Genomic DNA, 501,939 nt, shown 5'->3' on the forward strand with positions numbered 1-501,939 from the left:
ATTAAAACTTTTTATTTTGAATTGTTATTTCTGGTCTAAAATATGAATCTAATTTTAAAGCAATATGGTTTGTCACACTTATTTCTAATTATTTGTAATTTCTGGGAGATGGCACGGTTGTTCAGTGGGTAGCACTGTCACCTCACAGCAAAAAGGTCCTGGGTTTGATCCCCAGGTTTCCTCCCACAGCCAAAGACATGCAAGTGAGGTGAATTGGAGATACAAAATTGTCCATGACTGTGGCTGACACTGAAGACTTGAACTGTTCTGTCATGAATGTAACCAAAGTGTGTAAAATATGACAGTAAAATCCTAATAAATAAATCAATAAATACATTTGTAATTACTGATTTTTGGTTTAAAACTATAAGCAGCTATGTGCAATATTTTTGTTTAAAAAAGGATGTGTGATCATGGAAACCACAAACTCTGTAATATCAGTATTATTTACTTTTCTTTGTTCATTTACATTTTATCCACTAGAGAATATTTTATATAAGAGCTGTTTTACATCTTCAATATAATCTTGAAAAAAAATCAGATGATTATTTATTGTTTGGGTTGACACTAATAAATGCATTTAAATACATAGTAGCATCATGTTCATTGCACATTCATTTGATTTATGTTTATCTTACAAATTATTTCTAAATGATTAAAAAATCTTTGATAGCAAATTTTTTGTATCAAGATTGTTTCTGTGTCAAGTGCTTTCTAACATGATTAAAGCAAAGGCTTGGCCAGTCAGTAAGTTATATGCTAAGATTTCCTTTATAAAATCATATTAATTTTATATTTTTGCTATTATTAAATAAATCAGAACCCGATATAGTGTTGCAAATTAATATATAAATACTGGCATCCCACTTGATCAGTGTCGGCGAGTTGTTTGGCACTCTTAGCAACCTCTCAGCTGGCTAAATGGTCAGCCTGCTGTTGCCTTCAAAAAGTTGTTATAATAGTTAAATAAGTTGTTATAATAGCATTTTCAAACTGTACCTGGTTTAATTATAAAGATATTGCTATTGGTTGGGAAGATGCAATGCAACACAATTTTCATGATTAGTAAAGGTTACAAGGAGTTGTAGAGGTTTCAAAGAGTTTAAGGTTTCTGTCAGGACTATTGGTTCGATTGTGAACTCAGAAGTCACTCTCCTTAGAAGGCTTCTCAGAAGACTTTGAAGTGTGTATGGAAATTTGGGCCCTTTCAGTCAAACAAACATTTGTATGGCTGGGCACTAATGTTGGTCAAAAAAGCCTCAATTGATGTCCCAGTTCATTCCAAGGTGTTCAGTGGGGCTGAAGTCAGGACAGAAAACATTTTTAAAGTGGTTTTAATATCAAGATATTGCTATTGGTTGGAAAGATGCAATGCAACACAATATTCATGGTTGTTAAAAGTTACAGAGTTTTTTAAAGTTTAGGGTTTCTGTCAGGACTATTGGTTTGATGGTGAACCAATAGTGGAGAGTTTATGGATCCACAATTTGTCTCCAGATAGTTGTTTCACATAAGATTTACATTAATTACAGTCTACATGTTTATTACACTCCATGCAATACTCGGCCACAAAAGACAACACGCATTAAGACAAATTAGAACAATGGTCAAATGACACAAACATTGGCAATAATTGAGCTGCTCATGTTTGAAGAAAGAAGCATTGTGTGTATGATCCTGATAGCACTATGCCTATAGTAAAAAATGTAGGTAGATTTAGACCTAGCATTGTGATAGGACCCTATCTATGCAACAGTACTGAAGCCTTTTCCTGTGACATATTAGAGGAGAATTTAATCAGCCCAGTTTAAACAAGACAAAAACCTCAAACATAAAGCCAAAAAAAGATTTTACAGTTACGAGTCCATCAGAAGGACCTTGTAAAATAAAAAGAAAACAGTTTTCCAAGAGAAATGGGTCAAAATTAAAACACTGTGAAACACTAATTGTTTCTTACAGATGTTTCATATTTGTATTTGCCATCAACAACTTTTCAACAAAGTACAAATGTTATTAATTTGAGGAGTTTGAATACATTTTTTAAAACCATATATTTCTTTATGCATATAAATACATATTTGTTGTATTATATACATACCTACTTTATATTTAACAGTTGAAAAAGATTATAATGGTAAATTTAATGTGCACTGAAAATCTATTTGAAAACCCAGAAGTGGCTGAAAGCTTGTTTCCCCCCACTGTAAGTCCCAGTGTCATTAACATTGTTTACTCACGACTTTCCAGAACTGACCCAGTAAGTTTAGAGAATTCCAGTGTGTAACAAACAATGTTTTAATGCAATCCAAATGAATTGTGAATACAGACAATGACTAACAACATTTGGTGAATGAAAACAAAGAGCTCAACACTCGCGTGACTGTAGGAGTGGACAAAACGCAGGCTTTTCATTCACTGTGAGTGGAACAGGTCTGGCATTTTCTCTCACAAGAGGTGGGCAGCAGTATAGTGTCAGATGAATGACCGACACTGAAATGAATGCTCGTATGTGACGTGCTACAATGGAAATTACAACCACCTCCTCTAATCTGAAAACTAGTGAATCATCTTTTACACATTGTGCTGTCTTATAAAAAATGTTTTAACCAGTCATTTTAACAGCAAGTAAGCAGATTTTTTGATGAATAAAAAATAAAAGAGTTCTAGGCTCTTTGTGGTGTGATCTTTGTGTAGTCAGGAGATATAGGTATGCACATACACTGAAATATCTTGTTAATGTAACAATATATTGTACATGTGTTTATACATGTAGTAGCTGGTGCAATAATAGATGTGTTTGTCTGACTTCAATCTCTGGTCTCTTTGTTTACTGCATCCTGTCATGGCACAGTTTTTTCTATTTTACACAAACGTTTCCTTCAATTGTTTTCTGCTCCTGAGAGGATGGTAGTTAATGCTGGCACGGCATTATTTTGCTTATGTTTAGGTATGCGCATGCTCAGAATTACTGTACACTCTTTAAATATACATCCTGCAGAAACATACAAAATATTGACCAATTATATGAAGTTGTTTGTTATTTTTTAGGAACGTAATTTCATAACAAAACTGAACTCAACAATGGTGAAATCCTTCCATAAGTATTTATTATGGGTGGCACGCTGGCTCAGTAGGTAGCACTGTCGCCTCACAGCAAGAGGGTTCTGGGTTCGATTCCCCTTTCTGTGTGGAGTTTGCATGTTCTCCCCGTGTCTGTGTGGGTTTTCTCTAGGGACAGTGGTAGTTTAATGGGCAGGCCTTTGAGCTATCAACTAAAAGGTTGAGAGTTCGAATCCCAGCTCTGCCTTGCAGCCACTGTTGGGCCCTTGAGCAAGGCCCTTAACCCGCTCTGCTCCAGGGGCACCGTACAATGGCTGACCCTGCGCTCTGATCCCAGCTTTCAAACAAGCTGAGATATGTGAAGAAAGAATTTCGACAAATAAAGGCATTCTATATTCTATAATATATAAGAAAATGTGTTTCAAGAGGGTGTTGTTCATGTCTGATAATAAATATCATTAATGCAATAAAGATGAAGTATGTGGTGATTTTGCACATACTATATGTAGCTCTGTGGTTTGTAGAAATATTGCATGTACATGTATAAGATAGTACTTGTACAAACAAAACCTGGGCAAACAGATATTTCACTAAGATTTAGATTCAGATTAAACACTGTACACTCCGTGCACCTTTCAGGAAACTCCAGAGCTGGCTAGCTTTGTTACCTTTAAAAAATAAGTTGTTATTTTGGGACTGGATACTTCAACATATTAATGCTGTTTTATAAATTGCTAAAAGTTGTTGTAAAATTGATACTCGGATACTAAAATCACACCCCTGATTAAGATAACTAGTTGCTATTGCCAAAGGATGTGGATTATGTTCAATCCAAATAAATTACTACTATTTTCAGTTTTAACTAAATAACACTAAACAGCAACACTTGCTGGAAAATATGTAACAGCATTTCATCACATGAAGAACCCTTTCTCACTTATGCATTCTGCACAGGCACCTCTATCTGCTAATCAGGGTCCTTACACAGTGTTTGAGGACCCCACCCACATAGTCCGGTCATCCCGCCCTAGCAGAAACGTGTCTGCTGCAGGCACTGCCAATTATGCCCACTAGATGGCACCCAGCCGACTGGTGGCACGCCGAGTTTCGAACGGAGGAGTTCAGAATCTCGGCACTGGTGTGCTAGCGGAATATCCCGCTGCGCCACCTGGGCGCCCTATTTCCTTTTTTTACACAGAACACAAGCATTCTTGTTGGTTTAACTGTTGGCATTACCAATAATTTTAATATTTTTCCTATTTTAATAGTTGTGCCTTTATTTACCTATTACTATTATTATTGTTGTTTTATTAACATCTCTGGTGTGTTCATGTCCATTTCATCCTGGTCAGGGTCACGGTGGATTTAATGCCATCCTTGTAACAAGGTAGGAAGGTGTGAATACACCCAATGGGAGGGCAGCACGCACTTACTCACTTAATCACTAATGGGTAGTTTCAGGTAGCCAATGTACAATCTGTATGCTTTTGAGATGTAAGAAAAAAACACAGTATTTTGTAGAGCATAGAGCATGCAGGCATGGGGAAAGCATAATGAGCAAAGAAACAAACCTAGAATTCACATCCATCACTACACACCAGTCACTGTCATCTTTGTTATGTTATTGTATATTGGTTGCACTTTTTATGTTATTATTTTGATAATCAGTTAACATTAGTGTTATTTTTCCCAGATTATCCCATTCTTTAGTGCTAATACCTCAGTGATGACAACTAATTCCATCCTCTCTACATCATGTAAACATAAAACTATGTAAACTATGCAGTTTATATACGGCAGTATTGCCATGAATTTCACAAGGTGTTGATAACATTTCTTTAAGGATTTGGTCCATGTTGACCTTTTGCTAAATGTAACTTCTGCAATAGTATCAACTGCACATGAATGCTGTGATTCATCTACTCTTCTACCACATCACAAAGATCACAGGGGTCAGGGTCATTGTTGTTGCACATTTCTGTGTTACTGTTTTTGCATTTTTTTTGTCAAGTCAGTTAAGATTTGGTAATAATCTACATTAGTCCAATTACATTAGTTTAGTGGTCATTGTTAGGTGGTTGATTTCACTCTTTAATGATAATACCTCAGTGATGACAACTAATCCCATTCTCCTCTACATCATGTAAACATAAAATGATGTAAACTATGCAGTTAATAGTATTGCCATGAATTCCACAAGGCGTTGAAGACATTTCTTTAAGGTTTTGGTCCATGCTGACCTTTTGCAAAATTTATCAACTGCACATGAATGCTGTGATTCATCTATTGCTATTACATGCTATTGTTTTGGCAATATTTTGTGCGTTAAGATAATAATCGGTAATAATCTACATTAGTCTAATTTTAACAGTATGTTTAGTGGTAATTGTTAGGTGGCTAATTCCACTCTTTAATGATAATACCTTGCTGATGACAACCAATCTCATTCTTCTGTACATTACAGGGTTCACGGCCATTGTTGTTGCACATGTCTATGCTATTGTTTTGGCAACATTTTGTCAGTTAAGAATTGGTGATTATCTACATTAGTCCTATTTTAACAGTTTATTTAGTGGTAGTTGTTGGTTGATTCCACTTTTTAATGATAATACCTCAGTGATGACAACCAATCTCATTCTTCTCTACCTCACAGGGTTGACGGTCATTGTTGTAGCACATTTATCTGTTATTGTTTTTGCAATATTTTGTCAGTTAAGATAATAATCTACATTAGTCTTATTTTAACAGTATGTTTAGTGGTAATTGCTAGGTGATTGATTCCACTCTTTAATGATACCTCAGTGATGACAACCAATCTCATTCTTCTGTACATCATGTATAACATAAAACTATGTAAACTATGATATAATTTACTTCAGATTAGAGTATTATAGCGGTTGTATTTTAAAATTTATCCAAACGTACTTGGTCTGTTTTCTTATACAGTAAAGTACAAGACTTACTGACAGGCATATCTCAGGGAACCTATTGATAGCCTGTGAATCCGCTGGGGCGCTGTTTTTTTCTCACCCATATTGCGGCAAACCCCTCCTCCTGTGTTGGATCACTGACTGAACGCTGGTAAATCCAGTGGTTGTTGATGATGAAATCCTAGACGATCCGAGAGGAAAAATGATACAACCTGACACCCTGCTGAACAGCGTAGCTCAGGAGGTGGGATTAGACGGAGAACGGGTGGGGAACGGGTGATGGTGACGTGATCACAGACGGAGTGGGGGGGGACCAGCCTGGTGGTGTTGGATCCTCTACCAGGATGACAGCTGATCCCAGCGCAACGCAGATGCCAAGTAGACTGGGATCACCTACAGCTTGTGTACAGCCTGCGCTGGTATATTTAATGGAGTGGCAGTGTAGATCTGTGCTGGGAGAAGTCAGCATGGTAAAAGTGGAGTAAAATGAATGGCGGGACGGCGGACATACTTTTAACTGGGGAATAAACATCAAGACTATTTACAAGACTTCCACTGAGGAATCTGGCCATCTTAGAGGTCCTGATCACACAGGTTAGTGAAAACCAACTAGTCTATTCCAGATTAAACTGGGTACTGAGTGATATATGTTAGAGTTACTAACTATAACTAGGTCTGTGAAGCACAGAGGATTCCGTTAGTCTTGTATCACCAGATGAGTTTATACAGTTAGAATGTTTTCACACCTAGTTTGGGTTTGGAAGTGTGCAGTTGTGGAACTGGAACCAGAGGGGCGTAGTGACAACTATACTGGAGAGCCAAAACAAACCAGAACACTTAGAGAAAAGACTTTACTAAATAGATTTTTACTTATATAACAAGTAACATATTCAGAATACCTTACACACATACACTAATACCTAGCAAGACCCCTTATTGCTTTCAGAACAGCCTTATTTTTATATGGCATGGATTCCACAAGGTGTTAAAACCTTCCTTTAAAATTTTGGTCCATGTTGATATGTTTGCAAAAATTCATTTCTGCAGAATTATCAGATGTACATTCATGCTGTGATTTGTCAGCAGTTCTACCACATCCCAAATATACTTGATAAGATTTTGAGCTGGTGACTGGGGAGGCCACTGTCCTGCCCCTCGTGACTTGGCACATTATTGTGTTGGAGATACCATTACTTGTTGGTATAAAGGGATGCACATGGTTAGCAACAGTCCTGAGCTAGGCTGTAATATTTAAATGATTGTTAAAGGGTGTACAATGGGTGACAAAAACATTCTACTGTTTACGCCAAATGATGACCCTTAAATCTGCATGCCACACCAAAACTGAGATACATTGAACAACTAGAAGTTGGTGAGCCTGTGCCCACTGTAGCCTTGGATTCAAACTTTATATGCTGCCATTAGGCCAAATGCTACAGGCTAACAACATTGATCACCATAGTTATGCAGATGACACACAGATATATCTGGCTCTCTCACCAGATGATTACAGCCCAATAGATTCACTGTGTCAGTGTCTGGAGGACATCAATAACTGGATGAGCCAGAATTTTTTACAGTTAAATAAGGACAAAACAGAGATTGTTGTGTTTGGCAGCAAACAAAAGAGGTCTAATGTCAGTGAACACCTCAGTTCCCGGGCTCTAAAAACCAAAGACCAAGTCCGAAATCTTGGCGTTCTAATAGACTCAGATCTCACATTCACCAGCCATATTAAAACCATCACCAAAACAGCCTTCTACCATCTTATAAATATAGCCAAAATCAAGGGTCTAGTGTGCCAACAAGACCTAGAGAAGCTGATCCATGCTTTTATCTCCAGTAGGGTGGACTATTGTAATGGTCTCTTAACTGGACTTCCCAAAAAGACCATTAAACAGTTACAGCGCATTTAGCTGTTGGGCTGCATATAACTGGAACAGACTGCCAGGAGATATTAAATGTTCCTCAAATGTAAAAATGTTTAAATCCAGGTTAAAAACCTTTCTTTTTTCTTGTGCCTATGATTGAGTTCAAATTTTTTTTGCTATTACCCTTATTTTACTATATTTCTTTTAGAATGTTTTAATTTCATATTCTCTAAATTTTAGGGTATATTTTACTATATTTTCTTTTAGTTTTCATGTTTTTAATTGCTTATCTCTCTTGTTTTAATTTCATATTCCCTAAATTGTAGGGTATATTTTACTATATTTTCTTTTAGTTTTTCATGTTCTTAATTTTTATCTCTCTTGTTTGAATTTCATGTCTTAATTGTAACTAAATGTTTGCAAGAAGTCTTTCTGAGGTTCTAGATCTCACGAATGTTTTAATGCTTTTAATTAATGTTTTTCCTTATGTAAAGCACTTTGAATTGCCAATGTGTATGAAAGGTGCTATACAAATAAACTTGCCTTGCCTTGCCTTGCCTTGCCTCTCTCATCACCAAGCGTTTTTGCCATTTTATGATTGTTAACAGCCACATGGAAAAAATGCTTAGTCAGTTCTAAATTAAAGCGTCAGAACTTTGTTCAGTTGGAGCCAGCCTACAAGATTCATACCTGCAAATTTTCTCAAAGGTTTTTATGAAGTTGGCACAATATCTATGTTGATACCAACATAAATGTGACATATTTGCAACAACCTGGATCGAAACACAGTCACAATTTAAGTACAATGGAGTGCTAGTCATTTTTTATATTTGTTATATAAATGTTTAAATACTTGAACTGTATTTTTCTAAAAAAAACACCAATTCAAATTTTATGACTGAAGTTTGACTGAAGACCACTATATTTAATGGCTGCCCAACTTGCTCACTTCTATAAATTGGCCATGCTTTCTGATTGCATTGGGGATTACCGGAAGAATATATTTGTCTTTTTGGTAGTAGACAGATCTCCTAATCTTTTTACTTAATATGAACAATAAAAGTGTGTAGTTGTGGAGCTGGAATCAGACGGGCGTAGTGACAACTATATAGAAGAGCCAAAACAAACCAGCAGCCTTAAAGCAGAATACTGAGAAAATTGTTTATTTATTTAATATGAACAATTATTCTTTTCCAAAATGTCATTTTTAGTTCATTGCGTCTTAGTTGTGCAAGGCAAAAGAAATGTGTTGGAGCATGTCTCCTGTAAACAGCCTACAGCCATCTTTCTTTTTTAAAAATGTAACAGAACAATTGCTAATAGTGTGTCTTTTCATGTCTCTAAATCTTTGTCCTTGGGCACATTTTTATAGTCTAAACACAAACAAGAGATGATGAGCTGCTCTTGTAACTAGCAGTGGATTCCTTGCTTTCAGTAATAGCTACACAGTGTGCATTTCAATCAGTACTGAGTTCTGTTTATCACTGGATTGAAATTAGATGCATCTTCATTCAACTGAATTTGACCATTTTAAAAGGTTATTTAATAGTTCTTGTTTTCATCGTCTGTGCAAGCATTACAGGGAGTTAAAAAAATGTGTGAGATGTGGTCGGTGGTCACCTGTCACATGGCAGTTGGTTACAGTTGCTTTACCACCTGATGTCTTTACCGAGAGTACCATGGCTTTACTGTGTGGAGGGAATACAATCACAACCAGGGTCATGCAGTGTTTTTAATGTGTTTATTTATTGATAGAGCATTCACTAAGTCTATCACTATGGCTACCACACAATATTGCTAAATTTTACATTTTCAAATCCTCTCCCACTGTTAACATTAAAAATTAAATACACATTAAAAATTAACATTAAAAGTGCAGGGCTTTCCAGCATTTGTTTTTAGCTGCTCTCAAACACAAAGCATAAAGAAGCATATATAAATACTCTGGCATTCAGGTGTACGCTGGCCCACTACTGTTGGGATACAGGGTTTGAATCCCTAGTGGTGCTGCTGGCCAGTTGTACTTTATCCTCTGCAGGATTACCTCAACTGCACTAAACAAGATATATGGTGGGGTCAGTGTTTTTTTAATCGGAACATTTGTTGTAGTAGTGAAAGCTGGAAAAGTGCTTTACAAAATTCATCAATTGTCATTGAAATCTGGTTGCTTTGGTTCCCCAAGGCTCTCTAAATCAGGGTCGGTTCTGTTAGCTTTTTTCTCTTGCACTCACTACAGCCTAGCTTAATCAGATTTCCATCATAATTGCTGATTATACCTTTAATAAAGTCTTTAATTACTGGAATGCTGGAGCGTTCAGAGATTTTTTTTAGAAATTAGATCCATATCTATTGCAGGTGCATACAGTTCAGTATACAACAGTGTAATTTCTAGACAAATATTAGCAGTTGAATAAAACATACTGTCATTCAACATGGCACTCTCATACAATGCCATCCAACCAACCAGTCAGTTCATAGTTCATTATTGTGATACAAGCACAAAGACTGCAACATTTATAAGAGTGGCATAAAAAATCTGTCCTGAGCGCTCAGGTGGCACAGGGGTAAAAACACGCTAGCACACCAGAGCTGACATCTCGAACTCATCGGTTCGAATCTAGGAGGCTGAGCGCCTACACAAACACCATGTGGCTTGTTGTTCAAGGGCAGGGTGCCCGAGGGGATTCCTCATAACTGATGCAATGATGACCTCTGCTGGCTGATTGATGGCGCCTGTACAGAGACGAGGGATAATGTGATCAGGGTGTGTCTCTCCATACACAAAGCTGATCTACATATGAACTCGCCTCATGCAGGTAAAAATATGCAGCCGGCTACTGCACACGTGTTGGAGAGGGCCCTCAGTCAGAGTGGAGATCAACATCAGTAGAGAGGAAGTGGAATGCAAATGGGTAGTTGGTTCTGACTAGATTGGGAGAAAATTGGGGTGAAAATGCAAAAAAAAAGTCTGTCCTTGGTTTCAACACCCACTGCTGAGTTCTAAGCTTAGAGCAGTGACTGAAGGTTGGTAGCCAAGAGCTTTACTTGAATTAACACTAGTTAACTGGTTATTAATTGGTTATTGTTTGTTGCTGATGAAAGTGGATGCAAGACTGTCAAAACATCAATAGGGAGATATTTTTTACCATGGCACAGAGTTTAGCCTCCTTATAATTTGTAGTTATTGTTACATTGCAGAAATGAAGTAGTGGACAGTGTTGTAGTACAGTGGTGTGGTACGGTTGCTTCATATGCTTGCCACAGCTGAATCAAAGACAGCCCGATCTTGTGATACACGAGTCTTCTGTATTTACACTGGAAGGTTGTCCACGTTGTTATGAACTGCATCAAAATTGCTCTGACTCATTTAAAATCTATTTCGGTCTCCATAGTAACTTGTCCGTCTGTGTAGCGTTCTTCACTTCTGAGTGTTGGCCTTGGGAAATTACTCCACCCCAACGCTTTTGCTTATACACTGTGGATTTCCCTAAAAACACTGCCAAGAACCAGACTGCTTTTGCCTTTTACATGATGTAGGCTCATAGATTATTTTTAGGATGACCTGTAAAATAAGAAAGTATATAGGTTTAAAGGTTGACTTACAGAAAGAATGAAACTGGTGCTTCCTTAAAAGCAGCTGTGTTTTTAATAAGAGTAAAAGAATGCATAACAGATAAACGAGAAGTGAAAAATATGGTCGAGTATATGTATAGCATACTCAGAAGTATATCGTATCTTTTGACGTAGACTTGAGTAGACATCCACCACTTTGTACATACTAAAATACCACACTAACTTATCTTTTTTATTAAATAGTCTAAAATTTGTAGGCATTTACCTAAATTATCACTAAACTGCTCATTTACTAGGCATTATTTGTAATTTGTTTTAAATTCAAGATTCAAGAGTTTTATTGTCATGTGCACAGAAAAACCAGCAGTTACACTGTACGAACAAAGTAAGAATTTCATTGTACAGTGTAACTGCTGGTTTTTCTGTGCACATGACAATAAAACTCTTGAATCTTGAATCTTGAATTTAAAACAAATTACAAATAATGCCTAGTTCACACTACACGATCTTTGCCCTGATTTTTGCTCGCCGACTGGTCGGCGCTAGATTTGCCGGCTCGGCGATCAAAACTCGGCTCTCAGTCGCTCTGTGTGAACTACTCAACAACTCTATCTGAGCAACCGAAGAGAGATTTCTAGCATGTCAGATATCTGGATCTGAGTTGCCCAACTGGCACATCAGCGCACAAACTTTGATTGGTTGCTTCTTGTTTTTGGACGTGGTATCATTTAACCCCTCGTCACTTCTCGCGTTTGATTTCTTGACAAAACGTAGCTTGGGAGACCAGAGAAGCTCGTCTGTGATTCCTGTTGGTGATAGATTGTGTAGTGTGAAACCCCTTATTGCCGATTAGTCGTGTAGTGTGAAATACACACTGACTTGAAAGACTCCCGATTACAAGAGATCCAGTTGTGTAGTGTGAACTGTACAGCGACCTGACGACTTCGTCGTGTAGTGTGAACTTGGCATACTACGTATAATGTGAAAACTATTACTGATTAATTTTTGCTAATTCTTGCAATGAAATTAAATCTAAAGATGACACGGTAAACACAAAATGCAGCTTTCAAATAATTGTTTCATTTACTAAGGATAAAGATTTATTTCATATGAATATCAGCCATGTTAAAAAAAGTGATTGCCCCCTAAACCTAATTACTGATTGTGCCATTCTTGGCAGCAACACTTGCAATTGAATGTTTGTGATAACAACCACACTGCTGTGGAGTAATTTTTGAGTATTTAAGCATGAACTGCCCCAGCGTCTCAATGGTATTCAAGTCAGGACTTTGACTCGGGCACTTCAAAACCTTTCAGCTTTAGGTTATGAACTGATGGGCAGATATTTTCCTTCAGGATTTTCTGACAGAGAGCGAAAATATAAGTTTTATCAATTATAACAAGTTCCCAGCCCTACAGAAACAGTTTAAGAAGGGTCCTTTCCTGTTTCAGTAAGACTGTGCCCCTGTGCGACAAGAAGGGTCTATAAAGACATGAATAAAAGTTTTGTTTAAAGAAACTCCAGTGTCCTGCACAGAGTGAATGAACTGGAGCATTGATTGAGACTATCCTGACCAACATCAGTGGCCAGCCATACAAATGACTGAATGGGGACAGATTCCCATGACATACCTTAAAGTCTTGTAAAAAGCCTTCTCAAAGTGACTGTTGTTATAGCTAAACAGGTCACTTATAGGTCACTGTGTTTTAATACCATTTGTTTTTGAATATGCATGACCAATATGGTCTTATGGTCAGGTGTCCAAATACTTTTGGCCACATTGTGTATAACTGTAACAATTGTGAAAAAATGGAAGGGGCATATACTTTTTTCACAGTACTGTTTGTGTATGTTTGATTAGAGTAAAGCATAAAAATGTACAATGAAAAACAACAGTATACAGTGGGGGAAATAAGTATTTGATCCCCTGCTGAAGTTTACCCCCTTACAAAGACTTGAACAGTCTATAATTTTTATGGAAGGTTTATTTTAACAGAGAGAGACAGAATATCAACAAAAAATCCAGAAAAAAAATTAAATAAAAGTTATAAATTAATTTGTATTTAATTAAGGGAAATAAGTATTTGATCCCCTACCAACCAGCAAGAATTCTGACCCCCACAGACCGGTTATGTGCCCATGAGGCACACAAATTAGTCCTGTCCCTGTAGAAAAGACTCCTGTCACAGAATCAGTTTCTTCCGTTCAAATCTCTCAACCACCATGGGCAAGACCAAAGAGCTATCAAAGGACGTCAGGGACAAGATTGTAGACCTGCACAAGGCTGGAATGGGCTACAAGACCATCAGCAAGAAGCTTGGTGAGAAAGAGACCACTGTTGGTGCGATCATTCGAAGGGAGGGGATCATGCTCTGTTTCAGAATGTCACAGTACATGTTGGAATTCATGTTTCCCTCAATGAACCGCAGCTCCCCAGTGCCAGCAACACTCATGCAGCCCAAGACCATGATGCTACCACCACCATGCTTGACTGTAGGCAAGATACAGTTGTCTTGGTACTTCTCACCAGGGCGCCGCCACACATGCTGGACACCATCTGAGCCAAACAAGTTTATCTTGGTCTCGTCAGACCACAGGGCATTCCAGTAATCCATGTTCTTGGACTGCTTGTCTTCAGCAAACTGTTTGCGGGCTTTCTTGTGCGTCAGCTTCCTTCTGGGATGACGACCATGCAGATCGAGTTGATGCAGTGTGCGGTGTATGGTCTGAGCACTGACAGGCTGACCTCCCACGTCTTCAACCTCTGCAGCAATGCTGGCAGCACTCATGTGTCTATTTTTTAAAGCCAACCTCTGGATATGACGCCGAACACGTGGACTCAACTTCTTTGGTCGACCCTGGCGAAGCCTGTTCCGAGTGGAACCTGTCCTGGAAAACCGCTGTATGACCTTGGCCACCATGCTGTAGCTCAGTTTCAGGGTGTTAGCAATCTTCTTATAGCACAGGCCATCTTTGTGGAGAGCAACAATTCTATTTCTCACATCCTCAGAGAGTTCTTTGCCATGAGGTGCCATGTTGAATATCCAGTGGCCAGTATGAGAGAATTGTACCCAAAACACCAAATTTAACAGCCCTGCTCCCCATTTACACCTGGGACCTTGACACATGACACCAGGGAGGGACAACGACACATTTGGGCACAATTTGGACATGTTCACTGTGGGGTGTACTCACTTATGTTGCCAGCTATTTAGACATTAATGGCTGTGTGTTGAGTTATTTTCAGAAGACAGTAAATCTACACTGCTATACAAGTTGTACACTGACTACTCCAAGTTATATCCAAGTTTCATGTCTATAGTTTTGTCCCATGAAAGGATATAATGAAATATTTGCAGAAATGTGAGGGGTGTACTCACTTTTGTGATACACTGTATGTGTAGACTGTTGGCTAATATCTAAAGAGCCGTCTAGCTGGTTAAAAATAAATCTGATACCACGTTACATTATGTAATAAGATTTTCACCCCAATCTGGTCCAATAATTACCATTATATTACCAGTAATACTATTGTAACTGTGTAACTTTGTGCATTAAGTACCTGAAAGACCATTTATTAGTGTTATGAAGCCAAATTTGTCCAATTTCTCTCTTGTTTGAATCTGATATTGAAACATTTATTTGGCGTATAGTATGCTGTTGTCTCTCAGCATAAGATCAATGTCTCAAAGTCTCAAAGATCCTGGTCTTGTATGGCTGGAAATGTCTGATTAATGGCCTTAGAAGGATGGCATCCAAGTGTAAAGACCTATATATAAGCCGTTTGCTGATTGCATTTTGCTAAGCTCACATTGATCATGAGTAGAGTGTCCAGAAACCTTGTGATCCTTTAATAACGTGAATTTCAGGACTATTTTGGCCATATGTAAGGATTGAATTATTTAAAAAAGCAATGTCATGGGTTGGTTATTCATCAACATTCAAGTAAGAGTCCAAACCCTTGTTGCTGCTATCAAATATCAGCTTGTTGTTTGTTTCTGTTCAAACTCTACTCATCAGCCTTAGTGTTCATCCATCCACCATAACAGTTGTGCAGAAAAGTAAAAGAGAAGCTTGTCCTTTCATCTGGAATGATCCACCATTCCACCTGTTAGGACCTGTGTTTTAAAATGAATGCTTTTACATGGCGGCAGCGTTTTTAGGCATGACACTGTGTGAACAAACAATGCCTGTACAGTACCCATGAAAAATCGACAGTAATGAAAAACAATATGGAAACATCCAGCACTAAATCCAAGCTAGGTGCAAACTGTAGTGAAAGAGGTGCAACAAGCGGGTCCTGTATTGTGGCATGCCATCAGTCTCGTTCAATAAATAAAAGCAGGCAGTCAGCGGATCGTGTTTCAGGCCTGTGCTTTCGTTCTCCTGTCTGTTTAACACAGAGGCAGCAATGCTGGATACAGGGAAAAGAAGCATGAAATAGATTCGAGAAGGATGACATGAAAACAACAATATATGCTTAGATATTGTCAATCTATCCATCTAGTTGGTTAAAAATAAATATGATACCAGTTATGTAGTTAAATATTTTCTCCCCAATCTGGTCCAAAAATTATTATTATATTACCAGTAATACTATTGTAACTGTGTAAAATGGTGGATCATTCTCAGCACTGCAGTGACACTGACATGGTGGTGGTGTGTTAGTGTGTGTTGTGCTGGTATGAGTGGATCAGACACAGCAATGCTAATGGAGTTTTTAAACACCTCACTGTTACTGCTGGACTGAGAATAGTCCACTAACCAAAAATATCCATCCAAATATCCAGCGCCCTGTGGGCAGCATCCTGTGACCACTGATGAAGGTCTAGAGGATGACCAACTCAAACAGCAGCAATAGATGAGCAGTCATCTCTGACTTTACATCTACAAGTGGGACCAACTAGGTAGGAGTGTCTAATAGAGTGGACAGTGAGTGGACACGGTCCACCACCACCATGTCAGTGTCACTGCAGTGCTGAGAATGATCCACCACCCAAATAATACCTGCTCTGTGGTGGTCCTGTGGGGGTCCTGACCATTGACGAACAGCATGAAAGGGGGCTAACAAAGCATGCAGAGAAACAGATGGACTACAGTCAGTAATTGTAGAACTACAAAGTGCTTCTATATGGTAAAAGAAGCTGATAAAATGGACAGTAAGTGTAGACACAAGGAGGTGGTTTTAATGTTATGGCTAATCAGTGTATATGTGCTGCTGTCTTCAGATGGTTCACTCCAGGTCACTGACATTCAAACAGCATTAATGTGCAACTATGCATTCTTTCATTAACTGCTTTATCCTGGTGGGTCTGGTTCCACTGGGCAACAATGGGTGCAAGGCAGAAATACCCTGTAGAGACCATCAATCCATCGCAGGGCTTGGGCCTCCTTTTAATTTAATTTACATAAATTTACTTGGAATTACTACCTGTATTGAATTTGTAGAATGTATCATATTGAGACAACCATATCATATTGGCCAATTCCTGAACATCTGAGACAATGTTTTGCTTGTTTATAAATACAGTCCAAAACTTACATTTACCATTTGAACAGAGACTTACAAGATTTAGCAAGGGGTGTCCAAACTCACCAAAAAGCATGACATGTAATGAATGTTTGGACACCCCTTGTTTAGTAGAAGATGGGTTAGAGAAACGTTTGCGGTAAACTGCAAATTTTTTGGCCAGCATTTACTAATGACTTTTGAAAAGATGTCATCCAGATGTTCTGATAATGAGATCAATTTTGGCTTCACGAGACTACAAATGAAGTACTATCAGTACCCCTGCATGCACTGATATTACATCACACCAGTTCTCGATGACTGAAGCGTTACTGAGCACACAGCTGTTTCTTTGTCTTTGTGTGTGTGTGTTTGTGTACTGATAATAGACACATTGGAGAAGAGAATGTGAGACTGCTGTTTATAAAGCTGTCTGTCATTTCACTGCCACTTTCACCCCAGCAACAAGTACCAGATACAAAACCACCACAGTTTCTCTCCCTGCTAAAGATGCCATTTATTCATTTTTATTATACCTTTATTTAAGCCCTTGAGTATGCATACTCAGTACTGATCTGAGTATTGACTCTGAGTACTCGAGTATGTTCTTTTCTTAGGGGTTGCAAGATGTGCAAAACAACACAGACATGCAAGCAATTTGTCATATTTAAAGGTACATAGCATATAATTTTGTGATTGCAAGTTTATATATTATAATAATAGTATATTTTATATTTAGACTTATTTTCCCGCAAGCATATACAGGCACATGGTATAATATTTTATGTCCCTTGTCTCTCAGTGGGACAATATGGCCCACACTGACCACATGTCACTAGTTCAATGTTTCAATGAACAGGAGAGGATAACGTATTTATAACTTAATAATTTATAGGCTCCTGATTATCTGAGATTTTTTTTTTAACAAGCCTGTTTAGAACTCCCATAAACATGAACATGTGGTATAAAAACAGGGCAGTATAATGCACCAGTATGTGCACATTTTTATTATTTATGCAGGAGCCCAAATTTCACTTGATCTGAAGCTAGACATAGTACATGCCCAAAATCAATTCCTTTTAAGTGTGCACCGATTAGCCACCCAGTTTTTTCCTATATATTTTTTGAACATTCAGTTGATCTGATCAGTTGTTGATCAATGACTAGTTGGCCTGTGTCTAGAATAGCTGTATGCAGCTTCTTGAGTAAATTTTTCTGGTCTGTTTAGACTATGGCATTATATACTGGATGTAGTTGATGCTTCTAGAGGTGCCAGTTTCTTTCTGATTGGAGCTCTCATCACTGCTTGTTTAATGAGATTAAGGGTTATTTTTTACTATTACATATTGACACTGAGCTTTATAAAATCAATATCTGTAATTACTCAATTACCCAAATAATTACCCAGTTATTTTTTGATTAATAAAGAATGCCAAAATCCATAATCACATGATAAAATTGTGCATCCCTAATTCATTATGTCACTATATTCCTTAACCAACTTTTAAATTCAAATTCATAAATAAAATAAAAGTGCTGGCTTTGATTTCTCATAGTTCTAGGGTTTGGTTCATTCTATGCCAGCTGCTTTCTGCTTAAACATGCCTGAGAGTGTGTTCCATGCTTTAAAAACTCAGGGTGTACTCCAGGTAAATTCCAAAATATGCGGAGGACTAGCAGACGATATGACTGTGTCGTGTTCAGACATGATGCTGTACGATAGTAAAGAACCGAAAGTGAACTAAAGTTGCTGATGAACTGTACAACATTAGGTTTTTGTATGAATGCAACTGCATCTGTTATGTGACCTAGGATCTCAGTTAGAAACATGTCCACTTTTTATTTCCACACATTCTGTATTTTTTATAGTAATTAAAACTTTTGACAGCTTTTTATATACTGGAAGATATCATACTCAAAATTCTGTTATGGATGGCATAGTTTTCTAACTATCTTTATTGGCAGTGTTTTCTAACCATCCTGTTTGAATGTGTATATGGACTCTTGAACATATGTGCTTCTTAAACGTATCATTAATACTGAGTGGGTGGCATGGTGGCATAGTGGGCATCGCTGTCACATCAAACACCCTAGCTGGGTGGCCAGGGTCCTCTCTGTGTGGAGTTTGCATGTTCTTTCTATTCAAAGAGATGCGGTCAGGTCAACTGGTGATACTAAAATTGCCCTGAGCATGTGTGAGAATGTGTGTGATTGCTCTCTGATGAACTGGCAACCTGTCCGGGGTGTTTCCTGCATTTCGACCAATGAATCGGACCCACTGTGACTTTTTCCAGGAGGATAAAACAGACAGTAAATAAATGAATGAATGAATGAATACAGAATTGTTCCACCTTACTGTTAAAACACTACAAAAAACTCAAATTTCTGGCAAAGCGAGCCTCTACATTTTGGTATACAATTGAGGAAATTTATTTCACTTCAACCACAAGAGAATTGTGGACAGGTGTGGCACTGAAGTTATTTTTCCAATTCATTTTAAAGGTGGTTGGCTGTGTACAGATTTTACTCTTTACAACAAGATCATTTGTTACTGAAGGCCTAGAAACTTGAAAGCAGCACTGGTCATGAAGGTAGACATACTGGGTGTCATTTAAAAGCAAAAAACATGGGCAGCCAGAATTGCTGGCTCATAAATGGTGGTGCCTGACCTTACAAATGCTATTTTTACTCAATGGGCACATGGGCTACCGTCCAATATCTTGTTGTAAGCCTTCACAGAAGACTGTTAGAGGTGCAAAGGGGCGAGGAAAGCTTTATATTGATGCCCCTGCTTTTGTAATGTGTTGCCCAACATGCTCATCATGCTTAGGGATCCACATACTTTTGACCAAACATGTAGTAGTCTAGACCAGAAAATAGCTGTCAGTAGATTGGGAGCCATTATCAGGTGAACTGATAAACTGGTCAGATATGGTGAATAAATAAAGTCCTCAAGCGCTGTGTTGATGTCTGTAAGGTGCATGACGACAGTGAATACAGTTCCAAGTGAGACACTGGCCACGTTTCCTATTTTGTTGAAATACTTTACACTAAAACAGGAACTTTAACAGGAACTGGTTACTAAAGTGACTCACTTCGAATGAAAAAGTTCATTTTAGTGCATTCTCCTCTTAAAGAAAACTAAACAAATTAGGACTTAAAGCAAGACGTAGAATACAGAGCTGATGTAGATCTAGAAATATAAGTGTAATATGACCACTGTAGGTTTAAAGGAACAGAGAAATACTTGTTAAATACTAGTTGTCGCAGGAAATCTTTATTCATGAATACCACAAACATCATTGAGGATCATTTAGGTTTCCTTTTTATTGGAAACAAAATAAACTTGAATATAAAATGGAATAGGAACAGTTTAGTCAGCACTGAATGTTGTGTGGTTGTGAAATATTTCTTGTTTCAGCTAATGTCCTTTAAGGAGGAACCTCTCACAGTAAGAGTACATGTATTAGTACCTGATCAGGTGGTGTGGTTGATAAGAATTAGATTTGGTTCATCACCCACAGCCTGTTGTGGCACATTTTCACAGTAAGAGACCAAACGTTATTAAATGGTGCACTTAAATGTGGTTATTTGAAACATTTAGGAAGAAGAAGAGTTGAAAAGGGGTTTGCTTTACTGAAAAGTTACACAGGGTTGAATTATAACTATAATTGGTTACAAATAAACTACAGCAGCAAATTATGTATAACCTTTGTATGCAGGGATGGACTGGCCATCGGGAGGGTCAGGAGTTTTCCCGGTGGGCCGCTCTGTATGTGGGCCGCTGAGAGAGAAATTCTGTTTTAAATATTCCTTAATAATCCTGAAGTGTGCATTGGCCCGCCACAGTATCCTCACTGCATGTCCATTGGTCAATCACAGAAATGTCCCTCCCCCAGGATAAAAATATTTATTATAAAAAGATAAGTTCGGTCGTAAAATCTGATTGGCTGAGCTGCGTTCGAATTCGTTGTAAAATCCCAGATATACGCACACCTATGACCACCTCACATTATTCCATATTAATATGCCACTGTCAGTGCAGAAACTTTCTGATGCAGGGTTGGAGGCGAGGGGAATTATGGCTGTAACTGGCCACCCAAGTGAATCTTCACTGCAGTCGTACTGGCACCCTAACTTCAGAGAGCTGCAAGCAGATGCAGAAAAGTGCAGGAAACTGGACAACCTGTTTGGCAGTGAGGAACTACAGCATAGCCAAAGAGCAGAAAAGGTATACAGTAGTTAGAGTCCAGCGCCTCTGCTTCATTAGTAATGCCGTTTAAGAAGAAACTGTGGGCCCATCTCAAATGTCGCTTATGCCCTACTTAGGGTACTTTCTAAAAGTACAAAACATTTCTTTTAAGTCACTGAATGATTAATAAGTAGTTATCTAAGCTACTGTTGGATACCGGGGACTTTAAACCAGCCGTTTTAAGGACTATTTTTGTGAAAGTTGTATTATGTCATGTCCAACATAGTGCACTACATAGGGCAGTGATATGTGTGGAGCGATGTGCTTGTAGTGGGCTGGCCAAGAAAAAAGTCCAGGGCTGAATTTTGTTCCCAGTCCAGCCCTGTTTGTATGTATAATAACATCACATGCTGGCACAATTAATTTTGGGGCAAAAGATTTAGTCAAGTGCTCTTGGGGCATCTATAAGTAACACATGGAATGTAACACAATTCTGACACCATCACAAGGAATGTAAATGTCAACAATGTTAAAATCCAGCATGGCTCTGTGTTTTTCTTTCTCCACATATTTTATGATTTCTTATACTTGTTTTTAATATATTGTGGTAGGGCTGGGCGGTATGACCAAAGATTTGTATCACAGTATTCTTTAAGATAAATGTTTGTATGACTGGGACTTTTTATATGTCTGTGGCTTGTTCTATTGTCATAGATACATACAATATTAAAAGTTTTAATTTCACCATGTAGATAATGAAGGTTTTGAGTGCTATAAGATTTGCTTGTCTCTACAAAATGACACAATCTATGATGGAATCAGAACACATGAAACAGGTGCAATATATAAGATTTTTATTATTAATATACTATTTAAGTATTTTACAATTACCAATAGCTCTCCCTTTAACAAATAAACCGACGTTTGTAGTCTCCCAGTCACCACTGATGAAGTGCACAGTTATATCGTTATACTGAGGTATGACTCCTCTGATTGTACAACTTGATCACAGGTCTGTTATAGAAAAGTGAATGACTTAATATATCTACACTTCCAGCTTGCTTCTGTGTTGTTGGTATAACGTTGGTATTGCTATTAAACTGAAGTATTTTTGCCCCGGTAGTAACGTTGCTTAACCGTTTGCATTTTTGCAACTACTGTGCCCCGACAAACTGTACAGTATATAGTGTTAGAACAAAAAAAACCTTCAAACTGCCAACACAGCTCATTTTTTTGCTGTTTTTTTTTTTGTTTTGTTTCTCCATATCAAGAAAAGCTCTTTCATCTGTTAACATTGTTATGCTAACGCTACCTGGTTAACAAGTAAGCTGTATCTAATACAGCGCGCCAAAGCGCTTTTAGCAGTGAACAATATTATATGATTTGCTGCCTATTGAAGCCTACAGCAGTTGTATTGACTGTGCTACATTATGGCTGTATATGAAAAATCCATACCGTATAAGGAATCAAAGCCAGTATACCGAATGTACCGTCATACCGCCCAGCTCTATATCGTGGTGTTCTCCAAATATTCCACTTCATTTGAACTAGGGATGTCACAGATCGGGATCGGGGCCGATCAAGGCATTTTTAACTGTTCGGAAATCGGCTTTACTAATGCCGATCATAACCCGATCTTTTGTTTTACGTCAGCATGTCCGCTGTGTGGAAATACTTTAAATTGGAAAGTGAAACGAGTCCAACAGCGGTGTAATGTCTGTACTGCGAGCGTTTCACGAGGCGGTGGGAGCAGAGCTGCGTTCATTACTGTAGAATTTTACTATTTATATGGTGTGTCGAGGATCACTCCGGTTTACAAAACAATAACTTTTAATCCGAGTATGAAAACTTCAGGACCATAACATACAGCTTTTACGTGTTACAAGACTGAACGACATCTCAGTATCAAGCACTCTGATTGGCTTAGTTATGTAACCGAGCGTCGTAGTGATGCACTCGCTTAATAAAGAAATAAATACACGGTATATTCACAAATTGTCGGGAGCAAAACACTTTATTAACTTCTTCTGTTCCGAATAGCGGACAGCTAGAGCCGAGCACGCTATCCCATGCACTATGGAAGCTCCAAAGGGTCAAAACACACTCACTTTGCGTAGACCCGTCCATCAAACCATTGTCACAATACAAGCACTTTAAGAACTGGCTTTCCTTCATAACAAAAGAGTGACTTTCCATTTTATTTTGGTATTCAGGTTTTACTGTAATGCTGTTAAGTAAGTTATTTGTTTTTTTATATTCAAGTTAAGCTGCTACACCACTTGTGAGTGGAGATTTTTGTTCATTTTTAGTGTATCACTGCATTAAACAGAATTATGTTCTTTGAATATAAAGTTCAAAGTGAAACTGTAATTATCTCACTTCATTTTTACTACAATGCTGCACTAGGTTTGTTTACTTTTATTTTGTAAAAGAACATTAAGCAATAGCTTAGATGCAGGCAATTTTTTTCCTACAGCACTGCAGAGCTATTCAGTTGTTAAACATTTACATTGGATTAATTTGAATAACTGTAATGTACTTGAAGTGTGCACTGTGTAAACAATGTTATCTAGTTCTTATCTAGACAATATCTAGAAAATACAAGTATCGGTTTGAGAATCGGTATTGGCTCGGGATCAAAATTAAAGATCGGGATCGGGAACAAAAAAACGTGATCGGGACATCCCTAATTTGAACTTGAATTGTTAAAGTTAGGGTGACTTTTCTTGAAATATCTTTACAGGTTACCCATTTTTTATTACATATTTGTAGTGTGTGCTAAATACACTGGCTTTAACTAACAGTAACCAATTGTAACTTCTGTCTTCTTTCACATTTACAGTAGAAAATGACACACTGGCTACAGATCGAGCAGTTAAGTTAGTTAAACACAAGGAAGCATGATGATTGCAGCAGCTTGCGTACATTATTTAGTTATATCCATTATTTATTATGGGTTTTTAACGCTAACATTGCAGGACAGCTGAGTAATTTGCTAACTGTGTACAAAAGTATCTTCAAAATTTCTTTAATCTAACTAATAAGAATTAGGGAATTATTTTAAGTGACTGAATTTGGCCTTCCAGCCACTAATTAAATGGATCTAGTTCAAGTAGACCCGGCTGTGACCCTCAGTATAGGATCACCTGTCACCCACTGACCAGATGACTGTGTTTTTCTCAGACACACACACACACACACACACACCAGACAGAGAGGTCTTTGAGTCTGTTAAACATGTGCTGTCCCTTCTCTTCTTTCCTTCTTTATCTTACCCTAATCTCACCCACTTTACACACTCCTCCACTATCATATTCATTTATTCTGAGTTCAGCTTACACAGGGTTTTTTTAGAGTAAGAATCTGCTTGTTTTTCAGTAAAGGGGAAAACCAGTGATGTAAATTCCACTTAGTCACATTAACACAGACCAGAAAAATTAGGTTGTGCTGACCAGGACGGACCTCCATAAACATTCTTAGACACAGAGACAAATGTGCATTGGATCACATGTTCACTCTCACTCTCCCACTCACACAAACACTTGCAGCCCAGGTTCCATAACTCGTGACGGCAGTTTTTTCCACTCAGATGAGGTTGATCTAAATTATAAAATACATTTTATGAACTTTTATATATTTAATTTTCGTGACTTCCCAAAAATAGTAGATGAAATAAATAAAATAGACTTTTTTTCATGTTGTAAGCATTTGTTTAGCACCTTTTGCTTACTTTTAACAGCTGGCCTCACTTGTGACTGTAAAGAAACAAACCGTTTGCCAGCATGGGACATCTAGTGGTTAAATGTGTCAGTGCTGCAGTCCTTATCTAAAAATGTGCTTTGTTTTGCATTTCTCTTTCAGGAATTAAATGAAGATGGAGGCAGGCTCTGTGGTGCGGGCCGTGTTCGAATTCATGCCCAGCGTCTCAGAGGAACTTCCACTCTTTGTTGGTGATATTGTTGAAGTCTGTAGCGTAGTGGATGATTTCTGGTTGCTTGGAATTAAGGACGGAGTCACAGGTGCTGTTTCATATCCTAAACCATAAAGTAATATTAGTGTTTTTCCTCAATGTATTTACATTTATTAAGTATGTTTTGTTAAAATACGTCTTCAAGTTGGACACTTGACACATCAGTTCAACAGTGAGAACCCTTCATAGATGTGCAATCTATTAATTGTCCTCCATAGAAGTGCATAGATGTCAGTAAAAAGGACATTTAATATATTAAACTACAGCAAAAATAGGAATAACACACAATGAAATGTGATGTTGACTAACATTTTAAAAAATGTGCAAAACACGACTTGGTGGTGCTATCACTCAGTCAGACAGACATGATTGTCTATGTCTTGGTTGTTGGTCTCAACAAACAGCAAAAGAAATTATAGGTTAGAAACATATTTATTTAAAATACATACATTTCACAAGAGTTTCAAAATAGAGAAAACTGGGTACCAATGGAAGTCAGCCTACCAAAATATCTCCATGAGTACCCTGATGACTTATCTAGCAAGTTCACTTTCGAATGGCTCAAAAGAAATAAAATAAAGATTTTGTCTGGAGTGTGTTTCTGCATTGTAGCCAGTAATTACAGAGAAGCCAGACCAGTTCAGACATCATGACCCTGACCAGGAAATCACAGTTGTAAAACATAGAGATAAAATGTAATCAATTTGTACATAATACAGATTCTTTTGCATAGTACTGTGTTTACAGATTTTCATATCCTCCTAAGGAATGTACTAGTGTGCTCATAACTAAATGTACAACGAGTGATATGTGTTGTGTGTAGATCAGGAGTTTTTTTCTCTTTTCTCTGATGTTTCTCAGGTCAGTTTCCGAGCACCTTTGTGGAATCGGTCACTATCCCCACCACTAGAGCAGGAGAACAACTCTATGTGTGTATCAATGACTTCAGCTCTTCAGAACATGGCTGCTTATCACTGAAAATAGGTACATTTTTTACCAAGAACAAAATGTCCGACAGCAAATTTTTAATTCTTGTCGCCTGCATCTTGTCATCGAATCACTAATGTCTAATTGTGGGAGTCTGGCTAGTATCTACAAAGCATGTAAAAAAAAAAATCCAATTTGATCACAAATCAAGGCTAGAGGTATTGTATAATTTAGCAGGTTTCAACCTTTCTTCTCTTAGACCCCACTGTGTTGGAAAAAAATTCTGGAACCCCCTTGATACAGATTATAATATTAGTATTCTTACACTTTAGGCGAGGATGGCAAAAGGTTTTGTTTTTTTGCTCATGGGAAATTTGATGAACCCATGATGAGGTGTTTTCTGATTTTGGTTGATTTTGGGTTTACTTCTGGTGGTAGGAGCTTCCTCACCTTGGTGTACTTCAGCTTGATCTGCATCTAAATCTGAATCTTCCTTAGTTGCCATGCGTTGACCTTTGCACTATTGTGTTGGGCAAATCAAGTATGTGTCTATTCTCAAAGACCCAACAACCTAGGTTATATGTAGCATAAAATAGATCTATATATGTATAAAATGATCTATGTAATATATATATATATATGCATGTACATTAATAAGGTTTATTACTGTTAGCAGTGCTGTTGATCTCTGTTGATCATTTGTTTTTATAATTTTTTGCCATTTATACATATTGTAGAATGTAGCTGTGTTGGGTTTCATGGTTTACCTGTTGTTTGTAAGTTTGGAAAAATCATGTCCCTGCCTCTGCTCGTCTGTGTGGAATCTCTAATTCCTGTAGTTGTTTTTCACTGATAGTGATGGATGAGTTACAGTTCCTGTAAATGACCCATGAGTGTTTTAGACTGTGAGCTGGACACAATGGAAGGTGGAGTTTGCTCTATGGAATTTGACCTTTGTGACCCTAACAGACATTCTGACATCTATCTGGTTTCTCAGACCTTTCCAAAACTCCCTGTGATGGAGTGGCAACCCGTCCAGGGTGTTTCCGACCTTTTGCCTGGTAAATTTCTCCCACTTCGACCCTGACCAGAACAAAACTGTGGTAAAACAGACAATGAATAAATTATTTTGAAAGACAAATGACAGATGAGCAAGGAGTGTTTTATTTTTATGAGGTGAAAAAGTGTGCAATTCATTTGTAGAACATTATTGAAAAGCCACAATTATATAAAGCCACATTGTTGTAGTGCATGCACAATAAGGCCTGGCATTGTCTTACTGAAATAACCATGTACGTTGTGGGAGAAAAAACATCACTTGAGGGCAGCACATGTCTCTCTAAAATCCCAGCATACACCTACATGTCAATGGAACCTTCAGAATGATAAATTATCATATGCTAGGGATGTAACGATGCACCACAAGAAAAACGATTGTGTAACGATTCAAATCGGTTTACATGTATAATGGGTCAATATTCACTTTAAACAGCAGAGGGCACTGGTGCTATTCACGTCGCCTGGTTGACGTCACGGGTTGCCAGGTTCGGAATTTTCCAGCCAAATTTATTTATGTGAGGATACTTTCTTTATTTGTATTATTCATTTATTTATGTGATGTGGGATTTATTTTATTTCAGTTCACTTCAATTTAATTTTGTTTAAAAAATTGGGGGAAAATCGTATCGTGAATCGCATCGCATCGTGGGTAAATTGTATCATTACATCCCTATTATATACGTACATTTTATATAACTACAAATTTTACAGTTTAGTCCTACTACTTGTACTAAAAGCTAAGTGCATAACTTAAGGAGAGCCTGAGATTGGAAGTCTCAATAGATTGCTGGACCATTTAGTATTTTTAGTACACAGTGATGTAGGAAGTACATAATTGTAATTCTTAAATACTGACTCTAATACTAATTTCAGGCATCGTTTTCTTTGTGCATTTTGTGTTGTTTTTTCTTGCTACAGGAGATGTGGTAGCAGGTGAAAGCTGTGACAATGCAGGTTGGCTGAGAGGTCGCGATGCTTGGGGCTCACTGGGACTTTTCCCCCTCTCCTGTATAAAAGAACTGCAGCTTTCAGGTCGCTCCAGGCAGCTCAGCGAGCGCAGCGCGGCCGCTAAGGATTCCGAGCTGCCCCCATATGCTTTGGGCCACGCTTGTGCCCTCATGAGCCTGCATGCCCAGCTGGATGAGGAGCTAGACTTCAGAGAAGGTGACATCATCACCATAGTGGGCATTCCTGAACCGGGCTGGTTCCAGGGTGAGCTGGATGGCCGAAGAGGGGTCTTTCCTGAGGGCTTTGTGGAGTTGCTTGCACCTTTGAGGTCACTCCAGACTTCTGAACCTGTCAGTCTGGGACAGAGTCAGCGTTACATTTGCAGTCTGGATGAAGAGGATGAAGAAGAGATTAAAGAGGAGGAAAATGAAGAAGAGAAAAAGAGTTTAGAGGGCAGTGTAGACATTGCACAGCAGCATCAGGAAAGTGATGAAGAGGAAGGTGTGTATGGTATTGCACTGTATGAGTTCCGAGCCATGGAACCGGGTGAGCTGGACTTTAATGCTGGGGACAAGATACAAATACTTAAGACGCTTGAAGATGGCTGGCTAGAGGGACGACTACATGGCAGAACAGGGATTTTTCCTCACAGATTCGTTAAGCTGGAAGAACATTTATGGGCACAAGTGCCAGCTGTGATGGGTGAAACCAATGATTCTGAGAAAGAGGAAGAGGACAATTACTTTTCTGAGTACACATCTGATCAACAAGATCCTAACAGCTTCGCATATTCTCAGGACTCTATCTGCAATGCAATCTATGAGGACCACACAGTGTGGGACCTGGACTATTTTGAGAAAAGGGAAAAAAGCAAAGAGGACAGTTTAAGGGTCACACAATCACAAGCCAGCTTTCAGGATGAAGGAATAGTTCGGAGCATGTCACCAAATCAGCCAGGGCTCAAAAGACAAGAAAGGCCTCCACCACCATTCATTCAGTCCAACAGGACAGGCAACTTGGCCCCTAAGCCACTCCAGAGAACTAACTCTAGTAGTCCGACTCCACCCCGACCAAAGCTGCCTCCACGTCCCAGCCTCCATTCCCTTAGCAACCGACAGAACAGTACCAGCACTGGCAGCAGCATGCCTAAACCTCCTCCTGTTCCCAACACCAGGAGTCAGAGCCTTAAACACTCCAACAGACGTTCTTCAGGCCATCAAAGCAACACCTCTCATGACAGCAGGAACCCCTTAACCAGCAGAAGTTTTGCTGAGAAGAACAAGCAGAAGAAGTTGACCCGACATGCAAGCGCCAACGATGCCGATCTTGGGCGTACTGACCGCTCTGTTTGGCCTCAAGGGCAAGGCTCCAATGGGCAGCCAACCTCTCATACACTGGCTTCTTTAACTGGTGACTTGGAAAACAAGTTGGCCCAGCAGCTGGTAGAGTTTGAGAGGAGTCTTCCGGTCACAGAAAGTGAAGAACAGGCCAGCAGAGACCTTTTTACAAACGGCTCTGGAAAAGTGTGTTCCCGCCACTTCTCCATCCTCGACTACAACAGTGAGACTGACATTATCAGGGGCTCATCCCAATCCTCATCAGACTACCCTCCCTTCTATAGCTCTTCTTCCTCGTTGGAGAGAAAAAAGACACTGCGACCCCCTCCGCCCCGTCCTAAGATTCTCAGACCTCCAGCTCCTAGCTGTCATACCCCTCTTACCAATGGACAACAGATTTACAAGCCAACACGACAGGCTCCCCGGCCACCTCCAGCTTGCCGCCGTCAAACCACACAGACACCCAACCTCTCTGCCTCAACTATAAAGGACACAGTGCTTCAGGAGGAAGAGGTGGATGAGTGTGAAGATGTTCTACAGAGGGAAAGAGAGTTGGAGCAAGAAAGAGTGAGGGACCAGGAACAGTACATTCGTCTTCTGAGACTGGAGGAAGTGGAGAGAGACATTGAGATGTACTCAAACACAGCCCAGGAGTTGCGCGCCATGCTGGATGAAGAGGGAGAAGAGGATGAGATATTTGTCCAGCAGACCCTGGAAAACCTTGAGTTCTGCACCTATACACTGGAGACCCTAACGCTGGAGCAGCAGCGGTTACAAGGTAAGCAACAAATACTTTATTATTTAATAATACAGTAAATCATTTACTGGGACTACCTTTAAATTCAGAAGGTGGTCTCAAGTTCAGTTTATACCAGATGACGTGAAATTGTTTAGACTAAAAGCAAAGGCTTGTTTTTGCACACATTTTGCTACATTTCTTTGTGTACTATGCACTATTCGGTGGAGGAGATAATGTGTGTTCCGCTCTGCTCAATTCTCAATTCTTATTGGTAATCGCGACATCACTTCACTAATAATTTGCATAAAGTTTAACTTTGCTTACATTTTGTGCTTTACTGACTTCGCCCACTTTGTCGCCAACATTGTTATTGTAAACAAAGATTTTTTGACTTCTTCTAAAGCCACTCTACAGTGCAACATGAAGGTTTTAGCTGCTTGCTATTTTAAATTTGGAGTTGTACAAATTACACAATCAATCCTTTATAGAGTATCCACTCAAAAAAAAGACGGGCTAGGGCACGTGTCAAACTCAAGGCCCGCAGGCCAAATCCAGTTTAAAAGACGTATGGTTGTCTTAAAATATACTGTAAATACATCATACATAAACTGCGTCTCTCACAATGCATGCCGATTTTGTGACCCGCAAAGTGACCGCATCCCGCCACTAGATGGCAGTGCGGTTTTCCAACAATGATGTTGAGAAATATTTACAAATAATCCCAGAATGTACAAGAAAATTCAAGGAGGGAAATTCAATGAAAGATGGGAAAGTGAATACAAGTTTGTACTTGTGTCTGTGGTAAAGGAGTACAATAGAAATGTAGATATACATTATAAATATACAGTATAAATCTGGCATTTTTACACAGAATTTAGCCTCCAAGAAAAACAACAAATTGTCCAAGCCTTAAAAGGCAGACTGCAATCGCAGCAGGATACATTACAATCGGCTCTTTGAGGGCCACCATAATGCAGATGTGGCCCTCTGTGAAAATGAGTTTGACACCCCTGGGCTAGGGAGATGTATGGGGCAAAGAGGACCTGTGATTTACTGTATTTACACTTATCGAAATCTTCAAATTAATGTATCAAGATTCTTTTACTAGGCTGCACATACAGTGCCTTGCAAAAGTATTCAGCCCCCTTGAACTTTTCAACCTTTTGCCACATTTCAGGCTTCAAACATAACGATATGAAATTGTAATTTTTTGTGAAGAATCATCAACAAGTGGGACACAATCGTGAAGTGGAACGAAATTTATTGGATATTTTAAACTTTTTTTAGAAATAAAAAACTGAAAAGTGGGGCGTGCAATATTATTCAGCCCCCTTGCGTTAATACTTTGTAGCGCCACCTTTTGCTGCGATTACAGCTGCAAGTCGCTTGGGGTATGTCTCTATCAGTTTTGCACATCGAGAGACAGAAATTTTTGCCCATTCTTCCTTGCAAAACAGCTTGAGCTCAGTGAGGTTGGATGGAGAGCGTTTGTGAACAGCAGTTTTCAGCTCTTTCCACAGATTCTCGATGGGATTCAGGTCTGGACTTTGACTTGGCCATTCTAACACCTGGATACGTTTATTTGTGAACCATTCCATTGTAGATTTTGCTTTATGTTTTGGATCATTGTCTTGTTGGAAGATAAATCTCCGTCCCAGTCTCAGGTCTTTTGCAGACTGCAACAGGTTTTCTTCCAGAATGGTCCTGTATTTGGCTCCATCCATCTTCCCATCAATTTTAACCATCTTCCCTGTCCCTGCTGAAGAAAAGCAGGCCCAAACCATGATGCTGCCACCACCATGTTTGACAGTGGGGATGGTGTGTTCAGGGTGATGAGCTGTGTTGCTTTTACGCCAAACATAACGTTTTGCATTGTGGCCAAAAAGTTCGATTTTGGTTTCATCTGACCAGAGCACCTTCTTCCACATGTTTGGTGTGTCTCCCAGGTGACTTTTTATAGATATCTTTGAGTAATGGCTTTCTTCTTGCCACTCTTCCATAAAGGCCAGATTTGTGCAGTGTACGACTGATTGTGTCCTATGGACAGAGTCTCCCACCTCAGCTGTAGATCTCTGCAGTTCATTCAGAGTGATCATGGGCCTCTTGGCTGCATCTCTGATCAGTCTTCTCCTTGTTTGAGCTGAAAGTTTAGAGGGACGGCCGGGTCTTGGTAGATTTGCAGTGGTCTGATACTCCTTCCATTTCAATATGATTGCTTGCACAGTGCTCCTTGAGATGTTTAAAGCTTGGGAAATCTTTTTGTATCCAAATCCGGCTTTAAACTTCTCCACAACAGTATCTCGGACCTGCCTGGTGTGTTCCTTGGTCTTCATGATGCTCTCTGCGCTTTAAACAGAACTCTGAGACTGTCACAGAGCAGGTGCATTTATACGGAGACTTGATTACACACAGGTGGATTCTATTTATCACCATCAGTCATTTAGGTCAACATTGGATCATTCAGAGATCCTCACTGAACTTCTGGAGTGAGTTTGCTGCACTGAAAGTAAAGGGGCTGAATAATATTGCACGCCCCACTTTTTAGTTTTTTATTTCTAAAAAAAGTTTAAAATATCCAATAAATTTCGTTCCACTTCACGATTGTGTCCCACTTGTTGTTGATTCTTCACAAAAAATTACAATTTCATATCGTTATGTTTGAAGCCTGAAATGTGGCAAAAGGTTGAAAAGTTCAAGGGGGCTGAATACTTTTGCAAGGCACTGTAGAATTGAGCAAAGCTGCTGCCTTTGACCCGTAAGGCTGTGTTAAACCAACATCTTTTTATTGTACAGTTTATTCACAGTAGTAACCTTAAGCGTTAGTAAGTAATTTAGCAAAATTTTGAATAGATAGCGCTGTATTTGGGACACAGAAGCAACACCTGCAGCCGAATATAGTATTGTATTTGATACAATGTTCACATTTTTTTATAGTTTACTCTTATTTTTCAGTTTTATTGACTGTTTCCAGTCAACTGGTTGCAGAATAGTCCCCAATGCATGACTAATTACTGAGAATTTTAAGCAGGAATTTTTCAGAGATTTAGTGACTGGTCACTAACAGGAAAATATGGCTGAAAACATGAACTTGAACATGAAAAGCATGAACGTAGTTCCTGCAGGGATAAAGGTGTGAAACTTAACTGATGTGGTCCTTTGATGTGGTAGACACCTACAGTCTATGGTAGATACTTGTAATCTTGATTCGTAGTTTTAAAAGCTATTTTGCTTTTCGCGGAATACTAGATAATGACACAGCAATGTGTCTAGTGTCACCAGTATAAGAGCACACAATAAAAGTTCCCATGCTCACCATTAGGGTGCAGTCAGGCTATTCAGAGCAAGTATGTGGACATCTGACTATGAGCTTGTTAGTCGTCCCATTCCAAAAGTTTTTCTGCTCTCGTTTTCAGCTCTAACAGCATTTAATCTGCTAGGAAGGTTTTGTCATAAGACTGGAAATTTACGAGGTCAGGCACTAATGCTGGAAGAGATGATCTGGCTTACAATCAAGGCCTTAAATCACCAGTGAGGTTGAGGTTATGGCTACGTGCAGACCACAGTTGGTCTTTTGCACCAAACCATGTCTTAATGGACCTTGCTTTTTCCACAGTGGTACTTTCCTTCAAAAATAGTTCCCTGTAAGCTGTTGCCACAAGATTGGAGGCATATTTATTTAATATATCTGATTTTCTTACACCTGTTAGCACTGGGTTTGTCTGAAACACCTGAATAATTTAGTAGAGTGTCCACATACTTTTGGCCATGTACTGTATTTTGTATTAGTACATGTTTTATACTTTGGTTATATTCATGACAGGACAGGTAGTTACAGGTTACAGATGATTCATCGGTTCAAGGACCTCACCACTTAGGTGTATGAAGTTGATTATGTAAAATAAGAATTTGACTGCACTTGACTGTTAAGGCCCTAACTTTAACTACATTAAAAAGCTGTAGGATGAATTGGAATGTCAGTAGTGCCTGACCTCATAAAAGGTGTTTTATGACAAAACTTAATATTGTATATTTTATTATATACAAAATAATTGTATATTGCTAAGGTTGTAGTGTTTCCCTATATATTTAATATATTACATAATATTTGACTTTTTGGGCCACTTTTTTATTATTATTAATTATTATTATGTAATTTTGTTTTACCTAATAGTTTGCTAATAGCCATATGAGCTTCATGTGAACGGTATGTCCTTTAATGATATTGTATGAATGATGGTGTTTACTTTAAATACGTGTGCGTACAAGTATCTGTTTTTCCGTCGATGTCGTGGCAGGGTGTGTTTCTAAGCTGTGAAGGAGGAACAATAATAACTGCTTATTGTTGGACTGCATGGAGTCAGGTGGGAGTGTTCACAGAAACTAGTTCAAAGGTTTTAATAAAAATATGGAGGAAGGAGCTTCGAGTAGCTTAGCGAATAAATGAGAAAAGACAGAAGCAAAAAACTGCGAAACAGCAGCATTGAAATGAGAAAGATTAGTGGTTATGAAAAATATGAAGATGAAGCATTAATAGAGCGTTAAGAAGTTTTTTTGTGAGGATTTTCTGGGTAAATCTTGGCAGCTCACAGATTCTTGTAATCGAATCTGATGGAGTTTAAGAGGATCTGCCATGAAAAACAGATAAACCGCCCTATTCCAGATGTGCATTTCAATGAGGGCTTGCTGCTTGATTGGCTGAATGTGTTTAAATATTTCATTTTTATTATGATTTTATCCAGGTAATGTTAGCATACCCCTAACCGGCTAGTAGGTATCTGGGCAGCTGATTAAATTCTAAAAGCTTTTTAAGCTTTAATGTACTGTTTTCTTAAACATATACACTTAACTACAACTACTATACCCTTTGCTTTTTTATTTATGAATCTTTTAATTTTTTCTCCCAATTTTAGCCTAGTCAATTAGTCTTCTGCTGTTGGGGACGCCTATCGCGTCCGAGCAAGGTATATTTGTCTGACACACACTCCTTCTGCTGTGTGCACATTCCACTGACCCCTTCTTGTTTGTCCATACTTTGGTGGGTTCACATAAGAGGCCAGTTTCGCGCCGCAGACACTGCGTCAATGACCCCACCATCTTATTAATCCGGTCTTTTACCACCCAGCAGACTAGTGGCCATCTGGATTTGGGCAGATTACTTCATTTGTCATGTCTGATCCTCTTAAACTCCATCAGATTTGTTTACAAGAGTCTGTGAGCTGCCAGCTTGAGGTCTCCCGCAAATGTTCGATGGGGAAGTCAGGGTATATTTGAATGACACACTCCCTTTGATGTGTGCACAGTCCACTGACTCCTTCTTATTTGCCCATACTTTGGTGGGTTCACGTGTGAGGTTAGTTTCGCCCCACAGACACAGATTCAAATATGGAAAGTTGAAAGAATCCCAGCGCTGGTGTGCCACACGCTTTTTTTAAATTTATGCTTACATGTTATACAACATAAGTCACTACAAATATAAACTTAGAACACAAGTTGGAACGCATACATAGATTCAAACCTGGATCTCAACAGTAGTGGACTGAAGTAATGGATTAATATAATGTTAGCATAAACAGTTAATAGACCTTGAAATTATCATTGTGTGAGTTTACGGGTGCTAAAGGCGGCTGCCTTCTTATTAATGCTTTCAACTGGGAACCAGTTATATTCCAAAGAAAATGCAAATGCGTGTCTTTATGTTGACACCTAGCTCCAAGTTCTTCTGTGCCTGACTGGCAGATGAAGGCCCATTCATCCTAAGAGAGGGTTTTTAAATAGAGCTGAGACTTTCTCATACCATTGAGAGTGATCTGGAGGAGGTACAGGTGAAAAGAATGAATTAATGACATCTGTTTTATCCGCTGTATTTCTGAATGAATGTGCTGAAGCTGTTTGGGCTCTGTTGTGTTCTAATAAAAGCCTGCTTAAATAATAAAGCCTGAGCAAGGCAGGATTAAGGAATATTTGCATTAGAGATGTGTCTTATGTATAGTTCAATACTTGAAGACGCTTGAAGATGGCTGGCTAGAGGGACGACTACATGGCAGAACAGGGATTTTTCCTCACAGATTCGTTAAGCTGGAAGAACATTTATGGGCACAAGTGCCAGCTGTGATGGGTGAAACCAATGATTCTGAGAAAGAGGAAGAGGACAATTACTTTTCTGAGTACACATCTGATCAACAAGATCCTAACAGCTTCGCATATTCTCAGGACTCTATCTGCAATGCAATCTATGAGGACCACACAGTGTGGGACCTGGACTATTTTGAGAAAAGGGAAAAAAGCAAAGAGGACAGTTTAAGGGTCACACAATCACAAGCCAGCTTTCAGGATGAAGGAATAGTTCGGAGCATGTCACCAAATCAGCCAGGGCTCAAAAGACAAGAAAGGCCTCCACCACCATTCATTCAAAGAAAATAATTTCATTGTACTGTACACACACACACACACACACACACATACAGGGGTTGGACAATGAAACTGAAACACCTGGTGGAGGAAAACGTTTCCTGACTCGCTTCTCCAAAACACCCCAAAGTGGCTCAATAATATTTAGATCTGGTGACTGTGCAGGCCATGGGAGATGTTCAACTTCACTTTCATGTTCATCAAACCAATCTTTCACCAGTCTTGCTGTGTGTATTGGTGCATTGTCATCCTGATACACGGCACCGCCTTCAGGATACAATGTTTGAACCATTGGATGCACATGGTCCTCCAGAATGGTTCGGTAGTCCTTGGCAGTGACGCGCCCATCTAGCACAAGTATTGGGCCAAGGGAATGCCATGATATGGCAGCCCAAACCATCACTGATCCACCCCCATGCTTCACTCTGGGCATGCAACAGTCTGGGTGGTACGCTTCTTTGGGGCTTCTCCACACCGTAACTCTCCCGGATGTGGGGAAAACAGTAAAGGTGGACTCATCAGAGAACAATACATGTTTCACATTGTCCACAGCCCAAGATTTGCGCTCCTTGCACCATTGAAACCGACATTTGGCATTGGCACGAGTGACCGAAGGTTTGGCTATAGCAGCCCGGCCGTGTATATTGACCCTGTGGAGCTCCCGACGGACAGTTCTGGTGGAAACAGGAGAGTTGAGGTGTACATTTATTTCTGCCGTGATTTGGGCAGCCGTGGTTTTATGTTTTTTGGATACAATCCGGGTTAGCACCCGAACATCCCTTTCAGACAGCTTCCTCTTGCGTCCACAGTTAATCCTGTTGGATGTGGTTTGTCCTTCTTGGTGGTATGCTGACATTACCCTGGATACCGTGGCTCTTGATACATCACAAAGACTTGCTGTCTTGGTCACAGATGCGCCAGCAAGACGTGCACCAACAATTTGTCCTCTTTTGAACTCTGGTATGTCACCCATAATGTTGTGTGCATTGCAATATTTTAAGCAAAACTGTGCTCTTACCCTTCACACTCTGCTCTTACTGGTGCAATGTGCAATTAATGAAGATTGGCCACCAGACTGGTCCAATTTAGCCATGAAACCTCCCACACTAAAATGTTTCATTGTCCAACCCCTGTATATATATATATATATATATATATATATATATGATAAATAAAGGCATTCTATAGGACGAGTTAATTATGGGAAAATACATGCGTGGATTCATGTATCCCAAATTTACATACACAGTAAAATACAAGTATACAAAACGTCTATATTACCTTCTGTATAATTTTTTAAGTTATGTAATTGTTAGTTTCTGACTAAACAAATAGGATGTATTCTGTTTAAAAGAATGTTAGTTTCAGTGAGCCATGGATATGTAAATAGAAGGATTTCCACCTGTTCATTTCACAACAGGAATGCTTCACCTGACCTCCCAGGATTCAGTTTCAGGGAAGTGTTTTGTAAGGTAGCGCAAGATCTTTCACGCTGATTATTAGACCTCTCGAACAATGTGTACATAAAACAAAACATTTTTCATTCGCTTTGACTACGTGCTGTACGTTTATTTAAAATAATAACTATTAATTATTAGTATTATTGATTCTGGTTTTCTTTTTTCCCCAAGTTTCTATGCTGTAGAACAGGAGCTCTGAAATTGTGTGTCTGATAATTACTGCTTTGGTTTAAGAGCTGGGGACATACTATACTGGAGCACATGAATAGCTCTACACCCCTCCCTCACACACACACACACACACACACACACACACACACACACACTCTACAACATGCAGTAGCCTGAGAGCCCAGGACAGTCCTGAACAATAGCTCTTTGTGAAGTGTACAGAAACTTTCTCTCACACTGTAGTCTTTAAACTAATCGCCCTCTGTCCAACTTTCCCAGTTCATCCCACGGACATAAAAGGATTCTTATTAAAACATGACAATCATGGAAATGTGGGTCAAACCATGAACTCAATGCTGCTTACACTCCGCTGAGCACCTTGTAAAAGGGTATGCTAATCAAGCTGAAGCCACAGATTATGGGATCTCACTTAAAATGAAAGATGTTTAGTCTCCTATTTCTTTAGCGTAGTCTTATTAAGTTTGCTAAATAGTGATATTACTTGTTATGTTCTAAAAGTACACACAAGATCACAATCTTAAGAAGTGGTTAAAAGTTTTTCTAGTCCTTATCAAAGACTAGTTTCTTCAGAAAAGGAAAAGTGTGTCTTCTTTTAAGGCATTTCAGTGAACACCAGCCTTTGTTTTTGTCCAAACAGAGACACACAGCCAATCTTTGCAATCTCATAATCCGCCACTCATGTGGCTTCACTGAATAATTACCCGGAGTTCCTCCCTCTACCCCCACCTTCTCCTCCTGCATCCTTCCTATTGGCTTGATAACAGGAGGGAGTGAAGGGTTGAGTTTCTGATGTCTGAATCAGACAATTCAGCTCTAGCAGCTGTCGAAGCAGGAGAGTTTGGAAACACAAGAGTTTTCCAGAGGCCATGTCTGACAGGCGAATTCCTGTGACTATGGATTTCAAATTTAAATGCTGGAGGAGCTAACACAGCTGCTTTTTTAGAAGCTGTGATCGTTTCTGACGAAATGCAGGCACAGGTTGCAATGGGACACCCCATGATGTATGCCCCAGTTGCCGTGGATGCCAGCAAGGCTCCTCCTCGGAGGGGTAAGAGTGTGGAGGACCTGGTGAGTGACAGGTGGGAGAAAGATAGATACCTCCAAATGCAGATGCACTATCAGCAACCGCAGCAGCTACAGCAGCAAACCGTGTACCCAGAGGACTTCAGGCCTTCACCAGGATATTTGGAAAACCAAGGCTTTTTTGGGCAAGCCGGTGGCATGCGTCAGACCAGCTGGGAATATGAGGACTGGGACAGGAGCCCATACAGAGAGGGCTTTACACCGCAGAGCAGCCCTTACTTCTACCACTCACCTGAACCAAGAATGCCACCTGAAAGGACTGGCAAGCACTGCTTTTATGAGCCTAGCGAAGCTATGAAAGACAACTTTCCTGACCACAGAGATCAAAGGGACTATGTTTGGAGCTCCCAAGCACAGGATTATTCAAACCGTACTAACCGAGACAGGTACGACTACTGGGACATGGATGAGTATTATGATGAGAGGAGACCTAACAGCAGTCAGGATCGATATGCTTACTCCAGTGATGGAGACAAGAGGGATTCTTATGATAAAGCACGTTACAGGGATCGTTATGAGGACCACAGAGGCTATGATTCCTATGAACAAAAAAAAGTGGACCTCAAAGACAGCAAACGAAAGGATTACTACGACACTAGGCAAAGGCATAAATATGAGTACAGGGATACAGACCACTATGAAGGCAGAGAAGCTGACTGCTACGATCGCGGAGAGAGGGACCATTACCAAAGAGAGCGAGATAACAACTCTAGGAAAACAGATCGATATGCCTACAAAGAGAAAGAAAGCCGGGATTATAGAGAAAACGACAGGTATGATAGAAAGGATAAAGAAGACGACTACAGAAAAGCAGACCACTACACCTACAGAGAAAACTCTGATAGAAGAAGAAATGACCGGTATGAAAGAAAGGGTGATAAATACAACAAGACAGCAGAGCACTGTGTCTCCAGCGAGAAAGACTACGATTATAGACAAGAAAATGACCGGTATCATAGAAGAGGTGATGAGGATTATAAAAAACCAGATCACTATTCCAACAGAAAGAAGGATAGCTCTGATCGAATAGAAAATGACCGGAATGATAGAGAGGGCAATCGGGGACATAGGAAAGCAGATCGCTATGCCTACAGAGAGATGGATAAGTCAGATAGAAGAGATATTAGCCAGTTTGATAAAGAGGACGATAAAGACTCCAGAAGATTACATCGCTATGCCAGCAGAGAGAAAGACAGCAGTGATCGAAAAGAAGTTGACCGGTACAGTAGAAGAGGAGGTCAAGATCATAGGAAAGCAGATCGTTATGACCACAGAGAAAAAGACAGTAGTGACAGTGGTGATCCAAGAGAAGTGGACCGGTACAGTAGACAGAGTGATAAAGATTGTAAACAAGCAGATCGTTACGCCCACAGAGAGAAAGACAGTAGTGATAGAAGAGAAGTGGACCGGTACAGTAAACAGAGTGATCAAGCTGATAAACAAGCAGATCGTTACGCCTACAGAGAGGAAGACAGTAGTGATCGAAGAGAAGTGGACCGGTACAGTAAACAGAGTGATCAAGCTGATAAACAAGCAGATCGTTACGCCTACAGAGAGGAAGACAGTAGTGATCGAAGAGAAGTGGACCGGTACAGTAAACAGAGTGATCAAGCTGATAAACAAGCAGATCGTTACGCCTACAGAGAGGAAGACAGTAGTGATCGAAGAGAAAATGACCAGTACGACAGAGAGGGGGGTCAAGACCATAGGAAAGCTGATCGCCAGGCCTACAAAGAAAAGGATAGCTTAGATCGGAGAAAAATTGACCCTTATGAGCAAAGGAAGGACAGTCTCATTAAATGTAGCGAAAAGGATATTGATGATCGTAGAAAAGTGGAGCACTATAAACACAGAGACAATCCAGATGTTGAGCATCATGACAAAAAAGAGTCTGTTTCTAGTACTGATCCAAGGGGCCAGGATACTAAGTCTCAGAAAACAGACCAGAATAAGAGTGAAAACAAGGCTCACTACGAACCTCTGGAGCAGGATTTTGGTGATCAAATCCAAACAGACCAAGGAAGTAATGAGGACCACAACCAGCTCAAAGATGCTGATAGTTATGTTAATAGAGACATGGACAGCAGAGAACTTTGGTCAGATGACTGTTACGATAGTGAAGTAAAAGACACTTTTAGAGATGATGAATGTGAACACAAAAGCAGGGACCACTACAAAGTATCCAAGGACTATAAACAAGAGGGGTACAGCAGTGACACTGGAAGTTGGAAGCACAGTAAGGAGTGGGAAAAGAATATTTACTACACACAAAAACACAAAGTAAGGGCCATGAGGAGCTACGAGGATCACCCCTCAAACACAGAGGACCCCAAAAATGGGTCAAACAATTACCCAGACTCAGGAAAACTGTATACAGAAAAACTAGGCTGTACTCAAAAAGCACTTTATGCAGGATCACTGGACAGGAACAGTTTCTACAGAAGAACAGCACCTAGTTCAATAAGGACCTCAGAGTTTGTCATCAACCGGAAGCAGAAACAAGGTAAACAAACAAGCAGTACCATGACGCTTAATTCCGAGACTGGCAAGACCAGAAATCACAGTTCATTGATGTGATGAAAGAAATGTTAGTGAGTAAACCTGACAAAACATTGTAGCAAAGTCTACATGGGCAACACCTTCATTTATAGGCAGACTTTGACCTTCAGTATAGTTTCTGCTTGCACATTATCTGATCAATTCAGGAAATGCCAGAAGTGCTGATGATGCTGTCACCAGAGTAGTTAGCCAGCACTGTGTATGTGTCTGTGACTAGGCTGTCTGGCTCCTTTTATGGAAGCTGAAAGAGTTTCAGTGATTTTTGTAGAAAGGTGATCTTAAAGGCATGTTGGGTGGGGAAACTAGTTCAACAGGTTTTGTGGCATTACGTATTCGCTGGCACTTTCTTTCTCACACTTTGTGATTTTCTTTATGCCAGCAAGTATCTTGTATTGCTCTGTCTAAACATGTATAAAATCTGCTTGGAGAAAATATGTCATGTGCAGGATGACTTGTTTTAGCTTGCAAGAACAAACATTTTTACTTTTAATTAGTGTGTTAGATCTTTAAAATCTTTTACAGGTATAAGACTTAAAAATACAGCAATAACATCTAAATCTAAATAAAGTAAAAAAAATTAAAAATAAATAACTAAATAAATAAAGTTTATCTGTATAAAACATGTAAATGGTCTAAATTAGTAGTTTAGCCTTTTTGCTACCCCATCTGAATTGATCAAACCAACTGTAATGTTACTCTGAAAGTGTAACTTCTGTGATTCCTCAGCCTTTGACCTCCTGCTTAAATGTGTGTCATGTTTGTTTTTAGTGTCTGAACAGTCATAGACAGCAGTGTGGGGTAACTTAAAGGGAGATTCATTTGGACTGCATTGTGTCTGAAATAGAGCAAGTGGCATGTGGAGATTAGGGTAATCCCCTGTAGTCCAAGGTTGTGGTTAGCACCTGTTGGGGGAGGGGAGAAGCAGTTCGAGATGTGCCTGGTACCAAAGACCCTCCTCCATACTATCAAAACATAATAGAAGTATAGGGGCCTGCTGAGAGGAGTCATACTTGCTTACTTTGTTGACCTACAGCCTTGAGGTCAAATCTTTTTTAGTTTTGTGAACACATAAATTTGGCCAGATTAATAATAACAAACAGTAAATCTAGGTAGAAATACGTCTAATGTGTGGAAAGCCAAATATAAGCTCACTTACGTCCAGATCTAATTGGATTACTTAGTTCAGGTCTTTATTTGAATCAAAAACTGTTTTGGCATTTTAAGCAGGGTCCAAAATTCACTGGTGCTGCCTAGTAAAACATTCAAGTGTTCTGGGAGTATCAGAGGTCATTTAATAGCAAATCTTGACCAGCTGGTAGTTAATGCTGTATGTGTATGTCTGTAATCCCTGTGCAAGCTGCCCATGTGGAAGGTTTACAGTGGGATTACAGAGAAATCTTCAGGAAATGTTCACACCATGTTTTTTTCCTGGGAGATGAAAGTTTACCTAAAATAGGTCAAATACTTTGATGCACTTATATACTTGCATAGAAATTAAGGGGATTGGTTAGAATTGTGCACAGTTCTTTAGTTTTTATTGCTTGTAAACATCCTCACACCATAAAATATAAAAATAGAATAAAAACACATTTGAATCCTCAGTAGTAGCACATAAACTTCCTGTTGTGGTTTAGGAAACAATAGAAAACAAAATTCCACAGTGGACCAAGTGATTTTGGAATAGCCACCTTCGACAACCTGAATTGCTTTTTTTTTTACTTTTTAGTTTTTAGTCTTTCAACCTTATAGTTTGGTTTAAATATACCTCCTTTTATAATACAGTGGTACCTTGTAACTCAACAACCCCTAAACTCAAAATCTTTGAAACGCAACGCCCTTTGCCAAACTCAATGTTTACCTTAAACTCAACATGATCAGCTTTTAAAAAAATTAATGTATTAAATTTTAAATTAACAAATGAACAGTCCCTTTTTCAGCACTTCGCCCGTCATCAAAGTGTGAATATAAGAACAATTTCCACTCTGAAAACTCCACATGTATTTGTGTTTAGCTAGATTTTTCTCATGTTTCACTTTTAAACTAAAACTTAAACTTTAAACTTAAAGTTGTGAGGATCAGCTTTTTTTGAGAGTCTAAAACACTTATTGTTAAAAAAATCTTGACTTAATGTAATAAAATTATGACATAGAAACACTAAACTCATAAGTTCTCTCCACTAATGAAATTCCTCGCTTGTTTTAGTATGTCACGTTAAGCTTTGTGGAACAGTTATTTATTTTTAACTGTTTTTAATTGTATTTCAGTGATTTTTATATTATATTTGTGTTATTTTCAGTGTATAAGTGTAAAAAAACCCATTATATTACATTAGCCTTATGGGAGAAATACCTTGAAACTCAACACCTTTAAAACTACTTCAGGGTACCACTGTAAAGGCTTTGGACAGTCTCTCAACAGCTTTATGTTGTAAAATAAACAATCTCTACAGCTTAATAATATCACTAATACAGCGAATAATACCATGTCATGTCATCTTACTGGGTTAGCAATTAAATTTCTTTGAATACATTATAGGATTTACCAGCCAGCAATTAATTTAATGCTTTGTGACCATTATTATGCAAAGAACTTGCATAGAATGTGCTAATTAATAACACAAGCTAATTGTAATTTAACATAGACAGCACAATAAAGCACAGTCTGGCGCAGAACTTGGCTGTGATTTTACTGACATCTCCCATGTGACTTGTATTTAAATAAAACCACTAAAATAACACACTACAGTTGGTTTAACATCCTTGACTTAAAAACAAAGGAGACACTTTTCAGCCACTACTAAAAGATGTTATATGTCTTTGCTTCTACAGCTGTTTCTTATATTTTTATATGGACACAAACTTCTGTCTTAAGTGATTCTTTCTACACAAATAAGAGTGATTACAATGTATACATCCACAGTGGATTAGACCTTTTTATCTATATGGCTTTAATTATTTTGTTAAAGTGCTCTTGCTGTTTTAAGGGGTTATCAGTCAGCATGCATCTGTCCAGTTTCATGGTGATAGGCTTTACAAATGCCAGTAATAAGTCTCTTCTAAGTTTGAATGTGGACCTTTTAGCTACAGACTATGTTTCTCTTTTGTCCTCTGACATCTTGTGTTGTCCAACTGGGACCCTAGATTAATGGTAATCTGGCAGTCTTCAATGGGCTGATTAGACTTAAATGACACAGAATTATTCTGGATTTTGAACTAAGTACAGGTTAATTTGGCTTGAAGTCTTCTGGTTAAAAGTGTTTTAAACACAAGTGTGTGCTTTCAGTAGTATTCAAAGGGCATAAATACAAACTTTGATTAACCAAACAGTGATATTTGCTTGTTTGTTTGTTTATTAGGATTTTAAGGTCATGTTTTACACTTTGGTTACACTCATGACAGAAACGGTAATTACTCATTACACAAGGTTCATCAGTTCACGCAAAGTTGTATCGAACTCAGTCATGGACAATTTAGTATTTCCAATTTACCTCACTCGCATGTTTTTGGACTGTGGGAGGAAACCGGAGCACCCGGAGTAAACCCACGCAGACACGGAGAGAACATGCAAACTCCACACAGAAAGGACCCGGACCGCCCCACCTGGGGTTCAAACCCAAGACCTTCTTGCTGTGAGGTGACAGTGCTACCCACTTAGCCACCGTGCCGACTAACAGTGATATTTACTGTCATTTTTTTTGCAGAAAATAATTTTTTGCCTTTTTTAATAAAGCATTACTGGCAAACTGGTGACTTTTGAAAGATTATTCCTAGTCCAAACAGTTTTGGTTGTGGGAGGAAGACTTGTTGGTAATTTACAAAGAAAACCCCATGACAAAAGACTCAGTTACCAGTGATGCTGTCAGAACAGAACATGCTAGTTTCATGTTGAAGTGTATTAAAACTAATGCATAGTGTTGTTTTTTGGGACCATTGTTTTATTGGGATTGTGTTTGCAAAAATGTGATGCATTTTTTGTATCATAAACATGCTGGCAGGTATCAGGATACGATTTGTTTTGTAATATTACCCACACCTTGGCAGCACTGGTTGCATTCTTAAGCTTAAACTGGATATACAGTGTAATAGAATTAGATAGAATACACTTTACCTAAAACTCAGACAGGTGATTTGGTTCTGGGCTATTTTGTGGCTTTTGCCTCTAAACAGCTCACACTGAAGCTGTTCAGTTCATTATGAATTCATTGCCATTGCAGTTTTGCTATCCACGATGCATGATATATGGACACTAGTTGAAAGCAGGACTCGCAAACCAGTTTCCTGTGATTGTGGAATAGTTTTACGAATGCTCTTACGCACTTCGGGCTCGGCTGTATAACAGTGCAGGTTTGTCAGCCCACGCAACTATTTGATGAGTTTGACTGGGTCCAGAGGAAGAGCTGGAATGTGACCCCACTGGCTTTTAAACAAAAGCAACCCAGAAGTATGCCTGACGCCTCTGAAAGCACTGTTTATTAAGAAAATATGTCTGGTGTGCTTAATGAGAATGTATTTGTTCTAAGATTCACGATTTCTAGTATCACCATCAAGATCCATGATCTTTTTTTCATTAAAGATTACATCTCATTATCAATATTTTTTTTGGATTACTGCAATGTTTACCTCAAGCTTTCCAGGTTACATTGTTGTAAATCTTTTAAAGCATGGATGTGCCTTTATTGCTTTATTTAGCTTTGTAGTGAAAGTGCGAGTAGAACTTGTTTGTAGAGTTTCTCCCCCACATACTTTCAGTCTGGGCATAATGAGAGAGGTCTACCAGTGCAGGTATCCATAGCAACTGGGCATTCTTGTGTGAACTTTGCGCTCGGTGCTGATAGCGTGTGATTTTAGACCGTACCGTGATACTCAAACAACTCAGAGGACAAGCTCACAGTTCAAGCCCATAAACCACACAGGAGTTTTACATTCCAAACTCAACCGCCTTTTCACCTACTACAATCAGTTCTCTAGCTGCATTGTTTAGTGTTTTTTCTTTTATATTTCAATGTTTTTGTTTGGCATATAACAATAATTATTGTAGTATTTTCCCATCTAAGCTATATTTATTGCATTTGTAGCATACTGACAGTTAACCCAGACAATAAACGTAAACACTGTACTAAAAAAATTGGTAAATCTACTTTTCCACTACTTAAATATTATCTATATATTAAACCTTCGATAAGAATGTACTTCGGAGCAATGTCATATAGAAACTTTTATAGAAAAGTTTTGGTGTATTAAAAACTCCAGTGAGCTCATTTCAAGGGCTCAACATTTCCACAGTGTACCCGCAACCAACTCTGCACCTTACTAGCTTCTATTTTAAGGCTTTACTGTGAAGAGAAACATGCCACGTAATTTTCCTGTTTGAATAATCTTAACATATCTCTTTTATTACTACTGCTCGCATATGCAGATCATCATCATTGAACAGTCATATCACGGAAGATTGCTCCAGGTTTCTTATTTTACAAATGTAATTGTGTGCTTAGATAAATACGTGATTCCTCCGTATTGCCTTTGGCTAATTAGAAAAGGCTTAACAAAATAGACAATTAATTTTAAACAAACCGCAAACGATCCTTGAACATGGGTACCAGCAGCAACCGGAAAACTTCAACATGGAACAAATGTTGTCATGACAGAGACAGGAGCTCTAAAATAATTACCCTGAACAAATAAATGTATGAAATGCTAAATAGTTTCAGTTGTAGTGAACTGATTTATATGCCTGTTTGTACAAATCTCATCTGTTTTTATCAGGCAACCCCACATGGATTCCCAGACCGAGGCTTAAGAATCGCTCTTCTAATTATACTTTACAGCTTTACATTTTAGCTTTTAGCTTTATTAAGTGTCATTTTCTCTGTAAAATGCAGAGCTACTGAGTAAACCGCTGATATGTAGACACTCACCTAAAAATCTGCCACAGCAATTGATTTTTTAAGGTTTAGTGTTGTGGTGTAGTTGTTGTGGACTAGTTGTGGTGGTCTAGTTCATGTGGACTAGTTGTTATGGTCAGTCCATGTTAGGTTATTATGGTTGAGGCTTAAGAACCACTTTTCTAATGATACTTTACAGCTTTACATTATACATTTTAGCTTTATTAAGTGTCATTTTCTCTGTAAAATGCAGAGCTACTGAGTAAACCGCTAATACAGTGTATCACAAAAGTGAGTACACCCCTCACATTTCTGCAAATATTTCATTATATCTTTTCATGGGACAACACTATAGAACTAAAACTTGGATATAACTTAGAGTAGTCAGTGTACAACTTGTATAGCAGTGTAGATTTACTGTCTTCTGAAAATAACTCAACACACAGCCATTAATGTCTAAATGGCTGGCAACATAAGTGAGTACACCCCACAGTGAACATGTCCAAATTGTGCCCAAAGTGTCAATATTTTGTGTGACCACCATTATTATCCAGCACTGCCTTAACCCTCCTGGGCATGGAATTCACCAGAGCTGCACAGGTTGCTACTGGAATCCTCTTCCACTCCTCCATGATGACATCACGGAGCTGGTGGATGTTAGACACCTTGAACTCCTCCACCTTCCACTTGAGGATGCGCCACAGGTGCTCAATTGGGTTTAGTCCATCACCTTTACCTTCAGCTTCCTCAGCAAGGCAGTTGTCATCTTGGAGGTTGTGTTTGGGGTCGTTATCCTGTTGGAAAACTGCCATGAGGCCCAGTTTTCGAAGGGAGGGGATCATGCTCTGTTTCAGAATGTCACAGTACATGTTGGAATTCATGTTTCCCTCAATGAACTGCAGCTCCCCAGTGCCAGCAACACTCATGCAGCCCAAGACCATGATGCTACCACCACCATGCTTGACTGTAGGCAAGATACAGTTGTCTTGGTACTTCTCACCAGGGCGCCGCCACACATGCTGGACACCATCTGAGCCAAACAAGTTTATCTTGGTCTCGTCAGACCACAGGGCATTCCAGTAATCCATGTTCTTGGACTGCTTGTCTTCAGCAAACTGTTTGCGGGCTTTCTTGTGCGTCAGCTTCCTTCTGGGATGACGACCATGCAGACCGAGTTGATGCAGTGTGCGGCGTATGGTCTGAGCACTGACAGGCTGACCTCCCACGTCTTCAACCTCTGCAGCAATGCTGGCAGCACTCATGTGTCTATTTTTTAAGCCAACCTCTGGATATGACGCCGAACACGTGGACTCAACTTCTTTGGTCGACCCTGGCGAAGCCTGTTCCGAGTGGAACCTGTCCTGGAAAACCGCTGTATGACCTTGGCCACCATGCTGTAGCTCAGTTTCAGGGTGTTAGCAATCTTCTTATAGCCCAGGCCATCTTTGTGGAGAGCAACAATTCTATTTCTCACATCCTCAGAGAGTTCTTTGCCATGAGGTGCCATGTTGAATATCCAGTGGCCAGTATGAGAGAATTGTACCCAAAACACCAAATTTAACAGCCCTGCTCCCCATTTACACCTGGGACCTTGACACATGACACCAGGGAGGGACAACGACACATTTGGGCACAATTTGGACATGTTCACTGTGGGGTGTACTCACTTATGTTGCCAGCTATTTAGACATTAATGGCTGTGTGTTGAGTTATTTTCAGAAGACAGTAAATCTACACTGCTATACAAGTTGTACACTGACTACTCTAAGTTATATCCAAGTTTCATGTCTATAGTGTTGTCCCATGAAAAGATATAATGAAATATTTGCAGAAATGTGAGGGGTGTACTCACTTTTGTGATACACTGTATGTAGACACTCCTAAAAGCTGACACAGCAATTGATTTTTTAAGGTTTAGTGTTGTGCTCTAGATGTTGTGGACTAGTTGTGGTGGTCTAGTTCATGTGGACTAGTTGTTGTGGTCAGTCCATGTTAGGTTATTATTGTTGAGACTTAAGAACTGCTCTTCTAATGATACTTTACAGCTTTACATTTTAGCTTTTAGCTTTATTAAGTGTCATTTTCTCTGTAAAATGCAGAGCTACTGAGTAAACCGCTGATATGTAGACACTCCTAAAATCTGACACAGCAATTTATTTTTTAAGGTTTAGTGTTGTGGTGTAGTTGTTGTGCTCTAGTTGTGGCGGTCTAGTTCATGTGGACTAGTTGTTGTGGTCAGTCCATGTTAGGTTATTATGGTTGAGGCTTAAGAACTAATGACACTTTACAGGACTTTTAAATAGTTTCTTCATGGACACCTAAATTATTACTTCAAAAACAGCCCAGTTTTTTAGGTTCTAACTAGGTAGCTAACCCAGTAAGCTTAGTAACTTGATGGCTAAAAGTAAGCCATTTATGTTCATCTTTGGTTTACTAAAAACATTTAATTCCCCACAAATTCATAAAATGATAATAAAATAAGACAATTCAGTATGAAGATCCACAGTGATGCCATGCACATTAGTGTGTGTTTTAATACTTTGAATCAGTTTATTCATGCTATATAAACAATCTGCTATTAAAATACGTGTACACATTTATTTTTATATTATGAATTTAATTATTTCCTTTTTCATTCACAACCTACTATGTCTATGTAGTGATAAATGTTAATACATCTAAACCAAATGCCAAAGAGCACTCATCAGAAGAGGCCTTGTATTGAGCTTGGTATGGAATGATAATGAGGTGGGTGTTGAAAGGATTGGCCAGTGCAAAAGCATGGACCAGAACTTGTAAAATCACTTGGCGTTGGAGTTGACCCGATGTATATAGCTCTGTGTATGTAAGGATCAAGACTCCCGCTCCAGCCTTTTGTGTTTCTGTGCAGCAGTGACTGTGCTCACTCGGATGTGTGTAACACTGGTGGGTTCCCATGCATTCATATGGTAATAATGGCCCAAAATAGTGCCTGTGTTCCAATAAAAGAACTCTTCAAGAGACTTCAGAGGGACAGAGCAAGTTTTCTCGAACTTGGAGGAATGCTCTACACATGATTTTGCCACCTGAGTGTTTGTGTGTGGTTGCCAGGCGGAAAGAATTGTTTACAAGGTGACTACAGGTGGATGGATGCAGAAATGATAAGTCAGATTACAAGAGTAATAGAGGGCCGGGCGTATGACTGTATGGTATTTAAATTCAAATGTTTAAGTCAAATGTATCTCATAATAACTTATTCTTTTGTTGTTTTATGTTCATTATTGTAGCTGTGTTTTGTGTTTTTTGTATGTTTCAGCTTTATTAAATGCCATTTACTCTGTAAAATGCAGAGCTACTGATTACGCTGCTGATATGTAGACGCTTAAATACCTTTGCTGCTGCAGCAAAGACTAGTTGCTGTAGACTTGTTGTGGTCTAGTTGCTGTGGTCTAGTTGTTGTGGACTACTTGTTGTAGACTACTTGTTGTGGACTAGTCGCTGTGGTGTAGTTGTTGTGGATTTCTTGTTGTGGACTAGTTGTGGTCTAGTTGTTGTAGACTACTTGTTGTGGACTACTTATGGACTAATTGTTGTGTACTAGTTGCTGTGATCTAGTCACTGGATTGGTTGCTGTGGACTAGTTGTTGTCTAGTTGTAGACTAGTTGTTGTGGTCTAATTGTTGTGTACTAGTTGTTGTGGACTAGTTATTGTTTACTAGTTGCTGTGGGCTAGTTGCTGTAGACTAGTTGTTGTGTTCTAGTTGCTGTGGACTAGTTGTTGTGTACTAGTTGGTGTGGACTAGTCGTGGTCTAATTGCTGTAGTCTAGTTGTGTTCTAGTTGCTGTAGACTAGTTGTTGTGGTCTACTTGTGTTCTAGTTGCTGTGGGCTAGTTGCTGTAGACTAGTTGTTGTGTTCTAGTTGCTGTGGACTAGTTGTTGTGGTCTAATTGCTGTAGTCTACTTGTGGACTAGTTGTGTTCTAGTTGCTGTAGACTAGTTGTTGTGGACTAGTTGTTGTGGTCTAATTGCTGTAGTCTACTTGTTGTGGACTAGTTGCTGTGGACTAGTTGCTGTGGACTTGTTGCTGTGGACTAGTTGTTGTGTTCTAGTTGCTGTAGACTAGTTGTTGTGGTCTAGTTGCTGTGAACTAGTTATGGACTAGTTGTTGTGGTCTAGTTGTGGAGTAGTTGTTGTGCACTTGTTGCTGTGGTCTAGTTGTTGTGGACTAGTTGTTGTAAACTAGTCGCTGTGATCTAGTCAATGTGGATTAGTCGCTGTGGACTACTTGTTGTGGACTAGTTCTTGTGGTCTAGTTGTTGTTGACTGCTAGTTGTAGACTAGTTCTTGTGGTCTTGTGCCTTTGGAAGCCACCTATTTATTATAAATGCTATTTCATCTGCTTTAAAACCAAAAGCTAACTGCAGCGGTAATGTTTGCTTTGAGACAAATCCTTAATCAACATTTGCCTATGCAACAATGTAGTTGTTTTTGAAGAAGTGTGGATTAAACATATAAATCGTCTTGGCATTTGTTCTGAACCGACACTTCTGGGAACGAATCTCAGCGCTCCTATCGACTGGCAGGGCGCCTACACAGACATCATTGAGGATATTTGGATAGTGGTTTGGCTTCCCTATATTACATAGTAAATAACAGAAACTTTAGAGATTTATTCTGAGATTTATTGCCTGGGAAACTGTCCAGATGCAGCAGACCTATTGGTTTTAAAATTATTAAAGTATTTTCTGAAGTAGTTGGCTTACTGTGTGTTAAGTTTTCATTTAGCATTTCAAAGAAACACAAGATGAACTGGATTAAGGGCATATTGCGATTCCCACTGGTATGCATGTACTTAATTAAATTAAATACCATTTGGTTAGGATAATCCTTTGCTGATTTTCCAGTGAAGCAGCAGCAGCATGGAAGATTTAACTCAGAATGATGTCAGGATGAGTCAGTAGATTAAATCCAGCCAGCATTGAACAATTTCAGGGGTTGTTGACTTTTGCATAAAACAGGCTCTGTCAGTTTAAGTCCTAAAAGTACGCTTCTGCCCCAACCCTAGACTCTTGGTTATTTTAATACTACTAATGTGTTGCAGTGTTCTATTCCTACTGAAGTGTGTATCTGGCAGGGTGGAGCCTCCTGCTTTTAAATATGAGAGCAAGCAAAAAGATATGTGAAGAAATTGTGTAAAAGCCATTTATAATCATATACATTTAATTATAAATGTAAACACATAAAATCACAACAGAAATACCACATAAAATATTGTTTTTATTATTTATTAATAATTAAGATAATTTACATTGATACATCACACACATGCATCAGGCATCAAGGACATTCCACCAAAGCTCATAAGTGACACATTCTTGTATGTCACAGTAACTGGTACACATGGCACAGCAAGGATTTGTGTGGGAACTCCAGGGACCTGGGGATCTGGGTTTCATTCTGGCCGCAGTCAGTGCCTGTGATGACGTTTGATGTTCTTGATGTGTCCTTTAGGTAGGGTTTTCTTCAGGTACTCTGATTTCAATAAAAGATAAAAGTGCTTTGGTGACTTACTAGGAGTAAATAAGGATAAGTAAGTTTGTAGATGAGTAAGTGAGTAATGCCTTGTGATGAATTAATGTTCAACGAAGCATCAGCTAGATTCCAGGCCCACCATGACCAGAATAAAGTGGAACAGGATAACACAAAACACTGATTTTGCAAGTGTAATCTATCACTGTAATAATGTACAATGACCTGCCACAGCTTGGTATGTGCGTGAAGGTAAATGTTATTTATGGTCCATATGTTTCTCATTGTCAGTCTGCATATTTGGTCATCATTATACAGCGCCCACTGAGGCTCTGCTTTGATTCTTGATTTCACACTAATTATTGAAGTTGTATTAAGACAAAGTTCAGCCTAATGGAGTGCTTTGATTGCTTTTTGTCTTCTTACAGTGGTCTATTTTGGCACAAGTTTGGCAGCTCTGTAGTCTATGTGGGTTGATCTTTTTGTACTATATCCTATTCAGCCCAGTTTCAGAAAAGAGGTTCAATACAAGTATAGTTTTTGACCGCACACCAAATGAAGTTACTACTATATATAACATCTGTAGTGGTTAAATCCAGTCATTTATATTAATTGTACTCCGTGTTTTTGTTTTTCAGAAATGACTCTTCTGTCAGCTCAGCCTACACCTGAAGAGTCCGCCTCAGCCTCAGCCACCACTACTGAAGATCCAGATCAGAGGATGCTGGAGAAAAGGTCAAAAGTCATAGAGGAGCTTCTGCAAACTGAAAGAGACTATATTAAAGATCTGAACATGTGCAGGACAGAGATCATCATTCCCCTGAAGGAGAAACAGGTTGGTATACAAGCATAAGCATGTTGAGGCTGTTGAGACTCATAAATGCAACAGTGAAAATAGTACAAGAATGATCTCTATTATTTTGAATTATTATCTATTTCTTTAACGACTCTTGTATGTGTATAAACATTAGTATTGTTGGTTCAATTTGTTGTTATTAGCTTAAACACTTTGTCTGAGCTTGTACATGTTAATTTGTAGTTATGGTTTCTCATATTTATACATTAAGGTGCAAAATGTAGACTTTGACGGCCTCTTTGGCAACATCGACTCTGTGATCGATCTCTCCAGCCGGCTTTATGAAGCACTTCAGGATAATGATTGTATTGGTAAGTAAAAGATTTTTCATTGGACAAACGTTTCATCCAAACATGATCCATTTTACATAGGGAGGTGAGGTGATGTTTTTGTTACCTAAGTAGCTTTGTGATTTTCCCTTCATTCTAATCTATCATGTCAGTAGATTTTGGCCTGGTTGAAAATGAAGAAAAATAAAATGTAATCCTCAGAAGGACTTTGTAATTAACAGTGCTTCTTGAATTCCTGTGCATAAACAAGCCCTGAAGCAATTATAAAGTTGAAAGCAGTCAGTTTGCATTAAAGAGATAAAATCTGCTTGTTAGGACCTACTGTGTGGTTTGAGAATGCTGTATTTAGCCAAAAAAATCAAATCACTGTCTCCTACCCCTGTCAAATGGTATTTTTGCAATATTTAGCTTGTTTGGAGGTAGCATGGTGGCAGATGCCACAGCTCCTGGGGTCCTGAGGACTCTAGTTAAATTATTGTCCCTGATTACTATCTGGGTAAATCTTGGCATGTTCTTACCATATTTGCTTGGATTTTCTCAATTTATTACGGGTTTTTTCCATCCTCCAAAATATGCCACTAATTGGACTTGTCACTCAAATTTGTGCTGGAGTAAAAGGGTAAAAGTGTGATGTCTTACAATAATTAGGTGCTTTTCAGCTGGTTATTCCCCTTAGTGCCTAGTGTTTTCAGAATAGGCTAAATTCTGATCACAAGTTACTAAAAATGAACGAATAATTGAACTCTCTTGTCTATTAATAAACTATTATAGAAATACAGAGTTATATCAAATAATAAATGGACTTTGGTAAATTTTGAAATTATTGCATATTAACAGTAAACTACTGTATAATACCGTAACAGTCCATAATATTAGTTTATATAAATTTTATATTAAAAAAACAAAATAGATGGGAAAAAATTGTGATATGGCAGTATTAACAAAACATCCTACTACTCTAAAATACTGAATTCATTTTTGCTGTAACATTTAACTGATAAAGACTTCATTTAAAGCGAAAGCTAGTTCTGCAGCAAAGCTGACCACTATAAATCCTTATTTTTTGGGGGGAGTGGGGGTGAATATAATTTCTGTTTCAACTGTATCTGTAATTTATGCAGGGACTTATACAGAGCTTATATTTAAATTTGTCATTAACAATACAGACATCCTCCAGTAACATAATTGTACAGACTTTTGTATGTTCCTTGAATAACACATCCGTTGTCACATTAGCAGTGAATTTTCTTTTTTAATTTTATAGGTACTGTGTTCCTGGACTTTAAATCCGAGCTGGAGGAGGTGTATAAGGTGTACTGTCAGAATCATGATGATGCTATCAACCTGCTGGAGAGCTATGAGAAAGATGAGAACATTCAGAAGCAGGTGCTGGAATGCCTGGAGAACCTCAGGTTAGTGTGAATGAAAGACTTGTGGCACACACACCAGTGCAGTTAGCTTATCGCATGGGGAGTTTACCACTACTGGTGATTAATCAGTTTAGAATCTGTGAATTTGTAACATAGTTTGTTATTTTAAAAAAAAGAAACAGTAAGTTTGTGATCCAACACAGTGACGATGTGCAATAATTCTGTTCTGTTTGACTAGAATTGGTCTTGGGGTTCAGGCTTTAATTTGTTGGTAATATTGATTGATCTAAGAAAGGATCCTACATACTTTTTGATTCTACCAGTGATTTTTTGCTATGAATGTATTGTTGACTGACACAACACGGATGTTAATGGATGAACTGTCTTCATTCATGCTTATAAGTTTTTGCATAACTTGGAAACCGGAACTTGCCAGTACTTAGCTTGGTGACTGTTAGGATATTATTATTGGGTATTAACCAAAATTCATTTTGATAATTTAAATGAAATGGGATCTGTGCATAGTGATTTATACTGTAATATAATACTTCTATATAATGCTTCATTAAATGAGGTAGCACATACTGTTAATTTTGTTTGATTTGATATTTTGAGGGTATCTCCTTTATTTTTTATTATGTCATGCAAAAATCCAAAGAAAATAATAACCAGAGAAGAAGAATGTGACCCTGACGTTTTACCACTTTAGTAGGTTTATTCTGCCAGTCAGGATGTTTTTTAGTTTGCTTTTAGAGTACTGTGTTATTATAGGATTGTTTAAATTACTGTAAACACTGCTTGCCGTTCTAGCGGAAAAGACACTTTGTGGTCCTTCCTGTTAGACTCAGTGTGTTTGCTTTATGTACATTAGAGAGCGTTGGCTGGTTTCAGTTCTGAGTGGCCTCTGTTTTACTGGGCTTGGCTCTGTGTCCTGCTGAGTTCTCTTTGTATTGTATGAAAGGAGTTATAAGTCATGTGAGAGTTCAGGACCATAGGAAGGTTATATATTTTTTTCTTTCAGTCAGTGGGAGAGCTATGTGGGGCCAGTACCGCCTTTCTGCTCTCTTTATATAGTTCATGAGTATCACATGCTGCCACAGCAACAGAGTTTATTAACCAACTCTGGCTGATTTCTGACTGTAGTGTTAGTAATTTGCCCTTTCAGCCTTGGTACTACAAAACTGTAACATAACTAAAGTCATGCCTGAACAAATTTCAGAACAAGATGTGGGGATGCACAAAATTTCCCTGCAATTTATTACGTGTTCTGTGGGGTATCTGCCAAACATTAGAGGCTTAAATGCTGGTAAACGTTCGTTTATAAACTGTGGTATTAGCATGATTAAAAGTGCTCAAAATGAATTGTTCCTCAGTATTGCAACTAAGGTCAAAATATAAGTTATAAATATCAGCAAAGCATAATATAAAATAATTATTTAAATTATTTGATTAGAGTTTATCATAAAACTGAGAAAACAGCTGAAGCATCTGAAAAACACATTGCATTCCTGCTGCTTGCCATGTTATAGTGGTAGCGCAATAGCTTCTAGACTAGTGATTAGAAGGTTACTGGTTCAATCCCCATTAGCATCCATGTTGGACCCCTGAGTTAGGTTAATCCTAACTTGCTTCCATGGTATTCATTCACAACTGTAAGATAAAAGCATTAAGTAAAAGTGTCTGCTAAATGCCATAAATGTTAAAGTAAAATGTAGACATGCACTGAAGAGCCACTTACTTTACCTTTAATCATCTTTAATGCTCACAAATAAAACCATGGCAAACTTTGCTGAATGGCTATCAACTTATAATACAAACAAAAATACAGTCTGCTACTGTATATTACCTTGTAACTCCCTGCATCTAAACTTTTTCCATATACAATTAAAGAGGTCTATCCTAAACCATGCTTACGCCTGTCACAATCAAATAAGAGAGAATTAGTGCCTGGGTGGATATTCCCCTAGCACACCAGCGCCGAGATTCGGAACTCCTCTGTTTGAAACTCGGCATTGCCGCCGGTCAGCTGGGCACCATCAAGCAGGCATAATTGGCATTGCCCGCAGGGAGGATGACCGAATATGTGGGCGGGGTCTTCAAACGCTGTGTAAGAATCCTGATTGGCGGATAAAGGGGCCTGTGCAGAGTGCATGGGTGGAAAAGGTTTCCGTTAAGGGCTGCGCACGGGTCGGAGGAAGCGTGAGCAACAATATACCCACCCCGACTGCAATCAGGGATCCCCCAGCAGTGGAGAACAAATCAACTACACTAAATTGGTCTTAAAAAATTTTTAAAGAGAGAATTAAATAACAATTTTTTACATAAAGAATCCGGCTGCTGCTACACTAAATGTCAGCTGTTTGGAAATATTTCAATGTGTAAGTCATTTCTGTAGGTTGCAGATTACTTATTGTACTTGCAATTTGACTGCAAGGAAATCGAAAACATCATCTAGTTCATCATCTCAGAATCTCGATCAGCTTATATAATTGCAATTAGGCCATTGTGGAATATTTGTAACAGTTGTAAGCATGATAGAGCAGAGGTTTACCAGTTTGGGTATATTGATGGCCAATCACAATCACCATGTGTGAACTTTTTCTTTTTCTTTTATTTTTTTATATTCATTTGTATATTCTATTTATTGTAAAGTGTTCTTAAGCCTGGGAAATATGCTATATAAATGAAATGTATTATTATTAAGCAGTATGATCATTTTGTTTATATGATGCATCCCTACTAATAAGCAACACCTAATACCTCAGTGTTAGCTAGTGTAGTTTATAGTTGTGGTGTCTCATTATACAACATACTGTAGATCCAGAATCATCTGTCTTGTCCTGTCTCTTTTTCTCTCCTTCCTCCTGACAGAGTGTTATACCATGAGTGGTAAGTTCAAACAAGCATCTGCATGTGAAGTGTCTTAACAGCATGTAAAGTGTCTTAACAGCATGTCTAATGTTTATTAACCTTCAGAACCGTGTTGTTTGTGCATGTGTGTGCAGTCGGGTACAGTGTGTACTCAGTGCTTTGTCTGTATTGATGTTACGGCTGCCTTTTTTAGGGCTGTATTCTGACTTGACGAGTTTAATGTAGAATATTACATAAAGCATTTATGCTGAGATTAATAGTATGTCAAAACATGGCATGGGCAGCACAGTTGAACAGTAGGCAGTCTTGGTATTGCACAGTCATTGGTTAATTAATACCAGCCCTGGTGACTGGCTGTGATTAGCTATCCCTTCATATCCATGTGTGTTTTCTTGTGCGTACACTGATTTTCTTCCACCTCCACAAAGTATAACAGTAGGTGGATTGGTTACTCTAAATTGCCTCTTAGGTGCAAAGAAGTAAATGTATATGGTCCTGTAATGGACTGGCACCCAGGATAGGCTTTAAACCTTAGAGAATATGTATAGCATGTCAAGTCAGAATTTACCCTCGGTCGGAATGTTGGAATTGTTCATGTATTAATAAATTTTTATGCTTCAAATCAAACAGCGGCTTACAGATTTGTGTGTGGATATGATTTAAAGATGTTAACAGCCCCTAAGCAAATTACAGTTTCAATAATGTAATGTATCTGCTGCGGTTTTGTTGATTATTAACTGTAAAAATAATACTTGTACACATACAGAAAAGTAAACTATACCTTGAAACTAAATGCTTTTAAAAGAAGTTGTATTTGGACGGCCACCAAACTATATTGACAAGGACCCAGTGTGATTCATCTTGTTTGATTTCCCCCAAGATTATATTTATTAATCTCTAATACAAGTACATTGTCATGTATACTGGGTGGCTAAGTGGGTAGCACTGTCGCCTCACAGCAAGAAGGTCCTGGGTTCGATCCCCAGGTTGGGCGGTCCGGGTCCTTTCTGTGTGGAGTTTGCATGTTTTCCCCGTGTCTGCGTGGGTTTACTCTGGTTTCCTCCCACAGTCCAAAGACATGCAAGTGAGGTAAATTTGAGACACTAAATTGTCCAAGACTGTGTTTGATATAACCTTGTGAACTGATGAACCTTGTGTAATGAGTAACTACCGTTCCTGTCTTGAATGTAACCAAGTGTAAAACATGATGTTAAAATCCTAATAAACAAACAAACAAACAAACATAGTGTATATTTATACACTTTATATAGCAATGTCTATTATATAGCGTATATATAGCGTAAAAAGCGCTATATAAATAAAGTTGACTTGACTTGACTTGACAGTGTGAGTCAAAATTATGTTAACATTTGAATGGCAGAAACCATTTATTCACAAAACATACGTCATATGTGGAAGATGATTTACAGGACAGTCTCAAACTGTCCACCATCATGTTCAACACACAAAAACCAGCAAGCAACAGTAAAATTTAAAGTCCGGACACACATTTTGCGCCCAGGGTGTATGTCTATCTGCAGAAATAAAATAATCCATTAGTGTTAACATAATTTTGACTTAGTGACCCAGTATTTTTGTATATGATAAGAATTTTATATCACATTGCTAGCCTGTTTATGTCACACGTAATCACTTTATACTAGGCTGGATTCCCTCTCGAGGTTTGTTTTATATTTATGTTCACTAAAAATTAGGTTATTTAAAATCATCTAATGGTAAATAATATACAGTAGAATAAGGCTTACAAACATAAAACTGTAATTGTCTTACATTATGGTGTGTTATTTGCTAGCAAAGCTTGTGTTAAGTACAGCAAAATTACTGTAGCTATAAAGCTCTCCTTCATAGGCTTTTATTTTGCCCAGTGCAATTTTCTCCAGATTTTTTTGGGTCAGTTTATCACAAGTCAAGATAATGATAACTTAGCATCCTTGCACAGTGGTCCCCAACCACTGCGCTGCAGACCGGCCCGTGGTTTATTTATTACTGGGCCGCACAGAAAGAACGAAAAATTAGAGATTGCTTGAAAAGCAGTTTTCACCTCTTCTATTTTGGGTGTTATTGTCTTATTGTCACCCCTAGGTGGGAGCAGCGTTTCGTTGTAGTGAAAAAAGCTCATTTTACATAGTTTGTGAGCAATATTATTAAATCCTCCCGCCCCTGCCTGTCCGTGAAATTATATCTTATATGAAACCGGTCCGTGGTGCAAAAAAGGTGGGGAAACACTGTCCTAGCATATTTATTGATGCATCTTTTTCACCAGTGCGTTCAATGTATTTCGCCATTTCCTAATCCAGCAATCAGTAATCTCTGAAACTAACATTTATGGATGATGCAGGATGAACGTATTTGCACTGTATAGTGTTTAATAAGTTCCTTTTGTTCTCTGTTTATTTCAGGGGAAAGGCGAACTATATTAATCTCGGTTCATTCCTAATAAAACCTGTTCAGAGGGTGATGCGCTACCCACTGCTGCTCATGGAGCTCCTAAATACCACTCCTGAGTCCCACTTTGACAGAAAGCAGCTTGCAGATGCTGTGGCGTCTGTCAAAGAGATCAATGTCAACATCAATGAGTACAAGAGACGAAAGGACCTGGGTATGTTGGTGTTTTTCACAGATTAAACAAGTACACACTGATTTCACAGAGTTTATTGTGCAATTGGAGCAGTTGTAATCTTAACCTGCCCTTTACTGTTGATAGTAATGAAGTACAGGAAGGGTGATGAAGACAGACTCATTGACAAGATCTCCAAGCTGAGCATGCACTCCATCATTAAGAAGTCCAACAGAGTGAGCAGTCATATCAAGCACCTGACTGGGATTTCACCACAGGTATGTATGAGTATTACTTATTACTACCTCACATTTCATAGTGATAGCTGGATTGCTTAAGTTCTTCATGTTGTATTTTGTTTGCTTACAGGTCAAAGATGAAGCTTTTGATGAAGCTGAAAGGCGATTCAGACTCCAGGAACGATTGATCAAATCGTTCATTAGGAATATCTCCCTCTATCTGCAACACATCAGGGTAAAAGTTGATATTGGAGACAAACTATTAGAATTTAGCCTTTAACAACAATTAGTAATCAGTAGAACTATAGCTTTAGCGTATCTGTCAATTATGTGTGCTTTGTTTCCTGTTCATTTTAGCAGGTCGTAAATGTATTTTGAATGCAGGAGTGCCCAGTCTGTAATCCTCAGTGGGACATTCATTGCACAGTGCACAGGATACTTTTTTCTGACGCTGGTTTGTGTTTCTGTTCGCAGGAGTCGGCCTCAGTGAAGGTTCTGTCAGCCATCAGTTTCTGTGATATTTACAATGAGCGTCAGCAGCAGCTAGACCCTGAGCGCTTTCAGAGAGCCCACCGCTGTATAAGTGACAAGCAGTTTACTGAGTTTGTAAGTCATTATTATTATTTGCTCTTTGTAGATTTTTTTTTGTTCAGAATTGAACTGCAACTTACAATCACAATTTATTCCTTAAACAGCCTCAGTAATTGTAATATTTGAAACTGGGCAATATGGGATAAACTTGATCAATATTTTACCTAAAGTCTTTGTGCCAACTCTAAATCTAAATCAAAACAAGTTAAACTGGCTAAAATTATACAAAATGTTGAACAGTTGGACTGTTTGGTAAAGGTGTGATAGTTCTAACTCCTCTTTATTTTCTGTGGTTCACCTGCATCCTTTTCTGATTCCTAACACTGGTAGCAAAAGGCCAAATAAAGCAAGAATGTACAAAATATTTTCAATACATGATATATCACATGTACCTGATGGCTTTAAACATCCGTTTCTATGTCTCCATGTGTGAGCAGAAGGAGAGGACCGAGGCTCTGATCATCTCTCCCCTCAATCAGTTGCTTTCCATGTTTGCTGGACCACACAAGCTGATCCAGAAGCGCTTTGACAAGCTGTTGGATTACGATAACTGTAAGGAGCGAGCTGAGCGTCTAAAGGACAAGAGGGTGCAGGAAGAGCTTCAGGCAGCAAGAAATAACTACGAGGCCCTGAATGCCCAGCTGCTGGATGAGCTACCTAAGTTCCACCGTGCTGCTGAGGATCTCTTCACCAGCTGTGTGCGGGGCTTTGCCCAGGCTCAGAGAGACTTCATACGTCACACACTGGGAGAGCTCACTCCTCTCCTGCAGGTAAATAAATGTGAAACCAGTATATGTGGACAGGGTGAAAGATTAATAAATACATATACGAAAGGACTAAGTGTTAACAGGGTTAAAGTTTTTAGGGGGCATGTGAGGAATTTGTCAGCCAAAGGTTTGATTTTTCAGTATGCATAAAACACTATTTGTAATTTGTAGTAAAGCAATTACAGTGTATCACATAAGCGAGTACACCCCTCACATTTCTGCAGATATTTAAGTATATCTTTTCATAGGACAACACTGACAAAATGACACTTTGACACAATGAAAAGTAGTCCTCGTGCAGCTTATATAACAGTGTAAATTTATTCTTCCCTCAAAATAACTCAATATACAGCCATTAATGTCTAAACCACCGGCAACAAAAGTGAGTACACCCCTAAGAGACTACACCCCTAAATGTCCAAATTGAGCACTGCTTGTCATTTTCCCTCCAAAATGTCATGTGACTCATTAGTGTTACTAGGTCTCAGGTGTGCATAGGGAGCAGGTGTGTTCAATTTAGTAGTACAGCTCTCACACTCTCTCATACTGGTCACTGAAAGCTCCAACATGGCACCTCATGGCAAAGAACTCTCTGAGGATCTTAAAAGATGAATTGTTGCGCTACATGAAGATGGCCAAGGCTACAAGAAGATTGCCAACACCCTGAAACTGAGCTGCAGCACAGTGGCCAAGATCATCCAGCGTTTTAAAAGAGCAGGGTCCACTCAGAACAGACCTCGCGTTGGTCGTCCAAAGAAGCTGAGTGCACGTGCTCAGCGTCACATCCAACTGCTGTCTTTGAAAGATAGGCGCAGGAGTGCTGTCAGCATTGCTGCAGAGATTGAAAAGGTGGGGGGTCAGCCTGTCAGTGCTCAGACCATACGCCGCACACTACATCAAATTGGTCTGCATGGCTGTCACCCCAGAAGGAAGCCTCTTCTGAGGTCTCTACACAAGAAAGCCCGCAAACAGTTTGCTGAAGACATGTCAACAAAGGACATGGATTACTGGAACCATGTCCTATGGTCTGATGAGACCAAGATTAATTTGTTTGGTTCAGATGGTCTCAAGCATGTGTGGCGGCAATCAGGTGAGGAGTACAAAGATAAGTGTGTCATGCCTACAGTCAAGCATGGTGGTGGGAATGCCATGGTCTGGGGCTGCATGAGTGCAGCAGGTGTTGGGGAGTTACATTTCATTGAGGGACACATGAACTCCAATATGTACTGTGAAATACTGAAGCAGAGCATGATCCCCTCCCTCCGGAAACTGGGTCGCAGGGCAGTGTTCCAGCATGATAATGACGCCAAACACACCTCTAAGACGACCACTGCTTTATTGAAGAGGCTGAGGGTAAAGGTGATGGACTGGCCAAGCATGTCTCCAGACCTAAACCCAATAGAACATCTTTGGGGCATCCTCAAGCGGAAGGTGGAGGAGCGCAAAGTCTCGAATATCCGCCAGCTCCGTGATGTCGTCATGGAGGAGTGGAAAAGCATTCCAGTGGCAACCTGTGAAGCTCTGGTAAACTCCATGCCCAGGAGAGTTAAGGCAGTTCTGGGAAATAATGGTGGCCACACAAAATATTGACACTTCAGGAACTTTCACTAAGGGGTGTACTCACTTTTGTTGCCGGTGGTTTAGACATTAATGGCTGTATATTGAGTTATTTTGAGGGAAGAATAAATTTACACTGTTATATAAGCTGCACACAGACTACTTTTCATTGTGTCAAAGTGTCATTTTGTCAGTGTTGTCCCATGAAAAGATATACTTAAATATCTGCAGAAATGTGAGGGGTGTACTCACTTTTGTGATACACTGTATATAGACCCAATTCATAGCATTTATAACAATACAATTCACTGATTATGTGCAGGCAACTCATATGTACAAGCTTATCATAATTTGATCTGCTTGGCTGGTGCAGTGGCCTGTTTCCCTAGCCCACCACTGTTTAGGTCCAGGTTTAAATCTGAGCTGTGCTATAGGCCAGTCAGCTACACAGACATGTGTCTGTGTCTAAGGGAGAAGGGTGGCTAAAGCTCTATGATGGATTGTCGTCCTATCCAGGACACTTGCGTCCAGTATTTGCTTGTAAAACCAGACCCACCGCAACCCTGATAAATTACTGTGGCTAGAAATTAGCTGGTTATTTGCTGAACTCACTCACTCACTTTCTTAACCGGTTATCCAATCAGTGTCCCGGGGATGGGGGGTCGGGGGGGTTTGCTGGAGCCTATCCCAGCTTTTCAATGGGCGCAAGGCACACAGTAACACCCTGGGCAGGGCACCAGTCCATACACACACCCATTCACCTATAGGACAATTCAGCGTCTCCAATTAACCTGACTGCATGTTTTTGGACTGTGGGAGGAAACCAGAGCTCCCGGAGGAAACCCACGCAGACATGGGGAGAACATGCAAACCCCACACAGAAAGGACATGGACCGCCCCACCTGGGGATCGAACCCAGGACCTTTTTGCTGTGAGGCGACAGTGCTACCCACTTAGCCGCTGTGACGCCCAACTACTTGCTGAACTTGTATATGCAATTTCTGTACACTTATGAATTATCAGTAAATTAGTAATAGATTTGATTTTTTTCTTACTATAACGGAATTTTAGCATCTAATTCTAATATAATGTTTCTTCTCAGTTGTCAGGAATCGTTGGTACGGAGGGGAACCTGGTGTCACTGTTTCAGGAGGAGCACAGCCGAGTTCTCCAGCTCTTACAGAGTTTCAGCTTCTTTCCAGAGAACCTCCCCACTCCACGCAAGCCCTTTGAAAAGAAAACCGTGGAAAAGCAAACCTCTAAGAAGCAGCTTCTGAGCCCTGTAAGTTATTCATTAGAAAAATCTCAAATCCTGGATTTATCAGCCATGTAGTCTGCTTTACTTGAACAGTTTATGCTGTGCAAATAATATTTACATATCTTGAATGTCATGTGTGTTGTGCACAAGCTAACTTGGCATTTTATATGCTGTTTTCTTTATCCAAATTTATATCCAAGAATATGTAGATATTATTAACATGGCACAAAAATAATTTCCTGCCTGCATATGTGCTATCAGTAGTCCTCTAATTTGACACAGTAGTGTGTCGGACAAGCCATTTAACTATCTTTAACACATTAAGCTCTGCCTTTAGAAGCGGCTGATTTCTTTAAAATTTGCCCTAGTGATATTGCATTTCCACAGACATCTAAGCCAAAATTCATTACAGGTTTTTCCAGAAATATATTCTTGTCAATATTAATAAAGATTTAAATTTTTTATGTAATGATTTTTTCTAAAGGCTGGGTTGCAGTGGGACAATGGTATCCCAGTGCAGGGTTTTTTAGACCCTGGGTTAGGTCGCGAGCTGAAAAAAATGGGTCGCAGAGAAATATAATAATTAATTAAATTAACTTGTATGTGAACGCCCCCTTGTGGAGGCTTTATGTTACACCTTGTAACCAGATTAAGATGCATTGTTTGTGTTGCCTGGGTTGCGTAAAAAATCATGGATTAAATGTGTGTTGCTTGAAAAACCCTGGCCAACTTTGGGCTATAAATCGGAAGATTGTCAGTTCGAATCCAGGCTCTGCTATGCATCCACTGTTGGGCCCTCGAGCAAGGCCCTTAACCCTGTCTGCTCCAGGGATGTTGTACAATGGCTGGCCCTGTGCTCGGACCCCAGTTTGATATGCGGAAAAATAATTCCATTGTACTGTACTCATGTACAGTATATGTCTATATGACAAATAATAGCTTTCATCTTCCTCTTACGCTAGCCCACTTTTACTGAGCTCCGGCTTCAAATCTCAGCTTTTGGCCAGTAAAGCATCTACACCGACAAGATTGGCTGTGTCTAAGGAGGGTGGCAAGGGAGCTGAAGCCCTGTGATAGACTGGTGATAGATACACTTTGTCCAGGGTAATCTTGCCTTGTGTTTGAAACCGGGTTCACCACAACCCTAAATCAGGATGAAGCGGTTATTGAAAATAAAATGAAATGAAAAAGATTTAATTTCTTAACCCACAATTCCTTTCTATTCTGTGTGTGTGTTTGTAGCCAAACTACATAATGCAGACAGATGATAATCGTACAGGGCTGCTCGCTAACTATGGCCCAGAGAAACTCTACCAGGCTACCAGGAACTTCAATGCAGCACAGGACCTGGATGTTTCTATACTGGAGGGGGACATAGTGGGCGTCATTAAACAGCAAGACCCCATGGGTAGCCAGAATCGCTGGCTTATAGATAATGGTGGTAAGTATATTTTATTCTGGAACTTAAAAGCATATTTTCAGGAGTGGGGTGTGGTTTTATAAATGAGTTTTGTTTCAAGCCATTAAGCACTATTTGCATGTGACTATTGTGATAGCTAGCAGTTCACCCATATTAGATGTTGAAACATGTTTGGCTACTACTAAATACATTTAAAAAAATTGATGTTATTAGCAGATAGCAGGGCTTGTTAACATGGCTGTGTTATTGGGTAAAATCCCAAATTGCTACTACACAAATGTCAAGTATTATGTTGTACAGTTGTACAGGGATTCAGCAAATTCGGACTTGCTTTAGGTTTGTATGTTGAGTGTTATGTCATACTTAACTTTTTTCTTCTATGCATCTATTCTGCAGCCACAAAGGGCTTTGTTTACAGCTCCTTCTTAAAGCCCTATAACCCACGCCAGAGCCATTCGGACGTTTCCATCGAGAGCCAGTCGTCCAACGAGTCAGGATATGGTGGTTCCTCTCCTGTGTTCTCACGGCAAAACAGTAACAGCACATTAACTTTTAACCCTGAGGCATCCACTGTTAGCTTTCTCACATCACCACGCCCTGCTCAGGACTCAGGGCACAGAGATGCTTCACCACCAAGCTTACCGCCCAGCAATCAAAGGGATTTCATCGAATCCTCTTCCAGAAATTCCACCATTCAAGGAGAACTATCAGAGACTGCTATTCGTAATGCTGCAAATCACCGGGATTATTCAGATCACCAGAATCTTACCAGTTACAGAGACTCCATTGACTCCAGTTACACCACTCCAGCCAATTACAGAGACCTCTCAGACTTTTCAGAGACAGACTCTGTTTTGTCCAATAGAATCTCCAGACATGAGGTGTCTCAGAGAGACACAGCGTATGGTACTCAACAGAGATGCAACGGTGAGACTTCAGTACAGCAAAAACAGTCTCAGTATGCAGCTGATGAGCACATAGATCCTGACCAGGAGATGGATGGCCATCAGGTATGTCATTCAACACAGCATTTAAAAATGTTTTGCACTGCTGCTTAAGGATAAAATTGCTAAGTAGTAGTGCAAATGTTTAAATTAATGATCAAATCTTTTTTTTAAATACTTAAAAGCCATGCAAGCTTTAATAAAAAAGTTATTTAAAACATCAGTAATAGTCTTAATCAAAAGTATAAATACATTCGAGTACATTAAAATAAACAAATCTCTCTGGCATCATTCTGCAATAAATGAAAATGCTAAAAATTTTATTAAAATTTTTAAACCACTATTCTTCATAACCGGATGATTGCAACACATCTATTACGTTAGCCCACCACCGTTGAGATCTGGGTTTAAATCTCAGCAAATGCTATCACCTGGCCGGGCACCTATACAGACATAGTTGGCTATGTCTGAGGGGGGATGGCTAAAGCCCTGCAATGGATTGGCGCCCTGTCCAGGGCTCTGTTACAGAACAGCCAGTTGTTCACTTTTGTCAGCTCCTCCTCACAACCCTCAACTCCCATCCAAAACATGTACATTTGTTTCATTGATTTAAAAGAGTTATTGTGTCTTTTTGTTATTGATGTTGGGTGCATTTAACAACTAACATTGTTTTCTATCAGCTCATCTGCACACCTTTTTCTCATTTTTTGTGGACAATTTTTTTGTAAATTGGCTAGAAGAAAGTGTTAATCTTACCTTGGACCAGTGGACCAGCTGGTATAGATGGATTGGCTGTACGTTTGCTCAAAGCATAGGACCCATACGCCACCAAGCACCAGAGACTCGAACTAACCTTACATGCTGCTGCCAAATTTAAAATTCAGGCACAATTGTGAATTTTGCACTTATTTTAACAAATTTCAAACAAATAGACAAGAATGTTCACACCTTAAATATTTAGATTTTAGATAATAGGTAGCTCCAAACATACCTTGGCTAACTGATACATTTGGGACAACTATTTACAATTAAGTAATAAACATTGTGTAATCTTTTTACTTAACTGTAGTTTTGAAAATTGTCAAGTTAACATTTGTAGATTGTAATGTCTTGTTAACTTTATTTATTTATTTATTTTTAGATCTATTACGCTGTTTACTCTTTTAATGCACGATGTGCGAATGAACTGACCATCTCGGCCAACCAGAGGGTGCGAATCTTGGAGTTCCAGGACATGAACGGCAACCAGCAGTGGTGGCTGGGAGAGGCAGGAGGACGAAGGGGCTACGTTCCCTCCAACTACATCCGCAAGTCTGAATATACCTGAACATAGGATCAGAGGACATATGAGAGGCGGAGGACTGTTCAGATCCACCAGATCTCCACAAGTATGTTCAGATGCACAGATCCAGAAATCAAGGGACATTAGTGTGCCTTTACTCTGTCAGATATGGGCTGATGTGGTGAACTGGTTGTTGCTGCTTATAGAAAGAAAATGTGATTTTTCATCACTGCATTTCTGACTTCTTTTGTTGAATGTAACCTTTGAACTCTCACTGTGGTTTGGGAAAAGGTGGAGAGATGAAGACCAGGAATCATGTTAGCACCTAACCGGGAGTTTTGAGCCAGGTTAATAATGAATTGATGGGTGGATATGTGTGCATGACATTGGCGTGAACAGTTTGATGTGAAAAACAGAGTGTGTATTATATTAGAGCTTGTGAACAAAAGCGGATAAAGTGGGGTGTGGTAGAAAGGTCTTGGCTTGCTTGGGTGACAATCATTGTGCACCTATAGACAGACACATCCCTTATTCATCTATTAATCATATGAACACAAACAAGACACTCAACACACCAGAACAAGTCATGAACAATATTTAAGTTTCCCGACATGTGAAAACATTTTATATAATTCTTTTATATTTTTTTTTAACTTTTTTATTTTTTAAATGCTTTGTTTCTTATGATAATCTCAGCTGTGAATTAGTTTTGAGATCTGAACCAACAAGGGTTTCACCAATAAGATGCACGAGTTCAGCCATCGGTACCAATGAGACCCCAAAGGTCTTTTGGATGTGTGGCAGCACCAAATACTATTTATGACTCTCATTCATCTGTTATGAAGTATCGTAACCATGTATTTACTGTACTCAAGTGTCAAGCAACTTGTTCCTTTGTCATTTGAATAAAGCATCTGAGAAAAGAAACTGACTGACTATCATTCTATTCATATACAGATGAGCCAAAACATTAGAAACACCCATCTAATATGCTGTCAAAACAGTCCTGTGGTATCTACAACACCAAGTCAGAAACATTTACAGTATGGAAAACGCAAATAAAATAAAAATGCAGTGTTCCTTACATTTTCTTTGATTTGATTGCAAATTTTCATATCTTGAACCCAAGATATTTCATGTCTTGTCTGGTCAACTTCATTTCATTTGTTAATACACCTCCATTCCTGCATTTCAGGCATGCAACACATTCCAAAAAAGTTGGGATGGGGGCTATTTAGGGCTAGTAATGAGGTGAAAAAACTAAATAATGACATGATTCCAAACAGGTAATGTCAACAGGCAAGCTTAAGCTAAACGCCCGTGATCTTCAGTCCCTCAGACGGCACTGCATCAAGAACCGCCACTCAGCAATAGCTGATATAACCACATGGGTGAGGGATTCTTTGGCAAACCTTTGTCAAGCACTACAATACAGAGTTACATGCACAAATGCCACTTAAAACTTTACTGTGCAAAAAAGAAACCTTATGTTAACCATGTCAAGAAGCGGCGTCAATTGTTCTGAGCTCGGAGGCATCTAGGATGGACCATCACACAGTGGAGACATGTATTGTGGTCAGACAAATCAGCTTTCCTGTTGTTGTTTTTTTTGGGAAAAAATGGACGCAGTGTGCTCCGGACCAAAGATGAAAAGGGCCATCCAGACTGTTATCAGCAACAAGTCCAAAAGCCAGGGTCTGTCATGGTATGGGGCTGTGTCAGTGCTATTTCTTCTGCAGGTAAATGATGCACACAGGCAGATCATTCACTTAAACTTTGAGAAAACAAGATTTGTTAAACAGGTTGACCTTCCTAGGGCACAATACCTATGACAAATGGACATACTTAGGCCTACCTTTGGTTCTGGACTGGTATCTGGTTCAATAAGCACTGTATTAAGCACTTTGTTTTATATACAGAACAAAAGCATGTTACAAACATTCACCACCTAACTCTGTGTCTCTTACCCTGGTGAACCTGCATTTGCATAACAAATTCTTATATTATTGATACAATTCCTCTTGCCTGTTACATGATCAATACTAACTACTCTATTGATTTTCAACTTCCCCATATTTTCTTAACAAACAAAACATCTGCCTTACTGACCCTTTTCACACTTGACCCATTCAAATGATAGCACTTTGCATGATTAAATTTTAGTTTTTTATAAAATATTTGGCGATTTACAGTATACAGTGGACTCTGTCACTCATGGTTTTTACAGTTTGTCACCTTAAGATGGCAAATCTAACCACTGTCCAAAGGTCTAATTCAAAGTAAACACTCCCACATTCAGACATGGCCATTGACCCATGGTAAGAGTGTCAGAATTAGAACAGATGATCAACAGCAATGATCTTTTAAACTTGAATTTTTAGAACCATAAATGACCCACACATGTGCTCTGTTTATCTAAATTGACTGAATTATCAAATCTTTATATTCACACCTGAAAAAAGGCCAATGTCAGAAACCTTGAGTCGCAGTGTATACTTAAGCCCATAAACAGAGTTAAAGGGGTGTGTGTGGTGTTTTAGGGCACATGGTTGGACAGTAACAGTTAAAGAATCGATGCTGTGGGCTAATGATTTCTAGATTAAGTGAATATATACAGAATGAACATTGGGTGGGTGATCAAAATGATCATTGCCCCAGTTCTCTGGTGAGTTTTCTCCTGTATTTCTGAGACCAGTAGTTCCAGTACCATGCTCCCAATATTGCTGCTATTGCTATTGAGTCTTAGTCCGGATGCAGCTGAGAAAAAGGTATGTAGCTCATGTTGCACTGTTTATTCTTTTTTTTTTTATTCACTTTTGTTTGTTATGCTGCATAAATGTCACTTATATATCAGGAACTTGTATGTCATTGCTCAATGTATGCATTACATTTTTACATTTTTAATGTAATTGTTTACCAGTTTGATCAGTTTTGACCATAAAGTTGCAAAATAATTAAATTGTTCAACACACTTCACTATAGTAAAGTGAACACATTAGCCAGTCTTGTCATCTTTTATTGAACTACTATTGCCTTTATACTTTAATCTGTTAGAATGTGTAACTAGAACTGTCACTGTTGCAGGGCTTGCTTGATAATATTCTTGGTGGGATAGCTGAAGGTAGGTTTCAGTACTATACTTTCAGGACTATTAAATGATGTATTCGCTGTATTAGTGAGCTCAAATGCAATTTTATTCTAGTTAACCCAACATGTATATGCATTTTCTATAATTGTATCAGGTTTTGTAGAAGCACTTAAAGAGATCATATATGATTACGAGGATGACTATGAAGAAGGATCTGAAACCAGCAATGACTGGCTATTAGATCTCTTTGAAGATATAGGTAACATTTAACTATATTTTACTCCAGTATTATGCATGCACACTGCATCACTAAACTTACTTCATAATCTTATCACAAAAGAGTGCTGCAGTCTTTATTACAATTTGGTTAGTTCTCCAGAGTTGTTTAGTTCTCTGAAATAACCATATTTAATAGGGTATACATACACTGATCAGCCATAACATTAGCCCTCTTTCATGCTGTTTTTCAATGGTCAGAACTCTTCCAGGACCACTACAGAGCAGGTATTATTTAGGTGGTGGATCATTCTCAGCACTGCAGTGACACTGACATGGTGGTGATATGTTAGTGTGTGTTGTGCTGGTATGAGTGGATAAGACACAGCAGCAGCGTGGACTTTTTAAACACCTCACTGTCACTGCTGGACTGAGAATAGTCCACCAACCAAAAATATCCAGCCAACAGCACCCTGTGGGCAGCGTCCTGTGACCAACAATGAAGGTCTAGAAGATGACCAACTCAAACAGCAGCAATAGATGACTTTACATCTACAGGGTGGACCAACTAGGTAGGAGTGTCTAATAGAGTAGACAGTGAGTGGACACGGTGTTTAAAAACTCCAGCAGCGCTGTTGTGTCTGATCCACTCATACCAGCACCATGTCATTGTCACTGCTGTGACAATAATACCGGGTCTGTGGTGGTCCTGTGGGGGTCCGGACTAGTGAAGAACATGGTGAAAGCAGGCTAAAAAAAAGTACATAGAGAAATAGATGGACTACAGTCAGTAATTGTAGAACTACAAAGTACTTCTATATGGTAAGTGGAGCTGATAAAATGGACAGTGAGTGTAGAAATTAAATGGAAGTTAAAGTCCAAGCACTAAAGTTTTTTTTTTTTAGAACCAATGGTATAATTAATGACCATATTAGTAATAATTGAAGTAATGAGGAATTTTTATCCTGAAATATGGAAACATCATCAGTAATGTACCTGGTCACGTAATATTTGACTTAGATATTTTGGCTGTTATATTTGCTAGCAATAATGTTATATAGCAAGCAATAATTTAAGTGGCTGCCATGGATCCCTCGTTGTTACAGTAGATACTGTAAGTTGAGCCTTTGCCTATGACCCATCAGGCCATGTCACTGTTTCCTTTGTTTATGGGTCCAGATTTTGTGCTTGTTCCACCAAGTAATGCATCTTCAAGCACTGGTCTTTAATACTAAATAATTCCAAATTTCTGCCATGCCTCAAAATTGACAAAATATGGTTTTTGATGAGAATTTGACATGGGGGTGCTTACTGAGTTCTGGGCTCTGTCTGCAGCTGTACATTTGAGGCATTTAGCATTAATCCTGTATGATGTTTCTCAATGCTGATAATACTTGTTAGTGTTTAATATTTGCTGCCATGGCGTCTGAGATTTTTTTCCCCTAAACATGAAACAACTTTAAATAAACAGTGACAATTTGGGAAACCAGTTTTCAATATTGCATATAAAAAATCTGATATATTAAATTGCAGTTAACTGGTAATTAACTAATAGAACATGTACACTGATCAGCCATAACATTAAAACCACCTCCTTGTTTCTTCACTCACTGTCCATTTTATCAGCTCCACTTACCATATAAAAGCACTTTGTAGTTCTACAATTACTGACTGTAGTCCATCTGTTTCTCTACATACTACATATTTTTGCTTTCACCCTGTTCTTCAATGGTCAGGACCCCCACAGGACCACCACAGAGCAGGTATTATTTAGGTGGTGGATCATTCTCAGCACTGCAGTGACAATGACATGGTGGTGGTGTGTAGTGTGTGTTGTGCTGGTATGAGTGGATCAGACACAGCAGCGCTGCTGGAGTTTTTAATTACCGTATCCACTCACTGTCCACTCTATTAGACACTCCTACCTAGCTGGTCCATCTTGTAGATGTAAAGTCAGAGACGATCGCTCATCTATTGCTGCTGTTTGAGTTGGTCATCTTCTAGACCTTCATCAGTGGTTACAGGCTGCTGCCCACTGGGCGCTGTTGGCTGGATGTTTTTGGTTGGTGGACTATTCTCAGTCCAGCAGGGACAGTGAGGTGTTTAAAACTCCATCAGCATTGCTGTGTTTTACAAAGTGCTTCTATATTTTATCCACTCAGACCAGCACAACACACACTAATACACTAACACAGTGTATGTACAGATGTGTTTGTAAGTTAATCACTTAAACTGCTTTTAGACTCTTAAACTCCTTTTGTTGTAGTGTTTATCTGTTTTAATCTTTGCAACTTCTTAGTAGAACAAAAATAATTATAAATTCCTGATCATGACTATACATTTTGTATTTTTTTTACAGAACTTGTATCTGTTTATATAGTTCTCTGTCTGGAGAGCATTATAAGTAACAATAGATGTACAAGTGGCACTTGTCTTAATAAAGCTTTTTAACATTGATGTAATGTGTAATACCATGTATTGCATAATCAAATTACATCTTTGTAGTTGTTTTTTCTTAATCTACTAATTTTTTTCACTGTCCCTCCCTTTCTCAGATGCGTGCGACCCAAATCCCTGTTACAATAACGGAACTTGTGAAAATGACGAAGACGATTTTAATTGTATCTGCCCTCGGCCTTTCAAGGGCAAAAGGTGTCAAGACAGTAAGAGTTTAGACTGCTGTTACCATTTCTTATCAATTTAAATAAAAATGTGTTGCAAGATATTGTTCATTTTTTTATTTTTCAGTTATAAATGTGTGTAAAAATGTTAAATGTGGACGTGGTGAGTGCGTCCGGATTGAGACAGAGCCCTTCTATGAGTGCAAGTGTAAAGCACCTTACCTACCTCCCAACTGCAAGAGACGTGAGTAAAAGTTCTCTTTTACAGACATCTATTACTTAATTTAAGTAATATCTGTAAAATTCTAAAATCTGTAAAAAAAGTTTTTTTTCTTTTTTTAGCCTTGTAATTTAGTAACTATTTAAAATCTATGAATTATTCCAGGGGTGTCAAACTCATTTTCAATAAGGGCCACATCTGCATTATGGTGGCCCTCAAACGGCTGATTGTAATATATCCTGCAGTGATTGCAGTCTGCCTTCTAAGCCTTGGGCAATTTGTTGTTTTCCTTGGAGGCTACATTCTATTTGGTTTCAAAATGCCAAATGTATTTTCTATATATATAATGTATATTTACATTTATATTGTACTTCTTTACCACAGACACGGCCTCATAACACAAAAGACTTATTGTTTTTTTCTTCTTGATGCACAAACTTGTATTCACTTTCCCATCCTTCATTAAATTATCTTCCTTCTGCTTCAGTTTTCTCTTCTTGTACATTTTGGGATTATTAGTAAATATTTCTCAACATCACTTGCTGGAAAACCGCCTCAGTTAAACGCTGATGTGGAAACACCAGTGGTGAGATGCGGCCACTTTGCGGGTCACAAAATCAGCATGCATTGTGGGAGATGAAGTTTATGTACGATTTTACAGTATATTTTAAGACAATTATACGTCTTTTAAGCTCTCACCTGAGTTTGAAACGTGTGAATTATTCGGTAATTAGTAGGGCAGGCTTTAGCCAATAAGCAACGTAAGCAACTGTTTAGAGCTCTAAAGCCACAAGAACAATTTAGCAAGGTTTAAATAATTCTTACGTGCAGAATATTATTACATGTTGTTGGGCTTACTCAGTGTTTCTTTTTCTCTTCAGCCTACGCATGTAATCCGAGCCCCTGTTTAAATGGTGGAACGTGTGTAAAGGGTGTCACAAGGTCCAAATTCACCTGTGTATGTCCTGAAAACTACAGTGGAAAGTTCTGCCAAGTTGGTAATGACCTTATTATCATACATAGTCCACTACTATTTTTATTATTACTAAATGATACACAATTATATATAAAATAAGTGTACATTCATGGTGCTTTCAGCTCCTGATGACTGTTATGAAGGTGATGGTGAATCATACAGAGGTTTTACTAGTGAAACTGTGTCTGGACTGGAGTGTCTGCCCTGGAACGCCAACCTCATCCCATATGTTGGTGATTTTGATGATGAAGATGCTGCTACTGATGAAGATGACGGAATTGGACCACATAACTATTGCAGGTTTATTACAACCCTTTTCTGTTTCTTAAAACTATAGTAAACTTTATTTGGCTCAATAAGGATGTGACGATAATTGTAACATAAATACAAAATGACCCCAGAGAGACAGACTTCATGTCTTGCTTATATTTGAAACGTTTGTTACGATTTACAAGTTACGAGTGACAGTTTTGATTACGAGTTTGATTTCCTTAAGTCCTATATTTCTTTCACTGAAGCACATGATCAGACATATTTAACATTCATGTTCTGTTTAGGGTCTCAGAGACCACAGAGCCTCTTTCACTGCTTACTTTTTCTACCTATCTTTATCCATGTCTCTCTCTAAATTTTGTAACCTAATTTAGTTAATTTTGAACTCAATGTAATTTTATTTTACCCACACAACACTGGGGTTTCTGGGACCACAAAGAACAAGACAGTGCTGTCAACAGAACTAAATGGTTGGCGAGTAAATTTAATCTAATTTAAATCTATGTTTATGTTATTACATTTGTAGACACTAGGGGGCACTAGGGTGTTACAAACAAAAATGGAACGATCAACTTTTCGGAGGAAATTTGTGATTAAATATTATATTTCTACCTAAAAAAATCTTAATTGTTTTACTGCTGTACTAATTACTCAGTAAACAGCTGTGACTCAAGCCTTTATTCTGTGAATGGTCATTGTTGATTGCTGCATTGATTGTGATACATTCGTCAAGTGCTTATTTTGTAACCTAAAAAAGAAAAACATACATATTGTAATAATTAAATTAATCACTTGGTTGCTGAGAATGAATGATGTTGAGAACAGAATTAACCAAAACTTGGATTGGTAACAGAGGTCATTAAAAAAAGTATAATTATTGAAAACACAATAAAGGTGGAAGGTGATGGTTTAATTTTTACATTTATTTTACATTTATGAATTTGCGTGTATCAGTTTCTGTATATTGCAATTACGCCATTTGTTTTTAGTTAATTTGCAGTGGCATTTTTTCTGTCTCAGTTCAATGTCAGTAGAGTTTTTTTTTTACTGTTGCACTAAAGGTATGAAGCATGGCTGGCACCGTGGTGCAGCAGTGGGCAAAGAGGTTTGTCACATGGGTTTCCTTCAGGTACTCCTGTTTTCTCCCACCTCTCCCAAACAATTGAAGAAACTTATGGCAAGGCAATTCAGAGTTGTTAATTTAACTCTGAACTGCCTTGCTGTAAGTAGGTAAAGGAGTAATGGTATGTTGCCCTGTGATTAACTGATGCCCCACCCTCCCTTGCTCCCTTTGTTTCTGGGTGGTGCCAAATTCAACTCGACCAGGATGGCACAGTTGGAAAAATTAAATAAATGAATGAACTTTTCTTCCCTGGACAATGCCATGCCAAACTGAATCACAGTTGGCTGGCGTGATGGACCTGGTTATTGGATAAAGTGGTAACCTATGTTCCTCTATTAAATAATGAAATGCTAAATGATGGCACTGAAATTAACAAGGCGGAAATAAAGAAATTTTTTTAAAAACTGTGTCTAAGTGTAAGCCATTTCCTCATTTAGAAACCCAGATGGGGAGAATCAGCCCTGGTGCTTCATTAGATACAAGAACGAACTACGATGGGATGACTGTAATGTCACACGTTGTCCTGAACCAGGTACATGTCTTCCTTTTTATCTTTCTTCATAATTTCAACTCCAAATGTGAATTTTAATAACATCTGGAACATCCTCAGTTTCCCCAACTCAAGAAACAACCACTCAAGCTCCAACAGTAACATCAGTGGTCACCACACCTGCTTCAAAGGCTGAGTTCTCTGAGTGCGGGAAGCCAAAGCAGAGCAGGATTATGGGTAAAATCTTTGGTGGTAGGAAGGCCAAGCTTGGGGCTCATCCCTGGCAGGTCTCTCTTCAAGTACGCAGCAAAAACAGTACTGGTGCCTTTACTCACAATTGTGGAGGAATACTGCTCAGCTCCTGCTGGATCCTTACTGCTGCTCACTGCATGTAAGTGTTGCCTCAACAGGCAATGTGCAAAACAGCTGAAAACAATGTGATCATAAAATATGTTTAGATCTTCACCCACATCATAATTACAAACAAATACATTTTATTTTAGATATTATTTTTTTGCAATTCCACTGGAACTAAGGTGTGTAAACCTAATTATTAATACACTGAAAGAGCCTTTTTTGCAACATTAGTGGTTCCTGTAGCTACTTACACAACATTGGGAGGGAACTTTACATCTTCAGGTCATGACACAAAACACAAATTGTCTTCTTTTTAAATAATTCTGTTGTTGATTTACTGTGTGTTTTGATGGAATGCCTTGTTGCATCATCAAAATTCTAGAAAGTTTTAGGTCATAAATCACTACCCTGACACTCCACAGTGAGTTCAAGCTGGATAGCAAATCAATCCTAAACAATAGTACTTCATCCACAATACTTCAGATTTTAGATTAGATTTTGATGTGGTGTGTTCAGTGCCTTCTTTGTCTCATCTATCCATAGAACACTGTCCTAGCATGTGTGTGAATCTCCCGGTGGTCTTTTGCGAACAATGGATGCAGCAGTGTAGTGGTTTCTTCTGCAGTGTTGTTTCATTAACATGTAGCAAGATTTTAGATAGTTGAGCATGTCTTTAGCTGTACTCTAGGTGTGATTTTTGCAGAACATCTAAAATCTAAAATAACTAATTAAAGTCACTTAATATCATATTCACAGTGCATGGGCGCAGCAGGATAATTCGCTAGCACACCAGCGCCAAGATTCTGAGCTCCAGGGTTTGAATCTCGACTCTGCTACCAGTAGGCTGGGCGCCCTCTAGCAGGCACAATTGGTTAATGCCTGCAGCAGACAAAACTGGTTTCCAGTCTGCTGGGTGGGAAAGACTGAACTGAAGGGGTTGGGTTATCAACACTGTGTAAGGACCTTGGTTGCTCAGAGCGCCTGTACAGAAAGTGGAGGAGCGCAGAGATTGGGACATGACTCTCTGTATGAAGAGCCAACCTCACACGCAAATCTTCCAAAGTATGGGTAAATAAGAAGGGATTGGTAGACTGCACACAGAGGGAGTGTGTGTCCCTTCTTGGACACTGTCGGGGTCCCCAGCAATTTATTGGCTATGCTAAAATTGGGAGGAAAAGGGGGCAAAATTCACAGTGCTTAATTTATGTAGAATCCTGTGTGAAAGTTTGGACACCCCATGTAAAGCTTCATGTTTTGTAATTTTCTAAATAAAACATAATATCAGAGGTGTCTACACTTTTTTTACAGGAATGTAAATGAATTCCTAGTTTACTAGTTATTATACTCTTTGCTTTCTCGTTCCTTGTGTGTGTGTGTGTGTGTGTGACAGTGACGACACATTTGAGATGCAGGTGGGTTTGGGTGGAGTGAACCTAGAGAAGGTGGAGGCTGCAGATCAGACTGTAGAGGTTGAAGATTACATTGTCCATGAGAAATATGAAGAAACTGATGAGGCCTTGTTCAATGACATCGGTTTGCCTACACACACTTACCCAAATCATTTCTTTAATCTTAGATTCACACAGATATGGCAAAAACAGGTTTTGTACTGAAAAGGAAAATTTGAATCGCTAGAAAGACCAAAAGTTAACAAGCCTCTCAATAAGTGCAGAAACCTGTTCAGAAAAATAAAATAGCCCAGTGCAAATATAAAGCTATTAACAATTATTTATTAATGTACTCATTTATTTGGCTTTAGTTACCATGTTATACTGATCAGAGTAATGGGTCCAGCACTACTTTAAAACACTAGACACAAGGCAGGAATACACCCTGGACATTATTATTATTGTTATTATTATAATTATTATTATTATTATTTTTAAAATCTTTTTTATTTTGGTTCCTTTTTTATTTAGGTTCGTACATTCGTACATGTTTACATGTTTACTAGGGGACGGCACGGTACCACATTGGTAGCACTGTCACCTTATAGCAAGAAGCACCTGGGTTCGATTCCCCAGCTGTTGTATGAGTTTGCATGTTCCCTCTACAGTGAGTTCTCTCTATGTCCATGTGGGTTTCCTCCAGGTGCTCCTGTTTCCTCCTAACAGAGCAAAGACATGCAGTAGTGCCAATTGGAGTTACTAAAAATTGCCCTAAATGTGTGTGTGTGTTTGCCCTGTGATGCACTAACCTGTCTGGGGTGTTTCCTACTGTTCCTTTCGCTCATTTAATTGGACTCACCGCGACCCTGACCAGGATAAAGCAGTCATAAAACAAAACAAGTAAATGTATAAATGATTGATTGTTTACTTGTTATCGTTAATAAGAACTGTGTATATATTATATTATCTGTAATATCTGATGTTAGGGTACTCAAAAAGTTTATCCTTAAAAGTATATATACACCTCTCGGCAGTCACAACCATAAACTCACTAAAATAAAAAAAAATAAAAAAATTAAAAAAAATGAATAAAATAAATTACTTTAGGAGCTTTGATTATAAATTGCAATGGTTATATGTGGTTCGTTTAGACTGTGTTGTTTAATACAGTTCTACCAGAGTGTTAAACAATGCCTTGTCATGACGTTTACAAAAACTTGAATAAACAAATGTTTTCAGATACTATTTCCTCAGGTTTAGTGTTACCTTTATTTATTCATGACAAAAGCATTCACTGTATTTGTTTCGGTTCCTGGCAGCTCTGCTCAAACTAAAGGCTGTGGACGGAGTGTGTGCCCAGGAGACCAGATTTGTTAAGGCTGCATGTCTGCCCACTGGCCCTTTACCTGATGGGATGGAGTGCACTATATCAGGATATGGAGTTACTGAAAAAGGTATCCATACGCTATTTAGGCTAAACTTATCTCACCCTGTTATGTGTGTCAAGCATTTCTTTGTTTGTCATGTTTTTATTCCTGCAGATGAACGAGGATCCAACCATCTTCTGGATGCAAAGGTTCTACTGATCAACCAGCAGCGCTGCCAGGCTCCTAACGTTTATGACAATGTGCTGGATGATAGCATGCTCTGTGCTGGACGTATGCAAGGAGGGATTGATTCATGCCAGGTTGGGATTTATGACAAGATTTATTTATTACTAACACTTGACTTAAACCCTTGCTCTAACACATATTTAGGTCATTATGTCAGATGTTATATGCTGTTGTGGGCTGTCATGAAAGTCTATGTCATGTGATACAGCAGTTACATGTACTGGTCCCAGTAGTTCTTACAACACATTTTTTAATGTTGGGCAACGACAGCTTATACACTGATGAGGTAAAACATTATGACCACCTCCCAAATAGCAATATTTCCGATTGGTCTGTCTTTGGACTGTGGGAGGAAACCCACACAGATATGAGGAGAACATGCAAACTCCACAAAGAAAGGACCCAGACCGCACCACTTGGGAATCAAACCCAGGACCTTTTGCTGTAAGGCGACAGTACTACCCACCAAGCCACCGTGCCACCCAGACTGGAATTAACAGGGACTAAATTAAGAGAAAATAAAGATAAAAACCCTATATGATTGGTATGTGTAGTAATTTTGCGAAATCTCTTCTTTTTATAGGGTGACTCTGGGGGCCCTCTGGTCTGTAAGCAGAACGAGACACATTACATTTATGGAGTGGTGAGCTTTGGAGACAGCTGTGGAAAGAAGAACAAACCTGGCATTTATGCCCGTGTTACCCACTTTATTGACTGGATCAATAAGAAGATGCAATCCACATAAAGTTCATCTACAGATTTCCTGCATGCAAGTAATAACTGACCAATGCACCTCAAAGTGAATCAGTGAATAGATAACATTGTGCAGAATCTTTAACTGTAGATCACATGGCTGTAAGTTATATACCATCACATACCTTTACCTCAGCTTAGAATTTTTATAGTCGTCATACTTAAAAAGCTAGACCTGCCAGACATAAAGTATATAAATATCTCTGAAATATCAAACATCTTTCAAATATCATTTATAATGTAAAAGTTCAAAAATAATGCTACCATGGAATATATATTTTTAGTATATGGCATTTTCCTTAAATAAATCTTTATGTTTATTAATATTAAAAAGAAAGACATCTCTTTTTCACGTACATCATTCTTTCTTTAAAACTTTCATTTGTACTTTCAATTTATAATCTCCCCAAATGCATAAATAAATAAAAGTTGTACACTTTTATTATATGCACTACATGTTCTTCATTATTTTTCAATCCTAGTCACATACATTTCATTTTAAAACCTCCATTTATCCACTCATTGTTTAAATACCAGCAGGGAACACCAGGTTCTGAATAGCAAATGGCATAGTGTAAAAATATGTTACGATTATTTGTTCTACTGTAGCTTATGTAAGGATGACTGATTTGTAATAGCTTGTTTCTCAGAGGACTGATCAGTGATGGCTTGTTTTGTAGAAGAGCTAGATGTTACAGACTGCATAGTTACAGACTTTGTGGTCTTTGCTTGTTTGAAAGAAGTGTGAATGGTCTTCTTTCTTTTGACTTGGAGAATCTCCATGGCATCTGCATTGACTTCTGAGTTTTCGACCTGCTCTGAGGTTTCCACCTGCTCTGTGGAGGTGTGCTGCTGATCCTGCATCTGGCGCTGAAGCATCTGGATGAAAAATAGTGAGGAAAAAGTTAGCAAGACTAGGAATGAGGTTTACAAGGGAAATGAACTGATTGCAACTGTATTAATGGTACATTTGAGCAGATAGCTTATATAAAATGTATTTACATTTATTTAAAAGCTAAAGGGACTGCTAAAACAGCTTAGCCTGATACATCACACTTTGTAAACCTTCTATGCATGTTTATGTTTTTAATAGTAAAATATGTAACTTTGGGTCATTTTACATTTGACCCAAATGCTAATCTGTAATATTATTTTAAGAATAGAACCATTTATTAATCATGGTTTAAAGACTGCAGTGCAGTTTTATCTAATATTTTACATTTACTTGATTATATTCTAGGTTTATGATCTACTGTAGTTGTTAGGTGGCACGGTGGCTCAGTGGGTAGCAGTATCACTTCACAGCAAGAAGGTCCTGGGTTTGACCCCCAGGTTGGGCGGTCTGGGATCTTTCTGTGTGGAGTTTGCATGTTCTTCCAGTGTCTGCGTGGGTTTCCACCGAGAGCTCCGGTTTCCTCCCACAGTCAAAAGACATGCAGTCAGGTTAATTATAGATACAAAATTGTCCATGACTGTGGTTGACATTAAACTTGTGAACCGATAAATCTTGTGTAACGAGTAACTACCTGAACTGATAAATCTTGTATAATGAGTAACTACCTGAACTGATAAATCTTGTATAATGAGTAACTACCTGAACTGATAAATCTTGTATAATGAGTAACTACCTGAACTGATAAATCTTGTGTAACAAGTAACTACCGTTTCTGTCATGAATGTATCCAAAGTGGGTAAAACATGACGTTAAAAAAACCCTAATAATAATAATAATCTAGTTGTTACAATTACTCTCACCATCAGTTCTTGGTACTTGGCTATGGCCTCATCTGTGTCGACACCCTCTGCCAGGCCCAGCTCCGCTGCTCTTCGGGCCATTTCTGCCTTATGAGAGCCTGGAGGAGTCCAACCCATGCCCTTAATCCAGTTCAAGTCTGACTTATAGTTTACCTGCAACCAACAACACACATTCAAAAAATACTTTAAAATACACTACGCATCAAAATTACCTAACGCTTTTGTATTCCAAAAAACTGAAACTGAATTAAATAAAAGGGCTATGTGACTGTAGTTTGGGCAGAAAGCCTGCCCACATGTTTACCTTCATCAAGAATTAAAAAAAGTGTCAGACCAGAATTTTATAGCCTGCATTTGCATATTGGAACATTCTATGTAGGGCTGGGCAGTATATCGCAAATATCGATATATTCGATATTACTTTTTACACGATACTGAAAATGACCATATTTGTTATATCGAGTATGCCTACGATACACAGGTTGCCATTTGAGAACGCTTAAAACAAAAGCACAAAAGTAGTGTTCAGCACGCTTTCTTTCACGCATGAGTAACAAAAACAAGTCTCTTTTCAAATGAATGATTCATAAGAATCAAATCAGGGAGCTGTGCTCTGGTAAAGATTAATTTGTTTTGCTCACTCTGTTTCATTATGGTGTCCTGCGTAAACATCTCCATGAATCAGTGCTCATGTGTTTCAGAGATTCAGTCGTGGTTCAGGCATTGAAAAACAGCTGTATAATATAAACCAATCAGAGCTTCCGAATTCAGATTTTGGGCGGAATTTCAGTTGCATTTTTTTTTTGCATTTCTTCAATGTGCGTAATTTGGGTGAGCCGGCAATGAAAAACTCTTATAGAAATATAAGTGACAGCTTAGTTAACAAATTACCAGTTTCAGCTTTTTACTGCGAAAGCCGAGAGAATAAATTATCTGTTGGATATGGATTTATATATTCTGGCAATATTCTGGAAACATAAAGGAAAACATCTACAAAAAAGTGGATTACATCCCTAATGGAACAACACACGGGTATACATTTGTCTCAATTTGAAGAAGAGAAGCTCAGGTAAGCAGCGGTTATGATTTTATGCTGCTGTGTGGTTGATCTGAGTCGCGGTGCTGCTGTTTACCATGCGTTTCATTTGTACCATTGTCATTGTACCTGCCATTGTACTTCAAGTTCACATTATACCGTATCGTATATAAACATTTCAATTTATCCGCTGTTTCTACAAAGCCCACTGTAAAAACAGCCCACTTTTCAAACATATGTTAATATTCAAAATAGTGCCAGTACTATTCCACTATCTCATGACAAATACATTGAAACATTCCAAAACGACATACTTACATCACTCTGCAGCTTGTAGGCTTGTTTAGCATGTTTGAAATTAAGCTGTTGTGAGTCGCACGTGTAGTCATGGAGGTGCTGGCGATAGCTGACGTTGCTAGCCTGAGCCTGGCTTTTCCTGGCCTGCAGGAACTCCGGCTGGTCTGCATGGATCTTAAACTGAGAGCGGGTTTCCTGAAACTGCTTCTTGTACTCGTTGTTGCTCTGTAGTTTACCCATAGCCAGCGAATGCTTTATCTTAGGGTCATCCTCCACGCTGCGGAGACCTATCTGCTTGCCCTTCTGCTTTACAAAAGCATCCTTATACCGGAACTAAGGCAAAATAAAAAGATCTGTTCAGTCTATCTGTTTTGGGGAAAACTGCATTTATGCATCCCTCCCTTTTTTCTCAATCTAGTCATATCCAATTACCTTGGTTATATCTCTTCTTTATTGCTGCAGATGCCTACACTGACCGAGGAGGGCCGTACCTAACACATGCCCCCCTCCAACACGTGCAGTTACCAACCACTTCTTTTCACCTGCACGAGGTGGGTTCACACAGGGATCAGTATTGTGTATGGGGAGTCAGGCACTGATCTCCATTATCCCTGTCTCTGTGCAACACTGTAATAGCAGCAGCAATGAGGAATCCCTCCGGCCCTCCCAACCGACAGACGTTAGCCAATAATGTCTGCCTGTAGGTGCCTCGCCAGCTAGTAGCAAAGCTGAGATTCAAACTCGCAAGCTCGAGATTTCAGCACTGCTGTGCTAGAGCGTTTTACTGCTGCACCACCTGACCGCCCAGTTTATTAGTTTTTAATTAATCACAATCTGTCTAAACAAGAGAATAAACAATTCTAAGAACTTACATCACTGGCAATTTCCCTAGAAGCCTTGGCCGTCTGGAAGGGGATGGCATCTAGTCTCAAATCATAGCCTGCTGTCTTCACCTGGTCTCCTGATGCCTTATACACTTTCTGCAGGGTACAACACAGATTAGAAAATCAGCAGATGTAATGCCAGATGTGGTTTATTAATAGTGTACATTTAATGTAGCCATACATCACTGATCTGTTGTGCATTGATCTTTGCTCTGATGAAGTCAGGATGATCTGGAGGTAGGGTGTACTTGTGCATGGATGAAGAATCTCCAGACTTATACAATCGCTGAAATACACAGCAGCAGGTCATTAAATTTAAATAACATTTTAACATTTAAGTAAGTACTTTAATAGTACACATCATGAGTTTATAAGACACTACTTTAGTCCTACCTCACTACATTGCATGTAACTGTTCTTGGCATGGATGATATCAGGTGAATCCGCCACTTGAGTAAACTTCAGCCTGTCTGGAAGCTGACGATACTTTTTCTGTAATAACAGAAAGCCTTTTATCATAGATAAAGCTAAGCAATATTATAATAATACCAACTGCTATAGTTAACATATTTTTGTTAAAATTGCTAAATTAAAATGTTTTATTTTCATGTATTTTTCTATTTTCTTTTCTTTTTCTTTTTTCTTATTTTCTGCCAATTGCATCACTCCGCTCGAGCTGCAGGATGGCCGCAGGCTGTCAGACGGCCCCTCCAAAATGTGCACAATTAAAGCAGGACACTTCTTATTTACTGGCCAGCAGAAAGGGCTCACACAGAGCTTTATTGCAATCGCAGAGTCACTAATCGGCACTTGAGTCTCTCACCTCTCAGCTGGCACCTCAGCCATTCACAGGAATAACAGTGTGCAGTGGCAAAAAGAAGAAACCCTTGTCCAACCTCCCACACTCAGACACAGCCAACTGTGTCTGTTGGATAACTGGCTGGGTCGGTGGCACAGCTGAGATTTGAACTTAGATCTCAGCATTGGTGTGCCAGCACATTAGGCATACCTAAATGGCCCTAGGGGCAGAAAGTTCATGAAGTCAGAATGTCAGAAAGAGTGCCATGTTGAAAGTCACTAAACTCTTCAGTATGTCCTGTTGTACTGCCCATGTTTGTCTGATTGAATGGCTGTAATATATATAGTATGAAGTGTATATACAGTGTATCACAAAAGTGAGTACACCCCTCACATTTCTGCAAATATTTCATTATATCTTTTCATGGGACAACACTATAGACATGAAACTTGGATATAACTTAGAGTAGTCAGTGTACAGCTTGTATAGCAGTGTAGATTTACTGTCTTCTGAAAATAACTCAACACACAGCCATTAATGTCTAAATAGCTGGCAACATAAGTGAGTACACCCCACAGTGAACATGTCCAAATTGTGCCCAAATGTGTCGTTGTCCCTCCCTGGTGTCATGTGTCAAGGTCCCAGGTGTAAATGGGGAGCAGGGCTGTTAAATTTGGTGTTTTGGGTACAATTCTCTCATACTGGCCACTGGATATTCAACATGGCACCTCATGGCAAAGAACTCTCTGAGGATGTGAGAAATAGAATTGTTGCTCTCCACAAAGATGGCCTGGGCTATAAGAAGATTGCTAACACCCTGAAACTGAGCTACAGCATGGTGGCCAAGGTCATACAGCGGTTTTCCAGGACAGGTTCCACTCGGAACAGGCTTCGCCAGGGTCGACCAAAGAAGTCGAGTCCACGTGTTCGGCGTCATATCCAGAGGTTGGCTTTAAAAAATAGACACATGAGTGCTGCCAGCATTGCTGCAGAGGTTGAAGACGTGGGAGGTCAGCCTGTCAGTGCTCAGACCATACGCCGCACACTGCATCAACTCGGTCTGCATGGTCGTCATCCCAGAAGGAAGCTGACGCACAAGAAAGCCCGCAAACAGTTTGCTGAAGACAAGCAGTCCAAGAACATGGATTACTGGAATGCCCTGTGGTCTGACGAGACCAAGATAAACTTGTTTGGCTCAGATGTTGTCCAGCATGTGTGGCGGTGCCCTGGTGAGAAGTACCAAGACAACTGTATCTTGCCTACAGTCAAGCATGGTGGTGGTAGCATCATGGTCTTGGGCTGCATGAGTGTTGCTGGCACTGGGGAGCTGCAGTTCATTGAGGGAAACATGAATTCCAACATGTACTGTGACATTCTGAAACAGAGCATGATCCCCTCCCTTCGAAAACTGGGCCTTATGGCAGTTTTCCAACAGGATAACGACCCCAAACACAACCTCCAAGATGACAACTGCCTTGCTGAGGAAGCTGAAGGTAAAGGTGATGGACTAAACCCAATTGAGCACCTGTGGCGCATCCTCAAGTGGAAGGTGGAGGAGTTCAAGGTGTCTAACATCCACCAGCTCTATGATGTCATCATGGAGGAGTGGAAGAGGATTCCAGTAGCAACCTGTGCAGCTCTGGTGAATTCCATGCCCAGGAGGGTTAAGGCAGTGCTGGATAATAATGGTGGTCACACAAAATATTGACACTTTGGGCACAATTTGGACCTGTTCACTGTGGGGTGTACTCACTTATGTTGCCAGCCATTTATACATTAATGGCTGTGTGTTGAGTTATTTTCAGAAGACAGTAAATCTACACTGCTATACAAGTTGTACACTGACTACTCTAAGTTATATCCAAGTTTTATTTCTATAGTGTAAAAGATATAATAAAATATTTGCAGAAATGTGAGGGGTGTACTCACTTTTGTGATACACTGTATGAAGTGTAAGGTGAGGTTAAAACTGGTGTAGCTAAAATAGGTAAATACACCAGTTTACACAAGTTTACTTATATTCAGTTTACTTACATCACTGATGAGCTCTCCAGCTTTCTTTGCAGACTCAAACTGAGGAGCTCCAACAGAGTCCCAAGCTACTCCTTTCATATAGTTCATATCAGACTTGTACACATTCTGGTAAAAATAAAGATACAATTTACTCAGTAAACAGGTGTAAACAATACACTGTTATTTGCTTGTAAGACTGCATGACATTAGAATGATTTTATTATTGTTTATTATTGTTAATTAATTATAGCTACATGTTTAAAATGTGGTGGGCATTAAAATCATTACATTTATCCCTAAATGCAACATTAAAGGTACAGAGCTCTCATATATGTTTACCTATGGGGATGGCACGGTGGCGCAATGGGAAGCAAATAGAGCCTGGGTTAGATTCCTTGGGCCTGGGTTTAATTCATTGATTGTAGGGTCCTTTCTTTGTGGATTTGGTATGTTCTCCCTGTGGGTTTCCTCCGGGTGCTCTGGTTTCCTCCCACAAGTCAAAAGACATGCAGTCAGGCCTAAGTGTATGTGTGTGTTTGCCCTGTGATGGACTAGTTTCATGTCTGGGGTGTTTTCTACTTTTCGACCAATGAATCAGACCCACCACAACCCTGACCAGGATAAAGAGGTGGTAAAACTGGCAGTGAATGAATAAAAGTTTCTCTTTCATATATCTTACTCAGACAGCTTTTTTCCTCTCACCTGGCTCTGCAGCTCATAGGCCTTTTTGGCCCACTGCACCTTCATATCATCAGGCAGGACAGTGTAGGTGTGGAGGTGAGTTTTGTAATCATGGTCACTGGCCAGTGCCTGGGCTTTCCTGGCATGGACCAGGTTGATCAGATCCATTCCCAGGTGATACTGCCCACTGGTGGACATGGCATCTTTGCGGTAGTTCTTATCACTCTGGAGATGTGCCGTTTGCAAGCAATGTAGAAGGTGAGAATCTTCGGAAATACTTCGAGCTCCGATATGCTTGCCCTTCTCCAGCACATGGTTGTGCTTGTAATTGTACTGTGAAAAAATAAATGTAGACAGCCAGGTTAGTAATTATAATTGCAAATAAATAAAAAAATACAAAACATAAGTTGCCAGAAAATTCACTAAATGTTTTAATACAGTTTAATTAAATGATTTACAAAATATAAAAAATGGAATTTAAAAGAATCCTCAAATGTGCATTTAATACATTTAAATCATATTTTTTTAAATGTTATATACCATATAGAGTAATTTAAGGCCACAGTCCTTCAGGATATTTAAATCAGCCTTGACAGAAAATCTCTGGCTATGTAGGAACATGTTACAGAACATTAAAATTAGAACAGCATTTCTTACATCACTGGCAATGCCTGTGGATGCTTTGGCTGCCTGGAAGGGGATGTCCTGCATGGTCAGTTTATAACCTTGAGCTCTCAGGGTGCGCCATGATTCTCTGTATTTAGTCTGGAATGAATATGCAAACAGAGTCAGGATTTCACATTCTTATTAAAAAGTGACTAAAAAAGTAGGGTCTATTTTTGATTAGAACATTTCCCTGTTGATGATTGATGTATATTAATATATTAGATTAATGTATATTTTATTTCTTTGTCTTTAAATATTGTCAAATAATATCTAGACTTCTGTAATAAATATGGTTGCGCTTACATCACTGAAATTAGCAGCATTAATCTTGGCCTGGGTGATTTCAGGTCGTTCTGCTACGATGGTGTAGTTATGTCTGAAGTTCTCTCCTTTCTCTTTGTACAGACGCTGTTAACAAATAATTAGATAATTGCATACATACATACATACACAAAATGATTTAATGATTAATGATTAGACTGTACAACAACAAAACTGTACAATTTAAATAAAAACACACCTCATTAGTGATCTTGCTGCTGAGCTTGGCATGAACAATGTCAGGAGAATCTGTTACAGATGTGTGCTTAAAAGCATATGGTTGCTGTCGATACTTCTTCTGTTGAATTACAGGATAAAATGAAAGCAACATGGTTAAAAAACTTTGTACACATTTTTAAACACATTTATAGATGTTAAATAATGCGATTTAAAAAAATCATACCTCACTGATCAGCTCAGTGGCACGTTTAGAACCTTCGATCTGCAGGGCACCAGTGGCAATCCAGGCAGCACCACGCAGGTAATTCATATCAGAGCGGTAAGATTTCTGTTACACAAAGCACAGTTTAGAAAATTAGAAACAGAACCATCAATGATTATTAAATATGATTATTGGTATCAGGGTTGGTTGTAAAATAAAGCATTAGAAGATACAATATTTGTATTTTATTTCATAAAAAAAAAGTCTCTGTATTAATTTTACAATTTGTTTTAAGGTGACCAAGAAGAAAACTTGTCTGGATAGTCAGATCCACCAAAACACTGATCTACTAAATAATAGTTTCTGCTGTCACACAGGTGCAAAAGAACTCTGTCCAGCAACTTGTAGTTTATGGCAGACTAATTTTTGTGGTTCTTGGGTTATTTATGAGTGTTTGGGCATAAATGTACCAGCATCCGGTGACAGTTTGGGTTTTCTACCCAACCTCGGCAAAGATAATCCCAGTTTTAGGTGCAGTAATAGTATTTGTGACAGATGCAGTCAAAGGAAGACTTTTCCCCCCAAAATTCCTCCCTGTCTAGAGGGTATCTAGTTACCCAATTGCATTATGCTTTCTCTCTACTGATGTTGATCTCCACCCTGATTGAGGAGAGCCGTGTCTGACACATGCCTTCGACACGTGTGCAGTAGCCGACTGCATCTTTTCACCTGCACGAGGCGAGTTAATATGTGGATCAGCTTTGTATACTGAGAGACACACCCTGATCCCTATTATCCCTCGACTCTGTGCAGGCCCCATCAATCAGCCAGCAGAGGTCGTAATTGCATCAGTTATGAGGAATCCCCTTTGGGAACCCTCCCTACGAACAAACCAATAAGAACCAATGTTGTTTTACTGAGTTCGAAATGTCAGCTCTGTTGTGCTAGCGTGTTTTACCATGCTCAAGGAAGGCTTTTTAACATGTGGGATTTCGATAGCAGGATTTGTCTTTTTGCCTCCTTCCACTCATGCTGGCTATCTGCCCTGCACCTCCACCCCCTCTCTTCACTCGCCCCACAACAGTATTGCCAGCATATTTTGCTACAAAAAATTACCTCGCTTTGCAGCTCATAAGCTCTCTTGGCAGCCTGCACCTTCAGGTCATCCGGCAAAGCAGTGTACTTGTGCAGGGTAATCCTGTAATCCTGGTCACTGACCAGAGACTGGGCCTTTTTGGCATGAACCACATCCAACATGTCCATTGGCAGGTGGAACTGAGAGTGGACCTTAGCAGAGTCTTTTTTATATTTGATCTGGAAAAAACAATGAAAGATAAATACTTTCATTTATCTGTTTTAAATGGTCTGTTTATGTCCTATTTGTAGTAACTATTGTTTCTATTTATTTTATTAGCACTGGTGTACTCACATCACTTTGTAGCTGGGTGGCGTACACTGAGTGAGCAATGTTAATATCATCCTTCAAACCTTTTAGTCCAATCATCTTACCCTTTGACTTTTCAAACTGCTCTTTGTACTTTTGCTAAAAGAAAAACAAACTGTAGAGTTAGATAGATTCTTCATTCTGTATTATTTAAGTAAATAATAAAATACAGTAATCAAAATTACAAAAACTGAGAATCATTCATACATCACTAAGTATGTCAGCAGAGGATTTTGCAGCCTGGAAGGGAATAGCATCCAAACGTAACTTGTAGCCTGCATCTCTAACCTTTGTCCATGACTCCTTGTAATGTGTCTTTAAAGAACACACAATGAAACATTATAAAATATTAATATATTAATATTAATTTAAATTGCTTTATGGATACAAAAACAGCATAGTCAGAGGTTTACCTCACTGATGTTCATTGCATTTATCTTAGCCTGCACATGCTCAGGCAAATCTCCTGTCAGTGTGTAGTTGTGTTTTTCGCTCTCTCCTTTCTCTCGGTACAGCCTCTGTGTGATAAGAATATATCCAATCAGATTTTTTAAATCATCAAAGCAACGACAAATAATATGTATTTTATCGGATGAATATTGTGTTCCAGATAGTTGTGAAAATTGCTTACATCTAGTGACAGCTTATTGCTAAGTTTGGCCTGCACCATCTCTGGTGTGTCTTCAACACTGGTGAACTTCAGAGCGCTCACATTTTGGCGATACTTTTTCTGCAAGTCATCAGAAATATGCAAAGTTCATTACTTTAGTCGAACTTTTAAAATATATGTTCATATTCTGAGAAACAAGCTCACATATAAGTATACACCATGCATCATTGGAATTTCTATTTCTATCTTAATAAATAAAGAGTTAACAAACAACAACCAACAGCAGTAATCTTCTGTTCATAGTGCTACAAAATTTTTAATGTAATTTACAATCCTTGTGATTGCTAGTAATTCTCAGCTAATAGATACTAAAGTTGACATGTAAATCAGTACCTCACTAATGATGTCACTGGCTTTCCTGGCCTGCATGACATCCAGAGATCTGGTCGTCTCCCAACCAACACCCTTCATCCAGTTCAGATCAGAGCGGTACTTTTTCTAAAAAAGAAACCATTTCTTATAACTGACTGTGTACAAATTTTATTTACATGAAGCAAACAGGCATGTTAAATGAATTAATTAAGCTCTTACATCACTTTGTAGGCCATAGGCTTTCTTGGCCCACTCCACGTTCATGTCACTGGGCAGGCTTGTGTACTCGTGCAGGAAGGTTCGGTAATTGGTCTCTGTGGCCAGATCTTGGGCCTTTTTAGCTTGTGTAATGTTCATCATGTCAAGTGACGTACTATACTTGGTTTTACTGTCTTCATACTGCTTCTTATAGTTGCGATCACTGTGAAGCTTTGTAACCAGTGTTGAATGGGCCATCTGAGAATCGTCAGTCACCGCCTTTACTCCAATCAGCTTTCCTTTTGTCATCTCATATTGTTGTTTGTATTTCACCTATAGACCATGATGTGAATAGTGTAACTGAAGGGCAGGTGATAATCTGATATGCATTTTTACCATAGGTGCAATCAACCAAGAATACATACATGTAAAAACGTAAAAAGTACAATAAAGAAAAAAACATCTAATGAGCGGATCTGAAGCCCATAGAACACATATGGAATGTGGTATAATAAGAACATGAACGTTCACCTAAAATCTGTGGAAATTGTCAATCTAATCATGTCAACATAGAGCAGAATCTTAAATAAATTTTTCCATTTATCTTAGAATCCATGGCATGAGAAAATAAGCCTGTTTAGAAAGTAAAAGAGGCCTTAGTATTATAATATTGTTCCTGACTTTTGCTTGGTGAGTCAACAAATGTAGATAGTACCAGAACCAATTTGAGGCCTGAAATGTGGATTTGTTTGCCAGATTTCACTCACCATGGTCGGTGAGAAAAATTAATAAATCATGTACTTCATTTTTTCTTTCTTAATCCACAACATGTCTGCTGACAACATACACATTTTTTTCAGTTACACATACAAAATAAAAGTGTCACAGATCACAGGAATGATTAAACTTATTGCTTTTTGGTTACTTACATCACTGGCAAGATCTCGCTTAGCTTTAGCAGTAAGGATAGATAAAGCATCCATGCTGAGCTCAAAGCCCCTCTCCCTTTGAGCCTCCCAACTACTTTTATAGATTTTCTGCAGAACACAAACAAATACTTTATAAGCAGATTAATATAAGCGAATTATGTGATTATTTGTGCATTATTTGCCGATTAACTCATACATCACTAAGGAGGTTTGCATTTGCTTTGGCTTGTCTGTAGAGAGGCTCGTCCTTGCTTGAAGTGTACTGATGGATAATCTGCTCTGTGCCTGACTTGTATGCCAGCTAAAGATAATATAAAACCAATTAGACATTTAAATGTAAAAAATAATTATATAAAAAACTCTCTCTTAGAAGTATCTTACATCACTCTGTAGCTCCTGGCTCTTCTTGGCATGTTTGATAGAAAGTGTGTCAGCCGCCTGGGTAAATTTCACACTGTCCACCTTTTGACGGTATTTTTGCTGTAAATAAGAGGGATTGAATATTCAGTAAAGTAAAAATGCTAAAACTATAACCTTTACACTTAAACAACCTGAACAACTTACATCGCTCACAAGTTCACCGGCTTTCTTGGCTTGTGCAACATCCAGGCAGCCATCAGCCTCCCAGCCCACCCCCTTCATCCAGATCAGGTCTGAACGGTACTTGTTCTGTCAGAACCAAACAAAAAAGTGTCACATTTAAAACAACAAATCTGTTGCTTCAATTACTCTGTTTACTGTATCTGCATCTTACATCGCTCTGCAAGTTGTAGGCTTTCTTAGCCTGTTGCACTTTAATGTCATCAGCCAGGATGGTGTACTCATGGAGTTTTGTCCTGTAGTCAAGATCGCTGGCCAACGCTTGGGCTTTTTTTGCATGGCTCAGATTCATTATATCCAAGGGCAGGTTACATTTAGTCTGAGTCTCCTTTGAGGCCTTCTTATACGCAATCTAAGAACAAATAGGAGCATAAAATATTCTTAGTTTGTTTTCTATTCATTGCTGAACTATATTCAAGTGCTTATTAAATACAGAGTGTGTCCCTTTTTAGTGACATTAACAGCCTCCACTTATCTTTCAAAGCTTTCCAAAAATAAAAAATCATTGCATCATTGTGGGGTTTAGTTTTCTGACAGCTGAGCTGTTGCTGCTTTTAGACATCTTTACAGCTCAATAAAAGTTCTGCTGGGCAGCTTTGACAGGTTAGAACATAAAGAACTGGGGTAAACTGGCTTGGAAATGAGATTAAAAGATGAAACACTGCGACATACAAGACTGTCACATCTTCACTCTGACCTATCTTACTATCAGTATTTGTATATAGAGTCTGCATGGCTGTATGCTTTTCTGCTTCTATTAATAATAAAGCAGTTCATTTTAATGTTTGTAGTTTATAGTTCTGTGTTGTCCAAGAAATGTTTACCTCACTGTTCAGCTTGGCCACTTGAAGACAGTGGAGAGTCTTTAAATCACTCACGTTTACTCCAACAGCCTTGTCCTTGTTCTTTGTGAATGACTCCTTATATTTAATCTGCAATATACAATAAGACCACCATACTTTGATATATTTATATAGATTATAACATTATAGCATTGCTCTGGTCACACTTAGATTTGTCGTAGAAATAGCAAACAAACACTTACATCACTGGCCAGATCTCGAGAGGCTTTGGCAGCTTTAAAGGTTGGTGTGTCCAGACCAACATCACATGCTTTTGACTTATTCTTCTCCCAGTCTTCCTTATACTTGATCTACAAGCAAGGAGAAAATTAATAATACAAAAAATACACAATTCTGTAAAACCAGAAGACAAAATGTCCAGGCTGGGTTATTATTCACACTTACATCACTGATGAGCTCTGCATTAGCTTTGGCCTTTATGAGCTCTGGTGTATCTTGAGCTAAAGTGTACTGAGTCTTAGTTTTCTCATAGTCAGCTTTGTAGTTTAACTGCAGAGGACAAAATAGTGAGTGATGCTTTAGTTTAGTGATAAGCATTCCATTGTGTCTATCATTCTTTTCCAAGATAATTTAGTAAAACACATATATTGCTATGAATCTTTTTTGTAAACACATATTAATGCAGTTTGTATCCCAAAGTCCAAATATGTCTTGCAGTACAATTCTCAAAGCAAAAACATTGCTGAAAAATAGGGCAAAATTGAAAAATTATTTTGTATTATATTATATTATTTATTTTGTATGGTTAAATGTGTATGAAATCATTAAAATAAATGCAAAAAACTGTAAAGGATCATCATGTTTAAAATTAACTTATACCATTAAAACTACTAAGCAAATATCAATACAATAAATAACTTTAGATACATTGCACTATTTACGCCATTTAAAGATAATTCATTTCTAAAACCTCTAAAAACTTTTTCATAAATTACAGACATATAATATATACTTACATCACTAAACTGGTGAGCATTGATCCGTGCCTGAATAATATCAGGTGTGTCTGTCACCTGACTGTATTTCAGCTTATCAATATGCTGTCTGTAATTTCTCTAAATAAAAACAGCATGTATTATCCAACTGCAATATATTAATTATGTTTTTATCCACATAAAATGTCACAACAGTTGAAAGAATGCTTACGTCTTTGAGAGGCTCCAGTTTCTTTGTGGTTTGATAAGATGGGGCGATTTCAGCAGGGTAGTTGTATTCCTTCTGCTCCTGTTCACACTCTGACTTATAAGCAATCTAAAATAAAGCCAAATGCAGAACAATCAGCAAAGATTTACTTAATGTATTTTCTATCAATATACATTTCGATAAAGTTAATTTACATGTAATTTAAATTAGTTCACAACATAAAATACTATTGGTTTTTTGAGATGCCACAAAAAAGTTGGCATTAAAGCATATCTGTGTATTTACCCACAAAGGAAATTAGCTATTTTGTTAGCAGCTACCTTGCATTTGTGATAAATTGTACTAGGATTTCAGTATCTGACTCTCAATTTGGATCTGCATATTCATAAAATATTCTGTGTTTCAATCAGTTTACCACTTTATCTAAGTGTTTTAGAAATACAGCACAACAGGACATGCTGTTAAAGAAAAATTTAAATATAAATACAACAATCACAATAATAAATGTAATAATAATTTCAGGAATGAGACTTACATCACTGGCCAGCTTTCTGACTTTCATGGCATGCATGGTTTTCTTGTCAAGTCCAGTGCCTTCATAGTGACCCTTCATGTGATTAGTATACTTCTCCTTATATTTGTTCTGCAAACACAATATAATGAAAATATATGTAAGTAGTTTCATTATTTAGGCCTCGTTATTATACCTACATCTATAAATAAAGGAATAGCATATATACACAGTGAGGAAAACAAGTTTTTGACCACTTGACCACTGTTGTCAACTTCACGTCTACCTCACATTTACGCACATAATGTCTTTTGACAAAAGCACAAAACGTATTAGAAGCATAAACAATACGTTTAAAACAAAACTGATAGAGGAGAAGTATTTAGTCTTCATTTAAAAGAGGTTAAATAAGAATAAATGTTGTAATTGCTAATTCTAAAAAGAAAATAAAAATGTAAACGCGCTTGATCTGGGATAGTTCATGCAATAAAAAGCAATCAAGGAAAAGTTTAATGGGCTTCCTAAAAAATAAACAACACTTGAATCAGAAAAGCTACAGAGCAAAAGGAAACACCTTAAAATTTCAATGATTCAATAATCTGAGGGTGGAAAATGACTCTGCTATTATCTCTTAAATCCCACACAACACAAGATGCACAATAAAACCATAAGCATTTAGACAAATTAGAACAATGTTTACATTAAATAACAATATACCTTTTAACAAGGGTTCCATGTATGATTCGAATAACATAATACACACAGTATAAAGGTGGAATCATCATCATATTAGGCTACTGCAAACAATACTAGGAATTACATGTCATTGAAGGAACCTTAAATGGAATTATGGACCAGGACGTATGAGAAATACAGAATCTTCAGAGTGATAATATTATTGTACTAGTGTTTATATGTATAGGTACAATGCTAGGAGGCAATATGTGTATAAAGTTAAAGTGAATATGAACTGGGAACATATCACACAACAAAAATAAACATGTGAACCCAACACCCAAACCCAGGTTTTCAGGCATCTTACCTGCTATACTACCATGCCACCCTGACATGATTCAGTTTCTATTATTGTGATTGTCAGTCATGAAACAACATGACCTCTGTACATCTCACTTAAATTTTGAAAATGATTTCACACTTTGGGCAGTCCAATCATAAATGCCATACTTACATCACTGGTATACTGAGAGATCTTGGACACATTTTTAAACTGTGGAGTCTCACAGTAGTTGATGCTGTGTCCTTTTGTGTTCTCGAGATCCTTTTTGTATTCAACCTAAACGAAATAGCAAGTGGTGATAAGTTACAGTGTAAACAACTACAACCCATTAGAACAGTAACACATTGGCACTCTGGTTTAAACATTTCTTGTAGCGACGTTCACATTCCTCATACTAAAGCAGCTTTGGCCTGTAACCCCTAAAAGTAAATCAGTCTGAGATAACGATACGGCACAGACTATGGTGTCGTCAGGTATCAAAGGAAGAATTTAAATAGATGTCTAGTTTGCTGTCTGAACAGTGACGTGTTTTTGTGGGCCAATAATGTTTTACAAGCTGAGCTCATATTTAAATATACTTTCTTACAAAATTTTTAAGATACACTTTTAGGTTACGTGTACATTTCATACAATAACCTTTAACCAAGATTTACTCAACTTACAGAAAATACAGTGTACAGTGTTTTTACAGTGGTTTTGCCGACACGTTTTACACTTTGGTTACATTCATGACAGGACAGATAGTTACAAGTTACACAAGATTCATCAGTTTAACGTCAAACACCATCACGGGGAATTTTATATCTCCAATTCATTCACCTCACTTACATGTCTTTGGACTGTGGGAGGAAAACTGAGCTCCCGGCAGAAACCCACACAGACACAGGGAGAACATGCAAACTCCGCACAGAATGGACTAGGACTGCTCTACCTAAAAATCTAACCCAGGACCTTCTTGCTGTAAGGCAACTGTATCCAGTAGACCACCATGCTGCCCCAGTTTACAGTGTATATTTTTGTTTAACAGTGTTGTAACACATGGTAAAAAGCATGTGCACAATCCTTACTATTTTTGAACCATGCATGCATATCTTGAATGCATAGTACTACTCACAACTAAATGATAAATATTTTTAAGTTGTATTTATTTCAGGCAAAAAAAAAAATCCAAAAATCTGCATAGATCGGCGTGTTATCCACAAATATCCTGCCCTGCATCCAGTGTATGTATAAAAACTAAAAATAAATATAAAAAAAAAAAAAAAAATTAAATTAATTATAAATTTAAAAAATAAATACATTTAAAACAAATAACTGTAATTATTGTTTAATTTAACCTTTTTCTTTTTAAAGTTTAACTGTAGGTTGTTAGATTTATTTGGATATTAGTGGTAATGCTGTATATGACTTATATAACTTCTTATACAAATTGTGTTGAACACAGTTTATAACATTTAGGATAAAATGTCTTGCCATAAATTTCTAACTAATAATTGCTTTTAGATATGATTAATATCTAGTATTTACTATTTCCTATTAGATAAATATAAAAAAACTAAGATTCATACTGTTAATGTTAGTACATACTACTAACTTTATATTTCAGTAAACATTAAACACAGTAAACACGAAGCTAAAAAAGATTTAATTCATATTAATATCATACAGTATATGTATAAGAAGACATACATATAAAAATATCTCCCTACTACAGTGTTTTAACTGGTCAAATGAGTTCTTTGGATATGTAGATTTGAATTAGCAGCATTAGTAGTAAATATTTGGTTCCAGAAGCCCAGATATTTTTACTAGGACTGAGTTATAATTTAGTGTTAACAGAATTTGCTAATGGGTAAAACACAGTAAAACAGATCATGGTAGTGTTTTTACTGACTAAAAACACTGCATTTTTATTGTATTTTTTTTATTCTTTACCTCACTGACAAGCTTGTTGATCTTGCAGGCGTTCTTTAGAGCCAGGTTGTCATCAGGGGTCAGGCAATGGTATGCCGTGGAGCCCTTCATTTTTTTCAGGTCCTGCTTATATTTCAGCTGTAGGTTAAAAATGGAGACAGGATAAAGTGTTGCTGCTCAGAAACAACAATAACTATGACAGCTTGCATTCTCATGTTGTGAGCAAAAACATGTACACACACAGCCTTAGCCAATGGAACCACACTGGTCTCATGGGAGCTTTTGGAGTGACATAACATTTCTGGTTGGGATTCATGACAGTAAGATTGATTTCCCAACCTGGAGCAAAGATTCCAGCCATAAATGACAGCTCATTACAAACACCAACTGTGCATAAATATCAGTAAGTAAGCTTCTCAAAGTTCTGTACTATTCATTCTATCATAAGATATGTGACACTCACATCACTGGCCATGTCATTGGCTTTTTTGGCCATCTGGTATCCGGGAGTGATCATGGCAGGAAAGCTTCCTTTGCCCCTCTGCTTCTCGTATTCCTCAGTATAGGCATGCTCCAAGACAAGAGTCACAAATATATACACTTAACAATTTGCACACAAAATATACAATTACTATATAACACGTGTGTAAATTCAATGCATTTATTTTACACTAGAGATCACAAATGAAAAGCACTGATCTATTAATGGTAAGTGCGTACGGTGCGAGAAGTAAACAGACATACAGCAGGGAACTCAAAATTGTTTTGCAAATGACGACACATAATAAATGTGAAAAAACAATGTAAAAATTACAATAACAATTATTATGCCTATTTTATTTTAAAAATCAGTTTTGCTCAAGCTAGCAAAGGCAAAAATGTTGTTACTTAGTAAGTAAACAGCATATTTACATGTACAGCATTTAGCAGACGCTTTTATCCAAAGCGACTTACAATTATGACTGAATACAATGCAAGCAATTGAGGGTTAAGGGCCTTGCTCTCACAGTCCCAGCAGTGACAACTGGGCAGTGGTGAGGCTTGAACCAGAGACCATCTGATCCCTTGTCCATTACCCTAACCGCTTAGCTAATTTAAAACCTCTCTTTCTCTTATCGGTTCCCTGTTTATTTATTTACTTACTTACTTACGTATTACCTACAGATGCTCACTTATAACCCTAATATGACATATATATAACTGACAAACAGTACGCTACTGTACAGTGGTTTTAATGTAAAAGAAATGAAGTTACCTGGCTAAACTTCTCTGCATTCTCTTTAGCCAGAGTTGATTCAGCCACTCCAGCCTCAGAACTAGCTTTACCCTTTATCTCTTGCTCGTACTTCTGTTGATACTTCACCTGCACGACAGGCAACTGGCTGTTAGTATGATCTATTCATGTAAAATATAAAGGCTTTGAGTGAACTATGAATGAACACTTACCTTGCTTGCCATCTCATTTGCTTTTTTGGCCACTTGGTACCCAGGAGTAAAATGAGCAGGGAAGCTGCCCTTCCCTCGCTGTTGTTCATATTCCTCCATGTAGACAACCTGATTTTGCGGATAGTAGATTAGATCTCCATGCATAGATATTCTGGTTTTTATAAACATTTATATCTGAGAAGTGAGTTTCTGTTTACATCACTAGCCAGCTTTCCTTGACTTTTAGCCAGGAGCACCTCTGGGGTATCTACTACAGAGGTATACTTTGATATCCTCTCTTCATGCCCTTTCTTATACTCCACCTGAAAAAGAACACAAGCAACATGACTGAAACATGACTGCTTTAACATGAAGGTATTATAGCTGTGGGTCAATCACATCATTTTACTTACATTGCTAGCAAGGGTACTGGCCTTCTTGGCCATTTCATACCCTGGTGTAATCATAGCAGGGAAGCTGCCTTTTCCTTTGGATTGCTCATATAGCTCTGTGTATTTCACCTGTCAATGAAAAAACAACCTTACATGTCATGTTTCTGGGTACTTTAATAAAGTCAATACAGTCAATAACTTTTTTATGGGCAGTCAATACATTTTATACTGGGCAACTGAAAAGCGTATACTGGACAAAAGTAAAGCAGTCAATATTTTGTCCATAACGCCATAGCTGTCCACGTCTGGAATTCCAACAGAGCAAACTCAGCCTTGTCTTCTGGGTTGTACAGATGACATTCCTGTTCCCTGATTTAATCAAGTTTACAATAACCAATTTCAGGCAGCTGTGAGCTCATGTGCATTGATCTGCCCAAGTATAAGCTGCAACTCAGCTCTAGCCCCCTCGTAGGGGCATTTGTTTCTACATATAGTGAACACAGCAGTACAGCTCAGTTTAAAGTGCAGAAAAGCTGAAGTGTCACTGCTGGAGTGTCACTGTGTAAAAATAAAAAGGTCCCATACGTCGCTTGCCAGTGAGGTTCCAGTCTTAGCATGTTGGATCCCAGGTGTGTCAGAGACAGAGGTGAACTGTGTGACTCGCTCCTCATGGCCACGCTTGTACTCCACCTATAACAACACAGCTTTTATAGAAATATCTACATTTTGGTCCATGAATTATTCTTCCTTAGTCAATATTTAGCACACTTACATCACTGATTATCTTCTGGGCCTGGGACGTACAAACGATCTCCTGACTGGTAACGCTCCCCGAGTACCATACCTGCTGGTCTGTAAACCCCTAAAGAAGATTTAGGAACAGGTATTGCTTGTTATTTCATTGTTCTTGAATTTAGAATATTAACAAGTGATATTACAAGGTAACAAGGACAGATCACATACCTGTTTGGTCATTTGGCTGGACTTGCGAGCCTGCTCTATTTCTTTTGACCTCATGTCATAGTGAAAAGTGGACATGAACCGTTCACCCTCCTCTCGATATTTGATCTGAAAAATTAACAGTTCAAGTATAGTTAGACATGTTGCATTTCAAGCAATGGAAAGTATAATTAGATACACATACTAATATAATCAAAATCACAATCAAAATAATCATAATTTAGTTTTTTAGTTTTTTATATGTCCTTAATACACATTGTCAGAAAAAAGTAACATAAAATTTATGTAATTTATATAATGTAATTGATAAAAAATTAATACAATGTAGTAAAGCTTTGTAGAAAGCTGGTTGCTTGTTTTTTAAACCAAACTTATCTGAAGCGCTTTATAAATGGTTGATCCAAATCTCTAGTAGTAGTAACGTAAATTATGAGATGGTATATATTACCAGTTTGCCTTATATTTCAACTCTCAAGTTTAGTATATAACATGGTAGAAAGGAAGAAGAAAGTCAAGACAAGTAATATGTCACAATGCGCAGTCCAGGCGACTACTGGGCCAAACATGCATCTGACTGTTATCTTTATTCTGTGAATTATTGTATGTATTGAATTTATTGTTTTATTGTAATTAATATGATTGTTGTTTAACTGGTTGTTTAACCAGTCAAAAGTCCAAATCATCTTAGAATTTTTTGCTAATACGCGGTTTCATTGAGTCAGAGTTCAATTAATAAACATATATCAAAAACATTAGAAACACCGAGACTTTGAGATTTTGGTCTGTGCTGACATGATTGCATTGTATAATTACTATTAATTGGTCAGCACATTAATGCTGCAAGTCTTTGTACCATATCCTGGATGCGCTTAGCTGGATTCAGATCTGGTGACTGAGGTGGTACATTGAACTAGTAACTTGTAGTAAAAATGGCTTATTAACATGCTGGCAGTAGCCATTATGAGATTAGTAAATCATGGTTATTAATGCATGCACATGCTCAGCAAAAAAAAACTAAGATTGTGGCTGTACCATTATGTGAGTTCTGAGATGTGTCTCTGCTCACCACAGTTCTCAGTCTCATCACTTTACCGCAGACGGTTAAATATTGTTAAACACACATTTGGTCTAAACAACTTAATTTTTTATGTATTATAAAAAATAGCTATTTAATTTTTACAGCCCTAGGCCAAATCCTTTACATTTGTAATATTTCTAAAAATGTTTAAATAAAAACTGAAATACTTTAAAATAAAAATTAATATACAGTGTATCACGAAAGTGAGTACACCCCTCACATTTCTGCAAATATTTCATTATATCTTTTCATGGGACAACACTATAGACATGAAACTTGGATATAACTTAGAGTAGTCAGTGTACAGCTTGTATAGCAGTGTAGATTTACTGTCTTCTGAAAATAACTCAACACACAGCCATTAATGTCTAAATAGCTGGCAACATAAGTGAGTACACCCCACAGTGAACATGTCTAAATTGTGCCCAAATGTGTCGTTGTCCCTCCCTGGTGCCATGTGTCAAGGTCCCAGGTGTAAATGGGGAGCAGGGCTGTTAAATTTGGTGTTTTGGGTACAATTCTCTCATACGGGCCACTGGATATTCAACATGGCACCTCATGGCAAAGAACTCTCTGAGGATGTGAGAAATAGAATTGTTGCTCTCCACAAAGATGGCCTGGGCTATAAGAAGATTGCTAACACCCTGAAACTGAGCTACAGCATGGTGGCCAAGGTCATACAGCGGTTTTCCAGGACAGGTTCCACTCGGAACAGGCTTCGCCAGGGTCGACCAAAGAAGTTGAGTCCACGTGTTCGGCGTCATATCCAGAGGTTGGCTTTAAAAAATAGACACATGAGTGCTGCCAGCATTGCTGCAGAGGTTGAAGACGTGGGAGGTCAGCCTGTCAGTGCTCAGACCATACGCCGCACACTGCATCAACTCGGTCTGCATGGTCGTCATCCCAGAAGGAAGCTGACGCACAAGAAAGCCAGCAAACAGTTTGCTGAAGACAAGCAGTCCAAGAACATGGATTACTGGAATGCCCTGTGGTCTGACGAGACCAAGATAAACTTGTTTGGCTCAGATGGTGTCCAGCATGTGTGGCGGCGCCCTGGTGAGAAGTACCAAGACAACTGTATCTTGCCTACAGTCAAGCATGGTGGTGGTAGCATCATGGTCTTGGGCTGCATGAGTGTTGCTGGCACTGGGGAGCTGCAGTTCATTGAGGGAAACATGAATTCCAACATGTACTGTGACATTCTGAAACAGAGCATGATCCCCTCCCTTCGAAAACTGGGCCTCATGGCAGTTTTCCAACAGGATAACGACCCCAAACACAACCTCCAAGATGACAACTGCCTTGCTGAGGAAGCTGAAGGTAAAGGTGATGGACTAAACCCAATTGAGCACCTGTGGCGCATCCTCAAGTGGAAGGTGGAGGAGTTTAAGGTGTCTAACATCCACCAGCTCCGTGATGTCATCACGGAGGAGTGGAAGAGGATTCCAGTAGCAACCTGTGCAGCTCTGGTGAATTCCATGCCCAGGAGGGTTAAGGCAGTGATAATAATGGTGGTTACACAAAATATTGACACTTTGGGCACAATTTGGACATGTTCACTGTGGGGTGTACTCACTTATGTTGCCAGCCATTTAGACATTAATGGCTGTGTGTTGAGTTATTTTCAGAAGACAGTAAATCTACACTGCTATACAAGTTGTACACTGACTACTCTTAGTTATATCCAAGTTTCATGTCTATAGTGTTGTCCCATGAAAAGATATAATGAAATATTTGCAGAAATGTGAGGGGTGTACTCACTTTCGTGATACACTGTACATAATATACATTAATAATAACACATATGCGAGCTAATGACAGGTGCTTTTTTATGTATATGGGAAAAAATAAGGAATTGTTTATATTTGTCTTTCCAGAAATATATTTACAATCACAGACTGCACACTTTGCAGAGTGTATTGAGAGACTGTCCTCATGGACACTGATAGACAGGAGCAGCTGGCTATCCTGAGACGAGACATAGAACAGAGAGGAAGCATACGAGGTGGGCTGATTTTCTGAAACATAAATTTAACAACCAAGTGCATAAAGTGGGCCTGAGGGGGGTGTCATGTCGCTGTCATGCCACAGAAATAGCTCCAAGCAGAAACTCAGTCCCCATTCCAAAACAGTAGAGTCACCAAGCTGTCCAAAAACTGCTTTACAAGCCTCATTAAAAAGCTTTTTTTTTTATAACCTTCATCTGCCTTTGTAGGAGGTTTTAGTATAGTTCTTATAGAGGTTACAATCAAACAATTGTACACGATTACTTCAATGAATGCAACATCTACCTAGCTAAACAGTTTTATTTTTGTGGGTGGTGGTGCTGGTGTTGTTATTTTTATTTTAGGACTTGGATCACCCAAAAATATAACACAGTGTAGTCGTTATGTGCTTGGCACTTGATTGTATAAAAGTATATATGTACATATACATTTAGCCATTCTATATATCAGGATTATGGTGTCTGTTGAAAGTTTATGTCATATTGTGTCTATAATGCAGTTTTTGTATAAGCAGGTTTATAAGCAGTAGCATGCAGAAACCTGTGGTGTGTTAGGTGGCATCTAGAACATAATTGCAAACTTACCTCACTGACAGCCTGTGCCTGTTTCTTGGCGTTTATGTTTACAGGAGTCTCATACACACTAGTGAAGGTGTTGTTTCGTGGATTATGTCTGTAAATTAAATATAGCACAAGCACAATTACTGAAACCTGATAAAACCTCATGGTTCAGTGGCACTCATATGTATTTTTAGTATGATGTAGTCCATCATACTTAATAAATTATTTGTATACATGGGTTCTTAACCTTTTCTGGAGTGTGACCCCATGTTAATTTAACAAATTTTTCACAAGCCCCCTGTTCCCAAAACATAGTAATGCTGTGTTTTGTATTCTATGTATTTCCCTTAATACTTTATTTCTTTTTTTTCTGATTTGGGGTGTGTTTCTGCACAGTACCTTTAGTACAGTACCTTTAGGAAAAGTTTCTAGACCAATTGTAGCCTTCAGGATAAAATGCTTTCAGTGCTTATTAGAATTAAAAGCAACCATTAGAATGTAAATCTCAATGTGAGTTTATGTCATGTGGGCAAGTTATAATAATTACACAGCCTACATATTTTATATAACAAAAAATAACAATACTACTACCATGACCCTTTCAGAGATCTTGGGGGTCTTGTCCCCAGTTAAGAACCCCTGCTTTTATTTTTTTAAAGATAGAAATTGTACTCACACTTGACAATATGGCCTCTTTTGATGACTTATAAAATTATTTGCAGTAAGTACCATCTTACAGACTTCACAGTGAAAGCATGCTTTGTGCCAGTTCTGTTTATAAAAGGAGACAAATAAAGTAAATCACATGCTACGAAATTCAAATCTACTTGTTACTGTATTATTAATGAGAGCAATTTGCACTTAAGACATATAAATGCCACAACTGGTAAGGAATTTACAAAAAGCTGTTTGACCTAACCTAACTAATGTTATTACACGTTATAACAGTTAAACATACCCTATTATATTATTAGGAAATTTAAATATATATATAAGTAGCTTAGCATTTCATGGTAATGTCTAAATATTTCTTAAAAATTAAACATTGTTTTCTTAAAAAAATCCATTTATATCCGTTTTAGGTTTTAGGTTTAGTCTTACCTGACCAATGAGGTTAACTTTTTCAGCTGGATACACAACAAATCCACACCGGGCACAGTTTTGAATATTCATCTTTTTCCCTGTTTAAGTCGACACTACAGAAACGTTTTTAAAAATCAGTAGGCTTAGGCCAGCCACACATGAACAAGCAGAGCTTCCAGTTACAGTTCCCTGTTCTTCAGTCTCTGGCCTGTGTTAAACTTAGATCTGGTTTGTCCCAGACCAGTACTCTCTTTTACATGTCCTGGATGAAAAGGTCCTCCTCTTTTAGATATGTCAAGTCATGTAACTGGCTGACAAGCTGCCTGTTAGGGGAGAGTGGACTGAGAATGCACAGTGTTTATGTAATAAAATATCAGGTTTTTCTGTTGTTTATTTAGGGACCTTAGTCACAGTGGTCCAATTCAAAAATAGGTAAATGAAGTCATGCAGAGTCTGCTAGTCACACATTGAACAGGTGAACAGGTTTATAACTAAAGGACTTACCAAGCTTAGTCATTATATTTTCTTGACAATGTTTTCACATAGGCCAAAATTTTGGACTTGGATCACCCTAAAATATGACACAGTTTTGGTCGTTATGGAGTGCATAACCTTTTAATGATAGACTAAGTAGGTCACTAAATAGACTAAGTCAGCCGCTCTAATGCTGCGGTAGGTAATATGAATTAAGTAATATGTACTAGGTACAGTAGTAGTATTTACAGTAGTAAATATTACAGTGGTAAATAATACAAAATATACTCCTTTACTAAAAACCATTATACCCTGAATGATACAGTTGAAATGTGTGTCCATTGTTGTGAGTACCTGGTGACAATTGCTTTGCTATAATTAAGAATAAGAATAATTTACAGAGTAACAGTTACATTTGTCTATATGTTGCAGAAAATGCTATATAATGGCAGACGTTACATGTCTTAAAAACCATGCTCAGGAAAGACTTCAGAGAAAACTCAAAAGATCACTGACATATTTGAATTCAACTCCCAAGAATCAGCTTGGGGACATGGAGTGTGAGTGCCATGGTTAATTAGGATACCTCCCACCTCTACAGACTTCTAGATTTTTTGGGGTAATTGAACACTGTACACTTAAACCTCATAAAATATGCTGTAATTCTACTCTTACATGTGTACAGCATTGTCAGATCACGTGTTTCAGTCTCAAGGCTTTAACATTGTAATATTATGAATAAATTGCCTAGGCTGAAAATAAATGTGTGAAACTGAGATGCGGCTATGACTGTCCTTCCTCTTTTAAGAGTTCCTCTTTAGGTCTATTAAAAACACAGAAACCAGTGTGGCTATAATAAATTAATCTCATAGTTTCATAGACTTACAATTGTATCCACCCATCTTGTTGCTGTCGTCATCTTCCACTTTTACATTCAAGGGTGGGTTATTATGGTTGGGATGAATATGGGAGGTGGTTTGGATGAATATGGGAAGCAGCTAGAAGAGGAGTTTGAGGTTAGTAGGCCATGGTGGTTTAACTGGTTAAATATTGTTGAAATGCTGAACATTGGCAGTTTTTCATGCATTTAGCAGATTTAAAAGCAAGCGTTTTACTGAGTTAAGGCATTACCATGGTACAGCAAGAGAGGCCTGGATTTTTTGAGTTCTTTTAGCATGTTCTCCCTGTGTTCACGTGGGTTTTCTTCGGGTGCTCTGGTTTCCTCCCACAAGTCCAAATACAGTGGTAACTTGTAACTAAAAGTCCCCTAAACTCAAAATCTTTGAAACTTAACACCCTTCGTCGAGAAACTCAACGTTTCCCTTAAACTCAATGTGTTCAGTTTGTTTTTTAAAAATGTATTTATTTAGATTCAAATTGACAATGAACAGTTGCTTTGTTCAGTGCTCAGCTTGAGCGGTGTAGTAAAACGTCATCAAATGTGCATATAAGACGAAACTGCATTTGTGTGGAATAACCGTCAGATTCACTCTGAAAGCTCCACATGTATCTTGTGTTTAGCTGGATTTTCCTCACTGTTTCACTTTTAAACTTGTCTTATAGCTGGTGGTCTTGAGAAATTCATAAGAATCAGCTTTTTATTTCAGTGTTTATATTATATTTGTGTTATTTTCAGTGTATAACATTTACATTTTTGACATTTAGCAGATGCTTTTATCCAAAGCGACTTACAGTTGTGACAGTATACAATCTAAGCAATTGAGGGTTAAGGGCCCTGCTCAAGGGCCCAACAGCTGCAACCTGGCAGAGGTGAGGCTTGAACTAGCAACCTTCTGATTACTAGTCCAGTACCTCAAACACTAGGCTACAACTGCCCTATAAGTGTCAAAAACAACCCTATTATTTTACATAAACCACGGGACCCCATGGAACGCATTACCAGGTTTCCCATACATCCTAATGGGAAAAAATACCCTAAAACTCAACTCCTTTTAATCTCAACGCCACTCACAGAACCAACTGACGTTGAGTTTCAAGGTACCACTGTACATGCCGTCAGGCCAGCTGGAGCTACTAAAATTGTCCCACGTCTATGTGTGTGTGTGTGTGTGTGTGTGTGTGCACGCGCGCGCTCACGTGTGTCTGCCCTGTGATGGACTGGCGACCTGTCCAGGGTTTCAGACAATGAATCCGACCCACCGCGTCCCTGACCAGGATAAAGCGTTCGTAAAACAGACAATGAATAAATGAATGAATGAAATACAGACAATGAATGGGTTGGTGTATGAATGGTCGTATTACACTGTGTACTTCGCTTATACGGTACTGTGTCTTTAAATGACATACGCGAGTCATTAGGAAAGCTATTCTGTCAGCTACTTTCATTTTCTCTCCACCTTAAAATCTGTGTGAAGGTTTCCTGGTCCAGAATATTTGATATTAATATTTGATATTAATAAAATACGTTTTCGCAGAACACTGTGAGATTAAAGTAAGTTGTATACTTTACTAAACTTTAGTTAGCTGTAACGTAGTTGTCAGGTTAGCATTTAGCTAGCTTAAAATGGTGGTTAGTTAAGCTAAGTTAATATAACCTGACTAGAACCGCATTTATTGTGTAAGTGAACCGCTAACCGCTGCTTCCCAGTCAGGGCTGGGCTTTTTTTAAACCCTGACTGAACCCGCAAGAAAACTTCACTTTATCAAACCTAGCGGCGGTTTAAAGGAGCTTTTCCGCCTTCTGTGTGTTCCTGTGAGGTAAGCGAAAACTTCAACATGCAAAACTCCTCACAGATGGTGAATCATGAATCGAACCATCCGCTTCACCAGCTGTGCCACTGTGCTCCCTGTTGATTTTTATATCTTTTAATATCATTGAATCTATTATTATAATAACGAATTTTACCTGTACACAATCTTTAGTAATTTATTATTTGTCTTTTATATGTTCTTTTCTAATTTATATTGTATTTTTATTTATTTAATATAAACTACCTTAAGCCTATTCTTTTTTTTCTTTCTTTTTTTATGCATTTTCTCCCCTTTTTCCCCCTTTTTAGCGTGTCCAATTGCCCAATTGCCGATCCCTGCTCTGACCGAGGAGATCGAAGCTAACCCACGCCCCCTCCGACACGTGGGCAGCAAGCCGCATGCGTCTTATCACCCACACATTGACGAGTGTTGTGCCACCTAGCGTTGTGTACTTAAGCAATAGAACATGAGAGGGAGTGTGTTATCGCGAATAACATCACGGCTGTGATTTGGTCGCAGGCACGAACCAAAGGTGAGTGCCGTAGATCATCACAGCCGTGATGTTATTCGCGATAACACACGACCTCAAGTGTTCTATTGCTTAAGTACAAAGAAGCCCTGAATTTCATAATAAATATGCTTTAATATTGACAATACCTTCCGCCAAAAAGTAGTTCCACAACGAATATAAAGTTTAACAATACAAAGCAGACATCCCAAGTTGCAAAAACTCATTTCAGGGAGGTAAGAACAACAAGAAGAAGAAAGCAAGAACCTCCGAAGGGAAAAAAGAAATAAAAAACTTCTTGCACACACCAGAGGATATAGGTGATAACAGAACTTTTAGAAGCTGCTAACTGGGCTATTAAACTAACTGTTCGCGTTACAAACACATTAATGTTCCCTACATAGTGCACTAGATTGTGTATCAGATCACGGATTTATGTTCCCTACATAGTGCACTAGATAGTGAATTAGACAATTGATTTATGTTCCCTACATAGTGCACTAGATAGTGAATTAGACAATTGATTTATGTTCCCTACACAGTGCGCTAGATTGTATATCAGATAACGGATTTAAAACGCGATCGGGAAAAAAGTCTGTGTCGCCTGTGTGCACGTTTGTGTGCATGAAGCTAGTCGTTACTGGCAACGCGTCAGCGGAGGCCGTGCTGTTATCACGAATATCAGCACGGTTAGAACGCTTCTCAACCAATCAGATTGTAAGGTCGGAACTAACTGTTGTATAAGGGGAGACACACCCTAAGAGCGCTCCTTCCTCACCTCTGTGCAGGTGCCTATAATCAGCCAGCAGAGGTCGTAATTGCACCATTCTGACAAAGTGAGACCCCATCCAGCTTAGTCCCGCCCACCTGAACAACCGGCCAATCGTTGTTCATGTGGCCGCTCAGCCTTCAGGCAGCAAGGCAGAGCTGAGATTTGATACGATGTATTCGAGATCCCAGCCTGGTTGCAGCGTGTGTTTTTACCGCTGCGCTACCTGAGCGGCCTTTAAGTCTATTCTTTAAGCCTATTTGGGACAGTGGTAGCCTAGTGGGTTTAGCGTTGGTGTGTCAACTGAAAGGTTGAGAGTTCAAATCCCAGCTCTGCCATGTAGCCACTGTTGGGCTCTTGAGCAAGGCCCTTAACCCTCTCTGCTCCAGGGGCAGACATTGGCTGACCCTGCGCTCTGACCTTTAGCACTCCAAACATATATATGTATATATACAAAGGTTGCTGGTTCAAGCCCCATCACTGCCAAGTTGCCACTGTTGGGCCCCTGAGCAAGGCTTTCAACCCTCAATTGCTCAAATTGCATTCAGTGATAATTGTAAGTCGCTTTGGATGAAGGCGTCTGCTAAATGCCGAAAATGTAATGTTTTCTTGCACAAATTATGTGTTTGTGATGTCTGTGATGTGAAATGCTGTAACATTACAATTTCTTTTTGGGGATCCATAAAATAATCAGTCAATCAATCAATTGTATAATATTTATAGGGCAATGTTATGATAGGTTTGGCTGTTAATATGTGAAATATTGTTATTATGTGAAATGTTGTTATTTTAGTTATTTTAAGATAATTACTATTATACAGGATACATGTTTACAGTTTTTTTTACTTGCTGCAGTCACTGGAGTGTTATTTAAAAGTTTTTTAATAATTTTCAAATTATTTAAAGACATAAAATCAAAAGAAGCGCTTCTTTGAATGTAAGGGGGTGGCCAAGGCCCAACTATGTACTGGTGTCCTGTCTGGAGTGTCATACTGCATTGCCCAGTGATGAAGAAAATGAAATAAATGAAATAAAATCAAATATACTGGATACCAGTTGTATTTTTGAAAAGAATATAGGCGTATTTAAATTGTCCCCTTTTAGTTTTTATAGCCCAATCAAATGAGCTTCAAGACACAAAATTGTGAAGCTGGCAGAGTGTTTGGGGAAGCCGGACTCACAGTGACCTTGACCAGGATAAAGCTTTGGTAATGTGAGAATTGTAGTTAATTTACATGTAATGGTACAGTGCAGCCTGCTATGCATATTTAAACAGACTATTGATTCCTTGATCATTGACGCAAGACCCCAGTGTGACTTTGGGGAGAAACTTTTGCCTTTGCATCTTAAAGTAAAAGCATGATTGCATTAACACATCCAACTCACAGATCAGTTAGTACAGATCCGGTTATACTCACTGTTCATAGTAGTTACTCAGTAATATGCTTTTTAAGGAAGTGTTGAACAAAAAGCTTCCAGATTAAAAAGATTACGGGAACTATTTAGCCAGTATCAATAACATGTGGGTTGTGTTTTTCAATAGGTGCATAATGGATGAAAATAATTTACATGCTAACAATGAAGATTATGAAGAAGATGGCGAAGTTGGCGAGGGGGATGTGCCAGATGCAAAACCTGATCGTAAAGGAAGATTTCTTCTATTTGGAAGGTAAAAAAAATGTCTTGTCATATCCTTGTATGTGGGGTGAAGTTAACCAGTTTTTTTGGTAAGAATGTGATGTGCAAACAAAGCAGCACTGTGTCTGGGTAGTCAGAACTTTTAAAGGGGTACTTTTGAGACCCCCTGTGCGTATGTGTTTTTTCCACCAGGTGGCACCTCATGACAATTACTATTACAATTTCGTGCCTATAAGTCGATTCTGACTCCTTAAGACCTTGTGGGAGATGTTTTTCTGGGCAATCCTGTTTTCTGTTTGGGTCTTCATTACTTATCTTAATATCTTATGATACACAAGGTCATGTTTTTGTCAAGTGATCTTAGTAAATAAGCATGACTCTTTATTGTATGATTCGTAGGCAGTAACTTTTCAGCCAAGTGTTTTCTTTAGGACTCAAACAGGTAAATAATAATAAAAAATAAATAAAATTATTAAATATATTCAAATATAACTGCTGTGTTCTTTACAAAAATGGAAACCTAATCCCATATTGAGGGACAGTGACGGTAAAGCAAATCTCTGGCTGACTGTTTTTCTATTATTAAGTTAATTTTTTTTATTTTTAATTGTCATCTTAACTTTCTTCTAGGTAAATAATACTGGGTCTTGGGTCATTTGAATTACTTTTCATTAAAAACACATTTTATATAGATTTTAATTAAAATTTTTAGTTTTAGTAAGTCTGCTGTTTACTGGACAGACTAAACATTCCTAATCTTAATATGTGAAAAGATGCATACACATTTCACATTTATGTCAGAGGTGTAACTAAGGACAGAAAAGCCATTACCTGAAGTCTTGTGCACTAAGCAGGCTTCTAAACGTTCAGCTGTTTTGCTATTTAAACAAAAAATTTTGAACCAGTTTGAATAGCATATAAAAAAACATAAGCCAAAATTATTCTTTTATGGTATTGTCTTTTTGTACTGTACTTGTTTGTACCTGCTGTGAAATAACTTAATAAGTGTCCAATGATGTTTGCAGACTCTAAATCACGAGACTCTAACTCGTTTACATATCTCTGGATCTCATTGATTGTGTGCCAGTTAACAGAGGGTCAGTAGTGTCCCAGATGACCTCAGAAGCGTAGCTGAATAGGCCTATAGAAAGCTCTAGGGTTGGTGTGGCTGCTGACTCAGGTAGCACACACATCCCCTGGCCAGCACAGCTATTGCTCCACTTGTTGTATAGAGCATGTCGGGATCCTAGAAAACTGCACACAAAAAAACTTAGGCCAAATAGGTCACGTTTGGACAAGCACAAGCTGATCGAGAGTGGAGAACAACACATTTCAATGCAGAGTGGTGTAGCGCCAAATGAAGAACACAGGTAGGTTTGCTTTAATGCCAGCTGAGGAACTGCTACTCATGTTAGGACCTGTAGGACAAGATATGTGTCACTGGCAAACTGCTGCTTATAGTAGCAGCAAGTTTTCAATGATCACATGGGATATCTATGGAGCAGTAGTTCACCCCTCTGTGGTGCCCCAGCTGTGTGTGTGGTGGGTGATGTGTGATAAAAGGATAGGATCAGGATAGAATAATAGGATTGGATTAATTGTCAAGGTTATAATGACCCAGCTATTCTAGAATACATGTACATATTGTTTGTCCAGTGGCTGCAACGGATTGATATATGAAATTTGGAAATAGGTCTGTGAAAGTTACGTGAAGATACATGGGAAAATAAAATTAACAATTGGACATATGTTAGCTTAACACTTGACTAGATATTAAACTTAGACTTTTATTAAACCGCAAAGACTTTGCATATTTATATTTACAAAGTTTGTTTTGGTTAGCGTTTGATTATTATTATTGGCTCTAGAGTTGTTGCTTAATACAAAGTATTACTGCTTTACCTAGAAACCTAAGTTATAGAATATTTTACTTAATAAAAGAATAAGTGGTGCTGCATTAAATTTAATTTATGTTAAATATGAAAATACAACCTGTCCAAACCTCAACAATATTAAATGATTAGCCTTTTTCATATGTAATTATAAAAATATCTGATTCATTTACATCCTCCAAGAGAAAATGTTTCATACTACTATAAATGCGCAGTAATTAAACAAATAATTCCTTTTGTTGGGCATTTAGGCTGTATTTTAAATGTCCTTAATTTTCTGTTTTTTAGTAAGAAGAACAAGGATGAAACGTCGCAGAAAAAGGACCATTCCTCTGAACGCCAGTACAGGGCCATTTCACCAACATTCCAGTATAAGATGAACTACCAGCGGGTGGGCAAGTGTATCATCATCAACAATAAAAACTTTGATATAAGGACAGGTATATTTTCTTTACATTTTATTTGCCATAAAAAATGTTTATGTTGGTAACCTGTTTTGTTGTAAGCATAGACCTCTTTATTAGTTAAGTTTATTTTATTTCATTAATTCTGGCCTATTAGTTACTGGCTTTGTAAAGTTTGCCATGTTTTTATAGGTTCCTGCCAGGTTCTCAGTTTTTGTTATTATTATTATTATTTTAATTATTATTATTAAGTGCTGTCCAATCGATTTCTACTCCTGGAGACCATATGGATAGTTTCTACAGAACTCTTATTCTGTTGGGTCCTCAGGCCTCTTAATGGCTCATTCATTGTTCCTCTAATTCTGTTCATCCACCTTTTTGCTGTCCTTTTTCTCTTTTGCCTTCAACTTCTCCAAGCATAATTGTCTTTTTAAATGAACTGGTTTTTCTCTTAATATGTACAAAATAAAAAAGATTTTCTCAAAAGTTTTTGCCACCACCAACGCTCAAAGACATTAATATTCTTACTTTCCAGCTTTTACATCCATAAAGAACTAATCAAGACAATAGTCTGGACAATTGTAATCATTGATCTGATTTTTAGCTACTCTAAATTGGCCTTAGGTGTAAGTAAATGGTAGAGTAAAGAAGTGTTTGCCTGCAATTGGCTAGCATTTTGTTTAGAAGTATCCCTGTCTTGTATAAAGTAGGAAATAAGGATGAATAAATTAATAAAATAATGAATATATCATTATTCTATAGTTTTATGCTAAGAATATCTTTAAATAAAAGAAATGCATAGTTAATATCTGTATAAACGCATCAATAAACTAGCAAAAATTGTAACACTATGTTGTGTGTGTTTCAGGAATGAATGTACGCAATGGCACAGACCGGGATGCAGGAGCGCTGATTAAATGCTTTAGGGATCTGGGCTTTGAGGTCGTCCTCAAAAATGACCAAACCTGTGAAAGAATTATACATATACTTAAAGAAGGTAAGGTTTTCAAAATGTAAAAAAAATTATGGTTGTATTAAAATTAGGGCTGTCGAAGTTAACGCGATAATAACGCATTAACGCGATCTCAATTTAACGCGATTTAAAAAAATAGTGCCGTTAACGCAAATTCTATTTGGCCCTGCGAGTCATCCGTAGTTCATGTTGAGACTTGACCGTGCATGGTATCTCTCATTAAGACAGCGTTTCTCAAAGTGTGGGGCGGACTTGCCACGTTTGTTTCATTTGCAGTTTGTTATCATAATGTAACCGAGCATCGTAGTGATGCACTCGCTTAACAAAGAAATAAATACACGGTATATTCACAAGTTGTCGGAAGCAGAACACTAACTTCTTCTGTTACGGTACCGAGAGTCATCGCGTTAGCCAAGCATGCTATTACATGAACTATGGAAGCCCCAAAGGGTCAAAACGTCCATCAAACCATTGTCACGATACAACCACAGAAAAGTCTGTTACAATAACTATGCCTTATCCCACCTAAAGCACCGCTGATCTACAATGTTTGCTGATGGTGAAATTTTAACCTACAATCTGACATATATACGAAGTCAAGGGTCTCTGCTGGATAGTATTACTGCCTAGTATGTGAGTGAATAAAACTTTCTTACAGTTTTCTCTTGTCCCAGCAGTTTTTAACATAAGTACATTTAGCATAAAATGTGTTCACCATTTTAATGGTAACATTTCACTTAAAAAACCTTGTTTTCTATAACATCTACACAGATTTTTTGAAATGCGATTAATCGCGATAAACTTTATGAAATTCTGAGATTAAAATTTTTAATCGTTTGACAGCCCTAATTAAAATACTATGACATAACGGGTAGTAAAAGGTCACTTGGAGTAGTTAGGAAAGCTGAGGGATACTTTGACCCAAAGACAGAATAGCATTAGAAGAAAGGAAGTCAACTTATTGTTAGATAGGCGACTCACAGGATAACAAGCACAGTTGACATTTTAATTCCAACTGTGAAGAGACTTTCAGCTGCAGGATTAACAGGTCAAGCTGCTGCATGATATCCATTGCTAAGATCAAAAAAGTGAGCATTTTTGGGCCGTGCAGCAATGGCAGTGAACTAGAGACAACCTGAAGAAGGTTATATACTAATTAGGGCTGTCAAACGATAAAAAATTTTAATCGCGATTAATCTCAGAATTTCATATAGTTAATCACGATTAATCGCATTAAAAAAAATCTGTGTAAATGTTATAGAAAACAAGGATTTTTATGTGAAATGTTACAATTAAAATGGTGAACACATTTTATGCTAAATGTACTGATGTTAAAAACTGCTGGGACAAGAGAAAACTGTAAGGGAGTTTTATTCACTCACATACTAGGCAGTAAATGTCAGATTGTAGTTTAGAATTTCTCCATCAGCAAACATTGTAGATCAGCGGTGCTTTAGGTGGGATAAGGCGTAGTTATTGTAACAGACTTTTCTGTGGTTGTATTGTGACAATGGTTTGATGGCCGTTTCTACACGAAGTGAGTGTGTTTTGACCCTTTGGGGCTTCCATAGTTCATGGACTAACGTGCTTGACTCAGCTTTCCGGTATTTGGTACCTTAACAGAATAAGTTAATAAAAGTGTTCTGCTCCCGACAACTTGTGAATATAGCGTGTATTTATTTCTTTATAAGTGCATCACTACAACGCTCGGTTACATTATGCTAACAAACCGCAAATGAAAAACGGTGGCAAGTCCGACATTAAAACGTTTGTTTTAACATAATGTTAACATAATGTAACCGAGCGTTGTAGTTCTACCAGTCAAGTCTCAACATTAACTAGAATTTGCGTTAACGGCACTATTATTTTTAATCGCGTTAAATTGAAATCGCGTTAATGCGTTATTATCGCGTTAACTTCGACAGCCCTAATACTAATTAATCAAAGATTTAAACCATTAGTTCATCACACTGGATTCTTGTACGCTGCTGAGAAGGCGAAAGGTGATTGCACAATGTGTGTCACCAACTGTCAAATTAGGAGGAAGTGTGATGGTCTGGGGCTTTTTTTTGCTGAAGCCATAGTCAGCAACCTGCACAGTTGGACTGGAATTCTGACCCAATGAGGCTACCACAGCATTTAGCTCCATGCAACACCATCTGTGTCTACTTCCAGTTTGTCTTGGGTTCATTCTACTGCAAGATAATGACCCGAAGCATACCTCCAAGCTATGTCAGAACAACCGGAGAAGACATGATCAAGGGTGAAGGTTTCAATCATGGAATGGTCTGCAATTTAAACAAGATTTAAATAAGCTGATTTGGGATGAACTTGTCAGAGAGGTGAATGCAAAGCAGTTTACAAGAGCAACAGTTTGGGGAGACACTTTATAAACAACAGTCAATTTTCTATTGACTAGAGAATTAAACTCTTTGAACATTTGTCTTTTCCTGTGTGTGATGTGTTTTAGCTTCGGAGGAGGATCACAGCAACAGTGCTTGTTTTGCCTGCATTCTTTTAAGCCATGGGGAGGAAGGCATGATTTATGGAACTGATGGGGTCATGCCTATCAAGAACCTGACCTCTCTGTTTAGAGGAGACGTTTGCAAGAGCCTTGTGGGCAAACCCAAGCTATTTTTCATCCAGGTAAGAGGAGCTTAGCAACTTGAGGAGAAGAATAGGAGATATAAGATGGCATAGAGACAGAGCAGATCCTGCAAAGGATGGTTTGGTTTTATTTTATTTTAGCTTGTGTTTTTAGCATATTCACTTACCCAGTTAATTTTTTTGTGTGTGCTTGTGGAGAATATTAATGAGTTACTCTCACAGGCTTGTCGAGGTTCAGAGTTTGATGACGGCATACAGACTGACTCAGGATCACCTAATGACACTCTGGAGACAGATGCAAGCCCCAGTCACAAGATTCCAGTGGAGGCAGACTTTTTGTTTGCATACTCCACTGTTCCAGGTAATGCATACACTGTAGAATGTATATTCCAAAGTAAAGGGAAAAAACATGTTTACATTCTTAAAAATACCAACATTTTGACCTGGACGCTAATACCTTATTGGTTACTGGAATACAAAAGAAAAAGGAAAATACTCTGATCAGCCATAACATTAAAACCATCTTCTTGTTTCTACACTCATTGTCTATTTTATCAGCTCCACTTACTATAAAGAAGCACTTTGTAGTTCTACAATTACTGATGTAAGTCCATCTGTTTCTCTGCATGCTTTGTTCGCCTCCTTTCGTGCTGTTCTTCAATGGTCAGGACTCTCCCAGAACCACTACAGAGCAGGTATTATTTGGGTGGTGGATCATTCTCAGCACTGCAGTGACACTGATATGGTGGTGGTGTGTTAGTGTGTGTTGTGCTGGTATGAGAGGATGAGACACAGCAGCGCTGCTGGAGTTTTTAAACACCTCACTGTCACTGCTAGACTGAGAATAGTCCAGCAACCAAAAATATATCCAGCCAACAGTGCCCTGTGGGCAGCATCCTGTGACCACTGATGAAGGTCTAGAAGATGACCAACTCAAACAGCAGCAATAGATGAGCGATTGTCTCTGACTTTACATCTACAAGGTGGACAGTAAGTGGACATGGTATTTGAAAACTCCACCATGTCAGTATCACTGCAGTGCTGATAATGATCCACCACCTAAATAATTAAAATCTGCTCTGTGGTGGTCCTGTGAAAGTCCTGACCATTAAATGAGTGGATCAGACACTTATGCCAGTCCTGACCATTGAAGAACAGGGTGAAAGCAGGCTAAAAAAGTATGCAGAGAAACAGATGGACTACAGTCAGTAATTGTAGAACTACAAAGTGCTCCTATATGGTAAGTGGAGCTGATAAAATGGACAATGAGTGTAGAAACAAGGAGGTGGATTTAATGTTATGGCTGATCAGTGTACATAGTGGCTAATGTAGGGGTTTTACCACACAGGAACACGGATTTGATTGTTGCCACTGGTTACTATCTGTGGATTCTAGAGCATTTATGCTTTCTGCCTATCATTTATTTTCCCCCTTTAAAATAGCCATGTTGACATATTTATACACACAAACAGATAAACCTTTAAAAGTTCTGTTCAGATAAAAAGTTCTGCTGGCCTGACAACATTTCCATGTCTTTCGCTTTTATACCAGCAGTAACACTATCACACATCCTGACAGTAACATTATCTTGTTACAATAAACAACACAGCCATGTTGCTAAAAGTGGGAGGGGACACATGCAAGTTCACTTGCAGGTAAATTAATTTTCAGCATAGTAAAAATTACTAATAATTTTATGTATTAAAGTTGGCACAGTCACATAGCTATTAAAATGCATGTTGCAAAATAATATAGCTTTAGGGGTGCTGGGTTTGAGTTTTTCATGTTTTTCAAAAAGTGCACTGGTTACTCTAAATTGTCATTTTGTGGGAGTGCAATAAGTGAATGCAAGCACTTGTTGGCCTTAAATAAACTGGCACATGCTCTCTTCAATTGGGGGTGGGGGTAGCAGCAATATAAATTGTCCAGGATGCATTCTTTCTTTTCGGGTGGTGTCAGACCCACCACAATCATTATCAGGATGAAGAGGTTAGTAAGTCGCAAAATAAAAAGTCTTTAATGATTTTATTGTGTAAACTTTGCATGTTTACCCCTTAAACTGGTCTGACTACCCAGATAGGCACCTATTGTTTTATATCACACCACCATTATACCTGTTATTGTGCATAACTGGCTTGAAGAGTTTAATCTAAGCTATCAGGTCTCAAATGGATTTTTATAGGTATAATATAATACTGGCAAAATCCCCTTCTCAAATATTTCTATATGAATAAATCCAGACTAATAAATACTGTTCATTTTATCAGTATTATATACTTACGTTTACATTTTCAGCATTTAGCAGATGCTCCTTTCCAGAGCTACTTACAGAAGTGCTTCCATAGTGAACAGTCCAAAAATAAAAATCTGCTGAAACCCTGTTGGAACCAAAGGGTTTTGTATGCAAGGAATAAATAGTAAAAAGTAAAGAGGTGGGTTTTTAATTGTCTTTTGAAAACAGCGAGAGACGTTCAGACAGACAAAGGAAGCTTGTTTCACTACTTAGGTTCAAGTACAGAGAAGAGCCTTGATGCTTGTCTTCCTCGAGTTCTGGATGGAGGATCAAGTTGAGCGAGACTAGTGGCTCGGAGGTTGCATGATACTGTTTCTAAGCCAGTGTTGTGTTTTCTTCTTTAGGTTACTACTCTTGGAGGAATCCAGGCCAGGGCTCTTGGTTCGTCCAGGCCCTCTGTAGTGTCCTCAATGAGTCTGGCAAGCACCTGGAAATCATGCAGATCCTCACTCGGGTCAACTATAAAGTGGCCAACCACTTTGAGTCCTGGTCTGAAGACCCTCGCTTAAGTGAGAAGAAGCAGATTCCCTGTGTTGTTTCGATGTTGACCAAAGAACTCTACTTCAACTGATGACTACACTTAACCTCAGACTGTTTTTACAGCCTTTTCATTACTTTTTACACTGATTTATTTGTTACTCATTACATCAGCACCTACAGCACATACATACAGTTCATACGTTTGACCAAAAAACATCAGAGGGAAATGTCTTCTGCTGTCTATTATTGTAAAATATATTTTAAGATTTTTGTTTTAAAGATTTTTAACGGTGCACATTTTCACAAGGGTGACAGTAAAAACAGCTGGAGTTTCATTCTAACTGACTGACTGACGGACAGAACGAAATCAAATAGACCAATTGGTCTCAATATTCAGGGATAAACCAGACCAGCTGGAAACTCTAAGTGTTATATATGTGTGAAAACAGTTTCTCTTCTACTTTGTCTCTTCACTTAGTAGGTTCTTCCAAAGACTGCTTTTAAAACATGCTATAGACTGTTCAACTATATAAGTTTTTTTTTTTTTTTATTCTATTACTGCATTTTCCACTTTTCTTTCCAATACAGTCATATCCAATCTCTTATTGTAGCATCACACACCCTTTGCAACATGCATGCAGTCGTTGACTGTTTCTTTTCCCCTTCCAAAGACACTGCTATCTGTGATATCAACCATCACTCATGCAGGTGCCTGGACTCATTAGACCATCTCTTCCTCTAAACACAGCCAATCGTGTTGCATGGGTCAATGGTACAGCTGAACTTCAAACTTTAGAGCTTGAGATTGTAGCTGTGCCACCCGGGTGCTTCACAGTTCTAAGTCTTTGGTGACAACCTCCTTTTTATTACATATGTACTGCCAAAGACTAAGATTTATATGCCAAAATGTACCGATTCTCAGCATGAGTTATAAGAGCAGTAGCTATCTTATGCCAAATAAATGGCTTTAAACTCTACAGTATATCCCCTGCATTAATAGCACTTCATCCTAGTGTGAGTGGAAAATATTTGCCTTGTGTAGTTCTTTTGAACGGAAGCAAATAGTATCTTCAGGACCTCTCTATGTAACTCCTATCTTAAGTTGCCAATTGACCTACGGACCTCGTTAATCTAGGAGTAAAGAATATAGGATTTTGCATTGGTTTACATAGACAAGACCTCCTACATTAACAGCAAGAGAAAGGAGAATTAAAATGAGATAAAGTTGCCAATAAACTATTTTTAAATCTATGATTAAATGTCTGTTTTTTTTACGTTTTCATTGTAGTTTATGTTAAAAACTACATTGTAGTAGATGGTAAAAGGTGTGGGAAAGTGTAATCTTTAATTTGCTCCAAAATTTAAAATCTAAGAAACAAGTGAGCCTGTATGAAATGTGGATCAACTGGTGAAGTGGGATTACTAGTCCAGAGTTTAAGATTTAAATACTTAACCAGAATAAATGGTTTTTTATTCATGTGGGTCTTTAGACTATTGACTTCTCAACCGTTTATCTCAAATTTATATCCAAAAGCATTTCAAATCTTCTTAAAACTATTACAGTGGTACCTTGTAACTCAACGTCCTTTAAACTCAAAATCTTTGAAGCCCTTTGTCAAGAAATTTGTACCCTTAAACTCAACGTTTATTTTATTAATTTAAGATTAACAAAACATACATCCTTATGGGAAAAAATACCTTGAAACTGAACGCCTTTTAAACTTAACGACAGTCCCAGAACCAATTGACGTTGAATTTCAAGATACCGCTGTATTTCATAAATTGTATGCTTTTATAATTTTCATTTACTGAGGTAGTGACTATATTATTGCAACAAGCTGCTAAAAAAACCAACCATGTAAGTGTTCTCTACAATTTATTTCTTCATTTGTTTTTACTATTGGCTTGTCTTGTTCAGTCATGCAATCAGTATGTAGAACACACATTTACATTTTTACATTTTCAGCATTTAGCAGACGCTCTTATCCAGAGCGACTTACAGAAGTGCTTCCATAGTGAACATTTCATTCCTTAAGTTTAGATAGACAACAGTCGAAGAACACAACTCTGCTAAAACCTGTTAGAACCAAAGTGCCTTTTTTCTTTTTTTTTTTTTCTTTTTTTTTTTTTAAATGGAAAAGATTGGAATAAAGTGTTAGTAAATAAGTACAAATCAGCCTAAGTGTTTAGTAAAAAGGTGTGTTTTTAATCGTTTTTTAAAGACAGCAAGAGACTCAGCTGTTCGGACAGACAGAGGAAGTTCGTTCCACCATTTGGGCGCTAGAACAGAGAACAGCCTTGATGCTTGTCTTCCTTTAGTCCTGGATGGAGGCTCAAGTCGAGCTAGACTAGAGGCTCGGAGGTTGCGTGGTACAGAGCGGGGTTTGATTAGACCCCGAAGGTAGCTTGGGGCTGGTCCATTTTTGGCTTTGTAGGCGAGCGTCAGTGTTTTAAACTGAATGCGTGCAGCTACAGGAAGCCAGTGAAGAGAACGCAGCAGTGGGGTGATGTGGCAGTGTTTAGGTTGGTTAAAGACCAGACGGGCAACACACAGAAAACATAATGGTGCAATACTGTCAGGGATTTAATCAGAATGTAATGGGACAGAATAATAATACAGTTGGAACAGACCTGGTGAACCGGACCCACCGCGACCCTGAATAGAATAAAGTGGTAGTAAAACAGTCAGACTATTTCGAACAATGTTATTAGCAATATCATTTATTTTAGGTAATTTTAATTATATTTTGACTAACTTACCTAAATTTGAATTTTAGGCCTGGAATTTAAATTACTGCATATAAAAAAACCTTGTAAGCCTAAAGTTGTATTAAAACATAAATACAGCGCCCAGATGGCGCAGCGGGATATTCCGCTAGCACACCAGTGCCGAGATTCTGAACTCCTTAGTTTAAAACTTGGCGTTGTCACCAGCCAGCTGGGCGCCATCTAACGGGCATAATTGGCAATGCCTGCAGCAGAGACTAATTGGCTACCATGTCTGCTATGTGGGTGGGGTCTTCTAACGCTGTGCAAGGACCCTGATTAGCAGATAGAGGCGCCTGTGCAGAATGCTAAGGACTGCGCACGGGTCGGAGTGAGCAGAAAATATACCTTCCTCGAATGCAATCAGGGATCCCCAGCAGCGGAAGACAAATTGACTACACTAAATCGGGAGAAAAATGGGAGAAAATGCATAAATAAATAGAAAAAAAAACCCATTAATAATTAAATAATTATTATTATAATTATTATTAAACTCATTATTTCTCATTGGCTTTTTTAAGAACAGAAATTCCTTCTTATTCATGTTTTATCATCACAGAGTGGGACCAGACCTGGAGGCATCACAGATCAGCAGTGGTTTCCAGTTTGTCCCTTGGTTGTCATGACCAGGACAGAGAGCCTGATGAAGTTCATCAGTAAAAGTACCTGCACAAAAACTGTAGAGTGGGGTCATGGTGTCTGCCCCAAGGAAACACACCAGACCCCCATACGAGCTTGAAAGGATGCCAATACGTTGAAACTTTCTTCCAGTTATAGGGGTAAGCTTATGGGGCACCCCATTGTGCCAGGCTGTAAAGTCTCCGTTAAAGTATTCCACGCCCCAGGATTCGGGCCCACGTCCCAGCCAGCAGTCCTCTGCACGCCCTTTCCTGGGGATGCTGGGATATGTGAGTCCCAGCTCCCAGTAAGTTTTGCCACTGACCTGCACTTCCCAGTAGTTGCGACTCTTCTTAAAACCATCCTGGCTTATCACGTTTAGGGTTGTGTCGAAGCGGGAAGGGTTTTCAGGAACATCCTGCCAGGTCTCTGTATATGTAACAGAGTCTCCTGCAGGGGAAATTATGAGCTTAGGGTGAGCAGACTCTGGGTTTAGTACAACCTCCTGGGCATCTATAAAAAGACAAAAACAAAAACAGCGTGTTATTGGTGTATACCTAAAACGCAAATAATGAAGTTTATAAAGCAGCACTAATAAAAGGCTCACAGCTCTGAAAAAGCTTCTTAGTAACAGGGACTTGTGAGCGGATGAAGAGCAACAGGTTTATGCTTAAACCGAGGAGTTGCTCATTCTTGAACTCGTCCATCTGTATGTTCTCCGGATCTGTCATCTGCAGGGTCTCCATTATCCTGGAACAAATCAGGAACAAGAAACAATGACATACACCGATCAGCCATAACATTAAAACCACCTCCATGTTTCTACACTCACTGTCCATTTTATCAGCTCCACTTACCATAGAGAAGCACTTTGTAGTTCTACAATTACTGATCTGTCCTGCATCTCTGCATGCTTTGTTAGCCCCTTTGTTAGTTCTTCAATGGTCAGGACTCTCCCAGGACCACTACAGAGTAGGTATTATTTGGGTGGTGGGTCATTCTCAGCACTGCAGTGACACTGACATAGTGGTGGTGTGTTAATGTGTGTTGTGCTGGTATAAGTGGATAAGACACAGCAGCACTGCTGGAGTTTTTAAACACCTCACTGTCACTGCTGGACTGAGATTTGTGCACCAACCAAAAATATCCAGCCAACAGTGCCCCGTGGGCAGCGTCCTGTGACCACTGATGAAGATCTCAAAGATGACTTTACATCTACAAGATGGACCAACTAGGTAGGAGTGTCTAATAGACTGGACAGTAAGTGGACACGGTGTTGAAAAACTCCAGCAGCGCTGATGTGTCTGATTCACTCATACCAGCACAACACACACTAACACACCACCACCATGTCAGTGTCACTGCAGTGCTGAGAATGATCCACCACCCAAATAATACCTGCTCTGTGGGGGTCCTGACCATTGAAGAACAGGGTGAAAGTGGGCTACAAAGGTATGTAGAGAAACAGATGGACTACAGTCAGTAATTGTAGAACTATAAAGTGCTTCTATATGGTAAGTGAAACTGATAAAATGGACAGTGAGTGTAGAAACCAGGAGGTGGTTTTAATGTTATGGCTGATCAGTGTAAAAAGTACCAAGGTTCCAGTTATACTGTTTTATATGTTTTGTGCCCCATGCACAGAGGTCCAAAAAATTTGCTTTGAAAGAACTTGACTGACCTGCACACATCTCTGATCTGAACTCTACCCAACACATTGTGACTCTTGACTGTGTGCCAGGCCTTATCACCCAGTATCAGTGCTAAACCTCATTAACACTCTTGTGAAAGATCATGTTTTAAAGACTAGTGGAAAAAGCTTTAGCACTTATCAGCACTTAGACCCTGATAGCCACTTAGACCCTGACATAAAATAAAGCTGTCGGAAAAATGAATATTGGAATGGTTTTGAAATGAGGAGTTAAACAATCACACTTGGATGTGTTATTTAAATGGCATGTAGAGAAGGTTTTTATTTTCACAATAAAGATATTGTGGCGGGTCGGGGGATTGGGTTTGGGTGGCCGAGACCCTGCGTTGCACTGGCGTCCTGTCCAGGGTGTGTTACTACATTGCGCCCAGTCATTCCAGATTCACCCATCATGATAAAGCGGTGGTAAAACATGAAAATGAAATGAATACATACCGTTCATCTGTCTCTGAAATCTGTAAGACGAGGAAGAGAGAGTAAACACAAACACAAAGTGAGTACAAAGAGTAACTCTTACAAAACTAGATACAAATTGCTGGTGCTGGTACTACCATTTCAGAGCTGGGCAATTTGTCTGAGTCCAACTGTTTGGAGAGCTCATCCAGACCCTGATCCAGTTCCTGTATTAGGTGGTAGCACCGTTCTATGTTCTCCTCGATACATCTTTCCATGGCTTCCTGCTCCATGTCCAGCTGGCACATTGTAATTCTCAGATCCTCATCCAGGACTCGCTTCATGTCATCATATTTTTTCTTGATCTTCTCCTTTAGTTCTGATGACTTTTTCTAAAAGGGAAAATAGCCATAAAATATAAATCACATCTTAACAAAGTAATCTTTGTTCCTCTGTTAGGCACAAAACACTATTTATTTACAATCTACAAAATCTACAGTGAAGTGATTCAGTGACTTACAATAAAGTCGGCTTGCCTTGTTGAGAGTTTTTTCATTCTGTAAGCAAGAACGTCCCTTTGCTTTTTTATGTGCTCCTGTTGTTTATTGTTTGTGTCCTTAAATGAAAATTTACATTAGAGGTTACGACAAACGTGTGCAGTCAGCATTTTGTGTTCATAGGTTCATCAAAAAGACATTTTTTTCATTTAGTTTCATTTACAAAGTACAAAAATAATGAAACCATACAAAAACAAATAAAAACCACAAATCTATCAATGAGAGGAAACTGGTAACTGTTCTAACAAATAAAATATTTAAGCATGTGCAACTAATGATGCCCTCAATACTTAGAAACTTGTGCCATATGCTTATGATTCATTTATTTATGTTTAGTAACTGCTATATTCTGATTAAGTTTTAGTATATCCAGAGTGAACACAGGGTAGATGGCAGCATTACACCAGTTCAACACACCCAATTTGAAGTTTCCAGTCTACATGTTTTAGACCTGTCTAAAATCTCTGAAATCTTCTGCCAAAAAACCCTCTGTACATTCTTCCTAAAGACAGTGCTCAGAGGCAACATTTACACCCAAGATCTTAGAACCAGATAACTCTACTTTAACTCTACTGTGTTAAAGTCTTGTTCCTATGTAAATCATATAGGGCATATAGTAATTACGCCCACCAATGCCTGTACTGTCTTGGGATAAGTATTATTTAATAAGTAGAGCATTTTTGGATTTATATTGTATGAAGTTTCAACCATTTTTAGAAGCATTAAAACCAGCAAACTATATATTTTGTAATTAAGGTAAAGGGTGAGGTTGAAGAGTCAGCATTTTTAAGACACATTCATGTAAACATTCCTCTATACCTCAGTTAAATCAGATCTAGATTTGTTATTAAGTTTCCTACACTTCCAACAACGTTCATCCCAACCAAGAAGCTTAGCCTGACACAACTGAATCCAAAAAAAGACCAATGGATTCAATAAGTGGAGTCAGAAGTAGATTTTGACTGGTTGCTTTGAAAAACTGTGGTCATACCAGTTTGTTATAGATGTTATTATTTACCAGAATCAAGGCCCGTTGTCATTGTACTCTATGTGCACTGTGAAGGGACCTCAAAACTAAGAATAACATGATTGTCTGTATACATACAGTACGTATATTTAATTAATATGTACTAGAATGCAAGTACACCTGAAGTACACCTAAATCCAATATATATAAATCCTTTAAATCATTGCTTTAGACATTTGTAAGTTTAGAAAATTGTATTGTTACATGAAATTTAAAAAGGATCTATCAAATACTACTCAACACCAATCCATATATTGAGAATATCACATATCATATTTGCTGTCATATTTAGTTGCCCTAATTTGTCTTTATTATAATCTGTCTTAATTCATTATTAAACCAAGTTCTAATAGCCCTATCCATTAATCAAACTTCAAACAAAGGGTTGTAAAGTATGTTAATGTATTATAAACTCATGGTATGTCATTATATCATGCATCTCCAATTTCAAATACATAACTTATAATTACATTATAAATAAATGAGTCATTTACCTGAGAATGATTCTTCATGACTACAGGATGTCCACAAAATACTCCACTAAAACAATCTTTCTTCTTTCACACTACACCAGCAAAATCGTTCCTATGAAATGCACCCAGTGTCCAGTCTTTATATTTCATTGTTTGGATGTCAAGGCTGGGGGGTTGACGTCTGGGATGTCCATTACGACACCTGCTGTCCTTGCGTCCTTGGAAAAATTAAAGTTCTGCCACTGGGGTCTGTAAATTTGGTCAGAGTTAAAGGTCCAGGGCTCAAAAGTAGGAGCCACGCTTGGTTGTCCCTGCAGCAAACTACTCTATTTATATCTGTCACTTATGCAAAGGGTCTTTTGCTAGGACCCCGAGCATATCGGAGTCAATGATGCTAAATTATTCTTAGATTGATTGGTAACAGTGTAGATATGTGAGTCTAGTTCTTTTAGTTTAAGTGCCAGTTAATAAGCATATGTATGTCCTGAATTACTCACTGCCCCTGACCTTTAGAGCTATTGTGAATGACATACACAAATGGTAGCAATGGTGTGCGCATGAACGGAAGAACAGACGCAACAGAAGGCCATTCTGAAGGCCAGTAACAGAGCCTGATCAGCATTCTTGGTTGGGGAGGCCAAACAAAGCATGTCAGTCGACTTCTGACATTATGTTTATAGCCCTTTGACTGACACTAGACATTTATAAGATATTTGAAAATTAGGCCAAAGGGTTATTAAAAGCTGAACAGGTGTTTCATTACATTGGTGTTTTGCATACAAAGTGTTTTTCATTCCTGTATGAACCACTAATCTGCTTGTAATCCTATGAACTTCAGAGTGAATGATACAAGGAAGTGAAGCTCTGTCAAAAACACCCTGTTGGTTTTTCATAACATTCTTAACATTAGAGTGCCTGTTGAACATATCAGTATATCACTTTTTGACTTCATGTACCCTCACAACACTCAGGATCTTCTACATCAGATATTGTGGAAAGTATACTGTGGTTTAGAAATAAAAACAAATAAAAATGTATATTAGTGTAGAATTAGTGGCAAGATTAAATTTTTCATTTTTTGTTTTACATCAATACGTTTTTTTGAATATTAGTATTGATTTGCTGTTCTAGCATTGAAGGTCATTCAGCCATATGTGTCACCCAAGAGGTCTCTTCAGTTGTCTTATGTCACAATGAGACTACATAGGCTTTATGCAAGAGCATGTGACATTGTGCATTCTCAAACCACTCACAACCAAACAATTCCTTAATAATATTAAGAATCTTGATTGTGACAGCAGTTCTTCAAATATTGTACAGCATTAAGACAGCTTTTTTTTAACAAATGGCTGAATATTACATTTGTAATATTCAAAACTTTAAATGTTCTCCATCCTGTGTTCTTTTTATGTATAGTCATTTGTATGTGTACTGTTTACTGACCAGGATTATGTGGCAACAATTTCAGAAGCCTAATAGCCAAGTTCAGCAGTTTTTTGTTTATTATTGATGCTTTTTACATTCCTTGTTACAGAATTTTATAAATAAATCTTTTTTAGGTAAGAAGTTGAGAAGTGGTACAGAGCCTTATTAAATGCCATGAACTGTCTGCAAATTCTGCTCGACCCTAGGGCAGACTTTATTGTTTAACACTGTTCTATACTTACACATTGTATATTATACATGATGTTAATAAAAATATATTTGTCTCTGCATAACTTCATGTGATTAAAAAACTGGAAGAATTAGAGACAGAAGTGCACCACCAGGTACAGCAAACACTTACCAGATGTGTTTTTTGAACTTTCCCTGTTTTTCACACTGGTGACAGTGATAATGATTTGGAAAATTATCATAATATTGTTGAACTGGTTTTAGAGATTGGGGAAGGGTGCACCTTCAACTATGGAGCAACATAATAAATCAGTGTGGGCAGAAAACATGTAATCTAATTTCACTGCTTTTCTGTTTCCAGTCACAGATGAGTGTAAGTTAAAAATAATTAGTAAATATACTTGAAGCTGAGTTGAAGCTGACTATAAAATGAACTCTTAATTATGCACGTTTTAAGAGAAATAGTACCAGAGTATATGCACTCACCTACTTAAACGTATATATTTTTTGTATAACATTAATAAAAGTTTTTATTTTTTTCTATTTTATTATTGTAAACACTCACTCACTCACTCACTCACTTTATTAACCACTTATCCAATTATGACGCGGGGGATGGGTGCTGGAGCCTATCCCAGCTTTTTAATGGGCACAAGGCACACAGTAACACCCTGAACGCGGCGCCAGTCCATCACAGGGCAGACACACATACACACACCCATTCACCTATAAGGCAATTCAGTGTCTCCAATTCACATGACTGCATGTTTTTGGACTGTGGGAGAAAACCGGCGCTTCTGGAGGAAACCCACGCAGGCACGGGGAGAACATGCAAACTTCGCACAGAAAGAACCGGACCGTCCTGCCTGGGGATCGAACCCAGGACCTTCTTGCTGTGAGGCGACAGTGCTACCCACCGTGCCACCCTTATTGTACACATTGCTTTTAGAATCTTTTTATACAATATTTATAAAATCATATTTTAAACCTGCTAATACTTTGTTTAAAATTATATAAAAGCTTGAACATTTGTTTATTCAATTTTAAAAATGTTAAATATACATTTATGTAACACTGAGATACATGCCATGCCATGTTTTTCATTCCATTTCTGTTAACATTTGTATTAAACTGTATTTTTAGATTAAAGCAATTTAACCTTTCTTTACTGATAGAGTATGCCAATAATGCAAATAATGCTGTGCAGCGTAGACTTTTGTTTACAAAACAAGGAACGCTGGTTTGTTTCCTGGTGGTAAAAGCCCTGGTAATTCCTAATTCTTTGTTAGGTTCTGTGTTTAGCCTACCCTCAGCCACGTTTACTGGCAAAGCATTTGTTCCTGATAGGTAGAATCTAATCTTTGGTCACATACTTCCTTCTGTCAACCTTCCAAGTTATTTGACATGTATAATACAAGTGTAAATAAAGAGCCCATTCATATATGTGCAAACAATCAAATCAGGTAAAAGCTGATCAAATAAGCAATTCGAAAAGTGTAAAGCCGATTACGAAAAAATAAAAAAAAGTTCCAGCAGATCTACAGTAGATATGAAAACTGGTTTTAAATTGCCCGGCCCATTAATGATGTCACATGCAATATGACAAAAGGAGTTGGATTGCGTTCAGTGTTGCAAATGTGGTGAATCTGCTTTGAGTGGTGCAGAAGATCTAAACCAATTTCTGCTTCAGGTAAGATGTGCAATATTATAATAAATACACAGTTTTAGTTAAACTAGAACAAATATTATTTTACTTGTGATAGCAAATATGATTAATGGTAAACTATTTTATTTATGAAGAATTATATTGTACTGCTTTATTTAAGGCCAAATAGAGTGTCCTGTTGGGCATAAAAAGATTTAGGGACTTTAATGTCATAAATGTTTTGCAAAAACTCTCCTAAAGAACATTAGATGGATAGTACAGTAACACAGATTTAGAAATAGTCATGTACCTACTCCTAAAATATAGATGACAGAAAATGATTTTTATAGTGTTGCACCACAAAGAACCTTTCAAGGTTTTGTGTAAAATATTTTTATGTAATAGTTGAATAATCATGTACCTACTCCTTAAACTACTCGCAGATAGTAAAAGACGTATTAATAAACAGTTCAAAGTACAAGGAGTAATCCCAAGAGTAGTCAAATCCAAGCAGTAGGTCAGCACATAAATCAGCTAGGCAAAAACACAATCCAAGGGAAAACACAGAAGTCATAGTCACAATACCGGGCAAAAAGGTCATACACAGAAAAATCTTGACACATGCAAAACCGCCCAGTATGCAGAGTAAATACTGGCAATACTTCGCAAAGTATACCTATTGCAATCACGCTTAAATAGGCATTCATAAATTAGTTTCATGGGGTTGATTTGTACACTGGTGATGCATACTCCTGGGAAATGCAGTCTTCCACATCATTATAGCCGGCGGGTACCAGCGAGAGAGCGGTATCGTCAGGAACAGCAGGTAGTGTGACAGATCCATTTGTAGTCCTTCAGTAAATTCTTACTCACTCACTTTCTTAACCGCTTATCCAATTAGGGTCGCGGGGCACAGTAACACCCTGGACAGGGCGCCAGTCCATTGCAGGGCAGACACACATACACACACCCATTCACCTATAGGGAAAATTCAGTGTCTCCAGTTAACCTGACTGCATGTCTTTGGACTGTGGGAGAAAACCGGAGCTCCCGGAGGAAACCCACGCAGACACAGGAAGAACATGCAAACTCCGCACAGGATGGACCCGGACCGCCCCGTCTGGGGATCAAACCCAGGACCTTCTTGCTGTGAGGCGACAGTGCTACCCACTGAGTCACCGTGCCACCCCCCTTTAGTAAATTATTATTTATTATTTTTAAAGGTGCAACAAGGAACAAATGAATTAATACAAAAAAGAACCCCAAAAATGTATAGAGGGAATCACTTGGTACCTCCGTACCACTTTTGTGTAACATTGTGTAAAGTTTTGAGTCTTACATTGTCTGTGTCCTAACTTGATGTTTTGCCAGCATCAAATTTGGAATTAGCATATATGTTAGCATAAAGTCAATACATTTAATAAGGCAGAACATTAAATATCTCTTTGTCATGCTGTTTTCAATTAAATACCTGTAAAAACAGTTTATATATAACTTCTTTTTTGTTATTTGTTTTCTGTAGTTTGGTTTGCACATGCATTATATCAGGCAGTGTTAAAACTAGGTAGCAAAGAATCCACCAATTAATCCTTTAATCAATAATGGTAGTGGTAGCTTAGTGGTTAGGGTACTGAACTAGTGATCAAAAGGTTTCTGGCTCAGGCCCTACCAACACCAAGTTGCCACTGCTAGGCCACTGAGCAAGGCCTTCAATAACATACATTGTAAATACATTTTAACCATTGTAAATCAGTTAAATAACCCATTACCTACCATCAATGTCAATAAATTACCTAGTAGCATGCTGTTGACTTAAAATATAACAGCTGTTTTGTCATACTATGTATATGGGATTTGTTTATTAGAAAAAGATATAAAACTTGACCAAAGGTTCTACTGTGTCTGCATCAAGCAGGGTTAAAACCAGTTAATCATTGACCATTTTATTTATGGCACTACACTGATTCTTGAGACTTGAGTTTGAAAGCATTCTCTCTATGCAAGTTATAGATTAATAGTCACACCTTCTTTAATTTTCTTACACAAATAATTCAAGTAAAAATATTTTTAAATGTAAGAGCTCTGACTTTTCTATTTTGAATTACTTTGAAAGATTTAACACAACTGAAAAACAGCTCAAACATGTTCTACCATAATAGTGTTAACAATTCAATGTATTTTCATATTTAAAAATTTATTGTCTTAGTATTTATGATACGTAAAATAAATAATGTTTAGTGAGTGACAAATATCTTACTACAAAACTCAAAAGAAACACTTGTTTATTCTTTTTCAGATTCAGAATGTTCAGCAAGCGCAGCTCGAATACTAAAAGTATGTTTGCAAATGCCTCACAATTACATATTTCAATATTGGAAAAAAATTGGATAGATAGTTGTACATGACACCAGGGGCATAAGTGTTTACCCACTGCTGGTTTAAAAAACAACAATCTCCTTTTCCATTAAAGCTGGAACTGATTGCATAATGTTGCAACTAAGAATCTATGATTTATACATTTTATTGTAGAAACAAAAAAACAATAAACTAATTTTAAATTTGGGAGTGAAAATTTTATAGAATATTGCAGTTATACCATTTCAAAAATGGTGGGTTTAAAACCCATCTCAGATGGACCAAAAGACAATGTAAATCAGTGCTGTGGTCAGATGAGCCCATGTTTCAGCTTGTAGGAAAACCGACATCAAGTTTGAAACCTAGACGTATGTTAAGATTTTAGAGAGACACATGCTGCCGTCAAGACGTCTTTTTCCGTGACGCCCATGTGTATTTCAGCAAGAAAATGCCAGTCCACAGTCTGCATGTGCTACAACAATGTTGCTTCATAGACACAAAGTGACCAACCTGCCTGCAGTCCAGATGTCTTCTCTTTGTTGAAAAGACAGCGGCTTAAGTTAATGTCTGTTTCCCCACGTCATGATATTCAATGAAGCAGAACTGTTGAGCAGTTGAAGTCTTGTATCAAGCAAAAATGGGAACAAATTCCACTTGCAAATCTGCAAAATTTAGTTTTCATTGGTTCTCAACAATAAAACGTAATTAATAAGAATAGTGAAGTAACACAGTGATAAACACAGCTCTTTGCAAACTGTTTTTGAGTGGGTTACAGGCATTAAATTCTACATTGTCTAATTTTTACAATACTGTACAATCCAATTGGTCAATTATAGCATTGAAAATTATTTCTTTGTACATTTGCCAGGTAAATAAAGCTTCAAGAAAACTTAAAAATCACAGATTCTTATTTTAATGCTTTTTACAAAATGTCAATGCCAATTTTTCTGGAAATGTGGTTTGGATTTTATTGGTATTATATTAAAGTACTGTTTTATGTGTAATTTATAAAACACAACTGCACACATTATAGAATAGTCTGTGAGAATTATTAAGTAAAATACTGTGCAGTTATTAAATTAGGAATTCTTTGTGAAATAAACCTGAGGAAACATGACGAGTAGTAAGCAACATGTGTAGGGAATGCCAAATAGTGGGAAGGGAAATTCCCTAGCTTTAAGAAGATAGAGGATCCAACAGTATACCATGCATATTAAATGTTAAGTTTGTGAATACTAAGATTTGTGTTTTGGTGGAGCAGTGGTTTAATATGACAGTCTACCACTGTGGAGAGCTCAAGTGTTGTGAAGAGCCTCCAAATTCTTTTGTAGTGTTTTGGGTTTTTTTTTCAAACACTACAGATTGCAGATTCTTAAAATTATTCTTAATAAAAGCAATTAAAGAAAATTGTTTCTACTACTGTCTTTTATAACTTTGTAAACCTTTTACTGACTGCTGACTTCAGATTGACTTAAATGTACAGAGCTGCAGGATCATAGTCAGTTGTATAGCCACAATGTGCATCTGTAATAGAAGTAAACCAATTGATGTGACCAGTGAGTAAATTTGTACCTAATGGTAAATTTCATTAAATTGAAACTAAATTAAAAGATTAAAACCAAACTGGATTTTAAACTAAACTTAAAGCAAAAATGACCAAAACAAAAGAAATAATATAAAAATCTATAACAACACTGGTGTGATTATACAGTAGCTTTATCATATAATAAATTATCTATTTTTTCCACATCCAGCACCAGCAAACATGGAAGAACTGCACTCTGGCTACATGCTCAAGTCCCCTCCTCCATCTCTGGTTTTTCGAAACCTGGTATGGCTCAGAGAGATTTAAGCCCAAACATGAATAGACAATAATTTAAAACAGCTTTTTGGTGACAACTTCTCTGTTAAATACCTTGTTTTTGTTATGATTTATCATCCAGAAATCATGGAAGCGACGGTTCTTTGTGCTCACTAGGACCCCTGAAAACATTTATGAACTGAAATTCTACAGGGATGAAAATAGAGAAAAGCCTATAGGACAAATCAACATGTATCAGTAAGTAACCAATCACTGTTTATTTAACATAGTAAAGTGGCATGAATGGATGATGGGGTAAAAACTAATCCAACTAAGCTGATGTTGTCTTATTTCTGCATGAGCTTTACAGCATTTACATAAAGACATTTGTCAAATGCTTTTATCCGAAGTAACTTACAATTGAGAATAAAGTATTTGCTTAAGGGCCTAAACGTATCAGCATTTCAAAAACAGTCTAGTATCTAAAGCACAAAGCCAGCACTGCCCAATTGTTTTGTAAAACAAGCCAGGATTTAATTCTATTTTTGCGATTTTTTTTCTTGCTGTCTTTGTTTCTCTCTCTCTTTACTTTTCTTTTTTTCCAATAAATAAAATGTAGGAATTAAAATATACATAAAATGTAATAATAAAAATTATTATTATTTTCATAATTTGTATTTATTTATTTATTTTATTCATTTTATTTTCATCAACCACTCTCAGGTCAGGGTTGTGGTGAGTAAGGTTCCACTGGTAATCATTGGACGCAAGTCAGTAATACCCTTGACAGGGTGCCAATCCATCAATGGCTTCAGGCATAACACCCACTCCTGCCTCCCGCCCCCATTCTCACTCAGACATAGCCAATCAAGTCTGTGCCAATAGAACTGTTAAGATTCAAACCCAGATCTAAGTAGTTGTCAGCTAGAATAGTACACAGTTGCACCACCCAAGAGATGGATGATATTATCCTTATTAATATTAATTATTATTACATTAATAAGAACAATTAGGCGCCCAGGTGGCGCAGCGGGATATTCCCTTTGCACACCAGCACCGAGTTTCTTAACTCCTCAGTTTGAAACTCTGTGTTGCCACCAGACGGCTGGGCGCCATCTAGCAGGCATAATTGGCAGTGCCTGCAGCAGATACTAATTGGCCACTGTATCTGCAGGGTGGGGGCCGGACTATGTGTGGGTGGGTGGGTGGGTGGGTGGGTCTTCATACGCTGTGTGAGGACCCTCATTGGCGGAAGAGACGGCAACGTGCTCTCCTTGGATGCAATCTGGTATCTCTCAGCAGCGGAAGACAAAACATTTAGTGTGCTAAATCAAGAGGAAAATGGGGTGAAAATGCATTAAAACAAAAAAGAGGAACAATTTAACTGCTGACCTATGCATGACCAGCTATGCATCTGGTCAGTACGTTATTGATAAATAACATAATTAAATGAGCATTTATTATGAACCTCTGATCAAAGCTACACTGTTAGAGAACATTAATGGAAATATATATCTTAGTTTTTCTGTAATGGTATCTGATCTTTTGTGTGTATATTGTTTTATTGTAGGATCTCACAGCTTTTCCTGCAGCCAGACTCACACAATGTTTGGCCCTGGATCCAAAGGAACTTTAAGTGCGCTGCCTCCTGTGTTCTGTTCATGAAAGTACGTGGAAGAGAATATTTCCTCATTGGAGAAAGCAGGTTAGTCTGATTAATGGGAACTGAGCCAAAGATAAGATTACTTTAGCTGTCAGTTCTGTGGGCATTTGGAATTCTGAAAATGTAAACCGTTTTAAAGAATGGTTGTTATGTGGATCTGTTAGTTGAGTTCTTTAGATATTTAACCTATTGTTTTAATTCTGTAGAGACTGTTCAGGACTGTTTATTTGAAAACACTTTAACTTTGATGAATGATTCTGTCTTTACAGTGATGAGATGGATTGCTGGTTCGATACACTGTTTGCTGCTGTAAACACGTGCCAAAAAATGTCCCACACTGAGGTACATTTAGTTTACACATCAAAATATCAAGAGATACATACAATTACAATACATTTAGCATTTTAACATTTACTACTTTTGCAGGAAGACAGATGTAGATCAATATCAGAGCCTTTAAGGCTAGTCCATGATCATCCTGATTTTGCTGAATACAATTACCAAGTGAGTCAACTCAGCAGAAGTCATTGATGCCTGCCTGCTTGTTGTTACTGCCTTTTCTGATGGACATTTTGCTTTTATAGGAAGAAGCTGCTCAGAAACCATTACCTGTTTTTGAAAGACACTCTGCCCCAGGCAGCAATTTGTATGATTATCCAAGGAAGTACAGTTTGGCAGTAACACAAGTAGGTTTTGTTTCATCTAAACACACATGCGCACAACCAGATATTTGTATAACATTTATATTTTATATTTGTAATTAAATTGCTAAATCACTAAAAAATTCCTTCCCCAACATAGGATGTTGACGGTGAGGAGGACGAGGATGAAGAAATAAACTCAGATGAAGAAGATGAAATGGAGAGTGATAAGAGCTGCTACATGGACATGAGAAGAGTGTAAGTTCCCCTAGTACCTTAATAATGAAACAATACAACAAATAATATCCAATTATTGTCTCCACTGAAAAGGCTGTAACAAAAAGTAAGAAAAATGCCCTTTGGGGTTAGGTATCTCATTTTCACACTACACATACACTGATCGGCCATAACATTAAAACCACCTCCTTGTTTCTACACTCACTGTCCATTTTACCAGCTCCACTTACCATATAGAAGCACTTTGTAGTTCTACAATCTGTTGACTGTCTAACTGAGGTCACCAATAAAGTAAAAAAACTAGAAGGGTTATTATGGATTCTTGATTCTTTGATCAAACTATTTTTGCATCGATTTGGATGTATGTTTTGTCTTTTTCCCAGTTTTTCTCAGCTTCTTGGCAGAGACAACTAGATTTCCTTTAAAATCTTCTGATACTTCATAGAGTTCATGGTGTTACGTACAAACCTCATTTCTAAAAAAAAGTTGGGACATTTTGAAAAAAGGTAATAAAAACTGAAATATGCTGTCTGTAAAGTGTTCCAAACCTTCATTTAACTGACACATTTAAAATAAATGATTTTTTTATGGTTTTGGCTGACAAACTTGATTGTGGCGGCCGGTAACTAAGTGGGTAGCACTGTTGCCTCACAGCAAGAAGGTCCTGGGTTCGATCCCCAGGTGGGGCGGTCCTGGTCCTTTCTGTGAGGAGTTTGCATGTTTACCCCGTGTCCCCGTGGGTTTACTTCGGGAGCTCTGGTTTCTTCCCACAGTCCAAAAACATGCAAGTGAGGTGAATTGGAGATACAAAATTGTCCATGATAAAACTTGTGAATTGATGAATCTGGTCTAACGAGTAAATGAATGTAACCAAAAAGTGTAAAACATGACTTTAAAAATCCAAATAAACAAACAAACAAACTTGATTGTAATCTGTGAATATAAACTGGTAATATGAGTAGCTGAAGTCTTGCATCAAGCAAGAAATTCAAAGACCTCCAAGAACGGGCAAAAATGTTACTAGTAAAACTGCAACTGCATCAGTATCCTCAGTTTCAAAACAATTAAAAAGTGTAATAAATAGGAAGGTGATGTAACACAGTGGTAAACATGCCTCTGTCCCAACTGGTTGTAAGTGTTCCAGGCTTCATATTTGGAATGTTTGTTTTTATAAAACCATTCTTTTACCACCTTGAGTCAACATGCTTTATTTTAAAATGTCTTTTTTTCTTGTAAAAGTTTATAGAACTTTGTCATTTTAGTAAGATAGTTAACATCAGTATTTTTATTACTTTGCTGACTTTGAATAGTTTCTATTTACAAAATACAGTAAAGTTGAGCAGTGAAAGCTTTTTGAATTACTGGACTCAAGTCAGGAATACCTTTGACAAGGCACCAATCCATCAAGGACTTTGGGCATAACACCCACACCTGCCCCCCCTCCTCACTCAGACATAGCCAATTATGTCTGTGCCAATAGAACTGTTGAGATTCAAACACAGATATTAGTAGTTGTCAGCTAGCATAGTACACAGCTGCACCACCCAAGCGATGATATTATTCATATTATTATTACAATAATAAATACAATTAAACTGTTGACCTATGCATGGCCAGCTATGCATCTGGTAGTCATGTTATTTAACATGTTCAACGTTTGTTAGATATAGCAATTCAAGAGAATTAACAAATCACAGATTCTTCTTTTTATTGCATTTTACAAAATGTCCCACATTTTTTGGAAATTTGGTTTGTATAATAATTATGGAACTGTAATTTCTGATATATTTAAAACTAGTTGAACTGAGCATATGCAAATATAATTTGTTGTACATTTGCAGGACCGATTTGGTAAAAGAATTTGAGGATAAAGTCGTCAGGAGCCATCAAACAAAGTAAGTTTATTTTGCTCTACAGTTAGGCATGTATGTGATAAGTATATTGATGTACTTTTACAGGTAAAATTATAACTTTTATTATAATTTCACCCTCATTTTCTTTTATTACAAAAAAAATGTATATAATATTTCTTTGAACGGTTGAAATCATAAAATATATTGCTAGCTTTTTAAATGGTATTTTTCCCTTTTAAACCAGATAATCACCTAGTAAATACCAGGTGACACAACTACACAAGTGTGTGTCAGTAAAAGAGATCAAAACTTACAGACAAAAAGTGGAAAAGCAGAGGTAGAAAGCTGGACCTATTTCACGTGTCATGATTGTAATGGTTTCAGACATAAAATATGCCAATCATTTAATGGGTACAGAGGTACCTTGTAACTCAACGTCCCCTTAACTCAAAATCTTTGAAACTCAACGCCCTTCAACGAGAAATTTGTACCCTTAAACTCAACGTTTTCCTTAACCTCAACGTGTTTAGTTTGTTTTTTAAAAATGTATTTATTTAATTTCAAATTAACAATGAACAGTCGATTTGTTCAGCGCTCGGCTTGAGCGGTGCGGCAAAACATCATCAAAGTTTTTACACTTGTGTTACAGCTCCGGGTTCTAAACATTGTAAGAATCAGCTTTTTATTCCAGTGTTTTTATGTTATATTTGTGTTATTTTCAGTGTATAAGTGTCAAAAATAACCCCATTATTTTACATAAGCCCAATATATTAGATGGAACACATTAACACATACAGGGGTTGGACAAAATAACTGAAACACCTGTCATTTTAGTGTGGGAGGTTTCATGGCTAAATTGGACCAGTCTGGTGGCCAATCTTCATTAATTGCACATTGCACCAGTAAGAGCAGAGTGTGAAGGTTCAATTAGCAGGGTCAGAGCACAGTTTTGCTCAAAATATTGCAATGCACACAACATTATGGGTGACATACCAGAGTTCAAAAGAGGACAAATTGTTGGTGCACGTCTTGCTGGCGCATCTGTGACCAAGACAGCAAGTCTTTGTGATGTATCAAGAGCCACGGTATCCAGGGTAATGTCAGCATACCACCAAGAAGGACAAACCACATCCAACAGGATTAACTGTGGACGCAAGAGGAAGCTGTCTGAAAGGGATGTTCGGGTGCTAACCCGGATTGTATCCAAAAAACATAAAACCACGGCTGCCCAAATCACGGCAGAATTAAATGTGCACCTCAACTCTCCTGTTTCCACCAGAACTGTCCGTCGGGAGCTCCACAGGGTCAATATACACGGCCGGGCTGCTATAGCCAAACCTTTGGTCACTCGTGCCAATGCCAAACGTCGGTTTCAATGGTGCAAGGAGCGCAAATCTTGGGCTGTGGACAATGTGAAACATGTATTGTTCTCTGATGAGTCCACCTTTACTGTTTTCCCCACATCCGGGAGAGTTACGGTGTGGAGAAGCCCCAAAGAAGCGTACCACCCAGACTGTTGCATGCCCAGAGTGAAGCATGGGGGTGGATCAGTGATGGTTTGGGCTGCCATATCATGGCATTCCCTTGGCCCAATACTTGTGCTAGATGGGCGCGTCACTGCCAAGGACTACCGAACCATTCTGGAGGACCATGTGCATCCAATGGCGGTGCCGTGTATCAGGATGACAATGCACCAATACACACAGCAAGACTGGTGAAAGATTGGTTTGATGAACATGAAAGTGAAGTTGAACATCTCCCATGGCCGGCACAGTCACCAGATCTAAATATTATTGAGCTACTTTGGGGTGTTTTGGAGAAGCGAGTCAGGAAACGTTTTCCTCCACCAGCATCACGTAGTGACCTGGCCACTATCCTGCAAGAAGAATGGCTTAAAATCCCTCTGACCACTATGCAGGACTTGTATATGTCATTTCCAAGACGAATTGACGCTGTATTGGCCGCAAAAGGAGGACCTACACCATACTAATAAATTATTGTGGTCTAAAACCAGGTGTTTCAGTTATTTTGTCCAACCCCTGTACATCCTTATGGGAAAAAATGCCTTGAAATGTAATGCCTTTTAAACTCAACACCAGTCCCAGAACCAAATAACGTTGAGTTTCAAGATACCACTGTATAAGAAATGTTTCATTACTTTATTGCTTTTCATTACTTTTATATATAGTCAGCTACTTGCACCACCTGTTATTTCACAATGTAATTCTTATGGATTAAGAATGCATTTGCATTAAGAAAGTGATGTCACAAAATTATTGACACAAACAATGAAGAGAATATTTTTGAGAATACATAATGCACTAGTTTGTTCTGGAATCTGGTTGTGTGACAATGCTGCTTGCAGTAAGTCAGCAGTGTGAGTAGGTTTACACAGATTGACATTCACTTAGCTTGCTTAACTCGTCTTACAAGTATAAACAAAAGAAACGTTGCACTGAGGCGTCACTCTCAAACCTCTCAAAAGATCAAAAGATCTTCAGACTAGATAACTAGCATACCTTATTGTCTGATGTTTACTCATAAAGATTGAAAATATGAAAATATTTTTAAAATGTGCGAGGCAACATTTTTGCGTAATGTTTAAATTACGTAAACAGCATGGAATTTTTATGAGAATTCTATTAAGCAAATAAAACACACAGCCCACACCTCACAAAGGTACAAATACCAGCCTAGGTTGAAATGACAAAAACATATACAGCAATCAACCATAACATTAAAACCACCTCCATGTTTCTACACTCACTGTCTATTTTATCAGCTCCACTTACCTTACGAACTAGGTAGGAGTGTCTAATAGAGTGGACAGTGAGTGGACATGGTATTTAAAAACTCCAGCAGCGCTGCTGTGTCTGATCCACTCATACCAGCACAACACACACTAACACACCCCCACCATGTCAGTGTCACTGCAGTGCTGAGAATGATCCACCACCCAAATAATACCTGCTCTGTGATGGTCCTGTGGGGGTCCTGACCACTGAAGAACAGGGTGAAAGCAGGCTAAAAAAGTATGTAGAGAAACAGATGGGTTACAGTCAGTAATTGTAGAACTACAAAGTGCTTCTATATGGTAAGTGGAGCTGATAAAATGGACAGTGAGGTGGTTTTAATGTTATGGCTTATCAGTGTATTTTTGCTTGCAGATTGGAGAAAGATAAAGATATTGATGACTCATTGCTAAACTGTAAAGACAATAGTGGTTCTACTGATCGGCCACAGCAAGTTCCCCTGAAAACGTGAGTTGAGAACTTTATTTTAGGGCTAAAGGACTTGTACAAGGCAATGTATACAAATTTAGAACCAAGTTTTAAAATGACCATACACCCACATTTTAATAAAATTATGTTTTTCACAGTGAAACAATCCCAGAGCAGAAGGAGATCTGTATGACTCGACAGGACCTGAAACACAATGTGATCTTCTCAGAGAAAGTGGGAAGACCATGGTACATACAGTTTGCTGTTAACTTTATAATTTTATACTAATGACTCACATGTGCAGTCTAACATGTTAAGTACAGCGGGTGTGTGGTTGTTATACTGTAAATACCTTTCATAATACCTTGCATACCTTGCCAACACTGCATAAAGGTCTAGTATGCGCTAATGGTTGAATTGTTGTATGTGCTAAATGTTGAATCCCAGCATGTTTTGGTGCACAACAACATCTAACAACAATCGAGTAGTATTTTAAAAAAGTTTTCTATTGGTTGATTGTTTATACAATTGGTTTTACAGTACTGTGAAAAAGTATTTGCCTCTCACCCAATGTCTTCTATTTTTGCTCATTTTAATGTTACAACACAAGTAAACACAAAATACAGCTTAAATGTTCATTTCATTTATTGAAGATAAATATTTATTCAAAACCTATAATGGATAAATTAATCGCCCACCTAAATTGAATTACTGGTGGTACAGTAACAACTGTAATCAAATGTTAGTGATAACTTGAACTGTTGTCTATTTGAACTAGAGTAAGGTAATGTTTACTATGGAAGCACGTCTGTAAGTCGCTCTGGATAAGAGCGTCTGCTAAATGCCGAAAATGTAAATGTAACTTGCGATTAGTCTTTTAAAACACTGTGGAAAGATTCTGACCCGTTCCTCTTAGCAGAATTCAGCTTCTAATTTGGCGACATTGAAGGTTTTTAGGCATGAACTGTCCATTTATGGTCTTGTCACAGCATTTCAATTGGATTCAAGTCACTAAGATTGATTCAGCCACTCCAAAACCGTGATTTTTTTCCAGGTCCCGCAAATGCAAAGCAGCTCCGGAGCATCACACTACCACCACCAAGTTTGACTATTTGTGTGATGTTCTTATGGTAGGATGTGGTGTTAGCTTTACACCAGATGTAACTGGACCTATATTTTCAAAAAGGTTTCACCTTTGACCCAAAAGTTTTGGGAGTCATCTAGATGTTTTATGGCAAAAGTTAGATGATGAGCATTTGTGTTCTTTCTAGTCAGCAGTGATTTGTGCTTTGCAACATTACCATGGATGTCATTTTTATAGGGTGTCTTTCTTACTGTGGAATCATGTATAAGGACCTTAACTGAGACAAGTGAGGCCTGCAGTTCTTTAGATGTTTGTCTGGGTTCTTTTGTGACCTCCTGTGGCCACTCTTGGGAAGGTTCACCACTGTTTCAAGTTTTCCTAATTTGCGATTAATAGCCAGTACTGTGGTTTGCTGGAGTCCAAGAGCCATAGCAATGGTTTTATAACCTTTTCTGACTAGTAGATTTCAATGTCTTTGCTGTGTGTGTGTATTTAAATCTTTTTAGAATGCGCCATGCTTTTTTTTTTTTTTTTTGAGAACTAGCCTGATTTACATTGCCAGACAGGTTCTAATTAAGTGATGTTTAGATTTAACAGGTCTGGCAGTAATCCTGCCTGGGTGTGGCTAGTAAAATTGAACCCAACTGTCAATTAAATTTGGTTAACTGATTGACGTAGTGAGAGCAAGGGTGAGGAAAGGGTGCCGTCAAGGGTGTGTCTCGTGTCTCTCCGTACACACAGTGCTGATCTGCATTGTACTCGTCAAAGTGTAGGTGACAAAATGCATACGGGTGCTGCCCACATGTCGGAGGGGGCGTGGTTTAGCTTAATTTTCCTCAATCAGAGCGGGGATCGGCATTGGTGTAGAGGAAGCATGACGCAATCGGGCAGTTGGGCTTGCTTAAAGAGAGAAAAAAAGGAGAAAATGCATTTTGTGTTTAATTAGGTTATTTTTGACTAATATTAAAAGCCAATTAAAAATGGGATGATCTGAAACATTTAAGTGCGCCACCTGAGCTGTTTAAATGCATTTTTCAATGTATTTTTTTATTTAGTCTCCTTCCACACAAAACAACATTGTGCAAAAGATATAGTAGCTTATTACCTGCGCTTTTCCCATTAGCAAAGTCATAAAATCTTTTTTTGTTACAAATCACATTGCTGGTGCTAAATGTATCTATTTGAACAAACATCAGCCTGTATTTCTCAAACTTAGCTAAAACTCAAAACACTCTATAATGTAAGGCAAACCCACAAAAAAATGAAGCTAAAGCCCCTTTATAGTCCTCATCTCAATCAGCCTGCACTTTGTGGGTGTTTTAAGTTTGCACAATGTATAAAAAAAAACCCTGTTAAATCATGACTGTGGTGTAGAATTAGTTACAAACTCTTAATGCTAATAAATCTTTTCCCTGCTCTTCAGTATATCTGACTTGAGAAATATCCTGCCGTCTGGTGTGTTCCATGAGGGTGACCAAATCATGGCCATTAATGACCTGTACACAGACAGTCTTGGTGAGCTGCAGGCATATCTAAAAAGGCTCAGTAAAGACCAGGTAAAAACATCAGCCACTCTGAAGTGATTTTGTACTTTTCGAATCAGACGTGCACTGATCTTTTTCTTCTTCTTGCAGGTAAAAGTGACGATTTTGAGACAGCCGGGGTCCAGACCATTAAACACTTGCCCAGAATTACCTCATCCTGACTGATCATGAAGTACCTCACTGTCCTTTAGTATGCACTATCTAAAAAATATAGAGCATATATTGTTTGGAGAATATTAGGCATTCCAAATCTAAAGTAAAGGGAAACATGGTGTGATTTAGCGAAATTTTAATGGTGCTACTTAGGACAACATATTTAATACGTTATAGGTAATTTCCCTGCTCCAACAATTTCATTAAACCTGGGATCTATTCAGCAAGCATATGCTTTTACAGAACAGTTAGAAGATTTACAATCTTACACAGCCTCAAAACTTACAAATTGTATTTTTTTTTTTTTATTAGGGACAGTGGTGGGTAGTGGGTATGACTTTGGGCTATCAGTTGAAAGGTTGAGAGTTTGGATCCCAGCTCTGCCATGCAGCCACTGTTGGGCCCTTGAGCAAGACCCTTGACCCTCTCTGCTGCAGGCGCACCGTACAATGGCTAACCCTGTGCTCTGACCCCAGCTTCCAAACAAGCTGAGATATGTGAAGAAAGAATTTCGTTGTACTATACACGTGTATATGGATATGTGACTAATAAAAACAAGGCATTTGATGTTTTGGGTTTTAGGGTTCAGTCTTTATCCCAAGTAATAAAATGAATGAATAGTGTACAATAGATAATATTAAATTAACTGAAACATTTAAATTACTCTTACTAAAATCTATATATCTAACAGTTTGTATAGCCATTCTTTTTATATATATTTATATTATTCCAAACTACATTTAGTTGTACAGTAATTTTAGTCTGATACATCTGTCATTAACCTGTCAGATTTATTTACCAGGATACTATACCCAGTTCTTTTCAATTCAGTTCTGAAGACCAAGTAAGCACTGACACTTGATTGTCTGTAGGTTGTTAAATAAATGTGCATTTTCTGTAGAAGTTATTAACTGTGCCAGTATTGGTGTATAAAAATATATCATCAGTACATTTTACACTGATCCTGTTTATCACTGAAATCTTTTAGGTCCATATAATCTTTCATTCATTCTTTGTCCGTTTTACCTCTGCTTTATCCTGCTCAAGGCCACGGTGGGTCCAATTCACTGGCAAAAGGTGGGAAACACCCCAGACAGGTCACCAGTCCATCACAGGGCAAACACACACAAACACATTGGCCAATTTTGGTAGCTCCGGTTTGCCGGACTGCATGTTTTTGGACTCGGACTGCTCCATCTGGGAATCAAACCCATGACCCTACTCATTGTGAGGTGACAGTGCTACCTATACATCCAGTGTGCCACCCTCTGTATTAACTTGGATATCTTAAATATGACCACAATTTAATTTAATTTTTACACAAATGTGTGCCTTTGTACCAGACATGAACAGTCGCTACGGATGTTTGATTTTTAGTATGCATTATGGCTCCCTCTAGTGGCTGGGGTCTGAACTTGTTTCTGGACGTTTTTGGACTAGAACTGTGAAGTAAGCTGCTCATAAAAAAGTAAAAATCATAATTTAAATGCACTTTCTGCTCTATATTATTCGTCCGGTACACTGGGACTAAACTCAGACATTCTGTATGTAATATTTTCATTGTTTATATTGTACTGTGAAAAGTATATATGTATTAAAAATAATCCATACTGTACTATTAAAGGTATATATGTATTAAAAATAATCTTTACTGTACTGTAAAATGTATATATGTATTAAAAACTTAATCCTTGTTAACAGTTTTGGCTTTTTTATTTATGGCAGGTATTCTGCATTTAGATCTACAAAATAATGTTAAGACAACTTCAAATAATGTAGTTTAGAGTTAACATGACATTTTATTACACAAAACTTTGTCCTGGAGGTTTACATCATATAGCACTAGATTTACAGTAAGGCTTAATTTCCAGGAGTCACTAAATTGGATCTGAATTAATGGATAAAATTACAAACCCTATTTCTACAAAAGTTAGGACATTTTGTACAATTAAATAATAAGAATTGGTTATTTGTTCAATCTCTTGAATCTTTAACTATATTAAAAGTACAAAAAAAAAAGATTTCCAGCAATTTCATGGACCAACTTAACTGTTATTTATTTATTAGGATTTTAACGTCATGTTTTCCACTTTGGTTACATTCATGACAGGACAGGTAGTAACAGATTACACAAGATTCATCAGTTTAGGTTTTAATGTCAAAAGCAGTCATGGACAATTTTGTATCTCCAATTCATCTTACTTGCATGTCTTTGGACTGTGGGAGGAAGCCAAGGCTCCCAGAGGAAACCCACACAGTCACGGGGAGAACATGCAAACTCCACACAGAAAGGACCCGGACCTCCCCACCTGGGACCCCGAGACCCAGGACCTTCTTGCTGTGAGGCAACAGTGCTACCCACTGAGCCACATTGTGCCATTCCCAACTTAATTGTATTTTGGACATATAAACACATTTAGTAATTGATGTCAGCAACACACTCAAACACATTTGGGATACAGCCACATTTACCTCACCTTTCCTAGTAATTACAATTTTAATGATTGATGTATCAAGCAAGAATGGGCAAAACGTTTCACCTGCAAAAGTGCAAGACTTGAGCTGCTCAACAGCCTGTGGTCACCATTATCTGATTCCCTTCTTCATGATGCAAGATACACTGTTAGAGTGTGTGCAGAATAAAGTCTGTGTGATCAGTGTCATCAGGCATTATAAGTAATACCTTTCACACTCTTAAATGTCATTGTGTTTTCAGTTCCTTGGGGATACTTTATCTATCTACTTTATCAAAAAAATATGTAAAAGCTGATAAAAGTGCAAAAAGCTCGACATTCATTGTTAACCCTTTTAAAACTTCATGTATTAATTAGGGCAGGATAGTGGTGCATATAGTACAGTGGGTGCCATACCAAAAAATAAGCCCTGAGAACCAGGGTTTCTCTTTTTCAGTCAGTGCTATGCTTACAGTGTTTACACGTTCCACAAAATACTTTGGTTTATTCGGGGGCAGGTGGATTGGCTGCGTTAAGGTACAAGCCCATGTGTGTAAATGAATCACTAAATAGAAGTGCATGTTGCCGTGTTATGAAACTGTTCCACTGTCTACTGTGTAATCTGTGTAATTTCCCAGTGTTTCCAAATAACACCAGACCCACCAAAACCCTGACCAGAATAAAGCAGTTAGTGCAGTTAATTAATTAATGTATTTAAGGATGTGTCTTTAAAATTTGGATAATTAAGTTTAGATAGTAACAAATTTATTAAAAATGTGTGTAAAAATGTGCATACTACTTTGATCAGACATCTAAAACATTGAAAGACAGACATTAGCAAGTCAAGGGAAGTTGACTTATGAAAATTAAAGACATATAGTACGCACTGAGCATCTCCGACTGAGTTCTAGAAATGTTTTAAAATATATTTTATGCTGGCTGTTTAATCTGAACTGAAATGTAAACACTGAGGTATAAGTAAATGACATTGGCAAATATCAGCGATTAAACCGGCTGTGGCAGCAGCATGTAAAATCCAGCTTAAAGTCTTCTGGAACATTTGCAGAGATCGTACCACCATTACAGATGTTTGATTATTTGGCCAAAGGCTGACCAGTGGTGAGGCAGTTCTCAGTTACTGCCTTGAATAGGATCTACTGCTGTTGCTGCATGGTATTTCATTAACAGTTTTGCCCTCAGCTTGCCACTGGGCAAAGTAATCTTTCATGGCCTTTCTGCTGCTCCAGCTGCCTACATTCACCGTGGGAATGATCTTCAGAGGCCGTAGCCACTGCACAAAGCGCTTCAGTTCCAGGAAGCTACTGTGCTCGCTGTATGGGATACCTGTAACAGACAAAACATTCCTTATGAATAACAGATGGTTTGTTCATTATTAGGATTTTAACGTCATGTTTTACACTTTGGTTACATTCATGACAGGAAACTGTAGTTGCTCATTACACAAGATTAATCAGTTCACAAGGTTATATCAAACACAGTCATGTACAATTTAGAATCTCAAATTCACTCCAGTTTGGACTGTGGGAGGAAACCAGAACACCCAGAGGAAACCCACGCGGACACGGGGAGAACATGCAACCTCCACACAGAAAGGACCAGACCGCTTCACATGGAAATCGAACCCGGGACCTTCTTGCTGTAAGGCGACAGTGCTACCCACTGAGCCACCGTGCCGCTCTGTGTGGAAAACAGTGTTTACAGTACTACATATACTGTATATGCAACACAAATGTTACCCATTTACCTGGTATGTAGCAAAACTTCACCTATGTATATTTTATAGATAATTTAATATTAAGCTTATTTGTCATTATTAAACATGAAACATGTCTCTTTTTTTCTAGAATAATTTGAGTGATAAAAGCTTTCGAACTTTTACATACCATAAATACTGATATTGCCTTCGACTTGAGGTTGTATGTCCTGCACCGCCTGTGACTGAGTGAAAGTCCAGCCTGTAGGCTTAAATGCCACCAGCTGGTCATAAGTTCCTGATAACTTGTTCAAGTATGCTCTTAAATTCTGAAAACAGACAATATATATAAAAAAAGAAATCACTATGTTAACATAGTAATGTTAAATGTCACCTAAAGATTGCTCTTGACACAGACAAAAAAAAAAAGGGGGTTGCTTTCTAGCATTGCAGCCTCTAAGGCCATGGCCATTTAAAGCTGGTTTGACATGGCTTAACAATAGCTGATGGAATTACAGCTTCATTATATGCAGCTTCATTATATTTGCATATAATAAAACTATAGCTTCATTATATTTGCATATTATTTTTCAAAAGGTTTGGGTGGAAACCCAGCTAGAATCAAATCGCACATTCATGTGCACATTTTGACAGGTCATAAGAAACTACAGTACTTCCTATCTCAGTATAGATTAAATAACCAAATATTAAGTGTCCTTTTGCCATTGTTAACTCTCCAGTATTCAACTATTTTATCACATTAAAAAGAGAAAAACAAACAAGCCAGGCAAGGACAAATGTACACTTGAGATTTTTTTGTACTGCTAAACCAGCCAAGTCAACAAATGCATCAGCATTACAGTGAAAGATGACACACTGCAGATCTGGATGCTGAAGCACAGCTCTTTTTGTAATCTGGCACAGTGTGTAGGTGATACATTTTCTAATGAATCAGTGGCCTACTTTAACTTTGCAGCTATAATTAGGTAATGCATTTTAATGTGTATTGACTAATCTGAGAACATTAGCATATTTTGCATATTAAATAAACAAACATTTATTGGCATTTTGTTTATTCTTTTAAAGGTGCATATTCAATTGCTTGGAAATTACAATTCTAAACAGACCAAATCTCACCCTGAAATTGAGCTGCATCATGGGAAGGACGTGGACCTGGGCTTTCTTCATCTCCTTTATATCAGCAGTAACAGACTGGCAGATCTGCTGTGACTCCAGACAGCACATGGTCCTATACTTTTCCTTCGACATGTAAATCTTAGAACCCAAAACCTGACCAATTGCTAAAAATGGGGTGGGAAGAAAAAAAATTTAAGGATCAGTGTCTTGCACCAGATTTAAATGTTTATTTTCTTTTTGGGGGTGGGTGTGGCATAGTTTCCCCCCTTTTCTCCAAATCTAGCAATGTCCAAGTAACTATTGCAATTCCTACAGTGAAGTGTGATGTACAGAGGTGGGAGCATCATGATATGGGGCTGCCTTCAAGCATACAGTACTGTGAAAGTTCACATTGTTGGTGTCTTACCTAGTATATTTTAATTATGGTCATTTTAATTATTACCATAATATTGTAGCATTTTCAGACGTTTATACTTTAGTACCAACTGTCTGTCTGTCTTAAGTTCAACAAACATTTGTCTAATTTTAAGTGTGTATTCTCTAGCAAAATATGGCCTCTATATTTCTATGCCAGTAAAAAAAGAAAATGACAGTTTATGGGTTCATAAACAATTATTTAAAGTAAACATACAATATAAATGGAAACATGCTTTAAAATCTTTTTGTTTATATGAATTTCGAATGGTGCTGATAGTTCTAGTCATATGCAAGTTACGAGGGGTCTTCAAAAAGTTTCCGCACTTTTATATGTTGGTTGGAAACAGTGAGGGTGGGAGGAGTATTAATTGGTCGTGTCTGAGAGACGCTTATAGTCCGGATTTAGCACCATCTGATTTCCACCTTTTTGGACGCTCAAAGAAGCTTTAAGGGAAAGAAGATTTCATGTGATGATGATGATGTTGTGAAAGCAGTGGTGCATCAGTTGCTACACGCTCAACCAAAAACATTTTTTGCTGATGGCATTAAAAAGTTAGTATGATGCTGGAAATAATGCATCGGAAGGTGACTATGTAGAAAGGTGATGTCATTTGTTTTTGAAATTCCCAATAAATAGAGTTAAAAAAGTGCGAAAACCTTTTAAAGAATGCTCATATACTGTATCTATGTAGGCTTATTGACACTTTTAGCAATAAGAAACTAGACTAGATAGAGGTTATAGACTAGATATATATTTTGATATATAAAAACGTTGATATATTTATTAATTTATTTATTATATGGCTGCATCAGTTCATAATGCACATGTGGTTATTCACCAAGGATTTTCATCCACTAGAACCTGCTAATGTAGTGTACAAGTGCAACGGACATCGTTCTAGAATAGCAACAACATTACTCACCCAAAAAGACTTTCTCTTTACCCACAGAGTAAGTCCCACATACCACCAGTGTGCGAGGGTTGAGTGTGATTAGCTCGAAGGCTGTATTAGCAGCAAAGCTGATCACCTCCTGCTGTGTAGGAAATGAATATTCTGGACTGCAATACCTGCATCAGAATGACAGGATACAAATGGTAATTTCCTCATATGCTTTACACTCACAAGGGGAACAAATGTTAATATAAAATGTTTAATTAAAAGTACGTAGTGTTTAACTTGGGAAGTAAATAAACTGTGCACTAAAATGAGTAGAAAATGTATTGACATATTTACATTAGTTTCTCGTTTAAAGATGTGTTAACTTATTTTCACTTAGCAAAGCAACAACTTGGTCATTAGTAAATGAAGCATCAAAAACATGGCTTTGCATTACCGGCTTTACTAGATTTCTGGGCTTAATTAATCAAGCACTTAAGAATTGCTTCCATACTTCTAAACAGTTCTCACAAAATCATTATGGCAAGTGCATATTATGGCAAACTGAAAATACATGAAAACAAAAATGGATCAATTGTGTGTCGAACTAATTATGTGTTTTCAATCATCATACAGTAGAATCAGAAAGCATTCAGACCCCTTGACTTTCTGCACACTTTGGCACTGGGAATTTAATAATGAACAAATAAAATTGCTATTTGTACCCATAAAATTTACACGTAATCACCCATAATAAAGTGGAAACGTTTTAGAAAACAAACTGAAAATCAAGAACTAAAACATCTCATTTACAAGTATTCAAATCCTAAAAAGGCAGAAATAACATCTTTTCTGGATTGCATACCTGGATTTGGGCAGTTTATCCTATTTTTCATGGCAAACCCTCTCTATCCGCTTTATCAGATTGGGTGGTGTGCATCTATACATCTATTCACATGGGATCGATGGGGTTTAAGTCTAAGATTGGTGCGCCCAGGAGGCGCAGCAGGATATTCCACTAGCACACCAGCGCTAAGATTCTGAACTTCTCAGTTTGAAACTCGGCGTTGCCACCAGTCAGCTGGGCACCATGTAGCAGGCATAATTGGCAGTGCCTGCAGCAGACACTAATTGGCAACTGTGTCTGCTAGGGTGGGATGGCCGGACTATGTGGGTGGGGTCTTCAAACGCTGTGCAAGGACCCTGGTTAGCAGATAGAGGCACCTGTGCAGAAGCATGGGCTAAAGAAAGGGGTCCGCTAGGACTGCGCACGGGTCGGAGGAGGCGTGAGCAGCAACATACCCTCCTCGAATGCAATTAGGGATTTCCAGCAGTGCATAAATAAAATAGAAAAAAAAGTCTGAGATTGGGCTGGGTCACTAAAGGACATTTAGAGACTTTTTTTGTGCAGCATGCTTCAGGTCACTGTGATGTTGAAAGCTTTAGATATTGTTTTATATCCATGCCTTGTTCCATGCCTTCGAAACAAAGATGAAGAGACAGCACCGGTGTCCAGACCGGTGTGACCAGTACTTAATTAGCATTTTCTTTATTTGTATTAAGCAAACTTTGACTTTTAAAGTTTAGAATAGCATGGGGTTAAAACAGCAAAAAACTTTGTTGTTAATTAATAAGAAAAAGCTCAGCTCATCACCATGGTTAAAATACTTTTGTTAGACTCTTGGGAAATGAACCAACTGTCATTACTTTTTTTGTGGGCAGAAATAACAAAAGGAACAGACGGGATGATCAGAGTGTCTGGGGTTGTAGACGGATGTGGGATTTTTTTAAAACTGGTACAGCGTGTTCCTTGTACAGCTGACAGACTGGTACCCTGATTATAAGTTTTAGTTTATCAAAGGCACAAAAAGATACAATCAAACTAGAATGTCTGAGAGATTTTAACGAAGATCAGATCAGAAAAAAATTCTTCAATCAGCTGTTCTATGAAAAAAAAAAAGACTTACGTGGTGTCCAGATAAAGCGTCTGAATTCGTAAGCTCTGCAGCTCTCTGTAGCGCTCCATGGACGAATCAGCTCGGAAATCACCTGTGTGGAGCACAGTCTGGCCATCTGGCAGCAAAAACAGCAACATAGCCGAACCTGGACAGCTGGACAGGAAACACATAACACAATGTCCCTCACTGCAAGTCTTCCAACTACTAATAACATAATACTAAACGAATGCAAAGCTTTTCATAGGAACTCACTGATTAGCATCCAGTAGAATAACTTTTACACCATCCACTGTACACTCCTTGTTCATTGGGAGAATGTGGACGTACTTCTCGTCCACTCTTAGCTTACTCTTCACCAGATTTCCTGTAATCTACAGTAATGCAAGTCAGGTCAAGCCTTGTATGATGCATAAAAAATGTCATTATTAAACTCACTCACTTTCTTGACCGCTTTTCCAATTAGGGTCGCGGGGGACGGGGGGGGGGGGGGGGGGGGGGGGTGTTACTGGAGCCTATTCCAGCTTTTCAATGGGCGCACGCAAGGTACACAGAAGCACCCTGGCGCCAGTCCATCGCAGGGCAGACATACACACATACCCATTCACCTATAGGTCAATTCAGTGTCTCCAATTAACCTGCCTGCATGTTTTTGGACTATAGGAGGAAAATGGAGCTCCCGGAGTAAACCCACGCAGACACGGCGAGAACATGCAAACTCCGCACAGGAAGGACCTGGACCGCCCCGCCTGGGGATCGAACCCAGGACCTTCTTGCTGTGAGGCGACAGTGCTACCCACCGAGCCACCATGACGCCCTATTAAAGAGGCAAAGCACAATGTAATAATGAAACCACAATTACTAAGCCTTGAGGAGAGATTTATAGACCACTAATAAAATTTTGGTACTTTCATTTTTCCTGCAACATTAATTACAAAGACATTCATAAAACAATCCCAATCATGACCATAAGCATTTTTCAAGTTGTAAATACTGTTTTTTTTTTTCTGCTTTAAGAAATGTTTCCTTTAACTAACAACTCTTAACAAGACATTTTAAAAAAATGCATTGCTTGACATTTTTATAACATTATGTACTTATCTAATATGTGCTTTACTAAATATCCCACAGAGGAAAACATAGCACTCACATACTTTCAAAAACAATACTTTTATAATTATTCAAAAACAAATGAGCCTCTGAACCTTTACATTAAGGCAAACATACTTACTTTATTACAATATATAGGCAGCATTGAATTCTTAGTCAGTCCATTATAATGATCCGAGTGAAAGTGGGTGAGGAAGTAGGCCGTAATGCCCTCTACAGCGCCGTATTGAAAAGCATCCACAGCAAAGCTAGTTCCTGAACAAAAACAAGTAAAGAGAAGGCATTTATTTAACATCTGTACATCATTTTAAATAATGACGGTTGGGTCACAATGGCTCCAGATTACCGGATATCACTGGGCACAATGTAGTAACACACACAAAGAGTACCAATCCAGCCGCTCAGGTGGCGCTGCGGTAAAGTACGCTAGCGCACCAGAGTTGGGATTTCAATTACATGGTATCGAATCTCAGCTCTGCCTTTCCGACTGGGCTGGGCGGCAGCATGAACAATGATTGGCTGTTGTTCAGGGTTAGAGGGTAAGAAAGTCGGATCATAGGTCCTCATAACTGGTGAGGCCCCTGCTGGCTGACTGATGGCGCCTGATAATGCTGATGGGGGTGTGGCCCTCCATACACAGTGTTAGTCAAGTGTATGAACTTGACTCATGCAGGTGAAAAAGGCAGTCTGTACTGACTGTACGTGCCGGAGGGGGCGTATGTCATTTGAGAGGCGTCCTCAGTCAGCGGTGAAGGGTCGAATCAGTATAGAGGACACAAATCAGGGTAATTGGACACGACTAGATTAGGGGAGAAAAATTGGGGGGAAAAGTGGAAAAAAAAAAAAAAAAAAAAAAAAAAAAGAACTTGAGTACCAATCCATTGCAAAGCCTTATCCAATCATGCCTGCGTGTAAATGCCCAAATGGTCACTGTTCCACCCAAGTGCAATTTCACTAAATCATATGAAGTAAATTAATGACAACACTAATCATTATCTTTGTCTAAGATACTAGGAAGGACTCTTAAGTAGAAACATGTAAGTGTCATATTGGATATTTTATTTATTATTATTTTTACTCCTATTTAGGACCATGTATTCTAAAAGAAACAAAGAAACAAATCTAAAGCCTGAAACAATCTATGATGAATCATGATCATGAAAAATTACATCAAAGCCAACTTAATGGTTTTTGACTATTAATTAACATATAAGGCTTTCCAAGGCAGCACAGATCAGTCCATTTTTTAAAACAAATATTATTTATTAAAACTGTAAGTCTACACATATATAAGTACTGTATATAATAGGACACTGACTGACAAAAAGTTTTATCATCAAACTAATTCCAGTGTCACGATGCAATGGTGAGTGCTGGTACTGATACTGTTCTGAATGGGCATCAAATTGGATTTCACTTTATACAAGAGACAAATAGGATGAAAAGAGTAAAAGGAAATTACAAATGCTTTATATTTTAACACACTGCATAAGCTAATCTTTTCTTTTTATATGGCATGGAAATTACTCATACCATAATATTATAAATTTAACAAATAGAAAACAAAGTAGTAGTAACAAAGATAATCCCAAAGGAATCAACTGAAACAGTGCCATTAAAAAGCTGGCAACTCACATTAGGAAAGCAACTAACCTGGGATTTTCTTGTAGAATGGACATTGTTTGGGCACTCCATCTGTCGCTCTTCCTCTGTTCCACGTTTTCCTTTTCTGTGGCTTTGCTTCTCTGTCTCCTTCTGTTGGCGTGGGCTGAGCAGCGCTTTCTTTTATTTCTTCTGCTGTCAAGGCCATTACCGAAACAGCTGTGTTCCTTTTTCCTCGTCTGTTCGGCCGTTTAGCAGCTTCCTTGGCAGTAACTAAACTTTTCCTGGCTGCAGAGATTACCTGAAGGCTTGCCTCTTCATCTGGTTTCACTTCTGGTCCAGCCTTTTCTTTTAATGGCTTTAATCCAAAAAAGATCCCAATATCAGTTTGCTTTAACCCAGGGACACCCACCTTGGGCTTGGTGAATACTGAGGAGTTTTGATTCTTGGTGGATGACATGGTTGCATGAGTGGTAGGCATCTCTTCACTGAGAAAATTAGGTCTGGTATCTGATGCAGGATTTGATATACACTCACGGAGGCGTTCAAGAACTAAACTTTGAGTAGATGGTAGTTGAAGCTTCTTTTTACAGTTTTTCTCTAAACTCTTATCTTTGGAGTGTCTAAAAGGGGAAGAAGTGAGCAGATGTTGCCCATCAGCACCACCTGCAGAGCTGGAACTTTTCAGTCGTTCATTTGATTCAATGAATTCTAATTGGTCACAGGTGTGCAAAGACTCTTTAATGACCTGATCATCCTGGCTAATGGTTTTCTCTGCATCATACTGATCCAATACATCGGCCACAATCTCATCATCACTTGCAAAATCATTAAATAATATCACTGAATCATTATCCTCATTTCCATCGTGTTCCTTAAAAACTGGGAGCTCAGACAGAGGAGAGTAAGATATAAAATCATCATCATCTAAATTAGCTGGCTCCTTTTTAATTTCACTAGTCTGCACATAATTTTCTTTTTTAACTGGGGTTGAAATACTAACTTTAGCTTCCTGAGATGAACCCAAAGATCTAGATGCTTTGCTAGCAGGGGACCAGCCTTTCTTTTTCTTAATGTCCTCAAGTCCTGGAGATCGCAATAGCGTCAAGGCATTAGGACGGTTAGAAGAAGTAGATTCTCCAGTTCCACGAGCAGGAGAAGCGCTTTGACTGGATGCAGTAGACAGATTCACAGCACTGTCCACAGAACTGTCTTTACTGGAGATGGTGGAATCGTTAAATGTTGTTGTTTCTAGAACACTGGCTGGGTGGCCCAGTGTTAAAACTGAAGATTCAGTGCTGTTTATTGCTCGATTGTGAGCTAAAAAAGAGTGGCTGTATCTCTTGTAGTGATTTGGAATGGTGGAGGAGCATTGAAGACCATCTGGACATTCTGTGGGTAAAAAGTAAGAGTAGTAAGAGTAATATTAAGGCAGCATAAAGGCAACATTACACATCATCAACAAAGGTGATTATCATATACATTTGTTTCTATTTGTTCTCAGTGCATTGTAAAGTCAATTTTAGTTTGTTGTATGATTTTTTGATTTTTCTGTAGTGTTTCTTAGCAAACTTAAAGCATGCACATACAGTATGTTCAAATACAGTAAAAAAAAAAAAGTGTCATAATGCATGCCCCTAAAAAAACACAGTAATAGGACTAATTAATCATTAGTGTAGTTAAAAAAAAGTTAATTCTAACTCAAAAGATATAACATTGTATTATTATTATTATTATTGTAACATAAAATATTGTTTTCACTTTTTCCATACAATACTGATGATGTGGGTTTTTCCAGCACAGGTCACAGAAACAAGTGAAAATGCAAATAGTCAATTAGTAACAGTGGTAACCCCCTTTTTAATACACTGCTTTGTAACTAGTTACATTAAAATTATCATTAAAGTCAATTTTGTCAAATGTTTCCATGTGACATTACTGTTTGTGTTAATACATATTCAAATTTAGTGATAAAATACAATTGTCATTACTTACTCACATGTTCCTACTCTTTAAATATATGTGGTGCAGCATGCTTCTCAACACACAAGATAATTTGTGATTGTCTATGAACTTACATGTTTGACAGAGGTTAGGTAGCTTTCCTTTTTCCTGGCCTAATCTGCCCATAGACGTTGCAAGGACAGCAGTTTAAGCAGAGCTAGTTGCTGACCCTAAATGTCTTGTAGGGCAATATAGTTTACATTTAAATTTATTGTAGGACAGTTACAGTTTTTATTTAAATTCATTTCCAACTGTTGACGTTTGATTCCGATCAGAACTCGGCTACAGAGAAAAAATGCAGATCTGAAACACTCAGACTCTCCCCTCTCTGAAACACTCAAATCAACCCTCAGTGTGCATGTGCCAGTTTAATGTCAAACACAAATGGACAATTTTGTATCTCCAATTCACCTCACGTGCACGTCTTAGGACTGTGGGAGGGAACAGGCGCTCCCGGTGGAAACCCACGCAGACCACCCCAACTGGGGATCAAACCCAGGACCTTCTTGCTGCGACAGTGCAACCCACTGACCCACCCAAATATTCTCTAATTATATATAAATAATTTAATTAGATGTACCCATTATCACTAAAATTCTCTTACTATCTAAACCCAATTAAGACTTAAAACACTGCCTGGCTTTTGCATGATAAATTTGTTTGGACTCTTTGTTTGGAATTTGTACATTTTGGCAACATGGTTGTTTGAGTCCTAGTCCTTAATGTATGATCATCATATGGGCCACATGATCTGGTGGTCCCTAAGATAAGACTGATCTGGGTGAAGTAATAAGATACCTTTATTTATTTCTCCAGGGGTCTCCAGACATTCAGCAACATGCCACTGGGTAGACTGAACAACCAAGACAGAAAATGGCATTTGACAGACAGGGCAATAGCCCCTGGATTGAGGGTCCTGCTCTTTGTTGGTCACTGAAGACGATTCCTCATGCTCTGGATGTGATTCTGAGACAGATGGATAAGAAGGCTTGGGAGGTGACTGTACCTGGGAAGTGACTTCTGTCTCAGTTGATGGTTTAATTGGGAAGTTCACCTTACTGGATCTGTTACTGTTGCTGGCTTTGTTGACCTTTTTCTTGGACATCCCTTGTTTGGCCAACTTTGGTTTCTTGGCTCCATGTTCACTGGTGTCTGATGCTTTGGTTTGTCTTTTATTTCTTTTAAGAGATTTATATTCCCAAATGTCACTTTCGGAGTTGCTCTGTGACATGGGAACCACCAGGTTCAATGTTCAACAAAAACTATCTGCTAATACAGACGTGCTTCTGTCCTCAGGTCCAACTTACTAAACACGAATGCACACAGTGCAGCATCCACATGGTGTGTAGAACCGACATACACGCGTTATTCCTGTTTGTAAGCAGAATATAAAGCAAACATTAATAGTAAACACAAATAAACAACAGTCTGTACAATCTTCAGTCCACACTTACCGCCAGAACGAAAGGACAACCCATCTTCCTATTTACAATCCGCTGTTTTGCAACAACGGCTCTGTCTCAATCACATACAACCGTACTACGCAAGACAGGTTCAATTACCATCGAGTCTCCACTACTTAGACGCACTATCTAGTGCAATAAGAACAATTTAAGACGCAACCAAAGTTACGCAAAATACAGTCTAAAATATCCTGTATTAAATACATGTTTAATAAAACACACAACACTATTTATTACTATACCTTATCACCAAGAGCTTCCCAAATAAACTAAAACAAATAAAATTCGAATTATTGAAGCTATCTACCTACCGAAAGTGCTGATACGGATCCCTCCACCACCGCTTCCTCACAGAGCTGAAAAGATGGCGACGTACAGCAGTCTTACAGCTCTGTTTCCAATTCAGAGTGAATTAGATTGCGCCTTAGAAGACGCAACAACACAAGAAGAGAAAGAAAAACTGGTGGATGAGTATCTGCAAAAGTTAGACGAGAAGGAAGATTTGAAGATTCCAGATTTTGAGAAAGGTGTGTGAGAGTGTATGAATGATCAGCTGTATGGGTGGTGCCTAATGTCAACATTTATAAACACCTAAACCATGCCTGCATACAAACATAATATACACTTTACATGTATTATTTACATGTGTTATGGTTTATTATTACCCTGTGATTAAAATCTACACTAAATAAGATCTGTAAAAAGTCGATCTAAATGTTACAAAGGTACTTTATTATGATCCGGGCTGTGGTTATATCCCAGCAAGGCATTTACATTTACACTGCTTTTACATTTCAGTATTCGGCATTTAGCAGACGCCTTTATCCAAAGCGACTTACAGTTCTGGGACAGTATACAGTCTGAGCAATTGAGGGTTAAGGAGCTTGCTCAAGGTTTGCACCAGCAACCTTCTGATTACTAGTCAAGTACCTTAACAGCTAGGCTACAACTGCCCTTATCCCAGCAAGGCTTCACACACATGTACTCAATCATAATAAGGTGTAGTTGAGAGGAGTCCCCCCACCTTCTGTGTGTTCTTGGAAGGTGATATAACACCTACAATGACACATGAAGGACCTGCGAAATTCCTTACTGGCAGTAACATGAGGTAAGGTTCAAACCTAGAACCCTGGTTACACCTTTTCCAAACTTTCCACAATAATCAAAATTAGGGTGTTATGATTGGGTATAGTTACAGAATAGAGTTTAAAGTGCTGCTACTAGTCAGTTGTAGACGTTGTAGCCTAGTGGTTAAGGTACTGAACTAGTAATCAGAAGGTCACTGGTTCAAGCCACACCTCTGCCAGGTTGCTGCTGTTGGGCCCTTGAGCAAGGCCCTTAACCCTCAATTGCTTAGACAGTATACTGTCACACTACTGTAAGTCGCTTTGGATAAAGGCGTCTGCTAAATGCTGAAAATGTAAATGTACTAGTCTATAAATCACTGAATGGTTCGGCCCAGAATATATCTCAGGTATGTTTAAAGAATATAAACCCAGTAGATCTCTTAGATCCATGGACTCAGGTCAGCTAGTCGAGCCCAGTGTCCAAACTAAACAAGCAGCTGTTAGCTGTTAGCTGTTACACTGCATGTAACTGGAACAGACTGCCAAAAGAGATTACAGTAGATGTGCCCCGAATGTAGATATATTAAATCCAGGGTAAAAATGTTCCTCTTTTCTCTTGTGCATATGATTGAGCTCTAAATTTTGCACTATTATTACTGCACATTAATTTTATGTTTCATTATCTTTATTTTAAAATTCTTTGTTTCCTTTATGTGAAGCATTTTATCCCTCTGGTTTTAATTTCATGTTCTTTTAATTGTAACTTTATTGGCAAAAAGCCTGTCTGAGATTCTAGATCTCAGGAATGTTTTAATGCTCTTAATCTGTCCTTATGTAAAGCACTTTGAATTGCCACTGTGTATAAAAAGTGCTATACAAATAAACTTGCCTTGCTTTGCCTATAAAGGGCCAAACTTTGTAAGTGAATTGCTTAGTCAGTTCAGAAAAAAGAACATTTCTTAATGCAAGACTGCAAATAATTTAGGTCATTCACCATCTACCTTACACAGTATTGTGAGAAGATGTAGAGAAATTTGGGAAATCTTAGTTCATGTGGAGCCAGGCTGGAAACAACTGTTAAATGTGAGTGACCTCTGATATATATATAGATACACGAGTACAGTACAATGAAATTCTTTCTTCGCATATCCCATCTTGTTTGGAAGCTGGGGTCAAAGTGCAGGGTCAGCCATTGTGCGGCGTCCCTGGAGCAGACAGGGTTAAGGGCCTTGCTCAAGGACCCAACGGTGGCTGCATAGCATAGCTGGGATTCAAACTCTTAACCTTTCACCTGCAGTGATAAATGTAGCCGAATGAGTTTGTGTAAAATATCTAATCATTAGTGGTTAACCTACCTCTGTCTATGTTTAAGCAAAATACCATGAAATAAGATCAGTAACAGAATTACTTGACTTGTACAAATGCTAAATGGTACTTTATATTACTGTAGCATGTGTAGGTACACAGAGCATGTCTTCCAGATTGCAAATACAAATAACTGCTGACCTTGTCACTTTATATTACACAAAGTATTACTTTAAAATGTTAACTTTATCTCCCGGTTAATATATCATTAAACAGTGTTGTAGGTGTAACAGTTTGTGTGGTATTGTACTATAGGACTGGAATGGCTGAATACCGAAGGGCCTCTATCTCTGCAGGGGGAGCTGTCAGGAAAAGTGGTGGTTCTGGATTTCTTCACCTACTGCTGCATTAATTGCATGCACCTACTGCCTGATCTACACCAACTGGAGCAGCTTCATACTGTTAAAGGTACACATTTTTACACACATTTACATACCTCGTATTCCCACTGTATATCTGTATAGATATATGCCATTAAATCAGTCTACACTTAAATCACTATGTAATTACATTCAACCCTCTGGAATATGGAAGAATGTCACAGGCAACATTTAAATAAAAATGGTATATAAACATGACTGACATTGAAATTCTGCTTTTAAATTTGTGGCAACAGTTTGAGGAAGGTCTTACTGTGTCCTTGTTTACAAAGCAAGGTTACAAGACATGGTTTATTGTGTTCAGTGTAAAATGCAAAGTGGGGGCCAACACTATGGTTTAGAAATGGAATGTCCAGCATGCTCGTGATGTTATTGACACACTTGATAATAATAAGTTAAAAGGTCTGTGTGAGTACTTGGCTCAATTTTACACTGAAAAGACAGATCTGTCTTTTAATTTAACATAAAAATATATGTACATTTTATTTACACTGACTAAGTAATTAAACTAAATGACATTAGGTATTAGAAATTAGGTATTTTGCTTAATGTACTTAACATTTGAATAATCACTTTTATTAAATAAATCTATGCAGGTCAATGGATCTTTATTTTATGGATTTGTTTGCAGTAACCACTGGACTAAAGGGTCCTCAACACACCCCAGACTATGCTGCAGTCATAAGTAATTCAATATATTAAAATATCAGTTTGAAAAGTGCCAGAAAGTGTCATAAGGTTAATCTGTGGAAGACTGGGCATCTATGTGGCTGTTATATAATTGGCTGTATCTGAAGGGTTTGATGGCCCTGCAATGGATCGGGACCAAGTCCAGGTTATTCCTACCTTGCGCTTAGTGTTTCCTGCTGGTACTGGACCCGTTGCTACTCTGGCTAGGATAAAGCAGTTGATGAAATATGAAATATGGGGGATAGAGATGTGGCATAACCCATTGCTTTAATGAATGGAATGATGTTATTAGTTTTGCACAAGTTAGCATTGGTTGTAGAAACACATGAACTCAGTGATTAGAAAGTGATTCCACATACTTTTGCCAATATAGTGTAGCTATCCTGCCAGTTTAGGGCACTTTTTTATAATTAGTGTAGCTAGTAATAAGTGTCTACTAGTTATGAACTATTTCATTAACATACATCTAATAGATTGATATCAACATATTGCGATAAGGATTTGACAAATTATGACACAACGTTTAGGTGTCGGAGATAAGGTGCAAAGTTTTCTTTTTCTTTTAATTAATCAAAAAAATTAACAAATCCTCTCTGGTAAGTGGATCAGGGAAAGTGACTGCGCAGCATCACACTCCTTCCATCTAATATTATTAGTTCCTTTTTATATAAGGAAGGTGTAAAGCTGACGAAAATGACAGATTACATATTGCTTAAATGGGTAGGAGATTGGTAGGGACATGTCTATACCCAAATCTGTGCCACACACTTTAAATTTAAATGGCCACTACCTTCTCACTCGTGTCCAGCATTCACTAGGACTGGTGGAAGCAATGCCTCAACTCTGAAGGAGATAAGGCTTTAAATAGTGAGAGAGAGCAGCCAGCCATACTCGGACACTCTGTTCCGCTGGCTTGTAGCTTATTATAGCTGCTCTGTGAAGGTGCTATCTGCTCTAGCTGTCAGTAACCTATCATTACCTGCTTTGTAAAGAGGAAATGGGCCAAGCCACACAGCTTTTATCCCACTCACTGCCCTATCTAAAGCATTACACATGCACTGGCACAGGCTTTAGTACATTCCGTTACCAGACATCGGAATATACCCATGCACTGTCTACACATTCCTCCACATGTCTGGTGGTTTAGTAGCTTCTTTAAGCAGCTATGTGCATTAGCTCAAACTTAAACTTACCTTAAAGTGAATACAGCAGGGAGCTGCCACTGTGTTACTAGGAAACATGGGTTAATATATTTAATCTGAGTGGCTGCTTTATATGGTTTTCAGTATTGTATTGCTTTGCTGTTTAGCTAGAGCAGCATTTGTGGTACAATACTTTAATTTGAAATTACGTCTAGGTTCAGATTGCCTTTAAAAGACTCAACAGGCCGACACGGTGGCTCAGTAGGTAGTACTGTCACCTCACAGCAAGAACATCCTGGGTTCGATCACCAGGTGGAGCGGTCCGGGTCCTTTCTGTGTGGAGTTTGCATGTTCTCCCCGTGTCTGAATGGGTTTCCTCCGGAAGCTCCGGTTTCCTCCCACAGTCCAATGTCCAAGTTATATGTTTTAAACCATCAAGATAGTTTTAATTTTAGACAAAGTCTTGTCTAAATGAAGATTTTATTCATTGAAGGGAAAATCAGCTCATGTAAAACACTGAACTCTTAGCTACTAAGCTGCTAAATCATAGTTAACCAAATTTAATTTTACTAGCCACACCCAGGCATGGTTAATGCAAAAAGCAACACATGATGCCACATTTTAAAGAGATTCAAGTACAGCCACAGAACAAAGTCATTAAAATCTAACGGTCTGGAAAAGACATCTCCAATACTCTGAATAATCCCAATGATGTATTCACATTGCATCCATATTTAGGCTGAGAGGGGAGATCATTTCAATGCAACAAAAGGAGATTTCCAAGATCTTAAATATTTCTTAAGACACAATTGGAAGAATTGTCCAAAAGTTTCAAAGTTACAGCACAGCAGCAACCCTGCCTGCCTTTGGGAGAGGATTAAGCCCAAAATTTTGTTCATAGGTCTGAGCAGGATCATCCAAGCAACAAAAAAACATGTGTTGCTGCAGAGACTTACAGGAGGACCTGATAAGGGCTGGGACAAATGTGTTAGTAGCCCTGTCATAAGAACTACGCAACCAGCTCTTGATCAAAAAGCACAGGAAGGGTCGACTAAAATACACCAGAGAGAATTTGGAAAGGCCTGCAGAGTTCTGGGGCACAGATTTGTGTAGTAAATAAAGTGAACTGTCTGTCAGTTTGTCTAGCTTAAGTTTTGTTTGTTTGTTTGTTTATTAGGATTTTAACGTCATGTTTTACACTTTGGTTACATCCACGACAGAAACGGTAGTTACTCATTACACAATGATTCATCAGTTCACAAGGTTATATCGAACACAGTCTTGGACAATTTAGTGTCTCCAATTCACCTCACTTGCATGTCTTTGGACTGTGGGAGGAAACCGGAGCACCCGGAGGAAACCCACGCAGACACGGGGAGAACATGCAAACTCCACACAGAAAGGACCCGGACCGCCCCGCCTGGGGATCGAACCCAGGACCTTCTTGCTGTGAGGCGACAGTGCTACCCACTTAGCCACCGTGCCGCCATCTAGCTTAAGTAAGGTGAGGCTTTTAACCAAATTAATACTTTCCCCACAGTCAAACATGGAGATTGGTCAGTGATGTAGAACTGTTTTTTTTTTGGTAGCTGAAGGAATTGGTATACACTGATCAGCCATAACATTAAAACCACCTTCTTGTTTCTACACTCACTGTCCATTTTATCAGCTCCACTTATCATTTCTCTACATACTTTTTTTAAACCTGCTTTCACCCTGTTCTTCAATGGTCAGAACCACTACATAGTAGGTATTATTTGGGTGGTGGATCATTCTCAGCACTGCAGTGACACTGACATGGTGGTGGTGTGGTTGTGTGTTGTGCTGGTATGAGTGGATCAGACACAGCAATGCTGATGAAGTTTTTAAACAGTCCACCAACCAAAAATATCCAGCCAACAGTGCCCCGTAGGCAGCGTCCTGTGACCACTGATGAAGGTCCAGAAGATGACCAACTCAAACAGCAGCAATAGATGAGCGATCGTCTCTGACTTTACATCTACAGGGTGGACCAACTAGGTAGGAGTGTCTAATAGAGTGAACAGTGAGTGGACACGGTATTTAAAAACTCCAGCAGCGCTGCTGTGTCTGATCCACTCATACCAGCACAGCACACACTAACACACCACCACCATGTCAGTGTCACTGCAGTGCTGAGAATGATCCAAATAATACCTGCTCTGTGGTGGTCCTGGGAAAGTTCTGACCATTAAAGAACAGCCTGAAAGGGGGCTAACAAAGCATGTAGAGAAGCAGATGGACTACAGTCAGTAATTGTAGAACTACAAAGTGCTTCTATATGGTAAGTGGAGCTGATAAAATGGACAGTGAGTGTAGAAACAAGGACGTGGTTTTAATGTTATTTTTTACTCTAAATATCATCAGAAAACGGAACTGGCTGGGGGTGCCCAAAGCTTTGGATTCATCTGTATTTGCTTATAATGGTATAAATGTTATTTTAATGGAGGACTGAATCTAAAATGCAGAACATATCATTTACCATTGGCTGTATTTTATACCCCAGAGGGAAAAAAAAAAAAAAGTAATTTTTTTAAATTTCTAAACATAGGGTGGAGACGTTCTCTTGACATTTTACTTGGAATACACTTGGGGGCAGGGGGAAAGAACAACATTAAAAGAAACTCAGAAAACTGATGAAGAACTGAACTTTAGTTATAACGGCTACCTGAGGGCTGCTTACTCAGTAAGCCATTTCATTTTCTATGAAAGCACCACATCGACTTTCTTTATATTCTCTGTAGCACTGGAATGGCTAACATGTTTACCGGCGTATTGATTGTTTTCTTAAGATGTATCTTTTGTAAACACAATAATTAAGTTATTGTATGTTTGAATAGAGTGAATAAGCCATCACTGATGAATGATTACTCAGTTTTTGATTAGATTAGAGGACATTAATTTAAATATTTTAATAATTTACCACTTTTCAAGCAGGAAGCATCCTAATGACTTTTGTGTACTGATTTATACAGCTCTGAAAAATTAACAGGTCTTGAATATAATAGGCTCTTAAATACATAAATACCAGAAGCTATTTTGGTACGTGAGTAATCAAGGAAGCAATTTGACATCTCAAACAAACAGGATGTACAGTGTATCACAAAAGTGAGTACACCCCTCACATTTCTGCAAATATTTCATTATATCTTTTCATGGGACAACACTATAGACATGAAACTTGGATATAACTTAGAGTAGTCAGTGTACAACTTGTATAGCAGTGTAGATTTACTGTCTTCTGAAAATAACTCAACACACAGCCATTAATGTCTAAATAGCTGGCAACATAAGTGAGTACACCCCACAGTGAACATGTCCAAATTGTGCCCAAATGTGTCGTTGTCCCTCCCTGGTGTCATGTGTCAAGGTCCCAGGTGTAAATGGGGAGCAGGGCTGTTAAATTTGGTGTTTTGGGTACAATTCTCTCATACTGGCCACTGGATATTCAACATGGCACCTCATGGCAAAGAACTCTCTGAGGATGTGAGAAATAGAATTGTTGCTCTCCACAAAGATGGCCTGGGCTATAAGAAGATTGCTAACACCCTGAAACTGAGCTACAGCATGGTGGCCAAGGTCATACAGCGGTTTTCCAGGACAGGTTCCACTCGGAACAGACTTCGCCAGGGTCGACCAAAGAAGTTGAGTCCACGTGTTCGGCGTCATATCCAGAGGTTGGCTTTAAAAAATAGACACATGAGTGCTGCCAGCATTGCTGCAGAGGTTGAAGACGTGGGAGGTCAGCCTGTCAGTGCTCAGACCATACGCCGCACACTGCATCAACTCGGTCTGCATGGTCGTCATCCCAGAAGGAAGCTGACGCACAAGAAAGCCCGCAAACAGTTTGCTGAAGACAAGCAGTCCAAGAACATGGATTACTGGAATGCCCTGTGGTCTGACGAGACCAAGATAAACTTGTTTGGCTCAGATGGTGTCCAGCATGTGTGGCGGCGCCCTGGTGAGAAGTACCAAGACAACTGTATCTTGCCTACAGTCGAGCATGGTGGTGGTAGCATCATGGTCTTGGGCTGCATGAGTGTTGCTGGCACTGGGGAGCTGCAGTTCATTGAGGGAAACATGAATTCCAACATGTACTGTGACATTCTGAAACAGAGCATGATCCCCTCCCTTCGAAAACTGGGCCTCATGGCAGTTTTCCAACAGGATAACGACCCCAAACACAACCTCCAAGATGACAACTGCCTTGCTGAGGAAGCTGAAGGTAAAGGTGATGGACTAAACCCAATTGAGCACCTGTGGCGCATCCTCAAGTGGAAGGTGGAGGAGTTCAAGGTGTCTAACATCCACCAGCTCCGTGATGTCATCATGGAGGAGTGGAAGAGGATTCCATTCGCAACCTGTGCAGCTCTGGTGAATTCCATGCCCAGGAGGGTTAAGGCAGTGCTGGATAATAATGGTGGTCACACAAAATATTGACACTTTGGGCACAATTTGGACATGTTCACTGTGGGGTGTACTCACTTATGTTGCCAGCCATTTAGACATTAATGGCTGTGTGTTGAGTTATTTTCAGAAGACAGTAAATCTACACTGCTATACAAGTTGTACACTGACTACTCTAAGTTATATCCAAGTTTTATTTCTATAGTGTTGTCCCATGAAAAGATATAATAAAATATTTGCAGAAATGTGAGGGGTGTACTCACTTTTGTGATACACTGTATTCATTCTGCGCTTGAATAAGACACATCATGTCAGTCACTCATCCATGCATTGTTTAAGTAGATTTTAAATTGAAGTACATTTTGAATTGTATCCCTTAAAGGTTTTTCTTATATTTACCCTTTCATAACATTCATATACACGGATTAGGCATAACATTATGACCACCTTCCTAATTTTGTGATGGTCCCCCTTTTGCTGCCAAAACAGTGAGAGACTTAGATGGACTCCTTTAACTCCTGTAAGTTGCGAGGTGGGGCCTCCATGGATCGGACATGTTTGTCCAGCACATCCCACAGATGCTCGATTGGATTGAGATCTGGGGAATTTGGAGGCCAAGTTAACACCTCAAATTGGTTGTTGTGCTTCTCAAACCATTCCTGAAGCATTTTTGCTTTGTGGCAGGGTGCATTATTCTGCTGAAAGAGGCCACAATTGCCGTGGAGTCAATAAATAATTTCATCTCAGTTTCATTTTAAATGTTTTTCATACATTTAAATCTCAAAAGTATTTCAAGGTGTTCCTAAGTGCTATAGATGCATTAGCTGAATATTCTTTTGATTGTGTTTTATTTAATTACAATTATGGAAAAGCAAGTATTCAGCAAAATTAGCTTTTGTCATTTATTATGTACTTAAGTGTACACTGATCAGCCATAACATTAAAACCACCTCCTTGTTTCTACACTCACTGTCCATTTTTTCAGCTCCACTTACCATATAGAAGCACTTTGTAGTTCTACAATTACAGACTGTAGTCCATCTGTTTCTCTGCATGCTTTGTTAGCCCCCAGTAGGTATTATTTGGGTGGTGGATCACTCTCAGCACTGCAGTGATAATGACATGGTGGTGGTGTGTTAGTGTGTGTTGTGCTGGTTTGAGTGGATCAGACACAGCAGCACTGCTGGAGTTCTTAAATACCGTGTCCACTCACTGTCCACTCTATTAGCGTCAGAGACGATCGCTCATCTAACACTAACACACCACCACCATGTCAGTGTCACTGCAGTGCTGAGAAGGATCCACCACCTACATAATACCTGCTCTGTGGAAGAACAGGGTGAAAGGGGTATAACAAAGCATGCAGAGAAACAGATGGACTACAGTCAGTAATTGTAGAACTACAAAGTGCTTCTATATAGTAAGTGGAGCTGATGAAATGGACAGTGAGTGTAGAAACAAGGAGGTGGTTTTAATGTTATGGCTGATCGTGTATATGCTGTACTATGTTTTTATGTATATGTGTTTTTTACCCGTTTTTTTGGTCTCTCCCTTTTTCTTTTAATAGATGGCCTGGTTGTGGTAGGCGTTCACTCTGCAAAGTTTCCCAACGAGAAGGTTTTGCAGAACATTATCAGTGCCGTACTGAGGTACGGCATCACCCACCCGGTGGTAAATGACAGTGATGCTCGGCTGTGGCAGGAGTTAGAGGTGTCCTGCTGGCCCACACTGGTGATTCTGGGTCCTAGGGGCAACCTTCTTTTCTCTCTGGTGGGTGAAGGTCATCGAGAACGCCTCTTCCTTTTCACTGCTGCTGCTCTCAAGCATTATGAAAAGAAGGGGCTGCTTCGAGATCACGCTGTGGGAAGAAAGCTTCTCAGGGACTCTCTGCCACCTTCCATCCTGTCCTTTCCAGGAAAGGTGGCGGTGGATCATAAAAGCAAAAACCTGGCCATTGCAGATACAGGACACCACAGGGTTCTTGTGGTGTCAGGTACAGGGCAAGTCCTATACTGTGTAGGGGGTAAGAGTCAGTTCTGTGTTTATCTAATTAATGAAAGCAAGAGTTTACAGATGTTTTAGAGTAAGCTGGCTGATTTTATAAAAACGTGTTGTGTTTTTTCCCGCATACATCAGGGTCTAGAAGTGGATGGAAGGATGGGGATTTTTCTGAGGCATTGTTTAATTCTCCTCAGGGAGTGGTCATCAGAGGAGACACTGTGTATGTGGCTGACACTGAGAACCACCTCATCAGAAAGGTAAATAGTAAAATACGGACTGCTCTGCACCACAGCGTTAGGCTTTGACTTACTTTTCTTTATCTTTTGTATAAATATTTAAACAATGTCTGTGTGTGTGACCTTCCTCTTATCCATCAGATTGATCTGTCGAAAAGTAGAGTCTCAACTTTAGCTGGCACTGGAATTCAAGGTACAGATAAGGTGGGTGGAGCAGTGGGTCTCCAACAACCAATCAGCTCCCCCTGGGACATCATACTTGGCACTGCAGGTAATGAGGTTTTTTTTCCTTTAAATTAAGCAGATGTTAAAATATCAATTTGTGGATTTTGAGAACTATAACTTCTCAAGACAAAGTTGGCACACCTTATCTACTGTATATATTCTTTTGATGGCAGTATGTTGCTAGTAAAAAAAATCCATCCATCCAGATGGATTTAAACAACTTTGCACCAAGATTAACCCAACAGTGTCCCATTTGTATCATTATTTAGCACTTTTCAGGACATCTCATCACTACTTAGTTACAAACTGGAATTTTAAAAATTCTAAATGGTCCCATGGGAGCCAGAATTCCACTAGTGTATATGTTTTTTTTCTTTAATTTAATAGAGTAATTTTCATTGCAAATTATATCATCAGCAAAAAAGTTTGACTGAAATGTTGAATCTTTAAAAGATTGCATGCATTTCACAATCCCATAGTATTTGAACTGCCATGGACTCCACAACTTAAATCTAAATCTAACAATCCATGTTATCCAGCATGACTTTACAATATTCCAAAGAGCATCTAGAGATATTACGGAATTCTTGAATTTCTCTGTCTTTAAATGCTTCCATTAATTACCTGCTGGTAATATTTTGATATTAGGTATCACTGGGCTTTGTGTGGACTCCATGTCTCTGTGGGTGAGAGCTGTTTTGACAGCATATTAGGCAGGTGGTCCTAATATTTTGGCTTATCCATGTATGTGTATATACAACCAAACAGTTGATTTGGGTCAGTGATAGCCTACTGGGGAGCTCCGATTTCAGTCAGGTTAATTGGAGACACTGAATTGCCCTATAAGTGAATGGGTGTGTGTGTATGTGTGTCTGCCCTGCAATGGACTGGCATCCCGTCCAGGGTGTTACTGTGTGTCTTGCGCCCATTGAAAAGCTGGGATAGGCTCCAGCACCCCCTCACAATCCTAATTGGATAAGCGAATAAGAAAGTAAATGAATGAATGAATATAGGTATGAATAAGTATCATGGTGGTAATATACAGATAATAATAATAATAATATATAGATAAATAATAATAATAATATAGGTTATCATTATATAACTGATATATTCATATAGGTATAAATATAAGAATAAAAAGATCAAAGAACAATATGTATGCTTGGATATGGCGGTGCAAATGAGTGTCCAAGTTTGAGTTTATTGTGAGGCACCTCTACATCCCAACCTGCCAAACTCATCTTAGTCATTAGACCAGAGGCTCAGCCTGTAGTGTTTAGGGCAGAATATGTTTATCTGGTAGTAAAATGAGCATTTTTATAACTAACGATTAAATCTAGGATAAAATAAACAAATTCAAAAAAGCTTTACAAACATTTCATTGCAACATTAATTTTAAAAATCAATTTGACAACAAAATGTATTACTTGCAGGAAAACGACATCCCATAAATCAAGATTTATCTGTTACATTTTATTCCACGACAGAGAGTAATCTAAATAGAGCCTTCTGTCTTTATGTATGCAGTCAGAAATCTGTCATGGGCTTTTGTGACTGTCATGCTGTTTTCCATGAATGGCTAATGAAGACACAGTGGATCAGAATTACAAACATCAGGTTGAGACTTTGCCCTTCCAGAAGTAACGTGAGGGGTTTTTGTTTGGGTTTCTGTTAAATTTTGAGTGTTTGGAGCTCATTGTTGTTCCTCCTAGTTTACTTGCTTTGCTTTGAGGCCAGTTGAGTACTCTTTTTATCATTCAGCTGCTTCATAGCTTTAGTTTGGCCTGTGGGATAAATCATAATGCTCCAAGCATCTGCCCTGCACAATTTCATTATTCATTAGTTAGATTAATTAAGTCCTGTGTTGAAATTGTAATTCTGCTTAATCAATCCCTTAAATCTTCTGAGTCTTATTGTGGTGTCAGTATAATTAGATTTAATTGATTAACAATTGATTACCATGTTTTTCTGCATTCATGTCTTGTAAAATGTTCTGATCTGGTCTGACCATAACATTAATCTTATAGTCAGGCTGTATGTAACTTTGGAGTAAGACCTTACCTAAAGTCAGGTGCTCTGAATAATGTAATTATCACTAGAAATGTTCAAATTGTGGTAAGATTAAACCAAGAGCACAGTGTGCAATCCTGGAACTATGTAGTCTCCACTTAAAGGAAAAAAAACAAGCATATTTTTAGTGGCAGGACCAAAATAAATTGCCACACACCTCTGGTTTTAAAAAGACTACCTTAATGTTCTACAAGTGCAAAGTCAAGCTGCTATTCCTGGACCTTTGAGCAAGACTTAGGACATTTTCTACTCCAGGGACACTGTTATACACCCACCAGGCATAACATTATAAGCACTGACAGGTGAAGTGAATAACACTGATTATCTCTTCATCGAGGCACCTGTTAGTGGGTGGGATATATTAGGCAGGAAGTGAACATTTTATCCTCAAAGTTGATGTGTTAGAAGCAGGAAAAATGGGCAAGCGTAAGGATTTGAGTGAGTTTGACAAGGGCAAATTGTGATGGCTAGACGACTGGGTCAGAGCATCTCCAAAACTGCAGCTCTCATGGGGTGTTCCTGGTATGCAGTGGTCAGTATCTATCAAAAGTGGACCAAGGACGGAACAGTGGTTAACCAGCAACAGGGTCATGGGCGGCCAAGGCTCATTGATGCATGTGGGGAGCGAAGGCTGGCCCGTGTGGTCGGATCCAACAGACGAGCTACTGTAGCTCAAATTGCTGAAGAAGTTAATGCTGGTTCTGATAGAAAGGTGTCAGACTCTATGCCTCGACGGGTCAGGGCTGTTTTGGCAGCAAAAGGGGGACCAACACAATATTACAAAGGTGGTCATAATGTTATGCCTCATCGGTGTATATACATGTATATACACATATGTGATTAAAAGGATTAAAAATACATTGAATCTGGTAATATTCTGTGAAGTGAGAACACAAAGTTCAAAAAATCTCCACCCTGAATAGGACTTTTATTGCAAGCAGTCCCAAGATGATCTAAAATTCCTCCTTGTTGTGGGTTTTATAAACTATTTACAATAGTACACATATTTCTGGCTATAATTATATACTACTATATTTGTAGAATTAGTTTAATTATGATGAAGACCAGACCTCAAACCATCAGTACATTGTTTCATAGAATTTCAATTGGTTCGGAAGCTCTGGGTTTATTGCTGATCCATTGTTTTCTGGATATTTAAATCCAGATCCAGAAAATCTTTCTGTCCTTCTATAATTTTCTAATTATTTTAAAAGCCTCATGTACAAAGAAAGATTGAATATAATACTATCCATTCCTCTTTCTTTTTATTTGCCATTAATGCTTGAAGCTTGGCTTTGGGCCAACTAAAATTGTGTCTCATTAGCAGAGTACCATTAGTGTGCTATTGTTAGACATAAGTGCAACAGGCCTCATTCTTCATTCTTTTGATAACACACACAAACTGTCCTTTGGTGTCTTTCAGACAGGCTTAGGTTATAAATTTTTTCAGTTGTTCTTTTATTCTGTCTGACCATCTCTACATATTTCTTCTAACATAAGAATAAGTGACAGTCTGGGTTTTCTTTCTGACCTTGGCAATACTTGACTAGCTAGCCCTAGCTCAAAAAAATCCTCAGCTTTAGTCATTATGTAAGAAGGAATTAGCAGGCCACACCAAAAGTAAACAACTTATGTATACTTTAATGTATGTATATTTTTTTTAATGCTGCATATTGTTTTGCTTTTGTCTAAATATGTATGTGTTCCAATTATTTAAAAAATCATGAAATATGAACTGCATGACCCACTCACTTTCATCATATTTATGTCCCAGAACTAATGTTTTAACATTAGCCCCCCCTTGGCCAGGCACTTAACAGACACAGTTGGCCATGTCTGAGCAAGGAAGGGTTGAATAGGGTTTGTCGCTGCAAGAGTGATTACTGCTGTCTGGTTGAGGTGTTAGCACGAGTGGGTCTATGGTATGGAAGGGGCAGGTGCTAGATTGAAAGTAGAAAAAATAGTAAAAATGAGTATTAATACATATTATCAATATCAATCATACATTTAACAGGAACATAATGCTTTAACAAAATTAATCATTTTAATTAATTAAAAAATGTATTAATTAAAAACTGTTCTTCGATGAAGACACTTGTTTAATCTTGATTTACATATAAATGCAGAATTGTTTTATATGTCATGACAGTTCTGCATAAAAATGTTTAATTTATGTCTGTGTTTGTGTTGGCACAGGTGGTCCAGAGGATAATGTGTTATGGATTGCAATGGCAGGGACACATCAAATCTGGGCTCTGTTCCTAGAGGATGGGATGCTGCCCAAAGGAAGGTAAGCTCTTCCCAGAAGTGTCTGTCCACTGGAAACATGACAAAAGACATGGTGCCAGTATGATATCATTCTGTGTGGTACAGCATGCTGTGACATAATCTATGGTTATTTTTACTTAAGTCTTGAGCTCATTCTGTTGTGTAAAGAAGTGTAAGCATTGTGTGTTAAATCTGTCTGCTGTATGATTGTATCATCATTTTGTTGTACAGTGGAATGTAGGACCGCTTGGGTGAGTGGATGGTTAGCTGAGCTGATGGAGGGATGACTGGAGGAATAAATGGAAAGGCTAGTTGTTGGGGTGTTGGAATAGTAGTAGGTTTGATGAGTTGGTTGTATTAAAAACTAAAAAGGTTATTGTGTTAAAAGGCTGTACAGCACAGGACAGGGTCACAAGGGGAAAATTTGCCCAGGATTAAACGGACAAATTGTTTGAATAGTCGAGAAAGAACCAAGAACAACTTTAAAACACATTCAAGTGGTACTTCAAGCTCAAGGTTTTAAGTCACACCATCAGTTGTGCATCAGAATGAAAATAGACTTGATAGAAGACCTCTCTTCTTCACACAAGACACAAGAAGACCAGAGAATGGGCTTTTGACAGATTGCGGTCTGTGCTTTAAAATATGAAGTTAATATCACACCATCGTTGAGATCCAGGTTCGAGTCTCAGCGGTGCCATCAGCCAGTCAGGCGTCTACACAGACGAGACTGGCTACATCCGAGGGGGATGATGGTCAAAGTCTTACGATATATTGGCAACCTGCCAGGGTATTCTTGCCTTGCGGCCAGTGTTTTCTTAGGGCAACTGGACCCTGCGACCCCGACCAGAATAAGTGATAGCTCAGTGGTTAAGGTACTGGACTAGTAAACAGAAGGTTGCCGGTTCAAGCCCCGCCACCACCAAGTTGCCACTGTTGGGTCCCTGAGCAAGGCCCTTAACCCTCAATTGCTCATCGTGTTCTGCTCATTGTGTAAGTCGCTTTGGATAAAAGCGTCTGCTAAATGCTAAAAATGTAAATGTAAATGAAAATGTAAATGTAAGGGGGTTGATAAAAATAAAATGAAAATGTTTAATCATAAAATCAAAAGTACAGTTTGTGTTCAATGTGAAATATATTTTACATGTTTTTTTAGTAGGTGAAAAGTTACCAATAATTCTTGCCACATCTCTGTTGTGGCTGTCTTGAAAAAATGGATTAAACCCAAAGACTGAAAAGACATACATGACTTAAATGAATGTAGTTAAACTTTTCTGATTTACTTATGTTGTAAAGATCTAATAAACAAAATATCATCCACCTTTTATCTTTCATCAGTGAGTATAAAAAGGGGGACTGTGTACGCTTTGCGGGCAGTGGAAATGAAGAGAACAGGAATAATGCGTACCCTCATAAAGCCGGCCTGGCTCAACCATCAGGCTTGACCTCTGCTCATGAACAGCCATGGAACTGTCTGTTCATCGCTGATAGTGAGAGCAGTACCATTCGCAGCCTGTCTCTGAGCCACGGAGCCGTCAAACACGTGGTGGGAGGTGAAAGGGATCCACTGGTGAGTCTTATTGTCAGCTTTTTTAGCATCTCTGTTTGGTTCTGTATAAATAACATACGGTTAGGGTGAGGATTTTCAGTGGCAAAAGGAGTTACAATTGGGGAACAGGGTATGGCTAGATTGGGAGGAAATTAAAAAATAGGGTAAAAGAATCTAACAACTGTGTCATCAGAAATTGTATGTAAAGCTTTAAATCAACATCCCAGTAATAATATAAAAAATTTTTTTTGAATAAACAGATTTTCATGTTTCTGGCAGTCACACACAGAGTTCTTGTGTTTGTTTTTTTGAGACAGTGGGATTTTGTGGGATTACTGGCTCTGTCAGTGATTGAAAGATCATGTAGTGGTGAGCCCAGTTGGAATTGATTGCATAGTGTGTGCACTATAATTTGATCACAGTTGTGATTGAGCTGTGTAGGATTAGCTGTTCTAATTCTATTTGATGTTCCATTTGACGTTTAGTGGACGCTGTTATCCACAGCAACTTACAATCGTGACCTATACAACCCTAGAAATTGATCTGGGGCCTAACAGTGTTAAAGAATGAATGGGAAATGCAGACAGAGAACAAGCTAGATGGCATCCACTCCAACAACAGACAGTACACTGATCAGCCATAACGTTAAAACCACCTCCTTGTTTCTACACTCACTGTCCATTTTATCAGCTCCACTTACCATATAGAGGCACTTTGTAGTTCTACAATTACTGACTGTAGTCCATCTGTTTCTCTACATACTTTTTTTAACCTGCTTTCACCCTGTTCTTCAATGATCAGGACCCCCACAAGACCACCACAGAGCAGGTATTATTTAGGTGGTGGATCATTCTCAGCACTGCAGTGACACACTGACATGGTGGTGGTGTGTTAGTATGAGTGGACCAGACACAGCAGCGCTGCTGGAGTTTTTAAATACCGTGTCCACTCACTGTCCACTTTATAAGACACTCCTACCTAGTTGATTCACCTTTTAGATGTAAAGTCAGAGATGATCGCTTATCTATTGCTGTTGTTCGAGTTGGTCATGATCATAGTCAAAACCATTATTATAGTCAAAACCTGGCGACCTTTCAATCACTAGTCCAGTACTAAACCACCGCTGCCACTAACACATGAGTTTTTGAAAGCTGTATAATGTATAATAAGCTTAACTATAATCACTGTGTGATTTCTGTGCTGCAGCTTTTTGTCTTCTTCACTTGACGTAAGCTCTACTGTTCACTGTAATCCAATTACTTTAAACAGTGAGCAGATTTACATTTTTATAGGTCCATAAATTTACCAGATGTAAAGATTTTATACATTGCAGTGCTTAATTTTAACAAGCATGACAGGCAAGGCTGTCAGTCTGCTCTAGAATATTAAGAAATGTTTAATAATATTTAATTTAGTTTAGCAATCATGACAATGGACTGAGCTGAGACAAGCGAGAGGAGGAAGTATATTATATTGCCAAAAGTATTCACTCACCCATCCAAATAATTGAATTCAGGTGTTCCAATTACTTCCATGGTCACAGGTGTATTAATGCTTCAGCATACCAAGAGATTTTGGACAATTTCCTGCTCACAACTTTGTGGGAACAGTTTGGGGATGGCCCCTTTCTGTTCTAACATGACCGTGCACCAGTGCACAAAGCAAGATCCATAAAGACACGGATGAGTGAGTTTGGTGTGGAAGAACTTGACTGGCTTGCACAGAGTCCTGACCTCAACCCGATAGAACACCTTTGGGATGAATAAGAGCGGAGACTGTGAGCCAGGCCTTCTCGTCCAACATCAGTGTCTGACCTCACAAATGCTCTTCTGGAAGAATGGTCAAAAATCCCATAAACACACTCCTAAACCTTGTGGAAAGCCTTCCCAGAAGAGTTGAAGCTGTTATAGCTGCAAAGGGTGGGTCAACATCATATTAAACCCTATGGATTAAGAACGGGATGTCACTCAAGTTCATATGCCTGTTAAGGCAGACGAGCGAATACTTTTGGCAATATAGTGTATTTATACACACCACTGCTATGCTGATGATATTCAGCTTTACATCTCCTCCAAATCCATTAATACTGAACTTCACTCCACTCTGACAAATTGCATCACTGAAATGAAATTGTGGATGAAAGCTAATTTCCTCAAATTAAACTGTGAAAAATCAGATATGATCATCGTAGGTCCTACAACCCTGGCAAAAACCACAAAAAATTTTCAAATTACCATTGATAATGACACTTTGTCTCCGTCTTCTAACATCCGAAATCTTGGTGTAATTTTTGATAGCAACCTCTCTTTTGACCGCCATGTAAATCACATCACCAAAACTGCTTTCTTTCATCTAAAAAACATAGCACGTCTACGTCCATCACTCTCCTTTTCTGCCGCCGAAACCTTGATTCATGCTTTTATTACATCCAGAATTGATTATTGCAATAGCATCCTTTATGGTACATCTAACAAAATCCTAAAAAAACTTCAGTATATCCAGAATTCAGCTGCTCGCCTCCTTACTCATACTCGCTCCCGTGATCATATTACACCTGTTCTCCAAAAACTTCATTGGCTTCCCATTGCTCAATGCATTCAATTCAAAATTCTTCTATTCACTCACAAAGCTCTCCATAATCAGGCCCCATCCTACCTCACCGACCTGCTCCATCAGCACATTCCCTCCCGTAGCCTTCGCTCTTCTGAGGCTAACCTACTGTCCATACCCTCTAGGACCAAGCACCGGACCTGGGGTGACAGGGCCTTTTCCATAGCTGCTCCATCTTTATGGAATGCTCTCCCCAAACACCTACGAGATTGTCCTGACCTGTCCAAATTCAAGTCACTTCTCAAAACTCATCTATTCAAAATGGCATTTAACTTGTAACAACACGAAATAAATGCTTTTATTTTTGCTATTCTTTTTAATAGTTTTTATACTTAGATCACGACAGAAATGTGAAGTCCTAGATCCTAAAACTTGTAAAGTTTTCAGTTTCCTGATTGCATGTGAATCTGTCCTGTTTCTGTCTAATTTTAAGAAATTGTTCTATATTTGTTGTTCTCTCTCATAATTTAGCTAATTTTTAATGAACTGTCTTATGCTGCTCTCTTTGTTTTTATCTTAATTATTCTTGATGTTTATGTACTATTTTGATTTTGTACTATGATTTGTATGGTGTATGTACGTATTTGTTTTGATTATTTGTCTTATGTAAAGCGTCTTTGAGTATCTTGAAAAGCGCTATATAAATAAAATGTATTATTATTATTATTATTATAACAAGACCTTTTTTTACAGATCGGTGCGATTCCTGCCCTACTGCCTGTCTTCCCATTTAGCAGACAATGAGAGTTGAACTGATTAAGTGTAATTAAGTTCTTTCTGCCTCATTAAAGAGGTTGATTGGTAAATTAGACACAAATGACAGTGACTCCTGTAGAGATGGGTAACTGAGGAGGCTTGTTTTTTATTTACCTCTCTCAGCGTCACATTGCAACATGACCCCGGTGTCTTGCTGGGATTTGCTCTTATTCAATCATGCCAGCTTGTTCTGAATAGCATCACAGTGAGACAGTTAAAGCTCTTACCTGATTCTTACTCAGACATACAACTTGCTTTTTCTTTTTGTTTTACCAGAATCTTTTTGCCTTTGGAGATGTGGATGGTAAGGGGGTGGACGCTAAGCTTCAGCATCCATTAGGAGTGGCTTGGGATTCCAGTAAAAACCTGCTTTATGTGGCAGACTCTTACAACCACAAGGTTTGTCCTCTATATTAAGGTCTTCCAGTGAACTGTATTTCACAAGTGCTTGTTGTATATGTCAATATTTGTCATGCAGTGGGGCATAAAAAGTACTGCTTTGCATTTCAGATCAAGGTCGTAGACCCTAAATCTAAGCAGTGCAGGGTGCTGGCAGGCACTGGGAAAGCAAGCGACAAGTTTGAGGCAAGTTTCACTGAGACTAATCTTAATGAGCCTGGAGGACTCTGTGTGGCTGAGGGGGGCAAGCTGCTCTATGTAGCAGACACCAACAACCATCGCATTCAAATGTTGGACTTGGAGACCAAAACTGTCTCTCAGGTTAGTACTGTATATTCTTCTTATAAAGTCCTTTTTCAGAAACAAGGTAGTGATGTAGCTTTTAGTGTCTAATCTGGAAGCCTTCTACACTTCAAAAAACACCAACAAGACATGGGTGGTATTATCATCACCAATACATGACTGGCAATAAAAGGGACATACAGTATAGGGTCAATATTATTGTTAAAAATAATGTAATATTCCGCTAGCACACCAGCGGCGAGATTTTGAACTCGTTGGTTCGAAACTCGGCATTGCCACCGGTCGGCTGGGTTCCATCTGGCGGGCACAGTTGGCAGTGCCTGCAGCAGATACTAATTGGCACTGTATCTGCAGGGTGGGGGCTGCACTATGTGTGGGTGGGTGGGTCTTCATAAGCTGTGTAAGAACCCTGATTGGCGGTAGAGGCGCCTGTGCAGAATGCAGGGGCGAGAAGAGAAGGGCTGTGCATGTGTCGGAATAGGCGTGTACAGCAACGTGCTCTCCTCGGATGCAATCTGGTAACCCTCAGCAGCGGAGGACAAATTGAGTGTGCTAAATCGGGAGGAAAATGGGGAGAAAATACATAAAAAATAATTAAAAAATAATGTGAAAATGCGAATTCTAATCTCTGCAGAGACACCAACTTGTCTGGTCGTCCACACAAACACAGTTGGCCGTGTTTGAGGGAGGGTAGGATGGACGGGGTAGGATGCGATCTCCAGGACTGGTCCGGGAACTGCGCGAGTAGGGGAGTTACACGAAGCTTAACATGGCTCACTGTGCACAATGGCAGGTGATAAGTGTCAGAGGGGTTGTGTGCGTGTGCTAATCCAACTCTCCGTGATCAGATCAGGGGTTGTGCAGGAGTTTAGAATACCCAAATAGAAGCCTTTTTTAATATGACAGCCTAATAGCTCTCTTGCTGTTAACTAAGAACTTTGAGAAAGCCTTAGCGTGACTGTATTTTGGGCTTTTTTACTGTATGCCATCTAAATAAACTATTAAAATGTGTCATTTTAAACAAACATTGAGAGTTTGCAAGCGTAGGTTGTAAAATTCATCAAATATTTATTATAGTCTACATAGCCACATGTAGACGTTCTTTGTTTTGGTAGATCTGCTGGATTGCATTTATACTGTAGCTCATCTCCTCACCAGGGAAGATGCTTCAACCTGCCATCGATGTAAAAAGAGACTAACAATCAAACACATACTGATAGACTGCAAAACACTAAACTCAGAAAGACTGAGGTTTTTTTTAATGAAAACGAGACACGAAATGTGCTTAAATCTACAGCACCAGGGAAAATAATTAACTTTTTAACATATTTAAATCTAAAACATCTTTTATAATTCGTTTTAAATGACACAAAGTGAAGAAGCAACTTGAGTATCGCCGTATAAATGACCCCAGTGTGTCGGTACGGCACTAAAACTAATCAATCAATCAAATACTGTAGCTCAGAGAACTGACCTCTTATAGCAAATTATGATAGAGTAGCTAAGAAATCTAAAGATGCTATGGCCATCTGTAGTTAAGAGTCCAAAAGAGTGTAGTAGACTCTGCTTTCTGGATGGGAGGAACGGCCCCCTGTCGGGTCGGTAGGGTGGCTCTAGCCAATTATGGGTATTTGGGAGATAATGTACAGAATAGGGCAGTTTGTGACCTCATCCAAGCATGTTCAGAAAGGCGTGGTGGCTGGGTTTCCAAAAAAATGATTGTCTTACATTGGCTTTTTAAACAGTAGAAGTAATGGGCTAAATCAAGTGATATAGGGTAAACACCTTTAAGTACATGTAAATAAAAAGCAACAAAAACAAGCAACTGTCTTGCATACACTGTTTTTTAGGCAGGTTCCTAAACTTTCTGGTTCTCTGTAGCAGCACTAAACAGCGTCTATGAAAAAACGATTGTATCAAAATCACTGTCTCCCTTACAACACATCCATGGTCCTCATCTTCTGTCTGTGTCTGCTTCCCCTAGTTCCTTATTTCAGTGGAGGATGTCGATTCTGTTCATACCACTGCTCCTGTAGTGACCAGAAAGATTCCCAAGCTTCCCAAATCAGCCCCGGTGCTAAGTATGGCTGCACTGTCTGTATCAGCTGGACAGGTCATCAACATGAACCTTAGCCTGACTCTGCCTGCTGGGACCAAACTGACCAAGGAGGCCCCTAGCTTCTGGATTCTCTCTGCTGAAGGTACTACATTTACATTAATCCAGTTAGAGGCAGACAGCTTTATAGGACTGTATAATGTATGGTAACAGGATTATATATTGTAGGGGGGTTTATAGAATCTTCCCTCATTGTGTGTGTCTGTATGTCTGTTTATTTGAATAATCTTGGCTTTAGGCATTACTGCAAGGGGGTGTTTGTTGGAGTGCTTCGTTCACACATTTCACCAGACTGCAGGGACCAGACGGCCAAACTGGGACCCAGTCCAAGGGAAAAAAAAACTCACAATTCCTCTTTGATGCCGAACAAACACTTTTCAAAAATCCTTCTCCCCTTACAGTTTTTTCCCATATCTCCATTTATCTTTCTTCAGCATTTGTCAGCTGTCTCTATCATTAATTTAATATTAATTAAGCCATATTTTTTGGTGATTATAGTTAACACTATCAGATCTTAGGCTTCACATGTTAATCTGTAAATAAAATTGTGAACAAAATTACTTGGAGAAATATTCCTAAAAGACATAATAATGGACATAAAAATACATAGTAATCCCCCATTAACACAAAAAATAATGTATTTGTTATTACAAAAATTTCTTTAATAAATTGTTTGTAGTCTATGATGGAAAACAAACTTTAATAAGTCGCAATAATGTTTGATAATGCAGTTTGGACACGATGGTGCAATTTTAGACTCTTCTGGAATTTACTGCATAAACAGGCCTCTTAAGGTCATGTCAGCACATGTCAACTGGGTTAAATTCTTTACCTACATCCTGATTGAATGCCCAAAGTACAACAGTGACAGACAAAAACTACATATGCCCAATACATTAAAAGAATTGTATGCTGTGCTCTTTGCTGGACACCCACTGTCCGAGAGAGTGCCAATGCTACTGAAGTTTCACAATTTTTAGACTTGGGTCTTTAAGAATGCTTTGCAAGATTACATACACAATGCATGTCTCAAGAGATAAAATGTATACATTTTGAGGACCATTTTTTGTCATGTGTGAAAAACACATACTTATAGAATGCCCCAAACACACCAAGGAGAGACAAGTACACATCTGAAACCATCAAATAAATTCTTACACAAGACAACACAAAAACAGTCTTAATCTACCTCGAAGAAAAAATAATAATAAAAAATTAAAACCACCTCCTTGTTTCTACACTCACTGTCTTTTATCAGCGCCACTTACCATATAGAAGCACTTTGAAGTTCTACAATTACTGATTGTAGTCCATCACTTTCTCCACATACTGTTTTAGCCTGCTTTCACCCTGTTCTTCAATGGTCAGGACCCCCACAAGGACATCACAGAGCAGGTATTATTTAGGTAGTGGATCATTCTCAGCACTGCAGTGACAATGACATGGTGGTGGTGTGTTAGTGTGTGTTGTGCTGGTATGAGTGGATCAGACACAGCAGCGCTGCTGGAGTTTTTACATACCATGTCCACTCACTATCCACTCTATTACACACTCCTACCTAGTTGGTTCACCGTGTAGATGTAAAGTCAGAGACGATCGCTCATCTATTGCTGCTGTTTAAGTTGGTCATCTTCTAGACCTTCATCAGTGGTCACAGGACGCTGCCCACAGGGCGCTGTTGGCTGGTTATTTTTGGTTGGTGGACTATTTTCAGTCCAGCAGTGACAGTGTGGTGTTTAAAAACTTCAGCAGCATTGCTGTGTCTGATCCACTCATACCAGCACAACACACACTAACACACCACCACCATGTCATTGTCACTGCAGTGCTGAGAATGATCCACCACCTAAATAATACCTACTCTGTAGTGGTCTTGTGGGGGTCCTGACCATTGAAGAACAGGGTGAAAGCAGGCTAAAAAAAGTATGTAGAGAAACAGATGGACTACAGTCAGTAATTGTAGGACTACAAAGTGCTTCTATATGGTAAGTGGAGCTGATAAAATGGACAGTGAGTGTAGAAACAAGGAGGTGGTTTTAATGTTATGGCTGATCGTGTATATCCTGGTGTTTTTGGTACTACCTTGGAGTGGTGACATTTTATTCTCAGTGAATCGGGTCTTATGGAAATATGACTCGTTTAAAAACAATGAAAACATACCTTAAACCAAAAAATGCTTTGTTACCCCTACTACTGTCCATGCGTTGTATATACAATATATGGCTAAAAGTATTTGGACACCCATTCTAATGACTAGAATAATGACTAGAATTATCATCAATTATGGAAAATAAATTTTATACTTCCATCTTTGTGGCAACATTTTGGAAAGGTCCCATTTGGTTCCAGCCTGACTGTGCCACTCTGCCCCAAGCAAAGTCCATTAAAATGTTGTTTAATGAGTTCTGTGTGGAGGAACTGACCTCAGCTTCACTAAAAACCTTTGAAATGAATTGAAACCTTGATTGCGGTCCAGGTATTCTCATCCAACATCAGTGCCTGACTTCACAAATGTTCTTTTGACTGAATGGGCACAATTTACACAGATACACTCCAAAATGCACTGAAAGCATTCCCAGAAGAGTGTTAAAGCTCATGGTTTTGGAATGAACAAGCTCCTCATCGGGTGTCCACATACTTTAGCCATGTAGTGTGTGAATCTGAGCACAATCAGGCGTCCAAAAGCTACAATCACATCTAATTAACTAAATAACATCTGACTTTTAAAGGCATTAATAACCCAGAGGTTAACATGCTTTTTCCAGCCTGGACAATGAACAATTAATAATGTGTTCAGTATAACTGTTTATGTTCTATTAGTCTGTTATTATGCCCAAAGGTTGTTTGAGTTATTAATGCAGAACTCAAATCTGCATTAGGTCCAAAGAGTTTGCAAACATTTCTTGTAAGTAAAGCCCTTTTAAAAGGTCTGATAAAATCATGGTACAAAAAACATCTGACTGCAATTTGTGTTTGGGTATTTGTGTTTGTCTGGCCTGCTTTTCTTTTTTTATTTCCTTGGGTATTTGATTGAAGGCTGCTCTAAGTTAGTTTGGCGCTTGTCTTTAGCAAGGCCAGCAGCGCATACACACATGCAGACAAACAGATACAAACACACACAAATAACACAGTTTAGACCACATTGGTCAGCGTGTTATAGGTGCTACCCTTAGAGAGCCTTAAATTCCATTAAACACACTCGATGCATTCACAGTAGCTTATTTTTAAAAGAATAAGTCAGTAATTATTGGGTAATTGCTGCTGACTTGTGGTTAAGTTGAGGGTGTTCCTGTGTTCTAGGTAATGAGTGGTTACTGCAAGAACATGCTGTGACTGGAACCATCGCTGACCTCGTTCAGCCACTCTCAATCACCTGCTCAGTCCCCTCTCAGCCTCTGACCCCTAACGCCACACTGACCCTCAGCGCCTGGGTGTACTGCTGCCTTTCAGAAGGAGGAGCCTGCATGATGAAGGCGGTATCATTCGTCCAGCCTCTGAAGATCGACTCTAGTCCTAACAACGGTGTGGTAACTGTTAAACTTACACATGCCTTCTGAAACTACATCTACAATTGTGGCATTAAGCAGAGAATTCTATCCAAAGCGACGTCCTATTATGACTAAATACAATTTGATCGATTGAGGGTTAAGGGCCTTGTTTAGGGGCCAAACTGTGGCAACTTTGTGGTGGTGGGGCTTGAATTGGCATCCTTCTGAATACTAGTCCAGTACCAGAACCACTGAGCTACCACTGTCCCATACCACTTCCATTATTTCAGCCTGCCTGTGGATTACTAACAAACTACTGTAATAAAGCTTTCATGCACTATATGATCAAAAGTATGTAGACACACCTTCGAACCACTGCATATTTCAGCCACATCCATTGCTTATGTGTAAAAATCAATCATGCAGCCATACACTTTACATAAATTAGCCCATTATCCTGCAAAGAATCATGTTTACCTTGTCCCAGCCCATCTAATATAGCTTATTTATTAATTATCAAGACCCATGAGTTGGGTTGGATGTGTTGGTTGCCAAGAAACCTAGACATTCACTATAGATATTTATTAGTATAATTGCTGGTACTGAGGAACTGTGCCACTGTCATAGTATTTAACATATACAGATCAGTGAGTCTGTTTTAAGGAGTGAAAATATCTGTGTGGTCCATGCACTCATGGAATCTACAGTTGCTAAATCATGGTTATAACCCTCACTACTGTGTTCTAAACTGCCCACTGATGCAACAAGATTTTTGCCAGGAATCCTGTGTGTTGGTTTTCATGGTATATCCAGTCCAAAGGACAAACCTTATATTAGTAGATGGGATGAGAACCAAACATTTGTTGTTTTTATGATATGAGCTAGACTTCATAGTTTAAGACAAGTATAACCTTAAAGCTACTGCATAAAGTGACATTGTGGAGAACTGTGTGCTTGCAACACATTTTGGGGGTTTCATTTTCCATTTCTAGCCTGGCAATACCTCTGTGTTCATTAAGAAAAGGTTTGCTGAGTTTGGTCTGAAAGAACAATAGTCTTGACCTTAACCCTATCCAATACCATTAATATCCAATAAATTGGAACACCGCTGTAAGCCAGCATAGGTGCTCAGCATTACTAATGCTCATGCAGCTGAATAAAGATAAATCTCCACAGTCGATCAAGAAGGGTGTGGTGACCAAGTCCCAATTTAATCTGCACACAGCCTTGAACCCAACCTTAGCCAGCACATTTTGGTATGAACTAGAAGGTGGAATACAAGCAGACTTTATTGCCCAACTTAAGTTCCTCATACTAATAGAGTTTTTGTTGTTATTGTTATAGAAGTAAATTTCTGTCATCATGTCCAAAATCTAGTTAAAAGTGTTGAGAAAGGCGCCCAGGTGGTGAAGCGGGATAATCCGCTAGCACACAAGCGCCGAGATTCTGAACTCCTCGGTTCGAAACTTGGTGTTGCCACCGGTCAGCTGGGCGCCATCTAGCGGACATAATTGGCAGTGCCTGCAGCAGACACGTCTCTGCTAGGGCGGCATGACCGGACTATGTGGGTGGGTTCTTTAAACGCTGTGTAAGGACCCTGATTGGCAGATAGAGAGGCGCCTGTGCAGAGTGCTGCTCGTGGGTCGGAGAAGGTGTGAGCAACAATATACCCACCTCGACTGCAATCAGGGATCCCCAAGCAGCGGAAGACAGATTGACTATGCTAAATTAGGAGAAAATGCATAAATAAAATAGAAAGTGTTGAGGAAAGGTGATGGCTGTTATTACAGCAATTGGAAACCAAATCCATATTAACGCCCATGGATGTGTATGATATGTTGAGGTGTAGACAAACTTTTGACTGTAAAGTGCATTTATATAAAAATAAACTAGAATAGTTTGTTTTACTGATAAAATCTGACTGTTGCAACACATATGAGCAATAACTAGCAACTCTAGTACAAAGTGCCTTATTCTCTCAGACCTGCATATTATCTAACTGCAATGATTCTGCTTGGCGAAAGGCATCATGTCGTCAGCCAACCACTCAGCTCTGTCAGTATATCTGATCTTGTAAAATGCTTTCCAGTCTAATACTATTTTAGTAAATGATCTCATGTCTAAAACTACACATTAAAAACTGTAGCAGATTAAACATAAGAAAAAATTGTGGTCCTCCCAGCAGTGTAACTGTTGAACTTTGTGTGCAACATATATTTACACCAGCATAATATTATTCATTATTTTGTATGTTAGAGAGCACTTGGATGATGTAGGGGTTTTGCACTCATGCTATTAGTTGTCTTCATTTTCATTTTGTATTTAGAAGAACCTCTGAAACATTTTTATTTTATTTCTACACTTCACTTGCACTGGTTAACCCAGAAATATTCATTGTCCTCTGTGAGACAGTACTGTTGGAAAGTATAATTTCTTTATAAGCGTAGTGTTTTTTGTTCAGAAAGATTTAATGGAATAGTGGTGCAGCTGGTGAAATGGTGTCGCACAAAGACATGGGTCCTGGGAATATGACCTGGGTTCGACCTTTGCTTCTTTGCTGATGTTTCTGAGGAGTTCATGTTCTACATGAGTTTCCACTTAGAATATAAATTTTTCTTCTTTTTAGAAAAACATGGGCACTCAGAGAAAAAAACAGAGCTGACATTTCTAACTCATCGATTCAAAACTCAGCTCTGCCATCCGGCTGGACTGGGCAACTACATGAACAACGATTGGCTTGTTGTTCATACAGAGTGGAAAGCCAACGAGGGCTGGTACAAACTGGTGCAATTATGACCTCTGCTGGCTAATTGATGGTGTCTGCACAGAGTAGAGGAATAATGCATTGATCAGGGTGTGGCTCTCTGTACACAAGGCTGATCCACATATGAACTTGCCTCATGCAGATGAAAAGATGCAGTCGGTTACTGCACGTGTCGGAGGGGGCGTGTGTCAGTCTCACTCTCCTCAATCAGAAGTGGGGATCAGCATCAGTAGAGAGGAAGCATAATGCAATCGGGTAATTAAATATGACTAGATTGGGAGGAAAATTGGGGAAAAATGCAGAAAAAAAAACATGCAAAAGTGGATTGCGACTGTAGGTTGGCAAAGATGTGAGTGAGTGAGGATGTGTCTCCCTGTAATGGATTGACACCCTGTCCAGTTTGGATCTTTGTTAGACTCATCAAACCCTTGGCCAGGATGAAGTGGTTATTAAAAACGCTCATGAATGCAATGTTACGGATAACCAAAGAAGTGAAATTAGGTGTACATTAATGTTTTCAGTAAATGCGTAGTCGTCTATTATATTTATTTATTTTAAAGCACTTAAATTGGTTGGAATCCAGATTCACATGTTGTCCCTTTATATCTGTATGTACGTTCAATGCAATATCTGTATGTTTAATGCATCTTTCTTTTTACACAGCTTTGGAACAATGCACATTAATTAACTGTTTGTAAAACAAGGAAAAAAGAAAAAAATAAACATTATTTTAACAGTTTGTGACTCTGTAGTATTTCATTGAAGCAATATTTAATTTTTTTGTTTAATTTTTGTTTTTTTGTTTTTTTTACTGATATATACGGTGGTTTTGCTCCATACAAAAATAAATATCATTGTGAAAGATGATGTCCTAACCTTGTGCTTTGGTGTAAAACCACCCCAGGTCATCAGAAATGTGAAAACATGCTGACAGGTAATGTGTGACAAAATTGCTGGATGAATTCATTTATTGTTCAGCCAATGTTATCCTTCCCTCCACTTTAGCCGTTCACCCTTGATTGTCTCCTTCAAAGCCTAAAATAGCTAAGCAATTTTCTTTAAGGTACACAAGACAGGGTTTAACAACCTGTTAATTTCTGCCTCACATGCTTGAGTAAAAAAGACCTTAGCCGGACAGATTTATTACAACTTTTGGTTGTAAAATTGTTGTTTTCATTATTGTTGTAACACTGAATAACATCATATTTAAATATGTGTAAAAATAAATATATTAAATATTAATCTTAAATATTAATATATTAGATACTGTATATATACACTGATCAGCCATAACATTAAAACCACCTCCTTGTTTCTACACTCACTGTCCATTTTATCAGCTCCACTTACCATATAGAAGCACTTTGTAGTTCTACAATTACTGACTGTAGTCCATCTATTTCTCTACATATCTTTTAGCCTGCTTTCACCCTGTTCTTCAATGAACGAGACCACCACAGAGCAGGTATTATTTGGGTGGTGGCTCATTCTCAGCACTGCAGTGACAATGACATGGTGGTGGTGTGTTAGTGTGTGCTGTGCTGGTATGAGTGGATCAGACACAGCAGCACTGCTGGGCTTTTTAAATACCCTGTCCACTCACTGTCCACTCTATTAGACACTCCTACCTAGTTGGTCCAATGGCTCATCTATTGCTGCTGTTTGAGTTGGTCATCTTCTGGACCTTCATGGACACTGCCAACGTGGCGTTGTTGGTGTTTAAAAACTCCATCAGCATTGCTGTGTCTTATTCACTCATACCAACACAACACACACTAACACACCAGCACCATGTCAGTGTCACTGCAGTGCTGGGAAAGATCCACCACCCATATTATACCTGCTCTGTGGGGGTCCTGACCATTAAACAACAGCATGAAAGGGGGCTAAAAAAGTATGTAGAGAAACAGATGGACTACAGTTAGTACTTGTAGAACTACAAAGTGCTCCTATATGGTAAGTGGAGCTGATAACATGGACAGTGAGTGTAGAAACAAGGAGGTGGTTTTAATGTTATGGCTGATCGGTGTATATATAAATACTGTATATTAAATATAAATATTTATATATTTTTATAGCCTTTGATTTAAGTTTTAACACATTTTTGTTAATATTGTTGCTTTATTCTAATCTAATTCTAACCCATATTAATGAATGAATTACATTTGGCCTCTGTTACCTGATATTTAAACCCTAAAGAATGAGAAAGCCATGAAAACAATTTAAAAATAAATAAATAAATACAAATAAAAACATGCTGTCTTATTTTGTTCATGAGATGTTGATGGTGCACATAATTGCTGCATGTTGTTATGGCTTTTTTCGTCTTAATAATTCGATTTTTTTAATGTTAGATAAAGCTAATTAACTCATATCATTACCCAGAATGTTAGTAATCTGTGATAATGATACTAAATAAAAGTATGCTTAAAATTACTTGATTTGAGATTCATGTTTTAATCAATGCAACTTAATGTTCCGTATAATTTAATGGCACAAATGGAACACTTATGTGAATGATCTGCATTATCATTGGTAGCTAGTGGTAGCTGGTTCACAGAATCTGAAAGGCATTATAGGGAGACAGGACTAAGCTTAGACTCATCTGTATTGAGTGATTTTCTTATCACAATATACCACTTTGTGACCTTTACAACCTTATTGTTTGTTGTCTGGGTCATGGCTGGTCTGGTCCTCCAATATTGCTGTGTATCTCCTACAGATCCCGGAGCAATGTGCTGCAATGGCCAGTTGTCTATTCACAATTTAGCAGCTTTAAATCTTATATACACTAGGTGTAAGATTACCTGGGCTCTTATTTAATGGTCCGTATTTGGGTGATTATTGAAGCTCCTCATTAAACCATGACCTCGTTGTGTGTTTGTGTTTATCAGCTCCATTTACCATATAGAAGCACTTTGTTGTTCTACAATTACTGACTGTAGTCCATCTGTTTGCCTGCATGCTTTGTTAGCCCCCCTTTCATGCTGTTCTTCAATGGTCAGGACTCTCCCAAGACTACCACAGAGTAGGTATTATTTAGGTGGTGGATCATTCTCAGCACTGCAGGGACAATGACATGGTGCTGGTGTGTTAGTGTGTGTTGTGCGGGTATGAGTTTTTAAACACCTCACTGCCACTGCTGGACTGAGAATAGTCCACCAACCAAAGATATATCCAGCCAACAGCACCCCATTGGCAGTGTCTTGTGACCACTGATGAAGGTCTAGAAGATGACCAACTCAAACAGCAGCAATAGATGACTTTACATCGTCTCTGACTTTACATCTACAGGGTGGACCAACTAGGTAGAAGTGTCTAATAGAGTGGACAGTGAGTGGACACGGTATTTAAAAAGTCCAGCAGCGCTGCTGTACCTGATCCACTCATACCAGCATAACACACACTAACACACCACCACCATGTCATTGTCACTGCAGTGCTGACACCGCCTAAATAATACCTGCTCTGTGGTCGTCCTGGGGGGTCCTGACCATTGAAGAACAGAGTAAAAGCAGGTTAAAAAGTATGTATAGAAACAGATGGACTACAGTCAGTAATTGTAGAACTACAAAGTGCTTCTATATGGTAAGTGGAGCTGATAAAATGGACAGTGAGTGTAGAAACAAGGAGGTGGTTTTAATGTTATGGCTGATCAGTGTATATTCTTGCTGGCTAGATGGATGAATGAATTGATGGATTGTTGGATAGACAAACAGATGGAAAAACAAATGTCTTAGTCCCATTACAAATGGTGGATAAAGTAATTAAATCCTTAGTATTACGTATTCCACCTCAGCTCTGAAAGCCAGAATTCATTATGCATGCAATTATTCATAGTGATGTTGCTGTTGCTGAGAATCGAAAAAAAAGATAGATAAGTAATGAAATAAGCAGTAGAACTCTGTTAAAGACTAGTGAAGGGGAAAATCAGAATTATGCTTTTAATTCCAAAAACTTTTGATTGTTTGTGGAATTCATTAAAAAGAAAGAAAAGAAAGTATGACAAGATAATGAGAATGCAGGTTAATTTACAACCCCAAATCAGAAAAAGGGACAATATGGAAAATAGCTAGTAAAATACAAATGCAGTGTTCCTTACATTTACTTTGACTTTTATTTTATTGCAGACAGTTTGAACCCAAGATATTTCATTTGTTAATAAACCTCCATTTCTGCATTTCAGGCCTGCAACACTTTCCAAAAAATGTTGGGACAGGGCAATTTAGGGCTAGTAATGAGGTAAAAAAAACTAAATAATGATGTGATTCCAAACAGGTAATGTCAACAGGTGATTGTAATCATGGTTTGGTACAAAAGCAGCATTCAGGAAAGGCTAAGTCTTTGATGAGCAAAGATGATCAGAGGATCTCCAGTTTGTCAGCAAATGTGTGAGAAAATTATTGAAATGTTTAAAAACAATGTACTCAAATAAAGATTGGAAAGGATTTACATATTTCTCCTTATACAGTGCATAATATCGTTAAACGATTCAAGGAATCAGGAGTGATGTTTGATCCCTCAGATGGCACTGCATCAAGAACCGCCACTTAACAATAGCTGATATAACCACATGGGTGAGGGATTACTTTAGCAAAACTTTGTCAAGCACTACAATACAGAGTTACATGCACAAATGCCAACTTTAAAACTTTACTGTGCAAAAAAGAAGCCTTATGTTAACCATGTCCAGAGGCGGCGTCGACTTCTCTGGGCTTGGGGGCATCTGGAATGGACCATCACACAGTGGACACCGTGTGCAATGGACGCCGTGTGCTCCAGACCAAAGACGAAAAGGACCATCTAGACTGTTATCAGCAACAAGTCCAAAAGCCAGGGTCTGTCATGGTATGGGGCTGTGTCAGTGCCCTTGGTAATGGTCATGTACACTTCTGTGATGGCAGCATTAATGCACAAAAGTATATTGGGATCTTAGAGCAACATGTGCTGCCTTCGAGACGTCATCTTTTCCAGGGACTTTCATGCATTTTTCAACAAGATAATGCAAAACCACATGCTGCACACATTACAAAGGCATGGCTACGGAAAAAGAAGGTACGGGTACTGGACTGGCCTGCTTGCAGTCCTGACCTGTCCCCAAAAGAGAATGTGTGGAGAATTTTGAAACGAAAAATGTGGATGTAGGATGGATGCTGCTGTGCCCTGACCCCAGCTTCCAAACAAGCTGGGATATTTGTACTGTTTATTAGTAAGGGTTCAGGGCCCAATAGTGGCTGATTGGCAGTCCTGGGATTCAAACCCACAACATTTTAATTGATAGCCCAGAGCTCATTACCATGAATTCTGGAACACATCTTGATCAGGTGATCATAAGAATAGGAATTCTATAAATTAAAAGGCAGGAGGAAGCTGTTAAGTACAGTCACCTTCTCTATGCCAGTCAAGTCGATGCCATTTAGTATGCCATTACGTCCTGAAGTAAGAGAATTGTACAATTTTCTCTTGAACTCTTGACAGAAAAGATCCACTTGCATAAATGTAAGTGTCTGAGTGTTTTAGGAGGCTTTTAGTGGACACATTCCAAAGCTAAGTCTATTACCTCTCTATGTGCCTCATCTCTCACTCCTAAATGGCACCTTGAGCTTTTATAAGTTACAGTTCATTTGTCAGACACTGCAAGACTTAACCAGTGATGTATGCATGCGTGAGCAGTGCATTTATTCAGTGAGGAGGAATGGTAGGCTTTTTTTTCTAAGAAGCATATATGTCATTGTTTTCACGGGCCACTATCAGGTGAATATAAAATCATAAACAAACAAATAATAAACAAAGCAATGTAATTTAATCACTAGGTACTTTACATTTGCATTTTCATGTTGAAAGTCAGTGAGGTAAGTGATTGATGAGTCAGGTCAAGTCCATTTTGTTTGTATAGTGCTTTTGTCTCAAAGCGACTTACCAGACTCCAGGACCAACAGACCAAAAATGCCTGTTGAGCAAGCCAAGGGTGACAGTGGCAAGGAAAAACTTCCTTAAAATTACAGGAAGAAACCTTGAGAGGAACCAGACTCAGCAGGAACCTCCCATCCTCCTTGGGTGGCCTGGTGGATAATTTAAATTAATAGAATTTACACACATGCAGTACATTTATACACAAAATTAAATTGAACTAAAAGTAACTAGCAAAAAAAATAATTGAAGTTCTTTATTATTCATTCCAGTCAGTGATAAAGTCCGTAGTGAGTTCTTGAGTGAGTTCCATCAGAACCACCTCGGGGTAAAACAACAGAAAATGTAGTTAAAATGTCAAATCATTGAGAGTAAAATATCAGTTCTGCAGAGAACAGCATTAGACTCCGGCACCCTTAATTATTACAGTATAACTAAAAGGGAGCATGAGCAGGTAACACAGTCATGAAGGCTTTCATAGGACATCAGCACCCACGTCTCCCACCGTCATCAAACCTCAGTGATCGGACAAGAGAGGCAGAGGTACAGCAACCCAACATCCCTGATCACCACGAGTTCAGTGACCTTGCTTGAACCCCCAAGCTTTGCGCCTTTATCTATAGTCGAGGTGGGCAGCTCTGGTCCTAGGGGTCAGAGATCAGGTGCAGCCAGAAGCCAACATACCTCTGTAATATTTACATTTTCATTTTCAGCATTTAGCAGACACCTTTATCCAAAGCAACTTACATTATAGTTACAGTATACAATCTGAGCAATTGAGGGTTAAGGGCCTTGCTCAAGGGCCCAACAGCAGCAACCTGGCAGTGGTGAGACTTGAACCAGCAACCTTTTGATTACTAGTACAGTACCCTAACCACTAGGCTACGGCTTGCCCTATATAATGGGACAGAATTCTAAAGTGGCATTTTTACATCCTTTTTGTCGGGTGGCACGGTGGCTAGTTGGGTAGCACTGTTGCCTCACAGTAAGAAGGTCCTGGGTTCGATCTCCAGGTGGGGTGGTCCGGGTCCTTTTTGTGTGAAGTTTGCATGTTCTCCCCGTGTCTGTGGGGGTTTCCTCCAGGAGCTCCGGTTTTCTCCCACAGTCCAAAGACATGCAAGTGAGGTGAATTGGAGACACTAAATTGTCCATGACTGTGTTTGACATTAAACTTGTGAACTGTTGAATCTTGTGTAATGAGTAACTACCGTTTCTGTCATGAATGTAACCAAAGTGTAAAACATGACATTAAAATCCTAATAAACAAACATCCTTTTTGTCCATCTCGCAGAAGGGCTCTGTTTCTTACAATACTCTAAAAGTATTTTTTGCACAGAATAGGACTACTTCTGAACAGCTGCTGGATCTTCTTGTTTTTTGTCCATGAGTTGGATTTGATATTTTACTTACACTATTCCACAGCTTTAAAACATGTAATAAATCTCATTTAAAAGAATCACTCACAACATCAGTTCAGTTTTTTTTCTAAATGGTTTGCTGTCCAGACGTATTGTGCATAGTGAGAGTTGCTGGTACAGCATTCACGTTGAGATGGGATAAATGCTATATGTGGGTCCCAGACACACACTGCTGGAATGCAGATGTGAGAAAGACATTAGCCATGGCTGCCATGCCAGCCAATCTGCCTGCACCCCTGCTATAAGGACCCGCAATTATGATCTTATCTACAGTAACAGCTTCCTGATGCTGGGAAAAACATCATCGCGCCAAGCTGTTTAGGTTCTATAAGGAAAGTAAGCAATCTGCTTGCTGCAAGCTCTTTTTATAGCTTGGCTGGTGGCAATTTATCTTGGAAAAGTATTAAGGTATGGTGGAAATTTTGGTCAACCAAATCAATCATTGTGAAGGTTGCAAGGCTGCACACAATCTGCACTAAAGGACAGTAACTGCTTCATTTTGTAAGACTGCATGTTGCTGAGCCAATTCCAAGTTTGCTTTAATATAGTCTTACCAGAGTAGATTTTAAACATTCTGAGGTTGGTCACTAAGACGTAGTTGTGCTTCTGTTATGGATGAAACTGGGCTTGGGTTTTTAGGGTGAATCTGTGTAACTGTGTCTATGAAGTCTCTTGTACTGGGGTTATTAATTTGCCTTTGTTTAAAATATTTTGAAAGATACAGTAGCCAGATATAGGATCTATATTTTTTACTATATACATTTATACATCTAACTTTTTATATCAATGGTTTATTCTGATTTAGAGGGTGGCACAGTGGCTCAGTGGGTAGCACTGTAGCCTAACAGCAAGAAGGTCCTGGGTTCGATCCCCAGGTGGGGCGGTCCGGGTCCTTTCTGTGTGGAGTTTGCATGTTCTTCCCGTGTGTGTCTGTGTGGGTTTTCTCTGGGAGCTCCAGTTTCCTCCCACAGTCCAAAAACACGCAAGTGAGGTGAATTGGAGATACAAAATTGTCCATGACTGTGTTTGACGTTAAACTTGTAAACTGATAAATCTTACGTAATGAGTAACTACCGTTTCTGTCATGAATGTAACCAAAGTGTAAAACATGACGTTAAAATCCTAATAAATAAATAATCTGATTTAGAAAATTATTTTGAACAGGTGTCTTATTTAAATTACTTAAAACCTTGAGTGGCAATATACTGTATCCTGACGGGTTAGAAGGCGGCACGGTGGCTCGGTGGGTAGCATTGTCGCCTCACAGCAAAAAGTCCTGGGTTCGATCCCCAGGCGGGGAGGTCTGGGTCCTTTCTGTGCGGAGTTTGCATGTTCTCCCCGTGTCTGCGTGGGTTTCCTCCAGGAGCTCTGGTTTCCTCCCACAGTCTAAAAACATGCAGTCAGGTTAATTGGAGACACTGAATTGCCCTATAGGTGAATGGGTTTGTTTATGTGTGTGTGTGTGTCTGCCCTGCAATGGATTGACTCCCCATCCAGGGTGTTACTGTGTGCGTTGCGCCCATTGACAAGCTTGGATAGGCTCGAAAGTGGGTGAGTGAGTGAGTGAGTGGTTAGGTGTCTGCTCTACTCCATATGTTGAAATTTTTTTAATCATTACTGTTTTGGAGATCCTCATTGGCCCCTTTATTTACCCAGAGCTTTAGTCATGAATCCCACCCGCCCACTTGAGGCACCTCTGCCCAAGAAGGACAGAGGACTCCTTGTTCCAAACTCTTTTTTTACTATATTGTTGTTTTAACTGGTTTGTGCTCCTAATGTTTTAGTTCTAGTTCTTATAAAGTGTTTAACTACATTTACAATTACTTTAAAGGTCAAAAAAGTGTCCCACCCTTTTTAGGAAATAAGTGATAAGGTTTAATTCAAATAAATAACTAATCTTCAATATATGACTCCAAATTTTCAGTGCGTAAAAACGAAGGTACTGTGAGTTCCTTTCAGAATATATGACCCGCAATTTGGGAAGCATGTATGATTGGTTGATAACAGATATGACGTCAGAGATCTATTTATCCCGAGCAAGCGATCCAGTTTTTCTCAGTGTGTTTGAAACAGGAGAAACGGAACGCTGGAGAGATGGAGACCGGAGCGGATGGAGTTAGGCTGTGGCTGTGCGCCACGCTTGATGTCAAGTTTAGATAATGTGATGTGATGTGATCACAGAGCCCGAGGAAATCATGGGGGACTGGTTCCTGTCCATGAATTATACCAACGACTCAAAAAGTGTGGATGTTAACGGAGCGGACAGCGAGGAGAGTTTGTCGGAGCAGTGGCTGGTGGCTATGGGCATGGTCATGGTTCTGATCGTGGTGATCACGGTGCTTGGAAATATCCTGGTGATCGTGGCTATAGCGCGCAATCAGAGGCTGCAGACCCTTACTAATGTGTTTATTGTGTCTCTGGCGTGTGCTGACCTGATCATGGGTTTGTTAGTGGTGCCTTTTGGGGCTGTTCTGGAGCTTAAGGGCTCGTGGTTATACGGCTCGTACTTTTGCGAAGTATGGATTGCGGTAGATGTCCTGTGCGTCACGGCGAGCATCGAGACCCTGTGCGTGATCGCCATAGACAGATACATTGCAATCACATGGCCTTTTCGGTACCAAAGCCTACTGACCAAAACAAGAGCCAAAGGGGTCGTGTGCGCAGTTTGGGCAGTTTCGGCTCTGGTCTCATTTCCTCCGATCTTACTGCACTGGTCAAGGGATGGAGAAGGCACTGCGTGCTATGAAGACCCGGAGTGCTGCGATTTCATCACCAACAGGGCATACGCGGTGGCATCTTCGATTATATCCTTCTACATTCCTTTAGTGGTGATGGTGTTCGTGTATGCCCAGGTATACCGAGAAGCCAAGAAACAGATGCGCAAAATAGACAAGTGCGAAGGGAGGTTTTACTCCAGCCAAGTTGTTTCTGTGAACAGAAAGCGACCAGTGGCGATGAAAGAGCAGAAAGCACTGAAGACCCTGGGCATCATTATGGGCACATTCACTCTCTGCTGGTTGCCCTTCTTTCTGGTAAACGTGGTGCGCGGATTCTGCGCCAACGCTGTGGACAAGGAGCTTTTCGTATTTTTTAACTGGCTCGGGTATGCCAACTCAGCTTTTAATCCACTCATTTATTGCCGCAGTCCGGACTTCAGGAAAGCTTTCCGCAGGCTGCTGATGCCCTGCTGGCCGAGGCGGGCAGATGCCAGTCTGAATATAAGTTCGTGTGAACTGTCCCGTTGCGCCGTGGAGAGCCGCGCATTGACAAACTGGAACGACTGGAACGGTACTCTGGATAGCAACTGCAGCCTGGACAACAGCTGCAAAATGTTCCACACAGAGTCGCAGCTCTGACCTTTTTTATTTCCTCTTGTGTCCTTGGTACGATTAATTTAATTCTTTAAAAAACATACATGAATGGACACATCTGCATAGGCTTTGCCATCATCCTCGTCAAACAAGGTGAACCATCTAGGCAAAGTTGTTCTGCTTATACGCACACATGTGTGTCTATATATATGTGCATGTGTATATACTATAGATACACATATACATTTATATGTATGACACACACACTTTACCTACATTTATCTTGTATGTACTTTTATTAATGATAAACAATTTGTGGATATACTAATACTAACTGCAACCCATCTGTTGCTCTGTACACTTTGCCATGCCCATGTACCCCATCAATGAAATTGCACCCCCATATGACCCTCAATGACCAGATGTTTTTTGGATTGTGAGAAATTCTCAGCACTGCGCTGACACTAATGTGGTAGTGTGTTTCTGTGTTTCATGCAAAATGTGTATCAGTCTTTCACTAGTCAGTCGATCAGAAGAAGCTGTTGGAGATAATGTAGATAACGTTTCCATTATATGCTAAACTACGTATGATGGGACTCACGTTGCTCTAAAAATAGTTTTAAATAATTAGTTCTTTGTATATATATGTATATACACCGATCAGGCATAACATTATGACGACCTTCCTAACTGACTGGTCTGCGGCTATGCAGCCCCATACACAACAAACTGTGATACACTGTGTATTCTGACACCTTTCTATCAGAACCAACATTAACTTAACAATAACAATGTGAGCTACAGTAGCTCGTCTGTTGGATCGGACCACACGACCCAGCCTTCGCTCCCCACGTGCATCAGTGAGCCTTGGCCGCCCATGACCCTGTCGTTGGTTTACCACTGTTTCTTCCTTGGACGACTTTTAATAGATACTGACCACTGCAGACCTGGAACACCCCACAAGAGCTGCAGTTTTGAAGATGCTCACAATTTGGCCCTTGTCAAACATTTTTCTTGCCCATTTTCTAACACATCAACTTTCAGGATAAAATGTTCACTTGCTGCCTAATATATCCCACCCACTAACAGGTGCTGTGATGAAGAAATAATCAGTGTTATTCACTTTACCTGTCAGTGGTCATAATGTTATGCCAGATCGGTGTATATTCGAACCAATGAAAAATTTGCTTATTATTAATGTAGTAATATTCAGTAAGTTACTCATTAGTGGAGCTGGAAACTGTGTGATAAGGGATCCTATGTCCCATGTGAACTGTAGGTTTAGTGTGGATACTGCATTTTCCTCCAACCTCCCAAAAAGTGAATAAATTGGCTCCATGTTCAAAATGTATTCCCAACTTGCACTTGATACCAGTAAAATACAGAACTAATTTTGTTTAGATTTTGTCCTGAACATGGGCCTGCAAATCTAACATGATATTTTTAAATGCTGAAAAGACATATAGCTTGTTTACACGTTGTCATTAGCCTGGAGGATGCACAGAAGATAAATAAAATGTGTTCCATATTTAGTAATACTACTGTACATAAGCAAAACATTTGCTATCCAAACTATCTGATTTAGAGCAATGCAACATGACTGTTAATACGTCAAATAATACAGAGATTTTCATTTAAAAACACTTGAGCACTGACTTGGGGTAAGATTTCCTAGTCATCGGCCGTCATATTGTACATACGAATGTAATGTGACATTTAAAGAAATATTTTCTACACAGCCTTACTTTACTGCATACCTTTCAAGGTGTGCAAGCTGTATTTAAGGAACTTTGTTTATATTAAACAGCTTTGTAAAACTACAGTCGATATTTTGTACTACGTACAGTTAATAAAAAGAGTGTTGGGTGTGTGATCCTGTGAACGAAACTGTGATTCAGTGCTTGATGTTTGCACCTTTTACAAAATACACTCAAATGTGAGCTGCTTTCCTTTTCTTTACATATCATGTTTCATTTTTAATATGTAAGTTTTTCTGATTCTGTAATGGGAGCTCAGTATTTTATTTATTCAGTCACTGGTAGGTCTGGTGCTGTTTAATTCAGTGCATTTTTCTGTGCAGTGTCATATATCTAGATTTATGTATCTAATGGCTTTATGGCTCATGTAATGTATGTGGCTCCTGTGCTAGTGTGCAATAAATTGTGCAGTTGTAAACGTCGTGGTTGGACCCCCGTTATCACTTTGTTTTTGCAGTAAATTAAATACCAATCATGTGTAAAGTACCCTGACAAGAACCTTTAAAGCATTAAAATACTCTCTGGAGAATAAACTGTGTTATATGTTGTTTTTTATGCACAACAAAATATTAAAACAGGCTGAGAACACCTCTACTTCTGTACATCACCTTGAAAAATACCTGAAATAATGATTTTAATGAATAAGCTGTTTTCTTTTTTTTAAATGCCATATGTGCACCCAGGTGGTGCAGCAGGATATTCCGCTAGCACACCAGCATCAAGTTTCTGAACTCCTCGGTTCAAAAGTTGGTGTTGCCACCGGTCGGCTGGGTGCCATCTGCTGGGCATAATTGGCAGATACTAATTGGCCACCATATCTGCAGGGTGGGGGCCGGACTATGTGTGGGTTAAATGGTACTGGACCCACTGCAAGAAATGCAGCAGATATGTGCAGGCATTAAAACATATATACAGGAAAAAATGTTTGTCAGGTTTGGTCTTAATGGGTTCCTATTAAATAATTTCCATTGAAATGTATTACCCACTTTGTCCTGGTCAAGGTTGTGGTGGGGCTGGTTCCACCGGGAGACACTGAGCACATGGCAGGAACACCCTGGATAGGGCGCCAGTCCATTCCCGGGCTTTAGTCATCTTTTCCCTGGCTGATAGCACCAATCAGTGGTGTTGGAGTAGCACTATTAGCCACTATAAGTAATTCATAGACACACATTACTTGACTCAAGTACTCAAATCTGACTTTTAAACCCCATTGCAATGTTCTTGCTTCTCCCTGTAGACTATTGTATCATACTGTAAAATATTAAGGTGCACTCAGCTTTAGAGACCTGAGCTTTTGATATGGCATGCTGGGGGAAACATTTTAGTCCACAGCTGTGTACTATTAATCATGACCGGATTGAACGCTTTAAAAATGCATTCATGTTTTAGCTCTCCCCAGAGCCCAACTGCACATTTAAAATGACTAAGTGGAATATGGCTGACTCAATTTAGCACTGTCATCATCAGCAGCATGCCTCTGGTACCATGCTATTTTGTGATCATTTATTATAATTATCATCTGTTTGGCAGAAACCTGTATTGATGCTGACAGTGGTAAGTGCTAAAGCACAAAGACATTTGATGCAAATGCAAACCTGTGACATACCTTAGATTAACACCTTGAGAGCATTGTTTTATAGAGATAGTGATCCACTAATGACATCACAAGAACTGAACCAACTCTGTAAGCAAGCATCAAAGACTCTTTTGACTCAATAAGCGCAAATTTCCACAGAAACCTGGGAAATTCTATAAAACCCATGACTTTAGAAGGTAATCTTCAATAAACTCATTGTCAGGAACCCAGATGCTTTTGACCACATAGTATTCAGTTAAAAAAGAAAAATAACAAGTTTGTGAACCCTTTAGAATTACCTGGATTTCAGCATAATTGATTCTTGGATTTCTTGCTTGAACGGTCCTCTTTAGGCTGTACAAACCAGCATCTCCACTTTCTTTAGGTCAGTAATCTTACTTGCCCTTAACAAAACACACATTTTTAATTATGTAACCATTCTAATAGTTTATAGCATTCTATTTTAAAACACATCTCTGTAGTTCTATATAGTTGTACACTCACTCACTTTCTTAACCGCTTATCCAATTAGGGTCGCGGGTGTCTTGCTGGAGCCTATCCCAGCTTTTCAATGGGCGCATTGAGGGCAGACACACAAACACACACCCATTCACCTATAGGGCAATTCAATGTCTCCAATTAACCTGTCTGCATGTTTTTGGACTGTGGGAGGAAACCGGAGCTCCTGGAGGAAATCCACGAATAATAGACCGCTGTGCCACCCGAGCCACTATTAGTAATTCAAGGGCACACATTACTTGACTCAGATCTGACTTTCAAACCCCATAGCATGTTCTTGCTTCTCCCTGTACACCATTGTATCATACTGTAAATGTAAGTGATCCAGTCATTTTAATTTGACTTGAAATGTGTAATTGTGTGCATTAGTTGTAGGTGCAATGTACAGTATTTGTCTACTATAGTCAAACCACATTTCATTAGACATAAATAAAAAATAGAGATGTTTTCCCCCTCAACTGTATATTTAACCAATTCAGATGTTTAATCTGGATATGCCCCCATAACTATCAGTACATGATGATTTATGGTTAAATGCCCAGAGTGTGCAAACTGAAAATGGGTGTAATAATAATAAGTTTTATTTATATAGCGCCTTTCACAGCCTCAAGGTCGCTTTACAGGAGAGTGGGAACAAAAATACTGTTCAAAGAGATAAGTCTTCAGTAGGGACTTAAAAGAAGAGATAGAAGATTGAGGCAGAGAGTTTCAGAGCTTAAGAGCAACAGCACTAAAAGATCTGCCACCCATTGAGGACAATGTAGTCAGAGGCATAGAGAGAAATCTTCCACCAGAGGACCTTAAGGAGCGAGAAGGAATGTAAGGGTGTAGGAGCTCTTGAAGATAAGCTGGGGCCAAACCACGAAGAGCTTTAAAAGCAGAATTATCATGTACAGTGTATCACAAAAGTGAGTACACCCCTCACATTTCTGCAGATATTTAAGTATATCTTTTCATGGGACAACACTGACAAAATGACACTTTGACACAATGAAAAGTAGTCTGTGTGCAGCTTATATAACAGTGTAAATTTATTCTTCCCTCAAAATAACTCAATATACAGCCATTAATGTATAAACCACCGGCAACAAAAGTGAGTACACCCCTTAGTGAAAGTTCCTGAAGTGTCAATATTTTGTGTGGCCACCATTATTTCCCAGAACTGCCTTAACTCTCCTGGGCATGGAGTTTACCAGAGCTTCACAGGTTGCCACTGGAATGCTTTTCCACTCCTCCATGACGACATCACGGAGCTGGCGGATATTCAAGACTTTGCGCTCCTCCACCTTCCGCTTGAGGATGCCCCAAAGATGTTCTATTGGGTTTAGGTCTGGAGACATGCTTGGCCAGTCCATCACCTTTACCCTCAGCCTCTTCAATAAAGCAGTGGTCATCTTAGAGGCGTGTTTGGGGTCATTATCATGCTAGAACACTGCCCTGCGACCCAGTTTCCAGAGGGAGGGGATCATGCTCTGCTTCAGTATTTCACAGTACATATTGGAGTTCATGTGTCCCTCAATGAAATGTAACTCCCCAACACCTGCTGCACTCATGCAGCCCCAGACCATGGCATTCCCACCACCATGCTTGACTGTAGGCATGACACACTTATCTTTGTACTCCTCACCTGATTGCCGCCACACATGCTTGAGACCATCTGAACCAAACAAATTAATCTTGGTCTCATCAGACCATAGGACATGGTTCCAGTAATCCATGTCCTTTGTTGACATGTCTTCAGCAAACTGTTTGCGGGCTTTCTCGTGTAGAGACTTCAGAAGAGGCTTCCTTCTGGGGTGACGGCCATGCAGACCAATTTGATGTAGTGTGCGGCGTATGGTCTGAGCACTGACAGGCTGACCCCCCACCTTTTCAATCTCTGCAGCAATGCTGACAGCACTCCTGCGCCTATCTTTCAAAGACAGCAGTTGGATGTGACGCTGAGCACGTGCACTCAGCTTCTTTGGACGACCGACGCGAGGTCTGTTCTGAGTGGACCCTGCTCTTTTAAAACGCTGGATGATCTTGGCCACTGTGCTGCAGCTCAGTTTCAGGGTGTTGGCAATCTTCTTGTAGCTTTGGCCACCTTCATGTAGCGCAACAATTCGTCTTTTAGGATCCTCAGAGAGTTCTTTGCCATGAGGTGCCATGTTGGAACTTTCAGTGACCAGTATGAGAGAGTGTGAGAGCTGTACTACTAAATTGAACACACCTGCTCCCTATGCACACCTGAGACCTAGTAACACTAACGAGTCACATGACATTTTGGAGGGAAAATGACAAGCAGTGCTCAATTTGGACATTTAGGGGTGTAGTCTCTTAGGGGTGTACTCACTTTTGTTGCCGGTGGTTTAGACATTAATGGCTGTATATTGAGTTATTTTGAGGGAAGAATACATTTACACTGTTATATAAGCTGCACACAGACTACTTTTCATTGTGTCAAAGTGTCATTTTGTCAGTGTTGTCCCATGAAAAGATATACTTAAATATCTGCAGAAATGTGAGGGGTGTACTCACTTTTGTGATACACTGTATATAGAAGATATCTTGACATAATTAGAATAATAATTACTATTGTGTGATTAGCAGATACACAAAATATTCATTCTTAAGCTAATTTTAACAGGTAATAAATACAAAGGTACATATACAGTAGTTTCCCCAGTCTGCACTATAAATGATTGACTGTCCATAGACTTCAAAAGTACAGTATTGTGTGTATCGGTGTGCAGTATCTGCCCCAGTATGTACACTCAGTAACAGATCAAATAATTCACTAATGTCTTTTCTCTTTCTATTATTTAGTATAGAGTGAATTGACACAAGCTGTCTGTAATTATATTATAGTAAATATATTTAAACTTTGATGGATATCTGTCTGAAAGGGATACTTAATGGATTACCATCACAAGATTTAAACCACTTTTACTTGTTTTGTTTCTTTACACATTAGAGAGAACACAGCGCACTGCTATTTTTCCCTCCCCTGCTGACTAACAGCCTATTCAGCACGTAGCTCTTCTGTGGGATGATGATGATGATGATGGGTTGTCATGTGATATGTGCACCTGTAAATCTAGCTTACTTCCATACATTTCCTACATTGTCTCAGATCTTCCATTCGGTGGCAAGGCATGTGCCTTATATCCGTAGAACATGTACTATGATTATGTTATGTATCAAATGGATTCTGATTAGGGTTTTAATAATTCATGTATGGTGTTGTTTAAACGGTTTAAAAATACTTTCTAAATGAGGGTGGTGGCATAATTGCCAAGATAAAGATGATGGTAAGAGACACTAACTGTGGCTTATTAATTCTCTGTAGGTCTTGAGAGCTTATGAGATTCTGAGTGTGTTAAGGGGGGAGACTAAAAATAGCCTAGCTGTTGGGTTTATGCAATGTCCCACTGGACAGGATCCCTTAACCTGGTATATTTCATCTTATCTAACAGCCAGAATAATATCACGTGTGGGCTGATTTAAAAAATGAAAAAAGATCCTATCCTAGCTGCTGGTCTGAAGTAACAGATCGATAAAAAGAAAAACAACAATGCAAACAGTGAACTTCATGTGTATAAGCTAACATGTATGGTTTAACTGACCTAAATCATTAGATCTAGAGATGTATCTTTTCCTTCTTTTTACACTGATCAGCCATAACATTAAAACCCCCTCCTTGTTTCTACACTCACTGTCCATTTTATCAGCTTCTTTTACCATATAGAAGCACTTTGTAGTTTGACAATTTCTGACTGTAGTCCATCGGTTTCTCTACATACTTTTTTAACCTGTTTTCACCCTGTTCTTCAATAGTCAGAACCCCCACAGGACCACCACAGAGTAGGTATTATTATGTGTTGTGCTGGTATGAGTGGATCAGACACAGCAGCACTGATAGAGTTTTTAAATACATCACTGTCACTGCTGGACTGAGAATAGTCCACCAACCAAAAATATCCAGCCAACAGCGCCACGTGGGCAGCGTCCTGTGACCACTGATGAAGGTCTAGAAGATGACCAACTCAAACAGCGGAAATAGATGAGCGATCGCCTCTAACTTTACATCTACAAGGTGGACCAACTAGGTAGGAGTGTGTAATAGAGTGGACAGTGAGTGGACACGGTATTTAAAAACTGCAGCAGCGCTGCTGTGTCTTATCCACTCATATCAGCACAACATACACTAACACACCACCACCATGTCATTGTCACTGCAGTGCTGAGAATGATCCACCACCCAAATAATACCTGCTCTGTGTTGGTCCTGACCATTGAAGAACAGGGTGAAAGCAGGCTAAAAAGTATGTAGAGAAACAAATGGACTACAGTCAGTAATTGTAGAACTACAAAGTGCTTCTATATGGTAAGTGGAGCTGATAAAATGGACAGTGAGTGTAGAAACAAGGAGGGGGTTTTAATCTCATGGCTGATCAGTGTATATTTGGTAAAGTTCTTGTCACCTTCCATGAGGTGACAACAATGTGGAAGGAGGACAAGGCAGGAAACACCCCGGTTGGTTGCCAGTCCATCACAAGGCAGACATACACACACATGGCAGTTTTAGAAGATTCAATGAACCTGACTGCATGTCATTGGATCGTGTTTTTGGGTGGTAACCTACCCACTGCAACCCTGTCACAGACACACACACACACATTCACACCAATACACCAATTTTGTATCTCCAGTTTACCTAACTTACATGTCTTTGGACTGTGGGAGGAAACTGGAGCTCCTTGAGGAAACCCACACAGACACAAGAAGAACATGCAAACTCCACACGAAAGAAATTGGACCGCGCCACCTGAAAAAAATTGACCCAGTACTTTCTTGCTGTGAGGCAACAGTACTACCTGTCTTAGCCATTTTTTAACTTGACTTAATGACAGCAAAGTCTGCAAGAACACCCTGCATTTGTGTAAGATATATTTATAGGGCATTATTTCTTCATTTTCACCAACGGCTTTAACTTAATTGACTTTTAAACAGTCTCAGATTTTAGTGAACAACTTTAGTCATTAAAATTCATTTTCCAGGCAGAAGTTGTACTTGGTGCACAAAACTAATGACTCATTAATCACTTTCACTTCATGTCCATTGATTTCTTCTAAAGCTGTGAAAGTACTGGATCTTATAAATGTATCAATGTAAGTATAATTTAGTCCACACCTTGGAAACTAATTTCCTTGCACAGTTTATCTGATGTAAGTTAATTAAGAAATCAGATCATATCTAACTCTGTCACACTACATCCAGACGTTTTTTAATTTTGCGTGTGACAATTGGTGCTGGTGTCACATTATGTAGGAAATAATGTGAAATAATACATTATAATATTATATTTTGTTATAATTATTATTAATTATAGACATTATTATAAATTAAAATGCACATCTTCGCCCCTGCTGTTTAATAAATTAAATTCAAAGGTTTTTTAAGCACACACTACCAAACGTGCCACTGTACTGCTAACTATTTATTCATTTCTCCGCAAGTCTAGGTACAGTGGTGTTCAAAAAAATAGCAGTCCAACACCCACCATTAACCTGATAAATCACTGTTTTTAGTAGAAATGCTATTTCTACATAGCAAATAATTTACCTGAAAGTGTAGTAGAGTAATGAAAACAAAACAAACCCAACAATTAGGACATGCATGCCGCTCATTCTGAGTAATCGAAGCATTGATTGGGGTTGTTCAAAATAATAGCAGTGAGGATTTCAATTGGTGAAGTCATTCATTCTGCAGAAGAACAGGTGTCAATTTTGGCCATTATTTAAGGTAGGAGGGTGGCAAATGTTGCACAGGTTGGTCATAGCACATTTTCTTCTGAAATACTGGATAAAATGGGTTGTTCCAGACATTGTTCTGATGAACAGCATACTTTGATTAAAAAGTTAATAGTAGAGGGAAAAAACATACAGAGAAGTGCAGCAAATTATTGGCTGCTCAGCTAAAATGATCTAAAATGCTTTGAAGTGACAACCAAAACCTGAAAGACGCAGAAGGAAGCATGGAACTACTGTTTGAAAGGATAGAAGAATAGCCAAAATGGCAAAGGTTCAGCCAATGATCACCTCCCGAAAGATCAAGGAACATCTGAAGTTACCAGTGAGTACAGAAGATGATTAAGTGAAGCCAATTTACCAGCGAGATCTCCTTGCAAAGTCCCGTTGTTAAGAAAAAGACATGTCCTGAATGGGTTCAAATTTGCCAGGGAACACATTGACTGGTCCAAAGAGAAATGGCTCAACATTTTGTGAACTGGTGAAAGCGAAATTGTTTTTTTTTGGGTCTAGTGGCCGTGGACAGTATGTCAGACGCCCCCCGAGCACTGAATTCAAGCCAAAGTTCACTGTGAAGACAGTTTAGCATGGTGGTACAAAATGATGATTTGAAATATGTTTTTCATATCATGGTGTTACGTCTGTTTATCACATACGAGGGATCATGCATGAGTTTAAATATATCAGAATACTTGAGGAGATTATGTTGGCCTATGTCGAAGAAGAAATGTCCTTAAAATGGGTGTTTCAACATGACAATGACCCAAAACATCTTGGTTACAGACAAACAAGATTGAGGTAATAGAGTGGCCAGCCCAATCCCCTGACCTCAATCCCATAGAGAACTTGTAGGCTGACATCTGAAATGTGTTTTTTTTTTAGGCAAAACCCCAAAATTCAGAAGAACTGTGGAATATAGTCTAATCATCCTGGACTGGAATACCTGTTCAGAGGTGCCAGAAGTTGGTCGACTCCATGCAACACAGATCTCGGAAACAATTGTTATGCCATTAAATATTAGTTCAGTAATTTAAAGTATAACCTCAAAAATTTTTAGTTGATACATTTTTTAAAGTAAAATGCTGGCACTGATATTTTTTTGAACAACCTAATATTCATTTTTCTTAACTTTCTGTAAAGGCACAAACTGTAACACAAACTGGCTAGATGTTCTTAATGTTTTGATTTAGAATTGAAAGTGTAGTATTTTCAGTGCATTTGCATTTATGGAAATAAAAGTTATTATAATGATTTTGTTTTGTGCTTTATTCACTTTTTTTAAATCACTGCTATTTTTTTGAACACTACTGTATAATAATTAATGAGGTAATAATTTCTTAAGTTAATAAATTTCTAATAAATCCAATGCACCTACTAAATCAAACTAAAATTGCTTTTAGAATGCAAATTTACTTCATGAATTAGGTTTACATGACATGTTTAAAGGTACTCATGTAAAGTACCTTTAAATTTGTACCTTATTCAGTGCCAATAGTACAATTTACAAACTCTCTAAACTCAGTAAATCTAATTAAAATGACTGACAAACAATCAAATCCAAATGTACTCCGCTAGTGTACAGTGCATTCATTTACCTTACGAATCAAATTAAAACGGCTGTCATAAAGTACAAGTCTACTAAATGAATTAAGTTCAAATAACTGCCAAAAATGTCTGTTTACTCAATAAATCTAAGTTGAATTTGGGCAAGAGACTTCTTTCTACATCAGCATCCCTTTAGATTAAGTGACCAGATTCAGCAATCTGTAAAAATAAGGCTCATCTATCTTGGGAAATAAACTGCACCCCTGCCTTCTGTGCATGAAGCTTTGCTCTTTCTGCTAGATATAAATGCTCCTGGTACAAACAGACTGACCTCCTTAATTAAATTCATGCTGATGCTTGTCTGTCCCTGATGCACTTATTTGCATTACAGTGTTGATAGTTTCAGACGATAAACAAGAGCATGCCTTTATATGACATGCCATTATGATCTAAATAAGCAGTCAAAACCCAGTTTCACCGGACACCGACATCCTTTAATTCCTTATGTGCACCGTATGTACAGACAGGAATTACGATTTTGGGATTAAAAACATTACACTTTTTACATGACATTATCTACAAGTTTATAATCATAGTTCGAATACTTAATTAAACAAAGCACAAATGACAGAATAGAAAAAGAACCAAGATTTTTTTCTCATCACTTATGATTTACATACACACATACTTCAAGAGAGAATTTGTCATTTTATACTTCAAGAGAAATTCAGAGGAAAACAAAATAAATAATTAAACATAACATTATTGACAGAATTTACAGTGTTTGTCCTAGAGGTCACAGCCTCGTGCACATTTCTGTTTACTCTGCACAGATATTTTTATCTTGCTTTGCAGGGGATTTTTCGGATGTGTTTGGGAAAATGGAGTGTGTCATACGCAGGTATTAAACCATCTTTGCAGCTTAAGGGCAAAAGTCTTCATTTCATACATTCAGGCTTAATACCTGGTAATGACTGACAAGACAATAAATAAGATGGTCCCTGTGTACACCACCACAGTACACCAATAATAATATATCCTTCATATTTTACCTTGGAGAAGCTTGCAATACGCAGCAATGAGCTATTCTTTTCTATTAAAAAGAAAAAGCAGAGATCTACTGGCCAAGAACTACCCAGGCAGTCAGAACCAGAATAAAGTATTTAGTCTGGTTTGATTTTACCAGAGGAATTATATGCCACAAAAACATCCTTTAGAAGTCCTTAAATGGGACACTTGCTCCAGGGATCACACCCTGACCTGGATGGGACTGGGATATGTGTAATAGAGGTCTGACTCTACTGGTGACTGCTCAAGTCCAGTGCACCCATATCCAAACTTAAAGCCACAACTTTGCTGGTTGGCTGTGTTTATTGGTGGAGATGTTTCCACATCAATAAGAAACTAAGATTTACCAGCACAGTGCAATAGTTTAAAGACAACAGTTTAAAGATGAATTGTGGGTAGTGCCATCCATTGGCAGATACACTGTGTCAACATGTTTTTATTAGTCAATTGCAACAGTGCGTTTTTAACTGATGCCAAATGCCAATATTCATAAAAGGCCAATCATAATTTTATAGTTTAATATATATTGCCAAAACATCTGTATTGAGCTATTTCTGAAATTTAGAAACATTTTTGATCTACCAGCATAGTGTAGCATTAACTGGCTGTCTGACCTGCCCAAAAGCTCCTGTTCTGCAATAGTACAATCCTCTAGTCTGTACAAAGCACATCCACACAAGTGTTGGATACATTATACTCAGCATAACTGTACTGCACTATTTTTATACCTCAACACACCAGGTGTGTTATTTACCATTTCTTTAGTGGTTGGATGTTTGGCATGTTACTGACAAATACCACTTACCGATATTTAACACAACTGGCAAGCTTATATAAAGAAAATCTGATTCCTTCATTATTACCAGTCATGCACTTTATAATAGTGCTGTACTATTTTCTCACTAAGTAGGTCATGTCAGATTCTCAAAATGTTCCTAATAGCTGTTTATGGAATCACAAACCCTAATTGTAGATGTTTTGTACCAAGATTATACTCATAACAATAATATTTTATATGTGAATTTTACACTTGTCAATTGCATCTCTGGATGACCATACTAAAATTTAAATTCATATCTGATTAGTAGAGTCGACCATAAATGTAGCATCCGCCTCATAATGCCCATGCATCTACTTTTAATAGTTTTATGCAAATGCTTTTTACTGCATTAAAACATACACTGTACTTCAGGTAATCAGGTATTCCACGTGCCCATTTGAACTGCCTTATAAGCCCCGAAATAGCTTAATACATAGAAACCCAAATTGAAGGAGAGAAATAAATGGCTGTGTTACAATGTAATTACTGGTAGTTTCTCTGCAGGGCAAATGAATTCTTCTCAGCAAGCAAGACAAAACAACATTGATTTAATTTAAACTTAGACCAGACACAAATATAATAAAGACCTGCCCTAGATATTTGCAATTATCCCAGTAGTCATGATTAATCTGTATTAAGATGTAATGTGACACTTAATATAGACAAAGTGCATTGGGTGTATTTTTGGCATAGCCTTTTTGACACCTTATGACAAAAAATGTCACCTTTCACAAGCTGAAAGACGTAGGGTATGCATTAGGGTATGCTCATTATGTAACACATTCAGTAACTGGCACATATACATAACGGGTCAAAGAAAGAACAGTGGCCTGTATGCAGAAGATAATAGAACTGGAGCAGGTCTAGAGCATTCGGCTGTTTTTAAAATGCATCATTACCCATGAGTTATCATTTGTTTTTATATATAGGATCAAGCACTTTCATTGTTTAAAGAAAAGACAGAAGTACCATTGTTGAACACCCATTCACACAGTTACTACATCATTCACCATCCAGGCTATTTACATGTACAAGTTACCGGGTTGAAGAGAGTGCAATTCGGCCGTGGTTTTAGAAACTGGCTCTAGTCACAAGGAGCAGATACGGTAGCTACATTTCACAGAGCAGCTTACACGGGACAGTTTGAGAGGATCTGCTATTCAGTCAGACAGGAGCAAAGCCTGACGGTAAGCAGATGCAGAAGAGCAAAAGTCCTCCAGTTGCTTTGTGGTTGATATGTCTTTCACCTTCTTCTGCTTGTCACACAGTCCTCCAGAGCACCTGACCACTTGTAAACTGGTTTCACATTTGTGATGTCGTATAAAGACCCGTGTAGACTGACAGCACTGCTGTCACTTCCTGCTCACACTGGATTCAGCGGGCCTCTGCTGCTGAATTAGTCTCTCAATCTCTACTCCCAGAGTCTGCAGATTCTCCTGTACGGAGAGAATCACATCACACCGTCGTCAGGAATTTTAATAGAGCTCTGCTGCTTTTCACTTTTAACTTGACACAGTTAAAAAAAGGCATAATCAGCAAGGTAACAGATGAAATATGGCAACAATAGATTAACAGTTTAAACAAAGGAAATTACTGTTTTTAACCTGTAGCTGATTGGCTATGTGGTGAAGGTGTGGCCTACATCTCTATACCCATTATTTATACAGTGGTACCTTGCAACTCGACGTCCCTTAAATTTAAAATCTTTGAAATTTGACACCCTTCGTTAAGAAATTTATACCTTCAAACTCGACGTTTACCTTAAACTCGACCTGTGCGACTGTCACTTTGCTCAGTGCTCGGCTTGAGCAGTGCGGTAAAACGTAATCAAAATGCGAATATGAGATGAATCTGCATTTGTGTGGAATAACCGTCAAATTCATTTTGAAAGCACCACATGTATCTGTGTTTAGCTGGATTTTCCCCGTTTCACTTTTAAACTTGTGTTACAGCTCGGGGTGCTGAGAAATGGTGAGAATCAGCTTTTTTTCCCGAGAGAGTCTAAGACACTTATTGTTAAAAAAACCTTAACGTGACTTAATGTATTAAAAGAACAACATTGGAACACTAAACTTCTCTCTTCACTATTAAGAAGCAAAAGGAAACAATAAAGAAGTACAGGTAAAGTGTAGGTTTAATTGTATTTAACTGTTTTTCAATTGTATTTCAGTGTTTTTATATTATATTTGTGTTATTTTCAGTGTATAAGTGCCAAAAACAACCCCAGTATTTTACATTAGCCTAAAATACAGTATATACCATGAACGCATAAACAGGACCATGAACGCATAAACAGGTTTCCCATACATCCTTATGGAAAAAATACTCTGAAACTCAACGCCTTTTACACTTGACGCCACTTCCAAAACCAATTACTGTCGCGTTTCAAGGCACCACTGTATGCATTAATGCATTTGTGCACCTACTTGTCCATTGTTGTGGCCCTTTGTGATTAAGCTGACAAAAAGTTTAGATAGCACTAGTCTAGATAAAAGAGCAAAATCCTGTGTTCTAACTTTTCTAGCAGTGCTTGCCAAGTATTTCCTACTCACAAGCCAAAAAACATTCTAAATCAATAAAAACAACAATCTCAGTCAATAAATGTTTTTAGATGCAAGGCACCTCTTGGACATGTTGGGAGTGGGAAAATAATCATAAAAACAGTGCTTCATTGTGTAACCAATAGTAATTTTGTAAAAACTTGGCATTTAGTTGCTTATTAGCTGTAAAATTAAAGTATTTATTTATTAGGATTTTAATGTCATGTTTTTTAAATGCATTTTCTCCCCATTTTCTTCCTGATTTAGCACACTCAATTTTGTCTTCCGCTGCTGAGAGATACCAGATTGCATCCAAGGAGAGCACGTCTCTGCACACGCCTCTTCCGACACGTGTACAGCCCTCCTCTTCTCGCCCCTGCATTCTGCACAGGCGCCTCTCCCGCCAGTCAGGGTCCTTACGTATGAAGACCCACCCACACATAGTGCAGCCCCCACCCTGCAGATATGGTGGCCAATTAGTATCTGCTGCAGGCACTGCCAATTATGCCCACCAAATGGCGCCCAGTCAACCGGTGGCAACACGAGTTTCGAACTGAGGAGTTCAGAAACTCGGTGCTGGTGCGCTAGCGGAATATCCCGCTGCGCCACCTGGGCACCCAACGTCATGTTTTACAGTCTTTGGTGACATTCATGACAGAAACTGTAGTTACTCGTTACACAAGATTCCTTAGTTCACAAGTTTAATGTCAAACACAGTCATGGACAATTTTCTCCAAATAACCTGACTGCATGGCTTTGGACTGTGGGAGGAAACCGGAGCTCCCGGAGGAAACCCACGCAGACACGGGGAGAACATGCAAACTCCACACAAAAAGGACCCAGACCACCCTACCTGGGTATCGAACACAGGACCTTGTTGCTGTGAGGCGACAGTGCTACCCACCGAGCCACCCAAACAAACAAAAAAAAAAAGAACACGAAATCTCTCTGACAGGTGAAAAAACTGCATCATGACATTTATAATTTTACTGACAAAAATGTAGTTTGACTAGCTTATGAAAAAACTAACAAAAAAAAGAAAATGAATGACACAGAGCTTATTTAAAGATGCCTTAAATCAGTGAAACAATCACAGTCCCTTTCTACTTCAGTAAGATATTCTGATAGATCTTTTCTTTTGTGTCTAATCTTGTTATTTCTTCACACTGAGATCTAATCCCATGTGATCTTTTTGCTATTGCATTCCCATGTACAGCAGAGCACTAGTCATTCAACCTTTCTGTTCACAGCATGGGAATGTACCCACTGTGTCTTATTCATTTATCTTGGCTCTGCATGCTTTGTTTCTGTTATCTAGCCCCTAAAATCCCAGGCAAGTAAAAGCTGTGATTTTATCAGCTGCTGTGCTGTACCACTTCCAAACCTAATACTCAAATACTTAAATGATCACACTGTGACTTAATAGTGCAAAACAAATCATGTAAGAACCAAGTGGATATGACAGGTTTAAGCTTGATATAGTGTACATGTGTGAATTATGGACGGTCATTTTACCTTGAGTGTTATGTTCTTGAGCAGTGTGTCCTCCAGCACAGCTTGGAGCTTGTGGTTAATCTCCAGTGAGAGGTCAAGAGTGAGGGCACTGTCGGCTGGGTGTGATGTGTACAGAGAGGCCATTATGCCCCCTTTCCTACTCAAGTGGGCTTTGGTAAAGTCTGATGCCTCAGATGAGAGTGCTCCAGTCTCTTCCCTAAGCACGTAGCTCTGGATAATTCTGCAAAACATGAATGAGCTGCATGTTAATAATCAGGCTCACTTACACACTGCCACCAAGTGTGATAACCTGTAAAAGCTTCGTAATGGCAGCTGTTCCATGATATATTAGTGCCATATTTATGTAGTGCCATAGGGTTTTCTTATTTTTCTTTACAATGTTTTCAGCTGAGTCTTTTTTGTGTGGAGGAGTGTGGAGGAGTGCTGCAGACTATGTGAGGCCAGTAACTGCTTAATTTTTACCAACCAGCAGTGGATTTCTACAGCGCTTTTAACAAGGTGGAGTTTAACTCCCTGTATTCCTCCACCAGTGCCTCAACCAATCAGTAGGAGTTGCTGTTGCAGGTTACAAGTTACACTCCAAGCTGAAGGTAATTTAATATTTAGGCTACTTAAAAAAATATATATTGTTTGCAATTTATGAATGACTAATACTGTGTCCACTGTAGTTAAAAAAGTTGTTATGCACAATGCAAAAAAAAGACGGCAACATCTTCTAAGTACACTGTATTAAAAGAACAAAATCTTGACCAAATTATACGCTAAACCACAAGTTATAAAATCTAATTTATTTTAAAGAGGCTCTTTTAAAATAGAATCGAGAACAGCTCTGTGATGAAGGAAATTTGAAAACATTATTGCCTCTGCCATTACTGTTGACGCATAAAAAGAACATGGAAAATAACTGTCCTGTCAATGTCCTCTACTCCACACCTTTTAACCAAATTGACACATAACCCACAAAAAGACCAGCTCAATTTGTCTGCTTCATTCAGGCTATGGCTTAATACTTGTGAACATGTAATGCCTGTCCTTAGAAAGTCCTCTTCTCAGTATTCTTTGACCTTAGTATTTTTTAATAATTTTGCTATTGTCTATATAAAAGATGATACATTGTGTACTGTTTAAACTGATATTTCCAGAAAGGATCAATAACAAACCCCATGGTTATGAGCTATCTAAAATTAATAGGGAAAAAAACTATAATTTTAAGCACCATGAAATAAGCAAAAAAAGCTTGACTAGAAAGGAATTAAGGGAGGAAATGATTCTAAATTGTCAGATATGAACAAACTACATAAACAGATAAAAAAGTACAAAATCACATTTTTAAGAGAGGTCACTGAACAGCTGGCTTACCTGTAACTTATCCTGGGTCCATTAAACTCAATTTCCATCATGATAGTATTTAACAGAACAAAATACAAAGAAATTACATTCTGCCTGGAACTTTACAGCTTACATCTAATGGGATGGCCTAAAGTAAAAGTTCAGTCTGAATCTATAAAACAGTACTGTACTCACATTCTCCAGGGAGAATTCAGTCAAAGTCTAACACAGATATTTGATAGGAGCTCAGAACCATGGCAACATGTCCTGAAATGATTTGACTCTCTGTTACTATATAAAGCTATAGCCAGGGCTGAACAGCATTGACCTGATTCTCTCCAACAGCAGTATAAGCAGCAAGGACAAGGCAAGGGCAGCAAGAGGCTAACAACACGCACATGCATTGAGAAAACTCACAAGCAACCAAATGTGAACCACAAAGTGGCAATCAAACAATACTAATATAGTGTATATATAATCATGGTAACATACTAACAGCTAATATACATTTTACTAGGTACACCCACCTTAAACATACACTTAGTTTTAACCATGTCATAAGGAACACCATATAATCATTTTGTTTTAGATATATAGTTACTGAGTATAGCTCAGATGCCACACAAAATGTGTCAGATACTCTCTACACTGTCCATCAATAGAAAGTGACCACAGAAGACCACCAATGGTCAGATAGTATCTGCTTGGTGGAACATTACTATACACTGTGTCTAAACAGCATGTTCACTAGTTGCCGTATTTTGAAGCAAAGTGTACATCCTCTAGCTGAATTTCTTTTGGTTGACAGATGAGTTTCAGCCCATTAGTAACAGTATAATAAATACTACACTAACAAAGCAGTGTCAGTGCTGTTTCAAGAGTATGGTTTTGTATCTGGTTAGTGTGGGTCCTGTGGTGGGGGTCTGTTTCCATTGACTTTAAAGGTAGCTAAAAAAAATATGCATATCAACAAATAGGACATGGCTACAGGTATTTCTATAATGTAGGTGTCATAGAGCAATAGAGTGCAGCATTTTAGTATTTACAGGTTAAATCAAGATTTTAGAAAAAATTATGCTTATTTAACACTAATAAATCTGTGTTATTTATTCACTTCACTTCAGTGAATGTTTTATCCTAATCAAGGTCGTGGTGGACATGGAGCCTACCCAAACACACTGGGCACAAGGCAAAAATGCACCCTGGACAAGGCACTTATCCATCACTGGGTATTATATGCTTACTTACAAATCATTTACTTACACCCTGGGAAAATTAAAAGGGGCAAATCCACCTAAAGGCATGTACTTTGGAGAAAGGAGGAAATTCGTGTACTCACAAATGAAACATGTAAAACATCAAGTGACAAGGATTAAACCCAAATCCCCCAAAAACTGAAGCTGTGAAGAAGACTGCTGTAATTACTTATGATGAATTACAAAACATATTTGTTCCTGCTTAAAATAACTGCATCGGCCCTTTAAATGACCCACATTGAGGTTTTTTTTTTCAAATTATTAACTGCCTAAACACTCAGCTGCCTTTATTTTAGCTCTGCACCACTTGCACACTTAAATTTAAAGTCCAGACTTAATTTGAATGAATGCTTTACCACAAGCTACCAATAAATAAAATTAATACATAAAAGCTTACTTAAGTAAAAATGATCCTACAATTACAACCAACATACATCAGGTGAGCAGTCTTTTCCTATAAAAGTGTGAAATTTACAATAACTAATCTGACCACATAGACAATAAAAGCAACGTGGTATATCAATGAATGGCTTTAGTTACAATTGCATTCTGAGGTTCCAGTCAGTTTAGTTTCTTTTTTCCTGTTATATTAAACAGTTAATGGACTGAAGAGGAAGCCTTCATTTAGTAAATATTATTTTATTACTGAACACTATACAAACAGTAATCATCAGAAAGAGAAAAAACAGCAAACATATACCTCACTGTTCAAATGTGTTTAACTTTAGTTCATAAATCTGGGGCGGCATGGTGGCTAAGTAGGTAGCACTGTTGCTTCACAGCAAGAAGGTCCTGGGTTCGATCCCCAGGTGGGGCGGTCCGGGTCGTTTCTGTGTGGAGTTTACATGTTCTCCCCGTGTCTGCGTGGGTTTCCTCCAGGTGCTCCGGTTTCCTCCCAAAGTCCAAAGACATGCAAGTGAGGTGATTTGGAGACACTAAATTGTCCATGACTGTGTTCGATATAACCTTGTGAACTGATGAACCTTGTGTAATGAGTAACTACCGTTCCTGTTATTAATGTAACCAAAGTGTAAAACATGATGTTAAAATCTTAATAAACAAACCAACAGTTGTGTGGTGGTGTCCGAGAGCCAGTATATTTAGTTAGTTTTGTCAGTTCTGCTCACATGAAACAAAACTAGATTTCTTTTCTAAACATTCTATAATTGTTGTTTATTATTTAGTTACTATAAAGTCATTCATTGAAGTCTATATTGTTGGATTTGTGACTGAACATAAGCTTTACTACATGTAATCTGATTTAAAAGTAGAATTGTATAATTATCAAAATTGTGTTTGTTTTGGTTAGCTGATGAGCAATGGTTGCTACTTAAATAAGAATATAAATAGTTGCTTTGCTTACAAAGGACCCAAATTCCTCCTACAGACAGATTTCTACACCTTTATTTTTGCAATTTTGCTTTTTCACTCACTTTGTCTTTTTCCTGATCTCCTCCACAAGCTGTTTGATGTGATCCTCCAAGAATTCGATTTTCTCATTTTTGCGTGCATGGGTTTTCTGTAGTCGCACAATGCGCTCCACTAACACGGCTTTGTCCACCTCTGGAAAACTGTCCACCACCACCACGGAAGAACCTGACTGGTTCTCGGGGGATCGATCATCCATACTGCTGCCTCTGACATTCAAAGAGCCTGAGAGAGACAGAAGAAAAAGTGAAAGCACTTTAGTGACAGTCAAACCTTTCGGGACACTAAAGTTTTACAGAGCACACCGCGTTTACTTCCAGCTCAAATAAAGAACAGGATCTTTTAAGACGATGAGAAAAAAGATGGCACATTGACAAAAGAAAGACAAACAAATGATGTAACTCCTGTAGGAAGAGAAGTTTAACATCTACTGTCTTACTAAAAACAGAAGCTGTCTGGGTCTGACCTTGGATTCACATGAATAGTAATTTTTCATCAGCAAAATTGTAAAACCCCTGGACACTATTGAGTGCTCCTGCATCAAATTAGAGTTCTGATTTTTAACACCTCTGCTAATGAACTGACTTGAGTTGAGTATGATGAGTGTAACAATACACAGCTGTTATTATTTAAAATATAACGTCGTAGCTACCACGTGAAATGGTAAGTGTTTGTTTATATCATTTAACCAAACCCTGGAGCCTTTCCCCCTAGCACTGTTATCCCGAAAAAGGTACAGTGAGATCCATGGTATTAAGCAAGTGAGGCAAGATAGTCAAATGACCTTGTGTCAAATGACAAGAGCTTGATCGCAGCATTACAGAGAGCATACACACCACTGCCAGGGCAGCTTAACTTCATGTAAACAAAGGCTGCATTTCAATTTAACACATCCTACTTTATTTAATACAAAAACAGTCAAATGTGATAAACCAGAACTAGCTCAGCATTCAGAATGTTATTATGAAACAAACCTAAACATTTTAATCAGAACACAAATGCAGTTAGTATTATAATGGCTCTTCCTGACATTAGTGTAGCTATTAAATCATAAGCAGAGTTCCGCCTTTAAACTGGAACATTATGCAAATCAGCCACATCAAGTATGCAAAAACCAGATTTTAGCATTTAGTCAGACTCCAAACTGACACAAACACAGCATCATCTTTTGTAATTTAAGTGCATTATTTTTCCTTACTATTTAAATAATACAAATGCATTAATACGTTTTTTTGTTTGGGTTAGAATCTTCAAATGCATCTTTTTATTATAATCTAATTATGTAATTTTTCTTTATTGTCCCAATCTGGCCATATGCAGTTACCGAGATGTATCTCCCTACCCTGACTGAGGGGGGACCTATCTTACACATGCCCCCATCTGACACATGCGCAGTAGCCAACCACTTTTCGAGACAGGTTCACACAGGGATCAGTATTGTGTATGAATAGTCACACATTAATTTCTATAATTTACCATCTCTGTGCAGGTGCCATCAACCAGCCTGCAGAGGCTGCAATTTGAGCAGTAATAAACAATGCCTTTAACATTGTCCTTCCTCAGGCATATACTACCAAGTCTGTGTAGGCAATCACTCAGCTGATTACAGACATTTTCAGGATTCAAACTCAATATCAGCAGTGGTGGGCTAGCTTGTTTTATCGGTGCATCACCGAACACCATCTGAATGCTGTTGAACTGCCACATACACAAGAATGGTGGGTAAGAAGGCTTTACAAATTAGCAATCAAACTTTGTAGAGATGTGTAGCTTTGTTTTCAATTGAAATCAAGTGTTAGCTGTTAAAAATAAGTTTAAATGCCACTTTTGACAGACAGCTTTAATTAAACAATGGCTTCTTTATTGGTTATCGTTTCAACGGTTAATCCTTAACATCCCTCGTCCTGACATATTTCAAGCAAAACATTTGAAATTAAGTTCACTTACATATAGTTTCTCTTCCAAAAATAAGGATAAAAAGGGATAGAGGAGTAAACAGCTGCATGCCCCAGTTCTCCAAAAACACCAATCTGTCATTGGTTATCATCACCTTGCTTCGCTTCTTATTACCTCATATCTATAAAGGCTGCTCCTTCTCATCTGCTGCTAAATGGCAGCTTTTATTACAAATAAATTGCAATGTATTTTGTTCCTGCCCATTAGTCTGCAGGGTTAGTGGAAACGCTATAAAATTGCTAATTACAGACAGAAGCAAAGGTGTACCTGAGGAGCTGGAGCGACTGCCCATGCTGCTGCCCTCCCGATCACAGCCACCATTTTCCACTTGCTCCAGCTTCTTACGTGCTGTAAAACACGCACACACGCACACACACACAGGCATAATCCCCTGAAATCACTCCCCTGATACCATCCATCAAGAGACCACACAGAATTATTTTATAGAACTTTTGAGAACCAAGTAGGCTTAATGAATAAAATTTATATTAAAGACTGAGAGGCCTAGAGACTTGTATGCACCTGGGAGAAAGAACAGAAATAGAGCTGCTCAAAAAAAACCTCTCTTAGTTGGTGCAGCGGGATATTCCGCTAGCACACCAGCACTGAGATTCTGAACACCCCAGTTCGAATCTCAGCTCTGCTACCGGTCAGCTGGGCGCCATCTAGTGGTCACAATTGGCAGTGCCTGCAGCAGACAAAATTGGCCACTGAGTCTGCTGGCTGGTGCAAGGACTCTGGTTAGCAGACCGAGGCATTTTTGCAGAATTGGATGAGCTTTATGTGCGAATCCACAGAAGCATGGGCAAATGAAAGAAGGGGTTGAGTGACTGCAAACACGTCGAGGGGCGTGCAAATATATCTTCCTCAAACGCAATCGGGATTCCCAGCAGCAGAAACTAGCTTTTTGCAGGCATAGTGAGTCATAAATACATCACCTAAATCTGTCTGGTTTTGCTGCATGTGCCCTTCATCAGGCCCCTAAATGTTCAAATTTGTTTTAATAATGACAAACAATGCCTGGAAGTGCTAAGTTTGTAAAAAATCTAAAAAGAATAAAGCACAGTTTACAAAGTCTTGATTTGATGTGCAACATATATAAAATAACCCAGAGAGTAAAGCTGTTGGTGTTTTGCAGTCTTCTTTCTATAGTATGGTTTTGGTTGATTAACAGATGCTCTGTCACACACTTCAGTCAGTTATTGCTAAGGCTTTTCTTCCTGAGCCGAATATCTGCATGATGCCTACTTTGTAAATATAACCATGCAAACAGAGAGCTGTCTGTAGCAACTGAGAGTAATTTAAACAGAAATTGTTAACACAGAAAAATAGACTGTAAATAGACGACATTAAATTTAATGGCAGCAAACCGGCACTGAGGGCTGAAGGTGACTTAAAGTGGATTAAATTGGACAATGTCTTAGCCAGTAATATGCTGAGGTGGAGGGGTGGACAAACAAGTGAGTGCTCCAAAGTGCTTGCCAAGTCTTACATTTCAGTTGACAAAAAGCTTAAATATAGAAACGCTGACAGCATATGGGTGGCACAGTGGTGCTTTGTTAGTGCTGTTCACCTCCAGAGATTTGGGTTTTCTCTTTGTGTTTGGATTGTTCTGGTTTACTCTTACATCCCCTTAGTCTGGCGCTGCAAGGAACTGGTGTATTTTCTTCAGCACTATATCCAACATATTGGAGTATTTGGAGAGGGGGTACAGCATGCTAATCCACTAGCCCACCACTGAGTTCTTGAGTTCAGCTTGGCCGTGCTTGTGGTAGCGGAAGATTAAATAGGGAACTCCTGTTGTTGGATCGAGGCACCAGTACGAGTAGGGCTGCTTATTGGTGGACACTTTTAAAATGTAGTGCAATCCAGCCTGCCATTGTATCAACGTGACAGCCAGCAGCATTCTCTTGTAATGTCTGTAGCGCAGTGGTAGATGGGATTAGGGACAACATAGCGAGCTTTTACAGTATCAAGGTGTCTCATGAACTGAAATATATTTACCAATTTGAGTTCATATTATGCAAAACTACATTGACTATAGGTTGGTCATGATCACCATACCATTAGCTTACTCACTAATAAACACAGCCAGTACACCTATTCTCAAGGGACCCTGGGCTTGTGATTTGTCCACCACTTAAGAAAAATAAACAAATCACTAACACACAAGATGCGTACTGAACTTAAGAAATTATGAGTAAAAAATGAACACAGACACTGTGTGAGTGAAGCAGCATAATCTGATTACAAATTTCTCTAACAGGTTTAGGTGCTGGCATGGATATGCTTCTCTAACCTTGTGTAAGCTGCTTGGTCAGATCCTTAATGTTGGCTGCTTGCTTTCTCTTCTGTGTCACCAGCTCGTCTCTTAGCTCCTCTACTTGAGTCTTCAACTGCTCAGTTTTTGCTTGCAACTCAGACCTTTCAGTCTGTAACGCCTGAACTTCATCCTGCCTCTGCTGCTCCTCTCTCTTAAGCCTGGCCGTCTGAAAACACATTTATACACATATACATCTAAATGATTAATTTTTATTTTACAGAGTAAAAAAAAGTCAATAGTGTGTGTGGGGGATGCGAGTAAGTATCAGTAATGTTACTTATTTTTGTCACATGGCTTTATGTTATCATGTTAGTTTAGACAACTAGCAAATATTGTGTGGCCTCTGGATGCAGATTTTCCCCTGGATTTCCCCCTGCCTTTATGTCCCAATGTAGTAATTTCCATTTCCAGACTGTGAATGTGCTGCCGCTCACACAACCCCTGATCTTATAAAGAAGAGCCAGATCACTACACGTTTCCTTTGACACATGTCCACTCTGCGACCTGCCACTTTTGGGTTCCCACAAAAAAGCCATATTGTGTACTCCTTGTGAACCCTATCACCCCTTCCCCCACTAGTGCAGGCACCTGGGCCAGTCCCGGAGATCTGGGCCAATGGCTCTGCTGTGTGTTCTAGAGTGCTAGACCACTGCGCCATGCGAGCACCCATGGCAGGCTATTTTACATCAAATTAAATAAGCTGCGATTTAAAATGTAAAACTTGCTTAATGCTAACTGATATTGGCAGATACAACAAGTTGCTTTAACATGTATTAAAAAAGTCAAATCAAAAGGTTGCAACCACACCATTGATTTATATGCTTTGGAAAGATTGTGTGCTCCAAGTGTAAGCGCACCATGTCTGTAAGAGCTCTCTCTGTCTCCTCCAGTCTGTTCAGCAGCTCTCTGGAGCTTGTGGTCACGTTGTCCAGTTGATTCTGCAGACCATTGCGCTCAGACTGCAGTTGAGCATTCTTACTGGTCAGTTTCTCTGTAAAGGTCAGGAGTTCAGCCTCACGCACTCGTCCACCTTGCACATCCTTTTGCAGGTCTGCAATCTGCGAATTCAGACTCTCTACTTCCTCCTTCAAAGAGGTAATATCCTGTTCATTTCTGTCAATTATTACAAACACACACACACACAAACACATGAATTTAAGACATCACAGTCAATACTAGTGTTTTGTAGTAATGGATCTATCAGTTATCACACTGTAGACTTTTATTTAATTTCATTTTTATGTTTTGTCACTGCTTTACCCTGTTCAGGGTCACGGTGGCTCTAGTTTCCTTGGAATCACTGGGCACAAAGCAGTAACACTCCATGGACAGGACAGCAAATTCCCCCCAGCCAATCATGTATGTATGTATGTATGTAGCTGATAGCACTGCTGGGGATTCAAACCCTGAATCCTAGTGGTACAGGGCTAGCATAATTCAACGCTGTGCCACCTGAATACCCACCAAAGACTTTTTTTTGTTTATCTTCATTTAATGTCATTCAAAGCATGTGTTTAATTGTACATCACCAGCACCCATTGTATCAAAGCCATTCATCTATTTAAGGCTGTTATAAATGAACTATAAATGTTTTTGCTCAGCACTAGTTTTTGTATTTTTGTCAGTTATATACGCATTAGAAAATCATTGATGTTTTTGTTGTTGCATTTTGTAATAATGTCCCAACCATTCAGTTTCAGACGCACAGACCCGCATCAATTCCCAGTTTCAGGCATAAACAAGAAATTAATTCTGCATTTCCAATATTGTGCCCATGCAAACGATGACCCATTATCAGCAGCAATGCATGACATGTCCTTGTGACTCAGGCTGACCCTCAGGAGACAAAGAAATAACCATGCAAATGTTCAATTAATTTTGTTAACTCCAGCAGAGAGCTAATGACCATACTACACAGTGGCAAAAAGCTATGCTAGCATCTATTCAATAACAGAGATGTGACCACCGCTGAGAGATTTAAGGACAGTCCACATTATTAAGATCCAGGTGAGTGTAATTTAATCATTATCTCCCATGCACAGCCATATAAACAAATTGGCTGAAACAACACAAAGCCAGACCCAGTGGATCCACAAGCAGCACGGTGCTAGGGTCATAATCTCATTGCAAGAGACAATGTCATTAAAAAAATGGAAACCGGAAAAGTCAAAACAATCATAAAGTCATTTTGAGAAACACACGGCCGATAAGGAAATAAAATGTTTTATGGAAATGAGAATACAGTAGCTATGGGCCTTTCTGACTCATTAGGAGAACTGTGAGTGGTATGATAAATAGGTTTGGGTAAGGGCTGACTTCATTACCTCTGATTCAGCTCCTCTAGTCTTGGGATGTCTTCAAGCTTCTCCTGTTGCTTTTGGATCTCAGACTTCTGTCTGTTAATGATCTCTCTGTATTTACACAGCTCGTCCTCCCACCGTGGCCTTTCATCTTCCAGGCACTTTACCTGTGTAACAAGTATTGTTAAATTATTGGCAACATACCTAACATACCTAAGTCTTGCCTAAACTTAGTCAGGCCTAAATGAATTGTTATTTAGAGCAGAGGCTGACTAATTGCAGGGGCTTTCAAACCTTTTGGCACACCCCTGCTTTTGTTTGCTTTGTTTTCTTTATGGTAACTCTGCATTTTACATTAACATTTACATTTTTGGCATTTAGCAGACGCCTTTATCCAAAGCGACTTACAGTAATGTGACAGTATATCATATAAGCAATTGAGGGTTAAGGGCCTTGCTCAAGGGCCCAACAGTGGCAACCTGGCAGTGGTGGGGTTTGAACCAGCAACCTTCTGCTTACTAGTCCAGTACCTTAACCACTAGGCAATAACTGCCCTTGCATCTGAGGTACTGCACTTGCAATAGAAATGGTTTAAGCCTCACAGAGGCCCTTGAATTGTGTATGTCACAATTGTTCATCACTCTCTCTTAAATTGTACGTGATTTTTTTGTCTTGTGCCACATGTGGAGCATTACATAAGTAAATGAGTAGTTACATTTAGTTTTTACGGTTTACCAATGATTTATCCTGGTCGCAGTGGGTCTGGTTCTCCCAGAATCACCCCCTCCCCCCAAATCATGTCTGTATGTAAACACCCAGCCAGCCAATAGCACAGTTAGGGATTCAAACCCTGAATCCCAGTTTTAATAGGCTTGCGTAATTTACCACTGCGTCACCAGAGCACCCTAGATGAAAAATATATTTGCTAATTACAACTGGAGATACAAGTTATATGTGTTTTTTATCTTGTTTACTCAGTAACACATATCAAACTAACCTGATAGGTGCTAATAAATAAGTTTAAAAAACTTAAACACAACTTATTATTTTAGTTTCTGAAGCACTGATCTTTTGATGTGGACTACTGTTACTGGTGCAGTTAATCGACTCACATCGTCTGATGGGTTCCTTTCTTATAACCACAGTTGATTAGACATTATAATAGCAAAACAATGTTTTCAAACTGATAAAATATTTGTTCTGTTTTCTTATAATTGTGCAGCCTTAATACAGTCATTACACATGAACAATGCACAGTGTTAAGAAATTATTTCTCTATTTCTCACCTTGGTTCTAAGGGTGGTAAGCTCATCCATGCCTTCTTTGAAGCTCTTTTTTAGATCCTCAAGCTCCTTTATCTTGGCTCGATGCATCTGTCAATTAAAGCAGAGAATGTTATGCATTTATATTAATGGCATTTAGCAGATGCTTGTATTCAAAGCGACTTATAGTTAACCCTCAGTTGCTTAAATTGTATTAGGTCATAAGGGCCTTTGCTCAGGGGCCCAACATTGGCATCTCGGTGGTGCTAGACCATTACATTAACCACTGCCCCCACCATTTATATTTACAACATTTAGCAAATGCCCTTATCCAAAGCGACTTACGATTGTACTTGAATTTAATGCCTTGCTAAAGGGTCCAACAGTAGCAATTTGGAGGCGGCGAGGCTCAAACCAGCAACCTGATCACTAGTCCGTTACCTTGACCACTGAGCTACAACTGCCGCAGGGCCATGTGTGTGCCAATACCAAATGGGTTCATTACACCAGTTCAGGCAGAAAGAGCCTTTCAGCTAATCTTAAGCTTTAATAAAACTCATAACGATGCAAATAATATGAAAATGATGCTTCGTTCTCTTACATTTTATTTATTTAGGAAAAAAACACTAAAAAGCAGGTGGAATAATAAATGAGCTTAGTAAACTGCCTGATAATTTAATATCCAGCCCTACACCAGCAATATAATAGAATTTGATAAGTGGTAAACAAGAGGGGAAATAGCCATCCAGGTTGCTATAGCAACATGCCATTCAAATGACTGAGCAAGTGTATTTACATGCACAGAACATTCTAATCAATTAAGAAGTAATTAACCATCAAGATTACCTGCATTTCAGTAATTCATAATAAGAAAAAAACATTCACATGATGTGCAGCAAAACAACTGTTTGCTATGGAGTATGACGATGCTGCTTTTTGCAACTTACTGCAGCGCTCAGCTCTAACTAAACTTTGTCCCAGTTTGCTGCTGACCTTTTCAAATGTGGTTAAAAATGAAGCACAGACATGGTGGAGAGAAACTAATTCTCACTGTTTTACAAAACCTGAATTGTTAGATTTTAGATACTTTAAATTAGAGCCATTGCAGCACGGCAACTAGTGAGCTGTGAAACAAGGAGTGTGGGTTTGAATTTGCTAATCCTGAAATTGCTTTTTGTGGCGTTTTTGTTCAAATTTTAGTGTAGTCAATTTGTCTTTCTCTGCTGGGGATCTCCGATTTTTTTTGCAGTCGCCTCCTCCGACCCGCATGCAGCCCTTAACGGAACCCCTTTCCACCCATGCACTCTGCACAGGCGCCTCTATCCACCAATCAGGGTCCTTACACAGCGTTTGAAGACCCCGCCCACATATTCCGGTCCTCCCTCCCTGCAGGCACTGCCAATTATGCCCGCTATGCCAGCCAATTGGTGGCAACACCGAGTTTCGAACCAAGGAGTTCAGAATCTCAGCGCTGGTGTGCTAGCGGAAAATCCCGCTGCGCCACCTGGGCGCCGCTTTTTAGGTTTTTTTTTTTAATAAAATTTAATGTGCCCTATAATTGAAGCAATTAAGTTTTATTAACACATTTCTCCTTTTTATCTTCTAATTTTATCTTCTAATGTATCTAAATGACGACCACCGGCGGAGCTTTCTTGTTTTAAACTGAAATACATTTTATAAATAACTGCATGTGAATAAACTGTCTATATTGTCAAGTCAATATTGTGCTTGTTTTTAAGCTTGCTGCTCAGTGGCACAGCCTGCAAAAAGTAGCTTTAGCATGTCATGTGAAAAATGTAAACACTGTGGTAAGCGATATATGCACCTAGCCTCAGGGTGAACAAAAAGGCAAAGCGCTCATTAACGTTACTGAATTTATCATGTTGTGTGTTTCTTGCTGTTTGGTTGAAACTAAAAGGATCTGTACCTAACGAATCCACTCCAGTCACATTTTTCTTTTTTTTTCTTTAGATAAAAGCACATACTAGCATCCTGCTGTAATGCGATCAAAGAGTGCAAGGTAATTTGATCAAAGTGGTGCTTCTACATATGCACAACTTAGAAATCTGACAGAAATCCAAGAATGGGAGTTACATGTAATGAAGAAGCTGAATCCATTCATGATTTAATGCACCCAGTTTAGTGTGTTTAAAATCAGTATCGCTAAATTTGTACATGGAGGTCAGACCACATGAAATGAGAGAGATGGAAAGCAATCAGTCTCACCTCCATCTGGTCTGTCTGTTCCTGCTTGTGCTTCTCTAACTCTCCTTTGGTCTCCCGTAGCTTTGCATCTAATTCATTAGACTTAATTTCCTCTGACTCCTAGAGAGAGAGCAAAAGCAATATAATTACACATCATGGTCATAAAGCAAAAACAAACCACTGTCTCCAACCAATGATAAACAGTTGTGTTACACAATTTCTCTAGTAAATTTAACTAGGTGCAATAATGCACATAGAGAATTTGTTTCATTTATTTAAAGTGAAAGAAAAACAAAGCTGCATACTGTAAATCACTCTAGTTCCACTTGGCAAAAATATACTAAAGCATAGCAATTAGGTCCACAAAAGTGCTAAACATGCACATCATATTATTACTCTGAGTCTGAAGCACTGCTGGTGGCTACTGGAGCAGTGCTGGTGCATAACTAAGCACTAGAACTTGCAAAAATTAAGCATAAAACACAGAGAAAAAGGCGAGAACAAAGCGAACCTCCCGACAAAAAATCACTCATGTAAACAAAGAGACGTGTGCCGGCAAGCAGACAATTACTGAACTACTTGTCTTGGTACAGAATTTTAAATAATCGGACCGGAGGTGTGGTTTTCCAGATTTCTTCCATTAAATCCAAAATCCGTTAAATGGAGGTCGGTTAAATCGAGGTTACACTGTAGTTGTAGTGTCTGCTTTTTAAAAAACACACTAAACACACACATTTCAAAGTTCATTTATGTCACCATCTATGAAGAATAAGCTTGAACAAGAGAATAACGTGTTCACATATTTTTGCTTAACCTCGTATATAGACCTACGGTAAATAGAAAAGTATAACAGTGTCCAATTAAGACATGCCTGATATGTGCGAATCATGTCCTGGCAATTCTTTCGGATCTGTTCTGTCTCCTCTTTAGCTTGGGTCAGCTTAGCAGTAGTTTCTTTAAGCTTGTCTTTGGTTTCCTGTTTTTTAGAGAAACAACAATGATTGGAATTTTTTAAATGTTAACATGAACAAAAAAGTAAAAAAAATATTTTATAAGCTACACCTACCATTAAAATAAACATTGTGGTTATACAATAACTGACTGTATTGCATCTATTGCTTTGCTCCCCTTTACCCTATTTATCAATTGAACATTGACCATATGTTGTTTGGGTGATGGAACATTCTCAACATTGCAATGACACTAATGTGAAAATGAAGTGGTAGTGTGTGTTGTACTTGTTTAAGTGTAGCATGTGTATCAGTGTTGTTAGTGTTTTAAACACCTTGGGATCTTTGCTGGAATTTAAAAATATAAAGCCCACAGCATCCTATGATAAAAAAAGAAAATATTTCTCTTACTGTACACCTACAACCAGTGCTAACAGGGTATGTGTTCCTAATAAAGAGATTAGGGAGTTTAAACAGTATTTTAAAATCCCAGCAACACTGCCTATACCTGATATACCTGATATACAACATACTCTACCATGCTACTACCTTGCAAGTGTCATTGCAGTACTGAAGAATTGTCCACCACCCTTTGCAGGTCCATTTCAATAATAAACAGGGTACAAGGGGGTGAGAAAATGTACAATGCAATAGACAGGCTACAGCAATAATTAATGAATGTATATACCAGTTAGGTGTACCTAATTTTTAAGCTTAGCTGTATTAATTCACCAACTAAATGTTTTAGTTCAAACTGTACACTGTTTCTTTATTGGTATAAAGTAGAAGTGACCTTATGAGCATCCGTCTCACTCTTCAGTTTGTTCTGGGCCCATTTGACTTTGATGACATGAGAGTTGATCTCATCCTTAAGCTTTTCCAGCTCCCGAGACAACCTGTTTATTTCATTCTCCTACAGGCACAGGAAGGTCAAAAACAGACTTAATAGTGTTATTGCCAGACCATTAGCAAAGCTTTATGTTTCTATGCCAAATGTAAGAAATGAAGGACAAAAATGAAATTCATCTCTGGGAAAACACTTTCCAGGGCAAAATATATTACATGGTCAAAAGTATGTAGACATCAACTACTACTAACTGATTAAAAAAAGCAAAAAGATAGCAGTGCATTAGAGATGTTTATAATCACTGATGAACAGAACTGATGAATAAGAAATTTGTGTCTGAAAATTAATGTGAGTGAACATAAATATTTGAAAGCAATGGTGCAAATGACTTAACACCTGATTAACCTAATTGTGCATCACACTCTTAAATACATAATTAGAACTGCCTAATCTTCTCTCTGTTTCAATACAAACCAAATGAAGGGTAATTAAATTTCTTTACAGCCAATTTCTTTTAACTGATAAATGACACACATGATGACATAATATAAACACATCAAAGATTCATATTCAAGTCATTCATATTCGTATTCATATCATGTCTTTATATTTTATTTAATGAAAAACAGTTTAATGTAGTGAATGTGGCAGTAATGAACGGTAAGACCAATATAAAAACCATACACAGAAGCAGTTCAGCTTCCAAAATGTAGATTTTTAGTTGGTAGCAAACATTTCATTACATGTGCTAACTAAATCAGGCTTATCATAATTAATAAAGATGCAGTTGGTACATTAAACCTCTTCCTGATAAGGTTAGTCTAGTTATTATAAGATAAGCAGATTTATACCTTTATATTGGGACATGGTAAAAAATATCCACATCACAATTTCAAACAATGTGACACAGACCCACATATGCAGAGCTTAACATGCATTTAAGACGTCATACTGACACTAAACAGCTTAATGTCTAATAGTTCGATGGTTCATGATTTGAGTTATGTAAATGCATTAAAAAGGCTTTTTTTGTCCAGATTGAAACAGCAATGCCTCTTCTAAATAAGTTTGTGCTAGCGCACTTAGGGTTTACGAGTGAGTCTCAAATCAGCAGTTTGAACTTTCACACAAGCTCTGATCTCAATTCAAATCAAGTGTCAACTGATGGATATTACATGAGATTTTTAGGCATTAATCAAACAATGACTTCAGCTGTCTTTGGTTAACCATCAATCATAAACATCCCCAATACATATAAGTCATTTTATCCAGTCTTTTTCTTGTTAAAGTTGCTCCAACTGACAGTGAGTGCCTTTACTGTGCGGTCATGAAAAAGTAGGTCAATTAAGTGTGTAATACATTCAAATGAACTCTCTTTAGTTTTAACCTTCACTGGAGTTTTAAACTGCCTCTTGAAGCAACATGAGCACAAGTACTGTTTTAATGGGGGTTCCATGGCCAACTATCCACAGGCCAGCCTGAGATCACCAAACTATGCAACTGATAAAACAGTGTGAAGCACCATAATAATGCACTAAAAACATTATCCAGAATAAAACATGTTGTATATCCTGGCACAAGTTTGGCTGACACAGTCCAACTATAAACTTTGGTGGCATAGTTGGGCACTGGTAGCTCAGCAATTAAGGTTCTGGAGTACTGATCAGAAGGTTGTTTAATTCCCATTATAACCCACTCTTGGGCTTGTGAGTCAGGCCATTGAACCTCAATTACTTGCATAGTATTCCGTCATAACTGTAAATTGTGGAAAAATAATACTCTGGGGTTATATTTCTGTGTTTGAGTCTGACCTATTAGTGTGTGCTTTTAACTCTGTGGTAATCAAGTCTACATTAATTGTCATGGTTTCGGAAGATCGTTATGCACATATAAATGTAATGTTTAGCTTCTTTTTACCTTGCTGTCATGTAGTTGCTGAAGCCGTCCTTTCTCCTGTGCAAACTGGTTCCCTCTCCTGGCCTGTTTGTCCACCTCTGCGGTAGCCTCTCTAAGCCTTCTCTCTAACTGTTCTTTATCCCTGCGTAGGTCCAATGCCTCCTTTTCGCCTCGAACATACTTCATAACCATCGTCTCTTTCTCCTGTCGCGCCTCCTCACATTTCTTGTTGGCCTGAGAAGAGCAACCAGAACCCAAAACCATAAAGAAAAGTCCTAATATTTAAGGGTCATGAGCATGAGCATAATTGTCTGTAGAAGTTTATTTGGAGCTGTCGGTATTTAAGCTATGTATTTAAGCTATGTTTTGGTGTATTTTACACAGTTTGGACTAATGTGATAGCAGTTAGGCATTTGTGTTATGCTTATTTAATAAAGAAAATCAATTAATGAAACACCTGTTTTAATGAACTCAATCACCACATTTTGTATTTTATATTGTTTATATATTTATTTATATTGTTAGAAATTTAACAATTTAACATAATTGCATTAAGTTTGTGCAAAAAACATCCTAATGATTATGCATTGTGTTTTTATGTGAGTAATAAGTAGATGTGCCCAGACAGCCCTGTTAAGCAAAGTCCTAAGGGTTAATGTGCCAGTTTGAGGGAGACAGAGGCTCGCTGACACACTTGTGAGATTTTCGCATGAGAGAGGAGCAGTCTGAATGAATCACGCTACAATAAACAACACTCCCTCCACCTTTTTACCAAAGCTAACTCAACGCTAACCTTGATAACTGTACGCTAGCTCAACATACAGCTATGAGCTAGAGATAAAAAGTGCAAGGAATGCCAACCACATTTTAATGGAAAATGACACATACAGAGCGAGGGGAAAGGAAAGCTGGGAGACTGTGTGCCAAACAGATACAGAGAACTACAGACTAGTCTTTGTCTGAAAGTAATTTATCCACTCTGAAGGAAAAAAAAAGCATTGTGTGTGAAAGGGGGAAGGGTGTCAGTCACTTAGAAGGGTTGTTTCCATGGTACCACACGTACATGGTCATAGAAACAACCACTAACCTGCTCAAGGCGGTAGGCCATCTCCCTCTGCATCTGCTGAATAGCATTTTTAGCAGCCTGGTCCTGGTGAACCAGTTTCTCATTGGATTCTTTCAGCTCCTTCAGTAGTTCCTCCACCCTGCTTTCAAGCTGGTAGAACAGGAAAAGACAATCACAATTACAAAGTTGCTCCTTTCATGTTTAGAAAAATCTAGGGCATGGCTGATCACAAACACACCCTGTATGATGACACAAAAGCTGGTCTGACGAGGCAGAGTTAAGCAAGGCTATTTCACACCCAGGAATTGTACCATGACTTATTTGCAAGGACACATATGTGTAGTAAGAGTTCTACCACAAACACTACATATTACACAATATTCCAAATAAGATTGGAAATTGCCAAGTCCTTAAGAATACCATTTTGCAAGCCTATGTACCACATGTAAAGCCTATGTAAGAACCACATTTCTTAATAAGCAGGGTAATATTCTAGGTGTTTTATTCTAAAACAGGAATATAATCATCAAAGGATTTAAAAAAATAAGAGAAATCCTTGTACAAAAAGTGCAAGGCTTAAAAACTTCTACTGAAAACTTCAGACATCACTGAATTAATAAATCACATTAGCTCAGAAATACTTGGACATAGAGCTGTCGCGCTAACCGCAATTTTGAAATATCGCGGTATAGACCAGCCAACCGCAGGGCATGCCAAGCAACCGCAACAACGCGGTGTTCACGTTTTTTCTTTCTTTCTTCTATTTTTTTTTTGTTTATATTGTTGCAGGTCCATCTTGTTTTACGCTTACATTCGGGCGTAATAAATGTTATATAAATTCATAATGAAAATGAGCTAGGAGCGTCATTTTCCCGCAACCTGTTCTCATGCGTTGCTGCTGAGTGTCAGGCTTTGTGTTTTAAAATGTAAACAATCGCAACAGGAATTATAGGCAAGTTTATTAATGATCAAATTGAGTTCACACTCAATAAATACTTGTAATTTAGACTATATTCAAACAGCCTTGGTGAACTAAAACACTTAATGACGGTTAATATGGCATTGCAGCCTGCAAATATTCTCTTTCTGGTCTTGCTGGAATGATTTAAATGTATTTTTTCGTTGAATAAAAATGTATTGAAACGAATAATAACTTGAAATGTAGTATATATTGTTATGTTAATTATATCTACTAAATAGATAGTTTGTCGCATTGTAAAGTCGCATGCAGGTACAGTACACGTGTATTAATGCAACGAGCCCCATCAGAGAGAGTTTTAGTACCGAGGGGAACATCGCTACCCCACTCAGATTCTCTCTAAACCACATCAGATGAACGTGTTGGTTCTTCTAGCGCGCATAATAACGCAGGTTTAAACTCTTACAGACTTTATTATATTTCTTTTTTACCATATTTTGATTAGATGTGTATTTACAATATTTAGCCTAAACACTTTTTTTTTTCGTTTCACACTGTATATCTAGCCTAGGAGCTAAATTTAAACCTTTTTTTAATAGAGAAAAGACGCGCATCCCTGCTCTGTTCTGTATTTAACATTAAACACGCATTTCATTGGTCTTAAAGCTGTCTCATCTTTGTCATTATAAAGCAATAATGTACCGAATCATAGCCTAACAATAAAGCTTGTTTATATAGCTCTAAAATGCAGATTAATTAAGTAATTTTCAAAAACCAAAAAAAATGGCGATATTACCGCATACCGCGATATTGAGACAGGTTGAATATCGCAAGGGGAAATTCTTTCACCGCGACAGCCCTACTTGGACATGGTGTTGTTAATTAACACCAGTCTTTGCAGCATCCACAAATGCATGGTTGGACTTTGCACAGCAGACGTCATCAGTCAGCAACATCCAAAAACGCCACCAACTCCAGGCTCGAGTTAAACAGAAATTGACAGACAAATTTTCTAATGGATTAAAATACCATCTCAAGTTTGATGAGATTCATTTGATTATTGTGTTGATTTTTAGTGAGACATTTGTACTGGACACTAGGCTCCCTCACCAAAGAAGGTCACAGACAATAAATCTGATAAGTCACTGGTGTAATAACAGGCCACACATCCCCTTGCTTATTCAGCTGTTATGAGACTATGATAGCAGATTATTGCTCTTTTGAAAGATAGCCAGCCTCCCAGGCTACTGTTTCATTTGTTATATTGCCCTTGGTAACAAAAGCTCCTGCCTTTAGACTGAATTAGACTGCATGGATCTTTCAAAAACCATGGCTGGTTTCAAAGAGGTGTACTTATTCATTATTGGTAATAAGTGAAAAGCCTCTGCTATTTAGGTCCTGAGAAATAGGGTAAGGTTATATTTGGAAAAGTTATTCTTAGTTGGGACGTGTCATTAAGACCTCAATGTTACTTAAATAACCAAAATAAGCAGAGGATGCATAGGACATGTAAGGGAGGTGTGGCACATTAGTTTCTATGCTTTCTCATCATGAACATGTAAATATAATATGCAAATGATTCAATGTCTCGACAGTTTTATTATTAGTACAAACCTGCATTGATACTGTATGCACATTTAAAAACATTATTATTAAGGGTTTTAACACAGTTTGTGTCATACTGTCTCAAAAGGAAACTAACCCGAATAAATAAAATGTACAAATTGTGACAGAATGCTGTGGTTGGCTTAGTACTAACCAGTTTCCCTTACACCTAAATGAATATGCTAGGCACATATTAGATCCAGGCCAGTAAAGTAAAATTATTTAACCAACACAAATGAAAATCCTAAAGTGTCTATAATGAACATCACCACATGACTTCAGAAATACTTGGCCACACTGTTGTTTATAAACAGTGCAATTAATGCAAAATTGTACAGTGCATAGCAAAAAGCATATGTCAACAACATGCAAATATGGCCCCAAATTTTCTAGGCTCAAGCTCAACAGAGGAAATGTGAATTGTGGACTGACATTTCAGATGTTTGTCCAAATAATGAAGAATAACAGTGTTCTCTGGGCCAAAGAAGAACTATCCAGTTTGTGTCAGCATACAGTTTAAAAGCCAGGGTCTGTCATAACATGGTGTTGTAGTATAAACATGTACATTCACTATTAACACAGCAATATTTGAAAGCAAAATTTGCTGCATTTAAGACAGTGTACTTTTAATAAATGCCAATGCTTATCGTAACATAAAGATGTTAAGCCACATGTTATGTGTTACAACAGCATGGTTACATAAGCAGATAGTGAAGGTGCTAAGTTGGCCAGCATGCAGTCAAAACCTGTCTCCTATTAAAAATTAGTGATGTATTATCAAGCAGAAATACAGCAACAACACCCAGTACAGTGGACAAATGAGCTGTGCAGCATTTAGGAAATTGTAATTTGACATAATTCTTTTGAAAGACTGATTTCAGACCACTAGCTAATCTCTTATTGTGGGAATCTTAAAGTCATTCAAAGAAAGAAAAGCATGAAAATGTGAAAATGTAATGGAAAAAATGTAACATGATACTAACAAATGCTTGTTTACCTTCTTAACTGTACAAAGATGTTGTTTCTCAGTTTCTATCCTCCTCTTAAGCTCCTCTCTCATGTTGTCTTTTTCAGAACATATGCCCAGAATAAGCTCCTGATGCTTCTTATTCTCATCCGACAACCTTAAATACAAATAAAGAAAGTAACCGAGTAATATGTCGATATATACAATCTAACAAACTGACACAAATTCTCTTATACCATGTAGACTGTGATTTTTAATGCATTTTACACCCAATTTTCCTCCCAATCCTAATCTGTATTTCTGCATCTACTGCTGCAACCATCATGCCCCCTTCCACACGTGTACAGTAGCCGGCTGCTTCTTTTCACCTGCACGGGGTGGGTTCATATCAAGATCTGTATTGTAAACAGAGTCATGCACCTAACTCTATTTTCCCCTGTCTTATTGTGTAGGTGTCGTCAACTGTTATCAGAGCTGAGATTCCAGCTTCTGACATGAGAAACATGAAAGAGAGGAGAAATAAACTCCAAATAAAAAGAGAAAACTTTAAGAAAGCTCAATAAAGATTTACAGCTCACTAAACAACTTTACAACTTTTCACTACAGCCACATGCCAAACAGAAAAGCCTACTATTAAAAATAATGTAATTTATAACAGACATCACTATAAGTGCACTCTTACCTTTTGATGGCCTTTTCTTGCTGAGAGTACTTGTACTGAACACACTTTTCAAAAGCAACCACGGAGCCCTGATTTTTTGCCAGGCCATTTGGAAGCTGACAGTTCAGCTCTGAAACCAGTTCATCCAGCAGAGATTCCTGAGACACAGAGCGCTGGATCTCCGACATCAGCTTCTTGCTGAAATCTGTATCATACAGGTAAGTACTGGACACAGTGTCTGCGTGATTAGCTTCAGCCTGTGATGCATCAGAGTTTGTGACTGAAGCTACAAGTTTACCAGCATCTTCTGTTGGGCTTGTGTTGTTCAAATTGCAGGGTGAAGACTCTCCTACGCCTTTCAGAGTTACATCTTTTGGGACATTAGAAGAGAGTTCATTTGGCTCCTTTTGAGTACTTTCGGGCAAAACCTCTTGTGTACTATCCAAAACAACAGGCAATGGCTCTTCAAGTCCATTGGGAGGTACTGTCGGAGTCCTGGAATCATCCATAGATGATGTTCCACTGTCACAGCTGGTGTTGCCATCCCCCTGTCCATCCTCTCTATGCTTTTCTTCCTGATCTGGTGTGTGAAGTTCCAGCCTTTGCTCCACCTTGTTGGTACCACTGCTGTCCAACACACTGTCCTGTTCACTGTCACCGTCCCCTGAAGCAAAATCATCCTCCACTCCTTTTAACTCCAGTAGATTACCATCACTGATAGCGTCTGATGACACAGTGGGCACCGAGCTGGGCTCAGGCAGGACAAGGGAGGGGTCTCGTTCTCCCTGACAGTCAGTCTGCTCCATGCTCTCTTGAAACTCCAAACCTGAAAGAGACAGTGAACAGCTGAGCAATTCTTATTGTGTACAGTACATTGCAGCTTTTCCGCTGCAGAAAAATATATAATTATTAAAAAGACCTGATGAATTTACCATTTACCTAGGACCCATTATGAATATCACTTGTCTAAAGAAATTACTTGGAGAATCTAGAAATCACAATAGCTATGTACCAGGTGTTCAGTGGAGGAATCTTAAGTTCCTCCACACAACATTCATCAAATCCAGAGCTGCATCCGAAATTGCATACTTCCATACCGAACAGTAAGTGAAAGCAGTACGCAAGAGCAGTTAGTAGTTCGAATATGTAGTATACATTAAACAGTATGCGAATAGTACCCAGGTGACCTACTGCCTGGGCAGCCATTTTTGAGTATGCAAACAATGCACACTTATGGTCCGATAATCTATCCCATAATTGAAGTGGAGCATTAAAAATGTTATGATTAAGAACAACCCTAAATAATGTTATGAGTAGCTTTGTGGAGAACAACAGAATTAATTTTGTCTGATTTTAAAATTGTTATAACTGTGGTGTTGGTAAGATGACGGACGTAGTACGTACGAGGTTGCGTGCATACTGCACACTTGCGTACTGAAAAACAGTGCAAGGCATACTGCCCCGAATCTAGTATGTACTGCTTAGGTATGCAATTTCAAAAGCAGCCCAGGTCTTAATGACCTTAATGTGGTAATCCTGGACAGGGATTTCCTCACCCAAATCCAAGTACTCAGTGTGTTTGTTGTACATAAAGTAACATTTAAAAAACTATATAATATATTAATGACAAGCCATATTAAAGGGAAAGACGTGCTTGAGCCTAACAAAAACACCAGTAGGTTATCTTTAAAAGCCAGTCACAACAATGTATGTTCTCAAAAGTGAGAAAGTAAAAATCACTTTCTCTTTGTTGTACTCTAGAGCTCTAGTTTACACCTAGTCTTTTAAACAAATTCAAAATGTAAACCCTCTGTTTTACAAACAGTGTACACTTGTAAAGTACTTAAAGTATCACAATATGAGCTGCTATTTATCAGTGTTAGTGAATTCAGACACAGCAGTTGGTTTCACATGACCTTTACTGATAAAATACTGCAAGCACACAATAGGACAACAATGGATAGGTTGTATGTAAACAAATATGCAAAAGAATGTTAAGTAAGTGAGAAGTAAGTGAGAGTGAGGGCAAAAGGCAAGAGATGAACTTTGAACAAAGAGCTTTAAGTCTGACATGGCTTCCTGTAAATGAGACTTCAGTCATGATACAGAGGCAGTCTGATCCTCCTTTTAAAATTCTATTTTACAGTTCATGCATTTCAAATACATAATGTATAAAACTTATAATGTATAAGATTTAATATGTTTGTGCCCTCCATGTTGCTGCCATGGTTTGCCTTCTTTTACTGGCTGTGCCACATATAAAAAATTCTTAAAGCTACAAATTCTTGATCACATTTAGTTTCACAGATATGACTTCTGCAGGTAGAATAGACAGACCTGTGCCAGGTCCTGAAAAGGAAGAGGTTTATACTTTCACTTTTATTTAACCATATCATAAAGTTAAAACATCGAACAAAGGCTCCTGAGCATGGTGCTCATGTGGTGTATTGATGGTTAGTCATTTGTTTTATGATTTTCCTAAATTACATTTTAAATACCTTACAGGCCAGAAATGCCTGCAGCCAATAATAAAAGAGTGAAACCTATTTGTTTTACTTTTCAATTTTGGAAAGAAATAACTTAGCCACTGTAATTAAACCGGACTACTGTACAATTTACTCAAAGCAGGACAGATACCAGTTTTCACAAACAGCTATTTCATCATACAATTTATTTAGTTCTAAGCCTGTGTGTGTTTAAGTTGCTGTTTTCATAACTGTCTAAAAGTGTCCAGACCATACACAAACATAAAGAAAAACTCTGCACTAGTGGTTCTCAACATTTTCAAAGCCTAAAGTTTCCATATTGGTAACTGATTGCATTCTTTTATTCACAGTGGGCTACAATATTTTGACTTCAAAATGCTTTACTTTTATTAATGAAGGAAATAAGCCTTTTGAATCAAATGAGTTCTTCAGTTCACAGCTATAATCTATTGTTTGCTAATCTCGCTTAGATATGACAGATGGCTTTGCATTTAAGCACTGGCAATTGATGTATGGGCTGCTTAGTGTAATATATCATGTTTCTGGTTCCACTGTGAGAACCACTGTTCTATATACTTCCATTGCATGTGTATAAATTATATATGAAAGGTTATATGTAATTTGATATTGATCCAGCATTTTTAGGCAGTTAATTCAATATTCAGTTCTAATACTGAATATTGAATTTGAATATCCCTATTTTTCCAACCTTAATTAGTATAGTGAAACACAGTAACATCCTAATGTAGAAAATAGTAGGTTGGAAACTGGAGTATTTATTTATCCAGATTTTTGCTGTAACTGCACGTAAAACAAGCACAGCATGGAATTACAACTGAGAATCATGTTCAATATAAACTTGTGTTTTACAAATTGAGTGGTGGCCCTGTAACATACCTTTAAGACATACACCCACTGAGATAAACTTTATAAGATACATCTATCTGTTATGTACATTCAGCAATTACTTTATAAACTACATCTATAATACAGATTATTTCAGTTGTGAATTGCAAAAAAATTAAAGGTAAAGGTTGTTAGCCCACGCTACTCTATTTACCAAGCAAAAGGGCTCCCATAAGACCCCTACTAACCAGTTGCTATTTGGGTCGTGGACGTTTCTCAGCACTGCAATGACACTAACGTGGTAATGTTTGTTATACTTATTTAAATGCAGCAAGTGCAGCAGTGTTGTAAACCCCAATGTCAATACTGGGAGAACAACAGTGTTTGATTAGTGTACCTAATAAAGTGCTCATGTTAATATAGCATGGGATACATACATCCTGTTATATAATCACCTTCCTGCCTTAAGAAACGTAATGTTAAATATAAGGTAGTGTAAACGAAGCCTCTAATAGCCTTTTTCAGGCATTTTTTCAGTAATACGAGCATCAGTGTGGTAAAATAAATATGACTGGTGTGGCTACAGCTTGCTACCTGTCAGATGCATCCATGGTGGGTAGTTTCAGGCATATAAACAACTGGTAGTACCAACAGACAAACACGTAATATTGGCCAGCTAGGGCTGGAAATTTTACAGGACTTGTACAAAATAACCAAGCCACAAAAATTAACCAATGTCTGGTTTAAATACCGACTCAAAGGGTGTAACTGGCAGTAATCAGCCACAAAATACTCCTAGAAACACCTGGCTAGCTAGCTAGCCAACTAGCTAACACACACGTACCACCGGACCATGGTTTGAAAAATGGTTTACCAGAGAATATGTTTCAAATATAACATTTGACTTACCTTTATGTTAAATCCATAAATGCGACAGTTATAGAACCAGTCACAGGCCTGTGTCCCCACCGGTTTCACGTTCGCTCCCGTCGCGGTGACACATCAACAAATATGGCCTCTGCACTGAATGAACGCTGGGAATGGTAGTCAATCGCAAAAAGAGTCGATTCTCTGAATACAGGAATTATGACTCAGGAATCGATTCTACAATTTTGGAAACGATTCTTGTAAGTGCACTTACTGTATTTTATCAGGTTAAAGGGATTAGATCATTACTGTCGTTGATTTATTCAGTTTTACAGGGTGCAAGGCACCAAACCATTCTAGAGCAATACGCATTTACACATTTCTACCTCGTGTTAATTTAGATCACTTTATCAACCTTCTGCATGATACCGGGATGTGGGTGGAAACCAGAGTACTCAAATTAAACCCAAACAGACACTGGAGGTGCATGCACAATTGTATACAGAAAGTCAGTGAAAGCAGTATCATATACAGAAATAATAATAACAATAATAATAATAAAACAAAAACATATCATCGTGTGTCACGTAAAAGAAAAAAGCCCCATTATATGCATAAAATTATGCTAGCATATGTAGCTATATGTGTAGACCTACATGTTAAATAGTTGTCTGTAAATAAATGAAGACGTTTTGTAAATACGAAAATACAGTTTACAAAACACCTCAACGTCTGAGGTTGTAGCCTGGCAGTTGTAGCCTGGCAGTTAAGGTACTAGTAATCAGAAGGTCGCTGGTTCAAGCCCCACCACTGCCAGGTTGCTGCTGTTGGGCCCTTGAGCAAGGCCCTTAACCCTCAATTGCTCAGACTGTATACTGTCATAGTACTGTAAATCACTTTAAATAAAGGCATCTGCTAAATACCGTAAATTTAGATGTCTGTGGTTTGTAAAAATACTGTTAATGCAACATCCATACTGGCTTGCACCATTTTTGTTTTCTTGACAAACTTTTTTTTTATTTTAAAGAAAAAGTACAGTAAACATAACAGTACACTTAATATATATGAACATATTACCAAAGATATGCTCTATGATTAATACAACAATAACCAGTATATGTTCAACAACAATAAAAAACAAGAATATCAAGGAAAACAAAAAAAACAAAGCCAGAGGAATTTACAAATCATTTAAGGAATCTTGTTCCAATATCATCACATATAAAATAAAAGAGACACTAAAATAAAAACAACCTCCTTAGAAATGTGTTATCTTTATATAAATATAAAGTGCTTTAAGACTCAAGGAAGTTTGCAAATCTAAATTTATAAAAGAAATAAAAGATGGCAATTTTTTATAGCATTTTTGGTTTTGTGAATATGATATTTAGCTAGTAATATAATTAGGTAATTATATAAGATTCAACTGACTGAAAGAGAGGGTTATCAAATATATGCAAAATATATTGGCTTTTAATTCGAACGCCACAAACTATAAATTCCTGTTTGCTGTTTTGCAGACCAGACACTTCCAAATCAATTTGAAGTGTCACGTCTGGGTGCTTAGTGTGGATTAGATTAAATCTGTGTTTAAAGCACTAAGTGCACTAGAAACTAAAACTACTGACCTAGGAGTTATAAAATGAGAGACGGCCTTCGGCTTTCGTGGGTCAATTGCGCATGCGCATTGGTACATCTTGGTAGGTCGTCCGTGCCACGTGGAAAGCGCGTTCACTTGTCGCCTTTGCAAGGTAAATTTTAATCGAATAACTTGAAAAATATAATTTACCTATTTATGAAATAGTTTGGAAAAACTGGATTTACTATTTTGCATGCTTTTAAAAGTTAAGTTTAGCCTGAGGTAATGTTAGGTTTTTTAACTAGTAAAGCTAATAGGCTAAACTAATTAAGTGCAAGGACTATTCGGACCGATTAAAAAGTTATTAACTGAGTGTACGTGCATTAGATAATTTGTGTAATAATTAATTCTAAAAGCTTGGGTTGTTTAAAGTTCTGTCTCCCAGTCTATAAATAATACAGCCATATTATTTTAACGTATTATGATGTACATGCTTCTCTTTTATCAGACATGTCAGAAAAATGTCATAAAGCATCCATTCCCAACAAGATATTTAACTGTAAGAATCATTGTGACTGAATCTAGAAATTATTTCAAATTACATTTATAATTTTCTTGGTTAATTAATTCGTTCATATCTTATGGCAGGTTTGGAATGTTTGTGTATTTGATTTTGAATAGATATCATTATAATAAATTAACAATCTAAAACTAAAATCTCATTCACAAAAGTGTTCAGACCCTTTAATAATAAATTCTATTAGCAGCAATTTACAGGTGTAAGTAGGTATGCAAATTTTGCTAAATTCTTTTAATTGATTACTGATTTTCATGGCAGCAAGTCTTCATGCTTCACTGATGAGTGAAGGTGGCAGTAATGTAGAATATCAAGATTAATGCAAACTTAGCAGAAATTGTTTAGCATTGAATGTACAGAAGCAGGGCTCTAGACTAACGTTTTGCACTGGTTGCACTGGTGCACCTAACTTTTTTTCTTAGGTGCACCAGCACAAAAGTTAGGTGCACCCAAATTTTCGACCGCATCGCATTTAACACCGCAGTTTTACAGGTTCACTTTTTTTTTTTTTTTTTTTTAAATCACTGTCCATACAGGCAATATTGACTTGGAAATAACTAACAATCTGGTCAACATGGCCTCGTCTGATGATCTGTTTGCTGCTGCCTGACAATGAAGGGCAGTGGGGAGAGGGGACACTTGGGCAGTGCATTTATTGCGGCATGTAATGTGTTTTATAGATGCATTGGGCTTTTTCAGCCTTTCAATTCGAAATGTATTAGAACCAGTCACAAATATACTATTGCCGGCCACTGTCTTCTTTACAGTTAATTATAGTATTACAGACTAATTATAGCACACTTATAAAAAATTATAAAAATAATAGAGTAAATGTGTATGTATGTGTGTATATCTATTTATATGTGTGTGTATATTTCAAATTATATGTATATGTTTGTGTGTGTGTTAGAGTGTAATCTTAAATGCAGTGCATTATATTATCGGCTTTACTGAATCTTTTACACAGATTCCCAAAATCGCTTGCGGTGCACTCACTGTGTATTTTGACTACATGTATTGTTATATATTTTGGTCTTTTAGTTATTTTTATATTTTACTTAACGAAAATATTGTCGTGTTTTTACTTTCACTATCGCGGCACTTTACCGCTAGCATTAGCCCCTTGCTACTGTAGAGGGTCGGCTCACCTAGCCGCTGTCCGGTGGGGATGCTGCGGGTCTTTTGCTGTGCGGTGGTGGAGGTGTGGGAATAAAGGCACACGGCAGGGTAGAGTCACTTTAACTGTTTAGTCAGGACTTAAGTGAGCGTTACAACACTTTACACCGCCGAGCTCCAGAACCCGAACTTCCATTCTGGAACATCCAGCGAGTCTCATATACAAAACTAAACTTACGGCAGAACGTCCGAACGTCCGAACGTGTCCGCACGTGTATAAACCTGGTGCTGCATTCTGATTGGCTGAGCTGAATGTCGCTCACATATCACCGCTACAATAATGTCCCGCCCTTCGCTATCTCTGATTGGTTTAGACCATGATATTGGCCTAATGTGTGTCTGTTGTTTTTTTTTTTCCTCGGACGCCTGGTCGCACCGGTGCGACCTGAGATTTTTTTTAGTCGCACCATTGAGAAATTAGGTCGCATGTGCGACCAAATTGGTCGCACTCTAGAGCCCTGAGAAGGGAACAGTTTATTGCAAGGGTTAACTACTCATGCAAATAAAAAAATAATTACAGATGAGGGTTCTTGGGTTGTGCAAGCACACCACTTCTGAGTGTTGAATCTCAGCAGAGCTACTGACCTGGCCGGGCGTCCATACAAACATAGTTGGCCACTTACTCAAGGGCATTTATAGACTTGCTCTAAAGCCACAGGAATGCCAGACCTATATCAAGGAGGTTTACCTAAAGCATATTCTTGTATTTGTCTGCATTCATCACTTAATGTTAGATATCTGTTTAAATCCTTGCTCTAACCTTTGGCTTGCCACAGTTTACAGATAATTTGTTGGCCTGATTTTTGTTGTGTTAATGCAGTGTAAGTTATTGGCCCTTATAGACCTAGGTGTGTGTCTTTCAAATGATGTCTAATCAATTGAAAAGGTAGCAGGTGGACTCCAGTTCCTCATGCACTAGGATGCAACTGACCACAATTAGGAGTGCTACAGCAAAGGATCTGAATACTTCTGCATTAATAAAAATGTGCTTTAGATGGTCAATTTTGTTTTATTTGCACCATGTGTATAGATTCACATGACAGCTTTCACATGCCTTTTAAGCATCAGAACAACCATTCCTGGATTAAATAGTTAACTGTCAGCAGGAATACATGCTTGGATATTCAGTTGAAACATTGATTTTATTATTATATTGACATTATGCTCTTTTTATTGACTGATAAAAAACTGGAACATTTCCCTGTGTACCTATTTATGTTTGTATTCTTCCCAACAGAACAGTGCAACACACATAATGAACAGTGCTTTTTCAGCATCGCAGGTTAGACCAAATCTGCCACTCAGAAGACCTGCAACTGGTCCTGGTTTAGTGACCCCAAGCAACCAGATCCCTGTGTTTAATAATCATGGAACCTCTCAAGAGCGCTCTCTGATGATTGGCAGTTTAGACGGTATGCTGCAGAACTTGGAATAAATTTGTGCTCATCCTGTCGTGCTCCTTGAATGATTAGTAACATTTTAGTGCTTGTGATTTAGCTTTTAAAGCTGAAGCTGGCAGAAATGAGAATGATTTGGTGGCAGCGATGGAAAATGGTGGTGTATGTATCTAGTGACATTTTATCTATGCACAATATATAATGGACTAAATTGGGATTTGTTTTTCCAAATTGGGACTAAACAGGATTTGTTTTTCTGAAAGAATGTGTTTTGCTTTTAGAGAGCCTCACTCATGTCTCCTGCATCACTGACAGTGAAGCTGTGCAATTACTGCAGTAAGCAAGGTGGGTTTTGAAGATTTCTACAAATGTCTTTTACAGGTGTTATTACCATTTGAATTGCTGGAGCTTTGTATCTGTGGTTTGGGTATTTTGATGTGTTTGATTTAGGAAATCTCAGATGCACCCGCTGCAAAAAGACCTGTTACTGCTCTGTAGCCTGTCAGACTGAAGACTGGAAGGCCCATCGGCATATATGTAAACCATGTGCTCCAGAAAACATTATAAAGTATTTATTTTTAAATGGATTTTTATTGTAATTATTAAAAAATTAATTTAATATGAATTTAATGGATCTTATTATTTTTTGAATCAGCAATAAACCAAAAGAGTCGACCTTGCCTTGTGATAACGAGTCCACTGTATCAGAACCTAAGGTACTTTTTTTTTCTATTGTGCCATCATTAACATCTACTAACAACAGGAAAGAATTTTGTGTGAAATTAATGTATTCCTTTATTTTTACAGCCAAGGAGAATTTTCCTGGGAGATTTACATAAGCATAACATCTCCAAGGAAGATAAATTGCAGGTATGTTTTAAAGTAGGGTCTTGTGTTTACTGTAAAGCTTGTCATTGCTAACGAACCCTTTCTGCTTTGCTTTCAGGGCTCTGTGGTGGAGCTAAAGAATCCTGGGAAGTTCTTCATTCAACTCCAGACAGTGGAGAACACTGAGAACTTGAAACACATTACCATGGAGCTACAGAAGTGTTACAGTAGTTTGTATGCAGTGGAGTACAAGCCTGAAATGGGGGAAATCTGTGCTGTTAAATTCTCTCTTGATCAGGTTAATTACTTTATTGTACATGCAAGAGCTAACAGGGTTATGATGGTCCTGACACAGCCTATGTGAATGTTCCTGGAGCACAACACTGATACATACAGGCTTATTTATTTTGTTTCTGGCTGCATTTTGCTTTCTCTACTGCTGCTGACCACTTCTGACCAAGAAGAGTCATGACTACTACGTACATTCAGATACATGTGCAGCAGTCGAATGTTTTTCAGCTGCCCAAGGCGGGTTCATATGGAAATCCATTTTTATTTATGGAAAGTCATACACAGACCTCTATTATCCCCCCTCTCAGGTGCCATCGATCAGCTAGCAGAGGTCATAATTGTGGCAATTCTATTTTGCAAGCCAATTATCTGTATAGGCATCAGGCCTGTCTGTAGAAGAGCTCAAATTCGAACCGGAGTTTGAGATGTCAGCTTTTGTGTGCTAGAATGTTTTAACGCTGCACCACTCAAGTGCTCAGCTTAATATTAAAAAAGAAACTTCATGATTCAATAATCATGATTATCTGACTTTAGAACTGGTACAGAGGTAAAGTGGAGGCTGTGAATTTGGATCTTCACACGGCAAACATTCTCTACATAGACTATGGAAATGAAGAAGTTGTTGCATTGAACCAGCTTCATCCTCTGGCAGAGAATATTAACCCTGCACCACCATGTGTAGGTTTCCCCCCCATTTATTTCTTGGCCTAGTTTAAATACTTATAGAATTGCAACATTTGCCAGATCTTTCATGTTTTTACCCAATCCTGGCAGGCTTTACAGTGCAGTGTTGCTGGAGTAACGGCAGTCACAAGCAGTTGGACGGGTGAATGTTGCATTGCAGTTAGACAGCTCGTTGCTGGAAAGAATTTGACTTTCACTGTGTTGGATTTTTTAAATGACGACACGGTTCTTGCTGTAGATGCTCCTCTCACACTTGGTATGTTATTTAATTTGTTTTCTTTGAAAATAGAAATACAACGATTTGCAATATGTTGGCAATGTATTCCAAAGGGCCAGGGCAGTTGTAGCCTGGCTGTTAAAGTACTGGACTAGTAATCGAAAGATTTCTTGTTGAAGCCCCACCACTGCCAGGTTGGCACTGTTGGGCCCGTGAGCAAGGCCCTTAACCTTTAATTGCTTAGACAATATACTGTCACAGTACTGTTAGGCGCTTTGGATAAAAGCGTCTCTAAAATGCCTAAAATGTGATGTAAAATATTATTTAAGTGTCATTTTTAAGATTTTTGAAGAACCTTCATTAACTATTTTCACCATCTCTAAATCACCAAATTCTCAAATTATCTACTGATGCATTATATTCAGTTAAATTTAGTAATTATATTTTTGGTGTAGTGTTTAAATTGGGTTAAAATGATTATTGAATGAAAAGCACAGTTCATAAGCATACGGTTTAATTTGTTCACAGGTAAGAACCTGAGTACTTTTCTAATTGACCAGGGTTATGCCATGCAAGATGTGATCCCTGCTTCACCCCAGACTAAGCCAGATATCAGTAAGTTGTTTGTGTAATTAGGACCGCTTATTATAGTGTTTAAATGCAACATCTAATTCAATAATTCGTTGTTTTTCTTAAGATTCTTTGATGAATGCATCATTTGAGAACTTCAAATGTTTGTCTGGTGGAAAAATTGAGAATATTGAGGCTCAGCCACCAGAACCGTTGAGCCAAAGGGTGGGTGACACCTTCACAGCTATTGTTACCCACCTTCAGTCCCCTTCAGAGATCATCTGCCAAAAGCTGGAGAATGCAAGTGAGTACTTTGCGTCCAAACAAGTCAATGAGAGCCTTATAATGTTTACAAAGTTGTACTGGAAATTAATTGAAACTTTTAGCTGACGGTAGTTTTTGAATAATAACTTTGTCCATTGTCATTTTACTGGTTAATCGTTAAAATCCCTACTTAATTTTGTAAATTTAAATACAGTGTATCACAAAAGTGAGTACACCCCTCACATTTCTGCAAATATTTCATTATATCTTTTCATGGGACAACACTATAGACATGAAACTTGGATATAACTTAGAGTAGTCAGTGTACAGCTTGTATAGCAGTGTAGATTTACTGTCTTCTAAAAATAACTCAACACACAGCCATTAATGTCTAAATAGCTGGCAACATAAGTGAGTACACCCCACAGTGAACATGTCCAAATTGTGCCCAAATGTGTCGTTGTCCCTCCCTGGTGTCATGTGTCAAGGTCCCAGGTGTAAATGGGGAGCAGGGCTGTTAAATTTGGTGTTTTGGGTACAATTCTCTCATACTGGCCACTGGATATTCAACATGGCACCTCATGGCAAAGAACTCTCTGAGGATGTGAGAAATAGAATTGTTGCTCTCCACAAAGATGGCCTGGGCTATAAGAAGATTGCTAACACCCTAAAACTGAGCTACAGCATGGTGACCAAGGTCATACAGTGGTTTTCCAGGACAGGTTCCACTCGGAACAGGCTTCGCCAGGGTTGACCAAAGAAGTTGAGTCCACGTGTTCGGCGTCATATCCAGAGGTTGGCTTTAAAAAATAGACACATGAGTGCTGCCAGCATTGCTGCAGAGGTTGAAGACGTGGGAGGTCAGCCTGTCAGTGCTCAGACCATACGCCGCACACTGCATCAACTCGGTCTGCATGGTCGTCATCCCAGAAGGGAGCTGACGCACAAGAAAGCCCGCAAACAGTTTGCTGAAGACAAGCAGTCCAAGAACATGGATTACTGGAATGCCCTGTGGTCTGACGAGACCAAGATAAACTTGTTTGGCTCAGATGGTGTCCAGCATGTGTGGCGGCGCCCTGGTGAGAAGTACCAAGACAACTGTATCTTGCCTACAGTCAAGCATGGTGGTGGTAGCATCATGGTCTTGGGCTGCATGAGTGTTGCTGGCACTGGGGAGCTGCAGTTCATTGAGGGAAACATGAATTCCAACATGTACTGTGACATTCTGAAACAGAGCATGATCCCCTCCCTTCGAAAACTGGGCCTCATGGCAGTTTTCCAACAGGATAACGACCCCAAACACAACCTCCAAGATGACAACTGCCTTGCTGAGGAAGCTGAAGGTAAAGGTGATGGACTAAACCCAATTGAGCACCTGTGGCGCATCCTCAAGTGGAAGGTGGAGGAGTTCAAGGTGTCTAACATCCACCAGCTCCGTGATGTCATCATGGAGGAGTGGAAGAGGATTCCAGTAGCAACCTGTGCAGCTCTGGTGAATTCCATGCCCAGGAGGGTTAAGGCAGTGCTGGATAATAATGGTGGTCACACAAAATATTGACACTTTGGGCACAATTTGGACATGTTCACTGTGGGGTGTACTCACTTACGTTGCCAGCCATTTAGACATTAATGGCTGTGTGTTGAGTTATTTTCAGAAGACAGTAAATCTACACTGCTATACAAGCTGTACACTGACTACTCTAAGTTATATCCAAGTTTTTGTTCTATAGTGTTGTCCCATGAAAAGATATAATAAAATATTTGCAGAAATGTGAGGGGTGTACTCACTTTTGTGATACACTGTATGTTTGTGTTTGATTCTGCAGCAAACTTTTGAAACACCAGCATATTGGCATATACTGTGTTTAGTACTAGAATTGTTGGTTATTTTAGTAGTTACAGTAGTGCTATGTTCACAATGTTACACCGTTTTTCATTAAATGAAATATGATTGTGTTGATCTGAAACTGTGATATTTTATATTTTAATGTGCTGTAAGCTTGTTGGTTATCGGTAATTAAGGAAATCTGTATCGGTAATTTTATAAAGGAAATTGGCAACATTGCATCCCTAGTCTAAAAAAAATAATGACTTCCTATACAATAATGTAATTCGTTATTTTAGTATATGTCTAATTATCTGGTAATACTTAAGTTAATATAGAGTTCGGTCACTATGGTCATGATAACTTTTTATTTCAGTCCTAGTCATTATGTTAAGCAGACAAATATTTTTCCGGACTGTGGTGCAGGTATAATTCAGCAGTTACAGAATCGTCTGAGAGACCACTGTACTAAAACGCAGGCCAGTGAGAACTTCAGACCTGCTCCTGGAACTGTCTGCTGTGCTCTCTTCTCAGGTGAGACCAAGCCTAATCCCAAATTGTTTGTGGTTTTGGAATAGTTTTGTGGGTGATTAATATTGGGGCAATGTTTAATCATGTATGATTGTTTTTTCTGTTTGTATTACAGAGGACAACCAGTGGTATAGAGCAAAAATACTGGCATATTCTTCAAAGACTCATGTGTGTGTAGGTTATATAGACTTTGGGAACTCTGAAGAGGTGATGTTAAGTCACTTGCGTCCTTTAAGTGTGGAGCTGTTATCTTTGGCAACTCAAGCCATTCCATGTGCTCTAGCAGGTAAAGCTGGCTTTGTTTCTATAATTAATTTTATACACCTGTTAGCAGTAGATGTGACTAATAAAAGTGCTCTTTTCTGTTATCAGGATTTTTTCTGAGCTCTGTGTTAAGTTTTTTTTGTTTATTAAAGAGAAAAAAATTGACAATAAAATCACTAATACTACCCTAGTACAAGTAATAATTGTACTAAATTTTTTTCGTTTTTTTCTTTGCGTTGCCAGATATAAAGCCAACCACAGATGGATGGTCAGAGGATGTAGTAATGGTGCTAAAACAGTTAATCTGCAACCGCTTCATCCGAGTGGAAATTCTTGGAGCGAGGGGTGGAATGGCTTTGATATCTATGGTTGATGAGTCTAGTGATCCTCAGACTAATGTATCAGATCTACTGGTTGCTTCTGGCTATGCAGCTGTAGGGGAGGTGGAAATAGAAGAAGAGGAAGCTCCTCAAAGTGGTAAGTACAAAAAAAGATGATTATTTAGAGAAAATTTGACTCTAGTCTGAACTGTAGTAAGATGATTGTTATTTGGTGTTTCCATGGAACCTCCATGTTGTGTTTTGTAAATAGCTGCATATGTAGGCAGCGTTGTTAGTGCAGTGTTTGCAGGTTAAGTAAAGGGTGATTTATGTGTAAGTTAGCAAACATAGCCGTCTTTAGTTTGCTTTTTGTCTAATACTATGAATGAACTTTGTTTAGAAAGTCAGCTGTTAATATAAAACATTGTGAGGTGTGAGTTGTAATGACATGCTATACACCTGTCTATCACTTAACTGGAGACTAATAATTAGCTATTGGCTGTCGGTTAGAAAAAATGGTAAAATCCATAATGAATCCCTCATTTTATTGTATAAATTGGTCCACCCCTACACAAGCAAACATTATCAGATTATAACTGCACATGATTTGAAACTATCTCATTTTATGATGTGGTGTACATTTATGGCATTTACCAGTCGCTAAAAAAAGTAATTTACATATATAATGGAAACAATTCTGGCAACCTAGGGTTAAGAGCTTTGCTCAGGGCCCAGTGGCAACTTGGCAGTGTCGCAGCTTCAACCAGCAACCTTCTGATCACTAGTCCAGTGCCTTAACCGTTAAACTACCACTGCCCTGTTGTAACTGCTGTATACACCCATCAACCGTAACATTAAAACCACCACCTTGTTTCTACACTTACTGTCTATTTTATCAGCTTCACTTACCATATAGAAGCACTTTGTAGTTCTACAATTACTGACTGTAGTCCATCTGTTTCTCTGCATGCTTTGTTAGCCCCCTTTTATGCTGTTCTTCAATTGTCAGGACCACCACAGAGTAGGTATTATTTAGGTGGTGGATCATTTTCAGCACTGCAGTGACACTGACGTGGTGGTGTGTTAGTGTGTGTTGTGCTGGATTATGGGTGGATCAGGCACAGCAGCGCTGCTGGAGTTTTTAAATACCGTGTCCACTCACTGTCCACTCTTAGATACTCATCATCATCTAGACCTTCATCAGTGGTCACAGGACGCTGCGCTTCTGTGTCTGATCCACTCATACCAGCACAACACACACTAACACACCACCACCATGTCAGTGTCACTGCAGTGCTGAGAATGATCCACCACCCAAATAATACCTACTTTGTAGTGGTCCTTTGGACCTTTGACCATTTGAAGAACAGCATAAAAGGTGGCTAACAAAGCATGCAGAGAAACAGATGGACTACAGTCAGTAATTGTAGAACTACAAAGTGCTTCTATATGGTAAGTGGAGCTGATAAAATAGACAGTGAGTGTAGAAACAAGGAGCTGGTTTTAATGTTATGGCTGATCGGTGTATCTGCTTTCCCATACAACTTTTTTGCTTTTTGTTCATTTTCTGGACTTTTCCCCCAGGATATACCGTATTTCTCCATTGTGCAACTATTTCCCATGTAATTTAAGAAAATACCTTTATTGTTGAGCAGTAGAAGTGACAATTTGCTACAATATATTTAATGCTGCAAAATAATTTCTTAGTTTACTTATTTTTTTGTCTAGTTCATATTCTTGTCATTCTATAAAATTGGTACAAATATTTAGAGTGAAAGTAAAAAAAAAAACAACACCACCTTGTACAGTATCCTAATCCTGTGTATCATGATAAAGCTATCAGTTATCAGATCTTAAATTTATATTTATTTTATTTGGTTCTTTCCTAACTGCTGGTGTGAACGCAGCAGACAAATTGGAGTGGACTTGTGCTGAACTTCCCACTGATGGCCAGAAGGTGGTGCTAGTGGTTAGTGTACTTGAAAACCCTGGCGAATTCTACTGCTATAACTACATTGCAGAAGGTTTGATCATCTGTTGTGCTTTTTCACAAAGTGTGTCATGTTGCTTTTGTTGAGATGTAGTAAGAACAATCTTTGTTCATTTGTTTTTGACAGATATCCAGGCTCTGGCAGAGCTTTCCTCTGCTCTGGCTAAACACTGTGCGACTGAGGGAGCTCCTTTCAGTCCTGCTGTTGGAGAGCCATGCTGCGCTCTTTATAGTGGTCAGACAAAAAAGGCTCACCTGGCTTCTCTACTTTTACATGATTAGTGCAGTGTTTTAAATTTCAAAGTTTTCCATTTGGTGAACTGAAGTTCCATGATTATGGAATTGTACTTATTTTAACTGGTTTCTGTGTAAGCAGATGGGAGCTGGTACAGGGGCATTGTGGAGAGTGTTGAGGACAATGGAAATGCTAAAGTCTACTTTGGAGATTTTGGAAACACTTCTGAAATTGAGGCGTCCGATCTGAGAGCTATCAATTCCAGCCTACTAAAACTTCCTTTCCAAGCTATACGCTGCTGGCTTGCTGGTATGTTTTTCTTTGTTTGTATGTAGTTTAACTATATGCAAGGCCATCTACATTCTATGATTTTCTTTCCCTAATTTTCCTCCCAATTTAGACCAATTACTCAATCGCATTTTGCTACCTCTACTGCTGCTGACCTCCACTCCTGACCAAGGAGGGCCGCACCAACACACGTGCTTCGACAACAACTTCGACACGTGCAGTAGCTTTTTTTTTTTTTTTTTTTTAGCTTTTTTTACCCCATCTGCACTAGGCGGGTTCATATGGAGATTTGTGTTGAGCACAGAGTGTCATTCAGCACTCTCCACAATCCCCTATCTTTGTGCAGGTGCCATTGACCAGCCAGCAGTAGTTATGAGAAATCGATTCCAGCATTCCCACCCTTTGGATGAGCCAGTCACCATATAGGTGCCTGTTCTGCTGGAAGCAGACATGAGATTTGACATTTCGAGAAGTCATTTCGGTTGTTACATCTGTTTGCAAAGTAGACATAGTGAGACTGGAATTGATGTTGGAGATTAAACCAGAAATCGCCATTGCACACTTGGGATGGTGCAGTGGTCTGTTATGCTAGCCCACTGCTGCTGAGACCTGGGTGCACCCAGTAATTCCAGATAGAACCAGAACCACCACAACCCTTACCAGGATAAAGTAGTTGATAAAAAGGAAATGTAGTAGTTCACCCTTGTGGACACATTTAACAAGTTAGTAATGACTTATAAAAGAGTTGTTCCCTTCCGCCTATCTTATTTGTCTAATTCATGTCACATTTTCTGCATAGAAATTGTCATCATCATTTTTACAGTGTGGTTCAATAACGAATAAAATCCTTACCTTGCTCACTGCTGATAAAGCATTTATTTCATCACATCAGGATTTTTTTTAACTTCACTAGCCAGTAAAATAAAAAATGTTGTGTTAAAACATAAATTAGTACTGTGATGTTTTAGTGTGGCTCAGGTTTATCTCACAAAAGAGGAAAATAGCCGACAAAGTTTACAGCCATTTTCAAAGAGAACTTTAGAGAAAAATTGAACATCAGTACTGTTATGTCTTTTCTTCACTACAGGAATTGAGCCTTTGGGGGAAACATGGAGCAAAGATGCAGTATGCAAGTTTCAGTCACTGTGTGTAGGGAGGCAGCTCAGTGGCAGAGTGCTTTCCATTACTGAGAGGGGTTACGGAGTAGAGCTGGAGAGCAACGGCCACAACATGGCTACCATGCTCATCTCGGAACATCTTGCCAAACCCTTAGGACAGGTGAATGTACCTGCTACACAAACAGCTGGAACCACTGAACTGGTAGTAACACCTCCTGGGTACACTTGTGTCCCTGCTATTGACTCATCACTTACTGAGCAGCCACCCAACAGCAATGGACAAAGTCCTGCCTCACCACAAGCAAACCTGTCAAGTAAGCACTTACTATGTTAAATCTGGATTACAGTGAACTCATAAGTTTCATAAAACACAAGTTAGTTATTGTTGGATCTTTTTAATTATGACAAAATTGCAACTATAATTCATCTGTTATCCTTCATATTTGATAAAATATTTTATTGCACTTAATCATGCATTTAATCAAGTCAATTGAATTTGTATTGCACTTCGAATAGGTGGGTTGCATCAGGAAGGGTAGTCGGCATAAAAACTGTGTCAAGTCTAGTATGCAGACCAGGTTCACTGTGGCAAACCCTAAATACAGCAGCCACAAGGGAAAAAAGAGCAACTTAACAGATTCCAGGTCCACAAAACCTAATGAGTAAGCTAAGAGCAACAGTGGCGTAGAAAAAAACACCTTAAATATAAGGAAGAACCCTAATAGGAACCAGACTTAATAGTTACCCATCCTCCTTGCTTGATCTAGAGTACATTTTTAAATAATATAACAAAATAAAAAGCATAAAGTAATTAGAGTTCATCATTCTTAAGTTTAGTATATGGTGGGATAGAGTTTAATGGTTAGTGTCTGGGCTTTGTGAGTGCGAACACTGCAGATTCCCATCATATCCAGCAGTCCAACAGGAATGGCATTGTCAGAATGGTCTCAAACCTACAGGTTTCAGCTTTGGGAGGATTAAAAAGCTACATAAAAACAACTGACTGGTGTTTAAAATAAAACACAGAAGAAGCAATTAAAATATGATTAAACAATTAATTAGTACTCACTTGTGTAGATAAATTATTTGAAGTACTTAGATGTGTGCCGCTGACCTTTTCAAAGCGCCTCCAATCAGACGAACTGTTTGAGATGACATAGTAAAGGTGACTCAGGCAGTACAAACAACTCTTAACATGAACAAAACTTGACTTATAATATTACTAAGAAATAAAGAAGTTTAAAACCACGTTAAGCTTTTTTAACAATAAGCGTTTTAGACTCTTGGAAAAGCTGATTCTCACAATTTCTCACAATTCCCACATGACTTAACATACAAAAAAACAAGCCAGCAGACCCAGACCCCTAGGACCAGAGCCATGCACCCCTGGTTTACACTCTAATGAAAAGCTTGATTGTCAACAGACAAGAGTATTTTCAAAACAGTGCACTTATTCAGTGGTTTCATGATTTATCCTACCCACAGCTTCTTCATTCACTTTGGATTGGAAGAGTGTGGAGTTGCCTTGCAATGAGACCTTTCAGCCACAAGTGGCAGCAGCGACCAGCCCAAGTCTCTTCTATGTGATGAATCCTAAAAAAGGTGTGAATGTTTTCACTTGCTCTTTCATAACAGTTTAAATTACTGGGTCTTGGTCTTGAATGTTGGATCACATTCCTGACAATTCTGCTACTAGATAAAGTAAAATATAATGTTGAAACAAAAGTAAGTGTTCCATATCAAGGTAACAGGGTGGAAAAACCATCATCCATCCATCTACCCTTTTGCTCCCTCCCAATTTTTTAACTGTACAGAGTGTCTGGTAACAACCATGTGAATGCCTTAAATTGTTAAACATATGTGGGTAAGTGAATAAGTGTGTGGTTTCTTAGTAAAAGTGTGCACGTGCTAGACTGGCCTGCTTGCAGTCCAGAATATACCCACCCTTTTCCTGGGTAAATTTAGAAACAGTTACTGAACATAAATGATAAACAGGCCTGACTGCTAAATATAGGCACAGTGTAGTATATATTCCAGGTTATTTTGTGCCTCCTCCAGCAGACACAGAGGGCTTGCAGACTGTCATGAACGAGGTGGCGAGCTACTGCAGCAGACAGACTGTGCTTAACATGAGCATTCCATCACCTGGAGCAGCCTGCTGTGCCCAGTTTTCAGGTTGCTTGCACCCTGACATTAACAGTTATTATTACATTTAGCAACTCTTATGCTTAGATCACAGAAAATGCTCATATATGATTGACTGGCAGGTGAGCCTTCATGCTTAGAACACTTTTATACTAGGTCTAATTAAAAATGCAATCATAGTTGTAAAACTATATTCCTGTTTAAATGTAACTGGACCACAATCATTTCAGGTTTTTTTTTTTTTTTTTTTTTGCATTTTCCCCCCTTTTTCTCCCAATTTAGCATAGTCAATTTGCTGCTGGGGACCCCTAGTGGTGCCCAAGGAGGGGGTGACTGACAGTCCACTGTCTACTGATCCCTTCTTAAACACTTACACCTTGGTGGGTTTACACGTGAGGCCGACTTCGCACATGGAAAGCCATGCCCCGACCTCAGCACTCCTAAACCAGGATCCTTACCCCACGCCTTTGTTACATCCTGTCATTTCCCACCCTAGCAGACTGGCAGCTAATTTTGTCTGCTGCAGGCATTAGTCAATTATGGCTAGAGGCCCAGCCGACCAGTAGCAGAGCCGAGACTCGAACCTAGCGCTGATGTGCTAGCGACTTATCACACATTCTGCGCTACCTGAGCGCCCTACACTGAATCACTTCTGCTTACTTTATTATTGCTACACTAAATAAAAATATGCTTTTTTGAGAGCTCTAAACTTGGGTTACATGGGGGAGTTTTTATATCTAGGTTGACGCTATTGTTGTAGCTTACCTAAAATTATGAACAAAAACACAGACATTGATTTTATTTAAAACATAACCATGTTGAACGGGGCGCTCCTTGGAGTTGCAGCTGTATATTAGGCTAGCCCACCACCACTGAGATCTGGGCAATGTGGAAATCTGTTTTGAGCTGATAATTTCATGTTTGGTTTAAAGTAATTACATACTTTCAGCATGTAACTTCACTCTTAAACTGTAATGTTAAAGGAAAGAATTATGGGAATTCTGTTGCTGAGGTAAATTCTTTCTACTGCTTTGTATTTAATAACTGGGTCTAAAATATCTTATACAGGTGATAAAAATTGGTACAGAGCTGTTGTACTGGACACAACAAGCACACATGCCAGTGTGATTTATGCCGATTATGGAAATGTTGAAAGGGTTCCTTTCTCTAGCCTCTTGCCCATCCCAAAAGAGCTTCTGCAGCACCCATTTCACATAGCAAGGTGTGCCCTTTCAGGTAGGACTGCTAATAATGCAGTTATGTTTCATTTGTTAGTAATAAAATACATCTTTATTTACATTTTGCCTTCAAAGATCACACCTGATTAAATTGTTATTCTCCTTTTGTGTAGGTAAAGAATACTTTCCGACTGTGTGGCCACCTGAGATCCTGGAGCTCTTTAGTGTTCAGCTTAGTGGCAAGCTACTGGCCTCTGTCCAGGTTTTTGATGGCACATTTAACTTACTAAATGTGACCCAGCACCTAGGCCAGGGAGGCTGCAACATCAGCTCTATTATTATGGAGGCTCTGCAGATAGGTCCCAACAGGTCTAGCATGGAAATGATGACCCTGAACACTCAGGCACTTGCACAAGGAACGACGCAAGCTGGTGGCACCGACACAGGTCACAATTTACCTGCAGACACACAGAAACCTGAACCTCAACATCAAGATACAGGTATGTCTTTAGCTGTCAGGTAGTAATTTTGTGCATAATGTATATGTAGTTATATAAATATTGTATTATCAGGATATAAATAAAGACAGATGCTTTTGACCCCACTGTAAAATCCCAAACATACCCTTTTAAATGTGCAATAAATACACACCTACTTAAATAACAGTGAAAAGAGTGCCTGCAATAAAAACTACTTTTAACATGCATTCAAGAGTTCACGTTTATGAGTCTTGAAAAATGCTGGGCACAGGTGGCTCGATGGTCCTGGGTTTGATTCCCAGATAGAGTGGTCTGGGTCCTTTCTGTTTGGAGTTTGCATGTTCTCCCTGTGTCTGTGTGGGTTTCCTCCGAGAGCTCTGGTTTCCTCCCACAATCCAAAGACATGCAAGTGAGGTAAATTGGAGATACAAAACTGTCCATGACTGTGTTTGACATTAAACTTGAACTGATGAATCTTGTGTAATGAGTAAATACCCGTCCTGTCATGAATGTAACCAAAGTGTGTAAAACATGACGTTAAAATCCTAATAAATAAGTGCAGGGCGCAAGAATGATAGTTAGTTAAATATACGAAGTATATGCAGTTAAATGTTGTTTTTTTGGGTCTTATCCATCCTTCCAAATGACAACAGTTCAAATATTTTAAATACATAGCAGTGCCCATATCTACTGTTAGTTTTCAGGTCTGGTTCATAGTGATTGTATTTGATGACATTTGTGTCTATTTGATAACTTTAGTTCCAACCTTGTTCAAACCACTAATTTGTCTCCCTAGCTCCCACTTCCTGCTGCTGTGCTGTTCTTGAACAAAAGGTGAAATTGTTTCCTTTTTAAGATTTTATTTTTTGTTTTTACAATTTGTAGTAATTAATATTTTTTTTCCTTTTTCAGATCACTAAAATTGAGGAGTTAGTGCTTCTTCTCATTAAGCAAATTGGTGCAACACAAAAGTAATGTTTGTAAATCGTTTCAGGTGTTTCTGAGCGTTGCAAGCCATGTATAGTGGAATTAAGTTGTAATTCAAGTTTTGTTACAGTTTTGCAGTTTATTATACTGTATCTTTTTACAGTAGGGCATTTGCATAAGAGTAGTTTACATTACAAATGTAGAAATCAAGGCCAGTGTTTAGTATGTTTAATTTTTTTGTTACTAAAAGCATTTAGTAAAGGACACCGCAGGTCAAATCATTCAAAGTTCAGCTAGCATCTCTACTGTTTTCCTCTGGTTCTAACTTAACCTCACTTTTGTCTATTCTACTTTTGCACAAGCATTCTTGTTTGAAGGTAGTTCTGTGCCTGATTTGTGCAATTTTAGTTGCAGTTTTAATAAAGTTATTTGGATAGCTTTGGCTTTTTTGTTTTTTCTTTGTAATGTGTTTGTAAAGATCAGAAGTAGTCATAGGTGCTCTGGTGGCACAGCGGTAAATTACACTAGCCCATTATGTCTGAGTCTGGTGATTATGTCCTGTCCTGAGTGTGTTACTGCATTGCGTGATTCTGGGGAAATTGGTCGCACCGTGACCCTGATGAGGATAAAGTAGAGGTAAAACATGAAAATGAAAATCATGAGGCAGTTAGTGTTTTCAGGGTATACTTACCCCAAAAATTTTAACTCAACGGTTTGCTATGTGCCCAAAAAACTCTTAATAATATTAAATAACTCCTAATAAATAATATATTAAATAACTTGTCAGGATTCTCTCAGCACATTTAATGTGATGAATAATACATGCAACTAAATAATAAAATTTATTTCAGGCAGCTGTACATTTACATTTTCAGCATTTAGCAGACGCTTTTGATCCAAAGCGACTTACACGATGAGCTGAACACAATGAGCAATTGAGGGTTAAGGGCCTTGCTCAGGGACCCAACAGTGGCAACTTGGTGATGGCAGGGCTTGAGCCGGCAACCTTCTGTTTACTAGTCCAGTACCTTAACCACTGAGCTATCACTGCCTGTACACTGTACAGCTAATAGATGAATAATGCATTGTATATGTTTAATATATATAATTTAAAATTACTGAAAAATGCTTTTAAGTGCTGTAGGCTGCCAATAATAATAAAATAGTAAACGCAAAGTTTTTGGTGGTTTTTCTTGAACTTATTTAACCGCAATTTCTCAGATAATAATAGCAATAGGAGTAACACTTATGAAAGCTTAATTGTAGCCTGATTAAACCATTCCAGAATCAATATTGATGTCTTTTTGTCCATTGCCATTTTGGAACACCAAATTGCATCCATCAATGTTCTATTTTATAGGGTTCAGTGTTGCAATGAAATAATTTGATATTCTGTGGTCAATTTTCAACCTTAAACCTAGGTTTACCTTGTACAATGTGTAAGTTTCATTGGGGTTTAAGAATGTGCAGTAGTCAATACTGTATTTAGTTGTACCTTGTGCAATGCACCAGTTAAACTGGCAGCCAAACAACTCTAGCAGATACTACCATGCTTGACTTTAATTCAGGGATCCAGTGTTTTACATTTTCTCCTACATGCATACATCTGGTCACTGGCCATTTTTTTCTGCACACAAACCCTGTTTTCATTAAGTGTTACTAGCAACCAATCTCGGGTAAACTTTTGGGTACTGATTTTGGACCAGTCTTCCCTTGTAGCCTCCAAGTCAATGGTTATGTAAACTGAATGAGTGTGGACAGTAACATTTTAGGAATAACTAGGTCGTGTGCTTCATTAATTTAGCTGTAAAAATAATTAAAATCACAAGAACGCCCAGGCATACTTTCCCTTAACGTGTGTATGTAAACGTTTTATTTTAGTACATATAGAATGGCACTAAGTGCACCTGTGTACGTGTGTATAAAAGACTAGAAAGGGTGCAGGGGGAGGAGGGGCGGTGGTGGAACATCTCAGGGTACGAGACTAAATAAAGTTGGTGTACCGCTTGTATAATAGGATGAGCAATGCGCGCTACTGATTCAGCTCGTGCAGAGTCCTCACGCGCGCACACAGTACCTCAGCAAGGAAAACGGTTACAGGTAAGAGCTTTCCAACTATCATTTTACCTGAATAACGCCTAGTTTTAACATTGTAACACCATGAAACATAAAAAGTATTAATGTTTATTATATGCCAATTTAGACACAGTCGAAAGGTGTTTTAGGCTGACTAAATTTGTATTCAGGTTTAAATCTTTAATTATGTGGCTAGTGGTGCATGCTAGCGGTGAATATACACAGTGACCACCTTATTTAATTACTAGCTTGAATCCGGAGATTTTACCTTTTATCGGTAAAGTTAATGTTTACAGTAATACCGTGTACTTAAGAGCATTTGTTAAACGTTCCTTAAAAAAAACCTAATATCTATTTATACAAACTCATTTTAATACAAAAATGAATGTTTTTGGCCCTGGGTTCGAGATTCAGTGCTAGTTACTGTCTGTATGGAGTACCGCATGTCTTCTCCATGTAAGCTAAGTTTTAGATGCTCTGGTTTAATTCTAAGACCAAAAATATGCAGGTAGGTTATTTGGTTATAGCCTTAAGGTGAGAGTGTGGGATGCCTTGTAACGAACCGTTTTGCTCCATTGTTTATGGAATAGACTCTCTTTTACCACTAACGAGGACGGTGATGTTGGGGAGGATCATTATATCTATAATGTAATAACTGTTAACCTAATGAAAACACATGGATCGTGACGGATCGTGCCTTTTATAGCTCAATTGAGAATAATATTAAGTTTCCAGTTCATAATCCTGCTCTCAACTACGCCCACATGGAGAAGGGGACCAAAAGTGTATGTTGTATAGACTGTATGCACTGTAGGTGCTATTTTCTTGTCTATTCCTTTATTAAGCAATGACTTTGTGTTTCCTCCTGTATATCCAGTCTGCAAATTAAAACCTGTGATTTTCTTTAAATGACAACTATTTTGCACTCAGTGATATGATAATGTAATTGGTTAAGTGGTTTCATTTCCCCCTAATAATCACATGTCGGACCATTAAGTGTTTTGTTTAATTTCAGGTCTGAAACATGCAGATAATATATTTTGAAATGAAAGCAATATGTGTACATTTAATTTTTTTTATTGCATTACACATTGATTTGGTGTTGATATTAACACTCAGCCACCACAGCTTAATTTGTCATACTACCAGCTGCAAGTACCTATAGGGCACAGCTTTCTCGAACACATCTAGCTCTCATTTAAGAAGAATAAACATAATCTGATTTTCCACTTTTAGTACTGTACTAATATTGCAGTTAAAAATTGTGTCTTATGTTTGGCAGTTGTTATACTGGCGTCCTTACAGTAACCAGGTTGACTGCATTTTTGTACATTTGTATTACAATATACATACATTTAAGCTTTTGTGACGGCTCTCGGATCCTGCACCTGTCTATTAAGCTAGTTCACCTCCACTGAGTCCACATTCTCAGTTGAGTTAAGGTCAGTACCTAGGAAAGACTCTTGTGAAAGCTTAATTGAAGCAGTAATTACAGTGTTGTTGGGAACAAATGTCCTTACCTTTCTCCTATGAACATACCTCTGGTCTTTGTGGCCATTTTTTAATCTGACCACAAACTCTGTTTTCAATGTGATATTAGCAACAAACTTTAGGTAAACTTTTGGGAACTGATTTCAAAGCAGGGATTCTTTCTTTCTAGCCTTTAAGTCCATTGTGGTGTAAACTGAATGAGTGTGGACACTAACACCTTTCTTCCTGCAACTCCTAATTAATTAAACAGCAGGTACAAGTCCCGGTGCTTCTTTGAGCCAACCTTCTGGACCAGTGTTCTATAATATGCCTGGAAGTAACTAAGTGTTTTTAGTTGCATAAAAATATACATGCATTTAAGCTTTTGTGACAATTTGTGAGGGCTCTCTCATGGTGCAGCAAGCTATTACGCTAGTTCACATCCACTGAGGTCTGGGTTTAAACCTTGGCTATGTCTAAGATGGATTTGCAGACTGTCCAGCGTATTATTTCCTTATGCCAATAGTTTCCTGGTGGAACCGAGCTTGCAGAGACCAGAATAATGTGGTTGGATTTTTTAGTAATTTTATGAACATTTCTTCACACTAAATGTAATCTTTACATTTAAAAGCAGATGGTGATGTTCTTTTCTTTACCAGTCATGGGCCCTCTAACTGCCATTGTTTGGTTGTCAGTAGAGAATTGGCAAGTCTAATAAATAGCATTAGTGTTGTGATATATAGTGGTTGTTAAGCAAACGATGAAACATATATTTAAGGCAAAAGCCTAGCTTTAGACTGGAATGTAAGAAATTCATGTAAAACAAGTAAAAAAGATAAAAGGGCCTCTACAGACATTAAAACCTTTGTCTGTCTCACAGTGAATATGATGGTTATCATGAGGTAGCTCTAACTAGCAGGTTTTACAGATGTAGTCTGGTTCTCACAAGATGTCTATCTTTCATACACCATAATCTGTATGTGCTACCATTCATTCAAAGGCAAAAAGTATGTCTCCTGTCATCAAACATAAGAGTTTATATTCCCTTTTGCAGCTACAACTAGATCAAATCTCATAAAAAATATTTAGTGTCTGTCATTACTGGCGCCTTACAATTTGTGTTATCTGTCTGAGTTCTGATTTATGGAGGTCTACGTTGGTGTCTACAGCTGCAAAAGTACAAGCTACATTTTTAACTTTAATTTTGTACTTTGAAATTACTCATTTACTCAATTATTCATTAAAACATTGTATATAATCACTTTTCAACTAGTCAGTAATTGTGCTTTTTAAAAATGTGCACATTTTACCTCAATGTACAGTAGATAGGTCTACATAAGACCAGCTTTTTACCAATCCTAATGTAAATCTCTGCTTTATTATTTAATAGCTTTAAAAGCATTATTGTGTTCAAACCTTAAAACATGTTCCCAAATCTTTTCATGTGGTTAAAGCAATAAGATCCATGTTCCATTGTTGTTCCATGCGCTCAGTTAAAGTGGAAAAAGGAAGAATTACATTTGTTATTTATAGGTTATGTGGGTTTTTATACAAATCGTAAAATTACTGATTATTTTATTAGTTTTCGTGTTTAGAATAATTTTACAAGCAATTTTAATAAATATCTAGAGGTGTCGTTGCACAGCTCCTGTAGCTTAGAGCAACCACTATAATATTTTTTGGAATCCCACAGCTAATAATAGTGCTGGTTTTCAACAGCTCTTTACACCTGGAATGTGGCCAGTTGAACTCCACGATGCAGACATAACATGTTTTTTCTTTTTTTCTTCGGTGTGTAGGGGTAGATTAACAAAGAACTACATATAGTCTTCAGTGCTATTTTTTTATTTAAACAGGTTTAAAGATTGTGATGCGCCTTTAGTGTCCATTTGAACTAATTGAGGGATTTTGACCTTTTGTTCATTCATTTCACCTATGGTAATTGATGATAAATTAAAAAAAAATAAAAATAAATATAGGAGCTGACAGACTAAATAGTTTTTCCACTTTAAGCTGGAGAACTAAACACAAGTACACAAAAATAAGAACCAGTGACGTGAGACAGTATGTTTCCCCTTTTACTGATTTAATCTCATTCACATTGCAGTAATTGAATTCACAAATGTAACCTTTGAGTGCATGCCCTTTGAAATGGATCTGTAGGAATGAAGCTGTAGTGATAGTTCTGAGGGCATCGAAATGAGTCATGTCATTGCTTCTGTCATTCCTGATGACTGAATTGTCCCATTTCTTCTCATCATACACTTACAAATAATTAATTACTGTATGCTGGCCACACAAGGACTAGCTATGACCAGGGCTTACTTGATGTTTTCTAACTATTGTTGTATGAATATTTACACTTTACAAGGTGCTATTCATTTTTACAAACTTTACTGTTGCTTCTTACATGACTTTCAAAATTATGTTTGAGAGCAGAAGATGGAACAGAAGTGTTTCATAACATAAACCGGTGCTACATATCTTGTGGAGTCATGATCTTGCTAGAAATCTTGCAAATCTGGGGAACGTCTTTTAAAAAACTGGTACTTACCTCCAGTAAAAGCAGGATCAGTGCCCACAGGCTTTCTCTTGTAAACATTTTAGTATAGTCTGTGCACTTTTGAAATGTAGAAAAGGATGATCAGTTATTTAGTTTTTTGGATAATAAAAAGGTTTGTGAAATGTTAATTAAGAATAACACAACTGTTTCATGTTTTACCTTGTTTACTTGAAAAATGCTCATTTCTAGTTTTATCCCTTTAAGACATTTTAAGTTGGGTCTTTGACAACGTCATTCTGGAAAGAATGTGAAGTAATCAAAAACATCTGAAACATCTTACAGATAAACTGGTAAATTAATAAGTGGGGATGTTATCATGATTGGGTATAATTATTTTAATCAGTATACAGGGATTAAAGTGTTCTCTTTATTAAAAAAAAAACTCAGTCGGTTTCAAGCAAGAATGGATCACATTGAAAATGGTTGGGTTTGATGAGACTATGTGCTTTGTGAGTTTCATTTGGATATTAGAATGTAATAGGCTCGGGTGCAGAAACATTTGGGATTTTTCAAAGAGATTTTCACCCCCACTTTTTTGGTTTTTATAAATATGGCAAACCTTTCAAATGACCATTTAACAATGTATTTAATTATTGTATTTAAATATTGAAAAAACAATAAAAAATAAAAAATACATTCCTTTTGCTGTTATGTACTTGTTAGCTGTTTGTTAGAAGCATTTAGCTATTTTATTTTGTTATTAATCAACTACCCACACTTCTGCATCTCACTAACATGCTTATTTATTGATATTTATTAAAAAAAAAAAAAAAAATTTCAATGTAATTGTTAGTCTGGTTTGTGCATCTATAAAACAATTTGTGCTGTTTAAGTTCATTGTTTATGTCTGTGTTGTGTGTTTTCTAGACTATTTACACTCATTCCCAGCCGCTCATGTCCTCGATAGTGGTCTTGGGGGTCTTTTTTATAGTCACCACTTCAAACCTGCTTTTTGTTTGTCCTGATCAAAGACTATGTTATTCTGAAAAGAATCCCACATCTGTTGTAAGTGATTTTATTTGTCTGGTTTTAGGTTCTCAAAATGTCTTTCAGCAGCCATATACAAATCCTACTAGCTGTCTTGCTTATTCAAGGTAAGAAAGTGATCTGGGAATTTACATAAAGCTTTGGCTTATTAGCTTGTTAGAAATTTAATGAAAACCGGTTTTACCCACAGACACAACCAGAGCTTATCAACAATATTAACTAAAACAGCAGTGATATTTGATAAGCAAATGGAAAAAATATTTCAAGTAACTGGAAAAACTGCAAAAATGTATGTAATGTAAATGAATTGTACGTATATTATTTTTAATACATAGCCTGATTCATTACATACAGAAAGCACTACACACTTGACACTTGTCAGCTTCATTTAAAAGCTAGTGTGGCCTGGGTCTTTACAACAAAGCTGTAGTTTGTCCAAGACATTCACCCTCACAATCACAGCACTTAAACCTAGACCATTTAATAGGTGACATTCTATAACAGTGAGCAGTCTTTGTCTGTAGAGAAAACATGTAAATAATGAGTGCTTGAAATAGTAAAATCTTTTGGTTAGGTTGGGTGTATGCATTCATTTTTTGAAAGTTGGCTAGCTAATGTGACAATGTTATGTTAGTATTACCAGAAATTGTCATAGAATTATGTGTAGAAAGAATGATGTGTAGCATCAGTCATTTTTAGAACAGTGTCCAACTTTTCTTTACACGTTATTATTTGTCAGATCTGTTAGAGTGTTATGTCTTGTTTGCTTTCAAACTCGAACATCACTGATTTCACTTTTTAATGATTATGAAACCCCTGACATTTTAGGGGTCACAGGTTTGGGGCTACTGAATTAAGACATCAGGCTGCTGTCTTTTATCACATACAATGAGCACAGATTTAAAATCGGCGGAAGGGGAGGACTAAGAGTCTGGGCAATAAAAATGTCTCCTCGTTTAAACGTTAAATATTTCCTGCAGGTTACAAGACAACTTTAACTATGCCTCAAGTGCTCTGCTCTTAAATCAAGTCCAGTACTTACTAATGGGGGATCTGACGATGCAGGCAGTCTATTCTACATATACTCATGCATTTAAAAAAGTACAGAGTAGAAATTAAGTAAATTAAGTAAAAGTTAAATTATTTGTGCATTCTTTTTTGGCTTTTTTTGTGTTTGCTTAAAGGTCAAACAGTGGCAGCTTAGCAGATCCAGGATTTAACTTTATATGAGTCTTAACTACTGAGCTGCCATTTTCTTACTTTGTCTCACCTATGTGATAATCTCATATTACTAAATTACTTTATGTTCTGACATGTTTGGCAACTTTTATTAAGTATATTACTTAATAAAAATGTAAATTATACTAAATAAATAAATAGCAATCATGCCTGCCTGTGAAATTAAAAAAATTTTTTTATTAGCAGGTAGCTAACTGGCCTGGCTGTTAAGTAATTGCAGGAAAACAACAGGACATTGCCAAATAGTATATTCATGCATGGTCACCAGAACTGTAAAATACGTTGAGTTGTTAAAGTAGAGAAACAAACAAAAAAAATTTAACAGCTTTTTGACTACATGATTTTTGTGTTTTTTATGTTTGTCATAATCCTATGTCATTCTTGAGCATGGGGAGACAACTGTGATTGTGCAAGTAGGCACTGGAATTATTATAAGGAATTAATATACTCCAGCCTATAATATGGATAAAACAACTGTTTAATAGGATAAAAAAACATTAAGAACTGATTTAATGACTACATAATCCTACTCTGCAGGGGTTTCATTGGGGGTAGGGTGGTGGGGTTTGCAGGTTTTTCTAGTTGAAGTGTGTAACCATGGAGACCCCTGAAAAATAATAATGATTTTAACAACCGTAAAAAATAGTGACGGATGTGTATGATTAGAGCACTAGTTTGGCCACAGAATTCGTTTCTGATTGATTTGACAATTAGTTAATCAGGCTCCTTGATTGGTGACTGAACAATGCAATGTTAGTTCTGCATTAAAGCTACAAAGCTAATGATAGTATGCCGGAACTAGGGCAGGACCAAATTCTAAATTTTATAAGCCGGTCTAGACCTAAAGCCGACACTCAAAAAAAACAACAATGTGAAACAAGCTGCATTCCAAATTGCGCCCTACTAAACATTGTGTAATTACATGACCAGTAGTGTAGCACATTCTGTAGGCCATATGTGGTTTGCGAGACAGCCAGTAATATTACCTGCTGGGTAAATAGTGTCTGTCTGTCCCAACCAACTTTTAGTGCACATGTGTTTTTAATATAATCCACTATATTTACTGATTAGCACTATCCTATTCATATTTCAGCCCCTGACATCTCTGGCATTTAGCTTTGATGATTATGTTTGGAAATAAGCGGAATTGTTACTAATATAGAAATGTTCACTATAGAGACGTGCTTAACTATCCTACTATCCTACGTGACCAATTCAGCCAGGACAAATTGAGTCAGTGCTCTTCCCTTCTTAGTAGTTCACACGGACCTGTCTACTCAATCAGCCATTGTTTTTGTGTTGCACCGAGTCCTGCTCACTCAGGCAGTGAACACTGCCCCTTCTGAGGTATTGGCGCCTGCTGTCCAGTGGGCGTTGTTGGAATGCAGATCGCTCTAAATTATCTCTCTAAAAAGGCCTGCAAATCAGGCTTTGGACATAGGGAGAGAGTTCACACAAAAATCAGTGCCTGGAGCCAAGGTCAGCTCAAGTGCTCTAAAATAGTTTTTAAATAGTAGGTTGTCATGTCAGGCATGCTCCATGTCTTTGGCTATGCAGGTTGCAGTATTTATGTTCTTGTTTTAGGACCTAAGCTATGTTTTGTGTGTACAGCTATCATGTTTGTAAATATGCCTTTAAGATGTCTAATTGCCGAATTTGGGATTTGTGTTATTTTTCAGTGGCCTCTAGCTTTGCTGTTCAGGAGATTCAGGCCAATCAGGAAACCATTACGAAAATCAATGCTGCAGGGAAAGGTAAGTACATGGTTCTGTCTAGAGATGCATGAGTACCGATACTGGTATCGGGTATTTGCCCGATACCGCGCTCATTAACTTGTACTCGTACTCGCAAACGAGGCTCCGATACTAAACATCCGATACCGTGTGCCAAGTGCACGTTGCTGCGTTATGCCTGGTTCACACTACACGATTTTTGCCCTGATTTTCGCTCGGCGACTGGTCGGCACTAGATTTGCCGGCTCGGGAGCAACTTGGCGTTCGCTCGGCGATCAAAACTCAGCTCTCGATCGCCAAGTGTGAACTATCCAACAGCTCACAGGCGACCGGATCGAGTTTTCTAGCACGTCAGATATCTGATCTGAGATGTGCGACTGGGAATGAGTGACATGTCGAACAGCCAATGAGAACGCAAGATACGGTGTAAGGGGAAACGCAGGAGAGGAGTGTAAACAGGTGGGACAGGGGGATAATATAGTTTATATCAGAATACACCGGCACACACACACGTTTTACAGTATTTCTGACCTGATCGTTCTCTACAAAACATAACAACAAAACACCAACATTGCAAAAATATTTATTAACCTCCAACTCATTAACTCCATTAACTCATTAACTCCATCATTCTAAATAGGTATTGGTATCGGTATCGGTATCAGCAAGTACAAAAATACATGTACTTGTACTTGTACTCGGTTGGGAAAAAATGGTATTGATGCATCCCTAGTTCTGTCAGTACAATTAAACTGAACTGAACATCATAATTTGAAGTGAGAGAAAATGCGTTTACACAGCATGGTGAAAAGTATATTACAGAAACATCATATCCATATATGCTTGTTAAACACCTTATTTATAAATATGTTAAAATCTGTACAAAACATTCCCATTTGTCTGTCCTTAACTTACACCTGTAGTGTGTTATTATTGCACCGATTGGTTGAATCTTTGCAATTTGAACAATTGCAAATTCCTGAGGGGAATGATTTGAGCTTTTACAGATGTTGGCATGCCGTCTGTCTAATCACTGTCTTTGACAGGCAGCGGGTTCTAACATGACAGCTACACACATTGTAATTTAACCTTCCAGCTAGCAAAAAACGTGCCTTTGCTCCTAGTAGGTGTGTAAGTCAATGTATGTGTTTGCTGAAGAAATAAGCTTGGACATGCCACAAACCACTGCTAATCTATTTTTGTGTGTCAACTACTGGACAGCATGATTGTTTTGTTTTACTTAAAACAGTTTTGCACTTCTCTTATGTTGTGCTGTGTGTTTGTGTGTGTTGACAGTGATGCAGTGCTCTGCAACTTTGGATGTTGTCTTTTTGATGGATGGCAGCTCCAGTGTTGGAAAGGGCAGCTTCGAGAGGTCACGTCACTGTGTTCTGAAACTTTGTGAAGCTCTGGATATCAGCCCCACCATGGTCAGCAGTTACACAAACAAAAGCATCCACATACATTTCAAAGTACCTCTGAACTCATAAACAGAATTGTATTATATTTAATATTTTAATAACACTGATTCAAGTTGGGTGCAAGTCTGAGCATCTCAAACCATCTTTGGCAAAAGCTTCCTACAGATAGGGTCCCTGCGTCACCATGGTGGCTGCCTGATTCCAGTTAAATTCATTAACAGTGCTAAAATGACTTAAATTAAAAATCTTTTAGGTACGCAGTCATGTTGGAACAGGAAGGGGCCATCCCCAAACTGTTCCCACAAAGTTGGGAGCATGAAATTGTCCAGAATCTCTTGGTATGCTGAAGCATTAAGAGTTCCTTTCACTGGAACTAAGGGGCCGAGCCCAACTCCTGAAAAACAACCCCACAACATAATGTCCCCCCTCCACCAAACTTTACACTTGGCACAATGCAGTCAGACAAGTACCGTTCTCCTGGCAACCGCCAAACCCAGACTCGTCCATCGGATCGCCAGACAGAGAAGCGGGATTCGTCACTCCACAGAACACGTGTCCACTGCTCTAGAGTCCAGTGGCGGCATGCTTTACACCACTGCATCCGACGCTTTGCATTGCGCTCGGTGATGTAAGGCTTGGATGCAGCTGCTCGGCCATGGAAACCCATTCCATGAAGCTCTCTACTCACTGTTCTTGAGCTAATCTGAAGGCCACATGAAGTTTGGAGGTCTGACTTCTGTTATATAAATAATTAGTCTGTCCCTGTGTTTTAACAAAGTTTCTCTTTGTACTCTGATTTGCATCTTGATTTTAAAATCATGACAGTAAATGGATAGGCTGCTTTAATGTGCCCTGGGTTTAAGTCATTAATAAATGAAGATGTACAAAAATAAGCACTTAGATAATAAAATTGCATTTTTTTTTATTGTGTGTATTTTGTATTATTGTTTGGTAGTTCTCACAGGTTTTGTCTGTTTTTCAAATGACAAACTATACTAAATAGATCACAAAATAAGTATACCACCAGCAGCCATAAGTATTATTATTTAAAGGAAAATGAATGTGTCTTTCAGGACCAGGACAGAATTTTTAAAGCCAGTCTAGACCACCTAAAGCCAGCGCTCAAAGAAACAGCAGTGTAAAACTAAATATTGCGTTCTTATTGTATGACCAAAAGTATAGCACTTTCTGTAACACATAAGTGGTCTGAGACACATCCACAAATATTATTTGCTGGGTAAATATTATCTGTCTGTCCCAACCAACGGTCACTGCACATATGACAGAAAAACTAGAACTGAGTATTTCTTGTATTTTACATAAAATGGATAACTGGTAACTGTAATGACTATGCATGAGGTATAGTTTCAGTATAAAGTTAAACTGAATAGTAATTAAATTATTAAATAGTAAAGTGACATTTTAATAATTTAATTACTATTCAATCTAACTTTATACTGAAACTATAACTATGAGTATACTAAAATCCCGGGCGGCACGGTGGCTAAGTGGGTAGCACGAAGGTCCTGGGTTCGATCCCCAGGTGGGGCGGTCCAGGTCCTTTCTGTGTGGAGTTTGCATGTTCTCCCCGTGTCTGCGTGGGTTTCCTCCGGGTGCTCCGGTTTCCTCCCACAGTCCAAAAACATGCAAGTGAGGTGAATTGGAGAGACTAAATTGTCCATGACTGTGTTTGATATAACCTTGTGAACTGATGAATCTTATGTAATGAGTAACTACCGTTTCCTGTCATGAATGTAACCAAGGTGTAAAACATGACGTTAAAATCCTAATAAACAAACAAACAAACTAAAATCCCACTCATTTTACCTAGGGACAAATACAAATTAGTTTACTAGCAGCTAGTTCGTCATCTAGGTAGATGCCAAAATAATCTAACATGCCACAAACCAGATGGGGTTGGCATGGCATTGTGTTTCAGGTCCATGTGCTTTCGTGGAATGTTTTTTTTGTGTGTTCCTCAGGTCAGGGTTGGAGTCATTCAGTTTGGCTCCACTCCCAAAATAGAGATTCTACTGGATTCCTATAGCAGCAGAGAGGAGCTTATTAAACGCATCAAGAAAATCAACTACAGGTACACGCCTTTTTCATTAATTAATTAATGAATTAGTTGAAAACATATTGGCTTCTTTATTAGGAACATCATACTAATACTGGGTAGGACACCTCTTTGCTTTCAGGACAGCCTAAATCTTTTTGGCATGGATTTCACATTCCTTTGAGATTTTGGTTCATGCTGACATGATTGCATTTATCAGCTGCACATTCATACCATTCTACCACACTTCAAAGGCACTTTACTGAATTCAGATCTTGTGAGTGAAAAGGCCACAGACATACACTTATTATTTAGGAAACTAGTTTAAGATTTGCACTTACATTAACATGCTGGAGGTAGAATAGGATGGGGACACACCATATACTCAGCAACAACACTTGCCACAGTAATTGAGAGTCTTCAGACCTGGCGACGTCTTTTAGTCTTCAGCTGTCCGCTTACTTGTCTGTATAATCTGTCCTGTTTTTGGCTGACAGGAGTGGAACCCTCTTTTGTAGCCGATAATAGTCAAGCTTTGACATGCTGGGATGAATTATTTTGTTCGCCACGATTGTAAACTGTGGTTATTTAAATTATTACAGCTTTTATGTTACATAAATGTACGACTTTACTTGTGTCACTTCTGCGGGTTGTATAACATTTTATGTCATCCTGTTATATGTAAGCAGATAGAGTAAAAACTGTGAGTTAGCTTACATATTTCATTCCACCTCAGTCTGGAATCTCGTGTCCAGACATGGTGGCCATTGTTTACAATATACACAGTATGTGTGTGTGTGTTTGTGTGTGAGTGTGTTTGATGAGGTGCTGTGGTGAAGATAATGGTATATTTTGATGTGGCTACCGCTGTGTTACAGTGCCAGCTAACAGCTTTTCACCCATCCAAAATCCAGATTAGCTGACCTGTTCTCACACCAGACAGAACATTCATTTTCTCTGACAGGGTGTAAAATTAGTATTACATATAATTTCCATAAAGATATCAGCACTTGTCTTTCCCTGAACAACTGTAACTCACAGCTGGTAAAATTCATGCTTGGCTGTGTGCCAGCCTGCTTCCCCCTTGAAAACCTGTCAAAATCTCCAAGCCAGCTGCAGGAGGAAGAAATCACAGATTAGATTGGCTTTGAGAAACTGTGTTGTGGTTAAATTATAGGTTGATTGAGTGGAATGATGTTCAAAAACGTTGTGATGTGTTAATGTCCAAGTACTTACATGGTGCAGATGTTCAACTACTACTAAAGTGACTGTCAGTAGTTGTGTTTGATGAGCTGTAGAGGCAGGATGTATTCACATGAAATCAAGGGTCTCTTTAAGGCATTATATTAAAGACTGGGGGTACTGGAAGACATTATCATTAATACAGGATTTCAAATATTAATATGGGAACAGAGCACAGTGTTCAAAAAGGCATATACCCTGCATTTCTCTTGCTCTTTAAAAAGGTCGGTTTTCTGTTGTATTTTAGTTATTAAATTACAAGTTGCCCACAAGCTAAAGATTAGCTCAAATAATAGGACTGATGAACTGTTTAAATATTTAGTGCCTATTCTAAAGTTGGGTTGGTCTTGGACACTTGGTTTAATTGAAGAAAATCCTAATGTTTAAGGATAAATGTGAAAGTTAAAAGACTTTATGTTTGTACTTTATTTTTAAATCGGAATTCTAATAAAAAATGAAAAGTTTTTCTCACTGTTTATGAAATAGAATTCACTTTAATATGGTATGGTCATTGGTTGATTTATTTTTTGACAATTTTTCTGTTTTTGGGTTTGAGAGAAACATCATTGCTGAATATCTGAATATCATATTTACTAATTGTCTGTAATAAATATGGGATGTACCTCCAACATTTTTTCTGAGTTCTCCAGTTTTTTTTTACTTGTTACTATAAATATGGCAGTAAATGGTCTGACTATTGTAAATTGCCCCCAGGTGTGAATGAGCTAGTGACTGAGTAAGTAAATGTATGTGTATGATGCTCTGTGATGAATTGACACCCTGTCTAGTTATATTCCTAACTTGATTTCAATGCACTTAGATTCTAAGTAGTCTTTCAACCCACTACGTCCATGCACAGAATAAAAAGGTTACGATATTTAAATGAATGAAAGTTCATTTATTTACAATTCATGTAGTATTAAATAATATCTTCTTCAACCTATGTAGTGCACAATGTGCATTGGGTAACAATTTATCCATGTCTTTATTTGGCAAGGTGATGCAGGTATTTTGTGCGAAATACAGTTTATAGTAGCCACCGGTGGTACTTGAAGCTTCCCCTAGCTGAGGGAATGTGTAGCATGCACTCTGATTTATTAGCATTTATTAATATTTAATATAAATAAAAATGTTATGGCACAGCGCTAAGAACTCGTCGGTTTGAAACTTAGCTCTGCCATCCGGCAGGCTGGGTGCCTACATGAACAACGATTGGCTGTTATTCATACTGGGTGGGAGCCGGACGGGACCTCATAACAGATGCAGTTATGACCTCTGCTGGCTGGTTGATGGCGCCTGCACAGAGACGAGGGATAATGCGTTGATCAGGGTGTAGGGGGGGGGGGGGGGGGGGGGTGTCAGTCTCAGCTCTCCTCAACCAGGGTGGAGATCAACATCACTAGAGAGGAGGCATACTGCAATTGGGTAATTGGGTACGCTAAAATCAGGAAAAAAGGGGAGAAAATCCATAAACAAAATAATAATTTAAAAGATACATACATAGTTGAGTCAAGTGTAGCCACATTTGACCACAATTGATTATCATATTAACACCCAATATTTACTTAAATGGCTCTGTACAGTGATCTGGACTAATAAAAATGTGCTTTTTCTTTGTTTATTTCCTTTACAGAGGAGGGAGCACTCATACAGGTCTGGCTCTGAAGTATGTGTTGAAAAAGGGGTTTCTCAGTGGTCGGAATTCCCCAGTCCCACGAATAGTCATCCTCCTATCGGATGGAAAGTCCCAGGGCGCAGTTCAGCAAGCAGCTTCTGAGCTTAAACAGTCTGGAGTGACTTTGTTTGCTGTTGGCCTGCACTACCCCAGGTATTACACCAAATAGAGCTTTCTCTGTATCATTACTTTCACACAGCTGGCTACACCACTTGTATGTATAGACTGTTTTGTGCTTTATGGCATCATTTTGAAAGGTCTCCAATAGGGTAGTGCAACAGATATGCTGAGCAGAAGTGCTGATAGCTTTCTGACATTATTGCAGTACATGAACAGGTGGGATTCTGTACTCTGATAGGTTGCACACTGGGTGTGTGTACTATAGATTTAAAAAAAGAGAAAATTCTTTGCAGCTGAACATGTTTAAAAACCATAAATCATGTCTGCCAGGGCATGTGTGCATTTTTGTGACATTTAGCTGAAGGATGCAGTTTTATAGTTGTCTCAACACTATGAGGTCTTTAGCTCACAAGAGCACAGTTAAAGGAACACTTTAGTGTCACATTTCATTGTACTGAGAAAAATAGTCTCTAGAAGTTAACCATTTGATTGTGGTTCATTTTGGCAAGTGACTAAGCAGTAAAAACATTTGCTCCTTTTTTTCTTTTTTTCTTTTTACAGAACTTAAGCACATGCAGGAAATATTTGTCTCAAGTACACACTGCAGATAGAGTATAGACAAAAACACAAAGTATTATTTTAATGCTCCTTTTCAACTGCACAGTACCCTACGGTACGGTACATTTTTTAATTTGTGATCCCACATTTAGTAGTTTCCCCTAGTTTGAGACAATACAAATGGCGTATTTACAAGACAACTACAAAAGAGTTTATTCAAGAGGCATCATAAACAAATGAACAGACAAAAAAAGACTTAATGAGGGCTACAGAAAAATAAACACCACAACAACCACAGTGGAGCAACTGAAATTGCCTTGTTGTTGCTATTACTTACAGCAACAGTGGCATATTTGTTTGTTAGTGTTTGATGTGGAATACCATCACAGCCTTATTTTCCTGAATTTTTACCTTCACTGGTGCCTTTGTATAAATGGAAATGAACAATTGCACATTAGGTATGGTATAGTCAATTCCACATATGGATGTGTACCGTATTTTAATGTTGGGTATTGTGCGATGGAAAAGCGGATTAAGTGTACAGATTTCTAGGAATATTGACCCACACTATGTTTCACTTTTTTCTCAATTTAATAGCTGCCATATTGACTGTTTTTTCTAAGAGCACTTAATTGATTGTTTTGTAATATAACTGATAAACATAAAGTTTGCATATTTTTTCAACCAGCCCATGCCAAGTCAGAACAAACAAACTTTTTGTGTTTCAGATGGGAAGAGCTAAATTCTCTGGCCAGTGCTCCGGCAGAGAAGCATGTGTTTTTTGCTGAAGATTACAGTGATATTGTGAATGGACTGTACACAAGCCTTTCTACCTCTTCCATCTGTAAAGCCATTCCCTCAGGTATGCTCTAAGCTCTAAAGGATCTGTTACTGCTAGACTGGATTAACTCTCCAGACTCTCTCGTCTCTGTTACTGGGTGCTTCCTGATTTATTTGTGTGTTTGTATGCAGGGTGTCAGGCGAAGGCTTTTCCATGTATGAGGAACACCCTTGAGATTATCAAAGAACTGCAAGGCAACTTCATGTGCTGGAAGGGATCCAAGGGTTACTCACCATACAACTCTTTATGTCCATACTACAGGCAAGTGTAGCTCATCTCTAATAACAAAGCCTTTGTTTGTATTCTGTGTGCTGTGATATGCTATGAATTCATAATCAGGAACTGATTTTATGGCCACATCTGCTCTCAAAGTTGGATTTTAATTAGTGAGTTGTATTGCTTAGAGCTCAGTATTAACTACAATGTCAGTCCCATTGCAACCTTGTTTAGGTTGTGTGCATTAAAATGAGACCTGGCTTTTTCCAGCATCGGGAAATTACGGCAGCCCACTAATGCTGGAATCCAGGGTTCAAATCCCCAATGGGGCTTTTGGCTGGTTGGGCATCTACATACAGACATAATTGGCTATGTCTGAGGGTGGGATGGCCGAGGCCCCATAATGTATTACAACTGACATTTTGATTGAAAGAAAGGGGCCTTTCTTAACTTATTGGCACAAAGTGTAAAATTTATTGTATATAATTGTTTTTAATACACCAGAAAAACCTAAATAAAAATAGTATAATATAGTATAGTCGTATAGTATGAGTTTTAAAGTGCATATTCCCACCACAACACACACAAATACACTAAAAATACTGTACATTTATAAAATAATATTTGTTTAATATGATTATTGCATTTTATATGGCATTATGCTTTTACTTATTCAGTACACTGCAGACTTGGGACGTGAAGTGGGGTACTCTTATTTAATGAATGTGTCCATTAACAATGATCTTTGTTACAGATATCACAATGTATACAAGCGACTCCCTACAGTCTGTCATCGAACAATATGCTCAGGTATAAGCATTTTTTTATTCATTCATTCAAATAAAAATACACACTGGACAGGAGGCCAGTTCATTGCAGGGCAACAATGAGGCAATTTAGATTAGTCAATATACCTGCTGCATGTTTTTTGGAGATAGGAGCAAAGCAAAGTAGCAAACAACTCAAATGATAATTAAATAAATGTGATGTACAGCTGAAGTAAAGTGGTCCCAGTTCCTGTTTGATGTTCTCCCTGTGTTTGTGTGAGTTTCCTTTTTCCCACCTCACAAAAAACATGCAGTACATAGCTGCTGTAAATTGCCCACAGTGGCAAGTGAGTAAATGGGTGAGTGTGTGATGCCCTGTGATACACTGGTGCCCTGTTTAGAGTGCTTTGCTGCTTTGAGTACTAAGTACTAAATAAGTACTCTACTAAATAATTGATACAATAAATGCACATGATCAAATGTTTAAATTATTTGTTTGTGTGTTTAGATCCATGTGATTCGCAGCCATGTCAAAATGGTGGGACATGCATAACTAGGGGGCTAGAGAATTACCAGTGTGAATGTCCTGCAGGCTACGGTGATGACCCCAACTGTGGTAAGGTGCCCTCTTTAAATTTAAATGATTATTGATTATTGCTGGCTTATACACTATTATGCTAAAGGTGAAGTTACAAAGAGTTAAGTAGGTGGATGAGTTTAAATACTTGGGGTTGATTTCACAAAGTGATGGAGAGTGTGGTATAGACATGAAGAAGAAAGTGCAGGCAGGGTGGAGTGGGTGGCAGGCATAGACTGGTAAGAGTGATTTGCGATAGAAGGGTATATGCCAGAGTGAAAAGGCATATGTTGTATTGCTTGAAGGAGCTGGTGCTGACTAAAACAGAGGTAGTTGAAGATGTTGCTGTAATTCTCACTGGGAATGATGAGGATGGACTTGATTGGGAACAAAATTATTAGAGGGACAGTGCAGGTAGGCTGAGTCTGAGACAACATTAGTGAGGTGAGACTGAGAAATGCACAGGTTCAGAAATGTACAGAGGAGGGATGAAAGTTCTCAGGAGAAGGGTGCTGAGGATGGAGCCACCAGGCAGATGGAAGAGAAGGAAGGAGAGGAAGGTCAAAGAGGAGGTTTATGGATGTGGAGAGGGAGGACATGCAGGGAGTTGGTCAGACAGAGGAGGATTTTCAGGACAGGTCAAGATGGAGACGAATGATGTGCTGTGGCGACCCCTAAGGGGAGAAGCCGAAACACGAAGAAGATTAACTGATAAGCCAAAACCTCAGTGCCACTCATCTAAAATGCTGTCAAAGCTCTGACCCACTAAGAAATGAATTTCACAAGAACTCTGAAGGTATCTGGTACCAGGACAAAAGTCCTACAACTTCTGTAGGTTGCAGTGTGGATCATTGAGCTATCTCTTCCCCAGGTAAATGATGGACATGTGCTCAGTCATTCACATGATGTTGGGAAAACCAGGTTTTGTTGGACCAGTCAACCTTCTTCCATTGTCTTCCTGCCTACCTGCCCATTGTAGGTGCCTTTAGTGGATAGGTGTAGAGATGTGTCTAGTCTGAGATTACACAGCCTAATAGACAGAAGGACCTGATGCACTGCCACAGTTGCACAGTTAAGCCACAGTAACCCTTCTGTTGGTTCATACTAGATGCTATAGATCTTATTATTGTCTGCTATTAATGAATCTTGGCTGTCAAACACCCTGTTTCATTTCATGGTTTGTCCATTTTCAGACCTGTTTTGGAGATACTATGGCCACTTATCTGGCCATAACCATTTATCTAAGTCACTCAGGTCTATATCTACTGCATTCAACACACAACCTACGATTAACTGCTATTAGTCCAACTTTTAATGTCCCTGACCATGACATGCACAATTGTTATGAAATTGGTATTGACATGTCATTTTGTGAGTGGTCCTACTCATCAGCGTATGTGTTCTTTGGTTCATTGATCTAATTGTGTAGCTGCACACGTCCAAATTGCCCATATGTACATGTGTTGTTGCATGTTAGTGTGTTTCAGTTCATTTTGGCAGGGGTTTCTGTTTGGGTCAGATTTCAGGCTGGGTCATGGCTGACTGGTGTTCTCCCACTGAGACTTTTTTATCTTCTTGATCAAAGGACGGCCTAATTATGCTAAAAGTTAAAAACACAAACTCCTCATGTCTAAATACTCCCACAGCAGTCCATCTAATTGCACTGTTCAGTGATATGCAACATACAAGTTTCAAAGCCAAGTAGATAAGCCAGCTTTATTATCCTCTACAGACTATGCGGATGGATGCAGAGAAAAAAAAATATTGCATTTTTTTAAATCCAGTTTTTGACATCGCTGGTCCAATACATATTCACAAACCTAGGAAAAATTCACAATTTATGACTCTTGCATATTTATGGGAGGTAGTGGGAAATTGGAGTACCCAGACGAAACCCACTTTTACACAAGGAGAGTATGCAACTCCAAACTGTAAATGAAAGCAAGCACTGAAAGCGAGTTCTCATCTACTTAACCCTGCTGAATATGATGAATGAAGCTTTAGTCCTTTAGCTAAAAATTTGCTTCGCTTTTGGTTGGTTTACGTAGGGTGGGCGGCACGGTGGCTTAGTGGGTAGCACTGTCGTCTCACAGCAAGAAGGTCCTGGGTTTGATCCCCTGGTGGGGCAGTCCGGGTCCTTTCTGTGTGGAGTTTGCATGTTCTCCCCATGTCTGCGTGGGTTTCCTCCCACAGTCCAAAAACATGCAGCCAGGCTAATTGGAGACACTGAATTGTCCTGTAGGTACCTAGCCACTAGGATGCAACCAGTGCATTGTTGTGCCGGTCCAAAGCCCGGATAAATAGGGAGGGTTGTGTCAGGAAGGGCATCCGGTGTAAAAACTGTGCCAAATCAATAATGCGGATCACAATCCGCCAGCGACCTCTAACGGGAGCAGCTGAGGAAATAGATAGAGAGACATTTACGTAGGGTGAAACCAACTGATACCAAACAAATTTTTTGGTGAACACAGTAGCACACAGTCTTTACTTTGTAAAAAATTGTTTTATTTAGAAAATAATGAATAATATAAACAATAAATAATAATAATAATGTATAACAGCTCAAACAACTGCGCTTAAACTTACGTTATAAATAAGTTTTTATTTACTTTACCCAAACATGATTTATGATGAGTGGAAAGATCCTTAGGGAGGCTCATATATATTTTTGAAAGACTAGAGTGACTGAGCGGTTTTACATAATGAGGGTCAATGATAGACACATTAGACAGCTGTCTCTGATCTAAGCATACATAATAGCTTAGCTAGACAGGAAGTGATGACACCCTAACCTTGTCGTGTCAGTCATTAAGAATGCATCAAAGAATTAAAGTGGACCACATGACAGATGGAACCTCACTTTAATTACCCCATCCTTTATTGTTCTAAACATTTGATCCCCACACTATGGAAATGCCAAGCATGTCTGGTCTATTTATAGGAGAACCTAAAGGTGGCTCAAGTATGCTGCTGTAACTAGCATGCTGAAGAATTTTTGGCTTTTAGCATTGTTGCCTCACAGCAAGAAGTCCTGGGTTTGATTCCTATGTGTAGCAGTCCGGGTCCTTTCTGTCTGGGGCTTGGCTGTTCTCCCTGAGCTACTAAAAATTGCCCTTAGGTGTGAATGTGTGTGTGTTTCCGGCCTTTCGCCCAGTGAATCATACCCACTGCGACCCTGAAAAGGATAAAGCCGTGGTAAACCACACAATGAATGAATATCCATGTGTAGTGGTTACAAGAAGTATCTAAACTGACAGCAACAGCATGTTGTACTTGCATTTGTGGTCAGAAAAGATGTTGCTATAATTTGAATGGGAAAAGAAATAGAACCAAACCAGCCCATATCTGTGTTTTCTCTATTGCTTTATCCACAGGTTTTTATTACACCTGCTTTGATAAATATGCTTTACCAGTTGCATTTTTGTGCCTTCCAGATAATTTCACCTTATTCATAGTAGTAAACAATAAACAAAAATTGAGCAAAAAATGGTTTGGACACCCCTGATCTAGAATTTGAGCACAATGTGCTTTTGTATCAGCCATAAGACCCAAGGTCATGTCAGTCAGTGCCCAAACAATGTCTTTTTTTCTTTTCCAGCTCCTGTGCTGACCCTGGACTGCTCAGTGGATGTGCTTTTCCTAGTAGAGAGTTCAACCAGCCTGTCCCTGGAAGGGTTCCTGCGCTTCAAGTCCTTTATAAAGCGCTTTATAAAGACAGTACTGAGTTCAGACACCCCTGTGAAGATCGGTCTTGCCCAGTATGGCAGTGATGTGAAGGTTGAAGCCATGGTTGGGCAGCACAAGGACCCAGTGAAGCTACTTCAGGCTGTAGAGTCTCTCCAGTATAGAAAGGGAGAAGCTAAAACCGGGAATGCTCTACGCTATGTAACACGACATGGATTTCAAAGTGCCGCGGTGTACGCTGATGTTCAAGATGACCTGCCTCGTGTGGTGGTGCTCATTACTGGTACACCGTCGGCTGATGCGGTAGTTGAGCCTGCTAAATATGCAAGAGACAGAGAAATCTTTATTATTGGGGTGGCACCTGAAGGGTTGAAGGCTGAGATGAACAACATTACAGGAAACCCACAGCGCACTATTACTTACAGCATCCCTGACAGCTTAAGTGCCAAGATCCCAGAGCTTAGAGCGAAGATCTGCAGTGTGGACAACCAAGGTACTGATCTGCCTTTACCTTCTTTTTTCCTATCTTCCCCAATATTGCTCCCAATATAGTTGTATCCAATTACCCGATTGCATTACGCTTTCTCTCTACTGATGTTGACCTTTACTCTGACTGAGGAGAGTCGGAACTAACACACGCCCCCTCCGACACATCTTTTTACCTGCATGATGGAAGATCATATATTGATCAGCTTTGTGTACGGGGAGAGACACACCCTGTCCTTATTATCCCCCATCTCTGTCTAGGCACTATTAATCAGCCAGCAGAGGTCCTAATTTCATCAATTATGTGGAATTCCATTTGTTGTTCATGTAGGCGTCCAGCCTGCCAGGTGGCAAAGCTGAGATTCGAACAGACTGCTGCACTACCTGAGTGCCATCTGCCTTTACCTTAATTCTTACCTTTTTTACTCGAAGGATGTGTTTGAAAATATGTCTGCAGTAGACTGCGACTTAATCTTATTAAAGCCTACACTCAAAAGGGTTTTCTTTACAAAGGTCAAAAGGAACAGCCTTTTTAAGGGCTCCCATGTGGTGCGATTTAATGTGTTAGTCCCCCTCTGAGATGTTGAGCTGCTGATTTAAAAATTTAACTGACTAAGGAAGAAAGGTCAATGGAGCTGCTTGTTGCTGCTGCAAATGTAGCCTTATTGCTGCTGCAAATGGCTGGTCAAGGCAAGGGGTGGATGATCATAGAATAGCATAGTACTAATTAAACACTTTCTATCTTACAGGATGTCTGGGCCAGGCAGTGGACCTGGTCTTCGCCCTGGATGGCTCAGGAAGTGTAGGAAAGGACAACTTTGTTCACCTGGTGAATTTCGTGCGCAGCACCTCTGTGCAGTTCGACATTAACCGTGACCTGACTCAGGTGGGGCTGGTGGTGTACGGCCGGAGACCTGTCTCTGTGTTCGAGCTGGACACTCACTCTTCAGGCTCTTCTGTACTTGCAGCATTAGGGGAGGCTTCTTATCTGGGTGGAAAAGCTTCAACTGGTTCAGCCCTGCTTCACGTGCACTCTCACAGCCTGACAGTTGCCAAAGGGGCACGGCCAGGGGTGAACAAGGTTGTGGTGGTGCTGACTGATGGCACAGGAGCAGAGGATGCAGCAGTGCCAGCTCAGAAGCTCCAGGAAGATGGTGTGTCTGTGTTTGTCATTGGCACAGGGGACATGCAGCGGGACAATCTTCTGCGCATCACCCGATTAGAGGATCACATTATTACTGTGCCTTACTATGAAGACCTAAAGTACATTGATGATGTGCTGGTACAGATGATCTGTGCAGGTATGGTTGATTAATTTAGCATTCATTAAATATTTGACTAGTGGCAGTGCAAATACTTTGATTCAGTGCAAGCTGTTATTTACTACATTTAATTTATTTTTAAATTGATATAAGGCATGTATTAATCTAATATATGCCTAATTGATGCGGTTCTAATGCAAACAGGAATACTTTTTTACACTTAAGTGGATTTTTCAATGTCAGATGTCAAAATAATACAAATAAATTGCATCTCACCCCATTGCCTAAACCTTCTTAAACACAATTAATACAAATAATAAAGCTTTTAAATTAAACACCTTTTCAGTAATTAAAAAAATGCAATAATGGATGCTTTACAATCACAATATTTGGCAAATTTATATAGCACGTTTTGTACACCTGGTCATTTAAAGTGCGTTAAAAATGAAACATGCAGAATTGCTAGAAGATATAAATATTTTACAAATTCAAACATTTCAATGAAAATACCATTGATCAAAGATTCAACAGACCTGGTGGATTTGTACTATTTCAGTAGATCATAGATATTTTTGTACAACCCCATTCTGTGATTTATGTACAGGGTGAAGTACTTTAACATCAGTTCTTTAGTAAATTGGTTGCCAGTGTAAGAACTTGAGAATTGGGCTGATGTGGTCTATTCTCTTTGTTCTGGTGAGGATTCACAGCATTCTTTTGCAAAAGCTGTACTTGTCAAACAAAAGATTTGATAAGACCAGTGTATATATATTGCATTCAAAATTGGAAAATACCCACTGTCAGACTTAGGGGTGGGTTTATAAAATCGATTTTTCGATTTTAATAGATCTTTATTTAAACGATCCGATATCGATTCATATAAATGCGAGATCGATTTTTTTAATACGCCCCTTTTTACGGTGCACACGGAAATCTATTACTATTGTTACCCCCTTTAATTTCGCGTGACCAGCCAGTGTTTTTTCATGCAACGAGATCTGACCTGCACATCAGTTTAGCATGGCAGAAGCTCAAGTTATGACCACTACACAACTTTTTGCACTGATTTTCGCTCGGCTCTGGATTCGGGAGGAACTCGGTGTTCGCTCTGCGATCAAAACTCGGCTCTCAATCAATGTGAGAAACAGCGAGGGGAAACACAGGGGAGAGGTTGGAAACAGGTGGTGGAGCGCAATATAGTTTCTATCAGAATACATCAGCACACGCGAGATCGTTCTCTAAACAAAATATTTATTAACCTCCAACTCACTACAGAACGATCCATGCTGCTCGTGTTGCCAAATCCACTCAGATTCATTTATTTCATCAGCGCACAAACTTTGATTGCTCGCTACTTGTTGATGTGCATGTTTGGACGTGGTATCATTAAACCTTTCATCACTTCTCACGTGTGTTTTCGTGACAAAACGTAGTTTTGGAGAGCAGAGAAGCTCGCCTGTGATTCCCCCTGGTGATAGATGGTGTAGTGTAAAACTCCCCATCGCCGATCAGTCGTGTAGTGTGAACATTACAGTGACCACGTGTTAATCAGAGTGTCGTGTAGTGTAAACTTGGCATAAGCTGTACAACAGCCAGGTGTATGTTTACATTACATTTACAATGTTGTAGCATGTCAGACAAATGGAAGAAAACAATAACATTCATTTTTTATTATTATTTCATTGGTCTGACATGCTACAACATTGTAAATGTAATGTAAACATACACCTGGCTGTTGAATGTTACTGTTTTCTGTTTTGGATTAATTATTTATGTAAACAAAATACACAAATATTTTTAATAATGAGTGTTCTTTGTACAATTATCACATTCGTTCTCTGAACATCTGTACATATGTAAACAAAACCTGTTAATGTAACTCAAATATGCCTAAATGTGTTGAATCGAAATTGGATCGAGAATCGAAAATCGAAAATCGAAGATCGAATCGAATCGGGACCTGGTGAATCGGAATCGAATCGATCCAGGAAATTGGTGGCGATACCCAGCCCTAGTCAGACTGTGATAGTGCATTCGAACAGCCCTCAAAGTTGATGTATATATTAACCTTTTACGTCCTAAAAATAAAAAAACTGTGTACACATTTACATACCTTGCATTCAGTTCTTCATTATTTACAGGTTATAACAGCTATTGCAACAGTAAAAGCCTTAGTGTACTTATGTTATTGTCCCAGTATGTGAAAAAGGAAAGCAAAATTCTTTTATAATTTTTAATATAAAGTGGAATTATTTTGCTGACTTTACAAGCTTGGAAATAAAGTAACATTTTCTTGTAAACCATAAAATAACATTGCAGAAGTGCAGTACTGGTCATTATTGTACCAAGATATAATTAAAACAGATTACACAAGCACAGTGTGAGTGGCAGTTTAGTCCTGCCTTTGGCCTGACTGCTTGCCATCAGTCATGGTGTAGTACCAGAGCAAAACACTGAGCACAAGGCAGAAATATGCCCTGGGCATTGTGCCAATATGTTGAAGGGCATCACCTATCCACCCATTTACTTACTCATGCCGAGGGTAATTTTAGAGCCAGTCATCACTCCTTACAGACAGTGACCATAGGTGAGGATTAAACCCAGGTTCCAAGACCCAGTTGTTGAGCACCACTGTTAAAAATCAGTATTTTTTTAAGTATATGAAACTATTTTATTGTATTTATTTCTACAAAATATCCCAAAGAATACACAATATACCATTTAAATGATGTGTCTTATATGATTTAACATAGTTACAGGTAATTTCCCTTACTCTGTAATTTAATACCTGGTCTGTCGCTGCAAAGTTTAAAGACATCACCAAGTTATTGTCTCTGTGAGGCTTGTTCTCTGAGTTAATATGTCTCATTTCTCTTGTATCTGTTCCTCTGTAGATGTGAAAAAGCCTGTAAATCCTTGCAAGCCCAGTCCCTGTATGAACGATGGGGGGTGTGTGCTACAGAACAGAAGCTATCGCTGCGAATGCAGAGGCTGGGAGGGCCCACACTGTGAAAGACGTCTGTATCAATCGTTTTTTATTTAGTTCATATATTCACCTAACAAAGGTTTTTTGGTCCTCCAGAGTGAACAAATGTCTGTTCATTGGCCAAGTACTAAATATAAGTTAACATTAAAAAGAAGTAAAATATTAAATGTGTAATTTGCAAATGTGTTTTATTTTTAACCAAAAGAAATTGTGCACAAAAATGTTGTATTTCATTTTTTGATGAATATTGATGGCATTGTTCATGTTGTGTTGTGTATAGCATCCATTAGTGAATCACTGTGTTTTGTATTCTCCTTCAGGAAGCAGTCAGCAGCCATCCAGAGGGGACCTTCCAAACCCTGCCAGACTGACACGGCGCCAGAGGAAGAATGCGGGAGAGCTGCAGCAGCGTTATAGAGAACACCGCAGGAGACACACTATCCAATCACAGTCATAAAGCAGATAATACACTCACACGCACATACACAAGGCCATTCCATTCTGTATTCTCTGAGTAGAGAATGCCACAGCATGCCAAACAGAGACTAAATAGAGGTTGTGCAGTTCATCAGGCTTACACTGAGCTCTCTAATACAGGAAACTAAAGATGGTGGGAATCTCCAGACCCACTGCAGCACAGATACAACACTGTCAATGATATTATTACGCTCGACGGTAAACATATTATTACACTCACAGCAAGGGAGTACAAGAGGTAGGATGTCATTATCAGCACAATGTCATTATTGTACACAGCAAAACACACAAAAAATAGTACTAGTTTTATATAAAAAAATTTTAATAATGTGGTCTAATGTCAGGACTGAATTTTAGATATACTGCAGAGTGCAGCTTTGTTTTTTTTTGTTAATGTTTGATGTTTAGAAAACTTTTGTAACAAAGCCTCTGGTGGGAGGTTAATTTTACATATTTATTTTTGTGAAGAGCTATTATTATTAAAGAAAATTAAAATATTAATTCTTTTTGTCATTTTGGCACTTTGTGATGTACATACAAACTATACTTGTGACTTTCTTACCTCTCGCAATTTGGCACCCTGTTTAATCAGAAAACACATGCTGGTTTGTGATATAAAAATAATGGTTGGTGCAGTTAAGAACTAACAGTTTACACAAACAAGCTGTATGGAATTCAGTGTAATCACAATAGCAGTGCAGGCAAACATGTTTTTTATTACAGTCTACTCATACAACAGTCCTAAAATGAATGAATGAATTTACGTACATGAAATGTTTGTAAAATAGTTTTTTGATATATTTCAACTGTTGCTTTGCGTATCTAGCCTGTTATGGGAGAAACGTTTTTAGCCCCAGCTCCATCTGATCTGTTGGATTAATATACACTTTATATACATTAAAAAAATTAAATCTCTTTTCTACATCTTCCATGCTTTACTATGCCACTTAGTGGTCAAAAATGTACACTGGATATCTTTAACCTAGCATTTCATCAACAATTTAATTGCACCAAAATATCTTTTGTGTTTAAAAAAAAACATGGGCAATTGTCTTTTCATGGCACAGGCCAGCACAAACTAAGTGGAAGTGTTTTATTCATTTTCTGATCACATGAGGTTCCAACCCAATTAAGGTTAAAAAGAGAATGAATTTGACTGGTACCCTACTTTTTTCTCTCTCTATTTTTCGCCGATCAGCATTATTCCCCAACTCTGCGCAGGCGCCATCAATCAGCCAGCAGAGGTCGTAATTGCACCAGTTATGAGGAACCCTGGTCCGGCTCATCCCACCCTGTGAACACCAGCCAATCGTTGTTCATGTAGCCGCCCAGCCCAGCTGGATGGCAGAGCTGAGATTCAATATGATTTATTCGAAATCCCTGCTCTGGTGTGCTAGCATATTTTACTGCTGCGCCACCTGGACTGGTACCCTATTTAAACACAATACAGATGATCTTTTCAAAGTAGATATGTCCCAATCCCAGTCAGTATTGACTTTTTTTATATTTACTTTCAGTGAAAGAAATGACACATCACGCTCATTCTAAAAATGTAAGTGTTGTGCTTTTTGATACAGGTTGGACAAATTAGGTAGATTTTTTTACCCGATATGACAACTATGAAAACTATTATAAAATATACATTTATCTTCATGTAAATGCATAGTTGATTTATATTTGCTAAATTTAAAATAGTTTGTATTTAGTGAAATCTAATCCAATACTGAGGAAATTCATTAGGCCTGCATCATAATACAGTAATTGTATTATGATACATGCCTCATAAGCCCATTTTACTGAAAAGTTCTAGTGTGCTTTTGTGTTGGTTGTTTAAAAAATGACGCATTTTTGTCATTATTGATTTTTTATTGGAATAAAAAAGTGCATAGTTTAGCCAGCGTAGCCAAATAAATTCAAACTGCTCTTTATTAATGTATTTACATCTAGGCTACCAGCATACATGAATCAAGCTACAATCTAAATTGTACCACATTGATAACCTTATGAGGAACTGTACTGTAGCTTGCTATGATAAAAAACCCTTAAAGTTCTCTTGATCTTTAAAATTACTTGTCTGTAATATAGTATACCTTTAAAAAGGTGCTTAAATCATTATAAAATATGTATTCAAATCCCTCCCTCCATTTTTGTATAAAAATATTTAAATAGATTGACTCATCAGTGTCCAGTAGCATTGATTGTTGGACCAGCAGCACTGCCTCTAATAAGCTGCCTGCAGTAAGCAGTATCATCATAGTTTTTAATCATCTGGCCAAAAGCCTTTGGCAAAATCAACCTTACAGCTGACAACTGGCTAGAAGCTCTGTATACATCCGACTGGCATTTCTGTCTTGTTCTCTTCATTCCCAAGTCTATGTTGTAGATTTCTTTTCCCACTCCTGCACAGAAAGAATGGCATGTTATTTCATATTTTTTTAATACCCCAAAAATGCAAGGCAAACAGAGGAGTGTGTCTTTTAAATTAGCTGCATTAATAAATTAGTGTTTTTCAAACAAACTGCACTGTATGATTTAGACCAGGGGTGTCAAACTCACGGCCCGCGGGCCAGATCCGGCCCGCCACGTCATTTTCTGTGGCCCGCGAGAGCTTAAACGACTGTACGATAGTTGTGATGGTTCGAGTCGTTACAGAGACGCGCTTATAATTTAATGGGACACCTGCGCCTTTAACCGGCAACTGGTGACATCGTAGTCATGGCAACTAACTTTGACCTTCGCTGAGAAGCCATGTGACTTTTACGGCAAAAGAACGCGGGTAGTAATGTAAACAATAATAATAAATATAAATAATTATCTTGCAGTATAATACCAAAGCATCGTCTGTAAGTAGTGGCGTTTATATTCTCATTTGTTTGTAAATGTTTAGTGAGTATATCATAGCGTTTTAGTTACTAATTTACCGTAATTAAATACAATCGTTACCGTTACTATAGCAATTAGTATCTTTACACAAAATGCTAACTCCTTAGCGCTATTTTACGTTTGGTTAAATCTCATATTGTACCAGATGTAACACTTGACTACAGCTGTGTGCTTTTACTGTATTAAGTTCTTTATTGTTTTTATTGTTTGTATTTTTACTTCATTCTGGTGCACACAGTGTAGCACACAGCTGGGAAGCAAATAAACCAACTGTATTCTGAAGAGAGCTGTCTGTCTGTCTGTCTGTCTGTCTGTCTGTCTGTCTGTCTGTCTAGCTGAGCAAGGGGGATAAACTATTAGTGAGGGCAGAACAATTGTCTTAAAATACAGTGTAAAATCCTACATTAACTGCATCTCTCAAAATAGAGATAGATGATGTTAAGAAATATATACACATAATCCCAAAGTGTACAAGAAGATAAGTAAGAAAATTAAGCAGAAGGAGAAATTTAATGAAAGTGAAAACAAGTTTGTGCTTCAGGAAGAGAAACCGGTGCGTCTCTTGTGTTATGAGGTCGTGTCTGTGGTAAAGTAGGACAATATAATGCAGAATTTAGCCTCCAAGAAAAACAACAGACTGCAATCACAGCAGAATACGTTACAATCGGCCCTTTGAGGGCCACAATAATGCTGATGTGGCCCTCTGTGAAAATGAGTTTGACACCCCTGATTTAGACTGACTAAGAGCATTCAGAATGTGGTTTTGTTTTGTGGTTTTGTCTCTTACCTTGGCCTTTTGCAGTACATTTCCTTTGCTGGGTGCCATGACTGACAGGGGTCTGTTCTTCAGCGTTGTGGCTGAGTTAACAGGTGCTGTTTCGCAGCTGGTGATGGGTGCTGCTGTTAAGAGGGCAGGAGTGCTGGTCTTGGGCTGAAATAATGAATAACAGTACATCATTATCTACTAGACACAAACTTCAGTGTGTACAACAGTTCTTTTATCTGGAGTATTTGTCTATAGTGAAGTAAACTGCATATTCATTAAAGGTACTGAATATTAATATGAAAGAATTATTCCATCAGCTATGTACTGTATATGACTATGTGTGATTAATATGGACAATCATTTTGATACAATTTTCATGTACTTTGATAAGAATTGAAAACTCGTCAAAGACTCAAAAATGATACACTCAGACAGTGTAAGTAAAATTTTAACAGTCAATAATCTCTTGAACAAACTACTTATTAATTTTTTCCCCAATTTTCCTCTCAATCTAGTCTTATCCAATCACCTGATCACAATTGGCTTTCTCTGCTGCTGCTGACCTCCACTCCTGAACTAGGAGAGCCATAAATAACACACGCCCCCTTCGACACATGTACAGTAGCCAACCACTTCTATAGTCACACACAAAGCGGGTACATATAGGGAGCCATATCGCACAAGTGAGAGACACACTGATCCTCATTATCCCCAGTCGCTGAGCAAGTGCCATTAATCAGCCAGCAGAGGTCATAATTGCAGCAGTTATGACAAATCCCCTCCAGGACTCCTACACTTCAGATGAGCCAATCATTGGTCGTAGGCACCAATCCTGTCAGTAGCAGTGCTGAGATTAACGAAGACCAATGTTATGAATTTCTCAGTTTTAAAGGGAGCTCGAAATCTGTATACTTCATCAAGTTAGTAGTACTTATATAAAGGTAAGAATTTGTGTTGTTAATATAATAACAGTATATTGAACATTAAAATATTTAATCCTTATAATGTACTGTTTTTATGTTCTGTAGTCCAGTAATGTCTTAGTAAGCATTTTTTCTCAGTACAGGGGAATGTAGTACTATTGCTTGTAGTAATCATACTTCATCTACAGATCTACTATATCTATAGACATAGGGTAGGAACAACTCTGAGCATTCTTTTAAGATTTTGGTCATTGATGCCATCTGCATTCCTTCAGTAAAACTCAAAAACTTCAAAATAAGTCCATATTAAACACACTGACCAGAGGATAGTCCAGAAGACTGCTGTCCACTGTGGTGCCCAGAGTAAAGGGTCCAGCCTCCGACTTTCTCAGATTCTCCTTTACCTTCACCAGCCTGAGCTCTACCTCCACCCGCCGATGCTCTGCTTCCCGACACGCCTCCTCTTTCTGCTTAAGATGCACCTCCAGAGAAGCCTGTTTAGAGGGATCTGTAAAAAACATGTTGTGCAGTTAAAATATTTACACATGTAGCAGACTGTCAAAATTAGGCGTTAAATCTTTATAACAGAATATAGTGTGTTTGTATGTATGCAGAGTTGATAAAATAGCTGGATATTTATTTATTTATTAGGATTTTAATGTCATGTTTCAGTTTGGTTACATTCATGACAGAACAGGTAGTTACTCATTACAAAAGATTAATTACTTCACAAGTTTTTAATGGGGCAGCACGGTGGCTCGGTGGGTAGCACTGTCGCCTTGCAGCAAGAAGGTTCTGGGTTCAATCCCCAGGCGGGCCGGTCGGGGTCCTTTTTGTGTGGAGTTTGTATGTTCTCCCTGTGTCTGTGTGGGTTTCCTCCGGGAGCTCAGTCCAAAAACATGCAGTCAGGTTAATTGGAGACACTGAATTGCCCTATAGGTGAATGGGTGTGTGTGTCTGCCCTGCAATGGACTGGGACCCCGTCAAGGGTGTTACTGTGTGCCTTGCGCCCATTGAATAGCTGGGATAGGCTCCAGCTCCCGCTGGGGTTAAGAAAGTGAGTGAGCCGCTCAAGTGGCGCAGCGGTAAAAACACACGCTGGGATCTCGAATACATCGTATCGAATCTCAGCTCTGCCTTGCCGGCTGAGGCTGAGCGGCCACATGAACAACGATTGGCCTGTTGTTCAGATGGGCGGGACTAAGCCGGATATGGGTCTCTCTCTGTCAGACTGGTGCAACTACAACCTCTGCTGGCTGATTAGAGGCGCCTACACAGAGATGAGGAAAGAGTGCTCTTAGGGTGTGTCTCGGTGTGGGTCGGAGGGGGCATGGGTTAGCTTCGATCTCCTCGGTCAGAGCAGGGATCGGCATAGGCAGAGAGGAAGCATGATGCAATTGGGCAATTGGAAGTGCTAAAGAGGGAGAAAAAGGGGAGAAAATGCATAAAAAAAAAGACAGTCATGGACAATTTTGTATCTCCAATTCACCTCACTTGTATGTCTTTGAACTGTGGGAGGAAACCGAAGCTCCCAGAGGAAACCCACACAGACATGGGGAGAACATGCAGAGCCACCGTGCCACCCAAATAGCTGAATAAACAAACAGTTTTTTCAGGCTAGATCCCCTTCAGCTTGCTATATTACGCTATATTTAACAGATTTGGATTATGGCATTCTGGCTGCCTTTTCTGTTATGGAGATGGCATGTACATTTTTAATAAGTGACATGTTCAGTATGTTCATGTGTTTTTCCGGATTCAGTATTTTACAATATGTATGTAATAAGAACCTTTCCACTAGAGGGAGCTGCTGTACCTTGGCAGGAGCTTAGCTCTTCCTTCAGTTCACGTCTTTCCTTCCTCAGTGTAGCCAGTGTGGTCTTAACCTCGTCCTTTTCTCTCTCCAGCCGTTCTTTCTCATCTGTGAACCGCCTAACATCAGCCTCTGTCCGGTTCTTTCCCAGCTTCACTTCGATTGACCCCGGACATCCTGCTCAGCATGGAATGTGAAACAGAGCTTAGCTTTGATTTAAGTTTACATTATTCAGAAAGCGAAAGTAAAATCTCAAGTATGAGTGTAAAAAAGATTAAAAGCATTGAAGATGCTTATAAATATAAATATGGTTCTTACCTGCCATAAACGGCTTGTATCTGTCGTGGTACCTCTCAGCGCTTGCAGCTCTACCTCTGGTGGCTGGAGGACTGTGGGGTGTGTTGAGCATACTGAGAGAAGATAATGTAGAGCTCCTGTTTTGGCCTCTATGACCAGGCGATATGACCTCCTGTGCTTGGGCCTGGTGGGGCTGAGTCTGTGGTTGAGACTGGATAGGAGGACTGGGGGGTGAGGCATCCACATCCAATCTGGGTGGGACAGCTGGAGGTACAAATCTCTCTGTAGTTGCTGGTAACACGGTTTCATACTCGGGTATTGCGTCCTGGGAATAAAAGGGGCAAATTCAATATTAAATACCTTAGCAGTTTCTCACCTACACCTGTACTTTTCATACATTTCAACATATTTTCTCTCAAAAATTTACTTATAATAAACATCAAAGAGAAGCAGCTGGTCCGTTTCAACCAGAAACACTGGGTGCAAGGAAGGAATGCCCCAGATGAGACACCAATCCATTAAAGGACCCCAATTAATCAGACATTGCCCAGCCTGCTCGTGGTATTCCATTATTCATTTGGGCCTTTGGGCGGCATGATGGTGCAGCTGGTAGAATTGATTCCACACAGCCACATCTTGAGCATTTGGTTTTGACTCCTGCCTCTGGTCAATGTCTGTCATGATTGTTGCATATTCCCCCAGGTCAATGTGTTTTTTCTCTAGGTACTCAGGTTTGCTCCCACCTCCCAAAAACATCCAAGAGGTGGATTGACTGATAAGTTCAGGTACGCATAAGTAGATGATTAAATGTAAGTGTGTGTGTTGCCCTGCAATGGGTAGTCGCCCTGTCCAGGTTGTTCTGGGTGAAACCAGACCCGCTATAACACTGACCAGGATTCAAATATTTACACAATAAACAGTCATGTTAAGTAAGTCCTGACCTTCTTGCCAGAATTGTGTTGCACGTTATTAGGAGTTGGGATTGGACTGGGAACTCTCTGTGGAGTACGGGGCGAAGTTTGACCAGCATTTGTATGGAGGAAGGAGCGGACAGTGATCAGGTCCAGATATTCCCTGTCTTTCTCATCAGGCTCCACGTTCGGCACCAGCCCACAGTAGATATCACAAGCTTCCTGTGTGTTGAAAAGACACAAAAAATTAACAATGTGCGTGTTAACAAAAAGAAGTCCTGACCCATGGGTGAGTCTTCAGACTTTCATTATCTCAGAAATACAGCACTATCATTTCTGAAGTTGTTTCACACAGGTGAAGTAGAGAAATGACTAAAATAGAAAACTGGTAGTCAAAAAAGAGAGCAGTGTTGCTCACCTCCTGTTCATTTTCTGTGGAAGCTACAACATCGTATATATCATCAGAGCCATGATTGTTTGTCGGAAGGCTTTCCGTGTACATATTTGGCTCAGAGTATCTCCTCTGCATTAAGCTAAAATATACAAAAAAGCCACAATTAAACATCTTCATGCAAGTTTTTGTTTGTGTGTGTGTTTGTTTAACAGGAAATAGACTTACTACATGGAGGTCTTAGCTGCATTGACTATACTGGATATCCTTTCTGAGTTAACATAGTCGTAGGTGAGTTCCGCTGGGTCAGTTTTGGTTCCTGTCTGTGACAGTAAAAGCCCCAGCCAGTGGCCCATGTCTGCAGATGACTTAGCCTAGGAAGTGAAACGATGACACAAATATTGATTTTTATATATCTGCTAGCCTGCAAGCAACCAATATATGTGAAGTGTAGACAAGAATCTTTACACTTTACTCTTGATTTTTACTGCCAATCAAATATAGCATGACATTCATGTTTTTAATTACTGTCAAAGGACACAGGTTATGGTTGAGACCAATTATATGTCTAATTTGTAGTAGGTTAGGTACTGTCTAGCCTGCTAACCTGCTATATAGTTTGGCAGAGGGCATGGACTACAGTATCATGCCCACTTGCCAGTCATTATGCGCCGGAAACAGACATGAAGGCACAGATCGATGCTAACAATGGTTCCTTAATCAATGAATCAAGTCTTATTAAGTGTTAACTTGCTGCAGCCCTAATGGGGGTTTAAATAGTAGCTTTAGTGCCCACCCACCACAGGGTTACTGTTGTGTTTTGTGTGACTGTCGCCTATACGCTTTGCCAGGCCAGTACGCTGGACTTGATTATGCCCAGCTATTTTTCCCACCGGCTTTTATACTGGCATTCTTTAGATCTTCCTTGGAACAAATAAGAAAAGCCAGTGGCCTTTTATCTATTGCAGTGGGCTGCCATAAAATATCCATTCAGGCCTTGGAAGGGCTGTCTGCACTTTAATCTTTTTGCTGCCACCAGTTTTAGGCCTTCTATGTCTCTATATTTGGAAACTGTGGGTTGCCACTGGTCGTTGGATTGAGTAGCTGACGTGGGTAACTCAGCTTACCCTTGTATCTATCCTTTCAAGCTTTTCTTTGTGGTCATGTGTTTTGCTGGGGGCTCGTCACTGTTGCCCTGTGGGGTGAGCACTGACATTTCTGACATCCACTGGAAAATGCCTCTGCTTCAGGCTGTGACTTTTATTTGGTTTGACAAGCTGCTTATTATAAAGAGTCATTGCTTAAAGACTGATAAGTGTAAAAAGATGCATGTGTTCTTTTTAAACAGGCTGTGATCATTATTTATACTCAAAGGTCCCACTAACCTCCAGGATGGCCAGCTCCTCACCATCCATCTGTATTCGAAATGAGTATAGATGTTCAGGACTGGGGTCTGGAAGTACCATACACCCTTCCAGAGACACAGGTTGTTGGGCCACCTTAGACTTTCCCTTGTCATGGTAAAACAAGAGCTGACCTTTCTGTATCAGACACCAGCGTGTCCTCCACTGACTGTTCACAAACACATTCAGATAGCCTGAAAAAGGTGGAGATGGTATGTAAGTTAAAGCATTTTTTTCCACAATAATAAATATACTAAAATTAACTTGTACAATTAATTTGTACAGTTTAGCATTTAAGATACCTGATGTTTCCACACACTTTTCTGAACCCTCTAAAGAGGAAATCATCTTCTTTCCAATGTTCATAAGATTACTTAGCTTCAGGCCAGAACCATATTTCTTCTTAACTAAAAGGAAATTAAATATTAGCATTTTACATGCATTATAAGCCCTCACAATTAAAAGTTCTGGAAACCGGGGGTAGTCTCACCATCTTTATTCTCAAGGTTCTCTGTATGGCTGTCTGTGCTGCTGCTGCTCTCCAAAGAGTTCCTCTCAGTAAGCTCAGTCTGGTGAGGATCAGAAAAAACATCACCACCAATCTTCATACCAGCCTGTCATTTATTGATAGCTTTTAAGTTGCATTCCTGGAAAATAGCTAGATATAACCTCATAGCTGTCAAACCACAGTGGATAGTTTCCACTCAAATTTAACAGCTGCCGGTATTTTACTATCTAACACATCACCACCTCAAGTGTGATTCTAGACAGTTGCAAGAAATTCTTTTTACCAGCACAAGGCACGTTCACACAGTGATTAGTATCATGTACTAAGAGTCACACACTTGTTACATTATTACATTTCTGTGAAGGCGCCAGTGACCACCCAGCAAAGGCTATAATTGCAGCAGTCCCTTCGATCTGTCCTCCCTCAGACATAGCCAATCAGATTTGAACTTGAGAGCTCAAGATCTTATTAGTGGTGGGCTACCATGTTTTACCACTGTGCCACCCAAGCACCTGTCAGTAAAGACATTGGACAAAGTACAAGGAACGTCATTAGCTTGCACAGAGACCAGACCTCAACCCCTTTAAACACTGGAATGTCACTCGCAAGCCAGACCCTTTTGCCAGTATCAGTGCCTAACTCCACAAATGCTCTTTTGACCGAATGGGCTTAAACTCAGAGCTTGAGAAAACTAGCTAATAGTCAAGGATCCACGCAAATTTGGTCATACAATTTATTATACACTAAGTAGTATTAAAGCAGTAACAATACTCATGGTGCTTTACTATTTTGTCATAAACTGCTTTCAATGGTCAGGACCACCACAGAGCAGGTATTATTTAGGTGGTGGATCATTCTCAGCACTGCAGTTACAACGACATGATGGTGGTGTGTTAGTGTGTGTTGTGCAGATATGAGTGGATCAGACACAGCAGCGTTGCTGGAGTTTTTAAATACTGTGTCCACTCACTGTCCACCCTATTAGACACCCCTACAGTTGGTCCACCTTGTAGATGTAAAGTCAGAGACGATCGCTCATTTATCACTGCTGTCTTAGTTGGTCATCTTCTAGACCTTCATCGGTCGTCACAGTACGATGCCCACAGGGAGCTATTGGCTAGATATTTTTGGTTGGTGGACTATTCTCAGTCCAGCAGTGACAGTGAGGTGTTTAAAAACTCCAGCAGCGCTGCTGTGTCTGATCCACTCACACCAGCATACCAGCACAACACACACTAACACACCACCACCATGTCAGTGTCACTGCAGTGCTGAGAATGATCCACCACCCAAATTATACCTGCTCTGTTGTGGTCCTGGGAGAGTCCTGACCATTGAAAAACAGCATAAAAGGGGGCTAACAAAGCATGCAGAGAAACAGATGGACTACAGTCAGTAATTGTAGAACTACAAAGTGATTCTATATGGGAACTGGAGCTGATAAAATGGACAGAGTGTAGAAACAAGGAGGTGGTTTTAATGTTATGGCTGATCAGTGTATATTAACTATAGTCTAATGTAAATTGGAACACAGCCAGAGATGTTCAACACCTACCAACCTTCCTATCCATTTGATTGGATCAAGTAAAAGCAACATGCTCATTCATTCATTATGAACAGGATTCTTTATCCTGTTCAGGGTCGCGGAGGGTCTAAAAGGACATCAGTCCATCACAGGGCAGACACACAGACACACACACATTTAGGGCAAGTTTGCTAGCTTCAACCGGCCCAACTTTATGTCTTTGGACTTGTGGGTGGAAACCAATAAAAGTGTTCGAATGAGAGTGTTCTGTTTGATTTATACCTTGGTACAGATGAGTCTTGGGGAATCAGTGATGTCAGAGCTTTCTGCAGATTTGGGACTAATCTCCTGAATGACCTGCAAACAATAAAACACAAACAAAAATCATAGAGTGAACCTGTTTGTTTAAATTATGTTTTCTTACCCCCCAGATGACTATGTCCTTGCCTTCAGCCACTGTTCAGCCTGTTTCTTGCTCTGAAGACCCAGAACGATGGCCTCGCCACCCTGGGGGTTGATTTTCAGCTTGTGCTCCTTCTTCTTTGGCTGCTTCTCTTTATATGTGACAGTGCAGCCCACCAAACTGACGTCCAGCAGAGGGGTCTGGTCCTTTGAGCTTTTGTAGCACTGTGTACACAAATAAATATCCACAATAAAGTGCTTACTGTAACAGAAATACAGTAAGCTGCAGAGTTGTACTGTAGGAACATTTAGATTGTAAGCATAAATCTAAGATTTGATTACATTATCACCCTGTTCTTTAATGGTCAGGACCCCCACAGGACCACCACATAGCAGGTATTATTTAGGTGGTGGATCATTCTCAGCACTGCAGTGAAACTGACATGGTGGTGGTATGTTAGTGTGTGTTGTGCTGGTATGAGTGGATCAGACACAGCAGCGCTGCTGGAGTTTTTAAATACCGTGTCCACTCACTGTCCACTCTATTAGATACTCCTACCTAGTTGGTCCACCTTGTAGATGTAAAGTCAGAGACGATCGCTCATCTATTGCTGCTGTCTGAGTTCAAAAATGCAATGTGTTGTTTCATAAGCTTAATTCATAGCCCCCGAGAGATATTAAAAACATAGGTAGTGGGTGAAAGCTGGTTATGAGCATAGTAAAAATGTATGATACTAAATAATACTCTAATTTCCTTCGGGATCAATAAAGTATCTATCTATCTATCTATCTATCTATCTATCTATCTATCTATCTATCTATCTATCTATCTATCTATCTATCTAATAATCTTACAGTATGACATCTTATAATTATCCTACATGCCATTTTTAGTTCTAAGTCCTAAATATGAACCAAGCAAGCATGTGTATCCATTTATATCCATTTGTAACAAAGGATACAAACATAAAAAGGGCATTTAGAACACCCACCAGTAGATGATTATCCCGAATGACACACAGCTGTTTAGCCCACTGGCCAAGCCACTTTTTCCTCCACAGGAAAGCACAGATCCGTGCATCCTTCATTAGCTCAATAGAGGCCTCTGTGGACGGCCACTGGTGCTGTGCTGAGGACTTGCCCTTTGTTACCTCCTCTTCATCATAGGACTCATAGGAGCTGCTCACTGCTTCTCCATCATCTGTAAAGAAAGTTTAAGTAAGCCAGAACATAAAGAAGTAAAACATCATGGCATGTAATTGTCATTTTTATTTAAATATATGTAATGTATTGATAAATGTATTAAATTATTTTGTTATCAATTTTCAATTCTTGACTTATTCTTGATCCTGATTAGGGTGGTGGTGAGTACAGCACCCCAATGCCAAGTTCACACTACACCTCTTTCCAAGTCGTCAGGTTGCTGTACAGTTCACACTACACGACTGGGTCTCTTGTAATCGGGAGTTTTTCAAGTCGGTGTGGCTTTCACACTACACGACTGATCGGCGATAGGGGGTTTCACACTACACAATCTATCAACTGGAATTGCAGGCGAGCTTCTCTGGTCTCCCAAACTACGTTTTGTCACGTAAATAAACACGAGAAGTGATGAGAGGTTTAATGATACCACGTCCAAAAATGCACGTCAACAAGTAGCAAGCGATCAAAGTTTGTGTGCTGATGTGCAGCGTAAAATCAAGGAGAAAAAATAAATTAGTGGATTTGGCTACGCGAACAGCATGGATTGTTCTATAGTGAGTTGGAGGTTAATAAATATTTTTTGCAATGCAACGTTGGTGTTATGTTTTGTAGAGAACGATAAGGTCAGAAATACTGTAAAACTTGTGTGTATGCCGATGTATTCTAATATAAACTATATTATGCCCCTGTCCCACCTTTTTACAATTTCTCCCCTGCATTTTCTCACACCGTATCTTGCATTCTCATTGGCTGTTCGACACAGCACTCATTGACAGTTGGGCTACTCAGATCCAGATATTTGACAAGCTAGATATCTCTCTCGGTGAGCCGCTCAGATCGAGTTGTTGAGTAGTTCACACATAGCGAATAAGAGCCAAGTTTTGAACGCCAAGTGAACGCTGAGTTGCTCCCGAGCCGGCAAATCTAGTGCCGACCAGTCGGCGAGCCAAAATCAGGGCAAAAATCGTGTAGTGTGAACTAGGCATTACATGAACCCTAACATTAACTCTAGGACAGAATGCCAGAAACCAAAACTCTAAAATCCACAACTTACTTAAACCCAAGGGCAATTTAGTACAGGCAGTCCAAGTTGTGTATGTATTTGAAAGGTATAAAGAAACTGGAATACCCAAATCCTTGGCAAAGTTTAGCATGTAGCTTTAATCCAGAAGTGAAAATAAAACTCAGTTTCCCAAGACACTAATGCTGTTTAGCAGCCATTCTACCAGCTGCTCCATCCTGCTCCCCAAATATTTTAGAGCACCAAAATAGATAGATGTTTAGAAAGTGTAACCATAGTTTTACTGGCTTCTTACAAATATTCTCACAAACTAGACTAAGTTATTTGTCCTCATTATCATCTTCTGTTTTAAATAAGACAGCTGCCTAATAGTGCATAGACATGTGAAAAGTGTAAATCATCCCATGGTTGAGATGCACTATCCTCCCTAGACCTGCTTCAGCTGCCTTCCACTTCCTGGGCACACAGTCAATGTTCTGTCACTGTGTCCACTGCCAGATGCTCCAGTGAGAAACAAAGATCATCACTGTTTTGGGCTCTTCAACTACATGCCCTTCTGTGTTGAAGCCGCATTGAGAGAAGAGAAACCCTCCAAAAAGCTGCAGCCCAAATTTGTGTAAAGCAGAGCTCTATTACAGTAGCCCCAAATTTAATGGTAACAGTCATTGAACTATTACAGGAAACTAATGAACAATGTATCTAATTCATTCAGCAGTAGTTCAATGAATTGTAAAGGCCTCAGGGCATAAACTAGTCAACAAGATCATGTTTTCGTTATTAAAAATTTAAATACATGTATTTTTTTTTAACATTAATCTAAATTAGATTTTTCAAAAGTGTTTGGATGGGCAGACAAGGGCAAGGGCATTTGGAAATGCTTTTTTCAACATGAAGATTTGTCCAAATTGGACTGATACCCAATGCAAAACAGCAAAGAATTTAAAGACTAATATAGACTTTACCTCAGAATATTTAGTTTAGCTTAATTTGCAGTTCAAACAAGATAGTACGTGGGATATTGAAGACATACTTAGTGAGAAACTTTAACAAAGTTTGGCTTCAACAGGGGACATTGCACAATAAGCTTGGGACTTACCAAACAGTACTTTATTATCCACAAGAATGCTAAACACAACCCAGATAGCAGTCTGAGCTTAGGCGCTTTCCAGTAATACAGGAGCTTTACCAACAGACACAAGCTATTACAGTACTGGAAATCACACTACAGGCTTGTGTGCACAGACATACTTATCTACTTTCCTCAAATAAGAGAGCAAAGCAGTTTTCCTTTTTATAACCTCACCATTTCAAAGTTTTAATATTGGCCCACAATATAAAATGGCCTGTAGAAGCTTGTTTTATAGTGTGGATCCTTTGTTAAGTGTTTGTGGTGCTAAATACAAGTGTATTGTAATTAAACTACATTGCAAACACTGATATATATGGAATGAAACTCAATATATATGGAATAAAACTCAATATATATGGAATGAAAACTGATATATATACAGTGCCTTGCAAAAGTATTCAGCCCCCTTGAACTTTTCAACCTTTTGCCACATTTCAGGCTTTAAACATAAAGATATGAAATTGTAATTTTTTGTGAAGAATCAACAACAAGCGGGACACAATCGTGAAGTGGAACGAAATTTATTGGATATTTTAAACTTTTTTTAGAAATAAAAAACTGAAAAGTGGGGCGTGCAATATTATTCAGCCCCCTTGCGTTAATACTTTGTAGCGCCACCTTTTGCTGCGATTACAGCTGCAAGTCGCTTGGGGTATGTCTTTATTAGTTTTGCACATCGAGATACTGAAATTTTTGCCCATTCTTCCTTGCAAAACAGTTCGAGCTCAGTGAGGTTGGATGGAGAGCGTTTGTGAACAGCAGTTTTCAGCTCTTTCCACAGATTCTCGATGGGATTCAGGTCTGGACTTTGACTTGGTCATTTTAACACCTGGATAAGTTTATTTGTGAACCATTCCATTGTAGATTTTGCTTTATGTTTTGGATCATTGTCTTGTTGGAAGATAAATCACCGTCCCAGTCTCAGGTCTTTTGCAGACTGCAACAGGTTTTCTTCCAGAATGGTCCTGTATTTGGCTCCATCCATCTTCCCATCAATTTTAACCATCTTCCCTGTCCCTGCTGAAGAAAAGCAGGCCCAAACCATGATGCTGCCACCACCATGTTTGACAGTGGGGATGGTGTGTTCAGGGTGATGAGCTGTGTTGCTTTTATGCCAAACATAACGTTTTGCGTTGTGGCCAAAAAGTTCGATTTTGGTTTCATCTGACCAGAGCACCTTCTTCCACATGCTTGGTGTGTCTCCCAGGTGACTTTTTATAGATATCTTTGAGAAATGGCTTTCTTCTTGCCACTCTTCCATAAAGGCCAGATTTGTGCAGTGTACGACTGATTGTTGTCCTATGGACAGATTCTCCCACCTCAGCTGTAGATCTCTGCAGTTCATTCAGAGTGATCATGGGCCTCTTGGCTGCATCTCTGATCAGTCTTCTCCTTGTTTGAGCTGAAAGTTTAGAGGGACGGCCGGGTCTTGGTAGATTTGCAGTGGTCTGATACTCCCTTCATTTCAATATGATCGCTTGCACAGTGCTCCTTGAGATGTTTAAAGCTTGGGAAATCTTTTTGTATCCAAATTCGGCTTTAAACTTCTCCACAACAGTATCTCGGACCTGCCTGGTGTGTTCCTTGGTCTTCATGATGCTGTCTGCGCTTTAAACAGAACTCTGAGACTGTCACAGAGCAGGTGCATTTATACGGAGACTTGATTACACACAGGTGGATTCTATTTATCACCATCAGTCATTTAGGTCAACATTGGATCATTCAGAGATCCTCACTGAACTTCTGGAGTGAGTTTGCTGCACTGAAAGTAAAGGGGCTGAATAATATTGCACGCCCCACTTTTCAGGTTTTTATTTCTAAAAAAAGTTTAAAATATCCAATAAATTTCGTTCCACTTCACAATTGTGTCGCACTTGTTATTGATTCTTCACAAAAAATTACAATTTCATATCTTTATGTTTAAAGCCTGAAATGTGGCAAAAGGTTGAAAAGTTCAAGGGGGCTGAATACTTTTGCAAGGCACTGTATATATAATGAAACTCGATATATATATAAAATGAAACTTGATATATAAAATGAAAACTGATATATATAAAATGAAACTCAATATATATCAAATGAAACTAGAAATATATGGAATGAAAACTGATATATATCAAATGAAAACTGATACATACAGTGGGGGAAATAAGTATTTGATCCCCTGCTGATTTTGTAAGTTTACCCCCTTACAAAGACTTGAACAGTCTATAATTTTTATGGAAGGTTTATTTTAACAGAGAGACAGAATATCAACAAAAAATATTGTTAAATAAACATTAAATAAAAGTTATAAATTAATTTGTATTTAATTAGGGGAAATAAGTATTTGATCCCCTACCAACCAGCAAGAATTCTGACCCCCACAGACCGGTTATGTGCCCATGAGGCACACAAATTAGTCCTATCCCTGTATAAAAGACTTCTGTCACAGAATCAGTTTCTTCCGTTCAAATCTCTCGACCACCATGGGCAAGACCAAAGAGCTATCAAAGGACGTCAGGGACAAGATTGTAGACCTGCACAAGGCTGGAATGGGCTACAAGACCATCAGCAAGAAGCTTGGTGAGAAAGAGACCACTGTTGGAGCGATAATTCGAAAATGGAAGAAATACAAGATCACAGTCAATCACCCTCGCTCTGGAGCTCCATGCAAGATCTCACCTGGTGGGGTAAGAATGATTCTGAGAAAGGTGAGGTTAGCCCAGAATTACACGGGAGGAGCTTGTCAATGATCTCAAGGGAGCTGGGAGCAGAGAAATGCTGGATATGACCCCAAGAACACCATCCCCACCGGGCATTTCTTTGCCTCCAAACACGGCGAGTGGAGTTGATGCCAAAGAGCTAAATTTTGGTCTCATCTGACCATATCACATTCTCCCAAGCTTTCTCTGAATCATTCAGGTGTTCATTGGCAAACTTCAGAAGGGCCTGTACATGAGCCTTCTTGAGCAGAGGGACTTTGCGGGCACTGCAGGATCTCAATCCATTACGGCGAAGTGTGTTACTAATGGTTTTCTTGGTGACTGTGCTCCCAGCTCCCTTGAGATCATTGACAAGCTCCTCCCGTGTAATTCTGGACTGACCTCACCTTTCTCAGAATCATTCTTACCCCACCAGGTGAGATCTTGCATGGAGCTCCAGAGTGAGGGTGATTGACTGTGATCTTGTATTTCTTCCATTTTCGAATTATCGCACCAACAGTGGTCTCTTTCTCACCAAGCTTCTTGCTGATGGTCTTGTAGCCCATTCCAGCCTTGTGCAGGTCTACAATCTTGTCCCTGACGTCCTTTGATAGCTCTTTGGTCTTGCCCATGGTGGTCGAGAGATTTGAACGGAAGAAACTGATTCTGTGACAGAAGTCTTTTATGCAGGGACAGGACTAATTTGTGTGCCTCATGGGCACATAACCGGTCTGTGGGGGTCAGAATTCTTGCTGGTTGGTAGGGGATCAAATACTTATTTCCCTTAATTAAATACAAATTAATGTATAACTTTTATTTAATGTTATACCTTTTTGTAGTTCTACAGTTACTGCCTGTAATCCATCAGTTTCTCTACATACTTTTTTTAGCCTGCTTTCACCCTGTTCTTCAATGGTTGGGACCCCCACAGGACCACTACAGAGCAGGTATTATTTGGGTGGTGAGTCATTCTCAGCACTGCAGTGACACTGACATGGTTGACATTGTCTCCTATATATATGTTACATATTTAATTATATTTATACAATGCAGGTCTATATTCAAACATATTAGAACCATTTTCATAAAGAATATCGTCTATCATCTGTGTAAACAGCTTCACACTGGTATGGAATGGTGCCCAGGCTATTTTTGGCTACATTATATAACAATATATTTTTTCTTTTATTTATTATTAGGATTTTAACATGTTCTACACTTTGGTTACATTAAAGACAGGAATGGTAGTTACTCGTTACACAAGATTCATCACTTCACAAGTTTAATATCAAACACATTCATGGACGATTTAGTACCTCCAATTCACCTCACTTGCATGTCTCTGGACTGTGGGAGGAAACCGGAGCTCCCGGAGGAAACCCACACAGACACAGGGAGAACATCCAAACTCCACACAGAAAGGACCTGGACTGCCCCACCTAGGGATCAAACCAAGGACCTTCTTGCTGTGAGGCGACAGTGCTACCTACTGAGCCATTATAAACAATAAACTAATACACTAAATAGCATTCAAAATCAGCAAATCATTATAAGTATTTATAAATACTGTATGTGGCCTATTATTTATAAATGTTAGTTTTGGCAATAAAATAAAAGAGCACTTCCACTAATCGTCCCCAGCTGAAGACACAAGGTAAGAGTGAATTATCATTCTCTTTATTTTATTTTTTATATTTCATGGACATATGTAGTGTAATTCCTGCTCTCACTGTAATCACTGAACCTGGGTTTTATTTTTGTAATAATAATAATAACAGCACAGATCATCCTACAGGCATAAGCATTACCCATAGACCTTAAACTGAAATCTTGTCAGTGTATGTTGGTGTATTCCTGTATTCCTTGAACTCTGATTGCATTTTTTACCATAAGATGTAAAGTAACAGGGCCATCATTAGTCTGTGCTTGTTCTTTGTCAACATTCCTTGCCCCAATATTACAGCTTCATGAAATCTTACACAAAGCAAAACTTACCATTGATGGTTGGATCATAGGGTTGAGCCTCTTCATAGTAACTCTCTGGAGAATCTACACATGCTGGAATTGGAGCTGGTGAAAGAGGAAATGGTTCCCTCCCTATCATAGGCTAGAGAAAGGAAAAGATGGAGAGCTTTATGAACATGACTCCTTGATGAAGAGTTATGTTACAGATATGACGCATGAACCACAGAAAACATCACGTTTACACTGAGCCTGTATGTATGTTTTTTAATAAGTCAGAATGAAGCATTTTTAGTATGCACCTGATTTTACTTAGGCCCTTTTAATCTGCCAAAGGGGCAAGTCCTCCACCCTAAATCTAAGCCGCCGGTGTTTTGACTCCCCTTCTGTATACTTCATTTCATGTTTGCCTGAAGCAGTAATGGTTTTAGTTGGGTGTGGCATGGCTAGTGGGATTTCTTCATCCATCATTTCAATGTAGCCCCACATTGGATACAACACAGCCACTTCTGCACTGCACCCTGTCAGTCTGTGCACCACCCACATAAAGAAATGAGTCTTAGTGGCTTGTACACCATGGTGATGGTCATGATCAATTATTTAATACTCTTGTTAAATCTAGAGCCTTGAGCCCTAAAACTATTTCGTTACCAGCTAAAGTAAGACTAATATTTCTCAATGTTTGGAGACAAAATACTATTAGTGTATTTGTATGACTTAATGAAAGTCAAACCTAAAACAAAAAACTGAAAAATAACCACAACTATTTTTGTGTTGACTGGAATCCAAATAGGAGACAACATGCGTGCAAAAAAACTGGAGTGTTGGCGCAGTGAAGAGTACAGTGGCTGCTGATAAAGCCAGACTGGAAGCATGTGGCTGGGGTCAACGTTCTGACAGCCAACCAGAGTTGCAGCTGTGAATCCAGAAGGTGAGTTTCAGTCCTGAATCAAACTTCTACAAACACTAACTCACAATGATTCTTACGTTGTACATACATAAGCATGTGTGGTGTTTTACTATGTTATATATTTGGAGTTCTATATATACTATATATATGGCACTAACCATATAGAACTATATAACCATAAGCTTTTTGTAGTCCTACAATTACTGACTGTAGCCCATCAGTTTCTCTACATACTTTTTTAGCCTGCTTTCACCCTGTTCTTCAATGGTTAGGACTCCCACAGGACCACCACAGAGTAGGTATTATTTGGGTGGTGGGTCATTCTCAGCACTGCAGTGACACTGACATGGTGGTGGTGTGTTAGTGTGTGTTGTGCTGGTATGAGTGGATAAGACACAGCAATGCTGATGGAGTTTTTAAACACCTCACTGTCACTGTTGGACCTTAGAATAGTCCACCAACCAAAAATATCCAGCCAACAGCGCCCCATGGGCAGCGTCCTGTGACCACTGATGAAGGTCTAGAAGATGACCAACTCAAACAGCAGCAATAGATGAGCGATTGTCTCTGACTTTACATCTACAAGGTGGACCAACTAGGTAGGAGTGTCTAATAGAGTGGACAGTGAGTGGACACGGTATTTAAAAACTCCAGCAGTGCTGCTGTGTCTGATCCACTCATACCAGCACAACACACACTAACACACCACCACCATGTCATTGTCACTGCAGTAAATAATACCTGCTCTGTGGTGGTCCTGTAGGGGTTCTGACCATTGAAGAACAGGGTGAAAGCAGGCTAAAAAGTTATGTAGAGAAACAGATGGACTACAGTCAGTAATTGTAGAACTGCAAAAGTGCTTCTATATGGTAAGTGTAGCTAATAAAATGGACAGTGAGTGTAGAAACAAGAAGGTGGTTTTAATGTTATGGCTGATCTGTGTATATAACAGGCAGAATAAGTGTTGAGATTGAGAGTGAGAACTGTGAATTAAAAATGAGACTCTGGACCTTGGTGAGACATTAAATGTTGTGACTAGTTTGCTGTGGGCTTAATGGGAATTCAATCTGTAATAACATGGAATGTACTAAAAATGAGTAAGAGATTGATATGAATTGCAAAATGGAAAGTCCTGGAAAATAAGGGGTTGATGGGAAATGACCAGCCCTACACATAGATTATACCACCTCAAGAAGATCTTAACTGACCCAAATGGAAATTTTTTTTTTCTTATATTCACATACCGCTTTTTGTAACTACCCCCTCATTCTCCCCCTCACTCTCTGACAACGATAGGAGGTAGAAAAAACAGCAAGTGATCAGGCATCTGCCAGTGATTAAAATGACAGAGCAGGCGATAACTTCCTCCCTCTCAAAACTAACATCCTTGCTGCTTTAAACACAGCTAAAGGTCAGAGCCAAGAGCCGAATAACAGTCTCGCTGATCTTTCAGAACAGCATAATTGCTGTGTACTGAACCCTGTACAGACCCCCATCTTGAACCTACTCCTTGTGTTTTTGTTGAAACAATCGAATGCCCTATTCTCTCATCACCACGGGAACCCAGTCTAAGAAATAAGCAGATCAAGCATCAGGCATAAATAAGAATAGAGCGCCAGTCTTTGGGAACAAGAAAAAAAAAAGAAGAGTGGGAAGGAGACCAAACGAACACCCAAAACATAGAAACATGGAAAAACCCTGGTTCTGGTGCCAAGAATCCAGCTCAGTGAAAATACAAGCTGACTGGGAGCAAAAAGTGCTGTTGCTAGACTTGTTTTTGACAGACATCCTCTCTAAACAGCTCTTACACACTGACTAGGCATAACATTATGACCACTGACGGGTGAAGTGAATAACACTGATTATCTCTTTATCACGGCACCTGTTAGTGGGTGGGATATATTAGGCAGCAAATGAACATTTTTCCTCAAATTTGATGTGTTAGATGCAGGAAAAATGGGCAAGTGTAAGGATTTGAGCGAGTTTGACAAGGGCCAAATTGTGATGGCTAGACGACTGGGTCAGAGCATCTCCAAAACTACAGCTCTTGTGAGGTGTTCCCGGTGTGCAGTAGTCAGTATCTATCAAAAGTAGTCCAAGGAAGGAACAGTGGTAAACCGGCGACAGGGTCATGGGCAGCGAAGGCTCATTGATGCCCATGGGGAGCAAAGGCTGGCCCGTGTGGTCCAAACCAACAGACGAGCTACTGTAGCTCAAATTGCTGAAGAAGTTAATGCTGGTTCTAATAGAAAGGTGTCAGAATACACAGTGCATCACAGTTTGTTGCATATGGTGCAGCAAAAGGGGGACCAACACAATGGTCAACTCACTTTGGCCTATTGAAGACCCTAAAAGTTTTTACCTCTTTAATAATTTCTTTTTACTGCAGAATAAAAGTAAAGCTATTGTTTTTTGCGTTATCATTTAAACAACACTGCTTATGAAGTACCATTAAATACAATTATTACAGCTATTTAAGTATTTAGGTTCCTTTTAAAACTGTACTATGCTCCATTTGTGGTTAAAGATATTTCTCTGATAGATCTATTTATACAAGCAACTTTTAGGAGAACTGTTTACCATATTTGTCATAGTCAGCATAGATTTATCTGGTCATGTGTGACAGAAGCAAAACAAAGATATTGTGAAAGGAAGTGCATTGAACTTTTCAAGTTGAGACAGCATCTCTTATGAGGCACCCATCCAAAAAACTTGCAAAATGTAGCCCGACAGCTTAAGTAATTCTTTAGTATTTCTAGAGCAACTGACAGCAGCAAATTAATGCATCAACAATTCAATATGTTGTAAACCAGGGGTGTCATTTTCACCAAGGGCCACATCTGCATTATGGTGGCCCTCAAATGGTTGATTGTAACGTATCCTGCTATGATTGCAGTCTACCTATTAAGTCTTGGACAATTTGTTGTTTTTCTTGGAGGCAAAATTCTGTGTTTGGTGTCAAAATGCCAAATCTATACTGTATATTTATAATGTACACTGATCAACCATAACATTAAAACCCCCTCCTTGTTTCTACACTCACTGTCCATTTTATCAGCTACACTTACCATATAGAAGCACTTTGTAGTTCTACAATTAATGACTGTAGTCCATCTGTTTTTCTACATACTTTTTTAGCCTGCTTTCACCCTGTTCTTCAATAGTCAGGACCCCCACAGGACCACCACAGAGCAGGTATTATTTAGGTGGTGGATGATTCTCAACGCTGCAGTGACAATGACATGGTGGTGGTGTGTTAGCGTGTGTTGTGCTGGTATGAGTGGATCAGACACATACCGTGTGCACTCACTGTCCACTCTATTAGACACTCTTACCTAGTTGGTTCACCTTGTAGATTGTCAGAAAGTCAGAGATGATCGCTCATCTATTGCTGCTGTTTGAGTTGGTCATCTTCTAGACCTTCATCAGTGGTCATAGGATGCCGCCCATGGGGCGCAGTTGGCTGGATATTTTTTGTTAGTGGACTATTCTCAGTCCAGCAGTGACAGTGAGGTGTTTAAAAACTTTATCAGCATTGCTGTCTTATCCACTCATACCAGCACAACACACACTAACACACCACCACCATGTCAGTGTCACTGCAGTGCTGAGAAAGATCCACCACCCAAATAATACCTGCTCTGTAGTGGTCCTGGGAGAGTCCTGACCATTGAAGAACAGCATGAAAGGGGGCTAACAAAGCATGTAGAGAAATAGATGGACTACAGTCAGTAATTGTAGAACTACAAAGTGCTTCTATATGGTAAGTGGAGCTGATAAAATGGACAAGGAGGTGGTTTAAATGTTATGGCTGATCAGTGTATATCTACATTTATATTGTACACCTTTACCACAGACACGTCCTCATAACACGAGAGAAAAAATTTACCGTTTTTTTTTTCTTAAACCACAAACTTGTATTCAATTTCCCATATTTCATTAAATTTACTTCCTTCTGCATCAATTTTCTCTTTATTTGTAAATATTTCTCAACATCACTTGTTGGAAAACCGTTTCAGTTAAACGCTGAAACAATGGAAACACTGCCATCTAGTGGCGGGATGCGCCACTTTGTGGGTCACAATATCGACATGCATTGTGGGAGATGCAGTTTATGTATGATTTTTCAGTGTATTTTAAGACAATCATAAATCTTTTAAGCTCTCACGGGCCACATAAAATGGCGTGGCAGACCTTGAGTTTGACACGTGTTGTAAACTATTAAGTAAAAAGAATAGAAAGATGCAACCAACCAAGCATATTTGTTTAAGGGACAATTAATAAGAAAAGAATGAAATGTGACATGACTTTTACTTTGTTAGGCTTTTAAGAAATGGTTGGGCAGGACATTGGCTCATTATAAAAGGTTTTCAAGCCATGAGTAGAATTGTTTAGTGTAAAAGGAGCTGTAATGAATTTTGTTGTCATACGCCTGATGTGTTATATATAACAAAATCACCTTTTAGCACAGCTACAAAATTTAACTTGTAATGTTTTCATTGTTTAAAAGAAGTATTTTATTAATGCATTATTGTACCACCTGATATATATGAGTAATAAAACTGATTAGCTTATTTTACATTTTAAAAGCTTTTAAACAAACATTGATACAATATTGTGGAGACTATCTATGTGTCCAACTGACGCCTGGAACAAATCCTGTTGCTATTCTTAGGGTGTCTCTATTTTCAGCAGCAGCAAATGAGTGTGCAAGTCACACTACCCTACCATCAACACACTTACGTTTTCTGTCAGCTCTGGATGAAAACTGATCATTTTCTTCTTTTCAGCCTTTATCATCAGAGTTAAAAAAGTGCTAAGTGGAAAGAGGCAAGCTGGAGGAGTTATGGAGCCTCGCAGTAGTCATGAGCTGGACAATACTACGTTGACCCAGTTGGAATCATCTGTCCTGGGGGAAGGACAGGAGCTGACTAGTGTGCTAAGAGTGCATATTGAGGATTGTGTTTTTACTGTTGACAAAGCCTTGCTGGTCCAGAAATCTGAATACTTTTGTGCTTTGTTTCGCTCTGGAATGAAGGAATGCTCTCAGAAGGAGCTGTATTTAAAGGGTGGTCTAAAGGCAAGAGGTTTCCTAATGGCTTTGGCTGTTTCCAGGGACGAGCAGCCAAGTATTAGTGACCCGGATGAGATTGTGGAGGCAGCAGAGTGCGCTGCCTTTCTTCAAGTGGACGCCTTGATCCAGTACCTTATAGACATCCTAGACACAGATAACTGCTTCCTCTTGTATCATGCAGCAGCTGTGTTTGGCCTTTGGAAACTGATTCACAGTGCAGCCTTTTTTATCCGTGATTCGTACCACGACCTGCAAGAGGCAGCCCAGGCTCTGCCTGAGGAGATGGTTCGCTATGTGGAATCTCTTTCTCCTGCTTCTTTTGTAGCTTTGGGAACTCATTCACCCTCAATGAAGATCCTGCAGGACTGCTTTAGGACTGTGTGGTACCTGAATGAAGAGCAGGGAGTTTGGAACTACTTGACTGACCTTCCCATAGATGCGAGTACCTCCATGGCTGGGGTGGCTGTTGTAGAAAACCGGCTGTATGTGGTTGGTGGTGTTAGAGGTGTCAGCAAGGTGACGGTGGACCTGAGCTTCTGCTATGACACAGAAAGCAACTCTTGGAGTGTATTTGATGGACCTCAGCAGCCCAGGTATAACTTCACATTGATAGGTCATGAAGGACACTTGTATGCCATTGGGGGTGAGTATGAGAACAGAATCATGTCTTCCACAGAGGTCTGTGATGTTTCCAAACGTGAATGGACTTTTGTAAAACATGCCCCCCATCCTATAGCAGGTGCAGCAAGCTGTGTGGCCCGCAGAAGGATCTTTGTGTGTTTCTGGAAGCCTCCTAAAAGTACTGCTATTTATGAATATGTACCAATTAAGGACGAGTGGATCCTAATTACCACTATGATAAAGACTCAGAGTTATGGACACTGCATGGTGGCACATGGTGACAAACTGTATGTGATGAGGAACGGCCCTTGTGATGACTTCCTACGCTGTCACATAGAATGCTATAACATCACCACGGGCCAATGGACATCCCTGCCGGGACACTATATCAATAGCCGCGGAGCACTTTTTACAGCTGTGGTAAGAGGGGACTCAGCTTTTACAGTGAACCGCTCACTAACTCTGGAGTTTCTGATCTGTGAGGATAAGTGGAAACCCAATAGACAGATGTTGGGGTTTCCAAAGAGTGGATCACTCTGGACTTGCTTGCTAAGGCTCCCTAGAGCTACATATAGAGCAGATGAAAATATTGAGAATGAGGCCATAGAGACTTCTACTGAAGATAAAAATGAGGAAGAGGTTAACCGACTACAATAAAACAATTTTCTGTGTCTACTGACATAAATGTATCCGTAGCATGTTGCATACTAAATGCCTATACTAAATGCCTATACTAAATAAAAATTTTGTGCAAATTTTGCTTTATTGAGCAACAAGAAGCACGGAGTGACATCCTGTAGTAAAAAAAAAAAACACAGACAGAACTGCCAGGTTCATGGTATTCCTGCCATATTGGGCTTGTTTGAAAAAGCAGTTGCCACCAGTCGGCTGGGTGCCATCTAGCGGGCATAATTGGCAGTGCCTGCAGGGAGGGATGACCGGATTATGTAGATTATCTTTAAACGCTGTGTAAGGCAGACAGAGAGGCGCCTGTGCAGAATGCATGGGTGAAAAGGGGTTCCGCTGGGGGCTGCGGGCAGGTCGGCGGAGGCGTGAGCAGCAATATACCCACCTCGACTGCAATCAGGGATCCCCCAGCAGCGGAAAACAAATTGACTATGATAAATTGGGAGAAAATGGGAGGAAATGAATTTAAAAAAATAGAACAAAAAATCTGTGATAATTGTTTGTAAACCTTATCTCAAATGACAGTACTGTAACCTAAAATACAAATTATAAATGTAAGGAAATGGAAAGACAAAACTGATAACAGACAAAGAGGATCGGACAGGAGAAGAGAGTACAGGAAAGGAAAGAACAGAAAAGAGTAAGTCCAAGTCAAATTCAGTTCTTTAGTGATAATTGTGTTACTGTTAAGTGTTCTTGACTGGGATCTGAAATTGTTATAAACAATAATAATAATAATATAATGATACAATAACAATACTATTAATAACAACATTGTAAGTACAATACAATAAAAAGTATAGATTAGAATATTAAATTAAAAACAAAGTAAGATGAACAGAAGAGTAGTAGAGTAGTAAGAGAAGGGGGCAGCACGATGGCTAAGTGGGTAGCACTGTCGCCTCACAGCAAGAAGGTCCTCGGTTCGATCCCCAGGTGGGGCGGTCTGGGTCCTTTCTGTGTGGCGTTTGCATGTTCTGCGTGGGTTTACTCCGGATGCTCCGGTTTCCTCCCACAGTCCAAAGACATGCAAGTGAGGTGAACTGGAGACACTAAATTGTCCATGGCTGTGTTTCATATAACCTTGTGTGAACTGATGAACCTTGGGTAATGAGTAACTACCATTCCTGTCATGAATGTAACCAAAGTGTAAAACATGACGTTAAAATTCTAATAAACAAACGAACAGCTTCAGAAGGGTGGGTTTTAGTCAGACTTTGGCACCTGGCAACCCGGCTTCCCACAGCCAGCACCCTCGTTAGTCTTAATTCATGACACCTGGACTCAGTACTAAATCAGTGTGTGCATCAAACAATGCAGAGTTTTTGTCAGTACGAGACTAGGTTAACAAGGCAGACAATTGTGTAATGTAATGCAAGCAAGCTAGGTAAACTGATATATATATATATATATATTTATATATATATATATATATATAAATATATATACATATATATATACATATATATATATATATATATACAGTGTATCACAAAAGTGAGTACACCCCTCACATTTCTGCAGACATTTAAGTATATCTTTTCATGGGACAACACTGACAAAATGACACTTTGACACAATGAAAAGTAGTCTGTGTGCAGCTTATATAACAAAGTAAATTTATTCTTCCCTCAAAATAACTCAATATACAGCCATTAATGTCTAAACCACCGGCAACAAAAGTGAGTACACCCCTAAGAGACTACACCCCTAAATGTCCAAATTGAGCACTGCTTGTCATTTTCCCTCCAAAATGTCATGTGACTCGTTAGTGTTACTAGGTCTCAGGTGTGCATAGGGAGCAGGTGTGTTCAATTTAGTAGTACAGCTCTCACACTCTCTCATACTGGTCACTGAAAGTTCCAACATGGCACCTCATGGCAAAGAACTTTCTTAAATCTTAAAAGACGAATTGTTGCGCTACATGAAGATGGCCAAGGCTACAAGAAGATTGCCAACACCCTGAAACTGAGCTGCAGCACAGTGGCCAAGATCATCCAGCGTTTTAAAAGAGCAGGGTCCACTCAGAACAGACCTCGCGTTGGTCGTCCAAAGAAGCTGAGTGCACGTGCTCAGCGTCACATCCAACTGCTGTCTTTGAAAGATAGGCGCAGGAGTGCTGTCAGCATTGCTGCAGAGATTGAAAAGGTGGGGGGTCAGCCTGTCAGTGCTCAGACCATACGCCGCACACTACATCAAATTGGTCTGCATGGCTGTCACCCCAGAAGGAAGCCTTTTCTGAAGTCTCTACACAAGAAAGCCCGCAAACAGTTTGCTGAAGACATGTCAACAAAGGACATGGATTACTGGAACCATGTCCTATGGTCTGATGAGACCAAGATTAATTTGTTTGGTTCAGATGGTCTCAAGCATGTGTGGCGGCAATCAGGTGAGAAGTACAAAGATAAGTGTGTCATGCCTACAGTCAAGCATGGTGGTGGGAATGCCATGGTCTGGGGCTGCATGAGTGCAGCAGGTGTTGGGGAGCTCCCGGAGGGAGGGGATCATGCTCTGCTTTAGTATTTCACAGTACATATTGGAGTTCATGTGTCCCTCAATGAAATGTAACTCCCCAACACCTGCTGCACTCATGCAGCCCCAGACCATGGCATTCCCACCACCATGCTTGACTGTAGGCATGACACACTTATCTTTGTACTCCTCACCTGATTGCCGCCACACATGCTTGAGACCATCTGAACCAAACAAATTAATCTTGGTCTCATCAGACCATAGGACATGGTTCCAGTAATCCATGTCCTTTGTTGACATGTCTTCAGCAAACTGTTTGCGGGCTTTCTTGTGTAGAGACTTCAGAAGAGGCTTCCTTCTGGGGTGACAGCCATGCAGACCAATTTGATGTAGTGTGCGGCGTATGGTCTGAGCACTGACAGGCTGACCCCCCACCTTTTCAATCTCTGCAGCAATGCTGACAGCACTCCTGCGCCTATCTTTCAAAGACAGCAGTTGGATGTGACGCTGAGCACGTGCACTCAGCTTCTTTGGACGACCAACGCGAGTTCTGTTCTGAGTGGACCCTGCTCTTTTAAAACGCTGGATGATCTTGGCCACTGTGCTGCAGCTCAGTTTCAGGGTGTTGGCAATCTTCTTGTAGCCTTGACCATCTTCATGTAGCGCAACAATTCGTCTTTTAAGATCCTCAGAGAGTTCTTTGCCATGAGGTGCCATGTTGGAACTTTCAGTGACCAGTATGAGAGAGTGTGAGAGCTGTACTACTAAATTGAACACACCTGCTCCCTATGCACACCTGAGACCTAGTAACACTAACAAATCACATGACATTTTGCAGGGAAAATGACAAGCAGTGCTCAATTTGGACATTTAGGGGTGTAGTCTCTTAGGGGTGTACTCACTTTTGTTGCCGGTGGTTTAGACATTAATGGCTGTATATTGAGTTATTTTAAGGGAAGAATAAATTTACACTGTTATATAAGCTGCACACAGACTACTTTTCATTGTGTCAAAGTGTCATTTTGTCAGTGTTGTCCCATGAAAAGATATACTTAAATATCTGCAGAAATGTGAGGGGTGTACTCACTTTTGTGATACACTGTATATATTAGGGCTGTCAAACGATTAAAATTTTTAATCGCGATTAATCTCAGAATTTCATATAGTTAATCGTGATTAATCGCATTAAAAAAAAATCTGTGTAAATGTTATAGAAAACAAGGATTTTTAAGTGAAATGTTACAATTAAAATGGTGAACACATTTTATGCTAAATGTACTTATGTTAAAAACTGCTGGGACAAGAGAAAACTGTAAGGGAGTTTATTCACTCACATACTAGGCAGTAAATGTCAGATTGTAGGTTAGAATTTCTCCATCAGCAAACATTGTAGATCAGCGGTGCTTTAGGTGGGATAAGGCGTAGTTATTGTATCAGACTTGTCTGTGGTTGTATCGTGACGATGGTTTGATGGACGTTTCTACACGAAGTGAGTGTGTTTTGACCCTTTGGGGCTTCCATAGTTTATGAACTAACGTGCTCGACTCAGCTTTCCGGTATTCGGTACAGAAGAAGAAGTTAATTAAGTGTAATAAAGTGTTCTGCTCCCGACAACTTGTGAATATAGCGTGTATTTATTTCTTTATTATGCAAGTGCATCACTACCACGATCGGTTACATTATGTTAACAAACCGCAAATGAAAAACGGTGGCAAGTCCGACATTAAAATGTTTGTTCTACCAGTCAAGTGTCAACATGAACTAGAATTTGCGTTAATGGCACTAATTTTTTTAATCGCGTTAAATTGAGGTCGCGTTAATGCGTTATTATCGCGTTAACTTCGACAGCCCTAATATATATATATATATATATGTGTGTATATATATATATATATATGTATATACTGTATACTGTATATATATATAAAATAAAAGCTTTTAAAATTAGTGGAACATGAGCAGTGATGTCAGATGGTACCTAGGGCTGATCATGTTTATTCTTAAATAATTAAGTGAAAGAAAAACAATAATTACCCCAAAATCGCAACATGCGTTGTCAGGTTTCCAAGGGTTGATTGCACTTGTTGGTTATTTAATAATTATCCCCATTGGGAGTCAATCAGTTCATGAAGATCCAGAGATAAATTTGCTCCATAAGCGCTGCACTTGCTTGTTCTACCCTCCCGGTTCAATCTCTGCTCTGAGAACAGTCATGTAAGTATCTGATTTCAGCTTTTCTTCTCCTTAAAGCCCCATTTCTGTACTTGGGTCTGAATCTTTGGTGGTCAAACAGTCTTTCTAAATATTTCACCACCACTGTTACAAATGAATAACACATGACAACAAAAGAATCTGCTGCCTGATCTATTTATACCTCCATGGAGAAACATCTGTCAAAAAGCAAATAACGCTTTGCATGTTTTTGCACTTACAAATGTGTAATTTAAGGACGTCTTTTCTTTAGGGTCCAAATACAGGTCAATTTACTTATGTGTGTGAAAGTGTGAATTATTAGGCCTTATCCACAGTTCCAGTCCTTATTCTGTGAAGTAATTAAAATCAGACGAGATGTTTTAATATAAAGCACAGGTTGCAAAACAATGAGTTAAAGTTTAAAGCATAAACATAAAAACAAATAATTTAAGATTTAAGACAGAGGCTGCTTAACTTATGTCATTGGCATGTGTTGTAGTTTACAGAATTGTTCTTCCCAACATTGTTTATCAATATATCAGACATTTTAAGCAAATTAGTCCTGTATATTTGGGGCCTAATTCAGGAGCTTGGCCCAAATTCATACTAAACAAATATAATTACTTTAAAACTTGCTGTTAAATGTTGTTGCTATTAATGTATAAAGCTGAAGTTCACACAAACTTGTGAGTGACATGGTGAGCTTGGAATTTTAATGATTTGTTTTTTAAACAAAATATATTGTTGGTTTTTTTTCAGTCAAAATGTACATACAGCAACTTAGATTACTTATTTAGTGGGAAATCATATTCTGTGATGTAATTTTTCTGTTTATGGATTTTCCTCCAATGTTCTCATAATCTAGTCGTATCCAAATACCCAGATGTAATTCACCTGCACTCCTGTCCGAAGAGGTTTGCAACCGTCACACGTCATGTTTTGTGCCCACATAAATATACATGGCTAGTTTAACAACATCCATTAAAAAGTAAATGAAACATTGGTCCTAGGGTGAGGGGAATTTGTCTAGATGTAATTAAAAAAGAACCACTAAAACAGGTCTGCTAGAAATGAAATGCTGCTGGAGAATGTGTGACACAGTCAAGCAAGTTTTACATCAACATTGACCTAGAGACTGTTGCATAAAAAAACTCCCAATTCCAAAAATAACACCTTAATTTTTGGCTGACGCTTGTTACTGACCACATGGTCAAAAAAGCAGAAAATCAGTGGATCATTTCTTATAGTGACTGTGGAAAGTGTTTTAACAGCTTTTAATATGTGACAAATATGTTTAGAATACATCTTTCTGTAGGTATTTTTGAACAATATTGAGCAATAAAGAATAATAACAATGACGTTATTGATGAACTTAAATTTTAAATAGTTTTTTGACAAAGATGTACAGTATACGTTTTAGTCATCCTAACTCTTAAAACGTCAACAATAAATTGTTTTCTCAAAATGAAAGTGATTTTATAATTTCATATTATGAAAAAAGCTAGTACAGATTAAACCCATTCCTAATATCTTTCCTTCTCATTATCTTTTACACACACCCGACTGACACATCCACACTTCAGCTTCCAAATACTTGATACAGCTGGTTTTAATCATCCGCAGCACCCTGTGGATGGGTTTGAAGTTTAAAGCCTTCTAACTAGGTTCCACTAATTTTCTCCATCCTCTTGGACCTCTATCTGCCTGACTACAGACCATCACAGAACAGTCAGGTGACTACAGGAGTCGACAAACACTTAACCACACTTCCCACCCATTTTCAAAGACACAAGTCATGTTTAGACACCCTCACTGGCTTGAGATACAATTAGGATAGGGATTAATACCTTGGATCTGACAGTGATTACAGCGTTTTATAAAAGCAGAATTTATTAGGCACTTTAATATGGCTAGTAAAGGGAATTAATAGTTATTTAAAAGGTTTGTAAACTATAAACATACAACTTTTACTAAGATTGAGAATGAAAACTTAAAAAAGTAAAAATATTCAACATCACAGATATTCAACATTGGATGGTAAATACAAGACACGAACAAGGTAAATTATATATTGTATGTTGCTTCTAGTCTGTTTAATAGTCTTTTACATTATTGGTTCCTTTTAAACTGTATTCATTTTCTCTTCCTTTGATAAATATACAGTATAGACTAAAAACAGTAGACTACAATAGACTAAATACAGTATAGATTAAAAACAAAAATCATATTAATTTTCCTAGTAAGATTTTGCTTTAACACAAGCCAATTAAAACAGCTTCAGTTTATATTGGCAAATTCAACAAGATTTTGGAACAGAACTCAATAATTTCTTTAAGTATTTAATTGGGTTGAGATTTGGTGACTCAGAAGACTATAGCCAACAATTTAATGTTATTTTTACATTAATCAAAACAACTTACTGAGCTGTTGTGCCCTGTGATAGATTTGTGATGACACCTCAACAGTGCCACCATATCCCGCTAGTGGTCAAGCAATTAGACATGACTATTCATTTGATGTATGCATTTATCCACTTTTTAAGAATTTGGTAAAGGATAACTGTCAGTGTTATAGTTGTGCATAAATCGACCCCCTACCCAAATGTTATATTCACTGATAGTTCAACTGTTCCAAAGTTAATAAATAGGTGTACCTGATAAAATTACCAATTTGCTTACATGCATTAAATGTATACCCAAAGTATATGATCGCTGTGTTAAAATGGCTGGTCACTCACTGTTCTGGGTGTTGGAAGCTCTGGAAGACTCTTCTGTGGTGCGCTGACATGCTTTCCCACGTTTTCATTGGTCTCTGCATCTGCTCTGGCATCTGGTTAACAAAATGTATTTCCCAAAGAAACCATAATCAGAGATGATTCGCACAATAATACTATTGTATATACACCGATCAGCCATAACATTAAAACCAACTTCTTGTTTCTACACTCAATGTCCATTTTATCAGCTCCACTTACCATAGAGAAGCACTTTGTAGTTCTACATTTACTGACTGTAGTCCATCTGTTTCTCTGCATGCTTTGTTAGCCCCCTTTCATGCTGTTCTTCAATGGTCAGGACTCTCCCAGGACCACTACAGAGCAGATATTATTTAGGTGGTGGATCATTCTGAGCACTGCAGTGACACTGACATGGTGGTGGTGTGTTAGTGTGTGTTGTGCTGGTATGAGTGGATCAGACACAGCAATGCTGATGGAGTTTTTAAACACCTCACTGTCACTGCTGGATTGAGAATAGTCCACCAACCAAAAATGTCCTGTGACCACTGATGAAGGTCTAGAAGATGACCAACTCAAACAGCAGCAATAGATGCATAATTACATTTACAAGGTGGACCAACTAGGTAGGAGAATCTAATAGAGTGGACAGTGAGTGGACACGATATTTCAAAAACTCCAGCAGCGCTGCTGTGTCTGATCCACTCATACCAGCACAACACACACTAACACACCACCACCATGTCAGTGTCACTGCAGTGCTGAGAATGATCCACCACCTAAATAATACCTGTTCTGTGGTGGTCCTGTGGGGGTCCTGACCATTAAAGAACAGGGTGAAAGCAGGCTAAAAAAGCATGCAGAGAAACAGATGGACTACAGTCAGTAATTGTAGAACTACAAAGTACTTCTATATGGTAAGTGGAGCTGATAAAATGGACAGTGAGTGTAGAAACAAGGAGGTGGTTTTAATGTTATGGCTGATCGGTGTATAAATGTGTTATCAGATTTGATAAAACAGAAAGAGACCTAGAAAACGTAAGCCAAATTAATAATATAGCGTTCTATAAGAATACTAGAACACAATAAAACAAATTAAATTAAAGTAACAAAAGCTTTTTACAATGTTTTTAGAGAAATCATTGAAATCCCAAGACTGCCATAAATATGAATCCAAGTGAACGTCCCCCTCATGGCTGTGGTACCTCCCAGTTCTCCCTTCCTGTTATGCTGCAATACTTAGGAATGCTGGAGCCTCACGCTGTAATCTGTGCATTCGACATATTAATGACTTTGTTTACATTATATTTTAACAACAGCCTTTGTTTTTTTTTACCCCGTGGCAGTTCCGACATGAACCTTTTCACCCACCAGTCCAGAAACTCACTATTAGACTATATTCTACCATAGACTGAATTAAAAGATGAGAAACTCAAATCATGTTCTTCTGTTTATCTATTTTTTATCTGTTTACCTATATCATCTGTTTATTTAATCTAATTCTTCGAGGGATCCCTAAAAGGTTTCCGCACTTTTATATTTTTGTTGGAAACGGTGAGGGTGGGAGGAGTAGTAACTGGTAGTGTCTGAGAGACTGATAGAGCTTATAGTCCAGATTTAGCGACATCTGATTTCCACCTTTTTGGATGCTCAAAAAAGCTTTGAGGGGAAGAAGATTTTCATGTGATGATGGCATTGATGGCATTAAAAAGTTGGTACGACACTGGGAAAAATGCATCGGAAGGTGACGACGTAGAAAAGTGATGTAATTTGGTTTTGAAGTTCTTAATAAATAGAGTTTTAAAAGTGTGGAAACGTTTTGAAGAACCCTCATAATTCCTACAAATGTACTCTAGGCCACCCAAGGAGCATGAAGGTCCCAGTTAAGTCTCCCAGTTTCTCTCAAGGTTTCTTCCTTGTAAAACTGTATGTAGGGAGTCTTTTTGCCACTGTTGCCCTCAGTTTGCTCATTAAGGGTTTTTGGTCCCATAAACCCAGAACAGTGCTAAACAAATACATTCATTAGAATGTAAACTTTTGACCTTAACTTAAAGTTAAAAGCTTGTCCTTTAATAATTTACAGTCTGTGGTGATTTTAAAAGCCAATGGCTCTACTCAAGCACTTCCTATCACACATTCCTTTCTGACTTCCTTTGCAAATACTAACATCTGGGTTTGTGTAAGACTAACACCAAACTTGCAGAAGAAAACGCTAAGCCGGCTAGGATAATGGCTGATATTTTTAAGCATTTTTTTACATTCATGTGCAACTCAAAATCTAAATCATTTTTTTCATAGCATGTTCCTAGAACAAATCAAGATAGAAGGCAAAATACATATCCCATGCATCTGGAAAAAAGAATATTCAACCATCGCAAATGTATTAAACTGTAAATTGGAGATTAATCCATAACAAAAAGTATTTAAAAATCTGAAACTACAGACACACTGACTAGGTCAGACTATAGTCTTTATAACTTCAACTAGAAGGACACTGGTAAGAATGTTTACTGTGTTGCTAAGTGCCAGTCTAAGAAAAAAAAAAATCAATGGCTGAGACTAAATGTTTATGAATCAACCATGTTGTAGCCAGTTGTAGCCTAGTGGTTAAGGTACTGGACTAGTAATTGGAATGTCACTGGTTCAATCCCCACCACTGTCAGGTTGCCACTGTTGGGCCCTTGAGCAAGGCCCTTAACCCTTAATTGCTAAGACTGTATACTGTCACAGTACTGTAGGTCGGATTAAAACGTCTCCTAAATGCCGAAAATGTAAATGTAAATGTTCAAGGTGTTATTCCAAAAAGGTCTTAAAAATAGATAGGTAAACCTAAACTAAACATGAAGCAAAACTTCTGGCTTAGATCTAACAAGCCTTCTCAACTTCTTCTCCATTGTAAAACATGATGGCTTCATGTTATGGTAATGCTATCAGCAGCAGAAATCGCAATCTAAAACACAGGTGGTAGGATAGGTTGAACACTTCTTGAAGGCCCTTTTTATCAACACCAACAGCAGCAGATCATCAGATAGTTTATGTCTGATGGCTCTGAAACTAAAAACCTTTATTCATTTGTCCTCTTTCCATTGACCTACGCTAAAAAAGCTTTTTTTTGTTAGACAAGGACTGTTAATCAGACTGATCACAGTAAGCTGCCCTCACATCTATCCATGTACACATATACAGGCTCAGGCAGACAAAATGTGTTACGTCTAGTTCTTCACCGAAATCTAAACAAAGCAGCTATGCCTCAAATAAGGGTCTGGCGGTCATAGACTGAGGGGAGTTATTTAGAAACAGACAGGAAACTGTGGTCGTGGTGGATGGGTGGGTTAATTCTTATCCCACAACCTCACTAAAAATGAAAGAGATTACTTTGCAGTTTACACATGTTCACTAAAATACCATTTGTTTTAGATAAACAAGAACAAAAAATTGGTCTGTTTAGTTTTGTCTATCTACATCACTACAAACGGATCTTTGAATAAACATCATCTGAATAAACAGTTTTCTTAACAGCACACGAGTGATCTGCTGGTGTAAGCTTGAATTAGAAAGGAGATACTGAATCATATACTCACCTTTGTCTGTTTTGTCCTGGTTCTTTCCAGTAACAATAACTTTGTTCATATAGATGTACTCCTCATCACCTCCTTAAGGACAAGAAATACAAAACATCTAAAAATAATAATACTATTAAGGTTCAAAAAACAAAAATCCTATTTAACTTAAATTGACATGTCTGAGTCTTTCTGTTTAGAGTTTGTACGTTCACCTGTATCTGTGTGGGTTTCCTCCGGAAGCTCCAGTTTTCTCCCACAGACCAAAGACATGCAGTCAAACTAGGTATGTGTGTGTGTGTGTGTATGTTTGCCCTGTGATGGACTGGCAACCAGTCTGGGGTGTTTCCTGCCCTTCGCCCAGTGAATTGTACCCACCTTGACCCCTAATAGTGATGATATTACAGACAATTAATAAATGAATGTTAATATACTGTACATTCTATCATGTCCTATGGGGAGACCTTTTTACTTTTACTGAAAGAATGAAGAAAGAATGTCTCAAAATTAATCCATATCCAATGATGGGCTTTAGTAAGTTTAAGACAAAATGGTAAAGTATAGACAATAAATGACCTGTAATTACATAAGCAAGCTGATGGTCTGCTTGTACAGCTGATGTCAAAGGTCTACCTACACTTGTATGGGAGATGGATGTAATGTATTTCCAAATTTGTCCAAAATCCAGTAGATTAGACACTGGAATTCTTTCAACAATGAAGTATTGCCAAACATTTATTATGTATATAAAAATATGTTTAAGTTTTTTGCTAACTAAATATAAAAAAGTAGGAGCAGGGGCTTCTTTCTTCCACAATCACCTCTAAGCTCATGGCAATGTTACATTAATGATTTGGGTTTTTCCCCAATCTTGGCAAATAGACTACTTTGTAATGGGTGCAGTCAAACTGTTTATATGGGCACAGAAAAGTCACCAGCTGTGGACAATAATCATTATCAAGCCTTGCCCAATTTGTTTTGACAAAGAACCATGTTCCAATCACTACTGTGTCACAAATCATTGAAATCTCCAAACATGACATACATGTCCCTTACAAGCATATGTAAACTTCACACTTTGACTGTACGTTAAAGCTAACGTGGGTGGCACAGTAGTGCGGTGGGTAGCACCGTCACCTCACAGAAAGAAGGTTTTGGGTTCAATCCCCAGGCGGGGCGGTCCGGGTCCTATCTGTGTGGAGTTTGCATATTCTCCATGTGTCTGCGTGGGTTTCCTCCGAGAGCTCTGGTTTCCTCCCACAGTCCAAAAACATCCAGTCAGGTTAATTGGAGACACTAAATTGCCCTATAGATGAATGGGTGTGTGTATGTGTGTCTGCCCTGCGATGGACCGGTGCCCCGTCCAGGGTGTTACTGTGTGCCTTGCGCCCATTGAAAAGCTGGGATAGGCTCCAGCACTTTCCCCGCGACCCTAATTGAATAAGCAGTTAAGAAAGTAAGTGAGTGAGTTCAAGCTAACGTATGTTATTTGTATTCAGCCAACTTATTATCAAGCCAAACTTGACAAAACATTCTATTCATTCTATAATTACAGACTTTATCTAATAATCTTACCCAACAAACATACTGTATGTCTAAAAATGTGCATAGCCAGTCCCAATGTTTCCTTGTGCTTTTTCATCGCTCATCTCAGTGGGTTTATTAACCAGTAGGTTACCTGTCCTGTTTACAAGACTGTCTTGTTTACAAAACTGACCTGTAAATTGCTTTGTCAGCTTATTGTTTTTTTTAACAAATGAATCTATTTAAAGCTACCCAGCCATACATATTAAAGCAAAGAATTAGTACGACATATTTTAGATTAAGGTTCTTCCTTAGAAGGTAGGACCAATCAGCTTTCAATTCTTATTCATGAAATAGGCATTGGTACAGTTTAGGTATGTAACGATGCACCACAAGACAGTTAAAAATAGATTCACATGTATAACGATTCGAATCGTTTATTCATTTAAGATGAATTGATATTCACTTTAAACAGCAGAGGGCACTGGCGCTATTCACCTCGCCTGGTTGTCGACACTACAGGGTGGTTAGGTTCGAAATTTTCCAGCCAAATTTATTTATGTGCGGATACTTTCTTTATTTGTATTATTTATTTATTATTCATTTATTTATATAATGTTGGATTTGTTTTAAAATTTCATTTCAGTTGTTGTTTTACACAATAAGCATTATTTGGCATAGTTTTCACCTACCTCAGAAATAAAAGGGCATTCATTATTTAGATAAATAAAAGATAAGCACAAATACAGTATTTTATTTTTTTAAGAGAAATAATAAAAGGAAACTTTGTCATCATTTCTTCAATTTCATTTTGTTTGAAAAAAAAAATCGGGAAAAAATCGTATCGTGAATCTTATCGTATCATGGGTAGAGTGTATCGTTACATCCCTAGAGCAGTCACCTTTACAGCATTTAGACACTTTTATCCAAAGCCACTTACATTTCTATAAATAAATACAATCTATGCAACTGAGGGTTAATGGTTTTGCTTGAGGGCCCATTAGTGATGGTGTGGTTTGAACCAGAAAGCTTCTGATTACTAGTCCAGTAGTAGCTTAGAGCATTGTCAGGTCTTTAACTCGTAACCTCTGATTTGTGACATTAGCCCTAAATCGTGATCCGCATTATTGATTTGGCAAAGTTTTTACGCCGGATGCCCTACCTGACACAACCCTCCCTATTTATCCGGGTTTGGGACCGGGTGCACTACAATGCACTGGTTTATGCATCCTAGCGGCTAGGTACCTATAGGATGATTCAGTGTCTGTCTCCAATTAGCCTGACTGCATGTTTTTGGACTGTGGGAGGAAACCGGAGCACCCGGAGGAAACCCATGCAGACACAGGGAGAACATGCAAACTGCACAGAAAGGACCCGGACCGCCCCACCTGGGGATCGAACCAGGACCTTCTTGCAGTGAGGCAACAGTGCTACCCACTTAGCCACCGTGTCACCCAAATATAATTAAAACTAATAAGCATTCAATTTCTGTCTTTTTATAAATGCCTGCTTGCATGGACTCATGCTGTACTAACACTTAAAATATCTGACCTTTTCTTTCTCTCTTTCAGAAAAAGGGTATTTTGTCTTAAAAAAAAAGGATATAACAGTGTTCTGTTCATGCATTTGACAGTACCTCTGGGGCATTACCCCAGAAAGCCAAACCAGTGGGAGACACACAGGATCAAATTCAAATGATAATAGAAAATCCTTCAATAACTCCAGTCTGTGTAAGACTTTTTATTGACTTACTGTCCAGTACGCTTACTGAGTTTGTAGCCTTTTAAAATGTTTTGTGGAACTATATACACAAAAATGTGATTAAAATTTTGCAGTGATGTGGAACCTGAAAGGCTCTCTGCAAACAAGATTTACTGTACGTGCTTTGATATGGATATGAAAGGATAAATAACAGCACACATCAGCTAAAATATTTTTCTGCTAGAGTAAAAACAGATTTAGGAGGAAAATAAAGGTTATTTATATAAAACTACTCAAAGAAAGTATCCCAGGAGCATAAAAACAGCCTTGAATAAAGATACAGTAAAGTGCCAGAGGAGGAAGTAGCAAAACCCAAAATCAGGATAAAGAAACCAACTACCATGTGTCATGTGTATACACACAACTGCTTATGCCAAGTTCACACTACACCTCTTTCCAAGTCGTCAGGTCGCTGTACAGTTCACACTACACAACTGGATCTCTTGTAATCGGGAGTCTTTCAAGTCGGTGTGGCTTTCACACTACACGACTGATCGTCGATAGGGGATTTCACACTACATGATCTACCACCAACTGGAATTGCAGGCGAGCTTCTCTGGTCTCCCAAACTACGCTCTGTCACGAAAACAAACACGAGAAGTGACGAAAGGTTTAACGATACCACGTCCAAAAATGCACGTCAACAAGTAGTGAGTGATCAAAGTTTGTGCGCTGATGTGCAGCGTAAAATCAAAGAGGAAAAATAAATGAATCGGTGTAGATTTGGCTACGCAAACAGCAGGGATTGTTCTATACTGAGTTGGAGGTTAACAAATATTTTTTTGCAGTGCAACGTTGGTGTTATGTTTTGTAGAGAATGATAAGGTCAGAAATACTGTAAAACTTGTGTGTGCCGATGTATTCTGATATAAACTATATTATGCCCCTGTCCCACCTTTTTACAACTTCTCCCCTGCGTTTCCCCTCACCCCGTATCTTGCGTTCTCATTGGCTGTTCGACATAGCACACATTGCCAGTCGGGCAACTCGGATTCAGATATCTGACATGGTAGAAATCTCACTTCGGTCGCCGAGTGCTCAGCGAGCTGCTCGGATCGAGTTGTTGGGTAGTTCACACATAGCGATTGAAAGCCAAGTTTCGATCACAGAGCAAACCCCGAGTTGCTCCCAAGCCCGCAAATCACCTGTCGCCGAGCGAAAATCAGGACAAAAATCATGTAGTGTGAACTAGGCATTAGCTTGAGCTTGCTGTACCTTTTACATTTACGACATTTTCAATGATGCATGAATATTTGACACAAAACAATAACAAAACGCCTGATTTAGCATTCAGTGGGGTAAAATAAAGTACCACATATGTTGTGCTGATTTGGTGTACCATCTGAAGATTTGTAAGTTTGCAGCAGGTCAGTAAGCAGGCTCTTCTGTACAGTGGCATTCCCGCTCAGGTTCTCTCCATCCAAGACCTTCAGAAAACACTGCAGCTTCTCCAACAGCTGCTCTAACACTGCAGGGAGACAGAACAAACACATGTTTATGTCTGGGTGTCATCACATTCCATGTACATGTGGCCATTCAATTTTCTTAGCTTTGTTTTACAGTATCAGAAACTGATCATAAAATCAAATAACAAACAAATAAACAGAAATGGTATAAAGGATCATATTTAATTTATCCAAATTTAAAATTTCCTATCACTTACAGCATGCAAGTATGGTGACTGAATCACAGAATACAGGCTTATTACACATTTAAAAACATCTACAGAGGGCATGAGTTTGAATCTCAGCTCTGCTACCGGCAGGCTGGGTGCCTATACAGACAATGATTGGTTTGTCCACAAGGTTGGAACCTGGAGGGGATTCCTCATAATTGATGCAATTATAAACTCTTCTGGCTGACTACTGGTGCCTGCATTTGTTCTGATGCTGCTGTTCTGACATAGAAGTAGGCTGTTTTACATTTTGTATAGGTGTAAAGGCATATTTGACGTGCACAGATCTGCAAAAACATAAAATGACATGGCAAAGAAATTCCTATACTGGACTCTCGTCCTTTAATGAGAGATGTTGGTGCTCACCAGGACAAGGGTTTGGAACCACTGCTTTAGCTGATATAGGTTTGAATAGACTTTTTCAGCTCTGGTCCTGAAGACACACTGTTCTGTACAGTATTGGGACTTGATCAGGTTCATGAAGAGTTTAATAATTTCCTCACAAGTTTAATCAGGTGTGTTGGGCAGGAAAAACTGAAACTGTGCAAAACAGAGGGTTCCCATGACTGGTGTTGAAAAACCACCATTCTATGTTTTAGAACCCATGTCTGATTCTGAAGGACACACTTCTGCTGCCTTTGCAGACAATATTGTGTGTTTCTCCAATGTTCTCCATTGCATTTTTTTAGTGTTGCTGTATTCATGTGCACTCACGAGGTTTATAAAACACATCCCCCTTTATTCTATTTCAGTTTAATTATTTGATTTAATGACCAGTTTATGAAACTACAAAACAAAGCTATTTCTTGTTTTTTCACTGACAATAACCAAAACCAGAACCAAAAGTGAGAAACAGGACATTTCCCCATTTTTTCAATTTGAAAATCGATTGACCAAAGTAAATTCAAAATAAATTGCATGGTGGCGCAGCTGGTAGAGTTGGTGCCGCAAAACAAGTTCTGAGGTTTTAGATGTTTAGTTCCACCTTTCAGAAATTTACTGGCTAATTTAACTGGCTATTATAATCTGCCCCTAGGTGTAGATGAGTTACTGGGTAAATGTGTGTAAATTCCTGTGACTAAGATGCTAAGATACATAAATGTATGTCACTTGACTCACTAGACAGTTGAAAAAAATCTTCATACATAATTGTTGGTTTCTTGTAGTTTCCAGAAAGTTAGTTCTTATTTAACTTATATGTTGTGTATATTACCTATATATTGTCTGCCAAATCTTTACCATTATGTACATTCTGACAGCTGAAAACACATTAATTATATTAAAAACATAGTACCAATGTATTACTGATAACCTGACCAGTAAGCCCACGTTTGTTTGTTTCGTACATGTTTGTCTGCTCATGTGAATGAAAAATTTCTTTCATATGAGACTGTATCACATGTCCAGGACCTTTTGTCTTTTGTTGTGTTATGTTGTCTTTCATCTCTTTGAAGCTGAGGGGGCTGTAGACTGGGGGTGAGCAGCGATTTAGAGGTCACTGAGAAGAATAAGGTGTAGTCAATGGGTCGCCTTTGAGTTCGACCCCCACACATCCTCCAGGGGTCAGAGCCGAGTTGGCCCACTTGCCCCAGACTATGAAGTTTCTCTTTGTGCCTCATTCACTGTCATGAATAAGTCTGCTTTATGCCTGAACTCAGCGTATTGAAGAAGAAGAAAGAGGAAGCAAGACAGATTGTTATGAGGTAGCCAAACTTGTGAAAACACTGAGCAAAAACATGAACACTAAAGTACATGACAAAAACATCACTAATTAAATCTGATTTCACTTCTGGATTCATTTCAGGCAGAAATAATACAGTTGTTTAGCAAGAGCAAACCAAATTGTATTCAATAACTGTTTGATGGTCACTTTTACACACCTTTAAATAATTCATGCCTGAAGGTCACTCCTGCTAGCGCCTGCTTCCTGCTGATAATCAAAACTTTTGGCAAAATCACAGAAACTCAGGCACTTCAAAGAGTTTTGAGCTGACTCTTCTCTGTAAAATTCGGTGAAGTGAAAGTGTTTTGCCTTCAGGACAACACAAAAGTACTTTTTACTGTCCTGTTCGCTTTTGAATTGTCACAGCTCACAAAACTGTAAGCTCTTACACAGCATATTCAGAAAGTATTCAGACCCTTTGACTTAATTTTATTGCAGATTTGATTTTAAATGATAAATTATAGTTGCCATTTAACTTAACAATCTACACTTAAACACATACAATGAAATGAAAACATTATTATTTCTAAAAGTGTTCAGACCCTTTACTCAATACCTCATTGGCCGCAATGAGGTATTGTCTTATTGGATACATCTTTAATAGCTTTGTACATCTGGATTTAGGCAGTTTATCCCATTCTGTATGGCAGATCCTCTCAAGCTCCATCAGTTTGGGACTCTCAGCAGGTATTCAATGGGGCTTTAGCTGTGCCATTTAGTTACATTTTAAGAAGCCACTCCAGTGTTAGTTTGGGGGTATGCTTGGGGTAACTGTCTGGTTGAAAGGTCAACCCAGTCTGAGTTTGCATGAACTCTGGAGGAGGAATGATGATGGGCAGTGCCTGCTTTTTGCCAGACATAACACTTGCTGTTCTGTCTAGAGTTACATACATCCCCTCACACCAAAGATTCTTTTTCCTCGTTGCAAGTCATTTATGTGCCATTAAAGAAACTCCAACTCAACAATGACTTCCGTCTTGCCACTCACAAGATCGATGTTTCATCTCTGCAAAGGATTTTGAGCTTTTTTAGTCTGACAGTTGAGTTCTTTCCTACACCAAAACCATTCTTGCCTGGATGCCCAATTTGGCTCATGGTTGTGCCCAAGTTTTTCCATTTCAAAATGTTTAAGGTTACTGAGATTCTGAAAGCACCCAAAGAATTAGATATTGTTTCATATTCTTGTCCTGATCTATGACTTGTCACAGTTCGATTGCAGAACCTGGCTTGGTTTTTGTCTTGCACAATGCAATGTATGTCTTTATACATGGGGCCTCGAGTTAAATGGAAGTCCACGGTGACCAAAAAGAGAACAAACTAAACTTTATAAAATCATCTATGCCAAGACCTCAGAAACAACCAAGGGCAATGAAAGTTCATATCCAAATGTGCATGTAAGTCTATTTTCTGGGCTACCAATACAGATTGTTGAAGAAAATACTGTGCAGTTTACTGCTTAGAGCTATTCCTAGTAGAGGGTATGGGGCATTACTTTATTAAAACTAGGTTAAGGCTGCCAACTTACTGCAACACTTGCATATAAAACCAAAAATGGGTAACAAAAAATATCAACAGGCAAATCATTGTTTAAATTTAATCTTCAGCATCCACTTTATTCTGGTCATGGCTACTGGTAATCCGTCACCTATTCCTGGAATGCTAGACAAATACACTCCGAACAGTGTGGTTAATTAATCTCAGGCAACTACACACATACACTAACATTTAGAGGTTATTTAGTGTAGCTTCTTTACTTAGCTGCAAGTTGTTTTTCTAAATACAACCAATTAAGGGTATTTAAGCAGTCCCATGTTTCAACTTTTCTCTTACTTGTGAAATAGGTTTGCTTTACAGTAACTAAGCAATGAAAATGAAACCCAGCTCAGATCTGTAAAACTACTGGGAGGTACAGTAATACCTGTAATTCGTCTAAAAAAGGACTCTGAAAAAACCCAGTCACTAGAAAAGAATTCTACCCAGACAGACAGATAATTAACAAACATTCCTTAATTACTGTTACTCGGTTCAAAACATGCACTCTCAGGTTGGGCTTCTGTTGATTTTCTACTGAGTGCAAAAGTTTGTGAACCCTTAAAACAAAATTTAAAAGAAACAAACTATTTTTTAAAAAGGTTGCAAAGATGTTCTGGCATTATTTATTATTGTATGCTACATATTCAGTGTTTCTGCTCCATTGCCTTTTCAGGTCATTTTTTATAATTTTCTTGATGTAAAGTCCTATTTCATTTGATTGCAATTACATTTTGGTAGAATTTGTAAAATAAATGTACAGTTTCCTTCTCCATTAAAAATGCCAAGGTGGCGCAGCGGTAAAAGTACGCTAGCACACCAGAGCTGGCATTATGAATACATTTACATGGGTTGGGCGACTATATGAACGTGTTTGGCTGTTTTTCATCCAGGGAGAGAGCCGGATAGGGACTCCTTATATCTGATACAATTACCACCTCTGCTGGCTGATTGACGGCGTTTGCACAGAGTAGAGGAATAATGCTGATCAGTGTGTGGCTCTCCGTGCACAAAGCTGATCTGCATATGAACTCGTCTTGTGCAGGTAAAAAGATGCAGTCGGCTACTGCGCATGTGTCGGAGGGGGCATGTGTCAGTTCGCTCTCCTCAGTCGGGGCGGGGGGCAGCACGGGTAGAAAGGAAGCATAACTCAATTGGGTAAAAATCTGACGTGCAAAAAATCTGGAGAAAAGGAGAGAAAATGCTATAAAAAAAAGCCAAAACCTGCAATTTGTAACCAAGGTAATAGTTTTTAAATAGTTTCAATTTCTATAATTGATTTTATGCTAAACAAGACTAATATTATGATACATAAAGTCTTAGATTAAATAAAATAAACATATAAAAAACGGTACAACAAGAACTACAACAGTTTCTTTTACATTGGCAATGCAATTCTTGAAAGATTTCAATTTATTTTACGCCCTTTAAGCTCATATAAATAAATGCTTCTGACTTGTTATGGTTGGCCTCTACTTCCCATTGTGTTGTAACTAAACCTTTTATCCCAACATATCCACTGCTGTGTATTTTAGACAGAACTTTGATGCTATTTTCCAGAGGGATCCTGGGAATGTGAAGTCATCTGATTCCAGAACAGACTGACCTACATTACTATGGGTTATGGCTTGGCTAAATTCCAGCTTCCAGTGTCTGAGCCACTTCACTTACTCACGTACTGTAGGTTTTTCTAGTTCCTTATAACAAGAAAACCTGTGTCTAGTTTCCCACGCACCTGAGACTGCTGGCTTTATTCACAGTTCTCTAGCCAGCGCTGAAGCTTTAAATGTGAGTAAGCACATTGAATTGCTTAAGAGTTTAATGAGGTTTATGCATCAACTGGCCAATTCTACCTGGCTTACTTCATGTTGTTAGGGGATTTCCACTTTAGTTAAAGTTAAACATTTCCTCGTTCCTAAACAAAGACACATTTAAGTTGGGGGGATTCAAGCTGACATGATTCAAGGATCACAGCTAAAGTGTGAAGGTTTGCTCAATATTATAAACAAAGGCCGGTGTGTGGAGAAATGATCAATGTTTATAAATCCTTGCCATATTGGTTTGCTTGGCTGTCTTCTTTACTTTGAAAACCAGGATGACATCTAGACACATACACTGATAAGGCATAACATTATGACCACCTCCTTGTTTCTACACTCACTGTCCATTTTATCAGCTCCACTTACCATATAAAAGCACCTTGTAGTTCTACAGTTAGTGACTGTAGTCCATCTATTTCTCTACATATTTTCTCTATTTTAGCCTGCTTTCACACTGTTCTTCAATGGTCAGTACCCCACAGGACCACCACAGAGTAGGTATTATTTGGGTGGTGAATCATTCTCAGCACTGCAGTGACGATGACATGGTGGTGGTGTGTTAGTGTGTGTTGTGTTGGATCAGACACAGCAGTGCTGATGGAGTTTTTAAACACCTGAATGTCACTGCTGGACTGAGAATAGTTCACTAACCAAAAATATATCCAGCCAACAGTGCCCTGTGGGCAGTGTCCTGTGACCACTGATGAAGGTCTAGAAGATGACCAACTCAAACAGCAGCAATAGATGAGCGATCGTCTCTGACTTTACATCTACAAGGTGGACCAACTAGGTAGAAGTGTCTAATAGAGTGGACAGTGAGTGGACACGGTATTTAAAAACTCCAGCAGCGCTGCTGCCTCTGATCCACTCATACCAGCACAACACACATTAACACACCACCACCATGTCATTGTCACTGCAGTGCTGAGAATGATCCACCACCTAAATAATACCTGTTCTGTGGTGGTCCTGTGGGGTACTGACCATTGAAGAACAGTGTGAAAGCAGGCTAAAAAGATATGTAAAGAAACAGATGGACCACAGTCAGTAATTGTAGAGCTACAAAGTGCTTCTATATGATAAGTGAAGCTGATAAAATGGACAGTGTGTGTAGAAACCAAGAAGGTGGTTTTAATGTTATGGCTGATCAGCGATCAGCATATATGCATATACATACACTTGAGGACAAAATTATTAGCCCCCCTATGAAATTTAAAGTTATTTACAAATTTCCCAAAGTCATTTTATAACAGAGCAGGGATTTTTTAATATAGCATTTCTAAACATACTAGTTTTCTTTAGAAAGCATAAATTATTTTTATTTGCTTACTATAACAGAACTATTTCAAAAGAAACAAAAATCACCGTGGTCAATATTATTAGCCCCCTTAAGAACTGACTTTTTTATTGAGCCATAGCACAAACCACTGCTGTGCAATGGTGTGCTTTAACTTTGTAATGATAAAAGCTCGTTAAATCAAGTCACAGCTGAGGGTTATCTCCCAATTTACACACAGTATAAAAGCTTCAGTAAGCATTTGAGCTGTCACTTGAGAAAGCATCATGCCAAAAACAAAAGAAATCAGTTTAGACTTGAGAAAAAGAATCATCGATGCTTACAAAGCAGGAGAAGGATATACAAAGTTATCACAGCGTTTCCAAGTGTCAAGAACTGGAGTGAGAAGTATTATTAAAAAATTCAAAGAGAGCCACACAATTCAGAACAAGCCTGGCAGAGGTAGGAAGCGCAATATATCAAAGACCCTGGAAAGAAAACTAGTGAGAGATGTGTCTAAAGACCAGAACAACTGCCAAGACACTAGTGAACGACTTAGCCAGGTCAGGAATAATTGTCTCAAAAAAGACAATCACTAGAGCCCTGCACAGGAATGAATTGCGAGGTTGCAGACCAAGAAAAACTCCACTCCTGCAGAAAAGACACCTTCAAGCCAGACTGAAGTATGCTAAGGACAACCTGGAGAAAGATTATGCATACTGGAAGCATGTCCTTTGGTCAGATGAGACAAAAGTAGAGCTCTTTGGCCATAGAGACATTGCTTATGTTTGGAGGAAAAAGGGGGAGGCTTATCACCCAAAGAACACCGTCCCCACAGTGAAACACGGTGGTGGGAGTATTTTGCTGTGGGGATGTTTCAGTGCATCTGGACCTGGGAATCTTGTCAAGGTGGAAGGAATCATGAGGAAAGAAGGATATGTGAATATTTTGAAAGAAAACCTTAAGCAGTCAGCAGCAAAACTTGGTCTGGGTCGTCGCTTTCTCTTCCAACATGACAACGACCCAAAACATACATCGCTCCTGGTGAAGAACTACCTCCAGAAGACCAAAGTGAACGTTATTGACTGGCCTGCACAAAGCCCTGACTTGAATCCCATTGAAAATCTGTGGGGTGAACTGAAGAAGAAGATTCATGCCAGAAGGCCATCAAATCTGGAGGAGCTAGGGAGATTTGCCAAAGAAGAATGGGCTGGGATTCCTCAGGAGATGTGTCAGAGACTTGTTGAAAACTACAGTAAACGACTGCAGGCTGTTATCCAGCAAAAAGGATACACAACTGACTATTAGCATCAGGGAGGCTAATAATTTTGGCCGTGGTAGTTTTTGATTTTGTGAAATAATTTAATTTCTGTGGGCAAAGTAAAATGATTTAATCATTCAAAATAAAACTGGGATGTTTGAAAAAGCTGTGTTAAAAGTTATTTGCTCTATTTAACAGTACTTGGGAAATACATTTAAAACAATGAATTTTTCATAGGGGGGCTAATAATTTTGTCCTCAAGTGTATATAAAATATGACATTTGTTGAGGGGGCCAACATTTTTTTTGCACTGGGGCCCATGAGCTCCTAGTTACGTCACTGATTGTATCAACGCGTGTGGCATTCATATCAGTTTAAACTTAGCATAGTATTTTATGTCCAAACTCTAGTTTACTCTTTAAAGAACATTACGATGTGAACTGTGAACTTAGACCAAACTATCATGGTCTGGCTCTCTGGCTCCAGTCTGAGTCTTCAGTTTATTTATATTGAGAAATCAGAATTAAACCACCAGCTAAACAAAATCAGATTTCACTGAAAACTGCAACACTAACCCAATTTCCCACAATTATGCCTCATCAAATGTAGCCAAAATATTCTCTTTGGCTAGGATTTGTACAGTCATGTTGCCAGCTATATCAGCACTTTATTTCATCCATAGTAAAAAAGCAACAACTTCTTTAGAGGTGTGCCAAAACACAGAAAAGTACTAAATATTAACATTCAACCCCTTAATAACAGATTATTTCAACTAAGGCTGAAATACAAAGACCTGAATATACTGTATATTCACTATAAACAATTTTTATATTTGTATTATATTGCTCATTGAAAATATGGTAATGTAAGGTTTTACAAGTGGATTATTATATAATATTGAAAACATGCAATATAACAATTCACAAAAAAAAAAGAAAGAAAAATAATATATTAATATATATAGACAAAGTATCTGTTAGACCGGCTTCAAATTCATGCAGTACATTGCCTCAGTTTGTTGATAATGCCTGTGGATGGAATTTGTGTATCAGCTGTTTTCAGTTACTTCACAATGATACATAGACAGACTCTTTGTGAGGTATATTGGTATACTAAACACTGCCCACAGGGAAAAAATACAAAAAATGAGTCATAAACATTAAAACCAGTCAATGACCAGAATTTAAGAAAGGAAAAGGATATAAGACCATCATAGATACACCAATCAGCCATAACATTAAAACCACCTCCTTGTTTCTACACTCACTGTCCATTTTATCAGCTCCACTTACCATATAGAAGCACTTTGTAGTTCTACAATTACTGACTGTAGTCCATCTGTTTCTCTGCTTTGTTATCCCCCTTTCATGCTGTTCTTCAATGGCCAGGACCCCCACAGGACCACTACAGAGTAGGTATTATTTGGGTGGTGGGTCATTCTCAGCACTGTGGTGACACTGACATGGTGGTGGTGTGTTAGTGTGTGTTGTGCTGGTATGAGTGGATAAGACACTGGAGTTTTTTTTAAACACATCACTGTCACTGCTGGACTGAGAATAATCCACCAACCAAAAATATCTAGCCAACAGCGCCCTGTGGGCTGTGTCCTGTGACCACTGATAAAGGTCTAGAAGATGACCAACTCAAACAGCAGCAATAGATGATCGTCTCTGACTGTACATCTACAAGGTGGACCAACTAGGTAGGAGTGTCTAATAGAGTGGAAAGGGTATTTAAAAACTCCAGCAGCGCTGCTGTGTCTGATCCACTCATACCAGCACAACACACACTAACACAACACCACCATGTCATTGTCACTGCAGTGCTGAGAATGATCCACCATACAAATAATACCTGCTCTGTGGTGGTTCTGTGGTGGCCCTGACCATTGAAGAACAGGGTAAAAGCAGGCTAAAAAAGCATGCAGAGAAACAGATGGACTACTGGCAGTAATTGTAGAACAACAAAGTGCTTCTATATGGTAAGTGGAGCTGATAAAATGGACAGTGAGTGTAGAATCAAGGAGGTGGTTTTAATGTTATGGCTGATCGGTGTATACTAAACATCATAAAGTAAAGACTATGTCAATCTACAGCTACAGTCTGCTGTGTGGTTAAGGTACTACAAGTCAAGGTGCCTCTATAAACCTGTTCAGTAAACTAGAAGGATGTGCAAACTAAAAGGACTACTGCCACACCAACTTTCATTTTGACTACGTTGCAGAAATACAACCAAAGGTGATTTTCACAAACGAACCACATCCAAACACCAAAATGAATCATTATAAAAGAGTCACAAATACACAGCACAGATACCCAGACAAACAAAGTAAAGAAGGGTTTAAAAAAAGAACAGAAAAAAAGAAAAAGAAAGCTTGAAGTTTGTCTTTCTGTAAGATGGCATGATCCAAAACACAGTTGTTTTAACAGCAGGGCCTGGCAACCTGGTTAATGATAAAATTAATAATAATAGTACTAAAACCTTTAGCTGGAAGGTAGGTTTCTATTTAAGAAAGACATTAAGCAGCTTTACAGGTTAGATATGCTTTTTATTTGACCTGACAAACTATAAGAGTTTTGTGAAGAGGAATTTGCCTGAAAGACTGTTGACTATAATATCTGCCAAAGTTGGCACCAACAAGTGAGATACATTTAGAGTTGATTTTTTATGTTTTTATTTATGTATTAACATTGAATAAAATCACTAGTTGGGACAATAATTTAAGTTAAATAGAAGGTGAATTAATTCATGCATGAAAGAATAAATTGATTAATTAATGGGGATAAAGATGCAGTCGGCTACTGCACACATTTCGGAGGGGGCATGTGTTAGTCACGACTCTCCTCAGTCAGAGTGGAGGTCAACATCAGTAGAGAGAAAGCCATAACATTAAAACCACCTCCTTGTTTCTACACTCACTGTCCATTTTATCAGCTCCACTTACCATATAGAAGCACCTTGTAGTTCTACAATTACTGACTGTAGTCCATCTGTTTCTCTGCATGCTTTGTTAGCCCCCTTTCATGCTGTTCTTCAATGGTCAAGACTCTCCCAGAACCACCACAGAGTAGGTATTATTTAGGTGGTGGATGATCTCAGCACTGCAGTTACACTGACATGGTGGTGGTGTGTTAGTGTGTGTTGTGCTGGTATGAGTGAATAAGACACAACAGCGCTGCTGGAGTTTTTAAACACCTCACTGTCACTTCTGGACTGAAAATAGTCCACTAACCAAAAACAACCAGCCAACAGCGCCCCGTGGGCAGCGTCCTGTGACCACTGATGAAGGTCTAGAAGATGACCAACTCAAACAGCAGCAATAGATGAGTGATCGTCTCTGACTTAACATCTACAAGGTGGACCAACTAGGTAGGAGTGTCTAATAGAGTGGACAGTGAGTGGACACAGTATTTAAAAACTCCAGCAGCGCTGCTGTGTCTGATCCACTCATACCAGCACAACACACACTAACACACCACCACCATGTCATTGTCACTGCAGTGCTGAGATCATCCACGACCTAAATAATACCTACTCTGTGGTGGTTCTGGGAGAGTTGTATGCTGAATGTATTTAACACAGTATGTTTAATGAAAGACTTAATGAAGTTGTAGGAATTGTGGGAAAGTATAGATTATGTTTCACTGTTTCTCAATTAAACAAAAAATATTCTTAAAAAAATTCTCCCAAAAAATAGCCAGTGCATCATCATTTACACAAAGTTACACCAAACACTATGTTGTGGTATTAAAATGTGTGTGGGTTAAAATCTGTTTGCCGCTACTGTGTTTACATTACATTTTCCACATTTAGCAAATGCTTTTTATCCCAAACCAATAACATTTGCATGAAATTTAGGCTTAAGTGCTTTGCACAGGGGCCCAACAATGGTAACCTGTCATTGGTGGTGCTTGAATCAGCAAAACTACAATTAGTAGTCCATTACATCAACTACTGAGCTACCACTGTTCAGATCTGTGGGTTTTTTAGTTGCTGAACTGTAATGGCTGTCGGGGTCAGTAGCTTTACTGGACAGATACATAAGTTTTAGTTTCAGGCAGAGCTCTGTGAACCTGCTCCAGCAGCGCCGTACTGCCTGCAGGAGAGCAAAACAGGAACAGATGCTGAAGAACCACTCCTGCTCCAACAATAACAACCTTACTCAACCTTTTTCTCTTCTCCTTTTAAATGGATACTCAACACACAGAAAAGCCAGCGGCTTGTTTAAACCACTACCTTTTCAACACATCTTTTCATCTCTAAAGAAGAGCTAAAAATTCTTTCTTCTTGTACCTCTGTGTAGTGCAGAAGTTTCAAAATTACCTTCCCATTTCTGTTTTACTTAGGCCCTGATTGACTAAGATCTAAGTCAAAGGTGCAATAAGCAGAATGTAGCAGTTACAAGAACTACAGAAACATTGCAACAAAGTTTAGTTTTGACCACACAATGCTATATATCACAGGTGTCCACCATGTTTTCATTTGAAGAATGCAGGGCCTTTGGGGTGTGTATGTAAGGCTGACTAATGTAGGGGGATTTAAACAAAACAAGAAGTCCAGCCCGGCCCTGTGTTTCTGAGGCACTGCATTTGAGGTGTAGAATGCATACTGTTGTCAATTCTGTTTTATCTTGTTTCCTAGATATACCCATATTTTCTATATCATACTAAAAAACAATCAAGTTTTGATATATGTTATAGAAAAAAAAAATCATTGTTGTTTTAAATATACAGGCTTGGCAAAAAATAGTTTAAGCCTGGCTTATTGTTCAAAATGATAAAGAAAGCTAAATCAATACTGGATTCATACTAATCAAGGTTGAAGTAAGTTTGGTGTCTACCTGAAACACTGATAGCAAGGCATCAGTTAATCACACAGCATCATGCACTCATACTCACCTATTTACTCACTTAAGGGTGATGTAGAGTACCCGCTGCAATCTTAATAACATCTACATTGGCAGAAAAATATTATACCAAACCCCTCACAGACTTTGCCTATGAATGTGAGGTTGAACCAGTGGCTCCAAGACAATGCACTCGTGTGCCGACCACACTACCACCACCCATGCATTTACATTTACATTCAGGGCTTCAAACAGATGATTACAGTTCTGACTGAATACAATGCAAACAACTGAGGCTTAAGCTCAGGGGCCAAACAGAGGCAACTTGGAAGCGGTGGGGATTGAACCAGAAAACTTCTGATTACTACTCCATCAGCTAAACCACTGAGCTACCATGCCTAACATTATATTATTCATTTAATAAATCTTTTTATTCTGGTCACTGTGGGTCTGTTACCTAAAAACACTGGGTGCAGAGCAAATAATTTGCCATGGCATCATACAGAAATTTGGACCCTTAAGTAAAAATGCAAAAAATGTGATAGAAATATACATCTACAGTATAACTGTACAAATTGGTCAACTTTCAGCTAATAAAGATTAAGCAATCAAATACAGCACATACACCGATCAGTCATAACATTATGACCACCTTCCTAATATTGTGTTAGTCCCCATTTTGCTGCCAAAACAGCCCTGACCCGTCAAGGCATGGACTCCACTAGACCCCTAAAGGTGTGCTGTGGTATCTGTCACCAAGATGTTAGCAGCAGATCCTTTAACTCCTGTAAGTTGTGAGGTGGGGCCTCCATGGATTGGACTTGTTTGTCCAGCACATCCCACAGATCGTCTGTTGGATTGGATCACACGGGCCAGCCTTCGCTCCCTATGTGCCTTGGCCGCCATGACCCTGTCGCCAGTTTACCACTATTCCCTCCTTGAACCACTTCTTGATAGAGATGCTCTGACCCAGTCGTCTAGCCATCACAATTTGGCCCTTGTCAAACTTGTCAAATCCTTACGCATTTTTCCTGCTTCTAACACATCAGCTTTAAGGATAAAATGTTCACTTGCTGCCTAATATATCCTACCCACTAACAGGCGCCACGATGAAGAGATAGTGTTATTCACTTCACCTGTCAGTAGTCATAATGTTATGCCTCGTCGGTGTATGTTGACCTATGAAGGACTTAAAGATACATATAGTGCTCTTGCTATACATGTCCAAGTATTGCCTCAGCTTCTTAATGTATACTATATGGCCAAAAGTATTATTTGAATGCTTCTCTTGAAAGAAAATACTCTCTTTCAAACTTCCAAGACTGTATTTAGTGATAAATGAAGTTATCTGACTATTTTAATTAAAATCATGTGGTCACAGTGAAAAAATAAATAATGTACAGAATCACAATACTTTAAGAGATGCCAAGAGAACTGATTATGATCTCACTGAATCATAAAGAAGTAATGATTCCCAATACAGTGTATGTTATCAAGTGCTATGGCTTAAACAAGTACTGACATTTACATGACACCTTGTCCTGGTGCAAAACCCATGTGTCATTTTCTAAGCAATGAGACCACTGCTATAAAAGCCACTATGTACAGCTAACTCAATTCTGTACATTGAACTATGAGAATAAACTTTAGAATAGAGGATGTGGATGAACACACACATTACTGGACTGCTAATGTTACACTAGACAAATTAGCCCTTCCTGGCAACAGAAGCCAGTCCTAAATAAATCACTTTCTGCTACCTGCATTAAAAGGTGTGAACCCTAACATGTACAAATGTAACATAATTAGACACAGTTCTTTTTTTATGCTATAATGGTGTTTAGAAACTTTACATGATTAAGAGAAGAGTTTTAGTATAGTCAAGTCTAAGACAACAGAGTACATGCTTAAAAAAGCTAAAATCTTCTATTCCAGACACATTTTAGAAGGGCACCAAGTACATAAACTGGCTTTATTCAGATGTACTCCATGCCCTTAGTCTCACGCATCCCACTAAAAAGCTGACACACTCAGAACCCTAGCCAGAGCAGCGGGGCCCATGGGTGGATCAGGAAAAAATGGTATCAGAAAGAACCTCAAGGGTGAGATCTGGTTCCAAGTTCTTCCTTTGAAGAGCAAAAGGAAAGCGGAAATTAAGGAAATCGGCAGGATAAAAACAGAACCCATCATGGATTAATTTAGACACACAGACTTTTTTTTAACATGAGCTACAGTGGAAATGTGCTCTGCTACAGAATACAAAATCCATTTAAATTTGTTGTAGTATCATGCTAAGTGTTTTAGTCTTTTAATGTTTGCGGATTTGAGGTGTTTCTCAATACTTTATCTTTAATAACAAATAAACGCTGTAATTGGGTTTATGGTGCTGTCCGTCAGACACATAGTTTAAGTTTAAGGATGGGCATTTGGGTAAAAAAACAGATTATACCAATATTTTAAAGACTTCATTGATATTAATTATACACTGATCAGCCATAACATTAAAACCACCTCCTTGTTTCTAAACTCACTGTCCATTTTATCAGCTCCACTTACCATATAGAAACACTTTGTAGTTCTACAATTACTGATTGTAGTCCATCTATTTCTGTACATACTTTTTTTAGCCTGCTTTTCACCCTGTTCTTCAATGGTCAGGACCCCCACAGGACCACCACAGAGCAGGTATTATTTGGGTGGTGGATTATTCTCAGCACTGCAGTGACACTGACACTGTATGAGTGGATCAGACACAGCAGCGCTGCTGGAGTTTTTAAATACTGTGTCCACTCACTGTCCACTCTATTAGACACTCCTACCTACTTGGTCCACCTTGTAGATGCTAAGTCAGAGATGATCGCTCATCTATTGCTGCTGTTTGAGTTGGTCATCTTCTAGACCTTCATCAGTGGTCACAGGACGCTGCCCACGGGGTGCTGTTGGCTGGATATTTTTGGTTGATGGACTATTCTCAGTCCAACAGTGACACTGAGGACACTCCATCAGTGCTGCTGTTTTTTTATCCACTAATACCAGCACAACACACACTAACACACCACCACCATGTCAGTGTCACTGCAGAGCTGAGAATGACCCACCACCCAAATAATACCTACTCCGTAGTGGTCCTGGGAGAGTCCTGACCATTTAAGAACAGGGTGAAAAGATAACTAATTTAGAATACTACTGAAATCACAAAGGTACATGCACTTTGGTCAGCCCATTTGTACATCTAATAGGGCAAAAGACAAAAGTAATAGCTCCAATATGCTCTAAACTATCAGACATTGACAAAGCTTATAAATTAAAGTTTCTCATGAACTATTTTTTTAAAGTTTAGAGACTGTAATCTCCTATGGTCCTGAAGTACATGTTTTGCATTTCAGATTACTTTACCATGCTAACAATGTTTATTTAAAGATAGTTCTTTATTGCACAGGAACACAACGTGCCAAAGCTAACAGTGATAGTTCAGTTTCTGTTGTGTTCTTACACATAAAACTGTCAAAGCCATGACTAAACCCCTAAATTACAAAACCCACACTTTAGACCACATATTTTTCTATGGGCTCTTGAGATGTTCAGTATCCAAGCTCTAGACTCTAATATGAGGTTTAACCAGCAGTGTTGAATTTGCACCAGGACAATGTTTTGTGGTATGCAAACCAAAATTCACATGTTAGTGGGAAGCGTGTCATCCCACAACGCTATATCATGGAGATATTACGCACTTCTCATCAAAATGCCACTCCCCTTTCTGTCCCTCCTCTACCTCTGACCTCTAATTTCCACTGTCCTTTCTCACACAAACAAAATGCACAAAGGCAGTGTAAGCGGAAGCTACTCCTGACCAAAACAACAACACCAGAGCATTTCTCAGGCTGCTCATCTTGTATGAACAAGTCATTAAAGAGTCACACTTTAATAACAAATGGCATTAAATCATTCCTAAGTATACACTAAGTCACCATTCTGAAACAATGTCTGAACACTCAACTGTTTAACACAGACAGGAAGTTTCTAAAGAGCATGTGAAATGGGTCATTCAGTCTTAGTATCAAATGATGACCAGCTACTTAGTCTTCAACAGTGCGACTATATCAGTGACACATCACCACTTCTGCTGTGGAGATATATACTGGGGAGGTAACACAATTGTGAATGCCAAAAATCCAGGACACGCCAAATTAAGTTTGGAAAGCTGGAAATTGCTCACAATACAAACAAACACAGACAGACCACCATGATTTTGGGGAATAAACATAAATTGTGGGCTTTACAGGAAGAGCAATTCAGAACTGAAACCCATATATGAAACTTAAACTATGAAACATGCTGGGTCTTGGTTTATTACAGATGTGATTTGTTAAGGCTACACCAAACAATAGTTTCTTACAGCTACCTGCCGCTCGGTGTAGAGATGTTAAAAGAGGAAGTAGTTATATTAGTGCCTACATGTCGTTGTAAAAACAGAAAAAAAAATGGCCCTGTTCTACAGGCTTACATTACGAGTAGCAGTAATGCAAACACAGACATTGAAAGACGTATCTTTGGTAATGCTGTGTTCATAAATACACCGATCCGCCATAACATTAAAACCACCTCCTTGTTTCTAGTCCACTCTAGTCTGGTCCTGTGGGGGTCCTGACCATTAAAGAACAGGGTGAAGCAGGTTAAAAAAGTATATACAGATGAACTACAGTCAGTAATTGTAGAACTACAAAGTGCTCCTATATGGTAAGTGGTGCTGATAAAATGGACAGTGAGTGTAGAAACAAGGAGGTGGTCACAATGTTATGGCTGATCGGTGTACGGTCTACTCTGGTATCTTGTACCAAGACATTACCAGCAGGTCATTCAACCTCTGTAGGTTGCAAAATGGCTCATCCTACAGAGCATTTTGGTGGGCAAGTACTGCACACATGCCTGACCATCCACATGATCCTGGACAAATTATCCTGGACAGTATTTGTTGGACCACTCGACCTTTTTTCATTGCTCCAATGTCCAGTTCGAATGTTTGCATACCCATTGGAAGTGCTATTGACCGTGGACTGGAGATATCATGGGCACTATGATTGACCTGCCATGGTGGACTGGAGTTAGCATGGGTACTTTGACTGGCCTGTACTGTGAAGCCACATAAGTGGTTTGATGCACTGTGTTGTGACACATTCACCTCATCACAAGTCAATACAAGTAAAATTTATCTGTACAGCGCTATTTACAATAGACATTTTCTCAAAGCAACTTTACAGCATCAAGGACCGACCCATCAAAAACCCTTCTCCCTGTTGAGCAAGCTGATGGCGACAGTGGCAAGAAAGAATTTCCTTAAAATTACAAGGAAAAAACTGTGAGAGGAACCAGACTCAACAAGTATTAATAGTATCTGCCATTTGAGCCACAGTAGCCCCTCTGTTGGTCTGTACCGTCCCTGTACCATTCAGCCTTCATGTCCCCTGGCATCAGTGAGTCTAGGCTGCCTTCTGAAATGTTGTCGGTCCAATGTCAGTATGTAGTCACTACGGCTGCCCCTAAACAAATCCACTCAATCTGCTGCATTCAATGTGTGTACAATAAGTAATTACCATCAGCCCAGCATTTAATATATCCCACACTGTGACACGCACAACTGTTACACAATAGGCATTGTCATGCATATTTGGAGACCCTAATGTTTTGGTTTATTGGTGTATATGCATCACCATCAACATGTCAAAGCAGAAATCAAGATTTAATTAACCATGCAATGATTACCAATCTTCAACTGTCCCAACTGGTAAACCTCTGTCCACTGTACCCTAAGATTCCTGTATTTGTTTTTTCACTGACAAGACTGGAATTAGATATGATCCTCTGGTTTTGTAGCCCACACACCTTGTGTTGGGCATTCTGAGATGCTCCTCTCTTGTAAAGAATAATTATAGCCTTACTGTCCGATCAAACCACTCTCACCTTTTTTATTAGCAAGGCATCTCTGCCTGCAGTACTGTCGCTTACTGCATTTTTTTTCAATTGTGAGTAAACTTTAAAGACGAAAATATAAAAGTCCTAGGAGATAAGCAGTTTTTGACATACTTTAACCAGCCTGTCAGGAACCAACAACAACAGCACAGTGAGGGTTAAAGGCCTTGCTCAGGGGCCCAACAGTGGCAAATTGGCAGTGAACCAGAAACATTAAGATCACTGGTCCAGTATCTTCATCACTGAGTTACCACTGTTGTAAAGTCATTTTAATCACATTTCTTCCCATAGTATTGTTTGATGTAAACATAAGTGAAGTTTTTGACCCATGTCTTTATGATTTAATGCATTATGGTTTTGCCAAATGTCTATTCCATTAAAAAATGACATAAGCAGGTGTACTAAAAGTATCTAGAGAGTGTATACTGTTTAAGCTCTGAACAAATAACACTGTGATTAACATAATGTTTTTCAGTACTATTAAAATGCCATTACAGTCCTACCCTTCTGTACTGATATCATTGATGTGGTTGTTTGCTTAAACCTCAAAAACCAACATGTCAATTTGTCCAACTTAACATTCTGCCTCGTATACTGCACTAAACCACAGGCATGCATGGAATCCTGGGAGAACAATCGTAACTGGAAAATATCCCAGTAGCTGTCTTTAATAACTTCTGTTCACTTTGTTTGCATGAGCATAAATATTAAGATAGGATGGACATTAAAGTCTTTTCCAGCTTTTAAACCCATCAGCACAATAAAAAGAAAAACCTATAGAGGATAAAGGCCAGTACTCAAATGACTTGTCATAAGGGATCCCTAATCGTTGCCAAGATACTCACATTTTTCCCACTTCAAACAGTCCACAATAGTCTTTTGTTCAGTTAGACATGTGAATGTGTGTATTTGCTATTTGTAAAAAAATTTTATAATGTATATTGTTACATTTCTTTATAATGTAATCATAAAAATTAATTAATTTTAATTTGATTATTATAGAAGGTATAACAGAAAATTGTCATATTGTTGATTATCAAACCATTTTTTCATAATTGTTGCAGTATGTATGAATGCTTTTTAATCCTAAAACATGGCACGTTTTTTGAAGTAGGGTGGCACCTGGCTGTGTAAAACTGCCCTAAATTTGTTGGCTGTTATACGACCATGCAAAACAAAAATTGGTCCTCATAATTTCTACTAGATGGCTGCTGGTACCATTATGGATCCCTAACATACTTAACAGCTGGCAGCTTTTACATTTGCACCATTTAGCAGATGCTTTTATCCTAAGCGACTTACAATAATGAATACAAATTGAGCAATTAAGAGTTTGATGCCTTGCTTAGGGGCCCAATAGTGACAACTTGGCCAGGGTGGGGCTTGAACCAGCAACCCTCTGATTACTAGTCCTTCATTGCTGAGCTAAATAAAGATAGTGAGATATAGTACCAGTCCACTCAACAGACTATTTAACACTTGTCATGGCTTTTAAGCGCTGGTTTTGTTGTGCAATTCTGCACGTCTGCCTTGGATACAGAGGGGTTTGAATTACAGCCCTGCCGTAAATTACAGCTTTGTAAATCTTGTGTAGTTTATGTTTGAGTCATAAAGGCACTTATTTAGTTATATGGTGGTGAAATTTTGGCTGTTTTCCGTATTGCGCTCATCTGTCTCTACTGCACCTGCAGTACGGCTGTCAGGTCACCCATTTAATAATCCTGTTTGGGGGCGGCTCAGTGGGTAGCACTGTCACCTCACAGCGAGAAGGTCCTGGGTTCGATCTCCAGATGGGGTGGGTCCAAGTCCTTTCTGTGTGGAGTTTGCATGTTTCCTCCGGGTGCTCCGGTTTCCTCCCACAGTCCAAAGACATTTAAGTGAGGTGAATTGGAGATACAAAATTGTCCATGACTGTGTTTGTCATAAATGTAACCAAAGAGTAATGAGTAAATAAGCAGGACAGTTTAAGTAAGTGTTCACTAACTTCTTCATCTTGGCTAGTATTGTGGTGGGTGAAAGAACTGAATGAAACCGTGCGGACAAGCAAAGCGCCTCAAACAGGTTCGAACCCAGGTGCCGAGGGTCTATAGTTATGTGCGCCACCAATCCATTCAGCACGTAGTATACTTTAGGTAAAAATAATACTTCAAACAAAGCTATTACTATACACTGTTATAGTTAATCAAACAATAGGATTGAATATCATCCCCCCCACCAATCCCATGCCAATAATAAAATCATCAATCCGATCATGTTTAAACCAATAAGCAGCCGATGCGGTTGGTCCGATTGCAATAAATTCTGGTCAAGTATGTAAATTTGTACTTTTTGTCACCATTTTTCTTCTGGACGTGATTAACAACAGTAAACATAAAGGAAAAATGCTATAAAATAAGAGAAAAGTAAATGTTCTCCTACCTTTGTGCTTGTCCATAATTGTAATTGTGGACATGGAGAGAAACTCCGTGTCTCAGAAACAACGCTGTCCAAAGCTGCTGTGAGATAGAGGAGGAGAGGAACTGTACCAAAACACACACACACACACACACACACACACACACACAGTCTCTCCCTCTCTCTCTCTCTCTCTCTCACACACACACACACGCACACGGAACGGACAGACACGGTAGTTACTCGTTACACAAGATTCATCAGTTCATAAATTTAATAAACAACTTTTCTTGGACAATTTTGTTTCTCCAATTCACCTCACTTGCATGTTTTGGACTGAAGGAAACCGGAGCTCCCAGAAGAAACCCACACGAAGGACCGCCCCACCTGGGGATTGAACACTGAGCCACCATGCCACCCTGGCACTATCTGACAAAAATTTGAGAACATCTGACCACGAGCTCGTTGAACATCACTGGTATAACTGTTACCTGTCACCACTGTTCTGGACTGGCCTTTCACCAGTTCATCCGTGTGAATTTAGTTAAAGAAGCATGGATCTAAATGCACTGATGTCGGTGGCTTGGTGGGTAGCACTGTCGCCTCACAGCTAGGGGGCGCCACGGTGGCTAAGTGGGTAGCACTGTCGCCTCACAGCAAGAAGGTCCTGGGTTCGATCCCCAGGTGAGGCGGTCCGGGTCCTTTCTGTATGGAGTTTGCATGTTCTCCCCGTGTCCACGTGGGTTTCCTCCGGGTGCTCCGGTTTCCTCCCACAGTCCAAAGACATGCAAGTGAGGTGAATTGGAGACACTAAATTGTCCAAGACTGTTCGATATAATGTGAAGTGATGAACCTTGTGTAATGAGTAACTACCATTTCTGTCATGAATGTAACCAAAGTGTAAAACATGACGTTAAAATCCTAATAAACAAACAAACCTCACAGCTAGGAGGTTCTGTGTTTGATTCCCAGGTGCAGCAGTCCAGGTCCTTTCTGTGTGGAGTTTGCATGTTCTGACTGTGTGTGTGAGCTTCGGTTTCCTCCCACAGGTCTGAAGTTATGCAATCAGGTTAATTGGAGTTAAATGGAGCGTGGGTTTGCTTCCCCTGTCATGGACTGGTGACCTGTCTGAGGTGTTTCCTACCTTTCGCCAAATTAATTGTACCCACTGCGACCCTGGATAGAATAAAGCAGTGGTAAAACAGACAATGAATGAAACACTGATGTTGGATCAGACGTCCTGGCTCACAATCCACATTCCAGTTCATCTCAAAGGTGGTCAGTGGAGTTAAAGTTAATGCTCTGTGCCATGCCCTGAGTTTTTTCCTTTGCTAAACTTGTAAAACCATGTCTTTATGAACATTACTCCACAAGTCATGCTGGAACAGGAATGGATCTTCCTAACTGTTGCAGCAAAATTAATAGCATGTAATGTAATTCATATATACTGTATAGGATCATTTATACTTTGGGTGTGGCTGGTCAAACATCTGACCTCAATAATTGGGAGAGGTGTCCACATATACACCTGGTCTTGATCAGAAGTTTTTGCTATCTTTTTGCTTCTAGCACAAATCTGATTCATCTTTGTTTAATCCAACTATGAAACTCTTCTTTCTCTTTGTCCGTGTAATCAGCAACAAACTTTAGTCCAAATTAAAGATGCAGGTGTCTTCTTGCATGGCAGCCTCTAAGCTACAGTAAGTCCACTTCGATTTAAAACCTGCTTGTCTGCTTGACAAAGAGACCACTCCTCATTGTACTTTGTACTTACAAGTAAATGTGCAGATGATTCCTAGAACTTCAAGTAGCATTCCTGACTGAGATCTGAGTATTTCATTGTAATGCTTGTGGGTCATTTATTGTAATTTCTGCTGTCAGATTAGCTCTATTTATATGAGCACAGAGAAGTTATCAGCTGTAGTGAGTCATAAACACTTATTCATTCATCCATTCATTGTCTGTTTTACAATCACAGGGCTGACACACACACACACACACATTTTTACACACACACTCACAGCAATTTTTAGTAGCTCCAGTTAACCTGACAGCATGACTTTGGACTGTGGGAAGAAACAAGAGCACCCAGAAGAAACCCACACAGACACAAGGAGAACATGCGGCACAGACAGGACCCTGGTTGCCTGTCTGAGGAATCAAACCCAGACCCTTTTAACAAGAAGTTACAAGGCTAAGCCAAACCATTGATAATCTAAGTAGCTGCAGTCAAAACTTGACCCCACCTACATAATTATGTTACGCTGAAATGACAAGACGCATCAGTGGCTGAAAGTAACTTACAGTTTAAGTTTTACAACCATGTAAGAAGGTTTGACATTTGATGAGCTTAATGACACCACAAAGGTTAACATAGGTTTACGTTATGCAAACAAAAAGCCAATCTATGTTGCGATAACCACTAGGAGTGGAGCATACATGTGCTACATGTGAAGTAAGGTTGAAAATCTTTTTGGCTTTATAGGGGTATAAAAACTTCAAAGAATTATAGCCTTAGCATGAAAAGATCTTTAGCGGCTTAGCTAATGGCTAAGTTTAATGGAATCTATGTTACAGGTTTGAGTTAATAGAATTTTGTGTACAGTGGCTAAGTGGGTAGCACTGCCGCCTCACAGCAAGACGGTCCTGAGTTCGATCCCCAGGTGGGGCGGTTCAAGTCCTTTCTGTGTGGAGTCGTCGTTTTCTCCCTGTGTCTGTGTGGGTTCCCTCTGGGGGCTCCGGTTTCCTCCAACAGTCCAAAGACATGCAAGTGAGTTAAGTTGGGAATACAAAATTGTCCATGACTGTGTTCAATATAACCTTGTGAACTGATAAATCTTGTGTAACCAGTAACTACAATTTCCCATCATGAATGTAACCAAAAGTGTAAAACATGATGTTAAAATCCTAATTAACAAACATCATAACTTCATGATTTGTGTAATATTTTGCCTTTTCCCCTTACTGGTGTGTTGTGTAGTGCATAATTTATTATTTTTTGCTTTATGTATTGTGCAATTATTGTTTTTTATTTCTCTGTGCATTAATGTAGTGTAGTCATTACAACAGTATAAATGAAGCTGATCTATTTCTGTTGGTCTGACTGCATATGTCATTATCTTTTCATCACTAAGAAAACAGGATGGGAGGGGTATTGTCAGCTGATTAATAGATCCAATAAATTTCTTTTTCACAGATTTTTCTTCATTTATACACAGTCTTTGTGTATAAATGGAGAAGGCTCATGTTCCCAGACCGTATGTTCTCATGGGAGGTGAGTTTTCCTAACCTAAAACTGCGAGCGACTCATGGGAGCATCCTGGCTGGGGGAAACATGGTAAGAATGTTCACTGCTCATATCAGGAAGAGGGGAGGCACAGAAATAGTGCAAAATAAATGATCTAGGATTTAAAAATAATATTCCAGATTCTGTAATGTAAATAAACAATTCTGGCTGGTATGCAAATGTCCCTAATTACTGTACCTGATTAGATTTTAATAGCTTTTTGCAGAATATCGAGACAGGTCTTAAAGCAGATTTTATTTCCACTACCAAAACAGGGTGCGAAACTAAAAACATTCTGGTTCATCCTCATCTCCAAGTTCAGGTAAACATCCCTGACACATAACCAAGCCGACAACACTACATGTGCCTTCTGTTTTTAAATGCCCATTGGTTAACAGTGTGAGAACTCAGCTCTCTTCCTCTTAAAGCTTGCTGAATGAGACTCTGGGAAGCTGACCCCTGTGAATAGTCCCATGAGGCTTCACTTGGTTTTTATCCCAGCTCTCCTGCACAGCACTTTCCTGCAAATCAAAACTGTGGAGAGTTCAGTAACCAGTAATATGTTGTCATGAATACATAGCATGATTTAGCATGTTTGCTATCTTTGCTTTCTAAACACATTTTTCTAAATATATTTTCTTGCATTTTCTCTGCTTTTTCTCCCAACTTTTTAGCACGTCCAATTGCCTGATTGTGTCATGCTTCCTCTCCACTATTGCTGACCCCCGCTCTGATTTGAGGAGAATGAAGCTAACCCATGCCCCCTCCGACACGTGGGCAGCAGCCGTATGCATTTTTTCACCCACACTACATTTACAGCATTTAGCAGATGTTACAGTACTGTGACAGTAAGCAATTGAGGGTTTAAGGGCCTTGCTTAAGGGCCCAACAGTGGCAACCTGGCAGTGGTGGGGTTTGAACCAGCGACCTTTGGATTAGTAGTCCAGTACCTTAACCACTAGGCTACAACTGCCCTATCCCACACTAGGGAGGGCATATATGCGAAACAGCATTGCGTACGGAGAGAGACACCCTGATCAACACACTTTTTTCCTGTCTCTCTGCAGGTCATAGTAGGAGTCCCTATCCGGCTTAATACCCCACCCCTATATGAACAACAGGCCAATCGTTGTTCATGTGGCCACTCAGCCCAGTCGGAAGGCAGAGCTGAGATTCGATACGATGTATTTGAGATCCCAGCTCTGGTGTGCTAGCGTGTGTTTTTACCGCTGTGCCACCTGAGCGACCTTTCTAAACACATTTAACTTTCAAAATCTATTATAGTAAATTTCAAAATAGCTAACTTTTAGCTGAGCAACTAATGGCCAACTACTAGTACACTGAAAGGAGGGATTTCAGTTTGTGAATCTGTATGCATATTGTCACTGATTTATTTAATAGCTAATACTGACAAAATACAATTTAATGTTTGGTATTCCACATTAACTTGTCTTAGTGGGTAGCACTGTCGCATCACAGCAAGATCCCCAGGTGGGGCGGTCCGGGTTCTCCCTGCGTCTGCATGGGTTTCCTCAGGGAGCTCCGGTTTCCTCCCACAGTGCAAAAACATGCAGTCAAGTAAATTGGAGATACAAAATTGTCCATAACTGTGATTGACATTACACTTGTGAACTGATGAATCTTGTGTAATGAGTAACTACTGTTTCTGTCGTGAATGTGACCAAAGTGTTCAAAACATGACGTTAAAATCCTAATAAATAAATAACATTAACTTGTGTATGCATTGTAATATTTTTTTATTTAATTAACTTAATTTTTTTTTTCATGTTTTATATGGAAATCTGCAAAGCCCACATGTAATTAGCATGAAAAGGGCTCACCAACTTTATTGGATGTTGTAAATACACTGATCAGCCATAACATTAAAACCACCTCCTTGTTTCTACACTCACTGTCCATTTTATCAGCTCCACTTACCATATAGAAGCACTTTGTAGTTCTACAATTACTGACTGTAGCCACCTGTTTCTCTGCATGCTTTGTTAGCCCCCTTTCATGCTGTTCTTCAATGGTCAGGACTCTCCCAGGACCACCACCGAGTAGGTATTATTTGGGTGGTGGATCATTCTCAGCACTGCAGTGACAATGACATGGTGGTGGTGTGTTAGTGTGTGTTGTGCTGGTATGAGTGGATCCAACACAGCAATGCTGATGGAGTTTTTAAACACCTCACTGTCACTGCTGACTGAGAATAGTCCACCAACCAAAAATATCCAGCTAACAGTGCCCTGTGGGCAGCGTTCTGTGACCACTGATGAAGGTCTAGAAGATGACCAACTCAAACAGCAGCAATAGATGAGTGATCGTCTCTGACTTTACATCTACAAGGTGGACCAACTTGGTAGGAGTGTGTAATAGAGTGGACAGTGAGTAGACACTATTTAAAAAGTCCAGCAGTGCTGGTGTGTCTGATCCACTCATACCAGCACAACACACATTAACACACCACCACCATGTCACTGTGTCACTGCAGGGCTGAGAATGATCCTCCACCTAAATAATACCTGCCCTGTGGTGGTCCTGACCATTGAAGAACAGGGTGAAAGCAGGCTTAAAAGGTATGTAAGGAAACATATGGACTACAGTGAGTAATTGTAGAACTACAAAGTACCAAAGGCTCAGACTTTGCAAGCAAAGATGTGTGGCTCACCCATTCTTTAGAAAATCAGTTTAAAAAGAACGTTTCTTAATACCATAGTTTTTGCCATATGCCATTCATAATTTATGAAGGAGCTGTCATAATAGTCCCCTCTTTAACTTTTATGATAGCTCCTTTTTACTAGGGGTACCAGTAACTGTAGTGGGGACTGTATTGCATAAAAAATATCAGACATATGAGTAGAAAAGACTTCAGACATAAATTGTTTTTGGCTTTAACAAACATTGTTTTTTATTGGAGCTTTATAGAATGGCCTTAGTTCCAGATGACCCTCTGTCACTGTCTATTAAAAATAATGTTATCACTGTGTTTATTGCGTGGGTTTATATTGCTCATAAACTGGACCCCTGGACCCCCTTCCCAAAGTGTTGTAGAAAAGTGACAAGTCAAACCACATTTTAATTACATGTTTTATTAAACCCAGAGTGACAGATCATGAAGTCTGTGCTTGCGCTGCATTTTTGGTTCAAGACTTACTCATCTTACAGCAACAGAGGGATAATCCCCTCACGCTGAGTCAGTATGGGAGTAGCCCAGAATCTCCAAATGTCATCAGTCTTTGCACTGGGCCCACCAACCTTGTGGCTTTGACTATGAACATGTGGACAAAAGGCAGTCTGGAAGATGTATATGGAAAAGAAGAGGCTGATGGAGGGTGGTCTACCTCCTAAAGGTCTGAAATGGGAGTCGTAAGTCATTTCACAGACATGAGAAAGCATATTCCTGGTAATGACACAGAAACGAAGATGTCCAAAAGTACCAAAACTAAAGAACAGCAAGTGTCACTGAAATTCACTGGTATATTGCTGTGGGAATGTTGTTTATGTGTTGTGTATGCTGGAGTGGGTAGGTGCAGACACTGGCAGATTATCTAGCCTGCTGCTGGTTGGAACACAAAAAACATTCCAGAGCTCTGACTAAGAGGGCAGGGGTTATGGAGCATTAAGCCTTTTCATTCAAGGCCCTTTCCCATATAAAATTCACATACACACAGTGATTTGCCTACATTATTTCTACACAAAGAGATGCTCAGAGTTTGCCAAGTGTGTCAGTCTAAATGAGGAGTGATGATGGCATGAAGATGATCAGAGGCAATGAATTTCTGGGTCACTTTATATTAAAGAGTACATTATCTGTTTGACCTGACAGTGCCAACAGGTCCAACTGAAGAGTTTTTTTAATGCTGTTGTGTACAATTGTATTCAGGACAACCATGTATTGTCTTTTACTTTGTAAAGGGTCCTGCAAATGCACAAAGCGAAGTCCATAAAGTAATATTATTTAGAGTCTAATGACACTAAGAACTGATTGATTAATGATTTTTTTTTATTTGGCACATTGGAATATTTGGCCAATTGGTACATTTTCCACAGCCTTTCATGATGCAATTCTATTTTTCCACACTTGGTACCTGCACTTATTATGTGCCAATGACTGTGTTCATGTAGCACTTAATATATGCCTTCTGTATTTGTAAGCCCAACCTGGGATTCAAACCCCTGGAACTCAGGCACTGCCTGTTACCAGCAGTATGGCTCTTACCATTATGCCACACAAGCTTAACTGTTCTGACCCCATCAATATCTTTGGAGTGAACTGCTTGTCCATTACAAGCCAGGCCTGTCTTATCTCATGCCATCTTAACAAAATGAATTTATATCCCCACAATCTGTAAGGGTTCCTGCGGCGTCAGGTAAACTTACCTCGGGTTCCCGGCATCGCAGGACTTACAGAGCCACTGGTACAAAGGCCTTAAATAAGAGGTCTTCTAATTAAGGCTGGCAACCTGCAGCCGTGCCTGGTTATTTAAGCAGGTACTGTGTAGCCACAGGTTGTCGCGCCTTCTGTTTGGTTTTGGTTTGTTTTGGTCTTATTTAATTTGGTTTCATTTGTATTGATTTCATTTGTTTAATCTACCTTTTGTTAGGGACAGCAGGTACCCCGGGCATCGATAGAACGGTCGGGTGTGTAGGCTGAAAGGCTGAGGTAGTTAGGATCTTTTACTTTCTATCTGCTAGGGAAAGTTACGGTGCGACCTCGCACAGCCCTCGTGCTGTATTTGTTTTGGGCGAACTGTGCTAGTGCCTCCCTGCATTGCTAGCAGGAGGCCAGCATTAGCTTATCCATTGCTGCAACACTGCATTCTTGTGACGTTAAATCAGAAGGGTTCACTACTATCAGGGTAGGGCAGCGGGATAAGTGCGTGTCTCTGCCACCCGCAGCCCCGATTCGAACCCTACTGATTACCGTGCGTTTTTCTTTGTTTTGTTTTCACAGATCGGCTCCTTCCCAGCGACAGCTACCCACGGCTGGTGACATGGCCATCTGATTCCCCGAACTGCGCTTACGTGAGTTCGGTTCCTTTTTCTTTGTTCCTAACAGATCGGCTCCTTCCCCGCAACCGCGTCCCGCAGCTGGTGACATGGCCCATCTGGAACAGATCGGCTCCTTCCCAGCGACAGCGACCTGCGGCGGGTGACATGGCCATCTGAATACCCGAACTGCGCTTACGTGAGTTCGGTTCCTTTTTCTTTGTTCCTAACAGATCGGCTCCTTCCCCGCAACCGCGTCCCGCAGCTGGTGACATGGCCCATCTGGAACAGATCGACTCCTCGCTCACGCGAGTTCGAGCTCGTTTCCCTGAACTCTGTAGTTCAGTGCGTGCAGCTTCGGTGCTTTAATAGTGCACGGCCTTCGGGCTAAACCCACTCCTAAATGGCACAGCGTTGAGCGCGACCGCTTAGCAAGCCGGCGATTGAGGTTCGCGGCTCAGCTGTGTTTGCTCTTATTTTTTTTATGTTTCAGTGTTCCAGTGGCCAGCGGCATTGATCGAGGTTCGCCCGATTTGTTTTGATACCTTATTATTATTTGCCTTTTCAATAAAATATTTTTTATTTTATCTCTGCGTCTTGGGTCCTGAATCTCTCCATGTAACACAATCATGTTAAAATCTAGTTAAAAGCATTTCCAGACAGATTAATTGAGGAACCAAGTCCATCCACACCAATAATAATAACAACGTTTTACACCTTGTCAAGTTAATTGAACTTTTGCATACTTTAGAAAAAGGGAGGCACCTGTTATAACTTCTCTGCTGATCTCAAGAGTCTTCAGGAGCAGAGTGTTATGTCATGAAACAATATTATTCCATCACTCCTCCACAAAGTGAATCAGACTTGTTCTGGTTAAAACCGGGAAGAGCAGGTTTCTGCTCAGTTCTGCATGAGAAAACAAATGGCCAGCCTTAGGCTCTAGCTTTAGGAAAACATCTAGGGCCAGGTCATGGGAAGGGAGTCAATTTTACAAAAATTGACTGCTTTAATGTTGATTGCAGTTAAAAATGTCCACATAGTTATATTAACATAAATTATTTAATATGTAAAAAATGAACAGTGAACACTGCTGTATTTCAATAATGACCAGATTCTGGCAGCTATCAGAACATTCAAGAGGTCAATTGAAAATATTCAAATATGTACATTTATAATGAGCGGCACGGCTTGGTGGCTCGATGGGTAGCACTGTTGCCTCACAGCAAGAAGGTCCTGGGTTCGATCTCCAGACGGAGCGGTCCGGGTCCTTTCTGTGCAGAGTTTGCATGTTCTCCCCGTGCCTGAGTGGGTTTCCTCCGGGAGCTCCGGTTTCCTCCCACAGTCCAAAAACATGCAGTCAGGTTAATTGGAGGCACTAAATTGCCCTATATGTGAATGGGTGTGTGTATGTGTGGGTGTGTGTGTGTGTCTGCCCTGTGATGGACTGGCACCCCGTCTAGGGTGTTACTGTGTGTAATAATACTGTTACTGATATTAAGGAAATACAGTCATGGCATTAGATACCCTAGGCTTGATATTCTTTTTTTTTATTTCTACAAATAGACATGTGCATACAGACAAAATAGCTTGAACAGTTCTAGAACGGAACATAGACAGCTTGGAAAAAAGTAAAAAAAAATCAGCTAAAAACCCAAATAAACAGAACATTCAATCAACGTGTGAGCTCCAGCCAGTAATCTTCAGTCAATTGGTCTTTTCAGCCATCCATCCAACTGTCACTCCACCTGTCATTACACCTCCAGACCACTAAAAAGCAGCCTTGCCCACAGTCTTCAAAATCACTACCTGGAGTCACACACACTGATTAGGACTGCTTGTTAGAGTCTTTGGTAAGAGCACATACTTTCATACAAGTGTTTGTGAAGTCTTGCAGTAACTCTAGACCTTTGTATTTTTATTAGGGCTGTCACACGATAAATTTTTTTAATCGAGATTAAAGAACAAAATTAATCGCAATTAATCTCGATTAAAATTTTTAATCGTGTGACAGCCCTAATATATATGAGTCATTCTATAATTTGGGGTACATTCCATGTCCAATGATAATAATTATATTTATTCTAACTATTTTCTTTAAAAATGTCATATTTTACCTATTAATGGAAAACATGTTGTAATATCACAAAAACATTATGTGCATCCTATGCTTCATTTAGCTTGAAATTTGTCATGATGTTCCTAAATGAACAGTTTTTGCTGTGTCTGTTTTTTAAGTTGAGGGTGCCTTGGTTTTAAAATAATGAATAAAATCATTAAGGGCAACAACATCTATTTTTTTATTTATTTTAAAAGTTTAAATACCAAAGAAAAATAATATTTTTTAAATTGAGTTTCTCTTTTAAATATCTTTATTTATTAATGTACGCAAAAGTTCTGTCAACTATGTTACTAACAGAACTCCACTCAGCAACTCAAAAATGGTTTGTTCTAAAACTATGTGACCAGCATTACATGATATCATTTTTCTCTGTGGAGGGTATATTGAACAAACTGTGGTGAATGTCCTCTTATTTTTTTAAAATATTTTATCTATAATAGAACATTGTCAATGAGTATATTAATTGACCGTCAACTATGTTGCATACATTGTTATGGTTAAATTTTTTTTAATCATTTTAATTCAAACGTATGTTCAAATTAGACATTATTCTGTTCAAGAAATGACATGTGGTCAGCCAGGCAAGGTCTACCACTGAAGTTATGGGTCAAAATAGGGAAATTGTCAACTAAGTTACCTAGTAGTCTACATCTACTGTCCCTTTAAAATAAAAAAAAATAAAAATAATGTTTAAGCTTTGCAAATAGTGGATATGTTACACTAAAGAATATATTAACTTGAACCACTGATTGTTTTATTGAGAGAGAACATTGTTTTTGTACTTTTTTGGTGATGTGAAATGTACCCCAAATTATAGAATGACCCATATGTATTCATCTCAATTAATCGCAAACTAATAATTAAGCAAAATTGAACAGTTATGCACATTGTTATTGCAAGAACGTGTTTACCAATAAAACATTCATAAAATATGATAAAATTATTAAATCTAAATTCATTGTAGAAAGCACATTATCTGACAAAAGTGAGGATCTTTTCCTGTTCATGACCCTGACACTGAAAACAGGTGCACCAACCATAATGTTTTGATCTAATATAAGGCATCAATAAAGCATCAAAACACAGATATGATTATTTCATAGATCTATTAAGAAAACCCTTTAATACTGTGTTTGTGCAGAAAGAATACTGGGAAATACTGTTCTAAATTACCATTTAAACACCTATAAATACCTGAAACATTATAAGTAATTGACTGTAGCTATAAAAAAAGTGTTAATTAAAACAGTCCATGTAAATGCTTAGTCCATATAAATATCAGATACGAATGTGTTTTTAGAAAATTACAAACATCACAAATATAAATAATTTTTATAACCATGTGATAGAATAACCTGAATCAACTGTAGAGAAGAAACATCACGCAGAGTTTCACTTTTTACCGGAGGGGGAGGAGGCGGAGCTACGCGGTTTTGATGGACAGCTCTAGCAGCCAATGGAAATACTCGTTACAAAGCTTGCGTGATTTCATTCATCTTTTCATCAACACGTAAAAAAAGTGAAAACCGCTAAAAGCAGAGTGGTAGAGAGAACAGAGTGGCGACACTCCCATAGGGAACCGTTGGAAAGGGGGCGGGACATTTTTTCTGCGCAGCTTCCGGGTTGTGGAGCTCTGAAAAGTTCCAAACAACCCATAGAGCCCCATTCATTTCCACTACTTATCAAACATTTTTAGCTGTATGTTGCTTTGTTTTAAAAAAATTATGAATTTAATGTCATTAATATACTTAATACTGTTATTGTTTAGCATTTGCTCAGCACTAAATGTTACATGTTTATCTTAATTAATAGGTATAACTGAATTTAGCTTAGTCAATTAAGCTTAATTAATGACACACGAGTCTTTTCACCTAAAATGAGTTGATTAATCAAGAGTCTTGTTACAGAAATGATCATAAAACATTAGAACCACAATAAATCATTATACTTTTACTTTCATACTTAAGTACATTTGAAGGTAAATTTAGTTTAGTACTTAAGTGGAGGTAAAGAGTATTTTTACTTTTACTACTACTTTTACTGGAGTAATATGTTACCTTGGATATCTCTACTTTAACTCAACTACATGGTTTGTGTACCTTGTCCACCACTTACATTAGACAAAATGAACTAGTGCATATTCATAATGAATTCATTAATGTATTACATGTAGGAATCAATTATTAATAACTCATGAAATAAGAAATGAATTAATGCTATTTCCTGTACCTGCACTATAATGTTTTTGGTACGGTAATGTGTTTATCAATCTGTTCATTCAGTGCAGGTAAATCTTATGAATCCAGCCACATGACTTAGTGTTTAGCCAAAATGATTATTATTATGAATCCTCAGGAAAGTGAAGGGAGATTAGTTTATGTAAAAAACAAAACATAAAAAACTTTAATGTCTATACTGTATTGTCTCTACTACTAAATGATATGGCATTATGTAATGTATGCTAATATAATGTACTGTGTGCTAACAAGAACGACCTATTAACAAGTCATTATAAACATCAATCTTCCACTTTATATACCAAATTGACATTAAAGCAGATGCAGTAAATGTAAACGCAGTTGAAAATACCCAGAAATTGTACAAATGTTTATTATTTGCCGTTTAATATTTCATTTACTGCTGCCTGTCCCATATGAGAACATGACAGCGCCGGGTTTGTTTGGAACTATTGAGGGTTACATGAACCACGTGACCGCGTAGCGGCGAGATCAAGGAGTGTCGCAACTCTATCTATCTACGGCTCATCGGACAGTTCATGCGCTTTACATCCTAATTCATCTGAAATACAGTTAATTACCACAGAGACACACATGTATGTGGCACAAACAGCCAAATAAAAATAGGTAGATAAAATTTTTTAATCCTGATTAATTTTTTTAATCGCGATTAAAATTTTAACGCGTTATTCGCGTTAATTAACGCGATTAACGACAGCCCTAATTTTTTATGCATTTTTTATGTAAGATCTGGGTTTGACCTGCTGTACCTTTGCTTGATTAGTTTTGTACTATTGTCTGGAATCTTACAACACTTGACTTAAATTTTGACTGCCTTGGCCTATTCAGCCCCCTCTTTCAGTAGGGGCTGTCATGTAGTTTTAGATGATGTAGTGTCTACAATACACATATGAATGCTAAAAAGCTACTGAAATGATAAAATATTTGAACTTGCATCATGTTTTTTGAGGCTTCATACCCACCATGACTGTTACCCTAATCAGTCAGTAAATGAATAACCTTCACTATGTGTGGAGAATGGTTCTAAAATGTACTTATTACTGACTTATTTATACTTGGGGAGTTTCCTATTTTATTATGTTATTATTGGTGCATGTTACCCTGTTGAACAAATGCTAGCCATTCAATATATTTGTTTTGTCAAATTACCCTGATATTTTTACTTACATGTTTGATATGATGTTTTACAGGTTTATATGATATTTGTGTCCAATTACACTGTAAACACATGTAAACACATTATTTCCTAATTACCTAGCTAAGCTATCTTAGTGCCTAATAGCATGCATGTTGTTACGTTTACATTATCATTCAGTTGGCAAAACAAAGTGTTTTCTTTATTATAAGACCATCTACATACAATTGTAGGATTTATTTTAAAACTTTAAAAGATAGGAGTTATTAGCTAAGCTACAGGCTATGTAGTTTGTGTTAATACTGCTCAAGTTAGCTTGCAGTTAGCTAATGATCTGTTTTGTTACTGTGGTATTTAGCATGGTGCTGAAGTGTTTATGCATTAATCTGCTTTTACTAATAAAAATACTTTCTGTATGTGGCCATCTGACCATAAGCTTGCTGGACATAGCGTTTTAAAACAGGGCAGTTGTAGCCTCGCATTCTGGACTAGTAATTGAAAGGTCACTGGTTCAAGCCCCACCAATTTCAGGTTGCCACTGTTAGGCCCTTGAGCAAGGTACTTAACCCTTAATTGCCTAGACAATATACTGTCACAGTACTGTAAGTCACTTTGAATAAAAGCATCCACTAAGTGCCGAAAATCTAAATGTAAAACAAGACCCCTTACACAAATTCCCAATTTTTTTCAGAAGTTGTTCATAAGGTTTTCGAGTGTGTCTGTGGTACATCATACCTATTAAGTCAAAACTATTTGTAAGGACAGACCCTGATGTGGGGCGAGAAGGCCTGTTTACCACTGAATAGCAAATGTATTAAATGGGCTTATGGTCTGGGATCTGTGCAGGATAATTAAGCTTCCCCACACCTAACCAGTCAAACCATGTCTTTATAGACCTTGCTTTGAATGCAGGGACACAGTCATGATAGAGATCTGTTAGCAATGCCTGTAGCTGACACACCTGGTCATCAAAGGTGTCCACATAAACACTTTTTACTAGTTAAAAGCATTTTAGCAGAGACCATTCTCAATTTCTGAGGCCAAATCTGAGAAAACGTTATAGTAAGCTGTGGTAAAATTTCTGTCCTGTTTGATTAAACAGGTCTTGACTTTTGCTTGTAGGGCCTGAAACCTAAAACTGACACTGAGTTTATGGACCCTATAGACACTTTATATGTAGACATGTCTGTGGGGGATGATATACACTTACACTGCAAATGTACTTAAACTAGGTGAGGTGAGAAGAGGGGAAACACAAAACCAACTAGGAATAGATTTTAAATGGAACTATGAAATTTTAAACAAAGTTGATTTATTTTACACAAAGTACCAAACCATTCATGGTAGAGAGCTTACAAAATGGACTGTGTGTGTGTTTTAGAATTGTGCCCTGTCACTTGAGATCCCAGACTGTGTCTGTTACAGTTTTGAAAATAGGAATGGTGGAGTGAATAGGCACAGTAATACACACACACACTACCTTATTTTATTGCTGCAACAGATTGTCTTTAGTGATAAAGCAGGAAGAAGTGCTAATTGTTTTTGAAATGGACATTAGTATGGTTATTATTTAAACATATTGCACATTATATTGCCACAATGCACATATCCCAGGCAGCTCAGATTTATGTGGTTTGTACATATCGCTCTGGATAAGACACTGTAATGAGAAGCTGTGTTTGTTTGGCTGACTTGGAAATCAATTACTTAAAAAAATTATACAATGCTGTTGACTAAACTTAACACCTTTTACAGTCAGTACAAAAATAGTAACTTTAGATAAACATACAGCGTCAAACCTTTCTCCATTGTCCTTTTAAAATCTAATTTGACTGCCATCTGAGTTTATTTTATTTTATTTTTATTCATGCTTCATCATGCTTCCAGGGTTACAGTGGGCCTGGTTCCACTGGGAAATTCTGGGCTCAAGAAAGGACTTCCCTCAACAAGTTATTAATACATCACAAGGCTATAGCCACCCCCCCCTATAGCCAATTATGTCTGTGTAGACGACTGGCCCGCCAATAGCACCGGTTGTAGACTAGCATAATAAACCCCTTCGCCACCTGAGTGTCTATCTGGGTTACAATATTAGATAAACATTATTTAACATTATAAAAGCTGTCTATGAATTAAAGAAATGCAGTACTGCTGATATCTTCTTATGTGGATGCCATGCAAAGATCACACCAAGGGCACAACATACAATGCTAAAGGATACAGCCAAAGAAAAAGCAAAGGACCTGTCAATCTTGAGGTGGTTAATGCGTCCACCATAAGAAACCAAACAAAGTGTGGTCCAAAAATAAATCTTTGCAGCAAATATGTTCTTTCACAGCTATGATGTTGAGGTTTTTGTGTTATACATACATACACAGACTCACTGCGACCCTAACAAAAATAAAACAGTGGTTAAACAGACAATGAATAAATTTTGATTGTATTTTATTATGATTTTGACAGAGATTGGACAACATTCTATAAGTAATTATTGCAGAACTACAGGTCATTTTAAAAGGGTATAAACCCCTTTCCTGCAACAGTGTGACCTGGTACCACAGTGTGTTTGTGTGGGGGGAAAAAAATCACTGTTGACATAAATACATGAAGTAGAGATTTATTACTCGTTTTAGCTTTTACATCGTCTTCATAGGTATTAAAACCACAAGTGTGCATGGGTATCAAAACCATTTTCTTTATTTCTAGCTGATCATTTATATACCTTTCCTTTTTATATATATAAAACTTAAATTTTTATATTAGCTATTCCTTTGTCATTCACCCTGTTGGTATCACAAGAAACTAATGAGTTAACAAATACCATCATCAAGATTACAAGAACACCCAGTGCCTATGAAAATGGCATTGTTTGGCAGCTTTATTTGGAATGACCGGTGTGGCCCTGATATCAAACCTACAAGTGGCAAAAATGCTATGGCTACAGCTCCGTCAGTCCCTCGGCAACACAGTGGCAGTTTCAAATACATACGCTTTATAAAATCTTTTACGCTTTATAAAATCAAAAGCTTTTATTTAATTGTAGCTTTAGTTAAAGTGATCTGCATTTGAAGATAATATTGCAGTGTTAAAATAGTGGTGGTGGTGGTGTGGGGGGGTCAGATTGTACTCCAATTCAGCAACTACTGAACCATTGCACTGATCTCACATGCTAGCATAATCCTGGCATGAGTCAAGAGATTGCCCATGAACAAGCTGGCTTTAGGCCAACAAGAAACACAGGATAGGATCACAGACCTCTGGATCATCATGGACAAAGCAAAAGAAAGAAACCAGTTTCACTGATTTCATTTGGTATTCAAATGGTACAGCATGACCAATTATGAATAACCATTCTTGAGATGGGTTTCCCCTCGCACCTGGTCCAGCTACTAAAGAATCTGTATAGCCAACAACATGCTGCTGTATGGAGAGCCAATCACACATCAGCATGGTTCAGTGTAAAAAAAAAAGGGAGTCAGACGATCTAACGTCTCAAGATTGGTGGAAAGACCATTAGCGATCTCAGGTATCCTGATAATATTGTATTATTGGTCACATCACCAGATGAACTACATGAGCTAGTGTGTCATTGAGAAGTCTACTGAAGTAAAATGCAGTAAAATGAAAATAATGATTGGAGATTATGCTAAACAGTAAAAAAGTTAAACAAGTGGACTCCTCCATATTTGGGAAGTAGAGTATCAATCACTGCAGAATGTGCTGGTGAGATGAACTCAGGAATGGCAATGAACAAGGTGGTGACAGTTAAATTGACAAGAATATGAAAAAAAAACAAGTCAATTAGCTTAATCACCCAGCTGTGATTGATAAAAGCCTTGGTCTGGCCAGTAGCCACATATGGATGTGAAGCTTGGACACTGAAGAGTGAAAACAGTGGAAGAAAGACAAATTCAGGCTTTTGAGAACATGTGCGTCATATAAGATGATGATGACCACTGAGCAGGTTTACAAGATGGCCAGAACAGTAAAAGGACTTACTAGAGTCATTACGCCTCGCAGATTACTTTACTTCGGGCATCTGATGAGGCACCCATGACCCAAACATGACAATATTAAAGGCAGTGTTATGATGACTTGTGGAAGGACTCAGAAGATGAGGAAGACCAAGAAAAAACTGGATTGACTTCACAACGTGGATTGCATTATTAGGGCTAGTCTGCTACAAGTGACATGAGACAGAGAGCATGACCCGTCTGTGCAAGCAGTCTTGAAAAGCAATGATGACATAGTGACAGGACATGACATAAAGAATGGTACTGTGGAGAATTGCAATGAGGTTTCCTCTCTGAATACACAACATAAGCCTGACCTCTAGAGGGGAATGAGTCCACAGCTTGTAGAAGAGGGAGCATGAAGATGAGTCTCTCTTTCTCAAAATGTCAGCATCAAAATAAACATCCGTGAGGTACAATGTGACCATTTGAAAAAGTCAAAAATAGAAAATGTGACTGAAAACAGGAGACAGCAAAGGAAGGATGGTTTATCTTATCTATTTTTTTTACTATCAGCCCAGCACTTTGATAAAAGGAGTGTCGCAGCAGATGCCTCTTTCCGATGCCTTAGGTTGTAATGCATTCCAGAAACCTGAATGGCCTGCTGAGGTCTTCTATGCTGCAATTAGTGCTCAGTCCTGTCATCTTCAGCCTCACGCAGTAGGTCTCACTTCCCCCATTAACAAACATCAAAAATCCTCGTTAGGGCCACAGCAGCAGGGGGGTACTGGAATTCCTCTACTTTTACCACCTAATAGCCTGTTCAGAGGAAGAACCCTGCCGATAGTGTTCAGCCCCCCGACCCCTTTCCCGAAAAAGATTACAGTTCAGTTTTATGAGACAGGCAGGAAGGAGTGCGAGAGGAGAAAGCTGTGCTTTTTTTGGCAGGTTTAATGTGAGTTTAGAGATGCTACAGTCTCTTCAGAATGGCTAAGTTGCGCTTTCAAAAAAAAACTTCCAATTAAACAAAAATGTTAATAACTTATGCCTGTGCGTATCATACTGTGGGAAGCCAGTGGGGGGGGGGGGGAAAGCAAAACTAAGCAAGACAGGAAAAAAACAAACACCAAAACACTAGAGCTATAATACAATATTGGATTGATTGATAAATTAAAACATGCACAGAATTCTGACTAGAACAGCTTGGCCTTTTTCTTCATATCGTTGCGCTTCCACAGAGGAAGTTTGTCAAACTCTTCGATCTCCATTCCAAAGACGTTGAAGAATATCTCAGGGGCCAGGTGACGCTGCAGAAAGAGAGATGTAGATTAGTAGAAGTTAGATACATTGCTAGGAATGTTGAGTGAATCACCTATCACAGTGACTCTCTCATGTACATGCAGCCCTTGCATCCATAGTGTAGGCCATTTGTTCCTATACTGTATATTAATGCATGTGTCTGTTGCCAAAAACTGGCTTTTGGCAACTGTTGTGTCCCACTGTGGCTCAATGTATGTGTGTATATATACACTGATTAGCCATAACATTAAAACCACCTCCTTGTTTCTACACACATTGTCCATTTGATCAGCTCCACTTACCATATAGAAGCACTTTGTAGTTCTACAATTACTGACTGTAGTCCATCTGTTTCTCTACATGCTTTGTTAGCCCCCTTTCATGCTGTTCTTCAATGGTCAGGACCCCCACAGGACCACCACAGAGCAGGTATTACTTGGGTGGTGGATCATTCTCAGCACTGCAGTGACACTGACATGGTGGTGTTGTGTTAGTGTGTGTTGTGCTGGTATGAGTGGATAAGACACAGCAGCACTGATGGAGTGAGAATAGTCCACCAACCAAAAATATCCATCCAACAGCGCCCCGTGGGCAGCGTCCTGTGACCACTGATTAAGGTCTAGAAGATGACCAACTCAAACAGCAGCAATAGATGAGCCATTGTCTCTGACTTTACATCCACAAGGTGAACCAACTAGGTAGGAGTGTCTAATAGAGTGGACAGTGAGTGGACACGGTACTTAAAAACTCCAGCACCATTGTTGTGTCTGATCCACTCATATCAGCACAACACACACTAACACACCACCACCATGTCAGTGTCACTGCAGTGCTGTGAATGACCCACCACCTAAATAATACCTGCTCTGTGGTGGTCCTGTGGGGGTCCTGACCATTGAAGACCAGGGTGAAAGCAGGCTAAAAGGTATGTAGAGAAAGAAGTAAACTAGTCAGTAACTGTAGAACTACAAAGTGCTTCTATATGGTAAGTGGAGCTGATAAAATGGACAGTGAGTGTAGAAACAAGGAGGTTTTAATGTTCTGGCTGATCAGTGTAAGGTCGAGAACGACTGTCCTACAGTGTGACTATAACTTGAATTACCTCTAGTCTCGTCCTGTCCACGTCCTTTGGAAGCTTAGCACGCCCTCTGTTGGTGACAGCAAGCATTTCATAGGGATATACCTTTACAAAAGGAGGAATCGTCTTGTTATGGAGGATGCTATGCAAGACATTTGCCAAACACAACGAATGATTGAAAGCAATGCTGGATGAAGGCATGATGTATTTTCAGAACAAACAACTGTAACACTTTCTATGAATCCTGTATGTGTAATATGATAGAAAGGCATTTAATGCATACAGTGATGCATGCATTGAGCTATTTACTGCATTGTCTGGCATGAACCTGTAAATGTATATGAATGTTATCGTCATGCATGTATAACTGCAACACAAAGACTGTAGTCATGTATAGTTTCAATGGTACCAAAAATACAAACTCAGAAGTAGAGGTACTGAAATACACTTTTTGCTTGTGGTTGGGTAAGTACCTTCAAGGTTTCTTTTTTTGTACCATATAGAAAAATACATATAAGTATATAAGGTTCACCAATATGTTCCCTTAATACAAAAACAGCACTTTCACATGTACTAATAAATAAACTAAAGTAACAAATAAGGTTTGTTTAATGTACCACACCAGTGACAAGCAAAGGTATGTTTCAGTATTTGTTTCTGAGCGTGCAAGACTTGTGAAAAATAGTAGAATAGAATAGAGAATGCATGGGAACTGGGGTCAGAGGACAGGGTCAGTCATTGTACAGTGCCCCTGGAGCCAAGAGGGTTCAGGGCCCAACAGTGGCTGCATGACGGAGCTGGGATTCGAACTCTTAGCCTTTAATTGATAGCCCAAAGCTCTACCCACTAGGCTACCACTAGCCTAAAAATAGTAATAACAATAGTAATAATAGTAATTGTATAGGCAATGTAAAGAATAAGATGCCAGTATGTTCTAATTTTCTTTTCTTGGTATGAAGAAACATATGCTTCCCATTTCTGTCAGTAAAGAGCTGACATGTATTGCGTGTTCACATGGGCTTCCCCTGGAGGCTTGAGCACGCATTATTGAGCATGCATCACGAGATAAGCTATCAGTGATTTTGAATCACTAAAAGACACATATGCAGTAAATACACAACACAGAATGAAAATGGCCAATGAAAAACAAATTGTATAATCACTTATAAATGTATGATGTTTTAATGAATTAAAAGGAACACTATGATGGAGTTAGGATGGTGGTGACTAAAGCAGCACCTTTAATAAAAGCAAGAACATGCAGATCTTAAGCCTCTTCAGCCAGATTTAGGAAAGGTGGGGATCAATGATCTGGAAAAATGTGAACAGCCCAGACACAGCAAGTCAGATTATTACATCATTTCACAGCACTGGAAGGAATGCAAAGCAGCACTGGTCATTTTTCTTTGTATCCCTGCCTATCTATCTCCTCCTATCTATTCTGTGCCAAAAGCCCCTTTTACTCTAGTAAAAATACTTGAATTAAAAATGATTGACATTAACTTAAGGAGAAACATCTGTGAGATGAAAAAGAACAGAGAAACATAACATAAAAAATAAATAAATACATTAATAAAAAAACATGGGATACTTGCTTTATGTTCCAAAATATTAGGCATTGACACTCCCCTGTCCATTCTGGGTTTGGGAAGCTGGCCATCTTGAATGGGCTACAGAACAAAAAGCAAATGTGATGCAAAAAGAAACCAAATGGACTTGAAAGAATGAAAAAGAAAAAACATGGGAGAACACCCTAATAATGTTTTTCTACTCATAAGAATGATTATTACTTACAGGCCCAGATTTAACATGGGTTTGCATGTGTAAAACTGTGTAAACATTATAATGGCAGCAAATAAATGCACACTAATGTACTAACATGGTCTAACAGGGTGTTGTTTCTTTTTCATTATTTTTTTTAAGTAATTGATGTCACATTGGTGTTTTACATCACATCTTAGTGTTAAATAATCAATGTTAACAGACTCATTTGGTGTCATTTATCAAACCATTCTTTGTTTTGTTTTATTAGAATTTTTACATCATGTTTTACACTTTGGTTACATTCATGACAGGAACGGTAGTTACTCATTACATAAGATTCTTCAGTTCACAAGGTTATATCAAACACAGTCATGGACAATTTAGTATCTCAAATTCACCTAACTTGCATGTCTTTGGACTGTGGGAGGAAACCGGAGCACCCGGAGGAAACTCACACAGACATGGGGAGAACATGCAAACTCCACACAGAAAGGACCTGGACCGCCCCACCTGGGGATCAAACCCAGGACCTTCTTGCTGTGAGGCTACAGTGCTAGCCACCGTGCCGTCCTATTAAACCATAAAATTATGTTAAGACTGGATATTGCATGTCTAAATTAAAAAAAGGAAGGTCATAATAAATTGATATATTAGACAATTTAACTTTTTTAAGTGAATTAATAATAGTTTTTTTGTTTTTCGGCTGCTTTGGTTAGGGATTGCCACAGCAAATCATTCATCCACATTTTTGATTTGGGACAGTTTTTAATGCCAGATTTAATTCCTGACTCAACCCTGTCATTTATCCAGGCTTAGGACTGGCACTATAAGTGCATATGTGTCCTCCTAATGGCTACGTTCACATAATGCCATGTGCCTTCTGTATATGTGAGCCAAGCCTGGGATTCGAACCCCTGGAACTCAGTTCTTAACGGCACATACCACGTTACATTCTTACTTTCTTGAGTATGAGACACCAATTGACAAATCATTCAGGTTGAATAGTTAGGTTGAATGTCAGGAACTGACCATTTTAAAAATGTCACAGACATGTCCAGCCTTGTGCCTGCATTCCGAAGTAGTATTCATTCTTCTTAAGCCCATTACATTTTATATTAATTTGGGATACCACTTATTTTATTACAAATTATATTGTGAATTACTTTTGGACAATTCTGCCAAACAAAAAAGAATAATGCATGTTTAGTGCTGCCGGCACACTGACTGGTTGTAAGATTTGTATTACTATTTAACACGTTTTCCAACATGTAATCACATTAAAAGAGAATTGATTTAAATAAATGCTGTTTTAATATCCCACCTTCATACAGCTCACTATTTTAAAGATCCTTATTATTAACATAAGAATTGTCTCTTTCCCTTAAAACCTAGTTTTTGCATGTCTGTTCTCACTTGCACAATTATTCTTTACCCACAAAATGGTCTCTAATAACCTGCACATTCTATATGACAGCAGAATCAAATCTGTACTGTTTTGTCTAGTAAATCAGAACTCAATAGTAAAACTATAAGTATATACATATTTCTCAGGATGTATGTAATGTTAAGACCTATCTGTCTATGCCCTTTATCTTGCTTAAGCTCTTTTTAGTTCAGCCACAAGCATGTGAGGGGGTGAGGAGCATTTCAGGCACAAATAGCATGATTTTATTCTTATGTGTTCCATGTGCATGATGGCTGATGCACATGCTCAGAGCAGCTGATCAGTCTGGTGTCTATAACTGACGTACCTTGAAATCTGCACGATAAAAAAGAATAAAATTAAAATTAGTATGACCATAAGTTTTACTTATTTCAAGTTCACTGGAATACAATGTAGACAATAGGCTAAATACCTCTCTGTCCTCCACAGACGTCCCCGTAACTGTTATACTGAGAGAAGTCTGTGGACTGTGGTTAGAAACAGACCGAAGACAGATGATTAATGGTGTGTAAACATTTTCGGTCTGTTCTTGGGCTTGTATGGCTCACTTACCCGATGAAGGCCGTTTCGTCCGTATCCTGGCAGAGAGGAGGTTTTGGTTGTTGGGGAGTTGGGATCTGCAGAGAAATTATCGATCAGTTAACAAGCATATAATACAATAGAATTTAAATATGCAAGTTCTAATTTATCAATAAATATGTATAAAAATCCTAAAAGTGGATTAAGGGGATCTATAACAAATTAAAAAGCAGTCATATATTTAAGCATGTCAAATTAGCTCACATAAAGCAAGTTATTTTTACTGTCTCATTCTTATCATGTTTTACATTTACTCTCATTTCAATTTCATTTAATTTTCTACCATCGTTTTATCATGGTCAGGGTCACAGTGGGTCTGGATTCACTAAGCGCAATGCATTAACATGCCACAAATAGGACGCAAATCCATCGCGTGGCCGGCTGGTAGCATCGCTGGGGATTCAAACCTTGAATCCCACTGATTAACCCTTTGATGCACAAGCTAAGCAAAACCCTTCTAATGCACAACACGGGTCAAAAATGACCCATATTCATCCATTCAAGAATATTTTCAGATACACATTTGTCAGTTTTTCATGTATTTGCTGTCTTAGCTAATAAAAGCTATCTATACTAGAATATGTAAACAGCTAGCAAGCAAATAGTATTGGACATATTCAAGATTCAGGAGCCTAATTTTTGGTTGTCTTTCAAAAGATCAGTAAATATGTTTTTGACTACAAACACTTACAAATGTCAGTAGTTCCTGTCAAATTCCATAGTAAATACATAAGCGTCATTTTTGACCCATGTTGTGCATTAGGAGGGTAGTGATACAAAAATGATTTTTATTAAAAAAGTAAAAAATATAAAACTGAAATAAGGATTTGTGATGATCAAAAACAAGTTAATTGAAAAATTCATGGAAGCTTGAATGACGAAATTAATTTATTGCAAAGATATAGAAAATAAAAACTCAGTTGGGTCACTTTTGACTCACATTTTCTATAGGAAATACACCTCTTTAGTTGTTTTTATACATCTATTAGCTGTGGTTAGGCCACAAAGTACATATTTTCTAAACCATTGGCTACCAGAAAATACACAGATAATGTTTAATTAGTTCTGTATTTCTGTTTAGTTTCATAGTTTATAAACACTGATTCATATCACTTTTTTATATCTAATCAAATGCATAGAAGTAATGATCAAATCTGATCATGAGAGTTTGTGTAAGTACCTGCAGTGCAGTTGGAGTGCTGAGGGTCGTACCGCTGAGCTGCCACAGTGCGAACGTATCTCTCTTTATTCAGATCCTTCTCCATCTCCTCCTTTAAAATGAGTTTTCCTAAACCTGACTGGATCTACAAGAGTGCAAAAAGATTATTTATTCTATTATGACTGACCAGTCTGCTCTCTGTCTAATTTATAATGATAGTCCCAGTCTCGAGTGTTTTCTGTGATTGTTACCTTGCTGAGATGCTGTTCTTGAAGTTGTCTGCGTTTTACTTGCTCCTCTTCGTTTTCATCTTGCGAACGACTTCTTATATCTGAGCCTGTTTTATATTTGGTAAAAAATGAATTAAACAAATAAATAGAACAATATTATACTTAATATTAACCATTGTTGTCACAATAATGATTCAAAATGTATAAAATAACAAAAATGATGGTAAAAAATTAAAAAATTTGAGTGTGGATGTGGCTGTTGGTATTTGTTAACATTAACTGTGTTTATTTCCTACACTGACTACTAGTCATAAGCTATTGCTGTTAAACTCTTTTATACTTTAAGCTCATGAACACAAAAATACAGCAATCAACATCATTTTGTCATCGTTATTGCATTCACTGGCTTCTGAGTGAACTGGTCTACCAAGATGAGCCAGTGATAGTAGCCTACCTACGGCAGCGTGGGAGGGAGGGCAGGGCCAGAAGTCAGTCTCAATCTTTGGTGTTTCATTTGGCGGGGGCGCTTGAGCGGCAGGGAACTTGGAAGATTTGATGATGTCCTCAGCAGACTTGCTTTGGGCTGCCATGGCAGCTGAATCTGAATTAGTATTTTAGGTATTTTGGTGACTATTTGACAAAGGCTGGAGGCAGATACAGTGCTGGCCAATGTAATCAAAGTATAAAATTACAGTTACTGATTTTTTTGACACAAAGTCAAATTCAGAGCTTTCGACTTTGTTCACAAGTAAAAAAAGGTCATAGTGATTCCTAGACGATCTGTTCAGAATATTACCTGCAAGAATTTGAAATGGATGAATTTACAAGCAAACCGAGTACAGCTCCATTAGGAACTACAGAACAGTACAGCTCCATAAGGAACTATAGAACAGTACAGCTCCATAAGGAACTACAGAACAGTACAGCTCCATTAAGAACTACAGAACAGTACAGCTCCATTAGGAACTATAGAACAGTACAGCTCCATTAGGACCTATAGAACAGTACAGCTCCATTAGAAACTATAACCAGTATAGCTCCATTTGGAACTATAGAACAGCACAGCTCCATAAGGAACTATAGAACAGTACAGCTCCATAAGGAACTATAGAACAGTACAGCTCCATAAGGAACTATAGAACAGTACAGCTCCATTAGGACCCATTAAACAGTACAGCTCCATTAGGAACTATGGAACAGTACAGCTCCATTAGGAACTATAGAACAGTGCAGCTTTATAAGGAACTATAGAACAGTACAGCTCCATTAGGACCCATTAAACAGTACAGCTCCATTAGAAACTATGGAACAGTACAGCTCCATTAGGAACTATAGATCAGTAGAGCTCCATTAGGAACTATAGATCAGTAGAGCTCCATTAGGAACTATAGATCAGTACAGCTCCATAAGGAACTACAGAACAGTACAGCTCCATTAGGAACTATGGAACAGTACAGCTCCATTAGAAACTATAGATCAGTAGAGCTCCATTAGGAACTACAGAACAGTACAGCTCCATTAGGACCTATAGAACAGTACAGCTCCATTAGAAACTATAACCAGTATAGCTCCATTTGGAGCTATAGAACAGCACAGCTCCATAAGGAACTATAGAACAGTACAGCTCCATAAGGAACTATAGAACAGTACAGCTCCATAAGGAACTATAGAACAGTACAGCTCCATTAGGACCCATTAAACAGTACAGCTCCATTAGAAACTATGGAACAGTACAGCTCCATTAGGAACTATAGAACAGTACAGCTCCATAAGGAACTATAGAACAGTACAGCTCCATTAGGACCCATTAAACAGTACAGCTCCATTAGAAACTATGGAACAGTACAGCTCCATTAGGAACTATAGATCAGTACAGCTCCATTAGGAACTATAGATCAGTAGAGCTCCATTAGGAACTATAGATCAGTAGAGCTCCATTAGGAACTACAGAACAGTACAGCTCCATTAGGAACTATGGAACAGTACAGCTCCATAAGGAACTATAGAACAGTACAGCTCCATTAGGAACTATAGAACAGTACAGCTCCATTAGGAACTATAGATCAGTACAGCTCCATTAGGCACTTCAGATCAGTACAGCTCCATTAGGCACTTCAGATCAGTACAGCTCCATTAGAAACTATAGAACAGTACAGCTCCATTAGGCACTTCAGATCAGTACAGCTCCATTAGAAACTATAGAACAGTACAGCTCCATTAGGCACTTCAGATCAGTACAGCTCCATTAGGCACTTCAGATCAGTACAGCTCCATTAGAAACTATAGAACAGTACAGCTCCATTAGGCACTTCAGAACAGTACAGCTCCATTAGGCACTTCAGAACAGTACAGCTCCATTAGGAACTATAAAACAATACAGCTTCATGAGGAAAAGCTATATAGCTACAGTAATTCTGTTGTACTTTACAGCCAATGCCACCAGCAAAAATCTAAACTTTTAGACTTTAATTTTAATGTTTACATTTATATTTATGTATAGAAGTAATCTCACAATTGGATCTTTAAAGATCATCGCTGGAAAGTGGACATAAAGCTTTGATATATTTGGCCAGCACTGTAAATCATACAAAATATAGAAAACTGTATTCAGCAATGTGCTGTATTTGTAGCTTTTATGCTATTTTGAAAGCAGAATGCAAGGCACTTAAGCTTTATTAGTTGATTTTAGAAGATTCTGCAGGCAAAACTTCATGCAATTTTACAGTATTGCCAAGTATTGTAAGTGGTACAGTCAGAAATGTAAAAGAGGCATAACCAGAAGCGTAAGAGTTTTTAAGCTTTTAGGTCCGAGGAAGTTGTCAGTAAGGAAAGAAGTGAGAATTTGAGAGAATCACACCAGAGCGGAGTTGATCGTTTCAAACAGTACTTACATGAGAACAAGGAATATGCAGCCACATACGCCACAACCCAATATTAAAGGTGGAAATGGTGTCAACATAAACATGAACACACGTGTCAGAGAACGCACATACAGTACACACATTATACAATCAACTTAAAAATCACAATTTAAATCAGGCAAGCATCATTATTACTGTAACTTTTACAATTATACTATACATTAAATTGCTCACTGCATACTTGATTAACATATTGATTCTTCTTAATGAACATATTATTAGATTAAATATGAAGCCTAAAGCATAATTAATAGAATAAAATGCCTTTATCTATCGTATATACATGTACCGTGTACAGTACAATGAAATTCTTTTTCCGCATATCCCAGCCCATTTGGAAGCTGGGGTCAGAGCGCAAGGTCAGCCATTGTACAGCGCCCCTGGAGCAGAGATGGTTAAGGGCCTTGCTCAAATTCCCAACAATGGCAGCATGGCAGAGCCAGGATTCGAACTCTCAACCATTTAATTGATGGCCCAAAGCTCTACCCACTAGGTACCGCTTAAATACCATCTCATGTTGTAAATCCAGTGCTAGGTGAAAGTTGCATTTACAGCATTTAAATGACAACTATGACCAAATACAATGCAAACAAATGAGGGCTAAAGACCTTGCTTAATGGTGTGGCTAGAACTAGCAACCTACCATTTACTAGTCCAGCACCTTAACCGCTAAGCTTCCACTGTTCTAAATTACCTACATATATTGTATTGTTATGACTTAATGTTATAATTTTTAATCTCATCTGTAGTTTATTGTTTTCATTGGCTAATCTAAACAAGTACATTTATTTTTTGGCATTGTAGTTCTTATGTATCTCATCAATGGCCTTGTTTCCCTTGATTATCTGTGCATTTAACCCTTGCATATGCAGTTGCTTAAAGCTAAGTCATAGTGAGTACATAAATAGAGACAGGGTGCTTATTTTGACTTTAATCAAATAAATGCCAGTATGTTTTAGTATTGTTTCCATAGATATGAACTGGAAACAGGTAGATTTACTCCTGACTGAACAACCTGTCTCGTTCTGCTGGGTATCTTTTATGCAATATGTTTGAATTTTTAGTAGGATAATTGCATGTGAAAAGTCGGGAAAATAAGTCAGTCAAATAAAAAAGACATCCATACCATGCTGCTTGTAGATGGGTGGCTTTCTGTACATGTTTATGCCTTGATCTGGAATGAGAAAAGAATAAGTATACATCAGCACAAATGCAAATAAGTGAATGACTTGATAATGTAAAATTAAGCCTGAAAACTAAATGTCATGGCAGTTTTGTAGTTGTAATTATTCCTGCTACTGTTTTTGTAAAAATAATGGTTGGATTAGATTGTCCTATTGGAATGCACAGTTTCGTCTAAGATTCACTCTCCTGGCTAACAATATAAAACAGTGGTGCAGAATTTCCTCCTTTGTTCATCCATGCACGTGCAGCAATGAATAATTTCACAGTGCTGTTGAGTTTGAATGGCTCACCTTTTCTTCTCCAAACATACTTCTGGTCATTGTCAGAATACATAATTTAATCATTGTTTTATGTGCCCATAAAACTCTGCATAGTGATTACTAATAACATTAAAGCTTTAAGGCACTGGTTTGTTGAAGAAGACGCTTTATATCTCCTAAGGTGCCTTTCAGATTTCTTTGTAGATTTAGCAGCTTCTAATTCATGGAAGAACTATTTGTTCTAAAATGTGTATAGGACTTGCATGACTTTCCTATTTGGATGTCTGTTAAAAACAGGCTATTTACATTTATTGGCACAGTAAAGTCACCAGCCGTAGTTTAGGGGCCGTGTCACAAGTGCCATATTTTAAACTACTACACTAAGTGCTACCAAGTTGATAATCCAGATCACTGTGTGTATATCTTTGACCCAGCATATTTTCACTGTCATTTGTTGTCTCTGGCTAATCTAAGCAAACCTATTCAATAGTCAGCAAGCCAAGTCTATCCTAATAGCACTGTTTCTTTTTTTTGGCATTGGAGTTTTCATGTTCACTGGTCTTGTTTCCCTTGATTATCTGTGTATTTAACTCTTGCATATGCAGTTACTTAATACTTAGTAAAAATTTGCCATTGTTTATTTATTTATTAGGATTTAACGTCATGTTTTACACACTTCAGTTACAGTTCATGACAGAAACTGTAATTACTCCTTACACAAGATTCATCAGTTCACAAGTTCAACGTCAAACACAGTCATGGACAATTTAGAATCTCCAATTCACCTCACTTGCATATCTTTGGACTGTGGGAGGAAACCGGAGCTCTCTGAGGAAACCCACACAGACACTGGGGGAACATGCAAACTCCACACAGAAAGGACCCAGACTGCTCCACTTGGGGATCAAACCCAGGACCTTCTTGCTGTGAGGCGACAGTGCTACTCACTGAGCCACTGTGCCGCCCCCATTTGCCATTGTAACAACAATTCTGACTGCAATAAGTACAAACAGATAGAAAATAAGGCTTACTTTGATTGTAATCAAATGAATGCCAGTCTGTAATAGTACTGGTTCTATAGAAATAAACTGGGAACAGGTAGATTAACTCATTTCTGAACAACCTGTTTCATGCTGGGTATTTTCTATGTAATATGTTTAAATAAAATGTAACCAGAATGTAAGATATTACACAATGACATACATTGTACAAGAATACACAACAATAATACAGATTAAACATGAACTACTGAGCTGGGAGAACACACTCAAACAGACACATACAAACATACACATACTTTCGGAGACATTTGCTCCTACCTGGGACGTGAAAATGTTTAGGGGTCAAAGAGAGGGTCGGGGTGGCCGACCGAGAGGACATTGGGGAACTTCGGCCACTCGATGGCGCAGTGCCTCCAAATGAGAAGCAGAAAAGTAGCAGAAAAAAGAAAACAGGAAGGAGGGGGTAAAAGTAAGCAATGCTAAAATATATTCCTGCTTGTGTGATGGACAAACAGAGGAGGGTTTCAACAAAGAGGGTGAGTGTGGAAGATGAAACCTCAAAGTGTGTCCACTCTGCATGAGAGGACAGAGTTGAGAAACATAACGAGGGCACCAGTACAGAGACACAGCATGCAACATCAGGCATTAAATTGCTGCTGTATCTGCAAAATGTCCTTGTATTCAGCGGGATAACATTCAGACAAGCCATATTCAAAGAGCAGGTAAAGTGCAAGAAAATTTTCCAAAACTTAATAGTTCCTTATCTGAATAAGCTGCCCAGAAAACACTTGGGCACATACTGACCCTCTGTGTAAACGAAACCAGTTTGAAATAATTTAAAACTTTACTGAAATGTTTTTCTTTTCTGCAACAATTTCAGTTTTTTTTCAGATGCTTATAGTGTTTTTAATATACTGGGATTATACAACCATTTATAGTATTTGGTGATTTAGAAAAGTCTACAATGTCATTTAATCTTGTAGCCTAGGTTCTAATTCCTCAGTTGTGATTATGATCACTTGGAACAGTGGTCTTCCGCCAAGGTTGGACAAAAAACCCAAACTGTTACCTTATGCTGACATGAAATCAGTCTAGATAGTCAGATGCCATTCAAAAACCACCAAAAAGCAGGTCTGCTATTTATTAGATCATGCTTGATACTAATATTAATTGCTTAGTTTTTTTTTCTTTGTGATCAGCAAATTTTAATCAAGATTTAAAGTGCTGATTTTCTTAAATGGCAATTATTGGAATTATAGAGCTCTCAACAGAAGTAAGTATTAATCAAGGTTAAGTATTATGTGTTCCAATTTCAGAAATTATGTAAATTGTTGACTTCAGTCACTAACTCTGAATATGGCCCAGGATTAAAAGTTGAATGGCCTGCAGGTTTAAAGGTTTAAACCCCTGCAGTATTCACCATTGTGATACAGGTGGATGGCAGGACAAAACTTGAGCCAGCGTGCACTATAGTGAAAGTGAAACAGACAATAAATAGAGAACGAACATGCCACAAATGCACCATCTAATGCTGCATAAGACCAGAGACACGATATAGAGAAGCCACAGTCACAGAAGGGACATGCCCCACATATGCCACAGACAAAAGCACGTTTCACGCAAAGAGACCAGCCACAAAGCCAAGACATACCTATGCAGAATGAATCTGTAGAGAGGACAAAGGCAAATACGCATTATACAAAGGTATTTATATAGTAGTCAGCTGCGCTTAATGGTAACTAAATGCAGCTTTCAGCCTAACCATACAGAAGGCCCCCATGCCATGCCCGTCTAACAAGTTCAGAATTTTTTGACTCGGCTCCATATACAAGGGACACCAACAAACTATGAAGAAATCCCAATTCATATCATTCCTAAACTAGAGCAGTCAGTCCAGTCAGGGAAGAGGTGGGGGTTCTTACCTTTGTTATGGGGGAGAAAGTGATGTCGGAAAGGGGAAGTGGGGCGGTTGTCACAGTTGCTAGAGCGCAAAGAAGAGCAGAGCTTCAGCATTCCTGCCAGGTGCTCAGAAGAAAAGGAGAAGGAAGAAAAGGGTGTAGCAGGACAGACAGGAGAAAAGGAAGCAAGGAAAAGAAACATGAGCAAAGCAGGGAAAGTAAGAGGAAACGCAAGAAAGGGCAAGGCCATGAAGAAGATGGGTAGCCTATAGCAATGCCATAGATCCAAGAAGATGGCCACACACACACACACACTCCTATGCATCCATTTGCCAAAATGTTCAACCCTGCAGTTCTAAAGGGAGTGAAAGGAGGATGTGTTTCACGCTCACCTGGTCTGTGGAAGTGTTGTGGCATCTTGGACAAAGTGGGTATGTAGTTATGGCGGCTGTACAATGGGGAGCCAATGGAGCCCTGGCTGGTGGATCTTTGCATGATGCGATCTCTAATGTCATAGCAGCCCTGGCACACAATCCATACAAAAACCCTATTACTTTACATACAATTGCAATATTATTGTTTAAATGTGTGTATTAATTACTTTCTAATATATTATAAAACTCATAATAACAGAAAAACACATGCCAACACTAATAGTACACAAACCATTGCTCTTTTTATGCACTTTCTAAGAAAGCTAATGAGGATGTGCAGATCCTTGACATAGAAGAAAGTACACCTGAAAGTACATCTCTCACCATCTTACAACACCATAATTGCAGCTATACCGCAATCATGTGTGAAAGGCACATATGGCCATTGTAATTAATGGTCATTTTGTTTTGCATATGGACCTGATCCTCGATTCCATTGTTATGCAATGGGCCGGTTTTGGTCGTTATGCAAATCGGCTGCATATAAGGTTGGGGTATTCACCACCAGCTCAGACTGAAGAAGTCACTTGGATGAGTGACGTAACGTACAGTATCTCCACACCAAACTTGTGTCCAGATGAACTGATTCAACTTTGTGGATTTGTATACCTGGATTATTGAGCATGCATCAAGAAAAATGTGTTTGTCTATTATTATGACCTGAATTAAGATCAGACTACATGACTACAAGATCAGACTACTTAGCAGGTTCTTACCTCAGCTGATGGGGTGGGAGACAGGGTCCTTGGAGACTGGGGGAAAACATTCTCTTTAATAACATTTTCAGAGCAGTAATTACAGTGTAAACAATAAAACATTTTCAAAAGGTAGAAAATATTAGAATGTTATAGAATATTAAAAGTATGAACAATTAACAGTGTGAGGTTTGTAAAGTGTTTGATATTCTTTACACAATCCATCATATATTAAAAATGCTTGCAAGACAGAAAAAGCAGGAATGAAGAGTGATTGACAAACAACACACACTTGCGACCTACATGCGAACACACAGAACATGTTTTAAAAATAAAAAAGGCAGTTGAATGAAGGAGAACAAGCTTCGGAGGATTGAATTGTGCTAGTATTTATTCATGCTTGTTTAAAGATTCACTGCCAACTTACAGTCTCTGCTGATATAGGGGAAGGGTCTTGTTGGATTGTCTGAGAATGTCCACACAAAACATTCCGTCACTACCAACAATTACAATGTTTTTTAAATTTTTTTTTAATATAAGGTTTATTTTACATGGAAACAAAAGAAATAAAAAACAAAATGCATTCAGATTTATTCAGGAGTTCTTAACCTAGGGACTGGGAGCCTAAGAGGGTCATGAGAATAGTCCAATAATTTTATTTGAGTGGGGAAATAAATTTGCTATTTCTAAGATCACAACTGATTGATCACTGATTGATTTGATTACTTACTTGATTACAGACATTTTTTTCTACTGATTGGTCAAATTCCTAATAACCAGCTTATGAAATTCATTCTTGCAGCCGATCCAATGGAGCACTATTTAATATGGGTGTTAGAAACATAAATACTAACAGTATGTGTTTGGGTGTGTGTTGGTAATAGGGTAAGGTGACAGACAAAATTTAGCAATAATACTCACTTTTAGCCACAAAGCTGATGTGGCTCAGGTTTTATACCACCAAGCATAGGCTACACTTCATTACACTTATTGAATTAGTTATTTGGGATTTTTGTAGCTATTTATCAGTTGTATCAGGTGAAGCTCATGTCTAGTTGTTGTAAAAACTTGCAGCTACCTGAACCTGATTGATAAGATGCCCAGGTGGCGCAGTGGGATATACTGCTAACACACCAGTGCTAGGATTTTGAACTCTCTGAGTATGAATCTCAGCTATGGTACTGGTCAGCTCGGCACCCCCTAGCAGACACGATTGGCAGTGTCTGCAGCAGGTAAAACTGTCCACGAGATGGCTGAGTGGGAAAAGACCGGACTAAAAAGGGGGTGGGGTTTGCAATGTGTAAGAACCCTTGTTAGTAGCCCGTGGTGCCTGTATAGAAGTGGAGGAACGCAGAAATCAGTGCGTGGTATGGGAAAATAAAAAGATCTGGTCTTGCACAATTTTTACACCAGATGCCCTTCCTGGTGCAATCCTTCTACTGTTACATGGGCTTGGGACCAGCACCAAGGGTGCTCTGACAAGTGCACTTCCCAGTGGCTAGACTTTTTCTAACTAAAATGAGGTTCAAACCCTGGACCTCAGAAACTATGCTGCTGTTCAGAATTCATTTTTTAAGCCACGCCACCATGCTGCTTGCTATCTTTGTGTGTCTCCATTTATTTACTATCATTTTTTTAATTAAATAACAGTAATTTTACCTAAGACATTTAGGCTACTTTACCCACCCCTGTTTGTTGATTAGTTCAGAGACCAGACATGCTTTGGTGCAATCCTGCATACACTCACTTTGACATGGCCTCTGATGAGGGACTGGTCACCTGCAGTACACCGGGACTGAAAAAGGAGGGACAGCCTACAGTTACAGAATCAGTCTGCTTCAAAAGTACAGTTGTTTTATATACATATTACTTGTTTTATTTAGTAAAATCTAGAAACTTTAGTAAGATCTTCCTGTTGTGTTGTTTTCATGATTTTGTTCTACCCCCTGTATGCTGATACGCCAATAGTAATTTGTCTGTGGTCAAGAGAGGACACTGTCGCACAACTCAGCATAGACAAACCAAGCACAGGCAGGTCTAAGTAGAGCATGCCCAGTTTAATGCGTGAACTGCAATTACAGCCAGTGTACACCACATTCAACTTCTTTTTATGTGCAAATGTAACGATGCAGACATAAAACAATGTGCATATAACACATGTACATTACATGGATTAAACAGTACATTGTAACAGATAGACATAGCTCATGTCCAAGGTAATAGGTTTGGGGACTGAAAGGGTCAGGCTGGGTGGATATGTGGGTCTGTAGAATAGGAATGGAACACAGACAAAATTTCGGGGTCACTGGTTGACTGTGGCGTATACAGTATACTGTACTAAGTCAAAGTTTGCATTCCATGATTACCAGCCTATATTATTTAGAGAGCAATAGTGCCACAAAATACCACAGCTGTCTGTGACCAGGAGTTCAAGACAAGCTGATTGGCCTTGCTGTTTAGGTGAAAGGAATTACTTGAATGTCTACTCTATCAATCAATGCCAAGTTCCCCAGCATCATACCAACTTTTTAATGCTATCAGCAAAAAAAATGGTTTTGGTTGAGCGTGTAGCCACTGATGCACCACAGCTTTTACATCATCATCACATGAAAATCTTCTTCCCCTTAAAGCTTCTTTAAGTGTCCAAAAAGGTGGAAATCAGATGGCCCTAAATCCAGACTATAAGCTCTCTCTCGGTCTCTCAGACATGGCCAATTACTACTAGGGATGTAACGATACACTCTACCCATGATGCGATGAGATTTACGATACTGGGTTCATGGTTTCCCGATCTTTTAAACTAAAATTTAAGACAAAGTTTCCTTTTATTATTTCTTAAAAAAAAAAAAAAAAAAAAAAAAAAAAAAAAGTATCTGTGCTTATCTTTTATTTATCTAAATAATGAATGCCCTTTTATTTCTGTGGTAGGTACAAACTATGCAAAACAATTTTGAATTAAGCCCAATTTGGCTGAAAAAACCCCCCGAATCTGGCAACCAGGAGAATAGCGCCAGTGACGTCAACCAGGCGAGGTGTATAGCGCCAGTGCCCTCTGCTGTTTAAAGTGAATATTAATTCATTTTACATGTCAAATCAATTTGAATCTGGGAATTTTTTTGAATCGGTTATTAACTGTCTTGTGGTGCATCGTTCCATCACTAATTACTACTCCTCCCGCCATCACCGTTTCCAACCAAAATATAAAAGTACAGAAACTTTTTGAAGATCCCTCGTATTTAGTAGTCTATCTGAAAACATTAAATCCTTTTGATGCAGCTAGCTTAAGTTAGGTCTTTTAAAACTTTAGATCAAATCAAATATGGCCACAGTTTATTTTAAAGCTGTAAATTTTCTTCATCAGACCCCAGCCTATATCTAAACCAGTATTATATGGGCAGTGGACAGACTAGACAGTAGTACCTCTCCAGGACTGTGTCTGCCCTGCCTTTCCAGGGTAGATGTGTTGGACTGCAGAGACTCGTAGGATATCATGTCTGGACGCTCTATTTCATAAATGGCCTTGACTCTGGGGATTGCTGCTAGGTCCTTGTAATCAATGATCTCATTGTCTACTTTTGCCTGGAAGAAGGAGAGGTGGAAAAGACAAAGGGAAAAAGGGATAGAGGAAATAGGATAACACAGATGGAGAGACATACGGAAAGGAAGGAAGGTCAAGCTAGGGGTCAAACAATTCCACAATACATCTGAACATAGTTACACCACTTCACACGGGTCAACAAAAACAGAATAAGGACCGACTCTCACAATGTCAGCATGCTAATACTGCATATGTCTATTTTACTTGCATTGTAAAACATAAAGGTACAGCGTTCATTTAATCTATGCAACACACTTCCATTTAAATCTTAAATAATATTTGTACAGATTTAGATGTATGATGACTGTATGGTCAAACTCAAGGCAAATGTATATAAAGTTATTGTTTAGAGGAATAAACAATTCACATTCTGGACTGTTGCTTTCCGTGAGTAATGCTGGCTTTGAATTAAAATCCATTTGTGAATGAGAAGTGATTAGCTCGAATTGGCTCAGGGAGTGACGGGGCGCTGGTGACAGTGACTCACATAGATGGTGTGACCTGGAGAACCCGGGATGCTGGAGCCAGGTCGCGAACAGATACTCTCAGATGAAGTTCTTGTGGGCTGTGGGTGAACAAGACTTTGTGTTAGTGAGCTGCAAAACACAAATGCACCAACAAATGTGCACCCACATGCACACACTTAAAGGAATATTACAATATTAAGAAAATTTGAATTATGTTTGTAATCTATATAAAATGAACCTGAAACAGCGGCAGATCATGATGAGCAAAAAGTACTGAGAAAATAATTGTAAAAACTTGTTTACTTAACTTTTATTAATAAAGAATTGATTATAATGATTAGTTTTTTGGCTAACTTCGGAAAGAAGCGAGGAACTAACTTAGATTCCCAGGACTCATGTAGCTGTGCGGCAACCTCTCCAACCACCACCCAAAAACAGAATTGTTCTCTTAGCTTTGATATTGTTATTGACCTAGCTTTGAAATACTGATACACTATGGCCAAATATATGTGAATTAAAGTATTGAGTTTCAGTTGCTCCAGTTTCTAACAGGTGTATAAAATAAATTAAATAAAATACAATTTATGCTGGGATGAATTGAAAAGTCGATGGCAAGACGAGTATTTTCTTCAAAAACATCAGTGCCTGGACTGAATGTACACAAATTTCCACATACACACACTACAATACTGTAGACAGTTTTCGTGCATTGGCTGGTATAGCCAAAAAAATGAAAAAGGGTGTAAGTTCATAATAATGTCCTTGTTTTGCCGCTCAGTTGTCACAGCGGTAAAAAGACACGCTGCAACCAGAGCTGGATTCTGAGTACTTCGTATCGAATCCAGCTCTGTCTCACCGGTTCGAGGCTGAGTGGCTGTATGAGCAACGATTGGCCGGTTGCTCAGTTGGGGGATGGGACAAAGAACCGGATGTGGGTCTCTCTGTCAGAATGCGACTGCGACCTCTGCCGGCTGATTAGAGGCGACTGCACGGAGATGAGGAAGAGTGCCCTTAGGGTGTGTCTCTCCGCATGCAACGCTAGGTGGCGCCACACTCATCAATGTGTGGGTGGCAAAAATGCATCCAGCTGCTGCCCATGTTTCGGAGGGGATATGGGTTAGCTTCGATCTCCTCGGTCAGGGCAGGGTTCGGCATAGATGGAGAGAAAGCACGATGCAAATTGAACAATTGGATGCGCTAAAGGGGGAGAAAAAGGAAAAAAAAAATACAAATAAATAATGTCCTTGTTTTCAGTCAGGTGTTGCATACTTTTAGCCTAACAGCGTACTTTAGATACCTCAAAATTCTGGTGATTTACAGTCTAAATTCTGGTTTTATGGTATTATAACAGGGCGGCACGGTGGGTACACAGCAAGAAGGTCCGGGTCCTGTCTGTGCGGAATTTCCAGTGTCAGTCCAGTGTTTCCTCCGGGAGCTCCGGTTTCCTCCCACAGTCCAAAAACATACAGTCAGGTTAATTGGAGACACTGAATTACCCTGTAGGTGAATGTGTGTGTGTGTGTGTATGTGTGTCTGCCCTGCGATGGACTGGCGCCCCGTCCAGGGTGTTACTGTGTGCCTTATACCAATTGAAAAGCTGGGATAGGCTCCAGCACCCGCCGTGACCCTAATTAGATAAGCGGTGAGTAATTGAGTGATAACAAGTGAGTGAGTTATAACAACAAACATGTCGATTCTTCTGTCTAGAAATGTAGTTTTAAAGCTTAACATATGAACAGCATTGATAAAATAAATAATCTAATAAAATAAATGGATAAAAGCTCCCTACTATAATACATTTCATTCTTTGTCTGTTTTACCACTGCTGTATCCTATTCAGGGTCACAGTGTAGGACAGGTCACATCATCAGTCCAGCATGGGGCAAACACACACAGGGCAATTTTGTATCTCCAATTCACCTCACTCGCATGTCTTTGAACTGTGGGAGTAAACCGGAGCTTCTGGAGAAAACCCACGCAGGCATAGGGAGAATATGCAAACTCCACACAGAAAGGACCTGAACAGCTCCACTGGGAATCAAACCCAGGACTTTCTTGCTGTGAGGCGACTGTGCTACCCACTGAGCTACCATGCTACCCTATAATACATTTACATATACTGTATAATAATTTACAAATTGTAATACATTTAGTTTCTGTAGTGTAGCGGTTATCACGTTCGCCTCACACGTGAAAGGTCCCTGGTTCGAAACCGGGCAGAAACAATGGTTACCTTTTCTGCAGTTTCCTTCGGGATCAATAAAGTGTTATCTCATTTTACACAATTGTTTATTCACTACCCCAACAAGTGCCCATATATTTTTCATATTAAATATATTAATTTAATATATTAAATTAGTTATTACTTACATACATTTATTACTAAATGGGTTATTTACTTTCTCAGTACAGCAAAACACAATAAAATCATTGACCATGGTAATCAGCCATATGCTCATAATACTTTATTAAGGGATTATGTTAAATAAAATATATGCTTTATTCCTTTAAGCTTAAATGACACGATTGAAGCACAAGCCAATGTTTCAAAAGCAGCACCAACATTTTTTTACATGTCTGCTTTATATCATGTTAAAACATATGCAGGCCACTTCATGCTGCCATCCATACCTCACAGTTCATGCAGCATGGTGCTTCAGATATGGCTCATACAGCTCATGTCTGGTTTCAGCAAAGCTGTTGAAGTCAGAATGACATGAGCTGTGTCATGACTGGTATGTTGTTAAAGTCTAGAATACATTTAGTATGCCATCATAATAACAATTTTCTATCTCTTAGTCTGAAAAGTGAGCGCATAGCTGAGTCATGATTATGCGATGATTATGCGATGAGTCTGACTGCTTTCACCCATATTAAGGCCAGAGGGCTGCAGCCGCAAGCCTGCATGTGGTAGCGAAATGATACACACACACACACGTAATTAGGAGGTTCTAGGCTGGTGGAGTGGGTATGCTGCCCACAAGCTGCTCACACGGAGCTTGCCCTGCTCAGCTGCCACTAGCAGAATACAGTACCTGCCTTTCTGATTGGTGCAGTGAGGTTACAGAGGGAGGGAGGAGCTGTGGAGGGAGGAAGAGGAGTCACAGTGATCACACACTTTGACATATTACCGTGTGATGCACCTTAGCATGCACTCATCCAAGCCTGTTTACCATGCGCTTATATCTACTGCAATCCGACATATCACAGTCACGGTTTCGGTCTTCACGACTCGTTCCTGTGCGTGCTCAGTGTTATTACAAATTGGTCAGCAAATTATGACAAACTATTTACTAGTAGGGCCTGACCATTATGGAAAATAAATGTCATTTTTAAGATCTAAAAATGAAAACAATTCATGAGCATTATAATGTTTTCTTTTCTTTTTCTTTTTAGGGGCTGCATAATAGGAAATTTAGGATGGTTTCAAGAGCCCTGAACCAAACAGCCGTCCAGAAAGATGTTCCCAATTTTCCTCCCAATCTAGTCGTATCCAATTACTCTTTACTGATGTTAATCTCCACCCTGGTTGAGGAGAGCTGAGACACGTGTGCAGTAGCCAACTGCATCTTTTTACCTGCACAAGGCAAGTTCATATGCAGATGAGCTTGGTGTATGGAGAGCCACACACTGATCATCGCATTATCCCTCGTCTCTGTGCAGGCGCCATCAATCAGCCAGCAGAGGTCGTAACTGCATCAGTTATGAGGTCCCGTCCGGCACCCCCCTTGAACAACAGCCAATCATTGTTCGTGTAGGCACCCAGCCTGCCGGTAGCAGAGCTGAGTTTCGAACCGACGAGTTTGAAATGTCAGGTTGGGTGTGCTAGCGTGTTTTACAGCTGCACCACCTGAGCGCCAATAGTTTTTAAATAGTTTTTAACTGAGCTAATGTTACAGTTTTTACAGTGTTAAGTCAGAAACTACAGTTTTTAATGACTTAAAGGTCATTGAAAAATCTCTTATGCTGAGTGCTAAAGTGTGCTAGGTGTCCCCAAGTGCTTGGTGAATTTCAGAAATCCCATTAATGAATGCATTTTTCCTATAGAAGATTCAAATAGACATTTGTCCCATTAGGCATTGATACAGCATATTGGTCAGGCTCTATTTATGAGACAACACGTGGTTTGAAGCCTTAATTTATAATCTTGCCACTAGCTTAGCACAAGAGAGAGCACGCTACCCCTCTGGACTAAAAGAGGCACAGTGTATAGATTTGGAGTGTGCATGCCTGTATGTTGCCCCCTCTGTTCTGCAAATACATCAGTGAACTTCAGTGTCCTGAACTTTATTGGTCTTGTTTACAGGTAAAGCAGGACAGTGAGGTTAGCTTGGAGGCAGTGCAGGACAGAGGGAGGAGACAAGAGACTGCAAACCTCCGTCCTGCGTAAGGGACGCACGCCTCGACTGGGGCCTTTCCGGCCTTTTGACGTCCTACACTGAGACTCACACTGAGACAGGGGCAAAAACATATCAAAGCAACGGGGCTTTCTGCCGGACCAGTGCTGCATTTCCTACAGAGGTAAGTCAGAACAAAGAAGACAAGCTGATATGCTCAAGCACATACGCAAACACACACACACAGACACACACATCGCAGCAAAGCACCTGACACTCAACACACACTCAAAAACAATCTTAGGAAGCCATCTCAAAGGGTTTTGAGGAAGTCTGTGGAGAAAAGGGAAGGTTGTCTCTATGCCACCTGTTACTTGACTGAAGATGAAAGTGAAAAAGAAAACCGAACGGCAGACGCCGGGCTGAGGAGAGACGACCCACAGGGAGTCTGTACAGTGTATGGACAATAGATTGTTAAAGGAACATATATTTCTTACCCTATATTTCTCATCTCCTTTCATGTTGCTCTTACAGTCTGGATGCCACACCGTAGAGCCTGGAGAGAAAAAGAAACACAAATTGCATTATTACCAAACTCAGGAATTAGTAGGATGTTTACAGTTATGTTAGTGTCACGTGGGAGAGAAAGGACTCAAGTGCGGAGATTAACTTAAATAATAATTTTATTTTTTTAAATGAAAAATTAAACACAAAACACAAAACAAAAACAAAACCAATAATGAACCCCGCTGGAGACCGCTGGGCGATGCAGGCAACGAAAACTGAAAAAGGAAAACAAAGATTAATGCAAGGCGCGAACCCGGGTCGCGCCAGTGCATGGCGGTTGTGTTGCCACCGCGCTAACGTAGCGCGGGTGAGGGGGTGTGTGTAGACGCTGAAGATAAAGCGCTAGGTATGAACCGGGTAATGGCGTTATAGCCGAGCGCTTGACGGCATCACCATCAGGCAGTTACTGAACCTACAGGCGCTGAAACATAAAGCGGTGGGTATGAACCGGGTAATGGCGTTATAGCCGAGCGCTTGACGGCATCACCATCAGGCAGTTACTGATCCCACTATCACTGAGAATAAAGCGGTGGGTGTAAACCGGGTAATGGCGTTATAGCCGAGCGCTTGACGGCATCACCATCAGGCAGTTACTGATCCCACTATCGCTGAGAATAAAGCGGTGGGTGTAAACCGGGTAATGGCGTTATAGCCGAGCGCTTGACGGCATCACCATCAGGCAGTTACTAATCCCACTATCGCTGAAAATAAAGCGGTGGGTGTAAACCGGGTAATGGCGTTATAGCCGAGCGCTTGACGGCATCACCATCAGGCAGTTACTAACCCACCAAGCTGAAAGCGCTAAGGCACTACAGCAATATGACACGGGAGTTAAGGACTCCCGGACATCAATAGCCCCCCGCACGGCGGTGGGCTACGGGAAGGACGCGATCGGCGTGGCTTCGCTGAAGGTTGCAGCTAATGAAGTTCGCCGATCTGAAAAGAGAAGAAAAGAACAAATCAGTTAGCCAACCTCAGAAGTGCGGATTCGAACCGGGGATGTTGACGCGAGAGCCGAACACTTAACGGCCTCGCCATCCAGCGGTTACGAAACCAAATGACCACTTAAGATGAGAGGTTAATGCGGATACGGCTGCAAGCGCTATCGCTTGCTGTTTAGCAGCACCGCTAACGCTAACCGAATAAAGAAAAGGCAGCACGAGGGCTGCACGGCGTCGCACCACGCTAAAGCAATAGGCTAAATAAAGATGTTACCTCGACCTTGCAGTCTACACACCCTAATGGCACATGCCACCAGGGGATACCGTCTGGCCTATAAAAGCGTGGATGCGCTGCCACCAGCGAACTGAAAAAACAAACAAAAGAAACAAAAGCAGACAAAAGGTGCGACACCCGCTGCTGTGCAGAGCTGGCTTAAGTAAGCCAGCCCACAGCTGCAGGCAATTCGCCCTAATTGGAAGGCCTATTATTTAAGGCCTTCCTCTACTGAGCTCTGTAAGGCTCTGTGACATCAGGGAAGAGTGGTAAGTACCACTGACGCCACAGAACCTTACAGTACCCCCTCCTTAAAGAGACCTCTCCTGAGGTCTCTAGCCCAGCGGTCCAATTCCCCCAGGCCGCCACAGGCAACCGGGGGAGTGCCCCCCCAAAAAATGTTTTGGGAGAGAACAGGGGTTCTCCGCTGAGTCCAGAAATGGTCGCACCTTTCTGTCACGTGGGAGAGAAAGGACTCAAGTGCGGAGATTAACTTAAATAATAATTTTATTTTTTTAAATGAAAAATTAAACACAAAAAACAAACAAAAGAAACAAAAGCAGACAAAAGGTGCGACACCCGCTGCTGTGCAGAGCTGGCTTAAGTAAGCCAGCCCACAGCTGCAGGCAATTCGCCCTAACTGGAAGGCCTATTATTTAAGGCCTTCCTCTACTGAGCTCTGTAAGGCTCTGTGACATCAGGGAAGAGTGGTAAGTACCACTGACGCCACAGAACCTTACAGTTAGTGCATTAAGTATTAAGCATATACAGTAGACCCTTGACTTACGAATTTAATTGGTTCCGAAGGGCTGTTCTTAAGTCAAAATGTTTGTTAGTTAAACTTATTTTTCCCATAAGAAATCATGTAAACAGAATTAATCTGTGCCAGACCTCCCAAACCACCCCCTTACCTAACCTCTCTAATGTCCTAAATGGTCTTTTTTGTTAATAACACAAGTATATTTTCCCCTAAATCTTAAATTATAGAATATACAGTGTATCACAAAAGTGAGTACACCCCTCACATTTCTGCAAATATTTCATTATATCTTTTCATGGGACAACACTATAGACATGAAACTTGGATATAAGTTAGAGTAGTCAGTGTACAACTTGTATAGCAGTGTAGATTTACTGTCTTCTGAAAATAACTTAACACACAGCCATTAATGTCTAAATAGCTGGCAACATAAGTGAGTACACCCCACAGTGAACATGTCCAAATTGTGCCCAAAGTGTCAATATTTTGTGTGACCACCATTATTATCCAGCACTGCCTTAACCCTCCTGGGCATGGAATTCACCAGAGCTGCACAGGTTGCTACTGGAATCCTCTTCCACTCCTCCATGATGACATCACGGAGCTGGTGGATGTTAGACACCTTGAACTCCTCCACCTTCCACTTGAGGATGCGCCACAGGTGCTCAATTGGGTTTAGTCCATCACCTTTACCTTCAGCTTCCTCAGCAAGGCAGTTGTCATCTTGGAGGTTGTGTTTGGGGTCGTTATCCTGTTGGAAAACTGCCATGAGGCCCAGTTTTCGAAGGGAGGGGATCATGCTCTGTTTCAGAATGTCACAGTACATGTTGGAATTCATGTTTCCCTCAATGAACTGCAGCTCCCCAGTGCCAGCAACACTCATGCAGCCCAAGACCATGATGCTACCACCACCATGCTTGACTGTAGGCAAGATACAGTTGTCTTGGTACTTCTCACCAGGGCGCCGCCACACATGCTGGACACCATCTGAGCCAAACAAGTTTATCTTGGTCTCGTCAGACCACAGGGCATTCCAGTAATCCATGTTCTTGGACTGCTTGTCTTCAGCAAACTGTTTGCGGGCTTTCTTGTGCGTCAGCTTCCTTCTGGGATGATGACCATGCAGACCGAGTTGATGCAGTGTGCGGCGTATGGTCTGAGCACTGACAGGCTGACCTCCCACGTCTTCAACCTCTGCAGCAATGCTGGCAGCACTCATGTGTCTATTTTTTAAAGCCAACCTCTGGATATGACGCCGAACACGTGGACTCAACTTCTTTGGTCGACCCTGGCGAAGCCTGTTCCGAGTGGAACCTGTCCTGGAAAACCGCTGTATGACCTTGGCCACCATGCTGTAGCTTAGTTTCAGGGTGTTAGCAATCTTCTTATAGCCCAGGCCATCTTTGTGGAGAGCAACAATTCTATTTCTCACATCCTCAGAGAGTTCTTTGCCATGAGGTGCCATGTTGAATATCCAGTGGCCAGTATGAGAGAATTGTACCCAAAACACCAAATTTAACAGCCCTGCTCCCCATTTACACCTGGGACCTTGACACATGACACCAGGGAGGGACAACGACACATTTGGGCACAATTTGGACATGTTCACTGTGGGGTGTACTCACTTATGTTGCCAGCTATTTAGACATTAATGGCTGTGTGTGGAGTTATTTTCAGAAGACAGTAAATCTACACTGCTATACAAGCTGTACACTGACTACTCTAAGTTATATCCAAGTTTCATGTCTATAGTGTTGTCCCATGAAAAGATATAATGAAATATTTGCAGAAATGTGAGGGGTGTACTCACTTTTGTGATACACTGTACATTCCTGTAATAAACGATAATAAACAATAATACACAGTAGTACTGTACATAAAACACACATCACATTTCACTACAGTACGTGTGCTTTACTATACACCATAATACATTTCCTTCTTTTTTTTTATAAAATGTATCTACAATTTATAAAATGTATCTACAGAAACAACAACTCTCATATTTGTCTATTATTTCCTTCTTTATTTCAATAGTGTTGTATTTAGTAGGTGTAATTGCATGAAAGAAAGAATACTTTACTCAGCGATTTCCTTCTTCTCTCTTACTCACTGTCCCTGCTGTCTGATACACAGTGACAGCTACTGGCAGGAGTAATTATACAACAATAAATAGTAATAGATTTCTTTATTTTCTCAGCACTACGCTTCCTCTGCAAGTTCTTTGAGGCCATTTTAATGTTGAATGTTACAAAATATAAAGAAAACACCGAAAAAACACCGTCCGCTGTCCGAATGTTCGCTCACTGTGTATATATATATACAGTGTATCACAAAAGTGAGTACACCTCTCACATTTTTGCAGATATTTAAGTATATCTTTTCATGGGACAACACTGACAAAATGACACTTTGACACAATGAAAAGTAGTCTGTGTGCAGCTTATATAACAGTGTAAATTTATTCTTCTCTCAAAATAACTCAATATACAGCCATTAATGTCTAAACCACCGGCAACAAAAGTGAGTACACCCCTTAGTGAAAGTTCCTGAAGTGTCAATATTTTGTGTGGCCACCATTATTTCCCAGAACTGCCTTAACTCTCCTGGGCATGGAGTTTACCAGAGCTTCACAGGTTGCCACTGGAATGCTTTTCCACTCCTCCATGACGACATCACGGAGCCGGCGGATATTCGAGACTTTGCGTTCCTCCACCTTCCGCTTGAGGATGCCCCAAAGATGTTCTATTGGGTTTAGGTCTGGAAACATGCTTGGCCAGTCCATCACCTTTACCCTCAGCCTCTTCAATAAAGCAGTGGTCGTCTTAGAGGTGTGTTTGGGGTCATTATCATGCTGGAACACTGCCCTGCGACCCAGTTTCCGGAGGGAGGGGATCATGCTCTTCTCAGTATTTCACAGTACATATTGGAGTTCATGTGTCCCTCAATGAAATGTAACTCCCCAACACCTGCTGCACTCATGCAGCCCCAGACCATGGCATTCCCACCACCATGCTTGACTGTAGGCATGACACACTTATCTTTGTACTCCTCACCTGATTGCCGCCACACATGCTTGAGACCATCTGAACCAAACAAATTAATCTTGGTCTCATCAGACCATAGGACATGGTTCCAGTAATCCATGTCCTTTGTTGACATGTCTTCAGCAAACTGTTTGCGAGCTTTCTTGTGTAGAGACTTCAGAAGAGGCTTCCTTCTGGGGTGACAGCCATGCAGACCAATTTGATGTAGTGTGCGGCGTATGGTCTGAGCACTGACAGGCTGACCCCCCACCTTTTCAATCTCTGCAGCAATGCTGACAGCACTCCTGCGCCTGTCTTTCAAAGACAGCAGCTGGATGTGACGCTGAGCACGTGCACTCAGCTTCTTTGGACGACCAACACGAGGTCTGTTCTGAGTGGACCCTGCTCTTTTAAAACGCTGGATGATCTTGGCCACTGTGCTGCAGCTCAGTTTCAGGGTGTTGGCAATCTTCTTGTAGCCTTGGCCATCTTCATGTAGCGCAACAATTCGTCTTTTAAGATCCTCAGAGAGTTCTTTGCCATGAGGTGCCATGTTGGAACTTTCAGTGACCAGTATGAGAGAGTGTGAGAGCTGTACTACTAAATTGAACACACCTGCTCCCTATGCACACCTGAGACCTAGTAACACTAACAAATCACATGACATTTTGGAGGGAAAATGACAAGCAGTGCTCAATTTGGACATTTAGGGGTGTAGTCTCTTAGGGGTGTACTCACTTTTGTTGCCGATGGTTTAGACATTAATGGCTGTATTTTGAGTTATTTTGAGGGAAGAATAAATTTACACTGTTATATAAGCTGCACACAGACTACTTTTCATTGTGTCAAAGTGTCATTTTGTCAGTGTTGTCCCATGAAAAGATATACTTAAATATCTGCAGAAATGTGAGGGGTGTACTCACTTTTGTGATACACTGTATATATATATATATATAGAGAGAGAGAGAGAGACAGTCGGAGTTAACTTGTTCATGACGTCACGTGTTTCGCGAATTTCTGTTCGTAATCCGAAATTTGTTCATACGTTAAATTGAAAAAGATCGTTTGTAACCCAAAATGTTTGTATGGTAAACCGTTCGGAACCCAAGGGTCCACTGTAACAGCATTAAGCTTTAACCATCCATCCAAAAAAAGTAACAGACTAGAAATAGACACAGGTATGACACATTTCCACAGACGTGAACAGTATTGCCCAATGGCAATGGCCTATAGATAAATATGTAGGGAGTTCCAACCCGGGCCAGCCATGCTGTCTAAAGAATTCCAACAACATTTTAGTATGGGCCAGCCGGCCTGGCCGTGGAACACATGATACAGCATGAAAGACATGATTAATACGTCTAAGCAGCTGTAATGCTTATTTTTGTATTAACAGCAGCATCACCCACCTTGCAGATACATCTCCTCCCCCTCTGTGAACATCTGGTTGCACCTGCTGCATCTTGCACAGCTGGGGTGGTAGTGCTTATCGCCTGCCTGCAGAGTCAGGGAAAGGATAAAAATCAGTGGGGTTCAGCAAATGTCAAGTATGCAGGAAACAAAATGCATGGGCAGATCTACAGTCTCAAAGCAATGTATAACATAAAGCCTGTATTTCAAATAACAAGTGACTTCATCATGCACTTATTCATTCACCTTTTATACTATTCAGGGTTGCGGTGGGTACGATTCAGTGGGCAAAAGGTAGAAAATACCCCGGAGAGGTCACCACAGGGCACACACACATTCACACTTTGGGCATTTTAGTGTCTCCAATTAACCTGACTGCATGTCTTTGGAGTGTGGGAGGAAACCGGACTACCCAGAGAAAACCCACAAGCAGAATATAATCAAAATAATAATAATACGTTTTATTTATATAGTGCCTTTTACAGTCTTAAGGTCGCTTTACAGGAGAGAGGGAACAAAAATGCTGTTAGAAAGATACATCTTCAGTAGGGACTTAAAAGAAGAAATAGAAGAGCGTTTTCGCAGGGATTGAGGCAGAGAGTTCCAGAGCCTAGGAGCAACAGCACTAAAAGATCTGCCGCCCATTGAGGACAGTTTAGTTAGAGGCGTAGAGAGAAACCTTCCACCAGAGGACCTTAAGGAGCGAGAGGGAATGTAAGGGTGTAGGAGCTCTTGCAGAGAAGCTGGGGCCAGACCATGGAGAGCTTTAAAAGTAAACAGCAGAATTTTGAATTTTATGCGTATAGTGACCGGAAGCCATTGCAGTTCATTTAGTATGGGGGTGATGTGGGCCGAAGATGAGGAGAACATACAAACTCATACACAAAAAGGCCTCAGATTCCTCCACCTGTGAATCGAACCTGTGACAGTGCCACCCACCAAGCCACTTCATGCAAAAACACATGCTTACTTTAGGTTCATAAATTTTAGGGATGCTAAAAATCTTGACTTTGAATATGTTAAAATCTTATTCATTAAAACCTGACTTCTGGAGACGCGGTCAGCCCCAGAGCCTAGTATTTGTAAAAATCAATGACCTGTTGGAGGAAGGACATTTATAATATTTTGCCCGGTTCTCTCTCTTTCTTTCGTCAGCTCTTTCTTCATCTCTCATCACTAAGAGTTTGCATGTGTGTGAATAGGCCTCTATTTAAAGCTACAGTACATGGTCATTGATTGCAGGAAAACCTTTACCACAGGAAACTTTAGGGCATCTGAATAAGAGCTTTACAAAGAGAAACAATGTGCATATGAACACATTCACACAGAAACAGATGCAGGCATGCAACTCAACAGTGTACCTACAGTAACTAATGCAGGAAAATTGTCCAGTGGTTGTTTTTTTAATTAAAAATGTATCAGATTTTTGAAGGGTAAATTAACATTAACAACAATTAAAAAAATATGAGTAATTCACCATCTGGCACCCTATCTGTAAATGAGCCAATCACTGTTCGTGTAGGCGCCCAGCCTGCCAGTAGCAGAGCTGAGATTCGAACATAAGCGCCCCATTTGCATGTTTTTAAGATGTCAAAGAAGCCGCATCCCATGCTGCCAAAAAACGGTCGTGCCACTTTAAAATGTACTCTTACAAACATGCACAGTTTAGCAATAAACACTATTAAAATGAAACGTATGACAATGTATTTTTACATTGGGATCATGGGGTGGGATCATCATTATCTCGAGTACATATTTTGTGCCTTTATTTGGTATGCTTTTAAACTGAGAAGTAAATTATTGAACCTTAAACTAGTACTTAATACACTGTTGTGTCCTAAAGTATTTGATTGTATTTTTTCATGTATAAACTAAACGCAAGGCAGATGCACGCTTGACGTTACCACCCCAGCAACAAACATGAATGTTTTACTATTTTCTTTTTTTGTGAGCGTAAAAGCTCTAAAGTGAAAAGGCCAAATTGGCAACCCACATAGCATTTTTGAATGAAATAGTGGTAAATTCGAAAGCTAAAATGCAACATCTTTAATGACACACCATATACAATCCATCAAAATACTGTTTATTCAACCTGCTATGTGTTTGTAAGCTTACTTTGAGTAAAGCTGACAGAACACAGCTGAAAGTTATCTGCAGTGCTGTCTCAGCCTACTGCTGTGTTAAATTAGCTGTAGGAATGCTGAAGATCTCTGGGTTTGACATCTCCGTCAACGTTCACATGTTCTATAAACTCTCTTTATTTATGTCTTAACAGTACTCATTTTCTCATCCAGACTTACTCCTTCTCCTACATCAAGTATTCCCCTTTTTTCCACTAACGTGCATTATTCTTCTCTTTTAAAATTCCGTCCTTTTCTTCAGCCTGTTATTCCTTAATTTTTAATAAATAAACCTATACTTGTAACTTATTAAATAATAAATTATCTGTCATTTTATCATATCATCCTGTTCATTCTTTTATCTAGTGCACATATGTAATCAGTTGTATTATATTTTGATCATTCTGGGAATCACCTGAAGTATTCTGGCTATTTCCCCCAAGATTCTCCCCAGACATGAACTATGAGGCAATCCTGCAGAAATGTATGATCTGGTTACGTCCCTAGCCTGCTTCGCTATGGCAACAAGTTCATGTAACACCCTTCACATAAACAAATGTCTGCTGCAACAGTAGACATTCTTTCTAACCTTTCCCTGAAAAACTATCCATAAATCAGTTCTTATTACATCATCTGAAATAGAGCATAATTGTACAGAAAACAAAGAATAATTACTGACAAGTACAGCGGAAGAAATGGGCTTCAGTTCCAGATGGAAGGGTGTGAGCAGAGAATACAGCCAAAATGGGGAACAGAGAGGGGTAAAGAAAAAGGGAAAGAGAAATTGATGAAGGCATTTGGGAGAAGAAAAGACCACCAGAATGAAAAAGAAGGCTCTTAGAAACGAAACAAACAGTTAGGTAGTTACGCTAAGAGCAAACAAGATTAGTGTTTAAGGCAAAATTACATGTTTCAACAGCAATTTATGTTTAATAAATCTAAAGTGATGCAAATTTAGTGCCACCATTTGAACTGTGACCTCAGGTTTGTTTTTATCAGTAATCTTGACCTTGACTTCAACTTGGAAAGTCATAGTTTATCCACGTTTTGAGCTATGTATTAAATAGGCATAATTCAAATAAAAAATTAACTGAAAAACTGAAATGGGGTATTACAGAATTCAGAGATTTACAATCCATTCAACTGCATTCAACAAGTTCTTGCTTTTCCACTGCCTTAAACTATTCACCTAACAAAGAGTTCATTGGCATTTTGCGTCCTAGTTAGGTTGGCAGTCCTTTCCCTAATAACAGATTTCAGCTCTCTCCAAAGATTGTCACTTCAATTGAGATTAGAATTTTTTGCTGTAGTTTAAAACATTTTTTTCTCCTTAACTGTTCTCATGTGCTTTGGTTTTACTTTGGCTTTAGAGCCCATTTTGTTCGACTCAAACACAGTTTTCTTACACTTGGGCACATTTCAATCTGATAATTGTAATGGGGCAGCTGCAGAGTGACAGCCAATTTAGAGACCCTGGTCTTACGTTGACAGCAGCAGAATATAAGACTGTCAGCGAATCACAGCATCTAGATCTCATTCCTGAACCATCCTTGTTCTATCTCCTGTTCTCTGTAACAGGTGACAGATTTTTATATTCATTATTTCCTTTGCTATTTTGTATTTATTAATTGGTCATTTTACATTCCCTTTTAAATTAATCTCTTTTAGTTTGTGGTTATTCAGCTACAGTATTCTACCTTTTTTTTAATTTATTTATTTTTTATTTTTTATTTTTTTTAATGTTTACCCCTTTTTCTCCCCTTCTAGCGCATCCAATTGTTCAATTAGCATCGTGCTTCCTCTCTGTCTATGCTGAACCCTGCCCTGACGGAGGTGATTGAAGCTAACCCGTATCCCCTCCGAAACACGAGCAGCAGCCAGATGCATCTTTGCCACCCACACATTGACGAGTTTGGCGCCACCTAGCGTTGCATGCGGAGAGACACACCCTAAGGGCACCCTCTCCCATCTCTGTGTAAGCGCCTCCAATCAGCCGGCAGAGAACGCAATCGCATTCTGACAGAGAGAGACCCACATCCGGTTCTTTGTCCCACCCCCCACATGAGCAACCGGCCAATCGTTGCTCATATAGCCACTCAGCTTCGAACAGGTAAAGCAAGGCTGGATTCGATACCACGCTCTCAGAATCCAGCCCTGGTTGCAGCGCGTTTCTTTTTACCGCTGCGCCACCTGAGCGGCTTACAGTATTCTACCTTGACTTAAGATTCGGCACAATGGGTTCAATTTCTCCTCTACCAGCTGTGTGGGGATTTGACTCGCTCTCACTTTAGTAAGGTGCGTTTTTCCCTGTTACAGATGATCCTCAGATTTCATTGTTTCTGTAACTCATTCGAGGCGTCCAGTCCCAGAGGCTGCAAATCAACTCCACAACATTATGGATCCTCCACCATGTTTCACTGTAGGATGGGTGCACTTTTGTTAATAGATTTAATTTTGTTGTCCATACACATAACGCTGTTTTGGGTTGCCAAAGAGCTTAGTTAATTTGTCCATATATCAAAGTTCAGTTGCTCTTATTTATGCCATTCTTTAAGCAGTAGAGTCCTAGTTGGCCTTCGCCCACAGATCCCTGTTTTGTTCAGTGTGTTGCATTTAGCACAGATTTGAAACCGTCACTTTAGGTGTCTCCAGCTCAGCATGAAGGTTTTTGAATGTTGTGTTTTTGCCACATTGTAAACCACCTTACATAGATTTCTCTCATCAGTTTTCCTCTTTCTATCACATCCTGGAAGGTTCTGTACTGTTCCATGGGTAGCAAGCTTTTTGCAACAGCTACAACTGTTGAAGGTGGGATGCCAAGGCCTTTGGAGATAGTCTTGTACCCTTTAGACTAATCACAGGTTAGTCTGACTGTCCTTTGTACCATTATTCATGTCCCTTGCAGGTTCTTATTTTCTTATTTTTTTCTTATCAAAAATGATTTTTACTTCAAGGATTAAATGATTAAAAAATATCCAAAAGGAGGCAGAACAGCACAAAACATCTTTAATACCAAAAGGAATTCTTTTTTTTTTTAATGCCTTTTCTCCCCTTTTTCTCCCGACACACTTTCTCTCCACTAATGCCAATCCCCACTCTGATCGAGGAGACCAAAGCTAGCCCACGCCCCCTCCGACACGTGGGAAGCAGCCGTATGCATTTTTAGTTACATGCACTATCTGGCTTACTACCCCAATCGTTGTTCATATGGCCACTCAGCCCAGCCAGATGGCAGAGCTGAGATTCTATACGATGTATTTGAGATCCCAGCTCCGGTGTGCTAGATTGTGTTCTACCGCTGTGCCACCTGAGCGGCCCAAGGGGAAAAACTTGACAGGTGTGGATATTACTACTAGGCTACATCAAGATCATTTACTACAGTCAGTATCACTGATATCTCACAGTCTTTAATATCTCTCAGTGTAGCAGCATAAAAATATATTCAAATGCAGAGAAGCTGTTAGTTTTTCCACAAACCCCTACCTATTTGTAGAATCTGTGCCTTAAATCAAACACATTTAACTTTGAACTATTTACTATTATCCTTTATAGAAGATTCAGGTAATTAGAACTTGAATAGAATTACTTACTACATAATAAAATAAATGTCTGTTTAGTTTCGGATGGGGAAAGAAGGCCTGATAAGAGGACCATATGTTCCTCTCTTTGGAATCCTATACAAACTGGCTAAGACATGTATATACAGTAAGTGTTTGCTGCTTTAAGCTTCCTGTGGCCTTACATTGATAAAATTCCACAGATTTTTTAGTTTTTGTTACCTCCATATGTGGACACAGGGATTTCTAAACATGGTATTGTCGCTACTCCAGCAACTGAGGGGGTTTGCTGTTGGACAAAAGAAGAACAATGTATGTATAAAGCTAGTATTTTGTACTTAGTGCTACGACTGTTACTTTTTGATGGTGCAGTCAACTAAAACATATGACCATAAAGCCAGTGTGTGAAGTGGTTACAAGAATTCTTTTCAAAAAGCACCGTCCTTATTCCTACATGCTTCCATCACCCAAAATGCTAAGCTAAATGTATAAAACTGTTTGACCCACATCCTACTTGCATAGTATATTCATACACAAATTAATTACATTATTAGCCAATCAGCTCTCCTTAATAGTACTGATAGTCTTAAAACATCTGGCACTCTTACCTTTGGTAGGCAGCTTGTGTGGACCCCCAGCCCTGCAGCTAAATAGGTAAACTCCTTCCACACTTGTTCTCTTTCACTCAAATAATTCAGTTCAGTCTCACAGACTTTCCCTGAGAACTTTAGTCTCCTCATTCATTTCCCCCTCCCCTTCCTTCTCCCTTTACTGCTCTCAGCCTATAAGATGGATACGGGCTCACGGACTGCTCTGTCCACTGTGTAGGGTGGGATTGTGGAATCTAGCCAACAGATTCTCTGATCATTCTCTGCTCTTTCCCCCCAAGGAACAGGACAGAGACTGTGAGAGTGCCAAACTTCTCAAACATGACAGTCAAGCTGGCTGCTGGATTAATGGTCATAACATCTACACAGATGAAGCGTGCTTTCCTGCGCAGTGTAAGAGTGAAAAGCCAGACTAGATCCAGATGTTCAGTGAGAACCACAGTATTGATTTTTAAAACTAAGCATAATCTGAAAAATAAAACATTTCTGATTTTTGTTTAATAGAAGAAACCAGATTAAAAACACGTGCAGACACTCACCTCTAGAACCCTCCCTGTTATATACTGATGGCACGCCTCACACTGTACGCCAAAGTGGATCTGGTAGTCTCTCTCACAATATGGCACACCATCCCTGAAAAAATATACTTGTATTTACTCATTTACTCCCTGAGGCTCTAGTTTTATCATAAAATAATTTTTAAGGCAGTCAGCACAGGCAGAAAAATGGGAGGGTTACAATAAATACATTATTGGAAGGTGTAATACTCTTGTCAGTGTCATGGCGGGATCAGCAGCATCCAGATTCACTATCCACAAGGCATATATTACAGGACAATACACTCCATTCACTAACCCACTCACACTACATGGCAATACCTAAAGGAAAGCATTAAGGACATGTGGAAAACATGCCTCGTCTTCCAGGAAGCAAGCCAGCTGTGCCACAGTGTTGCCCTAATTTGGTAAAATCCAATGACATCAACTGTTTTATTCTCTTTAAAACTTGGAAGGCTAGTTTTTGGCATACACAGCATGAATCTGTAGACCTACTTTGTTGCCAAAAGTCCAGGTTGTTGTTTGTGGTGTAATGGTGAGGGGATTTTTTTCTTCACACACAAAACACCCCATAATTCCAATCAACATACATTGTGTGGCCGCCACAGCCTATTTGAGTATTGTCGCTGATCATGAGCATCTCTTGGCCATTTGTTCTATTGGCTACTTCATGCACAAAAAAGTGACGTCACAAAGCCCAAGTCACCTCAAACTGGTTTCACTAACAACAAGCTTGGTGTACTTCACTAGCCCTCCCAGTCATTAGATCCGAATTCAATTATATCTCACCCTTGTGATGAGGCAGAACAAAAGATTTGTAACATAAATGTGCAGCTGACGAATCCATGCCACAAATAATTGCTGCTGTTTTGAGAGCAAAGTCCTAACTAGTATAAGTACGGTGTTACTAATAAAGTGGCCATAAATAGAAAGTACAGTAAAAGAGAGACATAGATTAGAAGAGATTTGCTGTGAGAGATTTATTTACTTGCTGATGTACTCTCCACTCAGCACTTTGCCACAGGCCTTGCACTTGAAGCAGCCGAGATGCCACTGCTGGTCCAAAGCTAATAGAGCCTGTCCGTTCTTTATGTCCCTGCCACAGCCCGAACAGTCTGCAGAATTAACACAAACACACACATACAGACCACATTAGAGATAAATGAACTTCCAACAGCTGACGGTTGATTTGAATTAACAACATAAATTTAGAACAATGCTAATATCTCACACACACACACACACACACACACACACACACACACACACACACACTTTAACAACATAAAATGTGTTAAGTCAGACAAACTGAGAAACTATTATGCACTTAAATTATTTATATTTACATTTTCTGCATTTAGCAGACGCTTTTATTCAGAGCAACTTACAGAATTTAAATTGATAAAAGAGCAATGACTGGGCATTAATCAACAGGGAATTTATTTTAAATGACAATAAAGATTTATCTAACCTTTAAACATTAGGTTTTTTTTTAAACTAATCGCTCTATCACAGGGCAACACACACAGTTTAGTGTAGCCAGTCCACCTGCTACATGCTTTTGGGTGGTGAGAGAAAACTGGCATCACATTTATTAGAAACAAACATAACAACATAAAACTGTTTTACTTAATAAATAAAAATGTTCCTTTTAGAGTTAGTCAGAAACTTTGTAGTAATTATTGTGACTGAAGTCAGTTTTTTTCAGTGTACACAGTTCTACACCTAGCTGTTCTATTGTTTTTTAAAGCTTGCCTGGCTTCAATAGCTTTTCTTTTATGTATGTAACTAACCCCCTTCATCTTGATTAGGGTTTTGTGGGGATTGGTGCCACTAGGAAACACTGTGCACAAGGCAGGAATACTGTAGACCCAATCGATTGCAGGACATTACAAACTTGCACATTCATCCACTTAGAAGTTGGGGCGACCAATTCAGCATTTGCATAGTTTTGGTATGTTAGAGGAAACCAGAGTACAGTAGACCCTTGAGCTACGAACAGCTTAACTTAACGTACGAACAAATTTCGGGTTACGAACAGAAATTCGTGAAACACGTGACGTCACAAACAAGTTGACTCCAACCGTCTCTCTCTATATATATATATACAGTGTATCACAAAAGTGAGTACACCCCTCACATTTCTGCAGATATTTAAGTATATCTTTTCATGGGACAACACTGACAAAATGACACTTTGACACAATGAAAAGTAGTCTGTGTGCAGCTTATATAACAGTGTAAATTTATTCTTCCCTCAAAATAACTCAATATACAGCCATTAATGTCTAAACCACCGGCAACAAAAGTGAGTACACCCCTAAGAGACTACACCCCTAAATGTCCAAATTGAGCACTGCTTGTCATTTTCCCTCCAAAATGTCATGTGATTTGTTAGTGTTACTAGGTCTCAGGTGTGCATAGGGAGCAGGTGTGTTCAAATTAGTAGTACAGCTCTCACACTCTCTCATACTGGTCACTGAAAGTTCCAACATGGCACCTCATGGCAAAGAACTCTCTGAGGATCTTAAAAGACGAATTGTTGCGCTACATGAAGATGGCCAAGGCTACAAGAAGATTGCCAACACCCTGAAACTGAGCTGCAGCACAGTGGCCAAGATCATCCAGCGTTTTAAAAGAGCAGGGTCCACTCAGAACAGACCTCGCGTTGGTCGTCCAAAGAAGCTGAGTGCACGTGCTCAGCGTCACAGCCAACTGCTGTCTTTGAAAGATAGGCGCAGGAGTGCTGTCAGCATTGCTGCAGAGATTGAAAAGGTGGGGGGTCAGCCTGTCAGTGCTCAGACCATACGCCGCACACTACATCAAATCGGTCTGCATGGCTGTCACCCCAGAAGGAAGCCTCTTCTGAAGTCTCTACACAAGAAAGCCCGCAAACAGTTTGCTGAAGACATGTCAACAAAGGACATGGATTACTGGAACCATGTCCTATGGTCTGATGAGACCAAGATTAATTTGTTTGGTTCAGATGGTCTCAAGCATGTGTGGCAGCAATCAGGTGAGGAGTACAAAGATAAGTGTGTCATGCCTACAGTCAAGCATGGTGGTGGGAATGCCATGGTCTGGGGCTGCATGAGTGCAGCAGGTGTTGGGGAGTTACATTTCATTGAGGGACACATGAACTCCAATATGTACTGTGAAATACTGAAGCAGAGCATGATCCCCTGCCTCCGGAAACTGGGTCGCAGGGCAGTGTTCCAGCATGATAATGACCCCAAACACACCTCTAAGACGACCACTGCTTTATTGAAGAGGCTGAGGGTAAAGGTGATGGACTGGCCAAGCATGTCTCCAGACCTAAACCCAATAGAACATCTTTGGGGCATCCTCAAGCGGAAGGTGGAGGAGCGTAAAGTCTTGAATATCCGCCAGCTCCGTGATGTCGTCATGGAGGAGTGGAAAAGCATTCCAGTGGCAACCTGTGAAGCTCTGGTACACTCCATGCCCAGGAGAGTTAAGGCAGTTCTGGGAAATAATGGTGGCCACACAAAATATTGACACTTCAGGAACTTTCACTAAGGGGTGTACTCACTTTTGTTGCCGGTGGTTTAGACATTAATGGCTGTATATTGAGTTATTTTGAGGAAGGAATAAATTTACACTGTTATATAAGCTGCACACAGACTACTTTTCATTGTGTCAAAGTGTCATTTTGTCAGTGTTGTCCCATGAAAAGATATACTTAAATATCTGCAGAAATGTGAGGGGTGTACTCACTTTTGTGATACACTGTATATACAGTGAGCGAACATTCAGACATCGGACGGTGTTTTTCCGGTGTTTTCTTTATATTTTGTAAAATTCAATATGTCCCCAAAGAATGTGCAGAGGAAGTGCAGTGGTGAGAAAATGAACAAATCTATTACATTTGTTGTTGTATAATTACTCCTGCCAGTAGCTGTCACTGTGTATCAGACAGAGGGGACAGTGAGTGAGAGAGAAGAAGGAATTCGGCTGAGTAAAGTATTCTTTCTTTCATGCAATTACACCTACAAAATACAACACTACTGAAATAAAGAAGGAAATAATAGAGAAATATGAGAGTTATTGTTGTTTCTGGTAGATACATTTTATAAAAAAAGAAGGAAATTTATTATGGTGTATAGTAAAGCACATGTACTGTACTAAAATGTGTTGTGTGTTTTATGGACAGTACTACTGTGTATTGTTTATTACAGTAATGTCTATTCTATAATTTAAGATTAAAGGAAAATATACTTGTATTTATAACAAAAAAAAGACCTTTTAAGACATTACAAAGGTTATGTAAGGGGGTGGCTTGGGAGGTCTGGCACGGATTAATTCTGTTTACATTATTTCTTATGGGAAAAATAGGTTTAACTAACAAACATTTTGACTTAAGAACAGCCCTTCTGAACCAATTAAATTCGTAAGTCAAGGGTCCACTGTACCAAAGTATACTCAATTCTACACCTGGATGTTACATTTTAGAGCTTGTCTGGCTTTAATAGCCTTTTAATGTAACCTTATTCATCCTGATCAGGGTTTTGAGGATGTTGGATGCCACCAGGAAAACACTGCACACAAGGCAGGAATACTGTACACCCAATCGATTGCAGGACATTACACACTCACACATTTATCCATTCAGATCTAATTTAGAACAACCAGTCTTCCCAAGTGGAGCGGGCAGGGTCCTTTCTGTGTGGAGTTTGCACTTTCTCCCCATGTCTGTGTGGGTTTTCTTCGGGAGCTCCGGTTTCCTCCCACAGTCCAAAGACATGCAAGGGAGGTGAATTGGAGATACAAAATTGTCCATGACTGTGTTTGATATTAAGACTTGAACTGATTCATCTTGTGTAACCAGTAATTATCTGTAAAATGTGTGTAAAACATGACATTAAAATTCTAATAAAAAATAAATAAATAAATAGAACAACCAGTCCAGTATTTGCATGGTTTTGGGATGTAAGAGGAAACCAGAGTACCTGGAGGCAACTCGCACCAGTTCAGACTTGTACAAGCTGAATTTCTCTTTTTAACAGTGCCACATTTATATTCTCTTTGTCGTTTTAGTGCCAACGTTTGGTGACTTACACTTACAAAACAGGTAAACACATTCATGTTCAATGCTAGCAACGCTAGTCTGTTTAATACCATATATCCTTGCACCAAAGCATTTAAGTAAACAAATACATGCTAGCCACTAGGTGGAGATGTGACCCAACAGAAACCTCACAGCCTGGGGAACACTGCCGCCTTCACCACAAATACGGGAAACTAAATGGGCCATGGTTAATATTTTTAAAGGTTTGCTTCTAAATATAGCTTTCTGCTTGCCATTTTGTATTTATATTTGCTGGCTGATTTCCAAAAAGCTGTGTAAATGGTGGCACAAAGAGGAGCTTCCCTGAGCTCAATACAGAGGAACAACGGGATGGTACTGTGACACACCTGCTAGACTAGCAACATGATTGCTGGGAATTGCTTCCCTTTATCTGTAGGTTATATGGTATGTTGACATGTCCCATGTCGACAGGGATTTTCTTGTGGTACTCCCGTTTCCTGCCTCAGTATGGTACTCCTAATTCCTGCTATATGTAGAAGGTGGATTGGCTACTTGGCCACCAGTGTTTATACTTGTAGTTTGGTTCACTTGGTTCGGACCAAATAAGAAATTAATATGGTTTGAAAATGGTTTGCTTAGTGTTCACACTCACAAATGTACAATCAAACCAATATAAGTGACGCATGACACACATATGTCATATTTTGTGAGCCAGTCATCTGTCATCATTGTGATGCACCATGCTGGACTTAATGCACTTGTTGGGAGTGTGTATACCTGGTTTTTTTTTTTTGCCAACTGGCAACACAGTAAGTGGTGGTAAAATGGATACAGGAGTCAAAACAGTGCCAGAAATTCCTCCGCTACATGCACCAAGAGGGTACTCTGTTTTCTTGTGGCGCATTTGGTGTCACATCTTGTGACATCATGCCCTGTGTTTGGTTCATATAGATGCCTTGAGACTCATACTGTGTTTACACCTGAAACGAATTGGACCAGAATTAGTTTAGAAACAGACCGGGACCTTCCTGCTCAGGTCGTTCAAAAGGAAGCGTTTACACTGCAGCAAGCCACACTAACAGAGCAATCGCACCAGTGTTTGTTTTGATCGAACCAAGGCTTCATATACAGGGTGAGTCAAAAGTCGCAGGACACTCTTTAATGCTGAGAAAATCCGCAACAAACACCACCTTCAGCACCGCATCGTGGAGGCTTGTGACAGCATTTCTCCAGAGATTCTCATGCGAGTTAATAACGATTGGATCCAGCGCCTTCAGCTCTGTGTTCAATGCCAGGGACAACACATTGAACACGTCAAATAGCTGTGCATCACAGGGAACGTTCCCGGTTGTTGTTGCAACTTTCTGTGTTGATAACTTTTGAACCACAAGAGATATTGCAAATCTGATTGTGGCAATTTTCTGAGAAAATTCTGGTCTTCTTTGATATGCTACATGACCACCTTCCCATTGGACAAACTTGCCCTTGATCCAATATGGCGGCTTTCAAGATGGCGGCCATGTTCCGGACATAGCCTAAAAGATAGGCCCCCTCACCCATTACTTGCTGGGGTATTCAGATATGTCATTTTCCCTTTAGTTTCTGAAATAAAACTATTACTCACCCTGTATATATGTTTATAAAGTATAAACAAAACCTAAACAAACATGCAAATATGTGTTGTCCGGTGCCTTGTCTAGAGTTTATTATTGTCCTGCTGAGAGTGTTTTCTGGTGGTCACATGCACACAGTGGAAATAAATGAACGAATAATAATATTAGACCTACAGTACAGATGTGCTTTAGCTTTTCTAACTGGTTTAGACATCAGTAAAAATGTGATCAGTGTTTTGCAGCCACCAACAGAGTTCCTAATTACTGCCTGAACAAAGTGCTTACCCAGGCTGATAAATATCACTACTGACTATTTACTCCCTCACTAGGAGCCAAATTATCAGTCAAGCATGACACAAAAGATCAGTCAGCTTCTTTATATAAGGGAACAGGTCTGTGTGCAAGTGTATGTGTGTGAGAAATAGAGGCAGAGAAAGAGAAGCCAACAGAGTATTCATACAAGATCATTCAAATCAAATAATAATATTGCATTGTATCATTCATGCATTCATTTTGATGAACAACTTTGATAAAAACATGAAGGTAAATAGACATTTTGTTTAAAAAAAAAAATTATATTATTATTATATTATATTATTATATTATATATATACTGACTGTAGTCCATCTATTTCTCTACATACTTTGTTTGCCCCCTTTCATGCTGTTCTTCAATGGTCAGGACTCTCCCAGGACCACTACAGAGCAGGTATTATTTGGGTGGTGGATCATTCTCAGCACTGCAGTGACACTGACATGGTGGTGGTGTGCTGGTATGAGTGGATCAGACACAGCAGTTTTTAAATCACCTCACTGTCACTGCTGGACTGAGAATAGTCCACCAACCAAAAATATCCAGCCAACAGCACCCCGTGGGCAGCGTCCTGTGACCACTGATGAAGGTCTAGAAGATGACCAACTCAAATGATCGTCTCTGACTTTACATCTACAAGGTGGACCAACTAGGTAGGAGTGTTTAATAGAGTAGACAGTGAGTGGACACAGTATTTAAAAACTCCAGCAGTGCTGCTGTGTCTGATCCACTCATACCAGCACAGCACACACCAACACACCACCACCATGTCAGTGTCACTGCAGTGCTGAGAATGATCCACCACCTAAATAATACCTGCTCTGTGGGGGTCCTGACCATTACAGGGTGAAAGCAGGCTAAAAAAGTATGTAGAGAAACAGATGGACTACAGTCAGTAATTCTAGAATGACACAGTGCTTCTATATGATAAGTGGAGCTGAAAAAATGGACAGTGTATGTAGAAACAAGGAGGTGGTTTTAATGTTATGGCTGATCAGTGTATTTCCGATATAGTACGTTTCATTTATCGGTTTCTGTCTGTCTGTCTGTCTGTCTCTCTCACTTGTCTTCAGACTCGCTGGTTTTCAGCATCTTAAATTACCTGTAAAAGGCTGCCATCCACCAAAGCAGGATGTGAAACTACCTATGAGATAGAGACTGAGAGAATGGCAGATAAAAGGTTTTTTTTTTTGCTTGACAGAACATGACCATTTCTCTGAGTAGTGCAACAGGATGTCTGAAGAGGGCTTGAAAACTAATAAAAGCCTTATTAAGAAATCCCCAAAAGTATTATAACTCCCGTTTGTGTGGGAAAGCTACACCTTTAATTAAAAGACTGCGGCTTAAGGAGTGCAGCCTGTGTAACCTGAGTAGATTCAAGTTTCTGCAGCAGTATAGTGAAAAGGGATAAAACAGTGGATAACAGGATTAGTGTTGGTGGTACGGCAGTGCAGCTGCTAGTGTGGGTACAGTGTAGCTCCAGGGTTTTGAGGACCTGGATTTAAACCTCGCCTCTAGTCATTGTTTATAAGGAGTTTGGCTTGTACTCAACATGTCTGTGTTGGTTTCCTTCATCAAAATGCTAAGTTATGTTAATGTGTAAGTGTGTGTTGAAGTGTTTTCAGTAGCAGCACCTGACCTCTGCTTTACTAACCAGTGTGAAATGGTTACGAAAGATGAATGAACGAAGGATCACATACACAAACTGTATGGACACACATTAGCACAGAGCGACTCACTACTGGAAGCACTGATGTCTTTGGAAGGAGGAGACATTGGCTGGATGCAGTGCTGGCAGAGACAGTCCTTTCCATTAAAAGTGACACGGTCTCCAGCGGGAAAGGGTCGTCTAGACAAAACACAGACAGCCAATAAATTAAACAAACTGACACACATGATTTATTACTCTACGGCTAACCATTCACAGTTCTGATCAAGATCTGTAGCTTGTCTTCCGGGGGCAGACCTTTTCTCAATGAGATTAATATCTGAAGAAATATACTATTTTGGCTTAAAGGTCAGTAGGAACAAATGAGCAAACTAGGGTGAGAGCAAGCTCATTTTAAATTTATCAGCAAATCCATAAAATACAATTTGTGATGCAGCCAGAAAATCACTGCTGTTTGCTGTCTAAACAATGTCCACATGTTACTTCTTAGGTGTAAGTTTGAATGTCAGTTTATGCTAGGCATAAACTTTTCAGTTAAAGTAAACGGCACAGTAACACAGGAGAAAATCTCTGTACATGTGGTAAAGAATGAGGTCGGCTGTATGTCTCTGCTGTTCATTAATAAATAAAATACATGCTAGAAGAACTGGCAGTTATGGTTATGAAGAACAAACACAAAGATTTACATTGAAGAAACAAAATTTCATGTGCATTAAATCACCACTAAACAAGAATGATTATAGGATATAACCCTTGGTGGGCAAATTCGGAAGTGCATGTGTGTCCACCACTGTGGAGACCAGGGTTTAAGTCTTGACTGAGCCACAGGCTTGGTCAGGTGCACATCACACACAATTGGCTGTCTGATGGAGAGGCAGCCAACAAGGGAACCACCTGAAGCAGGATCTTCAGTTGTCAGGGCTGTGTCTTTACGGTCACTATAATCCAATGTGTATACATCAGCTACGTCTACATGAAGATCCGCGGGAGTTGAACTGTTGTTTTTGTGTAAGCATGCATACAGTCTGTCACCTCTTTCTTTTCATGGTGTCTTTTTCTAGGGTAGCATAATTTGACATTTTTAGATGTGTGAGGTTTTAATAAACGTCAGTAGATACCTAATATCCTTCAAAACATTTACATTTAGCAGACACTTTTATCCAAAGCGACTTACAATTATGACTAAATACAATTTGAGCAACTGAGAGTTAAGGGCCTTGCTCGGGGGTCCAGCAGTGGCAACTTGGTGGTGGTGGGGCTTAAACTGATTGGTGGTGGTGGGGCTTCTGATTACTAGTTATGTACCTGAACTGCTTAGCTATCAGTGCCCTGACAAATTGGCTGTTTACCTCTCTGAAAGCAATTACAAGTGGTCTTTAGAGATTTAAAATAAATTAAATGAAACTGTAAGTCTATTTCTGAAACATCTTCAGTTGTGCTCAATTAAACCTCATAAATCCATTTGCACAACTGAAGAGTTTGCAAAACATAACATTGGCTCAGCATTGGCATTATCACATCTGAGACATTCATACATCCCAGCATTTGCACAACATGGCTGTTTATACTGATCCATCCTCAGAGATGTGGCAAGAATACAAATTTTTGCAATGTTATTAAATATTAATGATATTGTACTGTTTGTGTGGTTGTAGCCCTTACAAATCTATGCATATCTCTATTCTTTAAAATAATCACTACTTTAGATGTGTATTCTCTTTAAAATAGCATGTCTAACGCTGCAGGATTAACAAATACTTAGGATTTACCACATACTTATCTCCCTATATGCTGAAGTTTAAGCTGGTAACTTTAAATATAGTTTATAATCAGTAAATAGTATTAGATTTTATACATTTAAATATATGTTGGGTAATCACAATTATTTGCCCAGTATTTTACCCTGTGAATTACCCTGTGAATTAAGCCACAGTTTAGTTTGAGCATCCTATTTAGTTTGACATTTTCAGCATTTAGCAGACGCTTTTATCCAAAGCGATTTATAGTACTGTGACAGTATATTGTCTGAGCAATTGAAGGTTAAGGGCCTTGCTCAAGGGCCCAACAGTGGCAACATAGCAGATGTGGGGCTTGAACCAGCAACCTGATTACTAGTCCAGTACCCTAACCGCTAGGCTACAACTGCCCTGTTTTAATAGGCATTTCTTAGTAATAGACATCTATTAGTAAATCACTAATAATACACAAATAGTTACTAATTAAGTCCTTCTGTTTTTTGTAGATGTACTGGTGCTTAAAATTTGTATCTGTAAAGGATAGCACTGTTCTATTACTAATAACACTGGTTGTAATAGTAAATCTGAAGTATGTATACGTTCAGAAGTGCGTACATTCATGAACAGGTGCGTGTGTGAATGTGTCTGTATGTACATCTCGTGCCTGAGCTCTCTTTGTAATAAAAGATGATACTGCTAATATAGCATGAAAAGCATGCATGTATACGTGTCTGTATTTGAACCAACTCACTTGCAGATAGTGCAGACGAAGCATGAGGGGTGGTAGGTTTTCCCCAGAGCTGTCACCACCTCTCCTTCCACAAAGTTCCCACAGCCATTGCAGCGAGTCCCATGCAGTCTCTGGTAATCCAGTGTGCAAAAGTACTCGCCATTCTTCATAAAAAATCCACCCTGAGCCAGGTCACAACCACACACTAAACACAAACACACACAGAAAGTAATGTAGCATTAGTGTCATTGCTTCATGCAATAAATGGCATGTTTGAATCAGCCCTGATTGACTTTTGATATCATTATCTTACAGTACGTTGTGGATCTATTTTGTTTAATACGTAGTAATTACAATGTCTAGTACACACCTTGCATGCTGGATATTATTGCTTGTGTGGCAACTACTAATTAGTAGCTACAGCACTAATCACTCCTATAATAACTATTTATCCTTTAAAGCAGGGTTTTGCAACCAAGGATTTATGAACTTACACAATTTACACTAGTAAATGATTCATTCATTAAATCATTTTCATTAACCGTTTTATCCTGGTCTGATTGGTGATGGGTCCGGTGCTACTGCAATACAATGGGCGCAAGACAGGAATACCCTGGACAAAGCTCCAATCCGGCACAGGGCTTTAGCCAGTCTCAAGAGCTTTAGTGAGGTTGGGATTCTGAATAAACCACCTCTTTATAGACCCCACCTTGTGTCTGAATTGTCATTATAAAATGGGTAAAATTATTTTCTAAGCTATTGCCACAAACTGAAATGACAATTCTTTAGCATGTCATTGTATGACTTAACGGTAAGACTTTCTGACAGTGGAACTTAGGGACACAACCCAAACTATCAGCCTCAGATTGTTAATACAGCAGATTCAGCCAGGTCAATAGCATTAATTGAGATTCAAACTCGAGAGCTCAAGATGTTGGCAAAGGTGGGCTAGACTATGTTGGACTTTATTTTTCTATATATATTTTTTTTTGTTTGACCAGTTTGTTTACTGGTCAAACAAGTGCCTCAGAGCAACATCAGTCCTCAACAGATGTTTTTTTTTCTAACCCTAGATATGAACAAGCCAGTAAATGCATGAGTCCCTGTTGCCCAGCAATAGATTGGCCCTTTATGCGGGGTCTATTCTTGCCTTGCATGCAATAAATTAAAAAACAAAAGAGCCTACACTACTCAGATTTAGCTTTAATGGATATGCACATTGGAAATGCACCCAGTACATTTTCCAAAGCTGCATTAAAACCTTTTGCATAATTTTTTTCAGAGTAATGCAACAAAACTGCTAAAGATGCTTAGGATCAAATAATAAAGGCAGATTTTATAAAATTTAGATCAGACTTAAAATAAAATACATTTCTTCATGTTCAGCCTTGAGTAAAACTAGTTAACAGCAATAATTATTTTCACGCTTCATGACTTGATATGGCTTTAACACTCATGTACGAAACTGAGTGTCTGTACTTCTTTTATTATATTTGGCTTTCATCCACTGGATATTTGGTCACACGTCCCTATTTGCTGAGCTACAGGTGGCCTTTAAACATTTGGCAGTGACTCAGATGAGTGTGTGTGTATGAAATGGGAAGTGTGTGGGTAGATTTGTGTCCTTTTGGCTAGCCTGTATGTTTGCGATGCTCTGCTGGGACCAGGGTTGTCTGACAGCTCTTTGGCAAACCATGTGGTGTTGGGATATTTTCCAGCATACTTAGGGGGCATTCGATATTAGAACCATCATGTCTTCAACCTGTGACCTCTAACCCGCTGAATTTAGAGCTTCACTTAATAATGTTAGGTAAGAGGAGAGAGTAGAAATGGTGCTGTGTAAACTAGTGCAGATGTAGATGGAATTCACAAATTAATAATAATGATAATTTTATTATTAAACTTCATGCCTAAAAAGCCTTTGCCTATCATCAACTCACCTTATTTCGATTTGAAACACTCATTAAGGTACATAAAAGTAAAATAGCTTAGAATGTGTCACAGTTAAAGGATGCTATAGTTCCAGAAAATCAGTTCACTAATATTCCTACCCAACTTGAGCTGCCCTGGTCAACTGTAGGTGCTGGTATTGTGAAACATAAATGTCTAGCAGCAAAGTCGGAAAACAAATCGGGTACTTGGTCACAACACTCACAAACCAGTTTCAGCCTGCCTCAAGAACGTATGGTGTGGTGTAAAGCACACAATCATTGTACTCCGAACACAGAAGACAAGTTTTCTCTAAGATGAATCCACCATTGATGGATTGACACCATTGGATCGCGCTGACGCCATTGGTACGCTACCAGATTAAAAGCAAAATTCCAGTAATTCCTGTAAAGTGTGATGGAGGAGGAATAATAAAGGGGCAGTTTTTTATGCATTTTCTCCCCCTTTTCTCTCGATTTTTAGCATGTCCAATTTTTACCCAATTACGTTATGCTTCCTCTCTACTGGTGCTAACCCCCACCCCGATTGAGAAGAGCGAACTGACACACGCCCCCTCCGACACGTGTGCAGTAGCCAATTGCATCTTTTAACCTGCACAAGGTGAGTGCATATGTGGATCAGCCTTGTGCACGGAGAGCCACACCCTGATTGCCTTATTCCTCTACTCTGTGCAGACGCCATTAATGAGTTTGTACTTGCATCAGTTATAAGGTCCCTATCCGGCATTTCCCTTCCCTGGATGAACAACAGCCAAACGTTGTTCATATAGCCGCCCAGCCCAGCCGGATGGCAGAGCTGAGATTTGATACGATGTATTCGCAATCCCAGCTCTGATGTGCTAGTGTAGTTTACCGCTGTGCCACCTGAGCGGCTCTGGGGCAGTTTTAACAGTTAGGGCTAGGTCACTAAATTCCAATAAAGTGACATCCTACATATAATCTTTGCATACAACATACCATAACCATGGTTGCTCCAAAGATGGCTTTCAGGTAAACAGAAAAAGGAGTTGATTTATATATTACAAGCCTGTGGTGTTCTTATATAGTAATGGGGATACATGCAAACAAAGTAAAACAGAATACTGAAATATTCAGATACATGGCTTTAAGAGCTGTGCTCAGTGTATTGTTTTTATTTAGTCATTTGGCAAATGCTTTCACCCAGAGAAGCTTACAAAATGTGCTAAACAGCTGACGGTACTCTGAACAATCTCAGTAATAGTCTGTTGCTGCCTAAGTGACTAGAGGCTTATTTTGTCAAGTGTGGTCTATTTTAAACATAGAACTGATAAAGTGCATGTTAAAGTGCAATCAACAAAATGAAAACATGTTTAACAACATTAGAATAAAAAGGTACAAAGAACTAAAATCCTAAGTAGGTTGTTCCATCTCATGGTACGGTGCCATGTTAAAACCATAAGTCTTCATACATCAGGAAAGCAGAGAGTTCTGCTGCCTGGAGCTTTATTTTCTGTCAGGGTGTCCCATGGCAGAAAGGTGCCCGAACAAACCTACCGTCTATATTAGGCAGCAGCAATATAGCAATATGATGTCAGAGGTGGGTGAAATCAATTCAACTGGACGAAAGTAATAATACTGCATTTCTGTAGCAATAAAACCAAATGGAAAGGTAAAAAAAGAATAACTGTAGTTATAGAGCCAGAACATGTGACCTCCAGGTCAGATAGCACTTAACTTGTTACTGAGGATGAGCTGAGAATTCCTCTGAGAACAGAATGATGCTAGGTTAAAGCTTTCTGGATGTGTAGCTGCAAAAACACAATCTCAATCGAAACTTGGAATGTTAGAATTATGAATCATGGCAAGCTGGAAGTCGTGGAGATACAAAAAGATTGTGTACACATCAACATCATTGGGTTCAGCGAACTAAAATGGTCAGGATTAAGACACTTTCAGTCAGGAGAACACTGCCTGCTACTCAGGTAAAAAATAACTAATGCTTAGTTCACACTACACTGGAGAAAAATATCTAGCATGTTAAATATCTGAACCAGACGCAAACTCAAAATCATGTAGTGTTAAAGCCGTTGCGAGCAGGTTGCGAGTGGCAGTGAGTGCTATGTGGAACTACAGCCAATGAGAATGCAAGGTACGGATACGGAATGTCTGAAATATGAATCATGGCAAGCTGGAAGTCGTGGAGATACAAAAAGATTGTGTACACATCAACATCACTGGGTTCAGCGAACTAAAATGGTCAGGATTAAGACACTTTTAGTCAGGAGAACACTGCCTGCTACTCAGGTAAAAAGCAACTAGCATGTTAAATATCTGAACCAGACGCAAACTCAAAATCATGTAGTGTTAAAGGCATTGCGAGCAGGTTGCGAGTGGCAACGAGTGCTATGTGGAGCTACAGCCAATGAGAATGCAAGATACGGGGTGAGGGGAAACCTCGGGGAGGAGTGTAAAAACGTGGGACAGGGACATAATATAGTTTCTATCAGAATACATCAGCACACACACAAGCTTTACAGTATTTATGATCTTATCGTCCACGCCAAACCATAATACCAACGCTGCATTGTGTTTTCGTGACAAAACGTAGTTTGGGAGACCAAATAGACTTGCCTGCGATTCCTCCCAGTGATAGATCATATAATGCCTAGTTCACACTACACAATTTTTGCCCTGATTTTCGCTCGCCGACTGGTCAGCGCTAGATTTGCCGGCTCGGAAGCAACTCGGCGTTCACTCGACGATCGAAACTCGGCTCTTAATCGCTATGTGTGAACTACTCAACAACTCGATCCGAGCGGCTCACTGCGACTGAAGTTATATATGTAGCTTGTCAAATATCTGGATATGAGTCGGCCGACTAGCAATGAGTGCGGTGTCGAACAGCCAATGAGAACACAATATACAGTGTGAGGGGAAACCCGGGGGAGGAGTGGAGAAACGTGGGACAGGGGCATAATATAGTTTCTATCAGAATACATCAGCACACACACAAGCTTTACAGTATTTATTATCTTATCGTCCACGCCAAATCATAATACCCACGCTGCATTGCAAAAACTATTTATTAACCTCGAACTCACTACAGAACAGACGATCCCTGCTGGTCGTTTAGCCAAATTCACTTGGATTCATTTATTTTTCCTACTTGCTTTTACGCTGCACATCAGCGCACAAATAACTTTGATCGCTCGCTTATTGTTGACGTGCATTTTTGGACGTGGTATCATTAAACCCCTCGTCACTTCTCGCTTGTGTTTTCGTGACAAAACGTAGTTTGGAAGACCAAATAGACTCGCCTGTGATTCCTCCTGGTGATAGATAATGTAATGTGTGACCCCCTATCCATTTTATCAGCTCCACTTATCATATAGAAGCACTTTGTAGTTCTACAATTACTGACTTTAGTCCATCTGTTCCTCTGCATGCTTTGTTATCCCCCCCTTCATGCTGTTCTTCAATGGTCAGGACTCTCCCAAGACCACTACAGAGTAGGTATTATTTAGGTGGTGGATCATTCTCAACACTGCAGTGACACTGACATGGTGGTGGTGTGTTAGTGTGTGTTGTGCTGGTATGAGTGGATCAGACACAGCAGCGCTGATGGAGTTTTTAAACACCTCACTGTCACTGCTGGACTGAGAATAGTCCACCAACCAAAAATTTCCAGCCAACAGCACCCCATAGGCAGCGTCCTGTGACCACTGATGAAGGTCTAGAAGATGACCAACTCAAACAGCAGCAATAGATGAGCGATCATCTCTGACTTAGCATCTACAAGGTGGACCAACTAGGTAGGAGTGTCTAATAGAGTGGACAGTGAGTGGACACAGTATTTAAAAACTCCAGAAGCGCTGCTGTGTCTGATCCACTCATACCAGCACAACACACACTGACACACCACCACCAAGTCAGTGTCACTGCAGTGCTGAGAATGATCCACCACCTAATAATACCTGCTCTGTGGTGGTCCTGTGGGGGTCCTGCCATAAAATGCATAAGATAAGGGTTAAATTTCAAACTTGAGTAGTCCATGAACAGGTCATTACTAGCCAATAAACAGATGCCAAAACACTTTTGTTGATCTGACCTACATAGAAGAACCTTTATGACAATTCTGCTTGGAGGAGTTAAGAATAAAAGGGAAGAGGACGAGATGGACGGATGGATACAATTAGGACAGTAAATGAGCCATTACGAAGCCTAAAGACCCAAACAGAAGACGGAATGTTCTTGATAGACACTATCCATATGGTCACCAAATGTCAGATGCAACCTAATAGTACTTAATTATATAATATAGTCACATGTTCCTAAAATATTAAGAATAAGAAATCTGGTGGTGGTTTCTCGTCAATCAATTTCCTACAATGAAAAACATGTCTAGAGTTTAACAAAAGCAACAGTAATTACAGAGACCGTGTCTAAAGCAACATGTGGACTGCTGACGTAGGTGGAACTGTACGCCACTCATCCTCTCGTACTTTAGGCACAGTTCGATCTGTCATCTCGATTAACAAATTTAAAGCACGTCTAAATTTAAAGCACTTCATTCAGACTGAAGTGAATGAGTCATTAGTGGTGAGGGAGTACAGCTAGTACAACTGAATAGTTGTAGAGCAGATTAAAATTCCACTGTCCCACTGTGTCCTCTCCCACATCCCTGCATGCAGTGTGTGCAATGATGTGCCTCCTCCTGTTCATTTGCTGTATTATTAAGTTATGCGAGCTTTTAGAAATGTCATCAATATTTAATTGTTTTTTCCAAGAACGGCTTTGTGGCACCACCGCTGCCAGATCTCTATGTACGTTATAGACTACACCTACACCCAGAACGCACGGCTTACGTAAGAACACATGGGCGCAAGTTTCGTTACTAATGATCCCCTGCATGGCATTATGATCACTATGAATCTGCACAATTACTTAAACTGCACGCTGAGAAATTCAATTCCCACTCAAGTTTGAGTTTACTATTGTAGCTGTTTAGTCACTGCACTTCTTCCATTCTTTGTGATCAAGCAGTGAAGTGGACAAAATGATGCCTATAAGAGACCCTTAACATGAGAGCTCTTGGCATGTGTCTGGGATTTCAATGCCCTTTCATTACAGATAAGCAAGCTAGCAACAAGACATCACCGCAATGCAATGCAACAGTGTGATATGCCTGTCGAACTTGATTAGCCTTAATGACTCAGAGAAGTGGTGTGAGATTGTTAGCATAATAGCAAAGCTTCTTGCTTTCTGTCCACTGTATGAAACTCATGCCAAATATCCATTAAGTGAGATATTCTTACAGCTAAGCTGTAAATTGTAGTATGACAGGCTGAAATATATACTATTTACACTGATCTGGTATAACATTATGACCACCTCCTTGTTTCTACACTCACTGTCCATTTTATTAAGTCCACTTACCATATAGAAGCACTTTGTAGTTCTACAATTACTAACTGTAGTCCATCTGTTTCTCTACATACTTTTTTAGCCTGCTTTCACCCTGTTCTTCAATGGTCAGGACCCCCACAGGACCACCACAAAGCAGGTATTATTTAGGTGACAATGACATGGTTAGGGTGTGTTAGTGTGTGTTGTTCTGGTATGAGTGGATCAGACACAGCAGCGCTGCTGGGGTCCACTCACTGTCCACTCTATTAGACACTCCTACCTAGTTGGTTCACCTTGTAGATGTAAAGTCAGAGACGATCACTCATCCATTGCTGCTGTTTGAGTTGGTCATCTTCTAGACCTTCATCAGTGGTCACAGGATGCTGCTCACGGGGAGCTGTTGGCTGGATATTTTTGGTTGGTGGACTATTCTCAGTCCAGCAGTGACAGTGAGGTGTTTAAAAACTCCAGCAGCGCTGCTGTGTCTGATCCACTCATACCAGCACAACACACACTAACACACCACCACCATGTCAGTGTCACTGCAGTGCTGAGAATGACCCACCACCCAAATAATACCTGCTCTGTGGTGGTCCTGTGGGGGTCCTGACCATTGAAGAACAGCATGAAAGGGGGCTAACAAAGCATGCAGAGAAACAGATGGACTACAGTCAGTAATTGTAGAACTGTAGAACTAAGTGCTTCTATATGGTAAGTGGGGCTGATAAAATAGACAGTGAATGTAGAAACAAGAAGGTGGTTTTAATGTTATGCCTAATCGGTGTATATCTACATGTGTGTAGGCACCTGACCAACAGCTTTGTCCGACATACCATCCCTAAACCATGGGCATTAATATGTATTTGTCCCCCTTGGTAAGTGTGGTTGAGGTCAGTGCTATATGCAGGCCACTGGAATTCTTCCATACCAAAATTTCAGTCTTACTGGAATATGTAGGGTTCTTCCCAAGCTGTTGCCACAAAGTTGGAAGCATATAATTCAATCAGTGAATCCATTCTGACATCTGCAAAAACAGTGATTTGAGACTGCTTCTGCTTAGGCAAAGAGCAAACTGCAACACATCATCCACAAGTCTCAAAAAATAACTGAATCCAGCCCCCCAACTCCAATCTGTTCAGGACAGATAAAAAGATGTAGCAAAAGTGCACACAAAAATATCTCCATGTTCCAAGGACCTCGCTCTGGAAAGCATTTTGTATCACTCAGAACAAGTACTACCGTTACAAACAGCTTCTGTCCAAGAGTTGCTTTGAGTATCAACCAGTTCTAATTGCTAATTTTTTAAAGCTTTTCTTAAAGTTTCGGTTGCATCTTGATCTATATTTGCACATTTTTACAGCTGCCCTGCATATTTGCACATCTCATAACTTCATGAACATCTATTGTGAACATTATATTGTGCTCCCTTGCACAGCCAATGAACACAACTGGTTTTTACTCTACATTATTTAAAATTAAATGTTTGTGTATATAGAGGTTACACCTTGTCTACTGTTGTCTGCTCTACTATACTCCCTATATGTTTGCACCAAAAATACCAAAGCAGATTATTTGTATTGACTGTGTACTCAGCCAGTAAAAGTGGTTTTAATTCTGACTTTATCTAATGGATGAATTGGTGTATTTGAAAGACCTAAATATAATAACTAGGAGGGGTGATTCCATCAGTGCATCAAGTTAACAGCTAACAGGCCAAATCCAACCTGTAAAGAAATGATCTCTGGCACCAATCGATTTTGGCATGACCAAACAGCAGACTGGAAAGCTCTTCCTCTAATACAATTAGAATTATCAGTAGAGAAAATTTCCTTCTACAGAATCAGCTGAAGAAGACCATGATTAAATTCCTTTTCGTACTACTTACCAATCATGAAAGGATTTAGTGATTGTAATTGTAATCAAGCTGACATAGAACGAGGGAGATGATTGGAAAAGTTTAAAAAGAATGAATGTGACCTTTTCTGTAATATGTTCTAAAACTGTGGTTACTGAAAGACTTTAATTATTTTTAAGAAACAAACTACAAACCACGTTTCCAGGAAAAAGCTGGCATATTTTGTAAAATGCAGTAAGCACAAGTAGGTGTGATTTAATCAACCAAGAAAAAGTATAAATGAAAGATTTACAATGTTTTCACTGACCAACTTGACTATTTTTAATATAAACAAATTTTACATTTGTTGCCTGCAACACACTCAAAATAAGTGTAAAACATTTATAGAATACTCGAGTTTTGTAAACATTCCACAAGATGAGGCGTGATTCACCACTCAGTGCCAAATTTAATTGACCTGTTAAATAAGAACACTTCTTAATGACAGGTTGCAAATAATCTGATTCTTTTACCATATCCTGATCCATCACATACTATTATGAAAAGATTTAGTATACTAACATGAATATCAGAGGTGCCGGGGTTACACCTGGTTTATCTGTTGTAGGGCAAACCGTAGCCTAGTGGTTAAGGTACTATACTAGTTATCAGAAGGTTGCTGGTGTTGGGCCCTTAACCCTCGATTGCTCAAAGTGTATACTGTAAATGTAATGTAAGTCGCTTTGGATAAAGGCGTCTGCTAAATGCCTAAAATATAAATGTTGCAAGGTGCTCACCACCCTGTGATAAGTTGATCATTGAGAAATAGGATCACAAATTATTGTGCTTTTTTATTATCACATTCTACAATGTGTCCCAACTTTTCCAGAAATGGAGTTTGTACATAATTAAGCTGAAAGCACAAAAAAATAACCCCATAATCTTAGCATTGCATAGCTGTGTGAGTGATGCTGCGATGCTTTGACTGAAATATTGACATTAATTAGTTAATTAGTTATTTAATTAAAAAAAAGTTGGGAAAAATCTCTCTGTTAATTGGCCATGTATTTACAACCCTTCTTTGCTCAAATGCATGTATACAAAATTGTAAAAACAATTAAATTATACATTTCATTTATAGAGCGCCTTTTAATAACCTAAAGAAAGCATACATATGAATATTCATAAAACTACTAAGTGTATATACAGTACATATACAGTGTAAATGAAGAGGGAAAAGAGAGAAACAAAAAGTTGGGACATTCTTAATTGGAAACATTCTACCAGTTTTGACCAGTAATAAATGAACTGACATGTTAAAGTGACCATTAGGGATTAAGTGTTTACAGTCCAAAGACAGCAAATGTCTCAGACAAATGATCATCTTTAAGCTGGCAATTACCTTACAATGCACTTGTCTGTAGCTCTAGTTAAAGAAAATCCAATGTCTATGTTGAGTTCCTGAAGGTTCCATGAATAGTTAATCTTTAGTCAGAGGTTTAGGGTAATCTGGAAGGACGTCTATTCAAGGCTTGGGAAACCCTGGGAGCTTTTATTGGAGAACAAGCTCAGGGTGACCCTTCCATGCCACTGCATTAGAGGCATTCGGCAGGGGCAAGTGCTGCAGCAGAGGTCACAAATGTTGACCACAGTTGTATTTGTCCCATGCTTCCATGGTAGCTTGGTGATATAATGCTGAGTTTGTGGTAGGAGTGGTAAATGAGTTATTTTGACTATGGTTATAGTCTGAGCATAACAGTTTTTACAAGAGTCCAATCTTGGAGATTGGTTCCTAATGTGACTGAGATATAGCACATTCCTACATGCATTTGGGTGTAACTTTTAATTGAATGTCGTATCACTAAAGCTGTGTGTGTGTGTGTGTGTGTGTGTGTGTGTGTGTGTACATTTGGAAAGAGATCTGTGGAATGGGAGGAGTACTGCTCATGTGTGCCATGACAGTGACAGCTGCCAGGAAAATCTACTCAACTATTTTAGTAAAGAATGCATGTGTAACCACCAGTCGTTTAGGAACGGCAATTTCCATCATCACTCCTCCTACTGTGAAACGTCCTGCCAAATCTTACCAATGTACCTCAAATAGCAAACCTACACAAGACGGACTGTGCTTGTCCGGAATTTGTGTGTTTCAGCCACAGCAGTTGCTAACAGGTGTAATGAATCAATTATCTTAAGGTAATTATATGCTTCCAACTTTGCAGATACAGACTGCCCCAGTGCATGATGCCTGGTCTATAAAGACATGAATAAAAGCTCAGTTTAAAGAAACTCCAGTGGTCTGCACAGAGCCCTGACCTCAGCCCCACTAAACAGTTTCGGAATAAACTGGAACATCAATTGACGCTTTACTGACCAACATCAGTGCCCAGCTTTTTGAAAATAGCTTAAAGGATCACTTAGAGGTCAGTCTCTTTTAAGACCATTTATTTTTAAAATGGGATGTCCAACAATCTCACGGTCAGGTGTCCAAATACTTAAATATCATGTATATACACAAATGACAAAATGTACATGATTATATGATACTGCTAATCATTCAAGTGCTTTTTAGTTTAAATAATTTTAATACCTGGTGTGTCAAAGTGATGTTAACACTAATGGATCTGTTCCCCGCAAAATGTGTGTCCGGGCTTTAAATGGTACTGTTGCTCGCTGGTTTTTGTGTGTTGAACATTATGGCGAACAGGTTGTGACTGTCCTGTAAATCATCTTACACGTATGAAGTATGTTTTGCGAATAAATGGTTTCCGCCACTCACCCAGTCTTTCGTATATAAAAAATATGTACAAGCATTATGTGCTATGAAAACTGAATTCAAATAACTGAAACTTAAAGTGTAATTTATGGCAATAGTAAAGATAATTGGCTTATTCTATTAAAAATAGAGTCTCTAGAGGTTTAGTTACAATTTGGTTAGTTTCAGATCATGTGATTCACGTAAATGAAGCAGTATATTTTAATGAATGTAAAAAGGTGTTTACATTTTTGCATTCTTATTTAACAATTCAACAGTTTGATAAGTATACAATTGTACTAAAAGATCAAAAATTCAACCCAAGTCCTTGAACCAGCTCAACAGGCAGTTCATTAACGGTATGTTTACATTTCAGTGATTTAAATGACCTTATGTTTGCTGTCTCCAAGCTGTAAATGCACAGTGATACTGCTATTAAGAGTAAATCTGAAAAACTAACCAAGCTGTAAAATGATCATTAGAGCCGGTTGTAAATATACAGAGATTTGTATTAAAAACACATATTATATTTTTTACATTTTATATTCTATTTTCAAATCGCTTCTGTACAAATGGATTGTTTCTCAGGTTGTGTTACAAGTTACACTTATTATTTCACACTTGTTATTTGAGGACACTGTTAATGACAACATGTGTATCAGTTTCATAGTTTTTTGGTAGCCATATTTTGGATCAGAACCCTATCCATAATGTATTTCTGCCCTGCAACCAGTGTTTTCTAAATATGATCCAGAATTAATGGAACTCGTATCAGTATAAAGTAGTATGATAAAAATGGATTAATACTTAAATAAATAAAAGCAGGTTATGTTATATTCTTTACATTATTTAAACATATACAATTTAAATGTAATCACGAAATCTGCAAATAAATTGGAACTATTTAACAATAGTTTATATTATTATCATTATATTAAAATATAAAAGCTTTAGAGCATTGGTGCTTTTATGTTGTCATGTAGTATTTGATAGAAAATCAAGATTTATTGATTAATTTATTGATTGATATTTATAGAAAAAAGGTTTACTTTTATTAAACTGTAACATAAGCGCTTCAAAGTGGACAGGATGAATCCCTGGACAGGAATACACCCTGAACAGGGTGTTATTTTATTGCAGGACATTTAGTTACAGCTGAGGGTAATTTCAAGTGGCCAAACCACCTTCTGTTTTGTTCGGTAGAAGTGAACAAATAAGTACTGGAAGGAACCTGAATGCAGACTTCTTACTGAGAGTGAGCAGAGGCAAGAATCAAACCCAGTTCTGGATATATTTCATATTTTTATTAATTTAGTGTGGTATGCTTTAGCAGTCTATATTTTCTTCACCTGTTTTAAATGGGAGAGTGTGTAACTTAAAACCTGAGCAATCTACACAGGAAAAACCTGTCAACCTTTTAGGTCTAAACTCTAAGCGTGTTGTGACTATTATATAAATGGGCTGCCCAGGAACCTTAAGTTATGCAGTGTGTATGACACATCTGATAGTGTTCCTTGTGTGTCTATTGACACATGATTTTCACTATCCAGATTAATATGCAAGCTTAGAACACAGTAAGATTATACTGACTGTTTAGTCAGGAAATTAAATAGTTTTTAACAAATGATGAGACTCTGTCCTGGTATTTAACTGACCTCTCCCTATACTTGATCTTAAAGTGACCTCATCCTTTGGGAAAGCTATGCCAATGACATATTGGAATAACATCTAAAGGCTTGTAACCCACCACCAGTGAGGGGCTTGCCACTTCTCATTAATATAACTCCACAGCTGCTGAATGGCTGTAATTCCTGGCATAGCATCACAGTCTATACATAGTGTAAAAAGACCCACACACACACGCACACACACAGACACATTCATAGTGTGTAGACCTTTCCCATCTATACTCTTTCAGCAAAGCTATTTCCAGTTGCACATTGCTTTATTGGCTCCTGAAGCCTGAGCTGAAAATAGTGCAGAGTCTCTCTGTCTGACACAGCATTCACCGAGCTGAGCCGGGAAAGACTATAAAAGACAGATAGGACACTAAAGAGGATGTAGACAAGAATATAAAGTGGATGAGATAGTAAAGGAGAGTACAGAAGAAGATGGATAATACACATGCTCACAGGCACACAATGTAGGTTTACTTTAACTAATCTACTGCAGCTAATGGGTCAGCAAAGTGAAGCACAGCTCACTGGCTCTGGTCCTACACACAGTCAAGCCAAACAGTGCCACATCTCATCCGCTGGCAGTTTATACTATACTACACTCAATACAGCCAGGTATTCACAGACTGTTACTTTACGCCTTATGCAATCTTGTGCATTCTGCTTTCCAGGAGCAGAGTTATCAGTTGCTATTATATAGCTAGCCAGAAAGATTACGTTCCAAGAAATGTACTATGAGTAACCTCTTGCACAATTCTGACATACTACACATTACAAGACATTTATGGTAATGTGTAACTGATCAGAAAACATGAAAACACTTTGCCAAAGGGTCCTGCCTGGACCCACCAAGGCCCTAACCAGTATGAAACAGGTTGTGATTCTTTACTAATCAAAAACTAGATCAAATAAAAAGGCATAAAATCTTTACCTATGGTTAATATCTGTTATTAATTCTGCATGTATCCATAAGTTTGTGTGAATTTTCTTTATATGTTCCTTCCCTTTACCCAACACTTGTTAGTATGTGGTTAACTACTCTAACTGCTAACTGCCCTGATGTGTTGCCATGCAAACCTGAGCTGAATGAAGCAGTTACTTAAAAAAACAACGGAATAAATTAATTAATGGTTAAGCAAATAAATTAATAAATAGACTAATAAGTTATGTAATTAATTAAACAACAAAAACAACTGGTACTTTACGCTTTCAGAATTTACAGATTAAAAACATTCTCTAGTAAACTGGTTTTGGCATGGTCTGCCTTTCCATATGGTAACATAACATATTTTGGAGCTTGATTTGGAGCCAAATAATAGCCGATTCCAATCTTGCACCACTATTTTAACTTTATTTTTGGCTAAGCTTTGTTGTGATTTTATAAACCACATTATGCATTTTTTGTATTTGGTAAGCATTTTCAGATTAATAAGTAAGAGACAAATGACCACTTAAAAACATAAATAAATAAATAATAAATAATGATCTATTAAATTAAATATATTAATTAAATACTGGAAATATGCTAAAGTGTGCCATATTAAATACCTTACAATAACTAGCTTATAAAACAAACTTAAATTATATATTATAATATTAAATACAATTATAATCAGCGCACCTCTAGCAATAATTAATGCAGCGATAATATTTACATTTTGTCTGCACATACAAAAAAAAGGCTAATGATACATTTTCCAATATGTACCAACTAACACATTTGCCATGGAATACCAGCTATAAATGCTGAGATGTAAAAGAATTCCAGACACAACCTGCCTCCTTGCTGTACTTAACACAAGTGTTATTGGTTATTGAAATATATGGCCTACTGAGGAAATTAAGGAAAACTAAATGAAAAAGCGTTCCTTAAAATATAAAAAATATCAAAGCTGTTTTAAAACAAATTTAATTACACTTTTCTATATTGTCACCTTCCTATGTATTTCTCCTTATGCATGCCATCAGCAAAAATTTTTTTTGGTTGAGCGTGTAGCCACTGATGCACTGCTGCTTTTACATCTCTATCACATGAAAATCTTCTTCCCCTTAAAGCTTCTTTGAGCATCCAAAAAGGTGGAAATCAGATGGCGCTAAATCCGGACTATAAGCTCTCACTCAGACACAACCAATTATTACTCCTCTCGCCCTCACCGTTTCCAACGAAAATATAAAAGTGCAGAAACTTTTTGAAGATCCCTCATAATTTTGGTTAGCCCATCAATCTAGAAGTTAAAAACAGTGATTTATCATTAAGTAATCAATGTATATTCATTTGTTTATTCTTTTAACATCAAGAAGCAATCATTTTATCTGGGTCAGTGTCTTAGTACGTCCAAAGCTAGCCGGATAAGCACTAATCACAAAACAAGAACACCCCCCTGATATTGACTTACTTTATCACAGAGCATCACAGTAACTCACACACCTTGGGGCAAAGTGGACATGGTTATTCACCTACTAGTGTGTTCTGGAAAGGAAACTAAAGTACCTTGGCGGGAAACATGCCAAACTACCTGCTGCACTACTTTAAGTTTTAATGTTTAAACTTTTCCTATGTTATGGCCAGCAGCGCTAGATGGAAATGCTTTTTGCCCGTGGGGGAAACTACCTTACGTATTTATCTATAGACCCTTGCTGCTGGCCCATACCGATCAATAACACAAATGATGTCTGGGGAAGAGTGTCCTCCCTGTAGCTATTTATAGACTGTCTTTCAGTAAAATATAGAGATTTCTATGGGCAGGAGTAAAATGTTATTTTAAGAATAAAGGTTAAAACTAGAATAGGGATTCTGCAATTGTTATGACTTAAGTAATTGTGCATTTCTCAAGCTGAATCTAGCATTGTAAATGTGCTCTCTTGCTTATTCCCGGAGCATAATACAAAGCTGCTGTTTGTGCCTGGCAAATCGCCATCAGGAATAAATCTCTTATACACTCCATGGCGCAGGGTGTCAATCTACTAAAGTGCAAATATAAAGATGAACATTGGTCCAAGTAGCCGCTAAATGAATGAACAGTCTGGTCAGAGATTTAAATCACAAAACAAATATGAGCATCATCGACTTACTGATGATATCTGTAATTAATTAAAACAAAGTTCTTTAAAATAGATTTGACTTACTGAGAGTCAAATGATAAATTATTTCCCCTTCGATAATAACAGATCATTGACTACAAGAAAAATGAATGGTTTTAGCCAGAGCGCTTAGGAATGTGAGTTTGTGGTTTGTGTGAGTGGCCAGCCTAATGAAACTGCCCCGGCTGCAAGAAGGTTCATGTAGGTTTAAAGTACAAAGAGAAGCACTCGATTCACCAGTTAATTAAGTTTTGAAACCCATACAGCTGAACTTAAAAGCCCTCAGATTTTTTCTTTCATTTAAAGCTCTGACTAATGAAAAACTTACAAAATGAAATTTACATTTACATTTTCAGCATTTAGCAGACGCTTTTATCCACAGCGACTTACACAATGAGCTGAACACAATGAGCAACTGAGGGTTAAGGGCCTTGCTCAGGGACCCAACAGTGGCAACTTGGTGGTGGCGGGGCTTGAACCGGCAACCTTCTGTTTACTAGTCCAGTACCTTAACCACTGAGCTTAACTAGTCCAGTACCTTAATCACTGCCCTAAATAAATAATGAATATGTTACCTCCTATTTAATCCTGCCTTTTATTAATCCAACTTTAATCTAAAAAATCTTTATTGATCCAGCTTTTTAAATTAATTTTAATCTTTTAGCAACATTGAATCGTACATTTGGGTGTTTCATTTACATTTACTATTCCTATTCAGATAGAAAACACAACTTCAAAATTAATTAATAATTGAATAAAAATGGGCGGCACGGTGGCTCGGTGGGTAGCACTGTCACCTCACAGCAAGAAGTTCGATCCCCAGGCGGGACGGTCCAGGTCCTTTCTGTGCGGAGTTTGCAGGTTCTCCCCGTGTCTGCATGGGTTTCCTCCGGGAGCTCCGGTTTCCTCCCACAGTCCAAAAACATGCAGTCAGGTTAATTGGAGACACTGAATTGCCCTATATGTGATGGGTGTGTGTATATGTGTGTGTGTATGTGTGTCTGCCCTGCAGTGGACTGGCGCCCCGTCCAGGGTGTTACTGTGTGCCCTGCGCCCATTGAAAAGCTAGGATAGGCTCCAGCACACCCCTACAACCGTAATTGGATAAGCGGTTAGGAAAGTGAGTGAGGCTGGAACCAGAGCTGGGATCTCGAATACATCGTATCGAATCTCGGCTCTGCCTTGCCGGCTGAGGCTGAGCGGCCACATGAATAACGATTGGCCTGTTGTTCAGATGAGCGGGACTAAGCTGGATATGGGTCTCTCTCTGTCAGACTGGTGCATTTACGACCTCTGCTGCTCTACTTTTCAGTGTTTAGTTCATGGCTACATCCTTGATGTGATCAAGAAAATGTGTGGCATCAAGATAAATATCACAGCTCTTTTTACAAAAAATATATGCCAAACTAAAGCAGTTTTGGCACTATTAAATGCAGCCCAAGTAATAAAGTAATAGATCATTCCTTTTCTAGTGGAGGTTGCTACCTCACTATAAAACCTTTCCAGACCAGAGCAGATGTGGAAACATGTTCTTACCTTTGCAGGTGAAGCACTTAATATGAAAGTGTTTGTTCTGTACACGTAGCACCTCTCCCTTGCATGGCTCCCCACACTTGTAACACTGAATGACCAGCTTTTCTGGGGGACGCTGGGCTTCCTGAGGATGGGCAACTGTAAAAAAGCATGGAGAAACAAAATCAGCAGTGAGCTTTAACACTAGAAAGTGGTCATTTGACCGCTGTGACGTGTGCAAGAGAACAAAATGAGAGAAAGTGAACCAGCTTACCATGAAAAACAAGTACTGCTCAAAGGAAAACAGTAGATCTGTGTTAACCAATCATGCTCCTGTTGATCTACATTACTGGTAGACATGATGCCTTTAAAAAATGAACATGAGGGCACCCAGGTGGCACAGCGTGCTAGCACCCCAGCACTGGGATTCTGAACTCCCCAAGTTTGAACAACCTCAACAGATCTGCTACTGGTCAACTGGACACCCCCTAGGAGGGACAACTGGCAGTGCCTGCAGCAGACACAACTGGCCACCAGTCTGTTGTGTGGAAAAGACTGGACAAATAAGAGGGTGGGGCACACTAGCACACCAGAGCTGACATTTCGAACTTGTCGGTTCGAAACTCATATCTGCCATCCGGTAGGCTGGGCGCCTACATGAACAACGATTGGCTGTTGTTCTATGAGGTGCCGGAAGGGAACTCATAACTGATGCAATTATGACCTCTGCTGGCTGATTGATGGCACCTGCACAGAGATGAAGGATGATGAGGATCAGGGTGTGGCTCTCCGTACACAAAGCTGATCCGCATAAGAACTCACCTTGAGCAGGTGAAAAAATGCAGTCGGCTACTGCATATGTGTCGGAGGAGGCGTGTCTCGGCTCTCCTCAACCAGGGTAAAAATCAACATCAGTAGAGAGGAAGCGTAATGCAATCGGGTAATTGGATACGACTAGATTGGGAGGAAAATTGGGAATTTTTTTTTTTTAATAATTAAAAAAGATAAGTGGGTGGGGTCTCCAACACTGTGTAAGGACTCTGATTAGCAGCCTGATTGGTGCATGACTCTCCTTGTGCGATATCCTGCCCCACGTGCAAATCCAACAAAGTATGGGTGAAAAAGAACTGCGCACAGGGAGCATAGGGCAGGCAAATATACCCACCCTGGACGTGATCGGAATCCCAAGCAGACTAATTGGTTACGCTAAAATCAGGAGAGAAGGAAGAGGGAAAAAATTAACATGGGTAGTCGTTCAAATCAGCAGTAATGTACATTTCTAGAAACCATGGTGACCATTTGTCCAGTAAACTAAACTTAGTATATTTGTTGTGGTCAATAGCACAACAATAATCATTCATCATTTATTTTCACCATCTGCTTTGGTCCTGTTCGGGGTGAGAGGGAATGCTAAAATGTTCTGGTTATTTGAAGCATATGGAAAAGTACAAACCACGCACTTACCAACCCACTCAACCTCTCACCCATGAACTCTCTACACACACTGATTTATTGTTTATAAATCAAAACCACTTGTTACAAACGTCATGTTGTTTTTACGTGCTTGCATAAGTGCGGACGATCGTAACTGGTTGTGCCAAGACACACAAGAGTTCCCACACACACTTTATACAGTCACTGTAACTCTTCTTGATTGCTAACAGATACCCACAGCATCTGTATTTCCTCTAACACACACACAATACCACACAAGCAAGCAGAGGTGTTAAATCTAGGTAATTGCATGGCCTGCGGAGAATATGGGAGCCGATAGCGGAGGGCACATAAAATTAGAAGGCGGTTTTTTACTGGCTGAATCTGAGGCTTACCAGTTTCTCTTCTTAATGTATCAATTCAAGGTCATATTGGAGAATATGTAGTCTTTATATACTTCATTCCTAGCTTCTGCATGTCTGTATGAACCTCATGGAGGTTTTCTTTATGTTCCTTACATTTATGATTCAGTACGCCTCATTTACTACAGACCAGAGAAAAAAAGTGATTCAGTAAGAAGCTGGGACACCACAAGCTAGCACAAAAGCTGCAGTGCATCTTGCTGTAGAGCCTACAAGTCTCCAAAGCTGTACTAAAAAAATATTACTCATATATATACAGTATATACATATATATATATATATATATATATATATATATACAGTGTATCACGAAAGTGAGTACACCCCTCACATTTCTGCAAATATTTCATTATATCTGTTCATGGGACAACACTATAGACATGAAACTTGGATATAAGTTAGAGTAGTCAGTGTACAGCTTGTATAGCAGTGTAGATTTACTGTCTTCTGAAAATAACTCAACACACAGCCATTAATGTCTAAATAGCTGCAACATAAGTGAGTACACCCCACAGTGAACATGTCCAAATTGTGCCCAAAGTGTCAATATTTTGTGTGACCACCATTATTATCACTGCCTTAACCCTCCTGGGCATGGAATTCACCAGAGCTGCACAGGTTGCTACTGGAATCCTCTTCCACTCCTCCATGATGACATCACGGAGCTGGTGGATGTTAGACACCTTGAACTCCTCCACCTTCCACTTGAGGATGCGCCACAGGTGCTCAATTGGGTTTAGTCCATCACCTTTACCTTCAGCTTCCTCAGCAAGGCAGTTGTCATCTTGGAGGTTGTGTTTGGGGTCGTTATCCTGTTGGAAAACTGCCATGAGGCCCAGTTTTCGAAGGGAGGGGATCATGCTCTGTTTCAGAATGTCACAGTACATGTTGGAATTCATGTTTCCCTCAATGAACCGCAGCTCCCCAGTGCCAGCAACACTCATGCAGCCCAAGACCATGATGCTACCACCACCATGCTTGACTGTAGGCAAGATACAGTTGTCTTGGTACTTCTCACCAGGGCGCCGCCACACATGCTGGACACCATCTGAGCCAAACAAGTTTATCTTGGTCTCGTCAGACCACAGGGCATTCCAGTAATCCATGTTCTTGGACTGCTTGTCTTCAGCAAACTGTTTGCGGGCTTTCTTGTGCGTCAGCTTCCTTCTGGGATGACGACCATGCAGACCGAGTTGATGCAGTGTGCGGTGTATGGTCTGAGCACTGACAGGCTGACCTCCCACGTCTTCAACCTCTGCAGCAATGCTGGCAGCACTCATGTGTCTATTTTTTAAAGCCAACCTCTGGATATGACGCCGAACACGTGGACTCGACTTCTTTGGTCGACCCTGGTGAAGCCTGTTCCGAGTGGAACCTGTCCTGGAAAACCGCTGTATGACCTTGGCCACCATGCTGTAGCTCAGTTTCAGGGTGTTAGCAATCTTCTTATAGCCCAGGCCATCTTTGTGGAGAGCAACAATTCTATTTCTCACATCCTCAGAGAGTTCTTTGCCATGAGGTGCCATGTTGAATATCCAGTGGCCAGTATGAGAGAATTGTACCCAAAACACCAAATTTAACAGCCCTGCTCCCCATTTACACCTGGGACCTTGACACATGACACCAGGGAGGGACAACGACACATTTGGGCACAATTTGGACATGTTCACTGTGGGGTGTACTCACTTATGTTGCAGCTATTTAGACATTAATGGCTGTGTGTTGAGTTATTTTCAGAAGACAGTAAATCTACACTGCTATACAAGCTGTACACTGACTACTCTAAGTTATATCCAAGTTTCATGTCTATAGTGTTGTCCCATGAAAAGATATAATGAAATATTTGCAGAAATGTGAGGGGTGTACTCACTTTTGTGATACACTGTATATATATATATATAGTCGTGTCCAATTACCCTGATTGCGTCCTCTATACTGAACAGTCAGTACAGACTGCATTTTTCACCTGCACGAGTCGAGTTCATACACTGACGGGCACTGTGTATGGAGGGCCACACCCCCATCGGCATTATTCCTCAGCCCTGTGCAGGCGCCATCAGTCAGCCAGCAGGGGCCGCAGCTGCATCAGTTATGAGGACCTGTGATCTGACTTTTTTACCCCTATTAACAACAGCCAATCGTTGTCCATGCCACCCAGCCCAGTCGGAAGGCAGAGCTGAGATTCGATACGATGTATTCGAAACCCCAACTCTGGTGTGCTAGCGTACTTTTTTACCGCTGCGCCACCTGAGCGGCTTCATTTTTTTTAAGGATTTTTCTTAAATTAGTATTTTGATAATGGTAGTACATTGAATTCATCATGTAAGCTGTTTCTCCAGGTTGTATTATGCCTTGTTCACACTACATGATTTTTGCCCTGATTTTCGGTCTCTGACAGGTTGGCGCTAGAGGAGGCAAAACAGGGTTGGAAAACCGACCAAAAATCGGCTCTCAATCGCTATGTGTGAACTGCTCAACGACTTGATCCGAATATCTGGCCACTCAAAATCATGTAGTGTGAAAGGGGTTGTGTTTAGGTTGTGATTGTTGTGAACGCAAGATACAGAAGAGAAACCCGGGGGAGAAGTGTAAATGTATGGAACAGGTGCATAGTATAGTTTCTATCAGAATACATAGGCACACACAAGCTTTACAGTATTTGTGACTTATCGTCCACGCCAAACCATAATACCAACGTTGCATTGCAAAAAATATTTATTTGACTTCCAACTCTCTGCCGAACAGATGATCCCTGCTGGCCACATAGCCAAATCCACTCCTTCACCCAGATTCATTTCTTCACACAAACAACTTGAATCGCTCGGTTTTTCCTGGCGTGCATTTCTGGACATGGTATTGTTATACCCCTGGTCACTTTTTGCGTTGTGTTTTCATGACAAAACAAAGTTTAGGAGACCAGACAGACTCGTCAAGACAGAGTTCTCCTGGTGATTGTGTAGTGTGTGACCCCCTATCGCCAATCAGTCATGTAGTGTGAAAACCACAATGACTTAAAAGACTCCTGATTACAAGAGATCTGGTTGTGTAGTGTGAACTGTACAGCAATCTGAACACCTGGCAAGTCATGTAGTGTGAACTTAGCATTAAATGCTGCACAGAAATCAATCCAAGTCAATCCACATTACATTAATGCTGTAACAACCATTATATCTGTGTTCGTTTCCCCATGTCAGTACTAACTTACAAACACATTATATAAAGTTTAGAATGTATGAAGGAAGTATGTTGCTGGAACCCAAATGTAATTCTGTTTAACATAATGTATGAGCGCAGACCACACCTTTAGCTATACTGGGTGAAGAGTTATTATGAGAGTTTAGATAAAGGGAAGGGAAACTTGCTCTCTCTTTGAACAAATTTTAGTTCAGCAACTATTCAGCAACCCCCGTCCCCATCCCTATTTTTTCATTGTATTTTTTAATACCCCCAATAAACACAAGGACATGGGGAGAACCTGCAAGCTCCACCCAGCAAGGACCTAGACAGCTAAACCTGGGAATCGAATGCAGAACCTTCTTGCTGTGTGGCGGCAGTGCTACCCAATGAGCCACCGAGCCGCCCAAATTAAGACACTGATACTAAATTCCACTCATACCTCCTAGCTATACCAGCTAGTATTTTTATTGGCAGTTAGCTGCTGGGGAAGACAGAATGACATTGGGATGTTTAGACACATTATATTTAGTGTTTAAAGATACTGAATATATATACACTGATCAGCCATAACATTAAAACCACCTCCTTGTTTCTACACTCACTGTCCATTTTATCAGCTCCACTTACCATATAGAAGCACTTTGTAGTTCTACAATTACTGACTGTAGTCCATCTGTTTCTCTGCATGCTTTGTTAGCCCCCTTTCATGCTGTTCTTCAATGGTCAGGACCCCCACAGGACCACTACAGAGTAGGTATTATTTAGGTGGTGGCTCATTCTCAGCACTACAGTGACACTGGCATGGTGGTGGTGTGTTGTGCTGGTATGAGTGGATAAGGCCAACTGTAGCCTAGTGGTTAAGGTACTGGACCAGTGATCAGAGGGTCGCTGGTTCAAGCCCCACCACTGCCAGGTTGCTCCTTTTGGGCCCTTGAGCAAGGCCCTTAACCCTCAATTGCTCAGACTATATGCTGTAACTGTAATGTAAGTCACTTTGGATAAAGGCGTCTGCTAAATGCTTAAAATATAATGTAAATGTATAAGCACAACACAGACTAACACACCACCACCATGTCATTGTAACTGCAGTGCTGAGAATGATCCACCACCTAAATAATACCTACTCTGTGGTGGTCCTGGGAGAGTCCTGAACAGCACGAAAGGGGGCTAAAAAGTATGCATGTTCAAGCCATCTTATCAGCATGCAGGTGATAGTCGTGCACCTCTCAAATCTAATCGAAAACTACTCGAAAGGTCTGTGTGAGATTACTGAAGGAAAGAATGTGTCATATTAAGAGTCCACTCAACCACAGCTCTCTGCTTCTTATCAACTAGCGAGGGTTATACAACCACGCTGCCCTGGAGCCTTTCCACCAACCAAACGACTCAGTGTTTTAAAAGCTCCGCCAGCCTTTCCCATGCTTGTAAAACACACCATAGAGTCAATTAAGTGTCTGCCGGCCTTCCTCGCTGAGACTGGGCTACGTATGGGCCATGTATTTTCAGGAATTCTCCTGCAGCTTGAACGGAAGTGCAGGATTTCTCTCTGACCAGAATTCACCGCTGGAGAAAGCTGTTGCCATGGTGACCAGATTTAATGTCACGACAATACGGTGCGGGAAACTTGTGTAATGTAATGTGAAAGTGAGGCTGCAGTATTCTGTCAGGTTTACAGCTAGGAAAGGCTGGGTAGAACGAGCACTGCGTGTTGTTACATTTTAACAGATGTGCTGCATTTACTTTGGATACAACTAAAATATTGTAATTAAAAAAAATCACACACACATGACTGATTTGGGTTCATATACAGTGCCTTGCAAAAGTATTCAGCCCCCTTGAACTTTTCAACCTTTTGCCACATTTCAGGCTTTAAACATAACGATATGAAATTGTAATTTTCTGTGAAGAATCAACAACAAGCGGGACACAATCGTGAAGTGGAACGAAATTTATTGGATATTTTAAACTTTTTTTAGAAATAAAAAACTGAAAAGTGGGGCGTGCAATATTATTCAGCCCCCTTGCGTTAATACTTTGTAGCGCCACCTTTTGCTGCGATTACAGCTGCAAGTCGCTTGGGGTATGACTCTATTAGTTTTGCACATCGAGATACTGAAATATTTGCCCATTCTTCCTTGCAAAACAGTTCGAGCTCAGTGAGGTTGGATGGAGAGCGTTTGTGAACAGCAGTTTTCAGCTCTTTCCACAGATTCTCGATGGGATTCAGGTCTGGACTTTGACTTGGCCATTCTAACACCTGGATACGTTTATTTGTGAACCATTCCATTGTAGATTTTGCTTTATGTTTTGGATCATTGTCTTGTTGGAAGATAAATCACCGTCCCAGTCTCAGGTCTTTTGCAGACTGCAACAGGTTTTCTTCCAGAATGGTCCTGTATTTGGCTCCATCCATCTTCCCATCAATTTTAACCATCTTCCCTGTCCCTGCTGAAGAAAAGCAGGCCCAAACCATGATGCTGCCACCACCATGTTTGACAGTGGGGATGGTGTGTTCAGGGTGATGAGCTGTGTTGCTTTTATGCCAAACATAACGTTTTGCGTTGTGGCCAAAAAGTTCGATTTTGGTTTCATCTGACCAGAGCACCTTCTTCCACATGCTTGGTGTGTCTCCCAGGTGACTTTTTATAGATATCTTTGAGAAATGGCTTTCTTCTTGCCACTCTTCCATAAAGGCCAGATTTGTGCAGTGTACGACTGATTGTTGTCCTATGGACAGATTCTCCCACCTCAGCTGTAGATCTCTGCAGTTCATTCAGAGTGATCATGGGCCTCTTGGCTGCATCTCTGATCAGTCTTCTCCTTGTTTGAGCTGAAAGTTTAGAGGGACGGCCGGGTCTTGGTAGATTTGCAGTGGTCTGATACTCCCTTCATTTCAATATGATCGCTTGCACAGTGCTCCTTGAGATGTTTAAAGCTTGGGAAATCTTTTTGTATCCAAATCCGGCTTTAAACTTCTCCACAACAGTATCTCGGACCTGCCTGGTGTGTTCCTTGGTCTTCATGATGCTCTCTGCGCTTTAAACAGAACTCTGAGACTATCACAGAGCAGGTGCATTTATACGGAGACTTGATTACACACAGGTGGATTCTATTTATCACCATCAGTCATTTAGGTCAACATTGGATCATTCAGAGATCCTCACTGAACTTCTGGAGTGAGTTTGCTGCACTGAAAGTAAGGGGGCTGAATAATATTGCACGCCCCACTTTTCAGGTTTTTATTTCTAAAAAAAGTTTAAAATATCCAATAAATTTCGTTCCACTTCACAATTGTGTCGCACTTGTTATTGATTCTTCACAAAAAATTACAATTTCATATCTTTATGTTTAAAGCCTGAAATGTGGCAAAAGGTTGAAAAGTTCAAGGGGGCTGAATACTTTTGCAAGGCACTGTATGAGTGAGTTATAGAGAATCAATATAAAAATGACATTTGCTTATGCTAACATGTCACTTACATTTGCACTTCCAGCCCACAATAAGTCATTTCATTTGTCATCTACAATAAAAAATAAATAAAAGTAATCTTCAAGGCATACAGGTGTCAAAGTTAATAACTGTTATGGCATTTATTTGAGCTTATCATTGTGTAGACGCTACAGTCAAGTAGAACGTGAATAATCTCAAAAGGTTTATTATGCTCTACTAATATGCATATGGAACGTTTTGAATGGAGGCTTGTGAGGCTTGTATTTTTAATGCATTTCCTCTCAATCCAGTCGTATCCAATCACCCCATTGCATTTCACTACCTTTACTGCTGCTGACCTCCACTCCTGACCAAGGAGAGCTGTGACTAATACACGTCCCTCCAACATGTATTTCACCAGCATGGAGTTTAGTATCGTGCACTGATCTCCATTATCCCCCGTCTCTGTGCAGGTGCCATCGTTCAGCCTGCAGGGGTCGTAATTGCAGCAGTTAGGAGGAATCCCCTCTGGCATTTCCACCCTCATTGTACATATAAGCACCCAGCCTGCTTGTAGCTGAGCTAAGATTAAAAATTTTGTGTGCTGGCATGTTTTACCATTTCACCACCCGAGCACGTTGTGTTACTTTCACAAGTGAGAGACAAACTGCAGTTGAATTTTTCTGTATATAAATACTTCAATACACAAGTACACTGGTTTATAAACAACAGCTGGCTTGATTATGGTGACAAAAATGAATAGAAGCAGCATGCCATCATGTTTCTGTTAACATATTAATATACGTTATTGGGTTGCCATGGTTAAAACACTGACCTGCCCTCCTGCAGTACCACCTCAGCCCACTGGTGAGCCCAGGCCCACAGGTTAAAAACACTGATAGAAACAACTGTATAGTCTTACCTATAGGATAAGATTAGTTATAACTAATCAGGTTTAGTTTCTATAATAAGGGTTGCGTTTGCTTTAACAAGGCCTGGGAGAAAAGGTTGGGTTTTGAAATTTGTCATAGAAGAATCAGTTTATTATTCATTTTAAGGGTGGCAAAAATTGTTGCATGTTTGAGAACATTTTTTTTCACTACATTGACTATTAATTGAAGTACAATTCCTCTCAGATTTTAAGTGAGGTAATTATTCTATATATTATATCAGACATTTTTGATTATCCGTTTGAAGCTGAAGCTGTCCATGTTAAATAAAATCAACACAGTTCATTCCTCTTTAAAGACTGAACCCTTCTATTTCTGCACACAATCTAATCGAACAAGGCTAACATTAATAACTGGCCTTTCAGTCGTACCTAATCCTTTTTCCTCCTTGGTGACATTTTTATTGATCATTTCCTCTTTTTAAAACAAGCCTAACTCAGCTTTTGGTCAAAGTCGAATCCAGCATTAGTTCACCTGACTAAAGGTTGTTCCCACTGCCTAGCCCGCACTTACATATAAAAATGGACTCACAGCAAACAAAACATATTCAACAGCTAGACTGATTAAATCTATTAGTGTTAAATACTGGTCGTACCGCACTGAATTTAAGAGATATAAACAACTAAATTTTTAGATCTGATTAGACTAATGTCCATAACTCAGATTAAGGCTTGGCTTGGGTATCAGGACCTAAGGAAACATGCAAGAACAACCCTTTTAAACACTATCCATACGGTCACCAGGAGTCAGAATCAACTTGACAGCACTTAATAACAATTAATAATAATGTTCATTTCAATTCAATTCAATTCAACTTTATTGTCATTATACAATACAGGGTTGTACAGTATAACGAAACACTGTCAGGCTACATCTCCAGTGCAGACAACGAAAGACAATAGTGCAAAGACAATGGGGGAGGGGATGGGGGAAGTTACCAAAAGAAAACCATACATAAGGTGCATAGACAAGGTGCAATGACAAGACAAGGTGCAATGACAAGACAATATAAGGTGCAAAAACAATATAAGGTGCAAGAACAAAACAAGGTGCAAGAACAAAAGCAAGGTGCATAGGCAGATTGAGGTAGTGGATTTGTATTTAGCAGCTAGGTTTGGGTAAACAAATTCGAGGTAGTGGATTTAGCAGCAAGACTCCAGTAAAAATTTGTATGATTCCTGAAACGTGAGGTATGTGTATGATTGCCGAATCATTTTTAGTTTCCACAATCAAATTCCGTTATCATGGTCTGTATTAGTATGGTTTGAATCATGGTCGGGCGGCACGGTGGCTGGGTAGCCTCACAGCAAAAAGGTCCTGGGTTCGAGCCTTTCTGTGCGGAGTTTGCATGTTCTCCCCGTGTCTGTGTGGGTTTCCTCCCGGAGCTCTGGTTTCCTCCCACAGTCAAAAAACATGCAATCAGGTTAATGGAGACACTGAATTGCCCTATAGTTTAATAGGTAAATGGGTGTGTGTGTGTGAGTGTGTGTGTATGTGTATCTGCCCTGCGATGGACTGGCGCCCCGTCCAGGGTGTTAGTGTGTGCCTTGCACCCATTGAAAAGCTGGGATAGGCTCCAGCGCCCACCCAACAACCCTAATTGGATAAGCAGTTAAGAGTGAGTGAGTGAATCATGGTCCATTGGTAAGATTCAGGAATCATGAACATGATTCCCAAACCAAAATCTGCATTTGAATGATTAACTGATTCAAACCCAACCGAGTCCTAAACCATGTTCTCTTTGTATTATTTTGAATAGTCTAGGTGTAATTATTATTTACAATATATGGGCTAAATTATTCGAATTACTGCAAGAACAACCCTTTTAAATGAGTAAAGTATAGCAAGTCTAATGTCCTAAATGTGTGTTGTGACAAAGTGATTCTTCGCAGTTTCTTTATACGATAGATAGATAGATAGATAGATAGATAGATAGATAGATAGATAGATAGATAGATAGATAGATAGATAGATAGATAGATAGATAGATAGATAGATAGATAGATAGATAGATACTTTATTGATCCCGAAGGAAATTAGAGAATATACACTATTCATTATTATGAATTATTATTCATTATTCATTATTATACAATTATACACTATTCATACCACACATAAGCCAAGGGTGAAGCTAAAATGAACCATTTAACGTTTCTTTAAAGTTGACACAATAAAACATGATGAATGACTGACTTGGAAGAGTCCAGATTATGTGAAAACAATCAAGCAGAACAGTGTAAAAAAATTAATGAAGGCTTTTTATGTGCCACTACGGGTGCACTGACATGTGTCCCCACCATGTGACAACATGCTGTTTTTGTATTTGTGAACCCAGTCTGCGATTCAAACCCCCGGAATTCAGGCACTGCGTGTTACCAGCAGCATGGCTCTTATTCGTAACTGATGCTTAATGCTGGTGCGTGCATGCATCAATTTAATGCAACATATTTAAATCAATTAGTGTGAACCTATGCATTATAAATGTGTGTGAGCATTCTGATTACATGCATGCACGTTCGACAGATAACTGGTATGAGCATTCACGTCAATGTGTTGGATAATCTCTAAGTGTGTGTGTGTGTGTGTGTGTGTGTGTGTGTGTGTGCGTGTGTATTTATAGTTATTGTGTGTGTAGTTTTGGGTAAAGATTCAGACATGGAATAGCCTCAGCATTACACCGTTCTTTGCCTGGTTGCCATGGATACAGTGATGTGCTAAATACATTACTGTGTCTATTCTCTCTTATATACACACTCACAAACACACACACACACACACATATATATATAATTTTGCACTTGTCATGAACTATGTGTATAATCCTTGTCATGATCTATAGATGCATTTAATTACACAATTCTTAAATTACAGTCTATTTGTGTATGATTTTGTTCCTTCATTGGATGAATAATAAACGTAGCATTAAAAAGCCTGAAGAACAAGCAGAAACATGATGTTCTGGAGAAACACTATCCATACGATAGCCAGGAGTCAGAATCGACTTGACAGCACTGAATAATAATTATTAATAATATTAATTTGTATGATTCCTAAAACATATTTCGTTTTCGAGGTATTTCGTTTCCACAATCAGATTCTTTTATCATGATCTCAATTTCTATGGTTTCTAAATCATGGTCCATTGGTAAGATTCAGGAATCATGATCCCCAAACCAAAATCTGTGAGTGATTAACCAATTATGAGTCCTAAATCATGTTCTCCTTGTATGTTTTTGAATTATAGTCTAGGTTTGTGTATTATATACACTATATGGCCAAAAGAACAGCTGACCATGAGCTTGTTGAAATTCCCATTTCATCCCATTAAAAACGACTCACCTCTATGTGATATTTTTAGCTATAGAAGTTAAAGAAGGCTTCTCACAAGACTTTAAAGTATATCTGTGGGAATTTGTGCCCATTTAGTCAAAAGAGCATTTGTCAAGACAGCCTCAACTGATGTTCCGGTTCATTCCAAAGCTGGTCAGTGGTACTGAGGTCAGGGCTCTATGAAAACCACTGGAGTTTATTAGATCAAGCTTTTCTTTAAGTCTTTATAGACCTTGCTTTGTGCACAGGGGCATATTCGTGCTGGAACAGGAAAGGGCCTTCCCTAAACTGTTGTTGCCAGGTTGGAAGCATATAATTTCCTTTATATAATGATTTATTTCACGTTAGCAATTATTATGGCTGAAACACAAAAATTGGTGGTGTCCCAATATAGTGTATTTTTGCACATGATATAAATTTGTATGATTGTTGAATTTGGATTTTTTATTATATCTACTTCGTTTAGAATTCAGCTGTTTCACAGTATTGCGGAAATAAATCTCAAATGATCTGTCCTACACGGAAAATCACTAAGAATTCTATAAAAAATTCAACATTGTTCAATTATTCAATGCTCTAAGGCATGTTCTCGTTGGAAACTATCACCTGGAAGTTGTCTTCTTAAATGGACACTGCGCTTAACAATAGCCAGACATTGTTTCTATTTTAGGTGCCTCTACTTGTAGAGGATAACAGTGTCTAAATCGGATGTGGTGGAAGAAAGATAGCTAAGAGGTGCTGGTGAAGACAGAGATGGGGCATTTGGTACTAATACTGTTGGTCTGTTTCTTTTCTGAACACTTCTGCATGGTCACACATCAAAGACCAATACAATTGTACATACAGCGTATCACATGCATGCTTACATGAAGCCATAGAATATTCATATTTAAATAGAAATACAGAAAGCATCAATCGTGCAAAATTATATCAATGTAGTCTATGATAAAAGCTTCCTCAGTTCTAACTTGGGACCAATTACACGCACACAAAAGCTGGTGTCATAATCCTGGTCTCAAATTACAACAATAACCAGTCCTGAAAACAAACACAACTCTTATTTAGTTTCAAAGCCACTTGTATACTGATGCTCGCGAATTCCAGCAGCCTACCCGCATGTACACACACACCCACTCTGCAAACAGAAAGTACTTTCTTATTAATCACACACACACAAACAGACAAAACCGGCCTGGTTTTCTCATCGCAAAGCCAGACTGTGACCAATTCCCCACCCATGCCAACTACCTTTCTCCTTCACCATGACCATTGGCTCCTTCTGCTCACTCTGCTGCAGGACTCAAAAGAGAGGAAACGGTGCTGCTGCTGCTGAATGCTGACTGCTTTTGCCGGGTCTTCCAGCACTCCCTGCTCCTCAGTCCAGATCAGAAGAGAGAGAATAACAGGAGTAAAGAAATATAGGGAGAGGAGCTAGGTTGGCAAGAAAGAAAAGCAGAAGAACAGCTAGTCCTCTCAAACTAGGCAGCCAGTCAGCACTGTCTGACTGCTCAGTTGGTCTCTGATTCTCAAGCCTTCCCCCTTCTTTCAGCGTGAGGGAGTGTGTGCGCGTTCGAGGACTCTGCCCTCGCTGTGCTGAAATAACCAGGTTGCAGCTGCTGTGTGTGACAAATGCAGATTCCATAGTCATAATCCCTCCCAGTCAGAGACACCACCTTAAATTCTTCAAAAAGACAGAGAGGGGAGGGCTGTGTGCAGAACAGACTCCGGTTTTATTCGCCGCTCTCTTTTTCTTTCTGGTGCGTTCATTATTAATACAGGGTCTAGTTTGTTGTGTTTACATAACTCTGGTCACACATGGCCAAAAGTATGCGGACACCACTTTGGTTTGTTGGATTCTGCGATTTCTGCCCATTACTAACAGGTGCTTAGAATCATACAGCCATGCAAAATCCACAGACAAGCAACAGCAGTAGAAAAGGTCGTACTGAAGAGGCACTGTCATTAAAGTTTGTGTTATTGTGAAGAGGAAACGTCTTAAAATTCTTCTAATTTTTGAATGAGCAGCTACAAAAGCCTAAAATCACCGTGTTCAATTCCAAGAAATAGCTACATTAGTGTAAAGAATACCACTCTCAGATTCTGGAGCAGTGTAAATGACTTCTTTTGAGGAAAAAACACTCCAACCCTACAACAACCCTGGATTTGGCAGGTGATAAGGCTGGTAGTGGTTCAGGCTGTCCTCTTCAATACTTGTGACAGAAAATGTTTCAGCATACAATAGCATCCCTATAGAACTGTCTACAAGATTGGGGAAGCAAAACAATGCTCTAATGAACTTAGTGTTTAAGATAAGATAAGACTTTATTGATCCCCTTATGGAAATTAGCTTGTTACAGCAGTACAAGTATATATACTGTATATATAATTCTAAATATAATATATACGCCGCTCAGGTGGCACAGCGGTAAAATACACTATCACACCAGAGCTGGGATTTCGAATACATCGTATTAAATCTCAGCTCTGCCATCCTGGGCAACTACATTATATACAGTGTATCACGAAAGTGAGTACACCCCTCACATTTCTGCAAATATTTCATTATATCTTTTCATGGGACAACACTATAGACATGAAACTTGGATATAACTTAGAGTAGTCAGTGTACAGCTTGTATAGCAGTGTAGATTTACTGTCTTCTGAAAATAACTCAACACACAGCCATTAATGTCTAAATAGCTGGCAACATAAGTGAGTACACCCCACAGTGAACATGTCCAAATTGTGCCCAAATGTGTCGTTGTCCCTCCCTGGTGTCATGTGTCAAGGTCCCAGGTGTAAATGGGGAGCAGGGCTGTTAAATTTGGTGTTTTGGGTACAATTCTCTCATACTGGCCACTGGATATTCAACATGGCACCTCATGGCAAAGAACTCTCTGAGGATGTGAGAAATATAATTGTTGCTCTCCACAAAGATGGCCTGGGCTATAAGAAGATTGCTAACACCCTGAAACTGAGCTACAGCATGGTTGCCAAGGTCATACAGCGGTTTTCCAGGACAGGTTCCACTCGGAACAGGCTTCGCCAGGGTCGACCAAAGAAGTCGAGTCCACGTGTTCGGCGTCATATCCAGAGGATGGCTTTAAAAAATAGACACATGAGTGCTGCCAGCATTGCTGCAGAGGTTGAAGACGTGGGACGTCAGCCTGTCAGTGCTCAGACCATACACCGCACACTGCATCAACTCGGTCTGCATGGTCGTCATCCCAGAAGGAAGCTGACGCACAAGAAAGCCAGCAAACAGTTTGCTGAAGACAAGCAGTCCAAGAACATGGATTACTGGAATGCCCTGTGGTCTGACGAGACCAAGATAAACTTGTTTGGCTCAGATGGTGTCCAGCATGTGTGGCGGCGCCCTGGTGAGAAGTACCAAGACAACTGTATCTTACCTACAGTCAAGCATGGTGGTGGTAGCATCATGGTCTTGGGCTGCATGAGTGTTGCTGGCACTGGGGAGCTGCAGTTCATTGAGGGAAACATGAATTCCAACATGTACTGTGACATTCCGAAACAGAGCATGATCCCCTTCCTTCGAAAACAGGGCCTCATGGCAGTTTTCCAACAGGATAACGACCCCAAACACAACCACCAAGATGACAACTGCCTTGCTAAGGAAGCTGAAGGTAAAGGTGATGGACTAAACCCAATTGAGCACCTGTGGCGCATCCTCAAGTGGAAGGTGGAGGAGTTTAAGGTGTCTAACATCCACCAGCTCCGTGATGTCATCATGGAGGAGTGGAAGAGGATTCCAGTAGCAACCTGTGCAGCTCTGGTGAATTCCATGCCCAGGAGGGTTAAGGCAGTGATAATAATGGTGGTCACACAAAATATTGACACTTTGGGCACAATTTGGACATGTTCACTGTGGGGTGTACTCACTTATGTTGCCAGCTATTTAGACATTAATGGCTGTGTGTTGAGTTATTTTCAGAAGACAGTAAATCTACACTGCTATACAAGCTGTACACTGACTACTCTAACTTATATCCAAGTTTCATGTCTATAGTGTTGTCCCATGAAAAGATATAATGAAATATTTGCAGAAATGTGAGGGGTGTACTCACTTTCGTGATACACTGTACATATTGGCTGTTGTTCACAGGATGGGATGAGCCGGACAAGGGTTCCTCATAACTGGTGCAGTTACGACCTCTGCTGGCTGATTGATGGCGCCTGCACAGAGTCGAGGAATAATGCATTGATCAGAGTGTGGCTCTCTGTACACAAAGCTGATTCGCATATGAACTCGCCTCATGCAGATAAAAAGATGCAGTCGGTACTACAAACATGTAGGAGGGGGCGTGTGTCAGTTGCAAAGCTCCTCAGTCAGCAATGGAGAGTTGTATCGGTAGAGGGGTAGCGTAATGCAATCAAGGAAATTGGATATGACTAAATTAGAGGAGAAATTTGGGGGGGAAATTGGAGAAAAAAAAAAAAGAAAAAAAAAAAAAAAATATATATATATATATATAAATCAGAGGCAGTTCAATCTGCAATTCCATATAAATGCTATATAATGCCAGGAGGATATTATTATTATTATTATATTATATTATATGTTGGTGTGTTTGGGTGACCCCATGCAAAAAACAAGAGGTATATTGCAATAATCATATGTTAATTATGCAAGCCGGGTCCATTTTTATTTAATAATGATTACATTTTAAACAGTAAATAAATCTAAAACAGTTAATCAATGAATCTGCACTGAACAGTAATACTTCAAGTAAAACTATCTGTGCTATAACTGTATAGTTAAGAGTTTAGTCTGCCAAAGCCCAGTCTGGCCTATTTTGGTGTCATGGCTGTAGGTTATAGGATTACCAGGCCAACAATTGAGTCTGTGAGTTAAATGAGAGGTTATTAATACCCGACATGCTGGCGTCTCTAGAGGCAAGCATGTGTTGAGGGATAGACAGCCTCTGCATTCTTCAACGCGGTAAAGAGCTTCTGCTTCCCAATCTCTATCTCTTCCTCAGTTTCTACTGCAGTTATGGCAGAGCCAGTTATAGCTAAGGCAGCTAATACTTTGAACCCGGAATGTCGGATGGTATAAGAGAAGATGAGCTGAATCTTAAACAGGGCATGAATGTAGGAGGAGCTGACGTATACAGTGGGCTTGCCTTGCTGTGTCACTACACCGACAAGGGAAGAATGATTTGGTATATGAACAATTTGCTTGTGGCCAAAGCCGTGCTTGTTTTAGAGCTGTTCATTGCCAATTTCTGGAAAGACTGTTTCTAGACATGCTACTTGGACCAAGCCTACATGCTAGGAAAAACTTTGAAATATCAAAATAAAATAAGCAGCAGCATGTACACAACTCCCACTGTCAGCACATGCTGTGTGGTTACACACACGTCCAACTGCAACACGGCCAATCTAATACATTTATTTAGAACAGCAGGGTTCTCCACTTGTTTAATGCTGGGATTTACAGTAAGAGGATTGCTTTTTATTTTCCTTGACGTTTATTTCCAGAGGCATGTGATAGAAGGTAGAAGCGAGCATGTCGAGTGAGTGACAACGTACACAGGGTCAAAGAGCAGGCAGTATTTGGTGTGTTTTGTTAAAGACATGTCACTTGTGCTGCATGCCTGTTGTGTGAGTCGTGTGTCAGCAGGGCTTTAACAAAACCCAAAACTAAGAACACAAAAACACCTTTTAACATAAACTAATACTGTGATAATATTTCATGTAACATGGGGCTGTGAAATTATTGACTCCATTATTTGTGATTAGTTTTTTTTTGTAACAGCAAAAAACTGTTAGAAAAACCCTAACTCGAGCAACCCTGACCCTTACCCTAACCCTTACCCTAACCCATACCCCGGTTTATATTTACTCAATATATTTATTACTTTTATAGTAATAAGCAACATACAGCCACTTTTTAGAAGACACCCTAAATCAGTGGCTCTCAATTGGGGCCGAGGCCCCCTAGGGTGAGCCTAGAGTAAAGGGACCTCCCTTTGCCTTTAATTAAGAATTAAAAAGAATTACACTTGATGGGATGGGAAAATGGGAGATTTCTTGTGATGTCATATACAACAATTAGCCATAACATTAAAACCACCTCCTTGTTTCTACACACACTGTCCATTTTATCAGCTCCACTTACCATATAGGAGCACTTTGTAGTTCTACAATTACTGACTGTAGTCCATCTGTTTCTCTGCATGCTTTGTTAGCCCCCTTTCATGCTGTTCTTCAATGGTCAGGACCCCCACAGGACCACCACAGAGCAGGTATTACGTGGTGGATCATTCTCAGCACTGCAGTGACACTGACATGGTGGTGGTGTGTTAGTGTATGTTGTGCTGGTATGAGTGGATCAGACACAGCAGCACTGCTAGACTTTTTAAATACTGTGTTTAAATCATGGTTTATACCCTTATCATGGATTCATCAAATACCCCATGAGCTTGCTGAAAGCATACGGAAAAATTTCATAACCTGTGTGTTGAGGGGGTCCCAGAAAAATCTTTTGGACACAGGGGGGTCTTGAAAACTGCTGCTATAAATCATTGTGTAGCCTAACAATAAACCGATTAAAACATAATTAACAGTTAAATGCAGTGCATGCATTGATAGGGTATGACTCAAAAAAGAAATCGGTAAATGTTCGATTGCACCAGTATTTACCACTGAGCTACCACGAGCTTGCGAATCACATGATCTCTAAAAAAAACTGTATTCATCAGCCCAGTTGGCCTTCTTCCATTGCTCCATTGTCCAGTTCTGCTGCCTGTGTGTGACCATTGTATGTGCTTTTGACGATGCACAGGAGTTAACATGGGTATACTGACTGGCCCATGAATATGCAGCCCCTTACACAGAAGGGTTTGATGTTATATGTTGTGGTGCATTCACCTCATCACCAGTAATTAAATTATTTGCAATTTGAGCGCAGTAGCCCTTCTGTTGGTCTGTACCAGATGCCAGAACCTTCATGTCCTCTGGCATCAGTAAGTCTTGGCAACCCAACAACCTGTTGGCAGTCTATGGCTCATCCCTCCTTAGACCACTACTGGTGAGTAATTACCACAATCATCACTGCCTGTAAGCAACACTAGCTGTTTCAGAGAGATACAACTCAGTCATCTGGCCATAATGATCTGGCAGATATCAGAGTCACTCAGGCGTTTATGGCTGCCTTATCTTCTCCATTCAGCATGTGTCGTATGATATTATTAAGTGTGTGCTTTTCTGCATTGGTTTGTTGTCCTGTCCAATTACTGAAACTGAGTGTCTGGACCAAAATACTGTATTGAAGCATTGTAGCATTTCAGTAAAAGTGCTGTGAGTTCTGACTGTTCATCAACAGGATAATACCAGCATAATAAATAAAAAATAAGCAGCAAAGGTCATAAAAATATGAAAGACGGGTTTTCTATTGGTGCTACTCAGTGTGCTGTTACCCATCGAGATCCATACACACCAGCACTTTGAAACACCTCAAAAATAACTAAATGTATTGGTAAGTCTATCTCTGCACATACTGGCATACATGTGTAGTACAATATTATTAAGAGTGGGCTTCCCTGGCCGCTCAGGTGGCGCAGCGGTAAAACACACGCTGAACTCCAGAGCTGGGATCTCAAATACATCGTATCGAATCTGAGATCTGCCTGCCGGCTGGGATGAGCAGCCACATAAACAACGATTGGCCTGTTGTTCAGATAGGGGTGGGATATTAAAAGCTGAATAGGGTATCTCTCATAACTAATGCAATTACGACCTCTGCTGGCTGATTGATGGCGCCTGCATAGAGACGGGAAAAGAGTGCTGTCAGGGTGTGTCTCTCCGTACACAGTGCTGATCCGCATTGCACTTGCCAAAGTGTAGGTGACAAAATGCATATGGCTGCTGCCCATGTGTTGGAGGTTAGCTTCGTTCTCCTCAATCAGAGTGGGGATCTGCATCTGCATATATACATATACAGTATATATATACTGTATATATATATACAGTATGTGTGTATATATATACATATACAGTATATATATACTGTATATATATATACAGTATGTGTGTGTGTATATATATATATATATATATATATATATATATATATATATATATATATATATATATATATATATATATATATATAAAAGAGTGGGCTTCCCTGAATTGGTTTGTCACCCTGTCCAATTACTGAAACTGAGTGTCTGGACCAAAATACTATCAATAGGATCAAAGTATCTATCAATACTTGGGGCTGAATCTTTTACCCCCATATACCACTGAAAAAAATCATAATGGGGACATAGAGAAAGTGCAGCAGAGGGTGGTAAAGAATTTAAATGCAGCACATTCATCAACAATAATCAATTTTAATTTCAGAATGTGGATACCATGGTAGCCTTGGGCAGCAATAGGAAGCTGCCTCTAACTTAAAAGTCATTACACAGCATGCACCATAGAACACAATCTACAGCGTCTACACACATTTACACTGACTACAACACGTGAGATAGGACAAATGAAACCGCTTCACTTAAAAACATAAAATAATGGTTGATGAATAAAATAATGAAATACAATAATAAAAATAATAATAAAACAATAAATAATAATAATAATAAAATAATAAATAATAAAAATTATAAAATAATAATAATAAATAAAATAATAAAAATAAATCAATAATACAATAATAATAATAATAATAAATAATAGTAATAAATAATAAAAATAATAAAATCCAATGAAATAGTGGATTTTATTTTAAAAGGCTACACAATATGGCTATAAATATCTCAACACTTCCACTAATTATTTAATTATTTTAGGTGTTTTAGCCACATATATTGCTCCTCTGTTGTTCTCCATGTTCCTCTAAATGACTAATTGTCCTTCAGATGACCTTCTTATTCTGAACAGTGTTTTGGTGTTTACTTTAGTAACTGATTTATTCTGACCAAAGATTTGATGGGTCCAATGCCTACCCCAGGAACACTAGGCAGGAATACACACTGCATAGGGCACTAGTTTAGTTTACTACCATGCACTCATTCATATTTAGTTGCAATTTTAACACAACTATTCGCCTACTGGTATTTTTAGCGCGGGGTGGGGAGGTTGGGGTCCACAAAGTCAGTTACTTATAATAAAACCCAAGATCTGTGAAATATCAGCCAACACAAATTAAACTATAATAATAAAATAAAAACAGTAAATATAAACTTTAACACTATGCATGTTTCTTTACCAGCTTCCATGTCAGCATGTGCCATCTTTTCCAGAATCACATACTCGCTAGGGTCAAGGAAGGGGAGTTGCTCCATCATCGATTGTTTGGGAACAAGGTAGAGCACCTCGGCTATGTTCCCGTCCTCAATGATAGACATGCGACGTACAGAGTTCCTGCATCTGGCTTGGTTCTGTATAATGATCTCATCACTGTGGCTGGAGCCACACAGCTTGCCCAGGCTTTTCAGATTGGTTAAGTTGGGCATAGTGCAGTCTTCTACCAAATGCCTCAAATTATACACCGTGGGAAGGGTAGACCCCACACATGGCTTCCTTACAAAACGCTCATCATTCGCATGCCGGGACGACGGAGTCCAAGAGCGGCAGAGCTACATGTAGAACATTAACTATGCTTCACCAGATGGGAGAGGATGCTGGGTTTGTTGGCAAAGCAGCACTAAGCTGCAGCAGTGAGCTCTTTCCTGGATACCTTAAGCTGCTTAGAGTTCATATATTTTTAGTGATTATCTTCCCCTGAGAGGAAACAAAGCACCTGGGCAAGCCAGGTGTCATGACTGATGACTTGGTGTTGGCAGACTGCAACACAAGCAGCACTGCTAAAAAATAGACACAACCCGCCTGAGCTAAAGTCACGTCAGTGTGTTATAATTATAAAAAAGTAATCACCCGATGATTACTCAGTTCACACGCATAGCAAAAATAGCACCACAGCTGTCAATAAGGTAAAAATGAAAGTCTAATTTAAATTAAAATCTATTCTCCTAAAACTAAATTATTAGAAAATAAACCAGCAGAACACACACACATATATATAAGCAAAAATAGCAGATACATAGCATTTAATAAAATTAAATAAAGTAAAAATAAATAAATGTAATAATTAAAAAAATATATTATAACACCTGCCAGGAACAAGTCAACCAAAACATTGTAAAGCAACCAAACATAACAATACCAATCCTTAATTCTAACATTAAATAAAGTTTCTGTTTTAAGCATTTTTGTTTATCTCTCAGTCCGTTTTAAGCTTACTTATATGCACAGCATTTGTAATAGACAATAACTGTAATAATTTAAATAATTTATTATGTAATAATTTAAATAATTTAAAAGTCAGTAATAAACATTTCTGCAGATGTTTAGGGGTGAGTTATGTTTGTGAAGTGAGGAATTAAGCTTTAAGTGCTTTAATTCTGGGTGCTGACACACGCCCCCTCCAACACATGTGCAGTAGCCGACTGCATCTTTTCACCTGCACCTGCACTCACCTGAGGCGAGTTCATATGTAGATCAGCTTTGTGTACGGACAGCCACACCCTGGTCAATGCATTATCCCTTGACTCTATGTAGGCACCAATCAGCCAGCAGAGGTCATAATTGCCTCAGTTTTGTAGTCCCAATCCAGCTCCCACCCTGTATGAACAACAGCCAGTCGATGTTCATGTAGGCGCCCAGCCCAGCCGGATGGCAGAGTCAGTTTTCAAACTGAGCTGAGTTTTAAACCGACGAGTTCGAAATGTCAGCTCTGGTGTGCTATTGTGTTGTACCGCTGCACCACCTGAGCGTTCGGAGGGATATATTTTAATATAATTGTTTTATAAACCTGTCAGCAATGGGTGCGTCTGAAAAAAACTTAAAATATAATAAAGATTTTCAGATACTTTTGGCTGTATAATGTATTTGTGAGGGTCTGTTGTGTTACATGTAAACCCCCAAATTTAAAGGAGAACATAAGAAACTAAAACACTTTCTAATTAAGATGAGTACCTTGACTCAGGATCTTTAGAGCCACGGTCATTTGAAATTGACTCTTTTATGTAGGTGATTTGTGCATGACCCATATTACACATAGATAAATCATAAAAATGCCCTTCTTAGCAATAGCTTGAAGAGACTTATTTGAACAGTTTAATTAAACGTATGCATACAGTTATTATACTAGTCATATAATAGCGGTCAACTCAGCAGAATGTGTGCAATATATATTCATAGGATTCACTAAGGAACAGACAATGATATTTTACAGCTACTCAGAAAACTCACACACACTCCTCCACCCTTCACACATGCTAATTTCTGAGTACAGGGGGCAGAAAGCATGATGTAAAATAAGCCAACAATTTAGATGAAAGTTAAAAAAACAAGTGATTAGCTAATGTTATGTAGCTAGAGGTCACTTATTCTCCAAGATTTCACTTTTAAATATGACTTTTTTATTTGTATCTGCTATCTCTCTACTGCTGGGCATCTCTACTGTGGGTGATAATGACTTGGCATTGCTGACTGTACTGATGCTTCACTAATAAATAATATGACCTATCCAAACCTACACTGTGGACATAAAAACAGTGTGACTCATAATGGAGCTGCAGAGGCGGCCCTGACCCATGTGGTGCCCTAGGCAAGATTTAGGCTAGTGCCCCTTGCATCATTCACTCATCAATCATTATTTAACATCATCAAAATTACACAGTAATACAGTATAAATATAGTATTAATATATACACTGATCAGCCATAATATTAAAACCACCTCCTTGTTTCTACACTCACTGTTCATTTGATCAGCTCCACTTATCATATAGAAGCACTTTGAAGTTCTACAATTACTGATTGTAGTCCATTTATTTCTCTACATACTTTTTTAACCTGCTTTCACCCTGTTCTTCAATAAACAGGGACCCCCACAGGGCCACCACAGAGCAGGTATTATTTAGGTGGTGGATCATTCTCAGCACTGACATGGTGGTGGTGTGTTAGTGTGTGTTGTGCTGGTATAAGTGGATCAGACACAGCAGCGCTGCTGGAGTTTTTAAATAACGTGTCCTCTCACTGTCCACTCTATTAGACACTCCTACCTAGTTGGTCCACCTTGCAGATGTAAAGTCAGAGACGATCGCTCATCTATTGCTGATGTTTGAGTTGGTCATCTTTTAGACCTTCATCAGTGGTCACAGGCTGGATATATTTTTGGTTGGTGGACTATTCTCAGTCCAGCAGTGACAGTGAGGTGTTTAAACTCCATCAGCACTGCTGTGTCTGATCCACTCATACCAGCACAACACACACTAACACACCACCAACATGTCAGTATCACTACAGTGCTGAGAATGATCCACCACCTAAATAATACCTGCTCTGTAGTGGCCCTGGGAGAGTCCTGACCATTGCAGAACAGCATGAAAGGGGGCTAACAAAGCATGCAGAGTAACAGATGGACTACAGTCAGTAATTGTAGAATTACAAAGTGCTTTCTATATGGTAAGTGAAGCCGATAAAATTTTTTGGCTGATCAGTGTATTTGTGCTATCAGCCGGCTAGGCATCCTTGGGTGTGTGTGTGGGAGGGGGCGGGGCTTACAAGTTCTGCAATAAAGTGGCACTGTGTTTACCCTAATTCCCAATGTTTTTACTGACCAGCATATTCAAGAGAATTACCAAATTACAGAAGGTATTAATGCCATTTAACAAAATGCTCCAACTTTTCTTAAAGTGGGGCTTTTAAGCCTGGGCGTTATTTGTGGAGATCAGGTTCAAGACCTATGTTTCACCAAGAACAATCAATCTATGTTTGTGTGTGTGTGTGTGTGTTTCAAGTTCCATGTCATTTTGTTTTGGATTTGTTTAACACCAACAAAATGTACTTTTTTTTAATAGACCTCTTCATTACAGTGTGTACAGTTAGTGTACAGATAACTGTCATACCACACATGAGAGAAGAACAGCTAGGCCTGTGACCTTTTGACATTTCAGTGTTAATTAGCCACTATTGTACACAAGTATCCAGTACCACTGCCACCCACCCTCAGAGTCTCTGACTCACAGGGTTAAACAAATGCACAAGTATGGGAGGTATTTGGAGGAGAGGTGAATAACCCCTCTGCTAACCCAGTATTCACTCCACTGCACCCATGAGCTTTTGTTTTGCTAATTGGTTTCTCTTTACTGGGGATTTAGGGGTATATTATATTGACACTAAGAGATAATACATGGATTAAAGCAGGTACAAAGAAAAACATTTAGATGACGCATGAAGGATGTGATTTTGTCATGGGATCAAATAAACTGTGTAGTCATTTAAACACTATAGTTGCAGGCCCTCATTCATTGAGCATTTTGTGGCAAATCCCCCACTGGTCACAAATAAAGAGGTGACAATTTAAATAACAAAAAAACAGCAACTGGTTTTTTTTTGTTTCTTTCAGTACAACAGTGCTCTCATTCACAAAACATGATGGTTACTAAATGTATAAGGAGTTAAAAAATTAAAATGAATAATAAGCTAGAACTTTCTCAGTACCAGCTCTCAAACCAACCAAAAACTTGAGAGATTATTGACTGATGTTAGACAGCCCTTTCCTTCGTCATGATCAAAACATGAATTAAGAATTTTCAAATGCAGTCTCTGCACCTATATATACCGACCTCGTGGGCAGCTCATTGCTGTGTTCTCTCATTTCTTGTGTTTGTACACTCAATTATTTGTTTTTATGGCCAATAAGGACCTGCCTGTGTTTTCCTCCAGGTCTTTTTCTGCTTCTGGGAACTAAGCTATTGATGGCTTAGTATTTTTTGTTGCCTTTTTGAATACTGCCATCACAAAAAAAAAACACCCTGGACTCAAACTGCCTTCACAAGAGGTCCTAGGTAATGGAGTGGCAGTCCCCTGTATTTTCTTCTAAGCTGGTGCTGAGTTTCTTGTTTTGTTGTCCTTAAAAAACTTAAGTTGTCACTTTCTGGTGGATTGAGTAGCTGGCACTGGTGGCAACCTGGCTCCTCTGTCGTTCTCGTTTTCTCTCTCTCTTTGGGGAAAAAAAAAGCCTTCTTTTCATATATTTCTCAATGCATGGAGTATTACTGTTTTTCTCTTTTCGTTTAGTGGCTCGTAAGCAACAGCAAACTTTGATCTCGTAAGCCACAGTTCTACCTAGGTTCGTTCTCTATAACATTGCAGTTGGGTGGCTTCATCTGACACCTCTTTGGCAAAGCAATCACCACCATGTCAATATTACTATTACTACAACTATTGTTATTAAATAGGCTGTAATATCCATGTTTCCCCAGTGTTACATCAGTACACATCATGTCACTACTAAGCAGTGCTGCATATGTATTTCTTATTTACTTGGGTGTGAAAATATACTGTTTTAATGTACCTTAATTGGAATTCTTACCAGACACAATGCAAACATGTAAATCACAGTATTTGGCCACACTGAGGACAATTTAAATGTGAAGTATCCCAGACATCTCACTAAGCCATTTTCTTTATTTTGTCACCAATGTTTTCATAAATTCAAGGTCAGCAAACTGAATTCGCTAGCACAGCGTTGTACTAACAGGGTCTGTTTGTCTGTACTCAGAGCCAGAAATTTGATAGATTGCCCCTGGTCTATCCAGACCTCCCTCCCCATGCCATGTAACTCTTTCCTAACCACATGAAACATGGCTTTTGTCAAGAGCTTTTCAATAGATCAGTATCATATTGTTTTAACAAACATGCAGTGAACTTGTTTGGGGAAGCCTGAATGTCTGTGGGCTGTTTCAATTGACATTGGTCATTGGTTGTTCCTAAAAGAAGCAGTTGAACTACAATGCTTTTTTTCAACATGCATTTATATACTGCATCCCGAAATATCCTGTGTCACACAGTGGGTGCCACACAGAAACATGGGTTCTAAGGACTTGGGTTCAGTCCTGTCCTTTACTGCCACTGCATGTACTTCTTGATTTGAGTTTGTTTCTGGGTACTTTAGTTTCCTCACACTTCCCAATAAAATGTGAAGTAAAGGTTGGGTTTTAAGTAAGGTGTAAGTAAGCATGTAAGTGAATGTGTAAGTGTGTAATACTGTGAGTGAATGTAAGTGTGTAATACTGTGAGTGAATGTGTAAGTGTGTAATACTGTGAGAGAATGTAAGTGTGTAATGCTATGAGTGAATGTTTAAGTGTGTAATAGGTTGGTCCCCGGTCCAGGTTGTATTGCTGGTTGGCACTAAATTCACTGCAATCCTGACCAGGATAAATCAGTAAATAAACATGAATTAATGTATGTATTTCCATTTAAAATTACATACCAAAGAGAGTGGATGTTGATTCATTGGAATCACATAATGTATGATTGTCTTCATGCTGCTCCAAAGGACTGAGATTTAAAACAATGCTCTGTGTGTCTTACTCCCTTTTTTTTTAAATACCTGGCATCGTGAAATATTAACTCCTTAGTAAACCCATTACTTCTACTGTCAGGTCATAGTCTGATCCACACTAAGAATACCTATTTTAAACAACTACCTCGTTTCTTTAAGAGCAAAGCAGGGACAGAAATCTAAACTGAATTAACAGCCACTGCCTCTACTGGTGTCTTAAAAAAGTGGGACAAAGTTTACACAGACACTTTAATCATTACTGACAGTTTCACAGCTTTGCTCACCTAAAATATACTGCCCAACACTTGTTTAGAAAAAGCAAATCACAGCACTTTTGGTTTCTCCCATCAAGGGTCGTTACAGTGAATCATTCGTCCACATATTCGTTTTTGTTTTTTTTGTTTTTTACGTCGGATGCGTTTCTTGACCCAACCCTCCTATTGATCCAGGCTTGGGACCAGCACGAAGGGTGCACTAAAATGTGTCCCCTAATGGCTAGGTTCATGTAACACCATGCCCTTTCTGTATTTGTTATCCCAGTCTGAGATCTGAACCCCCAGCAGTGTGGCTTTTACCATTATAACACACAACTTTACAGGACGTGCAAAATATGACGACAATATGGAGGTAAAATGTACGTTTAGATTTTTTTTACACGATATGTATTTGACTGTACCGGTACTGTAGGACTTAATACAGTTGTGGTGAATGGTACATGTCACTAGGTAATACAGAACTATAACCTGGCTTTATGCACTTTTGAGAGGCTCCCTTGGCTTTTCAAGACAGATAAAGCTCACAATCACGAAATAGCGTTAAATAAAAATAAACAGAAAGACTTTTAAAAACATATTATATTGTAGTTTGTGCTTTGTTTACTGCAGAGTCAGTTCGTGCAGGTTTATTCGCTTTTGAATGTTTATTAGCCAAGAACGAGATGAAAGAAACTCGAATGTCAGGCAGAGTGTCCAATATGTCCAGTATAAAACTAGCAGGGTTAAACGCATTAACACATTAACTAGCAGACAACACGCAGGCAACATCCAACATAAAACCCACAGCAACACTAATAAGGAAGTTATAACATGAGTTATGATGTTCTGATCCAACTACACTGAAACTTTGTGATTGACATGCTTCTTGCTGCTCTAAAAACAAGCTCTTTTGATTGGTCGGTAATTACGTCTATCTCCCCAGTAGTCCCGCCCCCTGTGCCCCTAAGCCCCGCCCCTGCAGGTACAGATCAGTTTTGCAGCACGCTGACTGAGATATTTGTTGCAAAACTCGTGGCGGGCAGATTTGAAACTGTGCTGCAATGTTTTTATTCTCACATCGAAAATAAAAGTACAAATGTTTTTTTTACAGGTACAAATCTTTTTTACAGTTACAGATTTATTTTTTACAGGTACAAATCTTTTTTACAGTTACAGATTTTTTTTTTTACAGATACACATTTTACAGATTTTTTTTACAGTTAGAAATTGATTTTTTACAGGTACAAATCTTTTTGACAGTTACAGATTTTTTTTTTACAGATAAATTTTTTTTTTACAGTTACAGACTTTTTTTTTTTTTTACAGATACAAATTTTACAGATTTTTTTTACAGTTAGAAATTTATTTTTTACAGGTACAAATCTTTTTTACAGTTACAGATTTTATTTTTTACAGATACAAATTTTACAGATTTTTTTTACAGTTAGAAATTTATTTTTTACATGTACAAATCTTTTTTACAGTTACAGATTTTTTTCCTACAGATAAAATTTTTTTTTACAGTTACAGATTTTTTTTTTACAGATACAAATTTTACAGATTTTTTTTACAGTTAGAAATTTATTTTTTACAGGTACAAATCTTTTTTACAGTTACAGATTTTATTTTTACAGATAAAAATTTTACAGATTTTTTTTACAGTTAGAAATTTATTTTTTACAGGTACAAATCTTTTTCACAGTTACAAATTTTTTTTTACAGGTACAAATTTTACAGATTTCGTTTTCACAGGTGCAAAACTTTTGCTACATATTTACCTCCATATGACAAAGACCAGCACAACAGAGGAATGGACAGTTTTATTTTGTAAAACTGGATTAATGTCTTTAGTCCCCTAAACTTTTCATTTTGTTGAAAGGAATTGTTCCTGTTCCCACCTTTTCGGAATGTGTTGTATCACTTTTACTTTAAGCATTTATTTCCAACAAAAAATAATGTTTTTTTTTTAATTATGATGTGAAACTTATACATATATGTGCTGTTTCTTTTATTTAAAACCAAGTAAATAGAGCCGCTCTTGTGGCGCAGCGGTAAAATACGCTAGCACGCCAGAGCTGGGTGGCTACATAAATAACAATTGGCTGTTGTTCACAGGGTGGGATAAGCCAGACCAGGGTTCCTCATAACTGGTGCAATTACGACCTCTGCTGGCTGATTGATGGCACCTGCGCAGAGTTGGGGAATAATGCTGATCAGGGTGTGTGCACAAGGCTGATCTGCATATGAACTCGCCTCGTGCAGGTGAAAAAATGAAGTCGGTACTGCACATGTGTCGGAGGGGGCGTGTGTCAGTTGTGAAGCTCCTCAGTCAGCAGTGGAGGGTTGTATCAATAGAGGTGAAGCGTAACGCAACCAGGGTAATTGAATACGACTAGATTAGGGAACAAAATGGGGGGGGGGCATGAATTTTACCTAGGATCCTTTGTGGCTTTTTGTTTTTATTAGCATTTTACACTGTTATTAATAATAGCTACATCTGTTGCTAGTATTTACAGTTCTGTTTTTTCTGGCCACACAGCATTGACCTCTATAAGTGCCCACAGTTGGGTAGACTTGTCTTAAATAAGTTTCTAGAGCACCTTAGTTTGAACTATCTAAAATAAACAGAATTTAACTATGTAGCTATGCTACACTATCATAAACCCTAGCATACGTGAGACTTTGGCTCTAACTTGAACCAGGCTTGTACAAAGTACAGGAGAGAATAAGTGAAACTGGAAACAATGACTTCATTAAGAAAGAATTTCCTTAACATTTCCTCAACTCTGAGGCAAGTCAGACTCCCGGTGAACGATGGCAACACTGCTGGTTTAAGATTACAGGTAGGATGTTTTTCTTTTCACTTTTCTCTACAATAAAAACAGCTAGTATGTGTCAGATAAGAATTAGCCAACCTTGTGCTAACTTGCATATTGTGTGCTTATTCTCTCTCTCTCGTGTATAAGCATTTTTGTAGACCTTTGCACTGAGGTGGCATGTTTTTTCTTTTGTCAGCTTTTGTGCAATTCTTGGTGAGCAAATAAAAAATAGTCCCTGGATTTTAAATTATTTAAATGTTACATATATTACATCTGTCTTTGTTTGTGTGTGGGAAATCTCTCACCCTGGTATGGGAGTTGAGCCCTCCAGGCAGATGGGGAGACATGAAGTTTGTGCAGTGTTGCAAAATGATGAGCCTTTGTCCAGATTTATTTAGTTTCATTAAATTAGCATTTTTCCACCCACACCAACTCATTTGTGTCCAATTTGCTGATTGTAACTTTCTCCACCACTTTCTCCACCACTAAAGACCCTCTCCCTTACCGAGGGGAACCACAGACTATCCACACCCCCTCTGGCTGCTTCTTTTTTAACCAGACAGAGCTCAGCATCAGTGCCACGCACCAGCCAGTAGAGGTCGCAATTACAGCAGCAACTAGGAATCCACTCAACCTTCACCTCCTTGTGTGGATTCCCAGCCAGGACATTCAGACAGCTGAGATTTGAACATAACAGTTGGCGCATTACACCACTGAGCCACCCAAGCACTCCTTGCTCCAGATTTCTTAACATTGATTTCGTTCCAGATATCTCTTACATTTTTGGACTTTAAACAGGGATATTGGTGTAAAAAAAATGAAGCACATTTTAATTTTCTACATACACTATATGGCCAAAAGTATCTGGACACCTGACCATGAGCTTGTTGGTATTAAAAAAAGTGACCTCTATGTGATCTTTTCAGCTATAACAACCGCCACTCTTCTGAGAAGGCTTTATATCTATTCATTTGGTTTCTGCTGCCTATGTTGTGGGTACACCAATTCTCTTTTTTCTTGATATTGTAATATAAAAATAATAATACAGAACTTGGGGGGGGGCTTCTATATCTATAAGAAGTATATCTCTGGAAATTTGCACCTATTCAGTCAAAAGAGAGAGAGTTTGTATGACTAGGCACTGCTGTTGGTCAAGAAAGCCTCAATTAAGTAAAATGCGTATTTGGTTTCTGCTGCCTATGTTGTGGGTACACCAATTCTCTTTTCTTGAAATTGTAATTTAAAAATCAGAACCCAGGGGGGCAGAGAAGACTTCTATATCTGTTAGACATATATCTGTGGGAATTTGCACCTATTTTTGTATTAAAGCCTCAATTAAGAGCCGCTCAGGAGGCGCAGCGGTAAAGTACGCTAGCTCACCAGAGTTGGGGTTTCAAATACATCGTATCGAATCTCAGCTCTGCCTTTCCGACTAGGCTGGGCGGCTGCATGAACATCGGTTGGCTGTTGTTCAGGGTTAGAGGGTAAGAAAGTCGGATCATAGGTCCTCATAACTGGTGCTGCGGCCCCTGCTGGCTGACTGATGGCGCCTGCACAGCGCTGAGGAATAATGCTGAATGGGGTGTGGCCCTTCGTGCACAGTGCCCGTCAAGTGTATGAACTCGACTCGTGCAGGTGAAAAATGCAGTCTGTACTGACTGTGCGTACTGGAGGGGGCGCATGTCAGTTCAGAGGTGTCTTCAGTCAGCAGTGAAGGGTCGAATCAGTATAGAGGACGCAATCAGGGTAATTGGACACAACTAGCAAAAGGTAATAAGCAATGTACTGTAATGTGTTGCAAAAATATATTCTCACTTAATTTCACTGACTATTCTCAGGTTTGCTGTGGATTTTAGGTCTCCAATTTATGCCATACCCAATCCACTTTTTGCATGTTTTCCGAGGTGCAAAACAAGTGGAGTTACCAAAATAAACCTACATAAACACTAGGAGAATTACGAACACTGCTTGTCATGCAACCATAACACACATTTATACATTTAAACATGAATCCCAAATTCAAAAATTACAATCCGAGTACTGAGTCTTAACTGATTCATATTTATCTAATGTTATAAAGTAACTTTGTGTTTGTTTTGTGCAAATACAAATTTTCCACAGACGGTAATAAAATAAACACACCACTAACCCTTTCTACTGCCAAGAAATGATTCAGCAACAACATTCATACAACCCGTGACATGTTCATCCAGTGGCCTTACCTTCTCACCATCTGATCCTCAAGTGTTTCTCTTTATTTTTATATTGATGACTTAGTTGATGGATTTTAAAAAGATACTTCAGTTCCTGACAAGCAAATCCCGATTCATCTTAATACATGGCATGTTAATAAATTAATCTAATTAACATACAGGGTGGTTCAGGGGCGCAGTGGGTAGTGCTGTCGCCTCACAACAAGAAGGACCTGGGTTTGATTTCCCGGTCGGACGGCCAGGGTCCTTTCTGTGTGGAGTTTGAATGTTTTCCCTGTATCTGTGTGGGTTTCCACTGGGTGCTCCATTTTCCTCACACAAGTCCAAAGACATGCAGTCTGGCCAATTGGAGCTACTAAAAAGTGTGAGTCTATGTGTGTGTGCTCTGTGATGGACTGGCGACTTGTCCGGGGTGTTTCCTGCCTTTAGCCCAATGAATCAGACTCCAGGATAAAGCAGTGGTAAAACAGATTGAATGAATAATTTACCTACAATTTATTATGTAAAGTTAATGTAAATAAGTGAAAGATGACCAATGGTGGACTTGTGCTCCAATGTGTATACGCACACTGACTTAACTGAAATGCAATAATTACAGTATATATACTTTTTTTGATTGTTTAAAAGCAAAAAAAAAAACCTGTCAATATGTTGTTAAATGATTATGCTTACTGGTAATAATAAGTACAATGGTACCTTGTAACTCGACGTCCCCTAAACTCAAAATCTTTGAAACTCGATGCCCTTTGTCAAGAAATTTGTACCCTTAAACTCAACGTTTCCCATGAACTTGACGAGTGTGCGACTGCCATTTTGTTCAGCGCTTGGCTTGAGCGGTGCGGTAAAACATCATCAAAGTGCATTTGTGTGGAATAACCATCAAATCCATTCCATATGTAAAGTGTCCACATGTATCTGTGTTTAGCTGCATTTCCCTCACTGTTTCACCTTTAAACTTGAGTTATAGCTCGAGGTTCTAAGAAATTGTGAGAATCCGCTTTTCTGAGAGAGTCTTAAAAGCTTATCGTAAAAAAAAAGCTTAACGTGACTTAATGTATTAAAAGAACGACATAGCAACACTAAACCTCCCTTAATTATTACTGCTCATAAGTTCTCTTCACTAATGAAATTCCTCGCTTGTAGTTTTAGTACAAGTCACGTTAAGCTTAGTGCATGGAACACTCCAAAGGAAATAACAGCACAGCCAGAGCAAAAACGATTGTGCTGCTTCTTATGTGAATGAACCTTTACTGAATGGAATATGGTATTCCAAGAACAAGCATTTCCATGATTAAGAAGCGTAAGGAAGCCCAGGTGGTGCAGCAGGATATTCCACTAGTACACCAGCGCCGAGATTCTGAACTCCTAGCGCCTGCAGCAGACAAGTTTCTGCTAGAGCGGGATAACCGGACTATGTGGGTGGGGTCTTCAAACACTATGTAAGTAAGGTGGCTCGATGGGTAGCACTGTCGCCTCACAGCAAGAAGGTCCTGGGTTTGATCCCCAGGCGGGCCGGTCCGGGTCCTTGCTGTGAGGAGTTTGCATGTTCTCCCCGTGTCTGTGTGGGTTTCCTCCTGGAGCTCCGGTTTCCTCCCACAGTCCAAAAACATGCAATCAGGTTAATTTGAGACACTGAATTGCCCTATAGGTGAATGGGTGTGTGTATGTGTGTGTATATGTGTCTGCCGGACTATGTGGGTGGGGTCTTCAAACACTATGTAAGGACCCTGATTAGCAGATGGAGAGGTGCCTGTGCAAAGTGCATGGGTGAAAAAGGGTTCCGCTAAGGGTTGCGCGCGGGTCGGAGTAGGCGTGAGCAGCAGTATACCCACCTCAACTGCAATCAGGGATCCCCCAGCAGCGGAAGACAAATTGACTATGCTAAATTTGGAGAAAATGCATAAATAAAACATACATACATACAGTACATAAGTGTAAAATATATGCAGTTCCACAGGACCATGAACCACATTAACAGGTTTTCATACATCCTTATGGGAAAAATATCTTGAAACTCAAAAGTCTTTTAAAGTCAACACCACTTTCAGAACCAATGGACGTCAAGTTTCAAGGTACCACTGTACATATTAAGCAGGTCAGCAGAGTAGGATGATGGACCACTAATTAGCTCACTGACCTGCATATCTGCTATAAAAGGGTATTTTAGCACTTGACTAGAAAATTTTACAACTTGGGGAAAGAAATGTAAACATGAGAGCACTGAACTAGAAAGAGAAGACATCTTAAGTTCATTCAGGACAGTCTGATCCCATTAGGGATATTTCTGGGTTGCAGAGACCCACTCTCTAAAGATGTTATTAAATTAATTGCACCTTACTAAGATGTAATTAATGTGATTGTGGGCTCTGGCTCTGACAGGCGGCTTTAAGAGCAGCAATTAAGTTCTCATACTGGTGTAACCTTGTGTACAACAGTTCCGATTGAGAAGTCACCAGAACAGCAGTTTCTACAATTAGATGTTACAATCCAGCCATTCTAAACCAACATCTGTTTTTAATTTGCCTGTAATGGAGGCATGCAGTAGTACACAACATTCCCAGGCTGCTAGAAACGTTTTATTGTGAAGTTGCTTAGTTGTGTATGATACTCAACACCTAAGATGTTTACAATCACATTTTTCTTCATTAGACTTGTTTCAATTCTATATTTCTATTTAATGTTCACTTTTTACACATTCCTGACATTACAAAACTGTTTCAGTTTAGCTCACTTTTGCTTATTGATCATTATTTATTCAAATCGGCTTGTCCTTAGGCTGGGATATAAACCTGTGTGCCTTCATTTTAGTAACTGGTGTATCCTAGTAAGTCACATACAATCCTGAGCCTATTATGGAAACACTGGGGACAGGGCGGAAATGCAGTCTTGAGAGCAGTATGGCGTATTGAAAGGAATCAATGAAAACCATCATGGGGCAGTGACAATTCCAAAGGCCATGAGTTAATGGGGAGTCAAAGCAATGAAAAGTATCCCCTAAGTAATTAAAGTCTGGGAGAGGCTGAGCATGGAACCAATGTGTTAACCTGTAAGAGGAACCAAAATTTCTACAGTTGACCCTGAGATTTGTGCACATACATGTGTGTGTGTGTGTGTGTGTATGTGTAAGCTGTCAAAGATGTAACCATTGTTAAATCACATGTAAGGGTTGGGGATAGGCTGAAGAGACCAGGACATATGGGTCTGTCACAGTCATCCCAGTTATCAGCATTCATTTATCAGAATTGCATTTCATATAGTTAATTCATTTATTTGGATTTTTAAGGTCATGTTTTACGTGCAGCACGGTGGCTCGATGGGTAACACTGTCGCCTCACAGCAAGAAGGTCCTGGGTTTGATCCCCAGGCGGGCCGGTCCGGGTCCTTTCTGTGTGGAGTTTGCATGTTCTCCCCGTGTCTGCGTGGGTTTCCTCCTGGAGCTCCGGTTTCCTCCCACAGTCCAAAAACACGCAATCAGGTTAATTGGAGACACTGAATTGCCCTAAAGGAAATGGGTGTGTGTATGTGTGTGTGTATATGTGTCTGCCTTGCGATGGACTGGCCCCCCTGTCCAGGGTGTTACTGTGTGCCTTGCGCCCATTGAAAAGCTGGGATAGGCTCCAGCACCCCTCCCTGATTGAATAAGCAGTTAAGAAAGTGAGTGAGGTCCTGTTTTACACACTTTGGATACATTCATGACAGAACAGGTAGTTACTCAATACACAAGATTCATTAGTTCAAATTTTAATGTCAACACAGTCATGGACAATTTTCTGTCTCCAATTCACCTCACTTGCATGTCTTTGGACTGTGGGAGGAAACCGGAGCTCCCGGAGAAAACCCATGTAGACATGAGGAGAACATGCAAACTCCACACAGAAAGGGCTCGGACTGCTCTATCTGGGAATCAAACCAAGGACCTTCTTGCTGTGAGGTGACAGTGCTACCCACAGAGCCACTGTGCCGCCCCCTTATAGTTAATTAATAAAACAGTAAATTATATTGTAAGTTTATAGTGTATATTAATAGCTGATTCATCAGAATACCCACTTAAATAAACATCTAAATCAATTCCAGCAAATAGTCTTATTTTAAAATTAGCAACCATAAGACAATGTAAACTGGTCATATGTTAACATCCAATAAAAGTAAAGGTTAATTCAGATGTAATTTACCGCTGATTAACTGTGTCCGGTTGCAATTTCAAGAACCTAATTTAGTCTGCTAAAGGAAAACCAATTAAAAACCAGTGGTCTATATCAAGGCTTCTTAGGGAAGCTGATTAATATTGTTTAAAAATCTGCTAGACCTCCAGCACATGATATACACAGATAAACCAACAATCTGTATATCACAATAAGGTATATATTAAGTGGGATTGTGGTAGTTTCTTGTTATATGTATGTTAAATGCAGCAGATATGACAGTGGTCAGAGGAGGTACAAACCACAAATCGCTGACAGGGTGTTGGGCAGCAAAGACTCATTGACGGGACAGGACAACAAAGGTTATCATATAAGATACAGCCCAACAGAAGAGCAACTGTGGCTCAAATTTAATTTTTTTTTTTTTTTGCAATTTATCCCCCAATTCATATCCAATTACCCTGGCTACCCCTCTACCGATGCTAACCTCCACTGCTGACTGAGGAGCGTCGCAACTGACACATGCCCCCTCCGACACGTGTGCAGTACAGACCGCATCTTTTCACCTGCACGAGGCGAGTTCATACGCAGATCAGCTTTGTGTACGGAGAGCCACACCCTGATCAACGCATTATTCCTCGACTCTGCGCAGGCGCCATCAATCAGCCAGCAGAGGTCATGATTGCATCAGTTATGAGGAGCCCTGGTCCGGCTTCCCACCCTGTATGAACAACAGTCAATCGTTGTTCATGTAGGTGCCCAGCTGAGCTGAGATTCTAAACAATGTGCTCGAAAACTCAGCTCTGGTGTGCTCGTGTGTTTTACCACTGCGCCACCTCAGCGCCAAGATATTTTTAATATTGGTGATTGGGGGAACAACACCACCACAGTGCAAAAATACCTTCTAAGTGACCATGCTAACTCTTGTTCACCAGTGAAAGCATCTACAGTGGTCATACAGGCAGAACTGGACACTAGAGCAATGTAAAAAGATCACTGGTTTTCTTGCTTGATAACATGGACCGCCAGGCAAGTAAGAGATGACACCAGGATGCACTGTAGGACGATCCACCCTCTCTAAACATCCAGACGTTAAAGGGTTTTCTGATAATGTCCCGGTACCAGATACTGGATGGCCTCAAAGGTTTTATGCAATTCATGCCTTGGCAGGTCGGAGCTGTTTTGACAGCATATTAAGCAGATAGTCATGATTTGGCTCATCAGTGTACACGTCTGTGTAATACAGATCTGACCTCAGCAGATCTGATAAAGGGGAAACAAAAACATGCTCTGATTTTAAAATGAGGAACAGTTTTAGATAAATTGTCTCTGCCAGTAACAAATCGTGGCTGAAGAATAGCCTCTGAGTTTCTTTCTTCCACTCTAATACACATTGATTCACATAAACATCCACACTAAGACACTTCTGGATTCACTGAAGTGAAATGTTTTCTTGCTTCACTACACTAGTAAAGGAGATCAGTCAGAGTGTATTTTTAAAATCCAATCTACACATGAACTGACAGTCCGGGCGAGACATCCAGCCTATAAAGTAAAAGATCAAATGAGCCGTGATTCCTTTTCGTTACAGTACCTGAGATAATAGCTCTTGGTTATGAGAAGGGTCACGAGGTCTGCACACAGCCTATCCTACAATAACATAGGAAATAATTGAGATAAAAGTTGTCTGGCTGTCAGAAAGACAAAGGCAACCCTTTTCCTCCAGGACTAAAAGAATTCTAGCTATGGGGTGTTAATTTAGGGAGGTTTAACATCCATACACTGGAGAACTTGACTTTAAATAATTACACACTGTAGAACAAACTGTGAGACAAACCAGAGCATTTATTTTCTAGTGTGTGAGCAGTTCTGGAGGTTGACGCAGATGGGTGTTAGTCAGAATGGCAGTTTTTTTAGCATAGAAAGACAGAATCAGCAGCCTGGAGGTGCACAAAGCACAGGAGTGTGTGGTCAGCTAGAATGATAGAATACGACACCCCAGCAAATGAATCAGTATAGTGTATATGAACTTATATTTATAACAATGTATGTATATGTTAAAAACACATGCATACAGATATTAAGTTGAAGCTGTTGTAGCTGCAAAGGGTGGGCCGACATCATATTAAACCCTATGGATTAAGAATGGGATGTCACTCAAGTTCATATGCGTCTGAAGGCAGATGGGCGAATACTTTTGGCAATATAGTGTATGTGCATTCATTTTAGTAACTGGTCTATCCTGGTAAGCCACACAGAATCCTGAGCCTATTCTTGAAACACTGGGGACAGGGTGGAAAGACAGTCTTAAGAGCAGGCTGGCTTATTGGAAGGAATCAAGGAAAACCGTCATGGGGCAGCGACAATTCCAAAGGCCCTGAGTTAATGGGGAGTCAAAGAAATGAAAAGAGTATGGGACCAGTGCTTTAACCTGAAAGGGGAACCAAAATTTCTACTGTTAACCCTGAGATTTGTGCACATACGTGTGTGTGTGTGTGTGTGTGTGTGTGTGTGTAAGCTGTTGAAGATGTAACCATTGTTAAATCACATGCTGACATGTAAGGGTTGGGGATAGGCTAAAGAGACCAGGACATATGGGTCTGTCACAGTCATCCCAATTATCAGCATTCATTTATCAGAATTGTATTCCTTATAGTTAATTAATTTATTTGAATTTTTAAGGTCATGTTTTACGGGCGGCATCGGTGGGTAGCACTATTGCCTCACAGCAAGAAGGTCCTGGGTTTGATCCCCAGGTGGGACGGTCCAGGGTGTTACTGTGTGCCTTGTGCCCATTAAAAAGCTGGGATAGGCTCCAGCACCCCTCCGCAACCCTGATTGGATAAGCGGTTACGAAAGTAAGTGAGGTCCTATTTTACACACTTTGGCTATCATGACAGATATTACTGTACTGTATATTAGGGCTGCAAATGTTACCCTAAAGCTTTCATTACCTTCTGTGGCAGTTGTAGCCTAGTGGTTAAGGTGATGGACTAGTAATCAAAAGGTCGCTGGTTCAAGCCACACAACTGCCAGGTTGCTGCTGTTGGGCCCTTGAGCAAGGCCCTAAACCTCAATTGCTCAGACTGTATGCTGTCACTGTACTGTAAATCGCTTTGGATAAAGGTGTCTGCTACAATAAACCGTGCAATGTTTCATTATTTTCGTAACTGGAGTTCATGTCACAGAGCTCAGTTATCAGCACTATTTACACTATTGGCTGAGTATGTGACTTACAGCACACATGCATCTATCAAGTGGAACACAGTCTGGTGTTCTGGTTCAAACAGAGGTTATTACCAGTTCACAGGATTTTAAACAGGAACTCTACAGAACCTTGGAACAATACATGATGGAAAATTGGCCTCTTGAAATGCAGAAAAACTGAAGAAAGTAACACAGAGGGTGACGACTGAATGCAAGTTGTACAAAATGACTGAAACACTCAGGAATTTGAAAATGATGCAATGAAAACTTTGCTCAGAAACTGCTTCACTTTACTTTGGTCTAGTCTAGTGAGGTTTGTCTTAGTCCCTGTAAAAAAAAATTTCAAATGTCAAGAAAAAATGACTAGAATTGCAGTGAATTCCTTTTCCACTACATGCCTAAACTGGGGGCCAGGTAATTACAGAGCACCACACACTTACCTATTCAAACAGCTACTGAGTCTTTGGGACAATTTACAGATGTTTTTGGAAGGATACCTGGAAGCAACCCATGCAGACAATGAAAAAGGCATGTCTTTAAATTAAGAATCAAATTTCTAGAACCCTGGAGTTGTGTAGCACCAACACTGCTAACTGCATAACCATGTAGTCCTATTTAAAAAAAATACATTTAAATTATCTGTACTATTCTCTGTAACCTGTCCAATGTCGGAATACATTTCAGAGGCAAAACTAAAGGCAATTTAAAGTACTCTTATTTTTTCTTAATTTTGTCGTATCCAATTACCCAATTGCATTTTGCTTCCTCTGTACTGCTGCTGACTTCCACTCCTGACCGATGAGAGCCGTGACCAACACACGCCCCCTCTGACACATGCGCAGTAGCCGACTACATCTTTTCACCTGCACAAGGCAAATTCATATGCTGCTCAGTCTTACGTATGGAGAGTCACACACCGATCACCATTATCCCGTCTCTGTGCCGGCACCATCGATCAGGTCAAAATTGGATCAGTTATGAAGAATCTCCTCTGGCATCCAACCTAACGGAAGAGTCAACCATTGTTTAGGTACCCAGCCTGCTGAAATTCAAACTTGTGAGTGTGAGATGTCAGTTTTGGTGTGCTAGCATGTTTTACTGCAGCTGTCACCCAAGCGCTCCCATACCATCACCTATTTAGGTGACTAATTACAGATAGTTACTGGAGGTGAGGATTAAACCCAAGTCTTTGCACAGCATTGCAGGATTATTCACAGTTATTGTATATAGCTAATCACTGGTTCCTCTCAAGGTTTCTTCCAGTAATTTTAAGGAAGTTTTTACTTGCCACTCTCGCCCTTGGCTTGCTCAACAGGGGTTTTTTGTCTGTCAGTCCTGGATGCTGTAAAGCTGCTTTGAGACAATGTCCACTGTAAAAAGCACTATAAAAATAAATTTGACTTGACTTGACTTAAGGGTCAAACCCAAAACCTAAAGCTGTGGAGCATCTGTATTCCTAAGCATTAAAAACACCTTTGTAGCTTTTTTATGTACAATTACCGTTTGGACACTTTCTCTCACCAGAAAAGCCATTTTTGGTTTCCCTACCTACACTGCCTCACTTCAGATGCTCTGAAATAACAACCTCAAAGTCTAGCATCATACTGCATCACTGCTTTTCTGCTCATCTCTGCTCTGACATCACTATGAGAACAATGCAGTTAGCCTAGACCTTGTTAAAGACAATGGCTAAAGAGGCAGCTTCCTGGTGAGCTCACAGCTGATTAAGCCTGAACAACAGCTCAAATCTGACCTTTTCTACTGCCCACCAGCCTCTGCACTCAGAAACCCTGTCAATCCTGTTATAGTTACATGAATAATGTTTGGATTGTATGTACTTGCATATCAGTACATGAATAACAATCAGTAAACTAAGGACACAAGATGTAGGCAGTGTAGCAGTTTCTGCATAACAAATTCATTCAGTGGTTTAAGCAATAACAGACTCAAGCCAAGATATGTACCACATTGGAAACTGGTTTACAGTTACACTATATTTAGGCACATTCCATGCTCGTAGTTACAATGCTGTTGGTGTTTCAGAACATTACAACAAGCACAGAATCAAAGAAAATGTGAATTCATGTGTTTATGGAACTTTCTCTTAGATGATAAAATAATAGTGCCGTGCTTGTAGCAAATTTGAAACCCAGTCATTGTTCGAACTTTTAGTACCTCAGTCGTGTGAGAAACCAGTCCTGCAATTAAGAACGTGTTGCTCAGTGTAGCATGAGCAGAAAAAAATGATGAAAAGATTACATAAAATAAATGAAAGGAATGAGTAGTAATGATTTGGCGTTTTTAGGGAGAAAATAATATTAAATGAAAATCGCACTCTTCTCCTCACACCTTCCTGCCAGTACAATTGGTTTAATAATTTGCAAGTGGTGGGTTTATAGAACCACAAATCATCAGACAGAAAGGTGAGAGAAAAGCCAGCAAGAATGTGCAGGACAACCTAAAAGCAGCAGGAACAAATACACAGAAAACAACCAGCACAAGATAACTGTATCTCTATCATCTCCATTACTACATCCCTTGCACATCTTTTACGCTAACGCATCTAAAATTTGCACACAAGAATTTTGGTACATTAAAACACTTTTGCATTAACAACGATATCACCTGTTACGACTCTGTGCCAGCCAAACATTAAACAATTTCAACATCAGTTACACGTTTCAGTTTATTTATTTATTTATTAGGATTATAACATCATGTTTTACACTTTGGTTACATTCATGACAGAAACGGTAGTTACTCATTACACAAGATTCATCAGTTCACAAGTTTAATGTTCAAACACAGTCATGGACAATTTAGTATCTACAATTAGCCTGACTGCATGTCTTTGGACTGTGGAAGGAAACCCATGCAGACACGGAGAGAACATGCAAACTCCACATAGAAAGGACCCAGACCACCCCACCCGGGGATCGAACCCAGGACCTTCTTGCTGTGAGGAGACTCCTTTCTGTCTGATGATTTGTGGTTCTATAAACCTGCCACCTGCAAATTATTGAACTAATTGTACTGGCAGGAAAGTGTGAGGAGTCTGCTATAGCGTTTCAATTTAAGTTATTTTTTAATTATTTTCTACTTTAAAAATGTTGCATCGTTGCCTTTCCTTTCCTTTATTCCTTTCAATTATTTTACCCACTGAGCCACTGTGCCGCCACACGTTTCAGTAACAATGGTTTAAAAAAGCACAAACATCTGATGATACTAACAATACTCAGAAAGTTGTTAATACACTATATGGCCAAAGGTATGCAGACACCCATTTAAATTGATAAACTTTTGCAAACATTAAAAATTAATCATAAAAAATAAATTATATAGTTCAAAATTTGTGACAACAGTTTGTGAAAAATGCTGTCCAATTGGGTAAGGCTTTTTAAAAATCATGTTCCATAACGATGCCCTTGATGTAGCTCAAACTGGACTGGTGATTGCAAGGTAATCAAGTAATCAAGCCCCAGGACAGGTTGTTACTGTTGGGCTCTTAATCAAGGCCCTTATCCCTCAGTGATTTGAATTGTATTCTGTCACAGCTGTAAGTTGCTTTGTCTTCAAAGTGGTCTGTGCAGACCATCAGGCGATCTACTTCTCCTACAGTTCCTGACCTCACAAACACTTCCTTGACAGAATGCACACAAATTCTTATTTTAATATCTTTAAATGTGTTTTTTGTCATTTAAAATGTTCACTACAAAATTCCATTACAAAACTACTTTTAATAACTGGAATGCATTGAGATTTGTTCATGCAATTTTTAAACAGTTAAAACTCTTTCTATATGCTGCACATGTATTATTAAAAGTCAGCTTTTAACATGACAGATGTTGTATACGGGTATGATATGCCAGGCTAATGCCAAGTTCACAAATAACAAAACATTTTGCCATCTCTGATTAACCAGATTTAAATGGTTAAATCTGGAGTGGTCAGATGTGGGATGAAGCATGACATGTATGATGACAGTGATGTTGAGTAACATACCTCTGGTTGACATAGTGTTGGTTATAGCAGAGATTTTCCACCTGGTGAACTGTTGATGATCAGAAGCAAGTCTTCAGTGCTGATTGCTCTAATACTGTACAGCTGAGTTTGTATGGATGTAGTGTTGTAGCTGTCTGATCCATAAACAGCTGGACATATGTTAATAATGTACAATCCCTGTACAATCCGATCTCTACATACAGCAGCAGCACTAGTAGCAGAGGGAATAAGGCGAAATGTGACTGAACTGCTTTTACTGTGGGCGGAACTAACAGCTTACTCACTATCCCCAACATCAACATCCACTTCATTCATTACTGTGCTTTACACCCTGCTGACATTATTCTGTCCTGTATAGATGATCTCTGTACAGATTTTTGTACAGATTTTAAAATGTTTGAAATGTTTTTAGATTAAGTAAGTCAGGAACATGCCCTGCTGCTCAATACATACCAACTTTTACAGCATTTACTGTCATTATTCCAAGGTTTTCGCTAAAGAACTTGTGAAATGAGTAAACAGCGCCATCACATGGCAGAAAGGATGCAACACACACTGAAAAACCACCAAACTAACCAGCACAAATTATAATCACAGAGGAACAGATACATGTCACTACTGCTTTTATAAGTTTAGATTTGAATACATATTTGCAAACAGTAAATTCCGTGAGCCCCTCTTTGAACAAGAAATTATGTAGATTGTTAACTGTCTTAAAGCACTTTAGATTTATATAAAGATATAAACGTATTTCTAAGGAGGTTTCTTTTATTTTATATGTGATGCTACTGGAACAAGATTCCTTAAGTGATTTGTAATTTCTCTGGTTTAGTTTTTTTGTTGTTGATATTTTCATTTTTTATTGTTGTTGAACAAATATTGGTTATTGTTGCATTAATGTTAAAGCATATTTTTGGTAATACTGTATGTTCATATATATTAAGTGTACTGTTATGGTTACTGTATACTCTTTCTTTAATAAAAAAAGAGATACATTTCACTATAATTAATGCTACCAATTTAATCAATTTTATCTATGATCCCAATGTAATAAAATCCTACCAAATTAAATAATGCTTTAATAAAAAGTTCTTTCCTTAACTAATTAGAAACTAAAATAAAAATAATTATAAAGCACAAAATAATTACTTTATTAAACTAAATATTATAGCCTAGTACTTTAATTATCAAATGTTACATTATTCCTTCTTTACAAAATAAATGAATATTTATTTTGGTAAATATTAGTTTGCAAAATACATAAATATTTTAATTAAAAATTCCACTTGTAACAAAACATTCATGCTTCATTTTAATGTAATACAGCTTCAATTAAAATGTGACTAAATTTCGTGGAAGTTGCAAACTTTGTGTGTTTGAAATGTTTGAAATTACATTAAAAACTACACTTTTTAACAACTTTTTTGAACATCACATATAATACACAAGATTACATCAAATCACAGCCAAAATATGAAGTACACAATGAAAATTGGATAGTAATTAACTAAAAAATGCTTGAGGTAATAGAAATAAAATATAACCAAAAATACAAATAGCTAAGGTAGGAATTTATAAATAATAGCATTTAATGATTTTTATAAACATTAAGGGAGAGAGAAGTTTTTAAGCAGTGTTAAGGTATTTTTTTCCTTCACATTTTCACTGAGTTTTATGTATTAATGTAAGATATAAGGGATGCCTTAAAAGTGTTGAAATTTGGTCTATTATCTATAAATTATTTATAAACAACAATGAATGTGATATTTGGATAATATTAAGAGAAGGTTACCATTATTAATCCCGTCTGAATTCAATATATCACTTTTAATGATCCCAAATAGAATACATTCCATTTGTAATTTAAAATTCTGGTTAATTTTACTATTAATAAAATTATATTCCAAAAGACTAAAATGTGTAGTCCCAAAATAAGTGAATATAAGGGATTCTTCATATTTGTGACAAAATGAACATTCAGAATTTATATCCTTATTTAAATTTAGCAATAGTTTTATTGAGAGGGAAACATCTATACAGAATCCTTAGAGTTACTTCCCTTACCTTATTTGTGATTAAAAAAATAATTAAACATAAACATGTTATTTTCCAATCTATATCATAAAATAAATTATTCCAGAAGAATACTACAGCTGGTTTAGATATTATATTCCTCTGAACAATGCTTCTAATACATAGGTTAGTAGTCTTATCATTATTTAAGAAAACTACACTCACCAGAGTAGGCTACATCAATGACATCATCGCAGTGCGCCGGTTAACCAGGAAACATGGCGGAGAACAGCATGGCTGCAGTAAACAACGTCAGTTTATCTAAGTTACAATCTTTAAACGGTATCTTTGCCATTTATAAGAAACATGGACCCACTTCTGCTGATGTGTTAAATATGCTTAAACAGAAGCTTTTAAAAGGTAGGTGATCAAGTTCTTTACTGTTGATTAGAGTGCAGAACATCAGTGCGTTCAGTTCAGCTAATGATTGTTTTCCTCTTTACATTCAAGTTTATTATCAATGACTTTTTATACCGGAGGAAACCCACACAGCCACGGGGAGAACATGCAAACTCCACACAGAAAGGACCCAGGACCTTCATGCTGTGAGGTGACAGTGCTACCCACTGAGCCAAAAACCGAGCAGCTTGTGGGTGGCACGGTGAGTAGCACTGTCGCCTCACAGCAAGAAGATCCTGGGTTCGATCACCAGGTGGGGCGGTCCGGGTCCTTTCTGTGTGGAGTTTGCATGTTCTCCCCGTGTCCGCGTGGGTTTCCTCCGGGTGCTCCGGTTTCCTCCCACAGTCCAAAGACATGCAAGTGAGGTGAATTGGTGTTTGTTATAACCTTAATTGTGAACTGATGAATCTTGTGTAATGAGTTACTACCGTTTCTGTCATGAATGTAACCAAAGTGTAAAACATGACGTTAAAATCCTAATAAACAAACAATTAGAGCAGCTTGTTGTAATGACTAACACCTCTGTCCTAAATCTTTTGTGTTTCATTGAGATCTACAATTGAGGTCTTTTAAGCCAATTTCATATGATTGACTGCATGTTTATACTCATACAACCATGATGTTAACCCTTTTGCTTTATATATAGTGTTGTTGTCGTCCTGAAAGAGACCGCTCCTGTCAGGATGAAAAAAGATCCTTGGGCCACTTAGTTACAGTAAAGAGAAATCTTAATTCTACAAGGATATTCTAAAAATAGCTTTAAATTATGTGGCAGCAGTTTATGGAAGGTCATTTGAAGTTAGAAAATGATGTGCACAAATGACAGTTCTGACTGGGTCCTGACCCTAACACTTTCCAATACCTATAATGCAAATTGAAATGCCAATTACAAGTCTTGCTGCCCATTATCAGTTACCAGTTTCACTAATGCTTCTCTGGGGCAGCACGGTTGCTCATTGGGTAGCACTGTCACCTCACAGCAAGAAGGTCCTTGGTTTGATCTCCATATGGGGCGTTCCGGGTCCTTCTGTGTGGAGTTTGCATGTTCTCCACGTGTCTGTGTGAACTGTGAACTGATGAAACCTGTGTAATGAGTAACTACCTGTTCTGTCATGAATGTAACCAAAGAGTGTAAAACAAGATGTTAAAATTCTAATAAATAAATAAATGCTTCTCTGCCCTGAATAAAAGTGTGTCCTTACAGTCATATTTCACATGCTTTCAAGATGACCATAGGTTCCAGATGTCCACAAATGTCTGGCCAAATAGTGTATCCAGACAATAAGTGTAAATAATGTTTTAATTGTATTTGATGGTTCTCCTCACCGTCAGCCTGTAATTAATTAATGAATACAATTACACACCTCATGATTGTCTGTTTCATGCCTCATGGCCCCAGTTGAAGAACCACAGGGTTATGAGATTAAGTTTGCATTCACTGAGTGATTTTTCTTTCTCACACAATGTTAGAGGCTGGAGTAGAGAAGACAAACCCAAAAAAGAGGAAGAAACAGGCTTTCAAATTGGGTCATGGCGGGACTCTGGACAGTGCTGCGTCTGGGGTTCTGGGTAATCCAACTCAGCTTAATCACAAAATACTGGAAAATATATTGAACAAGTGCTGTGATATTGAATTTCCTGTCTTTCCTGCAGTAGTTGGGATTGGTGAAGGGACGAAAATGCTCACCTCCATGCTTGCTGGATCAAAGGTAGACCACACCTTCACATCATGGAATTCTTAATTTAAATTGATATGCTGTAATGTTAGATTTGTTCTTTAATCTCCTCATAGAAATACACTACGGTTGGAATGCTGGGAAAAGCTACAGACACCCTTGATGCCACGGGAACTGTAGTTGAAGAAAAGAGCTATGGTATATTGTAGTGTAATATGTAATATGCTTGTTTAGACATTGCAAATGGACATGATTTATTAATTCTATTGAAGTCGTGGTAACATAAATGCTTTCTGTTCTTCAAGATCACATTACAAGAGAGGCATTTGAGGAGAAGCTGAAGCAGTTCACTGGTGAAATCATGCAAGTCCCACCTCTGTGAGTTTTATTATTTTTGATATGATGATGTGCAATGCTGTTATGCTTTTACATGGTACAGCACTATAGAAAGTCTTGTCCTGTATAGTATTGTCCATCAAAAGTGATCAAACCCAAAATCAAACCTAAAAATGTGTGTGTGTTGTATCCTTGTTAGTTACCACACTAAAGCACATAATTAAAACCCAGTCTTTTGGACTAAAACATTTTACAGCTGTAACTTACTTTTAATTAGCTGCCTAGTTAATTACAGTGGTAGCCTGGTGGGTAGGGCTTTGGGCTATCAACTTTTGGGCCTTCTCTGCTTCAGGGGCGCTGTACATTGGCTGATCCTGTGCTCTTACCCCAGCTTCCAAAACAAACTGGGATATTTACATTTTCAGCATTTAGCAGATGCTTTTATCCAAAGCGACTTACACAATGAGCTTAACACGATGAGCAATTGAGGGTTAAGGGCCTTGCTTAGGGCCAGTACCTTAACCACTATCACTGCCCTGCTGGGATATGTGAAGAAAGAATTTCGTTGTACTGTGTTTATGTATATATGTCGAATATAGGTATGTTATTTGTAATTATTGTAAGTTTTTTTTCCTGACTTATTATTATTATTATTATTATTATTATTATACATTGTTCTTTTTATTGTCTATCTTTTTATACTGAGTGCTGTACTATCCCTTTGCTGATGCAACGATGTGAATTTCCCCACTGTGGGACTAATAAAGGATTATCTTATCTTATTATATTCTTTGAATAAACGGTCAAAATGATGCTAGTGAAATAGTGTTAGCTCAATAAAGTTACAAATAACAATGTTAATAAAGGTTTTACAACACTAATTAGTCTCAAAAGTGAAGTTACAGTTTTACAGAAAGTACAGTCTATCTAGAATATCTGCATTGTAATAACATCAAGAGTAAAAAAAAAACTTTGTAATGTTGAAACTTGCAGGTACTCTGCACTGAAGAAAGATGGGAAGCGTCTTTCAGTTTTGCTGAAGCAAGGGCATGAAGTGGAAGCTAAGCCTGCACGTCCAGTTACAGTTTACAGCATCTCACTTCAAGAATTTAATCCCCCACAGTTCACTCTGGGTTAGTGAAAATATTTAAAAGTAATTTTAAATGAACATTTTTATATATACAGTTGAAATAAAAGATATTAACCCCCCCTCCGACGTGTGTTTCTCAACCCTTTCATTTTCGCCCGTGCCTCACTGGTTTCTCACCTGAGGCTCGTCCACTTCTGCACAGGCGCCTCGGCCCGCTAACCAGGGTCATTACACAGCGTTTGAAGCCCCCACCCGCTTAGCCGGTCTTTTCCCACTCAGCAGACTCTGTGGCCAATTTTGTCTGCTGCAGGCACTGCCAATTGTGCCCGCTAGTTGGCACCCAGCCGACTGGTAGAAGAGCCGAGATTTGAACCGGGGTGTTCAGAATCTTAGCGCTGGACCACTGCACCGCCTGGGCACCACAAAAACTATTACAGTCTCAGAATTATTCAACCCCTCATGATAAACATCTTAGAGCACCCTTTTGCTGTTACAACCTTTTGCAAATTTGATGCAGTGTGTAGAGTTTGCATGTTCTCTCAGTGTCTGCATGGATTTCCTTCGGGAGGTCCGGTTTCCTCCAACAGTCCAAAGACATGTAAGTCAGATAAACTGGTGATACAAAATTGCCTGTGACTGTGTTTGACACTGAATTGAATCATGGGTAACCTGTAACTTCATATCCTTCACGTCATCAATATAACCAAAGTGTTAAACATGATGTTAAAATGTTCATATAAAACATCTGATCAGTGTTTTTGTGTTGACAGAGGTGGAGTGTGGTGGAGGGTTTTATGTCAGAAGCCTGGTGAATGACCTAGGAAAAGGTAAAAAATCACCTATAAATCACCTCAAATTAATTAACATTTAAGAGTAGACACTGTCGTTTTACATTAACCACAGGTTATAATTCAGCTTGACATGGTTGTGTGTTTGTATTTGATCTGCAGCACTGTCCTCATGCGCTCACGTACACGAGCTGATCCGGACTAAGCAGGGTCAGTTTACTCTGGACGAGCACGCGTTAAAGGAGGAGCACTGGACCTTTCAGGAAATTTCTCAGCGTCTACAGCCCTGTTCAAAGTCTTCATCTGTACAAAACACCAGCAAAAAAAACAAAACACAGGACTCTCAGCTCAACCGTGAATGTTCTGCTGAAGACCACAAAGCTGAGAATGCTGGTGAAGATCATGGTCACGGCAGTAATTAGAGACGATCTGCTAGGTAGAGTGGAGGAAACCTCACTGGTGCACTGATTTTGGGGATTTATGTTTATTGTGGTTTCTTTATTAAGGTTCTGACATATAAGGGAAAAGAGGTTATTAAGTAATCATGCTTTGAGTTGAGAGCAGCAGGTTTAACATAATAAAAGCCCTTCAGAGTCACATATTGCTTTTAATTATGATATTGTTTTATGACAATGTTTAGATGGCTGCCGTTGTCATCCAGAGTGTGTTCGAAAAGCACTGATTTTTTTAATCCCCAATTTGCAGTGAGCCTTTTTTCAGTTATTTTCATGCCACAGTACCATATTGCAGTTATCATTCTTTACTATGTTGTAAGATTAAACAAACATACTTGAGCCTTTATTTATTTCATTTTTTACAGAAGTTTGTCAGACATTTTTTTGAAACCCATTTGACATTAAAATCAGTACCTGATGGTGAATGTGTGTTTTGTGATTTTTTACACAAGCTCTGTAATACAGTTATGTCACTTTGAGGAAAATATGCATTAATAAATAATAATTTATTATAATACAGAAATCGCTTTACCTGGAGTGCTATGCCACAAGCCAGGATATTCAGGCTTAACAGTCACACTTTGAACATTAATTACCCAGCTTAAAAACCATGAAACGAGATTTCTCCTTAATGCCTCTGCAAACCTGACTTTTACTGACTGGTCAAGTGATCTGCACAAGTGGTGGATGATCTCTGAGCATGACTAGATTGTGGGAATGTGGCACAAAAGTAATAATAAATATAAGTAAAGAATTATCATTTAATAGTTTTAAACACACTGCTATTCTTCTTAATATTAATCAACTGATTGTACATGTTATTGCACTATTTGGGGTGGCTCGATGGGTAGCCCTGTCGGTTCTCCCTGTGTCTGTGTGGGTTTCTTTCAGGAGCGCAGGTTTTCTCCCACAGTCCGAAGACATACAACTGAGGTGAATTGGAGATACAAACTTGTCCATGACTGTGTTTGACATTAAACTTGTGAACTGATGAGTCTTGTGTAGCAAGTAACTACCTGTCCTGTCATGAATGTAACCAAAGTGTGTTTGTTTGTTTTTTTATTAGGATTTTAACGTCATGTTTTACACTTTGATTACATTCATTAATTACACAAGGTTCATCAGTTCACACGGTTATATCAAACACAGTCTTGGACAATTTAGTGTCTGCAATTTACCTCACTTGCACGTCTTTGGACTGTGGGAGGAAACCGGAGCACCAGAAGAAAACCTACGTGGACATGGGGAGAACATGCAACTCTACACAGAAAGGACCCGGACCGCCCCACCTGGGGATCGAACCCAGGATCTTCTTGCAGCTAGTTCTAATGAAGTAGTGACACAATTACAATTACACTTAAGTATTATGCACTGGAATGGATGATTGGCTCAGGTACAATAGTGTACACGCAGTGTAAGAAGGTATGCATTGCCAAACAGCTGTGCTGTTAACAACTTGTATTAAAACTGTAGTAGAATAGTAAGTAATAGTGAAGATTATAGTAATTGTAGTAGAATCCTAAAGTATGAACTTTTACTGTACACATGCACATGCAGATTTTTGTTAGTGTATTATATTGTCATTGTTTCTGCAATACTGTCCTACAATGCATCATGGTGCCATCTCTAATGGGGGTAATGTACGGACCTGCTGGTAATGTCTTGGTACTAGATACCACAGGACACCCTCAGATCTTTTGTTGAATACATGACTCAGTGGATCAGAGCCGTTTTAAGCATTTTATGTGGGTGGTTTGTGTAAATCTAGAAATAAAACTGTGTGGCTCTCACACTACCTGCTGTATTGCCATGTTCTCAAGGGGGACATGGTGTCTTGCTGTTGTTTGTCTCTGATTTAAAACCATAAATGCTAAATACAGTATTATCCAGCGTCCTAGGGAATAACAGTTTTAAAAACACTTTAAAACAGAGTATTTCAGTTTCCTAGTTTTTTGGTCCTCACATGGCAATCTGATCAACATTTGTCACTGTATGCCCTCTATGTGCTTCTTTTAATCACATGCAGGTTACTAAGTATATCTATTCCAAACAATCTGAACACTGGGGGTGGCATCATATGCCACTCCTGCAGGGCTTTACTTCTAATAATAGCTTAGATGCAAAGATTAGCAGCAGGGGGCGAGGAACAGCAGTGGGTGTGGATGCTATCATCCCTTATTGTGGTTGCAATTATGGCTTTAGTGCTGTAATGAGTGTGGTGCACAGTCAGCAAGAGCAAAATGTATAATTACTCAAAAACAACTGAAACTTTTTTTAAATTCACTATCTATACACACCCTGTTTCCGAATACAGCACAAACAATGCAAGTATTGGTAGTATTTACACTTGCTTATACCATGCTAGCATAAAAAGCCCTTAATTATTAATGGAGAGGAAATAAACATCTTTAGAAAACCATTCACTTTGGATCCTTCAAGCCAGTGGTTCCTATTTATTTATTTATTTATTTATTTGTTTTAAATAGTACTGTATCCACATTAAAAGGGCATCACAGTGGCTTAGTGGGTAGCACTGTCACCTCACAGCAAGAAGGTCCTGGGTTCGATCCCCAGGTGGGGTGGTTCGGGTCCTTTCTGTGCGGAGTTTGCATGTTCTCCGTGTCCATGTGGGTTTCCTCCGGGTGCTCCAGTTTCCTCCCACGGTCCAAAAACATGCCACCAGGCTAATTGGAAACACTGAATTGTCCTATAGATACCTAGCTGCTAGATGCACAAACCAGTGCATTGTAGTGCCGGTCCCAAGCCCGGATAAAATAGGGAGGGTTGTGTCAGGAAGGGCATCCGGCGTAAAAATTGTGCCAAATCAATGCGGATCATGATCCGCCGAGAGACGACCCCGCAACCGAACAGGACAAAGGCCGAGGAAGAAGAAGAAGACTGTATCAACATTAAAAACTTCATGCTAAGTACTCCTTGGCTACACACACAGCCCACAATATGTTGGATTGTGTAGCAGAGAATAGGTATTATATAGTCATGGCGCAAATAAGGCCATAGAACTTGGGATGCAGGTTTTATCTTCAACTGATAACCTGTTTTTATTCGACATTAGTAAAATATTAAAAGCATCACAGTTGCAAGTCAACCAGCGCTTATTCAGCAAATAAAATGTGTCTTTTAAAGAAAAGGTCTTTGGCAAGCAGTCCATTAAAGCTAAATTTGCTACTCTAAGATGGGTAAACTGCTACTCTGGATATTATTAACATCTTTACAAATATCTTCACGAATCTTTACAAATCCAGAATATATTATACTTTATACTTTACATACAGTAGCTTCACACATTCTCCATGTTTCTAAAAGCAAGCATGCAAATTTTGCATGACACCACTGTTGGTTAACACAGGCTATGCATGCAAGCTAAGGTGTCAAATTTCTGATGTCACACTTTATCAAAGCAGAAGACTGTGCTCTACGTTGCTTCTCCAGCCAGCTCACTTAGATTAGATACCTTATATGGTCAAAAATGCAATAAGCTTGACATGCCATTGCAAAATTCAGTCAAAGAGCATTTGTATAGCTGGGCAGTGATTTTGGTCAAGAAACCCCCCAAGAATTGATGTTCTTATTTATTTTATTTACATTTTAAGCATTTAGCAGACGCCTTTATCCAAAGCGACTTACATTACAGTTACAGTATACAGTCTGAGCAATAGAGAGTTAAGGGCCTTGCTCAAGGGCCCGACAGCAGCAACCTGGCAACGGTGATGCTTGAACCAGCAACCTTCTGATTACTAGTTCAGTACCTTAACCACTAGGCTACGGTTTCAAAGCTGGTGTTTAGGACTCTGTGCAGGCCCCTGGAGTTTTAAATCAAGCTTTTCGTCATGTCTTTATATACCTTGATTTGTGCACAGAAGCACAGTAATGCTGGAACAGAAAAGAGCCTTCCCTAAACTGTTGTAGCAAAGTTGGAACAATATAATTTCCGTTATATGATTTTATTATGCCTGTTAGCAATTGTTTTGGCTGGAACACAATATAGTCCATATAGTGTATAAATCGCCTGCTGTTTAAACAAAACTAAAACTCAAGCTCAAGATCTCAGTGGTTGTGGGCTAGCAAGTTAGACGTCTGCGCAACCCAAGCACCCAGATTTGGGCCATTTTTAGCTAAACATTACCAGTCTTTGGAATTAGATTTTTCCTGCATTGTATAGGATGGTTGTATTTAACCCATTTTTTTTCTGTAGTGTAAATGTAACCTTTATGATAATTGAATTTAAAACTATTTAGTTTAAAGGTTATTTATAGGATTTTAGGCACTTTTACCTGCAGTGTAAATGTAACCAAGCTCAGGTAGCACAATGGTCTATTACGCTAGGCTAAATTCAGATCAAAAACTCAGTGGTGCCCACTAGGCATCTACACAGATGTAATTGGCTATGTCTGGGGTCTCAGCTGAAAATTGTCCAGTATTTTTGCCCTATGCCCAGTGTTTTATAATGGAGCTGGACCGACTGCAACTGACCAGGATACAGTGGTTGATGCAAACTAAATGAAAAATATATCCTATTAGTTTAGTATTATTCCATTTGACATTTTTTACTGGCAGTGTTAAAGTAACCTATATATTTTTTTATTTAAGCTATATTTACCTCTAGTAAATGTAATTTATAATATAACTTAAATTGAGCCACTTTTTCCTGCAGTCTAAATGTAATGTATAATATAACTGACTTTGTCACTTTTTCCTGAAGAGTAAATGTTTTCAGCAGTGTAAATATTACCTACATACAGTATAATTGAATTTAAGTCACTTTTCCTGCAGTGTGAATGTAACCTATGATATTACTGACTTTGAGCAGCTTTTTCCTGCAGTGTAAATGTTTCCTGCAGTGTAAATGTGACCTATGATTAAATTTAAGCTGCTTTTTCCTGCAGTGTAAATTCATCCATTCATTGTCTGTTTTACTACCACTTTATTCTAGTCAGGGTCCTGGTGAGTCAAATTCACTGGGCAAAAGGTAGGAATCACCCTGGACAGATTACCAGTCCATCACAGGGCAAACACACTCACACATTCACATACACTTCAACTCAAACTCAAAGGTAGTTTAACTGGCATGACAAATTCATATTGCATATTCATATTCATATGCACATTCACATCATAATTCATATTTATATTCATATATATTCACATTCATATTGCCAAAACTTAATTACAGTTTTAGAAAAAATAAATACAAAATAATAATAATAATAATAATAAAAAAAACAGTGCAAGTAATAACAATAAAAAAGGTAAGAGTGACCGTAATATTTTATGTAGGTAGTAATGAGATTAAAACTTTGAAGTGTGTGTGTGTGTGTGTGTGTGAGAGAGAGAGAGAGAGAGAGAGAGAGAGAGAGAGAGATGGTCAGCCTCACCTGGTAGCAGGTGTGTGTGTGTAGAGTGCTGCTGTGCTCGCCCAGTAGGTGGGGCAGTTTGACAGGGTCTGGATGGGAGTTAAAGTTTGGGATTTAGGATCAGACATTGTGCTCAGATAATCTGCTGCACTGTAGGGTCTGTTTAGGGCCAAATAACACTGTATTTTACTCTGGACTTTAGTTTCAGTTTCCCAATAACTCAGATACTTCGTTTTGAGTGTTTGTGTAATTTGGTTCATTTTAATTGGGTTTGCAGATTTCTTTTGTTTCTGAGTCTTTATTGTGTTAGTGTGTGTTAGTGAAGTGCCAGTGTGTGTATGTAGTGTGTAGGTGTGTGTTAGTGGTGGGCCAGTGTGTGTAGGTGGCGTGTCCGTGTGGGTTAGTAGTGTGTCGGTGTAGTGACTCAAGACCAGTTGAATCAGGGGACTGGTGTCTTTTATCCAAAGCAACTAACAGTACTATGACAGTATACAGTCTGAGCAATTACTGCCTTGCTCAAGGGCCCAGCAGTGACAACCTGGCAGTGGTGGGGCTTGAACCAGCAACCTTTTGATTACCTTAACCGCTAAGCAACAATAATGACAAGATTGCTCTCTTTTAGATGTTTCCAGAAATTGGTTTCTCTATTCTGTATGTTTATAATACGTGGAAATTGGCACACTTACACCTAGGGTAAT

General features: G+C 39.0%; 16 protein-coding genes and 1 non-coding gene across 30 annotated transcripts in view; 10 read left to right on the forward strand and 7 right to left on the reverse strand.

Annotated features, from left to right (window-relative positions):
- cpn1 (carboxypeptidase N, polypeptide 1) overlaps positions 1-332 on the forward strand; it is a 23,850-nt gene extending 23,518 nt beyond the window's left edge. For both annotated transcript variants that reach the window (XM_063003039.1, XM_063003038.1), the window contains one exon: positions 1-332. This exon is cut by the window's left edge and continues 2,308 nt beyond it. The gene's annotated coding sequence lies outside the window, so the exon portion shown is untranslated.
- A 5,972-nt stretch (positions 333-6,304) lies between these two features.
- Positions 6,305-70,158, forward strand: dnmbp (dynamin binding protein). 3 transcript variants are annotated; one of them, XM_063003042.1, is made up of 17 exons: positions 6,305-6,584; positions 24,998-25,155; positions 25,968-26,090; positions 28,011-30,155; positions 53,847-54,043; positions 54,276-54,375; positions 55,619-55,766; positions 58,596-58,613; positions 61,016-61,215; positions 61,321-61,451; positions 61,543-61,647; positions 61,887-62,018; positions 62,441-62,773; positions 65,430-65,609; positions 66,828-67,026; positions 67,402-68,015; positions 69,091-70,158. In XM_063003042.1, exons 2-17 carry the CDS (start codon positions 25,005-25,007, stop codon positions 69,274-69,276), a joined length of 4,962 nt encoding a protein of 1,653 aa, XP_062859112.1. In that variant the 5' UTR covers positions 6,305-6,584; positions 24,998-25,004; the 3' UTR covers positions 69,277-70,158. The 3 variants fall into 3 exon arrangements, with proteins under 3 accessions (XP_062859112.1, XP_062859110.1, XP_062859111.1); XM_063003040.1 differs by lacking the exons at positions 6,305-6,584; positions 24,998-25,155; positions 25,968-26,090; positions 28,011-30,155 and adding an exon at positions 39,056-41,762; XM_063003041.1 differs by lacking the exons at positions 6,305-6,584; positions 24,998-25,155; positions 25,968-26,090; positions 28,011-30,155; positions 58,596-58,613 and adding an exon at positions 39,056-41,762.
- A 1,736-nt stretch (positions 70,159-71,894) lies between these two features.
- Positions 71,895-82,791, forward strand: habp2 (hyaluronan binding protein 2). Its single transcript, XM_063003051.1, has 13 exons — positions 71,895-71,999; positions 72,316-72,352; positions 72,474-72,578; positions 75,091-75,198; positions 75,284-75,400; positions 76,258-76,374; positions 76,475-76,652; positions 78,186-78,280; positions 78,359-78,629; positions 79,986-80,128; positions 81,303-81,437; positions 81,525-81,670; positions 82,180-82,791. The coding sequence occupies exons 1-13, from the start codon at positions 71,940-71,942 to the stop codon at positions 82,339-82,341; spliced, it is 1,674 nt and encodes a 557-aa protein (XP_062859121.1). The 5' UTR covers positions 71,895-71,939; the 3' UTR covers positions 82,342-82,791.
- Positions 82,283-108,496, reverse strand: nrap (nebulin-related anchoring protein). 3 transcript variants are annotated; one of them, XM_063003046.1, is made up of 43 exons: positions 108,308-108,496; positions 107,883-107,977; positions 107,231-107,318; positions 103,566-103,670; positions 103,375-103,464; positions 103,188-103,292; positions 102,624-102,731; positions 102,429-102,533; positions 102,232-102,339; positions 102,041-102,148; positions 101,249-101,356; positions 100,807-100,923; positions 99,043-99,147; positions 97,878-97,985; positions 97,346-97,450; positions 97,156-97,254; positions 96,584-96,688; positions 96,382-96,489; positions 96,161-96,268; positions 95,491-95,688; positions 95,301-95,405; positions 95,118-95,216; positions 94,933-95,037; positions 94,737-94,844; positions 93,829-94,140; positions 93,631-93,735; positions 93,259-93,357; positions 93,041-93,145; positions 92,835-92,942; positions 92,613-92,726; positions 92,300-92,497; positions 91,205-91,309; positions 91,001-91,099; positions 90,784-90,888; positions 90,472-90,579; positions 89,836-90,147; positions 89,155-89,259; positions 86,715-86,813; positions 86,503-86,607; positions 86,310-86,417; positions 85,459-85,770; positions 84,105-84,257; positions 82,283-83,228 (listed from the first exon to the last, which is right to left on the reverse strand). In XM_063003046.1, the coding sequence occupies exons 1-43, from the start codon at positions 108,377-108,379 to the stop codon at positions 82,950-82,952; spliced, it is 5,493 nt and encodes a 1,830-aa protein (XP_062859116.1). In that variant the 5' UTR covers positions 108,380-108,496; the 3' UTR covers positions 82,283-82,949. The 3 variants fall into 3 exon arrangements, 2 of the variants coding, with proteins under 2 accessions (XP_062859116.1, XP_062859117.1); XR_010013842.1 differs by lacking the exons at positions 82,283-83,228; positions 84,105-84,257; positions 85,459-85,770; positions 86,310-86,417; positions 86,503-86,607 and adding an exon at positions 87,145-87,340 and having other exon boundaries at positions 86,735-86,813; XM_063003047.1 differs by lacking the exons at positions 82,283-83,228; positions 84,105-84,257; positions 85,459-85,770; ... (1 more) ...; positions 86,503-86,607; positions 86,715-86,813 and adding an exon at positions 86,846-87,340.
- casp7 (caspase 7, apoptosis-related cysteine peptidase) lies at positions 103,238-124,290 on the forward strand. 6 transcript variants are annotated; one of them, XM_063003052.1, is made up of 10 exons: positions 103,238-103,485; positions 106,518-106,645; positions 109,196-109,382; positions 114,296-114,421; positions 116,571-116,722; positions 117,555-117,683; positions 120,130-120,305; positions 120,489-120,627; positions 121,818-121,921; positions 122,904-124,290. In XM_063003052.1, the coding sequence occupies exons 4-10, from the start codon at positions 114,303-114,305 to the stop codon at positions 123,066-123,068; spliced, it is 984 nt and encodes a 327-aa protein (XP_062859122.1). In that variant the 5' UTR covers positions 103,238-103,485; positions 106,518-106,645; positions 109,196-109,382; positions 114,296-114,302; the 3' UTR covers positions 123,069-124,290. The 6 variants fall into 6 exon arrangements, with proteins under 6 accessions (XP_062859122.1, XP_062859127.1, XP_062859123.1 ...); XM_063003057.1 differs by lacking the exon at positions 103,238-103,485 and having other exon boundaries at positions 106,438-106,645; positions 121,821-121,921; XM_063003053.1 differs by lacking the exons at positions 103,238-103,485; positions 109,196-109,382 and having other exon boundaries at positions 106,438-106,645.
- Positions 124,291-126,217: 1,927 nt separating this feature from the next.
- On the reverse strand, positions 126,218-130,623 carry si:ch211-28p3.4 (E3 ubiquitin-protein ligase TRIM39). The gene is made up of 6 exons (XM_063003950.1): positions 130,606-130,623; positions 129,048-129,143; positions 128,686-128,919; positions 128,570-128,589; positions 127,031-127,173; positions 126,218-126,936 (listed from the first exon to the last, which is right to left on the reverse strand). The coding sequence occupies exons 1-6, from the start codon at positions 130,621-130,623 to the stop codon at positions 126,359-126,361; spliced, it is 1,089 nt and encodes a 362-aa protein (XP_062860020.1). The 3' UTR covers positions 126,218-126,358.
- A 3,962-nt stretch (positions 130,624-134,585) lies between these two features.
- On the forward strand, positions 134,586-148,407 carry LOC134322082 (pleckstrin homology domain-containing family S member 1-like). The gene is made up of 11 exons (XM_063003951.1): positions 134,586-134,669; positions 137,913-138,029; positions 138,142-138,257; positions 139,570-139,704; positions 139,932-140,004; positions 140,247-140,348; positions 140,464-140,561; positions 145,561-145,653; positions 145,773-145,862; positions 148,122-148,254; positions 148,333-148,407. Exons 1-11 carry the CDS (start codon positions 134,586-134,588, stop codon positions 148,405-148,407), a joined length of 1,116 nt encoding a protein of 371 aa, XP_062860021.1.
- A 1,764-nt stretch (positions 148,408-150,171) lies between these two features.
- Positions 150,172-163,012, reverse strand: dclre1a (DNA cross-link repair 1A (PSO2 homolog, S. cerevisiae)). Its single transcript, XM_063003044.1, has 9 exons — positions 162,464-163,012; positions 159,713-161,053; positions 158,181-158,314; positions 157,205-157,323; positions 156,962-157,105; positions 155,040-155,185; positions 153,700-153,863; positions 152,753-152,891; positions 150,172-152,192 (listed from the first exon to the last, which is right to left on the reverse strand). Exons 1-9 carry the CDS (start codon positions 162,894-162,896, stop codon positions 151,984-151,986), a joined length of 2,829 nt encoding a protein of 942 aa, XP_062859114.1. The 5' UTR covers positions 162,897-163,012; the 3' UTR covers positions 150,172-151,983.
- A 480-nt stretch (positions 163,013-163,492) lies between these two features.
- Positions 163,493-190,525, forward strand: nhlrc2 (NHL repeat containing 2). Its single transcript, XM_063003741.1, has 11 exons — positions 163,493-163,655; positions 165,816-165,968; positions 173,765-174,220; positions 174,334-174,455; positions 174,576-174,705; positions 178,929-179,022; positions 180,339-180,570; positions 184,192-184,314; positions 184,426-184,635; positions 186,602-186,818; positions 190,034-190,525. The coding sequence occupies exons 1-11, from the start codon at positions 163,493-163,495 to the stop codon at positions 190,288-190,290; spliced, it is 2,157 nt and encodes a 718-aa protein (XP_062859811.1). The 3' UTR covers positions 190,291-190,525.
- Positions 190,526-202,508: 11,983 nt separating this feature from the next.
- Positions 202,509-203,669, forward strand: adrb1 (adrenoceptor beta 1). Its single transcript, XM_063003742.1, has one exon. It carries the CDS (start codon positions 202,509-202,511, stop codon positions 203,667-203,669), a length of 1,161 nt encoding a protein of 386 aa, XP_062859812.1.
- An 11,624-nt stretch (positions 203,670-215,293) lies between these two features.
- ccdc186 (coiled-coil domain-containing protein 186) lies at positions 215,294-248,052 on the reverse strand. The gene is made up of 16 exons (XM_063003045.1): positions 247,968-248,052; positions 243,748-244,552; positions 243,096-243,222; positions 239,596-239,724; positions 238,530-238,742; positions 236,559-236,678; positions 235,687-235,791; positions 234,837-234,935; positions 232,635-232,721; positions 231,373-231,515; positions 229,906-230,161; positions 229,025-229,214; positions 226,993-227,073; positions 224,775-224,994; positions 220,757-220,976; positions 215,294-218,137 (listed from the first exon to the last, which is right to left on the reverse strand). Exons 2-16 carry the CDS (start codon positions 244,530-244,532, stop codon positions 218,054-218,056), a joined length of 2,859 nt encoding a protein of 952 aa, XP_062859115.1. The 5' UTR covers positions 244,533-244,552; positions 247,968-248,052; the 3' UTR covers positions 215,294-218,053.
- A 1,585-nt stretch (positions 248,053-249,637) lies between these two features.
- tdrd1 (tudor domain containing 1) lies at positions 249,638-267,244 on the forward strand. Of its 3 annotated transcripts, none has more exons than XM_063003048.1 (25): positions 249,638-249,676; positions 252,495-252,669; positions 252,755-252,816; positions 252,936-252,999; positions 253,105-253,222; positions 253,310-253,370; positions 253,462-253,524; positions 253,601-253,780; positions 254,308-254,451; positions 254,548-254,713; positions 255,203-255,289; positions 255,372-255,548; positions 257,760-257,867; positions 257,980-258,150; positions 258,372-258,605; positions 260,356-260,472; positions 260,566-260,673; positions 260,815-260,982; positions 262,049-262,393; positions 263,565-263,681; positions 264,138-264,254; positions 265,293-265,460; positions 265,576-265,902; positions 266,678-266,715; positions 266,794-267,244. In XM_063003048.1, the coding sequence occupies exons 2-25, from the start codon at positions 252,513-252,515 to the stop codon at positions 266,854-266,856; spliced, it is 3,360 nt and encodes a 1,119-aa protein (XP_062859118.1). In that variant the 5' UTR covers positions 249,638-249,676; positions 252,495-252,512; the 3' UTR covers positions 266,857-267,244. The 3 variants fall into 3 exon arrangements, with proteins under 3 accessions (XP_062859118.1, XP_062859119.1, XP_062859120.1); XM_063003049.1 differs by having other exon boundaries at positions 264,141-264,254; XM_063003050.1 differs by lacking the exons at positions 249,638-249,676; positions 252,755-252,816 and having other exon boundaries at positions 252,614-252,669.
- A 6,699-nt stretch (positions 267,245-273,943) lies between these two features.
- On the forward strand, positions 273,944-295,706 carry vwa2 (von Willebrand factor A domain containing 2). The gene is made up of 13 exons (XM_063003743.1): positions 273,944-274,011; positions 276,823-276,897; positions 278,173-278,306; positions 280,280-280,389; positions 283,229-283,423; positions 284,677-284,810; positions 284,921-285,050; positions 285,760-285,815; positions 286,281-286,388; positions 289,948-290,526; positions 291,269-291,820; positions 294,676-294,798; positions 295,088-295,706. The coding sequence occupies exons 1-13, from the start codon at positions 273,960-273,962 to the stop codon at positions 295,222-295,224; spliced, it is 2,385 nt and encodes a 794-aa protein (XP_062859813.1). The 5' UTR covers positions 273,944-273,959; the 3' UTR covers positions 295,225-295,706.
- Positions 295,707-297,100: 1,394 nt separating this feature from the next.
- Positions 297,101-359,193, reverse strand: afap1l2 (actin filament associated protein 1-like 2). Of its 2 annotated transcripts, none has more exons than XM_063003061.1 (19): positions 359,118-359,193; positions 337,941-338,069; positions 333,338-333,409; positions 329,760-329,851; positions 315,099-315,210; positions 308,059-308,267; positions 307,112-307,291; positions 306,947-307,021; positions 305,122-305,200; positions 304,934-305,038; positions 304,614-304,825; positions 303,457-303,602; positions 303,256-303,370; positions 302,868-303,059; positions 301,948-302,251; positions 301,633-301,806; positions 300,137-300,324; positions 298,915-299,058; positions 297,101-297,643 (listed from the first exon to the last, which is right to left on the reverse strand). In XM_063003061.1, exons 1-19 carry the CDS (start codon positions 359,149-359,151, stop codon positions 297,617-297,619), a joined length of 2,589 nt encoding a protein of 862 aa, XP_062859131.1. In that variant the 5' UTR covers positions 359,152-359,193; the 3' UTR covers positions 297,101-297,616. The 2 variants fall into 2 exon arrangements, with proteins under 2 accessions (XP_062859131.1, XP_062859130.1); XM_063003060.1 differs by having other exon boundaries at positions 337,914-338,069.
- Positions 359,194-363,279: 4,086 nt separating this feature from the next.
- trnas-acu (transfer RNA serine (anticodon ACU)) lies at positions 363,280-363,353 on the reverse strand. The gene has a single exon. It is a non-coding gene; the product is annotated as a tRNA-Ser (tRNA).
- Positions 363,354-375,311: 11,958 nt separating this feature from the next.
- Positions 375,312-458,557, reverse strand: ablim1b (actin binding LIM protein 1b). Its single transcript, XM_063003953.1, has 26 exons — positions 458,279-458,557; positions 444,312-444,446; positions 426,135-426,318; positions 423,718-423,827; positions 415,994-416,120; positions 414,988-415,081; positions 408,163-408,250; positions 401,683-401,741; positions 396,869-396,946; positions 396,204-396,362; positions 394,531-394,578; positions 393,211-393,249; positions 392,805-392,840; positions 392,047-392,176; positions 391,679-391,771; positions 391,408-391,422; positions 390,075-390,167; positions 388,437-388,484; positions 384,411-384,496; positions 384,181-384,304; positions 382,974-383,038; positions 382,834-382,888; positions 382,717-382,736; positions 380,809-380,883; positions 379,238-379,318; positions 375,312-378,143 (listed from the first exon to the last, which is right to left on the reverse strand). Exons 1-26 carry the CDS (start codon positions 458,298-458,300, stop codon positions 378,030-378,032), a joined length of 2,178 nt encoding a protein of 725 aa, XP_062860023.1. The 5' UTR covers positions 458,301-458,557; the 3' UTR covers positions 375,312-378,029.
- A 32,784-nt stretch (positions 458,558-491,341) lies between these two features.
- Positions 491,342-496,286, forward strand: trub1 (TruB pseudouridine (psi) synthase family member 1). The gene is made up of 8 exons (XM_063003744.1): positions 491,342-491,485; positions 492,995-493,093; positions 493,178-493,233; positions 493,317-493,398; positions 493,506-493,578; positions 494,530-494,669; positions 495,397-495,453; positions 495,577-496,286. The coding sequence occupies exons 1-8, from the start codon at positions 491,344-491,346 to the stop codon at positions 495,834-495,836; spliced, it is 909 nt and encodes a 302-aa protein (XP_062859814.1). The 5' UTR covers positions 491,342-491,343; the 3' UTR covers positions 495,837-496,286.
- Positions 496,287-501,939: the final 5,653 nt, after the last annotated feature.

Source organism: Trichomycterus rosablanca, chromosome 10 (assembly GCF_030014385.1).
Source record: "Trichomycterus rosablanca isolate fTriRos1 chromosome 10, fTriRos1.hap1, whole genome shotgun sequence".
NCBI lineage: Eukaryota > Metazoa > Chordata > Actinopteri > Siluriformes > Trichomycteridae > Trichomycterus > Trichomycterus rosablanca.

Coding starts and splice junctions, on each gene's coding strand:
- dclre1a (XM_063003044.1), bottom strand. CDS start 162,896: ATGTCACAGAGCAACTCCGAAAGTGACATTTGGGAATATAAATCTCTT. Junction 161,054..162,463: donor CCCTGGAGAAATAAATAAAG/GTATCTTATTAC, acceptor TTTTACCCACAG/AATGTCCAGATGGTCTTCAA. Junction 153,864..155,039: donor TAAAGAGAAAGTCTTTTTGG/GTGAGTAATGTT, acceptor CCCCATTTTTAG/CAATTGGTCAGGTTTTGGGT.
- ablim1b (XM_063003953.1), bottom strand. CDS start 458,300: ATGGTCATGGTGAAGGAGAAAG. Junction 416,121..423,717: donor AGACATCAGTGCTTCCAGTA/GTGAGTCGCTCT, acceptor TTAATTCTGCAG/ACTGTTCGGGCTGTGGCAGG. Junction 396,363..396,868: donor CTCCAGGTCACACCATCTAT/GTGAGTCACTGT, acceptor TCCTTCTTCCAG/GCAAAAGTAGACAATGAGAT.
- ccdc186 (XM_063003045.1), bottom strand. CDS start 244,532: ATGGAGCAGACTGACTGTCAGGGAGAACGAGACCCCTCCCTTGTCCTG. Junction 239,725..243,095: donor ATCTTTGTACAGTTAAGAAG/GTAAACAAGCAT, acceptor CTGTTCTACCAG/CTTGAAAGCAGGGTGGAGGA. Junction 231,516..232,634: donor TTACCACCCTTAGAACCAAG/GTGAGAAATAGA, acceptor CTTGTTACACAG/GTAAAGTGCCTGGAAGATGA.
- vwa2 (XM_063003743.1), top strand. CDS start 273,960: ATGTCTTTCAGCAGCCATATACAAATCCTACTAGCTGTCTTGCTTATT. Junction 274,012..276,822: donor AGCTGTCTTGCTTATTCAAG/GTAAGAAAGTGA, acceptor GTTATTTTTCAG/TGGCCTCTAGCTTTGCTGTT. Junction 290,527..291,268: donor CTGCAGTGTGGACAACCAAG/GTACTGATCTGC, acceptor TCTATCTTACAG/GATGTCTGGGCCAGGCAGTG.
- habp2 (XM_063003051.1), top strand. CDS start 71,940: ATGCTCCCAATATTGCTGCTATTGCTATTGAGTCTTAGTCCGGATGCA. Junction 72,000..72,315: donor CGGATGCAGCTGAGAAAAAG/GTATGTAGCTCA, acceptor TCACTGTTGCAG/GGCTTGCTTGATAATATTCT. Junction 76,375..76,474: donor TGGAAAGTTCTGCCAAGTTG/GTAATGACCTTA, acceptor TGGTGCTTTCAG/CTCCTGATGACTGTTATGAA.
- tdrd1 (XM_063003048.1), top strand. CDS start 252,513: ATGAACAGTGCTTTTTCAGCATCGCAGGTTAGACCAAATCTGCCACTC. Junction 255,549..257,759: donor CCAAAAGCTGGAGAATGCAA/GTGAGTACTTTG, acceptor ACTGTGGTGCAG/GTATAATTCAGCAGTTACAG. Junction 262,394..263,564: donor ACCACAAGCAAACCTGTCAA/GTAAGCACTTAC, acceptor TCCTACCCACAG/CTTCTTCATTCACTTTGGAT.
- casp7 (XM_063003052.1), top strand. CDS start 114,303: ATGGATGAAAATAATTTACATGCTAACAATGAAGATTATGAAGAAGAT. Junction 116,723..117,554: donor AAACTTTGATATAAGGACAG/GTATATTTTCTT, acceptor TGTGTGTTTCAG/GAATGAATGTACGCAATGGC. Junction 120,628..121,817: donor TGCATACTCCACTGTTCCAG/GTAATGCATACA, acceptor CTTTTATACCAG/CAGTAACACTATCACACATC.
- adrb1 (XM_063003742.1), top strand. CDS start 202,509: ATGGGGGACTGGTTCCTGTCCATGAATTATACCAACGACTCAAAAAGT.
- nrap (XM_063003046.1), bottom strand. CDS start 108,379: ATGAATATTCAAAACTGTGCCCGGTGTGGATTTGTTGTGTATCCAGCT. Junction 97,986..99,042: donor TCTCTCAGTATACCAGTGAT/GTAAGTATGGCA, acceptor TTGTGTTTGCAG/AACAAATATAAGGAGAAGTA. Junction 89,260..89,835: donor CCTATGAGCTGCAGAGCCAG/GTGAGAGGAAAA, acceptor TATTTTTACCAG/AATGTGTACAAGTCTGATAT.
- nhlrc2 (XM_063003741.1), top strand. CDS start 163,493: ATGGCGACGTACAGCAGTCTTACAGCTCTGTTTCCAATTCAGAGTGAA. Junction 163,656..165,815: donor GATTCCAGATTTTGAGAAAG/GTGTGTGAGAGT, acceptor ATTGTACTATAG/GACTGGAATGGCTGAATACC. Junction 180,571..184,191: donor GAGGTGAAAGGGATCCACTG/GTGAGTCTTATT, acceptor TTGTTTTACCAG/AATCTTTTTGCCTTTGGAGA.
- dnmbp (XM_063003040.1), top strand. CDS start 39,143: ATGCAGGCACAGGTTGCAATGGGACACCCCATGATGTATGCCCCAGTT. Junction 62,774..65,429: donor AGCTCACTCCTCTCCTGCAG/GTAAATAAATGT, acceptor GTTTCTTCTCAG/TTGTCAGGAATCGTTGGTAC. Junction 65,610..66,827: donor AGAAGCAGCTTCTGAGCCCT/GTAAGTTATTCA, acceptor GTGTGTTTGTAG/CCAAACTACATAATGCAGAC.
- afap1l2 (XM_063003060.1), bottom strand. CDS start 359,151: ATGTCCACAATTACAATTATGGACAAGCACAAAG. Junction 303,371..303,456: donor GCAGCTAAGACCTCCATGTA/GTAAGTCTATTT, acceptor TGTATATTTTAG/CTTAATGCAGAGGAGATACT. Junction 299,059..300,136: donor GTCTTCTGGACTATCCTCTG/GTCAGTGTGTTT, acceptor TCATTATTTCAG/CCCAAGACCAGCACTCCTGC.
- trub1 (XM_063003744.1), top strand. CDS start 491,344: ATGGCGGAGAACAGCATGGCTGCAGTAAACAACGTCAGTTTATCTAAG. Junction 491,486..492,994: donor TAAACAGAAGCTTTTAAAAG/GTAGGTGATCAA, acceptor ACACAATGTTAG/AGGCTGGAGTAGAGAAGACA. Junction 493,234..493,316: donor CCATGCTTGCTGGATCAAAG/GTAGACCACACC, acceptor ATCTCCTCATAG/AAATACACTACGGTTGGAAT.
- LOC134322082 (XM_063003951.1), top strand. CDS start 134,586: ATGCATACTCCTGGGAAATGCAGTCTTCCACATCATTATAGCCGGCGG. Junction 140,349..140,463: donor ACAGTTTGGCAGTAACACAA/GTAGGTTTTGTT, acceptor TCCCCAACATAG/GATGTTGACGGTGAGGAGGA. Junction 148,255..148,332: donor AAAGGCTCAGTAAAGACCAG/GTAAAAACATCA, acceptor TTCTTCTTGCAG/GTAAAAGTGACGATTTTGAG.
- si:ch211-28p3.4 (XM_063003950.1), bottom strand. Junction 128,920..129,047: donor CAAGGCAAGCCGACTTTATT/GTAAGTCACTGA, acceptor TTTCCCTTTTAG/AAAAAGTCATCAGAACTAAA. Junction 126,937..127,030: donor TAAGAAGCTTTTTCAGAGCT/GTGAGCCTTTTA, acceptor GTCTTTTTATAG/ATGCCCAGGAGGTTGTACTA.